The sequence below is a fragment of the Strix uralensis genome, chromosome 1 (genome assembly GCF_047716275.1).
Source record: "Strix uralensis isolate ZFMK-TIS-50842 chromosome 1, bStrUra1, whole genome shotgun sequence".
Lineage (NCBI taxonomy): Eukaryota > Metazoa > Chordata > Aves > Strigiformes > Strigidae > Strix > Strix uralensis.
This window is the reverse complement of record NC_133972.1, coordinates 14,300,880-14,877,595: the sequence shown is the minus strand read 5'-3', so window position 1 is coordinate 14,877,595 and position 576,716 is coordinate 14,300,880. Positions and strand designations below refer to the sequence as shown.

Here is a 576,716-nt window from a genome sequence, read left to right as displayed (position 1 = left end):
AAGAAATGCCCAAGCCAGCAGTGTTTCCCTGGCAAATGTCCATGAAGCACAGCCTCAGGGCATAATCACTAATGTGGCAGAGATCCAGCCCAGCAGAGGGACAGTGAGTGAGCCAGCCAGGCTGGCTGGCCGCGTTGGTTTGCTCTGCAGATAGATAACTGTCAGAGCAAAGACAGGAGAGGTGCTGGGATCCAGCAGGTGGGACCTGGGGATGGAGAACAGGGCAGGAACATCAAGAAGCTATGGTGGTGAATCCAAGGAAGGGGGAGCAGGGCTATGCTATTCAAAAGGAACAAACCATAGGATGTTGGCCGTCTAGCCTGACTACACCCTGAGGGGGTGGCATAGGGATATGTTTCTCCCAATGATGCTGCCATAAGAAGGTCTGAAGGTCCCAGAGCTGCTTTCCACCCTCCCTGTAGGTGAGGCTTTTGAGGTGCTTGGAGACCTAGGCTCCACATTGGGGCATCAGTGCAGTGGTGCAAGTAGAGTAAAAGCTGTGATTTGCTGGGTCACTCCTAATGCAGTGATCAGGCAGTCCCTCCCACAGTTGTCATTCAGCTGAAGGACCGGAGAATTGCAGTCCAAAAATGGGGAGAAGTCGCTTCCATGAGAGACACAGGTGAGAGTGCAGAGACTTCCTATGCTGGATTCACCACAGAAGAAAGCACATAATAGAAGTACATCTTAAATCCATTTATCACTCTGTCAGTCAATGGGTCAAGTAGAATTAACCTCCGTGTGTGAAGCTCAGCTAATGAAAGCTCCAAAATTTCTTGTACTGACCCTCTGGTAAACTTAAGCTGACAGACTTTTTGTTTTATTGTAGAGTTTTTGTTTTATTGTAGGATTTGTGTGTACATGTTATCTCATAATCAATAGTTGTACTTTGCTGAAAAAAAATAGAATAAATGTTACGTGCTGTAGGGAATAAAGTAGTTTTAGCAGAATTGTTGAGCAAATCTGGAAATTCCAACTACTCAGCTTGTGCCTATGAATCCACAGCAATAAACTTGTCCAACTCCATGCATTCTCAGCAAGCTTCAATGAACCAGTTACCCATTCATTTTGAGCTTGAACAGGCTTATCTCCTCACAAAACATGTTTAACATGGTGCCAGTCTTTCTAGAACTTGTTCACAAATTACCATCTCACTGATGTTGTGGGCCATCATGACAAAACATGAAGTTAACCACTTGCATGCGTTCCTTGCAGACCCAACTCATATGTCAGGATCCAATATCTCTACCAGCAACAGACACTAAAATTGGAAGTTCCACTGTCTAAGGTTGAAATTGATTTCCAGATAGTAAAACATCAATGTCAGCTTAAAACTGCTTCCCATAAAGCTTCGCTACTGGGATGCTTCTTTCTTTAATGATGAAATAGAGTGTGAGTAAAAGGGTTCCTAGCTTTACATATTGCATTTGTCAGATTCACTTTCTGAATACTTTTAATGCAGACTTTCTTCTTGTGACAGTGGGTGTCGGGGTCACCATTAGCCGGGGTCCTTATTTCTCCATGCGGGAACAGAAACGACGCAACACCAATGTGATGATCAGGTCGTCCATCTTTTTTTTATTTTTCCTTTTCTGGTTACATTTATACTCTACTAAGTTCCGTACACGCACTCATCTATCTTCTAATAGGCTACAGGTCATCTACACGTGCTGTTCACGCGCCTCTACAAGCATTTGCATTGGTTAATTGCAATTAGCACATAAAGCCCAAAACTTGCCAAAACTCCCTTATCTCATACCCTGTTTTGCTCAGACTTGTGTGCTTTTGCTGACCACAGGTATTTCTCACTTATCTGCTGTCTTGTGTGTTTTTGCCAGCCTTATTTTGCTGGCCTTGTCTTCGTCCTTGCATTCTTCTGTCTGCACTAACTTTCTCCCAGCGCGGCCCAGACTCCTACAAGTGGGTTTCCAAGCTTTCTTACACAGAACGGCATTTATGTACACTCATAGGAATACAACTTCAAGTTTGGAAATCACAGTGAGATAAATTCCACAAAAAGATGTAGAGAACAGCTTTCAGGGTCACATAAAACATGGCTGTCTCCAACTGTAAGATCAAAAATTACACATATATATAGTTCTTTTTATTTGGATCTGATTTTTTTTATTTATTTATTTTAAAAGTTCAGTACACCGAGAGTCTTTTTTTTATTCTTTAGAACTGTATAGGAACTATTCATCCCATGAACTATCTGATATTTCTTAGAGTTTATCTCCTGAATACAGTTTTAATGTTTCAGACTTGTTACCTAGGGGTTGTGAAGCCTTGAAAAAGTAGATGAATCTCATTCACCTCTACTAAATAGGAAGAGGCTGAGCACAAAGCAGCAAAGACTTTCTCTGGGCAACTGATGGACATAGGTTATGGCATATTTGTAGACGTTTAGATATGCCTTTAGGGGATCTGTCATTAGATTATCTCATCTTCCTCTTTGGACTGAGCTTTGCAGGTGGACTTCACGTCCCTTAATGAATAGGACAAAATAATAATGTCTATATTGCTGCAAGGGAGATTTATGTTAGACATCAGAAAGAAAGTTTCTAATGGATTAGATTCTTTGGAGAAATTTTGGAGTCACTACTACTGGAGGTCTTCAGGAAGAGGCTAGAGGGACATGCCAGGAATGGCACAGGCACAGCTGATCCTGCCTTGAGGCACACGCACAGGCGAGCTGCTCTCCCCAGGGCTTGATTCTGTGTCCATGTACCATGGACATCACAGGGACTCACTCCCCTCTCTGCTGCTTTTCCTCAGATGGAGAAACGATGGCAAGGGGAGGTGGGAAGTGTGGTCCTATGCTGGAGCCTCTCTAGGACTAGACAGGGTAGTGTGGAAAACTGCCATGGTAATCCACACAGTCTATGCCCATTTTTTTCCATAGTATTTGTCTTTTAAGGGGGGATTTGTTTTCTGATCCAATAACTAGCTGTCATGTGCATACTAAAAATAATGCATTTGGCCTTGTAAACTAACATTGCAGTCTCTGAGTGTATAGGTGTTGTTGGTCTTTGTTCCAGAGCTTGAGACAAAGCCCACTGAAGGAAAAAAGAAAAGGCTACAACCTCAAGTAGTGACAAATCAATCAACTCGCACCAAAATCAAGGGTATTTTAAGAGTACCTGCAACCTCACAGTACCTGCAACCTCACAGAATCAGAAACTATGCCAGATGAGATAGATGTGCTGTAGGGTAAAAGACAAAGCTTTGTTCAAACACGTTGCAATAGGATTTTTGATTAAGATGAAAATGCAGGCACTTTCCTGGAATAATTTCAGGCAGTTAGTTAGTTAGTTAGTTATTTATGTGGAATTTACTATAATAATAGCATCCAAAAGAGACCTCCATTTAGCTCTGCAGGCAAAAAGAGGGAAATGGGGCAGTAAGATGAACATCTGTTAATTGACTTTTTGCCAATAAAACACCTTCAGAAGCTACTCTGCCAGTCCAGCTATTGGTGATTATAAGGGGTTCTGAGATACTACTACCTAACCTTGTAATTTAGAGGTACAATGCATTACTGCAACTACAACAGAGATAACAACTCTAAAAGTCATGAAGTTGGATGTTAGTAAATGACCCCAAATCATTTACTATAAAAGCTTGATAGAGGAGGGGAAAATATAAAACATAATGCCAGAAATCAGATAAACAGCTGTACTACATAGCCATTTCCTGCCACCTTCATTCAAGATACTACCAAAATCTGTCTCACTGTATTTTAGAAAATTCTTCTGAAGCCATGTTCTAATGGAATTGCTTTCCTACAGTCAGAGTGAAATAAATTTGCGTACTGTGAAGCTACACACTTCCAGTGAGAGATTAACTGAATACGCTTCTTCACCACTTAGATACAGTAGTACATTACACCACTACTGGTTAAGATCCAGTGAGATAACTCCAGAAGCAGTCAGGTGTTGAACACAGCTGGAAGTGTTACAACATGATCTCTTACAAAACAATTCTGTCCTCAATCCAGTTTGCACTGCCCTATGTTATTTCTCTTTGGAAATTCGAATGACTAAAATAAATATTATTCCACAGAAGGAAGTAAAGACTAAGACAGTCTCAGCATCCAAAATATTAAGGCCATCCTTGCTGTTATTAACATGACACTTTCTTTTTCTTTCTATTTTTGTCAAAATGTTCCTTAAGAAATGTTGACATGTCTCATGATTCTAAAATGCTCTTTCTTTTTTCCACTTCTCTGCTACAGCTGATAATTTGACTAGAAATAGTACAAGATAATTAATATTTAATTAAATAAATGCTGGTCCAAGTTTAGAAATACTTTTATCCATCACTAGATATATAAAAATGTTTATTAATATCTCTATTTAAAACTGCATTTGTGCAGCTTGAAAATTTTTGGTTTTACTGTTTTTAAATGAAAAGGGAACAATGGCAATTCTACATCAGGGTAACAAATTATGTGGAGAAAATGGAGAAATATTTTGGGTACCTATCTGGGTAATAGCAGAAGCTGATTCAAGGCCAGACTGCATTTCCTTTCTTTTCAATGGATACAGCCTTAATCCCTTCTATTTTGCCTTTGCTTTCAATATTAGCAGAGGTCAGGTACTGCTTAGAATATATCCCTCAGTTGATAAACTAAGGCTGGCACATAAATACCAAGCAAGGGAATAAATGGTAGTAAAGGACCAAGGTCCTGACAACACACCAGAAAGGTGATACAGAAAGGTGCTATTAATCCAGTTAAGCATTGGAAGGTGATGCCAAGAGGTGTTGCACAATCTCCGTGTCCTTTGTAGTTTTTAAGACTCAGTTGGAAAGAGCAAGTCTGATCTCAGAGCTGTGCCTGCTTTGGGCAGGAGAAGGCCCCCCTTCAAATCTGAACGATCCCATGCTCTACACTTCTGTGCTCACAGTGAAGAAACTACAGCAAAGGCAAAGGTTAGAGAACAAAGAGAAGGTGGGGGAAGCCTGAGGAGGATTGAAAAAAAAGCATCAGGGCAGCTATGTCCTACCCATTTCTGATCACACTGGTTACAGCACCTTCTGGAAGCCAAACTGCCATGAACAAAGTGGGGCTGCACTGTTTTCCCAGAGCAACACACACTAGTGTATATGTTCCACAGCCTCCTACCAGGCAGCAATATTCCAGAAAAAGCATCTGGGGATCAGGAGAGCTATGCTGATTTAGATTAGCTGATGTTCTGTGAAGGGACTAGTGAAGGGAAGTAAGGGACAGCAGAGCAAATTCAGTAATTAAAAGAGTAAATTAAAATCACTGGGGCAAGTAAAGGACATCCAAGATGTGTCAAAGAGAGGAAACCAAAGAAAAAGGAACATGGAAATCTGTGATTCAATTAATAATGGGCCTTTAAAGGGACAGAGGAGCTGTAATGTTTCAGGAATGCAAAGTAGATCCAAGACTGACAAAACAAAGGAATGACCAAACACAGGAAGAACAATTGTATACCTCTCAGGCAGCAACCTCAGAGGAGACAGGCAAGCAAAGGACCAAGTCAGAACAGAGAAGCAGCAACAGCTGCCAATATCCGCCTTAATTCACAGCCTAACAGCAACCAGGTCCTGCTAAGTGTCCTGAAACTTTCAGGATACTGAGAACTTGTAGTTGTCCATGATTATAGCTCAGTACTTGTTATATTAAGTGCTGGGAAGACTTAAATTGGAAAAAAAAGACTTAAATTGGAAAATCTAGAAAAGGGCTGGGAAGACTTAAATTGGAAAAAAAAAAACAAAAACTGGAAGTGAAGGGATTCCTCCTGGATTTTCTTGGTAGGTTTAATACATATTTTTAAGAGGCATTAAAAATTAGAAAGGAGGTTATGTTCATATTTCCAGTCTGTGTCATACAAAAACTCTGTCTCAAGGAAATTTATTCTTGCACCCTTGAAAGTCTGCAAGGGTTATTGTTTTCTCAGCAGCCTGTTTACCAGCCTGGAAAGCTTTTAAAATGATAATTAAAGAGTTTCAAGGTTGACTACCACTTGACCTCACTGATTTCTATGAATTCCTCACCAGAGAAAGTGTTGCTCAGAGTCTGTAAAGGCAGCAGAACCCAACCTCAGCACAAAGTGCTAATCTCTAGTTGTTTTATAATCCAACACCAGAGGGGAAAAGCTGACAGTGCTTTGAGTCTAAATTTTATAGTCCTTCTCAAATCTTTTAAAATATGTTGAAAATTAAGCATGAGTGGGTTCTTTGACTTAAGCAGAACGGTTCGTCTGCTTGAACTTAAAAACATATACATTATAGGAACTGGATCAGGTCAATATGATTTCCCAGTTTTCTGCAGAGACCATTGATACAACCAAATGTTTAAATCCTTCTCTGTCAAGGGGATGATTAAAGAGATGGTATAGCAAATCAAGTTCAAGTATATCTGAGTTATGGAGTAATATCAGTGTTATTTTTAAAGTATTCTGAGAGAGACTTCGTAAGAAAGCATTCTCTTTGTGATCATCGGAATGCACAGCTGTTAGTGACCTGACTATTTTATAGAACGAAAGAACCAAGCTGTTATCTTCAAGATGCTCACAAGCTGAGATATCTGCCTGAGCAGCTTATGCTGAAATGTGTCAAAAATAAAAATAAATATCTTGAAACATCCAAAAGAAATAGCAAGATGAATCATTTCACTCAGTTGGGACCTACCATAGGAAGAAATATTTTGTATTATTAAAGCATACCAAGTAATGTTTTATTGGTCCATTAATGCACATAATGGGAGCATTGCAAAGCACAGAGATGATACAGAGGTGAATGAATTTCAGTGATGGGTGAAATGGTCCCTCTATATGTAATCTCTGCAGTCTTCTGGGATATTTCTGTGTGAAAGCAGGAGATAAATATCATTAACTTTTGTTGCCTTTGCTTTCGGGAGGATGCAGTGATGTCAACTTCTCTGAGCCATGTGAAGTCATCTTCACGCATGTTCTGATGCATTGCTTCCAATGTGTAGGGCACGATTTGCCTAAGAAATTGCTGTAGTGCAATAAAAAAAAAAAAAAAACGCTCTCCTAAAACACATATATATTAAAAAATGGAAGTGTCAGGTAAAGTTGCTTTTGTCACTCTGCTTATGAGTTAAGAAGTTTTCAATAAGTCTTATTGAAATACACATGGAAAGATATTTGATAGCAGCTGGTCACAAGCATATCTTGTTTATTTTTATCTCCCAGTCACAGATGTTTAGAAAGCCTATGGATCGCTCTAAGGGTCTGCAAACACTAAGAAAAGCAGACGTATTGCTGGTAGTCTTAATTTATTATACGAGGGTCAATACCTTCACTGGAAACTTTTAGAAATCAAAAAAGGTGAAAAACACAATGTAACACAATATAACACATGAGATTTCACAGTGCACGTTCTTCATTAATCCACCCCAAATATGTTAGCATGAATGATTAGCCAATATTCAAGGTCTTGCTGACTTGTTTCTGTTAGAAAGAGAAACTCATGATGTAGTCAAATATTGCTTGCATGCAATCCTTCTTCTTTTTAGGGAACATACACAAATTTTTGTTTCCTTCAACACAATAAAAATAAATAAGAGGCAATTTCATTTTCCAGTACTCCAAGATGGCTCAGTTTTCTGGCTCCCTCTCGGCACCATTGTACTAATGCATCTCGAATTTTCTCCTTGTTTTCCTAGCTTTTCCTGCTTGTGGTTTCTTGTTAGTTTGTTTCTTCTTAACACAGAAAACTCAAAAGCAAAGCTGCCGCATTGCAGCCCCAGCCCCAGAAACACACGGATCCTGTGGCTCAGCTTCTGTTCATCCCACACTAAAGCTCTGGATAATGTTCCTGCCGTTTTACCTGTCCTACTCTGTATGAGACTAAAGTATTTTTTATGGTGGTTAGCACACCCATTAACCTCTCAGATATTCAAGGTCTTTCTTTGCCTATCAGCAGCTATGCCTGCTGGTAGCCATCAGCCTTCCTTAGCCTGACAGCTTCATATGGAAGCTGCAATTTTCCGAGGGCTGGTGACCAGGAATTTCTGACAGTGAGATAAACACAAAAGTACCCTGTGGCAGAAATCCTACAGTACTTTAAGGAGCCCTGAAAACTTTCAAAAAAATATCCAATCAGCACTGTGTTACAGCTTCAAGAGTGGCAACTGATAGCCTAAAGTGAAGAGGATTATGTCTTTTTGACTTGTTCTGTTTCTTGGATGATGTGGAAGTTTCTCAAAGAGGGAAATTTGCAGTTGTCACCACCATCATGTCAGGCAGACTTCATAGCAGCAGGTTTTGTAGAAAGTCTTTGGGGGTTGTTTTACATTAGAAGTCCTCACCTTCCTCAGCATTTGCTTTTTATTTTTTTTTTTTCTGTTATTCCAAATTAAGTAGAGACAATCATGGGCCAGAAGCAAAGAAAAAACTGAGAGGGTGAAAGTCATCTGAAACTAACAGGTTTAGCAAAGATGGGCTTGCACATGCACCTCTAGCAGAGCTGGTATTGCTGGGTTCCACATTTGACAGTTACCACTAAGAACCTGGGGATAACAGTAAGCAATCACAATTTTCCCCCTGATTTTTCAGATGCTCAAGGAATAATTCACAGAGAAATTAGAAGGAATACAAAAATAATAGAGAAATAAAACATGGCCAGAGGAGAAAGTAGAGCTACATTTTTGTTACTGCACCTGCCTGCTCAGTCACTTTCCTATCCATTTTTATTTTCAGCTGCTGAAGCTGGGAGGCTGAAGTAGAACTTTTGATGTTCAGAAGCACAGGACTGAATGCCAGAAAGCAAAGTGGTATTTCTTTGGGGAGAAAAAAAATCACAATAAATCAACATAAAAGTAACATGCATTTATCTGGTACTTTTCCTGGGGACATTTCTGAGAAAAAGAAACATTCAGAAACTGCGGACAACACAGCAGTGATTGGGAGAAACCTAGAAAGCTGATCTGAAAATCTAAAGAAAACTACTCTATCAGATCCTTTATCTGTTTAAGATCCTGTGACTGTCTTCTTGCTGTACAGTAGCCAAAGGGTAAAGTAATTTGTTAAGTCTATAATGAGGAAGGCCGAACTCAGAAATCTGCTTCAGATCTGGAAGTTCAGTATGTGTTAGACTAAGGTTGTGCCTTTGCCCTGGCGGATAGAACTCCAGCTGCCAAATATAAACCTGCTTTCTGATTCTTTCACCCCGTCCCTGAACAGCTACATTTTTTCACTGATAATCCATCTAGACTCAGAACAGAAAGCCAGAGTATTTTATACCTGTCAGCAAACCTTGCTCAGAAGTATGGAATCAAAGCCATTTCTGAGAGGGCAGGCAGAGCTTTCGCATTGTGGCACAGCACTGATGTCCTTCTTGGACACCCCAATTCCAAATGGCCAAGCCAGAATGGAGAAAAAACAGCTGACCAGAAAAATCCCTTCACTTTCAAAGTCTCCAAAGATCAGCAGTCTTCTTTTACCAGTTTTTTGGGTAAGAAAGCTAAGGCAGGTGGAAGAGACATGTTCAAGGCCATCTGACAGAAAGCATTTGCTGAAGCTGTTGCTGAGTAGCTTGCAGAGTGTAGCAGTACAACTTACCTGGATCTCTTCAGGCCAAAAGTGATATGTGTGGAGTCTATTCACGAAAGGACTAAACCACCAATCCCAGAGTGGAATACTGTGGGGCAAACTTTATCACCCAGGGGAGGCAAATGAACTAGGCAGATCTGTACAACTGTACCAGCAAAATGGAGAGGTCATTGGGGAAGCCACATAAACTGGGGAGAAACAGAGAATGTTGGTTTCTTGAGAATAACCTTCCTTAAAAATCAATCTATTTATTCTCTGATCAGTTGTCTGTGGAGACTGAATAAGAGAAAGCTTAGCTTTATTCTTTACAGATAGAAGTAGATTGTTCAGAAAATAGTCATCTCTATTAGTAAGACATGCAGAAGTATAATAACCCGTCCCATCCAGAATTCATTGTTAAATTTAGAAACTTGCAAATTTAGAAACAGCCAAAGCTGCTGCTGCCACTGATGTAAGACATCACTTAATTTCATTCAGGGGGAAAGAGAGAGGCAGAAAGAGAATGTGATGGCTGCAAAATATAATCTGCAGTCAGATAGTTCAAAGACAGTTATTTCTTGCCAGAAAGGCAAATGATAATTTAATATTACATCCAAGCCACACAGTAAGCTTTGTAATAAGATAAACTGGAGTTTGATTATGTGCTGCACACCATAATTTGGTTTGGAATTTTAGAAGGAAATTGTCCTCTTTTACTATTTTGTTAGTGTTTTGCAGTTTAACCATAACTGATAATGCCATGGTTGCACAGACTAATTTGCTAAATAATTATTGTTTGCTTTTTTCAAACAAATGTGTTATGCACAGACTTGGTTGATGTAGAAATATAGCTGATGCAAACCTACCCTGTTAAACTTTAACTCAAAGTAACCACTTTGAATCCAAATAATGAAGAAAGACAAGTCAGCATAAAACACATAGCACAGGAAAGCATGCTGAGGAACATAAGAAATTTGGGTATAAACACACTTTCCAGCATTTGCAGAGAGGTAGGTTTATCAGAAGATTGCAGAGATCCAATTTATCAGAAAGATCAAATATATTCTGAGACTTGTGCAAAAAAAACCAAAACAAGAAACAAGTGACATTTTATGTAATGCCAGGTTTTTATTTCTAGGAGGTTTGAGCTCTTTGGAACAGGTTTCCTTCATGTACTTCAGATAACATTTTGACTGCTGTATGAGAACAGCGAAAGCATTGTGTTTGCTGAAGAACAGTAGGTTTTAGGGTTCTGAAGGTTTTTTGGTTTTCTTGCATTGCACAATACAAAGAAGGTAGATCTAAAAATTTGCCACCTCGTTTTTCTGCTGCTTGTGTCATAGCATTGTTGCACTTTAGTTTCAGGGACTTTGAAATCTTTAAAGATTACGGAGCTGGAGCCTGACACGTATAAAAGGCATGAGCTTTCTTCCACCTCAGATGTAGCAGCTGCCAGGAAAAGGTTAATAGCTTTTTGCAAGCAAAGGAAAGCCTCTGATGTTTTCTCATCTAAGAAACTAGAACCAAAGTTACCCATAACCAAGTAAGCATAGGGTCGTTGGTTATTTTGTTGGTTTGGTTTTTTTTTTATTTTTCCCTGGGTTTTGTGGAAGAAAAGCCCACAGTTTGCTGAGATCTGACTTTCCATCAGTTCCTTATCTTGCTGAGAATGAGGATCTTTCCACAACCAGGACTGGGAGCCCAGAGAGTCATAAAGGTTCTGTGATTAAATTAAGGTGAAATGACACCAGACAACCAGTTAAAATATTTTACTTGTGGTAGAAACAGCTTAAACTTGGAAAAGGATAGTGAGCAATGTGGTCTCTTATAAATCTATAAGAAAGAGAAGAAAGGAAAGAAAAGAAAAAGGAAGGAGAAAGTCCAGATCACCACTCCAGATTCCAGTGTTTTCTCAGGTCTGGTAATCTTGGATGGTGGGTGCACACACAGCAAAGTTTTCTGTCACCTTTTGAGTTCATCTTATCAGATGATTAGCATACTAGACCAGGAGAGGTAGGTATTCCACAAACTTATTTCCATAACAGATGAGGAAGAAGCAGAGCATGGGTTTTGCACATGCATTGAGGAGGAATGGGTTACACCAACCCCCTCATCCAGTTGAGTCAGTGGTTGCAATGCTGCTTTTACTTCTCCCCCAGTTTCCACAGATTTCTGTTGACTTCATGCTCCTTGGGCAATCATCTGGCTTCTGGTGCCTTCTAGGGAAGGATGCTTACCTGCTATCAGTCCTTTATCACGTCTTCAATGATGAAGTCATTGGCAAGGCCTGGATCCTATCAGACTTACAGAATGGAGCCAATGAACCCCCTTTTGAGGCTTATTTAAGGAGTTTAGCAATGCAACCACAAGGGAGTGAGGACGTGTATTCTGCGATACATCATGCTTCCTTGGGTGGTGTTCCTTAGACTAATCACAAAGGCTACAGCTTGTCCTTGAGGTTTTCTGTGTCAATGAATGTTTGAGGCATTAATTCCTTCAGTTGCTTACAGTCCCCAGCACCTGTCTTTATTCTAACCATGACTGTCTTAACAATAGAGCCAGCAGGAGGGAATCTGTGCTTGTGATTCAGCCCCTGCAAAACACAGTAGAGCTTAAACTGCCAATTGGTGTGATTTTTGCACTGAGAGTGACAAGGTAGGCACATGCCCTGCCTGCGGACCCTCTCTGCGGGGTGATTCCTTGTAGCAGGGGGAAGTAACTTCCTTAAACCACACCAAGCGCTGGCTCAGTGAGTGTGAATTAAGAGATCTAGCTATACTCTTCTTTTAGTTTAAATAATCCAGCATAATTTTTCTATGTAAATTAAGATCTATGTCCATTAAAATCTAATCACGAGAATGCTAGAACTGGTTTCTAGCAGAGTGCTGACACTTTTTGCACTGGACAGAAGTGTGTTGCCCATCTCACTTGTGTCATTCATCTGCTTTCTTTTCCCTTGAGTACTTTCAGAGTCAAGTCACGTAAGAAAATTTTTACGGCTCTTACATTACGTTATGTCAATTTTTCTTCTCTGGCAGACTGTTTTAACAGTAGAAGTCTGCAGAGCCTAGTCCGTGTTCCTCTGACTCAAACTTCAGGGGAAGTCTCATCCAGTATCACCTAAATTGCATCTCACTTTGTCATAGTTTTCAGAGCAAGAAAGCTTCCCTTTAGTTTGCCAGCATGAATAATTGCAAAACAATATATCTAGCTATATGAACTAAAAATTGAAAGAGAAAGACTCTTACAGCTTTTATTCTATAGTAGCAATAATAGTGATGCCATACTGCTATTACTGCACATCTCTATATTTTAATATATCAAGGCCTTTCTCCAGGGTGTGTTATAAAACCACCCAAAGATATTACAGGAATAGTAGTCTACTGCTGATTCTTAATTGCTGAGGGTAAACGCTTCTCTTCAGGAAAGGATTTTAAACCAAAACATTTTTATTTCCTCCAGGCGTCTCACTACACCTAAGAGCCATTCACAGTCTGGGAATGTTCTTTTTTTGGAAACAAAATTTAACACCATCTTTGGGCTACATACCTGAAGAATTCGCCTCTCCTACTAAAAAGCACCTGTGCTTCCCTTCCTTAATTTAACTTGCTCTCTCCAGCTGAGACTGTTCCTCATGTTTAGTCATTCATCAACTGGAATTGGTTCTGGTAAGGACTTTTTTGGTTTATTTTTGTTTCATTTTGGTTCTGTCAGCCTTGTGAGCTTACTGTAATTTGTCAAGAGTCAGAGGATGTAATTTCATCAGTAACTGGGTGTCTTCATCTCTTGTATTAAAAGACAAAAATGTCTTTTATATAAATAGCATTTTAAAAAAAAGGGCAATAATTTAATTCTTGCTACATGAATGTTTATTTCTCTTTGAGATGCAAAATACATTTCTAGAAAATCAAATTCAAGTCCCAGGTTTTACAGACTGGCCATAGTGTGAGAGCCTCAGTGTCTATAAAGGGCATGTTTCCTGTACAAATTGTTATTTGCATATTCAAAATTATATCTAAACTGACTGGGAACACCTTGCAGAAGGCTTTCAGTTGTGTAAATGCTTCTTCGAGTTATAACTGTATGCTTTTCCCTTATTATTTAAATCCTTGGTCATGCAAAGCAGTAATAACACTGCAGTAGACTATGTAAAATAATAAAACAAGACAGACTGAGACAATCTGTCCAGTCTGGAAGGAAAAGTTATTCTAAATAGTATTGATCATTTCAATTTTCCTTTTTTTTGATAACTTTTTATGTATTTACTATAAATCTTAGATGAACTGCTGCAGACATCAGGCAGGCAAGTACCATTTACAGGAAGTCATGCAGGGTTTCTCAAATTTTTTTTCCTGTAAAAAACCTACAATAGGAACCATGTTGTGCCCTTGCTCCTCACAGTAAACAAGTGTATCGCCTTTCAGTCTAGAGATAAGCCAAGGGATGTCTCACATCCCACAACTCATAAAATCCATTAATTCCTTTTATCATTTTGTTTACTCTTGTCTATGTTGCTTTTGCTTTCTCACCTACCTTTCAATGTTTTGTCCATACCTGGTTTCATAAGTTCGCTTACATCACTAGTCACCAATACTCACGTCTCTCACTTCAGCAACAAGTTTTGTGCTTTTGCTACCCAGAGATTTTTTCCTTTGCTGCTCTTGCATGTTCCCTTCTTATTTAGTCTTGCAGTTCATTCACATCTCTTCCATTGCCTTCAGAAGTTTTCATTCCCTTATCAACTTCTACTGCTACCCTATTTCTTATTTCCTCACTTCATCAGTAGACTTTTTTTTTAATTCTCTTACTACTTGTTCTGGATCCTTGACTATGTACTCTGTCTTTCTGACCATCTTTGCTCTGTTTTCTGCAGCTCTGATTTGGTTAAATTCCACACCTCCTGTCTACCTACTTCATCTTGTCTTCCCATGTTATCTGTCTTTTACTGAACCTTCACCTCCAAGTTTCTTGTAGCTATATTTTCTGCCTTTGGTGCATCAAATTAACACTTTGAATTAACAGAAGTTGTATAGGGGTTTTGGGTTAGGTTATTGGGCTTTTTTGTTTGTTTTGGTGTTTTTGGGGGAATTTTTTGGGTTGGTGGGATTTTTTTGACCAGCCTTTCAAGTTTTGTTCCTGATTCTGTAAGGAAATATTTTTTTATAGGTAGGCTGTTGTAGTTAATACTTCCTATGAAGTAATGCTAATCTGTTAAAATAAAGACCATGTAGAGCAGATGTCTATCATAGACTTTAATTTCAAGTAATTTTCAAGCTAGGAACTGCAAATAAATCAGGGGAAAAGTCTGTAAAGGGAATTGCAGAGCAGAGCCAGACCCCACCATAGTAGAAACACTGCTACATGAAAACTGACAGAGATTTAAAATGGCATCCACCTTGCTCTGCAAGTCAGCAAAAAGGAAAACAATGTGTTCTTGATTTTGAAGATTACTTAAAAATAAATGAGTGAATAATCAGTTGAGGAATTTGAGAGAAATTGAGAAATTTAAGGAGTAAATTCTTAATTGTAAAGGTGGCAAGACTCTGCAACAGGTTGCCCAGAGAGGTTGTGACTGCCCCCTCCCTGGAATTGTTCAAGGCCAGGTTTGACCAACCTGGTCTAGTGGAAGGTGTCCCTGCCCATGGCAGGGGGGTTGGAATTCGATGATCTTTAAGGTCCCTTCCAACCCAAACCATTCTGTGATTCTATGAATTCTGAGTAGCAGCTGCCTCTCTTAAAACTAAACTGCAGTGAACCAATGGCTTAGCAGACCTTGGACATTTTGAATGCTGATGATTCTGGAGGCAGGGGACATCAGGAAAGGAAACAAGAGAATCATCTTGTGGGGAAATGGAGAAAGAGACTCCTCGAACCATGGAGCTTGCCTGGGCAGAAGATATAAGTTTATCTGAGACGTTGAACTACCTGCTGTTTGTTTTTCCTACCCTGCTCAAGGAACCTGCATTTTGTGCTTATTTTCTGTAACTAAACAAGATTACACCAAATTATATACCTGACTTCTATAATCTATTTCTCATCTTAACGGAAACAGCTTTGCCAGGCCATATTGGCTAACTGCTTCAGCAAAGTGGGTAAGAGTATGAATTTGTAGTGCAAATTTAAAGGAAGTGACAAAGTTGATTTGAAAGATAGAGTACAGTAGATGACAGCTGTAAATCAATGCTCTACATTCATATGTCTGTAAGAATGAACCTGTCTCCAGTTAGCTATTTAATAGTTCTCCGCAATATAATATTTATTTAACAAAAAAAAATTGTCTAGAGCCTCTCTTGAGGTCTGGCTTCCTATCCTAAAGAAATTGGAAATAGGGAGAAGAATGCTGTTCATGTATAATAAAAAGGACAATTTTTAAACTAGTAATGAAAAATTATTCATGGGGATTAGAACTAACACGGTTTAAAGTTGCCTAAAAGTAGTCACATTTGTCTTGTATCCTTCACATGTTTAACAAATTAATACATCATCATGAAGAACTTTACAAGGATAATAGTGAAATGCAAACTCATTAGTATTACAGCAAGCTGACTTGCATTTTGTCAAGTAAAATCACATTCATGTACTTGCAGGAAGAAAATTCCTGGTTTTAAGGACAAACTCTAGTTTGTCTACTCTGGCATGACTCTGACATGACTCTACCATGCTTACTGCTTAAGGACAAACTAGAGCTGAATAAGTGACCAACCTGACATTAGAAGGTGCTAATGTCTTCTGTTGACACCGATCAGGTAATGCATGTGGTTGCTGTTCTGTCACAATGAGTACTGGCTGAAAATTGGAATATTTGTTCCAAAGTTCAGTCATTTTGAACAAAAAAAAGCACTTCATAACCAGTTTAAGTAACGTGTTGCATTTCCATGAATCAAAAAAGCTTTGTTCTCTTATGAAATGCTGTATTTTTTGAAAAGGTATTTTAAACAGTCTACGACAAAATGGGTCAACTTAATCAAAATGTCATTTTTCTAAAACATAGTTTTATCACAAAATGATGCATTCTCATACATTGATAATGATCTCCAAGGAACTGTATTTTCCAGTTTAAAAAAAAAAAAATTGTGACACTATGATAATTTAAAGTCTCCTGTAAACAATCCATTTAGTTGTAGACACTCCCATAGAGACCTCTCCCTTCCACTTGATTTCAGTCTGGTCCCTTTGAATTATGAATAATTGCCAATTATGTCAAGCAATTATTTACCTATTCCCATTAGCAGCAAATGTTGGTCCTTGTGATTGCTCTACGCAAATGAGTTGTCCAGCTCCACTCTTACTGTCTTTTAATATCTATAGCTATGAATGTAGTTAGACAAAAATGCTAACTTTGTTATTTATTACAGGGGCAAGCGAGGAACTATGAAAGGGAAATATTCACTATGAAGGCAACAGGACCTTTCAGATCACTAGTGTTAAATGGCAGCTTTGTCTGAGTGAGGATGAAAAAAGAGTGAACAAACATTTCAGGATTTGGTCTTCTATTATAAGCAGTAATAACAAAATAATCTCTTTTCCTGGTGACTATTATTTGTTGGTTTAAAATTTTTTTAAATACAAAAAGGTTATATATACCCTTACACCTTCTTTCATTTTAAGTAGGGCATAATTCCTTTTCTTTAAAATCCCAGCTTTTCTGTGCTTTTGCAATACTATGTTGGACATTACTGTTGGAAGCAATTAGCAACAACTGAAGAAGTGGCTTCGTTCTGACAAGAGATGAATGAGTTGCCATCTACACATCTCATTAAAAACCTAATCAGAAAAGCCACTGTTGAAAGTATTTTGCAGTATTTTGTTGGCTACCTTTTGTTGTACCCTTACACTCTGGTCAAGAGACCTCCAGTGACCTGATCCCAGAGCACTAAAAATCCACCCTCGAAATTTGTTGTCTCTTTTGTCGGAGATGTTAAGAGCTCATTGTTTCCTTGTGCTGCTTACTCTGTGGCATGTGAGTTGAGCATTTGAGCTTTCTTCCCATGGCCTGTGAAGGTCAGTGACTTTTTAGGATTTCAGTTTGAAGAGAGCAGATAAAGCAAGATTGCAGACTCTGTGATAGCTGTGTTGGTTACAGTTTCTAATATTTGTACTAATAAAAGCCATTTCATAACAGTGAGCAATACCTGCAAGTGGCTGATAAATGCTATTTCCCAGTGCTTAAAGGAAAACAGATGCCTTGTGTCCCTGACATCATATATAAAGACCAAATATCTTCAGATATTGAGAATTTTGCTCATGCTGCTTGTTCATTTTTGAGTTTTTCCCTCATTTTTGCGGAGTCACTTTCTAATGGGGCCAGCTCACATATTTCAGCTTGTGAAAAGAGTAAGGTTATACTAATACTAATTTTAGCCTACTATTAAGAGTTACAAATTTAATTTCACGTTTGGTACTTTCCACATAGCTATATTAGAGACATAACTGGTTAAAGAATGTACATTTCTACATAGAAAACAGTTATGTGTTAATGATGGATAAATCTGATACCAAATCACTTCCTTGAAAAGAGAATATGCTAAGACACACTACTGTGCCTGTAAGTGTCAGGTGAAGGTTATTTTTAGATTTGTGAAAATTTTTGCCCTATAAAAGTGGATTTAATCAGCCAGGGCTGATTGGATTAAGCAGCTGTTTACTGTGAGAATAAAACACAGAACTGAAATACTGTTCAAGTCAAGAAGGACGAGATGCTCCTTTTGCTTTTTATATTATAGGATGAGTTGTAAAGACCCCAGAAAAATAGTCTATACTCACAAATATAGAACACTTCAATGAAGTCATTTTACTGTTGAAAATGCTTGTTGTATTCCGTTGTTTACTCCCTTCAGAATTTCTACTTGACTGCAAATTCAGAGGTGAGTGTTTATGCTGAGGATGAACAAAAGGCAGTTTTGAAACACTTGCCTCTCTTGCAGACCAAGAGCATTAGCCACCTCCACGTGTTGTTTTGTAGTACTGGCTGTCATCCTTAGCAGTGTTGCTGAAACAACCCCTTCACCCTTGTGCAACTCTGTTGAGTGCTACTCACCCTCCAGCTTAGGGCATCAGTCTCTTCCTGTTTGCTGGGAATTTTATTCTCCAGATTTACCTTCCTATTCCTGATAATCATCTGTAGGCTTGTCAGATGCTGGTGACAAAGCATGGCCCACTGCAAGGAAGAGACACCACAGATCCTTGCCTTCTCTGTTCGTAGGTTCTGCAGGGATGATGACAACGTGGAGATGCAGAGTGAGGGATGTCTCTGATGACAAATGTCTGGGTGAGGAGAGACAGTAAATTTTGTGGCTTCTGTACAGATAAGGTAGCTGTGCTTCTATTTTGTTGCAAAATTTATGTTAGCTGCAGCTTGGACTCAGTCTAAAACTTGCTTTTCTGAGCACAAGGTAGGTCTTACTGTTTTTTTTAAATATGTCTTTACTATTGTGCATTGCTATCTCATTTTTTTAAAAAAAAAAAAATCAAATATGCAATTTTCCTTACCAGTTGTTCTGGGTCATTGGGCAAATTACCAATTCTTTTCCTTATGCTGCAGTTTAAGATTTAACATATTCTTGGATTAAATATATGACCTTAAATGGTGAGAAAATGATACATTTCTCAGGAAATCTCAAGATTTGCTGTACACTTATCCAGAATCAGAACAATTTTTCTTCCTTACTGATGACAACTCTCATCAATCTTTTGCAGATAGACAAATTAAAATCTAAGTTGTGATCCATGCATAATATTATAGCCACAGGTTACTAGCAATAAAAATGTTGAAGTTGAGCTAACTGAAACTTTGAGCCTCCTTCACTAACAGAAGCTTTCTCTCTGCTGCACCTGTGATGCTGGCAAGCCCAAAAGCTAAGATCTAGCCTTTGGGTTTGTTTCTCTTACTGATTTTGAAAGGAGAAGATCTGTATGCCATGGTGGTCACAAATACTGTCAAAAACTAAGAGATTTGCAGAGAAAAAGCAGCACTGGGTTCAATCAGCTACATGCTGTATTAGGAATCCCTTTCTTCCTGCTCAGAAGTTGCAGGTAGACTTGACTCTCTCTTCCTGAATGTCCCCTCTCATACATTTTAAAGTTAAATATAAACTTTGGTGCACTTATCAAAACCACTAATGGTTACCATGCCATCATCAAGGTTTGCATTTCCTAGCAGATGCTCTGAATTGAAGGATGTTCAGCACATCTGAAAACTCACCATTTCTTTTGAAAAAGGTGTTAAGGTTTCGCTCTTCCATCTTGCTCTCTCTCTCTGTCTCTCTCAACATTTTTTCCCCCCTCTCTCTTTTCCACCTGCCCTCTAGCTGCAGCTGCTGTGTCCTGGGACCTGTTTGCATTTTGTAATAATTATTGCAGAGCCTCTGTGATGCCTAGTCTCTGGTTCTGCAGACAAAGTTTTCTCTGACTTGTTATTTATTTGCCCACTCATCTGAAATCCTAGTGAGTAAAAGATGTGGAATAATGTTTCATTCAGAAAGAAATTGTTCATGTTCCTGCTTTGCACACTGTTACCAAAATATCATCTATTTTAATAACAACACAAGTAGTTCCAGTAGATATTACTGTAGCTAAAATGCCTGCAGAAATAGACCTAATATACTATTTATTGCCCTTTAACTTAGTACTTGTACTTGAATGACAATAGTCCCACTGCGAAGCAATTGGTGTAAGTTGGCCTACTGTGCTATTATGTTTTAATGTCCCTTACCACATACTTTTATACTCCAGCAAACATTTTCACTGTGATACAAAATGTGATATCAGATTTCTCTCTTTACATTTTTTTTTTAAAAAAAACCCAAGCAAACAAAATAACCCCAACTAGATTTGGGGTTTAAAAAAATAAATGTATAACTATAGTGTGTATATATATATTTATATATGTATAAAATGAATTTGATCCTGTTCTTTTCACTGAAGTTAATGAAGCCAGTTTGATTAAGTGACAGAATCAAGCTCTGTATGACACAGTGTGGGTATGTGTATTTGCTCTGTGTGAACTGCAAACTATCCTAGTGGGACTAATATAAAATACAACAAACTGTGATATAAGTTGGAACAATGCTTTTCCTGGTGGTGAAGAAAAACAATTATATGATTAAGTAGCTGGAATCAAGCTTATTGCACAGATAAGCAGCTTATATTTAAAAAAAAAATGTGATCAATCAGAGAATAATTTATGTGTTATATGGTTTAACTGTATACTGAGAGATAGAGACAAATCTCTTTTCGTAGATTGTTTCTGGCCCCAGTTTTTCATAATCCATGGTTTTAGGGAAAGTATATGAAAACCAACAGAATTTAACATTGCAAAAAGTGCTCTGCCCTGGCACAATGTAAGCTCAGAGCAGACACTTGTGTTGTTGGAAAACATCTCTGATGCTACAGAAAAAGAGTGACAGCCCCTCTGGGCCCAATAAGGCTCCTACAGCCTTTGGGTCATGTGTAGCCTCTTATTCTCGTTAGCTGCACCTCAGTCTTATCCTCATTGTTCATCAAAGCACCTGCTTTGACTTCCTTTCTTAACACTTTCATGTGCATGTTGTATATTTACTTCTTCCTTTTTATTACTTTTTCTTTCCTTTCTCTTCTGCATTTAGGAAATGGTGCCTTGAAAACTGGTCTCCTGGGGATGTTCCTAGGCTGCCTGGACAGGTGTTTCTATGCAATGACTTACCTATTTTTAGACACAAAATGTGTTTTTGTTCTCTTTTCCACTTTGCTTGTGGGGGTGCAAGGAAGAACATAATCCATTCTTTTATTTTCCGTTTGAAGTGTATACACATAAGAGTATTTTGGTGAAGGTCACTGTCATCTGAGAAGCAGGAAGGGGAAACTCTAGGGCTACCTGATTTTTCCCATCTACCTCCACTTAATATGTACAGAAAAGTTATATTTAATTGGCAACTCAGCCCAGCAGTAAGATCTTGAAATCTCTGGTGAATGGCCACTATGTAGAGGCAGGTTGGGTGTGAAAGACCCGTGAAGAGAGTCCAACCTGTCACAGCTGTTTTCAGTCCATTGTACGCGTGACCACACCTGCAGTAAATGCAAAGCATCCAGGATAAACCAGATGATTATGCACACCTGTGTTCTCCCAGGGGCTTTACCCAGCTAGGGAACTTCACAGTTAAACTCTTGTAAAAAAGACAATTAAGTTTTAACAAAAGTCACCAAGGAGAATGGGAGAAGCATCTGTGTAGGAAATGCAAGGCACAGACAAGAGCAGTATTTAAATGTTGGTAGATACTAGGCATCAAAACATGGCACATACACTGTCTTTTAGGTTTGGGCTTTATGAATAAGCATGAGAGATTTTTAACCAGAACTGCTTTTAGAGAAAGTTGTTAGATATGTTTCTAAGGAGAAAATAATCTGTCTCTTCTGAGACCCAGTTAAGGAAAAGGTGACACTGTTTTGCTGGATATTTATCAGAGCTGGGTAAAACCATCTTTGAGTTTTGTGAAAAAGAGAATGCTTGGTTATAAATTCACCATCCTTCACAAGAACTGTTTAAAAATTCTGTATGAATTTCAACTTCCAAACTAGAACTAGTGTCTTCAGGCTTTTTATTCCTCTTTTTGTTCCAGACAGCGGTACTGATGATATGTTCTTCTACTAACAATAAACAGGGTCCCCAAAAGCCAGCTTGCTACAAGAGGTAAGAACAGCAAACCAAAGGCTATTGCAGCACTGCAGGTGGAAAGGCTATGCCTCAAATAATATAAGGTATTAATGCACAAAAAATCTGCAATGATCTATTTTTATTTTAAGATTTACAACATCAAGTTTTATAATTATATAAGCCCTTATGTTTGGAAATAACAGAATGGGAATGGACAAATAAACATTTAGTAGGTTTTTTTAAATTGGTGGTAAATTTGTTAAAACATAAAATCAGTTGCATCTTCATTATTTTATTTCTACATGTACACTATGGTACTAATGTATAATTAAACTACAGTGTGGTTATTGCTTTCTGCATTGTGGAGTAGTAAAAAAAAAAAGGTTAGAAACAGATTTCTGTTTGGCAGATGCTGTATTGCTTGCAGCTCAAAGTGTCAAACTTACACATCAGGGTCAAAATGTATGCAAAAAAGATATAATTTGGACTTCTGCTGTGATTTAAAATAGAATAGAAAATCACCCCTTTCCCATGGGGGGCAAGAGGGGAAAGGAAAAAGAAGTTGATAGAAATAATGAGAATGCTGTTTAGTATATTTTACCTTGGTTATTACCATTATTAAATAGAAAATACAACAATCAGAGTAAAGAAACCTGTTGGTTTTCTTGTGAATTCTGTATGTCTAGCAGTTTATTTAAAATGTGGTAATTTAGAGTGGAAGATACACCTCCTCTGAGCTTCTTAATCAGACTGATATTTGGAAAGCAAGAAAGCAAGGTTTGTAACCTTTTCTGCAAGTGTCATCATGCTTTCCTACAATTATTGGCATTGCCCTAAGAAGTGACAGTCTTATGTGTCCTGCAGTCTAGAATCAAGAACTGGAAAAGCTATCAGATAAGTAGAATACAAAATGTGAAATGCAGTATCAATGTTTGATGAGGAAGGTGGGAGAATAAGGAAGATTTCAGTAGCTATTAAAATCCAAAGCCTAGGCTGTCAGGCCATTGCGCACTCTAAATAATACCTCCCATCAGTGACAGCTCCTCTAACTTGGATTGAAAAAAACTGTGCCTTGCCTTCATTCACATTACAACATACAGAATCTTAATATCACCCAAAACAAAACAAGATTTGTCTCATGCCTTTTGGAAATTTTTGGTAGTAAAAAAAATAATCCAAAATGTTTTAATTGGTTTAGGTATTTTGGAAGGAATTAATGGGCTTAATAAATTGGAACCATACCTGGAGGGATCCCCAGGTGGACAAGTAGGAGAAAAAATTTACATTTAATGCCATGTATAAGACAAAGAGAGTTTAATTATTGTTTTAATTTATAGAATAAGAGCAAGTGACTTAAAGCCAGACATATTTCTGTCATAACAAGGGATAGAACTGAATCACAAAATGCAAATGCTGTGGAACCTCCATCCCAGAGTCTGATGCTGGCAGGTGGGATTTTGGTCTAACAAAACCTTTAGAGCAAAGAGTACTCATCTGGGGAAAATACCAGTGATATAAAAAGCCAAATGAGGATCAATACAATTAACAGATCACTTTCCTCAGAGCTATTTCCAGGCCATGTATATGAAGCAGATTAATAGACAGGCCTAGATTGTTTCAGTAAGCAATTTGGATAGGACAGTGTCACTGATTTTGAAAAGAAACTCCAATCCTGGTAGAATTTGGTAAACTTTACCTATGACCCCGTCACAAACACAGCTACAACCTTTGTGCTTACTATATATAATGCCATCATATACTCAATTTATCCCATCATTGCATTAGGGTTGAACCATAATGTAACTATACTCTATCCTTTTGAGCATAGAGCATGGGCCCAAAAGGTGGATGAAAAATGGCAAACTGTCAATTTGGAATCTTGCATTGTGCGAGAACAACAAGGATTTATCTGTGAAAGCAATGCGATTAAAACTCAAAATATTCTATTCAGTATCTAAGCAAATATCTTGAGCTTTAATCGTATAGGCCCAGTCACATCTCACCAGCTTTTGCAATCTAATTACATGCTGATTTATGAACTGCTGCCTGTACCCATTGAGATGAATCTCACTTTGGTAAAACAATTACTACAACACAAGGATTTGATTGAGATTTTGGAAAAAATTAGGGAAAACAGGCAGAAAACCTTAATAACTGTTCATCATAATGTGAAAGAAATACACCGAGTTTTGGAAAGAGTGCAAAAGGATGCAGAACATAAATGGTGGTGAAACGAAGAAATTCACTCAACAGTCAGAATCCAATATAACTGTTAAGCAGGTATTCTTTATTAGCAGCGCTGGGGTCGCTCTGGGGATTCTCCACCATAAGGGCTCCCTCGAACTAGCAAGGGACATCAGTTTACATACACACAAATCATACATATTCATTAGATTGCCTAGAACGGGGTGTCTTATAATGAGTTCCCGGAATTCATTTACATAGTCCCAGCATGCGTAGTAAAAATAGGGTGAGGGTCTTCGGTGGTCGAGGGAAGAAGTGGTCTTCTTCACAGTGTTTCCTAGCTGACTTTCTTTCCAGAGCATGGGCTGTGAAGTAAAGTCCAGGTGCCTTCTCCCTAAATCAGCGAGATCATCCTCCCTAGATGGTATCTCTGTGTCCTTTTGTTCGAGTTCCCCATATCTTAGTTTGCCCAAATGCCCATTGATGGCTTTGAGTCTGCTATCAGCGAGTTATACAGGGAGTGTTTTACTTTTGTCTAGACAGACAAAGAGGCCTGGGGAAAACAGTTGAGGAGTCCTTGGGAAACAAACACAAGCAAAATTTTCATGGATCACAGTTTAGTCTAAATCAGTAATTCATTGGTTTGAGCCCTTTCAGTGGAACACACTTTTCAGATGGTTGCCTACTGCTGCAGGCATCCTGAACAAGTTGTATCACCCCATTGTGGTTCTCTTGATATTAGTTTTGATCAGTTTGGTTTTGTCAGCAGTATTGTATGTCATTACCTGGAGAATGATGAATCGGTTAACACGTTTGACGTCTGTATTGAACTCATATATTCGATGTCCCATCCAATGTGCATATGCCCAAATCAATTGATGTTTTAAAAACCCATTAATTTTTTTATATATAAACACCTTTGATTGTAATCATTTCAACAATTTGATTTTTGTAAAATGTGTGATCACTGTTGTTTCCTTTCTTTCTTCTCTCCCTCTCTCTCTCTTTCTTTTCCTTTTCTTCTTCTTCTTCTTTACTGTGCTACCACCATGCAGTCCTGACGCCCTGACGACCATGTTGAGCCACGGGGTGGTGTAAGAGTTGGTCAGATCAGCATTGTCTCAACATTGTCATCAGGGACATGGACATGAGGTGACAACAGCCTGTTTGGAACACAGTTGCCGATCCCAAGAGGAACGCGGTGCAAAGTCTCCTGAATACAGAACTGTGTGGCACAATGAGTGCTGTGTTGTTCTCCTGAGTACTGAACCATGTGGTGCAGGGAGTACAGTGCTGTTCTTCGGTGCCTGAGCCGTGTGGTACAAAGAGTGCTGTGCTATTGTTCGGTACCTGAGCCTAAATGGAGCCGTTAGAGATGACCACATAGCTACTGTCAAAAAAGATGGATCGCAGCTGTTGCCATAACATCGATGAAGAAATCACAACTACTGTGCTGAAGTAGCAGTTTTCAGGTGTCGTATTTTTGGTGAAGTTAAAAGCATCCCTTGTTGTTTGTGTCTTACAGGTGGTACCCAAGCCTCCACAGGAGAACCCGTGACCAGCAGAAGTAGGGTGGGTGAGCCGCAAGGTAAAGGAGCGGGAGGGGGTTATTGGTGTGGGCAGGCTGTAGTTTTGGGCAGTATCCCACCAAGCACTACTGTGGTTTTTGCAGGTGACACACATAGCCTTGGAAGGGCGAAGCCGCATGCTTGATGAGGGGTCCAAGAAGGTGAGGTGGTGTCAGCCAGGTCTGTGTTTAAGAGAAAAGTATCCCACAGCATCTAAGCGAAGCGTTTCTCTTTGGTTTTGCAGGTGCTGTGCAGGCAGCCTTTGGAGTTGGATGAGCATTTTTGGTGAGCTGGGGAGGTAGCGAGGAGCAGGGGCAGGTGACTTGTCAGAAGTGCAATGGTGATTTTGTATCTCTCAGTATCTTAGGTACCAGCAAGTAATGATGGCCGCAGTGTCCGACTGTGGAACGAGGAGGTGAGAGGCGCTTCTGAGGGGGATGTAGTGGAAGAGGTTGGTGTTGGCCGACATGATGCTGACCGCTTGCGCGGTTTGTGGATGCTTTGCAGATGATGCAGAGGAACCCAGTGACTCAGGAACGTCCCAGTTAGCCATTGTGGTTGTTGTGGAAGATGGATTCAGAGCCCCCAGCTCTCTGAAAGCTAAGTTGAAGGAGCAGGGCTGGGAAAGGTCTGGGAGGAAGGGACAGGGCTGGGAATTGCAGTGGGGGGGTTTTCAAAGTAGTGTAGGGGAGAGGACTGTCCAGGAGCAGTGCCCTTTGTGGCCATAAAGGGAGCGAGTTACTTTTCAGCACTGACTACTATGTGGCAGGCAGGGCAGTTCCAGCGTGTGTCTGTGCCATTGTGTAGTTTGTGTCTTCTGTCTTCTGTATCTTATACCATGCTGTCCTCAGGTCTTGATGTCTCCATAGCTCTTTGTGATCATCAGATACCTCAGTAGCCCTCCCAAGGGTCTTGAGTACATTGTCTCATTGGCATGGCGCCTGTCAAGCCCTTCTTGTCTTGCAATTATAACCTGAAGCGTGGATCCATCTGGTGCGTGTTGCATCGAGGATGTTCTTGAGCAGTCATCTCTTGCAGGGGTGAGCTAGGTGGCACCTGCAGCTGTGCTTTTGAGAGTTGTTTTGGCATGTGGTTATCTTCTGGGGTTTCATCCCCATGTCTTAGGTCTTAAAGCCCGGCTTCTCATGGATCCATCATTCTGGTTTCGATGGTAACTTTGTCTCGCAGGTCCAGGATGTTCAAGCTTGCTAGTGTTATGGAAAGTGCTGTAGAAGTTGACAGAAGAAAGCTTTAAAAAGCTGAAAAATCAGATTCCTATTTGGCGTTCCTGAATTTCAGGGCAGCATCCTTTAAATTTCACCTGTCACAAACTGAAACAGATTGACAGAAAACCTAGACCCAGACCACTTGATTGTATAACCTCTTCTTTTAACTTAGAGGTAACATAAGTTTGAAAAAGGAAAAAATGAAACAGAAATAGTACTTGGGGAATGGAAACTATCATGCAGCCTATACATCTGCAAGACAATATACACGATGGATGAACATGAGCAAACAAGACATTAATCTTTAGTGAAGTTTTTGTAATGAGCTTGTTATTGAACATACAGGAGAAATTGGAGATAACTCCTCCTCTTCAGAAAGAAGCAATAAGAGGTGAATTCTGGAAAATCTGAGTGTAGAAACAAAAGGAGCTGTGGAGAAATTTGTAAAAGAAATCACAGTATTGTAGCAATTTGAAGAGCTGAACAGAGGAAGAATTGCAGAAGTTCCTTCAGGAGACCAGAGGGAAGATACAAAATGACTTTTTGGAAGACAGTTGCCAAAGGATCCCTGCTATATAAGCAGCAATAAGTGGCAGCTAATATTCTTTGCTGTATCCCAGGGCTACTGTACTAACCAGTAACTCAGGGAAATACACAAGAGTGATATGTTACGTACATAAGGCATACATAAGTGTCTGTAATCCTGGAGATATTTCTTCATAAACTTTAATCTTGCACATGCTCTCCAGAATTAGTTTCAAGTGTTAGAATGACTGGGATCATGCTATTGCTTAGGAATGAGAATGTAACAGAAGCCTTTTGAAAGTATCAGGGATACTCCGAAAAATGTCAGTGTTCATTAAATGTTATCAAGCATTTTATTCAGATGGCACAGCGCAGAAAGGTCCTGCTGCGCAAGTCTCTATATATTCTCAAAGGTGACAAATCATACCCTAGTAGCTCACTCTCCAGGAAAGACAGACAAAAGGAGAGTAAGAAGAAGTATTTTTGTTCCTGTTTTACAAAAAGAGCGTGGAGAGGTAAATCACTTGTTGGGGTCATACAGAAATCATATAACATGAGGTCATGCAAGGACTAATTCAGTACCTTCCGTTATAACATCCTTTCTTTCATTAAGAGTTTTGCATGTCTCTGTGATGTAAGAAATTAAGATGCAATTTTTAAGGTCTCTATTATGCCTTGTTGTCTTTCCCACATGAATAAGAGTCCTTTATTTAGTAGAGTTTTATATGGTGTTAGATGAAAACCTGCAGTCAGTTAAAACCACCTGCTATTGGCTGCAGATCCAGAAGACCCAAAACTAAGCCTACCAGAGGCCATTTGATCTTATTCCATGCTTTGGGAGTAGACATGGTGTGGGACTAGACTGGGCAAAAGAAATGGATAATTCAGCGTTCAGTTAGACATCATCACTGTGTGTGTCTGAGTGCGTTTCACTTGGTTGGCAGACTGCATGCCACATTAAATGTAGTAATGAGAGGAGTAAGGTAAGTATTGAGAATTTTCCTTTTTGAGCGATGTTACCTGTGATGTTTTCTAAAGCTGAATTTTGAATAGTAAGATGATGGATAGTGAATCATTTAAAAACAAATCTTATTTAGGTCTTTAGCTTGTATAATAGGATCTCATTTAACAGAGCTCCTTGTTAACTCATTAGGGATATTCAAGACTGGGGGATGAAAATGGTTTTGCATACTATCAGAAGGCAAGATGATGCATTGAGTTGTCTTGAAAGCAGGTGTATTTATTCCACTGATTCTTTCAAAAGCATTCTGTGGATTTTATGGCTTCTACTTTTCTCCCTTCATTTCCATCAATCTATAATTAATCTTGAGGAATGTTTGCTGTGTATCATTGTCATTTGGTACTCCACGAGGCTGCTTTGGAAGCCTGTCTCTTGCAGAGGCAAGGAAAATTTTCTCAAGATACACTGGGTACAGGAAATTAATATCAGGAAGAGCATTCTTGGCTCTTTTTGTGCAAAGTGTCTGCAACCCTGTGGATTAAAGGCAATAAATGAGAAGGAAGAAAGAGTGCATATATGCAATGGAAGAGAGAAGTCGGAACTGGCGATGGGGAAAGTATTTCCTTGAAGAAAATAAGCCTGTCCTCCTCTGTACCGTTGTATTTGAACATGTATATGTATACACACCTTTAAACATGCTACTCTTTCTGAAATGAGGGATGAAAATTGTCTGATTTTGGTTTTCTGATATATTATCAAGTACATTTTGCGGCAAATGAAGTTAAATATTTTATTGGATATATGCTGTCAGAGTGGTTGGATTCTAACAGTAGAAAAAACACATTTTCATTACACATAACTCGGAAATTGAAGGAATCGTAAAACTTTGTTGCTCATTAAAAGAAACCTTGTTCTTTCCAAGCTTAGGACCTAAATGGATGAAGACTTCAAGGTATTCTTACTATAAAAAGGAATCGATTAATACAAACTTTTGTCACAACAGTGTTGGACAGCAAGTTGCAAAGAAGTGACATTTTCTTGTATTTGAAGAGGAAGGAAAAACACTGATTAAGGAGCATATGAAATGAGTATTTTTCTAATGCTTTCTGCTTGTAGCAAGTCTGTGCTACGAGGTTCTGCACTATAAACACATGTACTCTGTAAAATGGGCTTTACAGATCAGCCTTACTGAAATCCTTACTGAAGTACTAACCAGGCAGAATGACGTTCTTGCTTTGTGTCTCAGAAAATCACAGGGAGGAGTTGATTAAGTTTTATTTTGATATTTTTTTTTTAAGATATATTTTCAGAGAGTAAGATAGGATCACCCTGGAGGAAAAAAGACAACGTACATCCATCTGAAACAGAGTAACCCAAATTGTCAAAACTCAGGTACCCAAACTGTTCTCACAGCTCTGCTTTCACTCCGCAGGACGGGTACTTCGTTCACCTGCCACCCTAGTAGCCACACTGTGTAGCTCTTCCTTTTGAATTCATCTCTCTTGGGCCTTTGTGATTAGAGTTGTGTTTTGAATTCTAGATAAACTCGTAACAGAGTTTTACAGGGAAGCATTAATACCCTTCAACTGTACTAGAGTGACTTTGTCTGATAAATATTAGTTGTTTCTTTAATGACCACATCACGTTGGTGTCTCTTGTTCTTCCAAGCTGACTATCTGCAAGGAGATTTTCCTCCTTCTATATTAATTCTCGCTGATTAACTTCCAGCACATAAGAGGATTTTCTTTGATAGCAGCATTACAGCCGTTAGCACTGCTATGTTGTCTCTCATTCCTCACTTCATTCCCTAAGGTCATTTGGTTCTCTCTACATGATAATCCATTTCTCCTTTCTGGTGGTGTCTTCCAGGTTTGCAACATCTGCACGTTTTATTAGGAGAGTTACAAGTCTTTTCCTTGCGTAAAGGTCATTAAAGAAAATCTGAACACAGCATGTTCTAAGACCTGAGATGCTCTCGTAACAGCTTCCCCCTCGTTTGAAAGTTCCTTATTTACCACAGTGCCAGTCATCGTTTTACAATCACTTTCCTAATTCCCAATTTTTCTACTCTAGCAATTCCCCTGAATGCCTTATAGTAATCCAGGAAAATTGGATCTAGCATATTTCCCTTGTCTACAGAAAGCCAGTATATTTTCAAAGAAAAGTATCATCTGTACCTGGCATGATCTGTCTTCTCTGTTCTCCATTCACATTGCGGCAACACTTATTCTTTTGGGCCTGTCGGTGGTTCTTGAATTCTCCTGAAATGAAATTACAGCTTTTAATAGGAGCTTCATCTAAGAAAAATCTTCAGGATGATGTGAAAATGGATTTGAAATATTCTATAAGAAAGACAAAGAAATGGTTGCTCCTGATATATTTTAATGTCTCTTTAACTAACAACCTCTGCAGAAGCATCATCATTCAGGCTGTGCTGATACTGATGCTAGTGCTGGGTTGCAATAAACCTAATTAGATGAGGAACAAAAGATATTATAACAAAAATCTCCATTACTAGGCAATGAAATTGGGTGAGTTTTCTATGTTTCACAAGATTTTTCGTTTATTTTTGGAGCAATGTGAAGGGACAGGATTGTTTTAGTTTCTTGAGAACAAGCGTTTGATTATTCATGATCATTTCAGATAATGACTTTTCGCAGGAGGGAGGGTTGGTGAAGCAGTAAGAGAACTGAAGGATTTGCCAGTCACAGACTTCTCAGAATAAAATGTCCAGCACTAGAATTTGCCACTTTGAAGCAGGTCAGCTTAATTAAATAATTATGGCCCTAATAGATGTGTAGACATGTAGAAAATTGTGACTCAAGTTTTATGTTTTTCTAAAACTTGCATAAAAATGTTGCATTAAATTTTGCACCATAAACTTTGAAAAGATGTATTCAGTAAAACTAAATAAATGATGTCTTGAATGTCATTTCTTAAGGCACCGCAGAAGCCTTTTTCTTGGTCATGAAAAAATTTTATTTATTTTTTCACTAGTAAGGCTGTCAAGATGAAAAGAAAAAATAAAACCAAACACAAAACCTGCGGGTACTCTGTTTCTTTTGTCCAAACACACAGAGTAACAGAAACAAGTGCAAAACATTAATAAATCTATTTCAGAAGTCATTAGACATCTGTGGTCACTGCATGGAAAAAAACAATACATATCTTAGTGACATAAGTGGCAAGTCTATCCAGAAGTTGTGTAACTGCAATGAGAATGTGTCAAGAGACATTAACAGAGTAAAAGCTCCTGCCTAACATCTACCCTGTCTGTATGGGTTTGAATGTTTTCTTTGGGGTTTTTTTGAACTCAAGATACGCTCTACCTATCTGTTCTTTAAAGATCTTAGAAGAAAGTGTCTCTTTTAAACTCGGTTAATGCTGGATTTTGGGCTTCTGTCAGAAACAGTGCAAGAACAAACAGTATTCAAAAGATCTCATTTTGCCTCCAGCTAAATTCGTGGAGTGTCAAAGCAAGTGATTTATTTATTTATAAAGCAAAAGCAACTCAGTTTTCAAATCACTAAGATTCATATGGGGGGGGGGGGGGGGGGGGCGGTGTGTGGAAGTTGGAGGTGAAGTTACATGTTTGGTTCTTATTTTATTTAGCTTGGTTCCCCTGTTAAATGTGACCCTCTGGCACTTTATGGCCCCTATATGGTATACAGTTTGAGTGAAAAATAGATCCATTTGGCCATAGTTTCAGGGAATCTTTTTCTAGACTTTTACACTGCTGAAAGTTTTATTGTTGCTATCAATGGGAGAAGATACGTTCAAATAAATCTGCTCAATACTTACCTGCTGATTGTCTCATCTTATGCCTATGCTTTCTATGCAATTTCAAAGAAGCTTTTAATGAAAACAAAACAGAAAAGTTCCTCTTAATTAACTTTTCATAACTGAATGGCAATTTAGGAGCTACTTCTGTTAGGGTAACTATCTAAGAGTTTGATTTTTTCTTTTTTTTAAGCTGCAAGTGTTTTTTTCCCCTAAAATTGGAATCAAGTAGATATGGAGTGAAACATTTTTCTGTTTTCTGACAATATTTTTATTGGATTTAAAAGATTTTTCACTTTCTTACATGATCTATGTCTTTCAAAGTTTTTGCAGAAAGCCACAGAAGGCAAGATATTAATTTGGTGACTGACATACCTTAAATTTAGTAGCCTTAGATATAAAATGATCAAATCTCAAACCTTGGTCTTATTCATCACAAATAATATGGTAGTTGCAAAAGTTAAGTTCTGGGTCAGTGGACTATTTTGCCGCTTTTCTCCACCCAATTTTGGCAAGCAAGTGCATCCTGTAAGTGATAATTTTGGGCCAGAGAAGTTAACTAAAAACCCCATGTTTCCACAGAGAATTTTTTTCACAAAACCACTTTTCCAAAGGATTTTTTAAAAAAAATCTTATCCAATTGTTCTAATAGTGATACAGGCACCCCAAATCTGTGATACTTGCAGATCTTGGTCAGTCTGTATACATTCACAATATGACACTGGTTGGGGGTGTGTGTGTGGTTTTCACATAACGTGAAATCTTTGAGAAACCACCCCAGTACTTCACCGAACTATAACACCCCTGTCTTTTTGATGTTTTCACTTCATTCAGCTAAGCTAGATTCAAACACAAAATTCAGTGTTCACCTGCAACATTTTAATAAAGGATCATATAGGATCATGAGTTCATAAAATCATAAATATTTTGTGTTATTTCTAACACAGTTTCTTCTGGAACATGCACTATGTATTGATATTCTGTAGTTAATAGGCCATTCTAGCAGAATTCAACGTATAGTGACATAAATAAGTCATCACGGAATAGAAAAAACAGTATTCCTTATAGGGGAAAAACTCAACTGACTCTGGTCTGCTTATCCAAAAAGGAAAAGGACCGTTGCATGCCTTTTCTTGTGTCTTGCAGGCTTGCAGCTGCTGTGAAAGAGAAGTCTCCCATAAAGACCATTCACTTTCTTGTGTCCTGCAGCAGGAGGGGACGAATGCCCCCAAGGAATGCAGTCCATAGGCAAAGCTGCCATTGACAGCTCTGCAAACCCTTCTAAGGCAGCACAGAGAGTGGGGTGGCACAAGTCAGCAGGGAATCCCTTAGTCCTTGTTGGCAGTATATACTGAGCTGCACCGAGATAGATAACAGCTCACAGAAGATGCCCAGGCAGCATGCTAGCACCCAGACTGGCCTCCAAGCATCCTGGTGCTCTGCAGACAGAGAACTTGAAGTCACTACTGCATCTTCTTAATCTTTTTCTTCATTCCCTGGGATTTTTTGTTTTAGGAAGTGTTGAAAACTTTCAGTTGTCTTCTTACCAGCAGCCACCAGGAACAAGGGAATGCAGAATAGGCAGGAATTTCCATTGCTCCAGGAGGCAACTACACTGCCAGGAGTCAGACTGACTTCAGTTCCTCAAGGCCAAACTGTCACAAAAAGTAACTGCAGTACAACCCCCTTGCTCCTTTGTCACTGTGCCTCATGGTGACCTGATGAGATCATTTGACCAGATGATAAGGGAGCTTCAGAGACGGTCCAGTCCTCAGTCAACCCTATAGTAAATTCTGTGGCTTAACTACTGAAGAATATGCTGCAAATAAAAAAATCAGGACCAGACTTGTTGACAGACCAAATCTGGCTAGATTCTACTACCACGTCTGCAACCTCTTCCTTACTTTTCACTCCTTCAGGGATGTTGCTGGTATGTCCATGATATTATGCACTTTGCTGTGCCAACATATTCTCTGGGGCATTGGTTTCAAGTGTCACTCGATATAAAATGCATATTGGTAGGCTCCAGGGTGCCTAATTAAATCTGATGTAAAGGCTGTAATCTGGAGTCTTTATCTTATCGTTTCTCAAACTGATCCCAGTTTTGCATCCCATCCTTGCATACACACACAAGTCTATGGTGTCAGAAGGGTACTGAGGAAGCTGGTGGAAGTGCTCACCAAGCCACTTTCAATCACTTGTCAGCAGTCCTGGCTAACTAGGAAGGTTCTAGTCGACTGGAGGTTGGCAAATGTGCCACCCATCTACAGGAAGGGCCAGAAGGAGGATCCGGAGAACTACAGGCCTGTCAGTCTGACCTCAGTGCCAGGGCAGGTTATGGAGCAGATAATCTTGAGTGCCATCACACTGCATGTACAAGACAACTGGGTGATCTGGCCCAGCCAACACGAGTTTATGAAAGGCAGGTCCTGCTTGGGTTTGTGAGAGTGGCAGGGATTTTTGGTAGTGGGGAAGGGAACTACAGCAGTGGCTCCTGTGAGAATCTTCTCAAAGCTCCTCCAGCTCCAAGTCAGACCCACTGCTGGCCAAGGTTGAGCCAGTTAGCAATGGTGGCCACACCTCTGCAATAATGTATTTAAGAAGGGGAATCTGGGAGGAGGAGTTGGAGCTGTGAGGAGGAGCTGTGAGAACACCTCTGCAAACACCGAGCTCAGTGGAAGAAAGGAGGAGGAGGCGGGCAGGTGTGCTGGAGCAGAGACCCCCCTGCAGCCAGTGGTGAGAGGTCAGGCTGTGCCCCTGAACCCATGGCAGTCACCAGTAGAGCAGATGCCCACCTGCAGCCCATGGAGGACCCCATGCTGGAGCAGGTGACTGCACCTGAAGAAGGCTGGGACATGTAGTTTGGTGCTGGGAGGACTGCAACCTATGGGAGGTTCCCACACTGGGCAACTCAGGAAGGACTGTGATCCGTGGGAAAGACTCACGTTGGAGAAAGTTCATGGAGGACTGTGTCCCATGAGAAAGACTCCATGCTGTAGCAGGGGAAGAATGCGAGGAGTCCTCCTCCTTGAGGAGGAAGGAGCATCAGGACTGACTGCACCCCCCATCCCCTGCCCCCTGCACCACTGCGGGGGTGGAGATAGAGAAATCAGGAGCAAATCTGAGCCTGGAAAGAAGTGAGGGGTGGGGGGAAGGTGTTTTTAAGATGCACTAACATTTCTTGCTGTCTCTTCATTAAGTCTGTCTTTTGTGCATGACCATAATGGGTGAATCATCCTTCCCTGTCCTTGTCTCGATCCCTGAGCCTTTTGCTTTATTTTCTCCTTCCCATTCCTGAGTGTGGAGGGGTGAGTGAGTGACTGTGTGGTGCTCAGTTGACCTCTGGGCTCAAATTATGACAGAAAGACAGGTCCTGCTTGACTAATCTGATCTCCTTCTATGACAAAGTGACCCATTTAGTGGATGAGGGAAAGGCTGTGGAAAGGCTTGTTTACCTTGGCTTTAGCAAAGCCTTTGACACTGTTTCCCACAGCATTCATGGCTTGGACAGGTGTACTCTTTGCTGGGTGAAAAACTGGCTGGATGGCCAGGCCCAAAGAGTTGTGGTGAATGGAGTTAAATCCAGATGGCAGCCAGTCATGAGTGGTGTCCCCCAGGGCTCAGTCTTGGGGTCAGTTCTGTTTAACATCTTTATCAGTGATCTGGACAAGGGGATCAAGTGCACACTTAGTAAGTTTACAGATGACACCAAGCTGGGCAGGAGTGTTGATCTGCTTGAGGGTAGAAAGGCTCTACAGAGGGGTCTGGACAGTCTGGATCGATGGGCCAAGGCCAACTGTATGAAGTCCAGCAAGGCTGAGTGCCAGGCCCTGTACTTGGGTCACAACAACCCCACGCAACATTACAGGCTTGGGGAGGAGTGACTGGAGAGCTGCCTGGCAGAAAAGGCCTGGGGGTGGTGATTGACAGCCAGCTGAACAGGAGCCAGCAGTGTGCCCAGGTGGCCAAGAAGGCCAATGGCATCCTGGCTTGTATCAGCAATAGCGTGGCCAGCAGGGACAGGGAAGGGATCTTACCCCTGTACTTGGCACTGGTGAGGCCGCACCTCGATGACTGTGTTCAGTTTTGGTCCCCTCACTGCAAGGCAGACATTGAGGTGTTGGAGAGTGTCCAAAGAAGAGCAACAAAGCTGGTGAAGGGTCTAGAGGACAAGTCTTATGAGGAGTGGCTGAGGGAACTGAGTTGTTTAGTCTGAAGAAAAGGAGGCCTTACCACTCTCTACAGCTACCTGAAAGGAAGTTGTAGCAAGGTGGGTGTCGGTCTCTTTTCCCAAGTAACAACTGATAGGATGAGAGGAAATGGCCCCAAGTTGTGTCAGAGGGTGGTTTAGATTGGATATTAGGATAAATTTGCTTCACTGAAAGCATTATCAAGCAATGAAACAGGCTGCCCAGGGAAGTGTTTGAGTCACCATCCCTGGAGGTATTGAAAAGATGTGTACATGTGGCACTTAGGGACATGGTTTAGTGGTGGACTTGGCAGTGTTAGGTTTATGGTTGTACCCAATGATCTTATAGGTCTTTGCCAACTTAAATGATTTTGTGATGATTCTTCTGTGCCTTTCCAGTCTGTATGAGACTCCAGGTAGAGGCAGGGAACTGCAGCCATTTCTTATGCTCATGCCTTAGAGTGGGGCTTTTCCAGGTTTCTGCACCCAGCAACCTAAATTGTTGACAAGTGTTGTTTCACAGGTAAACAACTGTTAATTTTTATTGTGCAGTGAGGGGCAAAAGTATTCCACACATCACTTCTGAATTGATTTAGGCACTCAATGAACAACAAGCGTTAGTTTTATTTGCAAAAGTCTGCAAAGGAGCAGTCCTTGCCCTTGTTAGGGGTTCTAGGAGAATCAAAGCACAAAATTAGCAAAATGTTTCTAATCAAGTTGGGGTAAGAAAAATAAACTTAGGAAAGAAAGCCAGCTAGGATAATCTACATCTTCTCATACTTGCCTGGAACACACATGCAATAGCTTTGTGGGACAAGCTCAGAAAAATCAATGCTCCAAATGAAATATCATTGGAATCCTCTTCTCATTTCAGCTGTGGTCTCAGTGAGGAGCTGTAATGTATCCATGAATAATGTTTAGCTTCAATCTCTTTTACAGCCGTTCCAAACAAATGAGCAATTTTTGAAAAGCAACTGTTGAAGATGCACTTTTGCCTCTTCATCAAAAACGTATAAAAATGAAATATATTGTAGTATTTATTGCAATGTATTACAAACCTTCATGGTGATCCAGTACAGATGCTTCTTTTTCTCTGTGGCAGCGACCTTCAAAAGTGATGATGTGAAAAGCCCTAGATTTTATGACAGCTTAACTGAGAATACATTACAGCTTCTATATTAATATGTATTTGAAGCTCTGCTGTAAACTTTGAATATGAAAAGAAACTCTGTACCTTGTACTCCACTATAAAGTTTAAATATGAAGAGAAAGATGTTCATGGAGGTATAAGCAGGATTTAAGAATATTTATGTGAACTGAAGTTCTCTTTTTATCTTTCCCTACGACACAAATAGTTCTTTCTAGGAGTTCCATGAATTTTGCACTTAAGTGAATCTAATTATCAACAAAGTAAAGGTCACAGAGAAGCAATACATAAACCTGCATGATACAGCCGTGTGTAGATATACTGGTCACTTCATGGTTAAGTTTGAAAGCAGGTTTCCGACACAAGATGTGTGTCAGCAACAGCTGTGAGATGCAGGCTATCTGTAACTGTAGCAAATTTTATGATCCAGTCCTATGAACTTGAGCCAAGCCAACAACTCTTAACACTGCTCACTGAAGGACATTTGCTGCCCCTGTCCCAGCGGTGAAAAGCTCAAGAGAGCTACAGAAATTATTCCTCTGCATAGTCCCCAATAGCCTATGGCCCTCATTGTTTGGAGGTGCTGATTGACTCCATCTGTTGCAGGCTCTGGACTTCAAGGCACTATTTTCACAATCAAGGGCTTCAGGAGCAAGCACTCCTCTAACGAACGAGTGACAGTAGTGGTTACTGCGACAGCCACGCAGGCACAGCTCTCCTGCCAACTTTGGTGGTTCCTCAGAAAAGCAAAGAAAGATACAACAACCATTCCTGGAAAAAGGTGGACCTCTTTTGGAAACCATCACTTAAGGCTGTCAGCTTTGATGCTGCAGCTGGCAGCATTTTGCTGCCAGGACAGGGGGAAAAGATGAAGCAGAACAGATGACCAGGAATGATGTTCATGAAAGCATTCATGGAGAGCATGGTTTTGATTATGTTTGGGTTCTTTCTTGGTGTTGCTTAACCTACATGTCTCCTCTATGTGTATGTGTGTTATTTTACTCCCATGTGTTGCAGGCCCACACATCCTGTCAGGTATGAATTATGGCTTTGTTTCCATAGGCAATGCACTGAGACAGCTCTGGCTGAGGTAGTGCCCTCACCTCTGCAGGTGAGGTGTGACTGATAGCAGGTTGATGAACAGCACTGGCTTTGTGATGCTTCAGTTCTACTCCTGGCCCATAGCTGTGCCAAGTGGAAAAAGAGCACCCAAAGCCACAGTCTTCATCACGGAGACAACACAGACAGGATTAGAGGTATGTCTGAATAGCAGGTGGAGAGAAACCTGCAGAGGAGAATACGCACTATTCACCTAGGAACGTCTTTATGAAAGAAAAGCTTTGACTTGAAGGACACTAGAGGTTTCCTCAGTGCATGTGACTCCAGAAATTGGATGCTCACGTCCTCCTTGGCCTGTGATTAGCTCAGACATTGATTGCAAAGGCAAGGATGGCTCATGATGGAGGGGGAACCAACTGGCGAGGGAGGAAGCTGTCTCCTGCCTAGGATAGCTACCACCATCCTTTGCCTTATTCATATGCAGAGGTCACAGGGTACTCATTTCTCCACTTCCTGGTTCAGTTATGTGACCCCTCAGAGGATGTACATTGCTCACAGATTTCAGGCTGAGGACTTTATGTAGCTCACTGGTGGAAATAGTGAACAGCAATGTGACTATGCAGCAAGTCCAGAGAGGAGATTCAAGACCTGTGGGAGGCGAGGTCCATCAATTGAATCATACTGGGTTGTGTCTCAAGCAAATGAGTTTGAAGCAGAACTTGCTGCTTAAATGTGGCATAGTCACAGATGCAAAGGAGCATGGGAGAATTTGTAAATCCCAACATCATATCGTGGAAGACATGTCAAGGTGAATACAAAAGAACCTGGAGACTTCTGTGATGTGGATGTGACTGTTGAACACACTTTTGTGCACTCCTGTCAGTTTAGAAATATTAGCTGTGACTCTGGGCTAGCCTTCCAGAATGGATGGCCTTAGCTGGCCCCCTTCCCTTTTACAGATGGTTTTCAGTGCATCCCATTTCTTTCATGTAATAAATGTTGTTCTGCCTTTATCAGTTGTGTTTACTGCAATAAAGTGAAACTTTCATATTATTCTCCTGTCTGGAACCAATTCTGATATTTCTAATGTACAGTCACTTTTGGGACATTTCTACATGCTGTTTCAATATTTTCAATATGGACATAAGTTCAGCTTGTGCTCAAAACATCCAGTGTTGTGCTGAGACTAAGCAAACCAGCTTGGAATACTGTTAGACTGCTGTCTAAGAAGATTGCCTGACTTCTAATTGTTTTAAAAAATGAGTGAGTTTACCTACACTTGCTTACATGTGATCATTAGCTATGCCTCCAAATTCATGCAGCACTCTTGATAATTAGAAAGAGAGAATATTAAAGAAAATCAGCTCAGTTCTTTGGCATCAAATATGTCTCTTAATCAGAAATTATTGGGAGGGATGAAGGTGAAGATGACTCATGAAGTACCTTATGCACGTTTTAGTATATTCAAAGCATGCAAGTTTATGAACAGAACTAATCCCTGTGAGAAGGGATAAATAAAATATATGTAGTGGCCTTTTCAGTTCAGGCTTAATAGCAACTTTAACAGCATGTAAGTCTGATTAATACCTTCCACAAAGAAATTAATTTGATGATTTGTGTATAACACAATGCAATGAGAGGACATAAGATTCTTACATCTTTCAAAGCTGTCTCTTTCCCCCAATGGGATTCTGATATCTGGGGACTATGGAACAAAAAACAGGTCCAAAAAAAGCACTTTGGTGCCTAACACTCAAGAGAAGTAGAATTTAAATTTCCCAGTCTAAAATCAAAAAATCCAAACCACTTTTATTCAACTCATCAAATGTCTGACCGTTTCCCTGACCTCTCAGACAAAAGAACATATACAACTTATTACACACTTAATGGAAGTTACCTCCTCCCAGCTGAGACATAACAACAGTTCTTTTTCTATTACAATGTAAAATAAACCCTGCAAAGTTTTAAAGTGAACTTCATTACTCTGCAGAACAGATGACAATGTGAACCGTCAGCTACTCTGTTGAGGAGACAGTCATTTCCAGCTGAAGAAGGCAGTAACCTCTTACACTGAGCTAACATCAGCACAAGTAGTCACCTATTTTTAGCAGTAGTTACTTAGGTTCCTAATAATCTGTTTTGTATGTGCCCAGGCATACCAAACTCCTGGCTGGACTAAGCTGAGCCAGCAGCTTGGTGTCTTCTTATGTCTGACTTTTGTGTACATCCCTAAAATATTGACTGAAATCATATTATATTTGACATCCTATCGGGGACAGTGTGGAGCTCACCAAAATGCTGTTGAGGTTTAAGAAAAGCCAAGCTTAACAGCAGCAGGTTTGAACAAAAAACTGGAACTGTAGCTTTCATATTTGAGACGAGGAAGGTCTTGTTCATACTCTCTTTGTGTTACCTCTTCATGCATGAAAATCTCCTAGAAAAGAGAGGGTAGCTCATGGTTAGGTCAGAGCCCAGTCATTTGGCATGTTCAGATACCAATAGTATTTCAGGCTCAGTCACTCCTGGTAGTAAAAGGTTGTCATTCCTCCAGTGCTGCTTCTCCATGGCTAGATCTATACTACCTTTGGTAGCAATAGTTGACTACACAGGATAACTCTTAGTTGGGTCTGCGTTACAAAGTGCACCAATGGCACCAGCCTTGTTCTTCAGCAGAAAAGACATCATGTTTCACAGCCTCCTGAAAGTCTCTGTGCCTTGCCCTCTCCTGCAGCGTCTGCCATTCCCAATGTATGCCAGCTTTACGGGAGTGCTGTGACCATCTCAGTAGGTGCGAGGCTGAGCTGAGACACTGCTGCCACCACTCACAGTGAGCCTTGCCAAGTTTGTGACCAGCAGCCTCGCCTCAGGGTCAGTCTACTGGCCTCAAGGTGAAAGAAGCATTCATGCAAGCATCTTGAACACTGAGATGGATATTGCAATCTATATTCCAAAGTATTAAGGAAAATAATTTATCAATACCTTTTTTTAATGTCAACGAAAAGTTTTGACAGATGCATGAAGCTGAGGAGTTGGAAAAGGCTAAGTACCTACCATCTACTGCAAAGAAAGTCTCTAAAAGTTGATTAAAACACATTTTAGAGGACTTCGAAGTTTATAGCATAGTGAAGAAAGTCTTGCTGTACAGTCTGAAACAATGCTGGAGTATTGTGGCCCAAGATTTACGCAAACGAAAATGAAAGAGGATAGCACCTGTCAAGTGGCTACTGGTTTTGGAATTCCTGGGGAAATTGTTTAAGGGAGAAAGGGCTGAAACTGCAGAAGGAGTCATGTATTTTCTAGACCTGGAACAACAATGTGTTCATTAACCTTTGGCAGTAAAACTGTAAACAGTAAAACTGTAAGTAGGGGGCAGGCACCCTGTCACTGTGCCTGAGGCAGCCAAGTGGGTGATGGAGTATAGGCTATGCCATTCCCCAGAGGGAAACAAGGCCTGTGAGCATTCCTCTTTCTGCAACCATGGCATTTAGCCAAAGGCTGCAGAGTCTCGATCCAGATGGAAACAGCCAGGAGAGAACTAGCAGAGATGACATGTGAGCGAAGCTTTCCTAAATGACACAGAGAAAAGATGATTCATGAATTTTGTGGAGGCCACAGAGCAGAATCCCTGCAGGAAGTAAACGAAAAAAGCCCAACAAAGAGAGCCAGGAGGATCTTCCCAGAAATGCAGGTGGAAAGTACTTATAGGTAAAGCTCAGATGCTCACAGAAAAAGAGATAGGAAAGGTGTATACCTGGGGAGCAAATTGTAACAAAAATTATCTATCAGAGAAGAAGGGTCAATGGGATGCACCAAGACAAGCGACAAAGAGCTTGTAGGAAGAGCACAGGATTGCTAGGCAGAAAGCAGGGAGTAAACAGCCTCATCCCAGAGGAGCTTTGGGCCAAGGGGGGTTACGCAGGATTTGTAGCAACTCAGAAAGCTACTGAGTAGACTGAAATGAGCCCTGTAGAAAGGACCTGCTTACAAACATGTAGGGAGTAAGTTCCTAAAGGTATTACCATTATTAGCTTTCTCAAGGCAAGATTTCCTATGTTTAAACTCTGGTGTTTATTGTGGAGTTTTCTAGAAGGAACAGACATTGGCAGATCTGTTGATAGGGCCCTGAGGGTGCTAATAAGCCCTAATTGCCCTTACCAATCTTCACATGGGGCCACGACCCACACCTGCCCACGAGCCCTGTGACTTCTATTTAAGTCAGACCTGGGGGTTCAGTCTTTTTCTAAGCCGTGCTGTAAATGTACTTATGTCTGGATCTATCTTCTGATGTTCTGGCTTACTATCTGGGTTTTTTGGATGTACCCTGGACTTACATTGCAGGTAGCATTGTCTCTAGGCCTGTATTGGGGTCTGCCTCTGCAGTGGCTGACTGCCAATGTGGTCAGCAAGCCACTAGTAGTTGCTAGTGGTCCCTATGTGCTACAGACATACATTTTCATATGGAAGAAGAGAAAACTGTGCTAGATTGAAGATACAAGTTGGACTCATACAGCTGTGCTGGGCCTCCAAGGACAAAACCTGTGATTTTAATACCTAGCCAGCCTCTATACTTTCTAGAACATGTTGCAGGAGAAGACTGCAGAGCTTTGGACAGGGAGGCCTGCCACCCAATGATGCCTGCATGTAAGTGTGAGAAAGATTACTTTTGTATTAACTTTGGTGACTGTATGGTAGAAAGCCTGGTTCTTTTAAAAACAAAATGATTTCACCCTAATTTTCATATAGGCATTTAAAGTCTGATAGCACTGAGAGAAGAAACTTGCAGTTGCTCTTAAAATTCAATAGTGTCATATAATCTCAATAAACTGGAGTGCAATAGCAGAGTTAAGTCTTTGAGAAAATGCACAGCATGCTGATAGTCAAAGTCAGATCGGTGGTTTAAAAGTCTCCTGCTCTTCTAACTCTGGGAAGGTGGGAGGGAAATGTGAGCAGTGGGACTCAGATTGTCGTTGAGAAGGTTTATACTCCTTGGTGGTGTGAATCCAGCTTATGCAGGGTTGAAACTAAAACAAAAAAAAGTAAAAAACCAGCAGTGTGTGGCTTTCTGCAGGTGTATTTCCCAGTTAGCTTGTTATGGCTGCCCTTACAAGTGTGTCTGGCTGAACAGTCTGGGGGGCTGCACTGGTGCCCTGTATTTCCCTCTTGTGTGGGGGAAGATTTTCTGGAAGTGTTCCTCCTCCTGGAGTTCAGCTGCTGCTGCTGCTCTTCCAGCTGCTGCAGTGTTCATTCCCCTGTGCAGAGCCCTCTTGGTGTTAACTCTACACTTCTCTCTTTTGTCCTTTTTACAAATGGGAATATCCCCACTTGCTGCAGCTCACCTGAGCAGCTGCAGCAGCCTGCACTTAATAGACCAACAAGGGAACTTTCAGTGCTGCTTTGTGACTGCTACTAAAAGCAGTTCAGGGTCCCTTCCCTGACGTTCTTTGCCTACATCACTGAGGGGAAGAATATTCCAGATGAATATAAGGTAAAAGATTTGATGAACTCCCACTAAAGGTGCAGGATCTCTGTTGTAATTAAAGATGGGACTATGATGAGTGCATAATGATGATTCTGGCAATTCCCTTGTCAGAATGCATCTTTGTTGTCACAAGCATTTTTGTTCTTAAACTGAAATGCATGTGAGATGTCATGTCATGTTTGACCACCTGGTCAGGACTAATTGATTTTGGAGAATAGTACTGGACACATGAAGTTGAAGGGTAGTGTCATGCTTACAGACTGATCCAAATAGTAGCACCTTTCACTGCAGTTTATACTCAACGCATTCCATGTTTCCTTTATTTTATCTTGAGGGTTTTGGTAATTCTGCTTCCTCAAATTCCCTGTTCCTGAGGTGAGACAGGCAGCTGCAATTCTGCTGGACTTGTTCATCTGTCCTTGCTGCTGTCTCCAGGGCACTCATTAAGAGCTAATAATTTTTTTCTTGACTCTGTACTTCGTAAAACAACAGAGAAACAGCTCAGGATATCTGGAAGCAGGGTCTTGCTGGGCATGGCTGCTGTCCTCTCTCTTCTTTGGAGTTGCCTGCCTTGGACAGCTGTAGAGACCTCCTGTCTTGCTCCTATTGATAACACACCACCCTGGACCCAGTTCTTTGCCATTTAATGTCTCCAACTCTGACAAGACTAGTCTATCTTTTATGGGTGTAACATTTTTTAGGGCAAAATTATGGCTAGTGTAACACATGTCCATATGATCTTGTTTCAATTAATCTTTTGAAGGTGTTATTTCCAGTTTCTAGGTTTGAATGTTTTAGGAATGTACAACTGGAAAACAAGCTCCAGGTAACAATATCCTAAAATGTTGCATAACCTGATGCACTTCCAGAGATTACTCTTGTGTCTTGGGTCTCTCTGTAATGTTCAGGTAATCTCTGTGAGAATGCCCACAATCCTTTAAACCTATATCCCTAAAGAAACCTATTAAGCATAATGAAAAGTTCAAAAAGAGCACAGCAGAAAGATATTAAGGAAGGCAGCATTCAGTCTGATTTATTATGAATTTTAGTTAATCTCACTTGTGCACAACTTGCCCTTCTCACTTGAATCTGTCACACTTGTAAACATAGCCTTTGTAGATTTTAGTCAGTTTTAATTGAAAGCCAAAAACAGTAAAGTAGACTTCATACATTTTTAAAGATGTTCCTTAAAGAAATTGATTTTGTTTAATGACCTTTTTGTACTTCTTATGATAATGTAGCAAATATGAATCTCTGGTTTAGAGAAAGCCATTGTATGGGGTGGACTGAAAGAATAGTATGTCATCAGAATGACCTATTTTCAGAAATCACTTGGCAGTTTCTCAGAATGAGAGATTTAACAAACCGAGGCCCAATTTTAAAATAACTATGTAAATGGAATAATTTCAATCTCTTTTGAGGACAGGTAAAACAAACTTCAGAGCATGCTACAAGGATCTGATGTCCTCACAGTCACCTAAAATAAATTACCTCTAGTCTCAATGGTAAAATCATGTAAATCAGTATGGTTTGTACAGCAATCAATCAACAGTTCCCTATTGCCAAGTGAAGTGGTGTATTTCTGCCACTGATGCATGGCTGATTGGCGAAAGCTGGGCTTTAAAGCAAGGGGGAAGATTAGGATCAGTTGAGACAACTGTTACCAACTTCAACTCCAAAAATAAGTTAAAATCTATTTCAGGACTACAGGTACTTAGTTGCCTGTACTGTCCAGCTGTCCTTGGATAAAGGAGAACTTTTCTTCTGGGTTTCACACTGATCTAGGCATTCCTGCAATTTCTCTCCTCTGTTGGTATGAGACATAGATGACTGTTCTTAGGTGCTATCTATTTGAAACACTGAACACTAGGCTGAAGTGAGATTATTCTCTAAGAATAGGCCAAGTTTTGGGCTGTTCAGAGAGAAAAAACAATACTTGATATCAGATTGGACCCCTTGGAACATGGGAAATAACAGCTACAGGTGTGCATCAGGTAAAAGACATCAGACATTAGATGGGGAAGGAGAGAATTGGCTTTAACATCCATTAAAGCACTTAGAATAATTTTTCTTAAAGGTAAAACAAATAAATATAGGAAGATGATAAATTTGTAGCCTGTAAAACATCATCCTTCATTCTTACCTGAGCACTAGACTATGCAGCAAAACCATGAGTTTGTACATGTGGGCCATAGCATAGCACACTTCAAAGAGATGATTAGGAGTCAGTGATCCCCAAACCCATTATCATCACATGGTTGGTTGACATCAGGGCTGGTTTCAAGATCTGACAACAGTCTTGCATTTCCATGCATTGATCTCTTTTATGCTTGTACAAAATGCCTTTACATAAAATGGAAGTTTCAGGGTTCGGCAGGCTTCATGCTGAGACTTGCACATTGCTTTTTCCACTGATTAAGGCACTTTGCTTGAGGATTTTTCAGTTCTTAAAGGGAGGGTGGAAAGGAGGGAAAAAACAAACCAACAAGCACAAAACCTTTCCCCTTTCTGGTGAGGAGCAAGATGACCAGAAATAACAGGCAGGACAGCAAATGACAGCTTTTTCCAGCTGCTGTTCTCTCACATGGTTGAAGTGTGAGGTTGTAGAGCAGGCACCTGGCCTGAGACCTTAGACTTGTGTTAGATTATACTATGAACAACAACTCAGCTACACATAGTGCAAGAGAGGCTTTGGGACTTTAATGTGAATAGTGATTTGAGTGGTTTTCCTTACATTCTGAGAGTGGCTGTGATGGAGTTAAATTTCTTTATAGCAGTTTGAATGGTTCTGTGTTTCAGATTTGTGACCAAAACAATGCTGATAACACTGTTGTAGGTATTGCTGAACAGTGTTTGCACAGTGTCAAGGCCGCCTCTGCTTCTTACTCTGCCCTCCCCACCCCTCCAGTGAAGAGACTGGGAGTGAGCAAGAGGCTGGGAAGGGACACAACCTTGTCTGCTATGTTTTTTTGACTCTTTTCATAAACATGTTTTCTCTCTTAGGTTTTTAAATTAATACCTTAACCTAGCTAGAGGTGAAGCTTATTACAATATATCTGGCTAACAGGAAACTCATCTGCACATCTGTGACAATTTGAAACAGAGGTAACAACTTTTCAGGCCTGCAGCCCCAATACTTTTCTCTAGATTACTGAAAGAGTATAAAGCATAATTTTGCTGTAATGCATAGGCTAATGTAGGAACTGGAAATTTTGGAGATCAATAAAGGTGAAGCATCTTCTGCTGACTGCTGTTACTCGGGTCAGGTCCTAGAAAGCAGGGAAGACTCAATTCCTGGATCAGCCAGTAACTGTTTGCTTTTTTGATTATTTTTTTAATGTAGAACAGAATAATTGACACTGAATAACATGTTGCAGTGTAGTTAATAATGACTTTCATATGTATTAACTGGACTTTCCTAATCTGGTGCAGTTACTACAAAGTAGCCTCAGTTGTTCTGTGGTACCTTAATGGACAACAGATTTTGAAAGGGCTATACTTCCTGTAACTATAAAACAATAGTATGTTATAAACCTCTGTATAACCTCATTTTCACTCTGAATAGGAATTTTGAGTGATCCAGTGCTCTCAGTATCAACATATTAGGGCCACAAATCTCCTGTGAGTCCCTGTAAGAGTGAAAAGCAGTGTGACTTATGTACAAATAACCCCTATGGGACTCTATGCAAAGCTTATCTATTCAGCATGAAGCCATGCAGAACTTACAAACTTTTCAGGAGTGCTTCTGTTCTAAAACCTATAAAACTTCTAGTGTCTGCTAGGGTTATAAAACATGTTGAAGTCCTGTGAAGTATGAGGCTCTACCACAGGTTCTAGGCATGGCAGATCCGATTGGAGACCCAGTTCTTGCTAGTCCTTTTCTCAGCTTTCTGTTGATCAGAACAGCTACATCCCAATCACTGCTTCCATTTCTGGGCCTATTAGTACCCACAAATTGCAGCATCTTGGTTTAAAAAATAAATAAATAAACTGGGTCAGCTGTTTAGAAACCTCACTGGAATATTCCTAAGCATTCAAAGGCATTAGTCTGAGTCGCTATGTAATAAAAACCATTCTCTAGTCAAATCTGAGCAATGGCACTGCAAATAAACAAAAAAGGAACTCTACAGTCATGAAGTTGATCAGATATTTTGTGCTGTCCCATGCAGAAACAGTTAAGAAAAATGGTGGAGTTTACTGCTAATAAGATATAGTGCACCTAGTACATTCCAGTGTCCATATGTAGGTAGGTCAAAGCCTTTGAAAATAAGTTTTAGAAGCCAGAGCTGCTGTTTATGATACCCAAAGACAGCCTGAGTAACTTAAATCTAGCTAGTTACCTATTGAAGCCCAGACTCTTGTTAAACAGTAAGTGTAAAAGGGTTTGGACCTCTTTATTCTTATTTATGAGTTGTATTTATAAATTTGTAATGGGAGTAGAGGAGATCAGCCATTATATTGTTGTACGATGACACTAATGAAATAAAATAGCTAGAGATTGGTAATTGTATGTAAGAACAGTTATTGGAGAAACAATCAAATATAAAGTATACTATGGCAGATCCCCAGTTCTAGAATGTCTTGCTTAATCTTTTTGTCTTGAGTATTGAAGACTTTGCTGGTGCTATTTCTGAGGGGAAAAAAAAATCTAATAAACAGGATTCATACAGCAAGATTTAACTAAAAGTGGCTTCATTAATACAGGCACAGATATGTCCCTCATGCAGATCTGTTTTTGAATGGTGTGAATGAATAGCAGAAAGGATTGCACCTACTTATTTCATGTTCATGGTGATTCTTATGGCTCAAGAAAAAGTACAGATTAGTTTAAATGACAGGCTCCCTTTTAGTACAAAAAGAAGAAAGCTCAAATTCTAGTGTTGTAGAAAGCTCAAATACTAGTGTTTTAGAAAGTATATTTTTGTATGTGTAAAATAGATTATTTCTATATGGGTGTGAAAAAGAAAGAGGTAGACATCAATACTGTTTTGATCAGTTATAGCTGGTGTGGTTTGCTTTATTTTTTCTTTGAAGTGTTTGCAATATGCTTTAGTCATGTTGAGGTATTGCAGTTTTGACCTCTTTCAATTTCTTATTTCATTGTAGCATCTTATTTTAAAGCCCAGATTCTACAGAGTAACAAGATTAGTCTTCTGCACTACAAGAGTGAGCTAAGAATGATTGAAGACAATCTTGGGATAGTTTAAGTGCTTTCTAGTTATGTCTTGGACAGCATTGCAAGTTGGAAGTATTTCTCTGTAAGACTAGGGCTACAATAACATGACATTCCTTCAGAGTTAGTGCAGGTATCTCTACAGAGTGCAGCGCTGTGTTGTGTTGACAGATTTATTTACACCTTTGAACACACTTCATCTGAACTTGTTGATGCCTCTTTTTATGTTCCTGTGCAAAATAATCTTTAATGCTCAAAGGAGCAGGAGGCAAAAATGCCGCATTTGTGGCCAGGCTATTCCTGGAAGCGGATGCAAATAGTAACTTTAGTGTGGTGTAATACAGCTGTGCTGCGTGTTTTTGATACCTGCAATGGCAGTGTCACCTATGTGTGCATGGAAATCATCACACTATGTATGATGTCCTATAAATGACTGGCTCTTGCTGTACCCAAAGCCCCCTTGATTGAGATTAGGGGCCTACAGATTGTATGAGAGGCTGCCTCACAGCCTGTGATGGTTGCAAAGCAGAGGGAGCTTCACAGAGGGAATATAACATACTCTCCATTGCATGGTATTTTCTTCAAAGTTATTCAACTTGATCATGGATCAGCACAGCTGGGTCTAAAACTGGTTTTTGTTAGGTTCTTGGTACCAACTGCCTTTGTGTTGTGAGGACTCTTGAATAGTCATCCATCATGATCTTACAGCAGCTTACTTGGGAGGTGGAGGACATGACATAGCAGTTAATCTTTTCATATCTGGTAGACGTAATTCTCCTAGCCCCCTTGCTGGGGTACACTGGGGTAAACAAGATTTGTGCCTATGTTACTCTCTGTAATTAAAAGCCAAATCATTAGGAGCTTTGGCCAATGCATATTGCAGTGAGGCTACTGTACCTTCTGTCTGAAAGACTCTGGTAGAATGGGCTTGCATAGAATTTCCTGACAGACATAATTATGTATAATGTCATTCGTGCTGTTTACAGAACATAGCATGGGGTGATAGTTATTGCTTTTGAGAAGTATGTAATTTTTTTCTGAAGTAATTTTTAAATATGATTCATGTGGAAAATTGGCATTTTCAGGCTTTGTAGCTAGACTTCCAATCCCTATGAGTCCTTCATTTGGTTGTATTTTAAAAATACATATTTTTAGACAGTAGCAGGAAAAGATGGTGAAGGGAAAATAAACAGAAACAAGTTTGTTTCTGAGAATAAGTGAGCCCAGTAAATGGTTTGGTTTTTTGTCTTTATCCAAATCATCATGGTTTTACATTGATTGCACTACTTTCTCTGGGAACTTCCATTTAGCACAGAGGAGAGTTGTAGGCTTGCATTGTTTTTAACTTCTCCTGTGACACCACTGACAACCTGATCACCCTCATGTGAATGTTTTGCTATCAATCATCTCTTTGCATGCTCAGAAAAGAGATTAGATAAGATATATTGAAGTACATAGGAGTCTCCTAGTGAAGACCTAGGGCCTGTAAGGGTTTTCCATGTGGCCAGATCTGAGCCCAGTTCTTATGCTGAATCTGTGAGTTGGAATCAGAATATTCTCATATGACTCTGTCTCAGACTTAAACTAACAAATTTCCTTGCTATTCCAATAAACCTATACATTCTACAGAACAAAACCATGTTCTTGAACAGAATCCAATATATCAAAAACTCCCATCGCAAAACCCATCCATATTTCATTCTTCTAATTCCAAGCATTTTATCTAATATGAGGTGCGTAGCATTTGGTTAAAACAATCTAAACACACTTGGAAACCTGTGTAAAAATGTTCAAAATGAGATCATGTGAAAGGAGAATCATAACAAATATAAAGTCTAGGTTGGAGGTTATCTATAGAGATTGTGTAGTCTAACCCTCTCTTAAAAGCAGGGTCTTAGATTATTTAATCCAGAGCCCCATCAAGCTGTGCCCTAAATGTTTTCAGTGAGGGAGACTCCACTTCTCTGGGCAGCCTGTTCCCAGGTGTAAGTTTCAGTGAAGAATTTTCTTCAGAACTGTCTCCGAGACAAATTGTAATACTGGCTTACAAAATCTGCAAGTAAACTGATTTTACATACTTATTTTCTCCTAAACTTCATTGATTCACATTGCCATACATGACATACAAAATCACCAAAATGTCTGTTATAAATGTTATAGCCAAGATAACTTGTGTTAGATAGGACAAAGATGCCAGATGTCCAGTCTTAACTCATTGCTGTTGTTCTTGATTGATATAAAACTAATTTTCTGAACCAAGCTTTCCTATTTTAGGAGGCAGCAGTTGTTAGAGAATGATCCTTTGTTTAAGGATCTTGCTTGCTTGGGCCTTTATGAATCTTGGACAATGAGTAACCTTGCCTGATTTCCACCCCCCCACCCCCCCCTCTTTGTCTGGTAGGCATATGTCTGTTCCTGAGGGACTAGCAGGAAGAGGAATGGTATATTAAATGCTACAGCCTTGTTGCTGTTCTGCTATTATGATGCAGGATCTTCTGATGATGACACATCTCTACTGTGGTTTTATCAGAGTACAGGTCTTCTGGTCTTCATATTAACTAACATTCCTCAGTCTTACTCCTGAGACTAGTGTCTTGGGAATGGTGTTCTCTTTATCAAAAAAGGCTATTCGTTTAACCCTTGTCATGCTGTTCCTTCTGGTGCTTGTAAACATGTGTGCATTGCCGTTCATATTTCATTTGTACAAATCTTAGTATTTCCATCACAAATATCTACGATTCAGACTTGTCCTAGCAATATGCCATGAACATATCACACACCCATATTTCTTTGACTCATATATATATATACATTAATAATAATGTTTATCAGCAGAAGACAGCAGTGCCAATGATTTACTGCCACTCTTACCTGTTTGGAACTGTCCACAAACCTCTTGGAAAAAATATTCAAATATCCTTGTTTCTGTTAGAAGAAATCAATTAAATGTGACTTGAGAGAAAAGTATTCTAATCCATACCTGCAATTACTGTCCAATTTGGAGAAGACATTTTCTCTCCACTAGGCTATTTCTACCAGAAGAAGCTATGGTAGAATTTGTCATGTTAAGATATTTTTACTTACTCCCATAGTGCTATGAAACTGCTGCTGTTTCTGTCACTATGACATATAACTCCTTTCAAAATTTGCGTAAGCATAGTAATTATTTCTAACTCCTCTTCTGACAATGGATTAGAACAGGTTCTGAGGATAAAACAATGTTTTTAATTAGTTTGAACATTAGTTTGAACCCATAATGCTTGAAAATAGGAAGTGCTACTTGCTGTTATTAAACTAAGGAACGCTTCATCAAAGTCATCAAAAATGTCATTGGCTCAAAGTGAGGAAATTATCAAAGTGTAGGAGGTAGGTCACTTCTTGCCTACTTGAAGAACAGACTAAGAGGACTATATTTTTATGGCTCTCAAAGTACTATGTGGCCTTTCAGCATAGCTAAATAAAAGACAATAAAATCTTGTCTGTCACATGGGGAAATAGAACTTGTTTGTTATTTTCTTTTTATAGAAAACACTATTAGCAAGCCAATTACATTAATCTACTGAAGTATGACACTGAATAAAATGTTTAACTACTTCATACAAAGGACCATATTCTGCTGAAATTTACTGTTCTCACCTAGACAAACTTTCTGTGGAAGTCAGTGGGTGTCTGAATAAGTACTTTAATATGTAGGCTGGGGTATTCTGAATTAAAGTGCAAAGACACTTCAGATCTAACACTAGTTGGCAGACTGGATGGTTTTTAGATACCTTCATTGGTGAGGGAGGAAACTGAAGGCATGAATGCTTCCCTAATAAATCATTGTATGTCATCTCTCTCTGTAACTACCCTGTGCAAATTCCAGCTGTAAAATACCAGCTTACACAGCTCAGTCAGCTTTATATACATGTGTATTCCCCTTTCTTCCTCTGTTTCTGATGCAGGTCAGAATCCTTGTCCTTGTACAAGGATTGTGTCAGATCCACACTGCTGAGACACTGAATTACTTGCTCCCCATTTTTAAGAGTCTGGAAGTGGACTTCACATTTTTCTGTGCCTTGCCTAAAGAAATCCTCAGGCTGCTTCTTTAAATTAGCAAGTTAATGTAGAGGGAAAGAATACAACATCCAGCAGTTTTCTGGGTTGGGTGCTTCTCGGTTCCTCCCTCAGTATGAGTTACAGCTAACTGAATGTGCAGAGGCAGCTTCATCTTGTCTCCATATAAACTGATGTTTCTTCAAAGCCACTTTGCCTTCATACCTAATAGGAAGAGTGAATTAATTTCTGATTCTTTATTTTTGGAGGAGAATGCAAGCTGCCCCTGAATTTTCAGTGTAGGTGGCACTGTTGACCAGTGGGTCAACAGAAATGTAAGAGCTAATTATTCCTGCTGGAGCTTAGCTTCAAAAAAAAAAAAAACACCAATGTGGAGCTCCTGGCACACCTGAAGCCTGCAGTATAAACTTTCAGAAAGTGACAGCACTTCCTTCCCTGTCCTCCTACTTCCCATGTCCCACCCTATTGTCTATGGAAAAAGTTTGAAGTGGGTTATGTTAACTCAGTAGGTTACTGGGTGCTTTTTCCTGTGTTTATCCAAGGCTTCTGTGCCTGAATTGGCTTGTACAGGGAAGTAGGAGAGGTTTTTTCTGAGCAGAACAATCAGGTGTCTCCTGAAGACAGACATTATAAAGCTGGGGGAGGCTGGACTACCCAGCCTTGTTCTACCCTCACTGCTGCTACAGGTATATTTCATATAAGGAGCACATGAGCTCCCAGGGACTCCACCTGCAGCTCATTGTCTTCCCTCTCCCTTCAACCTCAGCACAGGTTTTGGGGACCATGACTTTGACCTGAAGTTATGACTGCTCATGTCCATCTACTGAAGAGAAAACTGACAGCTGTTATCTTGTAGCAGAGCTGTAATAAAACTTGCCTTGAATACACTGCCACAGGGCTTTACTTGCTGCTGCTTACTGAAGGGTCACAAGCAGGCTGTCTCAAGCAGGCTCTCCTGTTATCTGCACTCACAGTTGTCTGGAGCCACATGATATCCTCACATACCTTTGTATAATCAAGGTTGTGTGGCATTTACTATTTTTATTTTGTCAACAAACTAAGACCAACCTTCACCTCTTCTCTGTGCATCCTGGGTCTCCATTGCATATTCTGTGCTTGTTCAGTCCCTGTGGATAAAACAATTGCAGCAGGCACAGAAGAGGTGAAATTTCCTCTTATCTAAATTGTTTGCATGCGTTAGTTAAAAGCTACCTGACCTCTGAGGTACCTCACTAGTAAACTCTTTTCTTTTACATCTCTTATTACCTCTTCACTGTTTCCTGTTTTTGAGCTAATTTTCTATCCTAAAGCTATTATTTTAACCTAGGTACCATAACTCTCTGCCTTATTCAATTATCCTCAGTGTGGAACCTTATTACTCTTTGAAAATGTAAGTGTATGAAACACTGCAGTTCCTTTGCTCCTGCTGCAGCAGTATTATCTCTTAAGAATGAAAGCAAGTTAGTTTAAGCAGGACTCTTACAGGTCCACACTGGGTATTTAGAATTGAATTATTCACATGAAGGTCTTTGTAATATGTCCTTCAAAACATTTATTCACCTATCCTCCTTCTCCCTTCACTATGCTAACCAGGCTATAATTTGTTTGCCACAATACATTTTGTGGCTTTTTTCATTCAATAGCAGTTGTAGGTTTCCTGTTTTCTAGTCCTCTGGAGTCTGTCCTGTGACTAGAAAACAAAGTTCTGTCTTCCTTGTCCTCTGGAAAGTTTGGAGCAAAATAATTGTTTAACAAATCTGCCATCTTCATCCTTGTCGCCAATTCCCTACTATCACTTTTTAGTGGACCAATTTTCTCTTTTATGGTCTGTCAAGTGAGACTATATGTGAAAAGACCTTTATTTTATTTGAACATTGCCTGGCAATTTGGATGTTTGGTTTTATTAGTCTACACCTCTAACTGGAAAGAAACATGCTGCCAGTTTAGCCTGGTAGCAAAAATTAGTGACTATTAAACGCATTAGGCATTTTATTGATTGCCATGTGAGTGACAGTTCTTTAGAGTGCCACTCCAGTGCCTCAAAAGGAGGACCACATGCTTCTGTATTTTGGGATATGCAGATCCACATCTGAAGTTTGTGGCAGACCCCTGCTATAACAAAGTGCTGATGCGTATCCCACGCTTCTCATCAAAATGCTCTGTTCTCTGCCAAACTGATATAAACAGATGTTCTTCTGGGGTCCCTCCTCCGCCTTTGCGTAACATAGGAAGGGCTCTATCTGTGGGTGCAGAGCAGGTAAGCACCCCTATTCAGAGAGTATGGAAGCTTGAAAAAACAGAGGATACCAATTACTGTCTGTATCCATCAAACTAAATAGAAAACTCAATTTTCACTTCATAACACAATTCCTTCCACTGCAGTGAGAGGCAGTATAGACCTTGGCTTAGCTACTTCATCATATGTCCAGCTGCAGCTCATTTATGTAAAGGTATTTGTGAGAGCAGCATATGTTAAATCCTACTGAACTCACCATAAGAGAAAGCTTATTTCACCTAAGTCATACCTGTATAATTGAATGCTTTCAAACAGAAAATCAGAAATCTCTTGTTTATTTGTAGTTTCCATATAAAATGGAAGATGTTTGCTTAAACTGAATGAGCCTGTAAAAAAAATAATCAAGCTTATCTTTCATGTTCATTGGTATAGTAGAATAATTATGAAATAAGCTCGCTTTCAAGATCTTAACAAACATGGAACATATTATTGTGCATTTAGTAGAGGGGGCTTCTCTTTAGGATGATGCCTTAAAGCTTGTTTTGCTCTGTCCTATTTTAAGGAAGCTGTAACACCTTCCCTAGTCCATCCTACTGGTGAAGGAGTGAGGAAGAGGAATCTGCAATTCATACAGGGAAAAAAAAGTAAGCGTTAGATCCTTAAGCAGAGATACTTTAGAAATTTCTTCAGGCTTCACAGTTGCCCTTCTGATAAATATCTGCTTCCTGACAGATGCTTGTCTCAAAATCCCAAGTCCTGCCAAAAATTTATGTATTGAAAATAGGACTTGGACTGCTGCTTGACCAGACCAGGATGTAATTCATGATGCATGTAGTAAGTGTAAACTCAATCCAAAGAAGAGCTGATGTTTTTCTGTCAGAATAATTTTGTCAGAGAATGCTGATTTTCAGTAATATTAAAAACATTCTTAATAGCTCTGTCAAGATGATTAATAACAAAACCAGATTTTTTAGGTATGGAAAAATTGTTTTGCTCTGACTTCTGTATAAAGTTATAATGTGGTATAATCATGCTAAATACAAAAACGTCCCAAATGATTAATGAATAGCAGGGCAAAATGCCTCCTCATGACACTTGCAGAGGGCTGCCACCCAGAGGGACCTCAAAAGTCTAGAGGGCTGGGTTAGCAGAAACTTAAGTCCAGCAAAACCAAGTGGGAAGTTCTGCACCTGACTGGGAGAGAATAACTCTATGTGCAACAGTGCAGGTGCCTGTGTGGATGGATCTGGAGGAGGATAAGTTGCTGCATATCGCATGCTCTTGCTGCAGTCAAAGTTAACAACACAGGGGGCTGCATTAGCCAGGACATAGCCATGGGTTTGAGGGAAGAGACTGCTCCCTTCTCTCCAGCATTTGAGTGTGGAAAGTACCAATCCTGGTTGTGCCCCTCCTCAGTACAAGAGACTAACAAACTGGAGACAGTCCAGTGAAGGGCTGCCAAGGTGGTGAAGGGACTGGAGAATGTGGCACTGGGACTGTTTAGCCTGGAGAAAAGAAGATATTTGAGGGCATCTTCAGCTACCTGTAGGAGTCTTGCTAGAGAATATGGAAGATGGGCTCTTGTCTGAGGTGCACATTGAAAGGACAATAGTCATTCATTGCAAATTGCTGCAAGGAAAATCATGGGTTATAAAAGAAAACTTTCACAATGACAGTGGTCAAACACTCAACAAGTCATCTGGAGAGGCTTTGGAACTCTTCAGCTCTTGGCTGGATAGGGCCCTGAGCGGCCTTACTTGACTTTGCAGTCAGCCTCACTTTGAGCAGAGAGTGGGATTAAATGACCTTCGGAAGTAATTTCCAATCTAAATTATTCTGTGAAAAATTGTTTTAAAATTTCATACAAAGCCTGACCAGAACTTTGGTACTATGGATATCTTTTCTGTTCTTCCAGAATGGGAAGAGATGGCCATAATCTTATGAGTGAAAAAAACCCTGGGTTTCAAGACTCTTTCCATCTGAATTGAGTGAGGTTGCTCCTGATTAATTTTTAAAATTGTCACAGATAAAAATGAGTTTAAATATAATACTTCTACCTCTCTCTTAGTTCAAGCAAATAGGGTATGGTCATATACCAGCGATAAATGAGGATCTTCCTCTCATTTCACTCCCTGACATGCTAAACAAAGAACAGCAACACGTGTTCTACAGCTGAACTCCAATTTGTTAATCATGTTTCCTAGGGCAGTGCTCACAGACCACAAAAGATAGCAACTACACTGTGCTAAGTGTTCTGCCAGCACATTGTGTTGTTTTCTTTTACATTGCAGAACATATAATTTTTTTTAATCACTAGACATATGGAGTTCTACAATACAAAAGCTAAAAGAAAAAGATTGTGCTGGGCCCAAGAAGTGGGTTTGAACAGCCAATGAGTATTTTTCTACAGTTTATTCAAAACTAAATTTAATCTTAGTCATGAATACGTTCAGGAAAAATCTTAACATTCATTTTAAAACCTTGTGTATTCATAGAAAAATTAATAACTGCATATTTGAATTAGGAATCTGCATTTAATGGCTTGCATTTGGTCAGTTATGTAACTTAAAAGGTATTCATTTTGGATCCTGCTTGAATGCTTAACACAAGTTACATCACTGATAGTGCGTATTACAATCAGCTGTACAGTGTGCTTTAAAAGTTGTGCTAGTTCTACAAGTTAATTTAGAAGGTTGCAGCTTATATTGCAGCATATGTATTTGATTTTAATAGAGAAGGCTGAAAGTATATATACATGACCAAAATTATTTACTGAAGCAATTTGAGAATACTTTTAATGAAGTACAGATAAGAGAATTCTTCATACTGCTTAGAGAATTCATAAATAGGGGAAAATATTATGAATGAATCCCTTGACTTTCTTAGAGATAAGAATACAAGGAAAGATCAGCCCTCATTTCTTTTTCCTTTTAGACCAATATTCTACCTGTGGCTAGGGTGGAGGCGTACTTCAGAGGAGCACACTGAAGTATAATGCATTTAGTTGTATAACTGGCAAAGGAGAAAGGCCCCCTGATAGTTACTTAAGGAAATCCAAGTGAGTTTTAATTCATCTTACCAAGAAAATGTTCTATTAGCTGTTACTTATTAATCTTATTAATGTGGAAGCCAATGCTAAAAAAAAAAAAACAAACACAAACTTCAAGAAAAGCTGGTGTTGAGAGTGCTGATAAATGGTGGAATAAGAAAGATTACACCCTTGCAGCTTTAGGCTTGATGGAAGTCCTTGCCAATGGCTGTTTCAGTGGAGTGCAACAGACAGAAGGCAGAATTCAGACAGTCTAACCTGGAGTTGAGGGGAGGGTTTATTAAGTGTGTATTTCATAAAAATGAACAAGGTGATACAACAGTGATTGTCAGAGATGGGCAGAGTCACAGGAGAGACAGTAGGGGGGAACTAGAAATGAGTTATTAAATCACACTCACTTCTTAACTAGAAGAGAATGAGAGATTAAACAGAGAAAAAAAGGTAAGGAAACAGATAAGAGACATCTTAAAGATGGGAACAAATAAGAGAGAAAGGGGGAAGAGAGCAGTTGAGAAATACTTGTTTCAGGGGAAAGGAGTGTTATAGGACAGAAATGGGAAAGAGAGGTAAAAGAAGGTAAAGAAAAAGATAATTTTGTCACTTTTCTGTATAGGGAGGGAAATGAACAGAAAAAATAACCAGAAATGCAAAAAGGATTCAACATCTAAGATTCAGTTAAGTTGAACAAATTGCAGATACTTGCTCAGAAAGATGTTTTTTATAGTGGAGTAAGTCAGCCTATTTATGGGATTTCCTCAAACACTGCAGCATATCATGAATAGAGAAAGATGATTTGGCAAAAGAGGGTGTTGCCGAAAAAACTGACCTAGTGCTACTCTTGTCATCAGCAAATGCCAAAGCTTGGGGAGATTGAACAGGTCTCTTCAGAAGATAAAGAGCTCTGAAAGCAGATGCCAGCTCATCAATGCAGCTGAGCTGAAGTCAGCAGGGTTAGATTGGTGAGTGGAGAGGTGGGGTAAAAAGAGGGGCTTGCTGGATAGTGGCAGAAGGAGGTGGTCAATGAGAGAATTTAGCAGCAGAAAAGACCAACAGATGAACTTTGGAAGACTTACAAAAGCAACTGCAGTGGAGCTTTTGGGCCACCGAATGGCAGAACATAAATTCTTGTCCTACCTATATGAACCTCCATTTTACTGTTTGTCAGATTGCCTGTACATACTATACTCGTTAGGATCTTGTACAAGATCTTCACTGCTCCCGTAGTTAGAAACTTAATTCACAAAAAACCTAGCTCATAGCCATTCGTTCTTTTGCCAGTACTAGCCTTTGGTTTCCAGTTGCTCTGGCTTAAATACTTCTCATTCTCTTCTATAAAATAGAATATCTGTATCCCTAGTGGATGTTTTTGCTCCCTCAAACACTAATAAAAATGTGAACACAGCTGACTAGAACTGTATATCTCATCAGGTCTTTCTATTGCCTTTTGTAGAGTGCTAGGAACTGCCTCTGGCGGTATCTGTCTTTTCCACAGCTGCCTGACAATGGTTTATTCTCATCCTATGATTAAACCACATACCCTGGCTGAAGCACGGCTCAAGACTGAATAAAGGTGGGGGGAAAAAAGGCACAGCTACCTGAGGTGGAAGGCTCATCATCAAGGAGACTAAAGTTTTATTCCAGAGATGCTGCTCCTTACTGCAGTGCTGTCATGGTTAACATGCTGATGAAAAAGCCCTACACCATGAATCATGATGCAGGATGCTTTGTCTGGAAGACCCTGGACTGTGGTGAATCACATAGACCTAGATGAAGTCTGAAGTAGGCTACATCCAGCCTGGGCATCTGCTGATCTGGACAACATCACAGGAAGACTTGGTCTGCTGCTTGCTTGCAACTGAAGGTGTCACTGAGGGATACGCACTGCTTTGCCATTAGACCTGAGTAATACAGCCAAAGCCACCTGGGATATGTTTATACTTACTGGCATAAAAATGCTCAGTCAAATTTGTTGTTATAAAATCATACAACTGGAGATTGTTCCCTTCCAGGATATCAGGACTTGTCTTTTGGTTCAGATTTATACAGCACAAAAAAGTCAGTAAAGAAACACAATACTGTATTTCTAGCTCCAGCCTGGTTTTTTAAGTATTCTAGGTTGTTATCGAGAGCACATATATTTTGTTACAGATTACATTCTTCAATTTGTTTAAATTCAGATCACCTTCACTGATTTTTCAACTTGAAGAGCTATCAGCACTATGCAGTCTGTGAGGAAATCTAACAGCAGATTTTTGGTCCAGAAGCTCTCTTAGCAAAGGAAAAATTTGGGCAGAACTTCCCAGTAACTGAGATCTTGCATCCATTTATTCCTCTCATGACACAGATTCATTCTTTTTCAGCTGCAGGTGGAAAGTAATTGAAACATGTTGAGCACTGAGGAATCTGAAAAAGATGTCCTGTTAAAAACAATGACAAAAGAGCCTGCCCTCAAAGTTTTATGTCAGGACAAGATTTTAGGAGTTCAGTTATTGGCATGTGCTGTGTGTTCACCAAGCAGATGGGATCAATAAAGCCTTCTAAATATATACCTACCTCACTTTTATAACTGTACTTCTAGATTTAGGGGTTTATATATGCCTATGTATATTTGAGTACTAACAATCTTGAATTTGTTGCTACTAGCTTCATTAAGAAAAGGTACTGCTTGGACACTGAGAGATGTGAACTTTTTAAAAAATAAAATAAACCGTAGGACTTTTATAAAAGCTTAGACAGGCAGTAACCCCCGACAAAATACTTGACACACCTATTCTTTGAGTTATAATAAATCCAGTTCAGGAGTTGCAAATGTGTATTTTCCTAAACCAGGTGTTTGTGCTAAGGCTTGCAGTTATCAGCCCACAGGTGAAATAATTGTGGGTTTCTGTGCCTTGAAGGTGTTGCTCACCTGGGACTCCTGGCAGGAGAGTCAGGCTCACCAGAGACCTGACAGGTAGGAGCTGGGTAATACAGCTCCAAGAGGACAGGGAAGAACTTCAAGGAAGTGAAGAGAAGGATTAAATAAAACAAGTTGAGGAATAGAAGAGACAACAGGGTATGTGTCAGACTGAGGAGACAAAAAAAATATCCAGGGAGGTGAAAAAAGCAAGTGTTAACTAGAACTGGGAAATAAACAGTGTTGGTAGAGCAGGTGGGAGAGTACATTTGCATTCAAGCTGGGTAATGGTTCAGTCCCCTAGGAGCTAATGGGAACTGCATGTCTGTGCCAGGGGAATTTCCGGGATATTTGTTTTTCTTCCTGTGTTGGGATGGTAATTCAAGCTAGAGCAACTTTTCAGTGTCACAAAAAGCTTTGTTTGAAAATGCCAGTGTATCAGGTTGAAGGATGATATTTGCATTAAAGGCAGTTTGATAATAACATGTGGTGTGCTGCATTGCTGCAGTCTCATTCGAGCTGCAGCTAGGACATGCTCCCTGTCCTGTCTGATACGCTGAAATACCCAACAGGACCTTCACGGCTGCATGTGGCCCACCTTGAGAAAGGACCTCAGTGCATCAGAAGAAATGCAGTCTGGGCTCCTGAGTCTCTACTGGGCTTCATAAATACATGCCGATCCACTCACCTTACCTTAAAAATAATAATGGATTTATTGCCTTGTGTCTGGGAATTTGCAGACATGCTTTATCTGAATTTTCTTTTTTCTTTTGGACTCTTTAGCACAGTTGTTTGGTTTTGCAGTTGCACTTATTCTTCCCTGATATTAATGGCATTTGTCTTTTTTATTTCTGTACCTTTCACATCTTTCTGCTTCTTGTGCTGAGCCTCATTTGCGCTGTTTCTCTCCCACCTTAACCTTCATAATCTCTTTTTTCTGAATTCCAGCGTCCTCTTTTTCTTCCCATTGTGGTCCATCTGTGGTTTCTTTCCCTCCCGTATGTATGCCAAGGCATTCCAACACAGAAGGCTTTATTCAAGCAAAATTTTCATAAGTTAGTGTTCTTAATGTCTACTATGTCTGTCTACATGGGAAGTTGGTGCTCTGTGAGTTCACACCTTAATTTACAATAAATTTACAGCACAGAAACAAGCCTTAGGCTCCTTAACATCCAGATAGTTTTCAAAACGTTATGCATACCGCTTTCTGGTTTATAGTCTTATAGTGTAAAAATTGCACATGTAGTAAAACATCTTTTTAGTTCTGGAATATTCAAATTTTTTAAAGTTCTGTGAAAGTAGACAATTTCTGAAACTTTGATTTATTTTTTTTAAATTCTTTATGAAAATGCTTGGCTGTCTTAAAGATCAATGAAAAATATACGTGTTGAATTTTTCCATCCTTTCACAAAATTACTTTCAGTTCTTAGCATATGTTAATATTCTTCAGCTGAGAAGGTATGATGGGGGGGCTAGAAGATGTTTAAATCCACAGGAGACAAATTGCTCCTAAAAAACAATGTGGTAAGCAATGAGACTCAGACATGTGCAGATTCCCATTTTTACTAGATGTACAGCTTGGTTTGTAGTGAGAGCTGTTATATAAACTGCACATGCCAGCTGTGTTATGCACCCATGTTTTTAGATTGCTGTGTAAGAATGGCTGTGTTAAATGCAGTCCTCCTCATTTTTCCTTTTGGAAAAGCCCTTCTGCATAGCCCTGGAGTATGTAATGTAATGTACTGTGCCCACTGTAGAAATCTGAATTAAGAGACGTTTCATGAAACAGCCTTCTTCCGCGTCTGCCCATGGCACTGTTCTGTGGCAGACTGAATCCCAAAGCCTCAACTAGCCTTTGAACTTCAAAGTTAAGGTCAACGCCTCAATTTGAGACTAGTGATCTGTCTCAGACTTTCAGTTCTGTAGGATAGAAAGTTATTAGATATCACTTCAACTCTTGCAAAGAGTTTCAGCAAAAATAGGAACACGTCCTAGACATATTACTTACCCTTACCTTAAACTGGTCCTTCTTCCCTGCTGTCCACTTTGGTCCCTTCACAGATTGTTCCTACCATCTAAATGTACATCCCTGCCTGGAAGACTCTTTGATCTTCTTTCTGGCAGTTAGTTAGAGATCATGATAAAGTATGCAGTCCCTGGACATCACTACCTTTAAATTATTCATAATTGCAGGTATTCTAATTGGTTTAGATTTATGTGCTATTGCTCCATTTGTTTACTTCTATAAAGATTTTTTGTCAGTGTGTACTGTGCTTGGAAAACATGCTTTCCTCCTGGATTTATAATGTGGTATAGTCACAGTTAGCAAATTATAATTTCAATGAGGCTTTAAGTAGTCTAAATCTCAAACTCAACACCAGTGTTGATATTTGTTTTCTTCCGATTTGTGTCTAAACATGTTTGGTTTTTAGTTGTCAATCAGTTCATTTTTTCATTTCTTAAGAAAGAAGATGCACTCTCCTGGGCCTAAATCTCCAGGACAACATTTTTTTAATGTTTATTCACATAGTTATTTTCATTGTGTGTTTGGAAAAGAGATGCTGTGATTTGCCTGGGTATGTTAATAAATTTGGATCAATGTCCAACCCAAGGGCTCAAAATGAGACTCGTAGCTCTTAAAGCCTTGGGCATCTTGTGCAATTCAAGTGCTAGTGTGCTTAATGAAATCTTGAAAGGAAAGGTAAAAATAAGATCTCTTTGTTTGGTGTTTTACTCTTTAGCAGGTTTACACCACTATTAGAAGCATTGGTTACCTATTCCACAGTAAAGCTTTAGTTAATTTTTATGTATTTGTAGGAAGATATAAAAAGTAATCCATCTAACTATAATAAAATATTATATAAATGTAATATACTGACTCTAAAATGCATAATTCTGGTTACTTATTTTAGGCAACAGCCAGAACTTCAAAAGGAACTTACTGCTGAACATAAAACCATGTATTTGTGGACCTAAATATCCATATAAAGTCAGTTAACTACAACTTATATCACAGTTTGCAGGACGTAGTTGTCAGTATATACCAGTGGTAAGTTCACACAGGGTGTACATTTCCTCATACTTCACATGTGTCTGGGACCAGAGATCCTGAAGACCAATACAAAGAGAATTGAGTATCTCAGCTTTAAATATATCTGCTGTCATGAAATCACCTGCCCCATTGAACAATAAATCCATGTTTTCCTTGCGTAGTCTGCCATTAAAATAGTGATAGAAGTGCTTTTTGTTGTCCTTGTTTCTCATTGGTTTCAATTCTAGATGAGCTTTGTTTTTTCTAATACTATCCCAGCATGACCAGGAGATTCCTCTACATTTCTTTGCTTCCTGTCCTTGATTCCAACTCCTGTATATAGTCAGTTTGCACTGGATGGACCTCTCTTATGCTGGGAAGAGATTGTCCTAAAAGACCTGTCCGTTCCCTTGAGCTCATGTGTCCTAATGAGCTGTCTTTCACAAGATCCTACTTACCAGGTTTCTTCATACATATTACTGGTTTTCACCCTTAAATTAATCTGTGGGGTTTTTAAGCCTGGCCGTTAGTAGCCTGTCTTGTCTGATCCCCCTTAAGACTATTCAGAATTATTCTTTTTCACCCAAATTGTTTCTTGTCCCCCTCAGTGCATGACATTATCTGCTAAGTATACATCAAGTCTTAAAAACCTTGTCACTTCTTCCATCAGCTCAGGGGATGGCTTTCTCCTAGGATTCTTATTTTACTTATTTTTTTGAAAGAGTATTTCTCTTTCATTGTATGGCTTAATAACGGAAGATGGCAAATTCTCTTTTGTAATCTCTTTCTCTTGTAATCTCTCTCTGAAGAAACTCATTGCAGTCACAGTTGAAGGTTCAGGAAGAGAAAATATAACTCTAAAAAAAGAAAATTAATCTAACTCAACTGATTAGAATGCACATTTGTCATGCTTAAAAGAAAAGATTCCTTCTTGGTGAAGGATTATAAAGGTAATGTTAAAAGATATAAATTAGCTCTGGCAATATGGATGTTTTACTGAAGCCTGCTGTTAGTTTACAATATTTCAGCATGATGATTTTATGTGTCTTTTGTTTATACAAATTGTTGATTTCTTCCCTCGTGCCAGCCTCCTCCCCGGTTTCTGCTGAGCATATGCCAACCTTCTATGTCTCTTCTCTGTTCTCAAAGGGAAAAAAAAACCTTTTCATGCTCTTATCAAAGTCTGAACAGAAATAAGAAGTGTTGGTTTTGGCCAGTCTTATCCTAATAGTTAAGGTAGCTGCATGTTTCAGCAGTCCTATCCGAGAACAGCTTCAGATGATTGAGATACTTTAAGTATTGCAGAGGTAATGTTTAGAACAAGAACAATGGTATTTTTGAAAATTTATAGTTGGTTTGGAACTTTTTAATCTCAAATTGTACTCCTTTTTTTCATGCTACTAGCAGCACAACTGAGGAAACACATTAAAAATTAGTGAGACATGTTGACCAAGAGTTGGATAAAGGGTGACTTCATGGAGAACTGTGACTTTCAGAAAAATAAACTGACCTTTATGAAATGATGTTCTGTGGATTTAGAGAGCAACTAATGTTTCTGTAGCCAAAACAGTGACAGCACACAGATTACTTTTTTTCCTGGGTAGATACATTGGTGCTTAGTACTGTTTTCTTCATGTTGGATTGCTTTGTTTGAAGCTCTTTTAATGCCTGTTTGCCTGGCTAACGATGTAGGTTACTCAGGTGAAGTTCTTATGATTATTTTCTGGTCTGGAAACAGTAGTAGCTGTCATCTTGGTTATGGGTAAAAACTTCTTTCCCAACCCAGTGTGTAAGTGTAAAGCAATGGGTGACTACTACTAAAACTGAGCTAGCATCAACACTGTTAATGCAGTGAGGTAGGGTGTCATGGGTAAAGGAAACACTGTACAGTTTGGATTGTTATGATCCAGCTGTTTCCAACTCAAAGTGAATACAGAAATGTACAGAAAAGCACGCATGTAATTTAGTGACAATAAGTATGCAAAGGATACTGGACAATACACTAATCCATTTTTGGCTGTATGAGAAAATTGTTCCAGGCCCAAGATGCAGCCAATTACAGTGTTCCTCTTTTTTTATGAAGAGCATGTGAAGCCTTTTTAGATGAACTTTATTTATTTTTCTCTTCCAGAACCATCCCTTTTATTTTCATAACTGATCAGAAAACTTGGTTCTTTTTCACACTTTCACAGTTAACTGGACAACAATTTTTTGTTCAAAAGATATGATATTAAAATAATGACATTTTATTGCACTTATAGTATGAAATAGAATTTAAGTGCTCACCCAGAAGTCATATGTAGGCCCTGTTCCATCAAAACAGATCTGGATGGCCATTTTGTTAAACATTAATAGCTCCATTATTCCTATTCCTACAGCCTGACTATTAGGGAACTACACTGGCATTTAATAGCTATAACATCTTTTAAAAAAATTCCAGATTAGAAATATAAAATCAATAGCAAAAGTTCTGATGCTCAGCCCAAATTGCTTTGCCTATTGACAATAAGGACAAACATATTGCTTTGCTGTAAATCAACTCCTAAAATACAGTCTGTGGTAACTGAAAAACCTTTATGTAAGAAAAGAACCCCGAGGGATAAAGGTCTTCCAAAGTTTTTTATAGATACTGCTGTTGTGTCTAACCAATTTTACTCTGTAAGTACACTTAGTTCCGTTACCTAGAACAAGCTGTTTCAAACTGAATATAATACCAGGCTGTCCTATGAATAGCATGTTTATAAATGGGTCTGAGCCTCAGTTATACTGGTTTCACAGAATCACAGAATCAACTAAGTTGGAAAGGACCTTGATGATCATCTAGTCCAACCATTAACCTAACACTGCCAGTTCCCATCTACACCATATCTCTCAGCGCTATGTCGACCCTACTCTTAAACACCTCCAGGGATGGGGACTCTACCACCTCCCTGGGCAATCCATTCCACTGTCTAATAACCCGTTCTGTAAAGAAATACCTCCTGACATCTAGTCTAAACCTTCCCTGGTGCAACTTGAGGCCATTCCCTCTTGTCCTATCGCTTGTGACTTGGTTCAAGAGACTCATCCCCAGCTCTCTGCACCCTCCTTTCAGGTAGTTGTAGAGGGCGATGAGGTCTCCCCTCAGCCTCCTCTTCTCCAGACTAAACCCCCCCCAGTTCCCTCAGCCGCTCCTCGTACGACATGTGCTCCAGACCCTGCACCAGCTTCGTTGCCCTTCTCTGGACACGCTTGAGTAATTCAATGTCCTTTTTGTAGTGAGGGGCCCAAAACTGAACACAGTAATCGAGGTGTGGCCTCACCAGTGCCGAGTACAGGGGTAAGATCCCTGCTGCCCACGCTATTTCTGATACAGGCCAGGATGCCATTGGCCTTCTTGGCCACCTGGGCACACCGCTGGCTCATGTTCAGCCGGCTGTCAATCAACACCCCCAGGTCCCTCTCTGACTGGCAGCTCTCCAGCCACTCCTCCCCAACCCTGTAGCGCTGCTGGGGGTTGTTGTGGCCCAAGTGCAGCACCCAGCATTTGGCCTTATTGAAACTCATCCAGATGCCCTTATCTCATTGCTCCAGCCTGTCCAGATCTCTCTGTAGAGCCTCCCTACCCTCGAGCAGATCAACACTCCCACCCAGCTTGGTGTCGTCTGCAAACTTACTGAAGGTGCATTCGATCCCCTCGTCTAGATCATCAATAAAGATGTTAAACAAGAGTGGCCCCAAAACCGAGCCCTGGGGGACACCACTCGTGACCGGCTGCCAACTGGATTTAACTCCGTTCACCACAACTCTTTGGGCCCGGCCATCCAGCCAGTTTTTTACCCAGCAAAACGTGCGATCATCTAAGCCTCGAGCAGCCAGTTTTGCCAGGAGAATGCTGTGGGAAACGGTGTCAAAGGCCTTGCTAAAGTCAAGGTAAACTACATCCACAGCCTTTCCCTCATCAGGTCGCCCTGTCGTAGAAGGAGATCAGGTTTGTCAAGCAGGACCTGCCTTTCATAAACCCATGCTGACTGGGCCTCATCCCCTGGTTGTCCTGCATGTGTTGTGTGATGGTACTCAGGATGAGCTGCGCCATCAGCTTCCCGGGTACCGAAGTCAAGCTGACAGGCCTGTAATTTCCCAGATCATCCTTCCGACCCTTCTTATATATGGGTGTCACATTGGCCAATTTCCAATCTGTCGGGACCTCCCTGGTCAGCCAGGACTGCTGGTAAATGATGGAAAGCGGCTTGGCGAGCACCCCAGCCAGCTCCTTCAGCACCCTCGGGTGTATCCCATCTGGTCCCATAGACTTGTGTGTGTCTATGTGATGTAGCAGGTCACTGACTGTCTCCTGGATTGCGGGGGGGTCATTCTCCCAGTCTCTATCATCTGGCTGAGGAGGCTGGATTCCCTCAATACAACTAGTCTTGTTATTAAAGACTGAGGCAAAGAAGGCATTAATGACCTCAGCCTTCCCCTCATCACTTGCTACCAAGTTTCCTTCAGCATCTAGCAGGGGATGGAGACTCTCCCTGGTCTTTCTTTTGCTATTGACATACTTATAGAAATATTTCTTGTTATCTTTGATTGCTGAAGCCAGATTAATTTCCAGCTGGGCTTTGGACCTCCTGATTTCTGCCCTGCATAGCCTCACAGCCTCTTTGTAATCACTGAGTGGCTAGCCCCTTCCTCCAAAGGCTGTAAACTCTCATTTTCTCCTTGAGTTGCAGCCAAAGCTCCCTGTTTAGCCAGGGTGGTCTTCTCTGCCGCCTGCTCCTCTTAGAGCACCTGGGGACTGCCTGCTCCTGAGCCATAAACACTTCCTTCTTAAAGAGCACCCAGCCTTCCTGGACCCCTATACCCTTCAGGACCGTCTCCCAAGGGATTCTGTCAAGCTGGTGCCTAAACAAGACAAAGTCAGCCCTTTGGAAGTCCAGGATGTCAGTCCTGCTTAGCCTTTTCCTGGTCTCTCTAAGAATAGAGAACTCTATTATTTCATGATCGCTGTGCCCTAGTCATCCTCCAACCGCCACATCATCCACCAGTCCTTCTCTGTTTCAACCCACCATGCCTGTACACATTCTTAATTTACATGAGAGCTATAAACCATGCGGCATCAAAGCAGTCCTACTGCTTGGCCACTTATTTCCTGCAGAAATGCAACGCATAGAAGCTGTATCCCCCAGGATGCCTGTCCTTTATGTGCTTGCTGACTGCAGCTGCCCCACACCCAGGCCTCCTTGGTGCAGGGCACAGACTGCATGGCTCACAAACAGGTGTCTGGCAAGTTCTTTGTAAGCCCTAAACTCTAACGGAGTTTCTTGAAACTTGCTGCTACTAAACTGCTTAGATGCACCTGTAAAATGTGTTGCATTAAAGTGGAGAAAGAACTTGAGGCTTTACAGCCAGTGCTATTTTTCTTTTAAACCTGTTAACTGAGATCATGATACCCTACTGGCAGTTGAGGATGTCTGGCTTCTGGGCTAGAGCTCTGTCTTTCTCCCTGCCTAAAAGCATCATGCTCACGAACTCTGTTACTTGAGGGATGAGCAGAAAATGTATGATCTCTAGCAAACCTTTTGGTGATTGACACTAAGTACCAGAGGGAAATGTGTCCAGTCTTTCCCTCGGTCATATAGAGAAATTCCCCAGTGTGAGGACTTGGATATTCTTTTGGAAGCAGAGTCAAGTAGTTTGCAGAGCTCTCACCCGATATTATATACACCTTCAGACTTCATGACCCACGTTACAATTTAGCAGAGTAAACAAATTTCATATACATCTACAGATATTTTGAGTAGAAAAGGTTGAGTAAGCATGTCACTGAGCTAATTTATTACAATGTTATTAAGGTAGTTAAAGATGAAACAATATGGTGATCAAATTACAATCCATTGTCTTTAATTTGATCACTGTATCAAGTTTTAATTCTTTGCCAAAGGAAGCTACTTGATGCAGGCAAAATGCCTGTTCCTGTCACAGTAACAAAAGAGCTTTCCCAAAGCCTTAATTTAGGCTGAAGGCTGGATTGTACAGTAAATCAGGCTTTCAACTGAATCACTCTTTATTGAAAGAGACTTCGTGGAAGTGAGACTTCTACAAACACACACAAGAATTTGTTGGCTAGTAAGATAGAGTAACAAAAGGTAAAGTTGTCACTGCAATGAAACAAGAGTAAAAATAGTCTGAAGTGCTTCTGCTTGATTACTCAGGATCTTTAATTTAGGTAGCTGTTGGCAGGCCTTCAAGACATGAGTCAGCAACTCTAAATTCAAAAATGTGGATCCATCACAGTTTTCTTGCTGATGATGCCAAATTTTCTTCTTATGTTCAGAAAGACCAGGGCAAGGAAATGCAGAGGGTTTTGGATGTTGTGAATATCAGAAGAGAGCCAGTCCATTTTCTTCTATGTTGCTTTGTTCTTGTGGGAATTACTTCTCATTGTCCCCAGCTCATGAACAGTTGTTGTGGATTCGGGGCTAACTGGGTGAATAAGAGAGTCCAGAATAGTCACTGCAGTCAAATACCTTTGGGGGAACAGTTAATGTCAGTGCAGGAAGCCTCGTCACTGAATAAACCTCCATTTTGGCAAATAAACTATAGGTAAGATGACATTTTAAAAAAATAAGTGTGGTGGGGTTGACTTTGGCTGGATGCCAGGTGTCCACCAAGCAGCTCTGTCACTGCCCTCCTCAGCTGGACAGAGCAGAGAAAATAAAACAAAAGGCTTGTGGATCAAAATAAGGACAGGGAGAGATCATTCAGCAATTACCGTCATGGGCAAAACAGACTTGACTCAAAAATTAATTTATTACCAATTAGATCAGAGTAGGGTAATGAGAAAATGAAAACAAATTTTAAAACACCTTCCCCCCACCCATCCCTTCTTCCTGGGCTCAACTTCACTCCTGCTTTCTCCACCTCCTCCCTCTCCCAAGCGGAGCAGGGGGATGGGGAATGGGGGTTACAGTCAGGTCATCACACATTGTTTCTGCTGCTCCTTCCTCCTCACACTCATTGGCTTATGTGGAGTTCCTCCCATGGAAGACAGTCCTTCATGAACTTCTCCAACGTGAGTCCTTCCCATGGATGCAGCTCTTCATGAACTGCTCCAGCGTGGGTCCCTTCCACGGGGTGCAGCCCTTCAGGAACAGCTGCTCTCCACGAGTCCTGCCAGAAAACCTGCTCCAGTGTGGGCTCCTCTCTCCACGGGGCCACAGCTCCTGCCAGGAGTCTGCTCCAGCGTGGGCTTCCCATGGGTCACAGCCTCCTTCAGACACCCACCTGCTCTGGCGTGGGGTCCTCCCTGGGCTGCAGGTGGGTCTCTGCTCACCTGTGGACCTCCCTGGATGCAGGGCACAGCTGCCTCACCATGGGCTGCACCATGGGCTGCAGGGGAACCTCTGCTCTGGCGCCTAGAGCACCTCCTGCCTCTCCTTCTGCACTGACCTTGGGGTCTGCAGAGCTGTTTCTCTCACATATTCTCACTCATCTCCTGGATTCTGTTCCACAGTGGGGGGGTTTTTCTCCTTCTTAAATATGTTATCCCAGAGGTGCTCCCACCGTCGCTGATGGGCTCGGCCTTGGCCAGTGGTGGGTCCATCTTGGAGCCGCCTGGCATTGGCTCTGTCGGACATGGGGGAAGCTTCTGGCAGCTTCTCACAGTAGCCACTCATGTAGCCCCCCTCCCCATCAAAATATTGCCATGCAAACCCAATACAATAAGAAAGATTAAAGATGTCAGAAATATGTTGTTGAGAAGTCTATTTATTACATCCTTTCCTGTGTAGATAAGATAATGGATGAGACACCTAAAATCAGCAAAAATTTGTGTTTTATGTAAAATGTCTAATTGCCTAATCTATTTGTATTTCTGTCATAGAAATTTCTTTAGTCATTCAATGTCTCTTAAAATATTCAAGGCCATTTAAGTAACCCAAAGACTAGGCGACTAATATGAAACCTTAAGCATTGACAGAAAATCATGAGTTTGTCTGTTGCGGTGATGTAAAACCATGAGCTGCGTTTGTATCAAAATAGATTTTCCTTTGAATTCATTTCCTCAGAACTGTCGTCAGATTCAAGTCACTGTCAGAATTCCCATCAACTTGACTTTCTCAAAAGTGGCTCAGTTCTGCAATCCTTGGTGAAATAAGGTCCAACAGGGAAAAAAAAAAAAAAAGAGGTGGGGTCTTCCAAATCAAAGCTAATCTTCAGAATGGAAATGTTTTATTTCTTATAGAAGACTTTGAGTAATACCATTGGATGATATTTAGAACAGTGTTTTGAAAAGTCACTCTGACTTCCTCTAAATTATTTACTGAGTGGAGAATCTGATGGACAACAAATGGATGTCCTTGGACAAGAAAGGAATGCAACATCTGGAGTGCAGTTTGTAATCTCAGAAGTACTACTCTATATCTCGTGCTGCAGCTGAGGGTTAGTGAAGGTAAAAGCAAGAGAAGAATCAGATCTGTAGTTTAGTCAGTAGATGTGATGTCTGTAAAGGAACTCAGCCTGAAATCTTTGCATTGCTTGTCTCAGAAGCAGATACATATATGCTATAAAAATTTGCAACAAGAGAATGATGTGAAAGGCAGAGGAGGCTTGAGGCTTAGCAATACGTTAAACAAACCATGGAAGTTTTGTGCCCTCCTTTATTTTTTTTGTCACACTTTGCCTGTGGTGTGTTTGCAGTGAGGGCTCTGGCTTCTCCCCTGTAAGCAGCTCTGTCATGGACTGCTGAACTGTTGCAGCGCACTAATACATTTGGTAGCTGCATGGTTCGCCCTGTAAAGCTCCACGACGAGTGCACAGTGTCAAAAAAACCTGTTTACAATTATTGCCTTACGTGCAGATTTGACACGTGTCTCTGGAATAGAGGAATTCCCACATAAGCGCTATTCCTTAATGCAGTCCTCTTATCAAAATGCAGTATTCTTTCTCTCTGTATATAAACAGCTTGCTGGACAACATTTTTACTTTCTGACATAAATTGTAAAGTCATCCATTAATACTGGCACAATAAAACAAGTGCATGCAATGTATTTATTGTTCCATTTTCAACTCTGTGACTAGAACATAATAAAGCAGATTTGAAGGAGGTAAACTGGTTAACATGTAAAATGCAAAAACCTATTGTGTGATGGAATAGCAACTTGTAAATCCCCAAGGCCATTCTTTTCTATTGCTTTAGAAAATAGGTGGTGCCAGGGGGTGTCATTCTTCCACACTCTCTTGGCAACTTGAAATGACGGACTTGCCAGGCAGCAGGGCCTGAAAAATGCCAACTGGAAAAAGCGGATGCCAGGTTTTTGGACCACATGGAGTCCTGAACTCCCATAAAAAGGCACACGTTTGCTGCTGTTCTGAGCCGTATATAGCAAACTAAATAAACATACGTCCATTTATACCTCAAAATGTTGTTAACTACTTTTAGTGAAGTAATTCATTGCCTGTAGAGTATTTATTTTTTATTCTGTGTTACTTATGCAAATTGTGCTTCTCTTACAAGTTAAACATCTAAAAATGTTATTTTGTATATATTTTTCTGTACATATGCATGCATATTGTATAGTGACAGATACAGAGACACATAGTGCCAAATACTATTAGAAGGAATTTGTTGAAAGAAATTGAGTAAATTTCAAATATTGAAACTGCTTGAATTGGCCTTGACTCAGAGTTTTTAAGTCTTTTGAGATGTCTAGATTTCTCACTGGTAATATTAAATGAGTATTGTAATGCATGTTTGTGTTTTCAGATTGATTTGTTTGACAACTGCAGTGAATTCTATTTGCAAACTACAAAGTGCATGCATGTAGTCTGGGTAACAGGTAACCAGAAATCAGCCCGGTTCCAATTATGCTGGTTTGGGTTAGTCCCTGGTGTTCTGTTTTCAAAAGCAGATTTCACTGCAGATGTTCGCTTATAAATATCCATGCATTAGAGTAATGTGTGGACTTAACATTTCTCGCTTAATTTGTTTAAAAAACCCCAAACAAACAAAAACCACAACAACCCAACCTGACATACCTTGAGCTCACTAGGTTTAAACTCTCTTGCTTTGAGAGGGGAAAAAAATACCTGTTGTATCCAATGCGACCCTCCCCATGTATGGAGAGTCAGTGTCTATGCAAGGAAAAAGCAACTGGGATAAAACAACACAAAATTGAGACAGGGTAGATGAAAACAAAGGCAAATGTGGTGGTTTTTGGGTTTTTTGTTTGTTTTGTTGTGGGAGTACTTCCTTCGCCCAAATCCTGGAAATTGGGACTTTCTGTCTCCGCTGGTCAGTGGAACTGTTCACCCATGCAATTATTAGCGGGATAGTAGCCTCAAATTGGTATGCCTTAATAACAAAGGTGTGAATATATTTTAAAAAGAAAAGGGACAAGTGGATCGATTTAATAATGCAAGATTCTTGGGTCAGAAATGCTGCTATAGTTCTTGATGGCTGCAGAGTTGTTTGTTGCTCTGGATGTAATTTCCCCCTTCCTTTTTCTAAGAAGAAAAATTTATAAAGTAACACTTGGTTTGGGAAGGAGGTTACAGAACAGGGTGGGAGAACGAAGTGTGGTGTAAGAGAGATTAGTATAGGCCAGCTAAGGGTCTTCCTTAGCTATATTGTGTGCTTTTCTGTGGAAGGGTTTTTAATTACAATGTGAATTTAGTTAAGAGCTTTGAAAATGCCTAACCTATTTAAGCTCAATGCAGAAGGCAACAGGGAATCATTACAAGGACTCGTAAGGCATGGGATACCAATACTGAAATAAAAATGTGCTGTTCCAAGTGCTATATTTCAAGCAGTAATTCTGCAACATCTAGGACTGCTTTATGAAGCACAATTTTTTTCTTTAATAAGGACATAATTGAAAACAAGTTAGGTGGGCTTGAGAGAACAAATAGTCTTTTTCCTGGCTGGCTGGAGATCATAAATGTGTTTTTGACAAGGTTTTAGAGAAATCTCTGGCTGGATGAGGTCATATAACAGAAGTTGGGCTTTCTGACCCCAAGTATATGTCTGATGTGGTGATTCTACACTTCAGGAGCTGTCAGAAGAAAATCTCTTGGGTTATTTTTGTTACTGCTTTGACAGCAACTAGTGTCTTGAGGCACTAGAAAAGAAAAAGTGAGCATGACAGGACAGGAATGAATTGCTTCCATGACACAAAGAAACTACTGTATGTAAGGAGGTAATACACAGACTGCAGGAGGGGGAAGATAAATAAGAATGTATATGAGGACAATATCTTTTCTATATTGAGTGTCTAAGGGCATTAGTCTTCCTTATACTTTTTCCCCTTGTCTCCTACTTTCTCCATCATGAAGAAGTGTATTTTTTTCAAGCTGGCTTCAGTAGTTTTTATTATGTATATATTCATTGTACAATGTCTTTCTCACCATTTTGCATATAAAACCCATATTGAAACACCTCTCCTAATCCTACATCTCCTGATGCCCATGAGAGGTTTTTTAAATGGATAACATGGATATAAATCTGTCACTTGCGCAACCCACTGGAGGCCTCAGAAAGCCTAAACTGTGTCTGCTCTAAACCCCTCAGGAAGCTGGGAAGCAATATTAAATGTTTAGTGGTTGACTTGCAAGGATCTCATCACCCTGTACTTGTGTGCTTGGATTTTAACGCCTTGGATTGAAGGCTCCTTTCATTGTACTACTGCTTGGTTTCTTTAGCTCTGTAGGTGATGTATAGAAAAAGGCAAAATGTTGATATCACTGATGTCAGTTGATATTTTAAAGTTATAAAGTTGTTGGCTGTGAAGCATATGTTTAAGAAGATACCGTTCAAATAATTAACAAGACTATAGTTAAAATTATTTTCATGCTTTTCTGATGCATTTGTGGTAACTTTGATTTGCCTGTTAGCTTGTTCTTCACCATGGCTTCTTCTTTGGCGCTCCTAAAACTTAAGTCTAAAAAACAGATTAATTTTACATTAACAACTGTGACTTGTGAATAAGACTATTTCATTGCTTTGTGATTTAGTCAGAATGTAAGAAAATGAAGATGAGACTAGATAGATTAAAAACTTTCAAACACAGGCTTGTATTTGAAAGATGGTTTATCTACAGAAATAGAAGACCCTGAGAGGTGAAAGACAAATGTGAAACATGGGGGAAAAGAAAGGTACAATCCTATGCAGGGCAGGGATAGCCCAGAAAAATAAGAAAATGCCTTTACTTCTTTTATCCAGATCTTTGTAGTACCATGTCTCAAAAGCAGTTTGTCTAAGACTCCTTAGACTGTTTGCTGGTAACAGATTTCATAAAAACCTGAGCAGAAAATGGGGTTAAAGGTTGATTTTTACTGTTGTGTTGAAAAAAACAAGTCTCAGTTGTAAATAAGGATCACCTATTTCTCACTGCTACAGGTGAGACTTTGATTTTTCACCTAAAAAATGCAACATGGAAAAATCTTTCTTGATTTTTTGTGCTGTTCAGCAAAAAGAACAAGTGATGTTAGAGAATGGAGGGAGAGTGGAAAAAGTAGGGGTGTGCATGTTCTCAGTAGTGGCTCCATCAGTAGCATTTGGCCTGCCTTGGATGTGGAGATCAGATTGAACAAACCAGCTAAAGAAAGTAAAACCACTAAACTCTTAAGAGGAAGAATAACTTTCTGATCCCTAAGTGAACAACAAATACAAACCTTACACGTAAATTAACTAGTGTATTACAACAAGGGCAGCAAGCTTGCACCATTCAGAAGTCAAAAATGGTTCCTCTCTGGAGTTCAGAGGGGTTCCTCTGACATCTCCTCACAAGCTAGAAATTAATCAGCTATTAAGTGTGCAGAAGAAAATAAACTTACCATATTTTGAAGTCTTTTGGGCCCCTCTTCTCCTCTCTGTCAGGAATCAGTGATATCCCACCACCTTTCACTTATACCTGTCTGTCTAATTAAGAAATAACTTTCTTTTCAAGACAGGCTTATCATCATGCCATGCCAATGCCTTTCACTCTTTTTTTTTCTCTCTACTTTTTTGGTAGAGAGATTATCTTTATGGTTTAGTATTAATACTAGTTCAGATGAGTGGGAATAAGACTACATCACTAGGAATGATTGGCTTCACTTAGATACCACTGCACTGGTTGGCATACTCATTGTAGTCTGAAAATTACCTTAACTTGTATAACTCTGTTCATAAAAGTCATAGCATCTAAACGGATAACTTATAAAAAAACCCTAGAGAACAGATCACAGATTAATCTTACATTCTCCCCACCCCTCAGTCAAATGGCCTCAATAAACCATGACTGGTGCTAACTGGACCACTTAGGATCCTTGTACTTTTCCTTTTTCCCTTTCTGGCTGTTTTTCTTGTCTTTTTCTGTGTGAACTCTGTCAATGTTGAAGAAAAAGAACATCTCAATCTGAAGAGGCAAAGCTGTGGAGGGGCATTGAAGCAAGACTGCATCACCTATGAACTGGCAGTGAGGGATGTATACTGCATACATAATAGCACCTGCAGATCATCAGATTGACTGCCTCCATTGCAAGTGCTGTACAAACACATTATAAAGGAAGACAGTCCCATCCCCATAGAAGATACAACTGAAAGTCTCTCCCATCTACCTTCTGCTCTTTTCTATGCCTACTCTAATTAGGATTCTCCTGTACCTATTCCCTGTTGTTTTTCTACTCTTCTTCTCAGGCTCCTCACAATGAAAAGGAAAAGATCCCTTCAGACAGCTCTGTAGTGCTTCTTGCCCCATTTGAAGTGCCTCAGTATGGAGCTAGCACGTTTTGTTCAGGCTTCACCATGGCAGACCTCAAGCTGGGGGGGAGAAGTGGTTTTGTGGGATCTGGTGTAGTTTGAGCACTCAGCCTTGCTTTGTGGCAGGGCAGGGCTGCAGGATCTTTGTGTCATCCTCTGAAAGTTAAATACAAGTAAATGAATAAAGAATGAGTGTGTAAAACTGTAATGCACTAAAAGGTCAAATGAACCAAGAAACAGGATACAGGCAAGACAAACAGGGAAGGGGCTGCGTGTAGGTTACACCTAGGATGCAATTTTAATCCTATTGTGGTTGCTGTAAGTAAAAACCTACAGAGACTCATAGCTACATAGCTAACGCAGAATACGATTGCTGCAACAGTAAAAGCTACCAAATTTTTTTTCTTAGAAAGGACATAATTGTTAATGAGTCTAGATAAGTGCTTTTAGAAATGAAGCCACTTTTGGCCTGCCTGAGTAGAATTGCACTGGAACATCTTCTTTTGTACAAAAAAAAAAAAAAAAAAAAAAAAAAAAAAGCTGATTTGCAACTACCTTTGCAACTTGCGAAGAACAATGAAGGAACAAATTTTGACAAATATACTCAGTACCTCAGCAGGGATATTTCAGAGGATAAGAGGCTACACATGGATATTTTTTCAGTGGTAAAAAGTTCTAATCAGTTCTTTAATCCCAAAGCTAGCAGCCAAACCCTCTAGATTTTGGGAAGTGAAGGAAAGAGCTGGAAACTCAACTTCTGGCTTACAAATGCTTTTCCATTGACTTTATTGGGGAAAAAACAGAAAAGTATTTTAAAGATTTGAGCCTTTATTGGTTTGCAGGCTTTACGCTAAATTCTGGGAACTACATTAAAAACCTGAGTGTACTGACTGCCAAAAACATTGCACACTAACATGAGTGAACAAATGCAATATATGGCCCCACATGATCAATTTATATTGTCAAGAACAGTACAGCTTTAACTTGCGAGTCTTCATCTCCCTTGATCCCGGAGATGTGCCATTGACAATAGTTTACATGTCAGAAAAAAATCTCAGCTGAGAAGAACAGGCTTGGAAATAAAAGGTAGTGTGATTTAGGATGCAGAATGATCCAGGTAATGGATACAGCAGGAGCACGTTTTAGGAAGCAACAAGAAAGCACTAAACAGCTCATTTCCTGGTACTGTGGTAACACAGCAGAGTTCAAAAACCAAACAGGTAGTAGGGCAAGAGGAGATTAAAGAGATGTTTCTTTTCTCTCCTTACATTAACCAACTTCAGGACTCTTTAGGCAGAAGGTTTGTATAGTAATGTAGCTGTATGTATACTCTGACTTTGGAAAAAGGTCTTTTTGGGGATTTTTTTGTTTTCCTACATCAGACAAAGCTGATATGGAACATTTTTATTCAGGAATAAATGACACTTGCAGGCTTAAGAAAAAGATATGGATTAAAATGTAATGATTTAGCAGAATTTTTTTTCTACAAAAATCATATCTTCTGGTTAATTTTTCCATTTCATTGTTCACAGTTCATTTTTCCAGAACTAGGAACAAATATGTTTATGGGTAACTTTTTTGTTTCCTTAAAGCTCATAAATACTCTTTAAAAAAAGTTGAGTTCCTGCTGCCAGACTGAGTCATCCACTGAGTCATATTCATGCTGTTCAGGTACCTGCAAATATGGTGGTCTAAGCATGTTTGTTGTGTAGGGTTGAATATGTCATCAAGTGTCTCAGTAAAATAACAATTTTGGCTGTGCCTGCATTTCATTTTTCTTCCCTCCATTTATCACTGCTCAATCTACTGTGCTATGGTGGCAGCACGTGCCACTATGGCAGCATCCTTTGAACCAAAAAAGAATAAATTATAATTTCAGTCAAAGGTCTTGACTGGATGAAATAAACTGGGAACCTTTGACATCTTGGAAAGAAGTTCTTGGGATACCAGTGCATCTATATAGGAAAACAGCGTGGCTCACATAACAAGGATGTTGTAAGTTACCTCTTGGTCTAGGTAAAATAAAATTATCTTGAAATATCATTCTGAGTATCAAATTTTTATGAGCTGTCAAAAGAAAAACACTTCACTTCTGTCTAATTCTTCCAAATGCAACTAGAAATTGGATGACAGGACTTTTAAAAACTAATTCCATCCTGTGTTGCCATGCTAGAACTGAAAGTAAGTTTTGGAAGTGATTTTTACCTGCCCTTAGATAAAAGCAAGTTGATTGTGGCTCATAATCTACTGTCCCAAACTGGGTATTGTGACTTGTGTGCTAAAAAAAACCAGTATCTTGAAGGCAGCATCTTTCACCTATCAAGAAAAAGATTCCTTTCCTGACTGTGTAGAAATCAAACCTTATAGAAAAGTTACAGTTAAAAGCCTTACTGACTTTGGGAGCAACTCCCAAGTAAAGTTTATAGCACTTCTTTAAACCTTTTAAAATCAGATCGAGTCAAGTACCTCAGAATGTATTTTGGAGAACAATGTTACTTTGGTAAAGGGCTGAACAAGATACAATTAGGTTAACAGTAAGTCTTCTCTATGTGTAATATATATTTTTTTTTAGGAACCATAGAGAAGTTGACTTGATCAAGTCTTATTCCTTCCAGCTCTCATCTAAAATTAGACATAAAAAGTATAATATGCCAGTTGATGCTTCTGAGGATAGAAAAAATGGAATTTTATTGTAAAGACAGAGGCAGAGTTAGACTTTGAAGGTAACAGCGATCCTTCCACTATTAGGGGAGCAACTTGTTTCAGGGCCTTAATTCTGTAGTATTCCTTGCTCTATACTATCAGTGGGGGAATAGCAGAGTCCTTTATAGCCAACGCAGTTCTAACTGTAACTCTTTCTCTGGGGGAAACCATACTCTGACTTTTCTGACAATTCAGAGGGCAAGCTTCACGGATACTGCTGCACTCAGACAATGGGATACTTTTCCAGTAAGTGTAGAACGTCTAAATACCACTGTCACCTAAGGAAGATAAAATACACAGGCTGGATAATGGACATGGCTTAGAACCTAATAGAATAATATGTACAACCAACAGATCATTACTTTTTTGTGTATGGAAGATGATATTTTCTTAATTGTATTGAAAATTACAGTTTTTGCACTCTCTGAAGTAAGAAACGTGGCCTTAAGCTAAATCAAGAGATCTTCTGAGTATTTTGGCAGTTAATTTCTTTGGAACAGCTAGATGCAGTTAATTGGCAAACACATGCTACCATAGCAAGTGAATTTATAATCCCTCTCATGCTTAGAGGAAGAACTACTGCTGTAATGCAGGCCCCAAAACACATCATCACAGAGTACATCCTCACTGACTTGAAAGTATCCTTTTTTTCATTTTCACCTTCGCACAGTTGTGCTTTTGGGGAGTAGGTGAACCGGCTTTGTTCATGTAGACCGCTTTGTCTTAATTATAATTTTGTATTCCTATCGTGGGAGAGAATATGGGGTAAAGCTGAGGAATCTGTGCAGTAGGTTTCTTGAAAAATAGAAGCTATGAAAGGATCTACTGTCTCCAGCTGGTTTTCAGGGCATCATTTGAAATGCTGAATCATCACCCACACAGCAGTTAAGTAGCTATTTTTTAAAGCCGATTACATGTTAAGTACCTGATACTCCTCAACAGCAGACTAACAGAGAAACTTATTTCTCCATGTCAACTGAAACTTTTATTACCAATATGTACATGCTAATGATCTATTGACTGATCTTTGCAAGAAAGTGATCTGTGAACAATACTTGATTTCCACTGATTACAAGAAAGATAGTATGACTTTGGAAGTGTTTAGCTGCTTTTAGTGTCAAGCCTTATGATTAGAGAGCAAGCTAAAAAAAAGCCAGAAAATGGCTTTTTTCTCAAAGAAAGTGTCAGAGTGGGAAACTGTGAAGAGGTTTTCTCATAGAAAACACCAACTTCAGCAAAGAAAGAAAACACTGCTGGTCTTGTAATATTGCAAGGGTGCTCTGCAGAAGTTGCACCTTGAAATCTGTGTCCTCTTCCATTGGGAGCCAGCTTCCCCAGGTATTTCTTGTGATGTATCATCCTCTCTCCTCTTTCCAGTGTCTCAGGGCCAGAGAACCTGTTCTGTAGGAGACATTGGGTGCTGAAACAGTTGACCTAAAACTCCTCTGTAGCACAATGGCAGCTTATTCAAATCAAACTGCTATCAGTTTGGATGCTCTGTTTCTTGGCAAAGACTCCTTTGGAAAGCAGGTGCTTTCAATTTTGATTCAAAGCAATTTCCACAGAACACTTTCCCTGTCTTTATTAGGAAGTGACAAGTATGTTAAATTTGTCATCAGAATTGACTTTATTCAGAAAATAATTTACTGTTTGCTTTAAACGTCACTTAAAAATGTTATATTTTCTGACTTAAATTTCTATTTCACCTTATCTTGATTCTCTGGCTTACATTTTCAAACTGATAAATTTTTATATATAAAATGTGTATCTACTTAAATATTCTTATTTATATCATTGTAAAAAATAATGGCAGATGGATCCCTCTCGTTGTTTGCAAACAATGATGTTTCATGACAAATACATAACATTGTCATCCAAAATTGTTTTTTATGGTGAAATGTGGCCTTTAATAAGAACTTAGTGTGTATGTTGAACAGTATCCTGGATTTCTGCAAAATGCTTCAATAAACTTGTCACACAGATTTCTCTCCCTCCTGGAAAAGACAGCTTAATGCCTCATCTATGTTTACCTCCCATTTGGATTTATCAGTGGAGGCATGCATGTGTATATACACGCTAGAAGGTTTTTATGAATTGCACAGTTATTGTTATTTCCCCTCATACACAGAGTAAAAGGCTCCTTTCAGCCTGACTGAATTTTAATTCTGTTTCAGAGAATAACAGAACAGGAAAGCATCAGTCAGACTCTGAGAGAGAACATGTTGTGGGTGTCCTCTGCATAATCTGTGTGGCTGTGGGTGGCACAGCCTAGCCTTAGCTAACAGTTAGAACAGCCTGGTTTGTCTCCCATAACCTCGCTTTTAGTGTGGAAGGATTTTATCAACTGTAAACTCCTCAGGTTAGAGTTTTCCACGCTGTGTGTGTTCCTCCAGCTGCTTGTATCCAGCAATTCTTTGTGAAAGCTTCAGACCAACACGGCACAACTATTTATAAGATGATGATTAGGGGGAAATACCATGTTTAACTCACTTGAAAGACCACCAGCAGTGTTTTCTCCTTCTCTCAACCCACCAAACCCCATGTTTTAGTGCCAACACCTGAGGTGGTGAATAGTTACCTGCAAATGTTCTCTTTGCTTCCATGAAAAATAACCCACTTTTAGCCATGTAAAAAACCTTTGAAAAAGGCTCTCAGAGTATGATCAACAGTCTTTTCCAACATGGTACCAGATTTCTCCAGAGATGATCTGCCCGCATTACACCCTGGCCCACCTGACAGTGTTTGTCCTTATGATCATACTGCCCCAAACTATCTGCTCTTGTGTGACTAAGCATGGTCCACATTTGAGCCTTGGTGGCTGAAACAGATTTTACCCCAAAATTCTGCCTGAAGTGAGGTGGAAGAAGCTTTGGGAGTTGTGGGCTAAGATTTCACCTCTCCCATGTTTTCCACCCATTAGCCCTAAGGAGGAAGAGATTCAACTGAGATACAGAGGAGGTATGAGCTCAATTTACAGGAAGGTGGTGGAGGCAGGTGTGATTAAGAACAGAGAAGGGAACTAGGGCAGAGAGCTGTCTAGGGTGAAGATACTGGGAACTGGAGATAAAAAGAGAACAGTGGGGTGATTATAGAGACAAGATGGCATGAATTAGATGCCCACTGCATAGGGTAGGGAAGATCAAGCTGAGATTTTCTGAGTAATTTTCAACTATTTGTTTCTAATTTTTCTTCTCACTTTAATGATCATTGAAACATGGTATCCTGAGCACTTGTTTTACACATTATCAGCCTCTTATTCATCTCCCACCCCAATAAATATGGGAGGTAGTTTCAGCCTGTTGAGAACATCTCCAGTTTTTTCCTTTTTGCAGCAACAGAGCAACACTTCTCTCAGTCACCTAACATTCCTGTTCCTCGGAGGATAAGCTCAGCCAGCATTACGTCACTGGTAGAATATTTTGAGCTCCATTGCTCTATCCGAGACAGTAGAAGGAAAGTATTCTGAACATAACAGCTGACATGCTGGGGATAGTTTAGCTTCCTTCATACTGTGGAGTCAGCTAGGAATTTTTCATTGAATCAACTGCAAGTAAATTTCTAATTTCATGCCAAAAGTGCTGTTTCCTTCTTGGCTTTAAATGGAGGTACATTTATTTTTTTATTAGACTGCAAAAGACCCTCATGTTTTTTCTTGCTGTACAGACTACTTCCCTACAATATTATCTTTCCCATGCCTTTCTGCTACTTTTGTAAGGTTGTTCTTCCCATTGAATCCAAGTTTGTGTGTGCATTCCTGCCATATTAGGGACTGTCAGCATTATTTATTTGCATATATTATTCTTCTGTCAACTGCTTTAATTGCTCATTAGGGCCACTCTAAGCATTCCTTAGTTGGGGTTTATTTTTCACCTGGCATATGCTTGTTCCTTGGCTCTTTTACAAAGAAAAGAATAATTCTATCTGTGTTGTCTCCTAGGGCCTTTAGCCAAGCAAAATCTCCTGCTGTCTTGGTTCTTCTATACAGCATTTTTGAGTCTGTAGTCAGCTGCAGTCTGAGCGTGCTTATGCACCTTTCCATTCAACTCAAGCATTTTAACCGGTCTTACCTTATTTTTGTACTTCTTTGTCACCTAGAATTCCCAGTGCAAGTACATTGGCTAATGCAAACTATTTTTTCTCAGTTTGATTGCTGCTTTTGGCTAGTTTTGTGCAATGTGTGTCCCATTTTCAAGTGGGCATTATTAAGGAAATAGACTTGCTATAATCTCTAATGTCAACACTCAATATCATATTTAGTCTTTGTTGTATTTAAGGTAACAAATTAATTTGGTAAGAGATGAATCCCCTTGCGTTCTAGCTGATCCTCAGAGATTAGAGGGGCTAGGGGTGACTGGACTTATCTCTTAATAGGTATGCTAATTATGGCCATGATTATAGGCCTGACACCAGAGGCATGAACATACCATACCATACACTGTAGGTCCAATTGCATTCAAGAGAAGCAGTCGGGTTCATGAATAGTATGGTTTATTCCTATGCAACATCTACAGATTCTTTGAGATTGCCTACAATAAATGCACAAACTGCAGGTTGGCTATATAACACTACACAAAAGAAAAACAATTGCAATCACACACACTTAATCTCACTGAAGGCGCTCGCGTCCCTTCTGCAGGGGGTGAGGAGCACAAATCTGTCAATCTGTCCCTCCGATTTGGTATTGGATTATCATCCCTTCAAGTCAGATACAAACTCGGGGTAGTATTTATCTAAGTATGTATGTGTGAGTGGGTGGGACTGTGGTCAAACCATTGTTTCTTGAGTAACAACACAGAACATTCCTGGTGGAAGGTGTGCACCATTTTTGTGGGAAAAGAGGAAGAATGAGAGATAAGGTCTGCAGAGTTGTGCAAAACAGTCCTTGAGAGAAGAGGAAGAGCAGGAGATAAATCTGCATAGTCATGTCAAATATTCCTTGAGAAAAGTAGAACCACCAGACTGTGCGGCCTCCACCTTGCTTCGCATTCCTTCTTGGTGCCATGGCAACACAAGTCACTGGATCTCCATCCCATCCTGTGTTTGTTCTGGGCACCATGTGTTAGGGGAAAGTGTGTTTTGCAGGGTTTTTTTGCTTATTTGCTTTTCCCACACTTCCAAAAGTCTTAAACACTGACCTTAAATAACCAACAAGGTTTCAGAGAAATGTCTTTGCTAAAAGCTTCACATGATAACGAGGCATGTGGATCTGTAAAAAGTGTGTGATATTTCTGAAACAGGTGGAGCAGCCTGAAATAGCTGGGGCTAGAAACCCAGGAAGGTCTCTTCTCAGCCAATTGATATTGTGAAGTAAACAGAACAAAGCACACTTATAAATTCAAGCTACTGCTATTTGATAGTCAGGTTTATTTCAGGAGGCGATCATAAAATTTTAGCTTAGCTAATCTAGATCATTATTTGGAGTTGTCCTGGGTAAAATTATCACCACTATAAAGTTTACAGCTTTATAAAATAAGGCTGCATTGTGTTTTGCCTCCAGACGAAATTGGGGAACAGTTCTGGAAACAGTAAACCAAACTATTTTGATGTTTACATGTTGAACTAAAAATTTGATATCCCAAATTTGTCCCTTCCCATGCAATTTGTCTTCAAATAAGTCTTATGTACAGATGTTTGTGTATAAGTGGCTGAAGTGGAAAGACCCATTTTTCAGGAAAATTCTACTAGAAAAAATATTTCAAATTTCTTTTTTAAGATTCACACTTATTATTTATGTGAAAGGTGTTTTCCTCTGTATTATCTTTTCATTGGAAGTCCTTACAAATCTAGTAAGGGGAACCATGAGAAGCTTTAAGCAGCTCTAGCATACACTTTGATAAAATTCCGTGAAGTCTGTCACTAGAGGCTTTGTTTGACAAACATACCTATATAATTGTTAGCAATGTTACAGCACTCTTGTGAAAAGCCTTTATTTTCTTCCACTTAAGATTACATCCTTAATATTGTGATTGTTGCTGTCTGGCCTTGATGTAATCTAAATATTGACAAATTGTTTTCTTTTGTGTTTGTGAAAAACGCTCAAGTTCTTTAAATCAGAAAATATATTCAATTGTCTTCTTTTTATAGAATCATAGAATGGTTTGGCTTGGAAGGGACCTGTAAAGTTCATCTACTCCAACCCTCCTGCAGTGAGCAGGGACATCTTCAACTAGATCAGGTTGCTCAGAGCCCCGTCCAACCCGACCTTGAATGTTTCCAGGGATGGGGCATCCACAGCCTCTCTGGGAAACCTGTTTTGCCTTAGTTAAATTAGAAATGTATGTTCCTAGTTCACTGAGCAACCATCAGAAAAAAAGGAAGCGTGTAGGTCTTCTACAGTAGTAGGTAGTTCAGGAGGATGGTATGTGACTGCTCTATCATTTTCCTCTTCTACTTCTGTCCTTCATACGAATATAGTCTGCCATGTGTCAGATTCCTCTAGCCACATAATGTTGTCATTGCCATATCCTGTTATGTTTCCCCTAGTTAAGTTCCTTCTCAAAAGGTAGGAGCAGAGAATGATAAGAAAGAAATATAATCACCTATTTGATAACATATTGAAGGGGATTAAATTACATGGTCCCCACATTAATTGGGTAGAGTTGGATTCTAGGACCGAGATGGCACCTTCTCATCTGGTGTCTAGCTCAGATGAGAAATCCTGAAATTATAACAGCACTGGAGCCAGAAAGTGGAAATACATAGCCAGACTTAATTCTTGCTTCCCAAAAGTTCTGGATGTTGAAGTCAGTCAACGGAGGTTTGTGGCTAGGGGATGGAAGAGCAAACTGGGTCTCCCTTGCAAGTACATTCCTGCCCCTGCCAGGCCCCTGGTGTGAGGGATAGGACAGTGCCCTTAGAGCCAAAGGATGGAAATACAAACTGTTATCAAACCCATTTTTGGCACAAGTGTTCAGTGCATGTTTGCTCAATGGCTATTGAAATGGATAGTGCTGAGGCTTTGAGGAGCTTATAGGTGAGAAAGTATTGGCCTGACTTTCGGTCTGGCAACCTCTAATGCTGCAGCCAGCTGTGCTGTGGATGAAATGCACCCATGAAGATTACAAACAAAACAAGGGTAGGCATGCAATGTCCAGGTCAATGTGCTCCCAGGAATTCTGTGGGCAACAGCACTGTTCGCAGCAGAGCCCTGTTTTGCTCATCATTTCTAGCACCCATCCTCTAAGCTTCCAGTTAAAGGTTAATGGGAACATGCGTATGGATCTCGGTGGTTGCATTAGGATTGCAGAGGCAGGGTGCACACTTGTGCGCATTTCCTGGTTTTAGGTGCTTAAATTTACAAGCTAGCCCTTGAATTTGATTATTTTTTATGTGGAAGTATTCTTCTGCCTACTTTCTTTCAGCACTAGTACAATAAGCAAAAACCAAAAGCCTACTGACCAAACTTTATTTTAAAAGAAAAAAAAAAAAGCCAAAATAAAAAAACTGAGTGTAAACTTCAGTGCTGAGGCATTGTCTTCATAGTTAATAAAAAGTTTCTGTACCAAGTGCCTAGGTTTCATGTACTTAAATACTCTATAACTTTATATGTTTATAAAAAGGAGTGCAACCGCAAAATAATTTAACCTTTAGTTTAGTTTTAATTTTAAAATGGCTTGATTTTAAAAAATGTTAGTATCTTATTACTGAGGTTACTTTTTTTTGTTTATTTTGCTTCTTTTACTAACTGCTGACAAATACTAATGTCATTGCTTGGGTGTCGTAAAAAGAACAACTTTGTATAGTGGGAATAATTTCATTTGGTGGGCATAACTCTACCATTTGGCTCAATTAGACGCAAACAGACAAAGCAATTTGTAATTCCTGGAGGGAAAACAAGCTTCTGTTTCAACAACACAGATTCAGAGGGCTTCGTCTCCAGAATGATCTCCCAGGGTATGAATTATGTTTCATTTAAATCTTAAACCTTGTTCACAACCAAGTAAAATCTGTAACAAGACTTTTTCATTCTGATTTCTTTTTCCTCTTCTGTGGGTTTTAAATATCTGCTAGGAAACAACAAATTATATCTTTGTGACCCATCAAGAGCTGAGATCTTGGAAAATACAGTGAATGCATGTGCACCCCCATGTGCTTTTGTGCGTATGTGTGCATACATGTGGTGGTAATGATTGAACTTGAGGCTGCAGGAACATGTAGACCCCGTTTGTTAGATCTTTGCCAAACTCTTTCAAGGCCACCTTTACCTTGTATGCGGGAATATCTTAGCTAAGGTGATTTCATTATTCTTAATGAGGATGCCTCTGTTGGTCTGTCCACGAGAAAACATTCCAACAGCCTTTTCAGTGAGAAGTGCCAGACTCGATGCTGATGTGCAAAGTGACCAGCATTGACTGTTTTTCTGCAGCCTCTGAACACCTGGCAGCCCAGCAGCCTGCTGGAAATCTAGAGACCCACACAATTTCATCAGCAGGTCTAATAAGGGGAGAAATTAGGCTTAATCTCCTCAGATTTTATACCTCATCCTTCTCGGCTATCACCAAGAGGTCCAGATGGTTTAGATCTCCTGGCATTGGACTTGCCACTCTTCCCTCTCCTCTCTACCTGCTGGTTCTCATGGATTTCATTGAGCGTCCCTGAACAAAATGTTTATTGTTAGGGGTCAAAACTTCTTCAGCCACTTCCCAGCTTGTTGATTTGTTTCAAGATCTAGTCCTTTAAAAATTTACTCCTCAATATCCTTGTGCCGTTCTTGTCTCAAACAGTAGCATTGGCAGACTGGAGCCTGATTTTTTTTCTTGGCAAAAGAGCTATGTCGGGCCTCACCTCATTTTTCATTTTAAATGACACAGTCACTGGAAGCCCATGAGAAGCATAAACTCCTTGAGGAGATGTGTAAGAAATAATTTATTTTTTTAAGTTAAACTTGGCAGTGAAGGTTCAGAAAGGCCTTAAGCTGCCTTATAAAAACCCATCTCTTCTACAGAAAATGATGACAAGGGACTTGCTTTTTAAAAGGTCAGATCTTTGGGATGAGAGATGCAGTATTGTGTGGGATAGAGTGCCATGCCATCCAGGAGGCACTAGGATTAATGTGTTCTACATTGTGACTCATAATAATCATATTTAGTGTAAATGGTAAATATTTTTTCTCCTCGGAGTTTGTGCCACAATTGGATATAAGCTTTTCACTTGGGGAATACAGTGGCAGTGTAGGAATTTGGAGAGTTTAAACATTTTGACAACTATCAGTTCAGAAATCTGTGACAAGAGACATAAAAATAGTGATGATAAATCCACAGTAAGGGATAGCTTAACCTTTTGATCTTGAAATGTTTATATGTATTTTATTGTTTGATATAAACTTACACAATTTTACACATAGGCAGCAATAAAGTATCGTGAAATAAAATTATTATGCTGAGGAGTAAGTGAGAATTCATTTTTTTTCCTTAGGAAAATAGTAAAATGAAGGATATAATGATAATTGAACATTCCTCTGACTTCTACTGATGTTACTCCTCTAAACAATAACCTTAAAAAGATCTGATTTTGACATGAGCACAGAATTCTTGACAAGAAGACCAAAAATGTGATATTTCTGGTGTTTTTCAAAGAAATCAAGTGCAACCTACAGCGTATCTGAATTCTAATGAAAGCTGAATGCATAGAAGTATAACCTTTCTTCTACAGCACGATGCTTGAGAACTGTGGTAATAGGAGAAAACTACAGCCCAAATGTTCAATTAATATGTACATGCTTATGCGCAGCTCCATGCAGTTCTACAGTTTGAAGAGCTGCCAACTCTCATATATAATCTGTGAGTGTCATGACATGTAATATTATTATTAAAATACCAGCTTGCTGAGAACCTGGGTTTTCTTAGAAATAAATAAATGAGCTTTCTGTTGTGGAGAAGAATTGGGAGGTAAGAATCTAAAAGTCTCAGCATTCAGGGCACAGACTGAACCTATTTCTGCAGCCACATCAGCTATCTATTTTGCCCTCTCTTAACACCAACATTTTGATGATGCTAAATAAAAATCCAGGACTGCTTTTTGAGGATCCAGCAATTGACTTCTTTGTCCAAAATAAGGGAGTCTTGAGTTGGTATAGTGCTTACCTACTTAAATTTTTTCATATCCATAAAACTGCTCATGCAGTTTCTTTAGTAAATGTTACAATTTTGTGCAGCTGATGTCACACATAACCCAGCACCTGAGTTCTGCGTTGCAGGGTTAACATATGTACATGTCATATTCCATGAAATCTGCCCTAAGCCAGAAGCGAGTCCTGATGAAGTCCTAATGAATCCAGATGTCAGAGTAGGTGTTACTGTAGGCTAATTACATTTGCTGTTTGGATATATGCTGAAAGCTCTCAGAATGACTGGCTTTGTTGTGTTTATAAAATTGTGCTCAGCAAGCTCTTCTGCAAATTCTCCCCACTGACGTGGGCTTTCTTTTCAGTCTCTTTTGCATTCTGTTGTCTAGAGGAGCCTTTCACTTGTGCATCACATTCTTGTAGGTTATTTAAATTTTTAAAATTCAATTATAGTTTTGGGTTTTGTACCTCTGTGAAATTCTTGATGTGATGGGTCCTGTAAGTAAAGCTCTCCTCTGACATGCAAAGATGCTTTCCTAGGGCCAGATTAGCTGCTGGCATTTATTGCTGACCCACAGGCTTCTATATGGTGTGAGATCATTTATGAGATCATTTGCTAACTACAAACTACTTGACAGAAAGCAAGCTAGTGATCAGGAACTGCTTACTGCAAGATGTCTTTTCACTGCTGGAATAGAAGGGGATGAATGTAAATGAGAACTCTGACAGGAATATTTACGAGTAGATTCAATGATTGTTCTTTGTACTAATCGCCTTCTACCATTAATGTAATCTACTGGTAAGAAAATGTAGGCATGGAGTTTACTTGCTTCATATCTCATGTTTGTAGTGTTACTGAAAGGAGTGCTAGCTTGAGGCCCTTCTGAAATAAGTGACTTGTACTAAATAAGTTCTCTTTGTGCATTATTACTGAGGGAAGTAATACTTTTCATAATTTAAAAAAAAGGTAGAGGGATGTAGTACCTGGGTAAGTACCTGATTAACTAACTACCTGTGAGGCTAAAGCTATGTGCAAAACAAGGCTAGCTCTTCCCTTAGTCCCAGCACATTGCCTTGCACAGCCCACTGCTAGGAATGATAATGTAATTGTCTCCCAGTGTAGTTGGCATTTCAGACACGTCTTTAGGAATGCCTAATATTTAATGATCAGAACCTGCAAAACAATATTTAGTGCTCTTCAAGACCAGAAGGTATGACCCTAATTTGGCAAAGAAGATGCAGCTGAACAGAGCACTCATGCACCTGAATGCTTTTCCTGGATTAGGTTTTAACTCCTTACATGTACCTGAAATTCTTAATCCAAGAGTGCTCACAACTGTGAAGTCAGATTTTCACACAGTTACTCAGACTGGTGCAAGGCTGCTCACGTGGCTAATTGGCCTGAAGTTGAGATCATTGCCGGTAAACCTGATATAAGACAGCATTTATTCATGAAAAAGTGCAGTTTAACCTCAGTGGAACTAGTAGCTTAAGTGCCTCTCTTGAAAAGAGCAGCTGTCTTTGCTGAAATACATTTTTAGATTACAATTATTTTATAGGATACAAATAGCCCTGAGAATACTGTTTTGGTCATAAAGTCCCTTGGTATATTTTATTTAAATTCTTGATCCAAGATACCAAAACCAGTAAAGAAACTGCTCCAGGAGCTCCTTCAGATTAATAATGAATCTACTTTATTCTGGGGATAAAAACTGCAAGGAGTATAGAAGTTGAATTTCCATACAGGGCAGACCAGATCTGTAAAGTTCAGTCATTTACACTCCCCCATTACCTGGTCTCTAAGCCATGATTTTTATTCTCTTGAATAAGTCAGAAAGAAAGAAATCTGCATATCCTTTGTTCTTTGAACTCTTGACTTTTATTTACTAAAAAAAAAAGAAAAAAAAAGAAACCGCAAATTAAAGTTCTTGTGAAGCACTGCATGGATAGTGGTGCTTAAAAAATTAATATATGTGTCTAACAGATTGTTCTTATAAAGAGCAGCCTGAGTTGGAAAAAGAACACTTTAAAAGCTCAGGCCTGTTGATAACATTTTTCTCCAGGTTTGTTTTTTTTTTTTTAAATTATATATAGGCAGTGAATGATGAAGGAAGTTAGTCTAAAAAATTGTGTTTAAATGTAGAATTATGCAGTGTTGGGGTAAGAGGGCAATGGAAACAATTTCCCTACCTTAGTTAAAATCGTATAAGCTACATATTTTAATAAAGTAATATTAAAAGTCATTACATATGTATTTACCAGGAAATGGGAAAAAAGCAGGGATTCCTTGGATATGTGGTAAGAAACAATTTATTTTTTCTCTTCCTGTTTGGTTTGTTTTTTTTTTTTTTTAAAGGACATATGGTAGATGGAAGAACCTGTCCAGACAGTTATATTATGAATAGTTCTTCTTTAATAGACAGTTCAGGTACCCCTTTGGGTGTTTGTTTCTTGGTTCTTGCTCAGATAGTTCAATTTATTTTAATTAGTTCCTCTCTTTTTTTCCCGTGTGTTGTATATACAGTCAAAAGTAATGGAATAAAATTCTGTAGATAGAGCAAGGAACTCGGTTTGGATGGAGGTATGAGTTTTCTCTTTTTCCCTTCAGGGATAAACAGTGATGCCTCCAATTTTGTAATATTTATGTAAAGTTTTGAAAGGATGCTGTTCACGTTTTCTCAGACTATCTCAACCTACTTCCTTCAGCCACACCAACTCTGTTTAATTAATAAGCTTACAAAGTTGCTTCCAAACTTTACTGCTAAACACAATCAGATTTTTTAACTGAGCTAAAAACTGGAGGTAACTGCCTTTCTTAAGAAGAAACAGAAATGACCAGCCTTTTTGTACAGCTATCTCTACATACCAGTGAAAGGGGGTATTTGTGTATGTGTGACAGACTTTTTTTTCTTGGAAAGTGAGATATATATGTATCTGCAGGGTAGGAAATTGCTGTCTTCAAAGGGGAATGGGCAGTGTTTTATTAATGATCTTTTATTGCATATAGCAAGTATGTCTGTGGTGGGGGTGGATGGGGTCTTAGCTGTCTCCCTAGAGCCAGATGCTAAATATAGAGCACAGGCTGCCAAGCCTGCATCCTATGGAGGGCTGAGAAAGGGGAGGGCGAAGGGACTGTTTTGTGGTGGTTAAAAACCAGCTTTTCTAGAAAAACAGATATCCCATGGGGCTTCACCACAGCAGAACAAGAGACTCATGGCCCAGGGGTACCATCAGCTTCCGTGTTGGGAATAAACTTTGCACCATGTGGAAAACAATTTCCCAAATGCATGCTGTTCATCAGAGCGACCTTTAACCATCTCTCTCAGGTCTGCTGCTGCCGCCTCTGACAAAGCAACAGTGGCAGCCTGTGGGCTGAAATATTCAATAGCGTGTTGTGGTGGGGTCACCACGGCTAAGGGCCAAACGCCCACCGAGCCGCTCGCTCGCTCGCCCTCGGTTGGGTGGGGGAGAAAAAAGGTATTGAGGTAAGGGCAGGGAGCTCACATACCAATTAGTGATGGGCAAAAGAGACTTGACTTGGGGAAACTGAATTCTATTGCAACTTAAAATAGATTTGGGTATTGAGAAATAGATAGACAGGCACTAAAACAACAGTTTTCCTCCCCCTTCCCCTCTTCCAGGCTCAGCTGTGGGGCTGCTGGAGCTGGCTGTCTGGCTCAGGGCAGCCCCAGCCTCCCCTCACAGGGACCCCTGCAGCCCCCCCGCCAGCACCCGGGGACCTGCGCCCAACAAACGTATTAGCAGGAGAAAACCTGTTAATAGGGATTCCCAAACCAAATGTCATAAGCAGATATGTGAGAAACAGTGCATTACATAGAAGCAGAAACTGTGTTAAAATAAATCCCTGAAAGGTGCATGAAGTTAACATTAACAGTAACACTTCCTGTCCTTCCTTGAGATGTCCTGGAAACTGTGTAAGAAAGCACGTGATGTGTTTCCCTCATTAAAAAGATGAAAATAGTCACTAAAAATATATTGATGATGTAGAATGTGGTGTAGTGGATGTCAATAATTGTGCCTTATGTAATATAGCCAATGAGATAATTTGAAAAATGTTGCTTGATGTACCTAATAAATTAAATAAAAAATATTTGGAAATAATGACTTCTCTTTAAAAAAAAAAAAAGGAAAAAATGGAGGCTTTTCAGACTACCTGAAATCTGGAGTGATACAGAATGCTTATTAATGTAAAGCGAAGGCTTAATAAACTGTTGAGCAGGAAAAAGGCACATAGCAAAGAAAATTAGCTAAAAGAACCTTTATGAAAAGGGCAATGGAACTGATAAAAAGATTCTGGCTTATCTCCTCAGGAGAGCTCATCTGAAAGCCATTTGTCAAATAAGAACTGAAAAGGGATGTGATAAGAGATCCTAGATCTATTAAATCTGTCTTTTAGGATTTCCATACCTATTGTGTCATATCACCTCACAATACAGAGTGAATAAAATCATATTTTAAAATGTGAAACTGCCATTTATATCAAAAGATGCAATTACATTAGAGGAAGCAGTCTCAAATGGGGACTGAAAATACTTAAGGTTTAATAAAACTTTTAGGAAGTTTGCTAACATTTTAGAAACAGGAAGGCCTTTGAAAAGCCTGTGGAAATGCCAGTGCCTGATCAGTTGGGTTTTTTTCAGACCTACAGCTACTGCTTTCAAGTTGGATAAAAAAACATCACTGGTACTGTTTGCCATCACAACACACTGTTTTGTTGAAAGAAAAATGCATGTTTGGAATGGGTGAATTTTGGAAGCCCTGACCCCACATTAAATCATATTTACTTGCCTGCATAATTCTAATTTTTATGACAATATTATTTTATCAGTGCAATTATGTTATGCAGTGCTTCACCGCTGTAAAAAGGAAATGTTTTTTTAGCTATTGTGTGTATATATATATATTTTTTTTTTTTACAAAGTTTATCTCACAACAAAGTTTTCAATTCATGAAAGGGTAGTCATCCAGAAATCATGCAAGAAGCCCCAACCGCAAACTGAAAAAAATTGCTCAGTTGTCAGAATGAAGATTCTAATTTCTAATCAGTTGTTGTATATGGATATAGATGTATGTATGGCTGGGACTTCTATTGTCAGATTTCCCTTTAAGAGTTATTAAAATATATGCTGCCTGAAGGAATGAAGATTAATGTGCGGTCTGCTACTAAAAATGAGCCAGCCTGTATCGCAAGGGTGGAAGATTCAGATAACCTGTTATCTATGATGAATGGAGTCTGCCCATGCTGCTCACAAAGGTACTTGTTTTGTCATCGTGACTCGTAAAAGGACTTTGACTATGTTGAGTGGCTATTGTTACCGTTTTGAGCTATTTTGAATGATATGAATTCTGCTTGATCTTAAAGCCCAGAAAAAATCTGCCTTGTATTTACTCCAAGAAATAGCATTGTGTGTCGAGACAGATTGCGGAAAACATTGGCTCACTTTGTGGTTTATTCATAAATACTGTGACCTTCAGAAAAATCACTTAATCTACCCTCTAACTCTATTGTCCATTTTATAAATAGTAATTCTCAATTTTAAGTGCATTTTTGAGAACACAATCTATCAGTGGTTTCAAAAAAGGTGAGATATGATGATGATAAGAGACAGAAAAATGGCAAAGTAAATGTTGTTTAGCTTCCTGTTCTTCTTGCTGGATCATTTTCTGTAGCTATAGAGGCGCTACTTGGAATATTAAACAAGTATACCTTAGTGCAAGGAAATGTTGTGGACTTGGTGTAGGAATTACCAGACCAGAATCTACAGTCTGTGACTCGACAGAATATCAGACTAGATTATCCTAAAAATGTCCTTTACTTCAAAATGTAGTTCATGTTAGCAGTCTCAGCTGAAAACACTGAGCACAAGACCTGTTAATAGGTGACACGATATTCTATTCCATACAGGTCTTCTTACTTTGCATATTATCTCCAGTTCTCCTGACTACTGCCTGTATCAGTAGAGAACAAAGCACACAACCCCATGTCATTTTTCATACATCTCTACAAAGCTATTTCCATCTGTGTATAAATGGCAGCATAAATATGAACCCTTACGCCAGTCCTGTGCCGAACTCACTGATGCAGCCCTTGTGAAGGAGCTTCTCCCCCAGCGCTTGCAGGAGCATCGCTGTGCAGCTTTGTGGGCTTGGGTGTACAGGGAGCACGGCCTCCGCTGAAGTGTCGTGCAGTGAAGGACTCACAGAAACTGTGACCAGTCGAGGAACCGCTTATTCAAGGTTCTGTGCTACTGTGGTCAGGAGAGTAGTACAAGATGTCCAGTTTGGCGTTGAGTTTGTTAAGTGCAGGACAGTCCCCAGGGTGGCCTGTGTATGAGAAGCGGGATGGAGGTCTGCCACAAGACACAGGAGAACTTTAAATCCAATCCATGATAGTTCTGGTTGCTTAAAAAAATTGATCACAGGGTGTTTAACACCTTGAGTTAAGTGTCCTGCCTTGCTGATGATTACTTTGCCTGAACTCTGCTACTAAACTGAGCCTATGGCCAGCCCTCAGGAGGTGTGATGCACACCAGCATCTGCTGGTAACTCAGGTTTTGGTAACAAGTACAGTGTTGCAAAAACTCTTGCACAGTCTAACTTGCTCTTCCTCTTCTTAAAACAGTGGGAAAGGAAAGTCAGATGTAGGACACTTTTCCCCTTTAGTCTGCTATCTGGGCATGTATGAACTGGATCTTGCCTTTGACTATCTCAGAATCTTTTAAAGGGAAAGACAAAAAAAGAGAAAGACAATAGGTTCTTTTCTGGACTTTTTAAAGCCCTGGCTAAAAACCCCAAAAAGTTTCACTCATTTCACCAAGCAAAGACTATAATTGGACTTCCGAGGTTTTAATATTATTGGATAGCTGACTTCAGCTACAACACATGCCACCAAACTTTCCTTGTGCGAAGACAGGTGGAATATTGAAGGCTTGGCCTTAATGTACTATATTTGTTGTTAATGAGAAATTTACCATTCCAACAGCTTTTCTTAATTAGGAAACCCTAAGGAATTGGACCTTCTTTTAGAAAGAAAATAAAACTATAGCAATTCCTGCCACTGCATTTAAAATTCTAGCTTCAAAACATTTAAAATAGTTGAGAAATTAGTTCAGTATAAAAAGGCATAAAATATTAATAACCTACTTTAAAAATGACCATGTACAAACCAAGGCAGCAGGAAGGAGTTATGACACTCTCAAATCTTCCACTTATGTTGTTCTATAATTAAAAATATTTAAATTTCTACAAGTGGCTTAGAATCAGTCTTATTCCTGGATAGCCAGAGATAAGAGTGAGGACATATTAAAATATATGTCAAATGTACAAAAATAGCAAACCGAATTACAAGAAAAACAGAAACTTTTTTACGATTCAAATTAAAAGAGGAAGTAGGCACAAAGGCTGAATCCATGTGCAAATCAATGGAATTCATCAAGTTTGATATCAACTGAGCAAACTTTCTGAAAATATTTCCAAATTTTGGTTAAGATCGACATTTTCATAACTAACAAAGTTTTTCACATAATTTCTCCATCTGCATAAAAATATTTATTTTGCTTTTATTGGAGGGAAAGAAGAAGTAAACTTCAACAAAAGATTGTTTTTATAAAAAGACAAAAATGTAAATTCTTGCTTCTCTCCCATTCTCTTACAGTGGGAATAATAAGAGAAGAAAAAGTGAGAATCTTGTCTAGTTCAAAACAAAGTGTTCCCCTGAAAGTGTCAAGAAAAGCAATAAATACATTATTTCATCTTATATTGTTAATAGAAAACACACTCATTTTTTGGCAAGCTATGACAGACTCTATTCTATGCAGCCAAGGCTGTGGTTCACAAAACAAGAGCCAGAGGAGATGCAGTGATGGAGATGTCATGAAATGGGAAACTGGCTGGAGGCAGATCGTTGCTGTTTCCTGAAAGCATAGAATTACTGGTAGTTCCAATTATGGGAACAACTATTCATATAAGAAATATTACATTCTTTCCAGGAACCCATAGAGTAGAGAATACCGAAATGGCAAATGCAAAACCTGTTAAGAGCCAAACAGCTTAAAATATTCTAATACAGACCTGCAGTATTTTAAGGATCAACTTTCCATTGTAAAAGGTCAGACTCCTGAGATGCAGCTTTTCAACTGATATAAACAGACATAATTCCACCAGCATCTCTGACTTTAATCAACTGACATTTGGCTTTTTCTCAACCCCATAAAGCAAGGTCTGCACAGGAGGGGATCAGCACAAGTGATCCTGTTTGAGGGAAGCAGAGCCCTCAAAACTGATGTTAAATAGGGCTTAGGACTTAGATCTCTTTCATATGGTTGAATTTGATCAATAAGATATGCCCACTTTGTAGTGCATGGCATGGGGTGAAAGCAGACTTGAGGATTTATCTTTTCCTAAAGGACATTAAAGAACTTTAAAAACTGAAAATGTCTTTCTTACATCGGACAGCAGATGATTCTGAAGACAGAGTTCAAATTATATTTCACATAAATACGTACACAAAAAATTTTTATTGCCTGTTAAATAAAAATGTAATATTATTAAATTGTATTTAGTAAGGTTTCAGGTCTGGTTCACCACTGTCTGAAATCGTTTGTTTCAGGATTACTATACTGAAGTTAGGGCACTTCCTATCTTTGAAAGATACTGATCTATTTTACATAATGTCTGAATGGTTGAAGTAATCTGCTGGCTATACCAATAGATATGATCATTAATAATATGTTATTACATACGTGAGGGTGAAATGTTAACAAAAAGTTTTCTTACATTTACAGATGTAAGAGAAGTTTTTCAGGTTTTTGTCCCAAATACTGTCTTGCTGTTACTTTAACAGAGAAAAATACCTTGAGCTACAATAGCCAGATTAAGTCCAGCAGTGTAGTGGTGGTATAGGGGAGCAGTGTATATTTTTTGTAGTTGGTAAAATCTTACATCTTGGTACACAGCTTGAAAGAACTTTGTACTGCACAGATGTGTTTAATTTTTTACATATTTGAAATTCTGAAAGTTCTGTGCTCAAGCCCCAGAGTCTCTATGACCTCTCTAACTACAGTTTTTGTTTATGCCAGATGGCTGGATGAGCATCAGGTTGTTTTTAAAATAAAATAATATATTAAGTTCAAGTCATAAGAATTTAATAACAGAAGGGAGAAACAGAGATTTGCTTATTTTTAATACAGGACTTGTGGTATTTCTTACAATTGTTTCTGCTGATAAAGATTTAATGGAAAAATTCAAGATGGTGCTTATATAGAAGGTAAACTCAGCACAAGATTTCTGTTGAGCGGAAAAGCTCAGAAGAAAAAAACATCCTTCTCAATTGGCCTGAGAGCATTTTGGTTTTCAGAATTGCATGCTTCTTGCTGAGGAGACCACGCCTGTACACTCAAAGTGTATAGAATGCCTTTGAAACTGCACAATAACTTAGTGGCTCAGTAATTCTGATTGCTTGTCTGCACCATCAGGATCCTTCCAAGGATTAGCCACCTGGGGCAATGATCTATTATTTTTATGGCACAGTTGATCCATTTTCAGTTCTGTGCACACTTCTGGAGCCTTGCTTATTATTAGGTCATATACAAAGGCGATATACAAACAGTATTTGCAAAGTGACAGCTGCTTCTGTAAATTATTTCTATTTATGTCAATTACTGCATATTTAAAATTGGAGAAACAATCAATATAAAGTGCACCAGCATTTTCCATTTTAGGTTAAAATTGTGAAGGTTTATTTAGATGCATGTCTTTCTGATAAAGGTAGTACTAAGATAAAATATAAGCTGCATAACCCAGTAAAATCAGGCTTGTTAAAAAAAAGTATGCTCAATTCTTTCAGTCATCCAATGTGAGAGAGACAATTAATTAATTGGGTGCTATTTCAGGTACCGTGAAGAGACGAGACCACTGCGTTGGAATGTGACAGAGCTACGAGTGGTGTGTTAACAGTGAAAGCAAGATTCTGCTAATACAGGTTTGTGTCTGCATTTTTTTCTCCTTCTTCACACTTTTCCTCCTCATTTGCAGATCGTTATATTTCTGTAATAGCTTAGCAGCCAGGAGAGACAGAGGAAATGGCAATCCCTAAGTAGAACTAGCTGGAGGAAGAGCTGCAGTTGCTGTTGGTCACTGCTTACTGTCGGAATTTGCCCTCTCAGATTCTTTTGCCTTCTATTATTAAGTCTTCCTTACATGAATATTGCTAATAAAGGTGAGAAGTAGAAGTACAAGTACCAGTCTCTGGAGAATGTGTCAGAACATCCAAAGGGCAATCCAGCTCTGCCTGTTAAGTAGGCTCCCAAACCAGTCATCCTCAAATTATACTATTTGCTCTAGAGATATCTAAGCTAAACCCACCAGATGGACTTCAATAAATACAGCCAACTGAGAATTATTTTGCGTCTCTTCGTACGTGTGTAAGATTACCTCACTGTTGTTATGCACCGTATGGCTGAGGAAGGCCCTAGAGCTTTTTCTTCTTTTAATATCAGTGTTTTTTTATGGTGTGGTCCCATTGAGAGGATATATTGGGTGTGGCTGTGATGGAGTTAGTTTTCCCCATAGCAACCCTCATAGTGCTGTGCTTTGAAAGGTGTTGATAACACACCAGTGTTTTGGCTACTGCTGAGCAGTGCTGGCATAGCATCAAGGCTGTCTCTCCAACATTACCCCTTCACCAGCAGGCTGGGGGTGAGCAAGATCTCGGGAGGGGACATGGCCAGCTGACTCAAGCTGACCAAAGGGATATTCCATACCATATGACGTCTGCTCAGTGATAAAAGCTAAGAGAAAGGAAGGGAGGGGGGCGGATTTGTTATTACATTTGTCCTTGGGAGCATCTGCTATGCGTACTGAAGCCCTACTTGCAAAGAAGTGGCTAGACATCACCTGCTGATGGGAAGTAGTTATTTTCCTGTGTTTCTGTGCACAGCCTTTGCTTTTGCTTTATGAAACTGCCTTTATCTTGACCCATGAGGTTTTCTGCCATCAGGGCACCTAGCATTCAGCCAAGATCAACCCACACAGTCCTTTCTGGTGCCCAGCATGGGGCTCGAGACAACGGCAGTTTTGTATTAAGCGTGCTATAGTTATAGTAGTTAAGTCACAAGCTCCTGTGTGGGTCACGGAGTTTGTTGGCTGCGCTGCTTATCTCGTTATTTTGCTGAGCTTGGGAACACGTTAATACAAATAACAACTATGTGCTTTGCCCTGGCATTGATGCCCTCACTGTGCCGGGGGAGCTGTCTTGTGGGGAGGCTGAGGGAATACATCTACCCCTCCCTACCCGGGATTGATGCAGATTATTTCATTATGCAGGTTCCTGAGGTCCTTGATCACCCTTACTGTTTAATACTACTAATCAATACTGTTGGCATATTATGAATTTTGTGGAATCGGGTGTCATCCTGGTGTAAAAGAAGACAACTTTTGGGTGAGGCACTACTGAAATGTGCACGGAGGTGGCCTGTCCCTGGGTGGCAGGGTGTGTGGAAGGATTTGGGCAGGTTCCTAGGGCAGTTATCACTTCCCATAACCTGGGACTTTACACCTGAAGAGGCAAACAACCCTGGAAAACTGATGTGCCACCTGATAGAAGGGTGCCTTGCCTACCCCAATGAAAAACAGCAGCCTCTAGCACTGTACTGGGGTCTGGCCTGCACCTACCAAGCCACAGTTCAGTACTCTGATGACTGTGGTCGAGGCAGGGACCCAAACAAAAACAACTACAGTAATTGCCCCGGTAGTGAAAAAGAAACAGTGGACAAGGAAAACAACGGGTCCATATCATCGATTAGTAAGGGAGGAGGAAAAAGAGGAAAGGTTTGATCAAGAAGCCAGTCCTTAGACAAAGAAACTGGAAGAAGGAGTGAGAGAATTCATACAGGAAGGGGGTAACTACCCAGTCCCTGACCTCATCAGAACTTTGAGACATGTGGAAAGATTACAGCTGCCAACCAGGTGAGAGGATTGCTGCCTGGCTGCTCTGATGCTGGGATAACGGGGCCAACAGTCAGCAATTGGAAGGTAAGGAAGCCCAACAGCTGGAATCCCTTGCTAGAAACTGGGGAATTGAGAGGGGAATTGGAAAAGAGGCAGCAATTAGCAGTCTCTCAAGACAGCTTCTCTCAAGTGTGAGGGCAAGATATCCATTCAAGGTAGATCTCATGAACTCCACAGGAGAGTGGACTAGCACAGATGACAGCATCCAGTACCTGAGAGAATTAGCAATGCTGGAAGTCATCTACAGTGATCTAGACAATGATGAGGTCTCAAAGATCCAGAGGATGTCCTATGAACATGGGCCATGTGGAGGAAGGTGATTCAAAGTGCCCCAGCGTCATATTCTAACAGCTTGTCAGCGATGTATGGATATACCAACTGTGGAGAGAGTGTCTTCTTGGCTCCAAAACTTTGAAGAAAATCTCTGTCCCTCCTCATTCCTAAGGGCCAGCACCTTGGCTGTCAGGGGCGCCCCAAGAAATCTCTCTTGACCTGGTCAGAGAAAAAGGGAGCTCCAGGAGCATGCCGCGTAGCGCACACTGGTTCTTTCTGTGTGACCGGGGGAGGACATGAGGAAGTGGGATGGGGAACCCACCTTTAACCTGGAAGCCCATGTACATGAACTGAGAGGGAAGACGGCTATTAAAAAAGGGTCACCCAAGAAGGCTGTCAGCTTAGTTGCTGTAGAGACCCAAGAAGGCAATCAGCGATCTCCCAGACATAGAAGAACTGAGATCGCCTCCCTTGATCCTGGTGAGGGAACTTCTGGTCTGGCACTGCAAGGATCAGACATTGAATATTCGGATGAGGAACAGGAATAGGTCCCTGTCTTCGGCCAGGAGGAGGAAAGGGATGATGAGATATACTGTACTGTGTGGATTCAGTGGCTTGGCACATCAGACCCACAGAAGTATAAGGCTTTGGCACACACTGGTGCACAGTGTACACTGGTGCCATCAGGGTATGGGGGCACAGAACCCACCTGGATCTCTGGATTGACAGGGAGAGGCCAAGAATTGTCTTTATGGGAGACAGAGGTGAGCTTAACAGGGGACAAGTGGGAAAAGCATGCCATTGTGACTGGCCCAGAGGCCCCTTTTATCCTTGGCATAGACTGCCTCAGGAGAGGGTACTTCAAGGACCCAAAGGCGTACCGATAGGCTTTTGGTGTAGCCACTGTGAATACAGAGAAGTTAGTTATTTTAGGATTAAGAAGCCAGCAGTACATTTTTCTAAAGCACGCAAGTTGTTTAGAAACTCAGAATATTTTCCCCTTCTTCCCTCAGCCTCAAAGGGAACCTGTGGCCAAATTTTCACATGTATTTAGATCTTTAACAAGACCAGCCTAGAGAAATTTCAAGAAGCCAACTTAGCTGGCCCACATATGGTTGAAAATTGAGCTGGGCCCCTGAGGCCATTTTGTGCATGCTTGAATAACTTTGAAAATTCAGCCACGGGGCATTTTGTAGTTCATTTTTCAACAACTTGCTATGAAACCTAAGCTGCTAAGACCAAAGATCCTTTCTCCAAAATGAGGAATTTGAGAAAATAAATCATATGGGTACGTTTGGAAATTGTACTTTATGCATGTAGGACTACGATGGATGGCAGGGTAGGGGTGCTGCTACAGACAGAAATAGTCATGCCCAGGGGCTGGGAAGGGAGCAGTACCAGGTCACAATGACCTTGGGTTGTGAGGGAGGGGATGGTGACACAGCCAGGAGTGAGCAGATTGTGGTTTGGCTGCGATTTTCCTTTGGAGGTACGGAATAAGCATAGTGAAGGGACGATGGTGGGGAGCAGTGCAGGACTGATGGAGAGAGGAGCAGGAGGAGGAAGGAGGTGCAGGAGATGGTATCTCAAAGAGGGACTAGCAAGTGGGGTGAAAAGGTGAAGTGTGAAGTGCCAGCATCCGTGGCAGCAAAGCCTAATGGGCTGAATAACCTTGCAACAGGCCAAGGTTATGAGCAGGTACATGAAGCCACAAGCAGGTGTGATACCAGATGATAAACAGACAAATAGAAAGCGGAAGAGGGAAAGGCAAAAACAGAGTGATGGGGACAGGCACAGCACGGAGTCAAAAAGAATAGCAGTGAGAAAAAGCGGGAAATGAGGTGGTGGAGAAGAGTGAAGGAAGAATCAAACCTGGAGATTAACATGTACAGAAAAGATTCCTTCCCCACAGTGAGAAGAAGCAGTGTATGGGGAAGATGAGAGAACTACTGGTAGTAAATGGGACAGCAGTAGGGAGCTGTAGTTGAGGGGTGTGTAGTAAATGGCAGATAACTGTGTAGGAGAGGGCATGTGTCAGTTAAGGGACATGGTGGTAGCAAAGGGGACAGTGAAGAAAGGGTTCAGAGGATGTCATGGGAAACATGTAAATGAAGCAGCTGAGAAAATCAGCAGTCATCATGGGTGGTGAAAGAGGAGAAGTGGGGTGGGAGGGGAGACACTGCAGGTAGGGAGTGAGTTGTTTGGCAAGGAAGGATGAAAACAAGACAGGTGATGTCCTGAACAGGCAGGAAGGTTAGGCAGCTGGGGAGCTTATAAAAACAAGATGCTAATGTAGTGTTGATAAGGGACTGTGAGAGCCCCCACAGCCTGAGAGGTGCTGGCATGCCACAGGTAGTATAGACAAGCAAGGCGATTTGGACAGGAGGTGAGCTGGGCTGTGAGGACTGCTGGTGAGGCTGTAAGGCTCGAAGGAAGAAAGGAGCCTGTGAGAGAATATGGCAAGAGTAGGCAAGGCACGATGGAGCTGGGAGAGGCAGATGAAGCAGGCTGTGATGGAGACTTCAAGAGCTGGACCACCAGAGGAGAAAGCCAGAGCAGAAGGCGAAGCAGCAGATGAGGAGGAGGGAGCCAAGCAATGGCCGGGGTGAGGAAATACCAAGAGGCTTTTGAGGAGAAATATGCTGGGCAGGAAGTAAACCTAGCTACAAGGAGAGATGGTGATGGCAGGCAGTCGATGGGGTGGGAGGATTGAGAGGCAGTGGTAAGTACGGCAGAGAGATCAGCCAAGGAAGGGGGACAGCAAGAGCAGGTCATAAATGGGGTGGCAGTAGGCTGAAGAGGAGACACAGCTGTGGCTGGTGGAAGAACTAGAAGTGGAAAAAAGCAATAGAGAAAACCAGCTGGAAACTGGCGATGAGGAGTCAGCAAACAGGAGTCAGATGAAGAGAAGCTCTAGACAGGCAGCTACAAGGGAAAGGGAGCAGCAGAGTGGGGATGGCTGGCTGACAGGTCTGTGAGGGGAGGGAACAGCAGTACAGCAAGCAGAGTAACATGGAGAGGCTTGGTGGTGTTTGGGTGATGGGGCAGTAAGGGAGCACTCAGAGGAAGCAGAGCTGTGAAAAGATAGGCTGGGGCTGCAAAACAGATATGTGATGGTGCCTCAGGAGAGATCAAAGTGTAGCTGAGGCAGGGACCAGGGACAGCAAGGGGAGGGAGAAGAAACAAAGCTTTGAGAGGAGGTGAAAGAAGGGGATGAAGAAATTGGGACAAAAGGGTAAAAAAACAACAGTGCAGAAAGAGAAGTGGTCATTTTGGCATCTCGAATAGGTGGAAACAGGCATGTCTGTGAGGAGAAATGGTTCTGACCAGCAGCACAGTTAAAAACTAGGCAAGAGAGCAGGCTGTAAATGTGGTTGTGGGGAGAGGTAATAAGTGCAGGCTGGAGCAATGACTGAGGCACGACTATCTGGTAAAGACAAAGCTGTGAAGCAAGTCAGAGAGAAGTTTGGGAGAAAATGAGGTGATGTAGGAGGGTGCAATAGAGGTGGCAAAGGGACCCCATGGAAAAGCTGGTTAACGGGACAGCAATACTGCCTCAGCTGTGAGAGGTGGGGATGATAACAAACACAGATGATCTGAAGGAGAGTGAAAGGAAAGGTTTCCAGAAGATGCAACAAAAAGTCCTTTTGGACTGGGAGCCGGCAGCAGGAGACAGGAAATACACTGCCAGAGAGAAGTAGAAATGACTGGTGGAGGGGTTAATGGTGAGCAAGCTGGAGTGGGCAGGCAGCAACCCCCCCCACTGCTATCCTTGCAGGGTAGAAAATAAGGCAGAAAATGAGGGAGGATCAGGTAACAGAAACAATACACAAGTGAATCAATAAGAACAGAGCTGTGACAGAAAATGCGTAGTTGTGCAGGTGAGGAGGTTATGAGGGCAAGTGCATATAAAAAGACAAATAGATACAGTCGTGCTGAAAGGGAGTGAGAGGAGTGCATGGTGATTAAAAGTAGGAGTGAGGACAAGTATGGGCCACTAAAGGGCAGCTGTTTTGGCAACAAATTGTACTGGGTCTGGCTGGGATGGATTTAACTTTCTCCATAACAGTCTGTATGGTACTACGTTTTGGATTTGTGACTAAAGCAGTTTTGATAACACACTAGTGTTTTGGCTATCGCTGAGCAGTGTTTGCACAGCTTCAAGGTTTTATCTGTTTCCCATTCTACCCTCCTGTACCCCCAGTGGGGGTGGGAAAAAGACTGGGAGAAGACACAGCCAGGACAGTTGTCCCAAACTGGATAAAGAGATATCCCATACCATACAACGTCATGCTCGGCAATAAAACGGAAGGGGGAGGAGTGTCCTCCAAGGTTGCCATTGCTTAGAGATTGGCTGGGCATCAGTCTGCTTGTGGGAGGAGGTGAGTGATTGCCTTTGCATTGTTTTGGTTTTTTTTTCCCCCCTCCCTTTCCCTTGCTTATTAAAGTGTCTTCACTTATTAACTTCACTTATTAACTGCATTAAACTGTCCTTATCTCAAGTTTTCTAGCTTTTGCTCCTCCTGTTCTCTCCTCTGTCCCACTGGGAGCAAGCAGCTGTGTGGGAGTTTTGCTGCTGGCTGGGATCAACCCACCACGGAGATGAATACTGCTGCCTGGAAAGGCATCGAAGGCAGGCAGCTAAGGCATTGGGGAGTAGAGGCAGCTATGCGAAGTGGCAAAAGGTAGCTGCATTAGAGCTGTAAGCCTACAGGCAAGGGAAGTTTTGCAAGCAGCCAGTAAGGAGGATGAGGAGACTTGTCAGCAAATGAAGTAACAATCCCAGGCAGAAAGTGCTGGTGATGTAGCAAGAGCAGGCTGCAGGCTATAAGGCATTGGGAGAGATGCATGTCTGACAGGCTGGCAAGAGGAGGGGGACAAGCAGGGCAACAAGTGGGAGAGGAAGGGAAGAAGAGCAAATGGACAGTAGATGCAGCTTCTGGGCAATGCAGAGAAAGCAGGGAGCATATGGGAGAAACAAGCTGAGGGTGAAGTTAGGCAGCAGACAGAGGCTTGAAAAGACACTCTGAGCACAGGGTGCAAATGAGGTGGAAAGCGGAGGCAGGGGGCTGGCAACACCAGGAGGCAGCAAACAGGCTGGTAAAGAGATGACAAACATGGTCCAGCCTGAAAGTTAAGAGTGGTCAGCAAGTCAGGTATTGAAAGGAGGTGATGAGGGCAGGAGGGAGCAGTGTAGACAAATGGTGATGGGCAGCAAGAAAAGGTTGAGAGTGCAATCCATAAACACAGAAGACATAGAAGGACATGTTTACAAGCATAGGAAGCAAGCAGTGGCAAGAACAAGCTGGTAAGAGAGGCAATGAGAGCAGGTAGCTAAGAGAGGTGAAGGCAAGCGGCAAACAAGGGGTTTGTGCTGTGTGAGGAAAGGTGGCAATGGGCAGCAATACATGCTCGTGGCATGGGACTGAGTCAGTGAGGAGAGGTGGGAGGTGCAGGGGACACAGAGTGGCAGCAGGAAGCAGTAAGCGGAGCAGAATTTAGGTGATGAGGGTAGATGGTAACAGGCAGCAAGTGAACAAGCATGGGCAGCAGCTGGGAAATGGGGAGAAGTTGTGAGAGCAAACAGGGAAGCTCCTGACAGGAGGAGGCAAATGAGGCAGCAGGAGCAGGCAGGATGGCAAACAGGGCAATAGGTAATGACAGACCATGACAAGCAAAGAGATCTGAGAAAGGTCCTGGGCATTTGGGGAGCAAGAGCAAGCGGTAAACAAAGATATTGTGTGTAGATAGCAAACATGGCTGCCGGAAGAAGAGGAGGAGGAGGAGGCAGGCAGCAAATGGGGATGGCCAGAACAGGCAGTGAATGAAAGTAGCAAGGCACATACAGGGTGGGAAAGAGAGCAGCCAGGAGAAGGGAAAGCAGAGGCAAGCAGAGAGGTGTTGAGGATGGGTGATAAAGAGGACAAAGCTGTGGGACCACAGGGGAAGGTGACAGTGGGATAGGAATACAGCAAATGAAGCAGTAAAATGAGATGGGGTGAGGCAGTGGAGGGAATTAGGTGAGGGCAGGTGCCAGAGTAGGAGATGTAGGGCAAGGCAGGGACTGATGAGGTAGTAAGGTAAGCAGCAAGAGAGGTGAAGTGGCAGCAATGAAAGGATAAACATGAATAGAGGACAGAAAGAAGGTGATGGTGGTGGGGGTATGAGCCCAGCAAGGGCAGACAGAATTGAAACAGGAGATATGGTAAGAGATGGCAGAAATTGAGATGACAGCTACCAGGGCAACAATGCCAGGGGCTGCGAATGGGATGGGGTGTCACAGTCAGTGGGCTGGACTGGCATAGGAAGATGGAGGAAAGGAGCAAAAAGAAGTGCAAGTGGCAAGCCAGTTCATGCCAGTAATAGACTGGGGAGGAGAGAGGTGATGAGCAGGTAGTCTGAGGTAACAGGCAGGATAACAAGAGAAGCAATGAAGGTGATGAACAAAATATGATCCTGCACTTTGCTGGCTGGAATTTATTGTAACTTGCAGAAGGTCTGGACTTGCTTCCCCCCACCTGACTTTCTCCTGATGGGGGAAGGATTGTACTCTTCCCTCCTCTCCTCTCTGCGGTTTTAAATGGAGTAGAGCACTTTTTTCTTAATCACTGTCTCCACAACACACAGGATTTGAAAGCTACTGACAGCAATTCTTAGTTTCTTCTAGGAACTCTGGGCTAGTTATTAACAGAACCAAATCCTTGAATCTAAACACGTTGGCATTTCCCCCTTGTCTGTGTTAATGAGCTGAGGTGCTTACCTTTCAGTCTTTGCCCTTTTGTAAAAGGAATTTGTTCAGGCATTTGCATGTCACAGATTGCCCAAAAAAAATCTGTGCCAGCTTCTTGGATTAAGAAAGGTATAATCCACTAAACAGGGCTCTGGCAGGCTGCCTGGAAATGGACATTGTCTAAATCTGACTGTGATGGTGTGAAAAGAGTTAAGAACTGGCTGTGAAGGAAGTAGTTGGGCCCATTTTGTATTGGCCTAGCTGGTTTCTTAATAAGGGATTAGGAGTAATTTATTGCTTCAGTCAGTGTTGTGTTTACTCACACATCAAGTGGGTAGTAAAAAGGATAGATGCATCATTAGCAAAGGCTATATCAAGGATTTACAAATAAGGAAAAAAATGAGAATAAAAAATCATTATTTGCTATTTATGTTTGTACCCGAAGTGACTCTGAGTTTTTCAAATTGGTGTCATAGATCAGTTACATTCAATGGCAGATGCATATATTTTATCACAGGAGGTAATTTCAGGATTTGTCTAAAGCTGAATCACAGTAAGCAAAGATCAGCTTATCAGGCAATATCCTAAGCGGGAGCAGCAAGGAAGCAATCCAGTGGAGTTGACTCAGCCCTTTGCCCTTCTAAAGCAGATAAATTGAATTGCATGCTGTTTGCTGTGTGGCATGTTTCAAATGAAACGTGAAGGAAAGCAGCCTTATTGACTTTGCCTGGGAACTATAGCCCACGTTCGTATCAGCCCATCTAAGGAACCCAACTCAAGCCTTCTATTATGGAGTTACAGTGTTGGCCAAGCTACTTTCTCTGCTTAGTGGAGAAAGTGACACGAAGTCCATTTACACTGAGTACAGAAACTGCCTCTGGTGACCGTATTCTTAACTTTGCCCCTCCTACGTATTTAGGGAAATAATCAGTGCCTAAACATCATTAAAAATGGAGTATGCACCCAAAAGGTCTTGATCACCAGTTCCTCTTTGATCTCTGTTTGGTGGCAGACCTGCTTGCTACTGCTCACCCATGGAAGAGCCGATGGATTCTGGTTGTGCCATGCATACTCTGTGTATAATTAAGCACTTAGTCTGCCTGGAGGGTGAGCGATTATAATACATTTATTTCCTGCATCAAAGAGAACTCACATTTAATTAGTTTTTCCCAAGTGAAACTGATACCATGAGGGACTGTCAGGGAACTAATTTCAGGTTGTGTACCATTGCAAGTCAAGTTTCTTTGAAATATTTAAGAAAAAAGTTTATCAAATAAAATGTCAGGTTATTGCTGGTTTTATGTCACTCTTTGCATAAAAGTAGAAATGGGGAGTTAGCTCGTTTTCTTCCTAAGTTACAAGCTTCACTGTCAACACACCCCCATATTTAAAATTCTGAAAGAGATTAAGGCAATTTTGCCCCTGGAAATAAAAGATAAAGGAAGTTTTAAGAGGACATCAAAACTAACGAAGTCTGGTTTCCTCTGGATTTGCGTCCTACATTTGTATACCTGCACCACCATCATAATGTTAGATTTTCATTAAACACTTCTTTAGCAGTCTGTCCCCTCTGCTAGCTGGTATTAGGCATCATCAGTTCTAACCACTGCTGACTGATGAGGTGATAGGACAACCCAGGTTGGAAGGGACTTCAGGAGGTCTCTAATCCAACTTCCTGCTCGAAGCAGCTAACTATGTCATCAGACCAGTTTGTTCAGAGCTTCTTCCTGCTGGGTCTTGAAAACCAACAAGGATGGAGACTGGACAGCCTCTCTAGGCAACCTGCTGCACTGCCTGGAGCTGTAATTCCCTTCTATCCACTCTGAACCTCTCTTCTTTCAAGTTACGTCTGCTGGCCCTTGTCCTCTTGCCCTGTACCACTTCGAAGAGCTTGACCCCATCTCCTTGATGATACCCCTCCACACACACCCCTGCCACAGGCACAGGGAGACTGCTGTCAGGCCTGCCTGAAGCTGACTCTTCCCCCAGCTGAACCTACCCTGGTCCCTCAATGTCTCTTCACAGGGTGGGTGCTCCAGTCCTGACTATCCTGGGGGCCCTCCTCTGAACTTGCTGCAGTACTGGAGGGTCCAAAACTGGACACAGTACCTAGATGTGGTTTAACAAGTTCTGAGTAAAGGGGGAAAATGATTTTACTGTTAGGAGAGCCCAGGGTGCTGCTGGCCATCTTTGCTGTTAGGACATGTTGTAGGCCTCTTGTATTACCTCGCTGCCTGCTAGGGTTGCTCCCAACCAGTATCCCTAGCCTGTACCACTGCAGAGGTAGCATCATGTTCGCGATGCCGTCTGCCCATCAACTGAGCTCTGATCTGGGGCTGTCTTCTCTACCCAGCCTTTGATTTTTCCCAGAGCTGGTGAGGAGGCGGTACCAGGATGGGCGAGGTTAGAAGCTGCCTTGTTGTCGGATCGGCCAGAGATCAACCAATGGCAAAAGTCCCTTGGGGGAGTGAGGGAGAAAAGATGAACAGGTAGGCAAACGCCACATCCACACAGGCATCCTATTTCCCAGGTAGCCTATTTCCCAGCCTAAAATTACAGCTGCAAGCACTGAGCCTCTCCACAGAAACTCAGATAAAACCATAAAATTAATTTTTATTGACACATTTTACATTCAGAAGAAACATGTAGTTCCCAGTTCTTATTTTAAAAGCAGTACTGAGATAAAGCAATGCTCTTCTGCCTTGCAAAAACTGCAGCTGGACAGAATTAACTAAGTGTTTTAACATAAAGCACAAAGGAACAGTGTCAGTCACCTCATTGGTGTTTATTATTTCTGAAACAGCATTATTAGGATCAGTATTTTCATGATCATGTTTCCGTCTGGCATCTCAAAGAAGTTGCTTGAAATAGATGAAATTATTTCACCCTGGGTTTTGTCTTATTGAGAAAAAAATATCATGTCGTGTCCATGTCAAGTCATTGTCTGATCTCGGCCCTTGCAAGGTCTCTGCTGCTACTTCACCATTCCCACTTGGGGAAAATATTAGATACGCTTCATCTGTCAGACCATGGGTTAAGATATGGTTTCTGCTAGCGTAAAAGTGAAATTGGAAGCAGCTGATCCTTTGCTCTACAAATAAGCAAACAAACCCTGAGAGTCTCAGAGGAAAGATCGCCAGTGCCCAAGTAAATATGAGCAAGATCAAGAAGAGCTTTTTCACAATTGGCTGAGATTGCAGAGAGCTCAAATAAACATGTAAAATGTAGCATAAAGGGAACATGAGGGCACTGTGTCTGCACTGGGCTGTGTGTCTGAACAGATTGTCATACAGTAACAAATGAAACTGTAATGACAAGGAGGAATGGGATAGTAAGTTCTCAGATGCATCTGATCTAGCTATTTAGATGATGAGCCATATAAAACCTTGCTGTGTTACCTAACCTTCCATTGTGCAAACACTATGATCAGGATGATGTTAAATGTCAAGGAATTTGTTCATTCATTATGATAGGATGACAGCTTGCTTCAAAAGCTTTCTGATAAAAGGGACGCAAGACATGTTTCTTGATTCATGATAGAATCATTTATTCAGCACAGATGCCTTGCTTGACTTGCGGAACTACAGTGTATTAATTAAGTTATATGTAGAAAACAAAGCACATGTACATTCTATTGAAACCAGAAAAGTTACAAAGTTGGTGTAAAAATCAACCCAAATCCAGCACATTCAGCTTTTGGAACCAGTTCTAGACCTATACAAGTTTTAAAACATCTACACAACTGTATACATGGGGAAAGATTTGGCTACCTTTTGGTTACTTTTAGTTATTCTAAATACTTAGGCTGTACATCTGTGAAAGCCACTTATTGACAAGGACTTTCAGAAGCTTTTATATGTAACAGAATGATGAATACATTGAATTAAACCAGCCAGAAGATTTTAGAACAAAGTTGAATTAGCTCCATGAGTCCCGAAGTGATTGAAGAATCTTCTTATAGACGTGGAGTAATAAGAGCTTTTTAAAAAATCCATCAGCTAATATCTCTTAGATATGTGTGACTTGAATGTTTTGAAATGAATCTGTGAAATATATGAGTTAAATTTACAGAAGAATACAATTTTTATTTTACTGCTGTCTTTTTCTACTGTGTTTTCTCTTTTGAGAATGTGTGAAATCATGTAACTTCTAAATTAAGGCCTTTGTTTCTGAATGTGATGTCACCTTCTGCTTTTCCTGATAAAATGGGTTACTGCCTGGTACCCCCAAGGGCTGTGTATGCTGTTGTGTTGTATGTCTGGTTTTATCACCAAATGAGATGGCCCTACTGCTGCTCTGACATGATGTTATGTGGTTTGGCTAATTAAAAATGCTGCCTTCAGTGTATTACATGGGTTTTTCATTAGAAAGGCTTCTGAACTCCCAAATGATTTTGCAACTGGTCTCTGGTGCAAAAGACCATTTTTATTTATTCACCAGCCTTTGAGCATGCAGAAGCGTGGCAAGAACATATGTTATGCTGAGTTCCCCAGGACTCCTAGTGGCCCCAAGAAAATGTTACAAATGTGATTAGAAATTATGAAGATATTTTGTCCCACAACATTATATTATTATTATCACAATTAACTTTTCTACATCTGTTATTATTTAGAGAATTTTGAGGTCAGTGCTTGATCCCCAGCGGTTAATTAGTTGTACCCTAGCCAGTTGGTTTCAGAGTGTAGATGAGAAATAATAAACGTGGAAAGAAGACTATGATGTGAGAAAGCACAACAGAGAGGGGAGCAGGCAATAATTTCTGCATATATCTCTATGTAAGGACCAAATCTGATTGAAAGGTGACTTACTGTCCTCACGTCATCCTTCTGGACAAGTTTTGCAGCTGTGAGATGAGCAAGGTCATGGTGTGCTGGGTGAAGAACTAGCTGAAGGGCAGGGATCAAAGGGTTGTAATGAATGGGGCTACATCTGGCTGGTGACCAGTCACCAGTGCTGTTCTTCAGGGCTCAATTCTAGGCCAGTTCTGTTCAATATTTGTATCAATGACCTGGAGGCAGGAATTGAATGCACAGTTAGTGAGTTTGCTGATTATACTAAACGGATCTGAATAGACTGAAGCAATCATCAATGGCATGAAATTGAACAAGTCAAAATGCTGGATTCTGCACCTGGGAATGAGTAATGCCGGGCACAAGTCTAAACTGGGAAAGGAGTGGCTAGAGAGCAGCCCTGCAGAAAGGGGTCTGGGGGTGTTGGTTGACAGGAGGCTCATCAGGAGTCAGCAGTGTGTGCCCTGGCAGCCAAGAGGGCAAACCACATCCTGGGGTGCATCAAACAACAAAATCAGCTGCTTAAAATAGGTGATTATCCCACTGTATTTAGTGCTGCTGGGGCCTCACCTTGAGTGGTTTGTGCAGTTCTGGGCCCCACCATTTAAAAAGGATGTGAAGGTACTTGAGCGCATCCAGAGGAGGGCACTAAAGCTGGTGAAGGGGCTGGAGGCATGTCCTCTGAGGAGCAGCTGAGGGCTCTGGGTTTGTCTAGCTTGGAGAGGAGGAGGCTGAGGGGTGACCTCACTGCTTTCTGCAGCTTCCTGAGGAGAGGAAGGGGAGGGGGAGGTGCTGAGCTCTTCTCCCTGATACCCAGCGCCAGGACGTGTGGGAATGGCTCAAAGCTGCATCTGTCAGGGGAGGTTCAGACTTGATATGGAGAAACACTTCTTTACCAAGAGGGTGGTCAAACCCTGGAACAGGCTTCCTGGAGGGATGGTTGATGCCCCAGGGCTGTCAGTGTTTGAGAGGCATTTGGACAATGCGCTTAATACCTTAACTTCTGGTCATCCCTGAAGTGGTCAGGCGGTTGGACTTAGATGGTCATTGTAGGTCCTTTCCAACTATTTCTATTCTATTCTATTCTATTCTATTCTATTCTATTCTATTCTATTCTATTCTATTCTATTCTATTCTATTCTATTCTATTCTATTCTATTCTACTCTATTCTATTCTATTCTACTCTATTCTATTCCATTCTCTTTATTCTTCTTCCTACCTCCTCCTTTCCCTACCAGTACATGCTGAGGAAATCTCTGATGACATCTCCTCCCAGCCCTGCACTACCATCACATTGTGGGAAGAAGGTGTTACCTTTCTATGTGGGTGAGAGCTGTGGATTGTCTCGAGGTCATTTGACCGTCTAAACAAATTTGCAAAAAGCAAGTGTGAAGTGTGATTTTTGAAAGTCTTCTATGTTCATCCAGTTTCACTGGGTTTTCTCAGGATGGTGAAACCCCACTGAGGGCTCAAAGATCAAGCCCTCAGTCTGAAGCAGGATGTGCTCCTCAACTAAATGGTTGCAAACCTTTCTGAGGTGAGCAATACCTGTTCATTTCCCCGTGGATTTTTTTTTCTTTCTTGTATTCATTTTTAGAAATGCCTGAGTTGTTTCCCTTGGAAGAACATGCTAAAACATGAGAGCCTGAGAACAACAGCACTTCCTCAGAGGGTGGGTCCATCTGGCCCAATACTCTGTCCCCAAAGTGGCCAACCATCAGTGCCTACAGGAGAGCACATGAGCAGTGCACGTCTGCTTCTGTCAGGGTCCTGGGGGTGCTCATGGGCCTCAGTGGTTGGGACCAGCCTCCCCCGGACCCCCACCCCCCCCCGTCTCCTGCCAAGGGCCCAGGGGACGTGTCTCAGCTCAGCCCGGGGCCTTCAGTCCCTGCCCGAGCGATGCTGTAGCTGTGCCCGTCTCTGCCCCTGTCTCCTGGGGGGGCCTGGGACCTGCTCTGCAGAGAGCTGCTCTCCTGGAGGGACCCCTCAGACCTGGCTCAGAGCTGCTAATGCAGAACTCTCGGCATAGCACAGTGTAACTGTTCTGTTCTATTCCCTGTGCTCACTATGAGTTGAATAACGAGACTGTTATTTGCCTGAAATGCCAGGGGTTTTTCAGCTTCAAAGACATTCAAGGACACAAATCACAAAGGTTACAACTGGAAACAGGGTTTTATTTTTCTGAATCTGTTTCAGAGCCAATGCTCCACAAGCATTAACACAATGCAAATGTGTAGCGAGGAGCAGGCTGATGCATTCTTCAGTTTAGCTTGAAAAAACATCCCTTGCAGTCTGGCAAAGAAAAGCCAGAGCCACGGAAAGTAGCAGCAGGAATACAGCCCAAGCAGTCCGTGTGTCCTCAAGAGTGAGAATGTGAAGAATGAGGATCAGGACTGACCACACACAGAAGAGGAAGAGGAAGGAGAAGAAGAGGTGTGCAGTACCACGGTGTATTTTCCAAAGTACGGCACATATCGGTGACAAGGATACATTTTGCCTTCCCAAACTTGCTCCACCGCTGTGCTTCCTGGCCAGTGATGCAGGAGAAACGCTCTCGTGCCTGCCTGGCACTTGTGTTGTAGGCAGGGAGAGCTGGAAAGGGGCAGCTCCGGATGGGGCAGCAAGCCTGGAGCCCTTCCAAGCACAGGCTGCTGGGCACGAGCAAGAACCCCCGGGGAAATGGAGCCAAGGGAAGAGCAGAGTCACTCCTGCTACAAGCTTGCGATGGGCAAGAGAGCCAGGGCATGAGGGGGGTCTTGGAGGGGCAAGAGCCGCAGGCAAGAACTGAGTGAAAGGGCTCAGAGGAGCCCTGGCAAGGGGCTGTGCTCAGTGCTACAGAGGACAAGCAGCAACCCCCGGGGGGCACCCTTGGGGCCCACCCTGGGAGTCTAGAAAGCTTCTTCCCCCCGGACGCGGGGCACGAGGGCCACCTTTGTGGAGCAGGAGCAGCAGGCACCTGGCCAGCATGGCCCAAAGGAGCCCTGGCCAGGGCCTGTGCTCAGAGCTGCAGAGGAAGGCAAAAAACCCCTGGGGACATTCGCTAGACCACCGTGGGGGAAAAAAAGCCTTCCTCCTCCCAGCTGCAGGGCACGAGAGGCTATCTTCGTGGTGCATGAGCAGCAGGCAGTGACCCAGCCAAAAGGGACCGGAGGAGCCCTAGTAAGTGGTCATGCTCAGTGCTGCAGAGGAAGGCAAAAAACCCCCTGGGGACCAGTGCCAATGGGCCCCAGGGGAAAATTCCTTCCTGACCCCAGCAATGGCGATCAGCTATTCCCTGAGCAGGTGAGCAAGACCTCCCTTCTCGTCCCACAGGCTGGTCACGCCTCCCAGGAGATGCCCAAGCCCTGTTCTCCCTCACCCTGGAGCCATGTCAGGGGCTTCTGAGAGTGGCCAAAGGCCCCCGGCCTGATCAACCTTGGGGGCAAGAATCCTTCCTGTGCCTGGCAGAGCACCAGTGGGTGCTCCAAAGCACTGGGACCCCTGGTAACATCCCTGCATCCCATTTCTTATGGCTGCTGCCCCTGGCTCCGCAGGGGATGAGGATGGCGAGCTCTGCAGTGCTCCTCAAGAAGACATTCCCTTGGGCTGGCCACAGCTAACCCAGATGAAAAGGCCTGAGAGCCTCGGGCACCTCCAGGGGTTGGTGGTTCTTCTCATCTCCTGAGGGGTTTGTGTCTGTTCCCTGAAGGCTGAAGCAGGATTTCCATCCATCCGATGGGCTTTGAACGTGGCCCTGCCAGGAGCTGGCCTTTCAGCGGAGAACCTTCAGGCGCCTCCTCTAGCCGCTGGTCTTCCTCCCTCAGCCCCCTCCCAGTAATCCCACCCTCCCCTCAAGGATCTCCTCTCGAATGTCTTCGGGCTGCCCCCGGGGCAGCTCTGGCAACAGGACACTGGCCGGTGCCCCTTTTTATACTGCCCAGGGGCACTGTGACTGCTGCATTGCCGGGGCTGGCACTGTGGCATGGGGGTGGCACTGTGACATGGGGGTGACTGACAGGGCCCCCCATGCACAGCCCCGCCCGCCCCCCTCCACCCAGCACCTTTGGGAGGAAGCCTTTGGGGTGCTGGCTCCGAGGCAGTCGCTGTGCCCAGGAGGCCCAGGGGCTGTCCCTGCCCTTGGTGGCCACACTCTGGGCCCAGCTGCTGGGTGTCCCTGACACATCCTCTGCCACATGGCTCCAGGGACAAACCCAGGGCTGTTACTGTTCTCTCAGGCCATGGCAGAAACCAGCCCTGCAGCCCAGAGACCTCCCCTATTAGCTGTCCCCTCTCTGCACCAGAGCTGACGGCCATGAGGCCCTGCAGCGATGAGGAGCAGGGACTTGATCTGGCTGGACACAAACCTGGGGAGTGTGAGGAGGGATGATTTTGGCAGCCACAGACTGGAGGAAAGCCAAAGTGTGACCAGAGCCAGAGGTTGGGAAGGACGGTGCCAACAGACCACCGTGGAAATAAGACCGGATTTGAAAAACAAGGGAGCGGAGGTTACACTGCTGTGGTGGAAACATTGGGCATTTTCAGACCTAGAACATTTAGATCCGTGCCCAAAGCACAGCCAGGCAAAGTGACAACTCTTCCGACCTGGGAAGATAGCCCATTGCTGCTATTGCCGTCACATCCCCTTTTCCCACTGAAACCAACCTGTCTGGCTCCTCTGTCAAACACACCCATTGGCCGTGGTTATACGGGATACAAAACACGCTTCAGCCACAGGGTGAAGCTTTCACAACTCATTTGTGACTTTAACCTTTCTAAGAGTTATTTGCCTACCTCCCTTTGTGGGAAGATGTTCAGATCTTATCTAAATACCTGGGAAGTCTCTTTTTGAGAGTATTTTGAGTCCTGGAAGAGTAAGGAAGGTATTGTTCCTGTCATTTTCTACATTGGTGCCAAAATTCATCTGTATGTTCAGACTGTGTAAATAAGGGCATTTATGTCATAGACATTCATTTGGTTGTGGGTATGCCTGAGGTGAAAGAAAGGATTTTGATTTCCTCTGCATGAATTTTTCAGAGATATAAACAGCATGCATATTTCCTCACCATTTCTTACCAATACACCAACAAGTGATATTTACTACTACCCTGCTTATGGTGAGGTCTTCCTCTTGGAAAGAAGTTCTGAATGGTTTTCTGTTCTTGAACATCTTTTCCCTTGCACTTCAGTAGCTCTTTTTCTCCTTTGGCCTTCATCCTTGATATCTTTCTTAAAAGTGGTGGCAGCCCTCTCAGCCTTCATCTCACTCCTGCTAGTCATTGTCTTCTGTAGGCTCTCCATGCCCCTAATCAGCCTCTTAGTCTTTGTCTGCCTTCATTCCAGATGGAATTTGTCTTTCTTGAACCCGAGGAATGGGAAATGTCCCTAGTGGTACGGGTGAGTTCAGTTCTATTCTATTCTATTCTATTCTATTCTATTCTATTCTATTCTATTCTATTCTATTCTATTCTATTCTATTCTATTCTATTCTATTCTATTCTATTCTATTCTATTCTATTCTATTCTATTCCATTCCATTCCATTCCATTCCATTCCATTCCATTCCATTCCATTCCATCATAGCAAGTAGTTAAGCTCATACCAGGAATTCTAGGTCATGAGAGTGGACTTGAAAGTGGATCAGCAGCGGCATCTGATTTCCGTGTTGTCTAATTAACATCAGGATGGATTAGGTTTGGGGGTTTGTTTGCGTTTTGGTGTGGAGCTGTTGGCTTTTGGTTGATTTGGTTGAGGGGGAAGCTGCTGCTGGAAATACTGTTGGTATACTGACTGGTGATCTGATCTAGCAGCTTGCAAGCCCTGTTTACACCTGTGAGTAGAAAACAACATTCTCCATGCCAAAGACGTTACTATCAAAATAAATGAAACATTACGGGTATATGTACAGGCGAGTACTTTCCTATCTAGCTAGGAGGTCTTATTTTTTCCTCTTCTGCAGCTGGAGCTGCATTTAATAATAAGGGCTGTCACCTTATTATCTGAAGTCCTATAAATTTCAAATATTAATTCATGCAGTTCTATTTTTAGCCTGAGATCAAGCCTTGCTTTGTGATGTTTTTTGTATGTGATTCAGGTCTTAATATTCACATTACATTGTCTGAGTGTCTTGCATGATATTAGGAGTTGTAGTTTACATTCTGTTAGTCACATTTGGCTGCTTTGTCTTCATCTAGGCACGGACCCACAACTCTTCTGCACCAGAGGTGTCTCTGAGGGAGGGTCTGGGATCTGCTAGATATAATTTGTTATTCTTCACTGCTTTCTAAATGTAGGTTTGGTTAGGGAGTGAGGGAGGGAAGAGCTAGAGAAGATAACCGGTGGTCTGTGCAAAGCTGAGAGGCCTGAGACTTAGGTTCAAGTCCCAGGTATGCTACAAAACTTCATGACCTTTTGCAATTGGCTTTAGCTACGCCTACCACAGATCTTGCAATGCTGTGGAAACGCTCCCAAGCTAGTTAGGTACCAAGAATAGAGCTGCTAGTCACACAGTGCTCTATTTAGGTTTATCCCTAACTGAGAAGCAGGGTATCTTCCAGATTTGAGTATCTCTCCTCAGTGCTGCACTATATTTGTAAACATCCCCTGAGATTCTCCATGCTTCAACCTTTCTCTATGAAATCCTTCTTTCCTGTTCACACGTTTTTTGACGAACTGCAGGGAGAGGTGCTATTTCTCACGCTACGTTTGTATGGCACCTAACAATGGATGTCATAATCTCTAGCCAACAGTGTGATACAAATAAACAGAAGGAGTGATTCGCTATTATTTGCTTGTACTGCTCTATCAGCCAGAGATAGCAAGCCAATTTTACACCCTTCAGAGTGAAAACATAGGTAAGCCTGCGGGTAGAATGATAAGATTGTAGATTGGATTAATCTTTCAAGAAGGATAGCAGGATCTGTATCACCTATCAGACATCTGAAGTGGTCTGGATGAACCGTCTTGTTCCAGTAGTGAGATAGATTAAAGGCAAAAGAACAAGGAGGGAAACCAGACAGAATATCACTTAGACAGCATAACGGTGACCATCAACAAGTCAAACCCCACTGGTTATAGTTCTCCTGTGCTAGAGCACCCAGCTGGCCTGTAAGTCTTCCCGTTCGCAGTCACAAGACGGAGCAGGAGCCAGTGGCTCTGCCAGGTGTGAGCTCAAAGGGTCTCTGCAGGCTTGCATTTCTTACAAGGGAAGAAAACAGGCTGCGTTGTCTTCTCAGTGAGTTCTGCCTCCAGCATGCTGACCGAGTGCTTTCCCCACTCTGAGGTTCCTTCTATCGCTTTTTCCTGGCCTGCAGTGACTCCCAGCTTGTTCTGAAGGATGCACTTTAAGTGAGACAACCTGATGCTGGTTCAGCAACTTGCGTGACAGCCCGCCCGGGCTGCCCCTTGTCCTCCCCTGCTCTGCTCTGCGGTACTGTCAAACAGGTGTTCAGCTGATACTGAATCACAAACACAATGGCAAATAAAGCAGAAGGGGAAGGGATACAGCACTTGCCTTCTCAGCATTGAGCCATACAGCCTAACAGCTGGTATAGCATATTCCTAAAAGCCAACTACTCTTCCAGCCATTAATTGCATGGTGCTCTACACCTAGTATTCTGAGGCATGCTGGGGTTTTATTTACAGGATTTTGTTCTTATTTTAGGCTCCTCTGAATTATAACCTAAATACTGTTGTTATACTATGGATCAAAGGTCACAAGGGCATGCTACAATTATGAAAGATTAATGAGATGCTTCATTAACCTTTGCACTTTTGACTACTTGGAAATATCTCATCTGTGTTATTTTCAAGAGGAAGAAAAAAAAAAAAAAAAAGTGTTAGTAAAAGGAAGCAATATAATTTGGTGTTATTAGAACACTTTTGTGCCAGAAGTTAGCACTGGTTTTACTTTATCTTCTCTGTTAGAAGATAAAGTAAACCTTTGCACTTTTGACTACTTGGAAATATCTGTGTTATTTTCAAGAAGAAGAAAAAAAGTGTTAGTAAAAGGAAGCAATATAATTTGGTGTTATTGGCACACTTTTGTGCCAGAAGTTAGCACTGTTTTTACTTTATCTTCTCTGTCTGCTCATACCTTCCACTGCATTCTCCTTTCCCTGCTTCCTCCTTTCTCTCCAGGCCTGTTCTCACATTCCTCTGAGAAAAGCAGTGACTTTCTCAGTAGTGGAGGGGCGTCCCACCAACAGTGGACTCACCAACAAATCAACAAAATTCAGATTTTACTCAGGGAAGTTTGTACTCTCATGACGGCATTTTTAGTCTTATTTTCTTTCATTTTGTGTCAGTTTTCCAACATCTCCCATGATTTAATGGTGATTTTAGAGGCAAGTTTATTGTAGGTAAAAGGAGAAAGGTAACTTTCTATTCTATGTAGCTGCTTTATGACTGCTCTAAAGGAGTATGAAAACTACTCTAAAATACATATCTAAGAAAGGAGGAGTTTACTTTCTGAGACTAAGTATTCTGTATGGCAGGCCAGTTTTAGACTATGTTAGAAATTTGTTTCAGTGCTGTAGTGAAGAAAATGAATAAATGAGCAAAACCACAATAATTATAACTTTAGGGAAGAGGCTATTTTAATGTGTTCAGATTTTGCCTTAAATAACTCATCACCTTGTTCTTGATTTTGTACTTTTTTGTCATACTGTACTTTGAATTTTTTATAAGAATAAGAATTCAGATCAAGAACTGTACACAAAATTTTCCCAAAATGCTAAATTGCTTTTTTGAATCTCTTAAATCTCATTTAAGCCCAGTAAGCCTCAGATTTCTGAATCATTTAGGTGTTCTGAAAACTCTCCTCTAATTTATTCTCTTTAGGGGTTACAGACCTACCTCCAAAAGCTAATAGTTTAAAATTAGACAAGATAGCAAAAATAATTGATGTGAGCCTTATTTCATGGAGGGGAAAAGTCAAAGACATATTAAAGGAGAAGCTTTCACGTATGTCTTAGTGCATCATTAAAAGCTAACTTCCATCTTTTTCTGCCCTTCTCCCTTTGTTAACTCAAAGATTGAGTGGTTTGTCCATGCCCATGCTTGAATTGGGTATGAGATGCCAGACCAAGCTCCTGTTGCCAGAGTCTCTCCTGCCGCAAGCCAGTCCGCCTCTCCTCTGTATTCACTTTATTCTCCAGTTAAGGAAACATCCAACACAATGACATTACAGTGTCCACAGCAAGTCTGGGAAGCTCTTAACCTCTGCAAAACCTGGAGCTTTTCCTTTTTCATTTGTTTATGGGACCCCATGCCCTTGTTGAGGTTGTCAGTAACCTATTGTGCTTTTATGAGAGTTGCTTTTTTCCTCCCAGAAGAAGAGAACAAAGGAGGAAACGCTGGTGAACTGTGACTCCAGAATATTGCTCTGTGCTCAGTAAAGAACCTGCTCCTTGGTGGAGAGAGACAGAATTTGGAAAATGCTGAGGAACCACTCCCAAAGGTTCTCTAAACACAACTTCCCACTGGATGGATGTTGGGTGTAAATCACACTGTCCTTGAACTTCAATCCTGTGCCAAGCTCCTGGCCCATCCACCCCGATTCAGCTGAGGTTGAATTGTCACGTCCCAGAGATGTTATCTGAATTTTAGTTTTTTAATTTGTTTTCAGATGCAGAGGCTCTTCACTAATGAAAAACAACTCTTAAGGCTGAGGTACCAGTTAGTGATACACAGCTAAACTTGCATAAGTTTCACCAAAGCCTGTGGGTGAAATCCTGGCCTCACTGAAATTAATGCAAAAAACTCCCCTGAGAGAGGACAAGTCAGGTTAAGATCTCATCCTGTAAGAACAGACAAAGGTCAACAGCCCTTAGAGCCTTTTCATTTGCCAGATGAAGTCCTAAAGCTGTAATTTCATTCAAGATCTACACCTATACATACATTAATAATTTAGCTAGTACCTAACACATATATTTGCTATCTGACAAAGGATCATGGAGTCCGGAGAAAGGCTAATGCAGTTGAACATTACAAATTATTTATAAAGGAGCATCAGGCCTTGTGTTGCCTTGCCAAGGCCTGCTTGGAAATGCCCATCAATCGCCTTTATCTGGTGTGCCTAATCTCCCACTTCAATTCTAAGGCCTTTTTTCATCCTTTTTTTGGCTGTAAATATACCTTTTTTGCCCCTTCTCACACAGGAACTGGTGAAGGTCAAATGTCAGTCCCTCTTTTTATACTGGACAATTTAAAGTTTATAACGATGAACTCTATATTGAACGCTTGTCTTAGTTCAAGATGTTTCTAACTTGGGTTTTTCACAAACTGTTATTGATCTCCGCCTCCAAAGCAGTAAATCCTTTCGTGTAGTAATTCCATAAATACAGCAGAGTTGGGGGGTGCTTTGAATCTTCATTTGATCAAAAAGTTCCAAATCTCTCAGATAAATCTATAGCTCTCAATGTCATCTTTGCAGGTATTCAATCATCTTTCCTTGGACAGTAAATCAAATGCCTTGAGTTTATGCTAAATTTTTTGGTATGCTTCCATGACATCTGTTGTAAATATATTGTCCTCAGGTGACTGTCAATTAAATAATCATTTGCATTTATTATTATGAGAAATAGGTTATTCACTTAATAAATTTAACTAACACTTTTTCTTCTCTTTTAATTTATGGTCACAGACACCTATAATTTCAGGAGGATTGAGGGCGTAAAATAATTACCTGAATCTGCCTAATGCCTTCCTGTAAAGTTCTTTAAAAACTGGATTAGTAAATGCTAATCCCTATTTATTAGCACTCTTTATAATAAATCCCATTAGAATCTTCCTTGAAAGTATTTGGATTGGGTGAAATTAACCTTTTACAGGCACAAAAGGAGGCAGCACTGGCTATTAATCTAGATTACACAGGGTCTGAAACTGAATCCCAAATCCTCTTCTTGACTCCTTCTTGTTTAGCTGCACAGCAATGCGGGAAAAGTAGCTGCTTCAACACCTTTAATAGGAGCTGGAGCCACGTCTTAAATTTGATAATAGATGCCTGGCTGTAATTTGCATATTTTTACTGGTAACACAATTGCCCAGCTATCTGGAACATGTCCTTTCTTTGCCTCTTTAAGGGTTTAGCCAGAAACAGTATTACAGAGGTGAAGACAGTTTTTTCTTCTAGAGAAATGAACTGTCGCCAGATTCAGAATATATATCTTTTATTGCACATCTTTTTATCATTTTCTACAATGAATGTTCAAGAACACGTCATGCAAAATATCTTCTAAAGATAAGCACAAATCGAAACCTCCTGACTCTATTAGGCATTAAAAACATGGATTCATTAGGATACTGGTTTTATGGCATTTTATAATTTTCTTTACTTCTGAGGCCTCATCTGTATTCCATAAAATATACCTCTCTGCTTCCATCCTGCAGAGACAATCTTATGCCTGTCTTTCTCTGTTCTATAGGCACAGTGTCCTAATCTGAAAGATATAATCTGAGTAAAATTCAGAGGAGCTGTTTTCAGTTTGAATTTGAGTTTGAAGTTTACTTCTTCTATTTCAGACTCAGAGAAAGGGGATTTGTGCCTGAAAGTTTCTCTGTCTTCCTGTTATTTGCCCATCTCTCTAGCCTCTTCCTTCCAGCCTTGGCTTCATTATATATTAGCAAATCACAGCTACTGCACTACTACTACTGTCAAAAGAAGACCGTAACTGAAGACTGATTTGAAAAAATAAAGTTGCCCTTGCAGACACCTAAATTTGCATTGTTTACCATTCTTTTGGATAAAACCATCACTTTTTTGGCTTCATCTAATTTGCTATTGGCTGTATGTTTTTCCCTCTGATATTCCTGCAGTCTCCAAAGACTTTCTCTGAATTTAAGAAAGCGGCTCATTGGCCAGATAAAACAAGAAGGCCCCAACTACACTTAGCTAAGTTGTGACCTTGTTATGTTTTTGCAATTCCTTTCCCAGCTGCTTTCAATTTTAAAAAAATTCTTCTCAAGTTATCAGACAATCCCTAATTACTCTTTAACATCTAGTGTTTAATGCTTTGTATGTTTTGTATTCAAACAAAAATGTTTTGTTGATGATTTATGTTAGTTATAAGTTCCCTGCTTCTTTTTCCATGCCTCCTTATTCCCAAATGCAAGGTGACTGTAGCCAAGTAAAATTCTTTTCTCACAGATAACAAAGCCAGAAGTTATTAAATAGTGGTCTATCATTTGCATTGGCTTTGTTGCATCTTTAATTAAAAGCTTGATAAGAAAAGTGCATAGGAGCCCACAAGAAAAGTTGTGGGGTAATAGTTCTTCCTTGCAAAGGTTTGCAAATCCCTGCACCTGATCACAGAGAAACTACTCTACAGCATCTCTGCTATGATGCCTTGTTGGGTCTGGTTAAACGTTCACAATGTCTGAAAACAGTGATCAGTTACTAAAACTTCTTTCAGGTTACACTTGCATTTATTAAAAAAAAAAAAATCCATCCTCTTTGTGCATTAACTTTCCTTAATTCCAACACCAAAAAAGTGTTGCTTTTTCCCTGTAAACTAAAATAACTTTTGAAAAAGTTTCATTTTTCTACAGTAGCTCCCCAAGTTACTGGAGTACTGCTAGAGTAAACTGTGTGCTGGAGTGAACAACTGTCATGTTTGTAAGGAGGATGAAGGACCAACCCAGTGTCTGAGAAACAAGTGTTTGGTTATTCACAATTCACCTTTGTGTCTTGGGGTTTGGACCCCTGAATTATGCACTCATGCACACAATTATTCATATATTTATGAATATACATTCACATATGTATATACTTTCATAAGTGTGTACATATATATACACACACATATGACGGATATATAGAATAGGTATTCAGAACTTCAGATTAAAGTCCTTCGAGCCTGTGCACTCTAAGCAGGAAAGGAACCAGATTTAAAATATGTCATCACATTGTGATGTATTGGTTTTGCACCAGGGAGACTAGCAGCAGAATTTAAAAGATTCAATCCAAGTAATATAATAAAGGATAATTTGAAGGACTGCATTTATAGTAAACACAATGCTATTAAATTAGTAAGTGCCAGCGAACAGTATACATGACCACCAGCTCACTAACACTTGGCTTAGATCAAGCAGCCCCACCATGTTAATCTGATGGACCATGTGCTCTTAAAATCAGACAACCTGATTCAGACCTCGACGTGCTCTGCTGGCAAAGAGCAACTGGCAAAAAAGACTGGATGGAGTGGGTCGAATTCTACGTTCATTTGGCAGATAACAACACCTGCTGTTCATCTGTCTGTATTTAAAGAGTTGGCCAGCTTGCAGTTCATCAGCGTTGTTTTTGTTCAGGGTCTACCTTATGAACAAATGCCTGTGAAGTTCCAGGGGAGTGCCGCCTTCCATTTCTCTTCTTTACATGGGAAAGGAGAAGCTCAAAATAAACTCCCAAGGGATGGAAAGTAATTGGGAAATAACACTCCTTCTGAATCACTCTCTTAAAGCCTTTTAACCAAGCGCACATTTGCATAGTGCTCTACACTACATTCTGTTTACTTAATGTTTATGGGTTTTGATTATTTTTTTTCTGTGCTTATATCTGCGGCCTGCTACATGGTGGAAGCCCACGAACTCTTCTACAGTAAAGAAACATACACAAAGCACAAAGAACAAGAAAATTACAGGAGTCCTGGGATGACCTGCGGATTGGCTCACATGGACTGAGGCAATGATAGCACCCTGAGAAACTGGTGTCAGCCATATCCCACCAGAAATTGCATGTAAGGCTAAACAGAGAGTAGAGTAACCTACTGCAGGCAATGATTTCTCTACATGGAAACTGATGTGCATTTCAGTTTGGCTATAAAGACACAGCAGGTCAAAGTGTTGCTTGAATCAAGACAGACAGCTTCCTTGATTTCAACAAGGGGTGGACCTGTTACACTGGACATTAATAATGTTAAATATCTTTCAGTTAGTTTTATAATATATGTCCAAACAAAGGGTTTCCCTACTGAAGTTGAAACTACCCATTTTTTACTCTTTCCCATGGAAAATGTCACTGACAACAGATGGTTTCCTGCAACATATTTCAATAAAGCGTGCTGGTGCTACAAAACTGCTTTGTCAAAGAGAAAAAATACCTGCTGTGCTTTTCACTCTTAAGTCTTGTTTGGTGGCTTTGGATGCACGATTACATTAAGACCTTGTGCTTTAAGCCACCAATATCTTTTTCAAAATTCAGGCAGTATGCCTTTATCTTTTCAACCTTCCTTTCAATGTTAGATGCTCTGAACAGTTCAGATCTCGTGACTTCAATCTGGCAGCTCTTAAAATTTGCCTTGCTCAAAGATTGTCTTTTCAAGTGTCAGAGATCTAGAATTAGAAGTAAACAGGGTTGACAGGACCATTTAACATTTTTTCTTAGATGATCCTCCTGTAATAATACAAGGATGGCATAAGGAGATGCCAGAATCCATTATCCATTTCCTGTCCTGACATATTTTAGGTAGTTAATATAGGACTGCCCTACTTCTGAAAAAAGCTTTGTGATATTTAGTCAAATACTTTTATTGTTAATCTTGTGTTTAGCAGGCTGGTTTTCTGTAGTCTTTCACTTCACACCTAATATTTTTGAACCTATCTGCCAGTTTCAGCTGCACTTTTTTGGATGGGTAGACCCCTCAAAAATTCCAAGTCCCTGTAAACTTTATGGTGAGAGGACGCTGGGGAGGAGAAATGAGATAATCATGTGATTTTGTACTAACAGCAAGTCCACATAGAATCTTATCCATGAATCTACAGAAAACAGCTGTTTACTGTTTCTGATGTTCAGAGACCAGTTAGGGTTTTAATTTTCTTGTGTCCACATTCACAACTGAGAATAATCTGCCCTCACAGTTAATCTTTTCCAGGTACATATATGTTATCAAATTGGCTTGTCTCTATGCAGTGCATATTCAGTTCCCCTAGCAGTCTGCACTGAACATATTTCTTCAGTCTTTTATCGCTTTAGTTGCCCTCATTGGATTCTTTGTGATTTATTTCATATTTTGGGTTGAAGCCAGTGCTTTTCCACCAGCACCAACCTGACTTACATAACAGAAACTAAGGTAACAGCGGCTCCGGAGTGGTGTGTACAGCTGCAGACCTGGCCTCGCAGAGTTGATATAAAATAGTGCTGTTATTACTCCCTCGATTCCTCAGTCGGTAATGCTACTGTTTATGCATTTCAAAACAGCAATCACCTCTTTTTGCAGCAGTAGCTTTACACTTCATGCTCCTCTGGAGTTAACGGGCTCAGGCGGTATTGGGATCCTTTGATTGAGCTTTGGTATGGTGAAACACTTCAGGTGTGCTATGTTGGATCACAGCCCCAGCCTGCACAACAGAGCCTCTCTCTTTCCCCAGTGAAGCACCTTGAGCATATGGTTGGTTTGTTCTAGTGCTTGCTGCAGTTCAGCTACCTCCTTTGCAGTTTTAACTGCTCTTCTTAGTGTGTCTTAGGCTATTGAGGCCAAACAGCCCAATCTGGTTGTCCGCAATTAGACATTTAAAGCATTGTCCAAGCACTAACCAAGTAGACTGACTTTCATTTGAATTTTGTTTTCCTTCCGTTTATTTAAAAACAGTAGGATTCCTGAGTGCTTGAGAAGCCTCAACATCACATCACTTTTGGGGCATATAAAGCTTAAGACTTAAGCGTTGATATTGTCAGCAAGTGGAATTTAGGAAAAAGTAAGATCCTTGGCTGCATGTCCCAGTTGGGACAGTGGGAAAAGAGAATCTCAATAAAGCTAAAAACACGGCAAATCCATTCCTGTGCATTTACCATATGTTACAGCATACCGCTGTAAAAATCTAGGTTCAGAGACATTATAACTCAACTGATTTATAACGGCCAAGGAAGCTGTCATCCATCAGCTGAGATAAGTCTGTGGGCATACACTTAGCCTATCCCACCTATGGAAATCACACCCCTCAGACTACTTCATTGTCTCAGTCAAGGGACATTGAGAAAGCTCTACCAGCAGTTACCACACCTCAGCTACTGAAAGCTGATCAGTATTGAACCCCAAGTAGAACTTTGCTTTAGCACAATTTCAATTTTTATTGTATTCCTGGAGTACCAGAGAAGGAAAAAGGCCTTAACTGCTTCTCCAGTTGGACTGATAAGACTTTTCCTACATAATTGATTAGTGACCCCTTACCTCCTGAGCTAAGATCTATGTCTCCAGAAGGATGGCTCCACTGGAGCTTGCAGAGGTAGCTCATTCAAAGATACCGCTCTAAGGTGCAAGTCTGCCAGACTGGAGTTCAACAGCAGAAATCTCCTGTCTGACACAGTCACTCCTTACATGATGTATTACTCATTGCTGTGTCTAATGTAATGACTGTCTGAACTGCTTTCTTTTTCAAAACCCTGCCTATTTGTATATGTGTATACATACATATATATAAATTTAACATGTAACAAGCACACAGAAAACCTTTGTTTTATAGTGTATGTGTGGTCCAGGTGGGAAATTTTGCTTCTTTCCTTGAAGGAACAAAAGCAGTCTTTCACTACCCCAAATGTTTTGTCTGGAAATACAAGCGGATGTTTCCCAAGGCCTGTCTTCTCTTTGAAACAGGCTCTCTGCCCAAACTGGGTCTTGTGTGAAGGGCCATTGTGTCACCTCTTGGTGATTCACCACGGTGCTTCATGGATGGAATAGCCCAGGTAGAAGATCTAGCCTGCAGCTGAAAGAGGACACTAGAGATACAACTCCCATGTAGCTTAACAGAGCAGAAATCATCATTTTCATGAAACACCTGTATGTTTTCCATTTCCAGGTACTACTCATAACAATACAGCTTTTTGTAGATGAACTGCAAGGCCTGGATGGAACAGAACTCAGAAGAGCCATAGACTAAGTTTTCAGTTATAGGATGTGCTTTTCTAGCACAATGTACCTTACAATCTGCGGTCACTTTTTAAGCAAGTAATTAAACATTACTGTGAAGTATGTAAGAATAATTATACCCATTTAACAGATGTCTGAATGGAAACAAAGCAAAGCAGTAGCCGGTAGTCCCCTGGACAGCCAGAAGACTGGATTCATTTCTGACTGCTTTTCTTTCACAACACAGCATATTCTCTTCCAGCTGCAATTTTTACAATTATTCCTCATCAGATCAACTTTCTTTAAACTACATCATTTGAGCGGATGTTTTAATTCACTCTCATCACCTAACAAGCAAACGTTAGATCAATCTTTTTGTCCTTGGAGACTGCCTCTCTGAAATCACTATTTTTCCCTCGGACAGTGACTTGGGAACATTCTGGTGACAATGCACAGCAGAATGCCTTACCCATGCTCTGTAAGAGAGCCGAATGTTTAGCATTGCCACACTGTTAAAACGAGTTGTCTACTCTGGACTGGTGACGAGGAAGCCTTTGAAAAAGACTATTCCTGTGGCAAGTAACTGTTCTATTATCCAAAGTTCCTTGTTGCTAGGCATTTGTGGTGTCTTATTTTGGTCATGGCTCAGATATTTTATAATGAACACTCAACCTGGATTTTTTTCTTTGGTATTTCTCTAGCCTTTATTTTACAATCCAATTCCACTACACGCATCTGAAAAAAACCCTTTCCTTCTGCCAATAAAACTATTTTATTTTTCTTTCTGTAATTTTGCAGTACAGCTATTTTAACATCACACCATTGTTACAGGCTTATTTACCCAGAAAAAGAGTTGTCATTAGTGGTTAGAGCCTCTAACTAGAAGCTGTTCTTATTTGCATTACTGTAACACCCTCAGGTCTCTTAAGAGATCTTGCACTGGCCTTCATATTACACACAGATATCATAGACAAACAGTAAGATGCCATTTACCATTCCTATCCCTGAAGAGCCTTCAACCTTCTTGTTAGTTGCCTGACTCCTATGCTCATTACTTTTTCTTTTTTTCTTCTCATCCATATGCAGTTTATTCTTTCTATTTAGCTATTTTTACTCATAGGATTCATCCCTACCATGGCAGTGTGTAAAAACAGCAGTTATGTTATTCTGGCTGGGACTGTACAAATATCACAGTCCCAACCTGAAGTACTTACAGTTTAAGATACAGGCTTGCTTCTGGGTGGGTTTATTTAAAGAGGGAATTGTGCCTGAATATGAATTGAAGACAGTAGAGATAGGCTAGTTTTATATTAGTTTCACTGTGAAAACAAACTTTCATACTCAGTTCTACATCTCTTTTATTTACTTTCTTTTTATAGCCATGTAATTCCATATACTTTGAGAAAATGAATTATGTCTCATGCTAGCATTAACAATAAGAGAAATAAATGCAAACAACACATTATACAGGTAAACACTACAGGATACGGCCATTAGAGGATACACTAGAATGCAAATTGTATGCTTCAGATGCTGAAAAAGATTGTAAGGTGTTTGGGTTTGTTAGGGTTTTTTTATTCCCCTCAATTTAGCCAAAGTACACAAGATGCTTGGTGGGTCTGTTACTTTAAGATAGATTATGCGACGCAATTTACTTCAGTAGAAGGAAACACTTGCCTGAAACTATATGGAAGTCAATTTTATGCAATTGAATTTGGATTTCAAAACCAGTCTCCTACATGCAGAACATAAACATCCTCCCTCTCATCTAGGTGGAGGCAGTTAAATGAGGCTTCTAATTCACACGGGGTGGTAGGAGGCGTGCTGGAAAAGGGACCCGATGCTGCAGCCTGCACAGTAGCACTCCATCTCTGCAAGAGGAGGGAGTCCCACAAACCTGGGAAAATGGTGCAAAGCTTTTACGGTTAGTACTGCGGGTTTTGTTAATGGCTCCACTGATAATTGTAACATTGGCCAATAAAAGCTGGCTTTGGCTTTGCCTCCTAATTTCCAGATTTTGACTTTATTTTGCTCTTGTTCTTTTATTATTCTTTCTCTTACTCGGGGTTGGGGTTTTTTTGGTTTGTTTTCTTTCTTTCTTTTTTTTTTTTTATGGTCCTCATCAAGCAGCTGTTCCTAGTGTGGGCGCCTGATCACTGCTGCTTCTCATTTGCCATAGTCCCTCCAGGACTCTCATGTCATCAACACCTGTTTCTTATTCTTTCGAGTGGTGACTAAAAGGCACATTAACCAGATCCTTCCATGTCATCCACAGAACAGAACTGCCTATTGCCAAGGCAAACAAAAAACACCTAAGGCTCTAACTCTTTTATCTTCCCTTATACCTCTCTTTGTTCTTTTTTTTTTTTTCTTTTTCTTTTTTCTGCCCTTTCCATGTAGGAAGGCAGAATTCCCGGTCCCTTTTTCAGATCACCTGTCAGCTGTTACTAATAGTGTCCTCCCTTGCCAACCTATTAGCCACTCACCCTTCAGCAAGTTAACAGCATGCTCAGTACCTGCTTCTTTATCAAGTATGTGCAAAAGGTTTGTGCTCCCAAACCAAATGTAAGTTGAACTTTTTGGCCCTTAATTATCTTTTTTCTGTCCTTGCTGAAATGAAGAGAAATTGACCCTTCCTCTGATTTTGCCGATAATTAGAGCCTGCAGTTTTATCTCTGTAAAACTGCGTTCTAGTTTGTGAGCTAGATTTAAGTCTTACAGCTCACACTGCATTAGTTCTCCTCTGAAGTGTCATTTTAGTACATGTAAGGAAGTCTTTATTGATATTATTATTACTGTAGTTGATGGAATGTTTGTTATTCTAGAGATAAAATACATTCTTGTAACTGGATTCACTCCCTGAAAAGTTTATTTTGGCAGAGCTTTTCTTGGTGGGCAGTAAGGAGGACTGAGTTTTTTTATGGCTTTGATAAGATGTTTAAAGAACATCCTGGAAAGACAATATTAAATCTTAATCCCTCTATTTCTAATAGGCAGAAAATGCAATTAACCATCTTTCCCTGGAGTAGTAATATAGCAGGCTCCAGCAGGTGTGTTACTATTGCAATATCAAAATAAAAAGTCTAGTCAGCCTTTCACTATAAAAATAAGTGAAATGCAGAGCAGATGCTGTAATAACCATTAATTTACATTCACCAACTATATTTGTTATAAAAGTAGATAAGGACACTGGAAAAACAAGTTATTTTTGGCTCTTCTATGCAATATCACAAGAAAGCTACTGTAATGTGTTTAGCAGAGCAATGAATACATATTGGCCAAATTTATCTCTGCTATAACCCTGCAGAAATGTAGAATGAATTTAGTCCTAAATTCCACTTTGTGGAAGGAAGGATAAAATTAGAGGAGTTTATTGAACATCACCTGAAGTTTCACCAGATCTGGTACTGAACCAACTTTAAAAAACTTCACAAGGAAAACAGAGCAATATGCAGGCTATACCGAAATTTTACTGTTCAAAATCTACAGTTATGAATTCCTGTTAGAAACAGATATTAATGAGTTGTGTAATAACCTATATCCAGAGGAATTCAAAAGGAAAGTAGCGTTTCTTGGGTGCTGATTTCTGCAAGATTTCTGTGCCTAGTGCTGGGCTCTTTGTACTGATTTAACAATACAGCATGTTCCTGCAGAGCCCCAGGTAGGCATGGGCACATGGCTACTGGGGGAAAGGGTCAGCACTATCTTAGATTGTACCATATCGTTCATCCGGGGATGTTGAAGTGCTGCATATACAATTAAGTGAACTTTGCCATAGGTCAGCTTTAAGTATGCTATTTATTTATTTTTAGTGTTGAAAACAAAAAGCTCAACCAGCCTTGTTGGTTTACTAGAATTGTTGAAAGTCCTTGCTCCAAAGCACAGCGTTCAACTCCTGAAATAATCTGTCCTTGAAGTCACAGTACTTGTGTCACTTCTGTCTTTGCTGTAATATTTGACAGCCCTTTCTACTAATAGCGAAGTATAAGAACAAGTGAAATAATTACAAAATGATCTGTGGTTTCATTTCTTCATGAAACAGTGGTATTAAACCAGAGTTTTGACTTCTCTGCAAAGTTGTCATTTTATATAGAGACTACCATCTAACAGATCGCAGTTCTAATAAAATCAAGACATAAGTCCTTTTCCCTCTGATTGTTACTCACGCAGGTGGGTGCTTATGATATTTTGCGTATATTTGCCTGTATTACAAATCAGGTTTTTTTGAAATCTCTATTATATATCTTTCTCAGTTTTGAATGGAAGCTTGATTAATGTCTTTTTCTGGTGGCTTGCTAGACCTGTGAAACACGTAAGTGGGAATTGTTTCAGGCTGGCTGTGAAGCCAAACTCTTATGTGTTTCCAGCTAAGAGAGAAAAGCTACACAAAAAAAATTTGTCAGAGCTTCACTTTAGTAGAAAAATTCGCAGAGGCCTTTGTGCTATCATTGTTGAAAAGTTTAGGCTTTTTTTCTCCGCTGATTTTTCAATGAAAACAGTCGAGCAAATTCACTACAGATTTGCTGGTAGATTCAGTCCAAGGTGTGCGTTTCTCAGAGAGAAAAAAAATTATGCTTGAAATCTTTTTTCCGGCTGGAAGTGTTACCATTGTGCTGCGTTGCATCCTTATTTTTTTAGTAAAAGAGCCAGCACTTAAGAGTTTTGTGCTGAGCAATTTTGAGCAGGATGAGATAAGTGGTCAGACAGTAACTGTCAGTGATTGTCCCCCAGCAATTCCACAAAGGATTGGGGCGAGGGGTGAGGAGGAGAGGAGGGAGGAGAGGAGGATTCTCAAATTAAATTGAGGAGGGATGATGGTTTGAGCTGCTTTGGGAAAGAGAGACACCCTTTAATAGAGACAGGGCAATAAAGGGAGAGGATGGCACCCATGTTTGTGTCACTTTTCAGTGGCTGTTGTGGATGTTAGCATGGTTCTGACATGGAGGGATATTCACACAACGTGACTGTGGTGATTTTGTGTTGCCAGCTGCTTTCCCTGGACTCCCTCCCTTGTCAGTGGAAAGAAAATACTTCTCTGGAGGGCAATTCAGAAAAGGAGCCTAATTTAGTTGTGCAGAATGGGTCTCTGGAGAATCTCTACTTCTCTCCATTGACTATAGAGGGCATCTAAATTTGGGTTTAAAGATAGATGGTGTGAATACTTCCTTCTCTTTTCTCCAGCTTCCTCAGCAGTTCTGCTCTGATTTTAAAGGCCCTGACTAACTGGACCATGTGATGTTTCTTCTTGAGGGCTGTCAGCACTCAAATGCACACAAGGGAATGCATTTCAGAGGCCAGACTTGAAGGGCCTGGATGCTTAGAACCAATGGATTTTAAAACACATGGGATCCAGAAGTTGAATCTCTATTAACCAACTGGTAATGGTAGAAAGAGGATATGGTCACAGGGGCTATAACCAGAGTGCAGGACTGATCTTGAGTAGCTACACAGGGTAGAAAGTGAGGAAAAAACACATGCCACGTTGTGGACAAGTATTTTGTATTCAAATTGCTATCTGGAAAGGACACTCTAACTTTATTTGCATTGAGCACAAAGCCACAGAATGGTGCTTCCAAGAAAATGATAGTTCAACAAAAGTTACGTCTATGTCAACAGGTAATGCAGCATAAAGCCAGCAGATCTGCAGGATGAAAGAGTTGGTGTTGAGCATGTCATGTCCACTGTGCCTGGTTCAGGGTGTGAGGTTGTGGGGGGCAAGGAGGGTTGCTCTTTGGACTAGATTTAGTCTGGGCCTGTAGCCTGGACCACCTGAGTGGCTGGGAGCATTTGGTGCTCTCAGTGTATCTTCTGATGTAGTTTTGTCCTGAAGGAGTTCACGTGATGCACACTGAGGCAACTCTACGAGGTGCATCACAGGCTAGTACGTGAGATGCACCTCAGGAGTGCTCTCCTGATCCAAATCAAATTACTAATGTAGGCCTACCCAAAGACAGTCTGAAGGACAGATATTTCTTTTTAAGCTTCCCGAATGCTCTTTGTACAGCTGAGTAAAGTTGCTTGAATTTGTCTTATCAACTTTGTTAAATTGAAGAAAGTTAATTTCCTTCAGAACACTACTTTCTTTTTTTATCTCCATCCACCCCACTCCTCAATTCAGTGAACTTTGCCTGCCCTCAAGAACATCAGAGCCTGGTACATCACCACCTTACATCTCAGTGGTTGGTTGCTGCAGCATACCACAGGGGAAAGGTGTTACCAAATATAGCTAAATCAGAGGACTATTTCCATTGAGCAGAAATAAGAAAGTACCCAGAGCTGGAAGAAATTTGAGTGACATGCACGTATCTATCACAGAATAAGGAAGAAATATGACAACTATTTTTAATAAAAGATCAAGCTTGTTGTATTGTGGCTCATACCACTGGCAAATGGAAGTGTTACTGTTCTGGTAAGGGCTGCAAAGCTTCAGTCAGTGAATGAGGTGTTTCTGAACTCTGAACTAAAATCCCAATTCATGCATGCGTTAGTTACCCTGAAGGGATGCCAATAGGCAATCTACACATGGTAGTAGAGAATCCATTTTCTACTTTTGTCGTCATTTTTTTAATTATACATTTTTGTCCCTTTTGCCTTTAGTTGTTTTCTCTCATTTTTTTGTTTTCCTTACTTTGAGTTATTTTTATCATTCTTATGGCCTTAGTAGGACTTCAGAGAAAAACTAATGTAGCCATATTGACTCCACTACCTACTGGCCAGCTGAACATTTGTGTCTTGAAATGCCCAATGTCCCTAGCTAGTATGAGTCATGGAACAAATACTATGAAGCTAAGATATTTGTAGTATGTACCCACTCTCATCCTGTATGTACAGCACAATAGCATAATGGCACTTTAAATTTCCCGTTAGCTTTGTGCAGAGCACAAAACAAATATTACCTTACGGTCCAGACAGTATAACATAGAAAGGCACTAACTCCACAAGAACCTGGCCAGATTTTCAAGCATGAGTAATTAAAGACCTGCCAAGCTTGTCTGTGGCACAATTACAACAGCAGCTTTCTCCTGCTGGCTACTATTGCTATCCCCCAGAGATCCAGCTTTGGAGGAATAATCATCAGCAAATTCCATTCAGGTATTTGCCCCTCTCCTGAGATTCACAAAAGGGTGGTGAGGTGCATGTTTGTGTGCTTTTTAATGTGAACAGCAGGCACTCAATAGTGACCATGGAGACTATGTGGAAGACAATGAAACACAGCCTAGACAGCACTTGAAGCAGGAGTGACCTGAAGTGGATGTTTTCAAACCATGAATTTCTTTTAGAGCTGTTGTGCTCAGGTATGATGCACTTTAATCAGAATTTGGAAAGAGTAAAAAAACCCCATTCTTCCCTTTCCTATCCACATTTTTTATCGGCCTTGCCTAAAATTCGGAAGTAGCAGAGAACTTGCCAGAGAAATGAACACTCTTATTACACTTGCTATAGCACGCAAATCCCATTTATTAATATTGCAGCAGAGGAAGGTACAACTGTAATCATTTGTGATTTCAATAATTTATATCAATACACAATTCATGAATTCTGGGTTTGCACATTTGGAGAATGCTACAGCTGAAAAGGATCTACTGAAAATGTAAGAGATGAGTATTTCTAATCACTTCCATGTTCTCTTCAGTTCCCTAGGAGAACAAGACAGCTACAAAATGCAAAGATCTATGTAATTCCTGACATTAAAACTGCTGCAAAATACATGAATGAGTGCAGGTCAAAAAACAAGAAAAAAATTACCTATGAACCTGAGTGGTGAAAACGGTGTGTAAACACTGAATTTTTAGCTCTTGAGTCTGCAGATGTGTCTTCCTACGGCACAAAACCAGCTCCACTCGAAATCAGCAGCTCACTTTTCTTCAGTCTTTATACTGTAGTACATATGTGTGTGTGTATATATATTTATGTTGGGTACATAAAATACTCAGCTACCTATCTCTTCAACAGATTCAGTTTCCAAAGCAATGTATATCAAAATGCCATGTGGTGCATAGTCCTCTGCAAAACCTTCCAAGCACTCGCAGCAGTTTTGGGGTGATAGGACTTCACCAGTGGATGTGAAGTGAGGCATTCAGATGTGATGACCAGTAGCTAGGAGAGTGGGGGAAGTGGGTCAATAACACTTTGTGAGTCTCAGGTATAGAATGGTTCTTGATATCTTTTGGGGATAGCAATGTCGGTAGCAAGAGACTTTTTTTCTGGTTTGTTTTTTTTTTTATTTCCATGTTTCAAAATTTGGGATGCCAGGGTGTGTTCTGATAAAAGCCCATTTTTGTGGGCATAAGCTGCTGTAAATAAACAGGAAAATACAGAAAATAAGAAATTAAATCTGCTGCTAGGCTGTCAGTTCATGGAGCCACTTCTGTCTAGCAAGCACAGAACCTTATAGGAAAGCAGGGCAGTCTCCTCTGTTGGCAGAGCAGGTGTATTTGAAAAGACAGTGTGTCATCTGTCACACTTGGTGGCAAGAGAGCTTTCTTTTCTGGACATAAAATGTAATCATTGCCAAAGGTAGGAACTTGGGCTTGGCTCTTTGATTTATTTATGTTATTTGTCATGAAAAAATGACAAATTGAGGCAAACATCTTCAAAAGAAAACCGATGACCAGATGAAAAACAATATCTGAAACAAGGCGGGGAGATTAGGGTCGTTTAGATTTCTTTTGAAGAAAGATCTGGTTACATATTTCTAGCTGTCAAAATTATTGATGGTTTAATTTGTAAGTCTTTTTGTGCCAACCTAATTTTCATTGACGACATGAAAATTTTATGACTCAAAAATTACATTTCATTTTTATAGGTGATTTTTAAAGAGAATTTTAAAAATAAAACTTCAAAGCTCCTGTTAAACTGAATAATTCCTGCCTCAACTTTAACTAGCATTTATATTCATGTTTATGTAGACACTGCAACCAGTTTTAACAAATCAGATAATTCTGGTTGCTGTTATTTGTTATCAGTATATTGCCACAGTTACTCTGAAGAGAAGTAGAGGTGATGCAATCACAAAAACCCACTAACATGTTTACTTTTGCAGTCATCGCAAATGGTAGTGTAACCATAGACAGGAAATTTTCAGAAAGTTTTCATACAAGTGCAGCTTGAATGTGTGCTACTCCATGAGAAATGGAAATATCCTGCTGAATGTGCTTTCAGTTCCTCTTTTAATAGAGAGTAAGAAAAGCCCCAAGAATTATTTATTGTTTGGGTATGAAAAGTGTCATTCAGAAATGCGGCATCACAATGAGAGATCCTAAATTTATGTATATTTTTTCATCCAAAAAGGTAAACTATTCAACTCAGGCAGCGAGGAGACAGACTCTGACTGATTAAAGGTTGTTCTTCTTGCAGAGGAAAAATTATTGACAGTTGCAATTTTTTGTTTGATGCAGCTCTGCCCAAAAAATTTTTTTAAAAAAAACTAAACCTGTTAGTATGTGGTGTTGAGAATCGTGTTTTATAATGCAGACACTATAAATTACAAGGAAATAAACAAAAAGATTCTAGTAATGTCCTTATCCAGATGAGCTGTGCTCTCATGATTAATCATGTCACCAGAAACCCATGTAATCTGTAGCTCCCTGTCTTTTATTTATCTGTTTATTGGGCTATCAAATGTTCCCATTTCATTAAGTGCTTGCTCTCTACTGAGAAGGTACTTAACATTTTGCATCGCTGTGGGCTTTTTTCCGGGCTCCACGCTCCATAGCCTAGTAGCCCCATTTAGTTTCTGCTGTCCTCCAGGCAATGCCGTCTGTCAGCAGCTCTCTAGTTCCCACATCGGGGCCTTGTCACCTGTGAGGACAAATTTCTGATTAGAAGGCCTTCATTAGGGGGCTACACTCTTTTCAGTATGTAAGTTATTTGTAGAAGCTCTGCACATAAGGGTAGACAGTCTCTAAAAATCTAAATGTCCCCCTTCTCCCTGTAGCACCCAGCATGTGTCAACTAACTGACAGCGTGAGGATGTCCCTATCTCAGGGGAAAACCTTTTGTCTTGGAAAAAAAGATTTCTGAGGGCAATTCAATGTATTTTCCTTCAGGGTAAGGTACTTCCCAGAGGCAAGTTCACAGTCTAAGCCCTAGGCCTGATCTGTAGTCAGCGGAGAGAGGGATTTCCAGAGGGCAGATCTGAGCCTCAGCTACGCTTACTTGTCCTCTGGAAATGCCTCTATGTTTCTGCTGACTGTAGTCGGAGCCTAAGATGATCAAAGTTACAGCAGAGGAGCACAGAAGTGAAGAAACCAAAAGGGTTTAGTTTGGCAGAAGAGTCGCAAGGAGGGGGGCAGCAGCCTCTGATCAGACTTGTCATGAAGTGATGGGCAGTTGAGTTGCTCTGAGTGTTAAAGGACAGGAAAGGAAGGGAATTCACAGCTAGAAATGATTTTTTTAAAATCTTCAGTGAACATTAAAAAACATGACTTGAAGGACAGAACAAACAGGACAACTATATCTTATGTTCTACCCTTCATTCTTCCAGGTCAAAAATTATTGCATTGTCCTGGTAGCTGACATTTTCACAGGAAAAACTGCCGGTTTGTAAGGAAGGAAAAGGGAAGTGGGAAATGAAGAAGACGAAGCCAAAAATACCGCACATTCTGAGAGATAGGGAAAGTGAGTAGCGGTAGAGGAAGAGTTGAAAGAGCAAAGGAGAATTGTGAAGTGATCCAATTAATTTGATCAAATTTGATCAAGTTAATTTGCTTTTTAAACATGAATATGCATAGGATGCATGATATGTGTGTGCACATAAAAGGGATAAAATCAAGAAAAATAAAATCTGTCACCTCCCAAGGCTTTATTAGTTGTGCATAAACCTTTTTTAGCAAGATAACCTGTTCTGAAAAACTCCCATTAATGAAGGACCCCCAGTCTTGCCTGGCAGTGTATCTCACAGTTTAACCACCATTATTTTTTTTCTTAATAGCCAATATAAATCTTACTTGCTGCAGTTTAAATCCATTCTTTCTTGTCCTATTCATTGTGGAGAAGTAGAAGCAGGACGTGCTTTTCTTCTTGGAATAGCCTGATACATATTTGAATAGTTATCGTGCTAACTCTAAGCATTCTTCTCTCTAGTCTTTACAGCACACACTTACTCAGATATATTTCCTAGGCCACTGTTAGGCCCAGCTGTCTTCCATCTTTATTAACAAATGTGCTCAAAACTGCCTGGAAAACTCCACTCGAGACCATCTATATCAATTTCTGAGAGATGTGAAAGTGTGTCCTTATTCTGACAGGCAGCAGTCTCATTTGCATGTCCCAGGGTGGTGCCCACCTTATTTGTAATAGGACACCACTATTGATTCACCTCTTTAAAATCTACTCTAATATCCAGATTTTTTTTCCACAGTTAAGCATATAACTTTCTGTCTTATGGGTGAAACTGCCTGTTCCTAGTAAACTATCTTGTACTTCTTGTCATGTAATTGCCCTAAGTTTTTTCTAATTCTGGTCCCAATCTCTAGTGTGCTTGCAGTTACATCCATCTTGAGCTCATCAGAAAATGTAATAAGCATATTCTCTATTTCATCGTTCTTGGCACCTCTGCAAACACTGGCTGGGCCCAGGACAAACCCCTGTAACACCCCTTGATACATCAATAGCCAGCCACTGTAATTACTCTCTGACTATCCTTTTCCAAATACTTGCATGCCCACCTTCGAGGAAATCCATCAGGAAGCAATGATGCATCTTGCACAACTTTTTCCAGGATGCCCAGTTCAGCCTCATCTTTCATTTCTGGCTGCACTTCATAATGAACATTGGTATTTGTACAGCTGCCTTCTATCTTCCTGGTTGGCTGACTAAAGGCCTGATTATTTTCCAACAACTTTTGTAATTACCCTTGAAGAAGTAAATTGCTATCTGTTATGTACAGTCCATCTGTCATTATGATAACTGTTCCTCTCTTCATAATATTTCCATGTGGGCTTTAACTGACAAGCTTTTGTAGCTTGGCAAAGATTTCAAGAACTCTCTGTCTGTACTCTGAAGAACAAAGAACAAATTTCAAAGGCAAGAAGACAACGCTAATGAGTATAGCTGCTACTCACTCACTATAAAGGTGTCCCTCACTCGTAACATGCTCTAGGTTTATGGTTTGTTTGGTTTTTAAAAATCTCTTTACTGATGCATGACATAAGCAAAAATAGGGAAAAGTGCCTTTTCTAGCATATGCTTTTCTACACAGCCACCTTTATTTGGATAAAAAAGGCAGTAGAGAGCTCTCCCAGGACAACTTCACATCCTTTCCTATACAAACTCTGTGTACCTTCAGAGTGCATTGTTTCAGATTGCTGGCTGGACTGAAAGCTTCTGCTTGTGATGTTAGATGGCTCGCTGTGCCTGCTCCCACCCTGGAATAAAGTAACTTCTCTCAGAAAATATATTGCAAAAATTTTATTGAGAACAGTTCAGAAGAAAAATGCCTAGAAGTGTATTAAGGCATAAATCTTTTGATAGCACCTTATAACAAAGATCTGTTAGGCAAGTATCCTGGATTTAAAATCTGAAGTAGCTTTAAAACATAGGGTTGAAGGAAATTACGATCACATAGATGCAGCATTGTGCATCTTGACTAATATAATTAGAGGTCTTATTTCTCCATAGACTAATCAGAATATAACAAATCCTTACAGAACGCCACACTTTCCAATTTGATTCTCCAAAGTGTTACTTAAACTTCCTTAACTCTTTGGATGTCCTTTTATTTGGGGAGGGATGGGGGGGATGTTTGGTTTTTTTGTAAATAGAGGTAAGAATCTTTGCCCAGAATTTTTATGTGGCTTTAGGTGAGAACTATGGATAAAAGAGGTCTGGTGCTGTGATTGTTAATATCCAGCTAAATCCATCAGAGTGCATTTCCTTTTTCTGAAGTGGTAGCATTGCATTAATTTGCTTTTTAGTTTACTGTAGCAGTAAAAGTGGTAAAAATGGATTATTTTTTGAAGTATGGGAGAGTCTTCATTTTAGAGACCATTTAGGCATTGCTTATTTAGCAATCCATAATTTGCCATTTGCATCTATCTCCATTTACGCTCTGCAACAGAATTAACACTCTGCCTCAATGCGTACTTGAGATTTAGGTGATGATAGTGGTTCAGAACTATAAGGGTGCTCCTCATTCTGAGTCAGGGATGAGAACTACAGAAAATGGTAGAGAAAATATATTGTTGTAGGCACCGGCTCTTTGATAAGATATACATGAGGGATTCTGACTGCTGTTAGGCACTTCTAATGTCACTTTTGAAAAATGCAAGATTATTATTCCTTGTGACCAGGGACTTCAGATCTAATAACTTTATTCTGCATGCAGTTAAGCTAATTTTAACCTATTTTTATCTAATCCTTTGCTTTGTTGCTTTTGTTTCTTTGCATCTAATATCAAGTAGCAAACTAACTCTGCAGATTGTTCCAGGGGTGGCTTTATTTTAATGGTAAATACTATATTGCACAGGCGATTTATCAGTTTTCACAAGGTATTGAAATCTTTTGCATCGAGAACATTCATGAAGTGTGAGAGATCATTATTCACTAAAGTTCAGCTGGCGCTTAGCAAAACTTCCAATGCTCGCTGTTCTTGACTTCTGCGACAAGGGAGATGCATTTTGAAGAGAGGTAGTTGACTGGGGACTTGATGGAACCTATTTACATTGATTTGGATGAGGAGGTTTGCCGGTTTTAACAAATATGAAATTGCCTCATGTTTTCTTGCTCCCACTATTCTCATGGTAACAGAGAACTCTGACTCATTATGCTGATCTGAGGGCCTGCCAATTATTTTAAATGCAAAACAAAGGACTAGATCTACTACTTTTAAATTTTTCTCCTTTTCCTGCAAATGTTGCAGATTTTTTTCTCTAAGTTCATTTATGCAGCACTTTCTTGACTTCCTTCCCCTTGAAGTACTTGCCTTAATTTCTCTCAAAAGTAATCATTCCTCCAAAAATTCCACTTGCACCATCTTTTCCTGAATCAGAATCTCCCTAGGTTTTGAAACCCAGGAAACATGGTTTTGAAAACACTGGAGAAGTAACTTCAAAGTTTTTATGAGGAGAGGAAAAGAAAAAAAAGGTCATTGGATCATGGAAATACATACACAAAGCTTTTTTTGAAACAATTTATTTGTTCATCCTTGGTGAGGAGAAGGATGCTATGGTGGTTGCTGACAGAAGAGGTGATGTAATAAAGTTAAGCGTGGAGACCAGACAGAAAAGATTGAAAGGTAAAGTGGAGGACTGAGAAAAGTTCTTTACTTATACCAAATAGATCTTTATACCGAAGGTTACTCTTTGCAGAAGCTATGAAGCAATTTTGAATTATGTGTACAGGACTACTAAGATTCTCTCTTCTTGACCAAGAGTGGGGACCTTAACCTTCTAGTTTTCAAGAAACCCTTACTGAATTATAGAAAATCCTTTAACAGATCTGGGGGTTTTGGTGGGTTTTTTTGTTTGTTTGTTTTTCTTAAGCTGTTAGCATTTTGTCTAAAGCACTTAACAATTCATCAATCCTTTGGAGCACAGGCACACTGAAGCTGGGTCTCCAGCTGAGTACCCTAGTAGGAGGCTTCAGTGTTAGTGTGCTACCCAGACCCTCTTCTGAATGAAACTTTGATTGCAGGTATATTTAAGGGGTCAAATTCTGTTTGGTTACTCTTGGAAATTTAAGAGTTGACTAAGCTGATCTTGTTTTAAATAATTGCTGAGATTAGAATCTGGTTCATGATCTGCTCACTACAGAAACAGGTTTTAAAAGACATTGTGAGGAGGATTAATACCTTACCAGTAGTCTTTGGCAAGTGGCATTAGCATCTATAAGTAAACACTAATAAAATTCCAACTTTAAGCCCACTTTTCATTACTGTGTGGACACAGCTTGCTGATGAGAAGTCGCTGTGGAAATGAATAAGAAGCAGGAATTGCCAAAATCTGTCTTCACTTGAATGGTGCCATGGTACACAGCTTCAGTAGTGGGAGACAAATGAGCAGTGACTATCATTTATTCTGTCAGGAGCAATGGTGGTATGAATGGCTCTGTCCAGTGTTGCAAAGCAAAGGTAAGAGCAACGCATGGCGTTTTACAGATTTCGATAGTTGTATAGCTTCCGACTGCGGAAAAATCTGAAGTGAATGGATGGGATGGAGAGCAGAGAGGGAAAAGATGTTCTAATACTGTCATTCGAGAAGATGAATAGCTGTGAGATCAGACTTCCCAGTGCAAGTACCTTTAAAACACAAACAGAAATAGTCTTTCTCTTATATCCCCTTTTTCTATACTCAGGAGGATGACACAGTACTTTCCAGCCTTTTCTCCATATGAACCAAACACCCTCATTCCTGGGCTAAACGGGAGATCTGTTCACTGATCGTGCCCTGCTCTTATCTCATTTCTAAAGTAGTGGTTAAAGCATGAAGGATTGTGTGAGAATACGAAATGCTTTAATCCAGGTTTTTTGTGCTTAGTCGCCTTTCTCTCTTGTTAACCTACCTGTTCACTTTATCTAAAGGGATTGATACTTGGAAGTTGTCTTGAAGCTCCCACTAGATAGGCAAAGAAATGTTTTCTGATCCTGCAGCACTGGTAGAGCTTCTGCTAGGTGGTACTGTTAACAACCGCTCTACATACATTCTGAATTTTCTTCTCGCCATCAGGCACCCAAAAGTAATACTGTGCTCTCAGCTGGAAGACTGGAAGTGAACACACTGAAATTTCAGCTCTTTGGGAAGGACTGCAGTCCCATTGGATTGACAGCTGTTGCACCCATTTTTGTCAGTTGAGGTGGACTCATTTGGAGGCTTGATTTCTTTTTAACTACCAAAAAAGCTTAGAAAAATAAGCATCACATTTATTATATGTGGAAGCATTCCTCGTGAGGGTAGGAAAATCTTCCAGTAGGAGTGTTCTTCCCCCTGTTTTAATTGGCATTGTAAGGAAAGAGTTTCAGCTCCCCAAATCTTCCCCAAATCCAGTGGATTTCTGAATAACCTTGGATTTTACACATTGCAGCCCTCTATGAGCTCCCTTCCATCATCAGAGCTCTACTGAGGATCTTAATTTGTGTAACCATTCTCAGAAAGGCTCTGAGCAAATTTTATCCAACCTGAGGCGCTACACATTAAACAGTCTTGTGAACCCTGGAACTAATGAAGCCAGATTTCCTACTTCATTAAATTTGCAGTTTAGTGAAGTTCTCATTACTATTGTTCATTTTTTAAGTTAGTTGGTAGATTTGTTATGTCCGTCCCTCTACAGAGTTGCAGATGAAGTTACTGAAGGGAGCTGTGTTTGCAACAGAAAAGAAAAAAGCAAATTATGAGCTACTTTCTTTGTTTTTAAAATCAAAGTCAGTTGTAACAAGAGACACGCTTCCCGAGCATCACACTTGCTGCATTGCAGAGATAACGTGAATGACAGCCATTGTGATATCACCTTGGGGAACAGCTCCAAACAGCCATTCTTTAACAGCCATCTTATCTTCAGACTGGGTGATTTATACATTAATTAATTATATATGGCATAAATTGTAGTCCAGTAAAAATGATCTGGGCCATTTTAGGATGGGGAATATGATTTTTCGCAATCACTAATAAAAGGCTACAGCTTTATGTTGACCTGACAGTACAGAGTCTTGGGACATGAGTGCGTTTGCCTGGGCCTGAGCTGGCTATAGCTTGGCTAATGCTTGCCAGCAGCCACCTGACTGGTGCCTGACCTGGATGGGCTTCAACTCGATGAATCTCACGGACAGCAAAGAACTGACAGACCCCATTGCCCCTGTGTACAAAACAGCCCTTTGATTAAACGAGGCTCTTGTGCAGCTTTCAAACTTTGGCTGGGATCTGATGAAGAGATTGGGATGAGAAAATTAACAAAGTTAGTCCCAAGCAGACCCCAGACTGCAGAGGAAGAAAATCTCACCATTAAGGCCCTCCCAGCAAGGACTTTAGAATGCTAATGATGTGTTGTAACTCACCACCACCACAGTGAGATGATGGAGACTGAAATGGGTCAACCTTAGGACACAGAGGTACGCCTAAACAGGTTACACAAAACCAGAGAACAGGATTGGTGTTAAGCTGTTTTGTATAAAAAAATGTAACTGCTCCATCAGTGAAGTTTTTCTGTGTTAATGAGATCATTCTGGTCTATTGGACTGCTAAAACAGTAACTGGAATAACCATGAATTCTTAGCTCAGTAGATCGATAGTGTGTTAACTTTTGCTCAAAGCAAGATTTTGATGCTAACAAAGTAACCTAACAGTAAATTTGGTGCACTATATTCTGCTGAATTAACATAGTTGCATTTGCACTTACAGTACAAAAACTGTAAGTTACTTTGACTGTATAAGCATATCAAATATACTAGAGTCTTGTAACATACTTTATCTAAGTGCTGAAGCGATTTTAATTCCTTCTAGTTAGTTAAAAACGTGTTCTGATTCTAACAAGCTGATGCATGACAAAGCTTAGTGCCTTGCTCTCCAATTAGCAGAAGACACACATTGTCCATGTCAAGGGTAAATTGATCTTTCCCTATTCCTTGATATTCCTTGTCAAAGCTTTAATTTACTAGGCCTCTGCCTTTCAAGCCCAAACTCCATTCTCCCTTACTTGAGTGGAGTGCTAAAATCCTCATGTATAGGCAACTTGTGTGGTGAGACTGATGGTAAATTCTTAATAAATCTTTTCTCCTGTATTGTGAAATTTAGAAAGTGAGCTGTCCCAGGTGAATTTGCCAATGTCTCATAACATGTGAGCCTAGATTTGCCTTCCTTCATCATGGCTTTTATCATGAAACTGGAAGAAACTTACCTGTTTCTCTGTCAAAATTGGTGGAAACTGAGCTGTAAATTCAGAAATTACTAGGGATACCCAAATTCTTTTTCTTTCTCACCTTTCTATGTGGTTTCATGTGTACAGATCCTCATGATTTACTTAAAGGAATCTTGAAAAGCATCTTTTCCTTTGCAAAAGAGACTAAAACATCATTTTAACCTATCAAGAAATAGCTTGTTTCTTGTTCACATATTCTACAAATAGGGTTTCTGAATAACGACACAGACTTTCTGAAGTGTTTTCATATCGTTCTCTTAATTTCATTTGCTATTGAGTCAACATATTATGCTCTGATGGCAAGCTTGTATTCCAGTGTACAGGATGCTTTTAAATTATCATAGGCACTAAAGAGTGTAAAGACTTATTATGGTCTGTTGTCCACCTTTTGGTAGTGTATGTGTTATTTACTGTACTCGTGATATTTACTTCTTCCTCACATCTGCCATGCTTTCATTGCCTTAATGGTCAGAGTAAATATTTTACATTATAGTATGAGTGGTAAAGCATACTCCATAGTGAGAATGAAATCACCCAATACTAGATCTTTACTCTCTAGTTTCCACAGAACTGAGGGGTTTTTTTGTTTTGGTCTTAAATCTCAGAGCATCACTGCTGAAGTAAAATTCACCTCTAATTAAAACTGGCCTACAAGCCTGCTCTTTTTCCTTATAAAATATTCTTGTATAACCAATTCTTCTACTTGGGGCATGCAAATCTACTAGATTATGAAATCAGTTTCTCTAATGATGCAGCTGGCAAAAACAAAAACATAATTCACAGCCTGCAACAATTTGAGAATGTTTTAACAGCCCCTCAACTCATTCTTTAAAGCAGTTTTAAGGTTATTGCTCCATTGATAGATTTGCCCTAAAATAAAAAAAAAAAAAAAAAATGGAGTAAAAGCCTGAGTATAACTAGATGAGGGAAATGGGGACAAGGGGACAGAAAGGAAAGAACTGCACCTTTTATAATTGTGGCCTGCATTAAAATGATACTGAACTGGGCCAGGAGTCACATCCCAGATTAAAAATCTTCAGGAAAGCGTTTCATTGAGAGTCAGCAAGTTCCTCCTTCCCACAAAGAAGTTTAGCTTTTCTTGGGATACACCATTTGCAGTGTATAGCCTCAAGAGTAACACAGATTTCTTTGGCTTAGCATCTTAAGTAGGTGATATTTGCAAGAGTATTCCCTTCTCCAATTCTTGCCAAGGCAGGAAATAATATTAATCAGCTTCGCTAAAGTCACTCTGCTATATTACTTCAGGTAGGAGGGCTCATGGGAAGACAAGGTTAGAACTCAACAGAAGTAAAGAAAAACTTAGGAAGCAGCAAGGAGGAAAAGAAAGGAATGAGGAAACAAGTATTAAAATGAGAGAAAACAAGAATGAAGGAAACACACAAAGTCATAGAGATCCTGATCAGTAGTGATATTCAGATAAAATATTAATTTTAAGCCTTTTAAAGCTTAAATATTTTGGAACATTGAGCTAAAGGAACTGCCTAAATACAAAGTTGCACTAGTTTAAATAAGAACTGTCAGGTAGCATGGCCCAATACTAATTAAACCAGTACAATTTGGTGTTTCAAAGTACACTGATTTAAGACCTTTGTTATGTCATGTTTGTGAATTTATGGTGATGTTTGTGAATGTATCCCAGTCTACAGAACAGATTTCACAGGTAAAGTTAGTAAGGCAGGCATAAGTACACGTCACGTTTCCACAAGGAGTGCTTTGCACGTGACAAACTTCGGTTTACGAATGAGCATGTGCTGACATCAACCTACAACGAACATCACCGGAATTACACTATCCTTTGGTACTTCTGCCGTTGCAAGGCTGCCAAAGCTTGCTGTTAGGCTTGGCTTCCCCTTCTCACTTCTATCCCACTTTGCCACTGCTGCTATACAGAGGGCGGGAACACCCTTGAGCTCTGCGCTAGTAACTTTACCCATCTCTTCTTCTTTTTCCAGCTGTGCTGTCAACCTCCTGTTTGTCCTTTATGGTTTGTAGGCAGAACCCTGGAATGTGAATAATAATGTTGCCTTAGTGATCTTTAGTGATTATGCCCCCACGACTGGGCTGATACGTATTGAATCTCTATTTGAAACATCTTCCCCCTCAGTATTTGGAAATCATGGTGAGAAACCTCTTAGCAATGTCCCTGATACACTCAGAGTATTCCTGCAATAGAAGCCTGGGCATGACGTGCCACTGTTGGGGAGGGAGTAACTTCAGCGATGGCTGAGGGAATTAAAACATCTGAAATGGCACCAAGTAAATGTGATCGGCATTGTGGCATGATTTCAAAAAGGGGAGGCAAGGGAAAGCAGAGCTTCTACAGGATTAGAAATCTGTTGCGTGTTTCATCAAATACACGAGCAGCCCAGCTGGATGTGGTGGTCTGTCTTAAAACGTAGGAGATGATTTTCTAAGGTGACAGGTGCCAGAGGATGAATGCAATGAACTACGGCAAAAACCTCATAGGGTGCTAATCTGCATTTAGGCACTTCAAAAATCTGGTCTTAAGTAAATGGCTGTTTTCTCATAAAGGTGAAAAAACCCCAAATGACTAACTTGGTAAATTTGTTCAACTCAGAAGGCATTTTCTAGAAATTACTTTGTACATTTGTACACACCGTACTGGCTTTTTTTTTTTTTTTTTTTTTGGTGCATGGAGTAGTTTAATGAACAGAAATACTTTTTGTTTTAAATTGTAGACATTTTTAAGTGAACACTTTACGTATAATGCCTTTGCACTTCCTTAGACCGCATATATTCTTTATTAACATATTTAAGGTAGATTCAGGATCACAGATGACAAAACTGATGTTGATATTTTACATTTGATGTGCATACCACTTTAAAATTAAGCTCATTAAAGATAATAGAATGATCCATTGGCAGGCCTTCAGCTGCAGACCTAGAGGTGACAGGCTATTTGGTGAACAATTTACTGAGTGTCTCGCTTCCCCCTCCTTCTTAACCATGGGCATTGTAAGTTCATTCTATTAACCTTAATAGGTTTGCTTTCAAAGTGTTTTACTCTGAAGATTTAAAAGTGAACTCCATCATATGTCAGCCTGCAGCTAACTTAAGCAACTAAACTAAAAGAAGATGCAATATATTTATCTACGTGCATGTTTGTGTGTATGTCCACAAGTAGTAGCATCTAATGCACATGAAGAAATGATGTACTGGGCCCTGCGTGATGCTCTTCACTGTAGGTGTTTCACTGTTCCATAGGATCTCTCAGGAATTTTTCTTTCTCTCAATTAAAGGAGCATTAATGGCAGGCATCTCCAGCTAGCGAGTGTCTTCGCATGCACTAGTTGAAAAAGGTTGTACAAGTGAGAGAAGCTTGTTTTCCTCAGGTAACAACTCCAGCAGATGTATCTGTGGGCTGCCCTCTGTCCCAGCAGGATGTTCTTTTCTCTCCACCTGGGACACAACGACAGAAGTAGCAAGCAAGTCGTAACATATTTGGCATTTGAGTTTCGGGCAGGCTCAGGCAGCTTTGTTCGGACTACTGGGACAGAACAGCAGCCATTATCTTTTCTCTATTGCTGCCTTTCAAACCACTCATCAGACAGTGGTGCTGCCACTTTTATGGCACCTAACAAAGACACTGAAGCAGTTGGGTGCCTCCCATCATTTCCATCCCAGAGATCCCTCACAGAGCCCACCCCCTCACAATGACACTATCCTTGACAGATTTAGGTCCTTGCAGGACTCAACAGTTCTTCCCTTTCTTTGAGTTAGAGCAGCAGCTTGGAGAGACCAATACAGCTGTAAATGTCAGCTATCGATGGCCCCACTTTTCACCACCCTGGCACCACAGAGAACGCCATACGGGCCTTGGCCAAACTTAGCCCAGCCGAGACAGAGCGACACTAATGCTTCCTGAGCAGGAGCTAGCCCTGTTCTCCTGAGACACTACTCACGTTTGGATCTCCACGGCCTTAGGTTGGTCCTGACTGCCCTGTGTGCTCAAACGACTGCAGTAAAGGTTGCCCTCTGCAGCTTCACAAGACCACTTTCTTACTGATTTGTTATTAATTTGAGCTGACTTTAATGATTTTTGATGATATGGATTTAAATAAGGAATGATTTAGAGTAACTATATAACCAGTTATATACTGCTACAAAGTTCTTTTTTTAAGTCCCAGGCCGAGGCCATGTAGACTAGTGATAATCATTAACTAGATTTCTGTACCAAGAATAAGACTCGTGATGAGGTACTATTGTTAGACTGTCCGGTAAGGACGATTTATTGCCCTATAGACCACGTACTGTAAAAGTTACATTGTGAAAGGGCCTTGAAGCATGTTAAAATTGCAGTGTGAGCCAAAAATCCTTGGGTCAAGGGCATTGGAGGGTCCTTCTTTTAGGTCAGTAGTCCACGGTGGTCGCAAAAGCAGCCCCCCGACTCATTTCAGGACTCAAGTGCACATGACTGGAAAGAGGTGGGGATAAGAAAATGAGTTATGGGAGTTAACGTGTTTATGTGTAAGAACTTGATTAGTATGTATGACTGTATCCTATATAATCAGCATGCTACACAAGTTAGGCGTGCGTTGTTGGTGAGACAACTCCCCTGCACACCCAGCCGTTAATAAAGGAGTGTCTGCTTATCTACATCACATCAGTGTCGATAAGTTCTTTTATCCCGTTTTGGTGACAACTTCGTTCCCATGGGACAGGGATGAGAACCTGATAGACCACCACGTGAAGCTACTGCGAGGTACTTCCTCTCACTCTGAACGCAGTGGCACATGGACATGGCCAGAGATGCAGGAAAGTATTCATCACACCTGGGCATCCCATGCCATCCCATCTGCTCTCCCATCACTCCAAATGCACGATACTGCTTTCCCAAATGCTGCCTCCTTGTGCCACCTCCTGAGATAGCTATGCTTGCAGCAGTAGTGCAGTTAGCAAGGCTCAGGGCAAAGAAATCGAGAACTAAAAGCGCGTGCATTTTTTGGTGCTGTGGAATGCGATTACATGAGAAATTAGACCATGCTGGAGACATGATGCTGAGAGGAAAACATGGAGTGATTCTCCACATTGGCTGTCTCACACGGAGAAGACAATAGGAGTTTCTGTATGTGCCAGACAAAATAAGACAATCCTTCCAGGCAGAATAGAGTGCAACTTCTCACTGGATTGTTCCTACTTCTTAACTCTTCTTGTGCTGCCAGGACACCACAGCGAAGGCCTCTCAAACTCCTGGACAGGTTGGTCAAACAGCTTGCCTAACATCTTGGCAATCTGCACAGCCTCCTGACTCCACGAGGTCAAGAATATAGTCATATCCATTAGACTGCACAATCTCAGTTTACTGTTGTCCACAGTGACTTGACAGCAGCCAATTTGATGAAAATTCCTTATTTCTAAAGGTTACCACTTCAATACACAATCCTCTTTCCAAAGTTTATCTTTCATCCATCTTCATGACAGAATATTGTTGATGATCATAATAAATCTTCTTCTCAATTTGTATAGAATTGATTGATAAACAAATACCATCTGTCTATTCATTAGTAATGCAGATTTATTTGTATTTGGCAGTTGATCTCAGGTTGGTTTAAAAGTACAGGTATACCTCACTGATGTCATACAGATGAGAAAACAAAGGCACAGAATGCTACAAAACAGATCTCTCAAAGGTATGTTAGTTCCTAAGTTGTCACATACTTGGGGGTATGGATCCATGCGGTTTGATTCTGTCTACACATCAGTAGTAGGGCATGGATTAAAACTCGGGTCTTCCGAATGCAGTGTCCTGCCCGGTGAGCCACAGCAGTATTATACCACTATTTTCTTCTGCTTTACTGTGTGACCTAATCTAATTCATAAGGTTTATCTCCAGCCTGCTCTAAACTACTACAGAAACAGATTGCACTTTAATATTATATTTTTTTACTGCATTATAATCTCTTCAGGACTTGAAACAACTGTGAAGTTGGCTCTATTAACTGTTCCAGGACCTGGACTTGAAGAGTGTGTGTGTGTGTTAGATTCTGTCTGCCTGCGTATGCTGGTGTCTATTTGCAGTTTTTTTTTTTTTTTTTTCCCCTGAATGATTGTACCTTTCAAATTGGTGTTTGAGTTTTAAGGAGGTTGTGGGGACTTAAACTGTTGGCACAGGAGAATTGCAAGGATATAATGTCTATAATAAAGCATCCCATTTATCTACTGATGCCTGCATTTTTTGAATTATAAAGCACTTAAGGATGTTCAGACAATCAGACAGCTGAGCTAGCTAAACATTCCCAACCTTATTATTCTGCATAAATACTGGAATAGGTACCAGAATGAACCATCCCAGCCTGCTAGTTTTAACTCTGGGTTGATTTTAATATAAAGTTAAGCCATGGAGAGAAGGAGAAAATATTCTTAACATTTACAGTTTGCATGAATCCTGATTGTTAGCCTTGTAGAGACTGTTCTGGTTTAGCGATAAAATTGGAGTAGCACGAGGAACAAAGGCCCCCTACTTTACAAGCAGCTTGTTTCAGACATCACTAAGAGGGACCTCTGAAGGTACTCAGTTTTGATTCTACGTACTTTCCAATCAAAAGGCATCAGATACACGTTGCCAATTACTGAAATCTGCCATAGTTTTTGAACAATACCCAAAGTACTTTTCAGTCAAGCACAGAGATATGATTCCTGTTCTGGTGAAGGATGGCAGAAGGGGAGGGGCAAAAAATAAAGTATTACCTGATGTCTGGCATTAGCACACCAATTTGACTGAGTCTGGGGTGGGGGGGGGCATTATGCTGTGAATGCTAGAGACAGGTCCTATCATTTTGTTGGACAAAGTCCTTAAATACCTCTAGACCTTTCAGTCTCAACTAGATTGGGCTATTTGAAAGAAGGAAAAAAAATCAGAAAGCAACTAATGCTACTGTAAGTTAGCCTAGGCCATGTATCTGTACTGGGATATGCAGAGACTGATCATCCTAAGGAAGCACAGCAAACCCTTCAGGCTTTAGCCCTGTTGTATAAATCCCACTTAAATCCCCTTGCAATTCATGTTGACTTTCCTATGCTTTCCTTGCTAAGTCCCAGGAGTTGTTCTGAGTAAATAAAAGCTGCTGTCCTCCTAATCACCCTTCAACTCTTCCCAGCTGATCAGTTTTATGCATGCTGAAGTGCAGTGCTAGTCATGTCATAACTGTGCTCTATAGAAGTGGCCCAACCAACTGCTTCTCTGAATAGTTTTCCTAAAGAAAAGGAAGCTATCTGGAGTTTGATGAGAATAATTTTTACATATATATATATAATAATAATATATATAAATTACAGCTTCTCCATACACAGACCAGTCATCCAGTCCATACAAAATTAATGGAAAATGTATCAGGTGAGAGGCATGACCTGCTAGCTAGTTACCAGAGGAGGTTTAAAAGGTCTGAACGCTCCCTCAACCTTTCCTGACAATCACTGAGAAACTTCCTCTGTCAGACAGCCTCATCTGTCACTCAGGAACTACATCTGCCTGCCTGTTTATTTTCTCACTTAGGGTTGAGGTCACCTGCCCTCCTTTTAGCTAATCAGAGGAGACAGCAGTAATCAAAGCACAAGATCAGTGCTCCGGGGATGTCTTTCTTGAATAGCCTCTCTGTATGTTGTTCTGCAAACCTTGCAAAGTAATGTAGGCATATATAACCAGAGGAAAAGAACAGGGGAGAAGGCTTTGGTTTGGTCTGAGATCCAGCTAGAGGAAAGAAATATTGCTGAATCTTATATGCTACCTGGAAAAACAGGCATAATATTTTACTGAGGAATTTCCCATGCGTGACAAGAGAAAACTGTCGCTAGTTCATTAAATGGTAGCCCTTCATGGGAAAATTCAGCTGATGTCCTAGCACAGAGGTAAAGTGCAAAAGATAGGCGAAAGTGCTTATTTTTCAAAAAAGTAAATCAGCTTCCTGACTGCTTGTTGTCCTTAAGAGACTATCCATAAGAGAACATGCCAGGCTGGGTGGACTTACTCATTTTGCCTCTCTGAAACTTCTTCTGCTAGATACCTTTGTTAGGCTGCTAAACAGCATTAAACAGGTATCATATCCTGCCTTAGAGATCAGTGCATTTCAGCATCGACTGAAGCTATTCCTGTGGAGTTTACTCTTAAAGAGAGCTTTACACTGTAGATGGGAGGTTCATACCTGAAAGGAAGGGCAGTGAAAGAGAGACAGAGTTCAGGGAGAGAAAGTGCATCCAACTTGTTTGCCCCTTGCCTAGTTGAGTGGGCTGGCAGTTTGCCTTACCTTGGCAGACCCTTGCGCATCTTGAAAGGATTTAAAGGATGCCAGTGCCAGCCTGCTCTCTCAAGACTGATTTCTCTTTGTAATGATATTGTTGTGATGAATCATGCATTACTATGATTAGCAGAGAGAGGTACAATTACGTTTTTTGCAGCAGTGGCTGGTAAAGGATTGCCTGGAATCCTAGGCTTGACCAAGGTGGAAAAAGTATCTTGTCAGATATGAAGAGGGCAGAGAGATGGAAATTGTTGCATTTACAGAAAAAAAAAAAAAATGTTGAAAAGGAGCAAAGGAGAACAGGAGGAGGAAGGCTTGTAAGTGAACACTACCAGGAATGGGGCCCTGGATGAGATGGACCTTCCCTCTGAGCAAAGTACAGCTGTTCTCATGCATAAGAAGTCACTGCTGCTTATCAGCAACTACTTGTACCAGATGGTATCCCCCAAGAACAAATAAAAAAACCCAAAACACTAGAGACACTGACAGATACTGAACAAAAATAAGCTATCCTGGAGATTTCATAATTTTATCCAGCAGTAGGAAAGTGTCTGGCAAAATGAAAAAAAAAAAAGACAGAGTGGAAGACAGTTAATTAAGAGGAGGGGAGCACAGGCCAACTGCATGGCAGCCCACACATGGTCTCCCTTCTTGGGAGTGAGGTCAAGCTTCTTCCCAACGCTGGTTGTTCTTAACCTGTTTAAAGAATGATCCTCAGATGATACCAAAGTCCTAATAGCCTTTGAAATTCAAGTTCTCAGTGGAGAGGGAAGAACTTTCAAATGACACAGAGGTGAAACAACAAAACATTTTCTATTTCTATAGTGTAAACAACAATAATCTCTTGATGTCCTTAATATCTTCTCCTTGTTTCCCAATAACCTCTTGTTTCTCTCATTGTCAAGACATGAATGCTTCCAACGCTTCTGAATTTCTATCAGTCTTTCTAGACTAAAATTGCCTGTAGAGTGTAAAGTCTTATAGGTGCAGGGCAGCTTACCTGCGAGGTCCAAAGCAAGGGCTTAGTGACTGCACCATTCGGACCCAAGGTGCACCTACAGCCATTGCAGACTTGTGTCATCATGCAGAATACCCCTGTACTCGGCACTGGTGAGGCCGCACCTCGATTACTGGGTTCAGTTTTGGGCCCCTCACTACAAAAAGGACATTGAATGACTCGAGCGTGTCCAGAGAAGGGCAGTGAAGCTGGTGCAGGGTCTGGAGCACATGTCGTATGAGGAGCGGCTGAAGGAACTGGGGTTGTTTAGTCTGGAGAAGAGGAGGATGAGGGGAGACCTCAGCACCCTCTACAACTACCTGAAAGGAGGGTGCAGAGAGCTGGGGATGAGTCTCTTGAACCAAGTAACAAGCGATAGGACAAGAGGGAATGGCCTCAAGCTGTGCCAGGGCAGGGTTAGACTGGCTATTAGGAAGTATTTCTTTCCAGAAGGGGTTGTTGGGCGTTGGAATGGGCTGCCCAGGGAGGTGGTGGAGTCCCCATCCCTGGAGGGGTTGAAGAGTCGGGTTGACCCAGCGCTGAGGGATCTGGTGCAGTTGAGAACGGTCAGTGTGAGGTCAATGGTTGGACTGGATGATCTTCAAGGTCTTTTCCAACCTGGATGATTCTGTGATCCTGTGAATAAATGTGGCCCAGCCTCGCCCAAACGCTTAAATCACTTAAATGCTGTTAATCTGAGTGTGAATCTCAGACTAACACACGGACTGAGGTGTTGGTCCCGGTTCCCTCCCGTTTGACCGGAAACCTCAATCGACTACCGCGCTGCCTTTTCCGAACGCCTCTGCAACGAGACCTCATCCTTCCGCCTGACCCCACCGCAGGGCGCCTCAGCGCAGGGCGCGCTGGAGAAGGCGGCCCCGCGGCCATGTCAGGGACCCGGCGGCCCCCCGTTTGACTGGGGGTGCCGCGGCCCGGCCTGGGCCCGCCGCCGCGGGCTGTGCTCCTCTGCTGCCCTCTGCTGCGGGCCCCGCGCAGCTCCCCTCAGCCGCCGCCCGCCGGGAACGGCCCGCGGCGGCGCCAGGTGCGGCCCGGGGCACAGCGCCGGGTGTGTTCGGTGAGAGGAAATGGCCGCCCCTGTGCCCGGCGGGGCTGTCGGGGGGGGGAGGCGGCACCTGCAGGAGCAAAGTCTGGTCGAGAAGGTGGAAATACACCAGCGCTATGGTTTGGGGGTTAAATCTGACCCCGGTGCTGCCAGCACAAACTTAAATTTAACAGATGTTACGCATTTTATGCCTGAAGATGATTCACTCTCCAGTTAAGAGTCTGTAAGCGGTTAGAAACTACAAGTTTTGTGATGATGTTAAAATAATTTTAACTGAAACTTGAGCTGCAACTACAAATGCCGCATTATTCTGCGCGGCCTGACACGGCTCGCCGGCTGTTTTCCCCGCTGGGCTTTGTGCCGGGGCGGGAGGCGAAGCCGACGCCCAGAGTGACAGCGGAGCCAGGCTGGCGGCTCCGCACCCGCGTCCTGCTGGATCCCGAGCGCAGCAGGAGCCGTAGGACGGCGGCTGCACGCAAGAGGCTGAGGTCTCGCTGCAGGATTGCAGCCGCGATTTTATTTTTTTTTTCAGTTTCGACGGGCTGAAAGCCATTAACGACTTCTGAGTGAACTGTTCATTACGGGAGCTCAAAGCAGGACACTTCCAGCACAGACAGTGACTTGCGGATTTTGTTTTCTTCTTAATGATGGTGTCTATCACTCCTTGCCCTAAGCAACCCCTCCGTACGCTAGATAATATTTAATAAAAAGAAAGCCCTCTGCGGCCGCTTTTTTAGACGATCAAAAAGCGAGCGCGCCACCACGTTCCCTCCACTGCCGGCTGCTCTCCGCGCCCTCCCCAAACCCAGCCGTGACGAGCTCGGTGCTGCTCGGGTGCCGGAAACACCCGCGGGCGGCGGCGGGAGCCGCTGGGCCCAGCCCCAGCGGGGCCGGGAGCGGAGCTAAAAGCCCGCACAGCGGGGGGGAGGGCACGGCCGGCCCCTCGGCCCACTCCGTCCTCTTAGGGTCCCCACAGGCGCTGCCAGGGCGGTGCGGGGCTCCCCACTCCCCCCCCACCCTGCTCCCCGTTCCGCCTCCCGCCCCGCCCTCCCGCTGCTGAATCCACCGCCGAGCAGCGGATGGTGGCGGTGATCGATTCTCTCGGCTTCCCGCCCCCCCCCCGCCCGGTTAGAAGCACCACCCCGGGGGCGGGCGCTGGAGGACGCGTGGCTGCAGGTACCCGGGCAGCGCCGCCGCCTCCTCGCCGGCCTGGGCGGGCGCAGCCGCCGCGGCTGGGCAGCGGGGGGCGTTCCTCAGGGAGGAGGCAGGGGGCACCGCTAATCCCCGCCTTGTTCCCCCCTGCCGGTCCCGCCGCACTGTTTCTGTGTGCCTGTCCCCCCCCCCGCCCCTTTCCCCCCAAGCAGGGCGGCCTGGGGCCATGGAGCGCGCGTTCACGCCGCTGGACTGCCTCCTGCCCGCCGGTACGGTACCTCCCGCCCCCGGCCCGGTACCTCCCGCCCCCGGCCCGCCGCGAGGAGGGGGGGTGCGGCGGGGCAGCCCCGGCGCTGGGCGGCGCCTCCCGGGGCAGCTCCGGTGGCCGAGCCGCGCCGTGGGAGCGGGGCGGGTGTGTCCCCGCCCCGGCACCCCCCCACCCCCCCGCCGTGCGCGGTTGGTTCTGAGACCCCCCGGTGTAAAGAGCGTGAAACCGGCGTGTGCGCGGCCGCCGCGGGGGGGCTGCCCGTGTCCCTTAGCGGTGCTGCCCGCCCTCGAGGCCGGCAGGGTACGGGGGAGCCGCGCGGCGGGCGGTTTCTTTTTTAAATATACCCCTTTGCTGCCATTTAACCCCCTTGGGAGTTCAGATTTTAACACCTTTAGCTTTAGAACTTTACCCCCTTTGGGTTTAACCGGTGTCTTCAGTTCACGTGCCGCAGTTCTCCCGAGCTGGCGGGGCCGAGCGCTCCCGTGAAGCGTAAAAATCTCGTCGAGGGGTCCCGCGGGCTCGGGTTCTTCCGGCTGCCTTTGGCGTTGGAGGTCCTGGCGCCTCCTGCCCTTTGCGGGCTTCCCGGGAGCCGCCGCCTGCACCCCGCTTGCCTCTTCAGTTCTGCAAGGCAAAGCTCTGGGGCTTGGCCTTTCCTTTTTTTTGTTGTTGCTGTTTTCCCAACCTGTTCTTGAGCGTTCTATTTCTGTTTGTTTGTTATTTTTGAGGCCTGAGGGGCGAGCGTTGTTAATGTGTGTCATTAACCTCATCATCTCTACAAAGGATGGAGCACCTGTAGTAAGCACTGACTCACCGAGGTAGCTTGACTGTTCGGAATAGGCACCCCTTCTTCGCTATGTGTTTGCAGTATCTAATTCAGTAGGGCCCAATTTGCTATTCAATGATACCATTATAAACAGTAAATATTTTTATCTTTCTGTAGCGTGATTTTAAAGCTGCATAAAAATCATTTTGGCGTAGCAGCTGAATTCTAACTTAACACTGCTCTTTTCTGCTCTGTTCTGGCACTGAGACTTAAGACACCGCGGTGAGGTATATGTTGTTATTTATTTACCAGTAAGATGTGGAGGAAGGGCAGAGTTTAATAGAATGTACCCTTTTAACAATTCAGTATATTTTTGCGGCTAGCAATTTAAGAGCATGTTTACATTCTCTCCAGTTTTTCTTTTTTTATCACATTTTGCTCTAATTTTTAAAAAACTTCTTCAGGGTATGTTCAAAGCTTGTAATGGGTGAAGCTGTACTCAAGGTATTCCTGCCAGAAATGTGTATTTGATGCTGTGCCTGTGTATTTTGAGATGCAGCATTGCTTTTGGTAGAAAGAGGGAACGGTTGTGGAGGTGAAATTTTAATGGGTTAACTTTGTTGCAGTGTGATGTCCCTTATATGAAATGAGGAGTAACTACTTACTAAGAGTATATAGTAAGGTGATACAGAAATGTACCTTAAGAATTTATCCCTGGGGAAGAACAGGCATCACTACTTACATTCTACAGTTGCTTTTGATAGGCATTTGTATGATGTTAGGATTATCCTATGTCCCCACTTCCAGGAGTTGTGGGTTTGGGTTTTTTTTTTTCATCCTTTGGTTATGTCTGGTTGAAGACTTGGCATTTGTTCACATTTTTCAGATGACCCACACCCTTGTCAGACCAGAGGCTTCAGCTGGGTGTCAAGAAGCCTGCTTCTTCCAAAGAAATGGCTGCTACAAGTGTACAGATCGACTTGGTTATACAGGATAACATGCCTATAAAATGCACAGTGGTACTGCATCTGGATCCTTGTTGTTGTTACAAACATTCCTTACCAGCATTTCAGACTGGTTTAGCCAGCTCAAAGTGTGCAAGGCTGAGCAGATTCATTTGGCAGTCGCATGGTTTAAAATCTGGTATCCTACTTAGGGAACTCAGAAATAAGGTTCTCAAAATTGGGTAGGTGAAATGAGGCTCCCGAATTCTTCTTGAAGAAGTGCTAGTAGTTTCTCCGTCTGTTTGCTTCAATGAGATATGTATTTAAGTGTCCAAATAATATAAAGCTAATCTGTGTAGAACATGATGCTTCTTGGAGGCTAGACATGCGGTTACAAAATAAACCCTTGCGAGGACACTGAAGTACTATGGACCTGGTGCCCTTGCCTTCAATAATATAAATGTATAGCAATGTATGTGTTTCTAGTTGCTTTCTAAAGCCTTGTGCAAACGCAGTGACACATTATGGTGGGGAGAATGTGAAAGATTTATTAGCTATGTTTGGAGGTTATTAGTTTTGGGGGTTTTTTGAAGATGTTCAGAAATTATGCTGATGTTTATATAGAATAGAATAAAACACAGATTTTGGAACCTAATATTAGGTACCTGAATTGGAATTTCAGGGCCATGTGTGCCTTGGTGATTTTAGTCAGTGTAGTTAGAGTGAGTTCTTATTTAGATGGTGGACTATATGTCTCTCTGTATAGTACTCGACTGAGGTCCACGTAGCAGATATTTGACAACTGCTGTGCTAAACTAATGTGCTCAGAGATATTGAACATCATTCGGTCAAACAGCTGGAGCACTGCTGAAAACGACCGTGCGACAGTCAGAAAGCTGTGCCATGTACTTCAGAACTGTGTTGATTTGCTTAATGTAGTTCAGAATGGGTAACGAGGTAGAATTTAAAAGTGAGATTGAGCTCTGGATTTGAGTACTGCGTAGTGAAACATATTTTTATTTCCTCATGAAATGAAGCTGTTAAAAAAGCTTGTAGAAGTCCACCCTGAAGTTCTGTATGCTGCTGTGAAACGGTCGGGCAGAAGCTTCACAGGGTGAAGCTGTGATGCAGCTGTTGTAGAAAGCTCATAATCAGTGATGTCACATTAAGGCCTCTGAATCATGATGAGAGTAGCTTGGTTTCTTCTGGAGCATCCTTTGATAGGCTGGACATTTCCCTCCTGTTGTTTATACCCTTTTCTTGCACTATCATTGCCTCCTGCTGCTTGTCCCAGACTGTGCTGCAGGCACTTCTGCAGAGAAAGTGTTTCTAATTTATTTTTTTAATACCATGAACTTTAGGATCTGAATGTGCTATGCTTGTGATTGCTAAACAGTGGAAGTAATGTAGCATCCTCTAGTAAGGTTGCCCCCGAATACCAGTTGAGATTTGTAGAAGGGCAGAGTGCCAGTTTACTAAGCTGTGTTTTCTTACAGGGAATGTTTTACGTTGTGTGCCGTAATGTTGCCTGGATTCTCACTCATCTCCAGATGATCTTTTGCCTTGCACAGTCCTTAAAATGCAGCTCACTATTGGTTTTATCAAGTGGAGTGATGCAGAAGGAGGATGTTTTCCTCTGTTTATAATCCAACACCTTCCACTAGTAGGAATGTCTTGTGTTGTCAAGGTGGAGGGACTGCAAAGCAGAAGCAAATCTAGTCCTTCTCCTTTCTTCTGTGGCTTGCAGAGGGTTTATTGGAGCTGAGTTTCCCATGACTGACAGGAGCCTGTGCTACCAGTGGGGTTGGTTCCCCCCTGTCCCCACTCCTCCATGCCCCAAGTCCTGTGACCAAATGTGCTTGTGAACTGTGCTGCATCAAGAGCTAGTGGTTAAGACTTGATCTGCGGAGAAGAGGGTGTACTAGCTTCATCTTACCAAAACAAGGTCATCTATATGTCATGGGAGAGACAGCCACAACAAATAGGACAAAGACTGCTTCAGAATTATGTGGAAATATATAGTTGTCTCTTTGTGCAAAGGGACTATAAACTTCTGCATTGAATTTAAAGCAAAGAGAACAAGAGGAAGCAACAATACGCTGTGAAGGCTCTTCCATCATTCTGCAAGCTTGATTGTCTCTTGCTTTACTATATGTCTTCTCCTGGAAATGCTACTGACTCTAAACAAGTTACTTCTGAAAGGATTATATCACCGTATTCCTTTTTAAATGCCTGGGGCTTAAACTCCTTCTTTAATGTTCCTTTTAACACCAAGAATTGAAAGTTATTTGTAAAACAGTGATGTTTGCCATTCAGTGAATGACCTCCAGCCTAGCCTAAGCACGAATAACCATCTAAATGCCCCTTTGGTAGAGCTCTGCATGGTCTCTATGATGCATTGTCTTGCAGTCTAATATACAAAAGTCTGTGATAGAAATCAAGACAGTCATGGGGTTAGGAGATCAACCTGTTGGTCTCTGTTAGCTGTTCAACACTAAAGGCGTAGGGAAAACGGAGTCCCAGACTATGGGATTGCGCTGTAATTTTACAGGTTCTGTGCCACTGCTGTTGGGTCAGAGTAGTGAAGTTCTTAGGTGAATCGGATCATTCAAAAACTGTGATGGGGTTCACTGAAGTTGAAAAACATTAGCAAGGGTGTCAGTTCGTTAAGACTATTTCAGGAGTTCGCCAATGAAATTAGCAAGCACCTGCATATGGCTGTTACACCTTCTAATTGAAGCACATTTAAAACACTTTGTTTTACTGAATGTTGCTGACCTGTTCCTGCTTTTCATTTCATGTAAGTAGTAACACCATTAATTTAGTCAAGTTACCTGGGATGCCTTAGCTTGTTTTTGAGGTAGCTGTAAATATTGAGCCTTGGGCCCTGCTCCTCACTAATTTGCTGTGCTGGGTCAGCAGTTGTTCTGTAAGTATTATTACAGGTGCACTTAGGAGTAAAGTATTACAGACGGCACGTAGCAGACATAATCATCATTAGCCTCACCACTTCCTGTTAGATATTTGCTTTCACACATTGATAGCTTTAGGAGTTCCTTATTTTTTTTATTTTTTTTAAATGATTTATATACAGGTGTGTTGTTTGGAATGGGGCAGCAAGCCATGTTTAACTATTTGAGCTAATAGGAAGATGAATATACATTGACTTATTTTTGTACACACACACAGAGCCCCCTTTTGAAAAAAAAAGTTGACATTGAAGCTGGTTGCTGTTTGTTCATCTGGATGATAGATTCTCATCTTGTGCAGTGTCAGTGCACTGATAGCTCAGTATCTTGCAGTCACTAACAGGGCATAGCTGGCTTTCTGTTTAATGGGACTATAATGGTGGAGGGGACTGAGGGGGCTCTTAAAAAAAAAAACAAAAAAACAAAAAAACAAAACAACAACAAACAACCCAAAAAACCAAAACCCACAAAACCCCCCCACCAGAGTATAAGAGCAATAATGATGTCACTGGAGCTTCTGAGACAAAAACTCACATTCATTACTTCTTGCACAGATAGTAAAGCACTCAGATAAATTCCTTTTGGAAGGCCTTGTTATTTTCCATCAGTTGAGGCTTTCAAGAGCAGCTTACACAGAGTTCTGTGAGGAGTCACTTAGGTGTAGCAGATTGAGCCTTAAAGCTAGGAAATACAGTAGCTTGCTTAATGCATACTGTAGTCTCTTTTTTTTCTTTTTTTCCTGTGATTTAACATCAGATAAGAAGGTGGGAAATACACTTATTACAGAGATCACAATGTTCATGTTGCTTGTATCCAATTAAATGTGTGCAGAACTGTTGGAAACCATTTAAACTCGTTAGTCTTGAAAGAACAAAATATTAATCTTAAGAAGGTACAACAAATCCAGGAAAATAGTGGACTTCCAGGTTTTGTTTTTTCTTACTGCATTTCACTTGCGTGTCTCCGGTCAGCTCTTAAGATATTTTAGCAGTTTCGCAGCAGCTTTAACATTATGTTATCTCAAATCTGTGTATGTGTGTATATATATATGTGTGTGTGTGTATATATAAGCTAGTTTTACTTTCTGGAAGTGGAAAACAGAAGAGACTTATTTTTCCTGTTTGCAAAGCTCATCCAAGTCTGATTTATGGAGAAATTGAATATGAAGCAAAGAAATGAGGCAGTTTGTTTACACAGGAGAAAACATAATACATATAGGTTTCAGATTTTTTGAGATTCAAAATAACAAATCCCAGGCATACTTGTGGATTTGTTTTAGATTTGAACACCCAGAGACATTAATCAAAGTTTAATCTATGCGGAAAATAGCAGCACCGAGAGTAAAACCTAAAATCAAAGTCTTAAAAAGGAAAAAATCAAATAACCTAAAAAAACCTCAAGCAAACAAACCATCTGAAAACAAGTAAAAGGGCTAGCAGCTTCTTTTCATAAGTCAGTTCTCAGCAGCTGTCACTTCTAATGAGTTTTAGGTTTGGATGTAACCTAATGGTTTAGGACCTTTAAGAGCAGTCATGTTAACTAGTGCTTTATCCAGGGAAATTACTAGCTACAAATTTTACAAATTTGTTTCTATATGACATAATAAAAATAATCTATGCTGGTCTCAAAATGCTGTTGAAAAATATGGATAAAAGGAGAGGAAGGGAGACAGTAGTGTTGTGTCCCATCCCTCCCACCTCCCCCCCAAATCCCAACCAAAAAATAACCTATAAACAAACAGAAAAAACAACAACCCAGTAGTAAATCTTACCCAGTACAAAATACAGTAAATCAACAGGAGAGACCTCTGGTATATACACCTGCTTGTTGGTATGTTATAGAATATTCCCCATCTCTGGTCTCTGCAGAGAGAACTTGCAATGTCCAGCAAGATCAATTAATCTGCTCTGTTGCCAAATAATTTAAAGATTGAAAAGAACTGACTGTCAGTTGTCCCTTCCACCAAAGTATCTATACTCGATCACAGCGAAGGATAACCAGTTCTTAAGATACTTGGTTTACGTCTTTCTGTAAATTATAGCTGTGCTGGATTACGTGTAAGTAATTTATGGAAATAGGTTCTCCTTTCCATCCAACTCTGACCTTAAACATGAGGAATATGATTAACAGTGCTTGTGTAGTACTGCCTTTGCATAATTAAAAAGAGAATTGAGAATTTAAAGTTGCTACAGGAACATTCTGTTAGTTAAATTTTACATAGAGAGAACACATAGTAGCTTTTGGATTGCTTTTAAATTAAAGCTAGTGCTGTACATCCAGTTGCAGTTGAAGCTGCTGGAAGGCTTTTCCTGTCATTTCCTAGCTTTTTATTTTGAATGGCAGTTGAATTTTCTCAGCACTAGTGCTGATTCTTTGTAGCTTGTGTTGATGGATCGTCTGCCAGCCTTCCTCTCTGGCAGGACAGAAGCTGGAGGGACGCACGTGTTTATCAGGCCAGTTGAATGAAATGGGAAGCTGGCCAGTGAATTCAGTAGGAGCAGAACCTGTCCCCTCTCAATTAATTTATTTTGTAGTTGTGACTGCTGCTGTGGGTTCTGTTTTATTTCTTTCTTTTGCTGTGGCTCCTTTTTTCCTGTCTATTTTTTCCCTAAAATTATCTGGGCAGCATTGTTCCTGGGCAACAGAGCAATAAGAGTAGTTTGGAAATACTTGAATGTACACTTTTGACCAAATTGTTCAGTGGCTTTGGTGGTAAAAGTCGTCTGTGTGTCTGATACAAAGAAGTTAGTTTTGCTGCAAAAGGAAAACACATCTATGCTACAAAGTATTGGGGCCTCGTGAGTTCCTGGTCTAGAAAAGCTTTGACTTCTATGACGGTGGCAGTAAGGGTGTCTGTGGGCCTGCTTGGTGGAGGCACAGCAAAGGCTCTCAGGAGAGGCATTCCTTCTTAGTTTTTTTGTTTTTCTTCCCACCAACATAATTCACAACTATGTAAACTATATAAGCATATATGAAAGAAGGGTACTATTCTGCTTCCATAGCAGAAGGGCACTGGTATGTCAATGAAATCTCTATGTATGTTTGAGATTTACTTGCAGTTGTGCTTATGGTTGATTTAGCTGTGGCAAGCAAAGCACTGACATTACAGACCAGACCTAAACACAGGCCAAAGCTCCAGATGCTCAGGATGAGTTAAAAGTATGCTGGGTTGAAACCACACTTAGGCAGTTGTTCAGCAGATGGTGTGACTTGCATCGCTTGAAACTTTCCTGAGGCTGACTTGTGTCACAGACTGTGCAAATACAGAGTCAGTCTCCAGGTGTTCCATCCTGAGATTTTGCACTCTTGATGAGAGTTTTATGAGGGGAAATCCTGAAGGGTGAGGCAAGCTTTGTACTGCAGAGCTGGACCTGTGTATTGGTAAGGCTTACAAGTATCGAGCTATTGTCAGCTTTAACTACATAACTGAAAGCCTCTAATGCAGATACTTTAACACAGGCAACACTTTCACTTCTGGAAATGAGTGCTCTGCAAGCTGTTTGGGCTAAAGCACAGCCTTGTGATTGTATTCTGTGTTCCCATATGGAGCACTTTCCCTGCCCAGTTTACAGTTATATTTAATAACCATCTAAGCAGCGTTTTTCCATACTGTATATCCAAAAGACAAAAAAATGTTAAGGAGGGCAGCTTGAGAGTCAAACAGCTAAAGATCTGCAGCTTGGACACTTGGACTGCCAGAGGAAGTGGTGCAGTGACTTAGCTGCTGCAGATGCGACAAGAATAGCTCTTGGGCTGTGTGTGACCACCTCATTTCATAATGAGTTGACCTTCGTATGCTGGAGACGATTGAGCTCTGCTATGAAAGTGTCTGTCTCCGTATTGCCACTTCCTGCTTCAAATGGGAAATCTACCTTTCAAGTTCCTTAAAGAAGAGCTTGATTTATTTACTCACTTTTTTTAAAAAGAAAAAAAAAAAGAAAAAAGGGACAATATCAAGGAAAAGTTTGTGAAGGGCAACTTAGTGTTTGACTTTCTGGACTTTTGACAGCAGTGGTCTTGAAAGGTCACTGCTGCAAGACTTTGCATTCATTGGGTTCAAAGAAGAATGGTGTTATCTGCAATCCTGTCTTTTTAGGGTCCTGGCATATTCCTGCTGTTACTGAGAGTGCTTTCCTATTAGCTCTTCTTTCTTTGCCCAGAATGCACTATGGGGGTGACCTTTAGTACTGCATGCCCAAGCTTTGAGCCTTTCTAATGACTTTGGTAGTTGTGAACAGAGGATTTAAATGGTCATTTTGTAACTATGGGAAATAAAATCACTGATATCAGATGTTCTTTCTTGAACTGATTTGTAGGGTTTTTGCTTGGAAACTCAATCTCCTAGTTCCCTGTGTCTCTATTTAGACTACTGTTCTTATGTATTGGTCAGTAGTAATGCTGCTGCTGTATTAACCTGACTCATGGTAAGGAGTTTTGCCACTTGAGCCTGTGGAAGAATTTCTTCTTCTGTCTTAGCCATCCTGTTATAAGGTCATAAGTTAATTTTTTTGTGCCAACAAACCTTTAAGTCAGTAGGAAACTAGATCTGCTATTATGTTCTGCTTTGTCTTCTGTGTCCATTTTTTGGTTTTTTTCCCTTACATCCATGGCTGCCATAATTGTGTTGACAAAGCCCCAAGCGTAAGCCTGAATGCACAGAGAGCATAGCAGTTGTCACTTAGGAGGAGCAACAGCAATGCTGGAAGAAAACAAAACGAAACAAAACAAAAAAAACCCACAAAAAATCCCTTCTTTTGAAGCATGCTACACCTCCAAGAGGAGAGTTTTCTGGCAGGGACATGGGCAGAGTGTGTTGCAACACGGACATGCTCTGCACGTCTCCTTTCACTGCAGTGGGCTGTTTTTTCTGCTGATGGAGTGTCAAGTCTGTGTGAAATTATCAGTCAGTGTCTGGCTTCCCCAGAGAGGATGGGGAGTGATGAGAGCTGGGTTGTGGCCTTGTGATACCACACAGTGGAGATGGCCATATGGTGTCAGAGAGGGTGCTTAAAAGGGGTGTCACAACAGATGTTTGATAGCATACTTGTTGCCAAAAGCTTTAAGTGTCAGCCAGCTCCAGTCAGGTACTGTTAGAGCTGTCCCAGGGGTGCAGTTAAGGAGGAATGCTGTTTAGATAACACATAGTGTAATTTATTATTTGCATTCGTATTGCAGTGGCTATGTTTTGTCAGGCAGACAAAGGCATATCAAGACCCAGAGGCTGGACGCTGGAGCCAAGTTCATACTTAAATTAGATACAGATGGAGAAGAATAACGAGCCATATGAACATTGTACCTAGAGAAAGGTGGATTCTTCATCAGTGTCAATCAGTTGCAAGTCATACTTCAGTTGGATAGCCTGAAATTCATTCTTGTTTCTTTATACGGAAGGCTAAACTAGATTGTCACAGCGATCCTTTCGGGCCTCTGAATCTATAAATCTGAAACACTTAGTCCATCAAAGGAGAGACTTCTGTTCCTTACTATTTAAGTCATCAGGAGAGTCTTACGGGAAAAGAAGGGAACTGGCATATCCTGGGGTACTGCAGCATGGAGTGTCAAGTGACTACTCTCATGTCGCAAAGGAGGTCTTTGAGAACTGGGAGTAGAGTGCAGAGCTCTTGTGATGCGGTTCAGAAATTGAGGACTGTACTTCCTCCTTACATTTTAAGTTGTATGTTTAAAAAAAAACCAAAATAAATCCTTCAAAAACCCCTGTAGCACTTGGCTATGGTTTCTAGGCAGCAAGAAGAACTTACTGCAGTAAGACTATACTACACAGTGTGCTGAATTTACTGCTAGTTACTGTGAGCTATCAAAATCCTTAAAATTATTTCCATAGACTCTGTCCTTATTTATCTATAAATATTATAATTGTGAATCCCACAAGGAGGAAGAAAAGGCTTGAATTCAGACAGCGGAGCAAATAGTTATGCTGAACTTATACAACATTATGCCCGGATTCTCACCCAGATTTACATTTTCTGAATACATTTGCTGAAATAAATAGCCACTTTCCTTTGAGAACAAAGTTGGAACTTGAATAAATGTAAAATTTCAGGGTATTAACAAAGGGACTGAACTCTAAAATAATGCAGTTATACAGCCCAAATAATGTAAATTTGAACAACAGAGAGGCAATCTAAATTTAGGAATATATAGGAAGAGCTAATAATGTTTTGTGAGAATTTATAAACTTCTAGTTTTGTAGTCTGATCCTTTGCCGTTTAATCTTCCCTTTTCTTCTTCTCCCCCAGTGGCAAATACATATGGAAAATACGCATTTTATGATTACAACAGTAGGTAAAAGGAGTTTTGTTACTTTTTGAATGGAGGAGCCTATCGAAAGAGGAGAATGTGGCAAGGAAAGCCTGCTGTTCTATTCAGTGGAAGAGACTGTCAGCGGCGAAGGTTATCTGCACAGAATTGTCCCACTCGCAGCTTCCCCAAGCACATACATAACAGTCCTTGGAAATATGCACTGGTTCTATTACAATTGGATAAAAAATGAATTTCAACTGCAGCAAAGAAGACTCAAGTTAGATATTAGGAGAGAAAAATGTAGGTGGTAGGAGGAAGCACTATAGGAAGGCAGAAGTATGTTGTGTGAGAAGATGATGTAGACCCTGTCACTGGGAGCCTTTCCTTTTTCAGTGGTAGACAGAGGAATTGTCTAGAGAGATGATTCTACTTAGGGACAGAGGAATGGACTAGATCATCTTCTGAGGTATAAAAGCGCAGGAGATTGAGATGTGTATTTAAGAATTGTATACCTAGAGTCAGAGAGCTCTTTCTATGTGCGTATCAGGTGCTGAAGGACAGGCTGTTTCTGCAGACTTTCTCGCTCAGGTAATTATACTAGCTTCAACTGGGCTACTCAGACAAGCAGGACTTACTCTTGTGTTTTGAAGTTTTCAGTCTGCAAATTACTAATGCTTTCTGCTGCAGTACACTAATGATATTTAGCCAAACATGATTTTTAGCAAAATCGCAGATCACATTGAAAGCACACAAATATGTGAAAAGAAGTATGAGTGAAGCTTTAAGTTCTGAAAACTGCGTGTAGCAATTGCTGTGAATTCAGCAGACAGTGAAATCTGTCTCTGTCATTTCATCAGTTTTCATACTGCTGCTAATCGGCATTTGAGAGATATACGCTGAGAGATATGGTGTAGATGGGAACTGGCAGTGTTAGGTTAATGGTTGGACTAGATGATCTTCAAGGTCCTTTCCAACCTAGTTAAAAAAATTCTGTGATTCTGTGAATTTCTAGAGATTTAAGAGAGATTACCTTGAAAAAAATCTGGACATTTACAAGTTCTCTTGTTCTGTTAGTGTTTGCAGATGATCTTTTGTGTTGATAAGAGAAGTGTCTTCTAGAGTCTGTGACAGGAGTTTTCTAGGAATCTACTTTCTCTTGTCCAAAAGATGTCCAAAAGGGACTTCAGATTATCAAAAAGAAAGCTTCTTTCAGAAAATGGCTCCTAATTGTTTTTCACAAACTCAGAGTATGTGTTTCTGAGGGTAAAAATCGGCAACTGAATGCACCTACAAGGACTTTATCCCACTTTATACCGTCAGAATTAATTTGTATCAGTTTTGTGCATGTCACTGTAGAGACAAACCCTGTTGTCAGTGTAATTTATACAGTTGTTATTATCTCCAATGAGAAAGCATGCCTCAAATTACAGGATTCCTGGTGATTGGAGGTACAGCAGTTGTGAAGCTGTGTGCAACGTGTTCATACGCTGCTTTGGCAGATGGCTGAGGTGAACATCCACTCTCTTCAGCTTTAAAAATCAGAATCGGTGGCAGCGTTGTTAAAACAGGTCAGCACTTCAAGAGTGTCGTGCAACAAACCACTGGCTCTGCAACACATCTTGGCACAGAAGTTGGGACTTTGACACAAATGATATTCTTACTGTCCAACTGGTTTTTTGTTTGGTTGGGTTTTTTTAGTTGCTACGTACTTCAAGTTTGAGCTACTAACCTAGAAGACTGTGGCACTTAGGGGTACTGAGATGTCTTCCTTAATATCTTGCATCAGGAAGCAGCTGTGCTTACATTGTGAACTATACTTAATCCTCTGTCTGGAAGTTTAATTTATTTTGACGGTCCTGGATAGGTCTGTCAAATGCCAGTGCTTGGTAGTCCATACCAACTGCTTTGTAGAAATAAAATATATTGAGATAGTATGGGGAGAAGAGGTGGAGGAGGAGGCAACTGGAAAGAGTATTTTCTGGACTGCTATATTGTAAGTTGCTGAATAATCTAGAGTAGCAAAAGCTACCGGTGATTCCCCTAGGGAAGGGAATAGAAGTTTTGAATCTAGTAGTTTTTCTGCTACCACTCTCACAGTAGGCTATGACTATAGAAGGTACAGAAGGTAATGTCATAAAACAGAGAAAACAAATGGAGCAAGATTCAGGAATAAATACAGTAGTCTCTAAATGATATGCTGTCTTGAATTTACTTGATGGATGACAGAAGCCATTCTTTTTTGCTTAGAGAAGACAACACCCTGTCTGAGAGGACAAAGAATGACATTTTGTTCTTTAGGGCATAAAACTAGTTTTCCTAATTATTCCTGACATTTTGTCGTTTATGCTATGAGTTTCCTTAGAGGATAGAGGTAAATAGCCAGTCTCCTGTGACAGTGAAACATGAACTGAATGAGTTTAAGGTTTGAAATGTGCTAGCTTCGACACCTAATCCTAAAGTGATATTGTTGGAGTTCCAGAAGGAAATGATGGGGAACAGTGTAAGATACCTAGGGTACGTTACAGAGGTGGACACAGTAAGCTTCTCTGAATATAATACAGAAAAGTGTAAATTATGAAGGCATTTATATACAGCTTTATACTTCTGAAGTTCCGGTTTAAGTAGGAGGATGAACTTTGAATGTATTATTGCTGTATTATTTTAGCACCCTCAAATCCTTGCAGGAAATCTGTGGTAGAGGAGGTAGATGACAAAATGCTGTTTCTGCCTTGAACACTTCAAAGTCTCATCTTGCACAGAGAAGCCCCCTGGCTGAACCTAACACTTCCATGGAGTCCTACTCAACATGGAGGTGCTCAGAGCCTGTGCAGAGGTACAGCTTATAGCACTGGCAGCCAAAAAAACCCAGCAGCTAAAACAGCATGGGTATTTGCCAAAGAGGTATTTTGCAGATCATTACATTTATGTGGGAATTGCAAGATAGCTAAACACACGCTTGTCCTGATTTTGGCTGAGATAAAGTTAATTTCCTTCCTAGTAGCTGGTACAGTGCTGGTTTGGGGATTTAGTGTGGGGGTAACGCTAATAACACACTGATGTTTTAATTGTTGCTAAGTAGTCCTTAAGGATTTTTCTGTTCCCATGTTCTGCCAGCAAGCACGTGTACAAGAAGCTGGGAGGAAGCATGGCCAGGAGAGCTGACCCCAACTAGCCAAAGGGCTATTCCATACCACAGAGCGTCATGCTCAGTGTATAACCTGGGGGAGTTGGCCGGGAGGGGCGGATCACTGCTGGGGCATCGGTCAGCGTGGGGTGAGCAACTGCACTGTGCATCACTTCTCTTTTCTTGGGGTTTATTTCTCTCTCGTTGTTATGTTCCTTTTCATTACTATTATTGTTATTGTTTTATTTTAGTTATTAAGCTGTCCTTATCTCACCCTGTGAGTTTCACTTTTTTCCAATCCTCCTCCCCATCCCACTGGGCTGGGAGGAGTGAGTGAGCAGCTACGTGGTACTTAGATGCTGGCTGAAGTTAAACCATGACAGTGTTGTTTAGAAAACACTCTGATTCTGTTCTCATGATGTTCTACAAACCTGATAATTTATTTTAGTTTTTTGACATCCTAGTGCTTTACAACATTTTGTATGTATTAGGGAGATTTTGTCCTGACACCCCAGATGTTCATTCAAGTTCATTGTTTCTCAGCTGCTATATACAAAGTTGTAATTTTTTTGTTCATAGCCACTAAATTTGTTTTTTGCCTTAAACATTAATATTGCTGGTTATTCCACTTTTATGCAGGTGTGTCTGGGAAAGGCATTTGTGGGCAGTGAAGTATAAACAGTAGCATTTTGTTAGTCTATTCATTTCCAGTTATCATGAACCTGAAGGTACTTGGATTCTTTTCCTGAGTCCTGTGCTGCATAATGTTGGGAAAGCCTTTAACTTTGTTGTGCCTGAGTTGCTCATCAATAAATTATAGACAATGATACTTTTTGAAATAACCTGTTGAAGAGCTCTAGAGTTTAACTAGTAGTAATGGTATTGTTTGTTTCTTTTTTCTTTTAATGTTCCTGTTAGTTGCAGATTTCAAGATAACACTGTTTGCTTTGTCAGAACCTAAAGAACAGTCCCTGAACCCTTTCGGAAAGAATGTCATTGCTGTTTCTTAGACTGTAGCCTCTGCTTCTGGCAGTTTGAATGCCACCATCGGAAGCAAAGCAAATGTAGTTGAACAGATTTGGTATGGAAAAAAAACCCAGGTCCCACCAAGGTTTTATTTTTGGCTTGTTTTTCTGAGATAATCTGTTGATCACTTCATTGTTTTGACTGCTGTTCTTAGTTTATGATACAGCAGGCTGCAAAATCTGTGACAAAATCACAGGGAAAAAAGTATTTTTTAGGAGGCAGGATTCAGAATGTTATGATATTTAGGGACTAAATTAAGAATTCAGTCTGTTTTCAGAGGTGAACTGACCGTTGTGGAAATGTAGCTGACTACTGATGAGCTGCTGACATTTCATAAGAATGTTTATATAAACCTAGAGCGAGCGCTGCTTTTATGAGAAAAGCAAAAAGAGGAGACTTCTTTGGTTTGGTGATTCTACCACCACCCCCATGATACCGTGCTAAATGCGATGTGTCTTTTCAAGTGACCTTTATCTTAACTTTAATCTTTCTTAACCTCTTTGGGGAACTTGTATTATCTGAATGTCTTCCATGTGTGAAAATTTACCATCCTTTAGCACCTTTTAGCACACTTTTCAGATGGATATTAATGTTATTACATTAATAGTGTTAAGAACAGGCCTGGCTTTTTGGGCATTTAAACCAACTTTACAATATTAGAATAGTGCTTATACCATGTGTGATTAAAAATTCTGTTGATCGTAAATAAAAATGGGATCAAAGAGACTGAGATTAGAATTCCTGTATTGAAAGCCATGAGTTTTAAATAATAAGTGTTTTTCTTATTAAAGAGTTCGGGTGCTGAGAGAAGATGCATGAGCAGCACCTGTAGCATCTTTTGAAGGTTCAGATTCCCAGTCCTTTCAGAATGAGGCAGTATATGTGGAAATAATTGGAGGAGAAGCTTGAAGGTTTCTGTGCCTATTTGAGTGTGAATGGATGTATGTCAGACCTAATTAGGTCTACTGAGGAAAACATAAATGTCAGTCGCTTTTTACCAAATGCATCCAGCTACTTTTGAGATTGTGAATGGGGTCCAGTGAGCATACAGCCTGCTTTTCCTTTCTATCTTTCTATCTTATGTCTTTTAGTTCTGTCCCCTGTGATGTATGGCATTTGATTTTTCTTGAAAACAAAGTCAAAGAGCTGGAAACTAGGCATTGCCACTCCAGTGCTTGCTTAGCTAATGTGTCCAGTAGAGCAGATGTAACTTAACTAATTCAGAACATTTAATGAAAATGGTGGTTATTTTACCTTCCAGTGGCTCATAGAGTTTAATCGGTTAGATCATGGAGCTCTATTTATTTCATTTGTTGGAAACTTGATGACCCCTCCAGTGCCTTGTCTAACCTATTTTTTTATTCTATAGCTATGACTTTATCAAATCCTATTGGAAGTGTGAAATGCACATCTGTTTTCAACCATGATTATATGTAAAAGGATCTTTCCTGCTTTGTTACATTTGGGTACACCTATTGTGCCTACTCTTATCTTCTTTCTTGGTAAGTGATGTACTGCTGGCTTTGCAGGGCTGTTATGAAATGTACTGTCTTTCAAATCTTTTCTCTGGGTGGCTTCTTTAGAAATAGTTCTAAAATTCCAGCTGTGTGCTCTTGTAGTTTGTTAGAAATGGCCGAGTTTCCCTGGGGATCCCTTACGAGCATACTAGGAATAAAAAGGGTACTGTCTAGAAGTAGCATAACTGAGTCAGTAGAGCTGACTGATTGTGCTGGAGAGGAAAGAATGCACCTTGCTTTTAAATTTGTTTGGGGAATTTGGAGACAAGTGGCAGTTTGATATTGTTCACATGAGAAAGTTTATTTAAAGGCATGAGCTGCACTGTGTAAGTAAACTTTTACAAATCCCTTTATGGACTCCTTTGTGATGTGAAAGCAGCTTACTCAGTTCAACTTAAATGCGTTCCTAAAAAAAAGAACTTAAATAAAACTAAAGTAAACCTAGTGGGAGCTGAAACAAGCGTCCATGCAGCTTTTTGTACAAATATAATTAAGTTGGTTGAAAATTATACCTTCCAGACATCTTCAGCATTTTCTTGGACACAGTCCCTTACTGGGAGTGGAGGGATGAAAGGCAAGACTTTCAGCTTCCAATGCTAGCATTTGTAATATTGAAATCCGTGGACAAAATCATGTAAGGTTTCATTTTGGCCCTGATTGGAATAATGGAGTGAAATTTTGGAAACTGTTCACATCCATGACTTGTCACTAGTAGACTTAAGATTTGAGAAATTGACTTCCTCCTTTCAGTGTCTCACTTTCAAGAGATCAAGAGATCTCTTGAAATACGTTTTGTGCCTTGCAATGCTCAGAAAAGTGCATGTGATTCAACAAAAATGTGGTCAGTGCATGTGGCACCAGATGGTCCTGGAGATTCCTCCACAGAATGTCCTTCTGCTCTCAGAGTTTATTATAAGTTTACTCAATTTTAGCCTTATTTTCTTTCAAAGTGAATTTTTAAAAAATTTCAAATATCTTTTTGATTAACTTGCTGTAAATGTAACAACTTCTTCAATATTTTAATTACTCCTTATGGAAGCAAGAGAGAGTAGAATCTCCTGTTATATTGCAATAAAACAGATATGGTCCTTTAAGGGGTTTCTTTGCAAGTACTTCTTCCAGAGTGTTTGCTGGAGCTACTCAAGCTGTTCATGGGTTATTATGTTTGCTGGGTTTTAAGTGTATGCGTAACTCCAATTAAATGTAATGGGATATATGCTTAAAAACATTACATGTTGTAACATTATTATCTTTACAATTGTTGTTGTTTAGTTGTTAGCATTCGAGTCACCTTAAATTCTGTCTTTGGAAACGCTGTCGACAATGCTGTGCTGCAGATAGCCCCAGAGCGAGCAGGTGGAGGATTGTTCCATGGTGGCAGTGCTCTTGGTACAGAGCAGTATGCTAATAGAGCACTACTCCTTTGAGGACCTCGTATTGTGCCTTTGTGTATCACTGCTCTGTATTATCAACTGGCTCAGGATTCTGCACGTACTGGTTAGCGTCCTGTCAATATTAGTGGAATTGTTGGGATTTGTACGTGATTCAGATTAGCAAGGTCATTGTGACACTTCTGAAGGCGGAGGCTTTATCCTGTGCAGACCTGATCATTATAATATACAGAATAAGTGTATAGGCTGGCTAATCAGAATTAAAAAGCTAATTACTGGGAAAATGCTTATTCCTTTTCTCTTGAGAACATGCTGTTCAACAATTCATTATTAAGCAATTATATTTTATACAACATTGCAGGCTTGCTTGATGTTATTCAGACAATGCCCCAAGTTGCTCAAAGGCTAAATTATCCAGGGATGCTTCTAAATAACAGGAGAGGATGTCGTTATTTCCTTGCATTGCATGTTCTGCAATTAGAGAACTTTGCTTTTAGGATGTTCTGTTCTTCTTTTTCTCCCTCCTCATTTATGGAACTTTTCCTAAGAAATTCCGCATTATCTCATGCTATTTTTCTGAGCACGAGGAACCCTAACCCTTATATGAATGGTTTGATGGCTGTTAAAACAAAATTAAAACTTTTATTTGCATTAAAATATGCCCTGAAAGATGAGGCCTCTAGACTAGTGGAAATTAACATGTAGACTGGTTCTTATTCAAAACTATTCACATACTAGTTTAAGACAACAGGTAAGATCTTTGTAATATGAACTGAGAAAAGAGAGAAGGGAAGCACCAAGTAACGGTGAGATGGCAGCGGTCAGCACTGTGAGTATTAATCACAGCATGTAAACCACATAACTGCCAATTTGTGTCTGTGGTATTGTGACACCACGTAAATTTTAAGAGATTTCTAAGGATAATATGTAGCGAGCTTGAAGTTTTCACAAATGTGGGATGGTTTAACAGAAAGCATTGAAAATTCAAATGGCTCTCACAGATCCTTTGGAGTGGAACTGTTGGAGGACATCCGTGAGCAAAACATTAAAAAAATTGTCTGAGATACCAATATTGAAGAGGAGAGAGCAGCAGAGGGTAAGGACAGCATCATCTGATAGGCTAGTAATGGTTGGGATTGTTCAGAAACAGGGGGGGGGGTGTTAATCAGAGGATCTTCAGAGTTTTGGAAGAAGATAAGGAGGAAAGAAATACTTGGAAAATGAAAATAAAAAGTGGGGACAGACTCATGAAAGCTGACAGGTAACTGCATGCCAAGATCATGTTGGCATCGTTACGCAGTCTTGAGACCATTCGGTTCCATTCTGGTTCTCTTAAAAAGCTGTTCTGAACCAAGGGGCCTGAAGTGTTTGTGTGCAGTCCCAACTGGGGATGGCGTTGAGTAGCAAAGACTGGTTATAGCATACAATGCCTTGCTGAGTATAAATCCCCCAATGTTTCATGAGGTTATGTGAATTAGACTAGTGGTGTCAGCAGAATTAGATCTGGCACCTGTCATGCTTCTGTAGTGTCACAAAAGTATTTTGTAAAGCAATACAAGCTAATAGCTATAGATTCACTCGCTCTATTGTTGCATGTGCCTGCAACATGCCTTAGAGAAGAATCTTCCCTTGTAAACGTTACAGATTTTTCAGAATGATTAGCTAAATGCGTGACACAACTTACTGCTTTTTCAGCACTCACTCTCTGCATTTAAACCCTTGCCTTTTAGTTTTGTTTCTGGTGCCTGTAAAATCTTTTTATTCTTAAAAAAAGCAGACCAATCCATGCCTGAAGGAGGATGGGTCTTTCAGTTTTCGCATGTGCAAAAACTAAGTAATGATCAATTACAATCCATTCAGGCTCTTATAGGTGCTGCATGTTTGAACACATTGGTTTGGATTTTGAGTCTGTGAACTCTGACTTTCTATCTTGTTGGATTTTGTTTTCATATTAGTATCTTGATTTTCATTTCACTTTTAATTAGTTTCATTATATTTGATAGCAAAATGTTTGCTTTATCTTCACTGTTAATAGTCTAATTGTTTCTCTTGCCTTAAGTAACATCTCGTTAACTTTATAAGCCATCTTTTCCACATCATCTACAGAATTAATTTCCTGTGCATGTGGTTGTATTGTCTGCAGCATCTTTCCCAAAACTTTCTCAATTAGCATTTTTATTGTTGTATTGGATTTTTTCTGTAAGAATTAAGCTGTGAAGACAGTTGATAAAAATTAATATTATTAGTTGGTGATCTTTTCAGACATCACTAAAAATCTGTGTATTTGCTATTGGTGAAACAGCTTAGGAATTTAGAGGTGATATAGGTCTTTTTTAAATAAAAAAAAAACCAACAACGCAAACAAAAAACCCCCAACTACCACACAGTAACTGAGTGCTGTTTTCTAAATCCAAATGAAAATTGTCAATAACTTTTGATGTGCTAACAACAGATGTGGTTGGTGGTTTTACAGAAGAGGTGCATGTAGTGGTTGTTCCCCCTAGTATTTCATTCCCATTTTCTGTTGGTTACATTCATCAGAAAGAATTAGGCCTTGTAGACAGCAAACTGTTGCTGTAAGCAGGTTTATTTTAGCTCTTGGAATACTCTTCAGTCTACCCTTCCCTTCCTTTCATTGGAATTACATAGCAGAAATATGATGAAATAATCATGATAGACTGCCACATCACCTTCAGCCATCCTTCTTTTATATCTTTAGTGGGAATATTGCTTTCTTTTTTGTGCATGTGTGTGTGTTCAAGATGTATCTTAGATTGTGCCATACTTCTTGGTTTTCAGATTCCAGTCATTTATTTTAGCAGTATGCTGCCGAGGTCGCTAGTGGATATTGGACGACCGGAGACCCTTTTTGGGAGATGCAGTGCTACTGCAGGCAATCTAGTTCTGCCAGGAAAGTTATGTTGAGATGGCATTTATTCACTACATCTTTAGGTCTTTGTTGCAAGTCAGGTTATTCTGGGACGGACAGAGTGCTGAAGACAAAGATGAATGTAAAAAAAAATAAATAAAAAAATTTCCCATCAAAAAAAAAAAAGATGAATTTAAAAAAATTAAGATAAATTTAAAAAAAAAATTCCCATCTAAAGTAGAACTTAATGGAACTCTGGTGCTAAAAATATAACATGTTGCAAAAAACCCCTAAACAACTCCCCCAAAACTGGTTCCCTGTCACCCAGTAGATCCAAAAAAACAGACTGTCTGCTCCTGTGGAGCTCTGGAAGATCAGCTCTCCCCCCACTCCTAAAAGAGAGCTGCTGCTGTCTTAAAATATCTTAAAATGTTTTATTTCAAAGGTGACTACTGCAGTTCATGCTTTAATAGGGAAAATTCCTGCACAATGAAAGATTTTACTTGGAGAGTGATGAGGTGGGATGGTTTAACAGCTTGAGAGATTTTAGAAACAAACATGTTTATCAAACCTCATTTTTCCTGTGAACAATTTGTTTTACTAATGAGTATTTATTTTGAGACAGAAAGATGTTTCATCAAAAATTTCCCAGTTTGCTGTATCTGCTGCATGGTTTTTCTTCTGTAAACTCAGAGCCTGGTGCCTCATGATAAAATATATGTACTTCTTATAGAAATATTTTCATTCCAATGTGCTTTAAATTTAATGTCTGCTTGTATTTCTTTGTAAGACAACAAAAAACCTGACAGTCAAGGAAAGACTACTTCTATAAATAATGTAACCCTTACGTAAAATCCAAACCAGCAGTAGTTTATACCTATATTTCAAGAAGGAAGGTAAGACAATGTAAGGTAAATTGGATAGGTATACTTTTTCTGTTAATGTTCGTATGTTTGCCGAAAAATCCTGGCACACAGAAGATTATTGTGTGTTCTAAAAACCTTACGCTAAATTATAAGATGAAAGTAATACTTTCAAACTATGCATAATTAAGCCCTGTACATTTTTATTCCAGTAAGATGCATCTAGTGACAGATTCTCACCTGATATGCCTTGGCATTTCCTCACTGATTTTGAAATTGTTGTGCCCATTCCTGATAGCATTTCAATACAAGTGTGTATTTTCTAGATTTTTTGAAGTCATTTAATCAGTTGTTAAGTTTTGTTTGCTACTGGGTTAGATGAAAGGGGGATTAGACCAAATTGAATGTATAGGGGAAAACCAGTCGGTTTGGTACAGCTGGAACTGAAAAAAAGTATAGAGATGGGTAACAAGGACTATTAGTGGTATGGAGTGTTTCCATGCAAAGAGACTAAATGGACTGGAACTTCATCTTGGAAAAGAGATGACTGAGAGAAAACAGAGTAGAGGGCTATAAAATCATAATTATTACAAAAAAAGGCAAACTGGGAACAATTGTTTTCTGGCTTTTTTTTCCAATGCCAGTACTGAGGGTGTAAAATGAAATGGTTGCATAGAAGGTTTGGAGCAAAAGAACTAATTTTTGTGCAGAGTGCAATTAAATTGTACAAGCTCACTGCCACAGATACGAGGGAAATAAAAAGTATTAAGAGTTTCAGAGGGAATAGAGAAATTGATGGAGAAATAAATAGCAGTGGCTATTAAAGGTCTGGATGCAGCCTGTGGTTCAGTTCCTAACCACTGGGTGCTGAATGATACAATAAGGGAAGCCTCGTTTCATGCGTGCCCAGTTTCTGTACCCTTCCAAAAGTGTTTAATGCTTGTTATTGTCACTCAGATTAAAGGAGTAGACAGACCTTTTTTTATTTTTTTTTTTTTTTCCCCAGTACCTAGTACTTAGTTTCTAAAGAACTAAAGGTACAAGCTGCTGTTAACTGGAGAAAGAACTGATCAGGATTAAGACTTTATGCTGCCTTCCCAATCAGATCTTCTGACAGTTTGTCACTGTTGGAGGTTACCCTACGCCAGGTAGAAGGTTGCCAATGTTGCTTCTGATCTGTTTTGGTGGGCAGGGGGCAGGTTAGTTCAGAATGCCCCAGTGATACTAACATTATGTCACTGTTTTTGCGGTGATTATCTGACCACAATGCTAGTCAATTAATTCAACTTAAAGGTGAGGGGAAGTGACATGATCAAGACAAATGCATCTACATTATGTTTTGATTAATTTTTCAAAATAGGTGGACAAATCCTGTACCCTTTGAAATAAGTGGCAGAACTCTCATTGAGTAAAAGGACAGCAGGTTTTACAGCATGGAATTAGTTAAATGGGTACAAATCTGTATGCAGAGAAACTCTTTACGTTGTGAAAACATAATTGCAGAAAATGGTCTTATCCAGAGTTGAATTTTCTGCTACTTCATCCTGCATAAAGGTTCTTAGGCTACTAATAATTAGTATGGGGTAACATAGAATCATAGAATGGTTTGGGTTTGGAAGAGACCTTATAACTGTCTAGTTCCAACCCCCCCTGCCATGGGCAGGGACACCTTCCACTAGACCAGGTTGCCCAAAGCCCCGTCCAACCCGGCCTTGAACACTGCCAGGGAGGGGGCAGCCACAGCTGCTCTGGGAAACCTGTGCCAGGGCCTCCCCACCCTCACAGGAAAGAATTTCTTCCTTGTATCTAATCTAAATGTGCCCTCTTTCAGTTTAAAGCTGTTACCCCTCATCCTGTCGCTACACTCCCTGATCAAGAGTCCCTCCCCATCTTTCCTGTAGCCCCCTTTAAGTACTGGGAGGCCACTGTAAGGTCTCCCCGGAGCCTTCTCTTCTCCAGGCTGAACAACCCCAATTCTCTCAGCCTGTCCTCACAGGGGAGGTGCTCCAGCCCACCTCTCCAGCTTGTCCAGGTCCCTCTGGATGGCACATCCCTTCCCTCCAGCGTGTTGACTGCACCACACAGCTTGGTGTCGTTGGTGAACTTGCTGAGGGTGCGCTCAATCACACTGTCCGTGTCGCTGACAAAGATGTTAAACAGTGCCGGTCCCAACACCGACCCCTGAGGAACGGCACTCGTCAGTTGTCTCTACTCAGACATCGAGCTGTTTGACCACAACTCTTTGAGAGCAAACACCCAGCCAATTCCTTATCCACGGAGTGGTCTGTCCATCAAACCCATGTCTCCAATTCAGAGACAAGGATGCCATGTGGGACAGTGTCAAATGCTTTGCACAAGTCCAGGTAGATGATGTGAGTTGCTCTTCCCTTATCCCCCAGTGCTGTAACTCCATCGCAGAAGGCCATCAAATTCGTCAGGCAGGATTTGCCCTTAGTAAAAGCCATGCTGTCTGTCACCAATCACCTCCTTATTTTCCATATGCCCTAGAAGAGTTTCCAGGAGGATCTGTTCCATGATCTTGCTGGGCACAGAGGCAAGACTGACTGGTCTGTATTTTCCCAGGTCTTCCTTTTTTCCCTTTTTAAAAATGGGGGTTATGTTTCCCCTTTTCCAGTCAGCAGGAACTTCACCAGACTGCCACGACTTCTCAAACATGATGGATAGTGGCTGAGCCACTTCATCCACCAGTTCACTCAGGACCCATGGGTGCCTTTCATCAGATCCCATGGACTTGTGCACCTTCAGGTTCCTTAGATGGTCTTGAGCCTGATCTTCTCCTACAGTGGGTGGTTCTTCACTCCCCGCCTTTGCCTTCTGCATCTTGGGCGGCATGGCTGAAGCACTTGCCGGTGAAGACTGAGGCAAAAAAGTCACTGAGTACCTCAGCCTTCTCCATGTCCCAGGTAAACAGGTCTCTCATTCCCTTCCAGAGAGGGCCCACATTTCCCCGAGTCGTCTTCTTATCACCGATGTACCTATAGAAGCTTTTCTTGTTGCCCTTGACATCCCTGGCCATATTTAATTCTATCAGGGCTTTGGCCTTCCTAACCTGATCCCTGGCTGCTTGGACAGTTTCTCTGTATTCCTCCCAGGCTACCTATCCTTTCTTCTACCCTCTGTAGGCTTCCTTTCTGTGTTTGAGCTTGTCCAGGAGCTCCTTGTTCATCCCTGCAGGCCTTCTGGTGTTCTTACCCGACTTTCTCTTTGTCAGGATGCATCACTCCTGAGCTTGGAGGAGGTCATCCTTAAATATTACCCAGCTCTCTTGGGCCTCTCTTCCCTCCAGGGCTTTATCCCATGCTACTCTGCCAAGCAGATCCCTGAAGAGCCCAAAGTCCGCTCTCCTGAAGTCCAGGGTAGCAAGAGCGCTACATAATATTGTGCATGTTTTTTCAGCCGGCTTGGCTGTCATTCTCAAAGGACATGTTAGGGGTATGAGCCTTCTGATATCAGTAAAATCCTGTCAGAATAATTTTCAATGCAATGAATTGCATTATTTTCCTCTGTTACCAGAACTATATCATCACTGGTTAATTTTTTGTCATAAGTAAATAAATAGTATGTGAGGTCTTAAAGGGCATTTGACTAGTACAGTGTTTCATCTGGACCTGATTTCACATGTTAACTATTCCTTATGGAACTAAAGCACATCTCATAGCGAGCTAAAGGATAGAAGAGCTTTTTCTCTTTGATGCTTTGTGAAGTGCTTGAGCTCCTGGCATGGAAAACTATATAAATGCAATACAGTTATATTGATAATGATTATGGCAAAGCGCTGAGGAAAATGTTGCAGGAAAGTGATTAGATCCTTCTCTCCCTTACAAAAAGAAACAAACAGCAAAAAACAACAAACCAAAATGAAAACCCAATGCCTGAATAGTTCTGGTTTTTATTACTTGAGAGATGAAAGCTGTGTAAAAACAAAGCAAATCTGGCTTGTAGTGTAGATATTTGACTTCCAGTATTTCAGTATATTTGCAGAGTACCTACTTTATTATCTGAGCTCAGAAAAAATAAATAAAAAAACCTAGCTGCAGTACACAGTAATCTAGCCGTATCTTTTTTTAAAAAAAGCTGTAATTATAGACATGTTAAAAAATGACAAGCTTATTTTGAGCCATAGAGCACTACAGTTTGTAGTATAAATTTCCCATCAGAACAGAGTGATAAAAACTTGTTTGCTAACCATCTTCCAGTAAAAAACAAGTAAATATACACATAGCTATGTGTCAACACTATGCACTGACTATGGAAAAAGCCGTACTGAGTACAGATCTCAAGAAAATTAATGACAGAGCAACATGTCCTCTTTGATTTAATTATTGCTCAGAACTTACTGAAATGACAGCTAATGAAGAGGTCACCTGAACCATGAAATGCAATATTGGGCCTTGAAAGAAAACTGACTTCTGTTTTGTGTCCCTGTAGAGGGAGTGCCACTATATAGCTAGTAAATGCGCTCAACTTTGGAAAGTCTCTTGACCTTGTGTCAGAAAGCAGATGGGTCATTGAACTTTAGCACCTCACAGAGCCCAGTCTGCAGTGCTGGAACACAGGATTGTTGCTGAACTGACCGTTTAGTTTGGATTCAGATTCCCTCCTGATAATTGCCAGTATAGTGAATATATTCCCAAATGGAAGAAAAGGAAGTCGATAAGCTGTTTTATATTATCCAGTATTAGGTTATGTAATGTTATAACTAGATATGGGTCAGACAGTTTTGTACTTTGAGAATGCAGTCTGCTTTGGGAACAAAAATACTACCAATAATTTAAATAATGCATTTCTCTGGATACATAGTGAGTGCAACTCCTATTTGGCTGATACTAAAAAATGTCGTTGTTCTAATATCTAGGAACTGTCTTCTAAATTCCCTCTTCATGGGCAACTTATGAGTATTCATTCATGTGTGAATACTCTCCTTTCAAGCCCATTTTTCTGCATGGAATTTTCCATAGGAGGTTCTGTATGTTTTACACAAAGTTTTGTTGTTCTCTGTGTACTGAATGCAGTATTTGGATTGCATTTATCTTTTACACAACTTTGTGTGACTTGTAGTGATCTTGTGACCAGTTGGCATACTTAGGTATTTATTATGCTTTGGCAGTTCACGAGCTCCCCGTATATATCATGGTTTTTTATTAGACACCCCCCCCCCCAAGCACATTTCTCATGCTTCTAGTACTATTGAGTTTCATCGTATTTTTGTTATTTCAGGGCTCAAAGCCATGCATTAAATTCCATGAGGTGTCCATCTCTTTCTTTGTGTTGATGGTGCCTTCTGACTTTGTCATTAGTAAATTTTGTCTTATGCCACAGTTATTAAAATATTAAGCTTAGTCCTAGCACTGATCCCTGAGGATCTATGCTAGTAACCTCTCCTTCAATTTGGTACATTTCCTTTTGAAACAAATCAGTATTATTTGCCCATTAGCCAATTTCTTGCCCTATTTAGTCCTGTTCTACTGATCCCTGTTCTCTGTAGTGTGATAAGATCCTGTGCAGCTTCATGACATAATCCCTCGCAGTTCCAGATTTTATGGCATATCTCTTCTCCTGAAAAGTCAGTAAAGAAAGAAGTAAAACCCACCCAAAATATTTAATCTGACATGATTTTCCTTCAGTGAATTCATGTTCACCAAAATTTGCTTGAGTTCTTTACTTCATAATGCTGTAGTTTGCAGAATAACTGCAGACATCACTGGTAGATGCTTTTAAGTCTTCTTTCTGATCAGCTGTGCAACTGAACAAGTTCTCACAGGGTGATTTCCAGCCAGACAAATGTATTTTTTTTTCTCAACAAGTAAATTGGGATTGGCTCAATAAAAATCCATGAAGTCACCCTGTTGTAAATTGTATGCAAAAGAGAGGAGATTTTTAATTTCATCATTGTCTTGTTCAGACAAAATTCAAGTTGAGTAATTTAATATTCTGGAATTGCTATAAAATGCAATTATCAGTAATAATGCACTGTATTTTTCTAGAGTTCTTCCTACTGGAATTTTTACAAACAAAAATGTGTTACATTTCATTATACACGGCAGAGTGGGTATTAGCTAGAGACAGTGGAGAATTTTTAGGTGAAAACAATTTTTATAGGAGTGTAGGGATATATAAAACATGTGTGCTGGAAGAGTACTCATGGGTTGAAGGTCAAAAGTCATGTCAGAACAAGAGAAGCGAGACTCCTGAATAACACATAGATGAGTAATCCAGTCATTAATTTGCAATATTGCTCCAAGGGCTTTTTATTTATTTATACCACACAGAACAGCTCCAAGAGACCCACGCCACAGGATTGCACAAGGTTGTGGATGGTGTGGTTACTGAAACGCGTCTTAACCTGTGCTTTAGCTATGTTCCTAGTGTGAGCCTGCCTGCTGCCTGGGAGGCAGCTGAGCACATGTGAGGTATTAAACATGACTTTGATTCAGCTTTCTCTAGCCTGGGTACTGATAGCGGCATGGTATCTTAGAGATACTGAAGGAAACCATTTATTGCATGTGCTCTTTATCATCATGTTGCTTACTGCGTTACTAAGGCAACAGACTTTTTCTGGTTCTTCTGAACTTCAGTTCCTGAACCTTCATTTCCTATCGGCGTGTTTTGATCTAAAAGCAGTTTGCTGGGAAGCGCTGGGGAAGCCAGCTCATCCATTTACGAATGGATATCTGCTATATATTTCTGACTGATGTGAAACCCATAGATTTCTACTCATTTCCTTTTAGATCTGACTTTTACCCAGTTTTTCCTCTAAAAGCCACTTTCTTTTCTACTGATTTTTTTCTCTCCAGTTTCATATGCTTTTCCATGTAGTTGCATACACATGAAAGTCTCCTTCCTAGTATAGACAGTAAGATCCTTTCCTTCCTATGACTTCTGAATATCACTTCTGTTTCAGTCAGTTTACTATTTATGATATAGCTTCTGCTTTCTACCCTCTGCTTTCATATTAGTTATATTTGTTTCTGGCTTTGATTAAGCAGACTTATTAAATGATTTCTTAAGATCCCTTCTGCCTTAATTTTCTGGTGGTTTTTTTTTTGTTTCTTCATGCTTGAGTTTTTACGATAAGAAATTTCTGTCTGGAATTATATTTTTGGCTTTAGTGTTTTAAACCAATTGCTCTATAAATAGCAATAAAATTGAAAAAGTGTGTACAGATGTATAGAAATATGTTTAAAGTAAAATTTCAAAATTTTGCATATTGAGGAAAAAGGACACTTAGGAAAAGTTCATTAAGAAAATTATAGGTCCCAATGTGTAACGGCTGTTTTAAGAGGAATGAGAAATTATGAAGCTAGATTATTTCCTTGTTGGTTCACTTCTGAGAAAATGGAACTTAAACAAAAAAGGCATTTCCAGCTCATTCCTTGAAATTAAGGATTTTACATCAGTGATCTATTTAACTGACTAGGATCAACCGCCTCTAACAGAAGGCCTCTCTGTAGTGCCAGGGTGTCACCTTTTAGTAAGACACAGTATTCACTATCATGAGTTTCTATTTGTATTCCCCTGTTAGAGCTGTGGAAACATCGCTCCATTTAAACAAGATTCAATTCTTTGTCATTAGAACGAATAAAACAAAGGGAAGTGTTACAGTAATTTTGAATCCACTAAAATTCTCTGAAAGACATAATAATAGCAGCTTTGCTGATTTTGCAAGAGGAAAAAGTGTTCTTCAGTGGTAGTTTTGTCAGCTCTTTCCTACTGAGAACTAGGAACTGCCTTTATCTTCAATAGTATCTTAACTCAGTGCAACTAATCACGTTATGAATACACCTTTTCTTTCTAAGGTACCGACTCAGCCTTGCTGTGGCTCTTCAAATCACTCTCTGAAGCAGGGTTTTTATGAAAGGCTTGGGAAGGATTTGCACTTAATCACTTCTTTTAATTAAAAGCTTCTCCACCAAATTCTGCGAGGGATCAATAAATCACAGATTTGTGATATTAAAAAAGGAGTCTTTTGCTGTATTTGTTGCATAGGTATCTAATGGTGTCTTCATCCAGAACATTACTCAGTGCTTTGGATTACAGCCTCTGAAATTGGCCACGCTTTTTTTTTTTGTTTGTTTCACTGACTCTTTGAAGTTCTTTTAATGTATGTTGTCCATCTGTAGCATTTTATTCTCTTTTGCTGTAAAGTTTCTCTGACAACAAACGGCCATGTTCTGATTGCATTATCCTGTATAGCTATTGCATGGCAGTAAGATCCTTTTTGTAAGACTGCTTTAGAAGTCTTCCAAGCAGATGCTGGAAGGTACTGAACACGACTGGATCTGTCACTGTTTCAGATATTTCCTTTTAATTTTTTTTTCTTATTTTCTTTCTCTCTCCACCTGCACCATTTAAAATAACTGAGTGCTGGCAGACCCCTATCCTCACACACAGAACCACTGATGGCAGTGAAGTTATCACATACATGATGGCAGTGCACAGCTGAGACTGCTTCTTCCTTGAAAGAGAACAGTAACAAAAAAGGTGAATTACTTCTGCTTTCCTGATGTAAATCATAAGCAGTAGCTCTGCTTGGGGAAGTGGATGCCACCCGTGGTAAGAAACAGCAGCTAGTTCAAAATAAGAAAAGGTATAAAAAGAGTCTCATATGCCAACAAGATGGTAATTTGGGGTCTGATATTTCAATCTAATATGTATTGAATAATACATAATAATTAATTATACTTGTATGTGTGCATTATTTTCAAAAGTCTCTTATTTCCTTAAAATGTCTCTGCTGTGGTTAGGATTAAAAGTTTATATGACTGGCTTTTGAAGTCAACAGGAAGAATATATGCTGAATGTAAGAGGGATAGCAATTTAAAGCTGAAAGTCAGTTGGTTTGAAATAAATATATAAGAGGCTTAAGATGAGTAATCTTACTTTACAATGTGTCAGAGAGTATCCACGCAGTCACTTCAGCAGAGCAGATGGGAAGTGTGGTGGTGTTTTGTTTTTTTTTTTAACTAACACTGTAGAAATCCACTATACCTAGATTTTGTGCCAAAGCCCTCAAATGGCTCTAGCAAAAAATATTTGTACATGAATTGTGTTTGGCCTGAGAACTGTCATAAGAAAATAGATGTCTCGGGGACGATAGGAAAACAAACTGTGAAACTCATCCTACCATAAAATTAATTTGTTATGTACTTTTACTGGGAGAAAATGGTTATATTTAAGGTCAAAATTCAGCCTGAGTTAAGGGAACGTAGTTCCTAATAACTTTACCTGGATACTTGCCTGTGTCTTTGGGGCTAAATCTTTTCCCCAACTGAATAAATAACTTAGAAATTATCTTTTTGCATTTTGAGCAAGTAAAAAGAAAAACTGCGTGCATACCAGTATGGATCAGTACTGCTGTGAACAGATGTTATTCCGATGCTACTTGCTCCTGGAAAAATTGGTTGAAATGTGAGGATGTGGTTAATGAATTGGTGCAAGTGTTTTCAACTCAAACATTCCAGGTTTTAATGATGTAGCAGAATCTAAAATGAAGTTCTCTTTCTTCTTCCCTATTTTTATTTTTTAGTATCAAAAATTTATTGAGGCAAACTAAAAAATGACTTAAATAGAACAGTAAAGAGAGCAGGAAAAGGAACAATTTACAGTTGTTATAGGTATATCTATTTTGAGCCTTCAGAATCTAGTGTGTTTGAAACTGATTTAACATTTGCCTACACAATTAGCTAGAGGAATGTCAAAACGAAATTGAAATTGCAAGATAATACATTATTTTAGTTTCATCATAACTACAAGAATAACAGAAATTCCTCTTTTTTTTTTTATTAACCATGAGAATTTTATTGCCATGAAAGATCTCTTATAAACCAAAACTATACATATTTTGTCATCATTAGAAAACATCACAATAAGAAAATTGATGATTTCACATAACATGTTAAATGAGCTTGCTGTTGATGCTGGTTTTGACTCTTGTAGGTGAGAAGTATGTGTAAGTGTAAAGCTTTATATTGGATGAATGTATTTACAATTTAAATATATTTATTTAATGCAATTTTTTAAATACCTGATGACTAAATATAGTCCACTGAAGTCAGTGGAAGGATTACAGCTGACTTCTGTGAATTAGGCATAAAGTTCTTAGAGGTCTCTTTTGGAAGAAGCCTATGCTGTGCAGTACATGCACCTGTCCCACTCAGGCTTAGGAAAGGAGAGAGAACTTAAGCCTGTGTTTAAAATTAAGCATGTACCTTAACTGTTGTACCCCACAAAAACTGCTTTCCCTTTTCAAGGGCCTTAAGTCATTCACTAAAGAAGTATTTTACTCTTGTGCCATAGATCTACTGTGGTAGGTATTAATTGTACCATTTTAAAGAGATACTTTTTTCTAAAAGCGTGTTTCATTTGTATCTTTGTATTAAACTGCAGTTGTCCAACCTTATTCTTTATAAATGTTCTTTATCACAATGACTTTCCTGTTCTTTTTTTCTAAATTTTTCGGTAAAATAGATTGTAGCTTCATGTTGCATCCACTTATAATACAATTTGCATAATAATTGAAAGTAGGTTGATGACAAAGTGTAAATTGTATTCAGAAAACAAAAAAGTTGACATTTAGTACTATTTTTCCAAATACAGGGGAGAAAAAATATGTTGAGGTGTAAAATATATTGAAAATGAGAAAAAATGCAATTCATTGCAGCTTGCAATGACGTATTCTGTAGTACAAGAATGTGGATTTTTTTCATCATTAAAAATATCATGTCAGTCATTTTAGAACTTGCATTATGCTGCTAATGCATTTCTTCTATTATAAAGGTGTATTATTTTTCATATTATAGGCTAGAGGAGGAAAGAAAAATATGTTAGAGAACTAACTGTAAGCAAACAAAATTGATGCTTTTTGAAGGATAAAGGAAAGGTGGTGGAGTTAATTGCGTACAGTTCCAAGTAGCTTTAGAACTAGCAAGAGGAAATTAGCTGTTGCGTGAAAACAGCATGAAATGTAATTCAGAGCAGCTGTCTAATTTATCAGCAAGAACAAACTGCTCATGTTCTTATACTGTACTCAATTACTCTATCCAACCTTCTTTGACCTGTTCAGCCTGGTAGTGTTTGCTTAAAACTAAAAACTAAAGAAAGTTTGCCAACCTTATAAGATAAACTAAAAGAATCCCATGAGTTTCCTCTGCAATATACTTCCATTAATTTTCTGAATTTATATAACTCTGCACTCATCACTTCTTTAGAAGAGTTATATGACATCCTCTACCGAACAGTGCAGAGTCAATAAACTTACATTGTTTTGTGACTGATTTCAAAATATTGCCAAACTGATGGCGTATAACATCAAGCTAAGGGATTCTTTGCTATAGGAAATGACTGTGAAACCTTGAGATAAAAACCATACTTTGTTGGTAGCCCATTGGAATTGCTGTTTTATTCTGTGATTGTAATATTTCCTCATGTACTGACCATGGCTCTGTTCATACTGTTTTTCAGAACAATCTTTTAAACTCTATTCTTTTTATATTATGGTTGGGAATTGAACAAAATATATAAACCAATAACAGAACAGATGTTCAGCCAGAATAAAACAGTGTAACACTACCAATTCTTAATCACATACTCCAATTTACACTGTCAATCTCTTATAAAACCCCATCAGCTGCTCTTGCAAATATGAAGTTTCTGTGTACAGAAAAGAAATTACTCTTAACATTTTTAATTTTAATAATACTTTCTTTTTCAGTGTAGATAAGACATTTACATCACAGAACCACAGAAGGGTTGAGCCTGGAAAGGATCAGTGGAGGTCCTCTGGTCCAATGCCCCTGCTCAAGCAGGGCCACTACAGCCAGTGGCCCAGGACAATGTCCAGGTGGTTTCTGAGTGTCTCCAAGGTTGGAGACTCCACAACCTCCCTGGGCAACCTGTGCCAGCACTTGGTCACCCTCACAGTGAAAAAGTGTTTCCTGATGCTTAGAGGGAACCTCCTGTGTTTCAGTGTATGCCTGTGGCCTCTGGTCCTGTCACTGGGCACCAGAAAATTCTGTATATAGTTCTGGCAAATACTATTACTGGCAGACAGAATAAAAAAAATAGTGTTTTTCAAGGCCTCCATGCTGTTTAAGAGGATTTAGCAAACCATGCTTATTATTATTATTCTGATGAGCAGGACAATTGCTTCTGTAAAAAAACTTATGTGTCTTTGGTAATGCTGATCACAGTGGAGCCCTTTGGTCCTTGACCTAAAAAAACCCTTTCAGATTATATCATTTTTGCAACAGAAATGTAAAAAGCAGTCTCCTGTCCTTTTTATAATTTTCCTGATTTCAACTTTTTTCCTCTGTAAATTAAAGATCTCTTTTGCAGTAGAGAAAGCAGGTAACAATTCTGTTGAACTAATCTCCTACAGGTACATTTTTATCTACATTAGCGATGCAATTTACACCTCTTCAGATATACTTTTGGGGCGTTTTTAGGGTCTTAGTAAAACTAAGTTCTAAAAGTATTTATAGATATGTTCTGTAAGGCGAACAGAAACAGTGTAAGGTTATATATATATATATATATAAAAATATATCTTGGTAATAGTTATAGCCTTAAATCTACAATTAAACCAAATGCTATTAAGAAAACGCCAGTCATTAGGGGTTCTGCACAAAAGTATTGTCAAGTGAGCTGGAGCTTGGATAGAATGTTTATAGGAGCAGGGTAATGTTCTTAGGATTCTGTAAGACACGTGCCAAGGTACTTTTGATTTACCAACTGTAATAGCACAAAATTAGCATGGTGTATCTGTATAGGTAATGGAGTGATTGTGTGACAGGTCTCAAAATACAGCAGGATATGAGTGCTCTTTAAGAAGTCTTGCAGGTCATACTTTGTTTGCAATGGAAGAAAGTGCCAAATCATTACTGGGAGTGATTATGGACACAAAGATTGATGGAGTGAGAAATAAGTAAGGAAGAGAATGGTATACAATGTCATCTGGACTTCTGGGTGAACTGCTGATAGACAGATAGGGTTAAGTGACTGAAATTAAATACAATCCAGTGTAAAAGTCAGAAACGAAATGTTTTGAGTTCAGAGAAGGAAGACTGTGAAGTGAGAAGAAATGGTTCTGAAAGAAAGTGCAATATGACTTCACAGCTAAGTGCTGTGGCAGAGCCTATTTCTGGGCAAAGGAACTTCATGCTACCTGTGGTTTTGTCTTCCAGCAGAACTTGTACTGAATACCATGTCCAGTTCTGGTGTTATACTAATTGAGAAGAGCACTGAGAAATAAGGTATGGTATGAGAAGTAAGGAGCATACTTATAAAGGAAGACTCAGAGCTGTTTTTGTTAAGCTTTGTAAGAGATGTTTGTAAGACAACTTGACTGGAGGGTACGACAGGAATTTGATTATAGAGAGCACTTCAGTCTAACAAAGGTATACCAAGATACCATGTCTGTGTGAAGGATATTAAGGACAGTGTGTGGGTGTTAAAAGGGTTCCTTCACTCCCAGCTGGTGTCATATTCCATCTTGAAACTTCCAAGTGCCTTTACCTCGCACCAAGCTTGAGATTGCTGTCAGTGCCTCTGTGACCTTTTCTGACTCGACTCACGTTCCATTGGTTTCCTAAGGACTCTCCCAAATCAGTGAACATTTTTGCATCTGTCTAATCCTTTTTCATGCTTGGAATATCCGCCCTTGCCTAAGCTCCCGCTTTGCCCATTTTTTCCCTTCAAACACAGGTTGTTGCATGGGGACCCACAACGTTATCAATTGTAAAGTAATGTGGAATAAAGCAACAAAACTTCTTCAGGGGAAAACACCATCCGTTATTCTGTGAACTTGAGCTTACTTTACTCACGGTTACACTGGTTTAAACCCATTTGTTGCTTCTGGTTAATGCGGCACTGAATATTGATTTTTAGTTCATTGCGTATCCATTGCATACTTATAAATAAAACCATATGGAAAATAATTGTAACAAATTGTTTCTATAATGTTTTAATGATGAGATATGAGAAATTTCAAGTCAGAAAACTTTTACTTTCAAATCATTCACCAGTGCAAAGATTGAGACAAATCTTGATTTTGAACATTACTCAATAGTAATGATTGCATCTCATTTTACCACAGATTTTATGTAAGCAAAAATGACTGAGAAAGGTTTAAAGTCATCCTTGAATCTCCAAAGAGCCTGTTGCTGAAGAGAGAGCAATCTGATGCCAGATGTATAATAGTTCCCAAGATTTATAGAAGAGAGATGCTTGAGGACTGCAGGGAATGAGAAGGACCACAGTGGATTGGGAATGGCTAGTAAATTACAGATGACAGAATTGCTGCCTGAAGTGGTGTGTGAGATCAAATTATCTTTGTCATAGTAGTTCTATTTTTAAGATGCATGTGATGAGGAAGGGTTCTTGGACTCAACCTTTGCCTATAAATACAGGTGGTTCGTGAGTAAGTCAGGAGTGGACTGGAAGTAAAAAAAGAGTCTGTTTTGTTTTGACAAAACAGGCTTGAAAGTCTTGCATTGATTAGGGATTTAGTACACAAGTGTACAGTGTATTTATTGTAGTCAAAAATAAATCAGTTTGTCACCAGCACTTCAGGTGTCAGTTCCAGAGGTTCACAATGTGCCTAAATCTGCATGTGTGCGTAGCTCCTGTATTGTGAGAAAAATGTGATAAGTGCCTCAATATCTTTTAAGGTCAGTTTATAACCCTAAGTGGGAATGGAAGACTAGATCACAGATGTTTTTCTTTTGAATCTGGTTGTTACCACACAACTGGTTGGACATTATTTCCCTACAGCTTGGTTCGCAGTAGGCTAAACTTCTCCAGATGATTTTTTTTCCCTTAAAAAGATTTGGGAACCATTGTATAAACCTTCTGCCAGTATTTGTGTGTTGGGCACGAACTCTGACAAATGAGCAGATCAGGCAGGTGAGGGGAGTATTGTTTCTTAGCACAGTTCTTTGCAGAGTGACTTTGTGGTCTGTGCCTTTGTCACTGATGTGTTACACATTTGAAAAATTTCACATAACTGGAAAGGCAAATAATTGTAAGGTCTGTTTACAGATGAATGCTGACCATCTAAGTTTCATCTGCTGCAGTTGGCATGCCTGCATTGAGGGAAGATAGTCATGATCTTTAATACATCTTAAAACAGTAAGAAAAACTGCAGTAGTTTATTAAAATAACTGTAAAAGATTATTTGTTTTTAGTTAGGACTCCCAGTAGAAAAACAAGTGGTAGGAAAATGTTGGTCTTTGTAAAGGTTAGGTCTGTCATTACCATATTATTTAAAAAAATGGTTTATTCTGATAAATGGATTTTTGGTTCCATCACAAAGCTTACTGTTGCCTTGCTGAGATAAAGAAAGCCCAAACAAAAGGCTTTGTTTCAAAAAGAAGAATCCAGGCTGAGAAAGGTGACCATTAACAGTAGTTACGGATATAGCTGAAGCATGACGTTTTGGTGCTTTTAGAAAGAGTAAGATCAACATGCACTGCTCAAATCATTATTATGGCTTTATTTCTTGTTCTTTTTGTTTTCCTATGTGCCTGTCTAGCTGCTTGAGAAGTGTGACGTGAGTTTGTCTTGATAGAGTTTCAAGGTTGGACTTTTTAAAATGATCAGGCAGTTGCTATTTGTTTCATATCTGTATATGCTGCTAGCATGATGCAAAGTATGTGGCCAGTGGCCCTTTGTTTCAGTGACTTGATCTGCATTTCTCCTCTTTCCTTGTGGCAATTAGATCTAGTTAATAATCAGCTCTTTAAATCCAGAGCACCTCTTCTTATGTTCTTGCGCAGTACCATTACAGCGAAACTCTCATCTTCACTGGAGCCCACAGCTGTTCCTTTAAAACAGTAATAATACAGTATAAATGTGCAAAGAAAGAATAAAAATATAGTAACTGTTTATCATGTTGTCAAAAGGCTGTCCTTTCCTATAATCTTAGAATGCTTTTATTTTTGATATCCAAGTACTTTATTGTACAATCACTGTTTCTGCTTCAAAAAGGGGTGACTTGTTAATGATCTCTCTGTTGCTTAAGGGCAAGGATAACAAGGTCACTGGGGAGAATAAAAATTAGAGCAGAAAGTGTTCCTTGAGTATGTTGTTTTGCTCACTGAAGTATCTCTCCTTTATAATCTTTATTCTCCATAAATCGTAAATAACATGATTTGACAGAAATACAGATTGTCTTACTACCCAGTAATGAATGCTTTAAGAATCATGATCATTTGGGAAACTGTGCCAAGAAGCAGAGAATTTTGTCTTCAGTCATCCAAAAATGTGTATTACAGAGCTCATCTTCATCTTTGGCATCTATCAAACAACTCGCTGGAAGCAGCAGAGCTAGTAAACAAAGCATGTTGGAGTAAAATGGTCCCCCATGGGGAATAATTTAAAGTCATAGTGAAGTGTTGTTTTCAAAAGACATCAAATTACATTTCTACTGGAATATCAGACATATTAAATGCATGTGTGATGGAGAGTTGAGGTTAAAAGAGGCTGCTGCTTCTGCGTTCACTGAAAAGATCAGCAACTCGCATTTATCTCAATCTCTCACATTCTGGCTCTGTACAAGCCCACAGTACTTCCACCAATTTGTAAGAACATTATTTAAGATGAATCAATATCTTTTAAAAATTTTTTTAATTTTATTTTTACTTTTTTATCTGTCTGTTTTATACATACAAAACAGAGGCTAATAAGTAGGTACTGTTTATTATCTCTCCAACCGGGCTGCTTTTATGTTTCAGACATATACAGTATGTCCATAATATATTGATAGACAGGATACAAGGGCCTCTAATAGACAAACAGGGGATTTTTCTAAGGTTTTTTTGGTTTTGTTTACTTAACAGCCGTCTCTTTTGTTTCTTTGAATAGCTGGAGATTGCATTTGGCCCCAGCAGTGAATTGAGTTAACTGAAAACAAAATTCCTGTCCAGAACCCTCACCAAGAATTGTTGCATTCTCTAAACCAAACTCCACAAAGAGTTGCAGGTGTACATACTTGGAAGGTGGTTTAGGAAGAGGATGTGGAGGTGGCCAAGTTTAGTATTTCCTCTCGCAAAGATTTCTTTTGCCCTTCCTCTCTCAAAGATTATTATATTTTCTCGACATCTACTTAGCAAAAGGTAAACTTTGGTATGGTGAGCTGCAATAAACTACTGTGAGCTTTGCAGAAGTATGAACAGGTCATTGTTTAGGGAATTTTGGAAAATAAAGTTTAACAACATGACTTGTAGATTGAACCATTTTTCAAGACAGAGACCTGCCAACCCCATCACCCTTTTAGCCACAATTCTAAAGTATCTCACTGTAAGTAAACTCCTGATTACCAGAATTTCCTGTTAATGTCTCATGGGATGTTCTAAATAGCAAACTGTACTGTAAATTACTCACCTACATGCCTTTTAATATTGGCTTTTGGTGGATAGTCTGCTTTTATTAAGATGACAATATTTAATATTATTACTGAGAGTTACGTTAGGCTGCCAGACTGTAGAGGCCCCATTCTTTGTGTATGATACAATATTCATCTTGCCATCTCTACCTTCAGGACCCACATTAAGTTACTTTTCCACCCCTCCTTTCTGCTGTATGCTGAATTCCTGCCTGCTTCCCCTTCCGATTACAGCCTCCATGTCAGTGCTGTGTCTTTTCAGAAGCGGAACCTGCTAATTGGGTGGTGGTTGGAGGCTGCTGGGGCAGGGTGAGGTGTTAGGCACCAGGGGCTCTGCTCTGGAGGGCTGTATGCAGTGAGGAGCTCTGGACAGCAGCTGAAGGGAGGCCAGGGGTGGGAGACAGCTGGGGAAGGGGCAGGGGACACTCCTGGAGGTGTAATGGGTGGGGCCAGATGTGGAAGCGCAGGCAGTGCCACGTGGCACTTGGAAGGAGAGAAGCTGAAGCCACAAAAATGCTTCAGCCATTTCCATGCGTTAAGTGGAGACGGGCAGTTTGACTTCTGTCCTTGTCTGCGGTCATCACTGTGCCACACGGTTGGAGGGGCTGGAGAGCAGAACGAGTGCCTGGGTGTATTTGTATAGCAGCTTTGTCTTAGCTGAAGCTTTAGGAACGCTGCTGTGCATTGAGATGTGAAGTTATGAGGCTCAGCTGTTGTTCATTTGGGACTTTAAAAAGGTACCTGAAAGCCACATGCAGCCCTTTATCTCTGCTCGGAACTGTTTCTTGTGTAAAAAGAGCCATCTCAGCCAAGTAATCTTAGTGCCATTGTGCATTTAGTTACTCTGGTGGGTGATATTTTTGGGTTTGGTGGGGTTTGGTTTGAAGGTGCAGAGCAGTTTAAGTGATCACAGAATCATCTCGGTTGGAAAAGACCTTGAAGATCATCCAGTCCAACCATTAACCTCCCACTGACCGTTCTCAATACTCTACCACACTCAAAAATACCCTGACCTACCCATTATGGAAAATCACCACCTTTTATGTTGTATTCATTTAACTTATCTAGCCTAGTTCACTGTGTAAGTGTTGCAGCAGGCTTGCTGCTTGGTTCAGTGGTGGCTTCATAAATGCTCCCTCTTCCAGATTGCTGCCTAGTGTCAGATTTCCAGTCAATGTGTTTTCAACCCTGGTTTTCAGGTGCAACAAAAAAGTATTAGAGCTCTTGAAAAATATGCTTTAAAGGAGCACTAGCATGTTAGTGTTTTTCCAATTTTTAGAGGTCACACCACATTATAAGCAATTTTTATGTTGTCACTCAAGAACGTTTGGATAGCTACTCAGTTCAAATCCACATTATTTTGAAATTCATGGCTTTTAGATTTGAACTGGATATTCAAAAAGTGGAAACGCATTTCAGGTTCCTTCATTTGTTTTTATGATGGTAGCATTTGGTGCCAAATGGGGCATTTTAATCACTTTTTTAATGCTGAAATTATGTGATTTTTTTTTTTTTTAACATTCCACATCAGACAAGTAAAGTAATTAGAAAAAAAGATTCATTTCTGTGTCTATAGAGGTATACTTAGCAGTCCACTGAATTGTCATTTGAATTTCAAAATGCTTTGGGAAGTACAGGTTTGTATTTATTTAAAACAAAACAAAAGCCTCAGCAAGAAATTTTTTGCAGGGCAAGCACCATATGTAGTTTTATTGTATTGTATATGGTGGTGAATTTAGCTTTCTAAGGAATACAGAGTTAGAAGTAAACTCGCATCTGCACTCTGCTGTTTTGTTTTTTCATCATTGAAACTTCATTGATTTAAAAACTACAGGTGTGAAACTTTCCTCATTAAATTTCATACTACAGTTGATAGGGCAAATCCATCTAAACCATTATCTTCTCTCTGGAAAATGAAAAAAAAAATCTAAAGTGTTGCTGACCTGTTTTATCTGAGTATCATTATAGCAAAAAAGGAAATAAGGGAAGGCATGCTCTTAAAATATGAAATACAAGAATTTGATGCATCTTTTAAAAAAGTAATCTTCAGGGAGACTGAGGAAAAAAAGACCTTTGCATTATTTGGTATTAGGCGATTCTTATAAGCCCATCAAATGCAGCTATTGAAGGTAACTGTAGCATGTGAACACTCTTGTTGGTATTGATTATTCCAATAAGTTCAAAGATAGTGAGACTGCGTGTAGGAGGGAGTTTTGGGATAGGATAAGCCTAAAAGTCAACATACTGGGTGTGAAGGAAAAGCTGGAAGAGGGACTGCAACGTAAGAGCTGTTTCGATGAAGCTTTAGCTTCTGTTTTTGCCTCACTGAAGGTGAAACACTTGTGTGCACACTTCATATCTATAATTTCTTTGACTAGATTTTCTCCTAACAATCAAAACTTTTATTGTGCATCAGGAAAGATGGCACAAGGGTGGCGGGCAGTTAGTTACACAGACTTTCACAGTTGGCATATGGGGTGAAATGGTCGCCCTTTAGAAAGCCAACACAGAACTGCCTGTGGGTGCAGGATCTCCACAGAGGGCTCAAATTTAGCAAGTCATTTTGACACTGTGACAGTCCCTGGGACGGGGCTGGGATTGTGCCCACTGAATTTAGGTTTGACAATACATGATAGTGTCAGTGAAATATTTGTCTGGTTATGAGACTGTTTCACCAGTCATGACTGCCAGCTTGCGCATGTCCTAGTGCTTCCTGAGTCTCCATGAGTCACCTTGGTGACGGCACAGGGATCAAAGTCAGTATTGGTACCAGCACACGTCACGTGCCAGCTCAGTGCGTGCTTAGTCTTGAAAAGTTGCCCCAAATTTTGTAACCCTTTTTGTTGTTTAGTAAGGATCCGTAAGATCTGTGTGTATTTAGCTATTTATTCATCACTAGAGTTAAGAGTTCTTACACTTGTTAGATTTTTTTTAAAAGTGTTCTTAAAAGAAGTAGTTAATGGCCCCTCAGTTTAATCTAATTTAAACTGTGTATCATTTTGCTTCTAGGCATATGTGTTTTCTTCCATTAGTACTATTGCTGTTTGCCATAGTCAGACTGCCCTAAGTAGGACCCTTTGCATTGCAAGTGGTTCCTTTTTTGCGTAGCAGTGTCTGTGATTATTAAAGAAAGTTTCTTTTCTTTAAAAAAAGGATTTGACTTTTTTATTAGACGTACAGGCTATTAAGTTTTAAATGCCATTTGTTTTTCATTAAAAAGGCTTTTCTGTTTTAAATCCTTGACTTATTTTTATTAGAAAAGTAATATTCAGCTTTTCATTTTTATTTTTTTAATTTATTGGTCCTTAATCCATCAGCTAAATACAGAGCTCTAATCCCATATGGCAAAGTATGCCTCGCTCTGTGTGTGGGTGTGTGCACATGTGTGTATGTGCATGGATATTTTTATGCTTCCATAGTTCTTTATTTTTCTTTGACTTCCTCTGCTTCCTCTAAATTTGTCTGGGTGCAGAAATTATGAACGTTGATTAAAGATTTATTTATATTCACATGCAGAACTGGAAAATCACCGCAGTCCTGAAGGGACTAGCGTTCATCCTTCTTTTCTTTCATTCTGCCCATAATTAGAGATGCTCTTTGAATGTGCTTTCTAAAATAAAAACTTGTATTTGATATGTTTTCCTCAGTTCATCTACATTTAGTCGCAGTGCTACCTCCTGTTTCAAAATCAGACAGATGAACCATCTGCTGGAGGCATATGAGCGTTGTAGATAGGATCAAACCTACAATTTATCAGCTGTACCCTTGTTAGGCGTTGTCATATTAGTCGATAACGATCTCAGTTGTGGCTTTAGGGAGGAAGTGGGAGGTGGCACAAGAAGCCTGAAAGCTGTTAAGCTGAAAGTAACGTGTATTCCCAGTAGATCTTGCTGACAGGAGACTTTGATTTGGTTGTAGTGGAGCAGAAGCAGAAGTTCTTAACCACAAAAGCACACTAAAAGCAGATCACAACTCCTCTTTTCTGGTGAACTTTTACGCAGAGTGCGAGGCTCCCCTGCAACATCTTCCCTAACCTTAAGAGTCCTGTGTAGAGGAGATGCTCCCAGGTGGGGGACCCTGTAATGCCCTGGCTGGGGAGGGAAAGAAGCTATCAGCAAGGTAGCCTTCTTTTAAGTATTTTCTCGCCATGGTGTGTTGCAGCACTGAGGAAGAGATCTTGATGCTGGTGGTCAAGCTAAATGCATTTGGTTTATGCATACGACCCAAAGTTTTTGTTCTTGCCTGTTGTCACCATCACCAACATGTGTTTGCATGTTGAAGTTCAACTAACTGTGGTTGAAGTCAAGAAGTGTTAGAGGGATAACTGTGTAAAGAAGCATTGTTAAAATATCCAAAGACATAGCGTAGCAGTTATTGCACTGGGCACAAATTAGCATGAATCTATTATGGATTTATGGCTCAACACAAAACTAACACAAAGAGAGAGGTGATGGTGTCCTGAAATAAACTACAAAAACCACGGCAGGTTTTTCAGCTGCTCATTTTTTTCTGACTAATTTGAACAAGCTTTTCTGTGCTTACGAGAAGCGTAAGAGAATGAAAGAAATTCTTCTGTTATGCAAGTTAAATTATGTAATAGTCCTTTTGACCTTTTGCTTATGAATTATGAAGTACAAAATTTTGCAGGGGTGTCAACCTCTGTAGCAAAATCTTGAATTATTAGAACTCCAGTTTGGCATCTTCTGTTCTCTGTCTGACAAATTGGTCTTGGAAAAACAGTTTGATCTGTTTATTTCATACTCATATTCTGTATAAAATTTACTAAACTGTTACTGAATTAAAAACATTTAAGATTTTTGTTTGTTTTGACAGTTCACTTTTGTTTATGCTTTTCTCATTTATGTACAAAATTGGTTGTCAATATTATTTTTACATATACAGGCTACTACAGCTGAGAAAAATACAAGTAAGCAGATTGATTTCAGTGGCAAATATTGCCATTTTTTAAAACATACCGGTTCTGCAAATACTTGAGGTCTCTGTTTATTTAAAGTTACAAGTCTGCAAACATGTTTTTGGCTTGATCTCCTAACTGTGGCTGCGTTGGTGTCCTTTCTTAGCCAACTGATGTTTGGGAAAAAAATTCAAGTAGTTTTGAAGCTGATAAGAGCGAGAGATTCTTTTTACTTTGTGGGCTATTGTGGTTTAGGCCTGACCCTTAAAGTAAGCAGGTTTTTGAAGAATAGATAATAGTTTAAAGGTTGCAACCTCAAAAATCTTTTTTTCTACATATTAGCCTTATAGGCCTGATTTTTATCATTCCCATCATTCTAAAAAAGAAAAATACCATACTACTTCCTCATTTTTAGCCTTTAATCCAGTGTGAAATTGGAAATGTTTGTTGAAGTTTGACCTAAGTGACCAAGTGATACTTGAGAACAAAAGATTCTAAAATGGGTTCCAGGAACAAAAGATTCTAAAATGGGTTCCAGATAACAGAGAAGATGTACTCTTAATATTTTCTTGAATCCTTGGAGTTATAAAACAGAAGTGCTCTTCATCACAAAATTTGAATCCCATAGGTAAGGTTGCTGCCATGTTCAGGAGCTGTTGTCCAGAGGACGCATTATATGTAGGAAGAAAAACTGTGTTACAGGAAATTGGGGTGAAAGATTTTTGTCACAAAAGAGGAGTAAAAAGTCTGATGGCGGTCATTAAGTTCTCCTGATCAAACTCCAGACTGTTCACTGCTATGTAACTTATTATTTCCTTTTTCTTCTGCGAAGGTGCCGTTTCATTTCTTTGTGTATATTTGTGTCTGAATACTGTGATGACCTCTGTGATGACCATCTCCTCAGTGGTCCAGAAAAGTGAATTTTAACTGACTAGGCAGAAATTCTTCAGATTTGTGTCGTGAGTTCCTGGCCTGGACTCCTATTTCCATGCAGAAACCCACCAATTTTAGACGGACTGTGTCTGGTTTTGCCCCGGTGGGTTTCAGTGTAGACTGAAGTTTACAGCTTAGCTGGGAAGAAAACCCTGGGGAGATAATTTCAGACTCTTAACTTATTCACTAGAGAACACTGCTTCTCATACAAATTGCTACAAATCTCTGTACTTAGTGAGGCCAACTGTGAAATGAGAATAATAATGCTTATGCACCTTTGTAAAGTGATTTCAAATCCACAAATGGAAATTTAAGTTCAAAGCATTATTATTAAACACATTTTCCAGATAGGGTAATGAAGAAGAGAGAGTCTTAGCTCCCTTTCTTGGTATCTTTTCCCAAAATGTATTAACTTACTGGTCAGGGTGTATTTTCTGTGCCTCTCTGAATCTGATAAACAGCTGATAAAAGTCTTTCACAGCTAATGTTTAGTCTGCATAAATTATGCTTTTAGATATTCAGCTATAATTTCCTCTATAAGCTGACCCAAATGTTGCTTAACACATTAAAACAGTCCTCATCAAGATAGAAGCCATTTAAGTTTTTAAGGAAACTTTTATTTTAAGGGGGTGTCTGTAGACGATTAGATGATCAGCAGTTCTATAAATTGAACTACTCTGTTAGTCCATGAAGCAGATGAAGAAAGCCAAAGGTTTCCTCATGCAATCATATTACAAAAATCATTAGATGAAGAAATAGCAATGAATGTGATACTGTTTTAATCACCCTTCTGTTTTTAAGCCTTTAGGATTTGCATTTTCAAGTGTAGCTTCTTTGCTGTAAAGGCCAGAAAATTGCTTTAAATAAATGAAAGTTAATGGTAAGACTGTACATAGGACTTCTTTCACTGAAAGTGGCAAGATTCCATTGATTTTAAAATCTGCCAAATAATGTGACGTTCAAGCCTTTGAAGTGCTGTAAGCAGTTATGTGTTAAATTTCATTTTCCTGTTGAAAGTACCAATATGCTTCAGGTTGCACTGGATTTTGTGAGCTGGACTCGTGCTCACAAGGACACTGATTCAGCAGAGGTTCTGGTGGAAGACCTAAACCTAAGCACCGTTAGCATGGAAGCAAATGTGTAGTTCCCCTGGAATGAGTAAGGTGGCTTTAAGGTTTAAAGCTAAGCCTGTACTACGGTGTCGTTTTGGTGGACTTTTTTGGAGTGGGTCATTGGTGTCTCAGGCTGGACGTGCTGAATGTTAAAGATATTTTTTAAAGGGCAGCAGTTAATCGGTGAGCTCTTGCTGCTTCTTTCTCAATATCGTTCTGCTTGAGGCTGTGAGGATGTGTGGACAGCTGTGCGCTCAAAAGGTGAAGCGACTTTAGAAAGAAAATACTAAAAGAGGCTGGAGAGAAATGCAGTTCTCTGCAGAGTTTTTGAAGGATCACAAAAATCTATGGTGAATTTGGTTGGAATAGCAGTGTAAGCACTAGAATATGCATTGAGGTCCACTTTAAATAGTCAAATAAACCAGAAGACATCAGGATGAAATTATTTTATGACAGTCTTTATATTCACTGCAGGAGAAGCAATAAAGATATTTACAATACAAAGTTGTGTGTAAGGAACCTAAATTAGGTCTCAGAAAGAGATATTGCTTATTTAAAAAGAGATGTTCACTAAGGCAGTCATGTTACTTTTCTGCTGTATGGATTTATGGTTTTGAAATGGTTATGCCCCATAACTCTTAATTAAGCTTGACAGTTTTAGTATTGAAATTGAAGGAGCTGGTTGGAAAGACAGTCTGCAAACAAGGGCCTCTCTTAATGGTCCCAGAGCTTGTCTTTGTTTACAGGCTTTACTGTATTGTGGAGGAAGGAAGAAAGTAACAGTTATCTTTAATTATACATGATCTGCAGCATGTCAAAACAAGGGACTATAAACAAGCACAAGTGGCTTATAATAAAAACAGTTATCATAGACCTTGTGTAGTGACTAAACCTACCAAGCCTGATTTGTGTGACAAGTATCTTATGGGAACAGATTGTTGTAATGATTTGGCGGGTCTACTTGGGTGTAAGTAATCTACTTACAGGCATGCTGTGTGGGACCTGCTTTCTTGTGAGCCTTTATTTGCTGGATATGGTATCCTGTTCTACCAGACTACAAAGTGATCCCAGTAATACTATCAGACTATTTACTTGCAAAGGGCTTTTTCAGTCTTGTTTAAAAGTTTAAATGAAGGATGAACAGCACTCATTCCAAAAATTTCAACTTTAACTAATTTTTTATACCTCTGGAAGAAGCATCAGTATTCTGGCAGTGTTCCACATTTGTTTCTTTGTCGCCCAGTAGTTTTATTCTGTAACGCAAATACTAGCCAGTTCCTGGTTTTAGTAAGCCCACCAAATAGCTTATCGGAGCTATTCAGTCTACAGAACTTTGATTTTAGGTCTTTCCGCCAGATGCAACACAATGACATATTGCAGAATAAAATCTGAAGAGGATCTTTGTCCAGGTTACATAAAAATTCCTTACGTGGCTGACAATGTAATGCAATTTTCATTGCCTTTGTTTTTTTTTAGCTTTCTTTTTGTTTATTTTAGCTTGTTTTCTCCAGATGTAGATTTATCTATTTATAAAATATATAGAAGTAGGTCTTAAAAATGTTTTGTTAAAAAAGAAGCCAGTAGTGGATGTAAAGTTATAGAATGTCCTAAAACAGGCAGCAGAACTGAGCTGCCTGCATTAAGTAAAAAATTAACTCTAGAAATAATAAAATGAAGCTCATGAAAATAAAAGACATTATTTTAGAAGTGAAATGTTTGTGAAGGTTGTTGGCAAATTGCAGTCATTGCTTTTCCTTCCTACATCTGTTAAAAGGATTGTCATGATAATAGTGGAAGACACTCTCCTCCTCATCACTCTTTACCAGAGCCTCACTCTGGGGGCTTGAACACCCTCCCATTGCCACCATCGCTTATATGGGCTGTTGTTCTGACCACCGTGAAAGCCCCTGTTGCCCTCTTGAAACTTCTGGATGGCACTCTGGACCTTGCATCAGATCCACTCCCTTCAAAGTACAGAAGAATCGGTGTTGGGAAAACCGCAAGCCTGGAAAGGTGGTATGGGCACGAATGTCCTCTCGGGCATCCAACCCGAAGAGGCAGGAGGTGTTGGAGAACCTACTGTCTCAGGATGGATTTTCATCAAAGTGTATGAGGTGAAATCCAGGGAGTCAATGGGAGTTTTCTCATCAATCTCACCCATTATATCTGAGGAGTAAATAATTGATGGTTGCAAAGATCGCTTATAATTTACACAACTCTTAAACTCAGTGAACCTTCTAAATACAAAAAACAACCAACACCAAAGACCATGGCAGCCTGGCTGAATGCTGTGTGCGGTTAAATAAGTGCTTAATTAGTACACAAGAGTTCAGCACAGTAAGAGATACTGTATTTCATTGGCGGAAGGGAAATAGGCAAACAGAAGTTTGTAAAGTTGTCCGAACTAGAATTTAGTCAGAAACCATCTGTGATTTGTAATGTTTGTTATAACATCAGACTGAGAAGCAGAAAGGAACTTTCATTTTTCAGTATTTGCTCATTTACTGAATAGGAGCATGATCTTCTGCAGTCACATAATGCCTATTTTCCCATTTCTGAAAATGGGATGTTACAATCTGCACTCACAGTATTATACTGGAGCTTAGCTCTTGGGCTATTCAGCTCTTGGGCTGTTCAGCAAAGGCACATATGACTTTCAGCTGTGGTGTATTCGTCTTGAGCATGGTAGTTAGACTGTGTATACGGCGCAGAGGGAGAATTTGGTGTATATGAAGAGTACAATCCATCAGAATAATTGTACTAAGAAGGAATCAGGCTGAGCTTATCAGTGGAAATACCATGAGCAGCAGGAAGAACGAAGCATCTAAAATCCTGCTCTGTTGGATTTAGACATCTTATGCTGTGCTGCAGAAAGTTATTTCCTCCATTTGTGACTCCAAGTGCCAGATCTTCTGAAGATAGTGAAAGAACCACTCTTCTCATCTGAAAAATATCCCACAAAACCAGAGGTTATGCTTTTCTCTGAAAGCATGTCACACGTTAGGAAGGAGGCAACACTGGGTATAATGTTCTTGTAATATGTGGTTAACTAATTGGAGGATTATTCAAGGTGTGAAGGAGAGATTTGGATAAGTAAATTTTGGAGAACAAAATGTATCCAGGTCTGTGGACTGCAAAGATGAACTTCACATGCTCCTCCTGTTTAACTGTTTTATGAATAATTCAATTCATTTATTTAGCTTTTGGAGCGGGGAGGAAAGAATCTGCTTCCCTGAGAATAACGTCATGTCTGGGAGGAGAGCGCTGTCTTGACTGAAGTGGGATTTGGATGTGAATTCCCTCTGACGGAGAAGGAACCTGAATGTGGGTCATCAGCCTCCTGAGGGAGCGCTCCATCTATTAATCCGTGCTGATAAAAGGTATAGCTCCTTCCCAGTTTTTAAAAAGGAGATGGCTGACACTGTGAAGCCGGATTTATTAGGTATGCTCTGAGAACTGCTACTTCAAACGTGCCCTTCAAATGAGATCAGTAGAGAAATGTCTAGTTGGTGGATAGCTGTGGTGTTTTCAGATCAAAGGAAGCATCAGGTTCTGTCAGCCTTTTAAACTCCAGGTGCATCTCGGTGCAGATAGAAATCAGACTTTTATGTGCATAGGAAACGTTAACGCCAATAACGGCAGTGTCAACGGAGTGTTTGGTGGCAGCAGAGCAGGGGTTTTGAGTGCTGAGCAGTCAGGCACTTGGGTGTTCATGTGAATCTTACTCTTTGGTCAGTACCCTAATATGTAAATCATTAGATATCTATTAAATTTTGTTAATCCTGTAGAAAATACCCAAAGATACCTGTTGACCATAGATAGGTGAAATAAGATGGCATTATACTGTTTACAGTTTACTGTTTACAACAACCCCCAGCAGTGCTACAGACTTGGGGAGGAGTGGCTGGAGAGCTGCCCAGTCAGAGAGATACCTGGGGGTGTTGATTGACAGCCGGCTGAACATGAGCCAGCAGTGTGCCCAGGTGGCCAAGAAGGCCAATGGCATCCTGGCTTGTATCAGCAATAGTGTGGCCAGCAGGGACAGGGAAGGGATCTTGCCCCTGTACTCGGCACTGGTGAGGCCACACCTCGATTCCTGTGTTCAGTTTTGGGCCCCTCACTACAAAAAGGACATTGAATCACTTGAGCATGTCCAAAGAAGGGCAACGAAGATGGTGGAAGGGCCCGGAGCACATGTTGTATGAGGAGCGGCTGAGGGAACTGGGGTTGTTTAGTCTGGAGAAGAGGAGGCTGAGGGGAGACCTCGTCGCCCTCTACAAATACCTGAAAGGAGGGTGCAGAGAGCTGGGGATGAGTCTCTTGAACCAAGTAACAAGCAATAGGACAAGAGGGAATGTCCTCAAGTTGCGCCAGGGCAGGGTTAGACTGGATATTAGGAAGTATTTCTTTCCAGAAGGGGTTGTTGGGCATTGGAATGGGCTGCCCAGGGAGGTGGTGGAGTCCCCATCCCTGGAGGGGTTTAAGAGCTGGGTTGACCCAGCGCTGAGGGATCTGGTGGAGTTGAGAACGGTCAGTGTGAGGTTAATGGTTGGACTGGATGATCTTCAAGGTCTTTTCCAACCTAGATGATTCTGTGATTCTGTGTTTGCAGAGCTGAATGTTTGCCAGGGGTATTGTGCTTTATACCAATTTGCCTGAAGAGACTACCGACCTCTGCCATCTCTGCCTTGTGATTCCTTGAAGTCACCTCACTCTTGCTGCATGCAGATCGAGCTGACGATAGTGGCTGAAGTTCTCAAGTCAGCTGCAGAGTTTTTATGCTGAGTTGTATCCCCAGAAATAGAGACATCCCACATAAGAAGTATTGTTAGCATGGTGCGTTTGGGCAATGTGATGTTGTGTTCTTAAAATGCAAGGAGGACCTGGCTATTAAACAGTTAGAAAATCAGCAACTGTCTTGGGTTTTCTTTTAAGGTTGGAACTCACTTGAATAGTAATACTAGTTTTGGGGGCACTGAAGAGGTCAGTCAGTGGTTCCTAAAGTTTCTCTAAAGTTAGGTTAAAACTAGAGGTTAAAAAGGTTAAAACTAGAAGCTAATGTTTTATAGTAATTTCTGTTTATTTTTCAGCCTGAAGATAAAATGGAAATTTCATAGATTCTCTCTGCATCTGCTTTCATTTTCGCTTTGATATAGATTTAAGCTTCAATCTTAATGCTCTGTGCCTAGGAATTTTAAACAGGAAAGTCAAATTTACCATAACACTATCAGTATTTTTATAGCAAGCCTGTATGTCTAATTCTTGTCTTTTAGGAGCTTCCAACTGGTATTGAACTTAGAAAGTGTAAAAAGCGTATTGTCTCAGAAGATGATTTTCCTGTGAATAATGAAGCAAAGCATTTAGTGTATTTGGGCTGGTTTTTTTGAAGGTAGTCGCAGTGAAATTCATGCACTTTTGAAGTTTATCTAAAATATGAAGGGTCATGTCAGATAATGCAACCTTGGGGAATAGACTTCCCATTCTGCAGAAAACTGTCCCTCCTCCTGCTATTTTACTCCCTATTCATCTCTTCTATTCCACCTCAACTAGCTATTTCTTACATGCCGCAGAATGAAATATATGCAACTAATCTCCTAGACCCTTACTTGTCTGTGCCTATATCAGAAATATCTTTCTTTTATGGATCACTGGGCAATTTGAGTCCAACCGGCAGTCTTGAAAACTGGAAGAGTATAACCGATCAGGTGATAACATCACAGCTATAAAAACCCCTGCTGCTTCTATCTAATTCTGATCTTTGTTGTGCTCAGCTTGAAATGATCAAGTCTTATTTGCACAAAGCGCAGAATGCTGGATGGATGGTCCAGCAACGTTTCTGGAGACAAGCAGCAAGGGTACGAGGTAAACCAAGACAAAGGCTTTGCAGTAGCAAATGGTGCATGTGTCAGTGTGTCTCTCTGAGATGCTGTTAGAGTTCATGTACCTTACTACCTCCCTGAAGTGATTGGTTACTGCGGTGGGTTTGTTTTCAAATGAGAGTTGGTAATGGGGCACAAGCATCATTTCCAGGTACATAATAGTAAGAAGTGTGATTGTTACGATTTATATTTAAATAGACAGTTCTCATGATTCAGTTCAGTTGAATGTTGCCCTGGAGAGTTGAATTCTGCCATGAAATTTCTTTGTGATGCTGGACAAGTTACCTAAAACTGAAGATTCACTACTGGGAACTGTGTGATCTTATTCTGCTTGACCAGATTGAGGTGTTTGATACATAAAGAGCAGAAGTCCCAAGCACTCAGAAATACAGCTACCGACTGTAGGTGTTCGTATGAAAACTCCTATGTGTGTCCCATCACATACTGAGATGAAAAACACAGCCCTCGCAGTCTCCAGAGGAGCACCAGAATTAATTGACAAGTTTTCATTGGAAGGTGTAGCACCCTTCTAGGAGCAGCAGTAGTCAATACTGTAGGTGGGTTATCCCGTGTGTATGGCTGTGTGACTTGCTGTGAAAAATTAGTTGTTTTGAATTCATCCACATAAATTCTTGTAGAGAGCTCTCCTGAGAGTACCACATTGCAGCTTTTCAATAAGAGTGTTCACACAAATCCCCTTTTCTTCCTACTACTCTTCCTGGAATTTGCCTGGAGAATTAAGAGCTGTAAAATATTTAAAAATCAATAGAATTTACATGAAAAAATTAACACTAAAATGCATTGACAGGGATAACACTGCCTTTGCACGAAAAGCAGCTGGGTATGCATATTTGATTTATTCATTCAATAAGTTTGAGAACATGTTTGTAAGGTCTGTGATCCTTCTGCATAATTTGTGCCGGTTTATTATTGGAGTTGTCACTCTTACGAGGAAAATTAAATGTCTTGTTTGGAGGCTTGGGATTCAGTGTGGTAAAATGCAGCTACACAATGTTTTATAAGTAGTTGCTATAATTAATACAATAGTCTGAACTTAACTGTTTCTCTGAATTAAAGCTGACAACTACCTTGTTAGCAAGAGCACAGACATAGGGAGTGGATTTTATGGACTTGAAAGAAGTTTTTCCATTTTCAAAGTAGCAGTTCTGCAGGAATTGTGAAACTTTTAAAATGTGAAGCATTTACATTTCAGAGTATTGATTTGGGCTGCACAAGTTTGAAATGATCCTTTTCAGATTCCCCGGTATCATAGCAGAGCACTGGGTTTCCCAGTGAAGGGAAGCACTGCTGGGGGAAAACTGCATTCGAGAACAGCAGGTTGAGGAGTGTTTTTGTATAAGGTGCACTACTTGTTCAGTAGAAAGTGAGGTTTTATTTTGAAAGGTAACCTTAAAAAGTAGTATCTTAGGATTTTATGTTAAGTGCATTTCCGGGACTTTATAGTGCAGATAAGCTCAAGTTTTGGGTTAACACTCCACACCACCTTCCCTATGTGACAGATACAAATGTCCGGTTGCCTCTTAAGTATAAGAATCTAAAGTTACAGCCAAACTGTGGTGAGTATAAGATGACAAAAATCTGTTGCTTATTTAAATTAAGCTGATCTTGTGGCATTAGTCGTCTTAGTTTGGTAAATTTACATTTCACTTACGTTTTTTGGTATGTTTACATTAGCATTTTATTTTGGATCAAGAATATGCTTTTGAAGCGAGTCTCCTGATCCTGCCTATTTACTGTGCTTTGCTTTACATTGCGGAGTGGTTTTGGAACATGTAAGCTAATTTCCTTCTGGATGAAACTAAATAAACACATAAACATCCTTTTGGATGATTATGTGTTCCAGGAGTGCGCATAATGCTCTCCTACTGCTAATGGGTATTTAGTCTGCCGGACCAGACTAGACCTAACCTGAAGTAGCCTCCCTTCCTCCCTCCCTTTCTTCCCAAAACATTTATAGTGTCTGTATCATAACTTCAGCATCAACAATTTTGCCCTATAGACCTGATTTTATTCTGCCATGCTGCTTGCTAAGGTAGACAGAGATAGTGCTCATAGTCAATGAGTTGCCAAGGGCATTAATTGATAAAACCAGAATCTTGTCTTGTGAGGCAGAAGTCAACTTTCAAGAATAATTGCTACATCAGCAAGTAAATCGCCTGTTAGGAAATGCGTATGCGTATCAGGTAGGAAACTACAGGTGTTTTTTCAATGTCTAAAAAACAAAAACCAGAGAACCACAATAAAGAAATCCTTTCAGGAAACAGGGGATGTTCCTTAGTCTGATGGACTCATGCTCCTTAGTTTTTATCTAATCAAACATTTACTTATTTCATTTCTGATGAGAAGGCTGTTCCAGGTGAGGGTGTTTGGGAAATAGATGGTAGCTCTTGAAACAAGCCCTGAACGAAATGGTCCATTTCAATAAGCTGGCAAGTAGTTCTTCCCAAAATATTAGATTTGGACTTAACACTTGGGTACAGGTACTTACTTGACAGAAAGTGATGTTGATTTGGTGCTGATCCCCCAAACTCCTCTATTTTACTTTTAAAATCCCATGGTCTCTGTGTTTAGGTAACAGCTGTCTGTGTGCTGAGCATGTATTTACTTTTTCATAATGACAAGGTTAAAAAAAAAAAAGGGCAATATATTGCTATTTGTTTAGTGGAAACTCTGATTCAGTGTTTTGGATTTTTTTTCTTTTTTCAAGTGATAGGTGGAACAAATAGCCCATTAGGACTGCACTAAAAATGCTGATGAATGTCAAATAAAAAGCTAATTGTGGTGCTACAATTAATACAGCAAAATGAAAACAGTTTTACCAAGAAGCTTTTTGAGGTTGTAGTGAGCACTTAGAATACTTTTCCTTTCTGTGTATTCAATGCTACAATAATTTTCTGCCATTGGAGGCAGCAAAATATACCATTTTAGGGTCCTTTCTCTTACACTCACGTAAAACCAGAATACTTCAGGTGTAATCAGTGGCATTTTCCTATGTGAACCTTCATGTAAACAAGAATGTGGGCTACTTTATTAAAGTAGTATTTAAATATCTGTGTTCCTAATTTAAGGAATATCAGTATTAAAACCTTTTTTCTGTAATTGTTAAAATTGTCCAATCCAATTCATTACAATGATTTTTTTTTCTGTGATGTCATAATTCATACCTTTGTAAGCCCACTTGTTAGTTATCCCGTGTTATTGATATCTGCTTCACCAATAGCAGAAGTTCCCATTCTAGCTTTTGTTTGACTTAGTAATGCTTAGCACGAGACAGGAGACAAGCTGCCTCAGCCTGTTGCTCTGCTGTCTTTTATCAGTGCCACTGTTCTGGAATTGTGAAAAAATGCCTTGTCCCTTCCCACATACTCTGACATTTAAGTAGGCAGTGACTGTTCATTTGAAAAATGAATCTGTGGGGCAGAAATTTCCTGAATGATGGTGCTTGAAACCAAACCCTGTGACATGAGCAGTAGGAAATTTTCAGTGGGATGATTCAGAGTTTGTCTCTCTCAGAAGCCCATTGTATATTTGGACTCCCAGCTGTGTGATGAAGAATATGTGTAACCCAAATCTCTGCAGTATCTTTTCAAAGGATCTTGATTAGTATCTTGGTTATCTGGAGGTATTTCTACCAGTGCAGAAATTTCCTGAAAATTTATAACCATCTTCCAACTTTCAACTTTGTAGATTAAATTAATGAAATACTTTACTAGTGGTAAAATCCCTGTGCCCCTGTACTACCTGTCTCTTTCCTCCTTCTTCCTCTGTACTAAACCTGCCTCTTTGTGGAAGATGCGTGATAGATCATTGTAAAGGAAAGGAATGGAATCTCTGCAGGCAAGCAGTAAAACACAAATACCAAACAACAAACCAAAACATGAATTGCTTAGCGGAATCTCCTTTCTGTGGTTGAAGCTCTGACTTTGGAGTCATACTTTGTTAGCACCTTGAGGCATGCCGGTATCTTAGCACAGCGTATTCCCCCGTTGTGTGTTACCACTTCCATCATTTCACAAAGACTGGGAATAGCAGTGATCTTTCCCAAAGGCCCTCTTATTTGAAGCAATGAAAGCTTCTTCCCCCTTGGAAAATGAAGTAGTCATGAACCTCACAGTATGTGGAGTAACTTCTAGTGATACTATTCTAACACTGAAAGGAAACAAGGAAGGGGCATATTTTATTTTATTGGCTACCAGAGAAAAAGTTATCTTTAAAAATATATATGCCTTTTGCATATGCTTTGTGACAGACATACAGCCTGAGGACTGGCATGTGACAAGGGGAAATCAATAAAAAATGCATAATGATATTATAAATATTTATAGAATAGCTAGATGATTATAATATGACAGGGAGAAGCCAAGAAGGCTTTTAGAATAGCAAATGTGTGCTCTAAAATATATTGGAATTCTTCTGAGTGAGTTAAAATGGGGTAAAAAGGCATTGCATGGGCTGTCAAAGATGTTCACACACCTTTAATCAAAGTCCTTTCTAAGCAACCATGAGAAAAGCTTCGTCAAAGAAGTGCAGCCAAGTAAAAGTTGGAAGGCAGAGAAGGGAAAAAGGTTTCAGAAAGGATGAGGTTATTCACTGATGGTCCCAGTGGGACTTGTAAGGATTGTTGATTGCAACCTAGGAAGGTAAAGAAATGGTTGTCTGTTTCTGGCAGGATTAAAACGATCCATCTTTATCCAAAGACTAGAATTTTCCAAGTCAGCTAAAATTTTTTAAACTATATTTTTGCATATAACTGGCTGTTGATGTAGTCGTCCACCTGTTAATACATACATCTGTAAGTTATGCCTGGAAGACTGCAAGGTTTATAAGCAGCAAATAGGACAACACGTGGGTAAGGCTGGAGATGAACAAATTTTGTTCCCTAAATGCAAGTAAAAATTTCCTATAGTCATGCTTCTGTCCTCCTGTCCCATAGAAATTAGGCTTTACTGCTTGGCTAATTCCTCCACAAGAGGACTTACATTGTGGGACTTGGGTCCATTTGTTCTCTGTGTTGATGTAAACATCAAATATAAGCTGGAGGTTTTGTATGGAGGAATTTTTTCTGCTTGTGCTGCAGATGGCTGAGTTTGCTCAGTCTGCAAAAGCTGCAAGAAAAGTACATAATGAAAGAGGAAGTTATACTAAAAATGGAAGAAACTATGCAAGAGACCCACTTGTTCTGCTTCTAACAAAAGGCCAACAAAAGCTTCTTCAGTGGAGATATCCATATCTGGGGACAGGTTATTTTTGCTGATGATTTCTTGCTTACAGAATTCTCTTTCCCGTTAGTCCAAACAGAGCACAATTTCGTTAATGGTTGGGTCAGAGTGCTAATTATCTTTGTGAAAAATGGATGGGCAGACAGGCCAGGAGATAGATGCTTCCTAATTTGTTAAGGGCTTTTAAAGATAAATGGCCTTGAAGTAGATTTGTTTTCCAACAAATAGCCAGTAGAGTGTTCAGAGCAATGGCACTGTCAGCTCTCCTCAGTTTTTCTCAGAGTGATGGATGTTGCATATTCTGTCCATTGACGTGGTTTTTGCCATCAGAAGTCCCAATTTCTTAATAGTTTTTAGGGCAATGGTTGTAAATTATTGCAGCCCAATTTTATTACTGTTTTACATCTACCGAGGACTAAGCCCTTTGTGCAGCTTTATATTAACTCAGCGAGCACCATTAAAATATTGACATTTAGGCTCATTTTGATAGCATTAATCACAGCATTTTATCATGCATTAATTGCAGTGGTTTGAAATGACTGAAATGTTCACTTTTCTAAAAGCAGGAGAAACAATAATTTCGATTTCTCCACTTCTTCAACACATAACTGTGCTTAAAAAAAACCAACACCAAAATGCAACCAACCAACCAACCCAAAACACAAAAAAATCTCCTGAGTGTGTGTGCTGGGGGTATCTACCTCTCTGCTTCTTTGCAACTGAACAAGTAAGAGCCAGCAGCTCTTGGAAGTGTCATCTCTGAAGATCAGCCTCTGAATTCTCAGTGTGGACAACTACAGCCAGGCCTTGGTTTCAAAAACATATCTTAATATATAATAAGAGTCCTTCTGATGTGCAAAAAAAGCTAAAAATCTCTAGTGCGTTTTCATATGCTGATATGGCTTGAGGGTTTAAAACAGACACAGAAATGCCTTTTGTGATTCACCAGCAGGAGTAGGTTTACAGCACCCGTGTCTATTTGTATTATTGTATCAGTAAAAGAACCTCTGATGTTTGCTGGCTCTCTTCAGTGGAGGGCACCACTAAATGATTATGTTTAATATAAGGAGTTGGCAGCCTTTCTCACTTAACCATCATTAGGAGATCTGCTGCTGAGGTCCTGTTTTGTGAGGCAGCTAGAAATTGCCATTTAGTTTGAATGTATTATTTTCTACCTTTCTCTTAAAGTTCAAGGACAAGGCAAAACTGTTCAGATAATGCAAAGAAAAAGGTTTTTCTCACTTTCCTTTGTTTACTTGGTCCTCTGACATCTCCATTATTTTCTGAGTAAATTTATTCCCCTATATATACATGAATTAAATAGAAGTGTGGACCATGTCAGCAAAGATTCCGGTGGAAGACATGATGGAAGGTATTTGAAGAATTTGAAGAATTTGAAGAATGTAGAATTTTTACTGGCATAAAAATTATCTAGGTCTTCAGAAGTGTTTTGATACTTAGGACAATACTGTTATTTCTGTTTTAGGGAATTGAGGGTTAGAACAGATCAGTGGAGAAACCCTAAATCACTTGAAAGGCAAGATGCAGAATAGTGGTGTCCCAGTCTCCTAACCATGCATTTCACTCATTATTTTAAAGATTGTCCCCACCCAAGGTGTTCCTGCACCTTCAGGACTTTCATCACCTGTATTTTCCCTGGTAACATCATATGGCTTAAGCCACAGCTTTACCTGTAGCCTTCTGCTATACTGGATCCGCTCAAAACCCCAAAAGATTTTCTAGTGATAGAGGTTTTCTTTTTTCAATTACAGTGGCTTCACATGACCAAATAATACTTCATTAACCTGATTGCCTAAGGATATCAAGCTCCAGGGGAAACTTGTATTCCTATATGATTGGCAAGATAATTAGGAAGTGAAATAATGCAAGTCCCACCACAGGCAACCGTCATAAGATTTATGTATTTACTCTTTGAAACCAAAGTGTGTCATATCATCAATTCTTTTATTTTAAGGCTTTTAGAGTTGTAGGTTTATTATTGACTTTCACAATGGACATATTGCTAGGGCAGGAGGCTTTAGGAGCCCAATCATGTTGAATCAGTTCAGGTTGCTGGTAAATCCACTGAGATTTTTAGTCTGCAGTATCACCTAGATAACACAGGCTGAAGTTTGCTTTGCTTTTACTAGCTTTGATTTTAAGCTCCTTGGGCACGGCCTTTCATTCTGTATTTGTAAAGTATCTACTGGAGTGGATCTACCACAATTAGAGCTACCACAATCAGAGAAAACGTAGGCACAGAAGCCACTGATGGCAGCAAGAGTTCTGCATCCACCAGGAGAGTGGAATGTTGGACCTAGATTAGGGACCGCTTCGTACGGAGTCAGCTACAGCCTTCCCTGTTAATAGAGGCCAGGGCAAAGCTCCTATCAGTAAATGCTACATCCAGGCAGCAGCAGCAAGTGGGAGATTAAATGAGAGCACTGTATAAATGTGGGGTCCTGCTGAGGATGGCCTTCAGTGGGTAAAAGTCACTTATAAATTAAATGTTTAGCAAAACCCTACCAAGTAAAAGGTGTCTAATGAAGTTCTGGCAGCTTCTCTATCTGAAAATGATGAAACTAAGAAGCAAGGGAATTAGTGGAGTTGCTCTGAGGTGGCTGGACTAAAATTAATATGGCAAAAGCAAAATTAAAAATGGATGAAAAAATCAATATTCTTGGTAATAAGAATCAACATTTATCTTACAGGAAACCTGAAGTTTTGCCTTCTGATTCTGAACCAGCCTTTCGACAAAGGTCATTTTCATTGTCTGTGGAGCAAAGGTAATAATAACTTACTTACATCTTCATTTGTGTGTTTACTTGTCTGCTACCCAGCTAATGTACTTCACGTCTGTTGAATTACAATGTGGCAATTTTCTCTTAACTAGAGCAACCTTCTGGTGAGGGTCTGAATCGTCAGAGTGTGTCCCTTGTTGCTGAATGCAGCAAATGAGCTGATTATGCAAATTTTGCATCTCCGCATTGCTTACGTCACTGGGAACTTTATGGACTGATCTGTGTAAGACTGTAGCTTTTCAGAGGCATCTTAGGAATGATCATTGTTTTGCTGACAAAGTGTAATAGATCACTGGTGCATTTAAGTGTCTGGAAGCAAGCATTCCTTTAAAGGTCATCAGTGAAATGTATTAATTTTAATCAAAATAAAATGAACCATGTAGATATTACGTTGTGAAAGCTGTGGGAATTTGCGTGCGTGTCAGAAATATGCAAATCATATTTCACTACCTCTTTGTTTAATATGCACAGTGCTAATCATCATCTCTGGTATGATAGCTGCAGATTTACTGACATTTTGTGGAGATACGTAAATCTTTACAAGCTTGGAGCTATTAATTCCTTCAGTGCACAAATGTAGTCCTTCAGAAGCTTTCTGACAAACCACAGGAACTGTCTCTAATTTGTTACTAGGCTGGGAACCTTGCAGAGAGATTCCTCTTAACTGACCGGGGCAGATAGAGCTATTTGATTTCACCATAGGCGTAAGGGCTGGCAGGGGGTAGCTGTACGGTTAAAAGTAATTGGAGTAAGGGATGAAGCAGGCAGGATGTATTCATAGCACTTAATTCCAGTAAACCTAAATTAGGTGCCTATATAGGCAGAGGAGTGAGAAGAGAAGGGACAGACTTGCACAGGATGGTTCAAAGCATCTGAACAAGTACTGTACCCCAAATGGGCTCTTTCACTTGCAATATCAGCAAGAAATGGCATCAAGAAGTGCTCAGTGAAAGGGCTGTCAAGTGTATTTTCTCGATGTGATATTCTACATATTTTTTTATTTAAAAAGGTACACTGAAAGACATATTCTGTATTAAATAAAGAAGGAAAGAAGGGTAAGTATTTTGATCTTATTTCTTTGTCCTACCTTTCCTGTGTTTTGAGGGTTGAGGTTAAAAAAGAGACAGCAAACCAGATGTGCACAGTTACTGAATGACAGTATTTAGCATCTTGTAGTGCCTTGCATGTCTTGCTTTTATGCTGTGTTCTGTTAATCAGACTTTTTGTGTCTATCCTTTGGAATTTTAAGTTGTCTTCTTTCAATCAAACCTGTGTGGGGTGACCCTTGGGGTGTGGAGTTCTTACTGTAACACTAATGGGCCCTTAACTGTAGTGCTTCAGTGAAGGTTTGGGATAAGAAGCTGAATAAAATTGAGTAGACCACAGACTGTCTTGACTGAGACTACCTCAGTGGGTGCCTGTCCTCTGAGCATAACTGTGTTGAAAGTAATTGCTAATACTGTGAATAATTTCTCAGAGTCTGTGAAGTTAGGAGCAGAAGTCCTGTTAGCTAATAAGACTTTTGCTAGTAGGTAACTTCCAGAAATAGGTGGATATTTTCTAAGTGAAATGATGGAGGAAGGTGGTGATATAGTGGACCTGAAATGTTTTTCTTCGAAACATCTCAGCTTCAGTAAACCTCAGTGTATCCAGGACAAGGTTTTGTCAATGCCTGACTGACAGTCTTAGTGGACTACTGTAGGTGTCAGCAATCTTGTGCCTCCTGGATCCTGCTTCTGAAGGAGTCTCAGCAGAGAGACTGTTACAGGACTAGGAGAATCTGGGGGTTTTGGTATGTGAACTGGAAGAAGTTCTGAAAGAATGAAGCATCCTTAGAAACAGTGCTTGATGACCAGATGTATATGCTTGAAATCTCATAAAGGAGTGATGAGAAGGAAACAGTGGGCCTGGTGATCCACAGAGTACTGCTAGCTACAGAGATTGGGGGAAAAAGGGAAAGAAAAATGCAGAGGAAAAAAAAAAAGATAAAATATTGACCAACTTAGAGAAGTTACAGCAGTCTTGGGTGTTATACCGAGTACAGAATGCTGAGACATAAGTTATTTTCAAGTAGGTTCTGTCTTATCAAAATAACTTGTTTCATTAGCCCTGTAACTTTAGCATCAAGTAAAAATGAAGGTGTGATGTGCTATGTCCTGAGTTTAAAAAAAAAAAAATAAATCACATCAATAAGTATGGCTATTCTAGGCTAAAATCATCCCAGGTGTAACTCCTCTCGACCTCAGGAAAAAGTCGTTGCAGCTAATTAGCCTTTGTCTTATTACAGACTTGTATGAAATCTATTTTTACTGACATACTTTGGAAAGAACTATTTCAATCTGTACAAGTTTGCATGAAGTTCCTTCCCTGTGCTTTGTGAAGGACACTGAAATCTGATTTCTTCACTTCCAGGCTACAGCTTTTACCACTCCGTACGAGCTGGATAATGACAATAGTGAGGTAGTATAAGCTAAAGACTACCATGATTTTAGTCTATTGTATCTATTGCTGTAGCAAACCAGTGTAGAACATGTTCCCTGTGCATTAGGTACAGTCATACAGCATTAGTGCTGTCCTAAAGGTGGGATGGATAAAATGCTGGAGAAGGGATAGTTTACAGAAGCGGAATGAAAAATAATACGGCAGAAAACACTGGTAGTTCACTGAAGGATTTATTGGGTTGGATATAGTGGGGAGGGGAAAAACCAAATAGCAAGAGAATAGGTCAGTAAAGGGGAATAGATAAGGGAAAAAGGTCTCACAGTAAGTGAAGCTGATAAAAGGAGACTGAATGTGGGAAGATGAAGTGGATGCAGAGGGTTGAGAATAGACTATGAGTGAGCACAAGGCTGGGAACGTCAATCAAATCCACCAAAAGTGCTTTGACTGTAGCTCTTAATGCAACCATTTTTACCAGTGGAAGTTGTATGGCTTCTGTTGCAGTCCTTATTCTAATTGTGGAAAACGTGGAAGTGGCAGGCCCTGCTTTTCTCAGAGCTGCACATTTTTGTGTCCAGAAGGTTCCTATAAGAAGGACTGGATCCAGTGGGGCCTTACCTTAATAACCCTGTCACACATCCTAAATTCTTGCTTATATTTCAGTGATTTTCTAGCTCCTGGTTTGAATCCTGTTTAACAAAAATAATTGGTAGGGAAAAAACCCTAGTTTACATTAGTCTCTAGGGCTACTTGGCAAGTGGTTTCAGATGTAAATATATCTTTAACAGAAATGACTGTGAGTTGGAAGTCTGAAGCTGTCTCTACATTAAGTTTCAAAAGTACAGGGGCCTGGGTTTTAGTGGCTGAAAACAGAAGGGGCTTTCTGGAGAGTAAATGAAAGTTCCTGAGATTTTGACTCAGCTCTTTAAATCTCTTTAATCACAAATTTGATGACTTATTTATGCCAAGAATTTCAGCAATATCTAGTGATCACAAGTGCTTCTGGTTTTTTGATGTCTCCCTAGGGAAGTACCAGGAGAGGGGCAGAATTATTGCAGTGCTAAGAAATCACCTCTATAAAATTGTCTCAAGTTCAGGATCTGAAAATTGTTTCTTGTTTCTGAAAACATTGCCCTTACAAGCTTTACTACTCAAATGATCCAGAATTGTCTTCATGTGCTTGCTTGATGGTAGCATGCTGAATGGCTGTGCATTGTAGAGTACTTCCCATTCTTAAATGTTGACCACAGGTGTAAAGAGCAAGAAGTTATACTCTGAAAAATGAGATTATTATTTCAAGAATCGAAGTAAAATGGCAACATTCAACAGCAATCTGATGAAGTTCCCATCCATGCTGTATTTCTGGGAATGGGAGGTTTGTTGTTAAATAGCGGATTTGGATTTGTTTGTGGAGAACGACATATTACAATAGATCTTTTCCTTAGGTTCCATTTAACCTCTGGTTGGGTGTTCTTATATCCATGGGTTTAACTGATAAATGCAGTTGCAGAATTAAAATATTGGTTAATATAGTTCTGCTTGGCTGAAGAGGAAGACTATTACACTTGTGCTTTATGGTAAGAAAACATATCCACAGGTATTTTTCAATTCTTACAATGGTTGTGATACATCAGCCACTGTGTCTTCCTCAAAAGAATTATGATCTTTTTCTGCAAATAAAGACTTTCCGTGAAAGCTTTTAATCAAATGGAACATGTTGAACTGCTTTAAATATTAGTCATTCATGCTACAAAATGTCCTTGGCTGATGTACTAGAATAAACTACCAATATCCTTTTGGAACGGGCTGAGTCCTGACTTGTGGTATGTGTATTTAACGTTGGACAAGCAGATGGCAAGGAGACATCTTTGAGACCAGGCTACAAAAATGTCTGTCCTTCAGGAGTACTTCCCTAAATAGTCTCTTTCATGGACTGTTTTTTTCAGTGAAGGAATTTGGCATCTAGCTACATCTCCTTATTATACTGCCCTACCAGCCACTTTTCTATATGCATAATATATAGGCATTTTGTGACACTTTGTAGATCATGCACGTGGAGGAACACCAGAAGGAGGAATGTTGCTCACCCTAGAGATTTCAGCTCTATAGTTTTGGGGGGGATCTATCTACCGGGATAGAAAGAAGCATACTTCTACAGCAGCGGTGTAATAACTCAAATCCAAACTGTGTTAGATTGTCTTCGTGTAAACAGTATTTTCTTACAGTACATCTGTTGCGATTGCTTATCCCTAAATTGAATTTTTTTCAAGTTTCCATCTCTATCAATATCCATTTTACAACAGTCAAAGTGGCTATTGGATTTTAAATAGTGTCCTGGATGTGAGGCAACTTCCCTGTCAAGCTCAGCCTACTGTTCGGTGAAAATGCTGCTAATGAATGGATTGTTAGCAGCTGAAGGTGACTGCCAGTTACAAAATATCTCCTCTTCCTGAGTAATCAAGTATGGAAAGGTGCTAATCTGTATCATGAATTTCTGAGTCATCTGTCTTTGAAGGCCACATGCTCCCATGCATTTTATGTTCCATATGCTTTGTGTGATTGATATTTTGTCTTCTGTTGAGGTCCAAGAGCTGTGTATAAAAACAAATACAAGTGGTGATGCAAAGCTCAGGTAAATACACTGAGGGGAAGGTAACAGATTCGTTGGAACAGTTTGAATGTCTCAGAGCAGAGAAAAGTTTATTAAAAAGTTTATTAAAAGTTTCTTAAACTCAGAGCAGAAAATAGTTTATGAACAGAAGGGAAATAACCTAACTTTCTCTGGTGCCATTTTTTCTTCTCCATGCTTGATAACTTTCCCTCCATTGTCTTTAGTGGTTGAACTCACCCGTTCTTCTGGAATTACTGGTATGTACAGCCATTCACTTGCCCTCTTACCTGTCAGCAATGAACTTGCCTTGTTGGCATATGGTGTGCTTTTTTTCTCACCTTTTATTTTCATTTCTAGCTGAACTTACTTGTAGTATATCTCAAATTTGTACTAGACCCAGAATTGGCAGCTGGCATAAAACTTGAGTGAATTTAGAGCAGCTACTATTAATAAATAGGAAAATGTTCATAAAAATGGTGATTGGGATGTCGCATAGACTTGTATGCTTTATTGCACTTTCCAGCAGGCATCCAGACTAGCAGTAACTCTTACCGCTGGCCTCAGCTAAACTACTCTGCTCTCCCCTGAGTAATATTAGACTTCTGATAAGTCAACAATGAAGTTTGTTTTTCCCCATTTGAATCAAAACAGGAATATAATTTCTAGTTTGTATTTAGTAACTTAAATTTGCTGTTCTGGGCAACTCAATTTAGATTTAAACATTTTCTTACAGAGGAGTGCTTGTTGAACTGCATGCGGTGAGTTAACGTCCTCTAACTACAGGAGTCTGAGAAGTTATTTCAGGTGTTCTTGAGGGTAGGGAATCTACAATATACTTTAGGAACAAGAAAATCTGGCCCTGATTAGAGCTGGCTTTAAGCTTGAAAACAAAGTAGTATCTGGCTCTTAGGACATGCAGGAGTTTGCCCTAGCAGGGATTTTGGGAAGAGAGTTTTTCTAGACCAAGCTTTGCCCATGGCTCAGTGTATAAGCTTGATTTTTACCAGATTTTCGGTGGTGAACTGGAGGTTTACATTTATCTTCATAAACTAACCTTAAAACTCCAGAGATATGACAAAATTCTCCCATTTGTGACAGGTATATTGTTAGTGCCTTTCTAGTTCAGAACCAGGGCTCTTGAGAGGTAGCCTGGGTGCGTGGACATTTTGAAAAGTAGGTCTCATTGATTTTTTTGCACATTTTTAGATTGTTGTTGACAAAGCTGAGAACAGAGCTGGTCTTCCAGGCTGCCTTTTGCACAGTCCCCTCCCTGTAGTAGTAGCTGTGATAGAATGAGGTCTTTAGATAAAATTTGAGACATACTAGACTGCACTTCTTTTTGTTGATTTTAATTCTCTGCAAATCCAGTAACAGGAAATTCTGAGATCTAAAAGGAATTGTTGTTTGTTTAGTAGATTTGAGATTTTGTTTGAAAAATGAAAAAAAATGAGTAATTAAGATCCCCCTCTGGGACGCTTTGAAAAGCTAAGCCCCGCTGAGCTAAGTTCAGAGTAACAGAACAATAGAGAATTACTTTGAAGTACTCGTTAAATGCATACCAGATGATTACAACACAAGAAAAAAAATGGGAGGTTATTACAGTGCTTTTTTCTATTGAGCTGGGATGCAAATCCCATTAGGGGAGTTCTATCATCACAAATTTGCTATATAGAAGCCTTTGATAGCATTGTACTATATATCTGGTTACCATGATGTTTCCCAGAGGACAGTTGAAAGAAGGAGCTTTGGAAAATATTGTCAGGAGGATGCTTTAGAGCACCCCAAGCAGAAAGGAAAGCATAAGGCAGTAGAAAAAAATATGATTAATAGCTTGTTTTGTTAGTGGTTCAACAAGAGAAATGGTCCTGGGAATGAACCCAGGGAGCAGGGGTGAATGCATGAGGTTAGCATAAGTAAGACCTGTGACAGAAAAGTGCAGGTTCTTAATCCCATAAAAGGAACACTTGGATTTTCACTGCCTCGAGCTACACAGTGAGAAGTGTTTAAAAAGATTGTTTCTCTGGGAGTCACTGCAGGGCAAAAGTATTCTTTTCATAGCTAGAGCTTAGCATGAATCCACTACTAGGGTGAAGATGAAGGTCTTGTGAAAGATGGATGTTATCTAGGGTTGCTGGCATCAGGGTCTTCTCACTGGCTGTGGCGGCCTTTGGATCAAATCACTGGGTTTTAGTGTTCCATTTTCTATTACTCCATGGTTGCCTTAAGGCAGGTAAAAATACTGGTACAAACAGGTAAGTACCCATACCGGTAAATTAATCTTGGACCAGTGGTTATTTCAAATGGTGATTGCTTTTTAGAAGTGGATCTCCTCTTTTTAATTTACCTAAATCTAGTTATGTTTCCAGTCTTTGAATTTCAAGTTTTGATTACTTTATTACCATGATTGTAGTAATGAGTAACTCAGCCAGTGAACAGTTTAACTCTTCTGTAATGTGTTGAGACTATGCTAGTATTTATTGGTTACTTGGCTGATGAAGTGTGCATCCATCGCTGTATTCCGTGCATCCAGGACATTAGTAGTTGGAGAATATGGGTGTTACATTGCTGTTTTTTTCATCTAAATGGTTTACGTAGTCTTGTGCTCACCCATATTATCAAGTATTAAAATTGAACTTTAAATTCATGTAAGTCAGAAAATAACTAACTTTTCTGCTCTACTCATTATCTCTGTTCTTTTGTACAGGTAGGCTGTTTTGTTAGATTTTAGCATTTCATAAATGTGTTACTAAAAATGATATGTGCATTTACATTTTGAAAACAGCATAGTGAATTTTTTTTTAATGTGTAATTGGTTAGATAGCTTCCCACACAACACACCATGTAAGTTCTAAAATAATTGATGGGCTTCTGTCAAAGACTGCTTTCTCTGTGATCCTTTCTGGTTTTGTTAACTACCTTCTATAGCATCACTACTTCGAAGCTTCTTTAATGTATTTTCGTGTTGTGTTATTAGGAATGTTGTCTGTGTAAGACGCATGCAGATGTGTTTTGTTTGAGTTTGGGATCATGGGTGGTGTTTATTCCTAGGTGAAGATCAGAGTTATTCAAGAGTTAATGGAGGTTTGGGCATGGCCATGTACCTGGTTGGAGACACTAAGAATTTGAGTAAGAAGAAAATAGTTCTTATTGATACCAGATAACCAGTTAAGCCTGTTGACTTCACTGGGATCATTCTTATGCTTTACATACTGAAAGTAAGTGACCAGGAACTTTGCTGGATTTTGTGTGAACTGCATCTTGTTGGAGTGAGCCAAAGGAGCTATGTATGATGTTAATTATATTATCTGAGCATGACAAATTTTAAGAATGATTTGAGGATTTTCTGAATTTATTTTAGTTCGTTTCCTCTGCCATAAACATGTTGATATATAAGATAGGGCAATGATGTTCAGCTATTGAATATTCCTATTAGTTGAAGAGTTCCATATTAGAACTTTGGAGTATTGGTTGGGTTTTTCATCTTGTTTATTTCTGATACCAAAGATTTGCTTACCTAAATGGATGAAGCTCTGTTGACTTTGATTCAGTTTCACATACTTACACCAGGCAAAAACTTAGCACATAAAAATGGAATGAGTATGGTGGGTATTAACACCTTTTTTTTCTCTCAAGTTAACAGTTCTTTACCTAATACACTGAGGAGACAAGGGTGACATACAGCAGCCTGACTTCTGTTTCATTCACAGTGAATCACATTGGAGCAGAAGGAAAAAAATTTCATAGGTTTCTCATTCTGGAAAATTCCATTGACCTCAGAAATAGCAGGGACAACCTATAATTTTTAGAAGTGTTTTACTATCATCTTCCATTATTGGAAACTTTATGACTAGGAGCCTGGTGTAGAGGCCCTTGATATCGATATTCCTTCAGTTACTTTGAATTAATTTGGTTCAGACCTTCATAAAATTCTTTATTCAGAGAGGGCTGCTCCTGCTTTCGCTGAAATAAAGTTTAACATTAACTTGGATGTCCTGGGTAAGGTGTTACCACAAGAATGAATGTTGGTTCAGTGTAAGCTGCATTAGCACTGAAGTAATTCAATGCTGTAAAGTATGAATATTATTCTGTTGGAATTTCTTTTGAAAAATCCCAGCTCCTTTGAACTTCAAACCCTTGCTGCTTATTTTCAGAGCCCAGGGTCTGGGTCCCTGGGATTGCAGTATGAGTTGTTCAGCAGGTAACTAAGTTTTTGCTTATGTCTGAACATGCGGTTGTCTTTCAACCTTTGTGATGTTACCTGCGTCAAGCACTTTGCATTAGCTCCTAGCTTCCAATAGTCCATAGTGTTAGCTTGGTGTTGGTGAGGTATAATAAACTATGAATAATTGAGTCGGGTTAGACTGGATGGTAAAGTTTAGAACATCACTCTTGAAATGTGTTTCATTTGAGGAGGAACAGAGAGAGAGGGACTGATCTGACTTTGCAAATCTTTGCAGGGGCCCCAGATATTCTGAAGTGAAAGAATTGGAGAGGCTCAGAGTGCATCTTGACTGTGCTGTTGGGCAACATGCATGGCCTAAGAAAGAGCATGCATTTGTTACATGATGTCATAGTGACATAAAATTAATCTGGGGCTATGCCAATTCTGCACTGTAATAATATTGACATTTTTACACAGAATTTTAAGTAAATTATTTAGCCTATGAAGAGATACGGTTCAACAAAGTAACACAACTCATGTTTAATACAGGATTAAGGTGGGTAAAACCACTTTGAAGTCCGTTGAGGTACAAAGCAAAAGTGCTGTAAGTGCAGTATCTGTCCCAGATCATTCCAAAAGAAAGAGACTTTAATTATCTTTTGGTTTTGGATGCCCAAATTGACATCTTAAATGGGCTCTGGCTTTAAGGGGACACTGACCCTCCCTCTGAAATGCATCCGAACCTTCACTTCTACCCGCCCAGGAGTGGGAGAGAAGCTGAGCACTGAGCAACTGAGGCATGCAGTCATGCAGCACTTCTTGGCCTATGTTTCATCTTGATTTAAAACCACTGAAAACATTGAATGTTTGAACAGTCCACTTACTGTCTTGACAGCTAATCCAAGATAAAGGGAAGGAGAATTACACCTTCTATTCCTAGGAGGACAAACACTAAGTCCCTTACTCCTCAGGCAGAGCATGACTGCAAACAAACCCTTACAAAGCAGCAGAGTGGTATACTCTCTCAATCTTTAAATCTACATGTTGGAGAATTTTAGAAGTCAGGAGAAGAATTTTCTAGGTAGGCCTATATCACAGAAGTATTGTAATGATTTCTCTCTAATTTTCAGTTATTTTCCTCTGTCCCAGATTAACTAAATGTTGCTTCTCTTGTTTCCAGATGATAAGGAGGTGAATGATGGAATTGTTATTAATTTCATAAGGTGTGGAAAATCGTGTCCTCTGTGACAGATGCTGCATTTGAAGGAGCCTCTGTGGTCATTCAGGCAACATGCAAGGCATCAAGGCAACCTTTTCACTGCTAAAAAGATGTAAAGTAGTAACAGATCTGGAATGTGATTTTTGATGAGGTTTCTAGAGAAAGTGATTAATATCAGCAGAATGTCCTCAAGAAGTCACAACATTTGGTTGTTACCAAATGAGTTGACTCAAGTGTGACATAGATCACGTGTCAACTCAGTTTAGTTGAGCTATGTAATCAGTTTGACAAATGTATGCAAGGCTGTTATGTAATATCAAAAGACATATTTAAATTGCAGGAAGGGCTTTAGACCATCAGAAGAAGCTTCTGCCGGGAATAGTAGTCTCACCAAGAACTTTGAGCCTGTTGAATCCTCTGAATATCTCACAGAACTGTCTGCTTTGGTTCACTCTACTTACCTGCCTGTTTTTCATCGTCAAAGGAAGTTTGTATCTTGGAGACTGTGCTTCTCGGTTTGTTTTTTGAAGTTGGATAACTGTTTAAAAGTTACAGTGGGAATGGAGAGTGAGCAAAGACATGGGCAGAGAGAGAGGGAGAGGAATGTGCCCAAGTACATAGAGCATTACTGTACAATCCATACTTTTTAGGACTTAAAATGACTTCAGGCAAAGAGGGATTACAACCAGTTTTAATCTCTGGGATTATCAACATATTACGGAAGTAGACTAGTTCTTCCAGTTTTTCTGTACATTGTCCTTGGTGTGTCTGTAATATGAATAACTGTGATATTAGCAACTGTTTGGCAAAAGCTGCAGTCTCCTTTTTTTGTTGTTTTTTGTGAATCTGTCTTTGCCTCTGCTTCCTGAAAGAGAAAACAAAGCATAAGAGGATGGATGAGGCATAGGAAATGTCCACTAAATGTCACACTGACAAGGTTTAAAGTTGTACTTCCCATTTTGCTTAAGTAGTAGTTCGCTGGGTCCTGCAGTTATATCTCACTTAACTTGGGACATCTAGCTGGAGTTTCTTAGTTTCTTGGGTCGGTGACAGTGTTTTCCTCTTGGTCAATGGACAGAGATCTGAGTTGTCTTCTGGCTCTCCACAGAAATTTGGGTAGACCTGCTCCTAAAACTGAGGAGGTGGGGAGGGCTGAATAGCAGCCCAGACACAATGTTATTTTCTCTTCTGTTTCCTTGGCCAGTTTACTGCAAGAACAAGAGGCAAGTGAATTTTGTGGCAGCTAGTTAATCTGCTTTATTTATTCTCAGTGTTATCTGTCTTCTACTTCAAGTCTTTCCCACTAGCCATCTCAAACCTTCCTTTTCTATTTAGCAACAGGGGAAGGACAGTGATGTTAAGACCCTGAAGACTGCAAAGCTATCATCTAATTTTGAACTTGCCTTGGTTGTCACTTTCCTTGACCACCTCTTTTTACTAGGCCTCTGTACCTTTTTCATAGAGCATCATTCTCATTAGAACATTGTAAAACCCAGATACATATTAACAAGGCATCTGAAGTTGATCTTTTGTCTGGGGGGGAGATTGCTAATGCTCTTGGTAGTGATTTGTGAAGTTTGCTTTCCTCAGTGAATTTAGAATCAGTTCCGTATTTAAGCTTACTTCTAAATCATGCATTTAATTTTATTGTTTTTTCTTTAGATCTATAGATTTGAGTGAGCATTAATGCATCAGTCATATTTCATTCAGTGATTATAGTGCTTGATATCCTTTGTATTCACCTTCTAGAAATGCTTTGGCAGCAGAACTGACTATGCAAAAATGTACAAGAAAGGGTAGAAATAATAGATGCGCTATCAATTTGGTTGATGCAGTTCAAGTTTTAGGTTTTGTTTGTGACCCACTGTTCATTCTGGCAATTTAAATATACATATGCAGTGTCCTTTTTCAAAATGTGCAGGACAATAGGTATGCTCTAGTGTTATTAGCATAATAAATCTTTACTAACCGAGGTTTCTCTTATATTGCAAGTGCATACCACTGCTGTTCTCATTTAGATATTCAATTTAGAGGTGTGCAAAGTTTTGTTGAAGTTTGCTGCAACTATTAGCAACTTTTAAAATTATTTTTCCTTTTGGTAAGTGGGACTGCTTAAAATAACATGAATAACTGCACATTGAACCTTTGTTCCTGCTGATGCAGTAGCATCACATTGTCTTGGGCACTTCTTTATCAAGACAGAGCAGGATGCTGTAGTTGATAACCCATCTCACTAGCCATAAAAGGTTGGGAAAAAGGATCTTGAAGACACTTTGGGGCAACAAATTTGATTTACATTTTATGTGTCGCTTTTGACTATAATAATGTATCCAACTCATTCCCAGCTCCAGAAGAATGACACATTCATTGCCTGCAAACTGAATGCACTGCTAAAAAGAAACTATAAAAGATTTTGTTTGGAATAGTTTGGGGATGTTTTTAAGCCTGCTAATCTTCTTATTCCTAGTTTATTTGTGATAATTATAAAAGAATATCACTATTTCCTGTGAATTAGTGTGGTTGTTTGAAGCAACTTGGGCTTAATGATGTGTTTTTATTCATTCACAGGCACAGTTGTTGAGCCCGTAATAGAGGAACTTGTATGGATGTTCTCTTTTTTTTTTTTTTTTACTGAGACTGAAACACCACTGTAGACATTCAGGTGGGAGCTAGAAGTGTGTTATTCACTAGTAGATAGTGGATATCAGTGGATTTGCTGATTTCATGCTGAAGTCTTTAGAATTGCAGAGAATGATGAGAAATAATGCTGTGATTAGAGACAAAACCACTCTGATACAGGCTGAAGATTTTTGAGCTTCGGTTTGGGAAACCAAATGCGTTTCCCCTTTTCACTTTTCCTCTGTGTGGAGAGGTCAGAAGTCATTTCAGTCTCTGCTCCCTTGGGAATTGCAGCAATTTCTTTTTCTACAATCACTTAGGAGGGAATCTAGAAAAAGTAGAATATGAAAGTGGGACGTAGACAGATTTGCATCAGGGCACTGAGTCTTTCCCTGATGTCTCTCTGGAAGAACTTTTCCTCTCAGTCCAAATATGGATGAGTGATTCTCACGTGTGAGATCATGAGTGATTCGCCACATGTTTCTATGGAAGGTCACTTAAGGGATTTTTCTAGGTCTAGAGGTGTTTCTGGTTCTTGCATCATACCTCATTTTTCTGTTTGGGAATCACTACCAGAATCAGAATTGTGTTTGAAATCATACTGCAGGTACATCCACTGTCTGTGATCTTTCTGAAGTGCTAAATGTTTCCAGACACCGAGGGAAACAGTAGAAGGAACATCTGGCACCACAGCCAAATTTCAAACTTACATGTTCTGAGCAACACTACTGTGATGACATGAATGTTAAACTGTTTCTGGGATATCTTCCAGTTTACTCAGTATTTGAAATACGGTGATGAAATAAACAAATTGTCCCTGGGTTCGCCAGTGACTGAGAAGCAACCATTCATTTACTTGTAGTAAACCAAATGTTTTTTCAGAATGTTGTTTCAGTCTATTGGTAGTGCTGTAGCACAGGTTTATTTTGTTTAGAAAAGGCATTCTACACCCATGCTAGAAGCAGCTGAGAGAGAAGCTGAGTGGGGAGATCAATATACTGTATTTTTATGGGGAATATATGGCATATTTGGGCATTCCAAAAGAAACATTGAAGTAGTATTCTACCCAAACATGAGTAAAGTGTAAGGAATGATTTTTTCAAAGTAGCCTGGAGAAGTTGTGCCATATAAAATTGGCAAGTTTTCATAACCTTTAGTTCTTGGAAAATCCTACCCAAATCATGTGAAAATACATGTTCATCTAACTGAGATTCCCAGACTGTCTTTTCCTCATTTACAAATGGAAGTTGGGAAAAGATCCTGTCATGCTAAGATGTGAGTATCCACACAGAGCAAGTCGTCTTTTTGTGCATGGTAGTTGTTGAGAACTATTCAAGCAGTAACGTTCATCGTAGTTTATGCCTTCAAGAGTTACGTGGAGACTTTGGGTATGATAAGGCAAGGGGCCAAACGCCTTCATCAGCTGTGAAGGTTGTGTATGGCTACGTGACAATGCACACCGAATGCTGCCATCTTCTTTTTTTGTATGGTTTATTAATGTTTAGAGGGTAAAGATGGATAAATCTTCTTGGAGTTCTTGTTGGCAAAACACTGTAAAGTGTTGAAACCACTGGTTAGCTTTTCTATGACTTCATTAAATCCTGGCTGAATGCCTATCTCCTTAAAGTATGATGGACTGTGGGTGATGAGCTGGCATACCATTCTGAATGTCAGTTTGTGTAGGAGAATAAATCACAAACCTACAATGTAGTAGAGTCTTAGGTTTTAACAAAAAAGCTCAGGCAGACAAACCCCAAACAGTAATGCTTTCCCAACTAATGCTTTCCTTGGGTAAGTATTCTTTGGAGGAATGCAGTAAAATGAAACCTGAATGTTAGGAGCCATTTTTCAATCTCAACTTTTTTTATCTGCCAACTTTCTGTTGGAGTTTAATCTATTAAAGTTCCAAATGAATGTGAATTCCAGTTCATTGCCCACTGATATTATTTAGGCCATAAGACTTGTGAAATGGATTTTATTGACACGTTTGAAAGTTAACCGTCTCCTGTGCTCCTGCGCAGAGGATAGCCACTGAAAGCGCAGACTGCCACACTTACCTTGTCAAAATCTCTAATGTAAAATCTTTAGAAATGTGAACAAATATTGGTGTCTTGGACTGCAAATAAATTTCATTTGTCTCGCTCAGTATCTTAATGCTTTTCAGTAGATTTACGAGGAAGTAAGTGATAAACTCATGTATAATACCAAGACAGTTATTCCAGTGTTTTATATCATTATCTTTTATGTGAAGCCATAGGCACTTAAGACAGAAGTCCTGATCCTACTCATGTCAACAGTAGCTGTTTCCTTGACTTCGGTCAGACTTTCAGAAAGGGGAAGTGTTATCCTCTACTGCCTTCATTGCCCTTGCTAATAGACCTCATCTCGCTCCAGTGCAGTGGAAGTCTAAGTGAGGGTTGCCCTTCCCCAGGAAAAGAAGGGAGAAGTTTCAATAGGAAGAGCTGTCTGTACAGAGTTAATAAGACACTTTCTTCCTTTCCTCCCCCTACCCTCAGAGATGCTATAATAGAAAACAGATATGGACAACTGCTTCAGCTATTTCACATTCTTTATCTGAAAGTTACATTTTTATAAGTAGCTCGTAAAAGAGTAATAAATTCTGATTTGCTAAAAGCCATCTGGTTAATGGATTGCTTCAGAACTATTTATAATAGCAGCTATCTATGTAATTAACAGTTATAAAACATACTGCTTGTGCCTATAAGATGCATGTTACCATTGTTTATTAACCCTTTGTAAGGGATGTACGGCTGCATTCTAAAGTCTATGGCAGCTTTTGTTTGAAGAAAGTGTAATGTTGAGTTAGCAATTTTAATTACCATCTTTAGCTGTACTGTGTCTCCAAAAATTGTCTCCTTTCACCAGTTTGCACTGTTCTGGAAGACTTATACCTTGTCTTTAAGCCTCGTGGTTGATATTATCTCTTAAATTCAGAGCTTGGTGAAGGCAGGTGCAGTGATACGGCCTGAGTTTGGTCAGCCTGACCAATGTGTTCCGTTCCAGAACATATGGTGTAAACCTCATCTTCCATTTGATTGAAAGGACAGACATACTATGAAGAGATCAAGAGAGAGATACAAACATGCAGCATTTTGTTCTGATGTCTGTATTGACTCCAGATGTGTGCGGCTGAGTTTCAGGTAGAGTTTGGCAGACTTTCACAAAGTCCAGCTTCACAGCTCTCGCCTGTTTTGGCGCACTCTTGTAGCTCTTCAGAGACTCACACAGCACAGCCAACCACAGATGTAGCACTAGTAGGAGCTACCACAGAGCTGTCACTGACTGGTAAGTTGAGTGTGAGGAAGTGTCACGCTGTGTCCTGACTCAACTACTTCCACACCTTTAGAAACAAAACGGACAGGATGTAAAGGTTCCGAGTGTGTTGTATGTCTCCTCAGTGATATTCAAACTGATGTCTAAGAGGTGAAATGCCACATATCAGTTCCTTGGGCTGGATCCTCTTTGCAGTGTTCAAAAGTCACCTTCTCCTTGAGACTATTTTCCTGTTTCTTTAAAAGTCTCCCAAGGATCTAGCAAAATAAAAATGCTTAGCTGATCTTGTGTGAAGAGAAAAAGACTGCAAACACACAGCAATTTCAGAGAAGCTGGCAGGAATTTTTAATGTGACTGAAAGTGTCTGAGTGACAAATTAGTAATAAAAATGTCACTAATTAGACTGTAGTAGAATCTTGATAATCAAAACTACTTGGGTGAGACTAAATATAATCAGATGATGGGGAGCCCAGATAATGGGAATCAGCTGAACAGAGAGGCAAGCTGGCAGCTTGTTACAAAGGGAGGCTTAGAGAGATGGTGGGTGTTTTGAATAAACAAGCAGCTAACATAATTTACAGAACACAGTCCAAAAGTAGTAATGAAAGGATAGCTGGATCAAGAATTTTAAACAGTAGGGAAACATCAGCTCCCTTGAATGAAGGAGGACAGAGGCAGTGCTGGAACTTCTCTCTGTGGTTTTACTGAGACAAACCTGGGAAGTCTGGCTTAAACCCTCTGAAGTCTGCTCCATCCTACCAAACAGATCCTGTGTGCTCAAGGGGCCTTTTGGATTCCCTGTTCTGCCACCAGCACAAGTTCATAATATGGGACATCAATAGGAAATGGGTCTGCAATGGAATGAATTGCCTGTGTAAGAGTGTTAGCGCTAGCTGATTTCCTCAGGTACCAGGTTAGTTCTGTAGTAGGAACTGGTGATACACCTTCTGGGAAAAGGGGGGAGACAATGGGAGGTTTTATTTATCCTCAAGGCAGCTGGTTTAATAAATGCAGTTTAGTAGAAAATACGCTGAAAATGCTAGAAGTTGTCCTTTGCAGGAAGAAGAAAGTTTGACATTGAGAAAACAAGATATCTGTAGAGGGAAGGAATAATCCAATGTCAGTATTGACTGTTGCGTGAGGAAGAAAAACCTTCACTCTTTGACAGGGGAATGCCTTTTAAACAGGAGCTTTTTGATTCATTGGTTGGTAAGTTGAACTGACTTACAGGGATGCTGTGATCCTTTAAATCATTTTTTTCTGCTGGTTCTAATGCTGCATTGATGTCATTCTTCCTATCCCTTCTCAGGTGGGACTGTGGGAGTAGTAGTACATTAAGTACCTAGTTTAGTGTTTTCATGTGTAGCAAACTTATGGTGTGAGGTGAAAGGACTTTTATTATGGAAAAGAAAACAACCCTGGGGAATGGGGCTATAGAACATGTAGGATAAAATGGCTCTGCTATGCATGAAAAGAAATTGGGTGAAAATAACCTTTTTTAAAAGGTTTTTAAAAACAAAAAATTTATTCATTGCTGATCCAGCTTTGTCACAGCATAGCTACACTAAACACAAGTGTGTTTCCCTTTGTATTTTCCAATTTAGTATTGTAATTACTGTAATGTGGGGTTACTGATCTATCCCTTCGATGTTGCAGTAGGATCATTTGTGATGATGGCAATCACGAAGCACATTACTGCTACAGAAGCACTGATCTAGCTGTTCTTGAAAATGCCACTTTTCAACACCATTTGATTTGAGGCACCTGCATTAGCTACCAGGGGTCCTTCACAGTGAAGGGAGAGTCAGAGGCACCTCCAGAAGGTGACTTGGAGTGCCTACGCTAATGTACTCACCCAACTTGCCTTCTTGAGTAGTCTCCCATCTTGTCCCTCTCATTGCTATACAGAGGTTTTTAGGATCAGTTAGGCAGGACGGATCAGGGTCTGCAGGCCTATTTGAACCTTTAGTCCCCTTGATACTTCTAAGACCACGTTTTTCTTCTTCTTGCCTTCCATCTCGCACATAGAGGCTTGCCAGACCATTTTCTGACATCCCCTACTTGCCCACAGCCTGGTTTCTGACAATACAGCTCTTCCTTGCACAGGGTCACCCTTTTCTTCACATCCTGCTTCATAAATAGTTAATATCTGGATAGTTCAGGGTCCCCCCTGGAGAACCTTGCGTTCACTCACCAAGAATTTACTCACAAATTGGTATCATGCTTGAACGATCAAGGGATGCTTACACCAGGGGTGGCTGTGACTTCTGCTTAAGGTCAGAACCTCATATCTTAATTGATAATTGGAGAACAAGATGTGATTCATATTTAAGTGGACTTATCAGGAATGTAGTCAGCTGTTCAATTAGCTAGTAGCTTCTAAATCACTATGTCAATGTGAGGGGTATTTATTGCAATGGGTGCGTGTTTTAGTTCTAGCTTTAAGATAACGCTTACACCCTGCGGAAAGAAGCACAATCTTGCTTCCAAAAATTAAAAGGTTTCCCACAGGGAAATCATGAGTGGACTAATTGGGCTTCTATAGTTATCTCATTGCAGTATATGCAACCATAATTTATGCAACCATAATTATTCACAAATTTGTGTCTGCCTTACCTCCATGATGAAGGAAGTGTGTGTAGGAGATTATTTCTGCACCTGGACTAACTCAGTAAAATATTAAATGAGCTTGTCTGGTGCTGATAGATGAAAGTCATTTTACACGGGAAGACAGTGCTGGCGATTATGAAAGACGAGCTGGTTGAGTTGAGGGCTGATCATGCACAAAGACTGCTGTGAGTTAAGGGATCAGATTTACCCTTCAGTTCCCTGTTGGCACCAGTGTTACAATTAAAGAATCAGTTGCAGCTTCTTTGGCAGCTGCTTGGGTGACTTTACCAGATTGTGAGTGGGAACACAAGCAGGGTGAAGCCAGTGCAGGTATTTAACATAGCACCTCATTTTACTGCATTTGTAACAAGTGTCTCAGTTAAGGGTATATGCTGGACAGCACAAACACTTTTCCATAGAGCGTAATAAGGAGGGCAGTAATTTTCTAGAAGTTTTCTAACTTAAATAATTTGTCTGCTTACAAAGTCAATGGTGCTCTGAGCTACCCAGTAGTAACGAAACTATATATTTCAATGGGTAGAAATGTACGGCCTCTGTCTACATTTTCTCTTAGGTCAGTATTGTGGCAGGGGAGCGTGAGGGGCTCTCTGTATACTAGCAATCCTTACCATATGCACATGCGTGGGATATTCTGTTGTTGAACAGCTTTCTAAAGTGCTTATTCAGTGGGCCCAAGACATTTCCATTACTAAGCAGCTGACAGCCATGGGAGATTTCTACATATATATATTTAAGCCATCAACAAATAAGAAAACAGGTAAAACTCACACATAAGACAAGAATTACAAGATGCTCCCCTTTTAATGATGCTGAGTTCCTCCGTCCTGGAAATGCTGACAATTTAGATACCTGTTGTATTTTGGCTAATGGTTGCTTAATGCCAAAAATAAATTTAAGTAGTGAAAAGTCACTAGACAATACATTAAAAGATTCTTAACATCAAATGAAAGTTGCAGTCTGGGACAGGCTGAAGATAACTGAAATCAAGCAAACGAAGAGGCTGTTAAGGAACCTAGCTGATCTACAGGTACAGGGCTTTTCCCTTAGTTGATCATACTATTAGTGGATACCAGTACAAAATTAGAAGGAAGCCTGGCAGCATGGGTATTTTTGGGGTTGAGAGTGATATATGTCTGTAATATATGTCTGTTAAAGAAAATAAAAGAAGATATCCTCACAAAGCTGACTGTCCAGAAACATTGCTGCTGGGGTGAACGGGAAAGCGTTGGATTGTTCTGGTCGCAGCACAGTGCAAAGCATTAACTACAAGCTCCCCTTGACCACATCACAGTTCATGCTTTTGCATAAACTACACCCTTGTGCCCCGAGGTTAGTCAAGACGCTGTATACTCACACAAGTGAAGGTGCAGTGTACCCGTATGTGGGAGGGATGTTGCAATTCTTCATGCCAGCTCGTATTAACAACTGGGAATTAATAGAATAGCCTGTCTGTTGCTTCTACATCCATGTAAAGTTATATCACGTAAGGGATATGTGATTGTGCTGTCTGTTTTTCTTCCAAAATAAGTTTTGAATTGGCTGACCAATTTATACAAGTTTGAGAGAGGGATAGAAGTATCAAAAATAATAAAGTGCAGTAAGCTTTGTGATTATAGGTAGCTAGTTGAAGGAGAGAGACTAGTTCCTGCTAGTTCCTTACCTAGCTTCTCACTGAAATTGTATCTGAAGCTTACAACTAGACACCAGAAACCCCACCTTGTGCAAAACACTAAGACTGCTAGCCGCAGAAAAGAGATTGTGGAAGTTTTGTTACTTAAGAGATCTACCAGTGTTGCATTGTTGCCATTTTCTCTCCCCACTATCCTCTGTAACAGTTAACTACCAACACACACACCCCCCCTTTTTTTTTTTTCCCTCAAATGTGATACATGTTCACACCAGATTGATTAACCAAAACAGAGCTGTGATGGCTGACAGTCCTTTAAAAAGATGGGATAAAAATCAATGTGTGCTAAGTGCAAGTGGATGGAGAGAGTGGCAGAAGAAAGGAATTGGGTTTTTTAGCTACCAAGAAGCGTTGCTCTCAGTGCAAAGGTAGAACATAATATCTTTCTTTTTATAATGAACTTTCATGTAACCTGACTAATGGCAAGAAAAAACCCTAACAATTATGTGCATGTTCTCTTTAGAAGAAGGAAGATACTTATGTTACAGAGATGGAGTGGAAAGCTCCCTTTTAAAACCTTCCTAATCTAAAAGAAGGCTGACCCATCCTTTAGTGAGTCTTATATACGCTGATATTTTTTGGTCTCTGAACTCATTAGTGGTTGCTGGAAATAATTAAAACCCATAGCAGAAGATCATAATGGAAGGTAGGACAAAATAATATAATTGAGTACAATAATGTAGGCTTTTAGATACTGTTGCATGTTTTTGTACATTTTCTGACTTACTCTTCTCCACTGTATAAACGGCTTCCGTAACAAAACTGAGCCATGTAGTACAAAAGAAGAAAAGCGATGATATGATATCCCTGATGACTTAGTCCTTTTCATTCTAATTCTATGAACAAAAGTGAGAATTAGTTAGGGTGCAAAGAATGGAGGGCTGAACCCAGTCCTAGCATAGGAAATACCCTGATATGGTGTGCACTGCTGAGCTTCTGTACTTTAACTAAAACTGAGTATGCCTTCCCTAGGAGGGCAGTTTGCTTTTCTTTTTATTATGAAAAAAATTTTTTTCATCCCTGTGAAATCTTGAAGTGTTTTGTTTTAATTTCTTCTACTAGAGAACTATAGAAAGCATAGTAGAAAGTACGGGAAGTGCTTACCCTGGCTCAGTCTTTTGCACTAGCATTCAGTCTGAGGGCAAAATTTTCTTCTGAGGATCCAGGTGAGATTCCAGGAATCATTAGGGGTTTGGCTATGAAAGAGGAGAATGCTTGTGTGATACCTGAAGAACTCTGTTCAAAGATTTATTAATTGCATGTATATATAAAAATCAAGCCAGCATAACATGATTCTATGTATAGCAGAGATCACTCCTTTGGTGGCTATTTGATGGGCAAGGCCTTAAAATTTGCTATTGCTCACTGGAGTGTCACAGATGAGACTTTTTTTATAACACCTCTTGGCTCACTTTCACTGTCCTCTATTATTTTAAATGTGTTCTTGCAGTTCCAATCAGTGGCTGAATTTGGCAGAACCTGTATCAGTGTGCCGTCAGATAGTACATTGCACTCGCAAAAGCAAGCGAACGTGCTCACTTGGACCCTCAGAGCTATAGAGCAAGAGGGAACGGGATTCTGCATGGATTTCTGGATGTTCTTGCTTTGAATGAAAAAGGCTTTGTGTGTTCTTGTATAAAACCTCAGATAACAAAACCAAAAGGTAGCAGGAAATCACTCTTCACTAATTCACTCCACTCTGCTTATAAAAAGTCATCGCCTGAAGTCGTAGACCTCAGACAAGGCAGTGAATGATTTCCTGGGATCTTGGGAAAGGCGGTGAATGATTTTCTGGGATGATTTCCGAAGATTGTCAAGTGCAAATCGGTGAGGGAAGGGACTTCTGGAGTTGAGTGTTCTGCATTGCTAATGCTGTGTACCTCTCTTTACTCTGACCTTGCTGGCAGCCAAACCTAGAAAGAGCTCTTATCTTTCCTTCTACTCCTTCAGCCTTCATCCTGAGTCTTCCCCACTTAAAATGATAATAGATCTTACTCCCCTGTTGAGGACTGGGTTTTGAATCTATTGAAGGCAGCTACAGCTGGAAATTTAACCTCTAAAGGAGTCTTGATTCCCATGGGGTCGGCAAAGCTGTGCGTCACTAACAGGTACCATAGACCAGTATGTGTGCAGTAATAAGGCTTTAGCTCCTGAGGGACTTTTTCTTCTTTAAGGAGTCTGAGAAGAGAATAATCCCTTTAATGTGTCTACCTTTTTCCTGACAGGGTGGTGTAAGCCAGGCAGGAATGAGGCCAGAATTAAGCAGTGACTAGCTGATGCCATGACTGAAAGAGCATCATATTAGCCTACTAGTTCTCAAAAGGTGGTATGTGCCACCAAGTACTAGACACATTACTGAACCATCGGAGGAAATCATCTGCTTATAGTGACTGTATATATGGTAATACAGAAACTGTCCAGGAAGGTGGTGGTAGTTGTAGGCTTTGTGGGAGGTTCTTTTTAGACTCACTGACTTAATGTCTACAAAGGTACAACTTTACAATATAGTAATTTTATCAAAGTTATCAAGATATTATCACAGCTTTCAGACTCAGAACCATAGGAGAACTCATGAAGAAAAAACTAGTTTGGATCTTAACCTTTCTCCATACAGAATAAATAGGAGTTGCTTCAGCACTGTAAATTTTCAGTCAAGAACTTTTTTTTTTTTTTGCATTTTGCCTAGAGTGAAAAGAGATGTGAAAGTGGGGTATAAATCAATCAAATGCCCCTTTTCTCTGGCAATGTAGAAGAAACCTTAACCAGAGAAGTGAGGAGGGTGTTTGTGTAAATGCAACTGCTTTTAAAATACCTTGGCTTAGCTTACATATATTTTATGTACGTAAGTGAATATTGAATGTATGTTAAGTGTTATCAGTGAACAGACTGAGACTCACAAGAATGACAAGACCTAAATCTGCAATGAATAATCTCTTTTGAAATAAAACCATGAATTAAAGGATAGAAATGAGGGAGAGGAGGGAAGTTGTGTGTCTACTAAAAAGGCCAAAGTGTAGTAGTGCAAGAATGACTAATGCTAATTCTTCCTGCTTATTCTAGCAACTTAGATGGCTAGTAGAACATGTCTGTTGTGCTGATCTAATTTAATTTGATTTCTTGGTAGCTGTATTATTACAGACACACAATTTTGGTAGCAGTGTGAAACATCTTAATAATTCTTCACTAATGTTATTGAGTGTTGCGGGCTCTTAGTGTTCCTAAAAACATAAAGAGAAACCAGACCTCGGAAATGCATGCTTAATATGTAGAATATCAAAATGTGCACTCATACATAAATTAATCATATTTTATGCCAAGGGTGGGATAGAGTCTGGCTACTGAACACACATAAATCTCACCAATTCTAGTTTTTATCTACCATCACTTTTTGTGGACTATCACATAAAGTTGACTAGGAAATACAAATTCCACTAATTGCAGTAATACTGACTTTTCTGTGGTTTAAGGAGGTGATTTATGCCTTTGTGGTTTAAGGAGTCTGAATATCTCAGCAGTGCAGTGGATATTTGTGTACATAGTGCCTATTAAAGTTCATGGGAGTTTCCAAACTCATCTTCAGCACATAAATTGATGGAGCGAGTTATAGAGTAAGCTAATATCCTATTGCTTCTGCCTATGTTGTACTCTTCATGGGAACATCTTAATGGCTGTACAAAAGGACTAAATCACAACTAGCTATATAAAAAGCCAATGATGAATAAGTGAGTAAGTAGATTTGAATAGAAATATAGTGAGTGACTCAGCCAATCTGATTTGTCTAGGAAGCAAGTTTAATGGATCTGGAATAAAATATTTCTGGCTTCCAGATGTGGTGCTAACTCAAACGGTCTATTCTGTAGCAAATGCAACATAGAAGAGAGGGAGTGAGAATATTTTTTTAATGTTTCTCACATACAAAAGACAAGTATATAGATTCTCATTGTAACAGAAGCAAAAAAATAGAGACCTCTTCAGCCCACTCCCAACTTAAGTATATGGACAGGCCAAATTGGTTACCTGATGCTTCATTGATACCATCCATATGATCTCAGTTTATAGGCATAAAGAATAGTAACATCAGGAAATATAAGCATCCATGGGAAAACTATGTAATGCAGCCTACAGCAGCAAGCAAAAAGGAGAGCCTTTCTCTTCTAGAGCTAGTGCCAAAGGCTTTCAGCTAGACACTAAATAAATAAATCCTACCCAGCTATGTAATAAAATAAGTGCAATAATATAAGGAATAATCAAATCAATTCAAACCTCCTAATTTGTGCCAAGCGCTACATTTTAATTATAACAACATATAAATATTCATAGTGTAAATAGACAGCATGGCAAAATTAAAGCCAACATTTACACTCAGACTAGGACAGTGCATTTCTTTGTTAATGTCTATTTCCAGGATTAGGTCATAGAATCACAGAATGGTTTAGGTTGGAAGGGACCTTAAAGACCATCTATTCCCAACCCCCCTGCCATGGGCAGGGACACCTTCCACTAGCCCAGGTTGCTCAAAGCCCCGTCCAACCTGGCCTTGAACACTGCCAGGGAGGGGGCAGCCACAGCTGCTCTGGGCAACCTGTGCCAGTGTCTCACCACCCTCACAGGGAAGAATTTCTTCCTTATGTCTAATATATGCCTCTTTGTCCCCAAATGGCAATGTTCTGGGAATTTCTGGTGTGTGGAGAGTTCAAATTTGGCGGTGCTGGGAAGATGTTTCAGAGCATATGGAGAACAGTGTGTCTGGGTTTGGGGGATCATGCTTTAGCTGAGCTGTATTCCTAAAGAGAGTTTAATCTAGGAATAGTATGTTTTCTACATGCCCAGTAACCAACGTGTCCATGCTCTCAATGAAGAGTTAATTGCAAAGGAACCCATGGTTCCATCATAGTGAAGACAACTGGCAATTTCTTACCTGAAACTACATAGGATTGAAATGTGGGAGCATATTGGGGTAACTGCCTTACTGCCTAATGTTAGGAACACTTAAGGACATATGCGCTTCTTGGAGCTGACTTTGCCATTCATCTTTTGGGTACAAGTGTTGCCGGCATGTAGAGGCTGGTTGGCGAGAAGCAGGACTCTGTACAGTCTGCTTGCTGTTACAGATGTTGGCATTGGACGTATAGCATCTCTGACTATTTCTAAGATCTGAGCGGGTGTTTGATACTGAGGGAACCTAAAACTTGGTTTCTTGGTTTCTTCTTTAATGTCTTTTGAGGGACAAAATGGGTGTATAAAATTATCAGAGAAGAAGGGGTGAGGTAAAGGGTAGAAAACATCGGCAGTGAAATCAGGGAAGTTATGGAAACTGTTATTCAAGCCAGCATCTGTCTCTAAGGCAGCTCCAATGCACAAAAATGCCTGCCTTTGAGGATTTGGATGTTTTTCTCGCAGGACTGAGGACAAAATCAGAACCCGCACATTTCTGCTAGTACACACAGTACCTCACACCCTCCCCAAGTCCTCATCAACACTTTCTATCCTCAAGGACAAAAATAGGGCCAAAAATGAAAGAAACACTCTTCTGGAAAAGCTTACATCTTACAGGCTGCCTGTCCTTGCATACAGAGAAACATATTAATGGTAGGAGCAGAAGACTGTCTGCAGAAAAGAAACTGGGTCTGAGATTAAAACATGGGCCTGGGGGAATTCACTGCGTTTGAAGAGCAGCTGGAGCAAACGGGCTGCAAAGCTGCATTTGTCTTGCTAAGCACCCACAGACCTTCCACCAGGAGATGCCTTGAGAGCTTGAAATGCTGTAGCATTAGCAAGAGGTTGAATCTGTATATAATTAGCATGTATTGGTACCTCTAGTTAACGGTAATAGCTGAATGTTTAGTGGACATCTTGTCTTGTTTTATCCAGCTCACATATATGTTGTTTCTAAATCATCAGCCTCTGCATTAGTTGTCTTACTGGCTGTTATGTAGCCCTACTGAAAAGAAAAATCTATCCAGAGTGCAAACACGCTGACTTCCCAGGGTGGGTCAGGAGACATTTCAAGCGTGACCACTGCCTTCAGATGTAATATATATATATAAACTGTTGGAAGCTTTTTCTTCAAATTCTTACTTTCGCCACCACCAGTAAGAATCCTTGAATGACAGTACCTGCTATGAAGGTTTGAGTGGTAACTGTTTTCCCCAGCTACTCCCCTGTGTATCTATCCCTGAATTTCTGCAGCTTGAAAGAACTAAAGACAGTAAAGTATATACTGAAGGTGCAAGTCCCACAGAGAATATTCTGTTCATGCTTTTTTATATATCTGTTACCATGTGAACCAATTTTTCTAGCTGGACATAGTATAAAAATTGATAGTTCAGTATCATGTTTTTCAATTTTGAGCAATAAGGGGACTGCCTACCCTGTTCTGTAAGAGTTTCTTCAGCTTTGGATGCCAGCTCTCTCTTCCTCCTCTTCCCCTCTCCCTTCAGCCTGGCTCAAAATCCACGTCAGTCAGCAGCTTGGGTTAATACATCATGCAGAAAAAAGGCTACCCTATATTTCATAAAAAGTAAGAAAACAAAATCTGCAACATGCCTATCAGATACTTTCACTTCAGATATGAAGAGTGGGAGAGTGGAAAAAAAGGCCAGTGTCTCGATCAATAATTTAGGTGGATAATATCTTGAAGAATATCAGTGGATACTGAGTGCTTTGACAACTGGGACAGAAAAGCTCTGGCTTTAAGGATCAAGAGTTGGCTTTCACTTAGGAAACAACAGGTTTCTGTTAGTGTTGATTAGGGAAGATTAGTACCTATTAAGAAATTATTAATAGCAAGCTTTGGGTTGAGGATCATTTAAAAAAAATAATATGGGGCAAGGGAAAGGTTTCATTAGCAATAAGAGATTATAAGCAGAGAAAAAGAGCTTTGTTTAACAGCAGTGCCTCAGCCTCTTCCATAATCAGACTATGGTTTCTAGTTCCCCGCTTATCTCTGCTCCCTTATCAAAGCCCCTCCTGAAACTTTCTGCGCATGCTCTTGTTGCTGCTGATATATATCATAAAAGGAATATATGCTTTTAAAATGTTTTGCCCTATGTTAAACTACTTCTCAAGGACCCACGGAAATCCTAATCCATAGAGATTGCTAGTAAATCAGATGGTAATTGTGGTGGCTATCTGTATGCTAATACTGTTTTTTAAATTAACTGTCAGAGCTGAATGCTGATTAATTAAACCTTTTGGTGAGGTGGGAAGACTGTAGTTGTGTGTGATGCTCTCTTGCAAGAGAGTAAGCATAGCTTTGGCTATTGACAAACCTTCTTGGGCTGTAGTCTCACACACCTCTCTGCAGGTTTCTCCTTTTCCTTCTTTATGCCCATTCTGCAACACTGACGGGAGTCTGATGACTCCTGATTTCTGCTCAGGATTTCTGTTGTGGATCTGGTGAAGGCACAGGGATCAGAAGTCCTGAGGGCATGGTAGCAAGGAGAAGTATAATGTAACTAATTTGTAATAAGTGGTATATGTAAATTTTATGCTGTCAAGGGATGTGCCTTGAGGGTGTTGTGTTTTCCTTCTCATCACTGTGTGAGGTAAAGATATTAATTGCTGAGGCAGTCTCAAGTATCTGTTTTCCTTCCTCCAGCAGAGCTTCATACTGCTGTGGAGCTAGCTGGCCATGTCTGAAGTTTTGCTTTCACTGACAGCTAAAGATGAATTTGTTGGGCTTTTTTTTTTTTTTCTTAAACATTTGAGATTTAAGTTTTTAAGGTGAAAGTAAATATGCATGAATGTGAGTGTGAGGAGACAAGCCGTATCAGTTACTTTTGAAGCTTGGCTGCCAGTTTGTCCTCAATTGACTAAACGTCAAAAGGAGGTTGCACATTTCTGCCACAGCCTTCTTCCATACTTTTCAGCACTTTGCAAGGAGGTAGTTTTATTAGTAGTCAAAGCAGTATGCATTTTACTGAGGAAGATAAATCAAACTGCTTCTACTTTATCTCCCCAGGATTTGTGGGGATTTTGTTTTGGGGTTTTGTTTGTTTGTTTGTTTTTAAAGTGAAGCTAGAAAGCAGCTTGACTGTTGCTGTAGGTCTGAGAAGAAAGAAGCACCACCTTTGCTCCTTTGAGAACCGTGGATCTGCAGTGCTATTGCTGTGCAATGATCAAAAGGGGGAGAGAGGCAAAAGCAGTAGCAGCAGCAAGTGAAAAATTACTTTTGGATTTCAAAATAAGCTTGTGGCAAATAGGAGGATAAGGTTTTGAATTGAAGGCTTTTCAAAATGGCAAAAATGTCTTCTAGCTTCTGTATTTGCCATTTCTATGGTGCTGGCCTTGAGCAGCTTCATTCCTGGAGCTGCCTGATAACTGCCCAGAGCTGTGCATGGCTGAATCAATAAGGCATATCCAATAGTGTCTGAAACCTGCAAGCAAAGCACTTTCACCTCTTCTGTATCATGCTTTCTTCCCAGACATGTTATTGTCCACTATTGCAGCATGTCATGAAACTTGGGAGCACGCAGGGGTGTGTTGAGAGGCTAAGTTAGACTGTGTTGTAACAACATGTAAAAGCCTGATGTGAAAACCTCTGGGATTTCTCTTAAGGAGAGAATTTACCAGGTACAACTGGCATAGAAGGGCATGGCAGTTACAAAAGCAACCTTTTCTCTTTTTGTCTTTGTCTTCCCTCCCACATTCCTACATTCCAGGAGGAAACAAGACAATAGTTGCAGTTCTCTGGGTTTGCAGCTCTGTTTCACATGTCCTGCGCAAGATGGGAAGGAAGGTGTCACAAACCAGCCGGAACTGGCTATGGTAGCTATGGGTTCAGAGACACTAAGGAGGGGAGATAAAGTTTTGCAGCCGTTTGTCGTTCAGATGATGGGAGGGTGGTATTGTGTGAGGTTTGTTCCTGATTGTCTCAGGCAAAATCCTACTGAATCTTCATGCATTCACCTGACAAACCAAACCACAAATTCTCCATGCGCGAGATGTACAGTCTCTGCCTGTCTGAGGGAGCTAAGGGATGACGAGAGTGAATATGGCAGTGGTCCCTCGGTGGCTCTGCCTCTCCCTTTGAAGACAGGACTAAGCAGGTGTGCAGTGTGTTTTTAGGATGACCTGGCAATTTGGTTTAAGCAGCCACAACTGCTTTCTTTTGCAGCTGGGGGGAGAGTATGACTGTGGCAGCACAGTTGATATATGTGTAGTATGACACCACTTTAACACAGGAGCAATGCTGAAGCTGCTGTGGCTGACAGGTAGAAACCTGAAGTGTGAAAGAAGCAGCTGAATCTCTTCCTGACAGCTGCCTCGGGATACGACAGAACAAAATGAGAACTAGAATCTGTTCAGCCCCTTTTCTGTGCTGTGTTTGGTGCAGTACTAATCCTTCAAGAGTTTCTGGCCAGTAAAGACTTGTTTATGGCACGGTATATATCAAAGTCTTTTGCATACGTGTCATTTCAGGGATACTATTACTACATAACAGTGCATTGCAAATAACAATCTTTCATCCGTTATTACAATTTAGGAAAGCAATTTAAGTACCTTGAATTGGGTGGAGAAGAAAAGGTCAAGGTGTGAAATGACTTCCTTGGAGTCATGCAGGCAACACAGCTGTAGAAGACCAGAGAATTGTACCTCAGTTCTCTCGCTGCAAAGGCAAGCTCATCATTCTTCATCTTCAGATATTTCTTAACAAGTATGGTCTGTCTAGTAGGGCTTTGAGAGAAATCTGTATATTCCCTCTTACGACAGGTGGTGCACAAACACACAACCCAGCTGTCACCAGGCTTTGTTTGCACCTGTCTTGTTTGTAATATATTAGATTCCCTGTGATCCTTACTCTGGTGAAATGGTGAGAATGAAAATAGTGGCTTTGGTTTACATCTTGACTGTTTTATTATTAGATAGGTGCTGCTCTTATATTTGCTGTGATCATCAAGGTCTGCAAGTACTTTTATTTTGCAGAAGTTCACTGGAGATAGTGAAAATGAATGTCTACATTTTCACATCATTGTTTTCCACACGGCAAAACTCCCTCTTCTCTGAGGATCTTCTCCCAATAACAAATGTCATTAATCTTTTATTTATTGTACCTTTTGATTCAGGGTATTGGCTAAGCATCCACATTTCTTTAAATATATATGCCTTGAAATTTATGTACTATATATAATGGCACTATAGCCACATGATGTTCTGTACCAATAGGGATATTTTTAAAATGCTTTCCTGAATGACTTCCTATCATCATCTTCCATTTACCTTTGTCTTCGTTACAGCCTGTTAATGATGAAGAGAGCTGATTTGGGTGAAAGTTCACTATTAAATTAATTGTCTTTTATTCAGGTCCACTGGATTACTGCAATAAATGGAGAATGCTATCTTAGTCTTTTTCTTACCCCAAGTTCTTCGTTTGCACCACAGATTGTCTGCTAAAAATGTGCCAAGGTTTTTTTGGTTTGTTCTAAATATCCTGACTATGGGATTCATGATTGACTGTCGATCATTTAGAAGTTACAATGTGGAGTTGCAATATTCATATTAGCGAGAAAAGGGCTGCAGTTGGACGCATATTTCTAGCTGAGGTTCCCTACCTCCTGTACTCCTTGTACATGACCTTTAGCATAGGAGACTTTTCAATGTACCATCATTTTCTACTGGAATCCCAAAAGGCTCTTGTTTGGAAGCTTAATTAAGATTTTGGTGCATAGATGAATGGCAGCATGATTCTTTCTCACCCCATGGTGTTGATCACCAGCGTGTTACCTGTTCACCTCAGCTTTGACCTCTGTGGGCAGAAGGTGCACGTACTAAGTCTCAAGCTGGTAAGAAAGTACCTCTGATCCTTTGTGGAAAAAACCCCACTGATCTTGAGTTTTGCTTTTGTTCAAAATCCTAAATGCTACGCAAAGCCAGCTTTCACGTTTTCATCCAAGTCGTGCCGCTTTGCCTTCCCACCTCAGCAGGATGAAGTGGCATCCTTCACTCACGCTGTGATTTGTACTTGTGCTTCTGAGGAGCCTGACCTGACTGTGCTTGAGTGCTTCAGCCTGAAAGATTGACCCGTGACTGAAAGTGGTTGAAAATAATGTAATTTTTTTTATCCTCTCATGCTGTTGTCACAGTTTGCTTTAATTTCTTGTATAGAAGTTAACTTGGAGTAAATTTATGGGGTCGTATTGTCTGTGCCATAGCTTACATTGTACTCATCATAAGAGCAGCCTTCATTCAAATCTGCATCGACGTTGCATGCTCCTGATTTTCAGTGTTACTTGCAGCTATGAAAAAACAGCGCATCAGGGTATGCCGTGAAATGACCTCGGAGAGAGTTCTGGAAACGGCAGCCTGGCACTAAGGTTCTAAGCCCATATTTAGGAACTCAAGTACTTACACATTCCTAGCAGTGGAGAATACTCTGAGGCTCTGTTAGGCTTGGCTGATTCGCAGAGCAATTCTCCTCTGATATGTTGTTTCAGCTGTGAAATTAATGTTTATAATCTGAGAGTGTTCCTTTAAAACAGTTTTTATTACATCTGTACATACTTTTAGTATGCAACTCTGAATGTTGCATGACCAACACTTTTGCTTTTCATGTGTCTTTTATAAATCATGGCACGTTGATATACTGTCACATCAATAAATTAAGTTAAGGGACTAACCTAAACAAATGCCAAAATCATTAGCAGTTAATTAACCTTCTGTACTTTTCTCCAAATTGACTTCGGTTTAATTGACGACGTGGGCTCAGTTCACTTGCTCTGTGTTCATACAAACAAACAAAACAAACATGACACAAAATTGAATGAGGGGGAGTGAGAAGAGGGAAAGCAAGGAAAAGAATGGAAAAGACGTGCAAGCACATCATCTCCATCACAGAGTACCAGCAGCAAAACATTAACTGTGTGGTTGCAGGAGCAGAACTGGGAAAGGATAGGTGATGCTTCGGACTTCACTGTGCTTCCCTCACCCCTGGCATTCAGTAAGAATAACCTGCGGGGCTGAGTGGCAAAAGTTTCAGCTTACTAGGGTTTGTTTGTGGGTTTTGGTGGTAGTGGTATATTTTATTTTTTTTAACAACAAAAAAACCCCAGTCTCCTAAACTGGCATGATAGCTCATAAAAAAACACCTGCTTTTAAGTCAGCAAGAGGCTCTTGGAGCTATGTTCATTCATGTGTTTTTATTGAATTTAATAATAGATGTTCTGGTTTTATCATTCTTCTTTGTTTCCAAATCACAGATGTGAAGACTGTAGTTCATCTAAGCTTGCTGGAGAGCATGAAAATTACTTCATGTTGCTTCTCCGACATGATCTTATTTTAAGATGGCACTTGTTTGATGTATACGGTGAAGTATGAAATTAGCTGTGCATGCTCAGGTACTAGAGTATTTTCTGCCCTCATCCGGGAACCTGTGTCAGGTACTTGGCCTCTGTGCCTGCGTGCTCAGGGCAATGTGTCAGGTTACAGGTCACAGAGGAAGAGGTCTGTACTTCACAGAATCATCTAGGTTGGAAAAGACCTTGAAGATCACCTAGTCCAACTATTAACCTCACACTGACTGTTCTCAACTCCACCAGATCCCTCAGCACTGGGTCAGCCTGACTCTTAAACCCCTCCAGGGATGGGGACTCCACCACTGCCCTGGGCAGCCCATTCCAACGCCTCACAACTCCTTCTGGAAAGAAATACTTCCTAATAGCCAGTCTAACCCTTCCCTGGCACAGCTTGAGGCCATTCCCTCTTGTCCTATCGCTTGTGACTTGGTTCAAGAGACTCATCCCCAGCTCTCTGCACCCTCCTTTCAGGTAGTTGTAGAGGGCGATGAGGTCTCCCCTCAGCCTCCTCTTCTCCAGACTAAACCCCCCCAGTTCCCTCAGCCGCTCCCCATCAGACCTGTGCTCCAGACCCTGCACCAGCTTCGTTGCCCTTCTCTGGACACGCTCGAGTCATTCAATGTCCTTTTTGTAGTGAGGGGCCCAAAACTGGACACAGTAATTGAGGTGCGGCCTCACCAGTGCCGAGTACAGGGGTAAGGTCCCTTCCCTGTCCCTGCTGGCCACGCTATGGCTGATACAAGTCAGGATACCATTGGCCTTCTTGGCCACCTGGGCACACTGCTGGCTCCTGTTCAGCCGGCTGTCAATCAACACCCCCAGGTCCCTCTCTGACTGGCAGCTCTCCAGCCACTCCTCCCCAACCCTGTAGCGCTGCTGGGGGTTGTTGTGGCCCAAGTGCAGCACCTGGCATTTGGCCTTATTGAAACTCACCCAGTTGGCCTTATCTCATTGCTCCAGCCTGTCCAGATCTCTCTGCAGAGCCTCCCTACCCTCGAGCAGATCAACACTCCCACCCAACTGGGTGTCATCTGCAAACTTACTGAAGGTGCACTCGATCCCCTCGTCTAGATCATCAATAAAGATGTTAAACAGGAGTGGCCCCAAAACCGAGCCCTGGGGGACACCACTCGTGACCGGCTGCCAACTGGATTTAACTCCATTCACCACAACTCTTTGGGCCTGGCCATCCAGCCAGTTTTTTACCCAGCAAAGTGAGTGCCCATCCAAGCCTTGAGCAGCCAGTTTTGCCAGGAGAATGCTGTGGGAAACGGTGTCAAAGGCCTTACTGAAGTCAAGGTAAACTACATCCACAGCCTTTCCCTCATCCAATAAGCAGGTCGCCCTGTCGTAGAAGGAGATCAGGTTTGTCAAGCAGGACCTGCCTTTCATAAACCCATGCTGACTGGGCCTGATCATCTGGTTGTCCCACATGTGTTGTGTGATGGTACTCTGGATGAGCTGCTCCATCAGCTTCCCGGGCACTGAAGTCAAGCTGACAGGCCTGTAATTTCCCAGATCATCCTTCCAACCCTTCTTACAGATGGGCGTCACATTGGCCAGTTACCAGTCTGTCGGGACCTCCCTGGTCAGCCAGGACTGCTGGTAAATGATGGAAAGCGGCTTGGCGAGCACCCCAGCCAGTTCCTTCAGCACCCTCGGGTGTATCCCATCCGGTCCCATAGACTTGTGTGTGTCTATGTGATGCAGCAGGTCACTGGCTATCTCTTCCTGGAATGCAGGGGGGTTGTTCTCCCAGTCTCTGTCTTCTGGCTGAGGGGGCTGGATTCCCTCAGTACAACTAGTCTTGTTATTAAAGACTGAGGCAAAGAAGGCATTAAGCACCTCAGCCTTTTCCTCATCACTCGTTGCCATATTTCCTCTTGCGTCTAGCGGGGGATGGAGGCTCTCCTTGGTCTTTCTTTTGCTGTTGACATACTTATAGAAACATTTCTTGTTGTCCTTGACTGCTGAAGCCAGATTAATTTCTAGCTGGGTTTTAGACCTCCTGATTTCCACCCTGCATAGCCTCACAGCCTCTTTATAATCACTGTGAGTGGCTAGCCCCTTCTTCCAAAGGCTGTAAACTCTCCTTTTCTCCCTGAGTTGCAGCCAAAGCTCCCTGTTCAGCCAGGGTGGTCTTCTCTGCCGCCGGCTTCCCTTACAGCACCTGGGGACCGCCTGCTCCTGAGCCATTAAGACTTCCTTCTTAAAGAGTTCCCAGCCTTCCTGGACCCCTATACCCTTCAGTATCGTCTCCCAAGGGATTCTGTCAAGCAGGTGCCTAAACAAGTCAAAGTCAGCCCTTTGGACATCCAGGATGTCAGTTTCTCTTAGCCCTCTCCTGGTCTCTCTAAGAGTAGAGAACTCTATTATTTCATGATCGCTGTGCCCTAGTTGTCCTCCAACCACCACATCATCCACCAGTCCTTCTCTGTTCACAAAGAGGAGATCCAACAGGGCACCTTCTCCGGTCAGTTCTGTCACCAGCTGTGTCAGGAAGTTGTCTCCCACACATTCCAGGAATCTCCAGGACTGGTCCCGCTCTGCTGTGTTGTATTCCCAGCAGATGTCTGGGAAGTTAAAGTCTCCCACAAGAACAAGGGAAGTGATCGTGAGATTTCTCCTAAGTGCCTGTAGAATATATCATCCACCTCTCTGTCCTGGGTGGGTGGCCTATAGTAGACTCCCACTACAACATCTGCCCTGTTGGCCTTCCCCCTGATTCTAATGGAGAGACACTCCACCCTGTCTTCACTACACTTGTGCTCAAAGCAATCATAACAGTCCCTAACATACAGCACCACCCCACTGCCTCTCCTTCCTTGTCTGTCCTTCCTAAAGAGCTTGTAGCCATCAACTGGTGCACTCCAGTCATGGCTGACATCCCACCATGTTTCTGTAATAGCCACGACATCATAATTTTCCTGTTTCATCATGGCTTCAAGCTCCTCCTGTTTGTTACCCATGCTGTGTGCACTGCTATACGTGCACTTCAGACGGGCTCATGTCCCCAGCACCTTTTGGCATTTAGAGGTCCTAATTCCAGCCTGACCTTTCACAGGTGTTACCATGGTTACTGATCCATCAATATCCCTTGCATCTTTGTTGTGCTGCATGTCTCCATCCCTTGCCTCCACTGAGATGGCAGGGTGAGGGTCGTCGCTGGCACAACAGCCCACAAACCGTGGTAATCTACTCTGGGCTTATGTCTGGGAGTTCCAGTTTTGTCCCCTAAGCCCTTCAAATCTAGTTTAAAGCTCTCTCAATGAGCCCAGCTAACTCCTGCCCCAAGATCCTTTTCCCCGTCTGGGACAGGTGCATGTCATCTGATACCAAAAGGTCTGGTGTCCTCTATACTAACCTATGACTGAAAAATCCAAAGCCCTGCCAATAACACCAGTCTCAGAGCCACAAGTTCATCTGTTGAGTCCTCCTGTAATCTTCTTCATCTATCCCTGCAACTGAAGGGATGGAGGAGAATACTGTTTGTGCCCCCGACCCCTTAACCAGTTTCCCCAAGGCCCTGAAATCTCTCTTTATTGATTTTGGACTTCTCCTGTCTACTTACGTCCTCCTGAGGCGACTCCCACAAGGCTCTGCGTCTGTGCAGGTGTTACTGGTGTGAATGATTTTCAAGATCTGACCTGAATTTGGCTTCATGGAGGTGGCATATTGTTAATGCTTTACTGCATTTCACTCCTCTTTGGAGCTGTGCACCTTTAACCCGGTCCTGCTACGTTGCGTCATGGAGAATTGTCTGTTGTTTTGGTGCAGCCACAGCGCCCTGATTGTGGCTGGTCCGTGTGGGATGCTCTTTGGACTGATGCATTAAAGTACTTTTTAAGAACATTAAAAGAAGCTCTATGAGTTTAACCACCCTACTGAATACATATGATTCAAAAGTATTTGTTAGAAACACTGTTGAAAGAGTAGAACTTTCACTTGAGAGCAGTTTTTTTCCTTGTTTTACTGCCTCATAAATAAATATTGCTATACTGATGTTCTTCAAATAGTTTAGTGTAACCTATTACCTTGAATTTTACCAGCCTTAATATCGTTTCATATATCTAAAATATTAATAAAAATATTTCCAAAACAGCATTACCGTTGAAAAGATACTGTGTTGACAATACTGTTTTTCTGCTTCCAAAGGAAGTTTACATAAATTTAAAAAGTTTCTCTCTTGTTACAACAAATGCTAAAATGCTAAAAATCTTTAACTTGCTAGTGTATATACAATATTGATATGCATAGAATCAATTTTTATGTACACATATAAATAAAAAGTGCAGAACTTGGATTGATGAGTTTGTTTTGGTTTGGCTTGTTTTTTTAAAGGCAGTCCCTTGAGATTCTAGTAGATTCAAAAGACTTATCCTGCTAAAAAGGGGGATATTGGAATGAAAGTAGAGGATCCCAGTATAGATGATAGTAAAATACAATATGGTGGTAGATCTACATGAGCTGTGAAAGAATAATTTCCATTTTCTTTCACTTTGAAAGTAATTTGTGACTGCTAAACTTGTCTGAATTATCCTGTTTCTCTTGGAAAGGGTCTTAAGTAAAGTTCTACTTGATCTAGTTCTGTTAAAAATTATTTAATATATGTATATTTTATTTTCTTCCCTCAGATGCTTGTCTTAAGTTTAATGACTTGGAAGCTGTGGTAGAAACTGTATATTTAAAAACCACAAGAAATAACATGTTAAAGCTGTATATTTAAATTCATAGGAAATAGGCTTGCCCAGTGACTATGCTAATAAGAAAAATTTATGTATATAAATGTGCACACAGAGATTCTCACACTTATTTCTCCTCGCTTTTTCCCTCATCCCCTTTTCTAAGTTGGGCACTCCTTGAGGGAATTTGCTTTGAAAGTATTGCAGGGCTGCTGGGAAGTGGATTTGTGTGTTAATTGCAGCTGGGTTTTAAGTTTGCTGATAACTTTTCCCTTCTGTGATGAGATTTCCTTTTATTAGTTAATGCTGACTTTGCTGCATTTGGACTGCATTCTCCATCGCTCTTTATGAGTAGCAAAGTTACAGCCACCATAAATGCAGAGAGCATGGAGGAGGAGGAGGTGGAGTAAACAATTTATTTTCATGTCTTTGGGATTATCACATAACTCTCAAATAGCAGAAGAAAGTGGAGTTTAATGGTCACCCTTAAGTTAGAGAGGAAAAAAAAAAACCAAAAATAAAATTATTCACTTAGACTTCCTCTGTGTGTGTATTACTGTCATTCTTGGTTCAGACTAATGATTAAATGATGCCTTTTTATTTATTCAGATTTGATTAGTAGGAGAAGGATTTAAATACGTATTTTCCTGCTACATTAACAGAGGCTTGGCAAGAGAGATTCAAGGCGAGATGAATATTAGGGAGTAGAAAGGGAGATTCAGAGACAGCCTGATGAAAACTGGTACGATAGGGTTTACACCCGGGTAATTGGAGGCTTGCAACATATTTGTGTTTGAATGGGCAGGAGGTGGGAACAGATTAATTTGGCTCCTCCTTTATCCAGTTATCTCTTGCGACTTGGTCCAAATAACAAACTCTATAGTTTAGCTTATCAGAAAAAAATTGGAAATTTTGGTTAAAGTTTGATTCTGGCAATTTCCAAGATACACTGTTTAGCTTTGCACTGAGTGTATCCTTTAGTCTATTTTTCATTGCTCAGTTTAAGTTGAAAAGTAAAGAAAAGTTTCTCTAAGATAATTCAGAACAGAGATTTTTATTTTATAATCACTTTCAATGTTATAACAATTTGCTTGATTTAAAAGTATTTTACTTACCCAACTCTCCTGACCCTGAGGTGCAGTATCACTATAATGTGGTTTAAAGACTAAAAAGAAATGGCTCAATCTGTAATATCTCAAAACATGCTTGTTCTGAAGCAGTGATTCCTGGTGCTGCTTGACTTCTGACTCAAGGGGCCATTTATGTGGCCTAGTTATGACACAGATTTAACAGTTCTGTGAGAAGAGCATTTGATTTGAGTTAATATTGAGTAAATGGAGTATATGCTTGCTGGGAAGACTTGTGAATGTGTGCAGAAGGTGCAGCTGAAATAACTGATCTCAATTGAACATAAATAATGTAAAAACTTCACTAAAGAAGATACAATGGATGATACTAAAGACCACACTTTGATCTTTGTATCGTCAAGGGCATAGCAGCTTTTTGATACAGATGATATACTTCTACAAATAGAGTTGAGATGAAAGACTTTTTTAATGTATATTTTAAGATGATTTGGTAAAAACAGAGAAATTATGGTTCAGTAGCCTCTTGTACCTTGCTTGCCCTTCTAAATGTTATTAACACAGCTTTTCAGTCTTTGCAGGTATCTTGGAGATACATGTTTATGGGACTTTTCAGCAGTCTTTTCACTGTTGGTTTGAGTGTTCTGTCTTGGATAAAACTTTGGATTTCAGTGCGATAACAGATGGCTCAAAATTGAGGGCTGATGACATACAGTATGAGCAAACAGTGCATGTGTAGCTCTTGGCAGTGGGATTTTAAATAGCTGTAGCTGTGTGGATTAACATCAGCTGAAGCTGAAACTTTTCTGTTCTAATGGTAGGACACCTTGGAAACTTGACGCAACTTACTCGTAGGAGAATTACATTTAACGTAGCACTGCTCACCTTACTGTGGAGCTCCAGTCTGGGTGTGCATGCGCCAAGCTACTGTGAACCACATCACAGGAACATTAAAGGTCTGTCGGTCACCCACAAGGCACACTTCTATTACGGCAGTTGTGATAACAAAATCTAGTTTTGCTTTTACGGCTGCTTTGCTGTTTGATAGCTTAAAACTTTAACTGTTTTTAAAAGAGTCCACGCAGCTAGACAAAAAGGGAGAATAAAAATACTTTAAAATGACAAAACTACTAAAAAGGCTGGTTTAATGTTGCCATGCAATAGTAAATACAGGAAAAAAACCTAGGTGGAAATTTAACATGCTTTAATATTCCAAGCAACAGAAATATTTCAAGTGTATTGAATATACTGAACATGTTGAGCAGTGATCCTTTCTTTCTCATTGCACACGTTATACTCTACTTTTTTTCTTACATTGTGATTGCATTTCCCTACATTACCACAAACATTTATTTAAGAAAAGTCATGCCTTTTGAAACAGAAGCGTTCAGTTTGAAAATGGTTTCAGATTTTACTACTAAATATGTTTTCAAAACAGACTTCCCTGAAACTTGTCTGTCAAAGGGATATTGCAAGCAGTATGTTCCTGTTATGCATACAAAACCCATTGCTTAAATCCAAGGAAAATCAAATTTTAACAGGCCATGCAATTCTATCATCTTTTTCAAAAATTATGAAGACAGTCAAAATCCAAGTTTTAAATAAAATTGGTGCCTGTTTGGACTATAATCACTAACTTGATGTTATGCTTTATGTGAAGTAAAACCTTTTACAACCTTATTCTTCCCTGACTGTGGTCTGAAGGATTTTCTTTCCTCCTGTAAAGCTGCTTCACCATGCAGGTATATAAGCTGCTGTTGTGTCTACCCTGGTTCGGGCTGTATTTTCAGAGTCTGGGCTTGACTTCTCCCTCCTAAGGTGGATGTAGCAGTGACATGACCCATTCCCCAAGCCTGAGCGTTGTCTGCAGGGCTCCAGCTGCGCCTGCTTTGCCCAAGCCCACCCCTGGTGTGGCTGCACACCCTCCTCAGGTCATGGACCAAGTACTCCTGGGGAAAACTCTCGCAGGAGTAGACCACTGGGCCTGTCACCTCCTGGCTAGCTGATCAGTCGCAGTCATGGGAGGCTGGGTCCAGTCCACAGCGAAGTACATAATCTTGACGCTTTTTTTTCTGATCACAGCAGATCATAGCTCAGGATCTTTGCTGAGCTGGTAAATGAGGAGAGGTCTTGTATGCATAGAGGTGCAGAAGGAGATGATGTGTTTCTTCCCCAGGGGTTGTATTCTGTTAGATATTGTACAGACATAAGAGACAGGTGTTGCATTAGGAACCGACATTAACAACCTACAGGTTGCTTTCAGTGGGTATTGTGTGTTTTGTAGATACTATGTTATCCATTTTCTCTCTGCTTTCTCAGTTTTGTTTTTATTATGGTAGTGCCTGAAGAGGGCCTGCAATGTGCCAGTCACTGTAAGCACAAAAACTCTTAGGTCTAGTCCTGTTTGTATTAAATTAAAAAAAAAAAAAAAGACTGACAAATTACAAGAGGAAACGATGTAGTAAGGTACGTTGTTTGCTTGATGCCCTGCAGTGCTCTGATGCACATGCTCCTGGAGCACAGGTCTGATGGGGAGCGGCTGAGGGGACACGGGGGTTTAGTCTGGAGAAGAGGAGGCTGAGGGGAGACCTCATCGCCCTCTACAACTACCTGAAAGGAGGGTGCAGGGGGTGGGGGATGAGTCTCTTGAACCAAGTCACAAGCGATAGGACAAGAGGGAATGGCCTCAAGCTGTGCCAGGGCAGGGTTAGACTGGCTATTAGGAAGCATTTCTTTCCAGAAGGGGTTGTTGGGCGTTGGAATGGGCTGCCCAGGGCAGGGGTGGAGTCCCCATCCCTGGAGGGGTTTAAGAGTTGGGTTGACCCAGCGCTGAGGGATCTGGTGGAGTTGGGAACTGTCAATGTTAGGTTAATGGTTGGACTAGGTGATCTTCAAGGTCTTTTCCAACCTAGATGATTCTGTGATGCGCTTGTTTAGCTGCCCTGCTTTTTCAGACGCCGAATCTGCTGTGGCTTCCGGGAAGTCCCTGTGCAAGGGCAAATGGGCTGCTACAAGCGTACTGAGGAGAGATTGGGGTTTTGAGGCTGGAAGAAGAAAGCAGGTTCAGCTCAGTTATATGTTTAAAAAATGGGAAAAGGAAGCAGGGAAAACCCAACTACCCTTAGTTGACAGTTTGCTATGTGTTAGCAATCATTAACTACCACCATGGCATGGTGGTATCAACTCTGGTGGTGGTGTGAAATAGTAGCTCAGTGCCTCTGGAGGAGGAGTGACTCCGTGTGTTCACGTTTCAAGTTCTTACACTTCTCCCCACAGGAAAACTATGACTGTGCTTCAAAGAGGCTGGCATAAAACCTTTGCTGTAGAAATGGTTTCTGTTGGTTAAAAAAACACACAAAAACCAACTATGGTCTACCTGCAGCTTCAAGGGAGAGAAGCTATTTTACCTTGCTCCTTCCAGGCAATGACTGGACACTGTCCAGGAGAAACCCTCTTTGCTCAGAGTTTGCTCAGTGGTTCTGCTGATCTGCATCTTCTGTCTGGCTGTGGGCAGTGCAGGTACTCAGCACATTCAGAGTTTGCCCCAGTGCCCATTTCAAGTCTCTGCACAGTCTTTTCTCACTATAACATAAATCTGCTTTGTAAGTGTTCTTTTTACTTTTTAAACAAAACGAGCACCTCTAGTAGTAGTTTTTAGTAGTGGTGGTACAAGCACTGACTTTTCTATCCCTGGCTTATAGCCATTAGGGCATGTCAAGACCCTGTAGGATCTGTTCTTAAGTAGGAGCAGCCCTCTTCCATCTAAGTAAATCATGGCACCATTGTTCTAGCAGTCTCTGAACTATGAGTTAGCATTTTTCTAGCCTTGTTATTATTTAAACTACTCCCCTTGCCTTGTCAGCCTTTGTAGTAGGAGACTAGTTCTTAATTTCTCTGGCAGTTTCTTTGTAAAATGGCTCAATGCTGTAGCAGAAAATGGCTTTTTTGTGTCAGCAATAACTGAAGGCTAATATTTCAGGCATGAAGGAGTAGAAGGGAGAGACTCCTTGACAGCAGGCTGAAAACCCTCCTGGAAAAAACCTTCTCCTCTCAGGGAGGCGTCAGCCTGTGCAATTTCCAGGCAGTGTGGAAGGAAACACGTTACAGAATCCTCAAGTACCAAGAAGGTCAGAAATGGTGCTCCTTAATACCAGCCTCTGGCTGAAATGGCACACAAGTGAAGAGCAGAACAAAGAGGCTTTCTGGCCCTTGTTTTGTGCTGGGTGTAACCCTAGAAGATGCAATATTCATAACCTGGGATGACTGGACACTAGAGTGACAGGAATTTAAGTATGAATTTAGCCCTAAAAGGCCCATTGCAAGGCACCATTTGGGTAGGTCCCAGCTGTTCTTAGAGGAGTCAACAATGAGCCTTGCTCCAGAGGTGCTTAACCAGGTGCTTCATGGAGTTCTGTTTGCACTGAATAGCAGTAAACTCCTTAATGTGTGGAAGAGGACTGAGCGCTCAGTAAGTAGATGGAAAACTGCACATAATGAATGCCGTTATGCAAGCTGTTACCTCAATAGTAAGAGTTTCCATACTTTTTTTTAAGCAGGTGTATACTAGCAATCTGCTGTTTGATCATGTTTGCAAACAAAACACTTAGCACAAAAAGTGTGCATAGCGACCAGCTGTCAAGAATTTCCGTGTTCTTACCACGTACCACAAAGCATCTTTGCCTGCTTCTGTTCTTGTCTGTGTCCCAATAATTTGCCAATTGCCATACCTCTGCCTTACAGCGACACCTGCTGCCATGGGCAGACTTGACAGAAAGCTAGTTCTTAGCTCAAAGGTGTAATTTTCTGCACCCCAACTGATTGCTAGTAGCTTTTTTAGAATATATTCAAGTTCCCTATCTTCTTCCTGAATCTGGTGTTATCACTAAAGAAAAAAAAAAATGCCCCTCAGGCCAGCAGTTGGAACCAACATGGTGTAGATGAGCCAGTCCCAAACTTGATACCCATGCTGCTTTTTGTACCACCTATGTGATAATTTAATCTCTTTTTATCAAAGCTCCTTTACTCTGCAGGTGCAGTGTGATGTGTGGCTTCAGCGTGAGGATGTGTACTGGTCAGCTTCAGAACCAATACAAAATGCACTGTAAATTACATATCAATTAGCAATGGCAAATTAGGATGTATGCTTGGAAATACCCACACTTGGGTTTGAACTGAAGTAATTATGTGGCTAAAACCTAGGCTTTGCTGAAGTACCAGTATTTGCTAACCATGGTGTTGATTCATTAGTGGGGGGCTTGATCCATTAGTGAGGGGCTTGATGCCAGGCCTGTCTTTGATAACCTCCCTAATTCACATCTGGAACTGTTTACAGCTTGTACCAGGCAGATTTTATGGGATAAGGTGACTCCCCTCTCTTCCCCTCTTCACCTTTTAGATCCCTGTTAGAGCTCATTTGTTCCATGCCCTGACAAGAAATTGGTGAGTTAGGACCAGCTGGAGGAGGTTCAAGGTAATGCACCAGTGTGAAATGTGAATGGAAACCAGTGATCCCACTGCTTAAACTGAAAAAAAAAAAAAAAAAGCTAGGATGAGGCTGAGTGCTATGGAAAATGATGTCAGTAAAGTACAGAAGTGTTTGAATATAAACATAACTCTGATTCCCCATTTCTCCCTCCCTCCAAGCCGCTTTGGGCCTCACTCTCTCAGGGTGCAGGTAGTCAAATGCGAAGACTGAGTCAAGGGAGATCCTGGAAGGGGGACGCTTGGGGTTTGTTCAGAAAGACACAGATCTGTTAGTTGCAATCTTTTGTTCTTTCCTCAGGCAGATTTCCCAATAGTTTGATCAAGGATTAAGCAAGAATAATTGGACCGGACATGCTAACTTTAGTATCTGGGCTCACTGGTATGCCACAAATCAAATGAGTTCGTGCAAAAAAATTAGCAGAATTGCTGCTGGCTAGGAATTGCAAGTACACCAGAAGAGAAACTTTAGTGATATCCTTTTAGATGAGAGATTTTGTTAGTTTATAGTTCAGTGAAATGTGTTTTCCACTGTCAAAATAGATAACTTATTTCAGTAATAGAAAAATAACATTGTTTTTTCCAGCATGAAAGTAATCCCAGCAGGGATACACATAGTGTACCATGCTAATACAATTCTACTTTAATACAAAGTAGAAACTTAATATCATTCCTGAGATGTTACTATTGCATTATCAAAAATGAATTTCAGCAAGAGCAAAATGACTGATGTTCTAAACAATATTATTAAAGTTTGCAGGTCTCTTACAGACTGCAATAATAATTTAAATGTTAACTTTAATTATTTGTTATTTTTATTTTTCTGTACAGTTGCTTTTAATTACCTCCTCTTATACAAACATTTCTTTCTTAGTATTCTTAACAGAACAGTCGTTTGGTAGTTCTCCTTTTTAGTTTTATTTTTTTCCAAACCCATATTACATTGGTTTATTGTTGAATGGGTGGTGTCATTCCTCTTTAGAAGAAGAGAGACCGGGAATGCCCTGGTGAATTAAGCTGTGTCAGGAAGTAAATGTTTCTTTAAAATACTGCATCTTTTTTTCATTATATGTGAGGAAATGCACCACTCATGCCTGGGAAGAAAAGAGAGAGAATTCAGTTTCCCATCTGTCCCCATTCTGTACTCTGGGAACCAGGTGGATACCTCCATGGGGGCAGGTGGGTGTCTCCTCCTCCTGCAAAGGCTTTGTCTTTGATTTGTGGTGACGGGGGGTGTAGGGTCAGCGGGGACTTCTCACTGTGACCCTTGTCTGCTGCTGGAAGGAGGCAGCATCTCTGCACCAGGCATAAGGTAGCACACAATTCCCTGCTCTCGAGTGGCTTGAGAGCCCTTCAGAGGTAGAGAGCAATAGCAGTGCTGTCTCTGCAGCTCCCTGCGCACAGACCACTCTCCCCAGGGCCTGTTTGCCTCCATCCCATGCCTGCCCAGAGTGTGACTGGGGCTTTGAGAAACTGCTGGAGTGGGACCCCTTGGCTCGGCGGTCTCATCCTTGGTAGAGTGGTAGGACAGTGTATGAGGTTATTGCATATCGAGGGAAATAGCATGACCGCTCCCCTTTTATTCTTGCTTATTTTATGAGAACATGTCCTCTTTTCTTTGTTTTCTAAATATGTTTGTACAAAATCCCAGAAAGTCCATTCTCTTCTGGTTACATTTTCTACTTTGCTCTCACAATTGTTAAATTTTAAGTAAAGTAAAATAATTGTACAGTTCTTAAATCAGACCCTGAAATAGGAGTCAACAGGACTGGGGAGCAGTAACAGGGAGAAGTGAGACAATGGGTGAAGAAGAGGCGATGAATTGTTTGGTGCATGTGGGAGGAAGAGTGAGGCTGACAGGGTATTTGTGTTGCCGTGAATTGATGAGATGATGCGTGCATCTGGAAGCTGGAATAGATGAAATGGCAAAGAGGGAGCTATTAGAGATCAAGACAGTGAAGAGAGAAAGAGTAAAGATATATATAGCATTAGGGCTTGAACTGTTATGGGCACCTTGTATTCAGACAGAGTGATAAGTATGATTTGAATCCTGATATTTGAGGAGCAGAGCTCTGCTCAGCACAGGTGGCTTCACTGAAATCAGGGACCTTCTCCAGGGCGTGAGGACCAGCTGTGTGCAGGAACCTCTCAAAATGTGGCTTAAAGCAAATATCATTTTATGCCCCTCCAGATAAGACTTTTAAAACTGTAAAAGTTAAGAGTGGGGTTGGCTACAGGAAGAATTAATGGCATAAATGAAAGTTTAACCTACTTCTGTTGTTCACAGCTATTGATTTTGGTTTGCTAAAAGAGCAGCAACATCAAATGTTTCTAAGATGGCAAAGCTAGCTGTTAAACCAAATTTCTGAAACTCTTTTTCTCTGCTGGGGGACTACTGATAGGTTGAACTGTGACTTGATAATACTCAGATTTTACCTGTGGACAAGATAAATGAAAGCACCAGTGTCTCTAGTTCTTTCTTTTCTTTAACCTTAGTTTAGTTTACGAAGATGGCAGTTTGATCATGTTTTCAGCTTTCACAGAGAAATCATTGCATCTTTAAGCAAAACAATCCTCCAAATTACTGAATCCATTAGAAGCTCTGGTGACTGTTTCAAGCAGGTGGCGAGGCCTCGTGCAGGTTAAGCACAGCGACAGCAGATCTTTTTCTTCATTGGTGGAACTATGCTTGTTGCCTTTATGGAACAGATGCACCGTGTAGCATTTTGTGAATCGAGGATTCAGAGATGTCTTTCCAGGTCATGTGTGACAGTGAGTGTCATGTGTGAAATCAGGGCATCGCTATTCCTGTTCCTTGCTAGGGAGAACAGTCCCCCAGCGTTGGGTGTTTCACACTGCAGAAAGATGGCTATCTGCTGGCTTAGTCATTTATTATCAAATCAAGAGTAAGAGAAATTGGTTTGCTTTCATCTCTTAAGAGGGAGGATCCTGCTTCCTGCTCTAAACAAATGTTGCTAAAGTGGGCTGGTTGAACTTGACCTTGAGTGTCTTAATACGTTACCAAACATGTTTGTAAGTAAACTAGTAAATAGTAGTGAGGAAATAAATATTTTAGGTGAACTGAGGAAAGTCCTTCCTTACACACACTAATATTGCTTGTTGTGGGGTTTTTTTGTTTTGTTTTGTGTTTTTTGATGTTGTTTTTCTGTTTGTTTTGTGGGGGTTTTTTTAAACTGTCTTTAATCTTCAAAGTGTAAGGCTCCAAGGGGAGCTAGCAGAGGACCTGGTCAAGAATGGATGAGCAGAAGGAGAGAGAACTGAGTATCAGGGGAAGACAGGAGTTCTCTTCCCTGTTTTAACAGGGAGATAAGAGCCAGGTGAAAAGACTGACTTCTGTATAATTCTTGTGCTTCAAAGCCCAGTAGGTAATAATACTGTAGTCTCCAAGGGCTTCTGAAAGTTGAAATCCAGATTAACCAAGTAAAAGGGTTTGTTTTTTTACATTTTACCAGCTCTTCTCTAACAATACTGATTTAAACCAGGCCAAGTGCAGGAACACACTACTTTAAATGAAAATGTTATGTACTAATCTGGAATCTCCAGCACATCTGGTAGATAGGGTAGCATGGGATTGGTGCAGTGACTCAAATCACATTTGAACATGCTCTCTTCTAATATTTTCTCTTGCTGATAATGAAGTGTTTATTATGAACAGAGCTTGTAAATTAAATAGAATATCGATATTCTTTTTGGCCAACACTTGGCTGATTTAAATAGAAATATATTAGATACACTTAGGATAATTTTTTCTCCCACCCTCATAAGCCATGTTTCTATGGAAAATTTAAAAAGATGATAATTTACAATTAAGTAGCAACACTGGAAAGGAACACTTGATATAGTAAGATTCACAGCTACTGTATAGTTCTTTGGGTTTTTTTTTTTCATTAAACCATTTTAGAACAAAAAGCAACAGATACAATGTGTAATATATTACCATTTGAACAAGACTGTGTCTTGGGGTTTTGCTTGTTTGTTTCACTGGGAATGTGTTCTTAAAGCAGACTTTCAGAATGAGCTCAGGTGTGCTAAATCTAACATTTTATTTATTGAATACACAGGTTTCAACTACAAGGAGAAAATGGCCCCACAGATGTGGCCAATATTTTTGTTCAATAAAGATTAAATGGTTTAGCTTATGATCAAGGGATGCAAATATAATACAGTTAGATAGGAGGCAATTTAAACAAAACAAAGAATTCCTCCCCAGTTTCCATGAATTTACTTCTGAACTTCAGACTTTAATATACGCTTAAGTCCAGTCTCTCTTCTTAAAAGTCAAAAATATGGACCAAAATGAGAGAAAAAAGTTCTTTCATTTTGCACTTCTAGGGCTGTTTATCTTTGTAACATTGAAATTTAAGGTCTGAAGCAGTAGTTCTGTAGCATTTTAATAAAAATCATCTGCAATGTACTGATCATCTTTGGAACAGATCTGCTACTAAAACTAGTTTTTGAATAATCCAGAAGCTTGCAGGTTTTCCTAAAACACTGAGCAGTCCCAAATTTGGGGGCTGAAGTCCCCACTGAGACTCTACTTTTCCATTCACTTTAAGCCTTTTTCCCCTCAGAAAACTGCCAAACATGTAGGCATTGAATTGGAACCTCATCTAGCATGCACACAAAACTTTCGGTTTTGCACTTACTTTTCCTATTTTAGGGATGACTTAGATAAAGATCATCTCAGGACTTTGGTGAACAAATGGCATTATATTCCTCAGCTGCACTGTTGTCTGGAAAGCTGTGTCCTAAGTGCGTATCCTCAGGAGGACCAGAATATAAAATTTTCAGTGAAAATCCTCAGCAGAAGGCAGATGGTGGTGAAATTTTTCTCATCACGGAGGAAAGAGGACACTGATACAGCCTGGTGTTTTTCCCATGGGCGTGTCCTGGATGGTCCACAGGTTGTGTATCGTAAGTGCAGCCTCTGATTCCGTTTGCAGTCTTGCTGTGAAGAGAGTTGCCATACAGAAGTTTATTCCCCTTGAGAACATACACTCGGTTTTGCTCAGTAAACTCTAGATTGCCTCCTACAAATATTTTCACGTGGAAATTTCATCTTAAGGTTATCCTATACCTTCATTAAAGAGAGGGGTTTTTTGTCACTTTTATGAACTGGGAAACTACTGCTATGCCATCTTCATTCATAACGTTTGCATATAGATGTTGATTTTACTTTTTTTTTTTTTTCAGGGAGAACAGTATTGGTTTTGCATTTGCATTATGTAAGAGAATTCAAATGAGAAATCCCATTTTGTACTCAGAATTACAGCTTCCACTCTGGTTTGTAGCTGATTCTGCCTGTCCAAATAAGCTTTCTTTGTGTCTTGTGATGATTTACTATATCATTTCATCAAGATAACTAAAAACTTCCCCAAAATTATTCTTGTTGGTGATTATTTCTTTTGAAAATGTTAACTGACACATTAAGAATGCAAATATCATATTTTGTCCTTTCTTATGGGTTTTTCCACTCTTTTTTTTTTTCAAATATGAATAACAAAAGAAACAATTTTGACAAAATTATACCGTAGATCTGATCTTTTATGTCTGTATGCTAGCTTATACTAGCTGACCTTCCTTCTTGAGTGTTGGAAAAAATAGCAAAAACAAAGTGCTTAGCAAGAATATTATGTCAATTTCAGATTTATTTTGTGTAGGAAGATTTTTGGGAATCAAGATTAGTCTTGATTCAGGTAGCTAAAACTCCTTCTCCTAGAAGGAGCAATACATTTTAATATCAAAATTGTGTTCAGGTTCGTCCTTGGATCGGTATTTAGGTGCCAGTACCAGAGTTCTAGCAATGCAAATCCACTGCTTCCATGAAACCATTCTGGTTTAAATTGGTGCAAATGACAGTGTGTATGTACTTGTAGCTATTCCAAATATGAAATAAAGCAGGTAAGATCAAATCTACTTCATAGCTAATTTTATATTTCCAGTTTCTTGAGGAAACTTCAACTGTAGCTTAACACTGCCAAATCTGAGTTAAAAGAACGGAAAAGATGTGAGGTTTGGTCCGATGCAAAGGGGTGAAACTGTCATAAATGAAGTAGTGATACTATCTGCTCCCAATGTTTTAGACAAGTAATTCTAAGATACTGGTTTAATTTCAGTGTTTTAAATTATTCACTTAATTTGGGCTAGTTTCAGAAGATGTACCCATTTCTAAAATTAAATCAGTTTATGGTGCATTTAAAGAATGCCCCATAAAACCTTTTTTTTTTTTTCTGTTCCCTTTTTTTTTTTTTCTTTTAACCATTTCTCCTGATGCTGTTTTTAATATTTAACTATTACTGTTTGCTTGAAAATCTATTGAATGGTTTACCTGTTTCAGAGTAGGGGAAATGATCTATACATGGGTGTGTAGCATGAATGTAGGGTAACTGTATATTATCGAGATGTTAGAAAATGCATTATAAAGAGCAGTTCCGTGTGCATTAGGAAATTGTATTTACCATCTCAATTTTTCCTTCTCTGGTTTCTTGTTTGTCCCTCTTTTTGAGACTTATTTCCAAACAACTTTTAGACCAAGATTATTCTTTTCAATAGTTTAAATAATTTTTCAAGAAGGTGTTGGTGCAAGTTTGACTGGTTCAGAAATTTATGCGTTGTAATATTCTAGTTGTCTTTTTACAAAATTGGATTTTCTGACTTTTATGAGTTCTGAAATTTCCTTGACGCACGAAAGTTTTTGTTAGACTATGATATAAAATGGTTTTGTGGAAATCTATTCTGGGCTGCTAAGGAACAGCGTGTGTTTTAGTAGCATGAGAATTAATATATTTTGTGCTATTTGAAATAAGTGTGTGATTAATTTTTTGATGAGTTGCAGGCTACTGCAAATCCAATTTAGGCAAACAAAATTTGAAATATAAATGTGTTAACTGAAAATATTTAATCATAGACATGAATATGAACTTATCATGCTCATTGCTTTACACTTGCAGGTTGGCTTGAATTATTAATTAGATAGTTCAATTAGAACTAGAGTGATCTTTAAGGTCCCTTCCAACCCAAACCATTCTATGATTCTATGATTAATGCATATTTTTCAGTAGAAGTGGAAGAGACAGTAGCACTGTCTGTGGCTGTGATGAGGAACATAGTCTTGCTGGTGGCCAGTAGCAGTAGGAGATTGTTTCCCCTTCTTGGCTATCTTGGCACAGCTGACCACCCTTTTCTGCGTATTGCCTCCCTGCCTGCCCCCCGTCCTGCTCACTGTGGGGTAGGGAGCAGTGATTACACACAGGCTGCTGCTGCTGGCATTGAATCAGCAATGGCAAATCAAAAAAAAGAGCTTTTTTTCTCTTTAGAGTCTGATCCTTTGTGAAAATGTATATGTTTAATGCTAATAAAGGTGATATTTTTTTTTGTCAGTTTTTTCCATGTAGGAATAGAGTCAGTGTGCTACTAAAGTTTGCCTGATAACAATGCTGACTGGCAATTAAAATTGCAGGCAGTTGGGGTATTCCATCATGTTTGTAGCTGTTTATCTTCCTTGTGTCAGAAATCAATGTTGCAGCAATGGAAAATATGAAATGAAGAAATAAAAAGTTGCATTCTAAGCTTGAAGTCAGTGCACGTCACACTGAATTATTAAACAATATAATTTAAAAACTTCAGAAATAAAATTGATGTTGAAGCCTCTCCATTTCACTTGATAATCAGGTAATTGATGCAGAAAAAAAGCTAGCTGCACATTCTTTCAGTTACTTTACCTTCAGTTATATTTTGATGTATGTGTTTGTTTTAGGTATAGGACACCAGTAGGCAGGTTACAGTAAAGTTTTGTTAGTGAGGCACATTGTACTTATGAAGCAGTGAAAGAAGATGGTATTTGAAAGGCAACCTGATGGGATGGATTACAAAGGCCAGCCGGCATGGTGTCTGTGGGGTTTGACGTTTGAGAATTGGCGGATCCTTCATCAGCGATCAGGGGTTACGTAGGCAACGTTTGGATGAGAGATTTCGATTATCAACTGCATGTCCTCGGCAGAGGAGGAGCCACAGTCCAGAACAAGCTCGGGGCACTTGTACATGAGTCTGCAAACCAGGATCCAACCCAGCGCTGGGGACGGTGCGTGGCACTGCGGGAAGGGCTTGCAAACCTCCGGGGAATTCCTGGTGTCAGAGACCAGACGTCAATAAGATGCAAATATATGATTGTAGAGAGCTTGGATTCCTTCTCCCTCTGGAAAAGACAGGATTTGAGACACAAGTAGGATCTCCTGCCTGTGTTTCAGCAGCTTGTTTGATTTGTGAGGATCTTTGATGTAACAAATTATTCTTTAAAGACATTCAAAACAAATAGTTTATTGGGAAAAAAGTCAGGATTAACATTACTCACTTTAGTGGATTTTTTTTTTTTTGGGGGGGGGGGGGGGGGGGGTATGTGCCCTAATCTGTGTTTCTTTACTGTTACCTAGTAATAATAGATGTACACTCAGGGCAAAAAATAAACCTGATTAAATGCTACATTATTGCTTTAGGTGTCATTTTTCAAACAGAGAGCAAAAAAAAAAAGGAGAAAATGAAAAGAATAAACTTCTTCCTGATTCTTCCCCCAGTGGCATCAAGCCTCGTAGCCTTGTCATGAAAAGGTCACTTAGATTTTAGACAAAATGATGGCAGCAAGTACTTTGTTTTATGTTTGGGCTCTTTCCTCCTGATTTTTGCTGTGACACAGCATGGGGCTGCTCCTGCGTGCGGAGGCTGTTACAGCAATGGGCATAAGGCAGCACGGCGAGTACCAGAGCTCCCGGCTTTGACAGAATGGAAGAAGAATGACAGCAAAGAGAAGAGAAAATCATATCCTAAGTGAGGGTTGTAGGAATATTAAATCTAACACCTGACAAGAGATTACTCCAAACCCGGCAGCCTTGAATATGAATCACTGTAATGAACTCTGCGTGGAAGTGTACCTGAAGACAGTCCAGAAACTCAGTCTAGTGAAAACACAGTTGCTCTCCTGCCTCTGTCTCTGACAGCACATTACTCCTGCTATATTTACTGATACTCAGGTTTTTTTGCTTGCAGTTGTGTTTTTTGGTACTTAAGAATTTGTTTTTAAAAGGGTTGATCAATTCTTTTATTTCCTTTTTTTTTCCCAAAGTGAGCATTAAGATTTTAAATTGTTTACAAATTTTTTTTTAAAGTTAGATTTTGTTTTGATGACTGTGTAACTTGTTTTTTGGCTGAAATTCAGGGGAGGTTTTTGTTGGTGGGAGTTGTTTCATTTTCCCTGTGTTTTACTTCTGTGTGAACTTTTTAGAGAGACGTGTTGTCTGTGTGGCTTTTGCTCAATATTGAATCAATGCACTGAGAAAAGAATAGTGTTTCCTAATTCATCAGCACATTGGTTCCGTCCTTGTAGTCTCATATTTAATTGCTTAATGAATCCTGCCTCTGCTTAGCTGAGATCTCTATGACATTTACAGCTCAAAGCAGAGTGATTAAAGAAGCACAGCACTTCTGTAGGAAACATATAATTACCTTCCTAGATATACAGCAGTTTTTCATCTGAGATCCATAATCCAGTCCATATAGAAGCAGGCTGCCAGCTCCAGTGTTGGTGATCCATTGACTTGAGAACTATGGGGCTTCTATGTTCTTTGTGTGGTACAGATGGTAGAGAAGTCACGTATGAGACATTTGTAGCTGATGGGCCTTTCTTGGGTACACAGACAATTTAAGAATAGCAACCATTGTTTTCTTTGCAGCATTTGTAAAACTGACGTTTGTTCCTGGGCTGGAAGTATGCATGAAAAATTGTGAATCACCAACAGCAGAAAAAAGAGCAAAAAAAGAGGGATTTGGGGTGAAATTCCTAAGAATGGGCTCAATCCTAGAAAGTGCCGAGTACTACTACAGAAGACTGGCTGCTCTTGCTACTGCTGAATCTAGTAGCACGGACGTGCACCTGTAGCAGCAGCTTAGAAAGCACCTGTATATCTCTCTAATTTCATTTGGAACCACAGAATATCCTGAGAGCAGGTGACATTCTTCATCATGCTTATTTAAAGCCCTGTGCACTGCTGCAAATTTAAAATACTGGTAACAGGAGCTAAGCCTTTTTGGTTTCAAATTAAGGATAGACCTATTTTAAATAGTTTAAAAGCCTTTTAGCAAGACCAGTGTCCAACTGCAAAGCAGAAAACTATTATGGACTGACAGGTGATTTGCTAAACAGAGCTGCAGATGACCAGGAGAGAGATGTCTGTAGTGCACTGTACTTAGTATATAATAACAGTTGCATACAGTCCTGATAACACAGGTGGAAACACACGGGTGGGAGGGAATTGTTTGAGATGCAAATGATCCCCTGGCTAGCAATCTGCAGCCATACAAAGCCACGGATTTGTTAAATATGTTTTTGCTGTTTCTGCAGGACAAAGGAGAAAAAGAGAAAGCACATAAATACAGATTATGCATTTTGTTGCTGGTAACTGGTATTTTTCATTAATGCTGAGACAAAAATGTGTTAGTCAAATGTAGCAAGCAAACCAAGCAATTCTCTGCATATCTACCATATATTATCACATATATATTACTACCAGTTCTCCAAATCATTAATTAAGCAGGCTTCTCTTATGTGTAGATTATGCTGGTGGGTTAATTATGGTTACCAGGTTACTGAATCAATAAATGAATGGGGGAAACAGATTGTGTGCCTAGAAGAAGTACAAGATTAGAAAAGGAACAGAGGGGATATACTAAGGCAGTTTTAGGGGAGAAGTCATAAATTTGAATTTAGGCAAAAACATGGATAAATTTCAAGATCTGTTTGAAAAAAGAAAAAAAATATTTTAAATGCTAATTGCAAGGAATAATAGAATAGGAATAATAATAGAATCCTAGAATACCAGGTTGGAAGGGACCTCAAGGATCATCTGGTCCAACTTTTCCTGGCAAAAGCACAGTCTAGACAAGATGATCCAGCACCCTGTCCAGCTGAAATCTTAGAAGTGTCAAATGTTGAGGAATCCACCACTTCCCTGGGGAGATTATTCCAGTGGCTGATTGTTCTCATTGTGAAAAATTTTCCTCTTGTGTCCAGTCAGAATCTCCCCAGCAGTAACTTGTACCCATTACCCCTTGTCTTTTCCATGTGACTCCTTGTAAAAAGAAAGTCTCCATCTTCTTTATAGCCACTCTTTAAATACTGGACCATGGTGATAAGGTCTCCCCTAAGCCTTCTCTTCTCAAGGCTGAATAAACCCAATTCTCTCAGCCTCTCCTTGCATGGCAGGCTTCCCAGCCCCTTGATCACCTTTGTGGCCCTCCTCTGGACCCTCTCCAGCCTGTCCACATCTTTTTTGCATAGCAGGGACCAAAACTGAACACAGTATTCCAGGTGTGGCCTGACAAGTGCTGAATAGAGTGGGACAATGACTTCTTTATCTCTACTTGTTGTTGCCCTTGTTGATGCAGCCCAGCGTCCTGTGGCCTTTCTTTGCCACAGCAGTCATGCTGAGCTTGTTGTCCCCCAGGACCCCCAGGTCCCTTTCCGCAGAGCTGCTCTCCAGCTGGGTAGATCCCAGTCTGTGCTGCACTCCTGGATTATGTTTTCCCAGGTGACAGACGTTACACTTGTCATTGTTGAACATCATAAGGTTCTTGTTAACCCACTCTTCTAGCCTGTCCAGGTCTTCTTGCAGGGTGGCTCTCCCTTCTGAAGTGTCCACTTCCCCACTCAGTTTGGTATCATCAGCAAACTTCATCAGGGTACACTTGCTCCCATCATCCAGATCACTTGTGAAGATATTACACAGCATTGGGCCCAAGATCGATCCCTGGGGGACCCCACTTGTGACAGGTTGCCAGTTTGAAAAGGAGCTGTTTCCCACCACCCTCTGGGTGCAGCATCAGCCAGTTCCCCACCCACCCACAGACCACTTGTCTAGACCATAACACATCAGTTTCTCTAGGAGGAGGCTGTGGGGAACCATATAGAAAGCCTTGGAGAAATCCAGGCAGTCAGTGTCCACCGCTCACCTCACATCAGCCAAGCAGGTCACTGTTGTAGAAGGCGATTGGGTTTGTCAAGCACGATTTGCCCTTGGTGAATCCATGCTGGCTTTTCCCATGGTTCATTTGACTTGTGACAGCCCCCCAGGAGGATTCCCAGGAACTGAAGGAAGACTGATCAGCTTATGATTTCCTGGATACTCCTTTAAGCCCTTCTTGTAGATGGGGGTGACATTAACCTTCTTCCAGTCTTCTGGGACATCCCCCAGTCTGCACGACTTCTCAAAGATTATGGAGAATGGTCTCTCAACAACATGTAAGAATTATAAATTTAGGCTTTTCTTCCACAGGTATTGGTACTGTGTATAAATGTATTCCCTTTTTATGCCCTTGTCTTACTCAGTCTGCAAGAATTACATCTGTTCTGTAGAGTCTTTTCCCCCACCTGAATTTGCAGGGCTATTGAAAGTGTGATAAAATACTTGCTTGTATTCTGCAAAAAGCTTCAGGACTAGTTAGCTCAGAGCCAAGACCTTCCTTTTTGTGTTTGAGATGCTGTTCACACCCTGTCTCACAGTGACAGGAAGTTATTTATATTTACCCAAAAGAGTAAATGTAAATATAATATAAATTGTTTCTATGATTATTGTGGTGTTAGAACAATTTTTGTAAAAACATACTCATTAATAATTAGCCCTAAAATTGGCCTCTCAACTTCGGTCATTAAAGGGAAATAGGTCACTGGTTCCTAGCAGAAGAGACACAATTTAAAATGAAGGACATTACTCAGAAGGACTTTGGTTTCTTCATTCACATTGCCTATGAGAAACTCTTTCAGAGATATCATGGGCTGATAATATGATCTTGTCATAACTCTTCCTCAGCATAGGTGGAGCTGAAGGGGTAGGGCTCTTGCCATAATTTCAAACACTACTGGACTGAATATACGCTGCTCCCAATAAGTTGGGTAGCAATTATTGGCAGTGTTATTGAGTTCCCCCTTCTGTACTCTTCCACTAAGCAGCACAATGAAACAGTTGATTTTTCAGTTATGTCTCCGTTCCCTAGTTCACTGAATGATACTGGAGTTGTATCAGACAGAGCTATTTCTGAGGAGTGGAGCTTAACACAGAATATTCAGGTTGGAAAGGCTGTAATTTGTGGTAATGCCACGGAGTGCAGATTTTCACACTGAGCTAGCACTGCAGTGCACTTGCGCCCCTGTGCTCTTAGTGTCATCTCTTCCAATACCAAAAGCATGAAATAGCACCCTGGGGCTCTTCAGCTGAGCACGGTGGCCAAGGGCTCAGGTCTCTGCTTTCAGTTGTTCTGGTTGAAAAAGCTACTGCTCCCAATTGCACATCACAGTGTCTTCACTGGAGGTTTTGGTCCCCCTGAACTATCAGAGCTCAGTGAGCTACTTGGATGACCATTCCTTAGTTTGGCTCAGTTCACAGGGGCAGGATTAATTAAAAGCCTTTAGATAATGTCTTTACTGACTTAGTTCTTTCTGACATACATAAACTAGAGCGTAATTCCATGTGCAGTGCACCTGACAAATTTGAGGGGTCTCCAATAATGGGATAGTAGCCTTTGGGTCAGAAGAGAAGGGGTGTGCAAGACCTAGCTGACCACTTAAGTTATTCTTCCCTTTATAAGCCCCACCATCCATTTTGGTTGCCCTGGAAGATAATTTGTCTTTGACCCATGTGTTGCCATTAGCACTTCATCTCTCTGTGTCACTTTCCACCTTTTCATTTGTTTTTTTAATCTGTTTAAATTGTAAACTTCTTGGAAGAAGGTGTTTCTCTTTTCATGATGCCTAGCAAAACAAAGCCCCGATCTTGTTCAGGTTCTTCAGTTTCTGCTGAAATAATTAATGTGGTTTTGTGTGAGCTGTTGCAAAGTGCCTAGAGACTGCTAGATCTGCCTATGCAGTTGCCGTAGTGCACCTTGGCCAAATTGTTGTTTGTAAAGCAATTTTGTCTCTAATATAAAAGGCACTGTATAAAATAAGTTCCTATTATCTTTTCATAGAGAATTTTCCATCTGAATTGTAAGCTTAGAATTGCTGACTATCTCCTTAAACACTTCCAGATAATAATGAAACATTTCTTCCAGCTAATATATATCATTACTTTTTATCAAGCAAGGCTTGGTTCATAGCTATAGAAATAATATGATTTACTGGCTTCTAGCCAATCAGTTAATTACCTGCTAGTTACTTAAAGCACCTGGGGCTTTAGTTCATTCCAGTGTAGGTTATTAACTTCCTGGAAAAGGATCAGTACCTTATAAATAGTTTCTCTAAATAACTTTACTATGCTGCCGAAGTTTAATTTATTTTCTTTTATTATTTATTCTTATTTATAAGAATAAATATGTGGGGCAAAGCTTTAAATTGCAGTTATATAAGGCAACTATTTTGATTTGAGATATCAAATAGTAGTTCCATATCGATGTGATGGGCATACAAGTGTCATAGACCTGTTACTTAGGCACCTTCAGGTCTTTGGGAGAATCTCAGTAGTTTTGCATTTACTGGACTAGTTGAAGACTGAGCTGTTTTGTAATAGTTTGTTTTGGTTTTTTGGTCATGTTGTTTTAAAATAATAAGATCAGGTGAAGAGATCTTAGGCCAGGCTTCACTTGTGGTAAGTCCATTGAGATAATTTACAACAGTTAAGCCTCTGGCTGTCTTAAAGTAATTGAGACAGATAATAGACTTTTTCACCTCTCTTTTTCTGTAGCTTATCCCTTCTTTCTTTCCCCAGAAGTCATAAGCCACTTACTTGTTTAAAATGTGGGAGAACAGATGTAAAAATCACTGTTCTCAGAAGGAAAAAGCTGAGCCTGTCTTTGGCCCGAGAAGCATCCTTTAGGCAGATTCTGTACATGAAGTTAGAAATAATTTTTCTGCAATGTTCTTATGGTTTTGGTTATAAAGAGTGTCTCAGCTGATGAATTGCTTTAGTAGTTCAAGGGGAGAGAAAAGATTCTGTAATTGCTTCGGTCCTAGGCCTTGCTTAGATGCCTTATATCTGCTAAATAAACTGATGGCCTGGATGGTGTATTTAAGGACAGGCATTACATACTGTTCTTGCAATGGACCATTACTAAGTTCTGTGTGAGCTGAACTCCCTGAGAGAAGTTAACAAATATGCCCAGGTGAAAGGAATTACATTAGTTTCAGTTGTAACCTCAAGTGAAAGGAGAAGTTAAAAGCTTCCAGTCAAACACAGTGGGCAAAAAAAGTTTTTGTCTTGTGATGCTTACATTCACCAGGATGGGTGAGGAACCTGGCAAGAGCCGGAAGCAGTGAATCGCCATGGTAGGTGGCCAGCTGGCCACCCATAATTCAGAAATGATCTCAGCTAATAAGATTTGTCAGGATCCAATCTGCTTGACCTTGGCATGTTAATATGGGTTTAGATAGTGGCTGGAAGGAGTGGGCAAAGTAGGATAAGGAGGCAGAGCAGAGCATGGTCTGTGCAAGAAGGCTGAGAAGGGTGGTGCTTGCCGTATTGCTTGCTTTATATTACTGTAATACTATGGACAAGAGAGAAGAGGGGTCACTGGAGCAGGAGCAGTGCTAGGAGAGATATTGAGGAGTGCAGTGCTAGTTCTCCTGCCCTGCACATTCTTGCAGCCTGCAGGAAAGAAAGCTGCTGTACCCAAAGCTACCTATGATGAACTGGTAGCTTGTGTGCTGACCTGCTTTCTTATTTTTTTCCTAAAAGCCTGAGCCAAGGTCACATGGTACTGAGTGGTGGATATACCCATACAAAACATTCCCTGTTGTAGGAGTTCAGCAGCCAAATAAGAAAGAATGGCTTAAAGATGAGAGCAGATAAAGCGATTAACTTTGTTGTCCTAATTTGTATAGGCTGGCTGTTGAGGACTAAGCTAGGGGGAGAGGTGGATTGCCCACCTAATGAGTGCCAAAAGGAAAAATGTAGGTTTCTATCACTGCTGAGAGGCGGTTCTGACTGAGAAATAAACACCAAAGCAAAGCAGCTTTAGCTGAAAATTGGATTCTCAGCAGCAGGAAGTGCCTGATCTGATTGTTCACACCTTTTTTTTCAAAACTTGGGCAGGCTGTTCCTTTTCTTTGTCTCTCCTCTTTTTCTCTTCCCCTCCTTCCCCCCCCCCCCCATCCTCCGACTTTCAGCCCTCTCAGGTCTACCAGTTGATCTCTCTGCCCTCAGACCCGAAAGGAACGAAAGGAACGCTCTGCTGTAGTGAGGAGTGGCAGCTTCTTTTATCTTGAGTGCTGCAGTTATCTGACTTGTGCATCTCAGAGCAAAACTGATAAAGACTGCTAAGACAAGATATTCATTTTCAATCTTTAATAGCTTATCATATTTAAAAAATCTTGTGAAAAAAATGTGTGTTAGTTAAAAGATGATTAATAGGGATGCTTATGAATAAAATATACCAATTTATGTCTGATTTTGTAATAATAGTTTTAGACTTTTCTATTTTCTCTGACTTAAGTCTACATAAACAAAGGGATCACAGGAGAACTGCATGTCTGTGCTTGTTTGAAACAATTGGAATTAGTGGCACGTGCCCTTTTCAGTCCCCAAGTTATGTGGAAGCACTGAAAATTGTTGTGGTTTTATTCCTTTTGTACCAGGATAGTTCAAGATTTAAAGCCAGGACCTAACCCCTCTTCTTTATATCAGATGATTCAAACAGTCTTTGGAACAGTATAGGAACTGTAGTAGAGTTATCGTTTTTGTGTCATAGGAGGGGAAAAAAAGAGAAAACAAGTATTGTTGTGCCTAACTATTTTTTTTTTTTCCCCCAGTTTTTATGCAAGTCTTTATAGAGCCACCATTGTGAACTTTTTGCCTGGGTGAGAAGATTGTTGGGTTTAAGGTTCAGACAAGCATATGCCCATACATGGTGGATGGGCCCTTCTCAGGTTTTGAATACTTGCCCCTCCATGTAGTTTAAGCTGACTGGGCAGGAGGTTAGGATAGATAGAAATAAGCTGTTTGGAGTGGCACAGTCAGATAAGATTGGCACCAGTCTAATAAAACCTGTTCAAATGTCTATTTAGAGAAACAAGGGAAGTAGTCAAGTGTAGGAAGCTAAAAGTTACATGAGAATCTCAAGTTTATTCCCTATGCTGCAATGAACAATTGAGTTTACACAGAAATGTCAGTAATGGAGTAACTGGTTGTGGTTTTTTGTTTATAATGCCAATACACTGATGTTCTGTTTCTTCACTTGCAGCTGCACTGAGAGCTTGTGCTGATGGAGGTGCCAATCGTCTCTATCACATCACAGAAGGAAGCCAGGACAGGTATGTTTAACAATAAACTTGAAGTCATTGAAGTTATCTCTTCTCAATGAAAGTAAAATACGGAGGAACAGGATCTGTTCAGTCACTGAAGTAGCTGCCCGCTCAGTGCACGGTACTTTAATGAACTGTGACAGGTAGTATAATACTTTCTCCGCATTTTCTTTAATATTTATTCCCAGCTACAATTTTTAAACCCACACAGATAGCCTGAAATACCTTTTATCCTTAAGCCCATTGGTCTTTTTTGCTCTTTAAAGCTCTGCTCTCAGTCTGTCTTATTTTATGCATCCATCAGAGCTAGGCCTTTGATGCAGCCTCTGAAAGAGCTTGCTGTGCCCCTAGCAAGGGTTGACTAGAGGAACATCTGATGCCTTTCACCAGGAGCGGAAACAAAGTATGTCCACTTCATTCTTCTTGTGAGGCCTTAGAGGAAATCTGTTTGCTTTGTGAAGTGAGATGGGTAATAAAATAGGAAATCTACTTTTCTCTTTTAATTATTTTTAAATTAGCATTAGGACATTATACATGACCAAAGGCAAGTAAAGAGGTTATCTATAAATGTATATGCCGGGTGAGGAAATATGTCTGAAAGGAGAATATGTTACTGTTTTCTGTAGCAGCATTTAAAATTGTAAAATATTCCATGTTACTGCCCCAGAATTGTTGAGCTGGAGTTGTGATGCAAAATACTGCATTCAAGTGCTTTCCCATTTTTGTAGTGGAACCATGGAACGCTGAGGTTACTAAGGATCCTTTTTGCTTGTCTTTAGGATTTTCAGTTGTTTTGAGCAAGAATTCATAGATAAATAGTTTAATATAAACAAATAAATGAATACAGCTGACTCTTGGGGCAAAGGAATGGGACAGGTATTAGGTAGAACTTACAAACTTGTGAACAATTCTGTTCATACAGCAAAATCTGACACATAGTTTGTGTTTCATCTCATGGCAAGTGTATGATGGAGGCCAGGGGAAGCTTGGTTTCCTCCTGTCCTTCAGAGTAAAAACCAGAGTTGGGGAGGAAGACTGTAGTCTTAAAGTAAAAGTTAACTTAAAATTTCTTCATCACCTGTTGTGCGATGGCTGAGATCTACAGCTGCTAACACCAAGACTGGAGTCTGTCAAGCACTACTCACTGTTGTAGGAGTATTCCCTCTGTAATCTCCTATCTCTTTTCTCCTAGTAGTTGCACACAGAGCCGTGCACAATTTAATCTTGAATTCAAATGGAAATCTGTTTGACTTGCAGCAAGCAGTTCTCTTTGATAATGGTGATGCTTTCCAAAGAACATTTTAGAGCTCTCATTTTACCTTCGCCTGTAACCCATTCATCTCTTCTGCATACCTTTATGTTCATATTAAATAAATATAATTCAGGGGAAAATGGATGATTATACCTTGACTGAATAGTTCTTTCAGTCTTACATACTTGGCCCTTGGAGTATTACTTTTCTCTATCTTTCTTCTTCTCATCTTAATTGCTTTGGGTAGGTATATTTTACCTTCAAAGTGATTCTTCTGAAACAAAAAAAAGACCTGCATAATTTTGATTTTTGTCTTTAAAGAAATCGTTCTGCTGGAAAGAATATTCATTTACTCCTCTGAAGTATTTTCCCTTAAATTCCCTGTCCAGTCTTATTAAAGAGCTGTCTGCTCCGACTCTACCAACATGCTAATCATTTTTTAATGCGGTCTTAACCTTCTGTTTAAAACTCTATTTTATTCAAAGCCCTGATATCTAATTGTGTTGTATCAAAACCTAAAAACTATAGTCCTTTAATTCTAGAGAGATTATTATATCCAAGAGATATAATAAAGAATTTGATTGATATTTTGGGCTTGATTCTCAGTGACACCAAAGTGTGTGAAGAATCTTTTAGAATGGGAATAAATTATAACATTCTGGGAAAAGGACAGCTTGGATTATGGGACTGTTACAGGGGTGTCTTCCTTTGGAGATAAATGAAGTACTTGTTGCTATTTTGAAGAGTCCGTTTCGAAATCCTAGAAAAATATAGGTCTAGAAATGGCCTCAAGAGATCCATCCCTCTGCTTTAATGTGAAGAGAAACCTGTGTTCCATTCCTGATGCATACCTAGTTAGCTGGTTCTTAAAAATCTTCAAGTGGGAGCCCCCCACCACCACATCCATCTTCTTCTGCTTTTGGCTAAAATATGCCCAGCTTGTTTGGTCTTTCTTTATTGGTCATCTTTTCTTATTGCTGTTACTGGCCTCTCTTCAGTTAGTTCATAACTATCTTAAGGTGCTGTGGCTGAAGCTAGGCAAGATGCTCTATGGGAGACTTGACAGTTCCTTAACCTGTTTCTCAAGTTAGCCTATGCTGTTGAGTGAAAAGCAGCAAGAGCAGCTTCAACGGCCCCCAATTTCCTGCCTCCATCCGTTTTCTTTTTTCTTCATCGGTGTCTTGACTCGTTTCTGTGCTTGAGTGGTTCACCTCTTCCCATCGAGCAAAGGAAGCTCTCACCTTCCTCACTATAGCACTGTGCAGGCTGGCTTCAGGTTATGAGATTAACATATGGAAGATGTTATATGTCTTTATCTGTGTTTGTGGTGTCATTTTTATGTGTTTGGTTTGGTTTTCCCATAAGTTTCTGTAAAAACTAGCTCAACGAATATGAATTGCAATTCTTGTTTAAAAACAAACCAACCAACCCAAGAAAACCTTCGTTTTTGTAACTACTACTGAGGAGAAATCATGCTGTTTTTTCAATGATGTGTTAAAACGAATTGCCTTCTAGAGCAGGATGGGTAGGAGGAGTAACCAAAAGGGCAGGATAACTTTTCCTTAAAGAGGCCTGTCCTTGTGACCTTCAGTGTTGGGGACAAAGGAAAGGCAGGAGGGAAGAAGGAACAGATTCCTGCGCTCTGTTCCTTTTCTTTCCCTAGCTCTACAGCCCAGAAAGGTTATTTTCCTTAGACTATATTTTCCTTTGTTAGCATCAGTACCCATTTAGAAACAAGGATTGCTGCTAAACCGTCATTGATTGCTAAACATTTGCAACTAATCAGAGTTAAAGGTGAGTTACTGATCTTTATGGGTTTTTTGCTCTGCCTTATTCTGTCTGCCTTGCCTATCCTGTTGTTATTTCCTTGAACCGCTATGAAGCACTGTTACCCACTTCAGAGTTAGGTTTTTGCTTATCTGTATCACACTACAGCAACTTCTTTCTCAACACTTTCTGATTAAATCTTAAGGCATCGATTAACCTGTGTTTCACTGGCTTTGGGGTATATGAAGGTGAAGATGCATCCAAAATTATCATCGTATTGGCACCTGTAAAAACAATCATTAGTGCTTGTGTCTCAGATGCTATTTTCCAGAGAGATGTCAAATCCATCGTGTACTCAAGTTTTGCAACATTAAGAGCTTCAGGTTAAAGAGGGGAGTGGTAGGCTCTATAAGAGAAACGATAATCCTATCATAAAAAATACTGGCTTTTTGGGGCTCTGGTTAGTATTTCAGTATATCAGCTTTACTATATGACATGAGGTTGATTGCTTACAATCACCAAGAACATCACTTTTGCTACCCTTCCAGTTTCTTTCTGTGAACTGCATAAACTATAAGAATAGCAGTGAAACTGAAAAATGGTTGTGTATTTTGATGTAGCATTTTCTACATAAAAAACATACATGAGGTCAACTTAGGTGATGCATGAAAATGCAGTTGCTACTACATAATTCTTCTCTGAACTGGGTATGCAGGGAGGCAGCTTCAAGAATCTCTACATGTGTGTTTGAACATTAGGAACAAGTTTTGTAAACGTTTCCGGTTGATGTAGCTGCAAATTTCAAACACGGACCTCAAAAAATCTTTTTAGAAGCAACTTATATTCAAGAATACAGATTGCTACATGAAGTTTGTCTTTCAGTGACACCTCTCTCCCCCTCCAAGGATTTAGTCAGAATGAATCAAGGGTATTGGTTGTACAAGATGATGTTACTTCTTTAACTTGGATTTAAGAAACTCTTCTATGTCCTAGGCTTTGTGTTGAAAAGCTGAAGTGGAAAATGCAAGTCTTAATTGTACAGCTTTTACAGCTAATGATTACTGAAGTATCAATGACGTATCAAACTTTTCAATGCTGACTACTCCTGAGGAGTTTCTTGTCCTTCACATACCTGGAAATGGTTTCCAGGATTAGCTGCTCTGTCACCTTCCCAGGGACTGAGATGAGGCTGAGCAGCCTGTAGTTCATGGAGTCCTCCTTGCCCTTTTTGAAGACGGGGTGACATTTGCTTTCTTCCTGTCTTCGAGCACTTCTGCCAGTCGCCATGATTGATCAAAGATTGTCATGGGTGGCCTTGCAATGACTTCAGCACTCATGTGTGCATCCCATCTGGGTGCATGGACTTGTATACATCCATTGTGCTTAACTATTCCCTGACCTGATCCTTTTTCACCAAGAGTACATCTTTCTTGCTCCAGTCTTTCCCCCTTGTTTCTGATTCTGGGATTCCAGAAGGCTGGTCTTGCTAGCAAAGACTGAGGCAAAGAAGGTGTTCACTACCTCAGCCTTTTTCATATCCTGTGTAACCAGGACCCCTGTTTCGTTAAGCAATGAGCCCACATTTTTCTTAGTCTTCCTTTTGTCACCTTGCTTATAGGAGCCCTTCTGTTGTCTTTGACATCCCTGGCCAGATTCAATTCCATTTGGGCTTTAACTTGCCTAACTTCATCCATCCCCAGGCAGACCTCCATGCCCTCCAGATGCTCTCTCACGTACAGGGCAACTCCTCCTCATCTTCCCATCCTGTCCTTCCTGAAGAGCTTGCATTACCTCATTGCAACACTCCATCCATGTTTCCGTGATCCCAGAAAGATTGTAGCTCTGCAACTGCACACAGATCTCTAACTCATCATGTCTTTCCCCATGCTGCAAGCATTCTCCAGGGCTTTATTTTGCCTCAGAAGCTTGAAAAGGAAACCATAGGTTTAACCTTTGAATAGGAAGACTAAGCTAGTGTAACTTTCATGAGGAAAAGTAGTCACATGTTTGCTTGTGTGAAAGGTGGAAAGAACTCATACTGGAATTGTCTGTATATTTTGATGCCTTCATGTGTGCGTTTTGGCAATTATTGAGGGTCAGTAGTGCTAATTCATCAGCCGTCCTGTCTTCATTTTGTTGGATAGTTCAGTTGGCTATTTATAACTTACACGGAATTTACCTGATCTTGGAAACCACTGTCTCCATTGTCAAGATCAACAAAAAAGAAACAGCAGAGCAACAGCTAGCAATACCCAAATGTAAAATGAGATCTTTTGTCTGGTTTCCTGAACAACCTTCTACTCATGGAAATATGGGTCCCTAATAGGATCATAGATTGAGAAATTCATATATACTTCACTGTCTTCCATATTGGATTAGAAATACGGTACTTATGAAGGTAATTAGCCATTGATGTAGCTTAATGTAGGGTTGAGAGGAATTCTTTGCTTGAACTCTTCAAATTAAACTGGATATTGTTTTTAAGCTATCTTATATTCAGGCAAAATTTAGGGCACTGATGCAGAAAACATTGAATGAGATTTTCTGAGTATAGAATTATACTAGAAGAGTACAATGGTCTTTTCTTGTCTTTAAAATCTATTCATTGTATGTTTTGGGGAGGATGTGAAAGAATTACACGTATGAAGTTTTTGTTTTATTAATGTTGATATAAGGATATGTTTCAGTAACATTTAAAAAAAACGTGGCCTCTGAATCTGTGAGGTCAATGCTATTTGAAATGGCTTTCCTGTTGCTGGTGGTGGTGAAGAGTTCTTTGAATTGAGGGATTACAGTCTGAAGACCAAGAAATTTGAAAGCTGAGGCACTGCTTTATTTGTCGAATGGCTTAAGGAAATCTTTTACATCAGACATTTTTGCCTGACCTAAAAACTGTAACAATGTTTAAAGATCAAAATCAGGATCTTGAGTTTATCCTAATAAATTCTGCAGGAGTGTTCAGAAAACCCATCCCTATTCACAGTCTGCTCCTTTAGGAAATACCTGACTTGGGATCAATTTTTAAATCCTAGCTTACTTTAAAAAACATCCAAGCACCAACAAATTTCAAAAAAACCCAAAGCAACTTATCTCTCAGTGTTTGGAAAGATTAATCCATTTGGAGTTACATAATGTTTTTTTTTCAGGTAGTGCAGATGAGAAATTCTCAAGATACATTAAGATCATCTGGTTTTTGGCTTTTTTCATTTATATCTTCAATTTAATTACTTTCACTCGATTACATTTTCAAATACATTTTCATTCCAGTAACCATGCACTGTAAATATAATTCAGAGTTTGTTTCAGAAACAATGAAGAGTTGACATATCAAGAGATTCTAATAGATTTAGTCCTCAATTTAAACCAAGATTAGCTTCCTGTGTTGGGAGGTGTTTCCTGAAAGTACTAGGGCAATAACATCACTAGGCATATCAAGCTTATTGGGTCTCTGAATCAAATGCTCACTGAAATGATGAGAGGTGAAAATCATTGGTGCTTATTTTACTGCTGGGTTCCTCTTGATATTAAACAGCAGTATAAAGCCAGACCAGGAGTATGTATTCTTCTGGAGTTATTGACTAAGACACTATAGTGCTTTATTTCTATTCAGTTAGTCATCAGATACTATAAAGGAAAAATCTGGGAGTTATATAGCCATAGTTCAGATTCACTTGAGAATTTTAAGAGAGGCAGAAGTACTATGTTTTGCAGATCACACAAAGCAGAGATGTTTTTTGAGGGAGACACCAGCAACCAGCTGTAAAAGCTGTTATACAGCTAGGTTTACTTGGAGGTGCTTCTAATTGTTGTTACTACTATATTCATAAACCATAACAAAAACCAGACATGGTTTTTTCCACCATCCTCTCAACCTGAAAAATCAAACAGCTGATTATCATCTAATTTAAAAAAAAAAAAAAAAAAGGCACATGGTCTTATAACTATTAGCAGAACTTAGTTGAGATTAAGTTACTCCGTATGTTGAATTTCTGTTGCTTTTGCTAGTCGAGATGGAAATTGTAGAATAATAGTAATATTTATAACTAATAATGAAGGGAGGTGACAGTGTTGCCCATTGTTGTGACTCCTGAAAGTTAGACCTCTATCAGAAAGAAGGCTTAGTTTCATCATACTCTTACAGAGGCTGTGAAATGGCTAGCTGTTCATCCCTGATGTACATGCGTGTACACAGATGAGTGCATGCCTTGGTTCTTTTATTTCAGGAGACACCGAAAGTAAGTTACTGCCTTAGTACATACAGGTCCATGCTTTCTTTACAGAAGACTAAAAAAGAAAAGCACTCATAGGTAGAACTTCTGAATATGATTCGCAAGTAGCAGAGGTGGATGTACCAGGTTTCATCTAGAGTAATAGTGAGAGTATTGTCTACTGATTAAAATGGAGAACTGGGAATCAAGACCTTTCTTTTGTTCCCAGTTTGCTCAAAATCATCCAGTGAGTTACCAAATCCTCTCAGATTCTTAGTCAGTCACCTTTAAAATGTGGGCAAATAGCCATTAAGAAGGGCTAGAATGCTGTCCTGGTTCACGTGGTCTCATCAGTTTCTGCTATTTCCTTGTTACAACTTGAGCCTATGAAAGGGCCAGGTATCATTCCTCCTGAAATCAGTTTTTAACAAGGAACAGTAGGTCCTAGGTGGAGGCAGACTTGATCTCCATTAGCATTCAAGGTACCTGCACATTTTGGCGTAAATCCACAGATTTTTTTTTTTTTTTTTTGATACCTTGAGACATTCAAAGATGGCATTAGGACCCTGTTGTTTTAGCCACGTCAACATACCTAACTGTGAGACTCTGCTTTTCTGGAATGATCCTAATCTTGTTAAGGAGTACGTGGGAAGGACCAGGACAAAAGTCTGGGAAGATGGAGCGATGAACAAATACAAAACAGATAGTTTGACGTAGAAACCAGGTCTTCTGGCTGCCAGTAAGGTGCTCTGCCCATAAAACTGTGCTATCCCAGTAGGAGCACCATAAGCCAAGTTATAATTGCCAACCAGGAAAATAAAGGGTCATGATTTGTCCAGAACAGTAATTCTGGAAAAAACAGGAGAAAAAAGTGGCTGAGGGAAGGAGAATATAGGGACGCTTCCAGTTAATCCCAGGTCTCTCAATCAGAGGGTTTGTATTGCTTCAGCTTCTTCTTCAAATAGCTGTATCTGTGCCCCTAGTGTACTGTAAGTAGAGGAATGTCACCACCATCTGGGTGATTTCTGGCTTTATGACATGGTAAAAATCATTTATCGCCACCCCGATGCTAGAAGTTAGGACTCTGTAGTGATAAAATATCTGTGCATTGAGTCACACTGGAAAAAGCAGCTCGGAAAAGAGTCCTGAGCTGGCCTAAGAGCACTCTGCACTTTATAGTGTTTCGGTTCACTGTGCCTAAGGAGTAATTCTCAGGATCCAGGGAAAGTGGGCTCTGTGTGTAGCGTTAGGTTGAAATGTATGCCTGTGTTTCTTTTGAATCTCTGAACATCAATAGAAATGAAGTATTAGGCAGGCAATGCTTGCTTTTATGGAGCAATACTTTTTACAAGTGTTTGGGGCGGGCTGGGGGGACAGGAGTTTTCCTCTGTTTGAAACAAAGCAAAACTAGAAAGTTCTTACAAGCCTCAAACCAGTCTGGGTCTTTGCTGCAATAGTACTTGTCATTTAAAATTTAAAATATGAACTTTATATTGCACATGGCAAGAGCGATCTTAGATTTGAAAGAAACTCTGTTAAGACTGAGAAGAATGCCAAGATCAGCGTTCAGTCTGGGAGCACAGAAATACGTGTGCTATCAGTGCCTTAAAATGTTAATAAATGACCTTGAAGTTGACTGATCTGCACTGTTGCCCTTCAGAGATTTAGGAAAGGATTGGTAGTGCTATAGCATCTGTTCACTTTTATGGCTATTTTTTTTCAAAGTCTAGAAAATTCCTAGAGAGAGAAGGTATAGTCCCTTCCAGGTGATTTCAAATTACAGAATATTACATAATGGGACTGAACACAAATAACACCCATAGATAAATTATTCAGATTAGTTTTTGCTGTCTCTAAAATTCTCTTTCAGTAAACTTATTAGTGATTGTTGGAGCGTAAACATATTCTGGATGTTTATTTCTTGGTTTTCTTTCCTATTCTCTTTCTTTAGTAGACTGCTCTCTTTTTATAAATATGTGAAAGTCAGAAGTTCTGACTTCTAACAATTTGCATTCAAATGGGCACCTTTATTTTGAGAACAGATGATTGTATACTTAAAATCTGTTTAAATTTAGTGTTAGTGAAGCCAGTATCTTGTGAACGGCGGACTTTATGCGTTATAGAATATAATAAGAAGTAAAACTTTAAAATATAAATCCATTTATCTTTAAACTATTTTTCCTAGTTCTTCTGCTAAGACTTGTTTTTAAATCTAATTGTATTCCAAGAGTGTTTCCGTTTTGCAAACAGACTCTTTCATCTTTTAATTTCAAAATGTTTTGTGCTACAGTTGTTTTCACAGAAAATGCTATCAAGAACAAGGAACTGTGTTCTCAAACTATGATCAGGGCTACTTATTACAGTTGGTAAATGAGAATAGTTTACAAATTAACTAGGGCCAAGTGATGAGTACTCTGTGCCTTTTCTGATGAGGACAAGCCATGGAGAAAAACTGCAGAACCAGTTGCAAAGCCGTCCACATGAAGGGTCGAGCACTGATTAATCAGTTAGACTAGGTAATGTTGCCAGGCAGCTCTACAAATTCCATAACTGAAGACATGAGGATTAAAGTTAGAGCCCTGAGACATCATAGAGCCAGTCTTGTTCTGCTACCGGAAATAATTTGCTCAAGCATGTGGATAATGGGTACAGTGGTAGCTCCAAAGCTGCTCTTGCATACATTTATGTTTAGAGAAACTCAAATCTTCTCCCCCAACTCATAGTTCATATAAAGGTCACACTCTTGGGTATGCACACTCCTCTGCAAGCAACATACTACCTGCCTTATTTAGGTATCAGTCTGGGCTTTATTTTTGCAAAATGGAGGAGAAAAAGTCTTCTAATGCCTTGATTCAGTTGTATTTTAAAAAAATGAGATAATTTGTTGTCTCTGTCTTGCATGCAGACTTTATTTTTAGAAACTTTTAGGCAATGTACCTGAAAACCATAGTGAATGTCCATTACAGAGAAATGTAGAGAATTCTGAGCTTTGAGCAAGGGATGAAAGATCTTTTTGGCTAACAAGTGAAAATGCAGGGTGCAGTGGTGTTAAAAGATAGTCAAAAGGCAGTTGGAAATGGCATAAGCTGAACGGAAGTAGCTTGCCTACAGATCCCAACTAAATGAGCAGAATGATCTCTGCAGAATTCTGGACCAGTATCAGCACATCAGTCAGCTCTGGCTTATTAGCCTGAGAAATTGAGAGTGTTTGGGCCAAAACATGCACTAAGGTGGTAGGATGGTTTCTGATATCACAGTGAGCTTGTTCTGTATGCCATAGACAACGCCTTTACTTGCAAATATTTTTCATCTCACTTACCTTTTTGTAAGCTCTTGTTTGCATATAAGCAACTCAAGAACAGATTAGCACTGCAAAGATAAGCCTAGAAGAGTGCACTTTAGAGAAGTGAGAGAAGAGAGCAGTAGATGAAGGGCTAGATGACAATTTCAGAATACCACCAAAATACCTATCTGGTATGAGACAATCAGATCATGAACACATTCAGAATAAATATATATCTGTCTGGCATAAATTCTTTTTATCTCAAATAGATGCATATGCATGTACTGCATAAAGAAAGTATTGGAATGGTCTAAGGAAGAGACATGTTCAGGAAGAAAGCTCACAGTTTTTATTGGGTTTGAACTGATGTCCTGGTTTATTCCTCTGAGTAGCAATTAATATTGAACTAAATTGACTGCAAAATAAAAAGGTCAAACAAATATTACTTGAGAATGCATACAGCTCACCATCGTTGAAAGGTATGTTTTATTCTAGAGAGAGAAAAAACAAACCAAAACTGAGCAGTGACTATTTCTGTGGGCATACAACATGCAGATTCTGTTAAAAATTAAGTTTTGGTTTTCTCTGGGATCTTGAAATGCACTTGGTGAATGAGGGGAAACTAAGATTCCGTGCTGAGCTTTCAACACAGGTTTGTTTTGGGGTTTTTTTTAGTGTTACTTATTATTTCTTCTTTAACATCACAACACAGGAATAGATAAGGCCTGTACTTGCCAAATAGGGACCCAGATCACCTTTTGTACAGATTCAGGCTCTCGTATTAACATAATTGTGAAGGGATTAAGCTCTAGATGTCTGAGGAATTACACACTTTCCATACATTGCCCTGAATTCTTGCACTGTAATTAATGCTTTATGCGATGCATCACTTCTCCATGGTGATTGCAAGCAGGGAAACTGCCACAGCTGGATCTAATGTTTTCAGCAGCCTGGTCCTTTTCCAACAGCCTGTGAAACGGATGGAGGAAGAGTGAGACTCTCACTGCTACTTTGTCAGTAATCAGGTGTGCTGGTTTCGGCTGGCATAGAACCATAGAATGGTTTGGGTTGGAAGGGACCTTAAAGACCATCTAGTCCAACCCCCCTGCCACAGGCAGGGACACCTTCCACTAGACCAGGTTGCCCAAAGCCCCGTCCAACCTGGCCTTGAACACTGCCAGGGAGGGGGCAGCCACAGCTTCTCTGGGCAACCTGTGCCAGTGTCTCACCACCTCACAGGAAAGAATTTCTTCCTTATCTCTAATCTAAATCTTCCCTCTTTCAGTTTAAAGCCATTACACCTCATCCTGTCGCTACACTCCCTGATCAAGAGTCCCTCCCCATCTTTCCTGTAGCCCCTTTAAGTACTGAAAGGCCACTATAAGGTCTCCCCAGAGCCGTCTCTTCTCCAGGCTGAACACCCCCAACTCTCTCAGCCTGTCCTCACAGGGGAGGTGCTCCAGCCCACCTCTCCAGCCTGTCCAGGTCCCTCTGGATGGCACATCCCTTCCCTCCAGCGTGTCGACCGCACCACACAGCTTGGTGTCGTTGGTGAACTTGCTGAGGGTGCGCTCAATCCCACTGTCCATGTCACCGACAGAATGTTAAACAGCGCCGGTCCCAACACCGACCCCTGAGGAACACCACTTGTCACTGCTCCCCACTTGGACATTGAGCCGTTGACCACGAGTCTTTGAGTGTGGCCATCCAGCCAATTCCTTATCCACCGAGTGGTCCATCCATCAAATCCGTGTCTCTCCAATTCAGAGACAAGGAAGCCATGTGGGACAGTGTCAAATGCTTTGCACAAGAGTCCAGGTAGATGTTGTCAGCGGCTCTTCCCTTATCCCCCAGTGCTGTAACCCCATCGTAGAGGGCACCAAATTTGTCGGAGTTAATTTTCTTCATAGCAGCTGGTATGGGGCTATGTTTTGGATTTGTGCTGGAAATGGTGTTGATAACTCAGGGATGTTTTAGTTACTGCTGAGCAGTGCTTACACAGAGCTAGGGGAAGAAGAAGGAAGCGGGGACATTCAGAGTGATGGTGTTTTGACTTCCCAAGTAACCGTTACATGTGAAGGAGCTCGGCTTTCCTGGTGATGGCTGAACCTGCCTGCCCATGGGAAGTGATGAATGAATTCCTTGTTTTGCTTTGATTTCACATGTGGCTTTTGCTTTACCTATTAAACTATCTTTACCTCAACCCATGAGTTTTCTCACTTTTACCCTTATGATTCTATCCCCCATGCCACTGGAGGGGAGCAAATGAGAGCCTGTGTGGTGCTTAGTTGCCAGCTGGGGTAAACCGTGACATCAGGTCTTCCAGAACCTGCGACATAATCCATTTTTATCCCTTGTGCTTTGAAAGAACAAACAAATGAACAACTTTTAGCTGTGTGTTTGAGCATCTATTATTCTGATTTCATATTTGAAGCCGGCATTGGCAATAGTTGGAAATTACTACTGCTTACTGTATTTGGAATTACTTTGTGGTGCCCACGCAGTGATCAGAATATTCAGAATAGCCTTTGGAAGCGGTAACACAAGGAATGAAATTCATCCTATAGCAATAAATTGTTCTTGGACTAGTAACTCTTGAGGGATATTCCACTTGCACAAGCTGCTTGACTCTCGAACTGCCTGGCTTTCCCTGGTTGTTAAGAAACTCCAGCTAGAACAAGTTCTTTCTTTTGAAATTGAATCTGAGTGGCCCGTTCTAGGTATGCACCTCATGTGGCAAACAAGGATGGGTAGGTAAGATGTTTTGGATCAGAGTACAGAGGTGCATGCAATTTGCTCTGTATTTCCATCAGTGTGGCTTTCGGTGTTTTGATCTCTGTGTAAAAGGTGTCTGGCTTATATAAAAGAATAGAAGCAGTAAATAATCATGTAGCCGTTCCCCTTCATTTATTCATTATAAGCATTATGGATAAAGAAAAATGACTGTCTAAATGAAGGCAGTATTAGGGATTTGCATCGTGGTACTGGGTTATCCTGTTAGTGTGGAGAGAGCTACTAGGATGACAGTGAAGAAGATTGATAAGGATCAGAGGGTTAGAAAAGGTGTATTTTTAGAGTGCTTGATGTACGAAACAATGACACAGTAGGTAGCATTGGCAGTGAATAAAGTGCCTGTGGTTGTCATCTCCTCTGTGCAGAAGTGAACTCACTCTGCAAGGGCTTGAAATTATGTGGTCTTTATGCACTGATGCAACAGAACTCTGAATACCTCTGTTTCTTTGTCAGCATGGCTTTTGCCTCGGTGTTTAGGAGAGCTAAACAGATTAGATGACAGTTGGCACAGGCATAATCTAAAAAATGCAAAAACTGTAAGGGAGGGAGAAAAACAGAGTACAAGGAAAAGAATGGGAAGGAAGCAAAAATGTTTTTGCTAGTAAAGCTGAAAAGGAGAAGAGTCTCTGGAATAAACCAAGCTAATAGCTCTAGTGGAGCAAATGTTATTCTGTCAGAAGAAAGAAAGAAAGGAAGGCTCTATAGTAGTAAAGACAAAAATGTGATTTGCCTCTGCAAGTTCCAGCAGTATCTGTGGGAGGATTGATGTTTTCTAATTTTATAAGCTGCAGCAGGCATGTTAAACGCTGATGACAGATCAGATTGGAATTGTGCGCATTAACGTGTTTTGAGTGGTGAGAGAAAGACAGACTGTCCCAAAAATACAACTGAAAAAGTGTCAGTAAACAATTCGGTGCCTTTTTTTTTTTTTTTTTTGTTAAAACATCATCTGCAAGGGTTGACAACAAATACTTTTAATTAAGAAAGTGACAGATGTGGGTGTCATGTCTCATCTTTCTGATGCTTTTCATTTTAGGAAAAAAGAAAAAAAGGTGCGTAAGGTGATTTGGGGTGGTTTTGTAAAGGAGGGAATCATGTGAGGAGCATGCATGGATTGATGGAGGTGTTAGCTCTCAGAGGAATTCTCAGGATGATGAAGAATCCGTTTTGAAGAGTTAACATTGCTAGCAAGTAAGTTACTGAACCCGCGCCCACTCCGCAAGCATCTACTCTGATTGGCACCAAGGGGCCAACATTGATCCATCATTTGAAGCTTTGCAGCAAAGCAATGAAAGCGACTGCACGGGCTGTGGTTCTGCCTCTCATCTTGTGAAAAGGTTATTGCTCTCTGATTTCCTTTTAGAGTCAAAATGTTTCAGATTGAACAGCAATTTCTGACAAAGACAGGAGCTGGAACCGTGCTGCACTGCTGTCATTGGGCTTGGTGGGACACTTAAGGTTCTGCTGGCTTAAACAAATAGGAACTACATGGGCTAATCCTTCTTGTTTCCTTACTCCCTCTTCTCTGCCCCACAATGAAAGTAATAGGGATGAGCATCCATGATCAGGTTTACTGTAATGAGCCTGTCCTCTGGGGAAACACTTGTGTCATCTTTTAACGTTAATCTAGTATCAATTTATGATTCTAATTGATATGCTCTAGCTCCTGTTCATTAAGTGACCACATGCAGGGTTCTCGTATTTCGTGTGTTCCCCATAAAAACCTGTGCATTTCATTAGATCTCAGCATTAAAGGAAGTGTTTACTGGCAGAGCAGTATTCTAACAGCGTGTTGCAAGTGTGCAGGAGGGTCCCAAGGTCACAGACTGCTTTCAGAGGTTAATTAATTCTGAAAGAAAGGTGTTCTGTTGTAATTAAATAGTAATGAATGAGAGGCCAGGAATATTTGGTATATAATGCAGTACCACGAGGCAAAGCCAAAATCATCTGCAAATTTATTATTTTATTTTGTATTCTATTATAAAATACCCTTGGGTGTCAGTGTAATTTTTATTCTCCAACTTGCCTATGACAGAAGGGGGATTAAGCGGTCAGCGCTGTCATGCATATATGTGATTGTAATACACCTCGGGAGTGGTTTCGAGAACTCTAATAGCATTCCTGACATGCTGAAGAGGGCTTTCATCAGGAGGGTGATGCCTTCCCCGTTCTGCAGGATCTCATTTTTAATCAGAATGGAAAGTGCTTTCTTTGCCACGTTCACACTGGAAAAGCCGTTGCAAGTTTTGACTTCTTTCGGTAGCACCAGCAGAAATACAGTCATGTTCATGACCCTGTTTAAGAGCTCATCAAAATTTCCCTTTTTGTTCTTGTGCTTCTGAGGTTTAGTATTTCAGCATATTCAAGTGTATTAGGCAGGATCTTGGCACAGGGCCACAGACAAGTTGTCAATACAAATGTAGATTTTTCTTTATTTTTCTATATTTTTTTTCCTCAACCATCACTGTAAATCAGCTGATTCAGATGTTCATACACTAACTTGCTCCACTCTGTTATCCCTGAAGAGTGAATGATTTTAATCTCTGAATTTATTATAGGAATCTAGAGGACAAAAGCATGGGTTACCAGTAGGTTTTAGTTTTAATTCCTTACTTCTGTGTTTTAAAAGTAATTTTAATTATTTTAATTTTTTGTTTCATCTGAAAGCTGTGTTTGTAAACTGTTTTTCCCACCTTGTGAAAGAAAGGGCTGGGGAAAACTGCTCATGACCACTCATTCTTGGGCTAGACAAAGCATAGGCATGAATCTAGGAACCTGCATTTATAAAATTCTGTAAATGTTGAGAATCCTTCTACCTTACATCAGCCCTTCCATGTACCGACATCAGCCAGGAGTACAACTGAAAAGAAATTGCTTTTCAATTCCACAGCCCGGCCTCTAGAAAAGCTTCATTGGCTCATTGATGCTACAGCTTGTCCTTCTCGGGCCTTGGACCTGGCTGTGGTCCCACGGCTCTGAGAGGGGAGTTTGTGTTCACCATCTCACTCTCTATTATGGACCTAGGTAAGGGAGGTGGTGTCTTAGAAAGTTAGGGAGCCACATTGCCAGAAACATTGGTGATGGGATCCCCAAAAGCTGCTGCAGTGTGGACCATGGCAGCCATCGCTCCCTAGAAAGAGAGTAGGTGTGCCACACCTCCTAGAGTGCACCGAGCTGAATTTGAAGGTGGGAGTGGTCCAAAATCTTTGTGGCTTTTTATCAGCATGTAAATACAAATTTGTGTTTGTTACTAGCTGGCTGTAACTGGCTGGTGCAGGCTTGTTTTGCATCTGAGCTTAACCAGGTATTTAACTGCCTAGGAATTAGGTGATGGTTTTGCTTACAATGAAATAGAGTTCTCTTTTAACCTCCTTCAGGAGGACTTTCCATTTCTCTTTGAGGACAATTACAAAGTAACTTCAGCGAGAGTTTTTTTGTCATTCCGGTAAAATATGGGTCTCTTACCTCATTAACAGGCAGATGGGTCTGTTCCTCCTAGCTTTACACATTTCTCAAAAACTTACCAAATTGTGAATTAATGACCTGCTGCCATTAAAATGGAAAAAAATATCTAGTTGTGAATTTTACGCTGAAGGAATGGGCCACGCTATCTTCCAGAACCTCACTCCTCTGTTAAATGACACCTCTAATGATGGTTACATTACATTACGTCACCTGTGGTGGTCTTTGGGCTACTCCTAGAGCATCTCAATACTCACTAATTCAGAGTGTCTGATTCTCAACTCATCTGTGTCCAGACTTTCCCAAAGCATTTCCAGTGCTGCATCCACTCAGAGTTCTCCTCTCCCTTGTTATAGCATAAATGGCTGCAGGGATATCAGACCTCTGAATGTCTTCCCTGAGGGACAACTGCTATCACTATATATAATGGGAATAGCTTTTAATAAGAGCTCATCATTGCATTTGTATTATTTATAGGTAGATCTGTGTCCTTAAGATCTATTTCTGATCCTGTAAAAAAAGTTAATTAGTGTGTTGAAATTTAATAAAACGTTAAATGAAAGTGGTAATGACAATAATAGAATTTAGTAGGATAGCAGTTACGGGTTTTATAAATATTTTTTAAATCATAATAAATCGGGAAGTTGATACAGGAGGTATTGTTTAAAATTCTTTATAATAAGCAGGGCACCAACAGCATCAGAGTTTATATTAAGTTTTTTTCAGCTACTCTACTTGATAGAAAATTACTTGTGCAGAGTCCAAGATGGCAGCTCATGGAACTCTGTGTTATTTACCCAGAATGAGGGATTTTCTGTCTGAAGTGTTTTTAACCCACATAGACAAAAAGAGGAAAAGAAGGAGGACTGGGGAGAAGAGAGATTGAGAACAGAGAACTCTGTATTATCATGTGTACGTTTGTAATGTTTCTTAATGCCTCAGTCGTGTGCAGTTTTTTTCTGTGATTGCCATTTATGAATAAGCACTAAATTTATACATTTACCTGCCTGGATTTTATATCTGTCAGGTAGGTACTTATCTAAATGCTATCATTAGTGCCCTAAATACTATATTGGGAATTGACAGTAAACTAAATACTGCAGGTATGAACTGGCGGGCTGGCTCAGGTTCTCTTCAAACCTTCCCTCCACAGTATGATTTCCTTGCCTTTGATGAAACATTAATGACAACAGCCAGCTAAGCCACAGATAGGTGTTTGGTAGATAGGTCCCAGCCACAGTCTGGGTATTAAAGACTTAATAGCTGTAGTAGCACATATCTACTTGCTTTCATGAAAACTCACTATAGCACCCTAGTCTGATTAACGGACTGAGGGAGGTGGACACACACACTGTATTGGGTTTTGGTGGCAAGGTTTTGGTAGCGGGGGACTATAGGGGTGGCTTCTGTGAGAAGTTGCCAGAAGCTTCCCCCATGTCCAACAGAGCCAACGCCAGCCGGCTCCAAGATGGACCCGCCGCTGGCCAAGGCCGAGCCCATCAGCGACGGTGGGAGTGCCTCTGGGATAACGTATTTAAAAAGGGGAAAAAAAACCCCACTGTGGAACAGCATCCAGGAGATGAGTGAGAATATGTGAGAGAAACAGCTCTGCAGACCCCAAGGTCAGTGCAGAAGGAGGGGCAGGAGGTGCTCCAGGCACCGGAGCAGAGGTTCCCCTGCAGCCCGTGCTGCAGCCCATGGTGAGGCAGCTGTGCCCTGCACCCAGGGAGGTCCACGGGGGAGCAGAGACCCACCTGCAGCCCGGGGAGGACCCCATGCCAGAGCAGGTGGGTACCCGAAGAAGGCTGTGACCCCATGGGAAGCCTACACTGGAGCAGGCTCCTGGCAGGAGCTGTGGGTCCGTGGAGAGAGGAGCCCATGTTGGAGCAGTTCATGAAGAAGCTGCAGCCGGTGGGAAGGACTCACACTGGAGAAGATCATGAAGAACTGTCTCCTGTGGGAGGGACCCCACGCTGGGGCAGGGGAAGAGTGTGAGGAGTCCTCCCCCTGAGGAGGAAGGAGCAGCAGAGACAATGGGTGATGAACTGACCACAACCCCCATTCCTCATCCCCCTGCTGCTGGCGGGGAGGAGGTGGAGAAATTGGGTCTAGAAGCCTGGGGGGAAGGTGTTTTTAAAATTTGGTTTTATTTCTCATTATCCTACTCTGATTTGATTGGTAATAAATTAAACTGATTTCTCCAAGTCAAGTCTGCTTTGCCTGTGACAGTAATGGGTGAGTGATCTCTTGTCCTTATCTCAACCCACACACCTTTCATTATATTTTCTCTCCCCTGTCCAGCTGAGGAGGGGAGTGACAGGGCAGCTTTGGTGGGCACCCGGTGTCCAGTCAGGGTCAACCCACCACACACACACGCACGCACACACATGCACACTTGTTTCTTGAACAGAGACTGTTACATCTGAAGCTGGTATAGTACAGGAAACAAGCACGGCAACCACTACCATTATAACTACTCTACTACCAGTCTCTGAGCTACTTTAAAGCTAGCTCAGATTTATGTACACTTCAGTCGACCAAGTTCTCAATGTAGCCTTGGAGACCATTCACAGTGCCCTTTTCAATTCTCTTGGTCATGCTTGCACTTTCTTGGAGTTTTTTCTTGTGTTTTTCTTTTTTGGTAGAAAAGGTAATTTGGAAAATTGCTCGGTTTTAAATGTAGTAAAATATAAAACACTAATTTTACATCCTCTTCTCATCTGCAAAGTCTGAACTGTGTACTTGTAAGCATAAATTTGCTTCTGAGCATCAGTTTGTGTTGAACTCCGTGCGGGTCCCGACTCGCCAGCTGGTTTCAGATGGAGCTGATGCAGAGCAGCCCTCTCCCCAGAGGGGCGAGCTGCTGGTTACATGTGCTGAGCGAGGCCGTACGTGTGCGGGCTTGAAGGATTGGGACCTAGTGATGATTTTAGCACATGGGTGCAGATTCTTGGTGCTTGTTAGGGATTTCTGTGGTTAAGACTTCACAGTGGCAGATGTCTTCTAACGTGATCTGAAGGAAGTGTTATTTGCAGACTTGACATCTTGCAGAAATTTGCTGCCTTGATGCATTTGCTGTTAGTTCTTTCTCAAGAATTAAGACTGCTAAATCTGTACCACAGATAAAACCCAGGGCAGACTCCTGTGATTGTTATGATAGCTGTTGTATGTTGTGCTTAGGATCAGTATTTCTTTGGTAAAATTAGTTTAATAAGCTGCAGGTGAAATATTAGTAGGTCAAATGCGTACAGTGTGGCTTAGGTAGCCACTACGCAGGTACAAGGTAACATATGAGAAGAGATGGCCTGCATCCTGGTTTTAATATTTAACAGCTGTGGGCTAAATTATGAAATATTTAATATAAACTAGATCCTCAGCTTCTGTAAGTTATCTTGGCTTGATTAGCTGCAGATTTAAACATTACAGAAGAAAACAGCAAGAGATAGCTGATTTTTCATTAGAGGAACACATTTTGTCAGTCTCTCAGTCTTTATCCCTTAAAAAACATAGAACAAATAAAACCTTGATAGAAAAACTATTTCAACTGAGTACATCAGGTTGTGATCAGAAGGCAGATTTATTTATACAGGAGAGCTGCAGCTTTATTTTGTTTCTTAATTTCATCCATATGTCAGGTAACTATAAAAGAGGTTTTTATTCTTTCATTAGAGCTTTATTAGAGGCATTTTAATTGCAGCTAGGCTCACAAAAATGATTGTTTGAAATACTTCTAATCTTTACTTGAGCAACAGAGAACTGCCTGTGTGTATTCATAACTGGAAACCTGCTGACTTTGATAACTAAAATATCCATACTGGTACTTTAACTCTGTAGAGGTGGTGACAGTGTGTGGAGGGTAAGACAAGGATTAAAGTGAGTAGGATCTCTCTGCCAGCTGCAGAAGCCTTACCCAGCAGTGGTGCTCTAGCCCACTGACGACAGTGGTATATTAAACACTTTTCCACCAGTTCCTTCAGAGGTCTTGAGTCCTGCCTTTCACCTTTGCAATTAGTACTAACCTTAAAAGAATTTCTGTTAAACTTTGCAATATGTTGTTGTCTAAATCACAAGTTCCAGAAAATGAAATAGGGTCATACATTGTACAGCTAAATTGTGCAGAAATGGGAGAGTATTCCCTGGAGTTAATTTGATGAAAGTGAGGATGCTTTTTTGGTAAAGGTTACTCAGCATCAAATAGAGCCCAACTCTCATTTTGTATGCGCATTTATCTTCTGCTATCTCTCTAATTAATGCTGCTGTGCTGCGCTGGGCACGAGGTGCAGATACCTTTTGAAATGCTAATGCTTTGGTGGAATATCCTGGTTCTTTGTTAGCTCTGGAGAAGTTACAGCAGAAGTGAGCAGTAAAAGGTTTAATAAAACATTGGCCTCACAGTGACTTACCAAAATTCAGCCACACAGAGACAACAGACTTCAAACAGCTGTCTGCCATTACGTGTCTTTTCTCCATTCCTTGCCATGTGGGCTCACATTCCCTAAAAAGATTGTGATGTGTTTTGTTCCTCTGTGTAGCCCAAGTGTTTTCAGGATCCTCAGTGCATTGTTTCTCTGCAAAATGCTATGTACCTTATCAGTGTAAGGGCTCAAAACCTGAAGAAATTTTATTAATGTGTTTAAGGTACTCAAGCGCATCTTCACCAAAAAAAAAAAAAGGGTCAGAAGTTTGCTCAGTGGCTGCTCTACAGGCAGTTGGAGCCCAGGACAGAAGACATTTTCATTAACCATACAGGAGTCAACTTTGCCTTTCAGTAGGTGTATTGTCATTAGATGTTCTGGTGGTTTCCTCCTTAAGACTTAGTAAGTGTTTTTTAATAAATTTTTTGTGTGGCAATTCACCTTTTATGTCTGGTCTTCCTCCTTATGGATAAATGTCAAGATGTCTCTTTTCTGGCCATGAAACAGAAAATTAATCTATAGAATGATGTGTATGTGGATATCAGAAAAGAAAATGCAGGCCCAAACAGGAAAAACATAATAAAGAGTTTGGAAAACCTGCAGATTTCTCCTTTCATGCTTGGAACAGGTTGCTCAGTAAGGGGATGAATCTCTTCTCACTGCACTCGTGAGTCATTGTGTAGAAAGGGCTCTAAAGGATTTCTGCTGAAAGGTTCTTATTGCAATTTCAAGCCCTGAAGAAGCAAAGGGCTTCTTCAAACTCAACCTCTCCTGCATAGGTCTTCTTCCCTGGTTTTGGAAATAGGTAAACAGATGCTAAACTCAGGGCAGGTACTTAAGGTACTCAGGCAAGAGTAAGTAAATTATGGAAGCAAGGAAATCCCAGTGAACATCTTTCACTTGTAGCTTCTTACTGTTTGATTGTGCTTGTCTTTTAATTGCTCTTACTGGTATGAAAGGTCACAGAAAGTGAGTACACGTAGAGATAAATACTGGTCATGAAAACTGACTTTTAAAATTGTATAGTGAATTTTCAAGCCACATTGTAGTGGTTTTTAGTAACTATCTAGTTAGGAGGAAAAAATATAATATGCATGTTTCTAGCTCTTGTGGGAAAGAAATCGTTTATCTTGTCTTGGAAAAGTTTGTTCTCACCTTGGAGCAGCAAAATCCAACTTTGATGGCACTCCATGAAGAAGCCCTGAGCCGGCTCTGTCTTCTAGTGCTGCCTTTTTGAGACTAGTATCTAAATCTCAGTTTGTGTAGTTAGTGACTGATTTGATCTAAATTTGCTAGGTTTCAGATCCCACCTCTTTGATTCCTCACATGCTGTCTAAGATATTGATAATGAACAGTTTACCTTTCTCTAATGTAATGGCTGATTTTCCTCAATTTTTAGAGCAAATTGTGCCATCTGTTGTTTTGACATAAAAAGAGGGAAAACAGTTTTGGGTGTCTTGTCAGCCTCTGTCTTCTCAGTTAGATACCCTCACCTGTTGGAGAGAGTCCTGGTTACATTGCTCATCTTCTCTCCCCTTTCCTCTGGCCTTGTGTCGTAGAAGACTAGAGTCTGGCACTTCTGGATGAGTACTTATGCTTCACCAGCTTTCAAAATCACGTGCTCGTGAGGGACTCATACTGAGGCACTGGTGCTTATTCTGCCACTGAATTAATGTGCTGCCATGAGCAAGGATGAAAACTCACAGCTCGACCCCCTTTTTTTTTTTTTTTATTCCTTTTGCCAAGAATCCAACAGCAAGACATAGTGCTTGAGCCTGTGAGATGCTGAGTTTCTTCTGAGCGGTGCTGAACAGTTTCAACTTTAATTGGCTCTAAGGTGATGGTGACAACATTGCATTCATGTATCCTTTATTTTAAGCCACACATCAGTCTGTAAGTAATAAAAAAGAAGCCACAGGTACTTAGCAGCAGTCTCTGGGAATTGTTTGTCCTGTGCACACTGGCTTTTTCCCAAAGTACTTGTACTTGCCGGAACACAGGAGGATGTTCAGCACCATGGAAAACAAGTGAGCAGTTCTTAAATCTTGGAACATTGCTTTATTTTGTACTGTATTGATTGTAACTGGAGAACAGTTTCAAATATTGACAATTAAAAAGAAAAATGCAACAGTTGTAGCTATCATCATTAACACTTTTCTTTGTCACTGAGGGATAAGGTTTCGAGGCAGGGCGTTAGCTGCTTCATTTTTGTTAATGATAATGGGAGTGAGTTGGCTGTCCCTTGCAGAAGATGTTCCCCTGATGTGTGCTTTGCATAGCAGTTTGAGCTGAGTAATATGTTCTCCAATTTATTTCAGATATTTTTTTATTATTTGCAAGGTGACACTGCATACCAGGCAAGCATAAATGAATGCATTATTGCCCTCATATCTTCACACACTTTTATCTTTTTCTTTAAATCATAGCGTTTGCAAATAAAATAATACTTTTATGCTCTTTAACACTAAGCTCTTTAAAAAGTAAGGAGAAAAGAGGCTGTTCTCCAAGGTTGCCAAATATTACCAAGTACTTTTATCCACAGAGCTATGTGACTGTAATCTACAGAGTTGGTAACAGTCTGTGCAAAGAATTCTGGCCAGGTCACACAAATCTGCTATCTGTGTATGGCCTAATGTGTGCATATACTTGCTTTCTTTATTAAATTGGGGTCTGCCGTACCCTTGTTGGTGTCGTGTCCCCCCCATTTTCTTTCTTTAAATCTTGTTAGATCTCATCTGGATTTATTGTAATGTACAAAATGTTGTTTGGGAATTATGTTCTGTGTAAGCAATTGCATAATCAACATTAGGGTTTGTGAAGGTCTTTGAAGAAGGCATGGGCAATTGGGTTTTTTTGTTTGTTTCTTTCTTTCTGAATTCATACAGCAATTAGCACAACATCGTTGTCAGTGCCACCCTGATACAAATGTTATGTAGTGATAAGAGAGGCTTTGTGGATTGAAATAAGCGATGTGAATCATGGAGTCAGAAAAAGCAAGCTAGCTGACTTCAAGAGAGTCTTGATTGGGAAGTAGAGGGTGGAGCAGGTAAGGACTGTGCTTTATCTGTTTTTTAAAGGCCTAATGATAATAAATTATGGAATCCTCAGTGTGATCTGTTCAAGGTAAACGAAAACAAAATGTTTTTTTTATGGTCCGTTTGAAGTTCATTAATTGTATTGGTATTTAGAGTTTGGCTTCTGAGGTTCAGGTGTGGCTATTACTTGTGGTAACCTTGCAGGTAATACCAGGAAGGTACTTATAGATTGAATAAACATTAACTCTGAATATATCTTGCTGTTTGACATTTCTCCTTTCCCTAGGAACTCATCTCTGTACAGCTAGGTGGGGCATCTTAAGTGTGCTGCTGTAAGACAAAATATACATGGCATCTACTTGTGCTGTACCTGTCTCTGAGAGTTAAAAAGACACTTGAATCTTCACAGCAATTACAAGTATGCTTTTGACAGATTTAAACAGACCTAACACCTTCCTGAGGAGAGCAGTCCTCCCTCACCCTTCTAGTCAAGTCCAACAGTCAGAGGGCAAGCTGAAGGTCATCTTAACAGTTAGCAAATGTAGATTTCGGGGAATTAAGTTTCGTTTGTCGGGGGGTTTTTTGTCAAACTGTGATTTTAATATTTATCCTGAAGTAATGCTAAAGAACTTTATCTTCTGTATTCCCACCCATTAGATGCTTACGAAAGTCACAGCTGACTTTAATGACTGCTTCATGTTAAGTCTGCAGCATTTTATCTTCACTGTATTTTTTCTACTGGGAAGTAGCTTGTGTGTGTCTGTTAGTCTGGGGTAAAAGGCATCAGTTTTGAAATTTATTTTTAGTAGTGAAAAAAAAAACATAGGGATCCCACTCTGTGCCCTCGAATGATACCACTGGGACATGTACGGCTTGTCTGCGTGGGATTGTTTTCTGTGCTGTAACTGAAGGAAGCAAAAGGTACTGCAGATACTGCCTTTAAATGTTCATGTCTCTGATGTTAACATTTGTTTAAAAAAGGTTAATTGCAGGCAATTATGTGCTAAAGGAGCTACATCACAAGAAAAGTCAATAGTACTAGGAAACTGTAACTTTGAATTAATGATAGAACTGAACAGTTATGCCAGAGCAATTTATTTAAGGAGGCAGCACAGTTTTTTATTATAAACAGCTAAAGTGTGAAGTGTTGAGGTTTTTTTTTTTTTTTTTATTTTTCATAACTGTATAAAAAGGCATACCACTTGACACTGGATTCTTCAAGTGAGTGAATAAAGAACCAAGTATTCTGATGTTTTAAATTTAACATGCTGTTCATTAGTGTTGAATATTTAAAAATAAAACTGCTTCTTGAATTAAGCTGTGTCCATTAGATGGCTTTCTTGAAGGCAGAAGGCACAGTTGTGCTTACTTAGCATGAGAACCTCAGAGTTTAAATAGCTTCTGTTTATTTTGTAATCTATGTCTATGGTAAGAGTCAATTACTGGTTTATGGTACTGGTGACTAAAACTTCTGTAGTGTATCTTGAAACTATGGCAAACTTGCAGGAATCTCCTTTTTTCCCTTCTCTCCAGCCCAGCATCCTGGGAGTTCATAAAACTGTTCAGTCAACATGCAGCCTTTATCCAATTTGGATAAATCCCCTAGCTGGAATCCATCTCAAAACTTCTGAGAAATAGTGATGTTTTTTCTTGGTAAGCTAGCTAAACCTTTAAAGGTTTCATATTGAAACTCTGGGGTTTTTTTTAAAAAAAAGTTAGTGCACAAAACATAAGCAGTCTGCTATGGAAGTGCCTTCAGGTCCTTATCTGAAAGCAATGCTGTCCCTCCTGACTCCCTACTCATTTTAGATGGATGCTGTACGGCTCTAAAATGCCCTGATGAGAATAAAAACCAAAACAACAACAACAACAAAAAGTAACAACCTAAAGTCAAACAGAAAAAAAAGCCCTCAAACCCCAAAAAAGGAAAGAAAAACTCTGGCTGGCCTGAAGACTCTGAGGATTTTTTTGTTGTTCAGTGCCTGGTGTTATGCTCTTGACAGCTCTAGAAAATGTTTGGTAGACTAGGCTGATCTCACATGAATTTTATACTTTTGGTCCCATTAGGATTATGGAGTTGGCTCACTGCTGATAAATGTCAATTTAAAGCAGCAGAGAATCAAGCCAGCTGAGCTGGTCATGACCTTATATGTGATCATAATTATAAGTGATAATTAATAGCTAATGAGACTGGTAAAACATGGTTCTGAAATGCAGTAGACTGCATCATCTGGACTGTTCAGAAATTAAAATTTTTAATTGCACTTTGAAAAGGAATTAAAGACATCTTTTGCCATCATGGCCAAAAGATAACCTCCTTCACTAAAGGATATGTGCCATATATGTCACTGAGATATATGTCTTCTTCGATACAGTTATGCTACAGAATAAGAATTATTCATTAATTTGAGGTCAGAGGGTAGAAGAGCATGGGTTAGACTAATGTAATACCTGATTTTAATCCATACTTTAAATAAGGGCAGTTGTTTTAAATTTTATGGAGGGGCCTTTCTTGTTACTTTTTTCTGACATAATTTCATCCACTCACATAGTAGTAAGCTTGATACATGATTCCCCAGAGCCTGTTCTCCTCCAGATGTGCTCTGGAGTAAATACAAAACTACCAAAGCAAACAAACCAATTAAGTTACTTTAGTATGAGGGGGTTTTCCATATATCTCTCTCTCAACTATTTCCCCTTTTTCTCTATCAGCTAGTGCAAATCTTCTCTGAGGTTAGTCAGTCTAGGACAGGTTTTCACACAATGACTCTTCTTCACTTGTGTTAGTTGGAGAAGAGCTTTGACTCAATTCTGCTCACCTGGATCAGGCAGTTTGTTCCGCAGAACTCAAAAGCACCAAGTCAAATCCAGCTTCTGACTCTTGTCTGAGCATTGGCTTGCTTTTTTGTTGGTTTGCATAGTCAATGAGCTACAAAGAACAGCCATCTTCTGAAGATAAAGCTGAAACATCTTATGGTGTTTCTGAGGCAGACAGTGCGAGTTGAGATTTACTTGTGATGGATGTTTTTAAACTGATCAGGAGTGACTTTCTGAATTTTCCTTGTTTCTGGTGTTTATGAAAGGGAAGGAGAAGAGAAGAAAGAATTCACTTCATTAATGTGAGGCTTAGACTTCTTGAAATTTTGACGTTCGCAGCCACAATTCCTTATTCTCTGTTAGTCACTTCTGGCTTTGTGGTAGCTACAAGTGAACTATTTAGAGCAGATGTCTTGAAAATAGTTGTAGGGCTTCCTGGCAGGGGAGACACGTTCAGGCAGTGTAGCCAGGAGCCCTGGCAGAGCACATGGGAGGTGCAATCGAGATTCTTGTTTCTTTTGCTTGTAAAAATTCAGACAGAACTTCAGCTAGCTTTTGTCATGGAAATGGTTTTACTTTGGATGAGAGCAAAAGCTGTTCAGGAGCATTTGATTCTGAGAAGGTACTTTTTTGGCTAATTCTGCTCTCAGTTCTGCCTTTTGAAGCACTCAGGAGAGACAGCTGATTATTTAAAAGCACTGCAGTCTGTAGTTACTGTAGATAAAAAAAATGACAAAGACACTTTTGGATTTATGTACCGCATTTCAGTAAGATAAACAACCTTAAGACATCAGCTCTTTCATCAGAGTGGATGTGTGTGTCATACCACGTTGGCTTTCTGTGACAACTGGCTGTTGTTCTTCCTGCCCAAACTGCTGGGACACCTCCAGAGCTTGCATTTGGGGGCACCATTGTAATGCCTAGAGTGAGGTTACTTTTAATGGGTTTGTTTCATTCAGGAAGAAATGAAAGAAAAATCACAAATTGAATGAGAATACCTGTAGGTTTCCATTGGGAAACTTGTGGAAAGGTAAAAAGGCATCAATTTAAAATTTGAATTTTGAAAACGTATTTTTTGTATGTTGAAAAGGTCAGTCTCACAGTGAAGGAGCAAATCTAATTTTGTGTTTAGTTTTTGCTGGTTGTGAACAATACTGACTTGGGCATAAGAAACAGAGCACTGAGGCATTTGCATTACTTCTAGTTGATTTCTGTGTCCCCGATAAAACCCGATGCAGAAGGGACTGCCCTTCCCCTCACCATGAGTGTGGGAGCATTGCTTTTAGAGAGATTATTTTTAGAACATATCCTTTTATAATAGCCTTAGTAATAGCAGAGAGCAATGAATTTGAAATGTCGTAGCTGCACGTGAACTAACTCACAACAATTGTACTTAGAAGCTTCTGCTGAAGCAGCTTTCAGTTTTCAAAGAAAATGGTGACCAGTGACCATGCATCGCTTTTGAAATCTTTGAACGGCACCAGAACATGAGATTTTTTAAAGTTTTACTGATGTGGGGAGTTTGTAGACCCTGCAGCTTTCTTCTAAAATCATGTGAAATAAAAATGTCCCATGCGCTTTGCCCAGTTCCTTGTAACTCAGCTTGAGCTGTAAACTAATTTGCTGATGAACTCTCATACCTCTTGTAACGTTTAGTAACCTTGTAGAAGAGGAGCTATATAATTTGTTAGAAAACACTGAAATCAGAGCTTTAATTTCAAAACTCAGTTCAGCCTTATCTTTTTTGAAACAGTGACAGCACTTTCACCTGTCTCCTTAGCTGCTGCTTAAAACTCCAGGAACTGTGCAAAATGGAAAGCTGTATTTCTATGTTTTGTTATGTTTTTGCGGGTTTTTTTCCAGAAAATATTGTTAAACTGTTCTTTCTGTAGCACAGTTGAAGTTTCATTATGAATTTTATAAGAATTAATACAGTAAATATTTTGAAGCATTCTGCAATTAAAAAATGACAAAAAGCAAGTTGAGATAAATATCACGTTATTTCCATGTGCTTTGCAGCAATATTACTGTACAAAAGATGGTTAGGATTTGAAATCAAGTTCATACAGATTTTGTACATCCAAGATATGACTTAAAATTCACTGAGCATTTGGCTTCCATACTTTGGAGGGAGTATTTTTAATAGTCAAGGGGAAGAGCAGAAACAAGATGACATCAGTAACAACTAAAATACAAATTTTTGGAACATTTGTGGCATACCAGCTGTCCAAGAAACAACATCATCATCATCATCATCATCATCTTCTGACAAACGATATCCTCTGAGGCTTAATGTACAGCACTCAGATATGCTTTTTCACATACTTTGCTGACTGAATGGTACATTTGAAAGATATTTGAGAGTTGTCTTTCTAGAACCATGCAGATACAAGTCTTGCCTTACTGACCCAGGAAGATGCATAAGCATCTAAGTGACGTGTAGCTCCCTCAGCAAAGAAGGGACACTAGATTTACCAGTTTTGCAGTTCGTCTGTTAACTTGTTTTGTATCACCTCATATCAACTCTTGTTTTAACATGCTTTTAACTAACTTCTATTTCCTTGAGAGATTAATGCATGTACCCCTTAGTGCTCTTGAGAAAATAAATATTAAATCTAGTAAAATGGATTAATTTTTCATTTCACTGCTCATTGCTTTCCTTTCAGCTTCTTGCCTGATTACATCAGTGGTGATTTTGATTCCATTCAGCCTGAAGTCAAGGAGTACTACAAGGTCAAGGTAAATTAAATCTCTTTGATGAGTTTGTGTGTGTTAGAGCATTGTAGGATCCAACCCATTAGTGCCCCGGTTAGTCATTAAATGATTCTGGCTCCACTGGTTTCTTTGAGGCTTCAGTTGTGAAGCACCTTACAAGCTCAGATGTTGCACTCTGCCTGGCACTGTAGTAATGCTTAAAGTAAACACGGGAGGTGCGGTACTGCCCGAGTCCTGGGTAGGGTGCAGTTGCATAGCACCAGCTCAAGAAATAGGTCATACTTTGCTGGAGGTTATAGCAACTAGAAACTAGGATAAAACCTCCTGAAAAATCTGTGACTTCTTTTGCTCGGTGAGATACAAAGCAATAAAGATTAACTTCCCATGATTCCCACATGGCTGGCACCCACAGACTTTCTAGAGAGAGTTTCTCTGTGTGATTTTTGCATGATATGACTTTACCGTTTTAGCAGGAAGCTGCAGATGGAGACATCTGTCTCTTTCATCACCCACTGAAGCATTGAATTACGCCCCAACTACTTCTGCTTCACTAGTGGAGTGCCCTCCTTAATGGGTTTTTGGACAAATTCCCGCATACATTAATTTATTCCCAGTGTAGCCGCCGCATTTCCAGTGAGCAGCATAAATGTAAACTTGCATTTCTTAGGTCTTTGGGCTCAAAGTTCTGCCTTTAGCTGACTATTTGGTATTTAATGCTTCACCTGCCTGCTTGTATAGGCTTTTGTGCTGAGCACAGTGCTTTACCCTCACGCCTTGGACAGCAGATTTCTGCAAATTCAGAGTTTGCCTCTGTGCCAGCTTGGCTTTGCAGCAGGCTGCACTTGCAAGAGCAGTAAGTGCTTGATCCGTGTGAGCTAGTGGACTTAGAGTTCTGTGATATGTCTGCTGCTAATTCAATGTGTGAGGTTGAAATTGGCATAAAATCTTCCGTGATGGACTCGGGACCAAATGATTGGGACAAAAGATTTCAAACTGTGAGAGGAGGGCTGGAGGAGTGTGTAAGGCAGGGTTTTAGTCCCTCTCTGAGCACTGTGTGGGGTTTTTTCCATGTTCTACCTCATTGGTTAGAAGGGAGAAGTGCGTGATGGCTGTCCGTCCTGGGAGAACAGCTCAAGAAGAATTCTTGGGAATCTTTAGGCTACAGCTTGGGAAATAAAAATAAAATAAAAAGCTTTGGATTAATGCTGTTCACTATGGACTGGAAATTCATGATCTGTGAGTAAATGGGGAAACCTCAAAATGCACTGCTCTGTTTGGCATGGATGTTGGTATATAAATGCTTATATAAATGCATGTTGGTAGGTAGGTAAATCCTGCCAAAGAATGCGGGTTCAGGATTGTTCAGCGGAGAGAGGGGAGATGGAAGAGGTAGGAGGGGGAAGAATACAATAGGATATGAAAAGGAATAAGATAAGCTAAACTGGTATTACACTTTTTCACAGGGATTACTTTTCTGGCTGTAGCATCCCTTTTGTCAGCTCCATCGTTAGTAGACTGTTGATGTGCATCACATCTTCTCTATGAATGCGCAGTGAAACATTCTGCTTCATACAGAGCTGATATACCCATGCAAGTGCTGGGCTGATAGGCTGTAAAGGAAGTCGTATTTCATCAGGATTGTAAAGGTGTAATGAAGAGCATAATCTAGCCTACAGAATCCTTACCTTGAGTCCTCATACATGACTGAGGAAAACGTAGTTTGACTTTAGAATTTTAAGTCTGGGTGTACATGGTAGGAAAAATAATATTTTGCATTTTTAAATTAAACTTCCATAGTCAGAAAATTAGAATGGTAAATATGAGTGAGCATCTAAGGAGGTCTCGAGCAAAAAATATAATAAAACACAGAATTTGAAGAGAGGTGTATGCTTCTTTTCTTGTAAAGTATCTTGTCCAGTAAAGCACCCTCTGTAGCCCAGGCAATTTCCAAAGTCACTGTCATTTGGAAATGTTGGATATGTTGATAGGTTAGGACTGCTTAAAACAGGCTGTGAGAGACTTTCAGGTGAGTAGGTCAATGTAGCGCCATTGACTTCAGAGAAGTAGAGGGTGACGTTGTGAGTTAGGGTTGCTTCCCATGCTGCCCTTCCTCCCTCACCAAAGCACTCCCTCACCCACATGCAGATTACACCCAGAGACAGACAAGCCATTATTGTTAGATAGTATTACTGTAGTTTCAAGCATTCTCTTTTATCAGTTGTTGATGATTATGAAAGGGAAAACGGAAGAATTGTTGTAGCAAAGCTTAGACTGATGTGATGTTGCCATTTTCAGTGAGCAAGTGGATGAGAATCCACAGAAAACCCACCTGCTAACTAACTGATCAGTATTTTCCTGTACAAAATAAAGCTAGCTTTTGATATTCATCATCAATTATTTTGACATAGGCATGCTCCTACAGCCTTCCCCTTCCCCAGTCCTGCTTCCAAATAGTCACCCTTTCTCAAATGGAAAGCCTGAACCATTCTTATCACCCAGAATTACATGAAAGCATACACATTCATCATGTGAAATTGCTCCAGTTTAATTTGCCCAGGTTAGTACCAAGAATGTCATGAGTTATCTGGGCTTCTCTGAAGTTGAGCATGTTACAATCAGACAACAGAATATTCATTTTTCCTTTGAAATGTGTGTCTAGATAAACATTAAGTCTTCAGCACCAAATAACAAGAATATTCTATTGGCATTCCTAATGTTTCTTCTCCCATTTACTGCCAAGCCACCTTTCCCGTTCCACCAGGAAGTAGACTGTCTTGCCTGAATTTTCCCTTTCACATCCACCAGTCTTGAGCTCCTGCCAGACCAGCGATAGTAGTGACTTACACTGTAGCTATAGCTTTAGCTTCTTCCAAAGTCAGACTTTCTGTGTAGAGTTTTTTATACTGTACTGTAGATTTTCATCTCTTGGTGCCCCTTGCCTTTTTCCATATATGCCTGATGTAACTTATTCCCAAATCACAGAATCATTCAGGTTGGAAAAGACCCTTGGGATCATCGAGTCCAACCATCAGCCCTACTCTAGAAAGTTCTCCCCTACAACATATCCCCCAAAATCTAAATGACCCTTAAACACATCCAGGGATGGTGACTCCACCACCTCCCTGGGCAGTCTATTCCACTGCCTGAACACTCTGTCTGTGAAACATTTTTTCCTAATGTCCAGTCTGAACCTCCCCTGTTGCAGTTTAAAGCCATTCCCTCTTCTTCTGTCACTAATTACCTGTGAGAAGAGACCAGCACCAACCTCTCTACAATGTCCTTTCAGGTAGCTGTAGAGAGTGATGAGGTCTCCCCTCAGCCTTCTCCTCCTCAAGCTAAACAGTCCCAGCTCCTTCAATCGCTCCTCACGGGATCTGTTCTCCAGGCCCTTCACCAGCTTCGTTGCCCTCCTCTGCACTCGCTCCAGCACCTCGAGATCTCTCTCGTATTGAGGTGCCCAAAACTGGACACAACACTCCAGGTGTGGCCTCACCAGTGCAGAGTACAGGGGGACTATCACCTCCCTACTTCTGCTGGTCACACTATTTCTAATACAAGCCAGGATGCCGTTGGCTTTCTTGGCCACCCGGACACACTGCCAGCTCATGTTCAGCTGTTTGTCAATTAGAACCCCCAGATCCTTCTCTTCCAGACAGCTCCATCCACACCTCCCCAAGCCTGTAGCGATGCAGGGGGTTGTTGTGGCCCAAGTGCAGGCCCTAGCACTTGGCCTTGTTGAAGCTCATCCCGCTGACGTTGGCCACCGATCCAATCTGTCCAAGTCTCTCTGCAGTGCCTCCCTATCCTCATGCAGATCGACACTCCCGCTTAACTTGGCATCATCTGCAAACTTACTGATGAAACACTCTCTGTCCTTATCAAGATCATCAATAAAGATGTTAAACAGAAATGGTCCCAACACCAAAATGTTTCACAAAGGCAAGGTGACACTTTCTGAAGGCACCTGCCTGGGGTAAGTCAAGAGCTCTGCTGTCTGTCTGTAACATTACTGTGACCTGCAGGGAAGTGGGGGTGTGTGGGAGTGTGTATTCTTTTGTACACATGTACCAAGTAATTCATTATGGCCAGCAGAAAGAAGGAGCTATCACATGTATGGAGTGAATATGAAGGAAAGTGAAGCAAGCAGCAAGTGCTGAGAGGTATTTGCCCTCTGCACTCCTGTCTGTCTTGATGTATGATGTACAGGGAAAAGTCATGCCAACTTTCCTATCGCTTAAGTTTGATTCAGTTGATGTAGAGTCATCTGCCAGGTGAAGGGCAAGTGGTGTTGGAGGACCTGGAGGTTCCTTCAGTATTTCAATTTCAATGTTTTAATTTATACCAGGAATTAAAGTGATTTTTTTTTTCTTTGTGTTTGTGAAGCTGAAGGTGTTTCTCTGTGTTTTTTATAAACATGCTTTATAGTTCTGTTAAATATTACATTTACAATGGAGTGCCAGTGACCTCTTTTTTTTTTAATTTTCAGAAAGCTACCCATATTGACAGAAATTAATACATCATGACTTCTTTTATCTATCTGAAGATAGCATGCCACAGCTATCCACAGTACAGGTTATGGACGTTAATTATGGAGTTATAAAACATAGTAATTTACAAGTGTTTGTGTCAAACGACAACCTAGTGTAGTGCTGAGTAAGAAGGGGGAGTATTAAACTGTGTGTGAAACTAATTATGGTTCTGTAAAGTGTTGTCTATAAGCAGTTGTATCATCATCACAAAACAAGGACAAGCCTGACTCCTCCGTCACACCACCTTTGTACCAGGATGTTGCTGCTAGACTCGGAAGGTTTTCTACCTCATTTAAGTGATGAAAGCAAGAGCAGATACATGCCACTACAGGAAACATGACATACAGGTTCCCAAAGCCAAAGGGTTTTACTGGGATGGATATCTTTAAGCCAGTTCCTCTGGTGTTTTTAGCTGAGCAAGAATTACATGACAAGTCTTTCCATTTTTCCTTAAGGAGGATTATCACCATTGTGTTGGGGAACCTTAATTAAATGAAGTTCATAAATATGAAGAAAATCCATTTTACCTCTGTTGTGTGTGGCATGCCATAGTTAGTGAAGAGATCTAAAGGCAAAAGTGCTGTTTTTTCAGTTGTGTTGGAAAATAGTCGTATAATAGACTTATGAGCGGGATGTGTAAGTGATGGGTTAGGCGTGTTATGGTTTTGGGAGAGAATAAGGTTGTTCAGTTTTTATTTTCTGCGGTCTTGGTTTTACCTCGTTGGCTTGTCAAGTAGGTACTTATAGTCTTTTATTCTTTATATTAAAGAAATACTGATGATTTCCCTCATTTCTTAAAGAGTTAAATAATGTTAAAACAGAATAAAACTGCACCACAACTGGAAAAGGAATACCATGTTTAAATTTTCCATTTTAAATCATATTGCACTATAAATAAAGGACAAATAATAACAATTCAATATTCTTTATTCTGTATATTTCCTGTCATTGTTAAAACAGATACTAAGAAGAGTTTTGTACTTTCATGATAAATACGCATGTTCATAGGATCCCATAATAGATGCTCTGGCAGTCTTTCTCTGTATAGTCTGAAGTACATAGGAAGTGACACTGCACAAAGCAGCCAGGACTTGTGGTAATATTTCTGTCATGGCAGTTTCATCTGTTTCTTGCTTTAGCTGCATGTTTCTATTATTGAAAGCTTTTCAACATTACTTTGAAGTTAAAGCAGCCATTTGTATTGTTATGCCTCAAACAAGGCTCAGTTTCTGAAGTTTTGAGACCAAAGACTTTAAAATTACACCAAATCTGTACTTATGCCTAGAAGCAGAAGGTTGAATCCAGTGCCCTTTGAAATCCAGATTATGCTGTTTATTAAAAATCCAGTTTGGCTTTTCTGCTAAGCAAACTTCAAGCCTTGAAAGGCTTCTCTAGACTTAGTAGGCTCTGCTTCAGATCTGTAATTAAATGCTGTGAACATATTTACAAGTCCACTGTTTCTCCTATTCTCTTTTCTTTTTAAGCCCCATAGAGCTGCTTATTTTTGCAGGCAGTTCTGCAGCTGTAGCACTTTCCCTTTCCTTTTTCTATTACATTTCCAGGGTTTAATGGTTATCAAGGCTGTAGAAATGCTTGATAAGTATGGTGTGGATATTGTCTTTTTGTTCTATGACGATGCACCTATAATTAGATTTACAAAATGTATTGGTAGCAGTGAAGTAGTGCTTGTAGATCTCTAACTTCTACACTTCCTGCTAAAATGCATGCAAAAGTCCAAGGTTTAGGGTCATATTTCCTGCTCGCTTTCTGAGGCCAAAATTTTTAATAATTTGGGGAAATAATAATGTTAATTGATTTCCCTCAGTTATATTGTTATAATTTAAATACATACAATACATGGTACGTGTGTGCACAGCTAAACTAATGGAATATTGCATATGCCATCAAACTTCTGGGCTAAAATTATGTACAAAAATTATGTACCTTTTTCTATGACTATTTTAATTTACCTTTTATCCCTAAATGTTAGTATTTTTTCTAAACCTAATTTTTAATACAGGATGAGACTTCCAATATTAATGTTTGACTCACTTAAAGCATTCTTGTTAGACTGAACAGTTTTCTAAGAAAAACACAGTTCATTTTAGGGCCTGATTCCTTTGTGAGAGGTTTGAAGGTTTCAGAAGGAACTGTAAAAGTTGTGCGGGTGGATCTGAAACAATTCAGTCTTGCTGTTGAACAGGCTACTCCTACCGATAATCACCGCTTAAGCTTTCAGGCAATCCCTTGTTTTATGTGTCCCGCTGAAGACATCTCTGACAACTATGAAAAGTGCTGTGCCTACCTCAGTTCAGCTTCTGATGTGTTCAGTGCCTGGGCCACCTGGACTTACAACCAAGTTGTAAGCTGTAATTTTTTTCTACTGATGTACATTCATTGAAAGAGCCTCAGTGTCTTAATATAGATGGAGATTCATCAAGTTAAAAAGATTTATAGGGCTGGGATGGTCCTGTTATTAATAGTTCCAACTGCATATGACTGTATATGCGATTTAGGATTTTGGACTGGAAGCTGTCTATATGTCTTAGTCGTGTAATTATTCAACGGGAGCTTTTGTAAAATGGTTCAATTCTTGAATAGTATGTCAGAGGTCTTATCAAGATCGTGTTTCCAAGTGAGTTGTGTAGGTGATTTGGGTTATGTGGATTTCTTATTCATGCCAGATAGAAGTAATATCATAATGTTCCAGAAATGTCATAAATTTGTAAGAGATACTGTGCTTGGTGGCACTTCTGTAAGGGTGACGTGACAGACAGTCACGCTAGGTCAGACCAGAGGTCTGCCAGTGTCTGGTCTCAGCTGGGTACAGGATACCTTTAAAAGCGTATATATGCACAGTGATGCTTCTTTGATACACTTTTTTATCTCCCACTAATATATGGTTTAAAGATTTCCTAAGTCTGAGGTGGTATCTTTGCGTTTAATTACTTCCATAGATTTATTTAATTTTTCCAAAAATTAGTCTACATACTTCTTTTCAAACTGTGTAGATGAGACTGCAAGTATCCACAAAAAAACCTTGGCAATATCTTCCTCAGTTTAAGTGTTTACAGTGGAGAAAAATCTGTCTTTTGGATGTTATTTTGGTTTTGAACTTGACTTTTGATAGTCACGTTTAATTCTCCTGAATTTTTATGTTGTGATAAAGAATGGATGAACATACTTTAACCGCCTTTTCACTCCCGTTCTGGTTGTATTAGTATGATTGTGCCTAGGATTCCTGTAGGTACATAGAGGGGTACGTGTGTGCACAGCTAAACTAATGGAATATTGCATATGCCATCAAACTTCTGGGCTAAAATTATGTACAGCCTGTACAGATGTTTTGTGTCCTGCTGAGTTAGTATATGTATAATGTCTAGGAAGTTCTGCTGAAAAGAGTCTTCTGTAAAGCAAAGGATTTCAGGACTCTGGGCTTGCGTGGTGCTGTTCTTATGTGCTGGTGAAAAACAAAACCAAGAAAAATCTCTGTCCAGTTCTTAATATCACAGTAGCAGTTTCCAGAAAACAATATATCTGTTTAAATGCAGATGAGATTTGTGGAAAAAAAAATAAATTCAGTTATACAGCCCTGCATATTTTTAAGTAATGTGTGTTCTTTGTGTTACCTCCTGGAGTTACACATCACTCCTTTCGAACCTGAAGAAACAGTTAAGTCCTACTTGTGTTGTAAGACCAATATAATATCATTAAGACTCAGCAAGTTTTGAGGTCATTGAGAGTCACTGTGTACATTTATTAGGACCTGAGTCAGGCCCTAATTTATCTAGTTAGGATAGAGAATGCAATTTGACCAAGTTCTCATTCCTTAAAAAAAGTGCTACTCTGTTTTCCTTCGCAGTATTTTGCTGCTTGTTATGTAGCTTTGGGAGACAGTATATAGAAATTAAGAGATCAAACTTTTATTAGAGGTGGTTTGTCTTTCTTTTGCTTAGGTTCAAAATGACAGTTTGCGGGTTACGAGTTGTTTTCTTTCCCCTCACAAGTGCCTTAGCTGAAGCTCAACTGCCTGACAGTAGAATATGCAAGAAAACAGTGCACCATATAACAAAAATGATGCTGGTGGTATTTTAGTCTTGCATCCAATTTCAGTTTAATATTATGTTGCAGTATGAGATTTATTTCTCCCTTTCACTGGTTATGGCCTGAGGAGGTGAAAGGGTAGAATCTATATTGTAATAGACGTTTGAGTTACTTCCAAGAGTTTTAAAAAATTTAATCTGGTGTTAATCTCTGAAAGAAATCATTACTCTGGTCTGTCAGCCTGTGATGGAGAAAATAACAGAAAAGTTTAAAAAATAGAAATGTGTTGAATTAACTTCATTTCCAGTGCAAGGAACAAAAAAGGTGTTTTAAACAATGACAGCTTAATCTGCAGAAGGAAATTGAACAGAGTTATTTTGTGATTAAGCCTCTTCACACAAAAGAGACAGCTTTAATATGGTACTAGTGGTTGAAGACTCAGATGATGGGTCTTTTTAGATGTAAGTGGGATTTTTACATCCATCTTCTCTTTTTAGAGAATTTAAGAGAGAATTGTTACTGGAGCACAAGGCTCAGTGCCCGTGCCTATGGACTACTAATTAGAACAGTTTCCAACGAAGCTGCAGAACCTACAACCTCGCAGCTCATCAAATGTTGCTGCAAACTCAAGTTCAGCCTAAATGCTCTGTGGGATTTGTAAGCTTGATTCTGTTGTGGGGGAGCCCGTTAACTAGCCAAAGTACAACTCTGGCCGACAACAGGAACACAAACCTTATCATGAACCAAGAAAAAGATCCTCAAAATCCTGATACTGCAATTTTAAAGTATTTTAAGAAGCTTGGCAGCCTCTGCAAATGATTCTGCTGTGCATCTTGTCAAAGAGCAGCCAGCTCTCCTTTCAGAAGCAGACTGAAAAGATGCAGTCTGTTGCTCATTTCAAAGTAAGAAGGTTTGCTGGTGGGCTGGAGAGGAGGAGGAGGAATGCTTCTGACATGCTTTCAGGGACCTGTAGCAAGCATTTTGGTGAGTGCGTTCCCTTGCTTTAAAAGGAGCATGTGCACTACTCAGGATCATTCTCCCTAACCTCCAGACTCCAGAGGCAGATTCACCAAGGACACCATAAACTTTGCTTCTTCATCTTTGACACAATTACCAACTTAAAAAGGCACCATAAATTGGGATACACGATTCAGGGCTACCACATCTTTATTTACCATCATGTCGCCCTCACAGTGTTTACACTTCACTTAGAGCAATACAATTACAAAACCTCAAGGATGACAATCCAGATGAAAGAAGGTTGACTTGGTCTGTTTGTGTTCATGCAGATGGATGAGTGCTCTACAGGCCTCCAAATGGAAAAGAATGAGAAAATTATGTGTGTTGTTCAGGTAGAAAAGTTAAATGCTTTTGTAGCTTTTCAGTGAAACAAAGGATGAACTAAAGCTGCCAAATTTGAACTTGAGTGTATTAATTAACTTCGTCATGGAAGTGTAAGGCTGTTTGGAGTTTTGATATGAACCAAGACAGAGGTGGAGTCCAAGTGGTGGAAAATTCAAGTGCAGCTTCTGGAGCACAGACGATTGTTTTTCCTTACTGAAATTTGATCTGGTTAAAAATGTGCAAAATACAAGGTTTGGTTTTTATAGCTGCTCTTAGAAATAGTGCAAAATGATAAAAGTTGCATTCACATATACCAGGAGGAACTTTAACTTAAGATGTAATTTTGGAAAGAAGACCATTAGTGGCAGAGAAATACCATTACTGGGTGGGATGGAGAGGAATGAAAGTACTGGGGTTCTGGCAGCTTTAACTACAGCTGGGTGGGGAAAGCTCTGCAAATTGGAATATTTCTCATATTTACCTTTCTTGGTACCATCACTTTTTATTCTTCTGTTCTGTATTTTCTGACTGTAATATTCTTTTGGGCTCTTGCTGTTTTCACTGTCATCAGTAAGCATTTGAAGCTCTGTTTTTCTGTTTCAATCCTGCTGTTTTCCTTGAGTGCTCAGTGGAGCCCAGCAAAGAGGGGTTGGATGAAGGTTTGATAAACTGTGCAGGAAGCTCGGCTGAAATCCAGAGTGTCTCAGGACCAGTGTGAGTTAGTCTGTGTTCAGTGTACTGTTGGATTCCTTCATTTGAAGAAGCTGTGATGGTCTTTGATTAAAAAATAATAAAAATTCCTTAAGTCAAATAGATTTGGAGGTATAATTAGAAATGGAAACAGTCCCCTATGTGATTAAGTGAGTTAAGAGAGAAAAATGAAATGTCAGGGGAGGAGAAAATGAGGAATGGAAACTGAGAAAAAGGCACAGACTGTAAAAAGTTAGAAAAACGTAAGAATTTTACCAGCGAAAAATAAAGGTAACATCAGCAGAGGGTAGGAAAGAGAACTGTATAGAAATAGAAAAATTTCCCTGACACATCAGCAAATTAATTCTGCTGTCATTTTTTGCAGCCGTGAAGAAGTGAGTGTGATAAGATAAGCACTAATGCATGAAAAACATATTTTTCTAATCTAAAAGTAAGATTTTTCAGTTTATTAGGAATGAATGCAGGGTGGTTGATTTGGTTGGGGTTTTTTTTTAATTGTTTTCAAATGGTTTTGTTTGAAGTTAGCATAGGAGGACCTATTTTTATTCCATCCTTGACCAAGCTTTGGTGGGAGTTTCATCAGGTGAAGAACAGAAAATCATACAAGGAGCTTAAAACTTAAATGACTGCAATGAAAATTGGAATGTATTTACAGTAAATTTACAGGTGTTAAGACTATTTTGTCCAAATTCTGCAGCAGTTGCTTCTGTAATATATAATGAGTCTAAGCAACTGTTAATCCAGTTGAAACAACTAATTTAGTAAGTATTTACTTTGCACTTAATTGATAATAACCCTTCAAGTAAGGAGTTGGTAATTTAACATAAATTGCTAGCTAACATTACCAGACTTCATTTAATTGATAAAAATGTAGCCTTCAAGAGGAGCCTTCTTTTGAGAGCTGAAAAGACCTTCCTGCTTTTAAGCTCAGCAGCAGGAGAACACCTTTAGGGAACAGAGTAGGGATTAAACATGGGATATAATTGCTTATTGTGACCCAGCTCCATTTTTTTCTGGCATTTAAAAGCCAGACTCTTTTGACATACCAGTATGCAGATAAAGTCTTCCATTTGTTTTGTTCACCATCTACTGTTTCAACATATAATAAAATATAGCTGCTATACTTTAGTGGTTTAGATACTTCGTATTTTAATCACTATTGAAATGTTATTTGTAGGAAGAACTCAAAATTGAAGACTTGGCTGTAGAGCCACCTCAGGGTTTGCAACAGACTAACAATTGTTCCGGATATTACTGTCCTGGCTGGGACTTCTGTACTTCTAGCCCTGGGTTTGTACTAAGCAATTTGCTTGGGCAGAGGGAAGGAATAATGCCTTGTAATGGTCTTTGTGGTCCTGTCCCCTTTCCCTGCATCCACTGGCGACTTATTCGGATCCTACCTCAAAAATACTTCTGAGAGGTAAAATGTCAGCCTTTGCCTAGGCAATCTGACAGGATAATAGTGCTCACAGTGGGGGACTGTGTCCGTTCTGTGTTCAGATCAAACATGGGTGTATTTCTTGGGACTTTTAAGATACATTTCCTAGTGGAAGTTTTAACAGGGATAGTGGTGGAGAATGTTCAGGCATCAGAATGTGCTCTGTATCCTGTTTATCACAGTTTTTTGGAGCAAATAAATGTACTCATCAATCCCTAACTTACCTGCAGAGGTGCATGTCTGGTCTGGCATTGACAGTTGCTTACACAGCTGAATATGGGGGAAGGTGTCTAGAGTGATTCAGAAAAATTTTTTCTTTGTTAAGGTTATGTTCTCAGTATCTTGAGCTCATCCCAGACTGAAAGTTGGGCACGTGCTGAGAGGAAACTGGGAATATCACAGTTCAAACTCCCATTTTATTCTCCCACTGATGGGATAAAACAGGAGGGAGGATGGAGGGGATCTGAAACTCCTTGAAGTGATTTTTCATGTTAAAAGCTCCATTACTGTTCCAAAAGAGCTCTGCACCCACCAGACCTTGAGCAGGTGTAGTTTGGTCTGAGGGACAGGGATTTGCAAGGGATTTCTTTTGTCAACAACAATGGAATCAACTCACATATGCTTCAGTGGTTGTAGTTAAAATGTTTGGCTTGATCTTGGACAGGGGAGTCAAGAAGTTTTCAAACAGTTTTTGTAGTTTGTTGATTGTTTGGACAAGCCAACTCCTCCTCACCCCAGTCAGTTATGGATTCAAGCACATATCCTGCCTTTAATTACTGAGTTTAAACTGCTCTACATGCTTCAGTCCTTGTGCCACCATCAGCGTACTGCCCGGATTGCAGTTTGCAGCCCTGGGCCGATGGGTTGCGAGCAGCTGCCACAGAGCCATTCCCACAGTCCGGGAAGGGTTAGAAACAGTCCAGCCCTCCCCTCCAATTTTACCATTTCTGTGGATTTTCCTGTGGTCTGAATGAATGTGCCTTCAGCAATGCAAATAGCTGACTGTGGCCAGACTCCGTTTCTTTCTGCTTTGCTCCCCTTCTGTAGAAGAGCACCCTCCTAGCTGTGAACCTCGGGAGGTTCAGTGCCTTAAATTATGAACCAAATCTGTGCCTTAAATGTAAGACAAGCTTCTTGCTTCACTGAAAAGTCTTTCTGAACACTTTTTCATCAAAAATAACTGGTTTGTTCCAATTGACTGGAGGCTGTGATGAAGTGTTGATTGTAGTCGTTGGCATCAGGCTCCCAAAGAAAGGATAATGCGTGCCGCGGGAGGCACGGCCGGCCTCTGTCCTGCTGGGAAGTGCTCTCCCCATCCAAGGCAATGGCAGATCTGCTGATTGCAGATTAATTATTATTAGAGTTAATAAAGTGACGCAACCGATGATGACAATGGTGAGGCTTTCAGCATATTGAACAGGGGCATCTCATCAGAGGAAACAGAGATTGCAAGGTGTTGAGAGTGAAAGTTGGTGATTCTCCTGTGATTGTGCCCTCCTGTACAGAATACTGGACATCTCTTTGTAATGTTTTTTGTGTAAATGCTATCCCTAAATGCCTCACAGACCTGAACTGGAAATAGATGCATAGGTAGAGAAATGAAGTGATATGGGAAAGAGAATAATTGCATTTGACATTTCTTCTTGAACTTGGTTCTATATAACATGAAAAATGTAGGTATGGGTTGACAGCTTATAGATGCTGTGGAATAGCTCAGAATTCCCTGCGGCAGAAGGAGAGTAGCAGAGCAGGAGAGAGAGGCCAATGTACAATGAGTGGTTAGATTTGGGAAGGAAATAGTATAAAATGTTTAAGGTTCCTTAGAGAGCACTATTTATCGCTTATGTGATATACTCTTTGTGGTAAACTCGAGATGCTTTGAAGGGTTAGGGTAAATCTGATATGGTTTGATAAATATCAGAAAATTCTGTAAAGATGAACTGTCCCTAAATCATCTAACTGGTGTTTACACTGTCTCTCCTTTAGTTAAATTCACTTCCAAAGAAGTTGCACAGAAGGTAATAAAAGGGACAATACCTTCCTATCCTGTTATCTGTCAATAGATCATTTATTTCTTCCCACAGCAGGCCACACCACTTTCTTATATCTTTTTTCCCCTCTACTTCCAAACAATTCACTAGTTTAAAATGACTGTGCCTCAGCCTTTCTTGCTGGGAATTTTGTCCAAGTTGTGAAAAAAGAAAAGAGCATTAGAGTTGGACCCAAATGCACAAATTAAAACATGACAGGAGAGCCAGGCTTTGAAATTGCATCTTCAAAAGTACGTTGATTAAATGTATTCATGTGATATGAGTTGTGTGGTCATGGAACAGTACACGGATATTTTTTCTGAATGGCTGCTTGTCCTTTAAAGTGATATTATTGATGAGACTACACAATAACAGTCATTTTAACCCCAGATTATGTGCCAGAGGGCAGGGAGCTCATCTTTGGTCTTTGATGATTCAGTGGAAGGGTGTTTAGGATGTAGTTATCTAGGACTGCAAGCAGCAAGTGTGATCAGACAGGAGGTTTCTTCCAGTTGGTAGATATAGTTTCTGAAGTTTGCTTGTCAGGCACTGCTGTGAGTATCCATTTTAGAAACATATAGTGTCCTCTACATACCTTTCAGTGGATAATAAGGATTTAGCAGCTGCCTTTTGTATTACAAGCACAAATTTAGAAACAAAGACCTGTTTTGAAAGACACAAATTCAGGATTTGTATTTCACTAAATTCATACATTTATTTTCTAAAAGTAGACCTAATTAAAATGAAGACTGGGACACTTTGTTAAATTCCTCAGTTTAGTTTGAAATCATTCAAACTAAATAAGATTTTTAAAATATGAACGGCTGAACGTTTAAGGTGAACAGACAGAACTGGCCTCATTACTAGCTGAGCATTTGGAGCTAGAGTAAGCTAAAGAAGCTTTTGATAAGGGTCTACTTTAGAGTCAGAGATTTTTTTAATTATTATTATTTTATTGTAGTCATTTGACTTCAGTTCAGTGCTTAGGTTTGAAAAAAGTAGAATGGTTTATTTTCTCTTTCAATGTATGAATAAAAATGAGGCATGAGATGATGAGAAGTACTATTCATAAAGTGCGGAAGGGCTTGGTGATGAGAAATGATCAATATTATCTCTAGCTACTGAGTTCAGCCATGTGCGTCCAGTAAATCAGTTCACTTTTAAATGCAAAATGTGGCTAGATGAGCTTATTTATGTCTCCGTAGCATATAAGATTGCTTTATTTAGTAGAGGATAAAGACACAACTGAGGGTTAGAGCGTGAAACAGAGGGAAGTACGATTTAATGTGGACTGGAGTGGTAGTTGGACAACATACGTAACCCAACTAGAAAATTGGATAAGGTCAGCGAGGAGTAACTGAAATGCTTTGTTGACTAATGTACAAGAACCTCAGCAGGGAAACAGAAGAACTAAAACAATTGTTATTGGTATGCAAATAGATTTTTACAGCTTTACCGGAAATGTGGCAAAGCAGCAGGCGAGGATGGAATAGAAATATTACAAGCCATGCACTGATCAGGAATAGTAAGAATAAAAAATAAAAGTTAATGTGAAATAACTTTGTATGTTTATGATGAAACTGTGAACAAAACCAGCTGATTTGGGTTCACATTTTTGGGCATGAGGGGGAAAAAGTGCTATTTAAATGGTAAAATCCAGTTATACGTGACTGGTGGATGGCAGGTAATTTTTCAGTGTACAGTCTCTGAAAAAATAAGAAGTTGTGGTATTTTCAGTGTAGTTCTGGTAGACAGTAAAACATCTGGTAGATTTGGGGGCCAAAAATAACTTTGGGTAGAATGATCACAAGTTGACTTGTGAACTGTGGAGATGAACAGAAAGTCTGTGAGGTGTGTGCTCTACTTCAGTTTTGGGGTTGTTTTTTATAAATCTTACATAATTTTATTTCAAGAGGGGAAGGCCTCAAGAAATTGAGAACAGAAGGCCATCTGTATAGGAGCTCATGCACTAAATGAAGAGAAGGCAGATTTCCACCCCTTTTATCTTAAACTTCTGCCTGGAACTGGTTTGTAAAAAAAAGTGAAAGGATAGACAAGAAAGACTTCAAGTATAACCATGTGAACTCAGAAAGAAAATTAAGAGTAAGTGTGAAGTGTGCAAGAGGAGGAGGGCAGGGCAAGGAAAGAGGTCTGATCAGCAAAAATACTGTTTTGTCAAAATGTGCACATGAGTTAGAGCTCCCTTCTGTGAGCTCCATGTGTAGTAATGGATACTTCAGTTACCTAGAAAATGCAGAAGGGTGAAGTGATCAAACTGAGCCATGAGGATAACATAGTTATTGATGATCAGCAACTCACTACACTCCATGGCAGAACAATACCTGCTTATGTTTTTGGGAAGGAGAACAGAGTAGAAGTTGGGGAAAAGAACCCTGGCTAATGGGAAGGAATACATGGGGTGAAAATCACTGTTGTTATCAGAAGGTGACAGCTACACACTGGATGACAAGCCTCCTAAACCCTCCTGTTAGCATCCTAGTTTGGATATAAAAGCATGGTTGGGAGACTCATTTCCAAATACCACAGCTCGGGCTCAGAATCACATGTGCAGGAGAATCACAGAATCATTCAGGTTGGAAAAGACCCTTGGGATCATCAAGTCCAACCATCAGCCCTACTCTAGAAAGTTCTCCCCTACAACATATCCCCCAACATCTCATCCAAACGACCCTTAAACTCATCCAGGGATGGTGACTCCACCACCTCCCTGGGCAGCCTATTCCACTGTCTGACCACTCTTTCTGTGAAACATTTTTTCCTAATGTCCAGTCTGAACCTCCCCTGTTGGAGTTTAAAGCCATTCCCTCTTGTTCTGTCACTAATCACCTGTGAGAAGAGACCAGCACCAACCTCTCTACAATGTCCTTTCAGGTAGCTGTAGAGAGTGATGAGGTCTCCCCTCAGCCTTCTCTTCCTCAAGCTAAACGGTCGCAGCTCCTTCAATCGCTCCTCATAGGATTTGTTCTCCAGGCCCTTCACTAGCTTCGTTGCCCTCCTCTGCACTCGCTCCAGCACCTCGAGATCTCTCTCGTATTGAGGTGCCCAAAACTGGACACAACACTCCAGGTGTGGCCTCACCAGTGCAGAGTACAGGGGGACTATCACCTCCCTACTTCTGCTGGTCACACTATTTCTAATACAAGCCAGGATGCTGTTGGCTTTCTTGGCCACCCGGACACACTGCCAGCTCATGTTCAGCTGTTTGTCAATTAGAACCCCCAGATCCTTTTCGTCCAGACAGCTCTCCAGCCACACCTCCCCAAGCCTGTAGCGTTGCAGGGGGTTGTTGTGGCCCAAGTGCAGGCCCTGGCACTTGGCCTTGTTGAAGCTCATCCCATTAACATTGGCCCATCGATCCAATCTATCCAAGTCTCTCTGTAGAGCCTCCCTATCCTCATGCAGATCAACACTCCCGCTTAACTTGGTCTTTGGATACAGTCTTAATGACACCGGAGACAAGATGATCCCCTGATGAAGGAAGGATTCACAGCCAGTGGTAGGATCTCTTTTAGTGCCACTGTAGAAGGTTTTGATGCTGCCCCTGGAACACCATATGCAACTCCGATAACCCATCTCCAAAAAACATGAACCTGAGTCTGAAGCGGGCTCAAAACCATGCCTGCTAAAATGAGCCAGGGGCTCAACAGTCTGTTTCATGAGAAAAGGCTAAAAGAGCTTGTCTTATTTACCCTAATGAAATTAAAGTAAAATAAATATATAAAGGGGCTAAACACTAGGGTTGGAAAAGGTAAAAAATAATATTGATTTAAGATCTGTTCAAATAACATCAAGCTGCAAATTAAAAGTGTGCCGTTATCCATTGGAGGAATGAGCCTTCGAGGAGATTGTAGTTGGGAAGAAGATGCCTGAGGTTTTTTTAAATGGATGCTAGAAAGTTTACGAGAAGTATTTCATGACGTTTTCTGTGGCAGCATGGGATTGAATTTGATGAGCCAGGACAATCCTACCTGTCCTAGATTTTAATGAAAATCTTTCATTGCTTTTAAAAATGTGAAATGGTGGTTGTGTGCATTTAATTTTATTCCAATTTCTATCTGAAAGCGACTTGATTTAATTGCTTTATTCCAATTTCTATCTGAAAGCGACTGAATGAGAGGCGGCATTCACCATTTTCTAGAAAGTTAAAATATGTATAAAATTAATAATCTGACTGAAAGCATGTTTAGACAGAGATGTCTGGTAGCGTGTGTCATATAATTTAAGAATAACAACAACACTGTTTTCTGGGTTGAGCTGATCGTGACTACCTACTGAGAAAGAGCCTTTCTTTTAGAAGACAATTTTTTGTTTTCTTTTTTGGATCATCGTTTTAGATGCTTCTGTGATTTGGTGAACGCAGCTTGACGCTAAAGAACAGAATTCAGGACTATGGTTTTTCAAGTTGTAATTCTAATCATTAAACATAACCAGTGCAGGTGATTGGTTTTTTGTTTGTTTTTTAAACCTGTTTATCTGCAGTGATAAATAGTCTAGAAGCAAAACTGGATTTTACAATCATGGGGTTATTTTTCTTCTGCATGTTTATAAGAGCCATTTTAATATGACCTGATGTGATTTGCATCTGTTGTGGAGAGAGTGTGTATTTCATTTTAATGACTTTATTGGATAATTTGACAATTGACAGATTAAATCTTGTTAAATACTGTAGGATGAGAATGCGCCTAATTTGGATGTTGATACCGACATTCCTTTTTCAGTATTGGAAAATGAAGTTGATTATTGCCACAAATACTATTCCAGGATTTTTTCCCTCAAGTCTGATAGACCTCTTGGTGATTTGTAAAGAATACAGCAAAAGCTGGAATTAATAGAGCAAAAGTGTATATCTTAAATTTTTACATCAACATATATCTGATTCATAGATCTTAGGCACTGTGGGTTTTTTTAACTACTCAGTAAACTAACAATGTTAAAGTGTATTCATTTTTTTAAAATTAATTGACCTGCATTTTTCTAACTGTCGGTATGTGCATTGTAAGGTATAACACTGGATTTTGCAGTAGTAAATATTTTTAAATTTACTAATCCAGGTGAGCAACTGCTACAGTGAATGTGTGCTTTTCAGTAGAACTCCAAACCTTTGTGTCTTTGAACTACAAAAAGTGCAAACAAAATTTTCAGATCAAATCTCCTGTTTGACCTCCAGACAAACCAGCCACCATGTTTCATGCAAATTTTGGGTAGGAAATTCAGACAATCCATCATACAGGACAGTCTACAGATACGTTAATCTGATTAGTGTGTATGAGTATCCTGAGAGGACTGTACTCGAAATTAGGTGAGGTAGAGATGCATCTTTGCTGTAGACAGATACAGATTTTTATCTGCTCTCTCTTGTGTCCTTTTATATCAAGCAGCTTCCACATCAAGTATCCAGTTTGTGGTTAGGAAGTGGATTACAAGCCTGTAGTTGTGCTTGATATTTTATTGCTATTTATTATTTATGTTACCCTTTTGCCAGTACTGTAGAAATACAGTGCAAAAAGAGGGAATGCATTGTCCTCAACTAAGACAGGACATGGTTAGAGTCGTAGGGAGGGTAAGAGAGACAATGAAAGAATTTTTTTTTTTTTTTTTTTTAATTTCTGCGTAATCAAATATAAAGTTTCCTTGCCATGCTGGTTCCAGAACCAACTGTCTGTCTGACGTCTCTGGTTTCTGGTTGTACTGCAGGCTGTCAAGTTTAGTGCTTCTGGCTAAATTCCCTCCAAGTCACTAGTAATGTTCCTTGTCTCTTCTCCTTTCTCTTCTTCCCAGCCTCCCCTGCCAGCAGGGGCTTTGTTTCCAACTTTGAGGCCAACTTGATTAGGTGTTCCCTGGGATGTCTTTATCCCGATTGACCCGAGTGGATCTGCAGCATGACCTGCGGTGCTCCCGAGCCTGAGAGCGTGACGCAAAGGTGTCTGCAACAATTCTGCACAGAACTGTCATGGAGCACTGCTGGGGCACTTGGGTTTCACTTGTCGTGTCCTTATAGGTCGTAGGCTGGGAATCATCAATACAGGAAAGCCCTTTACAACTGCCTGAGAAATACACAGAATGTTTAGAACTCAAAGTACTTCCAGAGCATTGCCGTGCTCTTGACAATTGGTTACTATGTGTAATTATAGCATAATGTAATTATTCCACTAGTCGTCTTTATCATTCTGTAGTATGAGAAGTAATAAAGTCTGCTGTGATTCATTTGTCAGCTGAAAAAGCCATCTCTGTAACCATACTACTAAGCAAGAAAAGCTACTGTTATGGTACAATCAAATAGACAGTGTGTATTCTCCCCGCCCCCCTGCCTCCCTAGAGTTTTACTAACAGCTTACTTAAACGCAGGTGCTTGCTTTAATCCTGTCAGCGCTGTTTTGCATCTCTGTACAGAAGAAGGATGGCCTAAGATAAATCAATAACAGAGGAAGGGATGATGTTAGTTTAGGGATAAGGCACAGTTACAGGAAATGGGATAATAGAGATTATCACTAGCAATTTTGGTTTATCAGGGATGCCTTGCAAGGAACCTTTGTCCAACATTGCTAGGCCGATTTATTAACTCATTAATCCATGCCCATGTATTTCTGAATACTGTTTTCTTTGTCCCTTTTGCTTTATTGATTTCATTGTACATCCCCGCACTTAATCTAGAAGTCAAATGCATGATGTTTTTATAATTTGTGATGCCACAGTGCCTGTGAGCCCCATATGTTTAGGTCATTTTCTTCCCTGCCTCTCCCTCCATCCCCCCACTCTGTTTTGAAAAGAGCAATTCCAGAGTGGGGCTCTGCTCCCCATTTAGGTGAAGGCTCTGTTTTCCCTCCAACACAAGACGCCTTGTCGTAGATTTTCAGAAACTGGTCGAGGGCTCTTGCCTTCCGTGTTTTGTTTCCGCAGGTTGTGGGCTTGCATCATTCAGTACTTCTTGAGAGTTGGTTCATGCATTCATCTTCTTTCATAGTCACTAGGAAAAACTGAGTGAAGGCGATCATCAGGGGTTAGGTAGGGTATATGTGTCTGCATGTGTTCTTCCATTTCCCCCTCCTTGTAGTGTGTTGTGCAGGTTCAATACTGCACTAATCAGCATCTGGCTCAGTCTGCTCCATCCAGTTGTTTCTCCTGATAATGTCAAGCCAGAGGTTGGAGACATCTTCCAAGAGTTAAAAACCTGGGCTTGTTTCAGAGCTGGCTGGGAGGATGAATGGCTCTCCTGCGGTTGGTGACGGAGCAAGCTGGCAGTGAGAACCCTAGTTACGCTGGCTGCTTGTCAGGCCAGGAGGGGCCAAAGTGGGGAACTCGGAAAAGTACGTGGAGGGACCACGTTCACCTGCAAGCTGGGGCAGAGTAGGGCTTTCACTGTGGTGATGTTTTGTCTTGCTTTGGCATGTGGTCCTGCAAAGGGGCTGGCCTTTGCCACGGCTTGGCTGGAGGGCTGAGGTACTGGCACAGTAAGTCCTGTCTGAAGCAGCTTTTTGATCAAAAGGTTTGGGCAGAGAAACTAAGCTATGAAGAACAGGAGTGGGTCAGTAGTGAATAGGGAAAAGCCACTGTTGGGAGCAGTGGGTTGCTACTTTCCTCACAATTTGCATTTTATGCGTTTTTTATTTCTGCTTCTGAGCTAGAAATCTAGGAAAGTGGTTAGTGAGTTGAAACATGGGAAATCAAATAACAGAATATTTGGAATGGAAGAGGAAAAAATGAGAGCTGGGTGGTGCAGCAGGAATATCCTCTCAGATCATTAACTTCTGTTAGAGTCACTTGAGATTTTCAAGGTGATAGGGGGGTTCAGTATTAAATAGCTATTAGGTACACTGCTTTTAAAGAAAAGAAAATTGGATAAGAGAAGCAGGCAGCATATCAGCCTTCTCAGAGATGGACTGTTCACAACAGGGTGATTGGCAGGCATTGTCAGTGCTTGCAGGACTCCATTTGAGATGAACATGGTATGTAAAAATAAGTATCTGAGAGCAATAATTCATTAGTTACTCAAAGCTTATGAGATAACATGAAAAATGAAATGGAAGAACATGGAATGACACAAATCTCAGTAGCAAATCCAGCTGTAGTGTTTGAGATTGTCTTACTGCCTTCACACTTTCACAGGTATGTCCTCTGCTTTGCCAGCCATAGGTCAGTCTGTGCAGTAATGTCTTTTGGCGTATGTTTCTGTTATCTGCTTATTCCCACACAAATTATTTATTTATATACATTGTTTCTAGTCTTCTGTGTCTTCAGAAAGAAACAGCTTAATCTCTTGAAGTGTAGTTGTTTAGTCCTCAAGTCTAAGAGGGTCTTTCAAGGATTGTGGAAATCTCCTGTCCCCCAGACTAGAATCTCTGCACCTTACACCAGTGTTGGCCTAATAGCAATGACAGAACGTGACCAGAATTGGTGTGGCCTCTTTGCAATGATATGTAGATAAAGCAACTGTGCTTTGTCAGCTCAAAAAACTTGGAGAAAATGGCATATTTTGATTCTTGTTCTTAGTTATTCCAGCTCAGCAGAAGGAGGAAGCTTGGTTCAGTGTTGCATCGTGCAATGTATAGATGTTTGGTTGAGTTCTGGTTGTGGACAGTGGTGATCATGGAAGGTGCTGAAGGTATGGCTCGAGATAGTTTGTACAGATTTCAAGATGAGTTACAGATTGCTAGAAGTTAAGAGAAGAGGTGGCTTGAAGTTGAACTTTACGTGATGCAACTGAAAGAAAACCCTCATCCCTCTTTCTCACCTCAATTTAGTATTTGCAGAGAGGCTTTTTTTGAGAGTCCAAAACAAGAAGTTTGGCTGATGGCAGCCCTATGCATCAAACATTCTAATGTTGAATAATAACAGCAATCTGTCATACAAACATATCAAAATAATTGGCTGTGCTTCATTGGTAATGTTGATCAGAATGCATGGCAGTACCTTCTGTCACCAAAATGATTTACAGTAAGTGTGCAGATGTTATTTACAGTGACCTACTAATTCTTCTTGAATGAGTGACTGTATTTCTTCTTGCACATGATAAACTTAGCTCTGTTCACTCTCCGCTAAATTATTTGGAACAAATAAGTAGTTAATTAAAATGTCTGGTGCTATAGCACTGTTTGAAGTTTAATAGTAGTGAAATTTTGGCTGAGCTTGGTAGGAATGAAGGAAAATGCTCCTACTGTCAGAAGAGGTCTTCCGCAAAACTTACCGAACGCAAAGTTTTTCCTTAATGGTATATTCTTACTTAAGTCTGTGGTAGTTCTTTTCTACTTCCATTCTAATAATCTAGTCAAATCCTTTACTTGCTTAAAAACGATGTATTTTCCATTCCACTAGACTGCATTCAGTTACCAATTTTAGTGTTAGACTGTCAGATTCAAAAAACTATCTGATTGAAAGCTGTAGTTTTGAATTTCATTTGCATTACGTACACAAAAAAGTTGGAAAGAGTTAAAGTATCTAGGGAGTAAAAGTACTGACTTCACATAAAATATCTAGAAGTGTTACAGTGGTTCTTCAAGTTTACATGAAGAAAATCTTAAATAACTTATCTTCTTTCAGTTAGTAATGATATAATTTGATTGGAAAAACAGGTTTTGCTTTAAATCTGCTGCAAAACCATTTCCACTGTAGGTCTCCAATGTGATTCATTCAAATGAAAAAATAAGCGAATCGCACACTTCCTCTGTGTGGTATTTTTATTTTTACTTGATGCAGCATGTAATTCTGGAGTGCTTCGTTTCTGAATTTCCAAAGGAAGCCAAAGCTTCTATGATGGCTAAAATGGGGATGCAGAAGAGATGACGATTGCTACCTTTTTATACTAACTTGTTTTTTTCTGTAAAAGTCAAGGTGAAGAAATTAAGTATTTAAAGAATTTTAATATAAGAAAAGCACAGATTTTCATGCATGGCTATGTCTTCAAAAATTGTGGAGGAGAGGTAGGCATTTGCCTTAAGCAGTTGTTTATCTGATTAGGATTATGGCTACCTTACATGTCTGTATCATGATGGTTCTTCTTGCCATACAGACTACCTCTTGAATGCTTATTCACTTATTTTCACAGTGCATGCTAGAAATACTAATTTATTGCACACTTGCAGGACTGAAATGGAGAGAGACCATAACTTACGGTACCGAGATGGAGAGAGGCCAGAATCAAAGCCTAAGACCCACAGAAGCTGAGAACCATTTAATGCCTGAACATGACTGTGGGGCTGTGCACTGACAGCTTGCCCAGATCGTGCAAGATTCCCATGACAGCATCACTGGCTGAACCCTTAGTTGGTGAACGCTGTCTCAGTGCCTTGATCACAACACAGTTTCCTTATGATTCTTTTGGATGTGGATTATAAAACTGAAGACTGGCAAAGAGATTACTAATTTGCAATGAATAGTAGAAGTAGGGCATTGTCTCCAGATGCCATGGGTGGAGAACTTGTAATTAGGAAGACATGGAATGAAAGGTTTAGGGGGAGTTTTTGCTTGTTTAAGGGAAAACTGTTAAGTGTCTGAATGTACTGGAATCTGTTGATGTTTAGAATATGATCTGCAGCTTGAAAAGCAAAGCCTCGCAACACAAATAATTTTTGTGGTCCAATTCAGGCACAGGATCGTCATCCATTATGTAAGGAAAAGCACAATGAGTTCCTGCAAAAAGGAGAGCAGCTCTAATGCCTTCTGTCAGTAGAGAAAGTTTGCTTTGTATATACCACAGATATTGCTTATCTATAGGCTTTGCTTTTATGTTTACTCTCTCTGGATTGTAGGGATTTTGAAACATGAGTTTAAAGAAAGGTGGGGAAAGAGGGTGAGCATTACTGGGCGTCGCATGGACTGGGGATGTGTACTTATGTAACTCCTACGTGCAAGGGGGGATATGGCTCCATAAAAAAGACTGGTAAATATCAGGAGAAACACCTAGCAGGGTCTGTTGTGGTGTGGTACAGTTTTCTGATGGAAAGAAGCAAAACCTCTGAGGCTTGAAAAATCTTGGAATTAAACTGAACACAACACTCGAGAGTGTGCTGGAGAAAAACTTTCACTTCGAAAGATGGACAGGATGACTGAAATTATTAGTTCAATCTCCATGTTTTATCATCCAATTAATGTATTAGTTGCTTCTCATAGCAAATCCAGCCCTGGAAAACGTTTAGAAAGTGTTTTCTTTGCAGGTGTCCTCATACCTTCAGAAACGTCTGACAAATCTTTAACAGAATGGGTTAAAGGGCAGTCACTACTGTTCGTGGTTGATTGAAACTGCTTTGCAGGGAGAGGCTTTTGAGTGGTAGAGGAAGGTCTGGCACTGATTTGCTGATAGGGCTGTTCTGTGCCTGCTCAGTGCAGACATAATCTGCCTAGCTGTGAACTAGGTCATTGGGAAAACCTACTTAGATATGAACTATCTAGCTGGCCTCCCAGGAGCAGTGGCAGTATTTAGATCTGTTTAGACCGTAAAACCCACCAGAGAAAGATTCTTTCAGGTAGAGCCTAAGCTGAGCTTTGTTGCCTACTAAGGCTTGGTTAGGTCCACTCTAGTTTGCAATCACAGCATCGACTACAGTAGAAACATAACCTTTGTCTGCAAACCCCATCTGGAAAAGAGCAAAATGTTCTGAAAATTTCAGAATTTGGGGGAGTATGTATCTGCATATCTTGCTATCTCCACGTGAATCTACTTCAGACTTACAGCTCAGGCAAGTTTCAGTCAAAATAATCAATATGTGTCGAAGACTTGCAGGAGCTAAAAAAAATTTAAAATGCCCCTTTAAAATATGCACATACAGCCCTGCTGAGCTTCTGATGTCTCTTCTCACAGCTTTTGGAAGCTCTAAGCTTTTTTTTAGATCTCTGATCAAAATGCACAAGCAGGTCTTTATATCTTTTTTTCTTTTCTTTCTAACAGCAGTAGTTTAAAACAGAGGATGGATAGAACGAAGGAAAGCAGAAAAGGAGAAGCTCCCAGATGTGATATGTATTAGAATAGGGTGTTACAGAAATTTTATATTGTGCCTTACTGTCCTGAGTATCAGTATCAATGAATGTTAGGTCAGGTTCATACAACAGTCATGTCAGCCTGTATAACTGATGGGGACCTCAAAGCACAGCAGGATGTTCCTGAGCCTCATGCTTTGTCTAGGCAGCAATCAAGGAAACTTGCCTTGCCTCCTTGCATGTTCCAGATAGTTTGTTAGGCCAGTCTGCCCTCATGTGTGCACCCAGCTCCTTCTGACACTTGCATTCATATTTTAGTTCAGTATGTAACTCTGCTTTTTTGCTGCATTCAGTTCCTGCAAACCAGTTACAGCTCTTTGCACAAATGGCTGTGGCGTGCGTTTTGAATTATGAATGTGCCCTGACTGATCCATTGCCCTTTGTCAACAACAGATGCACGAGGCCAAATTCTGCTCTCAGTCATGTTGGGGAAGATCATGGGATATGATCTTGCACATAGATGTCTGTTTAGGGTAATTCACTTAAGGCATTCACTACAGCATTAATAGACATCAGACTGGGAACCCTGCTTTCTGGAGGTGGACCTGTCCCTTAAAATAGAACCTATCCAGTGGACTGTGACTGATCACAGCTCGCAGGATGGTTAGTTCTGAACAGACCCTGTTAGAACAAGATGATGACTGTATAGTGCCTTTCGTAATGTCTGTATCTATTATATTGTGTTAGCTTGGCTTTGCCAGGGACCATAGCTATCTGTAAGGAGAGCTAGAAGTGACACCGTTAGACTTCAGAAATCACTGTTGCTATATAAAGCAAAGGAATGTGCTATTAGGAGAGACTTAGGGTATACCAATGTGAAATCTTGTATTGCAAAGCTCTATATTGCTTGCAGTCACTGCTGTTAGTTGGCTACACATTATTTATTTTGTTTGATGTAATGTTTGTCACCGGTCCAGAGCATGAAACATTTCACATGTGCAGTGGAAATATTTTCAGTACAGTAAACTGGATACTCTGATATCTAATTGAACAGTCCTCTGAGTACTTGTTCATATATATCATGTGGAAAAGAGAGATGAGGAGAAGGATGTACAGCCCAATTGCAGGGTGTTCTCTGATTCTAAACCTGCAACCTCTGCCTATGGAAAAAGCAGGCCTTGAAGTACACCTGGAAGGTAAGTCTGGTTTCCAGCTTACCGCTTACTCGAGCGGTCTCAAACCTAAACACTGAAAGTTTGTTCAGCAACCTCACATTTCAGTTCAGAGTAGTTGAAGCCCTCCACAAATCGAAAACGCAGCAACTGTGTGAATATGATGTGTGACCTTTTATTATTCAAGAATCTACCTCAGTTATGTGGAAATATAGCAAATATCCTGAACTTCACTTTGAAATGTGTTCATACTCAGTGGAACACTTGCTAGTCATGAAGTCAGAACTGCTCTGCTGGGCAGTGGTTTAATTTTCCTGAGCTTTCCCTCATGTCTGTCAAAATGTCAGCATGTCAATTACTTGTGTTCATTGTTCCCAGATGGTTTCGTGCTCTTTGATGGAAGAGGATTGTAAAGCGTGGTGGTGGTTGTTGCTGCTGTTGCTGTTGTTATTGTCGTTATTATTTTAGCTTTGCAATATGACTTGTTGAAATACAAAACAATTTAATTTAATTTTATTTTGAATTTGGGAAACCTGTTTCCACTGGTCTACATGAAGATTAGGCATTTGCAAAATCTATCCGGTCTTTATAATTCTTGGACCCATAAAGTTCAGTTCAGTACACAACACTATAGATAAATAATAGCAATGTGCCCTTTGACTTTGGCACCCTTTACAACATTGGTACTTCTGACATGAGAATCTGGTGAAGGATGGGACAGGAATTTTCCTCCAATTACTTCCCAAAAGTAACATCTCTTTTATGTGTTAATTTTCTGCCTGTAGTTAATGTGGAGTATGTATGGTTAACAACAAATATTAACTTCATTCTGCATTACTGTTTCTGATATCCTATAAATATATAAGCAGAATATATCCCAGCAGTGCTGGGAGATACCCAGTTTTCAGTGATGTAAACCTGCTGCTTTTCTCAGGCACCAGCACATACTGGAAATGTTATATAATCTGCCTGTCCCAGATGATCTGCCTAGAGAAAGCAAAGGAGACATTCATAAATTTAAGTCAGCCATTCCCTTCACAGAGAAGAAGAAATATGACTGGAAGGAAGGTTGTAAAACTGAAGGAGGAAGAAGAGGGGCCAGGCATATTGTTTAAAATGTTGAGCACAGAATCTGACCTGAATTGTGCCAAGGATACGTATAGTCTAGCATTCTCCTTTTGGATGAGGGGTCAGGATTAAAAGGAGGGCAGGGACATGTGACGTTATAGTGGGGGTCTGCTACAGGCCACCTGACCATGAAGACCGAGCGAATGAGGCCCTCTACAGACAGCTAGGAGCAGCCTCACGTTCACAAGCCCCTGGTCCTCATGGGGGACTTCAACCACCCCGATATCTGTCAGAGGGACAATACAGCAGGGCACAAGCAATCCAGGAGGTTCCTGGAATGCACTGACGATAACTTCCTTCTCCAAGTGATAGAGGAGACAATGAGGAGGGGTGCTGTGCTGGACCTTGTTCTCAACAACGAGGAGGGGCTGGTGGGGAATGTGAAGCTCAAGGGCAACCTTGGCTGCAGTGATCATGAAATGGTGGAGTTCAAGATCTTTGGGCAGCGAGGACAGTGCACAGCAAGCTCGCTATCCTGGACTTCAGGAGAGCAGACTTTGGCCTCTTCAGGGATCTGCTTGGCAAGGTAGCGTGGGATAAAGCCCTGGAGGGAAGAGGGGTGTCGTGGATGAAAGTATTGACACAGTAATGATTTAGTAAGAAATCTAGATCTATTAATAACTAACAGCAATTTATTATTATTACAAAATAATTCAGAAATGCTGAAAGAAAGGAAAGCAACTTATTCACAGATTCTAAAATGACAAGATTCACACTAACTTACTTAACAGTACCTTAATTTATACATATATACATGCACATACAGAAAACGTACAAACACACACACAGAAACAAAAGTATCTGGATCCAGTAGAATGAAGTACGTACCCACACACCAATAAACAGAGAAAGAACGGGTGAAAGAGAAGCTAGCTCAAAGGAAAATTTCCCTCTCGAGTTTAGAGTAAATACTCACAATGCCTTGGCATTCCTCAACGGGCAATAATTGAGACTCAAGCAGGTGGATTTCGCCCTGGCCTTCTGTCAGCTCTGGCAGCAGACAACACCTTAAGGGTTTTGGTACCTGAGAGGCGTCCCAGCTCAGGGGAGATGCTGGTCACAGGCCCGCTGCAATCAGGAGAGCTCAAAGGATCTCCCTTGTGGTCGCCATTTATAGGGTCCAAGATAATTGACTTTTGTCAGATACCATCTGGTGCCATCCAGCAGTTGCACAAGAACTTCATGAATGTGCAACTCTGTTATTGTTCCCATTTGACCACATCCCGGGCACAGGTGTGCCAGGCCCTTAGGAGATGATGGGACATTTTAACCGTTTCCGAGCAATCGGGAGGGGCAGGAGCCAGGCTCATTAACGTTATCAGTCCTTGTCTCCACAGATTGGTGAATAGCTTGGGGGATGTGGGTGGAATCACACGTAGCACCAAGCAGCCCAACAAGGAGGGGTGGGGAGGGGTAGGAATTGCACCACCACAAGGGGCCCAAGAGAGCTGGTTAATATTCAAGGATCACCTCCTCCAAGCTCAGGAGTGATACATCCTGACAAACAGAAAGTCGGGTAAGAACACCAGAAGGCCTGCAGGGATGAACAAGGAGCTCCTGGACAAGCTCAAACACAGAAAGGAATCCTACAGAGGGTGGAAGCAAAGACAGGTAGCCTGGAAGGAATACAGAGAAACTGTCCAAGCAGCCAGGGATCAGGTTAGGAAGGCCAAAGCCCCGACAGAATTAAATCTGGCCAGGGATGTCAAGGGAAACAAGAAAAGCTTCTATAGGTACGTTGGTGATAAAATGAAGGCTCAGGAAAATGTGGGCCCTCTCTGGAAGGGAATGGGAGACCTGTTTAGCTGGGACATGGAGAAGGCTGAGGTACTCAGCAACTTTTTTGCCTCAGTCTTCACCGGCAAGTGCCCCAGACACACCAGACACAGAAGACAAAGGCAGGGACTGGGAGAATGATGAACCTCCCACTGTAGGAGAAGATCAGGTTCAGGACCATCTAAGGAACCTGAAGGTCCCTGGGACCTGATGAGATGCATCTGTGAATCCTGAGGGAACTGGGGAATGAAATGGCTCAGCCACTATCCATCATATTTGAGAAGTTCTGGCAGTCTGGTGAAGTTCCTGCTGACTGGAAAAGGGGAAACATAACCCCCATTTTTAAAAAGGGAAAAAAGAAAGACCTGGGAAAATACAGACCAGTCAGTCTTACCTCTGTGCCCAGCAAGATCATGGAACAGATCCTCCTGGAAACTCTTCTAGGGCACATGGAAAATAAGGAGGTGATTGGTGACAGACAGCATGGCTTTTACTAAGGGCAAATCCTGCCTGACGAATTTGATGGCCTTCTGCGATGGAGTTACAGCACTGGGGGATAAGGGAAGAGCAACTCACATCATCTACCTGGACTTGTGCAAAGCATTTGACACTGTCCCACATGGCATCCTTGTCTCTGAATTTGAGAGACATGGATTTGATGGACGGACCACTTGATGGATAAGGAATTGGCTGAGTGTTTGCACTGAGAGAGTTGCAGTCAAGGGCTCAATGTCCGAGTGGAGAGCAGTGACGTGTGTCGTTCCTCAGGGGTCGTTGTTGGGACCGGTGGTGTTTAACATCTATTTTGGTAACAGGGACAGTGGGATTGAGTGCACCCTCAGCACATTCACACACCAAGCTGTGTGGTGCGGTCAACATGCTAGAGGGAAGGGATGTGCCATCCAGAGGGACGTGGACAGGCTGGAGAGGTGGGACCCTGCAAACCTCATAAAGTTCAACAAGGCCAAGTGCAAGGTCCTGCACATGTGGCGGGGCAATCCCAAGCACAAATCCAGGCTGGGTGAGGAGTGGGTTGAGAGCAGCCCTGCGGAGAAGGACTTGGCGATTCTGGTGGGTGGAAAACTGACTGTGAGCCAGCAATGTGTGCTCGCAGCCCGGAAAGCCAACCGTGTCCTGAGCTGCATCAAGAGAAGTGTGGCCAGCAGGGTGAGAGAGGGGATTCTCCCCCTCTACTCTGCTCTCGTGAGATCCCCCTGCAGTGCTGTGTCCAGCTTTGGGGCCACCAACATCAGAAGGACACGGACCTGTTGAAGCGGGTCCAGAGGAGGCCACAGAGATGATCGCGGGGCTGGAGCACCTCCCCTGTGAGGACAGGCTGAGAGAGTTGGGGTTGTTCAGCCTGGAGAAGAGGAGGCTCCAGGGAGACCTTATAGTGGCCTTCCAGTACTTAAAGGGGGCTACAGGAAAGATGGGGAGGGACTCTTGATCAGGGAGTGTGGGGATAGGATGAGGGGTAACAGTTTTCAACCAGAAGAGGGTAGATTTGGATTAGATATAAGGAAGAAATTCTTCCCTGTGAGGGTGGTGAGACACTGGAACAGGTTGCCCAGAGAGGTTGTGGCTGCCCCCTCCCTGGCAGTGTTCAAGGCCAGGTTGGACGGGGCTTTGAGCAACCTGGTCTAGTGGAAGGTGTCCCTGCCTGTGGCAGGGGGGTTGGAACTGGATGGTCTTTAAGGTCCCTTCCAACCCAAACCATTCTGTGATTCTGTGATCTATATGAAATGATCCTGAAACAATGGGGTATTCTGGACAATGAATAAACTCCCCCTACTGAATGTTTCTTCTTTTCTTGTGACATATAACTCTTATACTGAGGCTGAGAGCTTTTAGAAACTGTCAGACAGAATAATAACAAGGAAAAAAAATAGTATTATCTAGTCACATACCTAGCCAAGTTAGAATTTAATACACAAATTAAATGCAGCCAGCTGTTCATAAGAAAACTAACAAGCAGTGGGAAGTAATCATTGACTTTCTGGAAGGATCAGTCTCGGGACTAATCTTGCTATTTTCATTAATACCCCAATACCAAAAAGAGAAATGAGCTACTGAATTGTATTGATAGCACAAATTTTGGAGTTTTATCCGCAATAGGATGGTATTTATCTTTTCAATTTGCTATCTTTAGGTAATCAAAATCTTTGAATCCCTTTGTACTCATCTTGTACATGTAGACAGAGTTGTCTAAGAAAGTACCTTTTTTTTGTGAGCATAGGACACATGTGGGGCGCGGTCTCAATTAATTCTGTCCAGTGATTGATATCTGAGATGCAGCTCCACTCTCACAATCCAAATTCTTTTCATATGAATAACATATCTCTGAAACTAAGGACATAGATAATATAGATAATAGGGTAGATAAAAGCCAAGGAACAAGAATTCTCTTGCATAAAGCCTGTCTGACTGCAAGAGAGGGAGAGAGACTAGCTGAACTGGTCATATATATTTAAATAAGCTTGCTGATTAGAAATGCCTTGCAGGGGATTTTATGCCATCCAGGTTAACATCTCTTTTGCTATTTTCTATGCTTTTTTCACAGTCACAGTGCTCTTGAGTCCCTAGGTTGCTGGCAAATCATATTAAGATAGTGTTTAGGAAGGATAAAATTTGCCAGCCCAAATCCTTGAAAACACCCCAGTACAAGTCTTGCTGTTTTCTCCTTGTTTTTCTTATTGTGAGATGAATCTCGAGAACTGGCAATCAGTCTGGAAACTGAAGTCTATTCAAATACAGTGTCTGCTTATTAACTTTAGTTCTGTAGAGTGTCCAATTCCTATGTGATAAAAAGCAAAAGCTGTAAACCTTAAGCCCTTTTAATTAAAAAAAAAAAAAAAAAAAAAGGCAAACAAAAAACAAAACACAAAAACCTGTTTAGTTACTGTGCATGAAGTGTTGTGGGATTTGAAATGCAGGCAGCCCCTCTCCCTCCCACCTCATGAAAGGTACCTCAAATGGTTGAATTGCAAGGAGTGCTGCATGCCCTATTTCATCAGCTCTGTGGGGCATATGATTTGCGGTTGGGGCAGCTTTTCTGTTTCCTGCTTTATTTCAGGAGAGTGCTTGACTCTGATTTGCATTGTCATTGATCCAAGTGCCAAAGATAGTATTAGTTTTAATATGTGTTTAAGTGTAGTTACAGCATTTTAGAAACAAGACAGTTCTCGGGCTTGGTTCATAGTGCATCCAAGGCAACAAAAAAGATTCTCCTTGGCACGACGGGTAGTGGCTTGTGCTGTCTACAATCAGTGGCATGTGCTTCCCTTCTGTCAGAGACTGGTGCTATTCCAGCACTCTGATTTCCCTTCCACGAGCTACCTCATATCTTCATACATAAATGCACACAGATAGAGTGGTAATTCCAGCTTCCAAGTTCCTTTCCAAGAAAAGCAAGGTACCGTAATCAGTCCTATCGATAGGTTAGAATCCAGAGGGCCTAATCAGCTTGGTAGACAAAAGCTTTTCACAGCACTGATTATAGAGGGAGCCTGACCATCAATTAAAACTCCTCTCTCTGAACCTTTGTTTTTCAGACAAGGAAGGGCACATAAGGGAAATTTCAGAGAAGATCCAAAAATAGCAGGTGGCTGTCACTGCTGCGCTGTGCTCAGTTTTAATCATCAGATTGGAGAAATAACGTGTCTGGGTTGCATAGGGATGTACAAATGTAGGTCTCCTGTTTAAATGCCAGAAATGGGTATGGAGAGATACGGGTTGTATATATGAGACTGCAGCTCCTGACAGACCTTTCCACCTCAGTTTTAAAAGACATTAGTGGTCTTCTGATAAAGGTTTTGCAATGACGTATATTTTATTGCACTTTCTGACCTGTGGGTGAGTATTTAAGATGTTTGCTTTCATTCACCAAACTATAAATCAGAAGAATTTGCTCCAGTACAGATAAGTACTGGGAATTTATCCAGCAAATGGAATGTTAACTGTGCTGTTTGGTTTTTGTTTCTTTCTTTCTTTTAAATTTGTGTGGATTTTTTGCTTGGGTTTGGTTTCTTAGATTTAGAAAACTTTGGTTTTCTGCTTTTTAGTTTGTTATAGGTGGCAAAGGAGGCATGTTGGCTTTCTTTGATATTGGTCAAATTCCAACTAAACAGACTCATATTTTGTTCATTTTAAGTAATTGCCATGATTTCATGAACAATAGACTTTTCTTTTGAAAGGGGGCAGCCTAATTAATGCAGAAGAACTCTTTCATTGCTGCTATCTCAACATCAAATGTATGGTATAAAAAGCTATCCTCTACCAGAAGCCACATGCTGCCTCATTAGAAACAAAAACAGGAAACATTTTATTTACTTTGAAAAAGACCATATCAAAATAGAAATAGGGGAAGGGAGGAGAGGCTGCAGCTGTTGCAGTCAAAGTTTCAACTACAGAGCTCTTCTTTTTTTTTAACGCTTGTCAAATTTGACAAGTTCATGCAGCTTTTGGTTTGCGGAGGTGTGCATATGTTTACATATATTTACTGGTTTTGTTTCATGCCACCAGATAGTACTTGCTTAATAAATCAAGTGGTGTTATACAAGGTTAGAAGTGATGGTCAAAACCAAACGTTCTTGGTTTATTTTTCAGTAACGGGACTTTCACTTGAGTGTGGATTTTAGTTATTTGGCTTCTACTGCATATGCTTCAACATGATTAATAAATTCTTTTAGTTAATCTGAATGGCAGTGCCACTTAATATGCAATTGGATGAGTCGAAACATCATCCACCCCAGAACTGAGGGCCAAGCAATCTGTACAGTATTAGCTTTGTGCTGATGCCAAGCAGTCAGCCAAATTTGAGTCCAAAAACTGAAAGAAAATACATTTCACTTAATTATGTATTTTTGGCTATTTAAATATCCAAAATCATTTTCACCAATTATACATATTTATTTTGTTCTCTATTACAAAAATCAAAAAGCAATTCATACAATTAAGCTGATCAAAAGACAAGCTGTTCAATACTTGTTGTTCAACAGTATTTGAAACTCCCAAAAGAAATCAGTGAACTTACCTGCTTTGCCTTCCATACTTGCATCCTACTCCCAAAATGCAAAAGGATTTGATTCACTAATTTCCCTCTGGTTTGAAATTCATAGAGATAAACCTGCTCTGTGGTTTTGGTGTCATCTTACTACATCAGTCTCCAGTACCTTACAGCCTGTAGGAAATCTATGCAGCTTTTACGCCTATCAGTAGCTCAAACTAGATGTTCTTGTTCTGTCTTTCTCCAGTCCTGTCTCTTTAAGTGTTTTCAGGAACGTGTGACATTGCAGCCAGCTCTGTCTTTATCCCATGCTAGACTTGGTTTCCGTTCTGGGAGAGTTGTTTTGGATCAGCTGCGAAACACTGGGTCCACAATAAAGATGACCACTGTCTGGGTGACTGCCATCTCTGCAAGAAATGTTTCCCAAACTAGTTGTTTCTTTCTGATACTGATTGAATGCTCTGGTCTCACACCACCACCCTCCTATTATAGACAAGATGGTAGAATAGTCTGTCATCTGTTAAACTTTTTTGATTATGCATCCACATGTTTATCTTTTTTGCTAGCCCTGGTCCAAAACCTGCAGTCAGACCCTGTGGTCCCTTTCTGTTCATTGATGCCTGGCACTTTGCTTGGATGCGTGTATGGATTTTCCTACAGTTGTTTTTCAGTATCAACTGCATTGAGTCCAATTCATAGTGTAAATACTTGTCTGCATACTTGGGTATGAAAATGTTTGAGGGTTCCACACATTCAGGTGACTGCAGCTAGTATATGAAGAATGTGGAAGTTTGGATTATTCTCCGAGTGGGCAAAAGTAGAAGAGGATACCAGAGGGGCAAAATGACTGAAATTCCCTGGGCCCAAAAATTTACATTAAAAAGAAGAGAGAACTAGAAACCCTCTACCTCCTTGCTGCTAATTGACCTCTTCAGGTTCTTGGCGGTGGAAATGTTGCATGCAAGGGAAATGTATGTTAGGGAGGTCTAGAGCACATGATGTGTGAGAAAAGGCTGAGGAAAACTGCTTTGTTCAGCCTCCAGAAAAAAAGGTGAATGGGAGATCATATTGCTGTCTTCAACTGCCTCATGGGAAGGCAGAGCAGACACAGAACCAGACTCTTCTTTAAAGTAAGCAGGGATGGGAAAAGAGGCAACAACAATTTGCAATACAGGAGATCCCAGTTTGACACTGGGAAAGAACATTTCACCACAAGAGTGGTCAAGCACTGAGGTTGCCCAGAGAATTTGTGGTTTCCATCCTGGGAGATGCTCAACCTAGACTGGAAAGGGCCTTGAGCAACCTGAGCAAGTCTAACCTACTCTGAGCGAGAGGTTGGACCAGATGACTTTGAAAAGTCCCTTCTAACTGAAATAGTTCTGTGAATCTATAGCTCTTACTCAGTTGGTCTGTGAGGTATGGGGATTGACTGCATGCATTACTGTTTGGGCAGGTGAGGTCTAGGGGAAGGAGAGAGTTTAGAAATACCATTTAATTTATATAGGTTCCTTAAACTTTAATCGCCTGTGCTGTGGTTTTGTGAGGCTCTAAAAGCTGTCTCCCTGCTTTTTTAACTTAAGGATATATGGTTTTCCTGTGTTTGCCATTAACACTATACGTAAGTGCAGCTGTGTTGAGATTGATGCCTCAAAATCGAGCCTCAGTGCAACAGGCGTTGTTAAAAGACTGAACTGGACGTCACTAGTGCACTCAGTGAGCACAGCCAGACACAGGCTTCAAAAGACAAGACTCAATGACTTGCCGTAGGAGGGTCTTGGAGATAGAGTACAAATTAGGGTGTTTTATGTATTCTGTCCTAATTATCTTCTCATGCTCAAAAAGATTAGAGAAAGAACAAACATGACTTTCTTTTAATAAGAGATTAACAAGGACATGGGGGAATGGACACCTACACACTGCTTTCTTCGAACACACAACATGCGATGCATAATATTTCTAAAAATGGGAGAAATGCTGAGATGTTCAGATTGACATTTCAGTGCCTATCTGATTTCAGCGTCTGTCTGAAATATAGGGTTCAATAATCCTATTATGTGTGTCTGGCACACTCCTTCTTTAGCAATGTGCCTCCCATAACTGCTATAATAAGACAGAACAGCCAAAGCCTAATTCTGTGTGCCTTATCCTAGCATTCAGCAAAGTTCTATCGTCATCAGATGCAATCTATTGTTTTCTTTCCTGCTGTGTGGTATTGATTTTTCTAACCTTTCCTAATGTTAAATTTGTTTGGCTTTTTAACTTTCTTACCAAAGGTTAATGTTATTAAGTTGAGCAGGTATCTATAAAACTACAAGTGTTATTGCCTATCTTGCTATTGTTACACTGTCCTTTCATTAAACCCTGGCTGCATCGGAAAGCTCTGTCTTGAAGATTTTTGTCATTCGGGAATAATACAGTTGACAAGAACTGCATTTGAATTGTCATCCAATTCTGTGGTATAAAATATTGGGTTTGATATGTCAGATTTATCTAAAACTCTCTTATCATCAGTGAACATGAACTGCACAGACATTAGTTCCAGCGAGGCCGTAAAGAGGATGCAGGAAGATCCGAATGCTGCTGCCTGTCCTCTTCCCCAGTATGGTCTGACCACAACAGTTTCTTTGCCACTGTGGCAAAAGGAGGAGTTCTGAAATCTCTGCCAATTCCATAACTGGTTATCTGCTTGATGTGAAAAGAGAATGAGAAATCACGGTTTAAATGAAGGAAGTGGTGGCTTTAATGGTGGCACTCTGACAATATTTTTCAGTATGATCTACAGAAGTGTTTGTATAAAGTGTCAAAGGTGCAGACAGTGAGTAAACGGTTTCAGGATACCACTGTTAAGCCAGGTTTTGTTTTTAGTTACTGCTGCCCAGTACCCTCTTGGTATCAGTATCACAGGTATAGTAACCTACCTTTAATGAATTGTGCATTTGACATCCCATTTACACACTTAGCTGCATTTCTGTGATGGTTTTTTAAGGGCTTTTATTGTGAACATGTGCAAAAGGCAGTAGCAGGGCTGAACACGGGATGTCTATGTGCGGTGCATCACGGCTTTCTTCTGGAGCTGCAGTAAGTGACCTACGGTGCTCTCCAGCAAACATGCTGGCATTATCTTGCCTTGGTAGTACCTTGTAGTTGCTCTGAAATACTTTTCTTATCAAAGAACATCCAGAGAAGCTAGGCAAGAACTAACCTCAAGTGAAATGTTTTTACTAGTAGAAAGCATAAAATAATAAGTAATAGAATGACTTAAGCTGTCGTAGATCATCACTGTTAAAAAAAAGATAATTTGATCTTCCCTGGATAGAAAGCAGAATTGCAGCCTACCTGCAGCTGCCAAAACCTGACTGCCCAAGGTGATCAGTCTTGTTAGTGACTGCAGGAAGGAGTATTTCAAAGTGCTGGGGGAGAGTGGGGGTTAAATCTTTTATTTATAAATTAGTACCTATAAACCACTTACTTCTGCCAGCACTGTGAAACCAAGGAATGGCTCTGGCAAAAGATAAAAGACCTTCCTTCTCTACTGTTAATTTAAGAGCAGGTAACTCAGCTTCCGTCTCTTCTCCCATGCTCAGCAGTAGCTGTCCCTGCCATTGATTTAGTCTTTATCTGTCACGTTCTCGTGCTGTTCAAAGGCTGATTGTGAAAGACCGGGGATATTCTGTCTGTTCACAGTTTCTCACAGCTTGGTCTCTCTTGCCACTATCAATGCCGATAATGAGACTGTCTGAGAGCACCGTGTTCTTAGTGAATGAGACGTCTTTTCATTTAGAGTGGCTTTGATTAACAAATTCCCGTCAGTAGTTTTCAGATCCAACTGTGAGCTTCGGGGTGGGCCTGAACATCCCTATACCTTTCTTGGGCTCCCTTGGTGTCTCTGGCTGGCATTGCACAACTCACAGGTTCATTACAGACTCCAGATGGCTTGTGTCACTTCTCCCCCTGCCAATGTTATGTTTCGGCCTTTCCTGGTGAAGAGTGGAGACATGGCAGCTCTTCAAATTGTTTGACGCTTAGCACCGAGTCCAGGCTCCAGCTGTATTTCCCCTAGTCTCTTTGTGGTGGCAGCAGCATCACTTCTGCAAGAGAGGCCTTTGATTACATGTGCTGTTGCAGCTCTATGATGCTTCACCTCGGCAGGCCTGTTATTACTTCTTGAAAAGGTATTTAGAGCAATGTCAGGATCAGAAAGGGTACCACTTTTGACCAGCTTTCCTTTTATGGAGGGAGGAGAAGAGGCATAATAAAAAGCATGCCGTTATCTCTTCCCTTATCTCTTCCACTTCATCCAAATCCCCTACTGCATGCTGCTTTTGTTTGGTTTATGTGCATTCCGGCTGTGCGGGGAAGCATTTCAGTGATAGTGTATGTCTTCCTATTGGAGGCTCATTATTTTGTTGCATGCAATCCACTAAACTCCATCCATACACTGATCGGGGAAATTCTGTCTTCTGTACCTTTATTTTTACCACTAAGGTGGAGGCAGCTTTAACATTCTGGTTTGGTTTTTTTTCTGATGTAGCAAAATCATGTACTTCATACACACAGGCACAGACACAAAGATTCGGTAGTCTGAATGGTTTTCTCTTATCAGCTGTTATTGTGTATAGCAGAAACATAAAATCTGTCAGATAAAGACAAAGCTAGGAGGCTCTTAAGGGGACCTTGAAGTGGTAGGAGAGGGAACCTCTAAATCCAGCGTGTATGGCTCTTATTTTAATTTACGATGCTGTATTGGGTATTTTGTATCCTTGAAACCTCTTTGAATAGTGACTTTATGTGGTAGATATACTCCACTTTTCCTTACTCAGCTTTTTATCAGAGGCTTAGGAATTGCTTTAGCTCTCAATTAAGAAATCTGAACTCTTGCTTTTCTCTGTTCTACATGCTCTCATCCATATTACCCCACTGCAAGGAAATTGTTGTATCACTGCACGTTAACTAGTACAACTGCACTGGTTCCTGGAAGCTTGAACACTTTTGTATGCTTGCATTTATACACACTTCAATATATGTAACAGAAACATCATAACTGCAGCACCAGAGAGGACAGTCATTTTCCTGGAACCTGACCCTGGAAGTTACTGATCACCCAGGGCTCACTGCACTGCAACTTGTCCATCCACCAGAGCATCGCAGAACATGCTTATCCAAACTCACAAATATACTCAATGGGTTTTGAATATTTATCAAACCGCTGTTTCATAATAATTTGTTCAGCTGGGACCTACAGTCTTTGGGCTCTGTAAGGGTAATAGTCTTTTACTGAATTCTGCATCTCCATGCAGAGACTTTAAGAGCTGCTGACTGCAGTTAATTTCACCAAAGACAGCTGTAGTTCTCAAAATTGAAAGATGAGTGACGTTATTTTTTTTCTCTCCATTTTGCTGCTTCTTCACTAGGGATGTGAGTTAATTGAGACCATGGATCAGGACCTCACAGATTTCACCAAGTGCCTTCAGATACTCCAGAAAAAGATAGAGAAGAAGGGCCTCCAGGTAAAGGCGACACATCTTTTGTCTCCGGTTCTTCATAATTACGCTTCCTCTCAATGGTTTATGTTTTAAGTTTGCACTGAAATGAAACAATGTTTTCTGTAGCCTTGCCATTCTGTGGGTTTGCCATAATTTACTGCACACCTTTTAAGAATTGATGCTTCTGCTGAAAGGAATTACACAGTGTGTCAATGAACAAGCCCTGGCTTTCTTAAAAGGCAGCTTGTATTGATTTCTGTTAATGAACTACCCAAAGTGCAGAAGAGCTGCTGTGGCTGGTGTTCAAAGCAAGAGTCCCACTTCAGCATGTAAATATATTTTCAAGTCTTGGCACACTGAGCCTTGATGTTCATCTTCCTTCTCTCCCCTCCCAAAGGTGAGATGGGGGGAGATAATCTTACCCTGCCAGCATTACATATGGTAAGCAATACCTCCTTCTGCAAAAGGTTCCCCTGGAATCAAAGGGAACCTTTGCAGAGCATGCACTGTACTAAACTTAAAAGGAGCCATATGGAGTTGTCAGCTGCTCATTTCATTGGAAAGGCAAAGGAGGCAATGTTCCCCCTCCCCCTCCCACAGTTTGGTTTCAGAGGCCCTCTTGTTTCATCTCTCTGAGATGTGAAGCTAAATTCCTTGGGAATTTCCAGCATGATGAGTTGATGGCAGACGTGCTCTTGGGATTGCTGCCCTTTCCTCCCCATGGAGCAGTCATTCGTAAGGGCTGAGCTCGCTCTTCTGCTCTGTACCTAAGGGTGAAAGGAATTGAGAGGAAACAGCTGCTGCATCCTCTTACCAACAGTGAGGGCAATAGTAATGTAAGAAAATGAAAACAATGGCACAAGATGGAAGGAGATGTATAAACCTCATCTTTTTCCATTTTCATTGTAGCAGGATAGGAAAGTAGCCTGACTTCCTGAGATCCCTGTACTCCAACAAAGCAGCAAGAGATGGAAATGCCAATACTACTCCCTCTTTCTTCTCTCCTCACTCCAGGCTGATAAATAATTAACCAGTTTTTGCTTAAGCTATTTGAAGTGTCTTGATCTTCTAAAGGAAATATATATCCATGGGACGTTTCAAAGTGCTGTTGTACAATGCCCATCTGCAGTTGTGTCTCCTCTTGCCGCCCTCAGAACATGTTGTTGTTCATCAGGTTTTTTTCCCCATCAGTATAGACAGAGATGGGAGGGTTTCTCCATACACTGCTCTTATCTGTCTGGCTGTGAGCAAGGAAACTCTCTATATGATAGTTTATTTTTTTCCCCTATAATTTATCATCACAAGAGCACAGAGGGGTGTCTTGCCATCTAGGACGTGAATGATAAAGAGTGCTGTCAGAACAGATGATCCACCTACGCCTAGGATTTGTTTTGACTTTGGCAAATAAGACGCTTCCTTCTTAACAGAATCACCCTTAGAATGAAGGAGAACTTGAGTGTTTCCTAGATTCGGTTCATTATCAAATCCCAGCTATTGCTACAGAGGGGTTTTTTTAAGGTATCACAAGGGGTTTTATAATGAATAATCAATGTGTGGTTAAAATAAGAGCAACGGGAACATGACAGCTACAGATGTGTTTCAACAGTAAGTAGCCTATTTGTAAAACTTTGAATTCTTTGATCACTCTCCTAGGTAAAGCCCTGTTAATTTGGCTAAAGGATACTGTATTGTAATCCTTGATGATATTTTGTAAAGTACAAGCCAGAACGTAATTACAGTAATTGTGCAGAGTTCATGCCAATCCACTAAACCTAAGATTTTAGTTCTGTTATATTTTCACGCTCTTACATGTAAGATGTGCTTTAAATACAACCTGAGTTTTTCAGAGGTGCGAGAAGTAACACAGATATGTGTTCTAAAACTAGCATGTTCATTAAATCCTAGCTGCTTCTTGCTTGCAGTGTCTGTTCCATAAAACATAGTAAGACGCTATCAGCCGATTCACGCACACTAGCTAAAGTATACATTTCTGTTTCTGGTCTTCTGCATTTTGTGACATAAGGAGTTTCAAGAAGTCATTGATTCAACTTAGGCAAATAATATGTGAAGCATAAGCAAACCAAAACTATATCACAACTGTATAAATTACTAGTTTGGATTCCACTTTTCCCTTTGTTCAGAAGCATTAGGTATAATTTGTTAGTAGGAGGCTTGTCGATTCTTCTGGATGTCCTGATAATGCAGTGCTTAGCTTGACGCTTGGTGTCCCAATAACACAGAGATTCTGAGCACTTGCAACGTATACTGGCTTCAGTTTATGGATGCAACCATGTGGCTCCTCTGAAACTCTAGCCTCTTTAAATACCTAAATTTGCACTTAATTTAGGTGTCTTTATGGGTAACATTCTGGCATTAAAAATGTCAAGTAGTAAGAAAACAGACTGCTCAAGCCATAGATCTAAAATGATTGGGGAGAATGCAAATTTCTTCTTCAGAAGAAAGCTGCCATTGAATTCTGTGGTCACCTGGGAAGTACATACAGCTGAGAAGAAAGGAAAGGTCTGAAAACTAGAAGTGGATAGAGAAAGAGTTCTTCATCTGCATTTGCGTTTTTGGCCTGAAGTACAAACTTGCATGTCGCAATGTGGGGTTTTTACCCTCTGAAAAACATATCATAAAAGCTTTCCTTTTAACTGAGAGTATTAACTAGGTGGAATATGTCTTCCTGGTTCCAGGAAAACTATGTATGTCTCCAGCTTTGATTTTTACCCACTCTGTCTGGCTTATCCAGAGCACTTGTCAAAGAGGAATATGACAAAGAGACAGTACAAATATGCTTCCCCATGATTTATACATGAAGTTACAAAAAAAAGAAAGTATCTCTTCAGTATCTTAAAAAAAAAAAAAAATTGATTCCACAGTCATGCTGTGTTTGCTGCTCTTTCTAGGTAGCAATATGTTAAGCTAGGAAATTAATTACATTCAGTGTATACCATGGTGTGCTGGGCTTGTGTGGTGGGGTTTTTGGTAGTGGGGGAGGGGGCTACAGCTGTGGCCCCCTGTGAGAAGCTTCTTGAAGCTCCCCCAGCTACAAGTCAGACCCACCTCTGGCCAAGGCCCAGCCAATCAGCAATGGTGGCTGCACCTCTGTGATAACATATTTAAGAAGGGGAAGCTGGGAGGGAGTGGTAACTTGTGAGGAGGAGTTACGAGAAGGACACCTATGCGAACATCGAACATCGAGGTCAGTAGAAGAAAGGAGGAGAGGGGAGGAGGTGTGCCGGAGCAGAGACCCCCCTGTATCCTGTGGTGAGAGGGCAGGGCCACCCCCCTGCCACCCATGGAAGTCACCAGGGGAGCAGAGATTTGCCTGCAGCCTGGGGAGGACCTCTGAGACTCTGAGGGGAGAAGCAGCCCCCGCAGTTGTAGTTCGGCACTGGGAGACTGCAACACATGGAGGTGACCCATGCTGGAGCATCTCGAGAAGAATGCATCCCGTGGGGAGGACTCACAGCAGGGAAAGTTAGTGGAGGACTGTCTCCCGTGAGAGGGACGCCACGTGGAGCAGGGAGAAGAATGCAGAGGAGTGCTTCCCCTCCCCTTCCTTGCATGAAGAAGTAGCAGACTGACTGCATCCCTCATCCCCCACCCCTGCGCCACTGTGGGGAGGACATACAGATATCAGGAACAAAACTGAGCCCAGGAAGAAAGGAGGGATGGGAGGAGGTGTTTTTAAGATACTCCTGTCCTATTCTGTCTGTTAAGTGTTGTTGTAGTTAGTGTTTTGAATTAAAGTGATATCCTTTTCTTCCCCTAACAAGCTTGTCTTTTGCCTGTGACCATTAAATGGGTGAGTGACCCCTCCCTGTCCATATCTCAATTCCTGAGCCTTTTGATTCATTTTTCTCCTTCCCAGCACTGGGGGAAGTGAATGGCTGCATGGCGCTCAATTGCCCTCTGGGCTCAAACCAGGACACATGGATCTACGATCCTGTGACATAGTTTATCTGGATGAAATTCAACTGTGAGGAGCTGAGGTATTTGAAACATATGATCCTCCATTGGTTAGAGAATAAGCTATAATTTATCTGCTATACTGAATGGCTAAAATTTGATCTGTCAGTCACTTCTACGGAAGTTCTAGGTTAAGGAGGTTTTTGAGATCACATGAACATATGGGGGCAATGTTTTGTTCCAAAGGAATTAAGTCTGTGCAGTTTACTTTCCATGTCTCTGCATCTCCATCATCCTCCTCCTGTTCCTTCCTGCTCACTCAAATAGTTTTTGAACAAATAATATGAACAGAGGAATAAGAGTACTAAAAGATAATCATGTCGAACAGCTTTCTTAGAGGTCACCTCAGTGCCCCCACTGGAGAGAAGGCTGTAAAGTTAGCTTAGGGTTTACTGATTGTTGGAGAATTCAGTTTGAGAAGAGGCCTTAGAAATGCCTTTACCACAAGGAAGGATGCAGTTACAGTTGACAGTCAACTGAGACACAAATCTGGGAGAAAAAACACCTTGTGACTTCTTGAACTTCTTGTTCGATATAAACAGCAGTAATTTGGTCTTCTAGAATAATTAGCCAATCCATAAGTGCTTTTTCCTTATGTCTCAAAAACTCTTAGAATAGTTTCTGAATCCTCATGGACGTTAATTTCTGGTTTACATTGCTTATTTTGGTTGCATAGCCCGGTCATGCAGAAAGCAGCATTGGGATCATTTTGTGATATCTATGTCAACTAATTATATGTATTTATAATTACATACTGCAGTGAATGTTAGAACAAGCAGTACCCTTTATATGTGCAAGCTAGAATCAGTCTTAATTTTCCCTCTCCACAGCCCTAATTCATTTGTGAATTGCATTGTATTGGATGGGTGAAGCAGTGAAGTACCATCAACAGAATCTGACTCCTGAAGTTTCTTTCCAACCTAAACGCTGTTAGGTATTTCTCTTTCTCTTTCTGCGTGACTGTTGAGTATGCGTGCACGCACATGCACGTGCATGTATGTATGTCAATGCACAAATTTTCTGGCAGTATCCCTTCCTGGCCCAATGTGCTGCCTTTTAGGTGTCTTAATAACTCTGTCTTTGTTTCTGCCATGTGTTTCTTTTACATTGTTTATGGTCTATTGAACACTTAGGTATGCACATTTTGCTTTACTACTTTAATCACTATTTTATCCATTCTGTGCTTACGTGAGTACTTTCCTTTCTTCATTACAAGACCTTCAAGTAAGCTTATTTACAGTAATTTCTGTCAGGTACTGCTTTCTGTTCTTAATTTTCTCTCACGTAACACAAGCTATTTCAAGAAACCAACTGAACTGGCAAAATGATAGGCATGCTTACAATATCTCTTATTTAGAGATCAACAGATCTTGCATTAAAAATGGACGTTATTGTCTTTGATTTGCAGATCGGAAAGCAGAAGTACAGAAGCAACTTGTTCAGTCTCCCAGCATGCTAGTGGTACAGTTGGGGCTGATCCTCCAACTCCCAATCTTCATCAAGTGCTCTTTCCGTAACAGTGTCCCTGATCTGACTCACAGGCAGCTCATAGCAGCTCACGCCACTGAGAAGTGGAAGTGTGTTTATCAATTATGCAGCTCCAAGAAGAATCCTCATAATGTAAAGATAGATTTAAACCATTATCTTTAACTCAGAGTTACAAACTCTGCTTTCTTTAACTGTTTCATCTAAAATACCATTTAGTCTTAAAACTAAGCTCTGGGACTTTTCATTTAACTTTATTATCTTTTCTTCTTAAAAAAAGTTAAAGCAGCTCATTTGGTTATATGGGCTGAAGATATAAAAAATGAATTTTATTGAAACCTACATGCCTTTTAGTGGTTTAATGTTAGTGTGTTTAAATTGATAAAAGCATCAGTGTCAATATGAAAAACTGAAAAAATCCAAACCAACTATTCCTAAAAACCCTTTGCAGTAAAGGGATACTATACTAACATTTCCATTTTAAAATTACACTTTAAAGGTTCAATCTGCCAGCAGTCTAGCATATTACTTCTTTTAAGTGAATGCAAGCATTCTTCTCTTTGCCCTTTTAAAGTGTCAAATCAATCCACTTTTCTGTTGAGGGAGGCTAAACTAAACATAATGTTAGTGAAGTCCTGTGTTTATAAAGTGCTGAAGAGAAGGCAATGAAGTGATGTTCATGTACCACCTTCAGCTATGCAGTGTTCAAACAGCTTATTAAGCACTCTCTGGTTTGTCTTTACACAAAGAAAAAGACCCTGAAGGTAAACAGAAAATACGCTGAAACAAAAATCAGAAAATACTTTAAAAGAGTATAATTTTTTACATAAAGAGCAGTCCCATGTAGAAAGGGTGTAATTATTGCAAGTATTGGGCTCTGTTTGGCTTAGCTTTGGTTTTGTCTATCAGTTGAGGTTATTCCTGTGGACACAACATTTTTGTAACAGTAAATGTATCAACTTCAGTTCCTGACTGAATTGTAATTTTGCTGCTCAAGTTAATAGTTGGTAATTTCATGCCGGATCACTATTTGTTTTCATTTCTGAAAACATTTGGGGACCCAGAACAGTAGCGGGAATGGTTTTTAAAGGAAAGCCTAGGAATGGGGACAGGCTGCTATCAGGATTTGGGAACAAGGAAGTAACTAAATACCATCAATAGGGGGAGAGGCGGTCTGGAAGATACCAAAGCTGGCATGGAGCTGGAGTGTGAAGCTTTTACAAGGACCCTGAATTTTGTGGCTCTATCTCCAAATTCCATATAAGAGGCAGGGCTAAGAATGAACCTGTTCAGTTTTGGTGGCACTGCTGAGTATTTTCTTCTTAATGCCTCACAGGAGGAGAATAGAAAATGCAAATGAGATATATTTTAGGGGAAGTTAAATATGTGTAATGAAAAGGTTTCTACACTGTCAAGTGCTGTATCAAAAGATTTTCATGAGTTATTAATAGTAATCCTCTTCATAAACCTGTCCTGTCAGAAAGAAACAAATGGATCCAAAATGTTTCCTGTTAATTCCCACTTCTAAAATGTAGAATTTCATAATACCTTTCAACAGGAGTAAATCCCTCCTATAGGGTGTACAGACGTATCCTGGAGCACTGACTATTTTGACTCTAAGGTCCAACCAAATCCACCTTTCAGGAATGAAGTATCTAACCGATCTTTCCTACTGTTGATTTGTTTTAAGGCTTCCCACTGTAAAGGTATGATAAAGTGCTTTTCCTATAATACGGGATATCAGAACTTGCCCATTCCCAAAGAGAAACACCCTAATTTCATGTAAAGGAAGCAGGCTGTCTACCCTAGAGCTGTGGACATCACCCCACCTGAGTAGCGCATATAAGAACACTTCCTTACCAGTTTGGGGTTTTTTCCCCCCATTACATTTTCCCCCTTTTTGTAACATTGTATGGCCTGTGAACAGTCAAGAGAAACAGTGAAATTGTAATATTGGTCAATTCTTTTGAAGCTGTTGGTGGGTCTTTCTCTTTTTTTTCTTTTCTCTGCCTAGAAAGGAGTATTGGGGGCAGAGGGAAGAGGAAGGTGTTAAGACTGTTGCAAAGTAAAAGCGTGTGGCTGGTGCTACATAGAAATGGTTTAGCCTATAGTCCTGAGGCTTCACTGCCTTCTGCAATCCTTTGACTTTCCTAGACCTTTAACTCTGGACCTCTTGGCTGACACCAGCAGTGTTCAAGAAGGGGTGAAGGGGCTTACAGTAATATAACTCTTCACAAACGTTGTGAAAATGAGGCAACCTGGTTACACTTGAAAGGCCCCAACAGTATTCCCACTGTAAAAAGGGCAGTAGCACAAGCTCAACAGAGTTAGGGATTGAAGGGTCTTCACAGCAGAGCATAACGGTGGCAACCAGGCTTTGCTGGTTCTGATACTCACGCTGTTCTTTTTTATTCTTTTAAGCTTTTAATTTGACTTTGTCACTGCTATGGAGGAGACTCGGGAGATGGTCTCTACAACTTGCCTAAAGACCCCATCGAGCTCCCCTTTTAAACAACTGAGCAACTAAGCACTGAACAATTAAAGCTCAATATTTCGTGCAAATTAAATGTGGGCATAAAATGTTTACAGCTTCACAAGCGCCTCCAGTTTAAGAAATCATGCTTCATTTCTTTTTAAGTGCATGGCTAAATTTATATGGTCTAGAGGACAGTGTAGAAAAATAAAATAGATTCTGTAATGGGTGTAAGCTGACATTATTCAGGCTATGTTTAGCCTACCTGCTATAAATACTGAACCTACTCTGAAAAAGAAAATCGATATCTGAGATCCTAACCTACTTCCTTCAATATAAGAATATCTCCAACCTCTTAGAAACAACTGTGTGAATTCAAGGCTTCTTTCTGCAAATCTGCATTCCCATGGAAAAAAAAAAAAAAATCTGTACTGCCCAAGTATTCAGTGAAATCACTCAAAAGAGGAACCATTTGCAGAATAGGGCCTGAGAGACACGGGAAAAATTTTCTGTCTTTAGTTTCAGGTCTTATATCTGTCCCTTGAGTATAATAGGACAGGCTATTATCCCCTTGTTCATCATGAAGATTAATGTTCAGACCAGCTGAAAATATTACTGTTCTGTTGGGACCTATCAGGAGATCTTCAGACCTGTGTGAACCCAAGTTTAAACTTTTTAAATAGCAGAGCTAACGTCTCATCTTAGTTAGGCACAAATGCCTCTTTCGTCATTATCTCCTCTGCGATGCTGCTGCAAGAGAGTGAGGATGCCCTACAGCCCTGCATTATTTGTGGCATCTTTTATGCAGACTTCATTGCTAAATGTTAAGATATGCAGGGAAAGTGCCTGAGCCATTAACTCTTACTCAGATGAAGTAAAAAGAAATAGCATCACCCTTTAATGGAAATGGAGATTTTTTTAATTTACTTTTCTGTATTTTGTATGGAATGTTTTCCTTTAAAAACCTGTGATTGTTTCCTTAAAATTTGATGCCTTAGTTTAAAAGTTTAATGTGACAGAATGGAAATAAAAATAGACAGAAAATTAGTTTTAAAGAAAAGACACATTCGCTTTAGGAAGCCACCAGAAAAGATCTCACCTCTCATAGTGTTGAAGTTGGCTTTCTCTGTTTATGTGGATATAAGTGCCCGTGGGCTGCTGGTGGAGCAACCCTTGCCTACAGAAAATCTACTTCATTGCCTTGAAACACCCCAGATTTGTTTAAGCCTCTTCTGTGTTTAAGCCTCAAGTTGCGCCAAGGAAGGTTTAGACTGGATATTAGGAAGTATTTCTTTACAGAATGGGTAGTCAGGCATTGGAATAGGCTGCTCAGGGAGGTGGTGGAGTCCCCATCCCTAGAGGTGTTCAAGAGTCGGGTCGACATAGCGCTTAGGGATCTGGTGTAGTTGGGAACTGTCAATGTTAGGCTAATGGTTGGACTGGATGATCTTCAAGGTCTTTTCCAACCTAGACGATTCTGTGATTCTGAGATTCTGTGATTCTGTAGGCTTTCCAAGGGTCCCAGACCAACGTCTGGGTAGGAGCTGTAACAGAACCACAGGAAGGTGTGGGAGGAAAGGAAAGGGATCTTTGGGGCTGAGAGAGTCGCATCTCATGTTCTTCTCAGCCTTCTAGAGAAGCAGTAATAATGAGTTAAGCGATGAGGGTTATTTGTTAGGTTGAAGTAGGGACTTGTATTGGGTTTGTGTGTCCAGGTGCTGGTGGGGGCGGTGGGGATCTCTGTGAGGAGAGGGGAGGCCGGGGCTGCCCCCGGCTCCAACGGCCCCACCGCAGGGCCCAGCCCGGCCCCTCAGCCACGGGCGGGCACCTCGGGGAGAGCGCAGCTGAGAAAGGGTAAAACGCTGCCTGGCACGAGGGGTGAGGGGAAAAGGGGAGAAACAGCCCTGCGACCCCCGAGGGGAGAGCGGGAGGAGGCGTGAGGGGCTCCAGCAGCACCCCCCGAGATTACCCTGGAGAGCCCCCGCCGGAGCCGGGGGGTGGGTATGTCCTGAGGGAGCTGTGGGCTGTGGGGAGCCCCCCTGGAGCCAGGGGGTATGTCCTGAGGGAGCTGCGGGCTGTGGGGAGCCCCCCTGGAGCCAGGGGGTATGTCCTGAGGGAGCTGCGGGCTGTGGGGAGCCCCCCTGGAGCCGGGGGGTATCTCCTGAGGGAGCTGCGGGCTGTGGGAAGCTCACGCCGGAGCAGTTTGTTCCTGGAGGACTGTACCCCATGGAGAAGACCCCTGCTATAAGCAAGGGAACAACATGAGAAGGAAGGAGAGGCAGAGAGGAGCTGGTATGGACTGACCACAGCCCCCCATTCCCCTGTGCCACTTGCAGGAGGATGAGATAGAGGAGTCAGGAATGAAGGAGTGAAGTTGGGCCTGGCAAAAAGAGGGGTCATGGAAAGGTGGTTTTAGTTTTGTCTTTTTTTTTCTCTCTAACTTGATTTTTAATTGGCAATATTATAAATTAATTTTTCCAAAGTTGTGTCTCGTTTGCCTGTGACGGTAGTTGGTAATTAATGATCTCCCTGTCCTTGTCTTGACCCATGAGCTTTTTCGTCTTATTTTTTCACCCCGTTCTGTTGAGGAGAGGGAGTCAGCATCTGGAGTGGGTGCCTGGATGCCAGCTGAGGTTAACCTGCCACAGGACTGTAAAGGAAGTCAAAAAGAAGTTGTCGGGACTCATGGAGGTGTGCAAAGGCTCACACAGCCTCATTTATATATGTCCTGGGATATATATCCTGTTTGTGGGCTAGCAGGCAGAACTTACAGTATCTCTGATCCATCAGGTCCTGAATATCCAGGGACCTCCCTGTACAGGACTGTGTCTCTGCCAGCATGCTGCCGCAGGAGCCACAGTCCAGGCAAGGCTCCCTGATCTGGATCATGATCTGTATCCCTTTGGGGGAATAACAGAGGCTTTTAGGGAGAGTCTTCGCAGCAAAGAACCTCTTCCCTGTGCAGTGTCCTTCCCACCTGCTGACCCTGCAGGACTAGGTTAACCCTTGGCACAGGCTGCAGGCTGGCTCTAGTCGAGGAGTGTGGGATGACAGGTGTCCGCACGCAGTGGGGGGACCTGCTGTCAGGGAAGCGGGGGGCTGTAGCTGTGTTGTCCTGATCTTGTGACAACACAGAAACATGTTGGATGGAGGGGAAGGAAAGCTACTTCAGTAAAGGCTGACAGCTGGAGTTAAGTGAAATGTGAAATACAAAGCTCACAATGAACAGATTCTCTTGAAGAAGATGGGATCACGTTTTTTTCCTCCCTTGAGTTGTTCATTGATGGGAGTTTTTAGTTAGTTTGTTTTTCCCTTTTTTTACTCCTGGAGGCAGAATACGAAGAGAATAAACACAGCATGTGCCAAACACAGCTTTTGGCACTAGATGCGAATGGAGATGAGATCGTTAAAGAGATTTTCTAGACCATTTTAGCATAATTTTTTGAGGGCCTCTTGCATTGCTGCTAATAGAAATCCAGGGTTTGCTTTCTTAGGGATATGATAGTTTACAGTGGTTGGTTTTACATTTCCATGGGGGTGATACCGCAGTATGCACCATGGATTACAGTGATTCAGCTGTGGGAACAAAAAGGCTAGCCTCATGCTTGTGAATGTCTTTTCATACTGCTTTAAAAGACAAGGAGATTTTGTGATTTTTCAGAAGACACGAGGTTGATAGTCCAGGAATCCGTGTTCATGTACAGAATAAATGTGTCAGGGTCAAAACCAGCACACATTTTCCTCCAAAGCCTCAGTGAACACATTGCTCTAAGAGTGCACTTTCGCCTGCTCACAACAGCATGGTAACAGTCTGGAGTAGGGACAAGCCCTTCACCCAGAAAATTTGAGGCAATAAGGAATTCCAGTGACCCTGATCTCACACGCAGCACAAATTGTAGAGCCGTGCTGCAGCTGACCGGCAGTAGCAGAGCAGGAGTTACTGCTGTCCCTACTCTACCTGAGGCACACGGAGTGCTCTTTGATCAAGGTCATACAGGAATACTCAGCACAAGAGCAAGCAGTCAAAATCAGATTGCTTGGGGTCCAGCAGTTCACGTGGATTTTGTAGATTAGGTTTCTGTAAGTAAGAAATAATGAAGTCAATGGTTATGAAGTTTATGTTCCACAAAATTTATGCCAGATGATGTTATATAAACCCTCAAACATTCCATTTACCTGCAGGAGAGAGCAAAGCCAAAGCACTGAAATAAAATCAAGTCATTTGACCAGAGATGTAAACACAGGTCAATAGTAGAACCGAGATTAAAATGTTTCCAGCTACTCATATCTGTGACTGGATTTCGAGATTATCTTTCCCTTTCTATCTTGCTGTCATACATGTTTGAAGCAGACAAATGCAATCTGTTTGCATGCTTATTGTCATTAGCAGAAAGAATTAACCTCTTATTTGAAAAAAAAAAAAAAAAAGTTAAAAATACAGAAAGCACTTGGGTAAAAATGTAAGAAAATGAACATAAGAAGCAAGAAATGCTTTGTGAAGGAGCTGGAACAATATAATATAAGATGAGTGGAATCAGTGAGGTGACAGTGAAGCTGATTGAAGGTTATCATCTCAGGTACACAGACAGGATGGCAGCCTTCAACTGAGAGCTCTTGTTCCCATGAAGAGTCAGATGGCTGAAGCAATGAGCAAATTCCAGCTAGAGTAAAGAGGGGATTCTACCTGAGCAAGGTTCAGATGCTGCTGCGTGGCTGGGCATATGATTCCCGTAGGAAATAAGTGCCATATCTTTTATGTAAAACACTGAACTAGAGAGCCAGTATAATCAACTAAAATGGACAGTATCTTGCTATATATTCAGCATTGGGTTGTGGGATTTTAATAGTTCATTAAATTTACATTGCAATTTTGTGGATGATATAAAAAAATTACTGTGATCTGGCCAGCACAAGAGCTCTAATACAGCTATGGGAGAATGAGATGAAATCTACTCTGGCTCATTTGTTCTTAAGGAAAGTGCTTGCTGTGTTTTAAAGTCTTCACTACTGAAGCTGATGCAGAGACCAGAAAGGATATACCCAGATTTTCAAACCACATCCTGAGTTGGCAAAATTGCCTTATGAAGAAAAAAATGCTTTTCTTGTAAACTAGTCAAAATTGATAAAGTGTCAAAGCGATAAAGCAATAATACACACTACTACTTAATTGTTTGCTTTTCAGCATATAATATACTTCAATATACATGTATCTCAGCATATAATATACTTCAACATACTGTGCATGTTACCACAATGTTTTTACTCTCTATATCATATTACTCCAAAATCTTAAATTAAAGGAATAGGCTTATGAATGGTAGGAAATTAGGAAAGGCTGTGAAAGGTGCAGATATCCATGAAGTGAGAAGGTGGTAAAAGGAAGCTGTGTTCGAATCAGGTACAATATCTGACCTGTAATTGGCATAGAAATATTTTGGGTATTGGTAGTGGATGGTTTATTCATGGCTGCAGAGCTTTTACAGCATCTTGATTACTGTTGCCTTCCCCTTTTCCTTTAGGGGAGGGCGTGTTCACGGTTCATTCAGTGCTGCTGGTTGTTGTCGGTAGATGTGTTCCCTTTCACCTACCCACCTCTCTGAGACTTCGGCATGTTTGTTTGCAAGTTGTCTGGCTGAAACTCAGTTCACGTGGAAGAAAGTCCTTTGAGTTGTCTCTCCAGAGCCCTACCCATACCCAGGGGAGAGGATTTCTTATCAGAGATATCGAGCACAGTTCTGAAAAGAATAGGCATCCTTTGGTGTCAGTTCGAGCCTTGGACTTTGCTCTTAGATGTCATGGCAATGGTGACATTACAAAGCTAGATATTGCACTCTTTTCACCCACCCCAGGCAGTTCCGAGCTTCCTGTGTCCTTTCACCCTTCTCCTTAAATACGTATTCATCAATCATATAGTGGAAATATTTGTATTTAACCCATCCATACCAGAAAGAGGAACGTCAGCTGGACCAGTTTTCACAGAAAAATAGTGTTTAGCAAGCCAGCAAACAGTTCACAGCAAGTTGTCCATTCCGGTAGTCTCTGTGAGAGTGGAAGCAGGAACCTGAGCAACTTCATTCTGATGTGGTGGCAGCTTCAGCTCCCCTTGGACCCTTGCACCCTCCAAATTACAGCTTAGGGGAGAAGGAAGAAATACATCCCTGAATTGCCCGCAGTCTTTCTTTATGCTTCCCTTCTCCTTTAACTGCCCTGCTGTTTGGCAGTGACTCCTAAAACTCTTTCAAGAGATACTAATGTATAAGTGTATCATTCAAAGATGACTGAATCCCACCTTTAGATCTTCAACTTTTTCTAAATTAAAGCTCGGTAGCCTGTATGTTTAAGTCAGGTTATAGATAGTCTAAGAGAATACGGGGCCCTCTACACTTTGCCTGCAATGATCTAAGCTATTCTTTGTAGTTATTTAGGATTTTATATCCTTTTTTCAGGAAATGAATGACACTGTGTGAAAACAAATTGTGTAAGGGGACCGGTGACAGGACATTTAAGTGAAGCATGGACATTTCAATTGAAGTACAGTGTGTTAGTCAAATGCTACCTGCTGGGCTGATTAGCAGCAACAGTATAATTCTGTAGCCTGTGTTACCCAGGAAATCATAGTAGAAAAATGAACGGCCTTTCCAGGCTGTAGTGTGGGAATATATAAATGTCCTGTGCTTTGGTATTCACTTTGTCTTAGGGTCTGGAATGACCAAGAGTCGTGTATGTGCTTTCATGGCACATCCATTTTCTTAAGTGCTTGGCAGAGCAAGAGGAGCGGTGATTGCAGGGAAGGAACTGAATGTTTTGTTAGTTTGTGATTTTTGTGCTGTGGGTTTTTTTTAACAGAGTTGATAGCTTTGGGATGAAAAGGGTCCTCAGGTTTTTGTTGGACTTAGCACCTCTGTGGTTTTGTTAAATAAACAAAGTGTGTATACCTAGAACTTCAAAGAGTCTCTAAAAGTCCTACAATGTCTGGATGCCTGTCACTGCTGCCAAGACTGTTCGGTGAAAGGCAGGACTGTCAACCGTCACAGAAGTGCAGAAGTTTCGCTTTTCTCTCTGTCTGCTCCTCTCATACTCCAGCTGGGTTTGTTTGTGTACCTGTCACATACTTCTGTTTTTCATTTTCACAGTCAATGCAAACCCTAAAGAATAGCTACATTCACTTTTCAGGTATCTTTATTAGCCTTCTCCCAACACACCACAACCCCAAGCCTCTGTTTTGTGAATGCCTTTTCAACAGATCTACTCCATGCTAGACTGGTTTTATTTTCGTACTTTTTGGCAACCAACCCACAAGATCACTGCGCTGTTGCTAGTGAATAAGGAGTAGGACGTCGGGATCACTTCTGTCATACTTTAAAATACAGAAGTATTTTTTTTGTTATGTTTTCCTTCAACTTACAGTACTCTGGCAATCTCTGTCACAAAAAGCTGCAGTCACTGAGCGCTTCACTGTTTGAGATAGGTCCTGTACTTCGCGGTAAATACACACGTGTGAATAACAGAGCAGGATTTTTCTGACATACTGACAGTTTTACATGGGAAAGAAGACACATTCAGAATGTTATTGCATCATTTTAATTACAAGTCAGAGGAAACTCTGTGTTTCCTTCATTCTTACCTTTTAAACTGTAGAAAACATCAAAGCCAAAACAGACAAGTTCACGTATGGTGAGACATATATACCAAGAAACCGTACAGTAATTGCACAGATTTTTGAAGGCTGGGCTAGGTTAGGCTAATATTTAAGCTTCGGTCTCATTGCTCACAAGAAAAACAACATACATGTGGATCCTGATCCTTTGCAAAGCCACCTTAACTTCACTGTGGTTCCAGTAACAGATTTCTCCCATAGCCTCTGTTGGGGTGGGGAGCATTTTTACTGCTGGTTGTCTGGTAAGGAACTGGTGGTGGTGGGTCTTTTTAGTAGTATTATTTTCAGCGAATTGATCCACCCTTTTAAATCAGTCATCACCAGTCAAACAAAAGCAGTTTGTTTCTACACTGGAATCAATAAAAAATGTATTATGGCTTAGCTGGGAACATGCTTTTCACCTTTTGCTGTTTCATCTCCTGTTTATGGATAGGTTTTCCTACCATTCGTATTGTATTGGTTGTATGTTAGGTCTGTGTGATCTGTAATCTGCACAGAAAATACATGCTGTCTGCAGTACAAGAACAGGGTTTTTGTTTCAGTGTTTGCTGCTAATATATAATATGTTATATTGATCCATTCTGGCTTCTCAAGTGTTTTCCTGGTGGTGATGAGAAAGACAGTATAATTCTTCACCAAAAGGAAGGGAGCTTAATTTTCATGCGAACCAATATTCAACAGAATCGTAAAGCCTTAGCCCTAGTAATAAAAATAGAAGCTGATGCTATTAATACATCATTCCAGAGACACAGAGCACCATTATATGGCTCCTGGGTTGAGTAAAACTTCGTGTAATCACAGTAGCCATAGACTTAAGCCCTATAAAGTTGGAAACTTCGCCAGATGGCCATTGTCAAGGCAGCTTCTAAAGACTTTAGAGCTGCAATGTGTTAACGCTCTAGATGGGACTTACTCAGTGGTATCTTTTTAAAATACAATTACTCAACGTAACTGATCCACATTATGGAAGTAATAATAATAATGCTTTGCACTCAGTGACCTTTTATCTGAGGACCCAAAAGCTCTTAACCAGGGCTTTTAAATGCTCCCTTTCTGCTCATAGGAAATAAAGTGTTCAGAGTCTTGATGGAGAGTGAGAGAATTGAGCAGCAACGGTCGGACTTCGTGGCCTATTGCAAGCAGTCGGGCGGTGCTCTCTGCGGGCCTGGGACTGGGACAGGAGAGCGCTCCTGTCCCTGACAGCCGGGAGATGATGTCCCAGTCGCTTGGGGTGGAACCTCCTACTTCAGTAGTGCTTTTAAGCTTGAGTAGCGCCAGCCTGTGAGTGGGATTGCTTGTACATTAAAATGCTGTGTGGCAGGAACGAGAATGACATATAATGGCCCTAACCTGAAATTTCCTTTATTCGCTCTGTAAACTGTGAGGGTAATACTGAAATGATTGTAAGATCTGGGGATACTAAGGCTCAGATATACCACTCTTAGCTGAGGAGCTTAGATGTGGAGTGATATATCTTAGGCTTTATATATTCAGGGCAGACAGATAACTACCTGCAAAGACTGGCCTGTATTTTAGGGAGAACAGTTATGTCCTTTTTAAAAGTACCACATGTTGGCCATGAATTTACTGAGATTTAATACTCAGCCTCAAAAATCACATAATGGTATTTATCGGTAATGGAAGTAAATAACTGTATTTGACATTTGCTTTTGTATAGTCAGTAGTTATTTTTTCCTTTTTTTTCCCCCCCAAGTGATTTTATTGATGATTTTCAGGGTGTAGAGATCATGCCTGAAAGTTTTCTTGGTGACTGTTTTTGTTTTATCTTTCAGATCGATGTGATTGTGACTTTGGGCGGACTTGGAGGACGCTTTGACCAAACAATGGCATCAGTGGAGACGCTTTTTCATGCAACAAATATCACTCCTTTTCCAGTGATAGTTATCCAGGAGTGCTCGCTGATTTACCTGCTTCAACCTGTAAGTGTTGTGAGAAGTTACTTCATAATAAAACTGACATTCCACCCACCCTGACCCTGTAGGTCTTGCACCATTAAATGCTCATTTTCTTAATTGTGACCTGTAGGGTCAGAGCCTAAATATAAAATATATTGCAGGGAAATAGACAGTAAATTATGTCTTGGAAAAGATTGTGTTTAATTTGTTCAGGATAGATTTGTTTAAAAGGGGAGGAACATAGAAATCCAGAAGGTATGAAAACAGAATTTGGGTAAATAGAGGATTTTGATTATAAATGGGAAAAAAAAAATCAAACTTTTTAATTATATTCCAGTAAGTTTAAATTTAGGACACCGTCCTTTTGCATGTTGAGTAGCAATAAGGGTATCTGCAGTAAGAGAAACAAAAGAGAGATGTAAGGCGAGGATATTAGGGACTTCCTGACAAACACATCAGGCAGAGCTCTTATGTGGTCTGAGTGGTGCAGTTCGTTATGATGGGAATCCAGCTAGCATCAACGAGGGAATTTATTTGAGATGTGTTATTCTGATGGTTTTTCAGGTCTGTTATTCCGTTTATTGATTCATTAAAAAACACACACAAAAGATCTTGCTGGTCTTCTGCTTCTAAGATTTAAATTAGAAGGAAATTTAAGCATCAAAGAGTCTTCTCTAACAGTGATTCATTTATTCATTTGGAAATATCTTTTTCTGATGTCAGGATTTCTAGAAGCTTAACTAACTTTCCCATTTTATCTTGTAAAGCTTATTTCCTTAAAATAAATAACATTCACAGATAAATTTGACAAAAACCTGTACCACACATGCTTCATTGTATTTGAGAAAAGCAATAATAAGGTTCTATGAGATTATAGATTTAAATCCACAGGGGCAGATGCTATATTAACAACTTTGAAGTGCTGCATCTGCAGGAAAGATAGTAGGCACAGGAGCTCATTTGCCAGTATGACGACGAATGACTGACTGATCATTAGTTGCACAGCCAAATGGATAGAGGCAGCAGAGTGAGGGGGAAAGAGGGCTAAAGGATAACTGTGGTTAAAATCTGAAAGTGAAGAGTAACTCGCTTCCGATTGGTCTGTGGGTGCAGTACTTCACTGACCACTGTAACCTAATTTTAGGATATTTTTAAAAACGTATCAAAAAGCTGAAATAAGGTAGAGAATTTGCAATTTAGCTTACAAAACACTTACTTGAACTGGAAAGACTTTTAATTGTTTTCATTCATCTTTTCCATAAGTGGCTTTAAAATGCCATGCCTAAGGTTGCTTTCAGAAGAGTCTTCAATGAATAATTAAACCATCTGCAACTTGAAAAAAAATTATGATCTGTGCATTTAAATAGAAAGGGGAGGTTGCTAATTGTTTGGGCTTGATGGAAACGTCTTTAAGTTCTGGTTTTAATAATGGTGTATGAGAAGCATTTAACACTTTATTGTTGATGGGGAGAGTTCCACAGGATATTATTTTTTTCTGCCGTTCCTGGCTGTCAGTCTGAATTGCCAGTAACTGAATTCTGTAACTTCAGGCTGTTTCTAGTGTTCAGAAATAAAGGGCAGATATAGGGGGCAGGCCATTTAGACAATCTTAATGCTGACTTTGACACAAAATTGCTTTTCATTGTTGACTTAAACTTGTCACTGTCACCATCTTCAGTCAACTGTCATGACACCTCCAGATAATAACATTAATCCTTCATAGTTTAGATGGAAATCAAGTGAGTAGTTTATATACTGAAAGAAACATCCTAAGCTTGCAAGTTTGGTTTTTTGGTTTTTTTTTGGTATGGAGTTCAGCGTGATATTTTTCTCTTGTAAACAGCCACAATCATGACATTCTCTCTTTTTCCCCTCTACCCTTTGTAATTTAAAATCAAGGTAGGAGGGAGTTGAACACAGTGGGAGACCCACTGACTTTTTGAAATGCAAGTCTGGAAACTGTGCAACAAATGAAGCAAGGTTTTGAGATTCAAATGCTAATGCAAATGATAAAGTTAAGAGCATGTTGCTTTTTCAATGAAATGTAGATCTGAAACCTTTCTCTCTTGGGAAAGAAGAATCTGATCTTTATTGGATTCTTTGGATAAAATATATGAGCAAAACATAACCATGGTTTTGCTTCAAAATAACATTAGCCCTCTGTTCACTGTAGTGGGAGACTGGTATTGGTTCTCTGTCATGTGTACCTAGGCAGAGGCTCAAATATTTGGATAGAGCAGATAAACTGGTAATCCCATAACAACCCTGGGAAGGGCAAAAAGGAGGATAACAAGTCAAGCTGCTGAATTTTTAGTTACTAATGCAGAAACTAAGAGAAGGATGGTGTGAGTAGATCCCCAAGTACACCATAAAATCTATTAAGTAATTGCTTTGAAAGAGAGTTATTTCACATTATTACAATGTTGATATAGAGGGGTACAGGCAGAAGAAATATGTCGATATTTAACACACTTATAAAGGGTCCACAGTATTGTAGGAAACGGGCTGATAGACTTGCTAAAAGTCTTCAGGGTGATAGAGGAAGACAGCATGAGCAGTGCCTGATTTGGGATCCACTGCAGACTACCAAGCAAGGAGGACCAGGTAAACAGCCAGTAAAATTATCCAAGTACTGAATGTAAAGGTAATTGGTGTCTCTTGGGAAATAGATGGACAGACAGTAAAGTTTTTGAAATATATTGATAAAAATATTTTGGCATGGAAAGTGAAGAAAACTGCAAGGAAGTAAGATCTTTTATATTAATTTCTGACCTGTAAGGATGAACTATGCTGAGAGGTGGAGAATTAAAAAAAGATAGGAAGAAATACACGCCATAAATACCTGTCTCCATGGAGTCTATGGAGAAGTCGGGTGGTAGGCTGAGATCTAGGTATACACTGTAGGTATCTACATTTAGATAAATTAATTTCAATATAGGTGTTGTGGGTGAGTGTTTTAAATAGCTTAAAGAATCACCGTCAAAGGTATTAGCAAAAGTGATTTTAATATGATGTTGTAAAAGTGCAACTTAACAAAGTTTGATGGCAAAGGTAACTCTATTACTTATTACATGGAAGAAATGTACAAAGGAAAATCAAGTTATAATCCATTTAGAATGATTTACATAGAGACTGGAGATGCAAAACTGTCAGGGAGACCGTCCTGTTGAGTCACAAGGTTCAGAATGGATCCCCTTGCTTTCTAAACTCCTTCTCAGAGAGGAGTCTCGGTGCAGCTGGATCCAGACAGTCTCAGACTTGGTCAATGGTTTGTGTCTAATGGAATTAATGTAAAGGGTAAGGAAAACCTGCCATTGAGTTACTGCCCCAATTTGTCAAGGAATGAGCGATTATGGATCCTACACAACTTTGAGGTAGGAGCAATTTAAGATTTATTAGCACTATTATGGTAAATCACAAGATTAGGTTATATGATTTTTAACAATATTTAATCAGCAGCCAATTATCAGGGCGATTTAATAAAATTTGCTATAATCAACACTACAAAGATATATAAATCAAACACACACAGAGAGATATGGAGGTTAACCTATGATCAAGATATTTCTCTCGTTGTCAATTGTAGGAAATTATTGGTACCAAATGATCTTTGAAACCTCGTGAAATCTAATTGTAGTGAATTACTCACTATTCTCCTTTGTTGGCATTTGTCAGTAGACAATCTTTGACCCCTTTTTCTTTGTCCGCATCTACCAGTGTACAATTTTGGAAATCCTTGTGAAATCTACCCTCAGAGGCATCCCAACTCAGGGATGAGCTCAAAGGGTCTCACTTAGGATCGCTATTTATAGGATCTCATGATTGACTTTAGTCAGTATATTTCCATTCTGGCCACAATTCTTGTCAGGTAGTTCTGGCACCTTCCTGGGTTGGCCACAATCCAGGCAGCAGGAGTTTCAGGTATGGTTAGGGAGCGCCCAATTGTCCTAACTCACTGTACCATAACCAGTACCAGATTGTCCCAACTCACTGCACTCATAGTCAAAACAAGAACACAATGTTGGCTGGTCCTGACATCACAACCTGGCCCAGGGAGGCTGCACCACCACCTTCTACCCTGTGAGCAAAATCAGTCTATCTTTTCCAGAGAGTGGTGGAACTAAACAAGTATTTAAGAAAAGAAAGCAGGCATGAAATGAGGTCCAAGCAGTGAGAACATAGTTCGTAACTACAGAAGTTGTAAGTTGTCAGTGAAAGGCTTTCTCTTGTCTGAATGGGAAAGGGAAACTAATGACAAAACAGCCTAAATTTAATGCATGTTTTGCTCAGTCTTCACTAACGCAAAATATTCCTTTGAGCAGATAACCAACACAGTTAAAATCAGTGCCAAAGTCTGAAGACTTTAAATTGCTTCAGAGAAAAAAACAAATAAGAGATTGAGCTGCCTTTGATTTTTGCCAACTCCAAGGGTTGTTGGTTTTTGTGTGCCATGCAACACTAATAGGACGGGAGTCAGAAATAGGGAGACTAAAAATTCCAGGAGGTGATAATGCTCTGAAGCATTTTCTAATGTGATAACTGGAATTCCAAAAAAAGGAAAGAAAAAAAGAGTATCTCTATACTGAATAGCCATCATATTTCTTTCTGTAGTGGGGGGAGGGAGGAAAGTCTGAATTCTTAATAAGGAGTAATCACTCTTTATAAGCAGGATATTTTATACAACAGTCCATACATTTTATGCTTGAAATTTTGGTAATATCAATTACCATTAGAATATACCCTGGCTGAAGAGCATTAGGCCCTTAGAGTCATGTTTATCATGCTAGCCATGCTCAATAAGAATGGCTTAAGGTTTCACATACATACTTTCTCATTTTCTGGTTGTGTGCTTCTCAGGAGTGCAGAAACATTAGCTTCTGTACACTGAGCATAAATTATCTTTTATCTGTGAGTTTTATGGCAGTTTGTAATACAAGGTAATAGGATTTATGACCAAGAAATGAGAAGATGTCCAAGAGTTAATGAGGCCTGTCTTTTACATTATACTGAGCAGTTCAGTTTTCCCCACACAGGATTCCAGCCCTGGGATGTAGAGAAGAATTGCTACCTACACATGAAAATGTGTTACAGCAGCATATTTTTGTCAGTTAGCTAACTCTTTTGAAAGAGTGTATGAATACTTTGATAACCCTTTTCCTTGCACAGCTTTTCTTCTGAGTGCATGCTTGCCTTCCCTGTGAGAAAAGATGAATAATTTAACATCATAGATAGTAGTCCAGCAGCTAAATATGAGCAATAAGGACCAGGAGTCCCATCCCTTATTCTTGGCTCTTTACTACCATTTCATTGGAGAGAAGTAAATTGTATAGTCTTTTGATCTTACAGTCTCTTAGTTTGTAAATTGGATAAAACTCACGTCCTTCTCTGAATGGGTACTGTGAGGCTCATTTAGTTTTTTACAAAACGCCATTACATCCTCAGCTCTGCACCGAGGTGGAACATAGTATTATGGTAATAGTAACAACAGTATTAATAAGGCCCTTAATTAACATAAATATTGCCATACAGTAGGCTGTGCAGCTAATTAGTTAGCATGGTCCCGAGCACAGTTTCAGTGGGAGCCAGGTATCATTCTCGCAGACAGTGCCTGGGCACAGTTTGGGGTTAACACAGGCCAGTAACTGTTTACTAAGCACTTGGAGGTACTGACTTGTCTTGGGGACAAGAGAGAACAGCCATATGCATATGAGCAGTGCTGTGCCAGTTGGCTCAAGGTCAAGAGAGCGTTACCTGAACTGTTTTACAGATGCAGACAGAGTGACTAGGCATGGAGATCTGCTCCGAGCTGGGGACACTGCAACAGATGTAAGTGAGGGAAGGTACAGGACTGGAAACTTTACTGGAGTTTGTTGCTGCAATTCTGTATGTCAACGTTGTTTGGGTTGGGTTGTGTCCATGCTTGTTGAAGTTTAATGGGTTCAGGGTATATACCTTGAACCTATATACCTTGAACCAGGGTATATACCTTCAACTTCTGAGTTTTCTTCTGGCAGCCAGTTCCTTGAATTTCACAGGAACTTACCAGATCAGTTCTGTACCACCTCATATATGTAAGAAGCAGATCTGGCTTGCTCTGGCACTCAGCAGAAAAAATCGTTAGCGAGTGTGCCTCTTCTGGGGATAACTTTGGAATTTGGAAATTTGGGGATAATGTCTCCTTTTCCTATATTATTAGTACATTTTGTGGGTAGATTCAGTTGCAAGAAGGTCCAAGGAAGGGACCTTCAGTTGCCAAGGAAAGGGTTTAAACATATATTTAATATTTAAACAAAATATTTAAACATATATTTAGTACTTAAAATATTTATTGTCCTGAAAGGCTGTCTTTCTTGTTTGGTATCTACTCTCAGAGAGCACTGTTGGAACGTAATCTACTTGACAAAGCAGTGAGTCTCTGTGCCTCGAGCTCCTTGTAGGTCACTTGAATGAGCGTCTGTGGAATTCACAAATATACAGCTTCTTGTGCGTTGATAAATACATCTTTTTGTGACTAGTTCTATGAGAAAGCCAGCCGTTCAGCTGGACAGAAACACTGCCAGTGTCAAAAGTATTAGCAGTTGAAAAGTCTTACTCTTCTCTGTGAGCCTGACTCCTTCACAGAAACCGTTGCAGAAACAGTTTTTGTCCTTCCAGAGCTTCAGTAGCACATTTAAATGTCTTCTCAGAAAAAAAGTTGCTATGTTGGTAGTTTAGTTTCTTCTTTGGTAAGAAACTTTGAGGATTTGGTTACAGCTCTACTTCTGTTCTTAAAATAAGACCCTGGGAAAATCCAGCTGGGCTAATGATCATTCAGTCATTCTTGTGTGCTTTTGTAGTGGGCCTGTGTAAATGTGACCTTCAAAAGGCTCCAGGTCCAAGTGACTCAGGTTTATTTCATGGTAATTTATGGGTATGAAATGGTGTTGCTTCATGTTTACCACAGAATTTCTGTGTTTTACTGGATATCAGTGATCCAAATTTAGTTCATTTTTGTCAATCACATCTTGACCTGGGGAAGATTTACTTTCTGTCTTGTTTCTCACTGTTAAAAAAGGAAAATTTTAGGGGGATTTTCTCTTAACAGCTAAGTTCTTTATAACTTAGTTCCATTCCAGCATCAGCAAATGTGTAGTGTGAAATATACAAAGATTATATAGTACCTTAGAAATAATAATTACCTCTTGAAAAACTCATATCCTTTCAAACAGTTTATTTAGCAACACTTAAAAGTGCAATTTGCATCAACTTTATGAAATATTTGGAATTATGTGGATTTTTCATGGATTTTTTTTGCAGAGGATGACATAGTTATGGACTACTTCTGTATAATGAAGACATATGCAAAATATTTTTTTTTATAAGTCTCATCCTACAGCCTTTGCTTAGTCAAACAGATTACAGTAAATTCATAAGTCAATTTGTTACCTTGCAGGTAAGTTGAGCTGTAACCAAGTCCTCAAAGTTTAAAAAAAATACTTATCTTTCAGAGAGGAAAGGAAAATACCAAAGCATCATTGCCAAGTGAAAAAGAATAGTCTTTACTAAATGAGATTTTCATCTGCTCATAATTCTTAAGAAACAAGTATTACTCTATAACAGGATATGTTAATCACACAGCTGTTTTTAAATTCACATCTTAATAGTTGTCTGCAGGAGAAAATTATGTAAGGCGTCTAATTAGATTACTTATGTACTTCTAAATTCTGGAGTTGTATTGATTCTGAATCAATAACTGGTGTTTGGTAAGTTTCAACAGTTCTGCTTGCAAAATTTTTCAGTCTTTGTCCAGATTTTTAATTAGTTACTACAGCAGGTGATGGATGATCATCTAGGAGAATCTTGACCCTGAAGAAAGCTCTTCCAATGAGGTTCCTGCTCTCTGTTGTTGCCCCTAGCTGTTGTAATATGATTTTGTTAATATGATAATATCTATTTTGCTGCTTTATGGAAAGCACAAGAAGTTTTGTTACAAAGCTAATTTTCTTAGAGTTGGGTTTTTTCCAAACTTGTCAATTACTTGTGATTCCTTTGAAGTCTTAACCCTTCTTTACATTCTTACCTTTAACAAACTTGTTCTACAGTGCTCTGCTACTTTGTTTTTTGTGTGCAATGTAGTATTAATATTTTTCTGTACTGTAATACAATTCTTCTGCTGCACAAGTTGCCTGCTTTACGTTAAATGATCAGCAGCAAAACATATAATGTTTGTCTTTGACATTTGCTTATCAGTAGGAGCTGGTGCTTAAACTGTGATCAATGGCAAGCTGATAAAACTTTCTCCTGTTTTGGTGATAGCAGTAAACTGATGAAGACTGCAGCAGTATTTTCACTTGCTCTGTGTTCATTTAATCTTTTTTCTGTAACTAAATAGGACAAACCTGGAGTGCGCGTACCTGTGTGAGTTCATTCTAGTTTTGTTTGGGTTTTTTTCCAGGTAGGACTTTGATCCTATATGGGGATTTTGTAGCAAGCTAAAGAATTCCCAATCTTTAATATGGATTTCAGATTTGATCAGCAGAATTAAATACCTTATACATAATTTAATAAGCTTTCTACAAGGTGCCATATTTTTGTACTTTAAAAAAGAAAAATTATTCAAATGCACATCTGTATGAAGGTATCATAGACTGGTACTTCACAGATTGATTTTGTAATATTTTTATGATTATTGCTGCGGCTTAAAATATTTGTCTACCACCTGACACCTAGAGGGAGTAATGCAATGTTTTGAAGTTTCAAGGTTAACTGTTAGACGTAAAGGACTAAGGGCACTTAGAGCGATAATTATGAACACTTTCTGTGACTTGCCTGATCAGAGGCCACTCCCCTTGCTAATTAATCATCAAGATCTTATTTTCTATTTCTAATCTTGTTTCTTCTTCTTCCCTTTTTTTTTTTTTTTTTTACCCTCTGGATTTTTCTTGGATCCCATCAGCTGCCTTTTCTCGGCAGTTTAATTTAGTTTAGTTTTGTAAAAAATATTCTTGCTTTAACTTAAGCAGCCACTGCTGCTCTGAATATTTTTCCTGGGATTCATCTCTTCCCAGCAGTTACAGTTCTGTGCTATGAAGCATTAATTCATCAATGCTCTTTTGTCAGTCTGGCTTCATCTATTCCTCTTGGGTCTCGCAGTATTTCCTCTTGATTCTGTTGTACCAATGACGAAAGTGACATCATCTGTGTAGTATTGGAAATTGCTGGGGTGATGTCTACTGCAGCATGCCTACGCATTACCCTTAAATTTGCTGAGCTATAACTCTTTGTTCCACTTTATTGTTAGCCCAGATTTCTCAAGTCCTAAGATTCTGTGCTACCTGCTAAGTGACACTGTCTCTCCGAAGGCATCTTACTGCCTTGCTTGAGGTGAATTTCACCAAAGTTTGTAGTAAAAGCTTTCCTCTTTGAGTATTAAACTGATTTCATTGATAGTTTGGGGTTGTGGGATTTTTTCACTCCCTCCATGGCATTACAGAAAGTTCTGTAGGGAAACTAACAGGTATCAGAAGTCTGTAATCTGTGACAGAGCCTCCTCTGGAAAGAAAATGAACAGAAAATATTTTATTGCGTACAATTAAAGATATAGCAGGGAAAATCAATATTATTGTTCCTAGACTGAATGTAAATGACAGTAAAAATTGAAATTATAGTAGTTGATAAATTATTATCTGCTACAAAACCAAAAAAAAAAGTCAGAATGCTAAATACTTAATGGCTGAACAAGTCTGAAGGGTTTATAGATTTCTTTAGAGGAAAACTTAAGAATGGTGATTTCTGCTCACATCTGAGTACTGGCATTAGTTTAAGTTGCAGAAGGTGAGCATCCATATTCTGTCCTCAGTTATATTTGAAAATATGTTATCTCTTAAATTCAATCCCATTATGAAATTGCTTAGGCTTTTCCAGTCCCTTACAGTATCACTGTTAATTCTGCATCTGCCAGGGCAGTGATGCCAAATGTAGGGATTTTCTACATTTACACTTATTGTTAAAAAAGGATCAGTGCAGAAGAATGATAATATTTAGTAATATCTGAGGTTCTAGGGAAAATGCTGTACTACCCTGATAAACTAGATTTAGCTAGAACTATTCAGCTTTGCCACAGGAAGTGACTGACTTTGCAATCCGAATTTTCTTCATGCTGGTAATAACTGGTTACATTACTTCACTCTCTCTCTGCTGTAACAGAACATCCTAAGAGGAGGGAGTGATCAGTTCTTCGATGTCTTTTAAGACTGTAATGTGTTTGTCACTCTCATGTCAACTGCCATCAAAAATACTTTCCAACAGTGCAGTTGGGCCCATGGTCTTCCTACTCCTAATCCTAAAATCAAGATATTTGGAATTAATGTGTTCCTGTTAAAAGCAAGAAACGGAATCTGGAAGCTTGTGACTTGGCAGCAGAAGAAAGGTTCCTTCTTCATCCTCAGGTCTAAATTTACATTGGTACAGTGCCCTAATAGCTAACAAAGGGGAACAAGCTCCTTCTGGGAGAACCATCTGAGCGTAAGCAGCAGGTAACAGTGATGGGAGATACCCTTCCGCAGGAGAGGAAGGCACCCACCTGCTGACCAGACATGCCTTCACAGGAGTGGTATTGCTTGGCAAGGGCCTGGATCCAGGACGTTGCAGAAAGCCTGCTGAGGCCCTTGGACTGTTACCTCTTGCTGCTCATCTATGTGGACACCAGTGACGCTGTCAAGGGAAATCTAAAGTAAATCAAGACAGACTGCAGAGCTCTTTAGGCAAAGGTAAGCCTACATGCAAACCTAGGTAGTGCTTTGCTCAGTTCTGTGGATGAGGGGGAACTGCTCAGGAGGTAGGTGCAGACACAACCTGTGGGTTAACAGATGGTTATATAACTGGTATCATAAGAAGTGCTTTGGCTTTTGTGATCATGGGTTCCTCTGAGGAATGAGACTTGTGAGAGAGAATCCGTTTGATAAAGCAAGGAAAGTACGTCTTTGCCAATAGGCTGGCCAGTCTGATGAGAAGTGTTTTAAACTGGGTTATATCAGAGTATGGTGATGACAGATTATAGTTAAGTGAGGAAGTAGCAGTTAGGGGTGATAAGTTCAAGGGACAGAGGAGTGGAGTGAGAGAGCCCTCAGGAAAAATAAAACAAGTGAAAAGAGAACCCATCTCAAGTGCCTGTACACAAATGGATGCACCCCAGGAAACAAACAGGAGGAGGTAGAACTCCATGTATGGACACAGAACTGTGAAATCACTGGAATAGCTGAGAAGTGGTGGGGTAGCTCATATGGCTGGAGATCTGATAGGGAGATAATAGCTCTTTGGGAAACACAGGCAAGGAAGAAGATGAGAGTGGTGTCCCTTTTTAAGAATGAGCAGTTCATGGTAGATGGGATCCTGTGGGAGGCAGCTCTGAATGTTAAAATAGCAGATTCGGTGGAGGGTCACCAAGATGGCTGGGGGCTGGAGCACATTCCCAGTGAGAAGAGGCTGAGGATACCAGGCTTCTTCAGTCTGGAGAACAGAAGACTTTGGGGAGTCCTAATAGCAATCTTCCAGAATCTGTGAGGAGGTTATCAAAAAGATGAAGCCAGGCTTATTCCTGATGTGCCCAGCATAAGAATGAGAGACAGTGATCCTAAACTGAAGCAGGAGATTCTGAGTAACTATAAGGAAAAATTTCTACTGTGGAGATAATTACATACAGGAATAGGTTGCCCAGAGAATCTCCAGCGCTGGCAATGTTCAAAACCCAACTGGAAGGCTGCGTTCAATGACCTCTTGAGACCCGTTCCCACCTAAGTGATTCTGGGACACTTGTGGAGATGCAGATAGATTGAACAGGTGTGTTAGAGCCATTGTGCAAGTATCTGTTGAGAAGAATCTGGAATCTCCTGATACGGAAGACTATGTGGCTGTGTTCAGAAATAGTAGTTCAGTCGCCTCTGATCTCTGTTCATGTTTCTGTCACCTTACAAGGGGAGATTTGTTTTAGTCTCTTGTGTAACCTCTCAGAAAAAATGCTGTAAGGAGAAATGATTGCTGTCTCTAAATGCACTGAGTGAATGCCAGGGAGATAAACAGTCTGTTTAAGCTCAAGGCCAGTGTTAGAACAAGAGTAAATTGCTTTAAACCAGTGATAGATAAATTTCCATCATAAATTAGAAAAAGAGTCCTTAATCACCGATGTGATGAGATTCCACAACAGCTTTCCAAAAGGGAATAATGGGGAGGAGTGGGACAGTTAGAAACAGAGCTCACTATGTTGATTTTATATTCCCAACTGTATTCCCAAAAAAAGTGAACATAAAACTTTCAGAAGTTGCCAACATACGAACTTAGGTAAGCAATGTGTTTCCAACTGTCCTTTGTTTCCTTCTTTTTAAACCTGAAGCCTGGCAGTTGCGTTAGTCATTTTGGGCCATGAGTCACAGGAGCCGTGGTGGTCTGTGGCCAGCCTTTCAGCACTGCTGGATGGCAAACGGTTAGCATTAGTTCCAGCCCCAGCCATGGAGTCTGTTTCACAAATGTAGTTCCCTTTCATATTTTATTGACTGTATCTGGAAATCTAGGCATCGCTTTTGTGTGTGCCATATGAAATCACAGATATCCAAAGGTGGTTTAGCAGTCAGAGGAGTGTTACAAGTGTGAAAGTGTATACCTTTTGGCTGCTAATGAATGTTACCAGTGCAGAATAAATTTAAGCATATGGCAATGCAGATTAATGAAATCTAAGCATGTGCTTAAGCACTTCATTGAACTGTGGACTGCAGATGTAAGTATAGTATCTCATCTGGTGTATAATTCCAAGTTAAGACGTCTCTGCATTTTCCCATCCACATGACAGCCAGTGATGCTTCATAGGGAGTATCTGCATTTCTGTGGCATCAAGATCTGTTTCTGAATGGTTACTTTTCATTAAAAGTTCCCATCTGTTGTTAATTGAATTATGGCCTTCAATTTCAGCAATGTCAGGTACCTGAGGGAGAAGAAGGAGCTAGACCCAGAGGGGAATCCTTTTATTCTGATGAAAGAATAAATTATCAGATTGAATAATAATTAGCTTGCAGAATCCTCTACCTAGTAACCACAGTATTGGCAGTGAAATGTGCCCTTGCATTAAGAGTCTGAGGTCTTCCTACCTCACAGCAACTTAAAGATTTTTAGATACATGCATCTAAAAGCTGCATTGCAGCAGGTATCTCTCCTTAGGCTCTTAATAATGAGGTCACCTTGTTCAGTCCTTTCTTGGCTATCACTTTCCTTTTGGGGCAGGGAAAAGAGAAAGTCTCTCTGGTAAAAAAAGGTACATTTTTCTCCTCTTTGTAACCACTAGCAGTTTTTCCTTAACTGGGGGAGGTACTTCAGAGTGAAGTGAGAGCAGCTGAAGATCTCGAATTAGTCTTCTGTGGCAATGATGCCACAGGCAGAGTCTCATTAGCTGCAAGCTTGGTGAATTTCTTTAAGGAGGAGCTGCTATCTCTTTGTGTTAGAGGAACTGGGAGTAAAATTGATAAGATATTCACTGTACCTAGGGCATCAGCTGAAACTTTAAAGCAATTAAAAGAGCACCAAGGGAAGACTCGGTAGGTCTCTGTGGGGCCAGTATGTCTCTGCATGAAGTCCCAGACCCTCCTGTGCATTCAGGATTGCGTGGGAGTTATTTCTATGTGTTGTAGGTGTGCAAGCTCCTGCATGCAGCTTTAACCCACCCATGCTCACTGGTTCTTGAAATCGCATGAGGAATGTGGAGAATCTGGTATATTCCCTTGTGCAAGATGGGAGGCCACAGGCACAACTCTTGTGCATCAGCCTGAGTTATAAACAAATCCAGCTACTCTGTTGTGCCAGATGATGTATGCACAAATGAAGGTGTACTTCAGGACCTGTGCAGTTAAAGGAAGTAGCTCATCATGTCTATTACACGTAGTTTATGAATTTTCTGTAAACTCAGTGATATCAACTGAATTAATAATGCCATTCAGCCTGTGTCACTTCTTGGTCTTTCATGTGTCTGACTTATGGATCTCCTTTCTTACCTGTTCACAAGCAATCAGTGATACTGCAGAAGTACCAGGGCAACATGTAATCTCCGTTATAATTTATGAATAGTAACGTCCTTCATGAATGTCTCTCTTTTTTTAATTCTCTTTTGTACTTAAACCTAATTCCAGATTACTGTACTAAATGTGTTCTGTGTCTCCTTAGGGAGGTATTACGAAGCTGTTGATTTAGAAAACAGGTTTTCCAACAATAGTCTAGGAAGTTTTTAATATTTTCCATAAGTTTTTAAGAAGTTTTTAATAATTTTCCATACTGGAAGCACATTGAACTGTCAAACATATTCCTAGAATGCTCTTAAGGAGCTAAAATACTTAAACTTTTTTTTTTTTTTTTCCCAAAGTCCCCTGGGAAAGTGAATCAGTTTTAGCTATTTAGTGTAGTCTGTTAAAAGGCACTACATGGTCAGATATAACTGTAAGCACTACGGTGAGCGGCCTGACATTGGTAATACGATTCAAATGTGCAGCTGAGATGTCCCTCCTCCTAATTTACGCTCTTTTGTGGCAAGGACGGCAAGGTTCACAAGCATCAGCCCAAGCTGTGGTCTTCAGATGATGAAGCAAATGTAATTACTCATTTCTGTAGCACTTGGAAGCCCATGCATAATGATGTTCAAATTCTCATCTTGAAAGATGGTAGGAGCTCATGTTTCTGAGACAGGCTGAGACAACCTCTGCAGTTTAGTGAAACGGATACCCTGCTGATCTCTCCTCCTGGAAGCCCAGAGGCAGCTCTTGCCCAGAGCCTGCATCTGGTTCCTCCCATGCAAACTTCACTTTCAGCTGGGGGAGTGAGAGCAGGATCCTCTGTCCTTGAATTCTGGCAGTGTTTCTCCATGGGACTCTGGAAATGAAGGGTGATTTTTTTAAGGCCTCTGTTTTATAATTGGACAGTTTTTAGCATCTGAGGGATAAAAATCCAGTGGTGAGTCGGCTAGAGCTTACCTGAAGATGCTTTCTCTTCACTGATTGTTATGATAATTCCTGATTCATAGTAATCTTGGAGAGAGGGAAATCATGGTGGATAAAATCTGAAAATAAGCCTGGTATTTAAACATACTTGATACTGGTCTGTACTTTTATACTAAATATGTTACTGTGGTAACATGATTTCTTTCCTTCAGATTACATACCTAAAATCAGATTATTAGGGCTATGTGTATTCTCAGAAATTTTTATCATGAGGGACAGCTGACATACAAAGTCTTTGGTGGAAATAGTTATTTTTAGAAGAATCCATATGATGAACTTTTCATATAGACTCTGATCTTTAATTAGTGAATCTCAGACTACATCTCATGTCACACTCTTTAGCTATATCTCAAGGTATGTTACTCTTCTATTACACAGAGAGAGAGAGACAAAGGCATGAGGAAGTAAAATTATTTGCCCAGGTACCCAGGGAGTCAATACCATATTGAAAATTGAATCCAGTTTTCTGGGTTTCTATCTCCAGTGACCTGTCAACTGGGACCATTTGTCCCACTTCTTGGTGTTGTGACTTGATTAGGAGTGACCTTTAGAGATGATGGAGGTTTTTGCTGAAAGCACTTAATCCTCTCAGAAAAATCACAAAAGCTCACTTTTCTATAGTAGTCGAAAATTCATCCTAAATTTCTTAGGAGAAATTGTGAAGAAGGTGGATATGTATAAATTAATTAATTGTAGTTCTTAAGAAGCATGAGAAAAAAAATCTCATGTCTGAATCTGAGAATGTCATGGCTTAGATTGGCCAAATAAATATATGCCAATTATAACAACAGCTGATTATTTCTAATGAACAATATATCCAGGAATAAAAAGAAAAGAAGAGCTGGTCAGAGTATGGCAGACAAATATTAGAAATAATAATTTCTACATTTTTACATCTTTTAGCTTTCTGCCCCTGTGCATGATCAGTGAGCGTTGTGCCATCCAATAAAACATTTTTCATCTCATCAGAATATTACAAGTTCTGTTTTGATTATCATAATAAAAAGCAGTTTACAGGAGACATTAGAGGATGGATGTTTGCTCCCTCCTGCTTTTTTTAATGCCTTAGAGATGTGTAAGTTAGAAATGCAGAAGGGAAAATGACTACAGCTATCACAGTCTTTCATAGGTGACTGACCAGAAGAAAATCCTAGGATATCACATAACAGAGCTTACAGCAAGATTTGTTCTCATTCTGCGAGGTTTCTGGGAAATTCATATCTCATGTTCCAGTCCATTGAGCTGTCATGAACACAGCCTACTCAAGCATAGCAGTATGTTGCTGCTCTTTTAGTATGTAGTCAGATAAACTTTTGTGGTTGGATGGACAGGCACATTTTCCCCCTTTCTTATCTGAACTAATCTCTTAACTGTAGATGTTGTATAAATCCCTAAGCAAGTAATTGATTCTTTCCTTTCTCAGAAGAGCTGCCGACTTATATTTTGAGAGGCCAAATTTCTTGAAATTATTTTAAAAATACAGAATTTGAATGCTCATTCACCACAGTTGTATAGAACCAGCATACATTTCTTTTTTTTTTTTTCCTGAAATTGAGATACTTCACAAATGTGTCAAAGTATTTGAAGTTTACTGTTCAGCAGGGAGGAAGAGACTGGATACACTACAAGAAAATCAGAATCACATCTGTCCTTTTACAGAGGGAAGGCAGAGGAGGTTTCTAAGTGTTGGATTAGGTCTGTAATCTAGGCCAAGTTAGGCAATAACTTTGGAAGTGGAGGGAAAACATTTGCACTTAATGCTCTGCAGGTGTCAAATTGGTGAAAAGTTGCAAAGAGAAGAGAGAGGCAATGCAGATCTTGCAAACTGTGTATGGACCAGAGAGGAGACTGCTAGGGACTTTAGACATGCTAGAGAAGGAGAGGATGAAATAAATGACATGAAGAACTAGCAAAGGATGGATATGGTAATTATCTACTGGGATAAAAATGTGAAGCATTCGTTGTCTTATTGTATTGTTTAGGAAAAATGTTAAGAGAAGCTCACAGTCTGGATCCATGGTAGATTGAAAAGGAGACTGAAGTAAATTCTAAGGTCACAGCAGAAGTATCTCTTGCAAATCTCATCTGTGCCTGATCTTCAGAGGATCCAGCTTGTTCCTTGCACTCTACATTGTGGACTTAAGCAGAAGCTGCAGGAACTCCCAAGGTGACCACCAGGGTCTCATCCATCCCAGTCATTAACTTCAGATAAATACTGCCCAATCAATGTCTGAGTGCAGTGGGTTTCCTGTGAAGGTCTCTGCACATTGTATGGGCATGTTGGGTGCACTTTACATAATGTTACTGCAAGTGCTTCTCCCTACACACACACACACATACACACTCCCATTCACTCCACTTGTGGTGTTGACTACTTCCCCACGCAGTGTTTATTCATGTAGGGAACAAAATTAGGGGAGAGTGGTCTTCTCTGCTTGATTTATTGGGGAAGAAGGGAGTGATTCTTGGAGATTTGTTGCTTGGTTGTTTGGTTTTGATTTTATGTTAAACCAATGCAAATATTCTCCAGTACCCTTACACTGCACTACATTCTGGTAAGATGTCAGTCCATAGATCATGCACCACCCTGTATAAAAACTGTTCTGTCACTGACTGTTTCTAATCCAGCATTTGAAAAATCACAGGTAGCATATGCTTGTATGTAGTAAGTTATTCCTTAGCACCTTGTATGGGTTACATGGGTAACCTGTGTTCAGAAGAAGATACTTGTTATATTTGTGTCTCCTTTTCTCATTGGTTCTATAGGTTTTCACTGAGTGAATGCTTGTATACGGGCTTAGCTCTGTTCAGCTGCCTAGTCCCAGTCAGATTAATAGAAATACTTGTTGGAGCCATACAGAATCATCTGGGCTTCTCATTGCAAACTGTGGATGAAAGGATAATCACTTTCTTATTAGACCTTCATACATAAGTTAGCACAAAGGGTGCTCTGGAGACCAGGCAATATGGCAAGTACAAGGCTAGTGTGGGAGGTGGAGACATATTTAGCTGAGGAGACAGCCACAAAAAGACTTGGAAGAGAGTCAGAAGCAGAGGCAGGGATGCTGGTAGGATGAGCATTTTTCCTACCTGGTCCCCATTGCTGCGGCACAAAGCAATGAGTTTCCCAAATTGGACAAAAACAAATTCTTCCATTTTCAGGAACAGAGGAGGTCATGCAAAGCATGCCTGTCTTTTCAAAATGGGCTATAACTGGCACTAGCCAGAGCCTTAGTAGTTATTGCCTGCAATTGAGTGGCACTCAAAAAGTCTGATGACTTTTCTCTATCCTACGAAATATTTGAAGGAAATAAAAAAATCGCTTCCAGTCTGTTCCTTACAACTGAATGGCCCTGGTCAAAATAAGTGAGGGTCAAACAAAGCCAGGGTAGAGGATACAGGTTCTTGGAAGTAATTTCATCTCTGAGTAGCTGATGTGATTTCTGTGAAGAAGTATCACTTAAACATGATATATCAAGTAGTACATAATGAGGATAGTGTGTTTTAAAGATTATAGGTCTGTGTGTGTAACTATAAGTATATCACAATGATAAAATTAGTCATGTATGAAAAAGTAAGATTTGCTGACTGTTGGACCTTTCCCCTTCCAAAGCTTCTCAGGTTTTTTTCTGCTGTGTGGGTGTGTTCTTACATACCTGGAGAAAATTACACAGTTCTAAAAAATTGAGTGTTTTCCAATAAAGAACATTTTGCTCAGTTTCATTATAGACCCATAATATGTTCTCAAAAATGGAACATGATTTTTGAAAAGGAAGTTATTAAACATGGTGTTATAACTGTTATGCTCCCAGGAATATGATGGATGGATGGAAAGAATATGCTTATAAGTCATTTGGGGACAGTATTTTGTGCCACTTTTTTGATTATTATGGGGGAGAAAAGACAATATAATGATATCTATTGGAAATTACTTGAAGGCTACTCCATTTGAACTGAGTGATGTTTCTGCTGGTTAAAAAGGGTGTTTCCATTTTATGGTATGAAGACAAATTAGATAAAAACTGAGTAAGTGTTTTAAAATGCAGCTTTCATCTAGACAGAAGTGCAAAGATGGGTCTGTTCTTGTAAACTGTAAAGTAACAGAGCTAAAACACTCTCAGAGTCTTCTCCAAACTTCTACCTGTATGTGTTTTTTAAAAGGAAAAATGAATATAACATTTGCTTTGCAACAGGAGTGTCCCAAAGACACCTGTCCTAGACATACATGCACAACTTTGTGATTGTGTGTAGAATTTTAAAAAGATTTAGTTGTGCCGTGTTTAACACTTTTTGGACCTAAGGCATTGCTCGGACTTCAGACATGTTTTATGCATCAGCAGGAATGTGCATGTGTTTTTGAGAAAGCTAATTGGAAAGAGGAAGGAGAATATTTAGCACTATCCAAGCTTTTGTGTCCATGTGGATGAGAAATCTTATACTTCTCTAAGACACTTGCAGAATTGTCCTGTCCAGAAGAATGCAGTTCTCTGCAGAGGGACAAGACCTCATCTGCAGGAGTTAATTTTTAAAAAAGGCTAGCAGAACCTTCATATCACACGTGGCTCCTGACCCCTCTTTGGTTTAATTTACTATATTAGAAATGCTAGAAATAAGCACCTACATTTCTGTATGTGTGAGTATTGAATGGTGAAAATGAGATTACTGCAATTTTTGAGAATGGATGAAGACAAAGTTTGACTCCTTATGTCTCTCCCGATTGGTATTTATGATAGGTAGGAAATATGGGTGTATTTGTGTACACAGGTAATAAAACCACATGAACTTTTATAATAAAGAATTGAGTTTAAGAGCATTTGTGAGTTCATTAGATTACCCAGCCACATTTTGGGAGGTTACAGGGAGAACACATTCTGGTAGAAAAACATCCTATTAGGCAGCAAACACACTGTATATGTTGTGCATTCTTATTATTGCTTCCATATTCATTAAAGTTTAAGGCCTTAAAAGACTTCTCAAAATGTTATGCCAAGCTGAGAAACATTGCCTTGATGTGCCTTAGTTTAGCAAGTCTTTTTGGCATTGCTAGTACTCCGAGTAGTCAAAAAAAAAAAACATGTTTTTCAATTCACTTGTATGTTTGTCCCCAATATGCACTTCTCATTTTTCTTCATTCTTGATTTTTTTTTTTCAGAATTTTATACCTTTCTTATGTAACTCTAGTCTAAATATGTGATGGATTTTACTTGTACATATATATGGACCTGATTAGGGAAGGTCAAGTTAGATCTGAACTTTCTCCAAGTTCTTGGAGGTTAAGATTGGAGGCTTAGTCCAAGGCCATCCCTACTATTTTTTTATTTATGAATAAGAGGACTTTGTGTAGGCTTGAATCCATATGCTTACTGCATTATGAATAGCTAAATTCAAACGTGGTTTAACTCATGTTGCTCTCAGGACGTTCTGCTTGATGTAGAAGACAAGTAGAAAAATATTCAGAGGATAAAGAAAGTAAAAATAGAGTGGGGAGTGAACAGAGTAAAACATTAAAAAAAAAAAAAGGGGGGGGGGGAAGAAGAAATGAAGGCAGAAAAGAGAAAAAAAAGGTGTAGGAAATCAATGCTCTGTGTGCTTATGTATAAATTATATGCCCAGTAGGATTTGACAGCAGTGCTTAGGAATCTGGGATGCTTTATACATACGGTACATTGTAAGTAAGCACCTGCTTCTAGCAAATGAACAATTCAATTGTGGCACTTTCTTTGTTTCTAAAAAATATAAAGAAGCTCTTAAAGTAGTTTTGATAGGCTTGAGTCTGGGGTAGAAGTGGATGGGGAAAGTGTTTTACAGACAGGATAGTGTATCATGCCTTTATGTAAATATCCTGTATGTACAACATTACAGTATTCTATTTGATTCTAAAGATCACTGTTCTTATAGCTGTTTACAAATAATTGCATCACACAAAGTGGGAAACTAATGCTTTAGGCAGTTGGTCAATACATCTGAAGAAAGAAAAAAGCGTGGGGGAAAGGTGAGGATGGTGGCATTGGAAAAATGAACGCTTCTATTTCTAAACAATGCTGTATGTGTAAGTCATTGTTAGCATTTTTTCAGAAAATGTCCGGTGTGACTTACATGAGCTCCCGCTGGGCACTGGGGAATGTGATGGTGATGTTAGTGAGAGGAGAGGCAGATGAGTACAGAGTGCACTTGAAAACACCCCTCTGAAATTTCATTGATGTGCAGGAGAAACTCTACAGGAGCGTGACCTACAGCAGACTTTCTTTCCTGTGGCAGCTCTGGTCTGTGAGATACGGAAAAGGGAGTCTTTTGTAATAAAAGCCCCTCCCTCCTCAAGAAAAGTCTTCTCTGACAGATTTTGCCTGTTCTCTGAAGCATCTTAGACCTAAAATAAACATCAGAGCAGTTGGGCATCTTTACACTCTGGTTAGTAAAACTTAATTTAAAAATGAAAGCTATTTTTACTGAACTCACTGGTGTCAATGATTTAGAAGTGTTCAAACGAATGTTTATTATTCTGGAAACAAACTAAAAGCATTAACTTTATTTTGTGCTTGTTTCTGCCTAAAGCAAATTTTTATGGTCTAGTTAGGTTCTCTTGAAAACAGGCTTTTATAAGTAAATACTCATGGATGATTAACCGTCCTAAAATAAAACTGTTGTCAGATATTTTTAAAATGTATGGTGCATGAGGGAGGAGGTATGTATATGTTGACTTGAAAGCTAATTTTTACATTTCAGCACATCTGCAGTAGTTAGTAAAACTGAGGCACCTGCAGATGTACTTCCAAGGACTTGAGCTTAGGAAAAGTGTGTCTTTTTAATTTAGATGGTTCTAGTGTTTGGGAGCAAAAAAAAATTGTGGTATGGTGAAGTGGTTTCCTAACTTTTGCAGTGTAAAGGAAGGAGGTCTTAATCAAAGCAGATCTTTCAAGACCAAGATTATTTTTAGAAAGTTTAAGTGAAACAGACATCAATTGAAGAAATATCACATGAAGAAACATGGAGAAAAACCTGTAAATGAGGCCACAGAAAATATTTTTATGTGTTCTTTTACTGTACCTATCAATAAAATACCAATATACTGCTGGCTGGTTGCTTGTCACTGTAAGAAAAAACAATTGGATTTTGGAAATTGATTTTCTTAGAAAGGCATGCAGAAATCTTAGTTTCAGATAAGTATTTCACACATTGGTTTGGCTTTTCTCATTCATTTCTTATTTCAAGCATAATTTGTACAGCAGTATACAGTCTGCAATTAATGCAGTGGACTCGGTTGAATAACTTTGTAACTGACAAGAGATGGTCCTTTTTGACCTTCATTTTAATATCACAGAATTAGGCAAAATGAAACAACTTCTGCAAAAGAATGAATAAAACATGGCTCAGAGGATGTCCTTTTTCAATAAAATAACAATATTTTGTTTGGTGATCCATTAGTCACTGATAGCTGGTCTAAGTTTTTGGTGGGAAAAGCAAATCATTTTTTGTGACCTTTTATTTCTGCTCGACTTAGAATCTGATTTTTTTTATTATTTCTATCTTCTGCTTTAGAAATATTAGATCTTGCTCAGGAAGATGTAAGAGTTCTAATTGCAAACTTTTTCCCCCTGATATATCCCAATTTTGTGAGCCTTCATTTTTTTTTTAATTAGGAGTAACATGAAAGCACAGACATCTGGGGTGTGGTGAAGGCTGGGGCTCCCTGGGCACCAGGAGCTCTGGGGGCCCTGTCCAGGCAGGGCCTGGCAGCCCAACCCATCCCAGCACTGGGCACCTCCCTGGGCATGGGGACGGATGGAACAGGACAGGACCTGGGCCTGAGAGGGCAGGTCAGGACCGTGGGGACCTGGTGACACTGGGCCACCCTGACATGGGGTCCTGGGCTGCAGGCAGGGTGGGGGGAGCCCCAGGGGGCTGGGCAGGGACAGTCAGGGCTGGCAGTGCTTTAGGGCCCCAACAGGGTGATGGGAAGGAGATTTGGTGTCTAAAATCAGTGATGTCTTGATCAATGAGTTCACCTGAGAGGGGAGTTCCAGGTGCTTTTAGTTACTGTGTGAGTTAGGCCCTCCCCGCTGCATACACAGCTTTTCCATAAAGACTCCTATCCTAGATTCTGACTGGACACAACAGGAAAATTTTTTCACAATGAAAACAATCAGCCACTAAAATAGTGTCCCCGGGGAAGTGGTGGATTCCCCAACATTGGACACTTTTAAGATTCAGCTGGACAGGCTGCTGGGCCATCTCATCTAGACTGTGCTTTTGCCAAGAAGGGTTGGACCAGATGATCCTTGAGGTCCCTTCCAATCTGGTACTCTATGATTCTAGGATCTGTTTGTTACTGTTGTGTGCTGTTAAAATTATAGTTAGCTCCTTTACTCGGCCTTTCTGGACACTGGAGGACAGACAAAGCGTTGCATGAGAGGCAGATGCGATATGCAAAAGTTACATGACTGCTGGTGAGAGATGTTGCATTGCCTTGACAACAAATACATTTTAAGTCTGCTGATTGACATTTTACTTACTTCCCTTGCTTACAGTTTTATGAAACCTGCTGGTTTTCAGACAATGGAAAGAGATTTCCTCAGAAATGTGAGCCCTGGGTCAAAAGAGTTATTTACACAAGGGAGAAAAACTGAGCAGACCCATGCTCTGCATGGAAGCATAAGGTTCAGCAGCAGCAGCATGTTCATGGCATGCAGAGGCAATTACCAATAATCTTGTTTGAATATGAAAATGAATAGAGTTGTTCATGTTGCTCAGGATAGGTTTGGGTTTTTTCTTTTTCATTTTCCAGCAGGTGAGGGAGCTCTCCCCGTCAGGCAGGTATTGTGGAGCTGATCTTTATACAGCTACAGAAGAAGCATCCTGTGGTGCCTTTCTCTGCCTCTGGTTAATAATAGCTAATCTGAAAGCAGGAATGGATTGAATGGGTTACCCCCATACCTGTCACACTTGCCAGCTGACTTTCTTATTTATACAGTGATCCCTGTGAGAATTTTTCAAGCAGGGGGAAATTTGCGTTTTAAATTAAAAACAATAAGCAACATTCCTTTGGGCTAGGCAGGGACTGCCAGAAGTAAAAATGTAAATGCCTTTTAAGGATCTAGGATGCATTGATTTCCTCATTCTCCTTTCAAATCTCAAGTTTGCTGAAGCGTTTGCAGTGTATTTCTGTAGTGATTCAAAACCATGATTGTTGGATGAATCTGTGGAACTAAAAAAAAAAAAAAAAAAAATCCCATCTTCCAGTCACTGAAATTTATGGTAAAACATTGCCTTGCAATGAAACTAAGATTTGGCCTGTAGCCTGCTGGGTTTTAGTTGTGCCGCATAATTACATGCAGTACTGTTACACACAAACTGAGACTGACTGCGTGCCAGTAATTTGCAGAAGTCATTAACAAGGTTTTTGGGGAGATGGTGAAAATTAAACATTATCAGCTGGCTGGTTAATGGGCATTTACTGCATAAGTCTAGTCACTGAAACATAGGATCTTTCATTCACAAAGTCAGAACAGATTTGTTCATTTTGTTCTGGCTCTGCAGATGGCAGTGTTAAGAGATTATGCATTTTTGGAAATGTCTTGAAATATTTTTGCATGATGATATGAAGACAGCAGTGAAGAAGAAATTTTTGAGATGCAATATGAAGATTCTGTTTACCTATGAAACAAAAAGTACTTTAAAATTTTGGGCATGCTTACCTTTAATAAATCCCTGTGGTGAACTCTACCTTTGGCTGCTGTCCAGCCTATTAGTCTTACAGTCTACCATTTTTTTTTAATGAAAGTCAGAAGCTTTTGTTATGGAAGCAAAAGAAATGGACCGTTATTTCTCTCTTGCTGAATGAATAGGTGCCTACAGCAAATAGTTTTTCATCTCTCAACTGTGTAGATGTGATCAGTTAGTGGCCTGATTTAGGAACAGTATTATTCTCCCATACTTCACATTACATATCCCTAATATATATCCTGTGTTTACTGTACAGCCCACATCTGTGTTCAGATTAAGCTTCAATGTACAGTGAACTAGTTCAAGATGTAACCAGAATTTCCTTTCTTGTACAGCATAGTAACTTGTCACTGACTTAGAACACATTGGAATTTACCTTTCTAAGCAAGGATTTTTTTCCTTTTCATCATGGGAATAGTATTTAAAAATGTGCGTGGTATGAATGGAATTATACATATATAGCTGTGTAGGGATTTTTGTCATACAATCAGAGGCTTAAGGGCTTTACATTCTGTAAGAATCTAAAATCACATTCTAGATATCTTTAAATCTTTCAAATTGCAGGTTAACAGTATTTGCAATTTTAAAAAAATAAATAAATAAATAAAAATGTATGTGTAGGTAGTGTACCATTTATCACACGTGTCCTTTTCTGAATACAGATGAAAATGCAATCTGACTCCATGGTGTGGAAAAGTTGTGCTAGAAAAGATCACCTTTGGTTTTAGAGAGATTGTTCTTCCCAGGTTCAGCTACAGCAAGGTTATAGAACAGGCTGTTGAATGTTAAAAACTGTAGAATCCCATTAAAAAAAAAAAAAAAAAAACAACAAAACCCAAAAAAAACCAAAACCCAAACTTAATTCAATGGGTTCTAGAGATTTAGCTAGTAAACATCCTATGTGGTAACAGTTCTGTATGTCATACCTGCGTAGACTGTGGAGAGACAAGTGATTCGGCAAAAATGCAATATAATTTCAGGTAATACATTGCACTAGATGTTTTTACCTCTGATCCTGGAATGTGGGGAAAGAGGGTAATTGTTCACAAAACGTTTCTGCTTTTGGGCAGAGGCAAAAGATGTGTGTAGTGCATGATTGGTTGTGTACACAGACTTTCCAGTAGAAAACACATTACTAGTTGAACGAGATTTTATATATAAATGGACTTCTAGACTTGCATTAATTTCAGTGATAGTTGGAATAGCTCATAAGAATATATGATAGGCAAATATTTACCTGGAGCTCTTTCTGATTCTTCTGATTCTAAAAACATAAGTTTTGACTGCTTAGACATTTCATTGAACATGCAAATGAGATATGAAGTCTGAAAATATTTAAATCTTATCATACACATTATGTCTACTGACACAAAGTACACAAGTACAAAAAAGAAAAAAAGAGTAAGCATCAAAGCTGTGCCCCAGAGTGTTGGTATTTAAAACAACCCTCCAAACTTAGAGTGGATTTAAGGCTACCTCAGCTGCAGATGTCAGGAAACACCGTGGCATTTTTTAACTTTACCCATTAGTAGTTTAAGATGCAACATCCTGAAAGCAAGCTTGCTACTTTGAGCATGAAACTTTAACTACTGACACATTTCTTTTGGACATAGCTGCGGTAACTCTAGGTTAGGGGTAATAACTCAAGTTTAAGATTTGTGAGGTCTTGCTCTTTCTCTGTTTTCCAGAATAAAAAAAAAATGAAAAATCTCTGTAGTTTTTAAAATTCTTTGAGAAAATCACTAGCTTCTCTGATGAAAACTGCCTGCCGATTACACATTGTGAAGCAAAATTTAAGGATTACACAGTTGATAGCTGCAAAGACAGCAGGTGGAAAAAGGGCAAAAGCAATGAAGCAGCTAGTAATTTTGACATTAAGAAAAGACATATGGAAAATTAACCCCTTTGCAAAACAGAACCATCACTAAGTATAGCAGGAATTCCCAGATTCCATTAGGCCCTCAGAGACAGAGCTCTCTGTTATGAGTGACATCTAAACTGAAGACAATCCAGCATCTCAGGAAATTGCAGGGCAGTCTGTGTAATACAGGTCTTTTTTCAGTTTCAGCAGCTACAGGAGTTTAAAAAATGAAAGGAATATTCATACATCCAGCAGGTAGGCAAAGAGGCTGTATAGAAGCAGTAAGACAGAGATGTATATTCTAATTTTGTGCACAAGAATCTGGAGTACTGACTTTTCCCACTTTTGTTATATTCATTTACTCTAGAACTAAAATAGATATACATATCTTCCATAGATATTTCTCCTGTGCTGGTCTGAGAGTAGATTCCTGTGATGAATCACATTTTGTAGTAGTATGCAGTAGTAGAAAATCAAAATTCTGTATTTTAGCATTGAAAGTTTGGGGAAAGCTTGCATTTAAGGTTGGACCTGAACTTTCTGATTGTTCTGTATCTGAATTTGTCTCCCCTTGCACATGGGTGTAACCATTTCCTAAGAGAAAAATGCATTTCTTTCCAGAACAATGCAAGTCAGTACCATGTATACTGTGTTTGAAATGAAGAAACTTGTATGGTTATAATTCAGGAGGAAAGGGAAGGGGAGAGGTTTAGTAAGCAAGAAGTTATTTATTTTTTGATCTGATTATTTCTTAGTTCCTTAGTTATAAGTTGATGTGTGAGGCAGTGTAAAACAATAGTAGTTTTATTATTTAAATCCATGTACACACTTGTAGGTATGACTAAAATGGTTATTTTTTGAAATATGTCCTAGTAGCTGTGCCCAGCTTTAGTAATAATTTTGAGAGGAACCAACTCATGCACTGGAGAGACTGCAGATCTAACAATGTGCCACTGTTGGTTTTTCCCTGTGTCAGTATATTTTTATTTTCATTTTTTAGTTTATAGCAAGAAAGAAGTTTACATAGAAAGGATGAGAAAAGATCGAATGGAGCAGAAATACAATGTGTGGATTGTGTTCATTAATTTGTAAGCAGGTCACAGAATGTTGCATTTTATAAATTTGGTGTTGAGAAGGTTAAATTTCAGTTTTGGGAGTTGCAGGGCAGAGGGTAGCAGCTCGGTTGCAGTTACTCCTTAAACCAGGTGTAAGTTTCCTGGAAATAAGTCAGGACTGGCTTCTTGTCTTGTGTCCTGTAGAGTCAGCAGATCTGAGCAGCAGCTGGGTCAGTTCAGGGCTAGCAGATCCGGTGCTGTTGTGTACCTGTGATTCCTCCTTTCAGGAGTCTGTGAGCAGCAGTCAGTATAATAATCAGACACTCTCCTTAAATCAACCTGCTGTGTATTTTAACATTAAATCCAAAACACCTAAGGAAGTTGATATGCAGGCTGTTTGCTGCTTCTAGTTCTGTCAAATGGTTAGCCTTAATCTTCGCTGGTGATGGCAGACCTATCTGTTCATGTACCCTCAGCAGGTTCCTTAACCAACAGCTCCTCCAGTGTTCCCGTCCTCCTTGCCAGGGAGTGACAGGTCCTTCCATACAACCAGAACCAAACTGTTTGGATGCAGAATTTTATCTGGCATCCTCTGAGGCAGTATTTTTTGTTTAGAGTTAAAAAGTAAAATCTTCACAGTCATTCAACTCTCCATGACATTGCAACAGTGCCAAATTAACTATTCAAGAAGAATTTATTCTGAGCTGCTGTTCTGTTGCCTGCTTGTTTTCTATAAAATGTACTATCTAAGATAAAGCACAGTATTCAAATTGTTGCAAAGGACATCACATAAATTGTTTCAAGACATCGAGAATTTGCTTTCCTAAATCTTGCTGAATGTAATCGTTTGCCACTTTCTGTGGAGGCAGATGATGTTGCCCTCTAACTATTATCACATTTGTCTTAGACCTCCTTCACCTCCAGATTCTGTGTCTATGTTAACAAGCAGTGCAGACCAGAAGGAGGTTCTTAGGGCTGAAATGCTTTGTGGTGGCTGATGTCCCACACTGCCCACATTTCAGGGTGTTTTATGTCAGACTAGTCCTAGTCTGGGTCTGTGATTCTGTGAATGCCTGTTAGTGGGTGGAGTGCTTTAGATGCTCTTCTGAAGAGCATCTTCCAGTTTAGCTTTGTCCGGAAGGAATTTGCTGCGCTTGCTCAAGCTCGCTGCAAATCAAAGCACAGTATGTGGAGACAGTCCACAGTATTTTTAAAAAAAAAAAAAAAAAAAAAAAAACAAACAAAACCACCCAAAAAAACCAAAACAACTCACCCTCCCTGATCTAAATGTTACTGTGAACACACTATGAATTGCCATTAGTAAAACCCTACTAGTATGTGTGTTTCTATCTTACAGCTTTCAGCCCTTTAAGTTTTTCCTCATTTTATACATAGGCATACTTTTATTTAAATCACCCCTGGGTGGAATTTTTTTCCTCTATGGAAATTAGTTCTGTGATTTCAGCTTGCACCTCCTTCATTTCAACTCTGATTTTTTGTCTCGTCCTCCACTAGCAGATTCAAAGTTACCTTTATGTTGCTGATGTCCCTGGCAGATGTCTGTCTGACCTGAGTGCTCCTTAGCACCTGTCAGCTTTCCTTCTCACTCTTATTTAAATTCTCAAAAGCTTTTTCATTTTTGTTTGCCAGCAGTTTCACTCCAGTTTAATAAAAATTCTGCTGCCCCCAAAATTTTGAAGCCCCAATAAACTTTGCTTTTAATTCTCTAGTCTTCCTTAACATAGTCAAATTTGACATTTCTGTGGTCTAGCTATGTGTTTGCAATGGGAAGCATTCTAGAGATCTGAATTCTTCATTCTTCTTTGTTTTTCTGCTTGAAATATAAATGCAAGCATCGAGGCAGATGGACATGAAGCAGATGGGGGAAACAATTGCATCTCCAGTTTGACCACTGAAATATAACTTATCTAAAATTGAAGATTTGTGGATTTTACTTAAATTTTATCATGACACTTAAGACCTAGATGTGACAACGTGAATACTGGTGCAGTTAAACATGTATTTTGATGGGCTTTTACAGTGTGTTTACCAACAGACAAGGGAAGGATTTGAATGACAGAAAATGAAAATTCCACCAGTTTTTAACACCCTCTTAGCATTTTCAGGACCTATGGGAAATCCTAGGCTGGTGCCTGAGAGCAAGCAAACAGATGAAATGGTTTCCTCACCAACCACTAGTGATAAGACAGTGATGGCTCAGTTTCATCAGAAGTAATGTTTTCTTGACGCTAACAGAAAACAGTCATCTCAAGAATTTATTGGTTCTTGAGGCTGATAAGATGCTGTCCTAAAACTATCCTAAGAAAAACAACAGAAGGAGAAGTCAGGCTGGACAAATTTAGAAGGCAGACATAAATGTTTTTTCTTCCTTGTATCCCAGAAAGACAAGTTAAAATCCTTTGGTCTAAAGTAGAGATGGAGGCCAAGAGTACTCATTACATTATGTACAAGTTGTTCACATTTGAACATAGTCACAAATAATTATTTTCCAAACCTCATTCTGTCTGAGAGCTAAGACAAGCACATACTATTTTATTGTCCAGACACAGGAAAAATTAATAATAATATATTTCATCTTATATGTCATCTCATATTTAACTTCTGATGAACTTCAGTTGACAAAAAAAAATACTGAAACATCAATCTCTTGTGTTTGAAATGACACAATTTGGGGGTCTTAACAAGATACAGTTTCTAAATTAAGCTCAAATATCAAAAGTAATTTAGATTAGTAACATATGGTAGAATAATAGAAGTCTGCAGCACTAGCTGAATGAACATATTAGCCTATTTTTTGGCATTATCCATGCTAAAGCATAACCCAATTAACTTACCTTATTTATTACTTAAATATTCTTCCCTTAAGTGACCATAGTAAAGTCTCCTGGTGCATTTCAGCCACTCTAGATATGCACTTATTATCTAAGCAGGTGCTTCTCAAGTAGCTAACAAGGCTCTTGTAACTATTTTAAATAAAATAAAACCTATAAATTGAATCCATGTTATTGTGGATGAGTGTTTTATTAGAGTGATACCAGATTAGAGAGGGGAATTCTACTGTTCCCTTCCAGAAGAAATCTGGAGCGCCCATTTTATTGTCTGGTAACAAAAACATACTATTTTCCCACAGTAGTCAAGGTGAATTATGTTTTGAAACAGTGTATGTTTTTCTCTTTCTCTTGAGGGCATTTTTAAAATCTGATATGCTTAATATTTCTTGGCCATATTGACTAACCAACATACTCTTGACCATAGTTTGAAATTCTGCATTCGCCTTCCATTTGGTTTCTTTCTAAAAACCTCCAGAAAACCCCAGAAGAAATAGATGATTTGTCTCCAGAGATTCTGTTAATACATTAAGCTGTTTGGTTTTATCCTGCCAGCGTGCTTAGCCCTGTAGTCAGAACACGTGGCTAATTATATGTTCAGCCCCCCTAAAGGGCCATGCAGGGATTGTTGGCTATTAGCAACTGTTTGGAGAGATGTCCATTGAAAGGCTGTAAACTTCTACGGTGATTGTCAGCTGCCTGTCACGCGTCAGTTCCTGTCATATATCTCTATTTTAGGGTTTTAATTTTTGGTTTAAATGAGAAATTGCCTTGTTGCTCTGTGTTTGTGCAGAGTCAGAATCCGGCCTGTGACAGGAGCTGTTGGAGCTCCTCTCGGGCACCGCAATGCAAAGGCTTCCTGACGGTGGTTCCATGTCCCCAACTTTCCCAGTGCTGTAACACAGCCAGCAGCGGCCCATGAACCCATACAGGAATGTCTCCTGCTCCAGTAGTCTGTCAGGAAAGAGTCTGAACCTTTTCCAAAAACCTCCTTCAAAAACAACCATGAAAGTGATTGAGTTTTTATCTGGAGGTTGAAATCTGTCCCAGTGAACCATTGCAGGCTTCTCTACAGTTTGTCTCAACTCATGGTTGTTAAGAACCAAACTCCTAAGTCTTCGCTGGGTAGAACAGAGCTGTTGGAGATGAGGGAAGGGACTGAGACCCATATCAGAAAAATCTTTCAAAAGAGCATCATCTCCTGAGCTTCTCATTTGCAAGAAACACTGTAGAGTAGTAATCTCGTTTTTCCCTGATTCTGGAAAAGGTCCCACTTCTAATCCTGTGTGTGTACATGAGTGTCTGCACATGGGCTGCTTATTTTGAGCCAGGAATATTTATTGCTGCCTGTTTCGAAGTCTCATATAATGTGTTTAATTTTTTTTTTTTTTTGGAGGTCCCTGTGTTGGAACTTCATCAATCGAATTAAGGTTGCAGTACATTCCAGATAGTTTTAAACTTGTTCTTCTGAAATGACAAGTCAGAAGAAACTTAGGAGTAATGAACCTTTTCTGTTCTTTCTCAGTGTTGTTATTTTACACAGCCCTCACAAAATCAGTTCTGATTTAGTTCTCTATTAATCTTAAAAAAAAAAAAAAAAAAGGATCAAGTGGATTTGGGACAAAAGTTCTACTTGAAGACATTCTTCCTCATTAGACATTTTCAGATTATTTTGAACTAAATGGTTTTCTGGATACCTCACCTATGAAGAAAGGCTGAGAAAGTTGGGGTTGTTCAGCCTGGAGAACAGAATGCTCCAGGGAGAGACTTTGTTGCAGCAATACATAAGGGGTCTTATAAGAAAGACAGAGAGAGACTTTTTACCAAGGCCTGTAGTGACAGACCAAGGGGCAATAGTTTTAAACTAAAAGAGGGTAGATTTAGATTGGATACAATATGGAAGAAATTTTTTGCAATGGGGTGATGAAACATTAGAACAGGTTGCCCTGAGAAGTTGTGGATGCCCCATCCCTGGACATATTCAAAGTCAGGTTGGACAGGGCTGTAAAGTTCTCCCAGACAGCAAACTTCCATGGCCTTGCTGCGGGTAATGTTCTCAGGTAAGCAATAGAGTTTTCATTCTGAAATCTTAGATGGCTTAAATGCAATTCTGTCCTAGTACTAGCCCAAAGGCATCTCACTTCATGGAGCAGAAGCAGCCATGAAATCATGTGAATGCTTTCCAAGAGGAACATGTAGGCAGAGAAGGTTAGGAAAGCAGGAAATGTAGTATTCAAGAGTAATGCACCTAATTCCATAAACAATTGCTGATTATGTATTATTTAATGAGAGGCATCAAATTGTAATTTTCCTGAAGTTTATTACTACTTCAAATAGCTTGAAATTCATTGTTTAGCTTTTAGATTTTTCAAGGATTAGGCCATATGTTTTCTTTCTAGTTTGTCTTTATGTTTCTTTTTTGATGCTTTTGTGATGGAAGAACCTAATTTGATTCTTCTATCTCATTAATACAGGCTGCAGATAGATTTGATGTAGCAAGTTTCTGTTGTATAGGAGGGTTCATCTCCTCTTCCAGAAGATGGGTTGTGACTTGCTATTGTATGAAACGGACTGAAAATTTTTATATATAGAAAATGCAATATGTGGGAGTCAAAGTGCCTAAATAGGCAGTATTACTTGTTCCAGCCTTTCTGCATTTGGCAGGGTGAGCTGTGTATGAGCTGTGTATTGTTTTTACCACAATCTGTCATTCTGCTGACCCTTATTTTATGTTTTTATGTCAGCGTTTTTCTTCTTGCATTATATTACTCTGTATTTGGTATAGCATTACTTGTTCTACATCAGTCCCCTGTTTCATGGGTTCAAATTCTGTTTTATTGCCAACCAGTAAATGGAAAGAATAGAATAGAATAGAATAGAATAGAATAGAATAGAATAGAATAGAATAGAATAGAATAGAATAGAATAGAATAGAATAGAATAGAATAGAATAGAATAGAATAGAATAGAATAGAATAGATCAGTTGGAAGGGACCTACAATGATCATCCTCTCCAACTGCCTGAGCATTTCAGGGCTGAGCAAAAGCTAAAGCGTATTCATAGAATCACAGAATCATAGATTGGTTTGGGTTGGAAGGGATCTTAAAGATCATCTACTTCCAACCCTGCTGCCCTTAAGGACTCAAAATACTAAATCCTAAAGGAAAAAGAGACTTCCCAGGTATTTAGATAAGATCTCAACATCTTCCCACAAAGGGAGGTAGGCAAATAGCTATCAGAAAGGTTAAAGTCACAAATGAGTTGTGAAAGCTTCACCCTGTGGCTGAAGTGTGTTTTGTATCCCGTATAACCACGGCCAATGGGTGTGTTTGACAGAGGAGCCGCGCAGCTTGGTTTCAGTGGAAAAAGGGGATGTGGTGGCGGTAGCAGCATTTTTACAGTTTGAGAAAGTCATCGCTTGCCTGGCTGTGCTCTGTGTATGGATCCAAATACCTAAATACCCAGTTCTAGGTCTGAAAATGCCCAATGTTTCCACCACAGCAATGTAACCTCCGCTCCCTTGTTTTTCTAAATCCTGTCTTATTTCCATGGTGGTCTGTTGGCACTGTCCATCCCTACCTCTGGCTCTGGTCACACTTTGGCTTTCCTCCAGTCTGTGGCTGCCAAAATCATCCCCCCTCACACTCCCCAGGTGTTTGTCCAACCAGATCAAGTCCCTGCTCCTCCTCGCTGCAGGGCCTCATGGCCATTAGCTCTGGTGCAGAGATGGAACAGCTAATAGGGGAGGTCTCTGGGCTGTAGGGCTGGTTTCTGCCATGGTCTGAGAGAACAGCCCTGGGTTTGTCCTTGGAGCCGAGTGGCAGAGGACGTGTCAGGGACACCCAGCAGCTGGGCCCAGAGCGTGGCCACCAAGGGCAGGGACAGCCCCTGGGCCTCCTGGGCACAGCGACTGCCTCGGGGACAGCACCCCAAAGGCTTCCTCCGAAGGGTGCTGGGCGGAGGGGGGTGAGTAGGGCTGCACATGGGGGACCCTATCAGTCACCCCCATCTCACAGTGCCACCCCCCGACAACGCAGCAGTCACAGTGCCCCGGGGCAGTATAAAAGGGGGCACCCACCAGTGTCCCGCTGCCAGAGCTGCCCCGGGGGCATCCCAAAGACATCTGAGAGGAGATACTTGAGGAGAGGGTGGGATTACTGGGAGGGGGCTGAGGGAGGAAGACCAGTGGCTGGAGGAGGCGCCTGGAGGTTCTCCGCTGCAAGGCCAGCTCCTGGCATGGCCACGTTCAAAGCCCATCTGATGGATGGAAATCCTGCTTCAGCCTTCAGGGAAGAAACGCAAACCCCTCAGGAGATGAGAAGAACCACCAACCGCTGGAGGTGCCCAAGGCTCTCAGGCCTTTTCATCTGGGTTAGCTGTGGCCAGCCCAAGGGAATGCCTTCTTGAGGAGCACTGCAGAGCTCGCCGTCCTCATCCCCTGCAGAGCCAGGGGCAACAGATGTAAGAAATGGGATGCAAGGATGTTGCATGGGGTCCCAGTGCTTTGGAGCACCCACTGGTGCTCTGCCAGGCACAGGAAGGATTCTTGCCCCCAAGGTCGATCAGGCTGGGGGCCTTTGGCCACTCTCAGAAGCCCCTGAGATGGTTCCAGGGTGAGGGAGAACAGGGCTTGGGCATCTCCTGGGAGGCATGACCAGCCTGTGGGACGAGGAGGCAGGTCTTGCCCACCTGCTCAGGGAATAGCCGATCGCCATTGCTGGGGTCAGGAAGGAATTTTCCCCCAGGGCACATTGGCACTGGTCCCCGGGGGTTTTTTGCCTTCCTCTGCAGCACTGAGCATGACCACTTGCCAGGGCTCCTGCGGTCCCTTTTGGCTGGGTTACTGCCTGCTGCTCGTGCACCACGAAGATGGCCTCTCGTGCCCTGCAGCTGGGAGGAGGAAGGCTTTTTTTCCCCCACGGTGGGCTAGCAAGTGTCCCCAGGGGTTTTTTGCCTTCCTCTGCAGCGCTGAGCACGGCCCCTGGGCAGGGCTCCTTTGGGCCATGCTGGCCAGGTGCCTGCTGCTCCTGCTCCACGAAGGTGGCCCTCGTGCCCCGCATCCGGGGGGAGGAAGGTCTTTAGACTCCCAGGGTGGGCCCCAAGGGTGCCGCCCGGGGGTTGCTGCTTGTCCTCTGTAGCACTGAGCACAGCCCCTTGTCCGGGCTCCACTGAGCCCTTTTGCTTGGTTCTTGCTTGCGGCTCTTGCCCCTCCAAGGCCCCCCTTCTGCCCTGCCTCTCCCTGGCTCTCTTGCCCATCGCAAGCTTGTAGCGGAAGCGACTCTGCTCTTCCCTTGGCTCCATTTCCCCGGGGGTTCTTGCTCATGCCCAGCAGCCTGTGCTTGGAAGGGCTTCAGGCTTGATGCCCCATCCAGAGCTGCCCCTTTCCAGCTCTCCCTGCCTGCAACACAAGCGCCGGGCAGGCATGAAAGAGCTTCTCATGCATCACTGGCCAGGAAGCACAGCGGTGGAGCAAGTTTGGGAAGGCAAAATGTATCCTTGTCACTGATACGTGTCGTACTTTGGAAAATACAGCATGGTACTGCACACCTCCTCTTCTTCTTTTATGTGTGGTTGGTACTGATGCTCATTCTTGAAGTTCTCACTCTTCAGGAAACAGGGAGTGCTTGGGCTGTATTCTTGCTGCTACTTTCCGTGGCTCTGTGGCTTTTCTTTGCCAGACTGCAAGGGATATTTTTTCGAGCTAAACTAAAGAATGCATCAGCCTGCTCCTGGCTGCACATGGAGTGGCACAGCAAGGTGAGGCAAGGAGAGGAGACCTACAACAACTATCTAGTCCCACTGCGTGAGCACTTCAGGGCTGACCTGGTTATTAAGGTTATATGGTTATTAAGGGCATTGTCAAAATGCTTCTCAAACACTGACAGGCCTGGGGTGTCAACCACCCCTCCAGGAAGCCTGTTCCAGGGTTTGACCACCCTCTTGGTAAAGAAATGTTTCCTCATGTCAAGTCTGAACCTCCCCTGACAGACGCAGCTTTGAGCCATTCACACACGTCCTGGTGCTGGTTACCAGGGAGAAGAGCTCAGCACCTCCCTCTCCCCTTCCTCTCCCCAGGAAGCTGCAGAGAGCAGTGAGGTCGCCCCTCAGCCTTCTCCTCTCCAAACTAGACAAACCCAGAGCCCTCAGCCACTCCTCACAGGACATGCCTCCAGCCCCTTCACCAGCTTTGGTGCCTTCCTTTTAGGTTGAACCGCACACAATGCTGAAGGTGAGGCTGCACCAGTACTAAATACAGGGGGATAATCCCCTCTTTTGCCTGGCAGGTTACGCTGTGTTTGATGCACTCCAGGGTGCGGTTTTCCCTCTTGGCTGCCAGGGCACACACTGCTGACTCCTGATGAGCCTCCTGTCAACCAGCACTCCCAGACCCCTTCCTGCGGGGCTGCTCTCTAGCCACTCTCCCATTTTAGACTTGGGTGTTACTCTGTCCCAGGTGCAGAATCTGGCATTTGTTCTTGTTCAGATTCATGACACTGATGATTGCTCAATGCTCCAGTTTATTGAGACCCCTCTGCAAGGCCTCTTGTCCCTCGAGAGAGTCAACAGCACCTCCCAGTTTAGTATCATCCACAAACTCACTAATCGTGCATTCAACTCCTGCCTCGAGATCACTGATAGAAATATTGAACAGAGCTGGTCCTAGAATTGAGCCTTGAAGAACAGTACTGGTGGCCGGTCACCAGCCAGATGTAGCCCCGTTCACTTCAGCCCTTTGATCCCTGCCCTTCAGCCAGTTCTTCACCCAGACCACCATGACCCTGCTCATCTCACAGCTGGACAACTTGTCCAGAAGGATGCTGGGAGGAACAGTATCAAAAGCCATACTAAAATCCAGAAAAACTACATCCCCCTACTTCCCTTCACCCACCCAGACAGGTGACTGTATCATAGGATATCAAATTAATCAAACAGGACTTTCCCTCTGTGAACGCATGTTGACTGGGCCTGATAATTGTGTTGTCCTTCAAATGCCTTTCAGTAGCACCCAGCATGATCATAATTCTTCCAGGTCTAACAGATCTTCCAGACCAACAGGTCTGTACTTTCCTGGGCCTTCACTCAAGCCCTTCATGTAAATTGGAACAGCACTGGCTGTCTTCCTGTCAGCAGGGACCTCCCCAGGGTCCCAAGACCTTTGGTAGATGGTTGAGAGGGGTCCTGCTGTAACCTCCACCAGCTCCTTCAGCACTCTGGGATGAATCCCATCAGGCCCCATGGATTTACGAGCGTTCAGCTGATACAGCTGGTCCCTTACAGCGTAAGTGTCCACGAATGGAAAATCACTGTTCCTGCAGTCGTGATCCTCCAACTCAGATGCCCAGGCAGCCCAATGTCTATCAATATTAAAGACCGAGGCCAAAAAAAATTTAATGGCTCTGGTTTTTTTTTTAATCCCTATTTGTCAGGTGACCATTTTTAACAAGTATTTGTCCAGTGTTTTCTTTGGACCTCTTCTTGCTGTTAACATACTGAAAAAAGCCTGTCATCTTGTCTGACTCAACACTGGCCAGTTTCAGCTCTAGTTGAACTTTGACCCTTTGTGTCTCATCCCTGCATAAGAAAACCACAGCTCTGTAACCTTTCTGCAAAGCCTGATCTCGCTTCCAGTGATTATACAATTTCTTTTTCCTCCTGAGTTCCAAGCAGAGTTCCCTGTTCAGCCAAGCTGATCTTCTGCCCTGCTTGCTTGACTTCCAACACAATGGGATTGCCTGTTCCTGTGCTTTTAAAAGGTGATTCTTAAAGACTGGCCAGCACTTGTGGACCCCTGAGCCTTCAAAAGCAGATTTGCAGGGGACACTGCTAACTAGCTCCCTGAGTACCTTAAAGTTTTCTCTCTTGAAATCCAGGGTAGCAACTCTGCTGACCTTATTTCTCATTGTCATGGTTTAGGCACAGCCAGCAGCTAAGCAATATGCAGCCATTCCCTCATGCCTCCAGCCCAGTGGGATGGGGAGGAGAATCAAAAAAACAAGTAAAATTCATAGGTTGAGATAAGGACAGTTTAATATCTAAAATAAATTAACAATAACAATTAATAAGAATAATAATGCTTTCTTTGCCTCAGTCTTTAATAACAAGACTAGTTGTATTGAGGGAATCCAGCCTTCTCAGCCAGAAGACAGAGACTGGGAGAACAACCCCCCAGCAATCCAGGGGGAGATAGTCAGTGACCTACTGCATCACATAGACATACACAAGTCTATGGGACCTGATGGGTTACACCCAAGGGTGCTGAAGGAGCTGGCTGGGGTGCTTGACAAGCCCGTTTCCATCACTTACCAGCAGTCCTGGCTGACCGGGGAGGTCCCGACAGATTGGAAATTGGCCAATGTGATGCCCATCTATAAGAAGGGTTGGAAGGATGATCCGGGAAATTACAGGCCTGTCAGCTTGATTTTGGTGCCTGGGAAGCTGATGGAGCAGCTCATCCTGAGTACCATCACACAACATAGGCGGGACAACCGGATGATGAGGCCCAGTCAGCATGGGTTTATGAAAGGCAGGTCCTGCCTGACAAACCTGATCTCCTTCTACGACAGGGCAACCTGCTTATTGGATGAGGGAAAGGCTGTGGATGTAGTTTACCTCGACTTCAGTAAGACCTTTGACACCGTTTCCCACAGCATTCTCCTGGCAAAACTGACTGCTTGCAGCTTGAATGGGCACATGCTTCGCTGGGTAAAAAACTGGCTGGATGGCCGGGCCTAAAGAGTTGTGGTGAATGGAGTTAAATCCAGTTGGCGGCCGGTCACGAGTGGTGTCCCCCAGGGCTCGGTTTTGGGGCCACTCCTGTTTAACATCTTTATTGATGATCTCGACGAGGGGATCGAGTGCACCCTCAGTAAGTTTGCAGATGACACCAAGCTGGGTGGGAGTGTTGATCTGCTCGAGGGTAGGGAGGCTCTGCAGAGAGATCTGGACAGGCTGGAGCGATGAGATAAGGGCATCTGGGTGAGTTTCAATAAGGCCAAATGCCGGGTGCTGCACTTGGGCCACAACAACCCCCAGCAGCGCTACAGGCTTCGGGAAGAGTGGCTGGAGAGCTGCCAGTCAGAGAGGGACCTGGGGGTGTTGATTGACAGCTGGCTGAACAGGAGCCAGCAGTGTGCCCAGGTGGCCAAGAAGGCCAATGGCATCCTGGCCTGTATCAGCAATAGCGTGGCCAGCAGGGACAGGGAAGGGATCTTACCCCTGTACTCGGCACTGGTGAGGCCGCACCTTGATTCCTGTGTTCAGTTTTGGGCCCCTCACTACAAAAAGGACATTGAATGACTCGAGCGTGTCCAGAGAAGGGCAATGAAGCTGGTGCAGGGTGTGGAGCACATGTCGTACGAGGAGCGGCTGAGGGAACTGGGGTTGTTTAGTCTAGAGAAGAGGAGGCTGAGGGGAGACCTCATTGCCCTCTACAACTACCTGAAAGGAGGTGCAGAGAGCTGGGGATGAGTCTCTTGAACCAAGTAATAAGCGATAGGACAAGAGGGAATGGCCTCAAATTGCGCCAGGGAAGGTTTAGACTAGATATTAGGAAGTATTTCTTTCCAGAAGGGGTTGTTGGGCGTTGGAATGGGCTGCCCAGGGAGGTGGTGGAGTCCCCATCCCTGGAGGTGTTTAAGAGTAAAGTTGACATGGCACTTAAGGATATGGTGTAGTTGGAAACTGTCAATGTTAGGTTAATGTTTGGACTAGATGATCTTCAAGGTCATTTCCAACCTAGATGATTCTGTGATTCTGTGATTCTGTAATGAAAAGGGATATAACAAAAAGTGGGAGAAATAAAACTGGAGGAAAAAAAACCCAAATGATGCACAATGGAATTGTTCACCACCCGCTGACTGATACCCAGACAGTCCCCACAGCGATCCACCCCATCCAGCCAACTCCCCCAGGTTATACACTGAGCATGACGCTCTGTGGTATGGAATAGCCCTTTGGCTAGCTGAGGTCAGCTCTCCTGGCCATGCTCCCTCCCAGCTTCTTGTACACCTGCTTGCTGGCAGAACCTGGGAAACAGAAAAATCCTTAACTTAGGATAAGGGCTACTTAGCAACAACTAAAACATCAGTGTGTTATCAGTGTTACCCCCACACTAAATCCCACACACTGTACCAGCTGCGTAAAGATTAACTCTATCCCAGCCAAAACCAGGACACTCATTACACAAGAAATTTTAAAATCAATAATGTCATGCTAATGCTGAGTATGCTATCAGCATGTTGATAATTTTGTATACCCATTTGGGGAATATAAGAGGTCCTCCACGTAGGTCTAAGGAAGACAGAAGGTAAACGCCACATGGGGATTGTGTTCTTTCATTGTCTGCTACACAATACAATTTCTTCTACCTTTTGGTGGTATTTTAAATATACCAGTATAATTCTTTTAGGATGCTTCCTCACAATTATCACTGTGATGACAAATGGGGTACTGGAAAGATGCATTCAGCTTTCACAGTTTCAAAGTCTTGTGGGAAAAGATGCCAGGCTGACTGTATTTGTTTATGGTAAGAAATCACTGTCAAATATTTAGGACTCAGGTTGGCCTACTTTGAATGATTTTAGTGTGCTTGTGAATATTCCTCTGTATTCTGAGGACCAAATCTGTCACTGATGACACTGATGACGTGGGAGCAGTTCCCACTGAAATGCAAGGGAAGTGAAGCTATATCCATTATAAAAAGGCTGTTGCAAATAAACATGACGCGGCTATCCAAGTGTGATTCATAAAGGAGGGAAAACAGAGTTCGGTACTCTGGTTTACGTGGACTGTAATCTCCAACGACTACTTAGCTATAGAAGAAAATGGGAAGAAGGTGGAAAAAAGAGGAGAAAAAATCATGTTTGAATGGCCAGCTTGAAATTGCTTTAATTATATTTGTTCTTCCTGACCTGGGCAACAGGTTTTTAGAGGTGTAGAGAGAAGCAGTCAGTCATTGCTAGCACAAGATCTCAGACATAACACTTCTACAAAGCCTGCAGTTATAAAGCAGAAACTAATTCTCTGTCTGCTGAAAACAGATATGGTGTCTTATCCTAGGTCAATGAATATCTTTATAATAACAACAAATTATTCCTTCCTGTAACAGAGAACAAGGTGCTGAAAATTGTCTCAAAAGTTCATTTTTCACTACTTCAAGCCTCTCTTACCTAGAGGTGTGTGGGAAGAGTGGCTGGAAACCTGCGAGTCAGAGAGGGACCTGGGGGTGTTGATTGACAGCCGGCTGAACAGGAGCCAGCAGTGTGCCCAGGTGGCCAAGAAGGCCAGTGGTATCCTGGCTTGTATCAGCAATAGCGTGGCCAGCAGGGACAGGGAAGGGATCTTACCCCTGTACTCGGCACTGGTGAGGCCGCACCTCGATTCCTGTGTTCAGTTTTGGGCCCCTCACTACAAAAAGGACATTGAATGACTCGAGCGTGTCCAGAGAAGGGCAGTGAAGCTGATGCAGGGTCTGGAGCACAGGTCTGATGGGGAGCGGCTGAGGGAACTGGGGGGGTTTAGTCTGGAGAAGAGGAGGCTGAGGGGAGACCTCATCGCCCTCTACAACTACCTGAAAGGAGGTGCAGAGAGCTGGGGATGAGTCTCTTGAACCAAGTAACAAGCAACTGGACAAGAGGGAATGGCCTCAAGTTGCTCTAGGGAAGGTTTAGACTAGATATTAGGAAGCATTTCTTTCCAGAAGGGGTTATTGGGCGTTGGAATGGGCTGCCCAGGGCAGGGGTGGAGTCCCCATCCCTGGAGGGGTTTAAGAGTTGGGCTGACCCAGCGCTGAGGGATCTGGTGGAGTTGGGAACTGTCAATGTTAGGTTAATGTTTGGACTAGATGATCTTCAAGGTCTTTTCCAACCTAGATGATTCTGTGTGATTCTGTGAAAGTAACAGAAATGGAAGGGAGAAAAGACTGTTTGTGAGATACCCCACTCAGTACAAAGAAGTCCGTCCATCAGTTTGTTTGTACTGAAGAAATTATAGAGGCCAGGCTTTTATGAAGCCCCTAGTCCTAACATGAAACCCCCAAATATGAAGCCAGTTCTGCTAAAAGGATGGTGGTATAGAAGAGAATTTGTGGGCTCATGATTTGCTTCATCGTATTACACATTAAAAAAGCAATTAATCTCTTCCCACTAAATAGGACATGATAAGCTCCATCACTGGATGGACTGTGAAGAACTATGCGAAAGGGAAGACAGATTAGCTGTAATAGGGAAGAGAAAGCAAGGTGTATAGAGAAAGCAACATGATCAGAGCAACCCCGACAAGAAAAGAAAATATGAAATATTGTTGTATAGCATATGTAAGTAAACATTGATATGCGTTAGGCATGGTAACCATACTTCTTTCCTTGTATAGAAACAGAGCCTAAGCACTTTCAAAAAACAAAACAAAAAAACCCCTAGCACTGTATACTCGCACAAATCTTCTGTGTATTCTTACATAACATAAAGGTGCCTTCCAGCAATACTTAGTAATTCAGTGCTATGAAGAAGGAATTGTTTCTTGCCACAAGTTAGGTGAACAATATCCTGTCTTTTAAATTAACTCCCATGCTTCTGTAGTACCAAGGAAAATAAGAGAATGTGGTCTAGGTAGAAGGAATCCTCTGGACTCTTCCCCTGTAGAAATGCACAAAAAAGAATGAGCAGTGACAATAAATGTATTATGAAGAACTGGTGGATGATGAGAAAGATTATGCTGTAATTTTTATCACTTAGGAATTATAGAATATTAGTGCCCTTAATAAAAGCCCCTCTAGATTGACAATTTAATGCAACATTGCATAATAATTATATAGGAAATATGAAATCTTCAGCAGCTTGTCTACTTTTCACTCTTATCTGCGATCTATTATACTCTGTAGTCCCATAAATGGATATAAAGAAAATGGTTCTGATTTTTTTAAGGCACCACTAAAAATGCTTATTAAATCTATAATGATGGGCCTGCTGAGGATAGGGCATCAAATGCACAAGTTCAAGGATAAAATGTCATGCTGGGCCAGTGTAAGACTTGCTTGAATTTAGAGAAAGACTAGCCAGTTCTTGATTATCATAGTTTCATTCTGCATTTGTGATGTATTTTACATTGATTTATGGTAGGTTGAAGAAAATGATGTAGAATTTCATTTGCAAGTGGGAAGTTTCAACAGATGAGTTTTTCTTTAGGGTAATATTCAGAGTAGAACAAGAATTAGTATTTATGGCATTTGTCAATCTTTAAGGTATGTCTGTGAAAAGAAATTAAACCACCCAAACTCCCTTTTTAAGTAGCTTTTGTATTTCCAGATATCTTATTTGCTTGATAAAGTGTTTTCTTCACTTCATTTGTATGCATGTTAGCAGTGTCTACGCTGCTGGCAGTTTTAACTGCTTGCAGTCTCCAGAGAGAAATGCTTTCACATTTTTTGCACCTATGATCACTGTTTTCTTGTCAGTCGTATAGGCTTGACTGCAGAAGATGATTGAAAGTTGTTTTACTTGCTCATGCTGCAACAGGTGATGGGCAAACAAGGGGTGTACCTACTGTGCTCAGTAAAACATGTCGTCAATATTCCATGAGAAGTGTACTAACTGACGGGTTTTACTAGGCCTGTAGAAAAAGTTCGTGGGCGAATGTGTGAAACTCTGGAATCGTTTGCTCTTTGTGGATAATTTGTACATTAGATATACAGTCGCAACCACTTAAATGTATAACCTCGGGGTATAGTAAATCTTTGCATTTTAGTGGCACTTACCTCCACAGGGATTTCTTTCTATACCCTTGTCATAAATTGGTTTGAAGCAGATGTGTTCATTAATTGGGTCTAATAATGATTATAATTTATTCTCTCTCTACTGCCTGGGATTTTATTCACTATAGAGTAGTCATTTTATGAAGTGCTCCTCTTGAAGGGTAGACTTGGTGAGGCTCTGTCTGGCAAATAACTGATATACAGAAGTCTATCCATTTCAGTACAGGAGCACTAACATTTGATAAGAAGGATCGGCAGGATTGGGTCCAACAGTTTTGAATATTGTTTTGAATACAATAAATTTTCTGTGTTTTCCATATGAGTTTAAGCAGTCATTGATATGATATACAAGAGCTTTGAGACTTCTGGGTTTTCACTGGAACTGTGGATACTTTTATTTTCAACAGCAACAAAAAGCCTGGTTGGCTCAGATAGTGTTCTTTGAATAGCATTCATGTAATAGCAACTTGGCACTATGTATATTTGCTTGAAAAGACAATTGATGATATTTTAGGGTTATAACAAAAAGCTCTTCTTAAATACATCCTTTTAAAAAAATTGGCTGTATTTATCATGCTCAGAATCTCAGCCTAAAAGCTTTTATTATTGTTAAGTCAAGCTCTTACACAACTAATGATTAGTAGAAATATTTCTGGAACTTTGTTTTACTTTATTGCCAATCATGATATTTGATTTTAAACATAAATGTTCTCACCTTGGTTTCATCCTTGCTCCTTTCCTCCTCCTCTCTGCTGCAGTCTTTGGTGATCATGTTGATTTCCACCCATTCCATGAGTCTTTTTTATGTATGTGCCATTTTCTGCACCCAGATGTTTATGTACTAAAACAGATTGTGGTTTTTGCCTTTTCCCTGGGTAACACTATGACATCTGTATTTAGTTTTTTGCTGCTGTTGTTGTTTTCAAGTGTGTGCTGCCATCTATGGCATAATTGTTGAAATAAAGCTGATACAAAAAAGATGTTTTATTAAAAGATTATGGAAAACAAGATCTAGCTAGTGGAGGAGGTATTGTAGGCCAGAGGTCAAGAAATCTTGTTTCTTTGTAGTCCCAGATCTCACAGCAAGCACAGGTGAAAGTATACCATTTAGAAAATGAGTGGCTTCTAGGAGTTAAGTTATTCAGTAGATTTATTTATGCTGGACATACTGTCAGGGCAGCCTGAAAATTAGAGTAAGCTTGCTTTGTCCTTTAATCCTGTAACACATTCCTTTTCCTTCCCCACTGCCTTTTATACGTCCTAGTGCTTCAGCAGTTTCCAAGATCTGTTTATTATATCTTTCTTCATTTGTTTTTTAAAGCTTAATTTTAATTCCTTATTCTTTCCCAGCATCTTGTTAACTGGCTTCGTGCCTCTCCTCTGTGTCCAGGTTTCACTCCTCCAAGATCCCGTCAGAATGCAGTGCTGAAGATCAGTCCCCATTCTCTCTCTCTCTTTCATAACATTTTGATACTTGATATCTATTTTAGAGTATACATTTATTGCAATACATTTATTCAAGTTGGTCTGGAAAGCACTTGGAGAAGTAAATTTCTCTATACTTTTATGAAGTGCCTGTGCAGGCATAGAAGCCATCAGCTTTTGTCTTGATACTGTTCATAACGCTTTTCAGCTTGCAAATTTTTGACTAAGGATTTTAGCATCTTACAACCTTGAATAGGGTTAGGTATATGAGTTCCTGGCAACCAGACTGCTGTACCTTTAAGTTAGGAGATGTGACAGATCAACTATGTCTTTAGGTCTTTCCTCAGCAAAAACAGTGTTGGAATGGGTTTATATTTACCCACTACTGCTTAAATGCATTCTTATAACACAAGACATTAGAATCAAAAGGGAAAGTTTAACCTATATGGATGAAGTGTTCTTAAAAATATCTTCTGACATTTTCTTCTTATTGCTGAACTTAGAAATTGATCTTATTTCTCAGCATCAGAGACAAAATGAAGAAAAAAAATCAATGCTGAAGATTGATCAATGTTTTTCAAAACTGACTTAATAAGATAAAAATCAATGCAGCTGTATTATTTGCCATTATTTTATCACCAGTATCATTCAAACATGGTAATATTTGATTCTTAAGTGTGAAAATATTTCACTTACCTCTTACAGAGGCAAAAAAACTTAAGAAGGAGGGATTTATTTAGTCAGACTTTGGTTTTCGTTTTAATCCTGATTTTGGAACTTTGAGTTCTGCAGAAACTGAAAGCAGTTTTGTATTTTAAGTGCCAGTATATAATTGTTCCTTTAATCACAGAGACTTAAATAGAACAAATAATTACTTGTATTTGCAAATTATGAGCTCTGATCCTCCCTTCCTCCTGCAAATAGCAGTTCCATCTTGCTTGGTTGAAAGATCTGTACTCAAAAATTTTGAGATAATCTTGGACACCTAATTCCCCCCATGGCAGACTCACAGTGCTTTGAATTTAGACACTGTACAAATGCATTAGCTGATTAACATTTTTTGGCAAAAATGTGTTATTTGGGGGGTTTTGTTTGGGTTTTTTTTCCCAACAATCATTTCCCTTTTCTGCCCCCAATAATATTAAGATGCCTTACTGATTTATTTAAAGTCTTAAAAACTGTCTTGTGTAATATCAGAGAACCAATCCCTAAGCCATGAGTTGAGCTTAACAGTTGAGAGTTTTTTTAAAAAATAATTTGCATTTTAATATTTCTGTTCCTGTTTACTTGCTGCCTTGGATTTAGCCCTTCTTGCTCCTAGTTTGAAATTTCTCTTAACAGCTGAGGGGTAAAAAATGTTCTTTTAGGGAAGAAAGTCAAGATACTCACATAATCACTGGGACATGTGAACTGGGATTTTAGGGAAGTATCAGACATTGAAAGCCTCCTGATAAAATCCTGGATATTGGCAAGTCTCTGGTAATGGCATCTTTTGTTTCCACAATTTATTTCATAAGCACCGAAAGACAGCTTTCTGCATAAATTTCTATTGAATTAAATCCCTATCTGTAAGCTGGGCCAGAATGTCATAAAATAAGAAATGCAAACCTAACAGTAAGTAGACACAGTTTTTGAGAATACAGGACTTAATCAGGTTCTCTGTCAGGCCAGCTACTTTTACCTCGCTTTTTCATATTCTTTTTCTATTTGATAAATGCAGTGAGTTTGCTCCTCTCCTCAAGTAGCTCTGAGCAGCAATATGTACATTTATTTGGAACAGACAGTCTCATCCCTTCATTCTCTCCTTCATCATCAGCTTCATTGTAGACAATATCTGCCGTTGCATAACGAGAGAGTCTGTACTTGTACCTCTCTTCTCCCTTTCCTCCTCCTCCTGTACTGTGAGAGAGAAGTAGAATGGCATATTGCATAGCTAAAAGGTTATGAAGCCTGAATTTGTTACACCTCTGAATTTGGCAGGCAAGCGTTCACAACCACTGTAGAAATACACGGCTCATCACCACATGAAGCTGGACACCCTGAGAAGATAGATGATATTGGATTGGTTTTCGTGTTGCTCTGCAAACAATCAAACAGGCTTAAGCTATGCAATCTGATATTCTCTAATTGACAGCTTTTCCAAGGTTCATTTGTTAACTGAGAGCATGACATGTATTGAAGTTGTTTCTTCATAATGCATTTGGCATTAACAGGAGAAGCTGTCGAATGCCTCAGACATCAACATCTCAGCAATAAGATACTCTGCCTCCAGTTTTGACTTTCTAACTAGTGACTTTGTATTTGTAAGGGCGTTTGGAATGAGCATATGAGAGGACAGGACATAAGAAAAAAGCTTAAATATGTTCCCCAAAAGAAAATTTATGACAGTATTTTTGCTGCTCAGGACATTTACCTGAGTTTTATGGTTCAACTGTTCTTTTTTCTTTTGGTATAAAACCTTGGTTTCTTGCTTAACGAAGTACTCACTGAATACTCATTGGGTTTCAGAGAGCTATTTTATTTTGGTAGATTAGTAAGTAGTCATATCTGATTTTATTTTTATAGTGGTGAAGAATTTGTGTGTAAAAGACATGCTCAAGGGTTTAACTTGCCTGTGCATCCACAAGAGAATAAAATCAAACCCCAAAGAAACCTCTATTTCAAGGAATCCTAACCTTCCCCCAGATAAAACCCATGATTGTTTGAAAGAATAAATTACTTATATGGAAGAGACCAGAGGATGATTTCTCCACTGATCTTGTCACTGGTTTGCATTTGCTGTTTTCTTGTAGCTAGTTTTCAGAAACACTTCCTTAGTTTCTTAGAACACAAATTGTACCAGAACTCTTAACATTCAGCTTTTTAAAATTTTTTCATTCTGTAAAGGATTTCCATGGTCTACTCTTCCTTGCAAGTGTTGATATGCTGATACGTGGGAAGGTATTCACACAGGGTCTATAAGTACTAATTAAGAGCTTGGTCACAAAACCATCATCATTAATAGCTGCTGCTTCTCCACCATCCCATGAACTTGATAGTTACAAGGTGAATTTATCTTAGATGTACAAAAAATGTGTTTTATTTTCACTTTGTTGTTCTTAGTAAGCATGTTACTCTAAATATTTAAGTTAATTTCTCTAGGACTTAGTTAAGTTTCTGCACGTATTCTTCCTTCTGGGAAGAGTACATGCCTGGAGAAGAACATGAAATTTTACAGATGTTGTCAAAATAATGAAGGAGTTTCAGTGGTGCTTTGACTAGCATTGTTTAGGGAGTGAAACACAGCTGTTTAGATGAGGAAAAAAATGAATGAATGGTTCAGGATGCCTTCATTTCACAGGAAAAAACAGCCTAGCTTTGACAGAAGTGCCTCTTCAAAAAATGCCAGGGAAAAATGAGCAAAGCCAGTTTCTGCTGAGAAAAGCCCAGAAACAAACTTTTTGAAAGCCCTGAGGTCTGGAACCTAAGCATGCATCTCTTTTCCCTCTGTAAACATCAATGGCCTGAATTCCTACAGCCAAATATTCCTGAGCCTTTGGGGAACATTCTGGACCTGTCTCCATCTAAGTACTTTCTGCTTCATTTGCAAGGTCTGTTGGCAAATGCCGTGGGGTCCCTGGTGAGCACTGACTCCAGAGGCCCTTCTGTCTTGCAGGGCAAGCACAAGCTGCGTGTGGACACAGGACTGGAAGGCGCCTGGTGTGGCCTCATCCCCATCGGGAACTCCTGCGAGAGTGTGACCACGACGGGCCTCAGGTGGAACCTCAGTAAGTCAGGCGCCTCTGGGATGGTGGGTTTGACGTTATCCTAACTGCACATTTACGCCAGCCTCACCAGTGTTGAAGGGCCTTACGTGTTTGAAGGTGGAACATGGCATTGAATCCCTGCCAGACATTTTTTTCTAGAAATGAAGGGGTTTTTTAAAAAAAAAGAAGATAAATATATTTAAACCTTAGATATCGCAGGCAGAAACGTGTTTTGCATTTGGGAGTCATTGTGCTGTTTAAATAGAACATTTGTTGAGGTCATGATGCATTACCATCTTGATACATTGGCCTCCAGGGAGGGGAAGCTGCGAGTGCCTAAACTCCTGGTTATAAGCCATAAAGTTAGAACAGACAAATAATAATGTGATACAGATTATTAAAGCTACCTCACTTCCCCTGAACTGCTTTGCATATATTGTCTGTTTGTCAACTCTGAATGAATAGATCTTTTTCTTATTTTAAAGTGGGAAAAGGTGCATTTGATCTAGAACAGGGACAGTTGTCTGTAGAGAAAGGTTTCTTGACCCAAAAAAATTGAAACAATCTTCATCCTCCTGCCCCCTCCTCTCACACTGAGTCATGCAGGCTGTATTCACTCAGGAAAATGGCGGGATATTTTAGTTAATGATTCATTAAAACTTAAGAGAAGCGAAGCAGTAATTGAAAGGCTCTGGTCTTGCAGTCTGATTTACATTGCCAGACTTTAGAGCCATCCCACACAGAAAGGGCACGTGGTTCTCACAGTTTGCAGTGTAGTGCTTTTGTTGGCTAGTAATGAATCTGAGGTTGTCCCACTGTGCCAGCCAGCAGCACGTGTGCTAGTCTAGGGAGTGTCTTGTTCCACTGAGAGTCTGAACATGTGCAGTTAAGGAGGTGGTAGGCACTGATGATAGAAGATATAAATGTGGCATTAATTTCAGGATGTGAGAGACTTGCCAGGTGAAGAGCTGTCTGGCTAGTGATGTCTTTCTCCTTTTAAACTGGATTGTAAGACCTGAATGTATTGTATAAGGGACGTTCTATTAATTTGAAAAAGAGTCAAATATTTTCACTTCTACTGATAAATACAGTTGACAAGTAAGGTACTGAATCTTCATCTGCTCATCTCCTGTTGTGCAGTGAATTTTGTGGCTCATTGCACTGAGGGACTACCCATTTCTCAGTAAATGTTCTACCCTCCAGAGTGAAGTGAAAGAAGCTTAAACCAGTCTCATGTTAACGAAGGGAGCATCTCTGATGCCTGTGTCACTTAGCAAAAGGCTACTGTGTGGATCAAAATGTGATAGATATTGTGAGGTTGCAGTCCTTTCTTGTGGTTTTGATGCGTAGTTTAAAAAGTTATTTTTCATATACATCAGAATTTTTTTTACTTTAATGACATAAATTTCATCAGATTTACAAAGTGCTCATTAGAAAGATGGTAATTTTAAAGATGGTCTGTCTGCTCCCACAAATGACACGGCTTTGTTACTACTAAATTATGATTGCCTGATCTGCGGAAGCTAAGGAGGAAGGGGTTGCGAGTCTAGCTGTGCCAGCTGGAGGGGAACGCAGTGGGAGGTGCAGTGGTAACAAATACTAAATTTGTCCCTAGGACTGGGTTGAGATACCAGTTTCTTCAATGTTTATCATTCTAGTTATACTGTAATAAACTTCTTCTGGTTACTTAGAGGCATAGCTAGATATGGAACTATGGGGATTTTTATTACACTTAATTCAGTCTTTTTTTTTTCTTTTTCTGGGGGACAAAAAGGTATTTAAGTGACTGTTTCCTACTTGTTTCATGTTAACACGACACCACCATCACTGCTTCTCCCAGTCTTTATTGCTGTCTGTTTCCAAGAGGAAACTTCAGCCCTTTTACAGTGTTTCCCTTAGAGATGTGTACACTGAGCCCCATTACAGGATACACTTTCAGACCCAGTATTCATGTTTCTCACAGGTCGTAGTTCCTTCATTTATTTCTCTGCATATCATCACAGATATATAAAAACAAAAATGATCTGGTCTTCCTTGAAGATGTTTAATCTATCTGAGACACCAAGGTCATTACAACCTGAAACTGCTCTTGTGCCCACATGACTAGAGCTAACCTTTACTCATTCAAATACAGATTTTGAAACAGGTTGTTGTTCAGATACTGATAAAACAAATTACATTGTAGTTGCATCCCCCAAAAGGGAAACCAGTATCTCAATTACAGCATGTGGTTAGTTGTGACTTGGTTGGATTTTTCCCCTAATAAATAACCCTTACATTCAGGTAACCCAAGTTTGATACTAGCTTTTGTTTTGTTAATAACTTCTGCACTGCCTGTAGTTTTGCAGTTACTTTTAAAAATGTTAGTCCTTCTGTAAATTGTGATGGAGAAGCAAAGGCTCACCTGGGAAGAAAAGGGAATAAGAAGATACTGAAGTGTGACATGGATGTCAGCATTGCTGCTGATGGCTGTCAGTGGCAGAGCTTTCCCTGTTTATTCATTAATGGCACTCTGAGCACACACCTTCATATACATCAATTAATAAAGTGGTTTGGTTATAAATTCATTTTCATGTGTAAATCATGAAAGAAATGGAATTTTTAAGCCTAACATGACACGAAAGGCCTTTTTCTCCAGTTTGTTATGGTATTAATTGAATATGACCTAGCAACTTTGATTTTAAAAAGTAATTTTGAGTCCTCAAAGTATTTGTTTTAAGTATCTGAGTGGTAAACTAATTCCAGAATTTCAGTTCTGTCTGAACAGTCAAAAATGATGCGTTAGGTGAGAGGAGAGCCCTCATTTTTGCAAACAATAATTTCCAGCAACTCAGAATTCAAATAACACTGCAGTACAAGAAAGAGCTGGCTTTGCATCAAGGTTTTTAATGTCTAACACCAATTTCTGTCTGAGCATATCTAGATTACTCTGCTGATTAAAATTTGTAAAGCCTTCAAGGGGTAGTCAGATGTTATCTGTGTCTAATCTACAGGTGCTGTCATGAGAGTTCATAGTTTCTGAATAGAAAAAGACAAGGATAAATACCTAAGACAGAAGCTGTATTGGAGTTGAGAGTAGGCTACAAAAGGTCTCATTTCAGTGGCTGAATTGGATAAACCTGAAATCTGTAAATTATTCTGCCAGCAGAGAAACAATGATGTCTTGATTATATTATTAATATTGCAGAATTCAGTATTTTTTGTGTGTTTGTGTGAGGATGGAACGTGTATGCATACCTTTATGCATGCTTATCTCAGTTATTTGCTTGCACGTGGCACAAACAGAACTTTATTTTAGTTCTCATCTTATGGGTGAAAGAACTTGAGGAAGAAAGTGGAAAATTGATTAGAGAAAATATTTTTTATCCATACTTGCTATTGTGTAGCACACATTCAGAACACATTATAAACATATTCTTTCCACTCCCAAAGGGATACAAATCTTTGCTCTATTAAAATCTGATTTACAGCTCAGGAATCAGATAATGCTTTATCTGATTTGACTTACCTGGCTGCTTGCTGATAACAGCTCTCATGTCTAATAAATAAATAACAAAAAATCCAATAATGCCAGAACTACCCAGCATTCTTCATTAGGTCCTCAGTGGTGCTTTCATGGAAGGTGAATAAGAATGAAGGTAGAAATCAGCTGCACCGCTCATTGAAGAAGATGTGGGAGGGTAAGGTAGGCTTTTCTAGGAAATGGTTACTTTTCTAGGAAATTACTGTAGAAAATAATCTTGCCAACTAGTTTACTCTTCATCCCTATGGCCTTTGATATGCTGTATGTCATACCTGTATTGAAAATGCCAGCACATATACATAAAAACTGAATGTGTATGTGATTGTGCTTTCCAGATAATTTTCATGCAAATTTGCTTCTTTAGGCAGGAAGTTAAATTGCTGTAAAAAGCTACCATCCAAAAGAGCACCACTGTCATTTCACTTCAAAAGGCAATAGCAATAACAATGGGAGCAGGACCTTTATCTAGCTGTAGCAACAGAGCATCCACTGACTACTAACTTCACAGGTAGATAAAGAGGATCCAAAATCTTTTTGATGCTGTTTACATTGTTGGTAAAACCGAAATGTTTGCACTGTTTTTTTCACTGTTTTACTTCATTGGGGTTTTGTTGACATTGCCTTGTGAATGGAACAAAAAGATTACAAAGGCAGTGGGGGTTTATGTTTTATGAGAATTCAGAGTCTAAAAGACAAAAGAAAATTAGTAACTCCTTAAAAAACATCAGAGGGTAAGGGACTCTTCTGGAAAAGGCTGTGGATTAAGATGGGCAGGTATCTGTGTGCTAGTGAAGCTGTTTGTATAAGCACTCTGTAACCTGTTTCATAGCTGAAATAGTTTATATGGCACATTTTGCTGCCCCATTTCATTCTGACTGAGGCAAACTAAACAGCGCTCCCAGGACTAGCTCTGTTTTCAGTAGCAAAGTAAAAAGCTTCACAGCTGGATTCCCTTTTCCTCTGCTTTTCTCTCCTTCCCTCCCTTCTCATGTTCTTCAGTGGTAGAAGACTCCCAGTCCATCAACTGGGATCTATCTTCAGAGCTTCAGTGATGTATTTTTTCCCTTATTCATTACAGCTCTAAAACCCTGGGTAGGGTGTGGTGACAGAAATGATGCTGCTTCTCCCAAAGCTTCAGGTGGTTTTGACCTTTTGTGAGCTATTTGCCTGCAGGAGTGCTGCTGTCTGCCTTCCAGGGTCACATCATTTATTACAAGGCGAGGCCTGCTGAAATACTTTTCCAATAAAGCAGATGTTCTGATGGTGGCAGCCTGGCATCCCACTGGTTTACTGCAAGTCAGCAAAAGCAACAATGAGGGCATTGCTTAGCATTGCATGAAATTATTTCGAACCAAAAAGACCATTTGGCATACATTAAAGGACTGATGAACACAGAGCTCAGTTGTGCTGGGCCCCTAAAGCTGTGTTTCCGTTTTTTCCTGAACAGCAGCTTGAAAACTCAGTCAAACTTTGTGAAGGGGCTCGAAATGGGGATTTGAGGTCACATGTTCAGTCCATTTCCACATATTTCAATGAATGTTTGGAATTAGTGGGAGGGAGATTTGGTTCCAGCTCTTCTTTAGCAAGGTAGCAGGGTCCTGGCATTCACTTTGGAGAGGCTGCTTTAAGGTGATAAACAGATACGCTCTTCCAGATCACACTGTTGGGGCAACATTACTGCTGTAGGACTCCACTTACGGAAAGATTCATGTGAGTATCTTGGTTCTGAACTAGCTCAAACCACTTCCAGGGGTAAGTTTAGCCCAGCTGGATGGTTGTCTTTAATGGGACAAAGGGAGTGTATATTCCATACTGCAGTGATAGGCAGTAATTGCCAGGAAGGGATAGAATAAAAAAATCTCAGAGAGACTTCTCCAGCACAGCTGTGCACAGAGCACATGGCTCTCCACAACCGAAGTAGTACCATCCTGAAGTAAACTGGAGACACTTATTTATGTCTAGCTCCATTGCCGTGGCACATTGCAACTATAGAAACTAATTTCATTATTAATATAGAGGTGAGAGGGTTGTCAGGAGAGTAAAATGCTGTTCTTTCCCTTGCATCCCATATTACTTCAGTCCCTCCTCCTAATGGAAATGTAACCTGGAGGTATGAGGAAATAGGTGCTCTGCTTCAGCCCAGCTTTGGTGCAAATAATCATCATCTCTCTGGTGGCAGTAGATTGGTGAGAATACTAAAGTCACATGAAAATCAAAAGCTACCTTCTGCTACTGAAGGATATGAGTTGTAAAGACGAAGCACCTTTCTGGGGAAGAGAAGGATCTGCAGAGAGACAGAGAGCTACCATTTAGATTGTTGGGGGTCCAGAGTAATTCTGTGGGTTTCAGCAGTGCCTCTGAATTTTTATCGGTGAGTGCGGGGGCAGAATTTGTCCAAGAAAGAGACCTTTGAGTTTATACTAAAGACATTTAACCCTAAAGGCATTCTCATCCGTCAACCTGCCCATATGGATACTGGGAAATCATCTCATTTAGACAGTGGCAGAGTCAAAGCTGAAACATAATGGTGTACTTGAATGAAAGTCAGTGAAAAATTGGCCAGAGTACAAATGCTCGTTTGTCATATCCCTTGCAAATATACTTTAATTGTTTTCATATTTAAATGCCCAGAATCAGCCATAATAAATGTAAATGTCACGCTGCCGAGAGATTTCCAAAAACAAGAAAGCTCTCTGAGGCATGTGGTGAGTTATTGCCAGTTCCCAACGTCTCTGCAAAACCACAAAAGGGCAAGGACCGGTAGGAGGACAAATCAATCACATCTGTCTAGAGTCTCCCAGAGTTAAAAAATGAGATGCGTTTGTCTGTGGTGACTCAGTTAATGAACAAGTGTGCTATTTAGATTTTGGAGGGGTGGGGGGGTGGTGTTCAAGTTGGTAGGTGTTACCGTTAAGAATTGACTCCTCCTTTCCAATTTGTTTATGGACCTTTTCGTTCTGTTTATTTTTAAGTATATACTGGTGTATGTGATTGATCTCTTCTCCCCAAAAACATGACACTGAGGGAAATTATTTCCTCTGCAGTGATCTATTCCTGTACCTTAATGGCACACAGTTCTGGCTATTCCCTCTACAGTGTCTCAATTCTTCATTCGCTGCTCCCTTTGTAAACATTTTGCACGTTGTATCTGAGGGAGCCCTGGTGTCTCCCAGTTTTTGCCTCTAGATGTTTGTGGAAAAGAAGAGGTGGATTTTTCCTTTCTGTTATATGAAGTTCTGGAGAGGACAAAAGTCTGGTGGATGTCGTCACTGACTTTTTTTTGTTGCATGCTTCTAAAAAGTTATGTTTTGATTGTAAGTTGTTTATGGCATCCTGATGTGTAATTAATAAGCCGTTAACAACTCACTGTAGTGAGCGTGCTCTAGAACTATTAATTTTAGATGTACATACTAATTACAGACCACTAAGCAAATCTGTTGTTTTCAGGTGAGTTGGAAAATACAAATTTCTGATAGATGAATTTATGTCTTGCTGTAGAAGCAGCTGTGGCGTCTTTTGGGCAGTAAATACACATGGGGGAGTCAGGGCAACAGCAGGAAGGGGAAGAAAAAGACAGAGAGTGGCAAAACTGGGATGTGAGGAGATTGCATTTGGGATTAGAGACATGTTTTGGAGAGAAGAAAGGACAGATACCAAAATGTGGGAAGATATGAATACAGAGATTGAGAAAAGGATAACAGAGGTGTTTTAAGTAGACAGTTGTCATCTTCCCTTTTGAAGCACTGAACTGAGACCAAAAATTCTTGGTTTTGTTATTTCTCTGCTGTTAGCAATCTCCCTCATTTTCCACTGCTGTCCAGGCATAATAACCTACTTCCACTGTCAGTAAATGGGTCAGCTCAAGTGATACAGGCCTGTCCTCAGGATCTGCCTGGGTATTGATCCAACAGCAAAAGATGGTATTAGACATTTGATTTGAAAACAGGAAGGAAGACTTGCACTCTTATGGCTACCAGTTCAAGACTCTGAATCAAGGAAGATCAGAAAGAGATAAATAAAATTAAGTAGTGTTTTTGGATGTAATCGTGCTTATAGATTCAGGACACGGGCATCATTCAGTGTCCCAGGTGTATTCTCTGGGAATTAATCTGGAGCCGTAGTCGAAGGTGCAGGTGTTCCTCTCCCGCTGCAGAAACTGGGAGGAATAAAGTGAAGTGCTGCTGAAACGAGGGATTTTCTTGAGCTTCAGGCAGTTGATTGTCTGGAGTTTTTACTCTATACAAGTACTTTAGCTACTTGCAGGTTGGTTAGCCGTTCGTTTCTTTTAGCACTTGAGCTGAGCTATCAGCATCCTGACATTCCTGAGAGCCTTGCTCTTGTAAAGCACAGGATACTCCAAAATGAAAGCTGTGGTACCATCTTTAAGATACCCACTTTTGACATCAATGTGTCTGTGCCTTTGCTCTGGAACAGTTTAACAGGTGCAATGGCATTATCAATTCTGTTGCAATGAGCAATGTACAGAAGCCCATGAGGAATTCAATATGCATGCATTCAGTGCAGTTTAAATCTATGAAGTAAATAAGGCATAAAGCCCTGTGATGAATCAGGGCTCAAAGTGTGTCGGTTAAGAAAATACTATTTACTGAAAGAGTCTGGCCTGCTTGGTTAATGTGACTATCATTAAAGGATGAAAGCTAAAGAACCTGAATTAAAATTTCACAAGCAAACTTTAATTCTGGCAACCCATAACTCTCAAGTCCATGACTCTGCAGCCTTAGCATTTCTTAAGAGTCATCTTCTGTGTGTATCGTATCCGAGTGAATGTGGGTCCATGTGCTATTAACAGGTAAACTGTATGTAGCATGTCTGTATCAATACAAGTCTAGGTCAGTATGTGGTAGCTGAGTTTCCTGTGTTACCTACATTTTGAAGCTTTTCCTTGTATTTAATAAGAAAATATTGATAAAACTAATGAAAGCTTTCAAACAAGTCCAAATATTTTTAGTATATTTTAAGTGGGTGGTAATATATGTCATAACACAAATAGTAAATCCAAATAAATGGGGTGGAAGGGGTATCAAGAGATCTTACAATCCGTATAGCTTTCCTATGGCATCACTCCTGAGGAACCTAAAAACAGGTTCCTCTTTTATAAGCTTTCAGTGTTGGGGGTTCCTTCATAACAGCTTCTTCAGAAGGTCTGCTCCAATTAGAGATTTTTTTTCCTCTCTGTATTCTGCAGATACAGTATGTGATGAAAATATTCTCATGCTGTTAAGCATCAGAACATGGCATTTATAATCTAATTGCCAATAAGAAATCTCAGAATTGTACATTTAGGTTTCCCAAGCGTAGGGCATAACTCTATAATTTACGCAGGCACCAGCAATACCACTATATCACCACTGATTGGCATGCCACTTAATGATGCTGTTTATAAGACAATTTTCTAATCAGCTGCGTGAACACTCATCAGGAGCTTGCTTCTTGATTTAAAGCAGAGGAGTTGGAGAGAAAGATAGGGTTTGTTTTGCTTATAAAAACAAACCAGGAAAAAAAGCAAGTTATAAAGAGAAATATCAGGGGTTTTTTTCCATTTTATAAAGCACTGAAGCAGTTAAAAAAAATTTTTAAAAAGGCAAAACACAGTTATAGAGAGCTTTGATATCATGAATCTGGATTTAAAAGCTCAGTGTAAAATTAAAAGCTGTGGCATGAATGAGTCGGTATTGTTCAGGGTATTTCCTTTGTGTATTTTGAAATTGGATGATGATAGCTTAAATGTTAACATTCTGGGGTTTATCAGGTATTATATTTCCAATCATCGTTTAATAATAATTCTGTGATTTGCTATTGTAGATAGTCTGTTGGGTCTAGTCAGTTGAAGCTGAAGCATGGTCAGTTTTCCATTCATTTCACATGTCAAATCTTAGTTTTCATCCTAATAAATTTAGCCCACCCTCTCTCCCACTCAAATAATAATTAATTTTTCCTTGCCTTTTTCCTATCTATGTCATTCTTTTGTTCTGTAATGGACAGAATAACTTTAATTTTAAAAATGTCATCTAAAACACATGTAAGCTGGGTCAAGCGTGTCCGGCATGGAAACAATTCATTATATGACTTAAGATGATTTCACAAGATGAGCTTCAGGTGACCTGCACAATTTATGAATAGCTTTGGTACACACAAATAAAGTACCTCTTCCAAATTTATCCCCAAATAATTATTGTAAAACACTTGTAGACACACCTTGCCATCCTGTGGTCTGAATATCCAATGTATGTTGAAGAATTCGTGTTTTATGAAAACATTAGAGCTTAATACCGAGGTTGTGGAATTAATGGGAGAATTGCACATTGACTTTCATATTAGTATGTTAATCTGGAGGTGCCTCTGTCCCTTTCTTCACTGAACTAGGGTAACTTAAGCCCCCGAATCATCAGAAGATGTAGGCATCCATGTATTTTCATACATGTGACTAGTTCCATGAAATATAAAGGGATTATTCAGTGGGTAAAGTTAAACATGTGCAGAAGTACTTGCTACAAGTCAAACTCTGCAGTGGGGGTTATAACCTTCAAAAATGCCTGAAATGGCTTTTCTGTATGTAAAATAAGGTGGTAGTGACTTTAATCTCAGTCTCCGGGGTTAGCTGTCAGTGCTGGTTCCTATTTGAATATCTCTTCTCACTCACCAATGCTATAAAGCTCCCTTTTCTAGCTCTGCACTTTTTTTATGTATTGCTGGTTGGCTGTAGTAATTTACATAAATTCTTCCTGATTTTACTGTTGAATGTCTGGGCAAAGTATGAAGAGATGGTAAGACAAATGACTTTCAAATGTTTCTCGCATCTGGCTTCCTTACCTGTAGTTCAACAGATGAGGTTTCCTACCAATACAGCTGTCAGGTCCATGCATCAAGTAAATTTTTCATATGAGGATTCTGGAAAAAAGGGTTCTGGATACCTACCAGAATTTTAAAACAATCATAAAGCTTTCATTAAAATAGCCAAAAGCAGTAGAATATGGTACATATCTGCATAGTTGTAAGAGAACAAAACACCCTGGATAGAGTGAATCAACCACAGTGGATCTGAATTATTTTTTTTACAGCGCTAAAAATTTGACACACTTTTGTGGCTTTGTCTGCCATATGTAAAGTAAGATTTTCAATCGACATTAAAACCGTGCATGCAGCCAATGCAAGGCATTCACTAGGGAACAGGGAAAATTTTCCACATCATATTATGGGCTGGAATGTATGAAATACTAACATCAACATAAATCTTAGCTGTACTAGAATAATTAAGTATTGTTTGGTTTTTATTTTAAAATATAAAGGGTTGCTGTGTTTACTTTTTAACATTCCAGAAGCCTGCAAACTGGTTTTTGGCAAGTGCAAATCAACAAATGCTGGCAATACTCTGAAAGACAGCTTTCTGTTGTGAGCTAATGTAGAGATTTATATTGCTCATTTGCAATGTACAGTAGGAAGGTTGGTTGGTTCTTCCGAGCTTGTGCGTGCCACTTTCTCTTTGCTGCTGCCTTTTGTTACCCTGTGTGTTTATGTTAGTGTAGTTCTAGAACAGACCTGGACCGTTTAAGACTTGTCTTGGATTTGGGGGAGCTCTCCTGCTGGTAATTAATTTTACATCCCAAATACCTCAAGCAAATATTGTTGTCAGTGAATCTTTAGATTAGCTTGTGTTCCTTTTAATGCCTCCACAATTATATCACTGTCCCAGCTGAAATCACCTCAGAAGAATTTTACTCCGTGTTGTGAAATTCACTTTTTCCAGTTTATGCCATTCCCTAACTTCCCAGGGTAATGATTCCCTAGATGTTTGTCAGGCTTGGTTTTGCACCCATGTTTCCTGAATTTCTCTTCCAATTTTGCGGTCTGCTGCCTCTGATGCCGTTTTCAACAAACCCTTCAGAAGTTACTAATAATGAAGACAGTCTTTAAATAAAAAACACCAACAAAAAACTTAATCATCATCATGGCACAGCACCACTTGATGGCTCAGTGGGTAGCACACCAGGCTGGGAATCCAGCAGTAGGGCTGGAACACATCATTAGCTCTCATAAGTATACTTTCTCTCTTCTCCTCATTAACTCTTTGAGTCGGGGACTGTCTGCTACACTGGATCTGTACAGTGCACCCTTTCCTGCCTGGTAGTCACATACTACAGGGATAAACATAATTAAATGCAATTGGGAGATGACTTCTGGAGTTACAGGTGAAAGTTAATACCATGGAGTGATTCCTGATTTTACATAAATGCATATTCTGTATGTGTTAGAGGCTGCATCTGGATTATTATCTTCAGAAATTGCACTGTGGAAAGAGAAGAAAATCATTGTTTAACATACAGTGCCATCTAGAGAATAGGTTGTGCAGCCTGCAGCTCATACATTTTATGGGGTTTTTTGATTGGTTTGTTTCTTTTTTGTCACAGCACAGTTGACATTCATGGCTAGAGAGTGTATCAGAAGTTTTTACGGGATGCCTGCAGAACTGGAGGATAAGGATGAGAGTTCAAGAGCCCTGGGCCCTGGCTGAGCTCTTGCTGAAGTGCTGGTGTGCAGTGCCTGCTCGCTCAGCTACTGCTGCTTGGAAAGTTGATTCTGTCACTCAGGATACCCAAATGGAAGGTGGTTTGTGTGCTCACCCACTTCAGCTGTAATCTGCAATGTCCATAGGCCAGGCTTCATCAACAGCACCCATTATTAACTTTCTCTTAGAAACCTAAATATTTGGGGGTTTTTTGTTTTAATGTTTTGGGGGTTTTTTTAATATAACTATTTTTTTAATATAACTATTTCTAGAAATGCTGCAGCTGCAGCTAACTTTCCTAGCAAGCACATGACCTACTACAGCAGCCTGACAGGCACACAGAGGTGGAAAAAGGAGGGAAGGGACCAGAAAGGAAAAAGTCCATTTGGGATCCTGTTGTGAACATTAAGTACAGTAAACCATCCTGTCAACTGTCCCCTCTGATTAAATGTGAGGGAGAAGAGGAGGGTGTCCTCCTGTGTTGTTACCTGAGCACATGCTGTAGAGAAAACTGTTTAGTAGCGGTTGTGTTTGCATGGTTCACTGGTTGGAATGGCAGTACTGGCATTGCAGAGAGACTTGAATTAAATCCCCCAAATCTTTAGAGTGCTCTTCAGACAAACGTTAATTTTGGTGCAGAAAGCTGAATATGATAATATTTTTTTAAAAGATGGAAGAGATGAAAGAACACACAGATATCACTCCTTTCACTCTCAGGAATTTGTGTAATATAGCAAATTAAGTTATTGTAGTCACTGCAGAACAAACTGTTGTCTGTCCTCTTTTGTCTAGCTTCTGAACATTGGAAGTTATCTGATCTTTAAGCTGTTACTAGCTCAGGACCCACTGTTCGGCATCTTCAAATTAGTGGGGTTGAGAAAGAGAAATGGGAAAGAAGGGCTGAGAATGAATTCTGACATCCAGGGCAGATACAAATAATTTTCTGGCAGGGGATCGTGCAGAGCAGAAGGAGGAGGGAAAAGAGAGGGGGTTTTGTGTGGGGTTTTTTTTTATAGTTCAGTGTGAAATTCAATGTATTTAAGGTAGCAGCAGAGATAGACTAGGAGGCTGAGTGTCTGAGACAGCTGAAGTTGTGCATTAAATAGAGTTTATGAGACTCCTCTGCCATTTCTCACCTGCACTGTCACAATTGGTACATGTGAGTGTGTAGGTGAGTGGGGGTGTATGTAAATAATAATTCCTCTTTATTTAATATACATTAAACATGAAAAGGGACAGAAATATGAGTTAGCAGAGTGCTACAAAATGTGAAGGTAATTATGTAGTAGTTATCCTCAACATTTCCATCTTTAAAGTGGTTTTGAACTGCTTAAGTGCAGCAGTTACTGCAGACTGTGATTAGATAAATGGATGCAAATGGTAATTGTAACTGATGAATGATTGATGATGGCTTTATATGTTTATCATTATATACCATTGTAAACACTTTCCTCCTCAGCAAGGATGGACCCTGTATGCAAAATGATGATGTATTGAATATGAATTCAAACTGTAATATTTTAAAGAATATACAGGGCCAATATTGTAGGGTAGGATAACCACAGAGCTGTTACCTGAGCCACTGGTGAACTTTGCTATTGATATCAACAGGCTGAGCACCAAACTTCTTCCATCTGATGTTCAGGGCCTGCATGCAAGTGCAGTTGGGATGGTGGGTTAATAGGAGAGAGCTTGAAAGTGCAAATGGGGAAGTTGAGCACTGTTGAATGATGGCTTTGGGTGGGGAAGATCCACTGATCAAAAGAAGAAGATGAGATGCCGTTTCTCTTCATTCTTCCATTGCTTCTCACAGCTCCTGCCTTTCTTCTCAACTTTCCAGTGTCCTGTTGCCTCAAGTTAAAGTCAACCTTTGTGAATTTTGTGTGTCCTGTAGATCATTAAGGTCTATAAAATATTTACAATGCAGTATTTGACAGCCACGGGAGTGAATGTGTACACCCTCATTGTAAGACCCATATGGGACAGAACAAGTATGTGTGGATAATTGGAAGAAAATGGGAACAAGGAGACAAACAAGCATGTCCCTAGAAAAGCAGGGTGGGGTAAGAGGTTGTATAATCTGAATGACAGTATAATTCTGTTTGATTTGTCACCTGCCATTTGCTAATTATTAATCACAGTAACAACATTTGGTAGTTAGATTAATTTAAAGGGATTTTTATTACAGCAGCTTGATTTTAATATCAGCCCTTTGTGTATCATACAATGCAAAAAGTAACCCGTGGTAATTAAATTACAGGCTAAGTCTTCATTCTACATAAATTGTTCTATTCACTGAGGAAAAAATAAGCAGGATATTACCAAAGAAAAGCCCCAGATCATTAGCAGCCTCTGCTCTGTGCTCTGTTTGCTTCACCTGCAGTGCTGAAATCTGTCTGTTATTTTTCCTATGGCATTGTAGAACTGACATGAACTTGCCAGCTTTTCTGTCGTGTACCTGCCCATGGGCTTGTATAAAAGAAGTGAATTAGGTTCTGTGTTGCTGACCTTTTAGATGCAAGGGAAATAGTAGTCCTCTTTGCTTACACTTCAAAGGCTGCCAGGCTATTGTCTGCATTAACCTTTGTGGAGCACCCTGATGTGATTGTTACCCTCACCAGCAACACAGGTGCCAGAGAGAATTGAGAAGGGATAAATTGGAGGTGCCATGCAAAACAGCTCAGCTGAAGACATTTTTCTCCTGCACTGAAGAGAAGGTATTCTGTATGTGTTTAACTACTTAGCTGGTCTGTGAGTCCTGTAATTTGCTTAGCCAAACAGAACTTCAAAACAGATGGTTTCTAAATTTGGGGAAAATAACCATTTCAGTATTTTTTCCCTGTGCTGTCTGCAGTTATGCTTTAGTACTGAAATTATTTGAAAATTAAACCGGAAAATAAAATTGGAATCTTTACCAACTGAATACTAATTTCAGGAACTTACAATCTTTAGTATATGTTAGGTTTTCATCTGCACATTTAGCCTAAGATTTGTTTATGCTCTGATTTAGTGTTTCTTGCTGCTTACTTGCATAAACACTACCAAATCAGTCAGTCGGAGCCACCAGCGTATTTAGCTCCCAGCTGCATTTGCTAATAAAAGGAAGAATGACAAGTTCCCTCCTTTGCAGAGGAGGAAGTGGAGAAACATAAGGAAATAATTCATTGCACTTACATAGCACCTGCCATCAGCAATCTACATAGGCACTTTACCAAAAGTAAGTGCATTACCTTATCTAGAAAACATTTTTGTTGTGAGAAACTGCTTCATTCTCAATCTCTTCATTGAGGAAACTGAGTCACAGAGCACTTGTCTGGCCTGAGACTCTTAAGTACAGCTAATCAAAAGGTAGGAATTCTAGTATCCTGGGCTTTGGGATTGTTCTTTATCCTGACAGAAGCAAATTAGGCCAGAGGACATTGTTTGATATTTAGTATTTTTTTAGGCTGTATTTAATATTATCATACATAATTACTATTTGCAAAATGTATCTAATGAAATCATATTTAGAAATACTGCCTTTCTATTGGAACACGTGGTCAACTGCTGGTCATTTTGTGTGTGTCCGTCCCTGAATGAAAAGAGGTTGTGTTGGTGTGAAAATGGAGTTAAATTCAGTTTCCTAAAAACTCAAGAGTAACATTTGGTCTCTGCTTTAACAGCCCTCTAACCATCAGTTGTCAGTGTGAAAAAGTGCCTGCATATACTCAGGTAACCTTTGAGATAACTCGTTGCTCAAGAACTGATATTATCTTGGGTTGGAGATTACTAGAGGGAATTTTAGGGATATGACTCATTTGATTCTTTACTCCCTCAGACAAGCATCCCATGCAGTGCACAGCCGGACTCCATCGTGCAAGGCAGAGCTGGGCTGTGGAACTCTGCCACAGGATACTGTGTGGACCACAGATATAAATAGATTCAGGAAAAAACTTCACAAAATAAGGAAGAACGATCTAGTAAACACAGTGATACAGTCTCCACCTCAAGAGATCCATAAATTTACAGGTCCTTTGAGGAGGGGTATGCAGAGGGAAATAGCTCTCCATATTGCCCCGTCTTTGAAGTTCTTTCCTAAGTACCCATTATGGACCATTGCCTGAGGCCCCTGTGTTAGTGCCCTACTGAAATCCTTGAAAGGACAGCAGTGGCTGCTTTTGTGGTCTTTTGACCCTTAGAGTCTGTAGCTCTATTTCCTCCTGAGAGAGCAGTTATCTTCTTCCTTTGGGCTTCTCTTGCAAGCTGTTTTGTCCTCTGTCCAGATTAGGGACTCGTTGTTTCAGTTTTATTTGCCCTTTCTTGGACAGAGGACTAGAACTATACACCCTTCTTCAGAAATCATTCCCTCATACAAGGTACTGCCTGTTCTGTGGCAATAACATGCATTTATCTCTGTTGAAAACATCTAACCTGCCACATCTTTTTTAACATCTCTAGGCTCTTTCTGCTAGTACAGTATTGGGCCGCTGTAAAATGCAGCCTTTGATTGCTTGCTAAATTGTCAAACTCGGTTGACAATTGAGAGTCTGCCTCAGCATTTTAATGGTCTTTGGCTGCAAAGGTTTCAGAGGAGGACTTTTGCTCATTCACTTGAAAACCTGCTTTCTAATTGGGGTTTCTAAAGTTGGCATTGTAGATCAGCAGGAGTCAATGGAAGTGAGTTTATGGGCCCAAAGCATGGAGTCTCAAGCAGAGAAGGAGTTGACTTCCCTTCTTACTCCCTTGAGTTTTGAGAATTTTTAACAGAGAAAGCGGTTTGGGTTGGTTGGTTGGTTTGTTATAACAGAAAGCTGATGTGATTGCACCTTCCCTTCCAGAGGCCGTGAAGTAAATACACATGGTGCAGCAGGGCATGCAGCTATAAGGGTGCCTAAAATCTTGAGCTGTAAGAGTAGAGGTACAGGTAACTGAAAGCAATAGCCATATTATGCCTTAGGAAGGTGATCTTTCATTAAATACTCTCTTTAAGCTGTGGCTGCTGACCACAAGTGCATTCATAACAGCTCACCTGACAGGTGGAAACTCTTTACTACTTTCCTTAAGTCCTCTTTGAGAAACAATTAAATCGACTTCGAGTTCTCTTCAAATTCATCCTGTTTGTATCTTCCCTGATGTATATAATCTCTACTGGCTCAGAGGGAACACTTTGGGCAGGATATAGCCGTGAACAAGGCTTCTGTCTAGCTCGTGTTGCTTTTAGAGCTATAGTTTTTATGTAAATCAGTTTTAGGACTGAAACTGCAGATTAGATGTTCCATGGGTACATTCTTGGCATGTTGCATCACTGACTTGAAAGGTAAAACTACAGTATAATAGCCACTTGATGGTGCTTTCTAAAGACTGTAATGTCTCTTTATTTTGCTGCAGATATAGGAGCAGCTGGCAGGAGCATAAGGTTGCAGAATTCTTACCGCAGCCTTTATAATTCTGTGGCTTTTATGCTACTACATAACATTTATATACAGGATTCTGGGAAAGGAAGGTGAGTGAAATGTATTTGCAATGTTGTAGTAACAAAATCCAACATTGACAAGTTATATTTTATTCTGGAAGAAATGCCACTTTGGGGTTTCATCTGATGTCATAATTTGCGGCTTGATTGGTCGTTCTTGTGATCATTGGCCTGTTGTGTAATAACCAAAATTTCAATAACCTGTTTGTCTTGAACTGACTTGTCATGAGTTTACATCTAAAAATATTTCAACTTCAAATTTAGAAAAGTCATTGAATTATGCAATAGGAAGCAAAATGTGTTATTTTTCACATCTTTGTAAAAGATCCTGGTATTTTAGCACCTTGCTTCCAAAGAACATCAGGTGGATGATATCCTTCACACCCATATATTTAGCCATCACCATGCAGAAGAGAACCTTCTCTCTTCAGTCTGATTCTTTATCAGATGCTTTGACTAAAGCATTACAGAACTAATGTAGGAAGTAATTGAAGTAATGTCCAGCAAAGTGTTGTGAATTTTTTCCATATGCAAAAGGGAAGTATTACGGACATTAGTTTTGCACTTTTTTTTTTCCCTTGGGTCTGAAACCTGTGCAGCTTGTTCTCTACAAGAAAAGACAAAAAGAGAAAGGAAAAGAAGAAGAGGGGAAAAAAAAAGTGTCCTGTGGATGGAGTCATGTCTGTAAGTGTAGACAGGACTTGTGTGTGTGTGTATATATATGGGATATATGGGGTAGTAGATTCAGATTATCAGGGGCACTTCATTATATAGTAATCGGAGGAATCTACCTTCAGGGAATTAATGTTAAATTTTGTTTTGAAGTAGCTCATACCTTTCTTTTTGCTCATACTGCCTAACTGGCAGAAAGCTTATTCCCCAAAACTAAGCCCCCGAGGGTAAATACCTAATCATCCCAGGTGATCAGCAGAGCCGTGATTGACCTTGAGCAGGTACAGTCTCTAGTCCAAAAGCGGTGCTTCTGATGTAACTTTGCCTTTTTGCGGTGTTATTTCATGTTGCATGAGTTCAACCATCCACATCCCGTATCTGCCCGTGCTTTACGTTTCTGTAGCCTAAATTGCTCTGTCTCCTCACCTTTTAGGTATAATCATATATTGGAAGAGAAATAGCCCATGACTTGAAAGTTACAAACGTGAATGTTTCCCAGTCTCGTGTCCTGGGCCTTACAGAAACGTAGGGAAACAGTGGGTCCTTTGTGGCAAGCAATGGCAGTGCTGTGCTCGGCAGGATAGTGAAAAGTCTTGGATTTCGGGAATTGAGCCCCTGTTGGAAGAGTGATATGTAATGAGTGACGTGAAATAAGTGAATTTTCCCATGTGATAAATTGAAAAGAAATTGATGGGAAGAGATGATGCAGAAGCTCCTGCCCTCTAATCAGTGGTTCAGCTAACATACGGTTCTAGCAGGAAATTTCCAAGCTGCTGATTGTATTGCTTCAGAAGAAAAATCATCCCATTTCTTGAAAACGCAGTGTTTTGTGTTGGAAAGAAAAATGCATTAAATTATGGTACTTAGTATTTTAGACCTTCTGCCTCGTCAGATCAAGGTTTGCTGGAGCTCATGATGGCTGATTCAAATATATAGTTTCTGCTGTAGCCTGGAGATGACATTTTAGTCTCCACTGTCGCTAATCTGGCTGGGAATGACAATCACAGTGATAATTACATGGGAACTCCAGAGTCTCAGAGGCAAAGCAAAGCAGATTCTTCTCCGTAGAGAGTGTGCTTCTTGAACAACCAAAAGCGACAAATCAAATCCTCCTGTGTCTAACTGATGCAGGTCGCCTGATACAATTGGATGACATTTTGTATCAAAGCAAAGCTAATTATTAGTAGAATTGTATTGCCTCGCATGTTTTAGTTTTGGAACACATACATATTCATTATTCTGTCTGCTCTTGAAAGACTTAGCAATTGGTTATTACAGTTAGATAATTACTAAATACATCCTGTTCTTCTGAACTTGGATGAAATGCAGACTCGGGAGCCAGCAGGGAATACTCAGCAAAACTGAACTGTGCTAAATCAAAAACTGATGAGAAAGTACTGCTTTCTACAATGCACAATTTCACTTTGGAGAACACTGAGCTGAGATGGTGCGGGGTTTTATTCAGCACTGGTTGCGTGTGATGACGCTGTGTTCCTGCGATGTGAGTGTCTGGGCAGCAGCATGTAATTCTATCTGATTGCCTTGTCCTTGGCTGCTTATAACATAATAAAATGCAACATACAACGTCCACAACAGATGCAAACCATCACGAATGCTCCTGATGTGAGGATGGTGGAAGATCCGTAAGAGTGGACAATTTATTTGAGTAATGGAACCATCCATAGTTCAAATAGAAAAGACACAAATGCTTCTTGGAACGTATTTGGTGTTTCCATGCATACAGTCAGTCTTTAGGGGTTAGGACAGCATTTCCCTGGGGAAATATTCTAGCTATGTCAGAAATGCCTAGATTAGGGGTGGTTTGTTCTTACCTTTGAAGTTGGGAAGTTACCAAAATTACAAACCAGAAAAAAGAGACTTCTGGTGAGATTGGTGTCCCCTATCCTGTTATTACTCCTATTTCTGGTTTAAGGCTTGTTTGTCTCTCAAACCATTTGTACAGAATGTTACCAGCTTTTGGTTGGCTGTGTATTTTTAAGCCCTAAATGAGTAAATGCATGTGCAAGCATAGGTGCAGTGAAATGTTGCCTATTAAAAACTGAACTCGTAAAAACCTGTTCTAAAAGTAATAGACAATCAGCATCTTCTTTTATAGAGGAAAATCAATTTTAAAAGAAACAACTCTGAATATAATTAAACATCGTAAGTCTGGTTTATATGTGTTTAATAGGTATAATAATACTTACCTACTGTATCTCACAGGAGCCTTTTGAAGTTTAATTAATTAGCATTTATAAAAGCACACTGAAATCCTAAGATGAGAATAAACTCCAAGTACATTGTATTGTTGCTGTTGTTTTATGAGCAATTTTGAGAAAAACCTGGTACTTCCAGAGATCCAGAATGCGTTTTAGCATTCCATCATAATTTTACGTTCACATAAAGTTAGCTTCTCGTTGTTTTCCTAAGATTTTACTCCTCCTAGATTCAACACTTAAGGCTGTTGTTTACCTAAAACCCAAAATATGTATTTAAAGCAACTTTTAATGTTAGGTAAATATCATTTCTTTTCTAAACTTTTTTTGTTTTAATTTCCTTCAGAATCGTCAGTCATAAATCAGAAGTGCTTAAATAACTTATAGCCAATCTCAGTGACAGTATTAACATAAACCCAAACTATGCAGTATAGTATTCAGGGCAACTTCTTAACTAGTGGGAAGACTGTTAGAAGTCTTGTGATAGGTCTCAGTAGTTTATATTTCCTCATTACAGCAAATGAGTTCATCAGCATGTTGTTTTTCGAAAGGAAGTTTTACAGGAAAAATAAGCAAACAGCTGCTGAGCCTCAGTCTTCAGTAGGAATGCAGATTTGGGAAGTGAGAAGGGTCTCCAGAAAGGATGACATCACAACTGGTTCATTAGGTGTTTTAAAGATAAAGTTATTAATCCGTTCTGAAATTAGACCACATCTTTAGCTAACTAGAGAATGTAAAACCTTTTTCTCTGTGTGTAGGGGAGAGGAGCAGAGATATCAGACAGGCTGGCCCAGAAGTAGACAAGTGTATTTTCACTTGTGTTGGGGAGCTGCTCATTTTTCTTTGGGGTCACAGTTGTGACAAAATATTTTTAAACCCAGGAAATCCTTTTTCAGGTATCTAAATGTATTTTTATTTTTTCCTTCTGTATAGCTACACTGAAAAAAGGCAGTATCTGGATGAGGTTATATTGAAGGTTATTTCATAAGTTAAATCAGCCCAACGTTTGTTTTTAAACTGACATCTCTACCTTTTAATCTGGATTTATTATGATTGCTGCTACACAGTTTCACGTACACATCTTCAAAGAAATAACACCTATAACTAATGATACTGATGAGTAATTTCTGTCACAGGTCTACAGTCTGAGGTAGGAGGAAGGACTTATCTCCAGAATTAGCCAGTTGAAGGCTTGGGACTTGCTGGGTGGCTCTGTCACCTCAGGAAAAGCTCTAATGATTCTTAATATTTGTTACAAGTTATGGTGGACCCTTTTTAAGCAGCACTCTCTTCAACACTGGCTTTTTCCCATGCCTCTTGCAGAGTTATGAAATGGAGGAGGACACAGGCTTCATTATGTACAAAGTGTTTAGCACTCCTCTGATTTTTATGATCTGATGTCAACGTGAATATCTATTGCCGTGAATATCCACTGCCTGTGTTCTGGATAGTTGTTCTGATATTCGTTCTGGATTTGACCCCATAAGAAAAAGGGGGTTTTATTATACTCCATTAAAGGTTTCAATTATATTTTAGATTAGAAACATCATAGTCCAGCGGACAGGGAACTGTGCTAGGAATCATTAGACTTGGGCATTTTCTTAGGTTTTGCTGAGTAACCCAGACCCACTCCAAGCATACTTTTCTGTGCTTCGTTTTCCTCACTCCAGAAATAGAAGTAATGCCACTGACATCCTTTAAGTGCTGTGAGATCTACTGATGAAAATTTCTGTACAAATGCTGATAGTGATGGTGTTATTCTTGACTGGGCCCCTGCACGCGTTGTGTAACTGCAGCAGAAGACTGCACCCTCCATTGGTTTGCTTCTCTTCCCTCTTCTCACTCTCTTGGTTCCTTTGACTGGTAGTTTTTTTCAGGATTGGGACATCACGTGCCCAGCACAGTGAAGTCTGAAAGCAGTGACTGCTATCGCACTGATAATTAAATCTCATCTTAGTAAGTTGATGGGATGGTAATGTTAATAGCCTGTAAATCCCTCCTGCACAGTACTGGATCATTCTTAACTTGTTGAATTCTTGTACTTGTGGCATTTTGATCTTGCAGGTTTTCTCACTGTGCAGAATGCAAACTTTTAGGCAAGTTGGGATACTTTGAGAGAAAACACAGTAGCCGTTGGTCAGTTTTTGAAGTATATTGGCTCCATTAGTTTCACAAAGCTGGTCTTAGGTACTTGTGTCTCTGTTTGTCTTGCTAAATTTACAAGTGAAACTCTTTTCAGGTGAAACTCTTATGGTCTTGTAATCAAACCGCAGACAACTAACTTGTTCTTTATATAATCTACAGTGTTTGCATGGGCTATACTTCCAATTCTGTATAATTTAAATTCTGTGGGGAAAAAAATGCCATTGAATATTTTAGGTTGTAGTTTTGGCTTTAGACGTATAGGAAAGAATGTTTCTGTTCACTCTGTTTAAGCAAGTACTTAAACATATAATGACTTTAAAATGCCTCAGTTCTCATCAGATTTAACGGTAGTGCTGCTGAAAGGCTCTTGCCAGCTCTAAGGATTGGAATTTTAGCAATGCATTTTTAGAAGGGAGAAGATTAAGCCCACGAGATCTGCAGGCAGTAAATCTCTGTTCAGACCATCACTGTCCACAGCCTAACAGCTACTCCTCTGGCCTTCGGCTGACTCCACACCTACAGGGCAGGCGAAGGAGCCAGCTGGGCAGTCCTCGCCTGGCCCTGCCTTCCCAGGGAGTCTTGGTGCTCGGGCACTGCCCCGGCCATTTCACTGCAGCAGCAGTCAGTGCTGAGGGCAACCTGAGGTATTTCAAAGAGGGATCCAAGCAGAGCTGCTGAACGGGTAGAGGGTTCACCTCTCTCTGCTGTTTTTCCCTGAGTCTTTAAAATTCCTGCAATACCCATAGGTTTTTCTGAGGTGAAATGAGCTATAAATATATCAGACTCTTTGAAGATATGTTGTCCTACATCAGTCAAAAGGATAAAGACATACTATCCTTACTACTAAAAATAATTGGAGAGGCGCCAGTGAGGAGCCAATTTAGAGAAATTATTGCAGTGAGATAGATCCCTGCATAATTGATATTTGGTATGGACAGATTTATGGAGGTAACTGTTACAATCCTATTAAATACTTAGCTGAAGCACTTAGCTCTGTCACTTTTATTAGCACAGTTTTGCACACTCTTTCCATGGTAATTTGAGCTGTGTATTTTTTATCCTTTGTGTGACTTCCTGCATTGCAGAAAGACATCTTTAAAACTCCCAGCATCTTCCTTTTTGCTCGTGATAGGCAGATTGCATTGACATGGTCTTCACACAGGAGCAAGCACCTTTTTCTTGTCCTGCCTTTGGCGGTACTTCCCCCCTCCATCTGGGCAGATCTGCTAGGTTTTTTTTCTCACTTCGTGCCAGAAACATACTGCATATCTAATATGTTGTGTTCAAAGAAGCCGAATTTGCTTTTTTTAATACAAGCTCTTATCTCTTACCAAGCATAGATCTACAAATACTGTACTATGTCCCCTACAGCTATTCTCTGTTTAGAGATTCTTCATCATGTGTTGGACAGATGGCACAATCAGTGGGTTGTATCAGAGCATTAAAAAAAGAAATTCTTTCTCGCTGCTTCTACCCAGACTGTTTTGAATTCAGTGAGATGCAACAGCTGTAACACAGTCTTTCAATGACAACTCTGAACATGGTGGTGGGGAGGGTGTTGTTTCATTTGAAAGTCAAAAAATACATAGGAAAAATGTCATTAAAAAAGAAACATAAAGGGTTTTAACAGAGTTATGAAGGTTGCAAGGTTAAGAACCTGACTTTTCAGGGTTGTTTATTCTCTCAGCTGACTCAGATCACAGGTGGATCTCCATTTGCAGCTGCAGATACAAACAATACAGCCCTGTTTTTCCTTCTGTCGAACACTTCTTAAGACTGCTCCATCATTTGTTATTAAATAAGGTATCTGGTACTTACAGAAGCCTTGCCAAAGCATCAAAGACACTGTATTCTTAGTGAGCATGATAGAAAAAGCAGTATTAATAATCTGTTAGCTGAGAGGACAGCCCTAGGTTTCTGTATTGGGAGTTTGTTGTGCCTGACCATTATCAGCTCTCCAGGCATGAAATTTGTTTTTAATATCAAAGAACCTGAAATGTTTGATAACTGTTAAATGATATAAAAAAGAATAGATCTTATGTTTTAGTCCTCATCCTACACAAGCCTTTGTAGTCTTTTCTTTGTATGCTTTGTTCCCACCCATCCCTGTCACTCCTGCCCCCAAGAGAAGTTGGTCCTAGTGCAGCTCCTGACATGGGTCCCAGCTTCCCACAAGGAGGAAATGCAGTCAGCGAAAGAAGTGGTGATAAGCTGCCAGTAGGCACAGGGTAGTGAGTGTGGTCTTGACAAAAGGTTGGGAGAAAGATGATGGTCTGTGCAGAGCTGGCAAGGAGCTGTGCTGTGGAGATGAGGGTGGTTGGAGGTGGGAGAAGGGAGGCACTGGGGGAGCTCCTGCCTTCTGGCTGCCAGGTGAGTGGTCCTGGAAGGCCCTGACTGCTGCCCGGCTTCAGCTTACTCCTGAGGAGAAAGCCTGGCCTGAGATTTTTAAAAGAAGTATCCTGTGCTTTTGTATCTCCAGCTGCCCATTTTATATAATATACCATAGGGAGGAGATACATCATCTCTCTTGCTTGTGTTGTTATCCACTTTCTGTAGAACATAGCTTCTCACTTCATATCCCTCCAACCTTCATGTTCCCTGGTCACATCACTACAGTCAAACTGCTCCTGTAACACTGCTTTAAGTGCTTTTATTCCTAGAAACTGCAGCTTTTTAAGCTAATCTTATATCCTTGCCCAGGTAAACTTGAGCTATGAGAAGGTGCTCTCAGCTGATACAGGGAATTACACAAGAATAACTGTCCCAGTTTAAATTCATATTCTATTTAAATCCGTATATTTTTTTCACATTAACAAGCCATAAAAGAAAGGAAGTTTTTAATTTAATCTTTTAACAGGGGGAAGGTGAGAGTACAGACTAAAAACAGCCATCCTACCCTTTGTGTTGTTGCAATATTCAATTCTCTGCCTGGCACTGTGTGGGAGGCAGTTTGGATTGTGGGACAGGCTTGATATTTCTGCTAAATGATCAGCAGGTAAATGATTGTGCTGATATTTAATTGTCACCTTTTAGGTTCAATACTTTAGCAAGTCACTGTGACAGATGAGATGGCTGTTGCATCTCAAAGCTGTTCGGGTAGCATTTACTTTGTCTCACTCCATGGACTTCTTCAAGGCTGTCTTCATAACTGTGATGACTAGAGAGGGGAGCAAGAAAAATGAAAGGATTGTGCAGCTGTGGGTGCATCCTGGCAAATTCAGAAAGTCCTGCCATAAGTTCTTGATGCAGGTTTTGACCACAGAAGTACACACCATCCTGTGTAGCACTGTGATGTTCTGTGAAGCTAATGCCCCAGCTTACTGAGAGATGGGCCTCCAAATCACCGTGAGAAACACCAACCAGCAGTTTGGCAACTCAGTGGTCATTGCACTAGCCTTTTTCTACTCATACTATTATCATTTTCTCAAGTAATTATTATTGCCCTCCTGGACAGCTGGTTAACTGTGTAAAATTCTGCTACATCAGAAGCAGGGGAACTTGCCCTTTTCCAACATGTTCAGCAACACTGACACTGTTTTTTATTGGTCTATGCATTTTATTATACTTCTTTCCCCACGACAACACAAAGCGGTGAACAGCTGGCCAGCTGCAGAAGTGCTTGTGCAACCAGAGAAGGTTGGGAAAGGGAGGGGAGGGAGTCTGAGAATTGCTTGCCAGTTTTACTGCAGAATTATGATTAAAATGTTTTGTTGAGTGTTTAATATATGTGCGTGTGAGAGTCAGCAAAACAGCTTGGGTTGCCTTCTGTTTCCTTCTCTATTTGTTTAGCGTACAATTTCTCAAATGTCACATTTAGTGTAATAACTCTCCTTTCATTTGTGTGATGTTAATCTGACTTTTAACTCCTCCTCCTGTTGCACTTTAAATGAGTTGCCAGTGCAACACCAGAGTTGGGGGTTTGATTTACATCTTCCTTTGACTAGCACGGATCCCACATCACTTCTTGTGGACTTGTTCAAGGTGGGCAATGGAGTGAGCAAATGGAAACGACGGTTCCACTGGAGAAGCTTGTAATTCCTAGTGCAGGAGAAACCAAAGGGCTCTCTGGGAACTAAGGTCACTCTTTGTTTTTATTAAGAGTCCATCAATATACAGCTCACAAACCATCAGAAGCTCTTTGGATGGATGTAAATCAACAGCTGTAGTTTGTTACTCAAAGTATCGCAGGCTGCTTTGGACAATATTTTAGACATTTTCATGATGTGAGTATAATCAGATGGAATACCATTGCATCCTTGCCTTCACAGCAAGGGATCCAGGGATCCATACATGTACACGTAATCCATTACAGACAGTTTTGATGTAGGTACTTCAGACTTATAACAGTTATTGTATTTCTCTCAAATTCTAACTAGGAAAATGTAACATTTACAAGGAGAGAAGGGATGAGGGATTAAGGGATAAATTGCCTGTCCGCAGTAGTGCTGTTAGGAAAATGTAGATACCCATGCTGTGATTCATCTTGCCAAACTTTAGAGGTCTACAGCTAGCTATTCACAGTTACTCCTTTTATGCCCAGTTAGATGAGTGGGCAGTCTGAGAGCATCGTTTATTTGATTTACTTCAGATGTTTACCTTAAGACGAGTCACACCCCCTATACAGCTACAGCCTTAGGGCATTGTAGGTGTTTGCATTTACTCAGTGAATCTCACCCCCGTCTCCTCTCCCAAGCGAAATATTTTTCAGAAGTACTTTATGAATTAGCATCATTCTTATTTCTGTATATTTTCAGAGGATTTTCACTGTGGGAACAAATGTGTGCATTTGTAAGTCCATACTTTACTTAGAGGTTTTTCCTCTCTAACGTACAAGGGCAAAATGCTTCATCCTCATGTCCCCTGTAGAATTTGAAATGGGCTGTGTGGGGAATGGTTGCCATCTCACACCTCTGGTGATCTCTAAAAATGACCATTACTGTGCTGACAAACACTTCCTTAATGTTTTCTTAATGCAATTGACTTTTTTTCTGAAGTGTTTTATTGATAATTGGTACAACTCAGAAAACTGAAAAAATAAGTGCAGTTGTGGCATCTTCACACTAGCGAAGATACAGCACTTGCTTTTCTATGTTTTTACTGGCTATAAATCAGAACATTTAATCAAGAGCCTTTATAATAAATTTTAAAGGTCACTTTTGCAAAAGCAAAAAAATACCCAACAAGACAATGTGGACTTTATTCCTCTGTTGTTTTTTTTTTCCCTGGAACAGAAGGCCAATTAATTGCCCAAGCTTAATAGCAGCCCTGCTTGGACTCCCCTCTGTTTCGAAATCAGCGCTGCGGTTTGTGGTTTGTTGTTTTGAATAGTTAGTAAAGCTGTCAATCTTTGTGAAATCCATTTCTGAATTCAGAAGACTTGCACACCCTGAAATCTGTGATAAATGTTGGAAAAATAATTATACAACTTACATTAAAAGTGTGGAGGGTAGTGGTCATTGTTTTTCCCAAGTTTTTTTAACCCCCCTTTTCTTCTTTACCATATGTTGCTGCTCTTTGTTGTAATTTTTCATCTATGTTTGGTAGGTTCTTTCGTTGTGTTTGTTTTAATCCAGGGCATAACAAGAATGAGCACTAGATCAGGGAATTAAGAATTAACTCACTAATCTGGCTGTTAGCACCTTCCTCATTTTCAGCTTCGCTGGAAAATAATGACATCATTTGGTGTCCTGCTTTACCCCCTTAGGGAGGTGAGGAATGGTCCTCAATGTTAGTTAAAAGTAAAAGAAGTAATTTATTCTCCTTCCCTGAAACTTGGTCTCTCTAGCAACTTTATTATTCAAAATGTAAAAGCTGATGTAAGGCATCGTATCCTGGCTATTAAACAAATCTCTATTTCCAAACTACCTGTAGTCCTGATAGTGTCAGCTCCTCTCTCTCCTGAGAGCAACCTAGTCTCAATCATTAACTGGAGTATTTTGGAGAGAGAAAAGTACTTGAGTCCTGTTGCACTCCATGCCTTGGCACATCCTTAAGGTCTTCAGGAGCCTTGGATAGGATGTGATAGGATGATTATGATTTCTAGTCAGGATTAATAGATGTCATGGTATTTTCAACATGTAACTTTTTTCTCTGTTCATTACATGATACCTTGGAAGGTTCCTTTCCTTAAATGCTTGTTTGACAAATCTAGGTCCTTAAGATTTCAAGATCCATGTGTCTAGTTTTTAAATAAAAATTAAATGTTGTGCCCTAAACCTGTCTCTTGACTAAATCTAGTTTCCTGAGCGCGTCCACTTCCATGGAGGCAATAGAAACAATGCACCGTGTGTTTCTGCATATAAATGGCAGCAAATACAAAAAGAAAGTTTAGAATTCAGAGGTTAATTGTTAACTTTATGTGTAGCAATTACTTGACAGATCCTAACTTGCTGAATCAGCAGGTTTTCCAAATATAGCATTTTGGACAAATTTCTTGTTGACTGGTTTTCCCTTAATGCAGAAATTTGGTTTAAAATTAATTTAACCTGCAGGACATCAAGCTTTGACACTTTAAAGTCTCTATTTCTGTTACTATTTTAATTTTTCACATATTCTTATCATGGCCTGAGGCCACCTAGTATGGCTGTTCCTCCCTGTTCTCTGTGTTTTCACTTTCATGCCTCTCCAATAGAGTGCTCTGCTACTCATGAAACCATGTACAAGTAAAAGTTTTTTTTCAAAAAGTATTAATGAACAACTTTTTCAAGTAGTAATAATAATGGCCGGTAGTTTAGGAGACAACATGTAATAACACTGAATTGTCAGTGCAGTTTACAAATCAGCATTCCTGCAAACTGAATAAAAACCGTTCATGTGAAATATATATGTCTTTCTTGGTTGAAAAGTAGCTGATGTTCTGCATGAGCTTCTAGAGTATGTTAAACCTCAGTCAAAGAGCACTGGGATATAAAATTGATGCAAAGCCTGAAAGTCTCAAGGAAGCAGGGCAGCTTTGCTAGCTGGAGAATCGATGCTGCATGTAGGAGACGACTGGTGTGCCAAAGAGTTGCTAATACGATGTTCTTCAGTATGAACATGTGCTGGATGTGAAATGTGACTTTGAAACATGCTGTTTACAAAGTAAATATTTCCTCAGACAAGGAGGCTGGATAAACTTTCAGTCACACATATTTTCAAGGAGTATACAAGCTATGGGCTATGGAGGTTACTGTATTTTGATTTACTTTGCTTTAAACTGGTATAAATTACTCAATTAGCCTCAGTAGGTTACCTTCTGATTTATGTTATAACTACAAGAAACCACGAAGAGCTTGACATTGATTTTATGCACTTTGGAGCAAGAGGTAGTGTTTAAACTGCAACATCTCAAGAGTAGCCGTGCTGTCTTGTATACCCATGTGAGTCATGTGGGGAGATGTTTGATGATCCTTCCCTTCTTTAGATGGAAAGAACAACACTCTCCTGCTTATACATCATTACACAAAGTGAAAACCAACATCTTCCTGTCTCAGAAACTGTGACATCTGAACGGGTTACAAGAAAGAAGCTGAGCAATATCCCTCCCACCCTCCCTCCTTCTTCCCTGGGATATAACTTTGCATTACAGAGTGCAGTTTTCTTACTTTCTCATTAGAGGTGTAATCGTTGTCAAACTCTAGGCCTATAACAGCTGGTCTTCAAATCTTGGCATGCAAATATTTAACACTGCTTATGAATTAGACCCTTCCTCATGCAGTTAACTAAAGAAAAACACCACAAAAACACCCTGTTTACATGAGCCAGTGTATGCAACTGTAAATGTAGTGTGAAATCAAGGATGACACTGGAGTACAATATCCTGCTTAGAGATCAGTTGCCTACAGTAGTGCTCAAAGACATGGGAATATGAAAATTTCTGTCATGAAGGAGGGGCTAGGACTGACTATTCCAGGATCCATTCGAGGAATCTTTGTTATTTCCCTGTCAGTACTGTTGTGAAGGAAGAATTTTTCTACTCTTTCACCTGTTCAGTGCAATGTAAAGATTGTTTGACTGGTATTAAAGTGAACTACGTTTTTATAGCAGGAAAGAAGATGCCACTGGAAGTTTCTATGTTTATGTTTTTATGCTGACTTTTGGTCCTACTATATACTTTTGACAGTTCTCAGTGCTTGCAATATTATTTGCACATCATTAACAATTTATACTCCATGACAAGTTTTAGATAAGCTAATGACAAGTCAGATAATATATGTGCTCATTCGCACACACATAAAAATATCTTGGATAAAGAAATACAGCAAACTGCAGAAAAGTTGCCAAATACTTAATGGTTACTTGTGCTTTATTGCTCAATTGACATCTTGAGAATAAATTGTCTTATTTTGTAGTAATAAGAAACTTTTCCATATGAATCTGCAATGTCTTTTCTCATGGGAAAAAAGTTAAAAGCTATGAGGTCTATATTTTTGGGGGGTTTTCTGGTTTAACAACAAAAAGCACTTGCACAATGCTATGTTTTAGGATTGTTTACATTATATAAGTGGATATTTGCATACATACGAATGCACATTCAGGTGTAAACATCTCTAGGTACAGTGTACATGATGTCTTGGTGGCTAAGAAGGTATAAACATACACTGTCATCGTGCCATCAGGTAGACATTCAGTGAGATGAGGCCTGTAATAATGTGCAAAAAACCCGAGAAGACAGTTCAACAACCCATTTCCAAAGCAGTAAATCTGCATGAAAAAGCAGTGATCCATGTTTCTCACCTTGAAGAGGAAGACTGAAGCATCTCCCCCAGCCTGGATCAGTTTAAGTGTTTAATGTAAGAGTGTTCACCACCTAATTGACTCTGGTTTGTTACAGTGTTCTTCAAGTTTCCACACATTTATGCACGTATGCAGGAGAAAGAAAAGTCCTGTCCACCTCCTGATGCCTACTAGTGGGCACGTGGCCTTGCAAGGCAGGAGTAGTGAGAAATAGCAGCTTTGGTAAGCACTCGCATGGTTTGGATGGTCTTGGTATTAGAAGGGAAATTGGTGAGGTTTGACAGGTCGGTAATTCTGTCATAGGTGGCTTTGCTTGAGAGAGTTTTATAGCAGGAGTGCACTCTATATTAATAATGTCTAAAGACATAGCTGCCCTTCCAGTGCAGGCAGCATCCCAAGAAAACATTAATCATGTTTCCCTGAAGCAGCCGAATTGATTTCTTGGGAGAAATATTTCTTTGTCTACTCCCCAGCCATTTCTGAACCCATCACCAACTTACAGTGATCTGAGCAGCTAATGAACAAATAATTACTGCTTGTTGATCACCCAGGACAAAGGGTACAAATATTGCTTTAGGCTCTTAGTGCAAGTACCTTCATTTTTACCAAGTGGTGACCATTTTCTTCTATCATCTTTTTTATGTTTGGGGTTTTTTTCTTCTCTTTTGGATCCTTGGGTTACACTGAGAGTAATGTCGTATTTACTATGCTAGGAACAGCTTACGTTTATTTATTTAAGGTTTTAATATAATATCTGTTGTACCATCCTATGTAAGGTTTTGCAAGGAAAGCTGTTCAGTTTTTGTTCACTTCATTTGTATTTGTATAGTTGTCCCCAAGATGTAGCTCAGTCCTGCCAAGCAAGTGAGAAGATGGCTAAAATGGAGCCCATGAACCCAAGCAGAGCCAATGCTCAGTGCACTATAGGTGAGGGTAGGAGAGAAAAGCAGACTGAAAGACTGTCAGCAGCTAGGATAGCCTGATGTGAACTTGAAGAGTCTTGAAAGACCCCCTTTATTGTAGGAAATATGCTAGTCATTTTGTCAACAAGGACTTTTTTTATCTTTTGAGCTTTATTGCCTAAAATCATCTGTACTTAATTAGTACCATACATACTAGAATTAGTTAAGACATTCACATAGGTAATGCGGGGCCTGTCTATTACACACTTAATTATCGTAAGTATACGGAGCAGTCTACTGATTTGAGTTGCAGCTTCTTGCTTATGTACTTCTGTGCTTTGTTGAAAAATAAAAGGTTTTCACTAAGGGCTACATATATGCTTTAAGCACTTACATTAACTGGAGTGTGTGCATGGGAATTGAGCCTGGACTGTTTTACAAAGGCACGAAATGCAAACAAGGAAGGAGGAGTCTTGCGGCTGGGAATGTCCCAGCGTGGTGGATTAGCACGACAGGCCCTTAATGTAAACCCTTGCATCTTCCCCTGAGACCGTGGCCCCTGTGTGGCCCTGATGCACCTGGTGGGAGAGGTGCATCACCACTACTTCATCCTCCTCTGCCAGACTTGCTACTCTGTTAGTCTGCTATCAGAGCAGGGCACCTGTACGCTTCCTGATTTCCTTCAGGCCAGGTTAGCTTTAACAGTTTCAGTTGCTGGGCTGAACTAACCTGGTTCACTTTTGTGCCCAAAGGAAGTAAGGGACAGTCAATATAAAGACCTGCTGTGCCAAGCAGGTGAAATGAGTAGTCTGATTTGGAGACATGCCTGTCCTGAAAGGAGATGTCAGCCTGTGGAGCTCAGATCTAAATGTCAGGGTCTGCCACTACTCAAAGCCTGACCAGTTGAAATTTCTTTTTGTATCGATTTTTTTTCAGGTTTTGATCAACACAAAATGTTCACATACCAGGCTGAGTTAGCTTAAGTCATTCCCTATAAAATCACACCATTTATACCAGACTGCTTTGATTGAGCTCCTGTCTACACATAGGAGACATGCCCCAGGTGAACTGGTTATTGCAGTCATGATTCACACCAGTCTCATTTAAACTTCACTTGTGTGTTGGCTGTCTCTTGATTTTTTCCACTCCACAGCATCTGCAAGTGAGGTAGCAAGAATGACTATCGGCTTGTATTTCTTACCAAAAGCTATTTAGTGGTCTGTTTCCCCTAGAAATTTGCCTCTGTAGATGACACCAAACTGAAATCTCTTGAACGTGATAAGAGTGAGCTGCAATAGAGAAGAAAATATCCCCCTCTTCACTCTTGGCCTCACTTTCTGGGGAATACTGGTTTCAGGTCTGTTTAAAAGGCTTGCTAGTACTCAGTGCATCCAGGCCATGAAGAGAATTACTTCGCTTTCAAGGTGAACACTACAATTATTTACACCTCTTTGCATCACTGCTGTTGGGCCTTCCACTTCCGTAGGCTCATGATCCACAATCTCCAAGAAGATCATCAGGAGTGAATCGGAAGTGGCTTAGAAGTGTCCACCAGAAACCTCTTTTAGGAGCATCTCCACCACCTATTTTGAATCACTTCACGCTTCTAGTTTAGGTATGACGTAAAGGCTCAGAGTCAGGCAACTCAGTTCCTCTGTGGTGGAAGGCAATGGTGGGGTTATTCTGTGCAATTCTGGAGTTAATCTTATTTAGACATCAAATTAAATGTCTAAAGAAGATTTTTATTAATACTTTTAGGACTATTAGAGGAAGTTTCATGATTCAAATGTGTTTGCATTGTGCTTGTTTGTGGGGTGATAGCAGGTAATGCAAATAAGACAGAGCTAAAGCGGTATTAAAGAGTTTATCAAACTTTTAAAAAACGTATATTGATCTTTGTCTGTTGACACTGGTTGAAGTACTGAGGCCCTTACTTTGCTTATCTCCAAATCTTCCTTGGGTCACTTCAAAGGAACCTGAATCATGAGTCTCAGCTAAGTAGCCTGTCATGACCGATGCAAAATAGATTGCTCTATCAATTATATGTCAATTACAGCTGAAGTTGTAAGTGAGTTAATGCTAGCCTCATAGAATAGATTTATTTATTCACATCTGTAAACACACTCTATGTATACAGGTTGGATTCCATGTGAGAGAGCCTTTGTTCAGCTATAAATGGCTTTTTTATTGTTTCTTTTCCAGTATAGCTTGAGTCTTAAGGAAAACTTTTTTCCCTTTAATGCTGAAAGCATACCAGATGTGTTATACTGATATAAATGTATTGCCTTAAATTATTTAAGACAGGGGATCTCTTTTCCATGCATTTTTTTAGCAGTTAGTAGGGTGAAAGGGTTAGATTTGTTGTTGATTTTATTTTGCAGGGATGATTTCTGTCTCTTTTTTTATTTATAACATGTTCATTACATGAGCTTGAGAGGTGCCTTATGGATTTACAAGATAAGTAAACTTGAGGAGCGATATTGTGCAAATCTCTCTCTTCTTCATTTCCACCTCTCCACATTCACATTGTATAGGATTGATTTCCAAAAGACAAGATAAATATGGAAACCTGACAGCTGAAAACACCATCAGCTGGGAGCTTGTGTCCTGATTACACTGTGGAGAAAGTGATGTTTGCTTTATTCTGATTTATGAACAGGGCAATGACTGGCCAGGTGCTGGGCCAGCAGCAACTATTTACTTTCCTACATAAAGAGTGATGAAAGGCATCAGAAAGCAGAAGGAGCAAAATTTTTTTGTATGCCTCAGCTAAGTGGATCACAGCGCTACTTGCGAGCAGCAATCTATCTTTGCTGTTCTGAAGAACGTGTTAACCTTTTTGGAGACCACATCTCACTGTAGGGTTTTGGCCTGAAATTTCTCTTTCCCAATCAAAGTCCTCACCCATAGTGCCTGTTCAGTCAGGAGTGAACAAAAGGCCTGAATAGCAAGATCAACCAAGCTCACGCTGTTTCTCACCTTGTGAAATTTCAAAGCTTCTCAGACATCAGGGCTGAATTCAGCATTGCCACAACTTCTGTGCATCGGACAGAAACCTTTCAGCACTGCTGGAATAAACACAGTACCAAGTCAAGTTCAGAATATTCCACAGGCAAAACCACTCACAGAATCGTAATTCAAGAGCCTGATTCAAAATACCTCAGTGTCAAAGAGGCATGAAGCAGAGGAAAAAGTATCTGCTGAACAAGTGTTTAAAATTATCTTACCGGATGAGTACAAAGGAAGCAAATAATTCTCATGTTCGTTGTCAGCATCAGTTGAAAGTGAGTACATGATGCTGTTGACAGTGCTTCTGGTTTTGGTTTATTTTGTGAAATACATGCATATATTCTATGTATGTATGCAAAATCCATGTATATGAGGACTGACATGTAGAAAAAAATACTTCAGCATTATGAGTAGCTAATCATCTCAAGCCGGTAACATCATGATATCATTCAAAGTCTTATGAGCAAATTCTTTTCCTTGACCATCTTCAATTATTTTATAACCTAGGCCAAAAAACTTTGAAAACTATCAGAAGATATACTGATACAGCTCTTCTTTGGCTGTCTGGTCATGTTTTTTTGTAGAACAAACAAGAAAGTGTAGTGAAATACTTACTAATTTCATATTTGTTTTGTTTTAAAGCTAAAATACATTAATTACAAGCATAAGGGATTCATTACACAGGAACTGATAATTGCTTCTCATATCTGACAGATTTTTCATGTGCAAAAGGAAGTTTAAGGAGTTTTATCTGATGTGGAAAATGGTAGTACAGAACAGTTTTAAATTGCAAATGGTATTAGGTATTTTTCCCTGACCATGCACTTTTCATGCTACTATGACCAAAATGTTCACACCCAAAAATGAACCCCTGTATTAAGCAACCTGATTTTTCAGAGATATTTAACAAATTCCCTCTGATAACCATGTTTAATAACCATTACAGATCAAAATCTCCAGAAGTCTTGGAAATAAAGACTACTTCTTTCACCCATTAATCCATCCTTAGTTTGCTTAGGTCTAGCACTGCTAATGTTTTTGGAAGTATTTGGATTCATACTTCTGAAATCAAGCTATATACTTAAGTATCTATCCATGTTACATCTCATGGGTTGTTGTATTGGGTTTTGGTGGCAAAGTTTTGGTAGTAGCAGGACTACGGGGGTGGTGACTTCTGTGAGAAGCTGCCAGAAGCCTCCCCCGTGTCTGACAGAGCCAACGCCAGCCGGCTCCAAGAGGGACCCGCCACTGGCCAAGGCCGAGCCCATCAGCGATGGTGGGAGTGCCTCTGGGATAACATTTAAGAAGCGGGGAGAAAAAACCTTAGCAATTACAGCTGGAGAGAGGAGTGAGAACATGTGAGAGGAACAACTCTGCAGACCCCAAGGTCAGTGCAGAAGGAGGGGCAGGAGGTGCTCCAGGCGCCGGAGCAGAGGCTCCCCTGCAGCCCGTGGGGCAGCCCATGGTGAGGCAGCTGTGCCCTGCACCCAGGGAGGTCCACGGGGGAGCAGAGACCCACCTGCAGCCCGGTGAGGACCCCACGCCAGAGCAGGTGGGTGTCCAAAGGAGGCTGTGACCCCATGGAAAGCCCCTTGAAGAGAGGAGCCCACGCTGGAGCAGGTTTTCTGGCAGGATTTGTGACCCCCTGGGGCACCCATGCTAGAGCAGTCTGTGCCTGAAGGGCTGCACCCATGGAAGGGACCCACGCTGGAGCAGTTTGTGAAGAACTGCGGCCCGTGGGAAGGACTCACATTGGAGAAGATCATGGAGAACTGTCTCCTGTGGGAGGGACCCCACGCTGGGGCAGGAGAAGAGTGTGAGGAGTCCTCCCCCTGAGGAGGAAGGAGCAGCAGAGACAATGGGTGATGAACTGACCACAACCCCCATTCCTCATCCCCCTGCTGATGGTGGGGAGGAGGTGGAGAAAATCAGGAGTAAAGTTAAGCCCAGGAAGAAGGGAGGGGTGGGGGGGAGGTGTTTTTAAGATTTTGTTTTATTTCTCATTATCCTACTCTGATTTGATTGGTGATAAATTAATTTCCCCAAGTCAAGTCTGCTTTGCCCATGACAGTAATGGGTGAGTGATCTCTTGTCCTTATCTCAACCCACACACCTTTCATTATATTTTCTCTCCCCTGTCCAACTGAGGAGGGGAGTGACAGGGCAGCTTTGGTGGGCACCCGGTGTCCAGCCAGGGTCAACCCACCACAGTTGTATTTCTAACCTGATGAAATTTCATTTTTCAGTCATTGTTGTGATGTCTAGAAGCTATAGCCAAGGCCTGAAGAAGCAGTATATGAACATATAGCATACAATCCCTGTCTTAAAAGGGCCTCAATCTTGCAAAAAGACTTACAAAAATAATTGAATGCCTTGATGAACAGAGGAAAATAAAGCAAGGAGGATGTTGCAATAGAGGCAAGTGTATTTGCATTAACCAGTGGTCACAGCTCATGCCATTATCTCCCTATAACCATGCTGTTAGGGAAAGCATTTTCTTTAAAAAAAAAAAAAAATAATAATAAAAATTAAATTTAAAAACTTTTTTAAAATTAATTTTAATTTTTTACCAGTACTGCTGTTTTTTCCATCTGCCAGCTGATACGTTTCTTTGAAATGCTGGTAAGACATACTGGTTCGTGATGACCGTTTTTGACCATTAGCTGCATCTGTATATCTAAAGTATGATTCTTCTTACCCATTTCTCAAGCATGTTTGTGTGCATAGGGTGAATGACAATATCACCTAATGGTGTCTTTTCTCTACTCAGAATAGAATTTCAGTCCATGGCATAGAAATGTATCTTTCTTCTCTATTGTTTTGGTATGTTTCCAGGACACTAAGCCTGTTTGAATTGTATCTTTCACACCATATGATCTCTTATGCTCCATCTGTTTGGTGAATTAAATGTAATAATTACTATTAACCTTCATTACAGGGTTTCACTGCCTTTTAAGGTGGATATGCATTTTTCACCAACTTTTACAGTACCGATTACAGAAATTACAATATATTTGCTACACTTGCTCATCGCTTTTATGGCAGAAATTAATATTTGCTTTCTGATTCTTTTATGGTTTAACACACTGCATAGAAAGAGTTGCATTTCTGTACAAAGAATGAAAAAAGAAAGAAAATTTTGGCTGCTTTCTCGGTTGTGGTGCATTGGATTCCTGAGGTGGACATGGGCTAAGATTTGAGAATAAATTTTGTCTAGTGTTGTGTCCTTACAAAACACTTTTTTGCCAGCTCTGCGTCTTCACAGTAAAAGGGCAGTTGCCAGGAAAGGCAAATTTAGAGCTGAATATGCAGCTATTCAGCATCAGAGCATGATCAAACCTGGAGTTTTTTTGTTCAGTCATTAGTACCAGCCAAAATAATCTCGAGACTTGATAAAATTGGTCTGCATACCAGTGACTACATTAAGTACAAGGCCAGGGTGAATCAGAACATTCAATCTTAATTCCTTTATTTCAAATGTGTGGCAATAGGAAGTCATTATTTCACTGGTTTGTATTAGTATAAAATTCACATTACACTGGGCCCTGTCCTGGTTTTGTCATCTTTCAGAACATTTAATATCACGCTGCTTTAAAGTCTCTGTGTGATCTACAGAGCTAACAAGGCATGAGGCTGACCGTTGTCAAAGATGTTAGGAAAGGCCAATGATTTGGGAAGCTGAAAATCTTTCTAAAACAGGTCTGTTTTCATGTGTTTGGGGCAAACTCCCTTCTCACTTGACAAACTGCAGGTGCTGAGTAGCTTGGAAAACTCAGGTTGTTATTTTGCTACAGGAGAAGGTACTTTTTGGTGTGGGGAAGGGAGCGTGAGAGGAATTAATGCAATAACTGGATGAAGGAGGAGCATGCCTGCCCATGCTGGAGACGAGGGGAGGACCAAAGGGTGGATTTGAGAGGGAGGAGGAGTGGTCAGAGCATCACAGGGCACCACAGTGAGGATGTGAGGGAGTCCAGCACCGACACAGGGAGGTGAGAGAGAGGATTAGAGACAGCATGTCTGTGAATCAAAATGAAGTGCATTTAAACATAAATAACATTGGTATTTGCCCTGCAATAAATGGGTGGTGTTGACATGGATTTAGAATGTCCTTCATTTTCTACAAGTGGTATTGTAAAAATAGTGTAAAACCCAGTATCACCCCTCAGGGGTATTGGGGTGACCTGGCATGTGCTGCAGATGTTCTGTCAGCCTCAGTTGCTGAGGGGCAGCATGGAGCTTGATGTCCAGCCCTGCCTCCCTTCAGAGACAGGGAATGGCATTAGTGCCCTGTCGCTGCTGGGGACCAGGCTGCTGCAGGGGTGAGGTGAAGCTTCACCATTCCTTTCTTAGCTTTGTCACCTCAAAACCGGTCCATGCTCTGCTGCGTCCTCAGTGGGACTGCACTAAGGAGTTGTTGTGCTGTGGGGCTGGGTGGGAGAAAAACAGTGCATCTCACAAAGGTAAAACATCTCCAGACGTGAACTAACATCACTTTGGTATACGTAGAAAGTGTTCAAGATTTTAAAGTCAGATATCTGTGGATCATCCTTGGCTCTACGTAGATGCTTTGTAATCTCTGGTAAGCTTATAAACTCCCTCTCTCTACTGGTAAAAAGCTTACATTAATACTAACTGTACTGGACTGTATACCTATCATGGGTCCAGACCTTACCATTAGATTTTCAAGTCAAGGCACTTGTATAGAAAATCTATTTTAAGTCATTTATAGAGGCTTCTAAAATTTTATTGGTTATAGTCTTTCTCTTTCTCAAATCACTGTATGGTCTCACTGATGGCAGCTGAAGTACCTGGCTTTACAGACTCAGGCTTGCAAGCCATAGCTCCAATAAAATTTTGTTAAACACCTTTTATAAATCGGTGCTCCTGCAGCGTGCAGCAAAAACCAGGGAACGTAAGTGTGATAGGAAAGTTTTATTAGCCTTTCTTTAGGATGATCTGCACTATGCACTTACAGCTTTGGCGCACATAATTAATACAGTCAGCCCAAATTCATTGCAAATATGTCACAACACTCTCTATGTGTTTAATACACTGCATATATTTTTGTGTGATAAGTATACATATTGTTGGATATAATTACAGTGAACATCTGTGCATATATGTGCACTACTTTTCTTCATGATCATAACAGAAAAATTAAGGTAATTGATGATGATTTTTTTTGAAAATAGTTATCCTGGCTTCTAATCCTGTGATTGCTCTGCACAAGGACAAAGCAAGGGTGTTTTCCTCAGGCATATATAACAGTCATTCCCACTACCAAACTACAGTTATCTGAATGTAAAAGGAAAAGCTTTAATAACACAGTAAATTTACACCCTTATCTGTGCTTGACAAAATTCTAGCCATAATTTGATTTGACCATATATACAATATATGTTTTTATTTAAGTAATAATGACTGAGGCATAGAGCATTTCCTGAAAATTAATGGCTGGCTGAAAAATTTTATAGCCCAAATGCAGCCAAGGGCCATTAATCCCGACTGGTCAATTCTCCATGAAATGCCTTATGTCAGGGGTCATTTGTTACATTCCCATCCCTCCCACCCACCAATAAAGAAGTAAAATTAAATGTTACTTTCCTCCTATGGCATCGCTGAGCCTTGAAGCAGCTGCCGGAAGCCCCTGCTAGAAAGTGTTGCAGTTGCTGCCATAGCAATGAAGGTTTCTTAGTGGATGAGTGATGGAGAACCTTTCAAGAATGGTCTTTCACTGTCTATTACTTTACATTTGTTAGTGAATAAAACTCTTCAGTTTGCTTCTTGGAGCTGACAAGGAGATGAAAAGACTGCTATGTTTCCCTTGCCACTAGAAAAGTTGCGGCGTTAGGAAGGTGGGGGGAGTTTGCATTCCAGATATATCACAAATCTATCTCATCTGCCGTGGCTGCCATCCTTCTAGCATCTTATATTTATTCTCTTGTATTTAGTGACCAGTATTAAATAGTTGCAGCTCGAGTTTATTATCTCTCAATATTTCATTCATTGTTGGTAAAAATTGGTACATTAGAGGCTTCACTGGGGCCAAGGGATACTGTTTCAAACTGGAGGGCTAAGGTAGTGGCTATTGAAGAGAACAATTAAGAGATTAATGAGATAGCAAAAAAATAATGAGATAGCAGAAAAATAATTGCAAAAAGCTGTCAAGAAGGTCATTGCTAAATCTTCAGGTTAAAAAAAAAAAAAAAAAAAAGGAAGAAAAACCTCACCCTCCTTGCATTTTTTACATTCTTCAGAATTAGGTGAAAACACTCTGTTTTCTTTTGCAAAGCATAATGAAAATCACATCCATGTATCGTTATATGTGTCACCAGGACCTGTCACCCAGCCCTTTCCCTCTCTTGCTAGCAAACACATACGCCTTACTGAGAAAACAAACTCTAATGGCAAGGAATGACAACTCAGCAGCGGCGGGGGGATGACAGAAATCCCCCCACCTCTTGCACAGCTGTACCTTAAAGCATACCTATGGTAGTGTTTCACTGTCCCTCCCAGTGTATACTGGGGCTGGCAAATTCACCTGCCCACAAAGGGCTTTTGTCATTGCTCTTCAGCAAGGGGAAAGAAGAGCTGTCACTCACCGCCTGTTCAGACTGATCAACCTTTGGAGACGTACATTTTAGGTTATAACTATTTATCTGCTTTATTATGAGCCAGTTCCTTAGATGGCAGGCTTGGAAGCTAGAGACTTGATTTTCACTTCAGCCTGCTGCCTCCTTGGAAAAAGGGGTAAGAGAACTGGGCTTTCATTCTTCCACTGACGAAACAACAAGCCTTTCCATGTTAAAGTTTTTACTTAAAATTGGAAAAAGGCATTACAAATACAAAACTGAACTTTAAGCACTGGAATTCAAGTGGTTGACTTTGAATGGTCAGTCAGTGTGTCTGTATAGAGTGAAGATGTAAAAAGCCTATTATTTCAATTTCAAGTGAAACAATATTTTCAGGATATCCCAAACCATATTAGTACATGAAAGAAATACTGCAGTGAGGTATCTTGTGGCTGTCCCTGGAAACCTGCTTTAGGGATCACAGTTTCAGAATAATTGGACAATGAAAAGGGTACAGTGAGCCAAGGCATGCCTGACTCCTTTTCTTTAAGCAAAGGGACTTTGATCATTTGAAACTTGTTCTGCATCCCTCACCCAATATATTGTTCGTAACACTGATGTAAAAAACGACCAAGTAAAACTGGATTTATTTCCATATTATTTTTATTGAAGTGGATTATTTTGTCAAGTGTTTTGTTGTGCAAACTGTGATTGGGGCACAGTCTTGCAAATAGTTGCACATAAGTTGCCCCGTTGTGCAGTGAGGCTACTCATACGCATGGCTTTGCCTATGGATGCTGGCATTTGCGGATCCATTTTTGTTAAAATTATGCTGCTTCTTTAAAGCAAATCACTTCTAATGAAATTACATGAGCTTGATAGCAACACCACCACCCAGACTGGATTTGCGATCTGTTTTTTTAATTATGGAATTTAATTAATTTTCTTCTAATATTTACTATTGAATTTGATTTTGTTTTTATCACTTAAACATCCTAAATTTCAGGGATTCACTAAAATGTGTCACATCATTATAACCCTTATTATGAATTATTCACAGTAATTACTGAGTTGTTGCAAACTTCATTATGAAATTTAAAGTACCAGAAAATCTGGTGGTGATACTGTTTTACTCCTTGGATGTTCTTAAAATAAGTCAGAGTCAACAGATTGCAAAAATATGCAATTACAAAGTTATTAAAATGCAGATTTTTGGCAGGAAGCCACTGTAGTCTCCTATGTTCACAGCTGTCTATTTACAGGAAAACTGCCCTGAGCAGCCTGTGGTGGTTTCTTTGAGCTATTACAGCTGATTGGGTCAGTGCAGGGGCCTCCCTAAGGACTAGGTTCAATAACTTTGTACCTCCTAGGTCGTAAGCTTCACTTGAAATTATTTTTTTAGGCAGGGGTGATTGACAATAGACCATCTTCTGTTCCTTGTTGTGCTGATGATAAGTCCAGGGTGCCTCTCCTGAGACTGTGTATGTGCTGTACGTACATCTACACAGATGGTTCCTCAGATTAGAGCGTGGACCACTCGGCTGACGGGTGTAGCAGCATAAATTTTGAATTACACTTTTGAGGTCAGTGTAACATGTATTTTCCCCAGTCGGAACTGGCTTTAATCATTGCCGCCTTCACAGTTCTCTGAGAGCAGGGCATACTGAAGTGTTAACGAAGTCGCTGATGCTTTGCTTTAATGAAGAAGTAAGCACTGTCATCTTACCTTCACCCTATAATGTCACTGGGTGCCCCAGCTGCTTTTTCTTTCTCTCCGAGCAGTGACTTGGGAACAAAAATTATGACCTGCTTAGTGTAAAAAAAACTTTCTAAGTTGGTGCTCAAAGTGTTGTGTGCAGATACTCAACACCTTTGCTGGCAGCCAAAAACTGCTTCGTCTATGGTTTAGTGTCCAGGTGGCAGCTCTTTCTCAGTGTCTCTTTTTGCAAGGTGCTTCCAGTACAGACTTTTGTCATTCATTTGTGAAGCTTCTCCCAAGAAGTAGAGTAAGTTCTTTTCCCTTCATGAAACTGTGAGACTGGCACAACCCCTGAAAAGGAGGGGGAAGGTTCTGCAAAATAAGGTATCATCTAAATGGCAAGAAACAGCACAATGAGCCAGTCATCCCTGCTGTGAAACTGAGGTGATGTTCTCAGAGTGTGGAAAGGCAGAATTTCACATTGTCTATGATAAAGTATAATGGAAGAGCCTCCCATTCTAAAGCTCTAAATGTCTGATGCTGGGGCAGGGGGTGGTGGTGCTGGCTCTGTGAAGCAGATGCCATTAATATCAATGAGGGTCTGTAATAGTCTCCCACAGGACAAGTGACATTTAGGGATTCAAGACTGAAATAAATGAGAAATAGAACAGGACCATTAGAGAATATATTAGAATTGGTTAGTATTATACTGTCCCATTATATATGGGACTACCTGGTAATACTTTAATTTATTCCTCATATAAATACCTTTCTTCTCTCTCAGTCAAGTCCAGTCTGTGTTGTCCCAAAAAATTCAAAATGCGGCCACCCTCTTCATAGATTTTCCTAACTGATAATGAAGAGCCTAAAACTTTGAAGACATTAAATCATCATTTAAAAGTTGGGTGTGTCCTGAGAAACTTGTATGGGCAATAATACAGAAAAGCTTACACTGATATCTTGCAAGGAGGAAGATGCAGTGAAAATCCCAACAGAACCCTTTAACCTCAGCACTGCCAGTATGTATTGTGTTGTACAGGAAGACGTGTTTTGATGTTACTGTGAACGGAGAGAAGTACATCTGAAGAGCTTAATTTTGAGGCTCTCCAGAGGTGTAAGCTCACCAGAGGGCTGCAGAGATGCAATGCAGCGATGTCATTAAACCCCTGAATTGTCCTTCTGTGTGCTGGTGTTCCTGAGCCATCCAGGAGGCAGGTTAGATGCTGGCATACCATGCATCAGATTGGAACTACTTTAGTTTATGCCCCTAGATGAGGCCCTCACAGGCAGTTCAGCTGAGGTAGGAGTGGTGAAGCACAGTGTGCTTTTCTTCCACCCTGACAGACCATCTCCTTGGCTGCAGAATGAAAGACATATGGTGAAAGAGGAGGAACCCAATAGGGATCCTCCAAAGACAAGGGACTGTACCCTAACGAGCAAAGGCAGGGCACTGCCTCGTTCTTGGTCATTTACACCAAGGGAACTCCACTGATTTCAGTGCCGAGTCCTGATTTCTGCTCTGTGGGTGGAGAAGTGTTCCCCTAAACACAGTGGTGGGCATTCGCTATGCTGCTGGTAATCACAGTTGTGAGAGTCCACATGGAAAGAAATACTGTAAAAATCAGGACTGGCAAATGTACTGAAGAATGTGAGGCTGCTTCCCTCCATAAGTCCCTCCAAGGCACTTTCAAGTATGTTTTTCCTCATGTAGTTTTAAAGGTCCTCAACCAAAAGAAACTTAAAATATGGTGTTGAAGGTCTGGGACCATGCTGAGGCTCATCCAGAGGGGCTGAGGAATGACTGGAGAGAAGGTCTTGTATATCTGTGGTAACCTAGAGTCTGAATCTCCACAGGAGAGAAGACAAAGGGTCAGAGCCTGCCCGCTTTCTCCTGTGCCTTTCCAGAAGCAAGTAGATTTTGATTCCCAGAGAAAACAAAAAGAGAAATGCAAAGGAGGTTGGGCAGGAGATTTGAGGAGCTCTTGGGCAGGTGTGTGATGACGCTGGAGAGGCTTCAGGGAGAGAAGAGCAGCAGTGCCAGTGTGGATCTTACAGCGTAGGGTGCCTGAGAAAATGTAGGGGCAGACTGATGTGACTAACACATTGTGCGCTCCTTCTTCATCGGTGTTGGTCAGTACAGAGTTAACAGCAGCTTTGGCCATTAGATACTTTTTAGGATTAAACCAAGAAGGAAGGAGGCAAGCTTGCTTGGTATTAAGCGGGCCTCTGTCTGGGTGCTCTTCCCCATTTTCTCTCAAAATAATCTATTACCACATCTCAAGAGAAAAATGACCCCAATCTAAAGATTAATAGAGCAGTGTGTGGACGTTTCCAGTGATGTGTATGAAACTCAATTTTTTTTGTCGCTGTATGCACCGAGGTGTCCTTTATCAGATCTCTAGATCTTAAAAACTAGGCTGATTATTGAAGAGGGCAGCAGGCAATTTAGGGCACACAGTGTTTTCTTATGACAGAAGCTTTGCTGTGAAGTGCAGTAATTTATGTTGATAAATTGCGGCCGTCAGAATGTCTAGATCGCTTCATAGGATGAATTTCTAAACGTACATCTCTAGTTTTGGTAGTGGGGGGTGGGAAAGGGGTATGTGAGAGACTGGGGGGAAGAGAACTCCTGCATGTACCATTTTTTGAAAAGTAGCGCAGGACTTTCACATGTTCCTGAAATCGGTTCATTGTCACTAGGGTCACATTAACCCAATTTTGATTTAATGTGACAAGTTAAAAAACTTCCCTCATCCATAACCAAACTGCAATGAAAATGGAAGAGACTACACAGTGTCAAGACTGAGTAGCTTTTGAATGCTAGATCTTTCTTAGCAAAGGTTTTTCAGTTTTGGAGTTCGTGTGTGTGTGCCAAAATGTAAAGCCAGCTTGGCTGAGGCAAGGCATATCCAAGTGAAGCAAGCTGCCTTCATTTAATCAAGAGACAAGAAAAATTACCATAATCGTTGTAAGAAAAACTGCTTTGGGGGGAAAAGAGAGGAGTTTTCGTATCATGTTATTGTTGATGTGTCTTGCTATCATTAAGGTTATAAATAAAGAGATTAATTTAAAAGTAGAAGGGCTTTGCTAGGCTAAGTTTTGTCTTGTTTTGCCTTCTTTTTAAATCAAAACTTAAAGACTGATGGGTCTAGATGTTGTTGTGAGAGGTCACAAATTTCTCTGACCTTTTTCCATCATGTTATATGGTCAGAGGTTTTAAAAGGAATCCTTTGGATTTCAGTTCAGCACAACACAGACTGGGTACTGAGGTTTTTTATATCAGTGACATGTCCGTGTGGACTTAGCTTAAGCACATGATTTAGTACCTCTTTGAACTGTAGCCTGTAGAAAAGTGCAGTGAACTAGTCCGACCACATAAGGACCAAACGAGGTACGAATTTACCCTAAACATGAGCATGCATATGTCTTGGAATTGCAGTTGTCACTAAAGATGATAGTGAATATACTCAAATGGCCTGAAGTTTTGTACTGTTTGAACCCGATCTCCCTAAGGAATGATAGTGAGACCTACTAGGTGTGTTTTCAGAGTGGGAAATACATTCAAAGTTTAACCCGTCATGACCCATCTTGACTTGCAGATCTTTTGCAAAGACAACTGGATTACAGCCTTCTATAAAGTGTGAGGGGTTTGAGTTCCAGGATTTTCAGAGGGGCATATACTGAAATTAGTCCCATTAGCAATTAAGGGGTTTTGAGGGGAGGGTTTGGTGTTTCAGACCATCATGTTTCCATGCAGGACTTGTTAAGGTGTTAATTCTACATTAAACTGAGCGTGCTGTCATGTATGGTCTGATATTAGTACCTGTAGAAAATCAGAATTTAATTAAAAACATCCAACATTTGGTTCCTGTTCTGGAAGGAAAAGTTTCTGTACTGACAGACGACTAATGTGCATGTCATTTCCTAACCTTGTCTCCTGTGACTTTGTTATACAGAGCTGCATGCACATATGCAACAGAAGGAAAACTACAGCATAACCTGTTTACTAATGATGGTAGTTCCTTTAGGCTGAATGCAAGAATCTCATATGAGAGGCTTGTAAAACTTTACTTCCAAATAGCAGCAATGAGTAGTGGTTTCCAGCATGTCTTCTGGAGCTCTGGAAGGGGGCATTTTACTCAGCACTAAGAATAAGAGCCAGTCATATTTGTTCAAATAAGCTCTTTCCTCCTTGATGTATTTTAATATCTCTGGTTTTACCACAAGTGTCTTCAAGTTGGTATCATTTCCCCTTTTGGTTTGGGTTGTTTTTTGGTTTTTTTTTTTTCAAGACCAGCTTCCCATGCTAGTGGTCCAGAACCTAACAGTCTGCTGAAGATAAACTAAAATGGAACGTCTCTGTTGGGCATGTACCATCTCCTGAAGTAAAAAAGTGAGAGACTCCAAAATCTGAGTTCCTCGTATTTCTAGCGGAAGGAAGTTTCTCTGGCTGTTACCTTTGCAATGCAAAAAAGGCTGGTGGAATCAATTACTGCTTTTTCTTGTTTTCAGACCTGAACTAAGAAAGCACAAAAGCAGCAGTGCACTGTTGCCTAGTACATTGCAATGTAATTGCATCGTTCGATAAAAATTACAATTGGCTCTGCAGTATAAGGGAGAAGAGAATGAGAAGCTGGCAGGCAAGTTCTGGCTCACCTTAAATGTATGCATGAGGTGTGTAGTGTATCAATGGAAGTGTAGGTAGGACTAGGCCCTGGGGGTTATATTCTCATTACTTTACCTGTTCACAAAATGTGAAGGGGGAGTAGACCATCAGACTCCTAAACTTATTAACTATTTTCTATTTGGGGAAGATTAAGTTTTGAAGAAAAACGTCCAGTAATCACTGGGGCACTATTTATATCATCATAAACTTGTGTCAACTTAGCTGATTTTAATAATGATTATTATTATTATAAAAAACAGCAACTCTTATCTCTACCGCTGCACACGTGCTGTGGTAATGAGGAATTTTCCTTTTTTTCTCTTCTCCCTTCTGCTCCTTCACACAATACCCTGACTTAACTAATTTTTCCTCTCCTCTTCCCCCCTAGCTGTCAATCACTGTCACATTACTTTGCATCATATGCATCAAGAAGAGCAGCTTTTTCCATCAAGTAAGCCAATTCTAAAGCTGCCTTCCCAGAGGCTACACAGATTGTGCAAGCTGGAGGAGCTCAGGAAAGAGTAAACTGGACAATAACAAAGGCTCCCAGAGCTGCTTCTGCCTGCCAATCTCTCATGCATGTATTCACACAGCGCTATATATAGGGCATGCCTCCGGGGCCAGAATCACGTCTATCAGCTCGGCGAGCAGACCTCCTATCCACACCATTAATCACAGTAGGGAGGAGGGAACCGGCTCATTACACTACATCAATGATATTGTCCATTCTGTCTTCTACAAATTACAGGAGTTGTCTCAGTGTTGCGTTCAGCATGCCCTGACTTTTGAAGTCCGTGACCCAAGAGAGGGAACAAAACTTCTTAACAGGGGTGTTTACCTGTGGGCAACAGAGGTTAGCCAGAAAACGGCATTTAGTGAGTTTAGAGTACTGTAGCAAGGCAAACTTCCCAAGGGATGTTTTTTTCCTACTGTTAAATCTTTGGTAGTGTTCCTTCTCTCTCCCGAAATGATAGATTTGAGGGACTTTTTATGTTCTGCAGCATTGTTTTCAAGCCCCTCAGCCCAATTCCAGTATAGTTTGTGTGTGTGACATCTGTGAGGCATCCTTTATAGCTGACTGACTTCAGGTATATTTGAGTAAGAGCTTCCTGCAGTATTCTGGCCTTCCTTAAAGGTCCTGGGTTTTGCCGGAGAATCCTATGACTATTTATGGGTACCCTTTCAAAGCAGCATGCAGAGATTTATCCGCCTGGCTGACGATGATGTTAGAAGTCATATAACTACATTTTGGCTCACAGCTTTTAGGCTTGACACTTTATTGCTCTCTTTTCTGCTTACATACCTGTAAATGAGCCCTGTACTTCAAAATCTGCACCATCCAGGTTTCACTCTTGCACATGACATGACAAACCTCTTGCCATGTACTGACCTCATTGCTGCAGGGCTCATCTATATCAGCTCTGTACAGGCCTTGCAAAGTTCTCCAGCTCTTCCTGGAAGTGTGCATGTTTTACTTGGTGTCTTCTAAACCCACTTTCCAGTAAGATTTAAGCTCTTATCAGACTTTCTTCCTGGCTGATTTTGAGGATCACTGCAAAGTACTTCCCCTGGTCTCATGAAGTCTGCATTGTAGTGGGCATGCACATGAAATTATTCTGATGGTCTTCAAACAAGACTGCCTGTTTCTAGAAGAGCAGTACTGCCTATTCCATAACAGACACACCTTTTGATAGGTGACTATGCCTTAAATTACAAAATAGATATAATGGTTCAGTGATCACCAAGCTCAGTGTTGGGTCCAAAGCTTGCACCTCTCTAGGTTGTGAGCGTTACCTCAAGATACACTGGCATCTTCCATATCACTGGATGTCTTGTAGTGATACGTAGCAATATACTCCTAAAGTTAGGATTTTAGGAGGAGTATGAGCCTATCTCCACATTCCTCCAAGAGGTGAAATAGAGTTGTAGCTCTCGCTTGCTTTGAGACTCCTGCATTTGGTCAATTATGAGAAGTGTCTACTCTGATTGGAATATCCCAGGACTAATCTTTAGATGCGTCAATATATTCTTGGGTACTTCTGCTTGCTTTGTAAGCACAGAGAAATCACAGATTTTTTTTCATTTGGGTGTTGTAGAACATAGTAGAGCATAGAAGAATTCAAATGAAAGGATCATAGCTATATTAAATTTTTCCTATGAGATTAGTCATAGATACATCCATCTTTTAATGCACTATGCAGCAGATTTCTTGAAACTATTGGTAGGAAACCCCATAGCAGTAGTTAAAGGAATATTTAAAATTTGGAAATACTGTGTGCTTTATTATTGATCTGCCTTATTGAAAGTAGAAATTCATGTTGTTTGGTTTTTTTTCAATTTTAAGCAAATATACCTAGTTAAAATAAGTTTAGAAACAGCATAGGAAATATAAAGAGATACTCACTCACACTCGTATCTTTTTTAACTGTACTTATTTCCTTTTCTAAAACTTACATCACACCTCTAAAAAGTTATATTAGTCTGCTGTAGATGGCAGGTTAATCAGAAACCTTTTACAGTGCTATTTTTTATTCTTCAGATACTTTTAAGAAAGATAGGAGCTTTAGCTGCTATCATTGTTTCTAGAACTAACAGAAATGCTTTAATAGTAATTTTTAGCAAAGTTTGCTTTTCCTCTGAGATAATTTTACTTTCAGTAAAATTTTCCCTATTTGCAAAATAAAAAAAGTATTTCACATCTCATGATTTTAAACAATCGGTCAGATAGTTAATGTCTATGAAATTCTGCCAGGTATCATACGTTTTGTGAAGTGACTACAAACCAGGAAGAGTGGAAAATATTGGGTACGCCAAATGGCGAGGATGGGAAAAGCAATGTCAAATAAGTTCCAATCATATTTAATAAGTTTGAGTTCAAAATACGATTCAGAAAGGTGGCTTCCTTAGCTGTTGATAGGAATGTTCTCCTACAATACCCTTCAGACGCTGATAATTAGTGAGGTATGACAAATGTTTGAAGATGACAGTAATTTCAGGTGAGATAAAGAACATCCCAGGCTATAAATAGGATTTACTTTATGGAAGCTCCCTACAGCCTAAAAAAAGGTGCTGCTTGAGGATGTATTTCCTTACTTGGTAATTGCAGCCATCATGGTCTTTCAACCCCAAGTGCTAGAAATTAGTTGGTGTTGGCAGAAGTAGGCAAGCTGTAATGTACTTGGCTTAGTCTTTTATTTTACATGTGACTACTGGATTTGTAATTCCTTTTCCTTCCTACTTCTTGCAGTGTGTTAGGGGTGGTTTATTGGTAGGTTAAAAGCCAATGTCAAGTCTTCCATATAGTAAAACTGAGAGCCTGCTGACATGCATCACTGTGCCACAGCATGACTGTTGCAATCCATCTTGACCAATGTGTTTGAAAGTTGAACTACATATAATCAATTGCACTCTTAAAACTTTAATGTCTTTGACTGCACTGTGTAGCACTACATTAATTTAGCGGTGCATTCGGCCTCTGCATTTGAGGGTCAAGAGCTTACATCACCTGGCCTGGGAAGTACCTGACACAGCGCTGCATGATTAATGCAGAAGCCTTTAATTCCACTGAGCCCAGGCAGAAAGCATGGTATAGCCCTGCTAAGGAAGTATTCACTAGAGGAGAAGCAGCAGGAGAAAATATCCCCCAAACCATTGAATCCTTAACAATCACAGGGCCTGGAAGTGCATGACATGTTTCTGAATGTACAGGATGAATCGCTAGCCAGTTTGCAAAAAAGTGTGTATGTGGGGAGGGAAGGCTTTTCAAAGGTCAGGAGGAGGAAGCACACCAACACAAAGAGCATTGTTCATATTGGAAATCATTACTTGAAATCAATGGGACTTTTCCAGAGTGCATCAGTAACTAAAGGATCCTCAGTAGCTAGTTTTCCACTCGAATAAAGTCTTTTGACAGTTGATGAAATAGGACTTGTCTTTAATGATGAATCTCCATTTTTTAATTTTGGGGACAAACACTATATAAAAGCTGTTTGTATTCAGCAGCATTGACAACCAATCTGAATCTTGCATCCAAAAGAAAGACTGTAAAAGCAAACAGAGAAAATGAGCCATATTCACTGACTTACTGATTTATATATGAGGCAGATATCACTCCCATGTTCTTCCTGAAGCAAAGTGCTCTCATGGTGGGTGAAGTGGAAGAAGCGGTATTACTGGCTAAAACAAACTTTGCTGTGTCATAAGTTATATTTTTGTTGGAAATTTAAAAAAAAGCTGACTTTATAGCTTAGAAAGAAGGAAGATTGCACAGACACAGTGAGCAATGCTATTTTTAAAAAAAATCCTTTATTTGTTGGAGGACATGGAGAGACATCTAATCCAATTGAGTGACTCTGAACTAAAACCAGTGTGGTTTGCAGCCTCCTGCTGAATTTCATGTTCTGTCTCAGGGGTGGCAGCAGATAAACTTTGCTTGATTCCTGTAAGCAAGTTTGGAGGAGCTGCAGCTCCATGAATGTCAACAAATGTTGTAAGTTTACCATGCAAGTTTGAAGATAAATGGAATAGAATTAGTAAGTATCAGTAATAGCTTTATAATTGAAATAGTATAGACATTAGAGGTACATAGGGTGCTAGTAATCATATTAATTATTTGTTAACGGAAAGACAAAGTAATAAAATTAAAAATCAAAAAGCTTAGTTGTTCACATGCAGATCTAGGGGGACATTTTGTAACAGAAATAATTGCTTTTGCTTCATCCTCAGGGTGATATTATCTGTGTCTAATTGTTTTTCCTGAAGAAAGCAAAAGCAATCTAAAATTATAAGTAATGCATAGCAATTGTAGGGGTGAAAATAACTACATTTTAGAAATCTCTTACAGCATCCCACCCCAACACAGTGAAAGGAAGCAGTGCTGCTAGGAAGGGTGAAGATAAATGGAATTACTTTTCTATTAGAAGTATAATAGATTTTATTAGTTAGTCACCTGTGCTCAGAATAGATCAGCTGTCAGGGAGAGCAAGTAGATGAACATGTACCTTGTGAGCTGTCAGGAGCAGATCAGTGTGGGTTTTTTAAATAATAATTACCCACTTCCAGAGAAACGTTTTAGACAAAAGCACAGCTGCTTTATTGATGATGCCTTTTGTGCATAAGGATGAATATTCTGGTTTGTTCTTTTCATTTTCCATGTAAATGTAATATCATATTTCCATAAAACTCTTAGGAAATGGTGCCGTTCGCTATTAAAGCTTGCATAGTAAAATTATTTGCCAGGGATTTAATTTGATCAAAGTCAGTTATTTGTGCTAGTAGCTAAGAGGGGCTGCTGCTTGGAGCCAAGCCTGGCGATGCCCTTGGCCTCTGCAGGCCTTTGCAACCAGCTGTCCTGGGATTCGGTGTGGCAGGGCACACAGACGGGATCAGCTTTCTTTGCACCCTGGCCAGTGCTCAGCGGTGAAGGCAACTGTTTGCTTCCTTGTGGTCAGAGGAGCTCTGCGAGCACCAGATCCACAGTTCTGGCACAGTTTAATAGCCTGTCTGGTCTGGCAGCTTCATTGCCATGAGGTCTGGGAGCAGGAAGCTCTGCAACTGGTGGTTGAGGGAGTCTGCGGCACATATGCGGCTCCTGGGGGCCACCTACGACTCGGAACAGAGCAGCCGTGGTCTGGGTCAGTTCTGGTGGGGGCTGGACTTGGGGGGGAAGGGTTTAAATCTGCAATATGTTGAAACCCTCCCAGAGTTCAGAAGATCTGCTTTGATCTTCACTATGGTAACACTGCACGTTGTGTACAGCCACCTTTGTTCTGCCACAAATAGTGGTTCCAGCCCGCTACCGCTCAGCTGCTCTGCTTCCTGCCCCTACAAAACACGGCAGAAGCTGGAGTTAAGGACTGAGCCTTTACAGAGCTTTGTCAAATTATATTTAATTTAATTTTGGCACTGTAGCCCAGTGACAGAGCAACTTGTGCAGCAGAACAGGACTCTGGATATGGAGCTGAGCTGGTGCTGGCAGCAGTGATAAGGAGGAGAATCTAGCCTGCTTAAAGTTGTTTTTCAGGGCTGGCTAGGGACTGGCTTTAGATCAACTCCCTTAGGAAAATCGCATCCCCACCACAGAGAAAGGAAGCAGAGCAGTGCTAAATTTGATGGCATACTTGACATTGGGGACTCTTCCTACGCACTGGTAGGCAGTAGAAGAGGTTGGCTGAGACCATTGTGCAGTGTTTATGGCAGTGCTGCTGTTCTCCTTCATGGAGCGGATGAACAAAGTCCTTCAACCCAAATGAGCAAATATCCATATACCCATATTTTCAGCTACAGGCCCGGTTTGGACGTTACAAGAATAATCATTGTATCTGCACATTTTTGCAAACAATGGGAACAATGGTACCACACAGAAGCTGTAAGACTTATATTATGCATGTGTTTTAAAATCCTCTTTTACTGCCTCTTCTTGTGAGTTTATGAATCTAAATGTGACAGGATTTATCAGGATTCCAAAGAATAGAAGAGAAAAATAATTAGCTATGTGTTCTGGTTAACTAATATCACACTCAAAAACCCATTGAAGGATAGATAGGTTTCTGTGGGAGGGCGTTTTTTTTCATCTTTATATGAAGTGTGGGAAAATGACTGTAGCTAGAGGCAAGATGTTGATCAAGGTCAGTCCTGGATCTGGTTGCGTTGAAAAGCTTTCTGGTGCCAAGTTGTTCAAAGCCTGAGCACATGGACATAGTCTACTAGCCCTGAGGTTTGTGTCAGGAAAAGATTGCCTCTCCTCCGTCTTCCCCCATCTCTCTTCCCTGTCTCCAATGGCCCGATCATGAGGAATGCAGGGGAAATTTCACTCCTTTCTGCAGCCCTGCGTGTGGTCATTTGCTAGGATCGTTTGGCTATCTTCCTTTAACAAATTCAGTGTTTTTCACCATTAGATGCATTATATCGACTTGGCAGTGTAGCAGCTTTCAAAATAGCAAGTACTTTCAGGTTATTTGCCATCATGTCAAAGCAGAGCTTCAGACCTACATGCCAAGACAGAACGCCATTGTTTTTAGCTAATCTCGGGTTTCTGTGTTGTAACAGATTGCCATTCTCAGCTTTGTGTGACTAGGTGATGTCTCTAAAGCATGGCAGCGTAATAGGATGATGTGCACTATGAGGTGTCTTATGGATGTTTATAGCTAAGACAATTCATTAGCTGATGCAGCTCAGCATTACTCTTGCCCCTTTTTCTCATGAGAATAACGTTCTTTATCTCACAACACAAAGTAGAGATAGACCAAAATAGCAACAAGTTATTTTGTCTAGATTATATGCAAGATCTCTACAGTAGTGACTGTCAAACTGAGGCTGTATTTTATTTCTGCAGCTGTTTCTTCAGTGCTCTAACACTGTTATTAATAGTACCTGTCACTTGTACAGCCCCTCAGAGTTGTAAGTAGTTTGATAAACATTATATAAACTTACTGGAAAGCATCAAAAAGGAAGTAAACACACTGCTTCTTACTGGCTAAACTAAATTCTCTAAATTGCTTCATAGCCTGGCTTTGGCTTTAGCTTAGTGAAAAAATCTTCCAGACCAGCTATTTCACTGACTTCCTTTTTTTATACTTACATTTTTGGTAAATCACTTCTATATTGTAGTATTGGTACAGCTTTATCACACCTAGATGGGAGAGGCACTACTGAAAATAGTATATACAGTTTCCACGTCAGACTTTCCAGGCCACTTTAATTAAGTTAAGAGGCCAAAGTGATTTTGAACAACACTGGAGCATATCTTGTTAGTAGTACTAAAATGCTGCTAATAGCCGTAGAAACTTCCTGCAGTTAATGTTTCTTGTTGGTTTTGGTGAAGGAGTAGTAACAGCAGAGACATTAGTGTAGGAAGTGCTCAATTTCTTAGCACCATTTTTATCAGCTTATCATTTTAAATTGCCACCAAGCAGGTGATATGACAGGAGGAGTTCAAGCTATTCTTACAGTACTACCATGATTACAAAGCTGGGAAAAGTATGTGGAAAAAAATGTGTGCTGGAAATAAATGTGAAAACTTCTGACATCCATTTGCATTTCTGAAGGCTCACCCAACATGGGTGGTTTCTAGCCAGGGTGGAACACACAGTTCTGTTAACATATTTTTCTCTCTTTTTAAATGAAATCATTAAGCCTTGCCAGCCAGTGCTTTTGTTGTCACCTCCTGCGTTCCCACCGATGTGAGGCCAGGCAGCCTGTGCTGCAGAGCCCCTGCCCAGAGTCTTTGCCAGCATCTGAACCAGTAGAATAACAACTTGGTCCTGCCTGCTGGGTCCCCTTCACCCTGTATCCTCTCGACGCTTTTGTGAGCCCGCTCATACAAATCTGTTGAGATTACAAAACCATTGTTCTGTGCTACAAAAACAGATATTAAAAGTTGCAATAGTTTACAATAAAAATTGCCCAGTGCAATCTCTGCTTATTCAAAACTTCTCTTGGCCCTGAGGGGATCTGTGCCATGATAGGCTAGCCTGTCCCCTCCCAGCAGACTCGGCAAGCCTTTATGGTACTTCTGTGTTGTGTCAGTATTGAAAATAGTTCGTGTTTTATTGTAAATTACTGTTATTTGCAACTTCCAGTTTGCAGTTCCCACTGCACAGAGATCAAGGACCCAGTTTTTCCTTTGTATCCATCAGTGTAAATCAAGATTAACTCCAGTGAAGTCAGTCTAATCACAAGTGTAAAACTAGGAAGAAGGAAAGTAAAATCAGTCTATAAACCATTTGGTTTTTATTTTTAAATAGCAAAATTAATGCTGCTGTTCTGCAGACACAGGGTGACCTGCAAAGTACTAGCTCATGCGTTACTAATGCATCTCCATTTAAATGCAGATTTTGCTCCTAACACAGAACTTCAGGGAAATCCTCTCCAGATAAACCGTAATAGGATACCAAATGGTAATTCAATATTTCACTTTAACTTGTGTTTCAGCTTATTGATCTTAATTTTCTATCATTTTGATGCAGCATTTGCCTAGGGGGAAGAGGATTACATTCACTATAATACGGCTTTTAATTAATAATTAATTATTTTGATATTCCAAACATCCATGCCAGCAGTGGCAATCAGCTTGTATTCCTGTAGCTATTTCTATTTTCAGTGGTGGAAACCAGCAAGGTGTGACTTTACATATTTCAGGAAGTAATTGAGACACACAGCTGAGAAAAGGAATCACAGTATCTATGTGGGACACGCTTATCGTGATGGTGTTTTGTTCTCAGTCATTGGTGGTAATACTAGTAAGACCCTGACTTGTTGGTGAAATCCCATGAGGTGGGGACACTCGTGCTACTCCTGCATTCAAGGGCTTTCCAAAAGGCTTCCATTTGCCTAGGTGTCTTTGGATAACAGACATGAGGCGTGAGTGTTGGGCCATTCTCACGCCAAAATCACTTCCTTCACTAAATCTGTGCCTTGCTAAGGAACAACTTGCACCTCGTGAACTCCTCTTCCAGCATGACCATTAGATACTGTGGTTAAAAGCCTCTCTCTCAGCTGTCCAGATTTCACTGTGGCTTTGGGACAGATGTAGGAATAACCAGAGGGCCTGCTTGTTCAATTAAGCCTTTCAAATTAATGACATAATTTGCTTTTGCCATATATGATATGTTTAAGAAGTAGTTTTTTTCTCTGTATATGCCTCCCTCAAGTCTGCTTAAGTGCAGTTTACAAGATGTGCATGAGACCTTGATATAAGCTCTCTTCTGCTGGACTGAACTTTAAGTATCCTAAATAGTACAGTGAAGTCATAGAAATAATGTTTGTAAGTCTACTAGATCATGAATACAGTTATTAAGAGGAATAACCTGATATTGAGAGTTAATGTTTTTGCAGCACCTAACATGATGAGACCCAATCTGGTTGTAATTAGCCCACACTATTTCTCCGTTTCCAGGCTGAAAGCCTGCAGCACGACGGTGAACACATTGCAAGCAAAGCTTAGGTCTCATTTTCTTTACCATTAACTAAAAAATAAAACTCCCAGCCATGGTAGAGGTATAAATATGACAACAGTTTTTAAAATACATTTTTAGGTTTGGGGGTTTTTGTTTGGTTTTTTATATAGCTTGATTACTTATAAGGGTGCATTTTGTTAGCATTTCCAAATGTTCTGGCAGCCATAAGATTCATCAATTTTCAAAAGCTTACATCTGAGATTAAAATTTTCCACATGGCATCCTTATAATTGTGTGTTAAAAAAAAAAAAAAGTATCAAAAGATGAGCAATAAAATAGTGGAAACAAGCAGTCTTAGTGTTAATGAGACCTCCTTTGTCATATAATTTGTTCAGCAAAAGGGATGTCTAAGAAATAATGATCTCTGTGATTACGCTCCTTTGGGAAGCTCACCTATGAGCCCTCAGATTTCTTCTCTAAATTATTTCCAACACTCTCAAACTCCGACAGATTCAACCACCTGCTAAACAAAATAAAAACTCCTAGAAGATTCCACTACCACATCAAAATAAGCCCTGCCCATGACCATGTTTATGTCTGAATTAGTGACATATTGCAATCCATCAGACAGAAATGAGAATCTTTCGTTACTGATCAGAACACTGGGCACACCATAAAAACCTGTCTCATAATAGATTTGTTGTTTGTTTTTTATTTTGTTGTTTTGTTGGTTTTTTTTTTTTTCCCCAGAAAAAGGCAGGTTTGGTTTTAGTTCTGAAGTCCAGAGTTCTCAGACTTCAAAACCACACCACAGAACTACTACTTCGCAACCTTCTCATGTAACCACTCATGGCCTCCATGGCTTTTCTTGAAGGCATGGCCACCTAGGCTCAGGGCCACCGAGACAGGATAACTTTATAGATGGAGAATAATGAAATAGCTACATTGGAGGAGCTGGGTAGAATAGTTTTCTCATCAACAGCCTATTATCAGTAAACACAGTTTGACTGGAACCAAAGCACTAAGCAAAACTTCAGGGATAAAAAATGTCTAGCACTGCTGGAAGAGGGAGGGTGTTTTCCATGAATCACTTACGGTTTTATCCAAATCAGCTCTTGAAGGTTCTCATGAAAACCAAAAGACTACTATTTGTCTAAAAGAAAAATTTCAGTGATCCAAAATAAATTTAATTAGAGCATTCTAGAAATCCTAGGGTTTTTGTAATTTAGATTTTTTAAAAAAAAAAAAAAAAACCACAATGTGAAATCCTTTAATAAAATAATATTTGGTACCCATCAAAACTATACTTGCTAAATATTAGAAAATAAAAAGGAATGCACTTCAGAAAAATAATCGCAACGGCAAGAATGGGGATTTTTTTTGTAATAGTGTTTTTTCCCAAGGCATAAGCTCTTGTTAGGATTTAACAAGTAAGACTGAAAGCCATTTAAAAAAAGGGAATGGATCAGGTATGAACTGATAAAACTTCCCACTTCTTTGACCTTGTAAACTTCACATCATAATGCATGACACAGCAGACGTTTTCCTAGAAGCAGTAGGTACGTACATCCTCTTATTTCCTTTACTGTCGTAAACCTGTTTTTTCACATTTATTACTGTTCATTTATTGAATGGAAAGCATGCATTTTTAATTACGTTAGTTGAAATGTTGGCTGGTTGTGAAACCAAGTACTTGGAATTGGTCCATTTGAGCCACGTGAATCAGCAGTACTGTTTTAAAGGGATTTTTTTCATTTTTTCACTTCAGCATTTCAAACTATGATCCTTGTGCAGCACAAAATCTGGTAAAGATAAAAGGCTCCATCTAGTGGGCAAGAACTTTTTATTTGAAGGAAAAAAAGCCAAGATTTTCACTTAATTTTATGCATGAAGAAATACTGCTTTAGATTTTGTTTCATTAAGCTGCCATGTTGTTGTTAATTCTTGCCTTCTACAGAGCCATTATTTCATATGCAAAGCTGAAACATTAAGAATTATTCTGACAGTCTTCACAAGAAGCAATAAATGATACTGAATGAGTGGGTTTATACAGAAGAGTTGATCCACAAAACTTTTCCTCCCTCCACCTTCAAGCTTCAATATATAGTAACCAAAAATGGATCATTTTTGTATCAACAAATATTTTAAACTATTTAAGGTTCTTTCCCTCTTAAAACTGACTAGAAACATTCATAACTTGACCGTACACTTAACACAGTATTTTGGGAGTATTTTTACAAAGTGAACTCTGCCTGTTACCTCATCTTCATTAAATGACCTGTTTACCTGCAAAGGGTGAAATCTGGGTTCTCTGGCAACTCAGTCCAGTGCATCAGCGTCTGGCAAGGCATAACCCCATCGGCCTCTGCCGTCTCTTCCAAAGGCAAACACCAAAACTCATTCCTCCTGGCATTTGTCTAAGAGCCTGGCTAGCACTGTTGTGTGTCTAAAATCATCCTGATAGAATCTAGCACCTTTATTTAGGTACATAATTGATTTAGTACAGTACTGTTTCCTTCCTCTTTTCTGAACTTCTGTACTGCATTGCAGTTACACTCCAACCCCCTGAGAGATTCAAATGGCAGGACTCTTCAGTTTAAAGCAGTAGTGAAACTCAGCTGTTACTCTAACCAAAGAGCTAGCAGAGCTAGCAGCTAAAACCTTCTCTTCAGTTCGTTGAGGCTAACAAGAGTGGGAGCAGGAACAAGTAGCGGCAAGTGCAGATTTGGCAGAAAAGACACTGAACCACAGTGTATGTCCTGCCTTTTGTCAGACTCTCGTCTCCCACTTTCAAGGTGTACAGCCTGGCAAGATCAATTCCTCCTGCACAGCTTTCAACAATGGGTAGAGAGTGTAACATGCATTGTAATAGTACATTACTACACCCGTTTACTGTAGCCCACGTTCACATCCATGATCTGAGTATTTGTCTCCTGTGCAAATCACAAAATAGAGCTTAATATGTTGTTTTGCACATCTCCTGATCACAGGGAGACCTCCATTTGCAATGGGCTGCTTGATAGCAAATCCAGGAGTCCTCCTTCAGTATTATTGCACAATTTGGAAATTCTGAGAGGCCACACACTCGCTGATCTGCCTGAAGAGTTCTCCCCAGCTGCAGCTCTCCTTGTATCCTCCATGGAAATGTAACTCTCTGGCACCAGTGAGTAAGAGCTGTCAGTTGGCTTGTTTTACAGACTAAAACAAAGGATAGACTTAGAGTTCTTACTCTGGACCTTTATATGAGTAAGGACTAACACAGAACTGACTAGTCTTAGAGCGCCTTTGGGGAAGTTTTTATGTTTGCAAAATAGAAGCAATGCTATCTCCAAAAGGGAGAAAATGGAAAATAACAGTTAGAAACTGCATTTTTTGGTTTAAGGGCAGCTTGTATCTTTGGTATCAGCTTGTAGGAAGTCTTTGTGACCCTTAAAACATGTCAGTTAAAACAGTACAGAATGGTTGTTTAAAACTTCCAAGAATATTTCAAAATTATTGTTACAACTGCACTGTTCGCTGTGTTAAACTCTCCTAAAATTGACATTAGCTATTTGTTAGAGTAATGGTACTTGGTTTCTAAGGCACATGGACACCTACCTCACTAGGTATGCAATAGAAGAAAAGTCACTTATTTCAGAAGTTGTTAAATATCATCACTTTTAAGTGCTGGCCTTTGCTCCAGAACTGTTCACATTTAAAGAGATTATAGGCTTGTTGCTGAGCTAAAGCAAATCCCACATTTGGAACCACAGCAAGATCCTCTGCTTCCTTTTACTTGAAATACCTCGTGTAGCACTGGTACTTGAGCTGATGCTAATAAAACACAAGTTTCCAGATGTGAAACTCTGGGAAACATTCGACAATCTGCTTTTGTAATAATCTGCTGTAAACTCAAAATGCTAATCTGGGGATTATGTATTAATTTATTCCCTCTACAGGTCATTGTATAGTCTCATACAAGCCTTCTAATTAATATTTAGCATTTCTATTTTAGATATTGTTTATTTGGGTTAGATTTACTCAGCTGGTTTTTTCCCTCTTTGCAGGAGCAGCAGTCCTTACAACAACAAATGTACATCACTGCATTTGTTTCAAGAGTACCACTAAGTCTCTTTACTTACTTTTCCTAGCTAACCAGCTGCTGAAGTTTGGAACACTCGTCAGCACCTCCAACACCTATGATGACTCCGGGATTGTGACCATTGAGACAGACAAGCCTTTGCTGTGGACAATGGCTATCAAAAGATAAGGTCAGCTACAGCTACCTTTCTGATCTGACTCAACTCCAATTACTGCAAAATTCTGCTGAATTCAGACAGTAAAGCTGTTCCAAAAGATATAAGCAGCCACTGATTTTATGTACTGAATGGAAAATAGGTCTGAAATAAAAGTTGGATGAGATCAAATCAAGATTAGTAGCAATAACTGAGTACTTCATTCTAGCACCTCACTCTACTTAATCAGAAGACACATGAGCTACCACCCAATACAATCACCACAGAAGTGAATATAAAGGAACTGCTACTGCTTATCTGGTTAGTTCAGACTATTTTTAAGAAGCATTTTATTCCAATACTGAACTACTTTTTCTCCTTTTGCCAAAAGGAAATACAGTACACAGTTGCACATAGCATAACTACATTAAAAGGTGATAGCAATAAGAGTAGTTAATCTCATTCTTCTGTCCTGGTTTGTAGCATATGTAGGTGCTGGTGAAGATTTCTCAAGAAGAGTAATAATTGAACTTTTCTACTTACAAAGCAAGTTTGTATACTGAAGAAGCTTCAGTTTTGCTGTAATACCAATATCAGATTTCCCAGTGCTTTTAAAGTCTGTAATAGAAGTAGCATTGTAACTTCTGCAAATACCAAACGCTTACAATAAGCTTTTTGGAGTGAAATATAAATTTCTTAATCTCTATCTGAGGAAGAGCAATGCATCTACCAGTTTTTGCAGGCTTATTTTTTAAAATTAAAACATTCAATCATTTAATAATGGAAGCTACCAGGTCAACAAATTCAGAGCCCTTCATGAGTCTGTGTGCAGTTGTCTTACAGAACCAGTATCCAAAACGGATGTATATCCTGCCCAACAGCAGGAGCAAGTTGTTGACTCGCTGAAGGACTGCTTACTATCTCTGACAACTAAATTAACCTTGAACTGTACATCTTAGTAACTAACTAAGTCTGGCTTTCTTAATTATGCCATCGGGATAAGGACAGGCAATGCAAGTTCTTCATTTGATGGAGTTGTTTTTCCAGTCATTTACATAATATAACCTAACAGGACTTCCAAATACAGAAAGGATTTAGGGGTAATGATGGTGATTCCAGAAATGACAAGAATTCCAGTTGACAGACTTTTAAATCACCACTTTGGAGGACGCTGTTTTCTTGCTGCCTACTTTTGCTGGAACAATGCTGTTTACTAAGCAGTGAATTAATTTACTAGCAGTAAATTAAGCATTGGAACAGCTTCTGGAGAGGCTGTACAGTTGTCACCCTTGGAGGCTGGACTAGAGACCTCCTCCAAGGTTCCTTCCTACCCCATTCTATTACAGTTGAAAGTAGTAACAAAACAAAACACAACACAACACCCACTCTACTACTACTAAAAAAAAAAAAAAGCCTGTCATGTAGACAGGTATGATCGCATACAGAGGAATAAAAAGGAATCAGATGACAAGAATGTTTGAAAACCCAAACTGAGCTTGTTTAATAGCAAACAAGTTAAAGCTGTGAAGTCTTTGCAGCAAGTGTCACAATGTCTTGTTCTTCATGATGACTATTCAGCCGCCTCTGTTGAGAGAACAAAGTAATCAGTTTCAACTAATCAAGTGTGATCAAGCAATCCCATCTAAAAGTCTAATTCATCCTCCCACTGTTGCCTTGTTAAGACAAACATTACTACCGTTACAGCTTATCCCCTATTTTCAAACATTTCTCCTTGCCTAGAGGACCACTCTTACAGGTATAAGCAAGCCACATGTCACGGTCACGGGACAGTATTTAACCTGTTCAAGTGCTAGGACAGGGATTGCATCAGCTCTGGGGAATCTGAGGGGTTTTAATTGGTAGTGTTAATCAGACAGTACCGCAGCTGCCAGTCAACTTAACGGGCAAGTTTTCCGTGCTGCAACATCCATTCCAAAAGGTATTTTACAGAATGCAGTTACTCATAAAACAAAGCTTCAAGCATATCTAGCACTCCGTAAATGAAACAAGACCAACTTTGTTCTGTGCCCTGTCATCTTCCAGCACAATCACTCACTTTTCTCTACCTTACCATCCATGCATTTACTTTGGATAACCAATGATAAACTGGAAACAGTAAGAGTATGTAAGATGCAAATAATGTAAGGGTTCTATGGTCAAACACACACTGCAGAACTGGAAATCAAAGTCTTTGACATTCAGTTTTGAAGCAGAATACGCAAAAAAAACCAAAGAAGTATGCACCTAATATTCTGCGGCATGCTAAATTAACAACGTACTTCTTGATGAAGTCCTCTGAATCAAGCAACACCTGCCATATTACACTAACATGTGAAAGGCACAGATACAAAAGCAACATGGATCCTGCAGGGCTCACTAACATCCTGTTTCAAACTGAGCAGGTAAAAATGAGTGTAGAATTTAGTGAAATTGAAGGTCATATTTACTTACACAATGATATTGTTGATTGGGATATGGATCAATTTGACAAAGAAACCAATAAATCCCATTATCGCAAAGCCTATTGCTGTTGCCATGGCAATCTTCTGGAACTCTGCAAAAAGAAAAAAAAATTTAGTCTAGGAAGCCTTGCGTATGGCATACAGGAGATGTGCACTACAGTGACCAAAGGAGAGCGCTCTCTTTAGAAAACGGTAGTTAATGCAGGAAGCAGTTCAAAAGCAAACTCCATTGACATTGAGAAACAAATCCACTTTTTCAGAAAACAGATGAGACTAAGAGAGAAGATGCTGCTTTCCACAAAGCATGGCAGATCTAAGGTTTTTTAAATAATAAGCAGAATCAAAAATACCCACAGTCCATAACAATTCGTGGAACACTTATTCTATTATCTTTCCTTCATATCCCTACAAGCCCTGAAAATAATCGCCAATACAATGTCAAAAATGGAAAAGCTGCATTAATCACAGGAAGATAGCATCTTAAGTGCCCACAGAAGTCAAGCTTTTAAGTGATATTCTCCATTACGTTAAAACAGCAGCCATGAAGTGGACCAAGGTCAACAGCCCCTCACAACCCTGCCAGTCAGTGAATGAAGTTCCTTACTGATCTCAAAAGACATCAGTAAACTTCACCCTGCGCACGTGAATAAAGCATCGTAACTACTACCATTAAGGACAACCAGTTGGATCCTGGTTGTAGCTTCTCTCTAATGCCTCCGAGAAAGTTCAGACACCTCTTCTATACCTTCAGCAACAAAGTTCTTCCTGTCCTAATCAGGCAGTCACCGACAGCTGCAAAGTACTGCACGGGCAGTGCAAAAAGCAATCCGAGCTCCTTTCCAGTCTCCAAAAATGATGCGTTTCCTCCAAGGTCATGTAACAAAAAGTTTTCTCCAGAATTTCCCTCAAGTTAACTGCAATCAGTCAAACTGGACTGGTCTTTTCAAAGTGCACCCAAGTTCTTCACAGATCAGTTTACCCAATACATGAAAATTATTACTTGCCTGTCTCAAAATGGCTAATTTTAACTACTTCGCCTATTTTATGAATACACACCTACGTACACACAGAAAAGGAAACATTCAGGTTTATTATATCCAGAACCATAAACCCAACAACATTTGGACAACTGCTCAAGTTAAGATTTCATACTGGAAGCTGAGAAACCTTCACAACAAATGAATCAACAGAAGTGACACATGGAAAGATACATGGCAAGATATAAGATGAAATAAGGATTGTGTTCTGGTTTATTGTGTGTTTTACCTTTCCTGTCAGGCTTGGTGCATCTCTTAACAAGTCGTATAGAATCTTTTACAAACTGACGGCTGGGTTCCACAAATTGCATCACCTGATCCATGATTGCCTGTGAAGATGAACAGATTTAGTATTCGTGGTGCCACATGTATACTGAAAGGGAGAAATTTTTAATTACAGAAGTATAAGGAGCAGTTACCTACAGAATTTGGAAATACCTAAGATAGCTTAAAATATCATATTTGAACCTAAGCAGACTTTAAAGGATACTTCCACTTTGCAGAAAATAAAGACACTGTATCAATATATGAACATGAGGACCCACCACTGCCTGCAAAAAATATGAAAAGTTTTGCCTTTCAGCACAGAAGAGGAAAGCAACACCTCCATCACAGCCTGCTTTCAGCTTTTCTCCTACACTGTGTTTCTGAGAACACTACTGAAGGCATCTGAACAGGCAAAAGTCACCCTTTTCAAGAAACCCCCAAGCCAGAGGCTGCTGGAGGGCTGGCGGGCACCGAGGGAAATGCCACGGCCTCATCTCCCCCTCAAAAGCAGCACCTGCCAGCGCGCCCTCCCCCGCGCGGGACCGCGGCCAGCGGGACCTGCCGCCGTGAATCAGCACGGGCTCTCTGACAGAGGCGTCCCCCACACCAGCCCCCTCAGGTCTCCCTGCCGCTCCCCCTCCTCCCCACTGCGGCCGAGGCCGGGCCGCCCCGCCTGACCCACATCCCCGCATCCCGCCGGCCCAGCGCCCCCGGGGCTCCCTGAGGGGGCTCCCTGGCTCCTCCGGCCGAGGGGCGCCCTGGGCGGGAGGGGCCGGGCCGGGCCGGGGGTGCCCGCACGGATCTTACCGAGTGCGCCGCCGGGCGAAGGCCACGTCGCACAGCGGCGGAGGGCGGTGACGTCACCACGCACGGCGTGCGCGCAGCCGCGCCGCTTCCGGGCGGCGGGGGGGGCGGAGCGGCGCGGCCTTGTTTTAGGAAGAAAAAGGAGGATTTTGAGGGTGGGGTGGTTTGTTGTTTTCTTCCTCTTTTTTTCCTTTTCCTCTTTTTTTTCCCCTCTCCTTTTTTTTCCTTTCTTTTTCCCTTTCCTTTTCTCCCCCTTTTCTTTTTTCACCCCCCTTTCCTGTTTTCCCCTTTCCTTTTTTGTTGTTTTCCCCTTTCCTGTTTTGTTGTTTTCCCCTTTCCTGTTTTGTTGTTTTCCCCTTTCCTTTTTTTTTGTTTTGTTGTTTTCCCCTTTCCTTTTTTTTTGTTTTGTTGTTTTCCCCTTTCCTTTTTTTTTGTTTTGTTGTTTTCCCCTTTCCTTTTTTTTGTTTTGTTGTTTTCCCCTTTCCTTTTTTTTGTTTTGTTGTTTTCCCCTTTCCTTTTTTTTTGTTTTGTTGTTTTCCCCTTTCCTTTTTTTTTGTTTTGTTGTTTTCCCCTTTCCTTTTTTTTTGTTTTGTTGTTTTCCCCTTTCCTTTTTTTTTGTTTTGTTGTTTTCCCCTTTCCTTTTTTTTTTGTTTTGTTGTTTTCCCCTTTCCTTTTTTTTTGTTTTGTTGTTTTCCCCTTTCCTTTTTTTCCTCCTTTTTTGTTCCCGGACCCCCCCCCTACCCCCCACCTCACTGGCGAGGCAGCCACACGGCCCCAAGGTTGGCCAGGGCCTGTGGCCAGGGCCTGTTGCAGGTGCCAGTGCAGGGGCAGGGGAGCCCCCCCAACCCCCTGGGGGTGAGACCTCAGCACCCCAGGGCAGGCAGCCGGCAGGATTGGGGAAGGGGGGGAGGCTGTTGATTGGCCCCGGCCGGGGGGTGAGTACAGCTGTGGCGGTTGTAGCCATAGGATCCAAGAGTCCTGTAGTGGGAAACAAAGGGAAGATGGTGCCAATATACCCGTGACAAATGCTGTTCGATGAAGGGAGGGGAAAAAAAAACAACATGAAAAACTTGTTCAGACAGTGATTGCCCGTAAGTCAGACATCTATTGATTTGTACCAGTGCTGAAACCGTTGTGAAGTACAGGAGTTCATCACCTCTGAAAACATCAACTCCTGTGGCTTTTTTGTAGAGGAGTGTGCAGCACAGCACTTAAAAATGGGAAAGCTTTTTACATTTCGGCACTGCAGGTGCAATGCAAAACACTTCCTTGCATGAGGGGGTAAAAGAGGCTTTCACTGCCTAAAGTGAGTCCTTCCTTGCTGTTTTTGAAAGGAAAATCAGATCGTGTAACAGGTAAAGGAAGAACAAAGATAGCATTTATTGATTTTTATCCTTAATTTGCTTTTGATATTACTAATTTTGGTCTAGAACTCTTCCTAGTTGGCTGCCATACTGAGTACCCAAAGCTTATTAATTATTCAGTCAGGCTACAGGGCTTTTGCAGCCAGATTAGGCAAATGCTTTGTTGATCTTAACTCACTATTGGATTTAAGTGTGCACAAAATATTTAACTTTTTGCTGACAGCCTTCATGACAGATAAATTACCATCACATCACAGCAGGGGATTGTTGGATATTTTGTGGATTTTTTGCCAGCTGCCTTCCTTGTCTTTGCTCACAGGGCAAGTCCCCCAGTACTACTGATCTCCTTCAAAAATGAGCTTTCTCTTTTCCTTTGGAGAGTTATTGCCTTGGGCTCCTCTACAACTTTTCTCCAAAAGCCTGGCTTTGAATTGGATTTTGCTTTGATTCTATGGCTCAGATGGGGCCGTAATTTGGGTGGCCAAATTCTGCTGGACCTTTTCCATTGACACACCAGCATGGAAAGATCATGGAGCCACTTAGGCCTCCCACAACAGATAATGGGTATCATTTGTGTCTCGTTTTTGAGGCCAGTTTGCAGTCTGCAAGGATGAGCAGTCTCACCTCTCGGAGGGAGGAAGGTCCCTAAGGAAAGCAGGGGAGGGTGGGGCAGAGCAGGCTGCTGGTCCTCTGCATGAGAAGTCAGTGCTTTGGTGGGTTTTTGTTTGGTTTTTCCCTTCAGTGTCACAGATAAATGCTAGAGACTTTACCAGCAGAGGAAACTCACATTTCCAGCTGTGTTGCATGATGAGCCTTGCTGTGAACCATTGCTGCAGAAGAATGGTTTCCGCAGCACTAGGTTCCTGTAACCAAACAGCAGTGGTTGGAGGAAAAAAAATAAAAATCAACCTGAAACAAGACACATATGTATGAAACAATTAATGACATAAACTTCTGATGGGATTAGATTTTGATTTTAAAATGCATTTGCTGAAATAAAGCTTTGGTATCCTCCCCAATTCTCTCTTTTAAATCGTTATTCAGGGGGAGAAACATTCTGAGAGTCACAGCTCATCCTGCCTGGCTTAACAATGTGGCTTTGTTGTGGGTTCGTTACCATGGGTTCTCTGTGATAGGGTAGAAAGTGCCGGATTGCCCTCTCTCTCAGCTGTCCCTCACTCTCCCATGATGAGCTCTCCTTCCTCTCTCTCAGCTGTCCCTCACTCTCCCATGATGACCTCTCCTTTCCCTGCTAGGCTGCGAGTCTGGACTTCAGCAGCTCGGAGGAGATGCAGAGTCCTGGTTTGTGCACAGAGTGTATTTGCTGTTCTTCCTGAAACTCTTTTCCAACATTTTTCCTCTTTTTTTTTAGTGTCCTTGAACTAATATATTGTTACTTAGACTTGGTCTTCAGGGCAACTATGTTACTTTTCTCTAAATATTTAGAGAGTCGTCTGCATTTACAGAAGGTATGAAAAAGTTTACATCTCCCAGGCATGTGTATTTTTTTCACTGAAAGCTGGACTATTACTAGGGTGTTTTGTTTCTACTTCTTTATGGTTCTTGCAAGGTTGGGGAAGAAAGTGGTGTGCTTGCACATGTAAATTTTCAGGACAGTTTTACAAGTCGGCATTTATGAGAATATCTAAGCAGTAAATAACCATTCTCTCCACAGAAAAAAAGGCAGTTGTTATCCTAGACTGTGTGCTAATGCTGATTTGCTTCTGGGTATTCATTTTGCATAAACTGGAGCCACATCATTATTTTTTTTTCATCCTATGTATGCTCCAAGGATGAGAGAATTCTTTTGATGATAGTTTTACTCTGCGATTTTACACATTTTGATCTGTAGTTTGTTTCTTGTCCTTTGGAGGATATGGAAGATAAATATCTGCTTTTAACTATTGGCACATTAGACTTTTGTATGACATCCATACCCCCCGGATCTGGATGCTTAAGCCCATGCTCAGAAGGGGGAGCGAGATGCATCTCAGCTTCCTCCTCTCCCGTTCCATGCTGCCGGCCTGCCCCGTGACAGCTCCCACTGCAGCCCACGGAGCACGGCAGGGTGACTGGGAGCTGGAGAACTGCCGGCACTTGGGGCGAAGGTAGTGGGGGATCAGCTGGAGAGGGGCAAAGACACCATCTTCGGTATGAGAGGAAGCTCAGCCTCTGCGTGCTGAGACTGCACGTGTGTAATCCCCGAGTGGCGCAGGGGGGACAGAGCAGTAGCTCTGTCAGAGCGGGCCTCCCAGCTTCCCTGTGTCCCTGCGGGAAGGAACCCCGCTTTCCCTGCCCTGCCTCTGCTCCAGCCCCAAAGTGCCTGGTCCTGCTCAGGCTTCTGTGAGGCGGGTGCTGCCAGGCCTCTGTGGCAGCAAGGTGGTAGGGGCACAGGGGAGAGGCCTGGCAGCCTGGTTTTCTTGTTTTAAGGAGTGCTGCCCTTGTCCTAGAAGAAAATACTTGGATGCAGTGAACCCAGTAGGTCTCCTGTGGCTGCACAAAAGGTGATAGATTTGGGATTTGGGGTCTGGCTGAGCTATCTCCTTCCCATCCCATGATGGACAGTGGGAATCGAGCTGCTCCCCAGTAGGAAGGGCCAGAGGGGTGAGCGGGTGGGCAGGAGGCACAACCAACGCCGTGGCCAAGGTCTCCAAAGGCCTTCCTTGTGGCAGGGCACGAGGCAGCATCTGAACTGGAAGGAGGCAAGGCAAAAAACTGGTCGCTTCCCCAGGAGAGTTTTTGAGATGGATGGATTGTTTGAGCAGAGTAGCCTTTGGGGACAGAATGTGACTTGCTTTCATGGGTTTGAGGGGAAAATGGTTATCCTGCAAGGTAGTAAATGTCAAGAAAAAGACTAAGACAACTGGGAAGGTGGCAGCTTGTGGACCTACATATGCAAGGAAGACAGGCCACCGAGGAAAGTGAACGTCGGAGTATGCTCTGGGACAGAAAACGGAGACCACACAGCAGCGTGAGATTTACAGCCCCAACAAGGTAAGACAAGGAAGAGAGAGAGGAGAAGGCAAGGTGGTGGTGTGGGAAAAGTGTTAGGGGACCTCGGTGGACAGGTGCAAACAGTGCTGCAGGTAGATGCCTCCTCAGAATTTCAAAGGCAGCAGCACAGTAGCCCCATTGACTGAAGTCATGCTAATGATCCATCGCTTGACAGTCAGTGTTGTTGGATGACTAAATGACTATTAAATTCAGTCTTTAGAAATCGCTAAGATATATGGGACCTTTTATTTCTTAATTTTACATTATCGTAAATATGTTTGATTAATTTATATCTTGAGAAACCTTTGGAATATCTATGTGCTTCTGACATTTAAAAATTATTTTTAGCTTTTCATTCTCCTAAACGATCTTGAGTCTCTGTTTGGACTTGATAAGCACATCTGCATGATTTACGATGGGAAGAAAGATGATTTCCTTCCTCAGTAGCTGTACAGATGCAGGGGCAGAGCATAAATGAGGAATTAATGTTAGGGAGGAAATGATAGCTCCGATTTGGGGTTCAGAAGGAGATGATGAAGTGCTTGTGGTCCGTGTCTTTGGGTTAGCCTCATTAATTATAGAAATGCCACTAGATCAGGATTTAATGCCATGGCTGTGAAAGGGAATGTCGCTAGTCTGAAGCAATCAACAAGCCCCATCCTTTGATTTGTGCTGCTTAATATTCAATGGAGATGAAATGTGGGGATAAGGGAGGAGTGCTGTTAAAATAGATTTCTACCAGTGTTAGATTTATTGTGTATAATTTTAAAGATGACCTTTTAAATAAAGTCTCTGTTCAATTTCATTTGAAAGACCTGAAGAGTGAGAGCACTTGGAAGATTTGTGTCTGTATTAATGATAGACGCAATGTGAGAGAAACAAGGGTAGTATACTAAAATGGCATCACTAAATGATACTTCAGACTAAAAAGGTCTGAAGATAAGGTTTCTAGATAGCAAAAGCAATACAAGGAAGTTAACAGAGGAATAGGTGTGCCTCCATCAGCTGTTCAGGTCTGAGAGGTAAAGAAAAATCAAATACTAGCTTCTGATGGAATGCTTGTAAAGGTTTTGTTTTAGCACAGCTGCCACTGATGGCTGTGATTTCTCTTTCTTTTTAGCCACTTCTCGGTTCTTTCTTTGAGGTGCGCCACTTCTTAAGTTTATGGTTTGTTTTTTTGTGCCAGTCAGTGTCATTCTCGCATTGTTTCTGGGCTCATCCAACAAAAATAAAATAATAAGAAAAGGAACTTTGATAAACAATGGGCCAGAAAATGCTTCCTCTAAGTCTTGCTCTGGTAAATAGCAGCTGATGATACAGGCTTTGATCCTGTCTTTGCAATTTCCACCTGAAGATTTTTATGTATAATAAGAAACAAATTACTCAATCCTTCGTAATAACACTAATAGTAGTTGCGGAAATACTAATTGCCACTTCAGATTTAAAAAACCTAAATTAAAATTGGAAATATTCTTAAACTTAAGGTGTTTTTTTTTTTCTCCTGAGGACAAAGTCTGATTAAAAATGAAGTGATAGTTTTCTTTTTGTAGGAGAAGAGTATTTTATGTCAGCAGAAACATTTTTCAGGTGCTTTGTGGGTGTTCAGACATTTAAAAATGGCTTTCAAAAATATGCAGTGGTTGCATGTATTATACATAAGACTCGATCATATAGTGGATACAGAAGCAGCAGCAAAAAATGCAAGCAAAGCATATTTTCAAGTATCTTGAACATGGCCACTGTCTGCTTCAAACCAAGATGACAGAGCAACCAATGCGTTCAGTAACCATAAACAAGCAGTTCATTGTTGCATGGCTATAGTGTCAAAACATTAATTAAAAGTCCCACTTTTAGGATGAGATCTTGTTTTACTTTACTGGGGCAATCCTGCACTGATTACAATTCGTGAAGCATTCCCCATGCCCCTTTCTGGTATTTTATACATGTAGTAAACTGTAATTGTATTTTCTTTCTGTGGTGTTTCAATGCACCTTTTACTCAGTTTGTGGCTCAGGAGTGGCTGCTCAGGATGTCTGTTCCATCCTGGTAACGGGGTCAGCTGAGCTGGACCCCAGTCCTGCTATCATGATATGTGTTTTTGTATAAAAGCTATTTCATTACATGTCATCTCTGGTAAGGTCCAAAATCCCAGCTGGCTAGGAGCGTGGGCCAGAATGCCATCTCTTCCTCTGGAGGTAAAAGGTGTTTCTTCAGCTTTTTCCTGCTGTAAAACAGTAAAAATATGAAAGAAGTTGAGAGCCACCACTTTATGAGGGTGGGAACCATCTGAAGAGTAGGGCAGAGTGAGCAGCCGAAAGGACAGAGGTGGGCAGACAGGAAAAAATCCTTCTTACGACTGAAAAGAGCAATAACTTACTTGCCCCTAGGGTTTTTAACATCTTTTTTCCTGCTGATCTATATAAAGTTGGTTGGCTGCCTGTCTTTGTTCCTGCTTTCAGATTAAGTAGGACATTTGCCTTTGGCTCAGATTAAGCGTTCGTAATACTGTTGAGGCCTCCTGAATTTTGCCAAGTGCCTGTGCCAAAGCAGACATGTCACTGGTTTGCGCAGGAGCTGTGTGCTTCAGGCACGCTTGCAGCATGGACTTTCACAAAGGGCGCCTTGGAAACACGCTCTAAATATGTAATAACTTGGACATGAAAGAATCCAGAGGAGTTTGGATACATCAGAACTGAAAATCAGCTTTGGAGGGTTTTACAGGGGTGGAGATTGTTCTTAAACTTCAGAAAACTAGAATTGCAGTTTCTTTTTTTCTACTCTTTTGAAGGTATTTTTAAATGCCCCTCTTTCCTCCTTTCTGCCTTCACAAATCCTCACTCCGTGTGTTACCTAAAAAGAAATTTGAATGGATCTGGGATTTTTGACTGTTTCAGTTTCTAGGTGCTCAGTCTGAGGAACCTTGATGGGACCTACGGTTCAGCCAGGCCAGCGAGCAGAGATAGAGTATCTCTGAACTGTAGGTCCTTTAAAGATGCCTTGAGAACAAACTGAAAATGTTGGTCATTAGAGAAGCAATTTTGCAGTCAGTAGAGTGCATGATCCTCCTCACATGCAAACAGGAGCACTGAGGGAGAAGCTGCTTTTCACAGCAAGAAGAAGCTGTAGACTTGTTTCGCTGTTGTCCAGATCTGCACCATTCTTGGTGAGTTTTATTTGATTCTGCACTGGGAATAATATGGTTCAGTGGATTACTCTGCTTATTCATCTCACCAGTAATGCTCCAAGTCTTTATTGGTGAAAAGGATTTGGGGAATCTTCCGTTCAACTGGTACAAATGTATCCAGCAGTTTTTCAGCACAAAATTGCCAGTAGTTCCTTAGCCCCATCAGTAATGGTTGCAATTGGAGCAGGCAATGAAATATTTGCAAATCTCATTTCTCTCACTCCTTTTCCCAGTAAGATAAAAACCAATTACTTACATCACTGGAGAAAAGAACAGAAGTCTGCAAGATGGTGTTGGTTTAAAAAATAAATACCTGAGATCTAGCACTTTCCAATGCCTTTATTACCCAGATGTCATTTCCTCTTAATCATGGAGTTAGTGTTGTAAAACTGTCCAAAATGTTGGAGTAATCAGATTTAGGAAGTTTCAAAAGTGAGTTTTGCTAACACTTTGGTAAGTTTGCGTCTGTTCTCCAACTCCTGAACTGGTCCAAATGCTTTCTTTAATAATTAGATGGAAACGTTTCAATGGCAGCATGTCTACAATTTTGGCAGCAAGCGACAGCCCCAGGCGTTTTTTAATTAGCACCTTTTTGAAATTGTTAGCTAAATTAGTGAAGTATGAAATAATCTTGCCCAAATGATTATCTGCAAATTGCACTTTGAACCTTGCATCTGTCTTAATGTGTGGACACACTGCTATCCTGATAATGCTATTAACTGGATTGTGTATCTTGCTTCTAGCGAATTCACGGCGCATAAACTGAAAGAAATCTGGCGTATCTTTATAAAATTCATTTTAAAAGCGCCTGGCAGCTGTTTGGTACTGGCATTTATATTACAGTTCTCAAGTGTAGTCAACAGCACTTTTCCTTATTACCTGCAACAGAGAACTTGATCTCATATGTATTGCATAAGTATAAATCATTAATTTTCATTATTCTGGGTTTATGCAGCTGGAGTAAAGATAGCTGCTCTGGGCCTGTAAGAGCTGTAATCCTGATTAGAACCTAATGCTCAGTCAAGCTGTGAATTGATATCACAAGGCATTATTGTCCTTGTCTTTGGAGTTCTTTGTTGAATTTAATATTTCACTCTCCTTGTTTAAAAATATACATGTAAGAACCTAATACTGTAAAATAATAATCCATATGTAATATAACAGTGTTGCTGATAAACACTGCCTGAGAGATTTTCCTGGGCTAAGGAGGCTATATGTAGTTTCTTCACGTTTTTACCCATGCCAGGCACAAACACACTATGCTTGTAGCTGTTCAACCCCAGCTCACTTACAAGTGTCCTTTCTGCAACCATTCCTTTAGCCTGCTCAGTCCCCACTCACCCCTAAGCCTGATTTTCATTATAAAAGAACAGCCTGCCCTTAACTACCCTTAGTTAGCTTCTGGGAAGACATCAAGTTCTTAGGGAAAAAAACTTACTTAGTACATCCTACCTGTAGGAGTGAGATAAGGAGGTGTTACTCTGTGTTTCCCTACAGCGATGGAGCCAGGGAACATTCAGATAAGGCATGTAATGTAAGCAGAAAAAATGAAATTTTTTGTGGCATTGTGATGTAAGAGGTCTCAGCTGGAGGAAATTATATGCTAAGGAGCCAGAGAAAATGCAAGGTAAAGCAGTGAAGGACAGAATCACAGAATCATCTAGGTTGGAAAGGACCTTGAAGATCATCCCGTCCAACCATTAACCTAGCACTGACAGTTCCCAACTCCACCAGATCCCTCAGCACTGGGTCAACCCAACTCTTGAACACCTCCAGGGATGGGGACTCCACCACCTCCCTGGGCAGCCCATTCCAATGCCCAACAACGCCTTCTGGAAAGAAATGCTTCCTAGTATCCAGTCTAAACCTTCCCTGGTGCAGCTTGAGGCCATTACCACTTGTCCTATCGCTTGTTCCTGCGTTCAAGAGACTCATCCCCCCCTCTCTGCACCCTCCTTTCAGGTAGCTGTAGAGGGCGATGAGGTCTCCCCTCAGCCTCCTCTTCTCCAGACTAAACCCCCCCAGTTCCCTCAGCCGCTCCCCATCAGACCTGTGCTCCAGACCCTGCACCAGCTTCGTTGCCCTTCTCTGGACACGCTCAAGTAATTCAATGTCAAAAAATTGACCGGTTACACTGTCAAAGTACAGAAACTCTTTTTGTTTCATCTTCTTCTAACAGTTCTTGCTGTACTTCTGTGTTAAGTCCATTTGGCAATTGCACCTTTGACTCAGGGTGCAGTGGTGTGATTTGTCTCTATTGAACTATCTCTCCGGGTTATTTGGACAGCTCAGCTGAAGGAAGTGGTAGATCCTCAGGAACCTAGTCGACCTTGGGTGCAGGATAAAGATGCCCAGTTGTTAGGATCCCAGCTTTGACTTCGGTATCTGTGGTGGCTGGTCTGTCCGTTTGTGGAGGTTCTCGTTATTCCTTTGGGCTTGCAGTGTAGATAGACCAGTATTTAGACTCCTACAAATTGTTTATAGACATGAACCCAACAGACATAATGGCCACTGAACATGATGTAATTAATTGTGAGTTGTCATTAGCTATTAAAAAGATATTAAATGCTGGGAAATCTAAGGCTTCTGTCCACTGTGTAGATTTAAGGCTTTTAAGGGCTGACAAATCTTTGTTATTGTCAGTTCAACATTATTGATACCCTTGCCCTTTAAAATATACAGCTTCAATTACATAAATTAGGATCTTTTATTACATCAACAGCTTTTTAATTCTAATCTTCCTGGCAGTCTGTAGCTTGTCATGGATTGAGAGAAGTGGTGCTAAAGGTACACAAAAGTATCCAAGATACCTTTTTCTGTTCTTTCACCCTAGAGCAGTGAGTGCCTCACTTCCCAGGGCTGCAGCCTGAGAGGGGGCCAGTGGAGATGAATTATCAAATAAATAATCTCTGTGAAGCTTTTCGAGATGGACAAGACTTGAATAAGTCCTGAGGGCTTGAGAGGACTTGGGTAATATGGGTTCTCCTATAGAAGTCTTAGGCTTCATGTCCTCTCTTACGGGAGGGATAAGGAACCACAGTTGGAGGCACTTGCAGGTTTCACATGGGTAGTGATCTACTCTGGAAATAAATGGCAAACACCAGTTTGCTGCAGTCTTACAACTGTTAAGAAGCAACCACTGACAAATTTTAATATGAGTTGGTCTGGGCTTCCTTTTGGATTGTAAAAGGTTTTGTACAAAACTCCCACCTTTTCTGTGAGGTGAGTCTCCTTTATGCCATTTTAAAACATTCATAATTCTGCTCCAAGTGCTTTGTCCAAAAGTTCAGTTGCACTATAGGGGTATCTATGTACAAGCATTGAAGCCAGGCAGTCTTTTGTTGGCCGTACTAATGAGGTCAGTCCTTTAGGTCTGAAATGTGCACCCACCCACCATGCAGCTAAAATGGAGGGCGACGGTGTTGCACTTCTCTGTCAGTTCCTCTGCTTCTTGGAGCATTTTTGTTTTCTTTTCTTGGAGCTCTCAGGACTCTACCTTGTTCCTAGAGCATTAGATCTTGGCTCACTCTCTTGTCTGCAGTCAATTCCTCATGTGGCTTTGGCCTGCCTTACTTGTAGTCCTCAAGTGCTGCATTGTGTGTCTGTAGATTTTGCTTATCAGATAGCTGTTGTTAAATCATTTATAGTATTATCTGCATTAGTTTCAAACTCTCTGCCAACACTTGAATGTAGAGGTTCTTCAGTCTTCTCTGGCTCTTAATTACCTCTGCAAGTTGCTTTGCAGGATCATCTTTACTTGTCCATCCTTAGACTCCTGAGATTTCTTGGAGCTGCTTGAAAAGCTGTCACCCTCATCAAACATCCCCCTCAAGTCCTGAGAACAGTTCATGGAGTGGAAGATACATTATTTCATTCCTTAATCCCAAACCTTACTTGTAAATGCCACCCTGCTAGCCACAGCTAGTGCCTTTTGACAAAATCTATCTTCTTCTGGCTATCTTCAGTGAGAGCTGTTTGGTACAGTAGTGTACCAGCCAGCCTCAGGAGCTAGAGCCTGGGAAGGGGACAGACAATCTCAGAGCATCTGACAGCTCCAAGGTCTGTGAACACATAGGCTATCTAGAGGTTAATTTATCAGCTCCTGGGCACTTTCAAATTGTGCTTTTCCAAATGGGTCCTCAGGGTAGTAAGCCATCTGTAGCTATCTTTCTCTCAGGATTTTTCTCTGAAAATTTAAGAGTTTACAAAACATTACTTTTTAAAGGTCATCCAGCAATGGTGACTTCCTTGATTCTGCTGATAGGTTGCCTGTGCCAAACTAAAACTGTGGTGCTGGGGAAGTTTTGTAGTTGCAGTCTTTTGGCATCTCCAAATATCAGTGGAGGAGGGTCTGTTTTGGAGTAGAAAGTTAATTAGCATCCATATTCTGTGAAAGGCTCCCTGGCTACCCTTCACTTGGGAGTTTTTCCATCTGCTAGAGGTGGAGAAAACCTTCTCATTGATCTTATTTAGCACTAGCAAGATCTCAATGACATTTGGCACCATCTCCATGCTATAGAACTCAGTGTTCACATGACACCAGTCAGAACAGGGCTATTCTGACAGCTACTGACCTCTGGACCCTGCGTTTTCTGGCACCAGCCCACACCTTTGGGGTATGTGGATAGAACAGCACATTTGGAAAAAGTTCTCATCATTGCCTATCCCCGTAAAGTTTCCTTCTAGGAGACTGGCTGTCAGTATGCCCCAATGAGTGGACACAGTAGCCCAAGGTTTGACCATCCAGTTTTTGGCCTTCCAATGCTTTCTCCAGTGTCCCTTTTGGATTTTTTTTCCAGGAACTCCTTTCAGAAAAACCCAAGCAGTGATGTTCTTACTGGAATTTAGGAGACCAGGGCAGGTTCTTTTGCTCTAGGTGAACCATGTTAGAGGAGTTACTTCTTGGTGCTGAAGGAAACAGAAGATGGGGAGTGGAGATCCATTGCAGGCTGTAAGAATCCGACTGTGTATTTGGAAGTGCACATTTGGGTTAGCATCCCTTGTGGCAACGATTACATTTCTCGAAGTGTTTCACAAGTTGTTTCTAAATTTTAGGTGTTTGCGTTGCAAGAACTGATGTTTTTTTCATTGATCAAAACTCTTTCCAGGTGCTGGAAAGAACAGTTGGAGTCATCTGGCTGCCCCAGGGCAAGTGTGTGTGTTCCTCTTGCCAGCCAGGGCAGGGTGGCTGCGAGCCTGAGTGCTATGTGACATGAGCCCGCAGAGGAGATGCCTGCAGGTCTGTCTCGGTGTCCCAGGACATCCCTTTCTGGATGTGCCTGTCAGTGTGCCTGTGGCAGTTCTGAAGTGACAGAGGTGACAGATCCTAAGGCACTGTGTGAAGGGGCACCTGTCTTTCTGTGGATATTAAACGTGAGGACCAGGAATGCCAACATGACAGAAACACTTGAAAACCTTGGATTTATTCAGACAAAACGCATAAGAATTATATTTGGAAAACTGAAGTTTTCTGCTCTTGTATGCATCTCATCCTATAAAAATTCAACTGATTGATTGCCCTTTTAGATTTTAAAATAGGGTTATTTCAGCTTCATTGCCTTTTATGCCATTGTTTGGAAACAATTTTTGTTTGTTTACATCTGAGCTTACAATTGCATTTGTACACTGCATTTAGCTATGGTAGCAGATGTTGGTGACATTTAGTGAGCATAAATAACAGCTGTGAATTGTGAAGTCATAACTCTGTCAGAGGATCCTTCTTACAGTTTGTTGAACTAAAAGAGCAAATCTTGAGTGACAAATATATATGTATTTGTCAGGAGTTTATTCCAGGCTTTGCTGGGTACCCACTGCTTTCATGGAGCTAAGTATCATGGGGTGTAGATTCTGCCACAATGAACTTGAAGGTGTCCCAACACCCAGAGCAATTCATACATCTGAGAAGGTGCATCAGGCCTTGCGTGGGAAGAGTCAAGTGTCCGAATGAACTTCACAGATCTATCGTGGTGAACAGGGTATTGCTGTCTCAGAGAAATACTGGTCAACTCACATGTGTTAAATCAGGCTCAAAGGGGCTTATTGATTTGTTAATGACAAGTAACCAGCAACCAGTGAACTAAACTTTTGGGATCAGGATGAGCAAGGCAATAGATAAACCCCAATACTAGACACAAGACGTTAATAAACGCCTACGGATTTCTAAGTGCTTTTCTGCAGCTTATCCCAAACACATACATGAACACATACGGGCAGTTCCACACACCCCCGTGGCAGTGTGGGTTACGGGTGCATGCCCTGCATCCCCGGCGGGATGGGTGCTGGAGGCGGGATGCTCATGGTGTTGTGGGGGCAGCTTGCGGAGGTGACAGTGCCTACACGGGACAACTTCTGGCTGTGCCACCCCCCCCGACCGCTGCTCCCACCCCGATTCTCACAGCTGCCAAACAGCCAAGCTTTTTTTATGCTTCTTTTCAAGCTGATGCCTTTTTTCTAAAGTTTCCCAGTTACTTTTTAATCTACCTGATGATTTTCTTAGGCAAGTTTTGGTACTGTTAACTTGCTCTTAGCATTACTGGTTTTCTCCCAGAACAGTTACAGGCATTTTTTTTCCCCCCACGGTTTATATTCACATTCCTGCCTTATCACTGTTGTTACCTGGGACATGTTGCCCAGAGGGATGTGTGCAGGCTCCTCCAGAGCTGAGGAGGGAGGTGAGCCTCAAACTCTGTTTTTCTGCCACTGGGGTCAGACATAGGGTCTCAGCACATCTTAACCTGTCATGTTTGCGTCCCTCCTCTGCAAATACCCCACTTACTGTAATTTGGAATTTTTTTAGCCTAATGTAAGCATAAGCTCACAGCTTTCAGAGCAGATTGGGTCTCAAAAGTGAAAAAAGCAAAGGAACACACCTGTGTTGCAACTGTACTGGCCCTATGTGTTAGCAAGGTGCCAACTCCTCTCCTCCCTGCGCTGACTGTGGTGCTTCTTGTGCTACAAGATGCAGCATCACAACGGAGTTATATATAAGAGAAGCATCTGACTTATTTGAGGTCTTTACAGATAATTAAGGCATCTCTACCTCCATTCTTCTTGCAGACATATTCCCGTCTTTTGCCATTTTTGTTTGTGTGGAAGTTGGGGACTTTCAACCGTGGTCTTAGATTTCTTTGGATGTGTCAGCCCAGGAATGTTTGCCTACATACATAAATGTGTATTTCATATTTTCTTGGATTTCTTAGATCGTAACATGGATTTAAAAAAACCATACTTAGCAGGCAGACAAAGTGTCTGCCAGACTTTCTTGGAGTCAACAAAACAACAGAAACAAAATCAACTGAGAAACCTGTTTTTATCTGATCAGTTGTCATTGTAATCAGTTGTCAGATAGCTTTTTTAAGACAAACCAGTGAAAAAATTAGTGTTTATTGAAAAATATTCCATAAGAAAAAAATCTATTTACATTAACTTTTTAATATATAATAGGCAAGTCCAGAAGAGATAATAAAATCTTCCCATACAAATGAATAGTCAAGTGTTGCTGAAAAATCTGTTAATATCTTGCATTTAAAATAAAAAAAAAAAGTGGCCTTGTGAGGAGACATTTTATTTCCCGTAGTGCACTTTTCATGCAACCATTTCAATAGATAAATCTAAAATGTTCTGTATTGTACCAGTAAGAGAATGTAAATAGTACAGTGAGCCTTTTCTCTCACTAGATGGCATTATTATCCTCAAAACAGTGACAGCCACAGACTGCTTTTTTCAGCAAAAGAGATGTACAGCAGAGTAGATTTAGATTATTTATGTTAACTGTATTTTGTTTGGGTTCTGCAGATGTGGAAGGCTAAACAAATTTCTGTTGCATCAGTGTTAATTCTTGAGCCTGTCTGGACTGTTCATTTTTGCTCTGGGGTGGCTGGGTTTTGCTATCTGTACACTGATCAATATTGCAGAGATTCCACAAACATAATCCTAAATTGACTTGTTAGCAAAATTAGAAACAGTGGTTCAAGGACTGAAATACACAAAAGCAATGTAGCCTCAAGTCCACGTGGGTTTTTTTTCAAGTCTGTAAGATATACGGACTTAATATACAAGCCACTTGTGTGTGAAGAAAAGCATGGGTTAAGAAATAGGATTCCAGAACTTGGTGTTTCAGAAAAGGGAAGAAGCACTTCAAGAAGATCAGAAATGAGGGTGAAAGGATATAAACAATGACTGAGACCTGGGTGTTCATATCATGGACAAGATAGTAAGCTACTGAAATTAATAGAACAGGTGGGTTTTAGGAACAATGTGAAGAAAAAAACCCCAAAGTTTTTATCTGAAAAGAAGCATTCAAAAACTTTGTGAACCATATGAGAGCATATGAGTTGCCTGCCTTTAGCACCATGCAGTGTCAGCCCAGCCTGACAGAACCTGTTGGATGCCTTAGAGCCAAATCCACTTTAAGAGCAAACATTGACCAGGGACTCCAGCTGAAAAAGAGGCTCATCAGCCCCAAATTAGTATGAAAGTTAAGGAAAGATGTTCAAGGAGAATCTTTTCAGTAAGTCTAAGATTTTCCTGTGTGTCAAGAAGATTTCTTGGCTCTTCTGGATGCAACTAAATTGTCCCTCCAGTGACCTTTGCAGCTATAAAGATGTTCCTGATAGCAAATGTATAAACTTTAGAAAAAGTTGGTTTTACAAAATTTTGGAAAAAGTGTTAACAAAGGGTACCAAATGCAACTGTGCTGCACAGTTTTTTTGGTCTTCATATTCCCCATAAGCATGTGTTACTGTCAGGACAAGCCATTTAGTTTTCATTTTTCATTTGTAAGGGAAAAAACTTGACTGAAGCATGTCTAAACTCAAAATTCTTATCCAGCTATTATTGCCTTCATGTTGTTGTGGCTCACAAAAGACATTTTTGTTGAAATGTGAAAACAAATAAATAGACTCTCCAGTCCTGTGTCTGCTCTTTGTAACAGGCGTGCACACACAGAGATGCACACACGTAATTACACCTGTGATGTGTAAAATGTGCAAAAAACTGAAGAAGAAAGATTACAGGGACCTCTTCCTGTGTGATAAGACTTGAAGAAGCCATCTCAGGATTCCAATGATGACACAATATATGAAGTGGAAAATTCTGTTCTAGTTCCCAAAGTCATTGGGGCCCCACAGTTGGCCTTAACCCCTTAATTAGGTCCAGCAGCAAGACAACAGAAGAAAGCAGAACAGGAAAGCTTGCCACATACCCCTGGCACTAACTTAATAGAGCTCTTAGGTAAGCCATTTTTCATCTTATCTTTCTTCCTTTGCTTTCAGTGACAACAAATTCTATGTAATATCATCCTTTTGGGATCTGAGCACCACACCTTCAAAGAAATTACTGGTAAAACCAGACCCATCTTTTCTAAATTCTGAGGATCATGTATTTCATCTGGAAATCCATAGAAAATACAGAAAATTACTTATCATCTGCTTCAAGCAAAACAGATGCAAAGGAGCTAGCTACAGCAGCAGGAAAGTTTCTAGAAGATGAGGGCGAGCACGGTTTGGAAAATGCTAAAGAGAAGGCAACTGATCCACAAACAGATAATCCACAAAAAAAAGAGTGACAAAATTTAGGGCTATCAGAGGAGGTGATGAAGCAGATTACTGAAAAGACAAGAGATGGCTTTGATTTCCTAACTAAAGGTGAAAATCAGAAAGCAGTTGATATGCTGTCCAGTGTCATCAAGCTGAATCCACACCTTGCCAGCTCATGCATTAACTGAACCATTTTTTTTGCAGCTGCAAGAGCCAGCTATGGCCATTAGTGACTGTGACAGAGCTATTAAACTCAATCCTAGTTCAGCACAGGCCTATAAATTCTGAGGAAAGGCCCTCCAGCTTTTGGGGTGTTCAAAAGAGGCTACCTGTAACATTTCCTTGGCTTATAAATTAAATTCTGAGGCTCAGGCAAAGTTTGAGAGGGAGGAAAAGTCCAGTAAAGAGCTGGGGAGGGATGAGAGGTGGAGACAGACAACAAAGGGGAGATTGAGCAAGAAGAGGATGAGCCCCCAGAGATGGGAGTTGAGAATTTGGAGGTAACCAGCAATATGATGAAGCAGGCTGATGAAAAGAAAAAGGTGGCTTTTGATGCAGTGGGAAGAGGTGAATCTGTTCAGCTCTTCACTGATGCCATCAAACTGAACCCACAGCTTAGTACTTTGTATGTCAACCGAGCCAGTGTCTTTGTGCAGTTGCAAAAGCCACATGCTGCCATCAGAGACTGCAACAAAGCCATGAAAATCAACCCGAATTCTGCACAGCCATACAAGTGGAGAAGGAAAGCGTTTCGGCTCCTGGATCACTGGCAGCAGGCTGCAAGGACCTTGCACCGGTCTGCCAGCTGGATTATGATGAACATACCAATAACATGTTGAAGGAGATTTACAGAAGGGTCTGGAAAATTGCCAAGCACCAAAAAATGCATGGGGAGAAACAAAACACAAAGCAATCATTGGATGCATTGGCAAGGGTGGGGAAATCCATGGCAGAAGAGGAGTGGGGTAGGCTTTTGACTTCTCAAGAAAAGGAAAAAGCACAGCTTCAGATGGTCCAGGAGCATGAACAGATTCACCTTTGGACCTTCCAGGAACCTGATAATGACTGTTGTGGGGAACCTGAAGAACAAAAGCCATATCTGGTAGAAAAAAGTAAGTTTTACATGGAAGGTCCTTGTAAAACTGAGGAGGAGGAAAAGCCCAGTGGAGAATCAGAGACTGAAGACAGTGAACTCAGTATAGAAAATGAAGGATTGTCTGAAAAGGCTGAAGAAGCTCTTCAGAAAATAGGAGACAACAACCTCATGATAGCTAACAAGATGATAAAACAGGCCATTGGAAAGGAAAGGGAAGCCTGTCATGCCCTGGGAGCAGGTGAATTTCACAAAACTGTTGAGCCGTTCACTGAGGTCATCAGGTTCAACCCACAACTTGCAGTCTTATATGTAAGCTAGGCCAGTGTCTACTGAGGTTGCTGAAACCAATAGCTGCCATTAGGGACTGTGACAAAGCAATAAAAATCGACCCTGGTTCTCCAGAGTCCTACCACTGTCAAGGGAAGGCTTTCCAGCTCCTGGGTCACTGGCAGAAGGCTGCCAGAGACCTTGAACCTGTAACTGCCAACTGCATTATAATGAAGATACCAATTCCATGTTAGCAGAAATTCAGAGAACAGTCCAGGAAAGAAAGCAAAGGGAAGATGACTTTGTGGATGTAGCAGAGAGAATGAGGAAGAAACCAAAGGAGACAGGATTAAGAACTAACAAAGCCCCCAAAGATATGGAAAGATTAAGAAAGCAACTTTGGAGGAACAAGACAGCTCTCAGGAGAAGGACAAATCTTGGGAAGGGGCCATGAAGAAAGATACAAGTCAAGCAGAAGAAGTTAGCTGAGCAGGAGAACACACCACAGGAGGTGACAGAGCAACAGGAGAGTCTGGAATAAAAAGCATTGCAGGAGGCAGTGTGGTACCTGGAACTTAAGCAACGGTTGATTGCTTTGCAGATGGAGTGCGAAGAGCAGTTTAAAAGTCAACAGATGGAGCTTGAGGAACAGGAGAAAGCCCATGGAAAGTTCTGGAGAAACAGGAGAATGCACAGAAGTTGTTGGAAGAAGAAGAGAGAAACCAGTTGAAGACTCTGCAGGAACTGGAGAAAGCTCAACAGCAGGCTTTGGTAGGACTGATAATAAAACAGAAGGAAGCCAAGGAAGAACAGGAGAGAGCTCAGAAGAAACTCCTGGAAGAAAAAGAATTAGCTGAAAATGCCCTAGAGGAACAAGCAAAGGCTCAGAAAAAGGCCCTGGAAGAATTTGAGATGGCTCAGAAAAATGCTCTGCAGGAACTGGAGAAAGCTCGTAGAAAGGCACTATGAGAGCAAGAAAGAGCTCAGAGGCCTGCATTAGAAGAACAGAAGAGAGCTCAGAAGGCTCTAGAGGAGCTATCTAGCTATCACAAAGAAAAGCTGTGGAGGAGCAGGGGAGAGCTCAAATAAGTGCTATCAGAGAACAAGAGAGAGCACAGGAAATCCTGAAAGAACGAGCCTTAGAGGAGGAGGAGAGGGCTAAGAATGAACAACACAAAGCTAATAAAATCTTGGAAGAACTGGTGAAAACAAAACAAAATTAAAAAAGGCCCTAGAAGAACTTAAGGGAGCTCAGAAAGAGCTCCTGTGTGAGCAAAAGAAAGCTCAGAAGAAAGCTCTGGAGGAAGAGGGGAGGGCTCAGAAAGCCCTGGAGAGATCTTAGGAGCAGTGTGTTGGAAAGCAAGGGAACTTTAAGGAGAACGTCCTTGTACAATGGGAAAGAGATGAAAAATATCTTCCTGAGGAAGAGGTGCAGTTTCAGAAGAATGCTGAAGAGTCTGGGACAGTCTGCAAAATATTCTCTGGAGAACTGGAAATAACTCAGAAGAGTGACTTGAAAGAACAAGCAATGTCTTCTTTGCAACAGGGGAAAAACTGGGAGAAAAAAGCAGAACAGAGTGTATGTCTGAAAACTGTTCTGGAGGAAGTACAGACCAACCAGAAAGTTCACTGAGGCCACCCGCAAAGCCCATTTGGGACTCCTCTGAATCACAGTGGTTCTCAGAGGTGTGAATTGTTGTGTGACCCAATGACAAACCAAGGGAAAATTGTTTACTGAAGAGCTGAGCTCAATTTGGAGCCATCTGCGAGTGCTCTTTCCTTTAAAGTAAAATTTCAAAAGCAGACACACAGAATTGGTACTTCTTTTAAACTGTCCTTTTTTAGGCAAATATTTGAAGTGTTTCCCATACTGTGTTTTAACCCACATACAAGCTCACATGACCCTCCAGAAAGAGTCCCAGTTGTTGAGGTTCAATTCTTGTACAGGTTCAATTTCTTTCTATCTGTGTACGTATTTGACACTCTTAATGATTCCTTATCCAGGAGAATGAGGGACTTGGGGGTTAAACAAATGGTGGGAATCACTGCTGAGGAGAAGGAGCAGGCATTTAACGGGGAGTTGAAAATGGCAGAGTGAACTCATGGCATGGAGACAAAATTAAATGGTGTATTGCTTCTGACATATGGTAGCTTGACGGGATCAACATCTGAATTGCTTGAGGTCTCGAAAGGAATCCCACTTGTCCAAGCCGCTCTCCGCAGGGGGGGACATCCTGATGTCACCAAGTCCCTTTACAAGTGCTGGCTTTCAGCCACCTGGGCTATGCATATTATGTCAGAGGCTTGCCACTCAAACTCTAGATTTGCTTCTTAAAATGTCTGTTGCATAATCAGTTGTTGAGGCCCGCAGCCATTAAAAAAACAAACAACAGGATTTGAGCCTTTAGAGTAAAATAAAACAAAATCATGGGATAGTTGTAAAATAATTAAATTGCAAGTGTTTTGAACTTTTTGGCTGTCTTCATTTATTTAAATTCTGAGCTTTTAGTCGAAATGCCTCATTTTCAAACGTTGCAGCTGTGAGTTCTGGAAGCACCTAAATTTATTTTGGGGATTATTTTTTTTAATCACTTGATTCAAGGGATTACAAGTATATGATAAACTCCAAGTATTGTAAAAGTTGGCTGAAAATAATTTGGGGTGCATTTTATATGCAGCAGCCCAAAGTTAAAACAAGGGAATATTCAGAGCCAAAAATGGACATATGAGAGCAGAAGCCCTGGTGTATCTGCTACAGTTGTGCTTCATTGTGACAGGAGACTTGTTCAGGTGGTGTTTATTAGCAGGAGGGGGATTTGAAGAGAGAGGGCCTGATGGGGTGTTTCCAAGTGTGGAGAGGAATTAGAGGGACTTGCGTTGGAGTTTCTGAAGCTCTTTGTCTGCTGAAGGAGTGGATAGGAGCTGCTGGAATAATCGGATAAAGTACTACTGTCGCTTTTATTAAGGGGTAATGTTGGAGGAAATCTTACCTGAGTTGTTTTCGTCTGTATTTATGAGTGGTAAGGAGCTTATTTAGAGTGGGTCTTGTGTTTGTACATAAAGCTACCCTTTTTATATCTTTTTATGCCTCGGTAAGAAAGGGGGTGGAGGGTTTCCTAAAAATATGGAGATATATAAAATGCATAAGAATAATGCTAAGCAGGCTTGTTTCTGTCTCACCCTTGTGCCTGATAAATTACTCCTATGAGCTCCTGAGCATGGTCTGCTCTTGTGTTTTGAGTGTAGAAGTTGTTTGGTGTTATAATGGCATTTCAAAACCAGCGCTGAGGAAAACCACATTAGGAAATGAGTGTTGTTGGGTACTGTCTCTCTCCTGCCCATCATGTGCCCATTATAATAGTCGAGGTTAGAGCTGGTCCTTGTTCAGAGGTGGGGAGAAGATCTGGCACTTCCTGGGCAGAAGCAAAAATCAATTTAGAATAAAGGCTAGGATTTAAAAGAAATAATAACTGTAATGTGGCTTGGCTGTAACTGTTGTTGCCTTTGTGGTCTCATCTTTTCAAAAGGGGGGTTGAACTCCTTTTACAGAGTAGCTCAGGGCTATTCACAGTGAGGAAGGACCTGTTCCAGGGTGCCCACTCTAGCTGAGGGAGCTCCTGTCACACCAGGAGACCCATGGCAATCAAGAAGTGGGATAGGTACTGGCTGGACTGCTTTTCCAGGGAATGAAAGTCTGGAAGAAGAGCTGCCTTTCTTCAGGGGATAGATTTATAGCATACAGCCCCTGGGGGCATCTTAGTCAGGCCATTTGTGTAAGTGTCCTTTCTCCTCTTTTTTTTTGAGGTGAGGTGATGTCAAAAAAGGAATAAAGAGTTATATGGTCAGGAGAAGAAAATGGAAACGGGAGTTTGTCTTAGCACAGGGGGCATGTACTGAAAAATCTGTGCACATATGTGTGAGAGAGGGGGAGAAAGGGAAAGAGGGAGTCAAAGGGTATCCCAAGCACTGAGGTATTTTACAAAACTTGGGCACAACTCCCTAGATACTATTTTGAATAAGAAGGCAAAAGAAGATCCTCCACAACATGCTGGAAGTAGCTGATTTTAGTGACAACTGCCAAGAGTTTTGGTACCTGCTCTCAGAAGAGGACATCTTTCCCATATCCTGCCTCCAAGACAACTGATGCACTCTCTCCTCCGCATTCCTCGTTGCTGTTAAATGTGCCAGTACCTTGTAGGGAAGTACAAATTTTGAAAGCGCCTTTTAGTTGAGAGTACTGGGTTTTGGGGTTTGGATGAGGTGCCTAGGAAATCCTGTATTCAGTTTAGCCTGGGCAATTTAGTGGAAAGGAAGACGAGCAAGTTTGGTGCTCAGGGCCAGAGAGTAACCCCCCTGTTTGGCTTTCCTAGACAATGATTTCAAGGCAATGAATCATCATCTCTGGCACCCTGTGGTCTATAATCCGTCTAGTATGTAGCAGAAGCTATTTATTTTTCTCCTTGCATTTAGTAATAGATGCAGGCTGACATTTTTTTTTTATAATTTTAAAAGGACTGGAGAAAGCAGATACCTGGCTAAGGACATGTATCATGAAGGAAAGGTAGCTTCCTTGCTGCCTACTCCCTACGTGGGGGTTGACATTTTACATACTGAAGCTTAGGTGCTGGCTTGGTGGGAGGAGGGAGACCATGAGCAGCAGAAGCAGCTTTGCCTGTGGCCAGGGCAAGGGTACAGATGTGCCCATGCATAGGAGCAGAGGCCAGGGCAGGGCACATGGAGTGATGCTCTGGGATGTCACTGCAGCACCGTCATGTGCTGCTGCCAAGGTGCTGTGAGGAGATGGTATCGTAGAGTTGCTCCAAAAATTACTGTGAGTGCCTTTATGTTACTCATTGTTAGTCAGGATACCAAATTCAGTGATGTGGCTGTGTGGGACACGCAGATGGACTTAGCCTCCATGAAAGACCACCTTCAGAGAGGAAAACTCAAAAGTACTTTTTGGGTTTGGGTAGAAATTTGGATTACTGACATCCTGTGATGAAACCTGTTGTGGTCTGACTAAAAAGGAGAAGGAAGAGTGTGTAATATTCATTGCCAAATCATCATTACTAACATAGTAAGGCACCACTTTTGATTTTGCTTTTGGTCGTTCTGATACTATGCCTCTTTCAGGAGAGGAAATGAAGAGGGCTGTAGCAGTGTGGAGTTAGACATTTTGTATGGAAGGAAAGGGAAAAGCAAGATGGATATAAGAGTAGGACTGCAGTAGTAGCTGTTGAGTAGAGGACAGTAATGTAGAATTATTATTTAGAATAATAAAATAGTTATGATGATCACAGGAACTTGTCAGACTGTATGAGGTTCTTTGGCTTCAATCTGAATTGCTGTTACACCAGTGTGAGGGGTGGAGAGAATGGTCTCTGTGGCTGCTTCTTCCTTTAGGGGAAAAAAAACCCAATTCTCTTGGAGATGCACATCTTGGGAGGCTGCAATGTGTTCATTTTGGCCTGTAGGATCCCACCACACCCTGCACAATCAGTGAACCAGAATGCCCCTGCCTAACTGAGGGCAAAATATGAGGAACAAGTTAACCAGAGCATGTTTTAAAGACTACTGTTACTTTCACAGACCTGGTAATATTAGCCAGACTCTTGTACAGCTTACACTTGAGCCTTCCTAAGAAAGTCTCTCCTTTCTTCCTTCCACTCCCCTTTCTGCTTCTATCAATGAGCTGTAATTCCTGCCATTGCTAACAGCTCATCTTGGGAAAAACCCCTCATTGATAAGGACCACAGCTTTCCACATGTGTGGATTTCCAGTGAATCAAATGGGATTTATTTCTTCAGCCTTTCAGGGTCAAATAAACCAGCTGCAGCCAGTCTTACCAATGGAGTAGAGGTTTTGCAAGCCTGGGGGCTGTTAAACTGAACTGCCAGGAAGGTGATCTGGATAAACTGCCCCTTTTTAGGTTATGGCTTTGTTCTGGGGGTTGTTATGATTTCTGATACATGCTTTGTCCAGTCTTGTGGGCTGCATGATGCAGGCAGTCGGTAATCCAACATCTTAGACTGACAGTAATGTGTCTGTGATGGAAGAATGAACTGTGACCCCTGAGGAAAAGGATTATTCCCTAATCCTGCTAAGGTGGTGGAGGGGCTTTTTTAAACCAGCTGTGCTCCTTGGCAGGGTCAACTTTTCTGGATGGTCTGCAGGATGCCTGGCCAGCATCTCTCCCATGCCACTGCAAAGCCTGGGGCTCAGTACAGATAGTGCTGTGAGAACAGAAACCACACTGCTGAACTTCTAACCGTTTTGGCTGACTCCACTGTTTAGTAGTTATAAAATCAGGGTTCCAGCTGTGATGTGTAATCTCAGATGGGGGCGGGATTTATCATGGAAACAATTCAATTTTGTCCGCCTTGCTGGATAGTAGCTCATATCATGAGTGAGAAAACTGCATCAGAAACCAACTGACCACTGGAAAATATAAACAGATATAAGAAGTAGGACATCACCAAGAAGTCATGACTTGTACACGCTGTTGAAGTAAATCTGAATTATTGACTCTCTCTGTCAACACTCTCAGCAGTTGAAATACTGAATGTAAATAATCTTTCCTTACCACAAGAGAGGGGAAATAACTTTTGGATTCCGAAGTATCATTTCTTCTGATGTTCTTGTCCGTATGATTTGATGTCTTCTATCACCTTTCTGTACCAAGACCATAAAAATGGGTAGATTAAAATATAAATGATATTGAATTTTAATTCTACTCAGTTTAGAACTAATCTAGAATACTTCTGCCTTTTTGACTTGGACACGAATGAATTATTGAGCCAGTTTGTCCAGCCACAGACATGTGACTTATTTACTCACACGAGGGTGAGAGTCTGGGAGAAAGAGCACACCAAGTGGGCTTTTCTCCCATGAGGCGTCTCAGATTTTATGCAGAAACTCTTGACATGCCAAATGCTTGTCCTTCCCTCCTAGTACCTATTCCCTCCTAGTACCTATTCCATGTGCTGTAAATAAGAATATTATTTTAAGTGGGGAATCTATGAAAGACTGAGCAGAAGGAGAGACTTTCATGCTCCTTTGCAGGATCCTCAGAGAGCAGTTTCCTGTTACCTCTTGGAGAAACTTGTTTTCCCCTTCCTCATCTCCTGGGCTTTCAGCCCACTCCCCATCCATTTGTACCAGGGAGGATGGAGGACTAGAGTGCCATATTAAAGGAGAATTGAGTAGAGCCCTTGTCTAACTTGTGGATTCCTCTAGATAATGAAAAAAGAAAGTTTTGTTAAATGTAAAGGATTTTAATGCGAAGAAAAATTAATTGATTTTTAATTCAGACCATATAATTCTTTGGAAGTTTCTGCGTTACGGTTGGCAGATCATGGCGTGTGTTTCCCAGCTAGCAGTTGTTCTGCAGATTTTTTTATTTTTTGTTCCAGACAGTGGTAACTGTAATGTATGAAAGATTTCAGGGCACTTTGTGGAGAACGACTTGGGAGTAGTAGTGGATGGAAGACTGACTATGACCCAGCAATGTGCTCACAGCACAGAAACCCAACTGTGTCCTGGGCTGCATCAAGAGAAGTGTGGCCAGCAGGTCGAGGGAGGGGATTCTCCACCTCTACTCTGCTCTCATGAGATCCCCCCTGCAGTGCTGTGTCCAGCTCTGGGGCCCCCAACATCAGAAGGACGTAGATCTGCTCGAGTGGGTCCAGAGGAGGCCACAGAGATGATCAGGGGGCTGGAGCACCTCCCCTGTGAGGACAGGCTGAGAGAGTTGGGGGTGTTCAGCATGGAGAAGAGACGGCTCGGAGGAGACCTTATAGCGGCCTCCCAGTACTTAAAGGGGCTACAGGAAAGATGGGGAGGGACTCTTGATCAGGGAGTGTAGGTACAGGACAAGGGGTAAAGTTTTAAACTGAAATAAGGTAGATTCAGATTAGATATAAGGAAGAAATTCTTTCCTGTGAGGGTGGTGAGGCCCTGGCACAGGTTTCCCAGAGCAGCTGTGGCTGCCCCCTCCCTGGCAGTGTTCAAGGCCAGGTTGGACGGGGCTTTGAGCAACCTGGTCTAGTGGAAGGTGTCCCTGCCCGTGGCAGGGGATTGGAACCAGATGATCTTTAAGGTCCCTTCCAAACCCAAATCATTCTATGATTCTGTATGATTCTTCATGCTGAATTATTTATATAGCTCTCTTTAACTTTAGAAAGCAGCATCTGTATCAAGCAACACAATACAACTCTGTGACACAACCTAGGACAAAAATGCTATATTCTCTTGAAAGCAGAAGGGAACATTATGTAGGTAGCACATTCTAATTTCTAAACTATAACTGCAGTAGGACAAAAGAATTGGTGTTCCAATAGCAGTGGGGTTTTTAATCATTGTAGTGACCAGAGTGAGACAGGCTTTGGATTAAACAGTAAGGGGAAAAAATGCTTAATAATAGGAGAAATTGATCCTGAGCAGCGTGGCCAACATACTATCACAGAGGTGTTAAACAGGTTAAATGAAGTGTCAGGTGTAATGATGCACCAAGTATGATGTAATCTGATGGGGTGACCCAAGCGCTCTCTCTTCACGGTCTCATTATCCCAGGTCCTCTTATGGACCAGTGCTTTTACCACATCAGCTGATTTCTTCATTTTGCACAAGGTTTTGTCATTACCATCTGTTGTTTGGTGGTTTGGGTATAGCAAAAATGTCACAGGCGAGGACAATCTGTTATGTAAAATGTGTGTGCATCGTCTCGCACGGCCCTTGCAGCAGCAAGCCTTTACAGCCCTCAGGGTGAGATACCAGTTGCGCTGGTACACAGCATCCCTCGACGAGCTGAAGAGAAGGATCAGCTGGGAGATACCCACAGGCAAGTTGCAGGCATTCCCCGGGGATCCTGCCCTGCTATTGGGGACAAGAGGCTGTGGGGTTACACTGGTGCCTTCCCTCCTATGGCTGGGAGTGCAGAAACTCCAGCACCTCCTGCGCCAACACGGCCAGCTAGTGATGTGGGAACTGCGCTTGAGGCGCTGGTGGCTTCTGAGGAAACCAACAATGACTGTGGTGGCTTTGTTGCAAACCCCCTCAAAGGGTGTGCTGGTTATACCACAGCAGCACTTAACATACTCTTTTAATTGAAGATAAATGAATGTTTAGATAGATCCTGGGCATCTACTAAGCTTTCTACACCAAGAATCGTTTTGCTAGAAATTCACGAGTCCGTGACAGAATCCTGATGAAAGAGGTGGGTGTTGCAGTACAAAGGAGCATCCCGAAGGGTGGAAGTTGAGACAATCCTGCTTGAGGAGAGGTAGCAGCAGGTAGTTTCAGTGGTGTGGAGTGTGTAGGTGAATGCCAGCAAGATTTCTTCTTGGTCTTTGAAAAGAGAAAGCGATCAAAGGACATAAAACTACTGGCTTCAGTTCTGGTTCTACACAAAGACATTTTCTGGTTTGGCTGTTTGTTCTGCCCTGGTTCACCTTTGCCTAATACTTGAACCTTTGGTAAGAGTATATAAATTAAATCCTTACTGGATGTGTGAACCACCCCCCGACACTGGCACCGTGTCAGGTTCAGTGGGATGCTGCCTGCAGATCCAGCCCTCGGTAACTGGTCACAAGTCACAGGATTTTGACCTCACCACAGGAGCTGACAGAAAATGTAAGGGAGGTGAAAATTAAGAAAACATCTCATCATGCAGATAGGCAGTTGAGAAACTAACCCCATTGCCATAAACGGAAACAAGCCTTTGTTAGGGCTCAGGAGGTTTGCATCGGCAACTAGCAGGGACTTGCTGACTTGAGCAGCGTTACCTTGATATTAAGGTAAAGAATGTATCTAGCAAATCAACTGATGGCAAATATACCCTCCTGCCACACACGTACCATTTCATACAAGATTTTTCCATACTTGTATTATGTTTTTGTCAATTGAATTGGTTTTCCTAGGGGCTGCTGGGCTTAGAGTTTTTGTCCTTTTTATTTATCCAAAGAAGAGATGCATCTTGACAGTAAAAATACAGGCTTCTCTACGCTGCCTTAACGTTGTTTTTTTAACCATTTTCTGGACAGACCATGTTTTTATTTCTGTAATGCATTACTACTTGTTTTATGTGCAGAGTTTCCAGCTGATCGGTCAATACCAGTCAGAGCAGTGGCTTGAGTCATGTGGACATTCGCCCATGGGGAATTGCAATCCTTAGTTCATTTAACAGTGGTCACTGAACTTACTTGCAGGAAAAATATAAGCTGCCAAAACAAGAGGTGGTGACAGGAAAACCTGGGAGACAAGCTCTCTCTGAAGACACATTCTTAAAATAGCTGAATACATTCAAATAACCACAAGAAAGAGCATTGCAAGATTTATACAGATACTCCCTCGCTCTTTATGGGAAACTTGTTCATTTTAAAACCTGTGAAAAAAATGCATATTTACTGTGTTCAGCATGATTTCATACTTCTACATGTGGGACGGAAACTAGATTATTAAATTATTTTGCTGGATGCAATTAAAACAGAAGAGAGAAATGATCACAAATAAGGAGAAAAATCTTGAAAGTTCCACTGAAGCCATCCAGAGAGTTGGAGAAAGAAATCCCAATAAACCGTGAAAACTGCTTTTGCCCATGTCCTTCGTCCAAACTGCCTCATGTAGTGCTGTGCTTGGGATATTCTGCGTGGCACTTGCCTCGGTGAACGTTGAGAGAGGATGGATGCTATTCCTGTGCTATCGTTAATTCTCTCCCTAACCTCTCCATCCTGAAATATGGAAGACTGTCCTCTAGATGCTTTACTCTACCCGGAGGTAGTCTCAGCAGATGGGAGATAACAGCAGTGAGCTGGCTGGGGGCAGAGTATTGTTCAGGAGCAGACAACGGCTCACTGTTTCAACACAGCCCTGAGACGCTTCTGCTCTGCTCTGCCTTGTCCCGAATTCTTTAGCAACCCTTGGGCTAGCCACTTGTTTGTCTTAAGAAACACAGGGGATTATTTCTTTCAATTTTTGGCTGCTCCGATGCCTTATAACTTCCCAGAAAGGGCTTTTATAGGTTTATTTGAATTTTGACCACATTTGACTTGAACTGTAATCAATTATTGCATTAGCAATGAAACGAGCCCAAGTTCAAAAAAAAAAAAAAAAACAAACCACCAACCTTGCTAGCTTTTATTAAACACTCATTGTCTGCGTCCAACATTCCCACACTGAGTGTGACCACGCTGGCAGGAAATCTGCTTGTGAGGCTGCTCCTGCCGCGGCTGAGGAATAAACCCAGTGCCTGAACAGGGAGGGAGGCAGAGCCCTATTCTCCGCAGAGGGGGCAAACATCACACGTTGGCTCTCTAAAGGGATTGTGCCCTTTGGTGGGCTCTTTCTACTGAATGCCAAAAATAATTGTACTAAAGCTGACTGGCCTTTTCTTGGGAACAGGGGATTTCTTTTTTATTTATGGAACTACACAGTGCTGCAGGCACTAAAAAATAGATTCAACAATTTCTTTGATTTCCTGGTGCCCTGTGTGTTTATTCCGCCTCATCCAACAGCTTCGATGTTATTTGCAGGTTCTGTAGGATCCTGAATAATTCACTCAGGGTGGCTATAACATTTTCACATTCATTTTTTCAACAGTGCTGTGAAGTACTGGAGAACCAGGCTCCGTAAAAGACTAACATCCCTTTTTTTGTGGTTTTTCTTTTTCAACATTAGTGAAACTCTGCTTTTGTATTTCCTACCTTTTTTCCAACTTTGAACTGTGCTGTGCATCCAAATGGATTAGCCTCCAAATAGACTTTAAGAATGGTCTTGCTTTCTGTGGAGAGTCTGCCTACCTGGTTATGCTTTTGAATTAATTTCCACGTCAAACCCATACCAGGATGGTTTTCCTAACTGTTACCCACTCAAGCTAAGCCTGGGATTTGCTGATTGATACACTTTGTTGCTGGTTTAGGGCAGTGCAAGTCATACATTTGGAGCTTGATTAGCTAATTTTCTGAAGTCTATAGCAGACTATTTTGTAGTTGTATTGGTTCAGCCTTGCTTTTATGAGCTACAATGAATAAACATAATAGAATAGCCAGTTATATTGCTTATTTACATACATGAATCAGAAGTGTTATGTGAAAAGGGTGCCCCATTTCCAGTCTGTCTTCTGCACACAAGCAGCGTGGAACTCTGAAGATGGGCCAGCGCCCTATTCCCTCTGCTAGGCAATGCAAATCGGAGCTGCTTCTGTAGGCATTAAAAGATTAAATGCTATTTCCATATTACAAGTGAGAAAATGCAAACATGCATTAAGAGATTCAGTGTCAGAGCTTCATAATAGAAGTTCTTGGTGGTTTGCTCTGTCATCTTATGAGCCCTTTAGATAAAGGGTAAGGGCTATAAAAATCAACGTAGCCTTTTCCTCCTCCCATCTAGATCTAGATCTGTGACTATTTAGGGAGCGTGCGCGTGCCTGGAATGAAAACAGTTTACTTCTAGAAGAGCATGTTGTTAAAACTGTGGTGTTAGAAAGACTCTAAGAATTAAAAACTCAGGCTTGATTCAAATCTGCAGTTTCCCAGGATCCACCAAACTTGCAGCTTGCCAGTAAAAGCACAACAGCTTATGTAAATATGAAAATGTCCCACTGGCAGGTGTTTCAGCTCCCAAGTGGATATGTATAATCTCTGCTCTTGTACAGACCCTGTGAGTCAAATGGGTCCCAAATCTTTAGAAATGTGTTGGTGCCTAATTCTCACATAGTTGTATAGGAGGTTTTTTTGTCTGAATATTTTTTCCACCAGCTGAACCATAGACCGCCTTGCCCTCAGTTTCCCAGCTGGACCGCAGGAGCAGAAGTACTTGCCTGCTTCACAAAAAAGCTTGCTGATCCCAATACTCTAAGCTTCTCAGTCTCTATGCATATATACCGAGGTGGGGGCCTACAACCACTCATGGTGGCTGCATAGTAGCGTCTAATCTTTCCTCTCTTATATGTAGTATGAAATGGGATTCAGTCCACCGATGTAATTGCCTTGAAACTCCCTCTGATATCCACTGCAGTTTGGTACCTCATCCTTCCCCTACCTCACCAGACTGAGGAGTTTACGTCAATCTGGTTCCCCTCTGAAGTAGCACATGCCTGAGGCTGGACTCAGACCTTCAGTTACAGATATATTTTATGCTTTGCTTTTGTTATGCTCTAATCAGATTGGCAGCAGCTCCTAAATCAGGAGTGATCAGCAGCAGCGGGCATGGGTAAGGAGGTTACATCTAGATGGCAGTATTACTTCAGAAGAATATTAAAAGTCATCCCAGTTCTGCACGGATTGAGCCTGATTGACCTTACTTAGCAGGAGGAGAACGTGCCAAGAACTTATCTTGTACAACCCGTTAGTAAGCTTCAAGGTTTCTTGAACCTTAGAACAGTCACTTTATGTCTTTTTACAAACCTGTTCCACCTGTCTGCGGCTTGTCAATATTTATCCTGTGGCTTATTAAATTCCCAGGCCTCATAAAAGGCATTGATCTGTTTTGCTTAACCATTTCTCTGACTGTTTGTCTCCTACTGTAAATCACAGCGTGTAAATCACAGCGTGATATTAAATTATATTGAAGTCCAAACCCTAGGCTCATGGTAATGCATTCATTATATATATATATATAGTATTTTCATGCTAATACCTAAACAAACCATTTTGTAAATGATAAACATTACTAAATGCTTAATTTTTACCTTTCTCTAAAGACTGTGCACCAATAAGTATTTCTGGTTCTGAGAGCATATGAATCCCTGCCTCGTATTTTCTGCCTTCTGTTTTATGTTTTTTAAAGAGCAAATCTCATATTAGTGTCTGGAAAAGTCCCTGTGGTCACAGCTGTGTCATGCCATTGATATTCTGCTCAAGCACTGCAGAGCCCTTTAAAGTATTTCAGCAATGTCCTATGTTATTCTAAACCTCTGCAAACTTAGTGCGTACCTAGATTCCGATATGTGGATCAGCCTTTGGGTTTTGAGCCCAGAATATGCCCACTTGTGCTTTTAAGATGTGTATATTGGCTTCATTTTGGTCCCATTTTCCACCTAAAACCAAAGCCACCCAACCTTTGAGATCAGGCTGCTGTTGTCCCACACCTACCTGCTCCATGTCTTTCTTTGGGTGACGAGACAAGCAGATCTCAAACTGTGAAATCCCACTTTTGTGGTACCTAGCCTTAGCATGAATTTCCCAAAAAAGGTCAAATGAAGATACGTGTCTGGCAGAGTAAAAACTATGATAAGACAGGCTGTTGTTCAGAGTCATAAAGATCAGGTAGAGCAGGTTCAGAGACCACGTGTCTGTGTTGTGAGGTGCATGTATAATACAAGGTTGTCCTTGGCTACAGCGAGTGTTTTATTGCTGTATTGTTCTTCCCTAGAAGAGGTGCTCTTTATAAAAAGTTTTAAAACCAGCAGTCCCTACTGTGTCGTCCGTTCTTGTCTGTGTGGTCAGGAGTTTCCCTCAAACCTGTTATATCTCACATTTGGTCACTTTTTAGGTCCTAATACCCCCACACACACCCAGCTTTTTCTGCCCAAACAGGGTTGTTCTCATCAATCATTATTTACTGAGGTTCATAGGTTTTTTTGGTTGTTTTCACTCCCCTATGGAAATTGGACTTCAGGCTCCTCTTATCTCAGTGGAAAGTTTATCCATGCCTAGCTTAATGTTAGTATTTTTAAAACAGAAATCCTGCTCAGTTGCCTTCTAACAAGGAAAAATCAAACCCTCGGCAAACTACTTCTTTCTTTAATCTCAGTTTTATGTAACCAGTGTTAACTACAAAAATATCTAAAAATATTTACGGAGATTTGTCAAAAGCCTGTGTATCCTGTAGCTGTTTAGCATTCTGTGAAACAACAAAGTTATTTATCAGATGCTGTAAGAAAATATCTTTTTATATACATGAACGTGTGTGGTTTTACTATGTTGTGTGTCAAATTCTAATATGTACTAATGTGTATGTTATCTCTGAGTGCAGATAAAATTTTGTTGATCAGCAATGTTTTTCTTTTCAAACCTTGCTAAGATCAGGAAATTAAGAGTGACTCCAATGTAAATAGCACTGAAAGTTAGCAGAGCTGTGTTCCCATGGGCCTCATTAGCTTCTTTAGCATGAGGACACAACCCTTTCCTCCTGATCCTTAAAGATAAAAATGTCATACCCCCAGTATGACAACAAAAGAGTTGGGGGTTTTACGTAACTCTCTCCCCTTCCATTGACCCTGTGAAGATTATTAAAATAAAAATTGCAAATGGGAAGTTGCATATAATGAAAAGAATAGCTAATATTGAGGAAGTTGAATTTTCCTTTAAGAATTTACCAGAGTTTGAAATTTTATTTTCATTTTTTTTCTTTCTCAAGACATCTGTTGTGCATTCTGAAATGATTTTGAAAAGATCCAGGAAGACTTCCCCAATTATTTTTATTTCCCCTCCGCTCCACCACTGGTACTGCAGTTTGGTACCAGCACTTGCCAGCTATCAGTAAGAAGGCTCCTAACTTTCTGGAAACACGAAAACAAAATTTAAGATGAAATGGGAAAGGAACACTGAGTTCCCCAGTTCTGGGATTTTTCCAGAAGTGCTACTATAATCTGTGTGTCCAAAGTTGGAAAATGTGGACTTCTAGTTTTCACATATTTTTGAATAAAATTAAGTATTTTACTGGCCATGTTAACAAGCCACAGTCTTTTCTAAAGGTGTCTTTTCCAGCATTCACTCATGAGCTTTAGGCAAATCAGGAACGAGCTACTTCCGTTGGTTTCTGGTGACATAGACATTTGCCTTTAGGTGTTGCTGGAGTAGATCCCCAGGCTATACACATAACTGCATAGCCCCAGGCACTTGGAAAAGCTCAGTCCAGTGTGAGACTTACAGATCAAATTGCAAGTTGTGAAATTCCCCTATTTTTTTTAGTCTATTTATATATAGACACACAGACATGATTTTTATTTTTTTATATATATATATATGGCACATAGGTGAAGGTACTGCAGTGTTAATGCTATATATGTTTTTAATTTTTATATATAATTTAATATATTCTGTTAATATATTAATACTTTTTTGCATTATTAATATATTAATATTTATATACTATATTTATTCTATATATAGCATAGCAGTGTGAATGCTTCCACAACCGAGAGATGCTTTGGTGCCTAGACTGAGGTTCTGTCAAAGGTTGGGGGGGGGGGGGGGGGGGGGGGGATAAGGGAGGTGGGGGAAGTGTTAGTGTGAGTTGGTTTGTTTGGGGTGGGTTTTTTTTCCTTCCCTCACCTCACAGGGCGGCTGAGCAGTGCTGATTCATGCTGCTGGATACAGTTATAAAAATTTTAAAGATCAAGTTTTCAGTCAAACTAGGTTTCTGTGTTTTCATCCTTCTATCAAGAAAGCGAGTTACTAATTCTCAATATAAAAAATTACCAGACTGCAGTCTGTTGAAGAAGCTAAATTGATTTTTTATTGACAAAGGGAAAAAATCATCCAGGAATTCCTGGTTAATGCAACAAATACCTTTCCGTCTGCCTCAGCAGACAACATAAAACAAAACGTGGCTTTCTGCATCAGGCTTTGAGATATGGCCTGTTGGCACACCAAATCCCCACTTTCTCTGCTACCAGGACAGATCTGGCCACTGCTTCTTTCTCACTTGTTGGATCATGGCTGCGGGTGCCAAGGAAAAGATTGACACAGTGACCTCCATCTGCAGGGCAATATTATTTGAAGCGATTCATCAGTCACCCTCTGTTTATACCCTGAAGTGATGATCTTCAAGCAGTCTTAAGTGCTGATCTACTTGCCTCTGAGAGGACTGCTGCCCTTCACACAGCGCCTGCAATTACACTGGCAGCAAAACACCTACTGCTGCAATAAGCATATCCCAGAAGTGAGCGGTGGGGTGAAGGGGAAGTGTGATATTCAAAACACCATCTTGAATGAGAGCGTGTAAGCAGAATCAAATGCAGCCGTAGCTAAAACTCAGCTCTGCCTTAGCTGCCGATGGATGGTGTTGGGAAAACGAATCCTTACTCTGCCCAGAGGCCGGTAAGGATTTCTAACTCTGTTTTACTGCTGTACTGTGGATGTTAACTTTGATTTGTGCCTCCATTGAATGTCTTACCTCACCTAAAGACCAGATGAAAAGGATTTATTTGAGCATGATTCATGATTCTAGATAAGGGACTCTCTGAGTTCAGTACCACCAGCTATGACCGCATCTTTCCAGGTAATGCTGACAGAGGATCTGTCTCTGGAGACGATGACAGAGAAGTTCTGTAGTAATTTCTGTGAGCTGTACTACAGATCCTATGTCAGCTTGCAGGACAGGAAGTGCAGTAAGTTTCTTTTTGAAACGCTAATAAAAAACAGCCTGTGTGTCTTTGCCCCCTCTTTAATAACAACAACTTTTTACTATGCTGATGTTGGGCAAGTGAGCAGTCCACAAATTAAGGTATTTTAGCACATTTCCTTAGTCCAGTACAAGAGACCCCATGCTAAGTGTCCTGCACAAAACATACAGGCTGTTCTAGGCTTGCTTTGCTTTGATAAGTCTGTTATGGTGCATTTGTTTGACAGTGCATTGTATGTGATTTGCAGTTTCCTCAGCCATATTCATTCATCTTGTTTATAGCCCTTTTACTAAGGGTCATTTACCAAACAAATAAAAATTAATTTAGACTTGTTAAACTGTAGAGAACTGCCAGGATGGGACTATTACCTGAACCCTGAAGGAAGAAAAAATGTGCAGCAATGCATATCTGAAGGTTTTAACAATCCCAGAAATCACTCTTTGCTTATGTACAGAACAGTGATTTTTAATATCTGATGGCCTGATCCTACCAAGGCAACTGGCATATATTGTATCCCATCCTTCTAACGGCATCAGATTTCTGGGTAACATCCCTCCCTGCTTTCTCCACTGTTCCTGTAGTTTTGTGTCCATCTAGACGCACAGAGTTTCCTCGAGTCCAGCTCATTGCTGTGTGTGGATTCTTCTGTCAGGGCAGCAGGCATATGGTTGGCTGCACATCGCTTTTTATTTGTCATCAAAGTGAAGGATGCGGGCACAGCTCAAGCTTCATTTTCATCATCTCACGGGACTGAAATTCTTGTGAGAAACACCATGTTGGCAATATCTAAGGTGCCTTTCTCAGCCATACATGTGCTACAAGACCACTTTGATATGAGAATAACATGCTGAAGATGGCCACCTCAATACACAGCCTCAGCAGAGATAAACCCTGGCCCATTTTTGCTGCAGTGCAGCTTTGGAGAACTTCCCTCCTGAAGATGTACAGCTGGAGGTGTCTACCTTCACTGAGGTAGAAATGGACTGTGGTTTGTCTCCACTAAACTCTTCCAGCAAGCTATTTTGATTTGAGAAATACATCTTTCATTAAAAGAATACTGTTGGAAAGACGTTCCAAAACACTGTTTGGGAACAGCCTGGTTTTGTAGTAATTTGAAAACCATCTCACCTCTTGAGTTGCACAAGTAGCTCTGAGGGTGGTTTGCGAGACACTGAGCAGTATACCTCTGTACTGATCTGGGATAAACCTTTTCTTGATGTACAAGCATAAGTTAGGGAGAAGAATTTCCAGCCCTGAAAAATGTTAGATAACACCCTTGTTGATCTGTTTCTCCTAACTGTTGCTGAGGGCTTTGTTAATTTTTAATGGCAGCCTTGACAAATTTGGAATATTAAAGGCAGCTTTGTCAGGATGTGATGATCTATGTAATAAATGTACAGACAGTATCTGCCATAATGTTTGGGCACGTACCTGTAGATACTAAATGATATATGACAAAATATGTCATTAAGCAATCAGATTTGAGTAGCACATGAGAGGAATGGCATGTTTTAAGAAAAAAAATGTCCAATTACAATTTTTTTTTCTATCACTTTGTTAATGAAAAGCACACTCAACCTCCTTAAAATGTTTTTTAAAACATACAGACACACCTTTTACTGGTATTCCAAAGAAAAGAGGTACTACTACTTAATTAGGTGTTATTGGATGCAACGCACCTGAAAATGTTTCTTGCTTCACTTTTAGGAAAGGTCGAAGGAAACTGATCTTTTCATGACAGCTGTCTATATTGGATCTACCCTTGCTTGTAGGAAAAGGGAGAGAAATATTTTAGGCATTCATGAGTGGGGAAAAACTCTTTGTCTGGGAAAACTAGAGGAGGTGTCCAGGTCCTGCACCTGGGTTGGGGCAATCCCAAGCACAAATACAGGCTGGGCTGAGAATGGATTGAGAGCAGCCCTGCGGAGAAGGACTTGGGGGTGTTGGTTGACGGGAAGCTCAACATGACCCAGCAATGTGCACTTACAGCCCAGAAAGTCGACAGTACCGTGGGCTGCATCAAGAGAAGTTTGGCCAGCAGGTCGAGGGAGGGGATTCTCCACCTCTACTCTGCTCTCGTGAGATCCCCCTGCAGTGCTGTGTCCAGCTCTGAGGCCCCCAACATCACAAAGGACGTAGATCTGCTCGAGTGGGTCCAGAGGAGGCCACAGAGATGATCAGGGGGCTGGAGCACCTCCCCTGTGAGGACAGGCTGAGAGAGTTGGGGGTGTTCAGCATGGAGAAGAGACGGCTCGGAGGAGACCTTATAGCGGCCTCCCAGTACTTAAAGGGGGCTACAGGAAAGATGGGGAGGGACTCTTGATCAGGGGGTGTAGGTACAGGATGAGGGGTAACAGCTTTAAACTGAAAGAGGGGAGATTTAGATTAGAGATAAGGAAGAAATTCTTTCCTGTGAGGGTGGTGAGACACTGGCACAGGTTGCCCAGAGAAGCTGTGGCTGCCCCCTCCCTGGCAGTGTTCAAGGCCAGGTTGGACGGGGCTTTGAGCAACCTGGGCTAGTGGAAGGTGTCCCTGCGCATGGCAGGGGATTGGAACCAGATGATCTTTAAGGTCCTTCCAACCCAAACCATTCTATGATAAACAGAACAGCTTTCTTCCCCACTGCAAACCTGTAGAGCGTGCCAGTGTACCCTTTTTCATATCTGGGTGCCCTTTTTCATGTCTGGGTGCACCAGTGGTTGATGATGTTTTTATTGTTTCTGTGACATTTGGACATAGGTACCTGTCTGTGAAACACCTGACAAGAAGCTACCCCTTGTTTACTTAAGGGGAAGAAAAAAAAAAGATAAAATTATGTTCTTGAACAATTAATTCTTTAAAATTATCTTTCATAACAGAGAAAAATGTCCTGAATCTCCTGTTCTCTTTGACCAGTTAATCCATGCTTTTACAGAGAGACTCATCAGGCGTAAAAGTGTGAAGGGCAACATAGGTGCCGGATGGTAAGAGGGCAGATAAAGTTAATGAAAACAGGGATAAAAAAAGCAGAAGACTTCTGGTGAGGCAGGAAGCTAGTCTGGAAAGGCAAGTGAGATTAATTTCTTTTTGGCCTGGAATTTCTTTTAGTGCTTTTCCCCTTTCCTGTACAACTCCTAGGAAGTGTACCTTTTCCTGTGCCAAGATGTTCGCACCCCTTTTGACTGAGCATCAGAATAACACATTGCTGATACCCACCCTCATTTACTCTTCAGCCAATCACCTGTACTTATCAAAACACCCTTTTAGTGCATATTTCCTGCTTGTTTTTTTCTTTCACTTTATAGCTGTTGTAAGATTTTTCAATAAGTATTCATGAAACAACTTTCAAAAGGTGTAAACAAATAAGAGATATGGAAAGCTAACAGTATCTTACAATAGAAGAAGGCTTAGCAATAATATCTTGCCTTGAGCAATGGAATAGCTTTTTTTATCTGAAGAAAAACAATTGAAAGTAATTATTTATTATGATTTGTTTGTTTATTAATAAACGGTAATCAAATAAGTGCATGGTTATGCTATAATGATGAGGTAGTTGATACTTTCCCCTCAGAGTATTTATTTTTGCTATTTTTTTTCTTTGCCATGCTGTCCTCCAACTTGTGCTCCAAATAAGTCCAAACAGGAATTTCAGCTTTACAATACCTGGCAGCCTCCATGAAACAAAAGCCGCTTGTGCTGGGAGGCATCTTTGTCCAGATGGACAGAGGTTCCCATTAAGGGAGTTCATCCAGTGGGCGGGATTTTTATTTTAATTTTTTAATAATGCTACATTGGTGGTAGGGACACAACAGTGGCTTCATTCCAAAACATCCTGCTGGAGAAAGCATTTCTGGTGGGGATAAAAGTTTAACATCTTCCCCCCCCATGCCTGCGTGTTGTTGACTATCCTCTCATTGCGGTGGATAATAGCTGAAAACACAGCTAAAGCATTGACTTTGGTGATCTGCTCCCTTATGTGCCGCATTTAAATGTTATTTAAATCCAATGAGTGAGTAAAAAGAGACATTCAAGTATGTTGTAACTGTGTCAAGATGCAGGATTTCTGTCCAAAAGGGAGCAGGTCATGGTTGCTGACTGATTTGTTTGTACTTTGTGGAAGGGGGAGAATATGGTTGAAAGTCATGGAACAAACTAAAGGTTTGGGGTTTTTTGAAGCTATGACTAAGAAAGAAACTTAAGCATAGAGGAAGGCTCATTATAGCTGGTGTTTAAGTCGTCAAAGGAGGCAGAGGGAGTGTGAGGGAAGAATATTAATTATGGAGAACAGTGAGGGCTACTATTTCATTTAGTCTGTGTCAGTGTAACGGTAGGAGATATTCCTGCTCCCGGGTGCACGGCAGAAAGGGCAGATCTCTGCTGCTGGAAAGGGAGATCTCGCTGTGTTTGTACCACACTCAACTGCCTCTTTTCCCTATAATGGGCAGGTCTAAAATAGGTTAACCTCAGAGGTCTGCAGTGCCCTTTTATAATGATGCCACCCAACCAGCATGTGTAACTTTCAGCACGCCACTTGCAACTGCGGGAGAAGGTTCTACTTCATGTTGAAACGAGCCTTCTCATACAGATACCATGGGGAGCTTGTTCAAAGCACATTGGCAAAACTGTCATCAGTGGCCAGACCATGAGACTGAAGCACACAGTGACTGAATAATTTGCCACCAGTGTAGTAGATGAGGCCGGTGACAGAGCTGAAAGTATAATTCATCCTAGTTCAGAGCCTTGTTGCAAAAGAAATAGGTCTGGTTCCCATTTGTTAGGAAGCATGGGATCAACACTAGGGGATGAAACAGGTCAGATTCCCGTAAAGTTTTGCCTGAGGTAAAATTTGAACAATGTGACTTGTGGTTTATTTCACCTTTTTTTTTTTTCCCTTTTTTTTCTTCTGACTCACCCATGCAGCTACTTTAGAAGATGTAGCCAGTCTGCCATGGTACTACAGCAGGTTAAATGGCAGAAAATTCTCCTGTTCCAACATTTATTTATATTCTGATTCAAAGTATACACAAAGTATACATTTGGCTTTTGACATGCTTTTACTCGAAGTTAGTCTGCATCTACCTGGATGACCGTGGCCTTTCCCAGTAGCTGCAGTCCTGGCGCTGATTACCGCTGCATCAAGGGATGCGGCGTCCCTGCTGCAGGTCCCACAGGGCACCATGGCAGGCACAGGCGAGCATCGGTCTGATGGGAAATGAAATATTCTTTTTGGATGTCAGAGATTAAGCTTTTTTTTTTAAAAAAAAAGAAAAAAAAAGTCTGTTTACAAATCCCTGTTTCATTGTCCCACGTAGCCCTGCTGGGAATATGCATCCTTCCCCGTGGGTTACAGCAAGGAGGCTGGACAGGTCATCAGTCACGTAGAGCCTGTGGTTTTCTAGTGGTGTGGCCATTTTTCCCTGTCAGAGAAGCAGCAGGGGTGTGTGCAGTCAACTGGCAGAAATACGGGGGAGGAGGCGTACGAATGCAGCTGGGACCAGTAGACACGGGAAAGCCCACTGCTCTGCTTCCCGGAGCTTGAGGGAGGGCAGAGAGCTGGAAGGCAGGTAAATGGCAGCAGAGGAAGAGGAGAATGTTTACTTGTTTATCAGTTATTCAAGCTGGAGAATGCCTTTTAATTTATGTAAGGTGCAAGCTGATGCTGATCCCGTTTTGGGACACTGGGGTGTTGCTGAAACACGAGGCAGATGGAGAAACTCATGTGCAGGACAGAGGCTTCAGAGAGGGACTGGTCCAGCCTTGGGGCACCCAACCGCTGTTTCTGAGCCCTGGGGGAGAACGACTGAGCTCTAGCAAAGGCAGGAGATAAATGTACCTGATAAATAACAAATCGTCTTCATCCACAAAGGCTCGCTCTGTTCACATTGTTTATCAGTTGTTAGTCAGATGTGTGCGAACATGCCATTCACACCGCAGCCAGTGTAAACCAATGAATGCGAGACCAATTTTAACAGGATACCTACAGGCACAAGCGGTGAGATGCTGAGTATCATTTAGTAGAGCCTGACTTCAGATGTTTTCACGGAGTATGACAAAGGAAATACGTGCCTCATAATAACCTTAATTTTCAGATGGAAAATGAGAGAAATGGGTACATTTACTAGCATGCACTAACAAGACTGCTGTTGACTTTCTGCCCTGTGAAATACAGTTTTATTGTCCCCCTCCACCCTCCCTCAGGTGACTAGTTTGATCTTGTTTACAAGTTTTAGGTTTGCTTCCAAGTTCTCAGACAGTCTCTTCTAGCTCACGGGTTAATAATTACACCTCCTCTTTAGCAGTATCTTTCATGCTGAAGAGTTGCAAAGTGTTTCACAGCCCCATGCCAATATCTGCTCTTTCACCAGGGAGAGTGCAGGGTAACTTAAACCAGCGGAGAATCAAGTGAATGGCTCTGCATATAAAGAGCTCTCTTCACCTATAGCCAAAAGGGAGAGCATGGTGGGTGCTGTGCTCTGCCAAGTCAGCTTCCATCTCTGTTGGCAGAAGGAAGACAAAGCCTGCTTCTAATGGAAGGCATTTAAATGCTGAAGGACTGGGAGGATGAAAGCTGGAAAATGTGCCAGGGCAGCTGTGTTAATACCTTTGTCTTGACAAAAGTATCATATAGTTCTTGATTGTAGCTGGCATTACTGTAATTTTATGTCACCAGTGTTTGTTGCTCCCAGATGTAAAGAACTGAAGAGTCTCAGGCTTAGTTTTGGGATTGGACCTTTTTGCCCTACTGATTTTGAAGCTTAGGGATTCTTTTTATTCCCTCCCATTTTTTTCTCTGCATAGCTATAAAACACTATCATTCCAAATGAAGGCCGAACTTGTCACATAATCACTTGCTTCCTGAAGCTGAGGCTTTAAGAGAAACATTAAAAGTCCATGCGCTCCTGGGAAAAAAAAAAAAAAAAGCCTGCAAAAAATGACAATATTCTCATATCCAAAAGACTGAACTCCTTATGGCATGTTTCAAGAAGATCAGCACAGACATCGGTACTGCCTTGAGGTAAGGTAGAGGTGTCCCACTTCCACCTTCAAGTCTGGAGACCTACAAGCTTTCTACACTAGTTTCATCTTCTGTACAGTAAGGCTTCCCTTTACTGTTTATTTTTTTCCTAGGACGGCTTGCCCATTAATAGAGAGATTGTCTTATGAACCTGACTCCTCCCAGAGTCAATGGAGTTGTTCCATAGATGTGATGAGAAGCCCCACATCTCTAATTAGCAAGCTGTGTTTGTAACAATAACCTTTGAACATCACTGTAGCCGATGTTTTCCCAGCTTCAACCTTTCTGTAGGAAGGAAATTACTCCACTCATTCCGCACTTTTCACTCCACATTTTGATAACAGGATCTGGGAAAGGAATTAGCTTTGCAACTGCAGAGCTAAGCAGCTAGTGCTGCTACACCTAACAAAGCGTTGCTCAGCTCTTTGTTTTGATGGTGATATAGTTTTCTCTCCCAAGAAAGGCCTTGGGGCTAGAAGTATCTGGAAGGTCATCAGGAGGTTATGCAGGTGGGATATTTAGGGTAGGGGGAGTACATATAACTAGATAATGCAAGGATAAAGATGATCCAAGTATATATATAAATAATCAGACATCTGGGAAGGCTGGACCCCATACTCCTTAAATAAAAACCCAATTAACTAGCGCTCCTGGTCAGAGATAATGTCGTGGAGTGCACTTCCGCACTGTGCTCTGACATTTTTGAAAGTTAATTTTCTGTGGTCATTACTCAAGCTCTAGATTTCTCCCAAGTGCCATAAAGCTTTGTTTATTAAAAATAATTTTTTTAAAAAAGGTAAATAAATCCATTCTCTTTGGATTAAAAGATGATAAAGATGTTAAAAAACCAGACTCTAATCAAGCTCAGGCCTGGGTGGTTTTTACTGGCACGTTTCCTCCAGGAGTTTAATACCGTACCCAGCACCAAACTTCTGTAAAGGATGAGAAGAGTCCCCTTTGCTCAGTTCCCACAGTCTCCTCAGGCAGCATCCAGCCTTTTGGACAGAGCAGGCTGGTTTCCATACCTCTGCACAAAAAGCAAAAAGTGTAATCATTTGCTTGCAGGCTCGTTTGTGGGAATCAAACCAGTCCACATCAGAAAGGAAAAGCCTGGACACATAACACAAAGATGATCCCAGTTAATAACTGCAGGCAGGGCTGTGCAATGCCTTGGCAATGGGGGAAGGGTTCTTGTTTAACTCTGTGCTCTGGAGTGGAAAGGCAAATATGTTTTATAATGTTACATAGTGGTGTAAGATCATTCGGGGCTGGACAGATTTATCCTACACCTGCCAGTTGACAGCCCTGTCCCCAGCATGAGATTTCAAAATCTGCTTCAGACTGTTCTGCTCCTATTTTAAATACAGAAAAGCAAATCTTAATCCCAGCGAGCTCAGTCTCATTGTGGATTTCAGCTGGATCAGGACTTTTCTCTTGCGGCTTCTTCTGAATATCCAGTAAGCAGCACACCTCACCAGGGTGTGAAAGGCTGAAGGGTTTCTCTGCAGTACTGATTACCAGTTCTCTTTCCTTCTCTACCCTCAATGTAACTTGACTACAGCTGCCACACTGATCCAGAGAATATGTCTTTGTAACAGCCCTGTCAACTAGACACATTATCATCATGATGCATTGAAGGAAAATACAGAGATTCAGTGATTTGCTTAAAACCCAGAGCAAATCCATCACAAAGTGGGCACCCTGTGAGTCTTGAGTCTCAGGCAGCATCCTAACCACTGACTCATCCTCTTCTGCTAGATCAGCCTAGAAAGAATAAGTATTAGGAAAGACTTACAAATGTATAAATTATTAAATTAGAAAAGCAGTGGCTCCATTGTGGGAGAGGTAAAGAAAGGGTAGTTCCAGAAAATCATCCTCTCCAAATAAATGCTGAGTATTTGAAAAATGCTTTGTGATCCTCCTTAGTAATCCCTCAGATAACTTTTGTTATTTGATTGACTTGTCACATCAAAGGTCTTGTTTTTATGAGTCTGGTTCTTCTTAAGTTACAGACACAGTGTAAACAGACCCTAGAGAATCTAATGAAGATTTTCAACACTCAGCAAAACTGAATGTGTAGTTACAGTAAGAGATGTGGTCATGCAGCATCAGCTCTGCATTTTGGCAGGTGTGACACCTGCTGCTGTGCCTGAATGTAGGTATTATCATTCAGTGTATGCAGAGCCTCAGTGTTGCCTCAACGTGGCCACAACATGCTCATCCCATATAAAATCTCCCTGATAGGGTACGAGCACGTTACAGGTGAAGTGCAACATGGAGCTTAGCGAAACAGTGGAAGCCTTGAGCCTGAAGCAAAGCAAAGACTGTAGTGGGAATCAGAAGAGGATTGGGTGTTTATATGGGTAATGAGAGTACCCCTCATTTTACTCCTTATTTATAGAAAGAGGATAAGCTCTCATTTGTTGTGGCATGAGGCAGCTGCCAGCACTTGGAGATTAAAAAGGAACTGGTTTGGGGTTTGGTTTTTTTTTTTTGAATGTGAGTGTTCCCATAAGAATGTGAAAAGAGATTTTGTTGCATCTTTCTCTGAGTGATGTGGCATTGCCCACTTTGTGCCAGAAGGCTACATTAGAAGACCCTCTCCTGCTTTGCAGTTCTGTGATTTCTATGACTTACTCTGAGTCGCAAAGGAAGTTAAGTGTTAGTTTATCAAAAAGTCTGCAAAAGTCTTGGGAATTTTTGGTGTCTCATATAATTGCCCACTTAGTTCAGTCTGGGAGGCAGGTCTGTTCATTTCAACCCCTCTCCATCTTTAATCTCATTGTCCACACCGTTACTCATCCTGAACATTTAGTGGCTACTCACAAGCTGGCAGTGCTTCACCTGTGACTCACACCTCAGTCACTTGTCCAGAAATGAAGCTATTCTGGGGGCTGTGGAAAGGGCAGACAGCCCTGGGAGGATGAGTAAACCCCCTCCGCTGAACTTTCTCCCTTGTGACTGGTGGGGTGTGTATTTATGGGCTGGCGTTATGGAAGCCACAGGAATAACAAAAAAAAAAAAAAAAAAAAGAAAAGCTCATGAAAGTGCCTATGAATCAAAGTTGCTGAGGTCTGAGCTGCTTTACTTACCTTGAGTCTGAGCCCACAGACAGACGTTTGCCAGTATAACCTGAGAGGAACTGTAGTCCTCCTCCCTGTGTTGCTCGTGGCACTGAGACCTGACTGTAATGATCATCGTGCTGCAGAATGGCACATGCTCTCACGACCTGTGGGCAAATTCCTGTGCAGTCCAATGCACCACAAGAGAACAGGGAAAGCCTGCTGTCAGTAAAACCCAGAGGCAGCAGGAGAGCCGTGAGGGATGTTCCCTGAAAGAGGAGTTTTGTCACTTAAGAGTTGCTCAGTCAAGGCAGCTTTCTTTAAAATAAGTAGGGTCTCAACTCATGGATCTTGGCGTACATCGTGGCAATTTACTGGCCTGTCACTGAGGATTTGAGCTATCATGTTTTCTGTCTCTGTTCTTCTAAATAGCTAAGAATATGGATCTCTCTGGCTGCAGGGATATCCAACATAGTTTTTACACTGTCTGTAATGAGTAGAAAGGAGATCTATGAAGTGCTGTCATAGAAAAATAATTTCTTGTAGAGACTGTATTTCTGCTTGTTTTCCTAGTTTAAAAAAAAAAAAAAAAAAAAAAAAAAGCAACAACAACAAACCAAACACAAAAAAACAACCCAAAACATGTACTTGCTTGCTTTTTGAGTCTGGGGAATGTTTGGCAGAATTTGAATGGAAAAGTAGGGGTAAAGGTCAAGGTTATATAAACCATTTAACTTATTGCATTGCTAAAGGAAAACAAGTGGAAAATAATTAAAAGACATAGTGAAAATAAGCAACTCTCAATAGATATACAGAGAACTAAAAGTGGGTCTCATCTTAATAATTTAGAGTTCTTTAGTCCAAAGTAAATTATTAAAGATATGAACCTGGGTGTAGTATGAGACCAGTACTTTTAGGAGTAGATGTTCTTACAGATTATTAATTGACTAAAGACTGGAAATTCCTGGAATTTCCTCCACTGGAGAATTCTTCCGTGATATTGAATAGGCACTTAGATCCAGATCCTCAAGGGTATTTAAATATCTCTATGTGGATGCAGCCCAAGTACAGAGCAACAGGCAACCCTCACTCTCAAGAATTTAGGGTCTGCCTGATTAGCACCTTACGTAGCACAACGACAGTTTAGAAATGAGTCAGAGAGGGGTCTGGTCTAATGCTGAAGTCTCTGAATACACTTAATGTTTTTGCAGGCAGAAAGTAATCGAGAGCAAAGCTGGGCAACCACAACTGCTTGCCTACAAAATGGCTGGGAGCTCTATTTCCTTTTGTATAATTGTCAAATAGTTGAGTATTTACCTAAGAATGGAGTGATCTGCATCACTTCCTATCTCAGGGCAAAGGGATATATTTAGTCCTGCATCCCATGGATCCTGAAAGAGCACCCTAACCTCCAGATTGCTTTTTGCCAGCATACAGTGAGGGATGTAAACAGTGGGCTGGAAGGAGAGGGACATAAGGAAAGACCATAGGTGCAAAGCACTGTGGTGCTTGCTGCCTGGAACTGTTCTCCTTCAATGTTTGTCTAGGATAAAACAAGTTAAACACATATACCTCTATGAGGAATGACATCTCAGATCAGACTCCCTAGGACTTTGCTCCAACTAAGTGCTGTCACTGCCAGGCTGACACCAGTCTCCATTTTTGCTCAGCTTCCTTTGCCCCGGGGCTCCTGCCAGCTACACGACAACCTGATTTCATCCCACAGCCTAAAAAAGGATTGTTCAGTGGGTAGGTGGATGAATGCATCTGCCTAGGAAATGGGAGAGTAGTTTGAATCTGTAGCAGAAAGAGCTGAATCCAGGTCCCCTGTTGGGTACTCTAACCACTAGGATCTTTTAAGTAACATTGAGTGGCTGTTTTGTTGCTCAGAAGGGTACTTACCAAGATGGGCTTCGTGCTCTGGATCAGGGATTGTATGGAGGATCCTATGTGCCAGAGAGATGTCAATCCTGACCTAGCCACAGAGATGTTTATTAACCAGCTCCCAGGACATACTGTGAGCTTCCTGGAGCACCAACAAGCTTCTCTGACTCTAACTCTGTCTCTGCATTGAATTTAGTGGCACTGTTTGGGGCAGGAACGTAGCTGCATGTTGGAGGTAACTACACTGCCAGCCTTCACTTTCTCTGCAGTGCCTCAAAAACAGCCTGGCTTTATGAAATTCCCTTCCTTAATTTAAACCTCCACAAATAAATCTTTCAACTTTGTATTTCAAATGGCTTGGCAAGCCTAATTTCTTCTGGAAAGGTGGTAAAAAGGTTTATTTTTTTTAATCCCTATTTCATGGTGCCAAGAGGATGAGTGAGCACGTAGATTCACGTCCTTCAATCAGCATAAGAAAAATGCATTTCCTACTGATGTAAACCTTTGCTTGGTTTCACAAGCCCATACATGCAAGAAGTGATTAATTCTCTCTGTCAAGGTTGCAGTTTTCACAGGTTATTATAATTCTAGCATGGCCAGCATAGAATTAACTTCCATAGCCTCTGGCTTTAATTGAGACATAAAAGGGATTAATATGAAGGAAAAATCTACCAGATATACCACCCCATTTAGCTTTCCCAGCTACTGCTGCATCTGTAAGAACTAATTGATAATAAACCAGTCTGGAGCTGATGAGACCAGGTATCATATAGAAGATGGTGCTGCTTTATGTGAAAGGATGTGCTGTCCGGTTCAGGAAGCTTTTTAAAATAAGATTCTCATGGGCTTATGATTTCAGATCAATATTTCATATTACTTACACTTTAATTTGCTGGAAAATTATTTCCTCCCTATCTCTTTTCTCTCGAAGTCTTTAGTGGGCTAATACAGTATTTCAGGAAAAAATTCTAGCAGTGTTTACTTGTATACATCTGCATGTATTTACACTAAAAGATTCAGTTGTACCTACAAGAGTGTCAGAAAGTCAAATGGTGCATACTACTAACCAGCAAGCACCTTCTTTCCTCTTTTTATGTTATGAATTCCAAAGTGCCCACAGTATTGTAAGCAACTATTCTTTATGTATTATATTGAAATAGCTGTATTTGCTTGAGTAACAGATACTGTCTTTTCCCAGCTGTTTCTCTCAGAAATTGAAGCACAGCCTCTGCATGCATCTACACTAAAGCCACCAGTGATTTGTTTCTGGCTACAGACAGAGGCAGGCATTGGGTGAGAACACAGCAGATTCAGCCCTTACTTAAGAGGTAAGAACATATGAGTGTAGTTTAAATGTAGGGGTGACACCCACTGCAAGATTTTAGCAGACTGCGTAAATCGAAATTATCTTCCAGGCCATAGAGTTCCACAGTATATAGTACAGATAGCACTTGAACTCCAAAGGGGTGTGAAAATAACTTTGCTCAGAACTGTTAGAAAGGATCTAAGGGATGTCCCTTGATTTGTGTCTGTCATCTTGCATCCATTCACAGTTTTTGTTCTTCAAACACTTTGTTCATTTGTGTTATGATATCAGCGTAGGCATCTGCGTCTAAGCCAGTCAGAACTCCTTTCACATTCACTGGAGAAAAATGGGTCCTTTAAAAGGCAATTCTTCTGACCTATTTTAGATATCTACCTTAAGATGAGGCAAATTGTGCCCTAGAAATGCCTGTTTCTCTCCACTGACTATAACGGGCGAGAGATTAGATGAATCCTATTCAGTACTCCAATATGATGCATACTCAGAAAAATTATTTTCCTTCTGTGCAGTCACAGATTAGATAGGAATGCATCCTACATAAATAAATAGATAGATAGATAGATAGATAAATAAATACATAAAACCCAAGTGTTCTGGCCCAGGCAGGAGATCATGCTGTCCCCATGAAGCCCAATGATCAATAGCAACCTTTCCAATCTTTCCTTCCCTCTTGCACAGGATAAATATCAGGTTATTTCATGACTTGACACATCAAGTTTATTTCATGCAAGAACTGCTTTGACATGAAGAAACAATATGGCAGATGTAGGCAGGGATAAATGGTTTCTACCTATGGATTTTGGTGCAGAAAAACTGAGGAGAGGTGAGGGAACTAATGTGTTGCACCCTTTGAGGGTAGACAGGGATTCATACAATGTGAGCCAAAGTATCTCTTCTCTGTAGTCCTTCAAAGTTTAATTTGATATTATGTTTCCTGAGAGACTTTTGGGTAGTGCAGTCAGTGTTAACAAGCAAGCAACTGACAGTAAGAAAGGTCAGGCTATGAAAGTTAAAATACAAGGATTTGTTGAGTAGCTAGAGAAGGTCAAACACAATGAACTGAAGCATCTTGGAAAAAAAGAAAAAAAAAGCAATTTAGACCAAAAGATTTTTTTTCTTCTTTAATAAAGGGTTCGTTTCATGTTTCACATAAGGTAGCAGCCAAGGGCTTAGGCAGAAGTTACTTAAACAACACGTTGCTATTTGGAAGAGCTTAACGACATTAATTGTATATGTTTAACAGTCTTCTACTGCCCTGTTTTAATTGTACTGACGAACTGGTGCTGCACCTGTGGCTCTGGAAATCAGCTGTGCTTGAATTGCTTGGGCCCAAATATTTGTCAGGAGATAACAAATCTTGTGTGGTGCAGGCTGGGAGAAAATTATTCTTGTCTTCCTTTGGCGTGTGCAGATGAGAGCTTCTGTGTTCGTGAAATGAGAAAACCAAAGTTATGTTTTCTCTTTCGTTGCAACATGCTGATGTACTTGCAGGCTGAGCATTAGCTCTCACCATGAGCTTAGCTCCCTGGGGAAGGGGTGAAAAGGTCGTATTATCCCAAGGGAAGCTTGCTTTCATACATCATCTCTTATCAAACATGTGGATTGAAAGCCAAAACACCTGTACGGCACTCTTGCCCCAAAGGTGAATGCTCTGGAGGAAACGCAGCAACATAAAACTGATTCATAGTTAAAGCTGGCTAGCCAGTTTCCAACATATAGCTTTGTATATAAAAGCAGTCTTAGAGGGCTGTGAATAGCCCAAGCTGCTTAGGAGTTTCTGTACTGGCATCTCTGGACCAAAGCTGCAAGGGGGTGGCAGAGCTGGCTCCCTGCCCCCCTGCAGCCCTGCTGCTTGGCGGAGGATGTACAAGCTGCAGATGTGTGCAAGGGGTCACTGAAGGAGAAGGGCAGAGGAGAGCCATGCTTGTGAAACAGAGGGCATATGGCTTTTGTACCCCCAATAAATCAGCCCCCCAGCTGCAAATTGCCTTGCTGTTTCTTTTCCGAGAGCTGGCCATGGTTGCTCAGCTAAGGTACTCGATAGCATCCTCTCTGTCGCTGCCTGTGTCCATGTCCTGCATCCTGATATCCCCAGCATTGAAGTTTGGGTATTTCTAAGATGGTAAAGATGAGATGCTCACCTTTGGTGAATTGATTTCCCACCCAGTCATATTGCCAAGGACCACAACATCTAATTTGAGGGCCCAGATGGCATGCAGGCAAAGTGGGCCAGCCAGTGACCAACTGTGGTTGAAACAAAATACGTAGGAAAAAAACTATGTCCGAGCAAAGAGTTGTTTTCAAGACTTCCTCAGGTACTATAATGGCTGTATTTTCTGATCTACATACCTAACATTTGCATTCGTGATATCTTCCTCACTGTACATAAGACCTTGCTGAGGGGATTGACCATCATGTACTTCTGAAAGTGACTGACATGTGACCACATGCTCAGCATGAGTTAATTCTTTCTGCCTCACCAGAATGAATTGCTTCAAATATCCAATGCCTGCTTCTTTACTGCAGGCTAATACATAGACAATTGCAGAAAGAGGTTTTTATTGTGAAGTTATTCCTTTTCTGCATCTTTAAGTACTTCAACCAGTTTCTGAGAAGACAGGATCTTCCTCTTGAGAGTGTTACATGATATTTATGCATGCTGAAGACTTTTTTATGAATAGGAATACATTATCAGAAGTAACAAACCAATATAATGATAGACTGGATTTCTGTGTTGCTTTTTAATTTCAGATCTGAGTGACATGTATGCATTTTAATTTGCATTAAAAATGTTGCCTAGACAAACATGCTCCATGGATTCTACCTGGCAAGCTGCTTTCATTGCTTGATGAGTGCAGTGCAGTGATCTTTGGCAGCACAATAAGGGTGTGTGCTTTCTTACCACTCCTGTTGTGCCATATTCAGGATGAAGAGCAAGGACTCCACAGAAAGCTGGGATTTCTGTAGCTATGGCCCTCAGGGAACTGACTCACAACTAACGAGCAAATGATTGTCAGACCTTCACAGGAATTCAGTCTTGCTGTCATTACACTTGGTGACACTTTTGCTACTGAACTCAGCAAGTGCACCTGTAATCTAGGAGTGAGGCACAACTATTGGTACTTGCTTAAATCTTGTATGTCACAGTGGCCTTTTGTGATTATCCTGTATCTGGCTATTTCCAGAATTATTGTCCCACTAATATACCAAGTTCCAATGTAAAGAGGCATTGGTTGTTAAAAGACATTTATTTACCATAAGCTATATTGTGATTGCCACTAAATGACTTGGGTTTTCTAGCTAATTAAAAAATGGGTCTTAAAACTTCATTTATTGATTTTTAGTGGGTGACAGATAACAGAGTTTTATGTTCTAGTTTTAAAGGTCTGCTGGCTGAATCCTTTGTAAGCTCCTAAAGCAATCAGTACACCTCTACCTACAAGAGGGGGGTTATTTGTATCTTCAGTTCAATAAGTACCTTGGAGAGTGGAGAAAGAGAAGTGAGCATTGGAGCTGCAGCTTGGTGGTGCTGTGCGATACTCAGGTCCACTGCGCTACGGATATCTTTTCCCCACAAGCTGGCATCCATCCGTGTGGTCTTATGTAGTGTCATGCCTGAGCACATCCCCACAAACGTGCAGTGAGGCAGGGAAGCACTGCCTGCTGCTTCTTTCAAAGGGGAGGCAGAACTTCTGACTAGTCCAAGATCACACAGGGACCAAAGAGAGGACCAACAAATTGAGTCCAGGTCCTCTGCTCCAGAATCCTGTGCTGCTGAATAACCTCTCTGTCAAGCTCACTCTCCATCATCTGCTCTTGTATTTTATGTCAGGGCATGTCCTTTCCTCTCCACCTGTCAGACCTCTTACTGATGTCTTCTTGCTGCAGTGTTTCTGGTCAAGAAAAAGAGGGGCAAGGGCTTGTGTCTATGTTAGCATAGTACAAAGCGTGAACGCAGTCCCTGCACTTGGCCAAGAGCCTGATGTCCTCAGTGAAGCAATAGAGTCCTTTGGTTTTGTGCTTTCTTGGATTTTTGCCCTGCTCCTTGAAACCAGTTCAGCAGGACCTTAAGCCAGGCTCTGCCTTGTCCAATGACAGCCTTCAAAGGATTCCTGTAAGGTGCTTAATATTGAGCTCCTTGCCTTAACAGCTTGTCTTTCCTTGCAGATGACTATTAAACTCAGTGACTCGAATAACTCAATAATAGGTACAGTGATAATGTGAATACAATTATTCAGGGGAGTTTTGCTGGCTGCAAAAAGGAAATGCATGTGCTTCACTGCAAAGGCTCCAGGAACTCTTGTACCTGCATGCATGATCACTGGCTTCAGTCTACAACCAGCTTAAACCTGGTGTGAATCAACGGTACCCAGACCTTATGAAGAAGTTCATAATGTTGCTCCTTTTATAGGGCTAAAAATCCTTTGGCTCCTGTGCTGGATGCTCACTTTTTGTGTTCAGAACTAGTAGAAAATCTGGCTGTGCCATTGCCAGTGATGGTAGGGAGGCCAAAAGTAACGGTGCTCAGGGAACGGTGTCCTGGCTCTCCCATGCACCCTGCCAGAGCAAGGGAGATAGCTAGGCATCATAGGAAGAGGGAAGAAGACAACCACTAGACCTGATTTCATTGTTACTAACTGACCTGTTCAAAGCCAAATCTGCCCCATTCTACCCCGTGCTTTCTAACAAAAACAGATATTTGAGAGCTCTGCTTCTCTGCTGGGTTTGTTGAGTCTAGGGAGTTTGATTTCTATCATCAGGAGGAGCAGGTGGAATAGTGACACATTTCAGTCTCTACCGAGGACCATATAAAGGAATAAGTGTACCCCTTCAAAATAAAGCACCAAGTGGGAAAAAGAGGGAGGAAGAGCAACACACATTACCCTTATTTACCTAATTTCAACAACATTGCTATTCAAGATAAGCGTACGTGCATAAGACAAGACGTGAGCTCTTTTTGATCAAAAGAACTCTTCGGGACAACTAATGTAACACTCGGGGCTGTATCTAAGCTTCTGCATGCTGGAGCACTAACAAAGACATGGTTCAACATGTGCTGTATAAACTAGGCATTAGTGAAGTAACTCAGACAATAATTTACCTCTATGGCAATAAACCTGATCAAAATAGAAAAAGGCATTACAATAAACCAATCCAAGAGCGATGGAACAGTTCTCCACAGCATTAGCTCCAGGGAAAGGAAGAGTGCTCTCTAAATGAGTTACAGCTGCATGCAGTACTGTTGTCCATTATGTGTTTTGACTACCTTGTAATTGCAACCTAAAGAAAGCGCTGCCTTTTCAAAGAAAATAAGACAGTGATTCTCAGGGCACCCCAATAGCCTCAATTGTATTTCTAATCACCCACCCTAAAGAACCTGTAGCGTCAAGTATTTTTCATATACTCACCATACTCACAGCTGAATGGGAATTACCATTGTAAAATTGCTGGGGAGAAGGAGGAAGAATGCTGTATCTGTGACTGCAGTATCAGACTGGCAGAGCATTATAACCTAAGAGGACAGGTTAGCTCGTGGGCTGGAGTGGAAGTGAGGAATTAAACTAGACCACAGAGGGACGTAGCATCATGAAATCTGCCTGGTCTTTGTCTGATTCTCTTTCTGGCACTCTCAACACTGAAAAGTACTAGAGAGTTTTTATTATTTGGCTACCTAAAACACAGGTGGCTCCAGCTTTTTGATGCTCTCCAGAATTGGTTGGAATATGCATGAGGCAGAACAATTAAGCAAGCTGCTTCTCGTGAATTTAAATAGCTTGCTTGAAAATTGAGTTTGGTTTGGGGCTCATGCCCATCTGCCTTCAGAGAAGAGGCACATGAAAGCGATGCAATATGATACATGAAAGCTGCATGGACCAAGGTGGGGCATATATTCCCAAGAAGTAAGAGCCAGTGCTGTGGGGACACGAGCTCTGTTGCAAGATTGAAATCAGGAGACTATAGGTGAGCATCAGGTTCCGTCAAGTAGCTTCTTTCCTTTAATGTAAAAGGTGGTCTAAGAAAGCAAAAAAGCTCACTGAGAACATTATCAAATATTGTACTATCTGTAGTTTTAACTTTACTACACCAGCTTTGGGTCACTGGAGGAAGAGAACACCACAGACACTGGAAGACAACAGGAGAAAAGGGTGTCTCTTCTCAGATCCAGATCTGTTCCCCTTCTTCCAGATGTCTCTTTTATAGTTATTTCGCATTGTTTACTTTGATGCTCAGTGTACTGTGTCACTCAAGCATGCCTCTGCAAAAGGCATTTGCCCTGGAGACTTGAAGGCAACGCCTCTGCAATACTCCAAGCATCCTTAACCCCGGCAAAGCTAAGCAAACTGGAGCCAACTTTGGCCCAGCTGTACATTTATTTTGGCTGCAAGGGTCAACAGCACAAAGTTTAATTTGGCTGTGCTGTAAAGGAAAGTAGATGATGGTGCCAGTCTCTATTTAATCTCATAACTCATGTTTGTTACTTATTCTGCCAGGAAACTTGCCAGCAAAGCATACAGAATATTTTATGGTATATCTATTTCTTCATAAGACAGAAATATGGTAAAGTGTCTACACTAGCTTGCTGATGGTTCTTAACAACTGTTCTTGTCCTTTACAAAAATTGGCATTTTTTTGGTGTAATTAGCTTTCAAGGATGATCAATTCACACTTTGTGGTGTGGGTTTGATTTTACCAGCAATGAGTTAACTTCAGATCAGAATGTTGGCCCCTCTTGGTTGGATACCCTGAAGTGTAGGTCCCTCTTTAACTTTGTGTACAAGCCCATGAGGGTGGAAAGAAGTAAAAGCTGTAGTTTACAAGAGAAGATTATATTTATTGGAAGCGGAGAAAACAGAATTTAACTTCTCTAGCAAGGAGACTTGTCTGAAGTGTACAGAGAATATTGGGCACTACTCAGCAGCTAGTTGTTTGGTTATGTCTGGTCTAGAAAATTGAGAGGAAGAAAATGCCAGCACACTGCTGAATGCATCAAAAGTAACCACATGATCACCAAAGGAATGAAACAACCTTCCAGAACAAAAGACTAAAAGGCTCCTGAGTCAGTGATGAGCCTGTGCTGCGGGCACTATATGAACTGGGAAGAATCAATCAGTATGGTCCGCTGGGAGGCTGCTATTGCATAAAAGCCTGCACTGAGCAAGTTTACACAGAGGCAACTGTTCCCCAATTAATTCTATTTCAAAACAAATTTGCTGTTTCAGACAGGATTCTCGCTATTCATTAAATAGGGCTTGTTACTAAAAAAAGAAAGAAAATTAAAATCTCAAATGTCAAAATGTGTTTTCGGTATTTTCAAAATTAGAATGTTGAATCATTTGTTTCAAAGAAAGCAATTTCAGAAAGGAGATCTAAAAGTTACCCAGAAAAGAAGCAAAATATTTCCTTCTAACTCACACCCTAATGCAGGAATTTCTTTTATAATTTTAGCATGGGGCAAAGCACTGAAAGTAGGCATGAAAATGAAGACTCCATTTATTTACATAGCCTTAGCTGGAGTTACCTTCTGAGTAGAGATTATATCCTACAAGAACTTGAAGATCAGCAACTGGCAAAATCTGTTGCAAATATTGCTGGGTGTGGTGTTTACAATGAAGTAACCAACGTTATAAGGAGGTGTGAACAGCAAGCTAATTTTTTTCCTCCTGAGGAAATGTATGCCCATATTTTCCAATAGGTGTGTGTTGTTACTGCTCATAGCAAGGGAGATATCTCTGATATAAACAAAATCCATTTACTTATCAACAATATAAATAAGATGCTGACTAAACTTTACCCAGGCAGCAAAACCTATCTATGCAGGCTTCCAGGATGGAGCTGGGGGTCGCAGTTCCTGGGCTGGCAGCTGTTGAAGGGGTCTTTACCCTCTCCCTGCAGAAGAACTAGATCCCAAGGAAGACTGCTATTTATCCAAGTCTCCCTGCAGAAAGAGAGACCTGGTAATTTGCCAGCACTTGAGTGCAGCAGGTGTGTGTAAGAGTTTTCTCCTTTATTTATCTTGGAATGCAGAAACCCTAAAAGTACCCAAAATTTTATGTGCCTCGGCCAGATTGCAGTGTCATTCCTCTGGGAAAATGTCTGAGGTTCTCAAGATTTGCTGTAGGCCTGGATTAACTGTGCTATCTTGCCAAGGACAGTTGGAAAGGAGGAAAGCATGGCTAGATAATACCTAAGTAAAGGTAATCATAAGGGCCTGTCTCACCATGTTGTTCAAAAATGACATTTTGTTCTGATTTTTTTAGAAACTCAAGGTGGTTTTCAGTAGGCTGCTATACCCCAAGATGATTCCACAGAAGCATATTCCTAATTATACTTCCCAGAGTGTAATTCATGTCAGTAGGAGAAGTTGGAAATCTGGCAAATGACAGACCAATGCTCTAGTAAGGTAAAGGAGACATATGGAGGATTGTTTTCCTGTAATTCCATTACTTATTCAGTAATCAAAAAGTGGGACTCTGTTTTCACTCAAAATTTAAAGATTTCCTGATGTTTCCAAAACACAGGCTTTCAACAGGAGCACTTAAAAATATTTGTAATGTAAAGCTGCAAGACTTGAAAGCATATTTATCACAGGTCAGCAATGCTGCCAGCTTTGTACTCTACTTTTCTATTTTACTTCCTTCTCCCAGAAGTGACTAGTCCATTGCAAAAAAGTCTTGAAGTGACTTCAGATGTAACACACTTACTTCAAAATCTGTACTCACATAGCTATGTAAGCCAGGAATATCTGGTGGAGCTTAGCTGTCTTACTAAATATGCAACATCTGTGAAATTTTGAACAACACTGGACCAAGTTAGAAAGACTGGTGATATGGCAACCTTGCATAGCTTCTCCTTCTTGTAGAATAGGAATCAATGTATTTAATTAAACTTGAGAATATCTAAGCAACCTTGTGTGTAGTAAATCACAAAAATGTCCACCGAATGCTCTCAGGCCCAAGAGGTGTCACTTTTCTATAATCGGAGTTCTTTAAGATGTGCGGTCTGTGTCTGGTGTTTGTGTGTGTGTGATTGTAAGTCAAGAGGACATAGCACTCTAGTTGTTCTTTTTCCTTAGCAATAGTGGTTGTGGATTGAGGCTCTGTCCCCCTTACGTGTATATGTATGGGCCAGGAAAGAAAGGCAAGCTACAGCTCTTCTGAACGTGTGATCCAAGCAGAAATAGTCAAGATTAAGATGAGGGTGTCAGAAAATGAACAAACATGCAGATATCATACCTCAAAGAATTCAAGTTACTGGTAACTAGCCATCTTTTCTACCTCCAGGAGGTGATCCACATGTCTACACATTCTCCAGAGTACTTCAGGCAGTATGCTACACTCATTATTAGCAAGAGGTAAGTTATAAAGACCTTCATGAAAAAATTCAGCTTGACACAGTGCTACTAATTGAGTACTGTTCCTAAATACCTCTGACTGCCTAGTATTGGATGAAGAAACTGAAAAAATCAGTCAGGTGTCAAGATAATGTCCCTTACTAGTGGAAGTAACCTAGGCAGACCTTGAGGGCTGGGGTGAGAAAACAACAAATAGTCCTCAAGCGGAGCAGTGACGTGCTGAAAAAGCTGCCATGCACACCTTGGTGAGGTTATTAGCCAACTGTAGCCTTGAACAAGTAGGAATTGCAGCCTCAGATCTGGCCATCCCCCAGTTCTCCAAAGCTTATTTGCTTGTGACAGATCAAAGCTACTGCACTGAGACTGGTGGTGTGAGAGAAGTATGAGCTGACAGCTTCAGCGCCATCCTCTTTGGAAATGAGGTAAGTGCCTGTATGGCTTTCAGCATGCGAGGAGGGTTGTATCAGTGTCCAGGACTTCATTTTCTATTTCACTGACTTCTTAGTATGGCTCACAGTCCTAGGACTGAGACCTACCCCTGTTGTCACACAGGAGAAGGTATGGGATAATACGCAAGATCCTCACAATACTTAGCAGAGCCTGAGTGCAAGAGAAAAGCTGTATCTGCAGGAGCTGGTATATATGCACTGGTGTGCTACCTGAATACTTTTTGCCAGTTCCTGATAAGACATGTTGAGTATTCCAGTGCTGAGATGGGATTGATCCACTGAAAACTGAATGATAGGCTGCCATGCTCCTTCTAACTTCATTTATCCAATGATCCTATCATCTCTCTTGAACTTGAGCAGTTGTGGCCACAAAGGCCATGACGTTTGATTAATAACTCTTTAAGTAGCAAGTTGTTTATGTGATATTTTCTGGGTTTAGAAATCTGCAGAGTCAAAGGCCACCAGCAGATGGGCCACAGGTGTTCAGTTCTGATATTCATAGGAACATGTGGCACGAGGTGCAGAAATGAAATGCCATCATGGGGTTTTCACAGCATGTAGGTAGCAGGAGGAGGACTAGGCCACATGCTTTGCTAGATATGACAGCCCTGAGAATATCTAAGGTCAGAACAGGGTCAAAATGAAGGAAAAGAATGGCAAAATGAGAAAGGAATGGCAAAGTGCAGCTGATTATTAACTGATGCCAGCTAAAGAAAAGGCTTCTACTCATTCCATGGGAGGATGTGGAAGCCTGTCTGACTCACGTGTGTGCCTCATGTTTGGAGCAGGGCTTTTGACCTACGTCTATGATATGGCTAATGGAAGAGAAATCCTTGGCTCTAGGCCTTTGTGACTCAAACCAGCTCAGAGCATAAATGGACCTGTGCTCCATTGCTTGAAGGATAAACCATAGGCTGTTTATATGGTAACCTGAAGAGAGATTTTAATTCCATATCACCGAGCAAGCAGCAGTTGCTTTATTCAAAACATTTCTTGTCTCTGAATACAGAGTACACAGTGTTTTTGCTGAGGGCAGCAGCAAGCAATCGCACTCACCTCTGTAGCAGCTTGGATGGACCTGAGATTCTGAATGGCATTGGCTTTGGCCACCGTCAGCTGCTTACAACCTCCTGAGCTTGCGAGTCCCTCTGACAACTGCTTGGTTGAGTATATGTGGTGAAAAGAAATACTGCCCTGATTATTTCCTGCTGCATCCTCTCCTCATTCCTGTCCAAATATTTCTAGGTGTAACCTTCTGTTCTTCAGTATATCAACCACGTTTGTGGTAGCTTGCTTTTTGCTCCTGCTTTCATCAAAAAAGGGTATAAATAAGAAGAATCGGATAGTGGGCTGAATAGACGCAAAAGACTGGGTACAGGAAACAAAAGCATGAAGAGTATAGTGTGGAAAGAGAATCAAACTCCATGGGAACTGTCACTGTGCAAAGCAACTGTGGAAAGGTTAAAGTGTAAAGTAAAATAATCAGTGACTCCATACCAAATGATTTGACTAAAAGGGACTTGTAGGAGGTAGGGGTGGAATTTTTTGTGAATATTTAGACCTGGCTGGAGGCATCTCAATTAGATTTAGAGATCAACCTTTTGTCTCAAACTGTACATGCTCAAATTCTTTTTTTTTTTTTCCTTTTACTTTTCTAAACAGGTTTAAAATAACAGCTAGAATGAATCTTAATGGGTTAATTCAACTCTTTACACATAGATGAGCTTGAACCAAACCTTGGAGTGAAACATCTGTGAGCTTTGGGGAACTCCAGGTTCATGCTTTGCAGCTGAAACTCATCTTGGTTTTAAATACATTTTTTGTGACAAATGCCAAAACTTCCCATGAACAATTTCTTCCCCTTTCCCTGCCCAAGTCAAACCCGAATATCACTATGGCTTCATTATGGAGCTTTGCTTTTCTTGATTTTTCTGCGCAGTAGCTTATGGCCTTTTATTAAAAGCTTGTAATCCAAACTCTCTTTGACTGTAGCCTGAGATAATTCCTTTCTTATGCATCTCCCCTGCTTGAAGTGCAAATGGTAATTAGTGCCTCTTCTGAATTGTTTGTCTTTCCTTTTTCCTTCCCCTGCTTCAACTTACTACAATGAGTTTTGACTTGATATGAATTACAGCTGGGTATCTGATCTAAATACTTAGTAATTTAGTTTCTGGCCTGGTAACCTTATTTTATAGCACGTATAATGGAACCTTATGGAACACACTGATATAGGCTAATGTGAGGGGCCAGGTGTGCATGCCTGTTAATCATTTTAAATATCCGTTCAATAACTCTTGATGCTATTAACATGTTTGTACTTCATTTAATATGCAGCAGGGAGGACGACTGAGATAAAAAATAAGAATTAATAGAGGAAGGCTGAAACCAATATATAACCCTGGATGTCCCTCACAAACAAGCAATAAAAAGAGGAAAATGGCAAAACCAAAGAACCTCTCCTAGCGGATTGGATCTGCAGGTTAAATTCAAATCCCATAAATGGATTCTTCTGTGTATGTATACATATATACATTTACATATATATGGCATATATACCAGCCTTTATAAGCCTACATGATTCCAGGAAAACCTGACAGGAAGTTTGTGCGCTGGGGTATAGATAGTTACAGCACTGACCTGCACATTCAACAGCTCAGTCAATAAGATGGATTCAGTGCTTCTGTTAAATCACTCTCAGTTTACCACTGTGAGCTGGGATCCAGGAAGTTAAACCAGCAGGAAAGTAACAGCACCTGTAACACCAGGGGCGAAAGGATTTCAACCACACATATCATGGTCTGTTGAAGCAGCTCTGCACTGACATGCTTTATGTTAGCTGCAGAGCCTAGCTAAGAACGAATGGTAACTGGTAATGCTGCTGTAACTTGGTTTCTCATAATCATCTGTATCTCTGCTGTAAAGGATAGAGCAGACATCTGCAAGCATTAGCTGATGGTGGTATCAGACATATGATTTGTATGGAAAGTTGTAGCTACAGAGGAGGCCCCATACCAGCTGCAACCACAGATCTGTTGTCTTTTATTGTTTTGGGTTTTTTTCTAGGTTACCACACTTTGACCTCTCTATGAGTTTTTGTCCTATCTCTCTACCTGTGTTACAGGTTAATATGGCCTCCATCATCCTTGTACTCGAGTGTCTTGCACTTTGCAATATTCTTCTCTTCACAGCCACCTCGTGATGTGAAGAGATGTTTATATTCCCATCTCCCTAATGACAAGGAGATATGACACACTGACTAGAATCACAGAGAAGATCTTATTGCTGCCATTCGTTGTCACTGTTGGATCCTCTGTTATTTATTTACATCTGTATTTAATCTGAAATCTTCTTGGTTGTTCCCTTTAATCGTGTATTCCTATTGTTTACTCTCTTCCTCCTTTTCCTATTTCCAGGGTTTATTACCCTGTTTAAACTTGGCTTCAGCTGAACTACTCTTTGGAGCATGTACTGAGTAATACTCTGAGAGAGAGATTGCCTGTTAAAGCACTTCAGCAACACCTGTGCCTGCGTATTGGGTGGGATAAATGGAGGTATTCTTCTAAACAGGCACAAGAGGCATGATTGTTAAATCCAGGACCTCAGGGGGTTTCTAAAAGCATAGTTGTGTCAATTTAATTAAACTGTGATTATCTTTCTTCTTTTTCTTCTTCTCCTCCCTTCACCCCTTATACCAGGCTTAATTAAGATAATGCAAAATTTTTGGTGGGCACTGTCTTGGCTTAAATGAGGCATCTATTGATTTAGTTCTGTCAGTTAGGAACAAAAGTTGCTGTCAGCAGGTTACCTTACCCACCATTTATTGAGATAATCTTAATCATAGACATTAATTATTTCATTCCGTTTTCAAGCCTTTGCAAGAAATACGCATATTTCATATTTTTTTTTTAATTTCACCATTTCTTTCCATCTTTATTGCTTGCTTCTAATAGCAAATATATTTTATTGTCCTCATTGTAAAGGAAATCACCCACTCTGTTTATTTTGGCTCACCTTCTGTAGGATCAATCATGCTGGCAGGGTGACATACAATGGCAGTGAAAGTGCAAGACATTTTTTCCAAGCCACTTCTTTGCTGTTTTGGATCTAGTTCCAAGCTTCTTCACGCCACAAAGAAAATATTATTAATATATTGTGATTCTTGGCACTTTCTGAACGTGCTGTTGGTGCTGAACAAGTGACTTTCCTTCCACATGGCATGTGGAATTTCAGGGCCAGGTTCCCATTTCTCTATGTACATGTCAGATCAATGTAAATATGATGAAGCCAACTAATTACATGGTTTTCCACAGTTTCTCAGGATTAGGTGCTGGATGACTGCGATGAGAAACCAGCTCACAATGTCTGCCTCATCTCTAACAAATGTTTCCAGTAGCATCGGCATAAGAGAACAGGCAGAGAAGTGGCAGTGCTGAGCTCACTGGCAGATCCCTGGCACTGCTATGTTTATGAAAGCTTTCCTTCCTTATCCAGTTCCTGCTACATCCTTAATTTGTTTAGCATACAGCAAGTCTCATTATTCTTAATAGGAGTTGTTGAGAAACGAGTATTTTTGAAAATCTGCCTGTACATGCTTAATGAATGTGCTCAGGGGAAATCAAACATTTGGGATTTCTATCGAAATTCCTCACTGAACCCCAAAGACTTTTTTAAGCAGTGAGAACAGTTACTTCATGCAGAAAATATGTTTTCCATGTGTCTTGCTCTTTCTCCCCTGACTCCCTTTCTCAGTTGCTATATGAGCATATTTTCACTGTGTTTTTAACATATTTTAACTGCATTTTACTGCCCATGAGCCAGTGGCAGAGTAAGAAAACTATATGGTTTTCCATGCCAAGTCTGTATGTGGTGTAACCACTGGTGCAACTCAATCAAGTTACTACAGTTTGGGAATCCAAGATAGGTGCTGGAAGTACCCGTTTAACACCACAGGAAAGTACCTAACTTCTCATACGTGTTCCAGCAACCAACATAGTTTTACACAGGATTTTTTGCCACCTAACATAGATGGCAGGGGTTTTTTTTCCTGGTCGGGACAAAAGGTGTCTCAAGTTATAGATCATCTACACTGTGCCACTTTCCACAAAGTCCATATTTTAACTCACTAGGACCCATCATGATCCATGTCATGATTTTCCTCCTTCTGCATTAACTTCTGGGAGAAGGAGAAAGGAGGGCATCTTTCTCACTCTGAGCTAGCCTCAGTGAGTTTTCAGTATGATGCCTGGGCAAGCAGTGCGGTAGTGGAAAGTCTCCTCCCTGCTGTGACTACTACTGTCCTCAGGAAGCAATCCCAACCATTTTTCTCTAGTAAAAATTTTGATACCTAGAGCAAGATCATTAGTGGCCACTGATTCTGTGTAGGTACAAAACAGTAAAAATGATGTTGGGTGCTATTTCACAGCAGCAAAAATGAGGAACCCTTCCTCTTTCCTGCCCTCCTCAACCTGATCTGAGCCTTGTCTGGCTGGTCTTTGTACAGTGATTGCTGCAATTACCTTGTTTTGATGCAGCCAAAATGATCAGAAGCATTCAGCTAGGAAAATATCTGTCTCCTGGCTTCATGTGTGAATCACTGTCTCTGCATACCTGCTGGCAGCACCTTTCTTCAGGACTTACCTGTCCTAATGGTGATCTCAGTGGAAGGCATGAGTCACTCCCAGTGTTTGTGAGTCACCCAGACTTAGATAACAGCAACAGCATTGTGGAAGAATTGCGACATGTAATAGAAAACCCCATCTTTCCATTAATTTTAAATCCATCTGTAGGTTATTGTAACAGGGTGCAATTGTCAGTGCGCTCTAGAAATATATTTAGGATTTTATAGAAAAGGTATTATTATCTATTAAATTCTGTAGACGTTTGATCTCTCTAATGCCCTAGCTTCATTTGAGGTTGTTTGCCACCTTCTGGAGCAGTCTTTCACAATGAAGGGTCATGCAAGGATGTTTAATTTAGACTCCTTCCCACTTAACTTTCAGCTGAGCTCCTCCTTCCTGCTAACTGGTTTACATGATCTTGTGCTGAAGTCATTGGGAGGCTTTGATTTTGATTTAAGCAGAACTGGGATTTTAGCTTTAGACGCTCGTTAGCTATTTCTGATGAAAACCTTGGACCATTTGACATATAACCTCCGAATTTGGCCTACCATTTTAGCTCTTCAAAGGGCTTCTTTTTTTGCGAAGCCCAGCATATGGGCTCCCTGTTTGTTTTTTAATTCAAGCTGGCCTTGAAAAATGATAAAACCAGACTGAAATAACAAAGCTACTACTCTTGTTTTACTTGTAGAGCTGAGAAACGGCTAAGCAAATGTCAGCCAGGTTTAATTCCAAAAAGAAAAATAGCCTTCTTTCTTATGTGCCAAGCTTCACTTTGAATAATAATGAACCCCTGGAATTGCTGATAGGTAGACTCTTTAACTGTAAAAAAAAAAAAAAAACAAAAAAAACCAAAAACATGGAGGGTAGGATTGGGAACTATTACTGTAATTCAATGATGCTAGACACGATAGGGAGTAACTCTGCGTTGTTACTAGTGAGTGATGAAATGAGATCTCCAAGTCTAGAAAATTAGTTGTATCATTTGTCCTCTCCTGGGAGAAAGTGAGAGTGTGGGATAGATGTGATGGCTGTCCTGCGTCCTGGTTGCCTTGTGAACCCCTTCGTTTCAGACACGCAAAGTGCACTAGCACATTGTGTTTCTGTTTTAGCAGATGAGTGGAAATGACGCACCAGGGTGATGGTGCCAGAAGTATGATAAAAAAAACCCCTTTCTAGATAGTACTTTTTAAGCTGCTCTCACAACAGGCATTTAAAAGAGATAAGAGTACAGCCGTGCTTTTCTTCTTTGCTGTTCTTGCCTGAGAAGGTAATCATTCTCAGGGACAAATGAGGGAAACATTTAATTAGGTTTCTGAGAAATGCAGCAGAGACAAGCAATGAGCTTTCTACTCTATGTGTGTGTGTTTGTGTGTGTGTGTGAACACTTTGAGGGAAAAAAGGTCTTCTCAGTTTTCCTGGTTATTCATTACATGTCTGCAGCTTGCCTAATTGATCTCTGACAGGTTATCAGTTCTAACAAAACAGTCATCAGGGGATACTGATTATTTTTTTTTTCCAATCAGTTTTTCCAGTGGCTCAAAATTGTTCATGTTTATTAACGGAAGAAAGTCAAAGCAGGACAAGAAAATCAATCTGTGAGGTAACGGGGGGAAAAAAAAACTGTGACTGCTAGTTCTTGGTATGCTATTAACTATTCATCAAAAGTATGCTAACAGTCTCTCTGCCTCATTTAGAATAGCTTTTGTGATAAATGTGGTGTCCAGAGAAGGTCCAAAGATAATGGTAAAAATAAAGACAATTTTCTTCCAGCTAATTGTATAGTCTAGGAAACTAAGTTATAACTGTATCTAGGAATATTTTAGTGAAACAAATGCATATTTTTCAACTGCCATGTCTAGCTTTGCCGCTAGACATGTCAGAGGAAGAGATAACATCTATATCTATTGAATATGTTTTAATGGAAAGCCTATGGGTTAGACTGCAGTCATCGCTCAGATTAAATTGCAGTTAAGCGTGTGTGCCCAAATGGCTTTGGTCATCCATGCCAACAACAAATTCAATCTAATGTGATGATTTTGACATGGTGAGGACTTGAGGACTGGCACGTTTTCGGTGCTTTATATTCTGCTTTAAATGCCACATTCCTATCAGTATCAATGGGTGTTGAGCAATTAAAACCAACACTTCTTGATTTGAAATTCTGTTCCTGAGTGTCGTGGTAGATTTACAGTTTACTACATGCCATACCAAAAGGTTATGTCCAGGGCATGATGTCCATCTGTAATCATACAGAAATACAGATGCTGGAATTTCTTCACAGCTGCAATAACATTACTGTAAGTTGTAATGTGTGGGACCACTCATGTCAGCTCCACAGATCATAGATAGTCCCTGGAACAGGATGCCAGCTCAGATTCCTAATCCTGTCCCCTCAGGTCTGAGTGTGTTCAAACTTTCAGAAACCTCCCCCTGGGGACATCTGGGGGGGAGGGAGAGTGAAAAATAAACTTCAAGACACTTGGTTCTCTCCTTTTTAATCCTATCTCCTTCATTAGTGATCCTCTCCTGGGAGAGTTGTTGGGTACTGTGTCCCTGTCCTCCTCTTTCTTTGTGCCTCAGCTTTGTGCTGTCTTCTGAAAGCTCTGTGTGTTTACTTACCTGTCTAGTTTCAGCAATTCCCTACCATCCCATGTGTGATTACAGTAAAAACAAGTTCAGGAGAAGCTCACTTAATAGGCTTTTGTTTCTGTTTGATGATTAATTTGTTCTGACCCGAAAAAAACTAGAATTTAAATAACTTTTGCTCCCTATTGGTTTTTAGACAAATAGCAGATTTATATTAAGGGAAAAAGTCACAGGGAAGAAAAATTGCAATTTTCCATTGTATGAAAATATTTTGCACAGTTTGTAGAGAAGTGGCATAAGATAACAGAGGCTGAGTACCAAGGCCAGTGAAAATGTCTGAACTTGTTTAAACTTCCCATGGTGGAAGGTCAGGCTGTAAAATAAAACACATGCTGCTCTGTCAGGTCATTCCACAGGATTCTATGCTGCTAATTTTGCTTTAAAATACCTCTGACTGATATGACTTCTGTTAAATCTGCTTCCTAAAGGTCAAGCTGACATCCATCTCCTAAGTGTTGTGTAATGGGATTTCCTGAATTCTGGACTGGGCAAAATATTTCTGGATGGTGAGAAGACACCTCTTTTTACATCTTAAAATGAGAGCTGAATTATAGACTGGATGCACAGATAAAGCTTTTCCATAAGTTAGTGGGCCTTACATACATGTTACTTAGAGCAAAAAGTAATAATTCATTTGGAAGTGTCTAAAACACAAAATGTTGTTAAGCACAGCAGTAAGAAACACAGAATTAAGATCCCACGAAGAGTGAAGAGGGGAATGACATTGCACTTATCTCCCTTCACAGCCCTAAATCAATGCCATTTTGCACAGATTCTGCCACTTTGGCTGTTTGGATTTGACAGTTTTGAGGTTTGCTGCTTAGCTGCTCCCCCATGCCAGCTATCCTTCCCTGTCTCCCCCACTTTTCACTCGGTGTAATGTTGTTCCTCCAAGCTGCTCGGCAAAGCCATTTGAGAGTTTTGTCAAATCCTGGCACAAATGACCTTTGCAGTCAGCCATTTGCCTAGCAGTAATGAACTCATCATGGGGATCTCAACACCATCAAGTTTCAGGTATAATTTGCAGCATGAATCCAAACTTGGATGTGACCTTGACTTCTTTCTCATGAATGTGACATCTGATTAATTTTACACACATGTTGCAAAGTACCAATCTTTGTTTGTCTAGAGCCTGATGTATTTAACAGCTTGGAGAATGAGGACAATGCCAGCTACATCTGCTTCTCTTAGACACACAGAAGATATGTAACTCTCCAATATAAGCACAGGCATGTATATGTGGAAAATATGTTCTAAATCTCTGCTGAGGAAGTAGCAGTGCCCAAGAGTTAAAGGAAAGATCCTTTTAGCTTAAGCAGTTCTAATCAAAACCATTCAAAGCACCCAAAAGAAACATTATTCAATTCATTTAACTTTTACCTGAGCATTGGCAAGCATCCATGAGCCTGTCCTGAGCCCCATTATGAATGGCTTTTGAATCTGGGAAGCAGTATGTGTTGAAGTGGTGTTTGGATTTGCAATGACAACACATGTTCAGCCGTGTAAGCGCAGAGCTGAAAGGATGAGCAACCTAATCTTGGTTTTCCTTGCACTAGACATATGGGAAGATATTTTTGTTTAAATTTACCAGTGAGAGGGAGGAAATGTTGCTAAGATTCTGGGAAGCTTCTGCCTGGGACTTGAAAAGGTGACGTTCTCTGGTAGACAAAAACCAGAAACATCAGCAATCTCTAAAGGAATTAAATCATCTTGGCTGGGATGAACTAAGGTTTACAGTGCGGATTCATCTCTGCTCAATGTACTCCAGGGGAGCCAAGCTGGACACATTCCTCAGCTAGCATAGTGTAGCATCTCACTGAACAGACCAACAGGCAGGTAGGGCCAGTCTTGCACTTTTCACCTGTTAAAGTGCATGTTGTTCCAGAGCTTACCCATGGGTATGTGTTTGTGCATAGGACCCCTCTCAGGCAGCGTAGTCATTCTGGGATAGATTCCAGCAGTTTCTCCAACAGCTTCTCCTCCTTGCCATGTTAAACCGCTGCATAGGTTGGTTTATCCTTCCTTTTGCTTCCACCAGTAGCCAAGTTACATGCACTATTGTGTGACTAAGTTTAAAAAATCCTTTCTGCAGGCAGGAAGGCATTTGTGATTATCTCTGACTTGGGGATATTGCTTCAGTCGCTTTTTAGCAGATCTTGAGAAATCAGGCTGGAATTTCCAAATGTTTGTTGGATGAAGAGTGATGGTCGGTGAGGTTACTGAGGACAGAGATTGCTGCTGCACCAGGGAGCAGCTGAGTACCTAAAGGTTAAATCCCCCACTGGCAGTAGAAGACCAGGATGAAATCCCAACAGCTATATAGTATGCCATCTTTCATAAGACTATTGTGCAAAACAAACCACTTTCACAGCAGGGCATCCTAGACTGCATTCTTCCCTGGCAGTCATTTTTGAGTGGGCTCTGGCTCCCTTTCCCCTCTGGAAGACGGGCTGAAGATGCTTTATGCCCTCACCTGAAAGTGAGAGATCCTTCTATTGACATGGACTCTGAACTATGCATTACACTTCTGAAGGTGATGTAAAACACTGATGTTTTTGACCCAGAGACTAAAATGTTCACACTGGGCTATTTGCCATGGCACTTTTACAGCCCAGCTTTAGGCAACTTGCTGATATGGATTAAATAATCATTTTTATTAGAAGTCCCCCTTTTCAGTGGTTTAAGGTTTTTCCCTGAAAGGACTGTTTTGATTATACTGTTCCTCCTGCTTTAATTCTGGCCAAGAATTAATGTATGTGGAAAGTTCAGCAAATACATTCCAATTTTTCTCCAAACTAGCTGAGTGTGAAAGGTCTGCCACAGGGAATGAGCAGCATGCGGTGTCTGGTCAGGGCGTTGGACTGAACGCCTCAGACAGGGGAAGCATGGCTCCAAAGCAAAACTTAATCTTCACAATCCCCAGACTTCTGGGAAACTCAAATTTAAAATCTCTCTGTTGCAACCAACTCCCATGCCTCTCCAGAGTGGGGTCATCCCTGCTCTTGCATATCTAAAGGTCTTGTGATTTCACACAGTTTGGGATATTAACCAGCACAAAATACAGTTCATGGCTTGGTGCCTTTTACAAGTTGATGTGCAGATGGTAGCTTTGAATTTCAGTGCGTCTGTGAGTATTAAAAATCCTGATAACATCATTTTGTTAACATAAGATTGGATGATGTTGATATCTTATTCTGGAGCATTTTGAAAAGAGCTGGATGCTCCTTAGGTTGCTGAGAGTGACTACATTAAGGTCTTACTCCTGAAGAAGATATTAATCAGCTTTCTAAGACTACAGACACATCACAGCCAGCTATGGCCCAATTACCTCCTTCCCAGATTTAGAGCAAGCCTCAAAATGCCATTGGAGGATTGACTCTGAGGAACTCAGTTTGGCTCCTGTGTGGCATGCTGGAGCAGACAGTGTGTCATCTGCTCGCTGGCTGCCCGAGAGCCCCACCGCCATCTGCCTCCAGCCAACGAAACACACAGTGGGGATCGAGGGTTGCGCAGAGCTGGCAGGCCTGGGCAGCCCCAAAACACTGCACGCTGTGTCCCTGAAAAGCATTTCCTTTTAAAATCAGTCAGCAAAAGTCACTGTAGGAGAGAAAGCACATGAGTGAGCAAGTGAGCACACTCATCAGAGATGGTGCATAAAGATGAAGTACTTGGAAAGAAAAGTCATGAGTAGCGTCTTGATTTAGAAAGATGCAGAGCCTTACCGCATGCAAGACTTAGATTAACCTCCACAGCAACATTAGCAACTGTATTCCTGTTATACATTATGCATTTTACTTTGGTCTATGAATTTTGTATAATGGTTCTCTTTGTTGATTATCAAGGGCTGAATTGATTGCCATCTAGCATCACGATGGCATTGGTATCCCAATACTGAGTTGATGGCGTTTTAGAAATAGCTGGGGATCAGATTGACTCGTGGCTATTGTCCAACTGTACCTTGGGGTTTTAGATACTGTTGCTCATCTCTTTAGCATCTGTCTGTCTGGTTTAACCTCACTAGCACTAACACAGTCCCTAGTAGACTGCAGGTTCCTAGGATATTTCCATTTTGGGTTGAATTTTCTGTTTAGCAAGACTGTGTAGATACTGTCAGACTCTGAAGGTAGTGCAGGTTTATCAGTACTCCCTCACTCAGCCTCACAGCTTTTTCAGATACAAGGGTCCTGCCAGACTAAAACCAGGTACAGCCCAAAGGCCTCTAACTTTATTGTTTAAGTCTATGTTGCTCTAATTATAGCTGAACAATATATTTTATCATCTGCTGGCAGTTCTCTCACAAATTTCTAGAAAATCTTACTTCATTCAGAAGCTTGTCATCCAAAGTTTAGTCTAAAAACAATTTATTTGGAAACAAATGTTTCCAGATGCTTTTCTGAAATGAAGCACCAGCTTTGATTAAAAACAAATAAGTAGCTGAAACAACTGAATGAATTCTGGCTTGTGGCTAGTTCATGACATGTTGTTTCTTTCCTCTTCCAAACACCAGCAGAAATAAACCAAGTGCACATCTCAATGTTTCTATTGGTACTTCAGGCTTGGAAAGGCCTGTGAGCAGGGTAACTGGAGATGGCTGAGGTGAGCTGGAAGAGCAGGGCTTGTCAAAATGTGTACATCATCAGCTGGGCAAATCCCAAAGGGATGCCCGACTTCAGCCCCCATTGACTGAAAGGAAGGTACCAGTCTGTAAAACATCATTTTCTGCCTTTAGGCTGTGCTAATGACCATAAGATAGTCACCTACTTTATTGAAAAAGGGTTTTTTATGCCCATTCTGAGCACTTCTGGTGCCCAGTGAACTGACAAGACCAGATAACCACAGTCATCAGACTATGGCCAAGAAAATGCCTTCTTCCAAAAACATGTATTCTTCCTTGTAGTGGCTACCTTGGCTTCCCTGAAAGGAACAGGCCTGAAGCTTAGTAGCCAGACATGTGTCTGAAGACGATACAAGATCTAATGACAGTTTTAAGAGTAATTTCCATAGTGAGCCCTGCTTTATGCATTAGTTAAATTGCACACACAATTTGCAAAAATGGAATAAAATTCATTAACTCTCTCTTAATTTTTCACATGGCTGGATACTTCCCCACATCAGACAGATACCTCAGTGTGACTGAAGAAGTGTAAAGCCTTTCCTCTTTCCCCTTCCTTTCCCCCTCCTCTCTCCTTCCTCTGCCTCCCCCTTTCCCTATTCCCCCCAGTTGCAGAGTACTTAGATCTGCTTTCCCCCTTCGTGGAAAAAAAGGGCAAAGTTTTAGCCTATGAGTTTTGCTGAATGTAAAATGAAAGTCATCCATGTGTGAAGAGCAGCCATATGATATGTAAATCACAAAATCACAGACCATGTAGGGCAGCCTGAATTTGCTGTGGCTTTAGAGCTGAGAGGAGATTTCAGAAGCTGGGAGAAGAAGAACAGATGACCATCACTCCCAAAAGGAATCTATGTTACTGGTTTTGGCCAGGGGACAGAGATGGTAGCCAAAGTGCAACAGAGGAGCAGGGGGGCAGGCAGGAATGATTAAAGATTTTAAAGACAACTTGGCCAAGTTAGGGTCTTATTAGTCTGTTTTACTGAGATTCATGGAAGTGGAAGCTCAAGAGCTAATGTGGCAATACTGTGACTAATCGATTTTCCTATTCTTTCTATGTAGAGTGTGGCTTGGTATTGTAGCATTATAAAGTGTTTGTGTATTTATGTGGGTAAGGGCTGGCTCGAGAAACATTTAATGTGTGAATGACTGTGACTGCATGCTGCAGTGGGGGACGGAGTGGCAATCCAAGGCAGACATGTTTCCATATCTGGGTACAAACCTCTTGTGTAGGAACATTAATCTCTCCTTAGCTATCAAGGAGATTTGAATAAACAAGTGTCCATTTCAGAATGGTACATATTTTTCAATTAACAAATATTCACAAACTGCAGAATATATGTTTAAGGCACACTTCAATAATAGGCTTAGTCGAACACTTGCCATTTTTAAGTTGGGTCCTGACAAATTGTGTGAGTTGCCAGTGTCTCTAGCCTAACTTGTCCTGAGATAACAAGGAATTTCACTGAATTTGGTTCAGTTAGTACTCTAAAAACAAGCGCCAACAAGTATTCATGCTCTTCACTCCTCCTCCTTCTCTTTTTCTCCTTTTTTCTGAAAACAAACCAAGTCAAAAGCCCTTCTAGGCATTTTTCAGCAGTGTTATGTTTATAGGAAGCTGAGCAAGCCTCAACATTGCCCATATACTGGGTAAGCGTTAGAGTCTTGGCTACTGTTCACAAGTATTTTATTGCTGCCTTCTAAGTCCCCATAAATGCCCTAATTTTCTGAGGCCCCTACGCCCCAAGGCTCCAGCCGATGCTGAGAGCAGGTGTGCAATGCTTTGTAATTCTGAGAAATACATTTATTCAGGCACCCATTTCTACAGCAGCAGATATCAGATGAGCTAATTTGTTTAACACGTTTTAGGCAACTGAAGTAGCTGGTGACCTAGCTGTCGCCACCACCAACTTTGTCCTTGGAAAGGCAATAAAGGCTGTTATGGCAATGTGTGAAAAGCAAGATGACTGTGCAGACAGCTAGACTCCATAATTTGATATCCATCTTGGAGGAGAAGATGGAGATGGAGGCACCATGCCTTGGACTGATCAAGTGTTCACAGCCAGGCTCTGCCCGTGCTGCTTCTACAGGGCCTGTAGAAGTCAGAAGGGGAGGGAAAGGCCCCACACCTAAAATTTGTTTCCATAGATCTGGTTATACATAATGATAAGGAAATTACTTCCTCCAAAAATGTGTATCTCTCCTTGTAGTGGCCACATCAGCTTCCCTGGAAGGAAGAAACCTGGGGCTTAGTAGCCAGATATGTTTCTTAAGAAGATGCTAGAACTAATTGCGGTTTTAAGAGTACTTTCACAGAGGGTCCTGCTTTATGCATTGAACTGCACACACAGTTGCAACAGTGGAACAAAATTCATGAGCAGTCCTTCATCTCCTCACTACCACAGTTCCTAGAGACAGAGCCTTCTATATCTAGGTCTGTTAATTGGATGTGCAGAAGTACTTGTGTATCAAGTAGTGTGGGATCAAATGGAAGGCAGACAGTGAGAACCCTCTGAAAAAAAACAGTCTGTTAGTGATTGGATTTGAGCTGTCTTAAAGCTCCCTGTGACAGTACTGAACAAAGGAAATGTGTCCAAGACATTTTTTTTTTGTCTGGGTCCTGATAAGATAGCATGCTGCATGCTGTGTTCAAAAGGATAATGTTTTCTCCCGAGTCAGCTTTTACAGAGGGAATTAGTAACTTCCATTTTTTCCTTGGAGCACCTCAGATGGAAGGAATGAGCTTTTGGCAAGTCTGTAGAAAAGGGTGGGGTGTCTTATGGGGGAGGACGCTAAAATGGAAAAATATACGCCCTTGATTTGAAATTATTCCATTATCATTTGGATATGATATAACTCGGTAAATTCCTTCTGTTTTCATAATCCTGGGAATTGTTAAATTTCTCACTGTGAAGGAGAGAATTGCAAGACAGAGCTCTCTGAAAAGCCCAGAAAGGTCTTTACAGTAAATGTAAACAAATCATGGCTTTGGGTTTCAAATTTTACCTTTTGTTTGAGGGGGGAAAAAATGGTCATCCAAGAGGTTTCTCAGCTTTCCACTCTGGAACAAGGAATTATTCAGCGGGTCTAATTTTTCTAACACATCCCTTAAAGTAGGAACAATTAGTTCTGTCTTTTGTCTACTGACTGTTAATGAATCTCCCTCTTCTAATCATTGCTGCCTTCTTGCCTTTGTCACCAGAAATGTGTGGATGTATAAGAAAGAAATTGCAATCCTCATCTATGTATTACCCACCTGGGAGACGTCTCTTCCTTTGCAGTGACAGCGGATGGGAGCCACAGCTGAGGAAAATGGCTATGAGGCATGCCCATAGCAGGAACCAAGCAGGAGAAGCCCAATCTATAGAGAAGCCCCTTCTGCAGACATTTTTACCTCCTGTGGGTTTGGGGTCAGCTGGCCAGAAGGCCGTGGGACCAAGCTGACAGTGCATAGTTCTGATCTTCAGCTTCAGGGCCTCCGCCGGTAATGCTGGTTTCATCGACAGCATCTCATGCTGACTGCCTCACTTATTAGCTCTTCCCACTGGGATTTCTGTGACAGACACTGACACCAAGCTCAAAACAATATAAAATACTTTAGACTCAATGACAGAATGAATACCACATACTTCTGTAGGGGGCAAGAGTCTAAGGAGCAATCCTTCATTACTTGATACATAATTATTTTTCATTCTTTTAAAATGCAGCAAAATTCAAATCTTCAGACCAGGAGAATTTTGTAATTAAGAAGCTTTGAAGTGGAGTAGAAATGAGAAGCCAGGGAGTGCAAGCATTTCAGTGCCAGCCCCCTAATAAAGAACATATGGGCAAATGATAAACTGGTCTAAGACTTCATGTAGCACTTGAATGTGGCCAAGCTCTAAGCATTCTCATAAAATGTTTTTAATGGGACAATTGGACTATTATAGCTGTAGGGGGAAAGGGAGCGGGAAGTTTTAGTTTTGGCCAATAGTTCCTGATCAGACCAGAAGAAAATCCAGTTTCTCCTTGTTCTTTGATTAACACTTCAGGTTTACCTATGTGAAATTTCTTCCACGCAGCAGAAGAAGGAACAGTGGTTCTCACTCTCAGTACATATAAGTAGTGCCAACAATTTCTGTTGCCACTTCTGGCTTCTTTTGTGTTGGTATCTGTCTCCTTAAATCAGACACATGTTGAGAATCCCAAGCAGTAGTTGCTAATTCATCCTATTACGCAAAATGCAGAAACAGAGCTGTAAACAATACGACGGAACGAATTACCACAAGCAGCCTTCAGTATGAGCCAATCTGCAGTCACATGTGCATGCAAATGAGACACCATTTGGGGGTTCAATCAATGCTCCCATATACAGTGCTTATTTTTGCATTGTATTTATACACCATCTATAAATGACATGAAAAATAGAAGCTAACTTTCACTTGTGTTATTGTGTCATGGAGGATATGGCTGGTGCAGTAGAGAAAAATAACCAATGGGCTCTCTGACTCTGGAAACTGGCAAAGTAGATGTGATTTTCTGCTAATAAAGTGAGGCCTCTGGAATAGTAGAAGCCAAGGAAGAGCTGGCAGAGACAGTATCTCCCCTGGGGGCTTGAGGAGTACAGCTGCCATTGCCACTTGGGCTTGCAACCTCAGAGCTTTGCTCCTTAGCAGTTAACTTGTGAATTAAAGTTGTCCCACGGTGTCTCATTGCCTTCTGAAATGGCCCATTCAGCAAACCTCTCGCCTCTGGAGGGGTGGAAGAGTTAGATATTTCAGAATCTGAAATCTCTTAAAACCCGAGATAACAAAACTGTAGCACACATCCAGTATTTTGAAGTCTACGGCTGCCCTTTCCCTGGAGCCAGCAGTAGCCAGTGATAGCGTTCTGGCTATGTTCACTGGACTAGCTTGTAGCCATGGGATTAGTCAGAAGAGAGCTGTGCTTCTAAGGAAGCACAGTTTAGATAAGCTAAGAAAAGATGTGTCTGGGCCACGTTTCTGTGCCAGATGGGAGAGCCCTGCTGTCTCACCTGGCCATGTATGAACAAATAAATAGCCCTGGGTGCCTGTGAAGAAGCGCCGGCATGCCTCCTTGCTGTTCTGCAGAACAGAGGTGGTGGTGGTGGTGGCAGCTGTCAGCAAATTTCTTCCCATGGGGAAATGGTTGCAGTAAGATAAGAAATGAGTGTACCTGGCTAAGACACCACTATAGTTAGAAATTGCATTGCTTCCTTCATCTGCTTCTCCTTCTCTACCCCCTGCTCTTTGACATCAAATGGAGATTACAGTTGTGCTTTGAAGCATTCAGTGTGTGTCCCTCATAACTCATCAACCGAGATGAATCACAGTCCTGGGCTGTGTCCTGAAGCCTTGGCTGTTTTAGTCTAAAATTAGTCTAGAGTTTCTAGGTTACAGAAACCAAAAACATGGGAGATACGTGCCTTTCTTTCTCCATCAGCTACCATTTCCAGTTACTCTCCTCTTGACCCATCTAAGTTATTCACAAGTGAGATGCTGTTGATGTCTTCTTGATGTCTTAATTTCTTTACTTCAAACCCAAGTGATGGCACATCTTTTTTTAGGTAGCCCAAAATGAGCAGTTTTCCAGGCCTAGGCATCTGGCCCCTGCTGTGCTCTGACCTACTGGGCCATGGCCCTTGTCCATCTGGGGGCCTCAGCGGCCTTATTACTCAGCGTGTGAATATTCTGGAAATACCTCATCTCTCATAATCTGTACCCCTGACTTGATCATCTCAGCCATTCTGTCTTCTTCACTCATCTGCTCTCCCAAATCCTTTCTTGACTCCCATGTACTTGGGAGTCATCTCCCACCTCCTGCCCCTTCCAGCAAACATCCATATATCTACTTTATTTATTTTTTAATGGTTTGAAAAAGTTCTGGATTTTTTGTCAGTCTTAGACCATACTTTTCCAAATAAAATTAAGCAGGTGACAGCACTGAGCTTTTTAAATTTGTTTGTTTGTTCTACTTCCTGCCAAGAGTTAGATCTGGAGCAACACAAGTTGGGTGTAGGTCAGGTTCAAGAGGTTCTACATGTCCCCTTGAAGTACCAACTCACATGCAAAACATTAACAGTGCAGTTTGTGCATGTGTCAGGTAATACATCTGTTTTGTGAGTGTTGAGCAGGTGCCTGTTTAGGGAGCTATGCTCCGGGTTCTTTATTATAAGCTCTTCAGTTAATTGTCCTTATCAACTTTCTTTCGCCAAAAGAAAAGCATGTGGCAAGCTTGGGAAGGGGTGTCAAGCCATTAAAACTGTCTGAACAAGTTCAGAGCTGTGGTTTGAGCTCAGAAAGGTCTGTTCAAACCTAACAACCTTAAAGAAATCTCTGTTTTGGGGAGAGGGAAGCTGTATGTGTATGTGTCTCAGAGACCACAAAAACAAATCACTTGTCATACACCTCTCATCCCTATCACCCTAGAAGGTAAAGGAGGTTTCAGGACACTCTGGATAACTGTAGTTTTCAGAGCTCTTAGAGATACACCTCTGAATATCACAAAACTAGGACTTTATTATAATTGCAAGAAAATTGCATCACATAAGCCAAAAAAATTGTCTCTCTTATTTTCCAGTAAGTCTGAGTAAAACCCTTCAATTCCCTACCCCTGCTCACATGAATGTTACGTAGTAGTTGGATAGGCTTCATATTGGTCACTGTGGAAGGGTAGAAACTGAAAGAACAGCACTGGAAAGATGATAAACTGGACACTTGTTTAGAAAACTCATTTTTTTTAGAGAAGTGTGGGAAATGCTAATTTTAGAAGTGCCAAGAGTTATGGGTGGGCAGCAGAAAATGATGAAGAAAAAAAGCCAGCAGAAAAGCATTGGATAAATAACTGACATAATGCATTGATGAATAACTTGCAAAATATATTTAAGTTTAGCTCATGTTAAGAAAGTGCTTATTTATGTGATTTGACATCTGATGAATTAGGAGAGCTCACTTGACTAACATCCTGAGACAAGTGGCTGGCAGGTGAGAGAGATGAGACAGGCCTGCCCTCAACTACAGAGTGACTCTACACAGTAATAGTATTTGAAATGTATGAAGTTTTATTTGGCTGCTGTGCACAGTTGTGCCTTTTCGACTGTACAAACTTGGTCGAGATGGGTGTCTACAAATGGACAGAATTTCAGAGGTCGTGCTCCGCGTTAGAAGGCGGCTGTTATCTCAATTTCTGGTACAATACTAAAAGCAAATGGTCTAGTAGATGCCAAATATTAGGTACCTGAGATCAGGAAATGAGGCTCAGCTGGAACAGGTTACTTAAAGGTGAGAGACCTCCAGGTTGTCTCTCCACCACATTTGTCAAAGCGCCCTTAAAAAAAGGCCTAGAGAATGGATATTGCCTATTTTAAAATAGTATCTTATGATTTGACAGAGCTGCTTTCTGTCCTATCTGCTGACTCTGCTGATGAGAAATGCATTTTTCCTGCTACTGACAGTCGGCAGCTCTCTTACAAACCACTGACTACCAAACTCTAACCAGCTCCATGTGGCAAATCTGCAAGACCAGTGATGGTGCACAAGTTCTTCTGAGGCCACCACTCAGTCTGCAGCACCTCGTGACAGGTGGCCAGACAGAAGGACCTGGCTCTTGGATGGCAGTTCAGAGCCCTGGCAGCACGAAGAAAGAGTGCTGCTCGCAAACTTTGTTGTCTCAGAATTACAGTATCCCAGAACATTATTTTAACAGTCGCTTTTCAACACTGTGGCTTTGTTGCTTCTGGCCTCCATTACCAAGACTGGTGTTGTGGTTTTGTTTCTTTTTAAGGCATATAGAGAGAATGCACCTGCACTGCCAAGCACTAGGAAGGCTCAAAATATGGTTGGGAAGAGCCCAGCTCATGTGTATCCATGCATATCCCCCAAATGTAAAAATGATGTACTGGACAGTGTGCGTGAAATACCAGACCTCCCTCTAGGGCTGTCAGCATGGTTCCAAGCCTGTCAATGTCTTCAGAAACCAGAGCCATCACAAATGCCCCATTAGTGAAGGGTTAGCTGGTCCCACAGCTGTCACTGTGAGTGCCCTGCCCTAGGCTCCATCTACAAAGGATTCACTTGCCAACACAAGTGTTTCATGGAGAAGGGGACAGTGGGGTGGCAGGACCATCTGCTTGGTTTCAAAGGACCAAATCAGGGCCAGAAAATAATTACAAGTGTGTTACAGGGAAGATGCAGCACAGGGCCATTTTGCAAACCCCTTAAGAGAGAGTGGGCCAAGCTGTGCTTGTAGCTACACTGAAATGAACTGTGAAGAGCTTTATCTTCAGTGATGATACTCTGAGGTTACACTGTCTGAAAAAGGTAAATGTAACTCCAATTTCTACAATATTCTGTGGTCACGTGGAAGATATCCTTTTCTGGATGCGTACATAAAGCTATACAAAACCTTCACAACAAAGATCAAATGTACAAACTTACATTATATAGCCATGGAAATTAAAGTGTCGATATTCAAAACTGGATATCAAAAATAGGGATCGTAAAACAGAAGTCAGACTTTCAAAAATGCTGAGCCACTCACTGAAGCCGGTGAGCGAGCTTAGTACTTTTGCTTCTTCATGTACACACCTCTGATTTATATGCTGAAAGACATTTTCCTCAATTTCCACCTAAATCTCAGTGGTTTCAGGGGGAATGTGCTTGCTCGGTGACACATAATTCTAATCCTGTAGCTCCTACCCCTCTTGAAGCTATGGGAAACCTTGAATAATAATGCAAAACACCAAATACTGAAGTTTGACTTTTCTCATGGGTGTCCTCAGAAAAGAAGATAAAAAAGAAGAAAACAAAAGTTTAGTGATTAATTGTTTTGCTAAGGATTTACTTCTTGCTTCTTTGGGAAGGACCTTCCTTTCAAAAACCTAAACATTTTACTTTTTGACAAAAAACATATATATAAGTTTTAAAGACATTTAATTTTAAAAGCTCTAAAAGAAAATTATTCTAATTTTGCTGAATTCTTCATACCAAATAGACATTATGCTCTCATTCACATGTGCCCATTTGCCTGATCTCTATAAAAGACAACAGAAATACACTTTTATGCTGTACACTAGCGTTCTGGTACGTAAGTATTTCTGCTATCCCATATAAAATAGACAATCAGGGTTTTTTTACACAACCTCCTTGACTTTTATTGCTTGTAAGCCTGAACTGAAGACGGTAGACACTATTTTGTTTTGAGCTGCTATAAATTTTGATGTTTGTCTAAGGGGATAATTCATGTAGTGCTGTAAGACTGTTGTTTGAATTCCAGCAGGAAAAATGTCTTGTTTTGAAAGAAAGGCTTGTTTAAAATCACAAATCTCATATGAGAAGCCAGATAATAAAGCCAAAAAAGGGAACAAAACCAGTTCTTACAAGGTGGACCTCTAAGCTTTGAATTGCCTGATGTATGAGCTGTCAGAAATCCAAAGCTCACCATGTGCAGAGAAATGTTTTGCAAAATCCCTAAGTTAGGGCTTTCTTGGCAGGATGTATTTCCTGAGCAGCATTTTGAAAATTTTCATTGCTTACAATTATAAAAAGCTTTCAGAATTGTGCCTTTCTGCAGTAGAGGTAGAAATGCCATGCTAGGGCTTATTTTCAACATTTTGCTTGCGCTGGTGTAATCACTATTCCTTTGCCATTTCTAGAGCTAATAAAGGCGTGTATCCTTTTGGTTCAACTGCAATATGTGAACTCCTAAACACTTTTGTGTGTCAAAATTAATGAGTATTTAGGAGGTAGTATATAGCACCTGAAACCTTTGGTGGAAGGCCATGCTAGATCGATTGCTAAAGAGGTGGATCACCAGTTCTGGTTATTCAGTAGAGTAGGCTAACGGGAGTAGTGACTGATGTACACTGATGTGAGAAAACAGTTATAGGTTTCAAGGCTCTATGTTCGAGCATATTGAAGACACCTTCAGGTTTTGCTAATACAATTTATTTGTGTGGTAGGTTCAGCTCAAGCCAGGAAGATAAGTATCAAGCACTAAGAATATTTTAAACCCAACCCTGTGTCTTAAACCAACTTCTGATAGGAGAATTGCTTTAACTGGATCCAGAATATGAATGACAAACACCTTTGGTCTGATTGTGGTTTTTCTGAACTCCTTATGGAAATTTCCCAAGTAGGGGAGGGTTGTGGAAGAGAGGGACTGGACTGAAGAGGTTCCAGCCCACCCCAAACCTGCACTTAGATACAGTGTGGCCAGACCTGGTCTCTGAAGATGGTTAACCCACGCTTCCCTTCACCTGACATAAGTCTCACAGGATCACAACCAGCTGTATGCAGACAAGAAACGTGGGGAGCAGGGACTACAAAGAATAGCTTTGTAAAAAGAGTAGTTTTGTTGTAAAAAGGCTCGGCTGATGCCTTTTAAAGAGGAAGGAAAGAGGCATGATAACATAGGAACAGGAGGAAGATCTGGTGATGAAGAAGTGCTGCTCCATCACCACTACTTCCTCCAAGTAGGTCTGTGAGCTATGGAGGGTGTCCTGCAAGTTTCATGGTAGGTCAGCTTATGAAAAGGTCTGTAGCAAAAGATGTCTGATGCCTCTCTGGCGAACAGAAGATGGACTTGAGCAATATATCTTGTGGAATCCTGCGCTCCCTGAGATGCACATGATCTTTCCACTGGATTAAGAAGATTTATGTATTCCAACTCTTCAGTAAGTGCAAAGCTGGTTGTTAAGAAATGAAGATATAGCTGTAGCGTGTGCAAATTAGTTCTGTGCACAGTGTATTAGCCTAGGGGCTTACATTTGTCCCTAGCTTTGTGCAAATTCTTTAGCATATCATGGGGCTAGAAGTGATGTCACGAACAGCAACCTCATGGTTGTGTGGGCAGCTATTCCCTCTAATCCTAGGGAATGCTAGATCAAGCTCAGTCTCAAAAATAATTAAACCTTTTGCATTCACTCGTCCCAGTGGCATGACTGTTTCAGGTCCTCTCTGCTCAGCTGGTTGGAAACCTTATTTCCCAGATGAGATGTAGCTATGGTTCATTTAGACTCAGTCTGAATTGAACATCTAGGGGAAATTCAGGACACGTGGTACATTCAGTGCTTGAGATGGACTGTAATTGCACCGATGGAGCTGCCAAGGAGCTCTGCTCAATGGACAGAGGCATTTGAAGAAGGGTGGTGCCCTTGCAGTTGTGAAGGAAATATTTCTCTGTATTATCAAAGCATAAGCCTGTAGCTCAGCTGGTCCCAGTGGATGGTGAGGGTAGGAAAAATTCTCATTTTCTAAGCGAAACTTACAAAACTTCTAAACATCTTTACCTCTTGAGCTTAAGTAACAATAGGCTTCATTTTCTCAGCTTCAGCTCTGCTCACTGAAACGAGAAGTATTGGTTCCCAGGGGGGAGATCTGAAGCTAAGTTAAACAAGCTGTGTGTAATTACTGTTTTCTGAAAAGCAGGAGGAGCTGGGCCAGTACAAATGGTAAGGTTCGGTTCTCGATAAGCTTTTTTCAGAGCAGCACTGAAGGGCAGATCCCACAGCCCTAATTCAGCTAAACATCTCCAAGTCACGTTCTGACCAAAAAAAGACTGAGCAATTTCTCTGGGAACTATGGTTGCTTCTTCAATCCACTTTAAAAAAAAAAAAAAAAAAAAATCTCTAAAACGTAGCTGCTTCTACTGCATCTCATTTTGTCATAGCATTACTGGTTGCTAGAGAGGGCTTCACTGAGGATGAATAGTATATAGCATGTCAGTGGTGTTTAAGGATCAGGCAACACTCTGCACACATCCGTGTTTCTCCCTGCACTTACATGTTCTTCCAGGTTTGCAAGTTTTGCATCTACTTCCACCATTCCTGCTCCAGCTCCCTGCCCTGTGCCTAAAGACAGAGAATATCCACTTAGGTGTGTTTTGGAGATTGACAGATGCATCAAGAAGTCTTGACTTGTTGTTGGGTTTATGGAGCCATGCGTGTTTCATAAAAGGCCAGGTTCTCTGATGGCCTCCTGTGTGCTTGCGGCAGCAGCGTCGGGGGCAGTGGTTTCCCAACCTCTTCTGAACTACTGTCAAGGTGATGACCGGCTTCACTGTCCTTCAAGGGCTCGTGCAGTGCTAAGAGAGGGCAGCAGACAATCTTCCAGCTGGATATGCCCAGGTGTAATTGTCACCAGCTGGGCAAATAGTGCTGTCAAGGACACAGGAGCCAGAAGACAGAGCAGATCCCACTCTGAAAGGTATGGCATTGCAGGGCTGAGAGATGTTTGGGGAGCGGGGCGTGGTGCAGCAAAGGGGTTGTCACCCAAAATATGCTCTTTGCCATTTTCCAGGATGGTTCCTAATCTCAGTGTCCTGCTATTTCTCTCTCTTCTTCCTGGGCAGCCAAGACAGCAATAGCAGCTCCCTGTATCTCTTTGTAAATGGCAGCAGGGCCAAGAAACGGGCTGTATCTTTCAGAGGCAAATATACTCATTCTTCTCACACTGCCCATCTCTGCAGGCATCATTTCAGGACTTTCAGGCTGGCTGTGAGCTGGGATCCATCTGAGAGACTGTGCTCAGCCTGCCACTGCGGTGAAGCTGCCCATTTTGGCATTCGCAAGGTGTCCTCTGCTGCTGCCAGCCTTGCTTCGTTCTCAGAGAGGCTGTTAGCACTGGTGGGGCTTTCAGATTCTGAGTGTGGGGTTTAAATCCAGCTGAAAGCTGTTTCTGCTCTCCCCTGTTTCTGACTTACTCTTCAGCTATCCTTACTGTTGATGAGGATGGGTTCTGTTCTGCGTTATCTGGAATGTCTGGGTTTTAAGACGACCAGGGCTCTTTTACTGTGTCTTGAGGCGCTGTGATTTTAATAATTGCTGCTGAACATCCTTGTACTTTTGAGGGGAAAAGAAAAAAGAAGGGGGGAGCTCCTTGAAGTATTTAGCATTTGAAGTTAAATCATGTAACTCTACAATTGCCAAAACACACGTCTGTGTTTACTGAGTATCTTATGTCTTTAGTGCAGTTTTTAAAAGGCCTCTTCTTCCAGTCAAGCTGCCAGGGATAATTTCAACACACATTCAGACTCCTAGATGAAAATACTGCTGATGAATAATGCCCCTCACAGAGCCTATGATGGATAGCAAGTTAAAATGAGTAGTTAGACTAAACGTTGTACAGCTCAGAGGTTCCTATTCATGACACTACTACTTTGTTGTTTACTCATGACATCTTAAAAAAAAAAAAAAAAAACCCAACTTGTTAGCATAGTTATTAGACTTTTGAAAATAAATGAAGCAAACTCTGAAAATGCAGTAAGAGCTGTCTCACGTGAGGCAAACACTGACACAGTAACCTAACTGCTTATTCTGTATTCAAAGCGCAGCACACATTCACACAAAACCTTGCTGCAGCTTACTGGAGGAGCAGCTTAGAAGAGGATGGAATATTTTATAAGAAGGATTGAGAGAAAAGGAGAAAAGAGTACATGACCATGCAGCGGTTAGTGATAACTGTTCCCCTCAGCTCCATGCTGAGCTTCAAAGCAAATAGCTAAGCCCTTACAGCAAAAAGCAGCATGACTGCTGAACAAGTGCATGCCTTGGAGCCCACTGTTCCAGTTACAGCAGGTATCCTTGTGTTGTGTTATTTCACTGTGAAGCTGGGAGTTGTGTATTTGTTTCTAAGAACCGCAGTAGTTGTGGTTTCAGATATATTTGGTCATTTTTATTAATAATTGTAACAATTATTTCATCTGTCCATCTCTCCCTCTCCAGCAAAGAGGAGTAAGGGACATCCCCCCTCCCCCCCCAGCCTTCTGGTCTGGGTTAAAACATTTCCCTGTGTCAGGGGAGGTACAGCCTCACAACTCTTCTGATGAAGAAGGAACTGAACCTGGTTCTCTCACAGGACAGGCAAATTCTCAGACTCTTGAATTACTGCTTAAAAAGGGACTAGGAACATCACCACCACTCCCACCATGCCCTCTTTTGCTTCTAGCTCTGCTTAGTCATGAGAGGGAGGGATGTGAGTGTGTTAGGTCTTGATGGGATGTGAGCAAGGTGTTAGTTGGTGACATCAGGCACTGGGGTGAGGCAGCTGAGGTGTTTTTCGTGGTTAAATGAGTTACCTTGTGTCAGCTGGGCTGGTAACTGATTACCTGAGAAATATGGGGTAAAATGCATGACCTTGTATCACTTTGCTTTGCCAACAGGGAAGTGCCCACTGCCAGGACAGAACAACTGAGAATAAACTTCACCAAGCATCTTTCCCCTCACACTTTCAGTGGGTTATTCTAAACTTTCTCACAGATGAATACAGAAATGAGTCTCACTTCCCTATGGCCTCATAAAAATTGATGTTTTGTACAGAGAAATTGCTCTTCTCTCAGGTTAATTAATTCCTTTTTTGGATTTGGGATTTTTTAAAATTCTTGCCAATATAATATATACAGTCTATGAATCTGAACCTACAGAATATACTCATGCTAAAGTAGGACAGTGATTTTTTTTTATTCCCCATAGTTTAAGAAGAAATTTCATGTGCCACAGCAGATCCCAGCTTACTCTGCTCTGTACTTTAACTGCTAAGGCCACAGCTTCCCCCATGCTGCTCCCTGAGTTGCAATAGTAAAGATATTTGTGAGGCTGGGCCATGACCATATTATAAATTGATTTTTAAAAAAGACAGGAGAGTGGGGTGGGGGAGAGCAGAAAACCACCTAGCAAAATTCACTAATTTTTTGCCTCCTGGAACTACAGAGAGAGTTGCATACTCCTATATGCAGTGAAAGTCCCATGGGCAGTAGAGTTGTTTCAATTCAGTGACTTTTTACAACCACCCCAGACTCACTTTGCATAGAGCAGAAGAAGAAACCAGGCATTCAAGGAGTGAGGCAACAAAGAATTAGGGAGGAGGTCACAAAATCTGAAATGAAATGTCATTGTGGGAAAATGATCAAAGCATGCACCCAGGGAAGAGAGATGTAAACCGCCTAAAACAGCTGTGCAATTCTTTAGGGACTCCGTGGAGTTTTTGCTGGATCTATGTTGCAATTGTTCTCAGTGTTCATGCTTTGTAAATCCATAGCTTGCTCTAACTTGTAGTGGTGTGAACTTGATGAACTGCTGCTTTGGTCATTTGATATTTATTTTAGTATTTAAACCTGGGTTTCCCCCTGTTCCTCCCCTGCCAAATACAACTGAAAAGCAACACTCCAGACTCCTACGATACAAATTTAATCCCATAGATCTAAAGACCAGACCTGACTAACAAACACAGAAAATATACTTGAAGAGATTAAAAGGATTAAATAAATGGCTTTCTTTACAAATAATTTTTTTTAAACCTTGTGGAATGTGATAGAAAACTGAGGTGCAGCAGTATGTTTGTGACCATCAAAGGAGTGCAGTTTGAAGGGCTTAAGTGCATTCTGGATGATTTTTTGAATGGGAAATTTGCAGGTTTCCTTCCTCTCAGTGTTGTGGTCTCCTCTGCTTTCTCCTTGTCAGCTGTTGAAGGAGTGGCTTTCATTCCCAGATCTCTGAATGTGTTTGATTTGGGTCCCTGCTCCAATTTCCCAGCTGTTACTTGAAGGCTGTTTTGAGGTTTGGAGTATCTTCTCTGCCTCACTTGTTGAGCCCACAAAGGCCTCCAAGAAAACTAGGAGATTTGCCAAAGCATACAGGGTCAGAGGGAGTCCCCAAAACCGTGGCTGCCCTTGCAGAAACAGCAAGTTTGGCAACTGCAGCCTGGTAGTCCTGGGAAGCAGAGCTGTTTGTTTATCCAGAGAATCAAGAGCAGCACCATGAATCTTTTTTGCATGGGTAGGACTTGCAGCTTGTCTCACTCATGCCAGTGACCCCATCTCTTCAGTGTCCAAATAGCTCAGCCTGAAAAATCCCAGGCACATCATTACACTTGCTGTTGCACCCTCTCCTCATTTCTCTCAGATCCCGCAATTGGTCCTGTCCCTACTGGAAGGTTGAACATTTATTGGACCAAAGAAAATGGAGAAAAACAGGAAGAAGAATGCAGTGATGTAGTTTTGCAGTAGGACTTCTGATGTGTTAGATATCCAAAAACCTCAGTAGATAGGCATGCCATCTTTCAGATGACAGTCTTGCAGTGTGTTTGGATTTGGGAGCTTTTTAAGCTAAAGGATAAAAATAGATGGATTCAAAACAATATGAAAATAGTCACCATTCCCTTCACATTCAGTCATAGGATTAGTTGAGAAGACACTGACTGATGTGCAGCAGATGAACAATTTTTGGCCCTGTCCTAGGATCACACCCTGTGTTAATTATCAGTAGCTAGGCTGTATTAAATTGGGGTTATAGGAGATGTGTGCCATCTGAAGATAGCTATGCTGTGTCCCCCCTTGGAATGCATTTGATGAATTATTGCAGTTTCTGCTTTTGAAACTATTAGAAAAGTGAAAACATTATTTTGCCTTTCTGCCTGCTATACTATCTAGCTGGGTTCTTGCCCAAGCAGTCCAGTCTACCTATGATGGTTACTAGGTATGTGCACCTTACATGTCATCATTTTGTATTTATTCAGGTACAAAAGACTCATGGTAACTCTTACAACCATTAGTAAACATGGACCTTTTAGTGATTACCACCTTAGTAGTATGGAAGACCATCCACTGTCATCTTCCAGAGACTCTTATGATCTGAGAGGTGTTATTCCTTCCTCCTTTTAGGCAACATTTTAACTTTATCTGCTGTTAGTTGTATCCTATTTTTTTAATGTTTACTGACTCCTCCTATAGACCAATTACTTTCTTATTCATCATTTAGCTGAGTTTTATATACATATACACACCTTCCCCCCCCCCCCCAAGCAATACTGCACACCTATCTGATAATTTTGTGTGTTATAGCATGAGAAAACAGGCCATCCAAATATCGTAGTAATTCATGTTGCAGCATTTCTTATGTAAAAACCTGAGTTTGAGGCTCATGGAGTGGCAGGCACCTTGGAGAATTTGTAACTTTAATGCCTTAAGATATTCCCTAACTTAAAACCAAAATAAAATCCATCTGCTGACACCACTTACTTCTAACTTTACTGTATCTAGCCAGACCATACTGAAATAATGCGTAAACCTTGTTGCGGAGCCCATGGAAAGGGAGTGAGGTCATTGGAAATTCAGCCCAGATTTGGTCAGGACCTGGCCCCAGTTTACTTGGTTGGTTCACCAGTTCTGGAGACCTGGTTCAAATTGTGGCTGGCAAACACTGTGTACTATTATCCATGTATAAGTTGCCACATGAAAGGGCAATTTTTTTCTTCCCTCCATGAAGTTGTTCTTTCTTGAGCTCTGTGCTGCTTTTTTTAGACTTCCTCTGGATGTCATTGGTGAAAATGAGGAGAATTGTGTGCAGGAAAGCTAGAAGAGAAATTTTAATGTTTGAGGGTGATCTTAAGAACTAAGTAGGAAGTCCAGGTGGTAAACTGGGAGAAACAAGAAGTGACTTATATCATCCAAGCCTCTGGCATTAAATGTCAGGAAGTTACATGTTCTCCTCTCAGCTCTGCCAGCTCAAACCTTTCGTCTGGAAGTAATGTCAGTCTACACTCTTGCCTTCTGTCATTGTTGATCCCAGCTCCTTCTTCCCATGTTATCCTTCCTTCCCTAATGTGCACACATTTGTTTTCTCAGTTGTAAACCACTTACAACTCAGAGGCTAGAATAAACCCCTTTTATTCTTTTGCATGTGGTTCCTGATCCCAACCCATGCATACTTGAGTTGGGAAGAATGACAGTATAGAGCAAGGCTGGGAACTTCCTTAGCTGGTACCAACTCCACAAGACAAGGCCCGTGGACTGGTGCTCTGAATTACCACCTACCTGTGGGCAGGTTGTCTTATGTTCTGTCCCTACTTTCCCCCTCCCTAAATCCAGAAGACCTTGCACGTGACCATCCATCTCTCAGAGGTGTTTGGAGGATTACATAGCTAATACTGCTTCAGACCACGATTTCTCAAACTGATACTAGGCTTTTAAAATTGACTTGGGTCTAAAGAGTCCCAAAATAAGGCTCTGAATTTTAGAAGTGTAGC

At 40.7% G+C, this 576,716-nt stretch overlaps 2 protein-coding genes and 1 long non-coding RNA gene across 5 annotated transcripts in view; 1 reads left to right on the top strand and 2 right to left on the bottom strand.

Moving 5' to 3' along the window:
- The first annotated feature begins 161,263 nt into the window (after window positions 1–161,263).
- TPK1 (thiamin pyrophosphokinase 1) lies at window positions 161,264–482,602 on the top strand. Of its 2 annotated transcripts, XM_074891961.1 has the most exons (8): window positions 161,273–161,442; window positions 221,360–221,434; window positions 282,888–282,957; window positions 312,647–312,719; window positions 353,212–353,307; window positions 370,667–370,813; window positions 420,111–420,222; window positions 482,323–482,602. In XM_074891961.1, the coding sequence occupies exons 1-8, from the start codon at window positions 161,400–161,402 to the stop codon at window positions 482,439–482,441; spliced, it is 735 nt and encodes a 244-aa protein (XP_074748062.1). In that variant the 5' UTR covers window positions 161,273–161,399; the 3' UTR covers window positions 482,442–482,602. The 2 variants fall into 2 exon arrangements, with proteins under 2 accessions (XP_074748135.1, XP_074748062.1); XM_074892034.1 differs by lacking the exon at window positions 353,212–353,307 and having other exon boundaries at window positions 161,264–161,442.
- A 1,280-nt stretch (window positions 482,603–483,882) lies between these two features.
- On the bottom strand, window positions 483,883–487,074 carry SEC61G (SEC61 translocon subunit gamma). Of its 2 annotated transcripts, none has more exons than XM_074892165.1 (4): window positions 486,980–487,074; window positions 486,135–486,234; window positions 484,858–484,960; window positions 483,883–483,990 (listed from the first exon to the last, which is right to left on the bottom strand). In XM_074892165.1, exons 2-4 carry the CDS (start codon window positions 486,226–486,228, stop codon window positions 483,981–483,983), a joined length of 207 nt encoding a protein of 68 aa, XP_074748266.1. In that variant the 5' UTR covers window positions 486,229–486,234; window positions 486,980–487,074; the 3' UTR covers window positions 483,883–483,980. The 2 variants fall into 2 exon arrangements, with proteins under 2 accessions (XP_074748266.1, XP_074748351.1); XM_074892250.1 differs by lacking the exon at window positions 486,980–487,074 and adding an exon at window positions 486,855–486,971.
- Window positions 487,075–574,187: 87,113 nt separating this feature from the next.
- The window catches only part of LOC141953037 (uncharacterized), a 6,777-nt gene continuing 4,248 nt past the window's right edge, over window positions 574,188–576,716 (bottom strand). The window contains exon 3 of the long non-coding RNA XR_012631843.1: window positions 574,188–574,797. This is a non-coding gene — a long non-coding RNA (uncharacterized LOC141953037). The remainder of the gene's footprint in view (window positions 574,798–576,716) is intronic.

Coding starts and splice junctions, on each gene's coding strand:
- TPK1 (XM_074891961.1), top strand. CDS start 161,400: ATGGAGCGCGCGTTCACGCCGCTGGACTGCCTCCTGCCCGCCG. Junction 221,435..282,887: donor TCATTGTCTGTGGAGCAAAG/GTAATAATAACT, acceptor CTTCACTTGCAG/CTGCACTGAGAGCTTGTGCT. Junction 370,814..420,110: donor TGATTTACCTGCTTCAACCT/GTAAGTGTTGTG, acceptor TCTGTCTTGCAG/GGCAAGCACAAGCTGCGTGT.
- SEC61G (XM_074892165.1), bottom strand. CDS start 486,228: ATGGATCAGGTGATGCAATTTGTGGAACCCAGCCGTCAGTTTGTAAAA. Junction 484,961..486,134: donor CACCAAGCCTGACAGGAAAG/GTAAAACACACA, acceptor TTCTTTTTGCAG/AGTTCCAGAAGATTGCCATG.